Here is a 546,509-nt window from a genome sequence, read left to right on the forward strand (position 1 = left end):
GATGGTCTTGAATACGTTCAAAGGGAGTGGTGGCCATAAACATATGAAGGCGGCCATTTTCAGGGAGGAACACTGCATAGACTAAGAAGATGATGACCAGCAGTGGGGACATAGGTTCACCTTATTATTAGTTGTACCATTGTTTCGTGGACTTTATGTAAGTTACACATTCACAAAAACAGGGAAATTATAATGCTGATGAGGAAGGAAGGAACAAAAAAGAACAGGTTTCAAAAAAGAGCCACTGTTTTTCTTTACTTTTACTTCTGTTTCGTTTTTAAGCACAGGAGTTTGGAGTCCTTATTTAGTTCCGTCAGGCATATAGTTAAGATTACCCCCGAAATGAGAATCCTTCTCCCAGCCCTGTCTGCCTCTTCTGAGAACAGGATCTCTGTTCAGAATCCAAACTCTCGCCAAGGAACTTCCATTACTCCTGTGCCTCCTTATTGGGCAAAGCATATTTGTTGGGAACTTCTCCATTTCCCTTCCATTCTATTATTAGGAGAAAAGGAAGCCAGCACGAAAAGCTTCTAGAACTTTCTCCATGATAGTGAATAGCTTTAGAATGACAGATACCTGTTTTGAATCCTGGCTGTGCCACTTACTAACCTTGTGATTTTGGGCAGGTCACTTTACCTCTCAGCGTCTGCTTCCTAACTGCAGAAAAGAAATAAACACTTTTGGGGCACCTGGGTGGCTCAGTCGTTAAGCGTCTGCCTTTGGCTCAGGGCATGATCCCAGCATTCTGGGATCGAGCCCCACATCAGGCTTCTCTGTTGGGTGCCTGCTTCCTCCTCTCCCACTCCCCCTGCTTGTCTCTCTCTCACTGGTTGTCTCTCTCACTGGCTGTCTCTGTGTCAAATAAATAAATAAAATCTTTAAAAAAAAAAAGAAACACTTTGCCTTCGTAAGGTTGTTGTAGCAAAATGAAACTAATATAATAGAGTGATCAGCAAAGGGCGACGCATGTGGAATGCTCAAAATGGTAGATGTAATTTTAACTCATGACAATTAGTTATCTGATCCTCTCAAACACAGTCTTAAAAACTGTGGCTTACAACTCATCTATCTACCAATTCCCCAGTAACTGTCTAATGGCTTCCCATTTCCCATTGGCTTGGCAACTGAATCCAGTGCCAGAAGTAATCCCATTTTTTTTTTAAATGGGCAGAATGCAACCAGCTGTAATTTAAATAGAACATGAAAATAATTCAGAATAGAATCAAGCAATAAATAGATTAGACAATTCCTATCAAGTATAAACTTTTCTGACTTCAAGTTATATACAATGTCATCTACCAAAAAAATAAGGTGATTAATTAGAAAGAAATGACAGAATCACCAACCTCATTTGCAAGGCATGGATTCTCTATCACAGAATTCATGGTGTATTTGTTTCTGTGCCAGAAGAATCCTCTCGGGTAACTAGAGCACCAAGTTGCAAAATCCCCTCAAAAATCTCACCCCACTAAGATGAGAAGTCAACTTTGCTTAGGACTACACGATTGTTTTCTCAGTGGGAAGGGTCCTTTTTAAACAAAGAAGGGTCTTTTAAACCAGGAATCAATATATGGAGGTTAAGTAAGTCAAACCCATAGTATAACACTTTTGTGTGAGGTTTAAGAAGAACCTATGTCTACTGAGTATGTAGAGTACATGTAATATTTCCGATTTGTCATATTGAATCTAACACACTGACTTATGATTCTAACTTAAAATACATGAAGAGATAAACGATTTTATATTTTATATTTGTTTTATATTTATATATTATAAATAATATTTATATATTATAAATAAAAAATTTATATTTTGCTAAGAATGAATCTTTAAGAAAGTGAGGCTCTATTACATTTAATACATTCGTTAGATTTACTAGAATTATCTGAACACATGGGAAGGTTTAGTCAGATTTGAAGTATTTAAAATATTCAAATATATCTTTATATTTAGATACACTTCATTTAGATACACTTCAAAATTGTTTAAGATGATTTAATTAACGATGTTTTTTTAAAGATTTTATTTATTTATATTTATTTGAGAGAGAGAGAGCACGAGCTGGGGTCGGGGAGGGACAGAGGGAGCGAGGGACAAGCGGACTCCCCGCTGAGCACGGAGCCCAACTGAGGCCAAGGGCTTGAGGGGCGCGAGGACTTGAGGGGCTTGAGGGGCTCGATGCCCAGACCTTGAAATCATGACCTGAGCCGAAGGCAGATGCTTAACTGACTGAGCCACCCCAGCACCCCTAATCAACTATGTTTAATAACGGACTAAATAATAGCTTCCTTGAAGCCAGCTCTTAGAACTATGAACATTTTAATAGTTATTTATAAATTGAATTTAAGATTTAGAATTTGTGAAGGTAGTTCGAAAGGTACAAACTTCCAGTTACATGACAAATAAATGCTGGGGATGTAATATACAACATGATTCCTACAGTAGACACTGCTGAATGGTATCTCAGAAAGCTGCTAAGAGAGTAGATCCTAAAAGTTCTTATCATAAGAAAAAAACTTTTTCCTTTTTTTTTTTTGTTACTGTACAAGATGACAGATGTTAACTAAACTTATGATAATCATTTCACAATGTATGGAAGTCAGGTCACGATGCTGTACACCTGAAACTTACACAGCGCCGTATGCCAATTATGTCTCGATAAAATTGAAACAAAACACGTTGAACTTAAAAATGTAAAGGAAAATGAGGTTTTAAAATTTATAAAGCTCGATTCATTTAATACCTAACTAGTTTTTCTTCTGTTTGGAAGAGCCATGAAAACCACATATCGACTGTTTCTCCCAAGTAAAATCTCTGCTAGATTTTCTCTAGTTCACTGATCTTTAATAGTTTGGGAAAACACATATAGTCCTGTAATCATTTCCCACTTCCGCTGTAACAAATATCACGGATTTAGTGGCTTAAAAGAACAAAACTGTATTCCAGAACTATAGTTGAAAATCAAGTTGCCAGCAGGGCTGCATTCTTTGTGAAGGCTTCCGGGGACAATCTTTTCCTCTGCCTTTCTCAGCCTCTTGAGCTAAAGGTGGCCTGAGCCAAAAAATCCCTCGTGCTGGCACACGGCCGCTTCCTGAATCAACTGTCCTAGGGGGCAATTCTGCGCAGCTACCAAACCATTGCCCAGAGAGCGCTCTGGTTTGGTTTCCCAGTAGCTCTTGGTTGCAGAAGATGGTCTGCATCATTAGTCTGGTTGGAACTACCCCGGGTTTCGAGATGGCAAGTCAAAGAGCCTGTTTGGCACGAGCTGGATATTCATACTGGATTTCACCAAAAAAAGTTCTGTCACTTGGTTGGCTGATTCCCTTCCCTGCAGCCTACTTTGTATTCCATATTTCGATAGGCCAGGGTTTTAATGAAATAAAAAAAAATATTTGAAAACTGTATCCAAAACTTAGAAATAAGGCGGAAAGATTACAATGCTCTTTCAGAGTCTTACTGGGGAATTGTCTACCAAGTCTGCCGAAGGACCATCAGACTTTCTACAAGACGATGCAGCTCTGTTTGACCTACTATTTACTATCAGTCAGGAACCAGACTCTACATAATGTTAGTTGGAAACATGTAGACAGTGTAAGTTTTTCTGATGTACTCCTTTGAATCAGGTTGATAGCCTGCAGTTTCCTTAGTTACCAACTTAATCTTTGGCAAGTGCTCACTATATAGTTACATGACAGTTTTATACTTTAAAAAAATATACTTTGACATCAGACTTTTTGGTTTAGAAAACAAACAAAAAACTCCACTCCCATGAAGGACGTTCCAAGAAAGCTTAGGCTAGGGATGAGAAATTGACATGGGTATTAAGAGAACTACACATAAATTGTATGTGGAAGCTACAGAGGATTAAGTCGGTTTAACCATGTGATTAGCCAGAACTCCCTTATCAATGCCCCTGTATTTGACCATCTATAAATGAGGAAGAGCTGGGTGCCTGGGTGGCTCCGTTGGTTGAGCGTCTGCCTTCAGCTCAGGTCATGATCCCAAGGTCCTGGGATCGAGTCCCATATTGGGCTCCCTGTTCATTGAGGAGTCTGTTTCTCCCTCCCTCTCCTGCTGTCAAACAAACAAATAAAATCCATATATGTGTGTATATATATAAATTGAGGAGTAGCATTAAAAACAGAATGTTTTTCACACACTGTTAGAGGATGAAAAGGCAAGCCACATACTGGGAGATAACTTTAACATATCTAATAAATGACTTATAGGCAAACTAAACAACTCTTGAAACTCAATCATAAGAAAATCCAATTAAAAATGAAGATTTGAACCAACACTTCGCTAAGATATAAAGATGGCAAACAAGCACATGAAAGATGTTTATCAGCAGTCATTAGGACAATGCAAATTAAACTCACAATGAGACACTGAGAATGTCTAAAATCAGTGACCAGGCCAACAGCTGCCGTGAATGAGAAGCAACTGTGACTTTCATGCACCAAGAGTGGGGATGTAATCAAAAGACAAACACTCTGAAGAAGCGTGCCTGTTTCCAGAGAAGTTCAAGGTATACTTACTATATGACCCTGCCATTCCATTCTTAGTGTTGGTGGTTTCCCCAAGAGAAATGAAAGCAAATGTTTCTACAAAGACGTATACATGAACGTTCTAGCAGTCTTGCAGCTTCATTTGTAAGAGCTGCAGACTAGACGCAGCCCGAATGTCCACTAACAGGGAGTGGACAGATTGTGATACATCTACACAATCTATGGAGTATTTCTCAGCAGAGAAAGAATTGAACCACTGAGTAAATGAGTAAATCTCAAAATAGTTGTGCTGCGATGGTTTAAAATTCTATGAAATCGGGGCGCCTGGGTGGCTCAGTCGTTAAGCATCTGCCTTTGGCTCAGGTCATGATCCCGGCGTTCTGGGATTGAGCCCCGCATTGGGCTCCCTGCTCTGCTGGAAGCCTGCTTCTCCCTCTCCCACTCCCCCTGCTTGTGTTCCCTCTCTCGCTGCCTCTCTCTCTGTCAAATAAATAATAAAATAAAAAATCTTAAAAATTCTATGAAATCAACAGAAAGGAACTCAGAGATTGGGATTTGAGCAGAAGGGCAGAATTACAAAAGAACAGTATGAATACTGGAGCGATAATCAAGATAATTATCTTGATTGTGGTGATGGTGTCATGGGTTTGCACATCAGCTTTTCAAATTGTGCACCCTAAACGTGTATAATTTATGTGTTAATTGTACCCACATAAAACTGTTAAAAAATAGGCAGGATAAAACCTTATTGAATGTGGGTGTTTCTCAGAAGAAATTACAATGTTTGGCTAACAAAGTCCGATAGTGTAGCAGAACTCTTCAACTGAGGCACCCGACATTCTCAACCTATGCAAAATTTGTAACTTTGTGTGTGATGTGCAGAACAAAGGCAAAAGAAAAAAATTCAATTTCCTTTGCAGCCATTGACAAGTACTTAAGATAAGCAGGCTGACCTACCTCCAGGAACTCAACTGCTTCCATGTTAATACTTTGCAAAAGACAAAAGGCAACCTTAGCTTGACATTAGTCTGAGCTCCTGGATGCTGTTAAGTCTTGTTTAACATATAAAAATCCCTTTGGAAACTTCCTTTATCTCTACCCCCCCCCCCATATATGTTGGAATCATCCTCCAAGCATATGGCCCACTGATAGACTTCTGTAAGAGTCTCATGACTAAGGTTTTATTAGACAGTAGTAAATGACCCCTCAACGTCCTGGAAACTTGCTTCCAAATTCCTTAGAGACTTCTGCTATCCCTAACTCCCTCCCAACTTGAAAGTATATAATCAGTCATCATCACAACCTCAGTGCAGCTTTTTCTGCCCATGGGTCCTGCCCCTGTGCTTTATAAAACCATCTTTTTTCCACCGAAGGTGTCTCAAGAATTTTCTTTTTACCAGACCCCAAGATTTCATATCAGTATGTATGTGCAATTTTTCAATGTAGAAATCTTTAATCACATTCTCAAAGAGGTCTTGGAAAAAAGGAGGGAGTTAAGTCACTAGTTTCAAGGAATGAACATAATGAAATAATGAATATAATGAAATTAATTAATCAAATTAATGAGTATTAATGCATATAATGCAAATTTATGATCTTATCCAATATTAGATTATATCTCCTTTTTTAAAAATAAGAACACACAATGTGCAGAAGATCCCAATTACATTTCACAGCGGAATACACACTCCAGTGTGTTTTTGCACCACCAGCAAGCAATTCTCCAATTCTCAGCAGACATTGAGTTAGGTGTCCTACAATTTAGCTCAATTCTGACACTATGCACTTGGAGAATGGGGCAGACCCCACAGATTAAAGGCTCACTCTCCCAAAACTGCACCCTTCCCTCCTACTTCAGATGCCAAGTCCAGATTGTCATTTGTATCTCCGACTGGCTCAAGACGGGAGGTTCCCGCAATCTTTTTCTCGGGTTTATTTGCTAGAGTGGCTCACAGAACTCAACATTTACTTATATTTACCAGCTTACTATAAAGGATACAGAACAGCCAGAAGAAGAGGTACGCAGGGCAAGATCTGAAAGGGTCCCCATGGAACTGGAGTGTACCACCATCCCAGCATATGGATGTGTTCACTGACCGGGAAGCTTATCAGTCTTGTCCAAGACTTTTCAGAAGGGCACCTGGCTGGCTCAGTCGGCGAAGCATACGACACTTGATCTCGGGGTTGTGGGTTCGAGCCCCATGATGGGTGTAGAGATTACTTAAACAAATAAAATCTTAAAAAAAAAAAAAAAAAAAAGAGCTTTCACAGAGCTGCAGCAGCAGCACCCCTCCTCCATCTCCCCTTCCAGAGGCCAGTAGGCAGAGCTGAAAGCTCCAACCTTCTATTCACTTGGTATTCGTGGGGACTGGTGACCAGCTCCACTCTGACCCTATTTAGGGACCCACCCTGAGTCACCTTATTTACAGGAGCTCAAAAGAGCCTTCTTATGAATGACAAAAGACCCTCCAATCATTCAGGAAAATTCCAAGGGTTTGAGGAGCTTTGTCTCAGGACCAGGGTTCAAAGACCAAATATGATTTCCTTTCATACCACACACACCCTCTTGGATTGTCTTCCTACAGCCCAGGGATTCCCCTTCTTGGGTAAGTGTACTTTCTGCTTGTTCAGTCCAGAGAGAGAAACTGACCCAATGCAGGGAAATGAACAATGTCCCTGGGGAATATGAAACTGTAACTGAAACCGGATAAAAGCATGAAGCTGAACAAAAATCAAAAGGGCTGTATTAAGGCCACGAAAAGGCTCAATTTTAAACTTAGTAAACTTTTCCCTCTTTCTGCACAGCTCCCCTCCTCCCTCCTTGGTGTTTTGTTTCAGGAACCCTGAACCACCCTGAGAACATGACCAACAAGGCTGGCAGCCGGTATACAACTCCTGTTGAAACTGGCTAGATCCTGTATTTCCCTATTATCCGCCCACCCAGGCCCTTCCTCAGAGCCTGCTGCAGCCTCCTTTGCCCAGCAAAGCAATAAAACTATTCGATGTGGGAAACAAAAGCGGAAGAAAAATTACTAAATTTCCTTACTACTCACACACCATTGACAAGTCCTTGAAACAGGCAGAGTGACATTCCTCTAAGGAACTCAGCTGCCTCCATGTTAATACTTTGCTAAGGGCAAGAGGCAATCTTGGCCCAACCTCTAGAATACTGTTAGTCTACTTTAACATCTAAAAATTCCTTTGGAAACTTCCTTTATCTCTAAACTCCAAGATACATGTTGGCCATCATCCCCCAAGCATATGACCCACTGATACACATTTGAAGAGTCTCATGACTGAGTTTTTACTAAACAGGAATAAAGGACCTTTTCCTAAGGATAGCTAGTTCCCTCAGGGTCCAAAATACCTTGGAGGCTTGCTATCCTAGCCCCCTCCCAACTTGCTGGTCCTCATGACCCCCACGCAACTCTTTCTGCCCATGGGTCCTGTTCCTGTGCTTTAATAAAACCACCTTTTTCCACCAAAGACATCTCAAGAATTATCTTGGCCGTTGGCTTCGAACCCTAACATCTTTTCTTACATCACTGTTGTTCCTCTTTATCTCAAACTCCGTCTTGGTGTTCTATTTTGACTCCAAAGCAGAGGTCGGTTTTTGATAACATAACCAAGAACCGAATGATGATCTGATTTCTTATTTCTACAAAGATGAAACTATAGGAGCTATCTGATTTAGACATTATCTGCCATGTGGACCGCCCAGGAAACAAGTGAAAAAGAGATGGGTAAGAGAAAGGGCTTTCCGGTTTCTCCTCAGTATCCCTGAGTCTGGGTCGCTGGTCCTAGCCTATTCCAAAAACCCAGCTGTATCCCTCATTTCCTTGGGTTCCATGAGCACCCACAACATGACCTTACTCTCTTAGTAAATTCCCATCACTTTGTTAGCTTAGGTATCACTTGGAACAGATTGTTAGAACAGATTTTTATCTTTAAAGGAAACCACTGGGTTCATGTCATATTGGAAAAGTAATTATTTATTATGACAAAAATAAAACTGTTGACTGAAAACAAATGAATGTTACACTGTATTGCACCATGATTGCAAATGAGCCAAAACCTGTCTAAAAGATGAACATTCCAGAGCAAACAGCATCCTTTTTACTTGGGTGAGTAGGCATGCAAGCAACTCATTATAACATAATTGCAGAAATAAAATCCGTGAGTACCAGCAACCTAAACTTAACATACAAAAGCATTTTATGACAGTAATGAAGCTATTAAAAAATTTAAAACATGTCTTTGAACAGCCCCACCATTAGAACATGCTTTGAACCATTTTCATGAAGTGATGATGTAAATGCACTAATTGGTTTGCTCTTTTAATTTTATTAATGCTATATATTAGACCAATAGCACACATTTCAGTTGCTTGGTTGGGGTTAAGAAGTACAATCTGTGGCATGAGAGACATTCTTGTTTTCCCTTCTATGCAATACCAAGGGACCCACGGAGAGATCCAATTCCTAATTTTGCCCGTATTAACACCATCTATTTTGACCGAGCTGATGAGCTAAGATGATTGTTACACCTTCATAGAAAGCCCGAAGCCTGATGGATAACAACAGTTTGTATTTAAACCTTAAGAAATGAACATAAATATAAATACACTTTAAAGTAGTTTTACATTCTGAGGCAAGAAGTATATTTTACAGGGCCTGCTGTTTCCTCTTTAATGCTCTAAAGCACCAATTTCTGTAAAGATGGCAATGTGTGAGTATAATCATTATATCCTGATTAGGAGAAATCCAGGGACGAGGCTGTAATTGCTTCTAGTTTTTGTTTCTTTTCTCTTTAAAAACCATGCTCTGTGCAACAGAAATAGGGTAAAATTTAAAACTATTACATAATCGGCAAAAAATCATAACCATCATTTTATAATTCACACTTTTAACTTATATAGCAGCTAAACTTTTTTTTAATCGAAATTAAGAATTTCATAACTACACTGAACAGTTTACTCCAAGAGAATAAAAGAGGGACTTGTGGAGTCCCTGAACTTCCTGAGGGAAACTATAAGAGGATTAAAATAATAGTCTCTTACGAATAGGGCCAAAATATGCAAATAAATTGTGCACAACCAAGATCAAATGATCGTCACTTGGTATCTTCCCGACACGGAATGAAATATAGTCACAGTAGAATATAATCGATCAAATTTTAGAGTTTTTCCTTGCCCTTATTTGATTTTTAATGAAATAAACTAAGTATTGACTGAGCACTTGCCTGTGTGCTTTAATGAAGACGGTACGTAAATCTGCTATACCGTGTTAGCTCTGCCAGCGGTAAACAAGAATAAAACGAAACGGAATCTCCAAGGAATGCCATCCCTTAGCTGTGAATTTTGCATATTTCAAATACAGTTTGGGTGAAGGTGGTTTTTATGGGTGTAACATCCCACAAGCTTGAGCAAAGCACCTTATGGACTGAGAAATGAGGTAACTTTTTAATTGAAATTTTACAAGTTGTGCAAGAGAACATTTCCATTCTTCTAGAAGTCTGTTACCTATTCCAAAAGATATGTACGGCACGTTTTATTATAGCTCCATTTCTAGGAGACAACGTAGATTACCAGTTTAAGAAAAAAATAAAAAAGATATGACTGACAACACTAACAAATTCTAAAAACCTGATCAGTCTTTGGTCCTCTGGCCACTTTAAAAGTAAGATATCTAGGTCTACAGTAAAAGACTGTACTTTATAGTAATTTTAAGTGCCTTAAATGCGGGAAATTCACTGTTTTCATTCATATTTTCTATTAATATCCTTTTGAAGATTTTTCTACGTCATGTTTATCTTTACTATCAACTATTTCGACATTTGTTTCTAGGTATGACTTTATACTCCCAAATTAACCTTTCCCAAACATCTTACCAAATCATATACATTTAAAACTGATTTTGGATCTGTTGAATACAATATCTTTTCTACTTTAAAAAGGAGAATTTTTTTTTTTAATTGACCTTCTGTATTTAATTTTGGCCACCTGGAACTCTTAAAAAAATACTTTTTGGGAACCTTGGATTTCAGGCTTTGCAGTAATCCTAAATGAGTAAGGATGAGACATTACTGAGGGAACTAACCTTGAATGTAAACTACTCTCAGATTTACACAGATGTCTGTAAAATATTGACAGCCTGACTGCACTATCATTTCACTACTGAAAAGTCAAACAGAATTGGGAGTTTGGGGTAGCAGCTAAAGCCAATAAACTCTGAACAAACTGACCACTTCTAATTAGTAAAAGCCAGAAGAAGAAGCAAGATATTCTCTAGAAGAGAGTATTTTAAACACAACACTGGTGTTTTATCAGCAGCTTAAAATAATTTTCTGAACAATATGGCTTATTTTCTCTTCTGCATTGTCATTAGCTCTGAGCTCAACTTAAGCTGAGTAGCAGTTACTAGTTGATACTTTGTTTTGATTGTATTTATAAACTAAACAAAATGATAATGAGGTGGGAATCAAAGAATAGATAAAAGTGAATTTAATTTCATATTACATGTCCTTTCCTAGTATTTTTAGTTTCTTGACTTTAGTGTATAAGGATTCAAGACTTTAAAACCAAAAGATACGGAGTTCTAGTTCGCTTAAGTTCCTTTGTATGGGGAAAAAACAGAAAGGCTGTGTTGAACAGTAACAGTCTAAGGTCAACTAGACAATTAATGGCCAAACTAAGACTCAAATCCACTTCTTTAGACAGCCAGCACAATATTCTACTAGATACAAGTTACCAGCCTACATCTTGAAGTGACTGTATCCCAACAAAATGTAAAAGGTCCTTTAGAATTAAATGGGATATGACATATTTTGGATCCAAAGCCACAGAGAAAAGTTTAGACTCATAAAGTTGGTCTTCAGATATAAATGTCAATGGAATTTACCCATCCATAGGCATAACACCACTACGTTTTTCTACTGATAGTTTTACATAGCTAAGAATCAAATGAGGGCTAGTCACAAACAACTCCATTTCTAATTTGTCCTAAGATACTACACCAAAAAGATTTTTAAAAAATATAAAGATTTATTGTTTTCTTTAAAATTTTCTTTGCCTTGTTGACTCCCCATAGCTCTTCAGAGAATATTGTTTACAGCACTGCATGTATCACTCACTGTTTCCATAGGAAAATAATTATTTTCTCTTTTAGCTATAGAAAATAAGTTAATTTATGCTTAAACAAAATGACTTTGGCTATAAGGGTAAGTGCCCATTCAAAAATTATTTTTAACAATAAAACTTGAATTTATTATCTTTCCTCTAATGAATATAGAATAAAATAATACCTTTAAGCACACCTAACACAGAATCTAAAAGCAAAAATTATGTATTTAACCATGAGTTTTCCAATAGATTATATATATATTATTTCAGATTTTAAGGAATTAAATTATACTAATACAAATTATGTAGTATATTCCCAAAGAAAAGGGCCTGTTAATTCTAAGAGTTCCCAAATGCGCTACAATAAGAACGGTGGGTTTAAGTATGAAGAATGTAACATGTTCAAAATGAAGAAAAATGCCATATATCTGGGTGGCAGTTACATTTCAGTTCTAATAAAATATTGAAAAGATTTGTTAAACTTTCATTTCTTCATCCTCAAAATAAAAATAAAATCTAGAATAATCTCCCAAAAGTAATGTGGGTGGGTCCCTTACTTTCCACTACTTACAAGCAACTGAAGGGTTGGTGGGGAGGGTGAATCTCGAATTATTTCAGTGTCAAGTTAATCAGCTGTTAATCTGACTTCTAAAGAAGAAGTATACAAAATTGAGAACTCATCTCAAAATGTGAAGAAAGGCACTAATTACAAATTTACATTTTTCATCACACAGTATCTTACAGTTGATTGACAATGAATGTCAGAATCAATGTTTTAGTATTAACATACCTGCTTGGGTCAAACAAAACATTCTCTTGGAGTAAAGGATAATCAGTTTTCTTATCACTGTAACAGGACATCTCTAAAGAGAACCTATAAAACAGCTTTAAAAAGTCTTACATGAATCTCCTATTTGAACTTTTCCCAATCATTGCCACAAAAACTAGTGGGATGTTGATTTCATTTTCAACACAGCTAACTAACATAAACCATTTCTAATCCCAAACTAACAATGCTTTTTTAAAAAATTTAGAAAATAAATTGTATTTAAAAAAATTAAATAGCAAACTTGAATCTATACTAGTAGTTGTCTGACAAAATACAATCAACTATTAAAAACACTTTCAATATAATGCTGATGTGGTAATATAAAAAAATAACCATATAATTTGATAGAAGAAAACTGAGCCAGCCAATCTTATTAGATCTAAGAAGATAAATTTCATAAGAAGAATGGATACAGGGGTATTAAATATGTTTTCTCAGGATGGAGCTAAGAGAATTATCCTCAGTATTTATGACTAAACTCTATAACCAAGATAGAAATTCTGGCCAAGTGTGCTTTTAGGTAAATGTTATCTTCATAATTCCTCCTCCCCCTGCCCCAAACACATACCATAAAGCATCCATATTGATTTATGTTTGCTTTTCTTTCATATTCTAGATAATGGATTTTATTAAAAACAAAATTTGCCCTTTACCTGGTATAGAATCACTAAGGAAAAGGTTCAAAACAAGGTTAATAAACCACTAGAGTTCCCAAGTCCAGAAAGCTTTCCTCTGGCCATTTTTCAGTTCTAGGGTGTGCTACCACTAAACAGAAAGAAAATGTTACCACATTCAACTAAATTAGACTAAATATAATAAATCAAGTTTACCTGAAAACAGAGCAAAAGTAAAACCAATTTACAATAAAAAATATTAAAATTAAAATAAACCACCTTTGAACAGGTATTTTGATATTCTTATGAACACTGAATCCTATTTTTGACCCAAATGAAAAAAATACTGCAAAAATGAAGTATTATTCTCTAAGTATGCATTTTAACCCTTTCATTATAGCAAAATCACACATTTGAAATAGAGGATCAAAATTACAATACTTCTCCTCCCTCTTAAGTATGCACTATTTATATTACTGTTCATATTAGACAACTGCCTTGAAAACTTTTGAATGATATGTAAACTTTTGATAGATTATGACTTTTTCTTCCTATTTTTTAATTTATAAGATGTTAGTGTTGACTTTCAGTCTCCTAGTAATACTTTAAAAGCTAGGATTAAATTCAGCAGTTTCCTGTAACCCAGCAAAAGAGTTCAGAACGTCATGTTCTACAAAGATGGCAACTGTTTTAAGCCTATTACACTATAACCTCAGATAGATTGAAGGAAAAGTCATATGATTTTCTAAGTAATATACTGCTGGTGGTAGAAACACTATTCAAATTCACACACAATTTCAAATTTTTAAGAAACGAAATGTTTATACTTCTGCTTTAGTTACTGTCCAAAGCAGATGTGCTCTCCCTTGCAAATGGAATAGTTGACCTTGTTGCTGATAATAAAAGTTGCTTATAATTGATAGCAAAATATATTCCAAGTGTCTTGTTTTGATAGTAGTGCTGGTATGCTTTAATAATTTCCAATAATTAATGTGTGTGTTGAATAATACATTTTTAAAATATCAGATTTATCCAAAATATTTACTATCAAAGTTGGGCTTTCAAATATGTTTCCTTGATTAGTTTTTAGTCAAAACTAATCTGTTGGAGGCAGAAAAGGGAGTTTAATTCTTTTAAACAGCCTACTTAATTTCCATGCTAATAGTAACTTAAAATTATTCCATGACTTGTAATAATGTGGGAGAAATTAACTTAAAGGCAGTTCTCATGATGGTTAGTCTTCCTTGTACATATATCTGTCTTCTAGGCAGATTTCTTTCTCTGTAAGTTCTGTCCAAAAGATAAGTGGTTGGAAGAGGGAGCAAATACTTAGTGCTGGTTAAGTCTGCAAGCAGTACCTGATGATTTCCACTACTACTTTGTCAAACCAGTAATTATCTGGTAGGGAAAGGGGGTGGTCAAGAAATGAAAGAAACTGGTCATTAAAGTTATTACAATACTTCAGAAAACATTAAACAGATGACCAACATTTCTTACAAGGCAGTCATTGAATTAGAATCAGCAGTCAGAAGAATTAGGTTGCTGAAGACATAGTTACACGTCACGTTCATCCAACTGAAGATTTAGTGCATTAAAAAAAAGTTAAGAAAAAATCTTTTATGTTCCAGTTCAGCTGCACTTGATTCAAGTGTTGCTCATAGAGGTTTGTGTTGTTATAAATTAAACATGCTGCTGCCTTAGCAGCCGAAGTACTAGGAAAATGTTCGTGTCACAGAATAAATAGAGCAGTCTCTTTCCAAGCAAGAAGTTATCTCACACCGATCCGGGACGTCATCCACTCTAGACCTTGGCATAACCTGAAACAAAAGATAGAAGTATTTTCAAAATGGAAATACTTGTAAGTGAAAGCATACTTCTTATTTTTAAGTCTTACCCAAATGTTGACACTGTGATAATGATTTATACACGTAAGTGAAATATGTAGGTAACACCATAAGAAGTGCAATTTTTTTTTTTTTAAAGATTTTATTTATTTATTCAACAGAGACAGAGACAGCCAGCGAGAGAGGGAACACAAGCAGGGGGAGTGGGAGAGGAAGAAGCAGGCTCATAGCAGAAGAGCCTGATGTGGGGCTCGATCCCACAACGCCGGGATCATGCCCTGAGCCGAAGGCAGACGCTTAACCGCTGTGCCACCCAGGCGCCCCAAGAAGTGCAATTTTTAAGTAAAAGATTCACTTAATCAAAATGATGGTAATCAGAGTATAGTTGAATAACTGGGAAATGGTTTCAGTCTCATCCTGGAGATAACCGCTTTGGCAGTTTTACCATCAGGATTGCAAATACTCCTCTCCCTCTTTTAAGATGAAAACGGAAACCACTACAGAAAGGCAAAAGGAACTCTGCCCTATAATGCTAAGTGAAATAAGTCAAGCAGAGAAAGACAATTATCATATGATTTCTCTCATCTATGGAACATAAGAACTAGGATGATCAGTAGGGGAAGAAAGGGATAAAGAAAGGGGGGGTAATCAGAAGGGGGAATGAAACATGAGAGACTATGGACTATGAGAAACAAACTGAGGGCCTCAGAGGGGAGTGGGGTGGGGGAATGGGATAGGCCGGTGATGGGTAGTAAGGAGGGCACATATTGCATGGTGCACTGGGTGTTATACACAACTAATGAATCATCGAGCCTTACATCGGAAACCGGGGATGTACTGTATGGTGACTAACATAATATAATAAAAAATCATTAAAAAAAAAAAAAAAAAAAAGGAACTCTGCCCTACCCTCCTAAATTCTGAAGAATGGAATGCTTATAGTCTAGTCTTAGAAGGATAGGTCAAAGAAGTCCAGATCGAGCTACTGTATTACAAGCTATTTCTACTATGAGCATAACTAAGAAGGACAGGTTGATTAGAGGATAAAGAGCTCCTGGAAATCAACTGGATAAGTCATGTCTAACACCTTGGTTCTCTTTGGCCTACTCTATCCAAACTCAAGTTTTTAGGAAAGAAGAATACACTACAAGAAGCATGTATCTCAAACGTTTCCTGTCTTGAAGTATGCCCCATGAACAACTCCTGATTAGAAAGATGTACTCTTGTGGAAAGCTGAGAGCTCATGCTTAATTAAGCCTTTACAGAAAATGTGAAATTTCTCTGAAGCTTCCTCTTTAATTCAGGCAACATTACGATTGTCCCCCCCACCCCCCCGCCGCTAGTCAATGATATTAGCAAGAAATGAACAGCAACTAAAAATCTGGATTGTGACAACTTAATCCAAATGTTTGCTACTGACTTTTTATAGTAAAACATTTTGTTTATATTAAAAGTTACCAAAAATGTGTTAATAACTCTGCTAAACTGTAACTTAACAACAGTAACGGACTAAAATTATTTCCACCTTATAAAATTGAAATACAATACAAAAACTATCTTTTAAGAACAAAAAAGGGAACAGGATCAAAGAAGAAAAGTTGATATCATTTAGCACTCACAGCACTCACCCTTCTCCTGTTAGAGCACAGCAGGACTGAATGTGCCATGGATGATCCTTAATTGAACTAAGGGTGAGGTATTTAGAGATTTCAGCTGCTGTCATGCATCCTTTCATATCCTGTTTATTTGCAAAGATAAGGACTGCAGCCTTCCGTAAATCCTGCAATGAATATGAAATATTTAATACATGAAATACCATAATTCAAATTAAACCAATGCATCAGGAAGGTCAGATATGCCCAAGTGGACAGTTATAATGAAATCCTTCTACTTTAAAATGATTAGGCAGTAATATTTAATTTAAAAAATTTTATTGAGAGGAGCCTGGCTGGCTCAGTTGGTAGAACACACAACTCTTGATCTTGGGGTTGTGAGTTCAAGCCCCATGTTGGGCCTAGAGCTTACTTAAAATATAAAAACTCAAAAATAAATAAATAAATAAATAAAATTGTATTGAAATGAAAATAAATTTTCTCAAATAAGTGATTTAATGATTGATTCTAACAAAGATAGGCTTATTAACATAAGCTAGATAATCAAAGGCTATTTTATATTGTTGGACCAAAGGGGTCAAACTAAAAGTAAAATAAACACACATCTTAAACACTGATTTAAAATTCTATAAGCAATACTCTAATGGGCAAATATGGTAATACATTACCAAATACTACAGAATTTCTCCAAATTTAAAGAAGAGGACTGAGGGTAAGGGCTGGGTAATACTTATTTTACTTATCAGTATTGGTATAGACTAACTGCATTCATTAATGTTCACTGTTGAATTGTTCACAGTACCAAAATTTAGAAATAACCTAAATGTTCATTAATAGAAGCACAGATCAAAAAAAAAAAAAAAAGAATAGATCAACTGTGGTTTAATCATACTCTAGAACTGTATATAGCTGTCAAAAAGAATGAACTAAAGCTCTATGTTCTGACATGGATAGTCACAATATTGTGCAAAAAAACCCCCAAAACTGAGTTACCGGGGGAAAAAAAAAATCTTTATCATTATATGAGCTTATGAACAACAAAATATAATATTTTGTACTACTGACAAATAAAAATGTAGGGAAAGTATAAAAATATACATGGGATTGGTAATCGCTACTTTTAGGATAACATAATTCTTACAGAATTCTTTGAGAGAAAGGAAGAAAATGAGATTGGGGGGTCGCCTAAGCTATTTCATATCTTACACTGAATGGGTGGTGGACAAATGTGTTTATTATCTAAGTCTTTTGTAGATCTGAAATAGAATTAAGTGATCTCAAACTATTCACTGAAGAATTTTCAGTTAATATAAACTCTTGGGAAAAAAAAACACTTAAGTCTTCCTCTTTCTTGCTTTAATTTATCAGACTCTTTAAGGCATGAATAAGTGGTCTAAACTTTGAAAAATCTTGTCAATAACAGTAATAGTCTACAAATTAATGTATTGAGCTTTTTCAAGTTTGAAAATGTAATGAAACTTTCTGACTTTAAGACTCATCAAAATATAAAATTCTGTTAACGATGAAATAACCAACAGCAAAGTCCATAATCTTTGTAAAAAAGCACAACCGGTATACAGATATCTTTACTCCATGGTTTGTTTGCTTTTAAAATTTACCTCATGAGCCAGCATTCTGTATAATTCTTCTTTTGTAATGGCTAGTCGTTCCCTGTCAATGCTATCAACAACAAGAATGATGAACTAGAAGACAATTAGAAAGAAAATTGAATGAAATCTTGAAGTCTTCTGCAAAACCACTCTCAAGTGAGAGTACTTTCTTCACATGACATCATCATTACCATAAATGGTCTACTGCTTTTTCATCATAAAGCGTTTATATTATACTGTAAAATCCAAATGTTAATAACACATAATTTCAACAAATAACAACTATGCCCAAAGTTTATTTTAAAAAGGTGATGTCTTAATACATAATACTCTCTAACACTAAGATTTATTTTTAAATGCAGGTAATAAAAAATAATTTCCAGAGAGAAAGTCACAGTAATTTTAATAACTTTTACTAAAACTTGAAAGTACTCTATAATCGCTCATTTAAGCAATCGGCAATTATTTAATGTTTCAGACAGTCTCCTGCCTATTAGAAAGGAGCACACAAGTTTGAAAGGAAAAGAGAAACAAATTAAAAAAAACAACTAATGAACAAGACAGTTCAACATAACAAGATCAACAATAAAAGCCCCAGAAAACCTGTGCTAAATAGAAACACACCTACTTAGCGGTTAACACGCTAGAGGGGATGCAGGTGGAATTAAGAGCAAGCAAAGAGGACTGGAGAAAGCTGCCGCTAAAGGTGCCTATGAAAAAAGGTGGGTCTTGTACATTAAAAATAGAAAGATCTTTGGTAAGAAAAATAAGAAGATATAATGCAAAGGGCCCCTAACTGAATATTTAAGAAGAAAAAATTACAAAGTGAGATTAAGCGATGCCAAAGGTTGGAATAGAGGAGTGACGCAGAATAAACGGAGAGGGAGGGTGACACCAGATAGTTCAGAAGACCTTAAAATTCAGCAAAGAGACAACCAGAGTGATCTGCATATAAAATGCGAAGGGCTTCAAAGGGGATAAAAGGGAAGAGACTAGAGGGAAGAAATATAAGAAACATGGCAGAATGAGCAGGGACTGAATATGGGGAAGTGACTCTAATGAAAGGAGTGTGTCAGGAATCTGCCAACAGCTGAACTCCTTGCATTGTGACGGAGACCTTCGGCTTTTTGGGGGCTCGTCAAGGTAAGGAACTTAAAAGCTGACGAGGGTGAACAAAGCCATCAGGGAAACACCACACAGACAGGATCCCTACCCGGCATCTGAGATGGCAAATGCTAGCTGCTGTGCTGGGTGTTGCAGTAGAGGACAGGGGTCTTTGTGTAGCAATTTTGAAATTCTTATAGAAAGAGTTTATTAAACAACCATTCCATGCAAATGTATGTTGGACCCATGCTAAGTCTTCTAGAGTTTCTGCGACTTCAGAAACTACCCTTTTGTAACACTACAAATACACACGGATCAGTTAGAAGCAGCCCTAACCTACTCATCACATCTGACGGCTCCTCCCTCTCGCCTGCAGGTAGCTGTGAGCTTCGCACAGGCGCGGAGGGCTGTGCTCTTACATACAGGTGCACGGCATGGGTCTGAACTGAGCAGATCCCCGTAAATGTGGTTTTTTAACTGTGTAGTCAGTGCTGTAAACGCATTTTCTCCTATGATCTTCTTAATAACATTTTTTTCTGTAGCTTACTTCATTGTCAGAATACAGTATGTAATCCGTACAACATATGAAATATGTGCTAATCCACTCTTTATGTTATTGGTAAGGCTTCTGGTCAACAGCAGGCCATCAGTCAAGTTTTTGGGAAGTCAAGTTATACGTGGGTTTTGGACTGTGCAAGTGGGTCAGTGTCCCTAACCCCTGCATTGTCCAAGGGGCAACTGCAGTCATGCTAAAAGGTTGTTTTTCTTTTACTTTCCAACATGTTTCAGTTTCGGAATGTTACTTTATGATAGAAGTATGTATTAAGCTAACCTGTAACTGTATGTGCTTACCATCCTATCTTCCCCTGCAAATAAAAAGAATTAAGTGCTACCACCACTGTTAAAGATCTGTGATACGCCACTTCGTTCTGACAGTCACAAACTGTACTGGAATATAGATACTCATGCTATTGCAATATAAATCTCGAGGATTTACCTTAAAAAGAAACTTAGTCACCAAAACTTCTTTGCAACTCCCCACCTCCTCTGCACACTCCCTTCAAAACCCCACTCGATTTTTTTTTTTTAAAGATTTTATTTTTATTTACTTGAAGAGAGAGAGAGACAGCCTTCGAGAGAGGGAACACAAGCAGGGGGAGTGGGAGAGGAAGAAGCAGGCTCCCAGCGGAAGAACCCGACATGGGGCTCGATCCCAGAACGCCGGGATCACGCCCTGAGCCGAAGGCAGACACTCAATGACTCGCCACCCAGGCGCCCCCCCACTCGATTTTTAATAGGCTTCATTTTAGAAAAAAATAATTGGTTAGAGGTACCTGTTTGTAAGGAGAAATTATGGATGCAATTGTACATTAATATACTCAAGGATAAATCTCTCAATAGCACTGCATTGGTTTAAAAATATCTGCCTCTAACAAGAAATAAAAACAGAAATAGAAGCTGGTCCAGACTGTTTCCCAGGTTGGCTCTGAAGCAGTAAAACAATGAAACAATTGAGAATCTGGGGGGAGGGGGGACTGTAAATCCACTTTTATAAAAACTAAAATATAAGCTCACCCAAAATTCGAATATTTTGGAAATCTTGTATTAAATTATGCTTAAAATATTTTATTCCTCCCCAACCCGAGCCTCATAAAGTTGTGAGATCTTGGGACAGGTTACCTGACTGATCCCAGTCTCCACCTTCTCCAACAGTAGAGATGTGCCAGGATTACTGTGAACATGAACTTGGGGACTGCGCCAGGGTAAACCCACAATAAACAGTGCGCGTTACTCTTTCTACCTGCCTTTTCTCTTCCATTTGAAAACCTCAAATTCCTTACAGAAAACGATCTTATTGAGAAGCAAGTGTCGGTATGTCTTCATGTGCAGCCCACCTATTTTCTGGGTTGACTCTTTGGTTCTTTTTATTAAAATTCAGAAGGAAGCTTACTATACCTCTGTGTTTGAGTAATACGTGTTCCAGGATGAGCGCAGTGATTCCTGACCACCGATATCCCACATGAGAAAATGAGTGTTCTTCACAACTATTTCTTCAACGTTGCTTCCTATGGTTGGAGATGTATGAACCACTTCATTCATTAAGCTGTTGAAAGACACCATAAAAATCTTTTGTAAATCTTGAGAATCTGAAGGAAGTTTTCACTCTATGTTTTTAGTACCAATCACCCTTCCTTGTTTGCACCGATGATGGTAATCATTAGCATCAAAACTAGAACCTTTGAGAACATTTGTGGAAAAAAATTTCTAGACAAAGAACAACTCCTGTAGGAAGACCTTTTTTTTCCCCCTTCTTCTAGTGGAATAAACTAAAGGCTTGATCTGGAAAGAAAGGAACACTGTGTTGTGAGTTTGTATTTCTGTGGCCAAAATTCCAATACCACCATGCCCTGTTATCAGAGCAGAACCAGTGCCCCTTCCTGGAAGAGTGCATTTCCTGGTGACTGTGACATCAATACTTGCAAAGTAGCAACCACTGAACAGTACGCTATGTGTAATTTTGAAGACTGTCTAGGTGAGAAAATTGAGACTCAGGCCTGTTAACCTAAACTACAGCCTTAAAAAGATAAGGCTATACGCAAATGACAATTTTAATTAAAATAACTATAAATATATTTAGGACACCAGTACTCATACCATATATATTATCATAATTATTGGCTAAGATACATGAATTCATTCAACAAATACGTATTTGCCTAGAGTAAGTTGGTACTGTGTTGGAAGAAGCCTACAACTGTACGGTCTCTCGGGTTTTATGTATATTTTTGAAGCTATGTGGAAAATTATTTCAACAACTGACAGGTTTCTGAAATGTTTATATCTGACGTTTAAAGGCGAAGTCATATTAAAATACATAATGGCCAATGGATGAATGTTTTAAAGTAAAACAAGCAGTTATTTGCCTCTAAACCAACAAGCCACAGGTTAGGAGCCTTTTAGCAAAGTAGCTGAAAAATACATTAGCCATTGCGTAAGTGAGGTATTTCTGGAGAGCTGTCAGCTGATACATTTAAGATGAGGTGGAAAGAGATAAGAGTCATACAACGGTGTACTGTATCTAATAACTATTTGTTAAAATGCTTGGGACACAGATCCATTTCCACTGCTTAACGTGCATCGTTTCATGAACACTGAAAGGATAACGGGAGCTACTTTGACAAGCAGATTGATGGGCTATAAAACTTCCCGCAAGTATTAATGTATTTCTCTGGAAGTCTCAAGCCTTTCCCTGCTGCAAGCTAGAAAAGCAGTACTTTCAGGGGTGATCTTCATTTCTTTTGATTTGACAAGTCTGGCTACGTTCAACAATTCAGAGCTATTAGGAGAGTAGCAATAAGCTTTCTAGAGATACCCATCTATTCACATGAACTGCAGTGCGGGAAGAATTAAGTGAAACGCACTTTATCACTTCACTCCAGCACTATCACATGTGCTTTATTTCAGTTTAATATTAATTCTTCCAAGGCCAGAAAAAGACAAGGGTTTGTGAAGGCTTTAGCAAACATACAGCAGTTTTATTCACTTTTTAAACACATTTTGTGTTTGGTAAAATACAAAACTGTATGTTGGAGCTTTTCCGTTATATTACAATGGTACCTTATTAATCACATAAAACTAGTTCTAATAACTAAAATAATGAAAACTGTTTAAGTAAATAACTATACTTACAATTGGTAAAGAATGGTGGTTTTCCCTGCATTATCCAGTCCCACTATAATTACTTTGTGTTCTACAAAAAGAAAACAAACCATAAACATTTAACACTACTGCATACTACAATTACATGCTTTCAACAATGATTATTAGTTAGCTTTCTAATGAGAATCATTCACTGGATACTTATTACTGGATTCTTAAAATACAGAGTAAAGAGAACTTCATGGTGTCAAGGTCACCTGCATTAAGTGGGGCAATCTGGTATGAAGTCCTCCACCTGGCTGTCTTGTACGAGACTGAGATAATGGACAGGAGGGGAGTACAAGAGAACCTGCTTACTTATAATACTGAGTTTGGGAGGAAAAACACAAATTCTGGTCCTGACAAGGCATTATGACTTAAAATGTAAGTTTAAAAAAACAATTGTTTTGGGGCGCCTGGGTGGCTCAGTGTGTTAAGCGTCAAGAGTCACTCTTGACTTCGGCTCCGGTCCTGATCTCAGGGTCCTTAGATCCAGCCCCTCATTGGGCTCTGCACTCACTGGGGAGTCTGCTTGTCCCTTCCCCTCTGCTCCTGTGCACCCCCTCGCCCTCAAATAAATAAACAAAATCTTTAAAAAAATTGTTTTACACACGTACTTGTCATCTCTGCTAATCAAATTAACTTTTTATCAAGTTGTTTTTACACCTGGAAATTCTCCCACATATATATAACCAAGATTTTTTTCTTCCTTTCATGAAGAAATCCAATTTAAAAAATAAAATTGAGGGGCGCCTGGGTGGCATAGTGGTTAAGCGTCTGCCTTCGGCTCAGGGCGTGATCCCAGCGTTATGGGATCGAGCCCCATGTCAAGCTCCTCTGCTGTGAGCCTGCTTCTTCCTCTCCCACTCCCCCTGCTTGTGTTCCCTCTCTCGCTGGCTGTCTCTATCTCTGTCGAATAAATTAATAAAATCTTAAAAAAAAAAAAAAAAAAAAATCGAAAAGGTTTCCCTGTCACTAACAAGACACACAACATACTCTCAATCAGTTTCTTATTCCTTCCATTAATTTACAGATAAATAAGCAATTAGTCCACAATGATTTTTCAATCTGGATTTTACAACTTTTTTTTTAAAAAAGATTTTATTCATTTTGAGAGAGAGAGCATGCACAATGGGGGGGGGGGCAGAGGGAGAAGCAGACTCCCCGCTAAGCAGGGAGCCCAACGTAGGGCTGGATCCCAGGACCCCGGGATCATGACCTGAGCCGAAGGCACATGCTTAACTGACTGAGCCACCCAGGCACCCCTGGATTTTACAACTCTTTTGAGCAGATACTATTCCTGCTCTTCATGCGACAGAAACGTCTTCCAACTTCTTCTGGAGCCATGCACACAGACAGTCACCCGTTTCACAGATTTTAAAGCCCATCTAATTATCCTGTTAAGTGGTACAATTCTGAAACCTCCCCTGAACACAGAGGCGAAAACACTCTAGAATCCTCTTTTCTAGATTTTACCCTTTACAGAAGATACCTCTCTTCCCCAGGGCAGAATGCTTAAAGAGCTACTGAAGAACCTCTGTAGGAGCCACAACATGATCGATTTATTTTTAGCCAATGATCTGATATATCAGAACCCTGCTCCTCTTGTTAACCTGTGATGAATGTCAAAATTCTGATTATACATCTAATCGAATTATCATATCGTATTCCTACTCTGAAGTGTTACTTTGACTGTATCAGTCAAAAAGAGGGACCACGATTCACAGACAAGTTCTTAGGTGACAAATCATGTTTGTGCCTTCTAACGACCTGAACGCTGTCAGTACTGCCAATCACACTGCAGGACAAATGACATGGTCTTCTGGAGGGGCTTTTTTCACTATGGCAGAAGCTGCTCTGCCAAAAACAAAACAGAACAAAACTTGTTTGCTTCTTATAACTCACTACAATTCTCCTTTTTTGACTCTTTTGGTGCATATTCCCTAATTTCTAACAGAGCCAATCTTTAAGTGTCGCCCTCTCTTTCTCCCTTCCGGTACAAGAATGAGAACCCTTTTATTAGTGGAAGAACAAACATTCTAAATTTTGGTGACAGCTGGAAACCACCTGCCTGGCATCTGGAGACCACGGGGTCCCTGCAGGAGTTAAGGAGGAAGCCACCAGTCTGGACGTAGGCTAAACTCGGGGGGAAGATACTTCTGCCGGGAGAGGGGAACAGAAGTAGTATCAGGTGGTTGGTTCACTGTTGAGGCAAGTGAAGGGAACCAACACCCAGGGCCACTTTCGAAGAGTCCTACCCTCTGCTTCACATTCTGTATTATGATGATGATCACAGTACCGAAGGCACGTGATGGCAAAACTCATAATATATCATTTTGAAAGAATGGTGCCCAATTTGATCTAAGTCAGGGGTGACAAACTCTGAAGGGCGATAGAGTATGAGTTCTGTTAGTTTCAACTGCATGATTAACTTAAGGTCTTTTTCAGATTCCTTTTTCCCCACTCAGTAACAGGTAATTCTAGCAATTAAGACAAAACACACAATTTCAACTCTTACAATGAAGGTATTAACATTAACCCTTCAGTTAAACCGAGGCCTATCTTCTGATATTATCATCAACAACCTGAGTCTATATAACAAAACATCATCAACAGAAAAGAGCTAAATGTCTTTTAAAAGCATGAAGTAACAGAGTTTATTTTAAATCTTTTCTTTGAAGGAAAAAAAAAATCTCTTTAACGTCATCCGTATGGTAAGAGGGAAATCAAGTTCAAAGGGCATTTACTAAAAAGCCAAGTACAAAATAAGAGTTGTTTGTACTCTGGCATAACTGTAATTCCTCCGTCTTCCTTCAAATGCCTCCGTCGTCCTTCGCTGCTACTCGAGTACGCCAATGACGGAAGCCTTTAGTTCCCAAATGCTAGTTAGTAAAGTTTTTACTTATTCAAGGGACAATGACAAAAACGCGGACATTGACACATACTCTTGTTGTAAGCAGAAAAGGAAATTAATGTGTTACTTTAACTGTCCACCAGTGGTGTCCAGATTAATAAGGTATAAATCATGTGGCCGTACAGGATACTGCTTGATATTAAAAACATGACTTAAGGTGCTTGCTCTGTATCGCTGTCTTTTTGGCTGGGCAAAATCAACGGGCCACTACAAATCTTATTTTATGCACTGAAACAGAAAAATATCAACTAAACTAGGTTAGTGACTTCCTCTGGTCATGATAAAAGTTTCCTTCACCTGTCATAGTTAACAAAAGCAGATATAAAGAGATGCTTGTAAATTTGTACTATTTATATCACCCAGCAATAATTTTTATTATTTGTTTACCTACTAGGTTAAAAAAAAACTTTCAAAATATATCATTATAGTTCAACTCAGTCTCGGTTAAGGTGAGAAAGAATCTATCCTAACGGTCAGATGTTTGAACCGCTGCCAATCGGACGAGCATCAGCCATTTAACATCACTTTTACTTACAGACCCACTGAAATGTCTCAAGTTGCGAGGAGAAAACTATTCAACTGTATATTTTTACAACTTCAACCGGTCCTCAACCTTCATACATAAGCTGTAGATTCTTCTAACTCCTCCGATTACTCTCCACAAAAATGAAATATTTAGTTGATTGAGACAGTCGATTGTTGTATAATCTTAAATAGGGAAAACTGTGAACGTGGATACTACAAAATTCACTATTTAGAATGAATTTTGCAAATGTAATTATAGAAGTTTACCTTCCTTACTGGTTTTTTTGTTTGTTTGTTTGTTTCAGTAGCATTATTAAAATCAGTATGTGGTCAGAGTAGAAGCTGCCCCTGTTGGAGGCCAGAAATGTGTATGTTGGGGGGCGCCTGGGTGGCACAGCGGTTAAGCGTCTGCCTTCGGCTCAGGGCGTGATCCTGGCGTTCTGGGATCGAGCCCCACATCAGGCTCCTCCGCTATGAGCCTGCTTCTTCCTCTCCCACTCCCCCTGCTTGTGTTCCCTCTCTCGCTGGCTCTCTCTATCTCTGTCAAATAAATAAATAAAATCTTAAAAAAAAAAAAAAAAAGAAATGTGTATGTTGGGGACAGAGGGTATACAACTTAAAACTTTCGTGGATAACCAAGTAAGGTTTGGGTTAAGACACTACCATAAGTATCAGAGTTACAATGAATCCAAATGGTTTGTCCGTTTAAAGATTTTATTTTTAAGTAATCCCTACACCCAACCTAGGGCTTAAACTCACAACCCGAGGTCAAGAGCTGAACGCTCCACCGACTGGGCCAGCCAGGCAGCCCAAATCCGAATGTTCGTAAACTGTGCCCGCACACCATGAGACAGTCACCTTGCCATCATATTTCACCGGAAATCTCTTCCAGGAGACCAAGCGGCACCTCTTCCCACAACAGAGGTCTGAGAGAAGAGCACTTCTGTGTTACTAATCCATGAATCTCCAGAGTCAACACAGAGCACATTTATTTATACTAAATGAAGGTCCAAGTGCAGAGCTTTTGTTTAATTTTGATCAAGTGATTACACAAAAGTTTCCCTGCACGCTTGGCTACAGTGTTTGTTCTCTTGGATGTCCTTAAAAGTTGGCTCATACTATTTTGTAAGCAGGGCATAAAGACATAAAGCCTATACAGAAGGAGCCTTCAAAAGAAAATTAGTAAGAGCACTTGCTTGAGGACAAACACAGGCAAAGATGGCTAAAAAGAAAAATGATGGAAAAAGGAACTTCAAAAAAATAAATGGAAGAAAAATCAAAGAAAATCTTTTACCTTACCAAATGAAAAAAAATTATTAAATTCTATTTCTAGCTTTAGTATAGATACTAAGTGAAAAAAAATTGTAGTTTTTATATAGAAAACCAAATAATTCAAATAGACAAACACAAGAGAAGAAAAATATGAGAAGCACTAAATATCAGCAGTGCTAATAAAGCGGAAAGTGTGTTAACATTTATCATGTTAAAACTGGATATTGTCAAAATGTGATAAAATGATCAACTTTTAATTTTAAAATATAAGAAAGCCCAAAGAACAGCAATGAAATAGGGATCGCTACCTTCTAGATACATGACGAGAGCCTTATATGAACACAGAGTATGTAAACAACTTTGTAACTAAACATAAAAATGCCCTTTGCCAAATTTGGGATTTCACATATAAAGAAAATGAGTTTGAATTGTTGCAAGGGGTAGGTAGTAAAAAGAAGACAGGATGTCACAATCTGAGACCTGAAGGCTGGCCTGCGCAGCAATGAGGAGCACCCAAGGAAGTCTGGCTCTTGAAAAAAATGGAAAATCAATAAAAAAACAAACTGTATCTTATACTGATTATAAAATCATAAAACTTTATAGCTTGGAACAGACTGTGGAACTTGAGATCTATTCCTTTTCTCCCACCTCTTCACCTACAAAGGACCCACCCGCAAAGGCATTTCTGAGGAACCAAGGTCTCCAAAAACACTACTACCAACCTGGGTCTTTTCTTGTTTATGTTATAGACAGGAAATTAAGGTCCTATGAAGTTATTTGTTCTAGTAAACGCTGGTAAGAGCGGCATTTGTTTTCCTGCTTTTTTTGCTATAAAGTTATTATCTCCCCTTCCAAATTCTTCAGTCTCCTCCCACTCCGACCACAGTTCCCATATTCCTAGATACCTAAATTTTGCTAAGAGCAGCTATGTAAATCGATGACTCAACAATTAACATTTACTGAGTTCATTTTATGCCTGACTTTAACATTTGTGATTAGGACGAACAAGGCAAGCTCTCTCTACCCTCAACAATCTTAAAGGCTGGTACATAAATAAGCACTTAGAGTACAGCGTTATTAGTACAAAGCAAAAGATACGGAGGTATCATATGGGAATATTCTCAAGGATAACTGAAATGTAGAATCCAGTTCTCAGATAAGGAGATAAATGTCAAGGGTAAAAAAGAGTACCACAGAATTTCGGGCTGAGTAATTTGTGTGCACTGTGCCAGTTAATCCTCACAATCATCCCACGAGAAAGTGGTGATACTCCTCATGTTACTGAGGAGGAAATGGAGTCTTACGTTAAATAACACACTGGGAAGTCTGGCTAATGGTCTCCCAGTGTGATGCCTCCCCATCTTTATGACAAAACGAAGTCTTAGTATCTTACAATAATAAATAAGAATAGCTTATTGGATAGAACAAAAACACTTTTCTGGTAGATAAGGGATAAAATACAGATTTAGAAAAAAAGAAGAAGGAGCAAGAGGAGGAAGAAGATTAAAGAATCTAAGCAGGTAGAACACTAAGGTCCCAGGACAGAGTAAAGCGAAGACCAAAGACTCCCCCCATCCCCAACTCACTGAACAAAGGCAATGACCAGAAAGGCTTCAACAGGAAATACTGAAACTGATTTAACTCATACAGTTCTCTAGAGAATTCGAATGTTGCCCAGGGGAAGGTTACAATGGGAAGCAAATGCTAAGGGGCAGAGAGAATGCATGGTTTTCAAACTTGTTGTACCATGACCGTGTTATATATATACACTATAAATATATTTTGCAATTATAAATATATTTCGCATAATGGTACCTTTACTAACTGAGATATACTGTAATAGTTTCAATTTTAGAATGTTCATTCCTTGTTTTAATGCTGGTCCTCACTAAATTGACTTTATAACTTACTAATGGGTTATATTAGGCAATTTGGGGAAAAAATTGTATTTGAGAAATACAAGTGAACTGGGTGAGTGCAAAAATGTATAAAATTTTCAAATACAAGAAACTCAGCAAACTCCGAACAGGATAAATTAAAAAAAAAAAGCAAAGCTAGGTATGTCATGGCCAATCTGCTGAAGACCAAAGATAAAGGGAAAATCTTGAAGGCAGCAAGAAAAAAATGTCAGGCTACATAAGGAGAAGTAAAGATATGAATGTTGGTTGACTTTTCACAGGAAAAAAAATGGATGCCTGAGGACCATGGAATGACAAAGTTAAAGCACTAAGTAGAAAAAAAATTGACCTAAGATTCTATACTCAGCAAAAGTATACTTCAAGAATGAAGGCAAAATAAAGACCCTTTCAGATAAAAGAAAACTAAGAGAATTCATCACCAACAGGGCTACACTACAAAAATGCTACAATTCTTTGGCTCGAAGGGAAATTATACTAGATGGAAACTTAAAACATCAAAAACAGTAATATGTGTAAATTTAAGAGAAAATTTTACTCTTGCTTAAAATACTCAGGAACATGTGATCCTTTATAGCAAAAACTATAACATTGTATTGTACAGTTTGTAACTAATATAGATACAATTCTTTTTTTAAAAAAATATTTTATTTATTTGTCAGAGAGAGAGAGAGCACGTGCACAAGCAGGGGGAGGGGCAGGCAGAGGGAGAAGCAGGCTCCCTGCTGAACAAGGAGCCCCTTGAGATGTGGGACTCGTTCCCAGGGTCCTGAGCTGAAGGCAGACGCTTAATCAACGGAGTCATCCAGGCGTTCCTATACATACAGTTCTATGGCACAATAACCTGCATGGTTATAAAGGACTTGGGGAGGGGTGGGATTACTATACAGTTTCAAGGTTCTTCCACGTTACAAGTGTTACATTACTAACTCTTAAGTAGATTGAGGAAAGGTAATGATGTATGTTGCAATCCCTAAGGACCATAAAAATTATGGAAAAAGGATCACTAAAAAAACCAGTAAATAAAATAAAGTGTAATTCTGAGAAAACAAACAAAAAACAATCCAAAGCAAAGTAGGAAAGGAGGAATAGAGAACAAAACAAATACAGATGGGGCAAATAGGAAATAATAAAATAGCATACCTTAATATGTGACTATATCATAAATCGAACCACATCAATAAATTTGACTAAACATTACAATTAAAAGAATTTCACACTAAATTAAAACACAAGATCACATTGTATGCTCTCTAGCAGAGATACACATTAAGATACAGAATATCTCAACAACACTAACAACCGCCTTAACCTAGAGAGTTTAGAGGATTGCACATAATTGCAGATTACACATTTTTTCCAAGCACAAAAGGTACATGCACCAAGCAGACCATTTGGATGGAGTACAAAAAAGCCTCAATAAATCTGACCAAAGGATGGAAATCTTACAGAGTATATTTCTGACCACAATGGAATTAAATTAGGAACCAATAATAAGCTATGTAGAAAAATAAATATTTGAAAACTAAACACTTATAAATGATCCATAGGTCAAAAGAAATTAAAAAAATTAAAATATTTCCAACTGAATGACAAACAACAAATCAAAATTTGTGGAATGAAGCTAACACAATTCCTATGAGGGACACTTACAGCTTTAAAATGCTACATATGAATGAAATAAGAGACAGAAACAATGACATACACCCCACCCTTAAGCAGATGGGAGAGGGGGATGTAAAGTAAACCCAAAGTACTAGATGGAAGGAAATAAAAGCAGGAATTAGTAAAATAAAAAGCAGAACACAGAGAACACTAAAATTTTTTGAAAAGATTAGCAGACATGTTGGAAGACTGACACTATTAGACTTCAAAATTTACCACGAAGTAGTACAATAATCAAGATAGTGTAGTACAGTATTGGGATGGACATACAGATCAAGGCAAGAGAAAGGTCCAGATGAGACTAAGTCTTTCAACAAAGGCTCTAAAGCAATCCATTGCGAACGGAAAGTCATCAGTAAATTATGCTAGAACAAGCAGATGTCCATGTGAAACAATAATAATAATAATGAATCCCAACCACTTACTCACATCATAATCGCAAAATAATTTGAGAAGGCTCATAGACCTAAGTATAAAAGCCAAATCTTGTAGGTGAAAAGAATAGGACACAAAAAACAACAGCCATTAAAAAAAGAAAAGTTGAAAAATCAGACTTCACCAAAACTTAAAATTTCCATTCAGCATAATCTCCATTAAGAAAATGAATAAGGAAGCCACAGACTGGGGGAAAATATTCACAAAACATATATCTGACAAAAGACTCAATTCCAGTAGACAAAAAAATAATTTAATGGGAAAAGGATATGAGCACTCTGCAAAAGAAATACAAATGGCCAGTCAGCATGTGAAAAAGTGCTTAACACCCAAAAGTCTTTAGAAAAATGCAAATTAAAACCAAAATGAGATATTGCTACTCATCTAACCAAATAACTGAAATTAAAAAGACTGGCGACATCAACTGTTGGGAGGATGTTAAAAGTAGAAGTCTCAAGGGCGCCTGGGTGGCTCGGTTGGTTAAGCAGCCTTAGCTTAAGCAGCCGGATCTTGGTTTCTGCTCAGGTCACGATCTCATTGGTCATGGGATTGAGCCCTGTGCTGGGTTCCACACTCAGTGGGGAGTCTGCTTCTTTCCCTCTGTCCACCCTCCACCTCCCCCCGCAAATGTGTGTGTGCCCATGCTCTCTGTGAGGCAAAAGGTAAAAAAATAAATCTTTAAAAAAAAGTAGATGATTCAAACACCACTGGTGAGAGTACGAGAATGGTATAATACTCTGGAAAACAACCTAATAGTTTCTTATTAAACGAATCATATATCCAGTCTATGATCTAAAAATTGCACTTCTAGATAGTCATCTACGAGAAATGAAAACGTGTCTACAAAAAGTCTTAAAGAGTATTCACATATTACAACTCGTCATGATGCAAATGAATAAACCGTGGCATAAATATGACAGCGGAATCAAAATATTCAATAGGAAGATTAGAAGACAAAGGAAATACCCCAGAACTTAGAACTGAGGAAAAAAGACAGTAAAATGAAAAACAAATACTAGATAATCAAGTAGCACAATACAACCAATAAGATTTCCAGGAAAGTAGAGGAAAACATCCAAAGAGAAATTTAATTAAAAAAATTCTTAGAATCGAAAAACATCCAAGTTTATGTTGAAAAGGTCCATAGGGCCTAGCACAATGAAATAAAAAAGACATATTACAAGGCACACATCCTGCAAATTTAAAAATACCAGGTATAAATGTAAAATTCTAAAATCTACTAGAAAGAGAAACACTCAAGAGCAAGAATGATACTGGTCTTTTTAACAACACTGGAAGCTAGAGGACCATGACAATACCTTCAAAAGCCTGCTGAAAGAAATGTTTTCCAACTCAGAATTTTATATTCAGCCCGATAATAAATCAAAAGTAAACAGAAGAAAACAATACATTTTCAGGCATTCGGAATCGCAAAAAAATTACTGCTCTGGACACCTTTGCAGGAAATTTCTGTAGCGTGTGCTTAAAAAAAAAAAAGAGTAAAGGAATAAAGACATAAGTTCTAATAAAACAGAAAAGCAAAGGAAATTCCTGGAATGACTGCAAAGACAAGTCCGGCACAGCTGTGGAGCAGGGAGAGGGAAGCAAGCACCGTTTGGAGCAGAAGGGAATACTGAGGGAGTTGGGAGGAGGGATAAATCATCTGATTAAGTGTGATGTGGGGAAACTTTGTACAGAGTTTTGGGACAGAATGAAATGACTCAGTCAAACATACAAAGAAAACTAAGGCAATGAGATGTTGTAATTATTTACTCTAGGGGGAAAAAGTTGTAGGAAAAAGGGGAACATAATTATAGCACACTCTGGCTCAGGAGTAACTAAATTTTACAGTCACAATAATGAAAAGACAGTGTGTGTTAAACCAAAACGCTACATTGGGATGCTAAGGGATAAGGGCATAAAAGTACTAATTTCTCTTCTACCATAAGACAAATGATTAGTACACCTGAAACTAATATGTTCTGTCAATTATATCTCATAAAAGACAAATGATAATGTTTAAAATTTCCACATACACATACTATTAAAAATATGGAAGTATGTGCTATTAACAGATACATTCATAAGGTTGTAAAGATAATCAGCTTTGAAATTATTTCCTTCATTGATAACTGCATCAAGTAATGTCTTCTAGCTTATAATTAAGCAATACAAAACTGCTGAGACTGTGTACTTTGTCATAGTTTTACTCAGACAAGCACGCTTTCGCATACTTATTCCCAGAAAGGTATCAAATTTATGAGAAGATGCTTTGTGCTGTAAAATGCTTCAGGACAAAGAGACGAGAGGCAAATACTGAAAAACAGATAAGGGAAAGGAGTTTTTAAAGTGAGACACGTAGTTTGGCTGCAAATCTGAATCATCTAGGCAGTGACACCCAGGCCACCCTGCCCCATTCTGATCTAATTGGTCTGAGATGGGGCCATGGGCTTATTATTCTAATATGTAACAAAGATTGAGTGATCTGAGTATCTCTGGATTAGCTGCATTATAGTGGTGAAAATGGAAAATGCTGAGATTGTCAGTTAATTTTGTTGATCTAGAAAGTAAAAAATACAGAACTAAAAGATCAGTCTGATGACATTATTCCCCAGCTTAAAAAAATAACATACAATGAGCAATCTCTTCAACGGGTCTGTACAGTTTAATGTCTTAGTCGGTTGACACACAAGGCCCTCTGTGATCGCGTTCCAGGGGCTACCTCTCCAACCTCAACCCCTCTAACTCCCCCCACAGGCCAACTAAGATACAGCCAAACTAAACTATTTTCAGCTTCCTTCAATGTACCCAAGTATTTGATTCCTCTTCCATTTGCATATTATTAGTCCTTCAGCCTAAAATAATATGCCCCTTCTACTCAGTCTCCTTCGCATGCCCAGTAAACTCCCACTTACAGTAAAGTACAAGTATACCTTTTTCGGTAAAGTCTTCCAGGAACCACGTGAGAAAAATTAATCACTTGCTTCTTGGTGATCATCACCACACTTTCCTACCTGTTAAAAAATTTACCATCCTGCATTTTTCCCCACCCTTCTCATTTGCTGATCTTTGAGTACTTTGGGAGTAACTATGTTACATTTTGTTTGCTTTTCATCTTTGTATCTCCTATGCCTAACTGAAGACTGGTGATGGCCTTTGATTAAATGTTAGTTGCATGAATGAGGATAAAATGATCGGATAACCACTGGCTCTAAATTTTCAACAGGAAAGTTAAAGGAAAAGAAAAATTCTAAATAGTAGGGGCGATTCAGGAGGCCTGAGCAATTATGGGACTTTAAGCAGCCCGTGAATGTTTTTCTTCATCTCCTACACCCTCTGTTCCCTTGTAGTCTGATTAAGGAAATTAAGAAAGGCTTAATAATAATAATAAAAAGAAAAAGAAGAAAATAAAACAACAGTAATAAAACTAGAGAAAAGAGGAGTTGGATAGGTAACACAAGGACAAAGACTTTGGTAATGTTTTGTTTCTTAAACTATGGGAAAAGATAAGCAGATGATAATTGTGTTAATCTTTATACTTTTTAACGTGTTAAAATACTGCTCTACATATAGTAGTGAACTCATGTAACAAGGACTAGAAAATAAAAACTGCTGAAAAAGCATGTATTAAATGTATACATATCCTCAAGAACTTAAACTGACCACTCTGAAATCACCTGACGTGTGGTATCTATGGTAATTGCATATATACATATGATTACATATACACACATATTTGTATATGTGTATACATACATCTGTATTTATAACTTTGGAAAAGACTATTTTAGCGTTCTCATCTACAGAACAAATGAACTAAAGCCATTTCATTTTCTTCACGGCTTCTCAAATCCAGGGGAAAAAATACCACACTGGCAGTTAACAACTGGTAGCATCATAAAACACTGGTTTATATTACGTCGGGTATTAAATGGAAAACGAAACTGAATTTAAAATGTAGACCTAATTACTAAGAAAGCATTCTGTTCAAAGAATGCCTAAAACTTTATCTATTGCCAGGCCCTTTTTCGTCTGTGTATTTTCTCTCTTCAGAAGACATCACATCGCATTCTCTGACTCAGAACAGGTTTTACAACTTCTTGGCCCTTTGGACTTCCAACTTCCAAATGTCTCATAACCTGTTCTAGACTAATTAAGGACACGCAATCTCCTATAGAGAACCAAAAGCATTCAGTTCTCTAATACCTAAGAAAGGAATAAAGGGTTTAGGATGCAGATTTCCGGAAACTCGTGCATCTCACAGGACAACTCATTCCCGAGTCTGAGGGAGCCGGCGAAATCAGAGAGAACGTGAAGGCGCACTGGCTTAAAGAACAGCGTAGAAAAAAAGCAGCACTAGTAATAATAATTTCAAAAAAAAAAAGTTGATAGGTTTCTGGGCGGACACTTATCTTGGGGCAAGCCACAGGATGCTTAATTAGAGACAGACCCTCAAAATACCTCCAGGTATCACTAGGTGCTTTCCGCTTTGCTTCGCTAAAATCCAAAAATTCTTAGTTTGGACTCTGGGATCCCAAATGCCTCCTCTTTCCACTCCTCGTTTCTCCCACACATCCAGTCTCTCCTGCACCTTCTCCCAGCCTAAAATACTGAGTTTCTACCCGCCCCCTCGAGAAAATCACTTCTCTGCGTCTCAGAACATTTGTGTCCACCGACAGCCCTGCCTCCGGCTGTCCGCTAAGGCAACCGGACCCTCCTCCTTGGAGTCGAGCCGTTGCGCAGCTCCATCCTTCTCACCTTGGTTACAGAAGAGGCTCCACAGTTTAGCGAAGATCAGCCCCATCATGAGCACCTGGGCGGGCCGCGGGATTCCTCAGCAGCAGGTGCCGCTGTGCCGGGCCCCCCACCACGGCGCTGGCTGTAGGGAACCGAGGAGAAGCCTACTGAGACCGCGCCGCGAGGGCTCTAGCTGGCCGAGAAGCCTCGATCGGCCGCTCAGCTACCAGTCAGAAGACACCGCGCCGAGTCCCTACCGGAGAGTCCTTTGTTTCGAGCCAACTGAGCCCAACGCCGACCCGTAGTCCCCTCGGTCTGAACCCACCTACCCACCAGCGCTTCATCCAGCCCCAAGCCCCGCCTCCGCTCCGCCTCCCCTCCCGAGTCCCGACCACCCATCGCCGGAAGGACGGGGCCTGACGTCGGCACGCTTACGTTAACCCACGCTTTCGACGTGGCGTTTCCTCCGGCTTCACTTCCGGTGGGCGGGCTCCAAATTGCTCCGCTGAGTGGGAGGTTTTGGGTACGTGGGAGTCGGGGAGTTTCCCTCCGTTAGAGTTTGTACTGGTCGCTGTTTGCAAGCGTTTGCCAGGTTCCGGTTCTCGAGTCTCTGTTGTTGGGCAGGTGCGCACCTGTCCTCTTAACGTAGGGGCAACTGCAGTTCCTCCCACCGAATAGCGGCCGTTTGCTACCCTGTTACTGCACGGAAGTAAGCGGTGTTTCTCTCTCACTACTGTCACCCCTGTCCAGGCAGGCGTGGGGTTCTGCGGTGATTCGAGATAGAATTGATCGGGAGACGATCCATGGAATGCTTGTGGCCACAGAGTTCAGTTATGTGATTAATTTAAAGCCCCCCAGTTTTGCCATGCATTTGGAATTGTCATGGAGCCCAAGTACACGAAACAAAATAACTTCCTTTAACTGAAATGGAATCCCAGTAATCTCTCCAGTTCAACAAAGTAGAGGGGAAAGCGTGCTGTACGTAGAGCAAAGAAACTGAAATTGCAAGGAAAAAGGTCGGATTAGGGAACTTTAAAAAATACGTATCTAATATTCCTTAGAAGGAACTGTTGTGAACTAAGATAATACCTGTAAGAACTGGCTGCGGCTGGAATTGATTCATTACTCAGTTAACCTTTTAAATCAAAAAGCTAATCCCCTACCTGTTTCCGTTCAACTTTATAATTTTTTAATTTTTTTGAGGATAGTTGACACAATGTTACATTGGTTTCAGGTATACAACATAGTGAGTCAACATCTCTATCTTATGCCATGCTCCCCACAAGTGTAGCTACCATCTGTCGTGGTACAATGCTATTACACAATTCCACTTTGTTCTTCATGTTAGGTTCCAACAAATTGAAAAGTTTCACAGCCTGAGATGAAGCCTAATTCCCAGTTAAGGAGAAAACTTAATTAAAAAGCTATGGACTTTGGTCAGGTGGTAGATTTTAACCCAGGTGGAGGGGACTTTTAACATGCCAAACTATTTCGTTACCTATGCAAAGAGAAGTGAAGTGTATGACTTATGAAGTACTCCCAGTATTAAGATTCAAAGACCCTTTAAGACTTCTATATGGTATAATGTGCTCCAACTTTCTGACATTAAAGAGAAGTTATAACCTCCCACATAGAGGAAAAGGTATGAACTGAGCCTATGTAAAGTAGTTTCAGGACCATGAATTGGCTCAAATATTGATGATTTTGTGTTTGTGTAAACAGAGGCTTGAAGGGACATTTCTAGTCCTAGTTTCATTATTAATAAAAAGTTATTCCATAAATAGTTATGGAATCTAAAGTTTCCATAACTTAGATTCAACTGTTAGACATATATATAAACCACATTCTACTTTTTCTGGCTTTCAGATTTCCAATGAACAGTTTCTGAAAGAAAGCAGTTTTTTACAGAGTTTTGAAGCCAAAAAATTACATATTTCTTGAATATTTTTATGATGGTGTAATGATACTTTAGAAAGTAAATTTGAAGTATTTTCCCTTTTAATTAAGTGGCATGAATATATTTGAGCAGGACTGTTTATATTTCTATTGATTCTACTCTTTCAAAATATCCAAAACATTTTTTTTTTGAAAAAATTAATCTCTATACCCAACGTTGGGCTCTAACTCACAACTCTGATATCAAGAGTTGCATACTCTGCCAACTGAGCTAGCCGGGTGCCCCAAAGTGTTTGAAACTTTTATGTTGAAGAATTGTTCTAATTTTTATCATCTTTTCTGTAATTTACCTGACAACGGGACTGCTGTAATATTTTTAAAATATTTTTTCACATTAGAAAGTGTTGTTTGTAGATTTAGGAATTTGAAATTTTTACTAACTGGAAGGAAAGAAAACTAGTCACAACTAAAAAAAAAGATTAACAAAATATAGTTGTGAATTACCTAAAAAGAAATCATACTAATATACCATAATTATCTTTTAGAAAAGATACACTTTAGTTCATTTTGTACATTTGTATTACACATAGTAGGAACACTTGTCAATTTAATCAAATTAGAGAATTTTGAGTAATATACTTTTTAAATATAGCACTTAAAACATAACACCTTTATTGATTTTTTTCTGAAAACCTCCCTTTAAAATTTTTTTAAAACTAATTTCAAAAGATCCAAAGAAGGAAACACTGTTCTATGAAACGTTACTATTTGAATATAAATTATTTCGAATTCGTGAAATAAGAAAAAAAGTCATAGAAAAGGTATGTAATACTGTTGTTAGGATTAGAACTTATTTTCTGAAGTATTAATTGGAAATAACTTCAATTAAAACAGAATGCTGGTAGTCTTTCTCTCCAACAAATTTTAAGACAAAGATAAAAGTACTGTACTTAGAGCAAAACAAAGAAATTAAAATTTCAAGGAAAAATGAAACATTGAACAACTAGGAAATTAAAAACAAACTATATTCTTTAGAAGGAATTCATTATGAACTAACTTCAGATAATACTTAGAAGAATTGGCAGGAATTGAATTCAGTTTACTACTCTGTTAGCTAAGATAAATTGCATGCATGGCTTGAACCAAGAGTCCAGGAGTCCAGGGATAGTATGTTCTGCCAACTAGGAATGAAATTTACTCTTTAAAAACAACTCTCCTACACACTTAAGCTTATGTCCGATTTGACTTTAGTCTCCAGATGAGCAGAGAATGATAGATTCCCAGATTTCCTAGACTTTTTTCCCTGATCCCCTCATACCTTCTTCATGAAAGTAAATATTTTGGAATATGTTTGTTTTTTGATAAGGTTAAGCTTTGGAGAACCACAAACTGAGACTTAAAATTGTAAGATTAAAAAAAAACATTATAAGATTATATCTAAGATTTTTTTGCTCCCCCACATTGGGGGCCATATCACCCCACTGAGAAAATACAACCTGAATGACCCTTACATGGATGTATTCCTATAGGAATCTTTCTTTGCTTAGACAATATGCACTATGCCAACTTCAGATTCATAATATGCTTTTCTTGGACCCAACCCAGGAACACCAAGAAGCATCTTCGTCAACATAACTGTCACTACAATAGTGTCTAGACAAGAATAGTCTAATTGTGCTCAGCACTCTTCACGTGTGCTTAACTAGTGAACTAATTTCCAGCAAATACATGTTTTATCAGCATTTTCTTTCTCTAGTTCACATAGATGCCCATCCATCTATCTATCTAGTCATTTAACGTTTAAGTGCCTATTACTTGTTAAGGCAATGGGTGTTCAGTGATGAGATGAAGTCTATTCTCATGGAATTTACAATCTAGTCCAACTTGTTCCTTCTTCTCCCTTATCTCCTAAATACAGATTCCAACCATCATTGGTGCCATGGTCACAATGTTGAGGCTGCAAAAATTCCTTTGGAAATGCCTGATGTAGGCATTTTCCTAATCACTTTTATTTTTTTTTAAGATTTATCTATTTATTTGAGAGTGGGAGGGAGAGAGCCTGTGCACATGCAGAGTGGGGAGGAGCAGGGGGATAGGGAAAGGAAGTCTAAGACAGACTTTGGACTGAGGGCAGAGCCCAATGCAGGGCTCAATCTGGTCGCTGAGATGAGGACCTGAGCAGAAAGCAAGAGTCGGAGGTTTAATGGACCACGCCACCCAGGTCCCCCTGGACATTTTCTTAATCACTTTTAGATGATTTAGCTATGGAAGCATCCTATCAACTTACTGAAGAAGTAAGCTACGATGTAAAGAGTTGGTATTTAGAAGGCAGGGGCTGTGGTCTTTATTCTCACTTTCTAACGAACTATGAGGCCACAGAGTTATTTCAGCTCTGGGAGTCTTGTTTTACTCTTTCATAAAAGGGAACCACATTACAGGGTTGTTATGTGGCTGTAAGTTAAAATATCTTAAACAGAACCTGTTTGGCGTATCATAGAAAGTAATTATTACACATTTTAAACATTTCTGTGTGAGACTTAGAAAAAGACTTTAAAAATCTTTAACTATAGTTATGTGTAAATGGCCACAGCTGCAAAAACAAACAAAAATATAAGGCAAGGAGGCAATTCTTTGTAGTTTCCTATTCAATCATAAAATGTCCGACTTTCATTAGGCATCTTGTCCTTTTGAATCTTTTCCTTCATCTGTAACATATAAATTATGCCAAAGGTCTCAGAGCCTTAAAGTATAACTCAGCTGTGTTACAGGTAACCGCTAGCCTCGTTTAACTAATTATAAATACTATACGTGGGTTTTTAAGTTTTAACTGATAATTCATGGATATTAACACACCATTAACCCAGCTTTCAAAACTCTGAATAATGGCGTTCATTCACAGCTGAAGTCTGATCAGTACGCCTCCGAGAGATAAAATAATTCTGAAGTCAAAGGGTGGCTTATAGCTTCAAATAAACTCTGGCTTCCTTCTTTTGTTGGAGGACAACTAGCAGGTAACTAATTGGATCTCCAATTTATTCAGACCAGCAAAGCCTTCGATTTCACCCACACCGTTTCCTCATTTCCCCAGGCACCCACCCCAGGCGCTGGATCAGGAGGATCACCCAGGCCGCCGCCCCTTCCTCCTGAGAGGCCCAGAAAACCACCTGCACGTGGAGGAGCCGCCAAAAGAGCTCGGAAACTCCGAAGACCTGACGTACGACAATTTGCGGTTGCGGATTGGGGAACCGGGGAGGGTGGGACGCGTCGCCGGAAGTGACGCAAGCCGGAAGCGGCTTTCTGCAGAGAAATTGGGGGCGCGGTTTTGAAATGAGGTCTGAAGGCTGAATGTGAGTGAACGGAAGCCGGTCTCTTTTCCAGGCCAGTTCGCAACGGATTAGCTTGTCTTTTTTTTTCCCCCCTGTATATTCTCTGCAACGTGAGGGACATGGCCTCACAGTAATTTCCGTGAGCGTCTCTAAAGGACCAAGGACGTGTGTGGTGGAGGCGAGGAAGCCGCTCTAAACTGGCCACGCTCGAGAAAGCGTGGATGTACCTCCGCAATCCCGAATATAACTTGGAAAGAGCGGCGCGTTTTTCCTGGCCATCTGGTGGTCCCGGCACGCGTGGGTGGCTACTCATTGCCAAGACGCTGCTCACTGTTAATTCGGAAAGAGAAAAAAAGCCACCGTTTTCCAGCATTTTTCTTGAGGAGAACCAACACAGTAGGAAAAATGTCTGTTTTCCCTAAAATATCTTTGAGACTTGAGGTTGAAAAGTATCTTAAAGAGGGTTTTATGAATAAGGAGGTAGGTCAAATAAACCTGTTAGAGGATATTTGCAAAAATTCAGATGTTTACACACGCTGGAAAAATAGGGGGAAAAAAGTCTACAGCGAGACCCAATCTTTACACCGTTGTTTCTTCTCGTTTTTTCGAATGTAAAAACTGCCAGTATCTTCCCGCGGGTATTTAATGTTTCGAGATAAGAGGTGAATGAGGTCTACGTTTCAACACTTAGGAATGTAAAAGAAGGGAAGGGAAAAGAGAGGTTATGTGCGTGGCAGTAGGCATGGCACGGAAGGGGTTACAAGAATGAATGGAAAAAGATACCTGTTCTCGAGAATTTAAGTCCAGACACCCGCGTTCTTAGAGCGCTTGCTGTGGCATCAGGTGAAAAGGATACTATAATGCGTTAATGCCTCTTAAATGCCGTTAGTTGTGCTGGGTGATTTGCAAACCTTTACACCTTAATATTAGCAGTCTCTCTCTCTCTCTCTCTCTCTCTTTTTTTTTTTTGGTAGAGATTTCTTTTCCATTTTAATAGGTGAGAGAACTGAGGGTCCAAAAGCTGACCCAAATTGACTATCAAGTAATAGGACTGAAATCTGAAGCTGAGGAGCTCAGGTACAATGAAAAAAAAAACAAACAGAATTGGAGTGCCAGGTCCTTGATTTGTGTCCCTGTGCTTTGAGTAAATTATTTCATACCGTTTACCCTCAATTTCCTTTTCTGTGAAAACTGAGGATGTTAAAAATATTTACAAGGTTGCTTTAAAATATTAATCATAAGTGCAAGCAACTGGCATCGTTCTGGCACGCAAGTCCTCAACCAATATTCATTCCATGTGCTATTGGCAGCGCCTAACACAGAACTCCTCAGTGACTGTTGTCTTTGATTGCCAAGCTCGTGCTCTTTACATTTTACTGTCCTGCCTCTAGGTAACTTTGTATTTTCTAAATCTTTGCTTTTCTATTCAAAGTAAAGCCTAGGACTTAATTGTTGTTCATGAATGAGGATATTACTGAAGCTATGACTTTTTAGATTTTATTTCTGCATTTCATTTTCAAAGATTATATTAAGGGATTAGAGAGTATGGAAAGAGAAAATACCTTCTCTTGATTTCAAAGAATTAAAAATATAAGGAGCATATTAAGAGAAATAGAGGCATTCAGCAATTTTCCCCACAATTTTTAAAATGGTAAATATTGTGTTATAAAAGAAGATCCAAATGTCTGTCTTTGACACCATTTCTGCGTCAAACTCACTAAACGATTTTACAAAAAAAAAAAAAAAATAGCCATTCCTTTGTAACAGTACTGGAAGCAAAGGTATATTCAGTTTTAATAAAAACAAACCAAACTTGAGAAAGTACTAAAACTTTGAGGCTGGTGGATTACTAGGCTGGCAGGTGGTTTATGAAGATGCTGTGAGGCAGGGTACAAAGATGACAAAAATGGGAAAATATGTGTCTCATAAAGCTTCAGCTAATCACAGGGGGACTTGGTTTTTTGTCTTTAAACCTCCATTTCTGACAGGTTATCTTTGCTGCCTTTTTGGATGATATTTGTTACATTTAAAAATACTGTATTAAAAAGATGTGGATATTCTTTGGATGACAGTATCAATATTACTTATTCAAATACAGGTGTTTTAAAAGGCTGCTAATGAATTTGTTGACATGAGGCTAGCAAGTAAATAGCTCTACAAAATCACGTATTTGATACATTATAAGTAGAATAAAATCATGAATTTATATGAATAAGCATCGCAAACATTAATATGTTCAAAATGTTAATGATGCTTTGAAGTTGAGGCAATGTTTTTTTTTTTTTCAAGCCCTTTATGTTGGGCATTTTGTTAGGTGTTTATTACCACAATTAAACCCCAAAACCCTGTGAAGTATTACATTCTGCTAGTGTTATTAATAAACAATACAGCAAAATGAAATGGAACTGAACAGTTGCTGAAAGATGTTTCATTAGTCAGAACAAATGTGTGTACATAATCTGCTTAATATTTTTAGTTAGTTCTCATAGTGACATTGGAACATTAACTTGTTTTTCTCTTTTCAGATTGTATCTGCTTTTGGGAAACAAGCAGCAGAAAGGAAATTTGAAACTCTGTTAAATCACTTGTCACATCCTCCATCATTCACAACTGTCAGGGTAAATACACATCTAGCCTCAGTGCAACATGTGAAAGATCTGTTGTTTGATGAACTTCAGAAGGTATGTACAAATTTTCTATGTCACTATGTCCATAATTGCATTTCTACAATCTGTGTCATGTTGCTCCCCACTAAAATCCCATGAACTTAAAATAGTATTCCAATTTTACATATAAGGAAATAGAAGATCATGAATATTAAGTTGTTCAAGTGGTAATGGTAGAAGTAATGTTAGAACTTGAACCTAGGGGCTCCTGGGTGGCTCAGTTGTTAAGCGTCTGCCTTCGGCTCAGGGCGTGATCCCAGAGTTCTGGGATCGAGCCCCACATTGGGCTCCCTGCTCCGCTGGGAGCCTGCTTCCTCCTCTCCCACTCCCCCTGCTTGTGTTCCCTCTCTCGCTGGCTGTCTCTCTCTCTCTCTGTCAAATAAATAAAATCTTAAAAAAAAAAATTAGTAATTTAAAATTTCATCTAGCTGGTGAGGATGGGGAGAAACTGGAACCTTTATACATTACAGGTGGGAATGTCAGTGGTTTGGCTTTGGAAGACAGTTTAGCAGTCTCATGGGGTACCTGGGTGGCTCAGTCATTAAGCGTCTGCCTTCGGCTCAGGGTGTGATCCCGGAGTTCTGGGATCAAGCCCCACATCAGGCTCCTCTGCTGGGAGCCTGCTTCTTCCTTTCCCACTCCCCCTGCTTGTGTTCCCTGTCTCGCTGGCTGTCTCTCTCTGTCAAATAAATAAATAAAATCTTAAAAAAAAAAAAAAAAAGACAGTTTGGCAGTCTCTTAAAAAGTTAAACATAAACTTATTGTACAACTCAGAAATTCCACTCCTAGGTATATACCCAAGAGAAGTGAAAACATATGTCCTTACAAATGCTTGAACATGAGTGTTCGTAGCCGCATAGTTTATAGTAGCCAAGAGAGAGATGCTGTTCCAATGTCAACTGGTGAATAGAAAAATAAAATGTGGTATATTCATAGAGTGGAATACTGTTCAGCAATAAAAGTAATGAACTGATACATGCTGCAACATTGGTGAACCTCAAAAACACTATTATAGTAAATGAAAGAAACCAGACACGAAACACTATATATTGTATGATTCCATTTGTCTGAAGTATCTGGAAAAGGCAAATTGATAAAGAAAGGTTGCCTGGGGTTGGAGCTGGGAACAGGGATCGATTGCAGATGGACATGAGCAATCTGTGTGTGGTGCTGAAAATGGTCGAAAACTGGGTCGTGGCGATGGTTGCACAATTTCTTTAGACTTACTAGAAATCATAGAATTGTGCATTTAAAATGGGTGCATTTTATGGTATGAAAATTAAACCTCAATAAGGCAGTTTTAAACAAGGCATGGGGCAGAAACAATAAGCAGGTGATGTGGTTAATTTTTTAAACTAAAAAAGTTGCATTTTATGAAAGTTATGCATGTGGATGGTTTTATGAAAGTTTTAATTCAGTATCATTTTAACATCTAATAGAAAAGGAGAGAAGGAAACCTTGGCTTGAGAAGGATTGATCTCTGTGTAAAATATTTCTGTAGTGTAAAGGAAATAGTACCAATAAAACAAAACAAAAACAAAAGACAGAATTCATTATCCTTCTTTTGGAAGGATCAGTTTGCCACAGCCTGGATGCTGTAAGGCCATCAAACAGTGTGGGAAAGAGAAGTAAACAAGGAGTTTACACTTCAGATTTTTTTTTTTTTTGGAAGAAAGGTCCAGCCCTTCAGTGCAGTGGGGCCACATTGCACTTTAGCTTTTCTTTTTCTTTTCTTTTCTATTTTTTTTTAAAGATTTTATTTATTTGAGAGAGAGAGCGTGCACACATGAGCAGGGTGGAGGGGCAGAGGGAGAAGGAGAAGCAGGCTCCCTGCTGAGCAGAGAACCTGATGTGGGGCTTGATCCCAGGACCCTGGGATCATGACCTGAGCCGAAGGCAGCCGCTTAACTGAGCCACCCAGGCACCCCTACATTTCGGATTTCTTAGTAGCCATCTATTAGGTAAGGTTGGTCTGAAATCTCCTTTGCCTGGAAGAAGCAAAAGTTAGGAGAGCTGTTGACTTGGTAGAAATATAGATTGCTAAAATACAAATTTTTTCTCTTATCAACTGGAAATAAATTGATTTTAAGAGTTTTTCTAGGTAGTGTGTGGATACCACAGGGCAATGGAAATACCTATTATTGTTACTATTCTTTCATGTAGTATGTGAAAATTCATGATTTAAAATCCCTAGCCTACATGGCAGAGACTTGTTCTGAAATACTTGCATGTTGCTCTTTCTCAGACTATAGTATCTTTGCTATCCATTCCACTGTTCTGCTTTTTATTCTGATGAGTGCATTGCCCAGTTATTTTCTGCCTGCAACAGTGGTGTGCTGGTACATTATCGAAAATCCCACTTTCTGGGAAAAACAACCCTTTGTAGCATTTGCTGATTTCAGTGGTGTAAATATTCCCACTGTGGTCAATTTCAGGCTAGCAGTGTGACACTGAAATTGGGCAGAGATGCGCATAATTGGTTCTTCTGAGACTGTGTGAGCTGGCCTTGCACCTATACTCCTGATTATGCACCCATTTCCAGTGTGAAAACCAAGTATGATAGAGGATACTGAAAATCCTGAACTTTTGCCAAAAAGCATTTATTTCCCTCAGAAAAACTGACAGCGCATTCAGTACTGGTGGTGTATAATAAATAGTATTTAGTAATCTCAATCCTTAATGTCCTATTCAGAACGTTTCCTTAAAAGAGTGTTATATGCAATTCTATATTAGATACATGTTTTCAAAATAAGTCACCTAAGGTAAATATGGATTGTCTTTATAAAGCCAAACTGTAAACAAAATTGAACCTTATAAAGAAATTGAGATACTTCAGGATAAAATACAGACAAAACATAGTTGTTTTGAAATCTTTGTTTTTTTATAGTATTATGTGGAATAAAGTGAGAATATCCTAAACCAAACCTCATGCTCTGCTAGGTAATGACAATGAAAAGACCTGTAAATTGAAATTTATCTGTTATATTGATGGCTTCATAATTCTGTTTATTTTTAACAGCAGTTTAATGGATTAAATGTTCCTATTCTTCAACATCCAGACCTTCAGGATGTCTTACTTATTCCTGTTATTGGACCTAGGTTTGTAACTATTATATTTTCAAATTAAATTCTTCTAAAAATTTGTCACAGGTTTTTTCTTACTATTTGGTGATAATACTAAGTTTCTCTGTTATTAGCAACTTCATATAGACAGACAATTCACAAATTCATAAATGCAACTGCATATTCTATCATGGAAGATATTACAAAAGACTAGGAATGGGCCCAGATACCTTGAAAATAATGCATTTTAGGTCCATTGGTGCAGTGATTGGTAGCTTTTCCTCCTACTTAGTAAGAAACTTCATATGGTTACTTATATGTATTAAGAGATTCCATGGCTAATTTAAAACTTTTTTTGTGCTGCCACAAAAATATAAAACAGCATATTTCCTACTTTCATAGTTGATGTGTTTGTAAAATTTTATTCATTAATTCAGTTATTTTAAATTACTATGTATGTTCTATGAGTGTAACAGGCATTGTTCTCATTTGTGTATTTGGAAGGCATATGTTTGAAAATTGGGGGGAAAAGCTTTCATATTTAATGGGAGTTCAATTCCCAAGGAATATTTTTAAATCCCTAATTATGGTTTAATTTTTTTTATGCTGCGAAGAATTATAATAAATACAAAAATGCTCATTTTGCTAAAGCTTGAAAGTAATTTAGTGGTCATTAGTAAAGCAGTGGTTCAGTAAATTATGGTTTATTGTGCAGTGAAATATTATATGGGCTTTAATGGGAGAGAATTATATGTACCAATAAGAGAAGATAGTCACAATTAAGTATCGAAAGGAAACTGCCAGATATAGGATAATTACACTTTTTTTTGCAATTACAAAAAATACACATTTATGTATATTTACTTATATATAGAAAAAGTTCAAAGGCTATAACATACCCAACTATTAATAGAGGTTAATTTTGAGTGGTTAACTCTGAAGAGGTTGGATTGGGAGAAAAGGGGTAAGAGATTTTCATTTGTACCATTTCTATGTTATTTTTCCTATAAGCTTGTATTACTTTTGCAATTAAAAAAAAGATTTTGCGAGTTCCTTATTTTGTTTCTTAAGATGAAATTTGTAGACAGTGAAATGGAAAGATCTTAAGTGTACCATTTGCTGAGTTTCCTCAAATTTGTACAACTGTGTCGCCAAGACTCACCCCAATCAAGGTAGAAAGATGTCCATAATTCTCCCTGATTCTGTATAATGTATTTCATTCTTTTTATTTTGTTTGTTTGTTTATTTATTAAAAGATTTTTATTTGAGAGAGAGAGCACACGATTGGGGCGTGGGGCAGAGGGAGAGGAAGAAGCAGGCTCCCCACTGAGCCGGGAGCCAGGCTCTGGACTCAATCCTAGGCCCCTGGGATCATGACCTGAACCAAAGGCAGACACTTAACCGAATGAGCCTCCCAGGCACCCCTATTTCATTCTTTTAGATATCTGCATACTTTTAACACATTTTTTCATCCCTCTATTGATGGACATTTAATTTTTTCCTGTTTTTCATTATTACCAACAGTGAATATTCTAAGGATGTTTCTTTGTGGACCTGCGTAAACCTGTCTACAGGATGAACTGGTACAACATGGAATCATTGGTTCATTGGTCTGTGCATATTTTAGTTTGAGACATATTGCATTCTAAAAAGTTTTACCAGCTAATGTTTCTTTCTTTTTTTTTTTTTTAAAGATTTTATTTATTTATTTGACAGAGACAGAGACAGCCAGCGAGAGAGGGAACACAAGCAGGGGGAGTGGGAGAGGAAGAAGCAGGCTCATAGCGGAGGAGCCTGATGTGGGGCTCGAACCCAGAACGCTGGGATCACGCCCTGAGCCGAAGGCAGACGCTTAACCGCTGCGCTACCCAGGCGCCCCCCAGCTAATGTTTCTAGCAATATATGAGAGATTCTCAATCTTTCATTCTTGCTAATATTGGCCATGCTACCTCTTTTAAAGTATTTAGGTGATTTAACTTTAATTATTTTCTGAATTTAGTACCCTTTCATCCTATTCTTTGTAGTGATCTTAGACACTCATTAGAATGTTAGTGAACTATAAAACACAAATAATGGGTTATGACAGGAAGGTATTCAAAAATCATTTAGGATTATAGATTCACATACCTACCTCTCATTTCTAAAAGGAGCAAATCAATTCTTGTTTTTAAAACTCATTATCACTATTATTTTATGACTTTCCACTATGAAAAATGAGGAAGTTCTTACACTTAAATTTTATCCCGTAAAACCTCCGCCAGCCAATTTTTATTTACTGTGTTAGTTCTTTAAGCATTGCACAGGCTTATAACGTTGTTATTCTAGAAGCTTATAACGTTGTTATTCAAAAATTCAAATGGATGCTGTGCTTACTTTGAGTCCTAATGGTTCATTCCTGAGTTCTTTGTCTCGATTACTCTCTTGGTTGGTGAGTATAGTCATTTATCAGGTCTGCAGCACCTGTTTCCCCATCTCCAAAGTAAGTGTTCTCATCTCCAAACTGTTTACTTTCTTGGTTAAGAATTGCCTGTTGCCTTTATATTTAAACAATAGATTGGCTGATTATAGTACTTTCAGGTCCCATGTTATTTCCCTTAGCACTTTGTAGACATTGCTTTCACAATGTCATGGCATCAAGTGTTGTTGTGAAAAAAATCAGAGGCCAAAAATCAGAGGCCCCTGCCAGCAGCATCTTAGTTTTCGCTTGGAGATCTACAAATCCTCCATCACTGAACTTTAGAAACTGGGCTAGGATAGATCTTGATAGATAGAAAACTGGGCTAGGATAGATCTTTTTACCCTTCTCTCTTGCTTTTTAATGAAACAGTGGAACTTGTTATTTACGAGTCAGCCAATAGTTCTGTGAATATTTTCCTGTATTCTCTATAAGAACACTAGGGGGCGCCTGGGTGGCTCAGTTGGTTAAGTGCCTCCAGCTCAAGTCTGGGTTCAAGCCAGGTGAGCCCCCTGTTGGATTCCCTGCTCAGCGGGCAGTCTGCTTCTTCTCCCTTTGCTCTTCCCCCTGCTCCTGCACTCACGTGCACTCTCTCTCTTTCTCTCTCAAATGAATAAATAAAATCTTAAAAAAATACCCCACTAGGACTATAGGTTGGATTGGTGATTGACTAGATGGACTCAAAGGACTCATCATGTAGTTGTGCTCGTGGTGAAGATTTATTACAGGAAAGGACACAAAAACAAAATCTACAAAGGGAAGGGTGCTTGGGGCAAAATCTGGAGGAAGCCAGGCACAAGCTTCCAAGGGACCTCTCCCCCACGGAGTTACTAGGACGTGCTTAATTCCTCTGGCAACGAATTGTGACAAGAGTAAAATAGTTGCCTAGGAGGGAAGCTCTTCAGAGACACAGTGGCCAAGTTTTCTATCAGATCCTGGTCATGTCGGCACCCTCTGCCCGGCATGTACCAAAATTTCAGGCTCCCAAAAGGAAAACAGGTGCTCAGAACAAAGCACATTGCTTGTACAAACATTTAGAAACAATAATCTACTCTTCTCATTACGGAAGGTTTTCAGTCAGTGCTGGGAACTGTTTCCCAGTCACGTTTGCAGATGCCAGCCAAGGGCTGACCTTGCAAGCAGGCCTTTCTAAAAATAGCAGTCTCAAGCCTGTTGTGTTCTCTCTTACCTCCGAGGCTTTCTTATCGTTTATTTCCCAGTTTGCTACTTTCTGTTTTTAATCTAGTTTTTGTTATACCCCATGTTTGAGTTTTTCCTTTTTAGTTATTTTTGAAAATACAAAAACCTATTTGAAATTTTTTTCCTTGAGTTTTTGTTCGGTTGTTTTTTTTTGTTGTTGTTGTTTGTTTTTTGTTTTGCTACTACCTATGTAGGTCCCATGTTGAGCTAATCCTTTCTGCTTCTATAATTCACTGAATGGAAACTGTTGCATTCACATAGCTTCTTCTAGTCTGCCGTTTGCTCAAAAGTGACATAGAATGGGGTAAAGTGTGTCCCTAGACAACTAAACAGATGTGTTTTTCAAAAATGCTTTCAACAAGTTTTCCCTAATGGCACATTTCTAGTCCTGGTGAGCAGAGCTGATAAAGACTGAGGCTCTCTGAAGGGTTCCAGCTCATAGCTCTTTTTTTGCATGGGGCTTTAATTATTATTTCTGCTTAGTTAAGTCTGGTGAGGAACACCAAACGTGGTTGCTATTTCCCTCCCCTTAGCTACCCCTAGTAAGTTTATCCAGATTTATCAGGGAAAGCGTAGATGCCTGCTTCGCCACTGCTGACAGTCCTGTTCCTCTTTCAGCTTTCTCTGCTGTGAATGGGACACTAACAAGACCTTCTCAGATTCTCATTTCTCAACCTGAACCCCCAGTCTGGGTTCTAAGTAATATTTGATTAGGCCTCCGGGAGCTTTTGCTTTTCAGAGACATTCATACCCTGTTGAAGAACTAGGTTGGATCCATATTTCTCTGTGTGAGACAATTCTTTCTCCTCAGTGGGAATATAGAGGTTTCTTAGTTTTATTATAAATGGCATGTCCTTCTCAGATCATTGTTTCTTTCTTCATTTCTGCAGACTTCAGAAAAAGAAATACACTCTTAGTCTTTTACTTATCTTTTACTGGAAACCCAATATCATATAATTATTTAAAATATCAAAATATAGGTTAAACTGAATTTGTAGATAATGAACAATTTTAAAAGTAATTTCTCACCATAAATTCTGGTTCCCTCAGTTTACTTAATATGATACTTAATATACTGATTAAATATATTTTAATGTTTAAGGTTTTATCCTTGGTAATATAATGAGATTGAACATAAGGTTGTAGTGTTGAATTTGATGGTATCAATGTCAACTGTATTGAAAAACTTAGGAGAAAATTGAGTGCCAGGCTTCTCTTGTTATGAGTGTTTTTTAACATTCTACCCAAGCGTCATTTTCTAAAGACTGAATTTACATTAGTAGAATTTTTTAGGTCAACATTCAGTTCATAATTTTTAAGGATCTCTACATTTTTTTTTTTTTTTGTTAGCACACCTCCCTTTTTGGCAAAAATCTCAAAAAAATATTTTTAACAGGTCAGAAAATTTTCTTTTTTTCCTTCACAATGAATAACTAATCCAGTAGCATAACTCTTGAGATCCAAATAAGGCTGGATTCGCCTCTCTCGCCCTGCTTGATTTCCATCTTTCATAGTTGTCTTGCTAGTATCAGCACTTTAATATTTCAATTGCCGTTTGTGTATATGAAATAATATGGTAAATGCAATAGAATATTCAAGTAATTGCACAAAAATGGATGATTAAGTACAGATGGCAATCCTGAAAAAGAAATATTTGTTGGTATGCAATAATATACAACATCTTAAAATTATAATCATTATCTCCTATTTGGTATAGAGTTGGTAATATGTGCAGTTAAATGCCAAATGGAGGGGTCCCTGGGTGGTTCAGTCAGTTATGCATCTGCCTTTGGCTGGGGTCATGATCCCAGGGTTCTGAGATTGAGCTCCTTATCAGGTTCCCTGCTCAGCAGGGAGTCTGCTTCTCCCTCTCCCTCTGTCCTGCCCCTGCTTGTGCTCTCTCTCTCACGCTGTTTCAAATAAATAAATAAAATCTTGTAAACTTATCCATTTGTTTTTTTTATTTATATATATATTTTAGTGGGACATTCTCATAATCTCACTCTTTAATTCATAGACACCTGACTTTTAAACCTATTTTACTAATTTTTTCTTAATCTGAGTACCTTCATACTATTTTCCCTCCTATCTGTATTACTCTACTATCAGAAAATCCTTTCTTTAATGTTGTTGATTCACTTCTTTATTTATAAATATTGCAATAAAAAATTAAGGTTTTAGCATGTTTTGTGGCCCTGCATCAACTCTTACATTTCCTTTCATCTTCGCTGCTTCCAACTTTCCCCTTCAGCGAAGCTGAAGTACACCTTGATACTTGCATATATGGCATCTTATGTTTTTATACAATTAGTCCTAGTGTTGAGGGATCCCCAAGACCACTCCCTGGCTTGATGACTCTATGATGACTCATAGGATTCAGCATATAGTAGTACTTGTAATGAAGCAGAATCAGCAAAGGGAGGGGGCACATGGGAAAAAGTACAGGGAAAGCCAGTTGAAAGCTTACAGAATTCTCTTCCAATGGAGTCACACAGGAAACACTTAATTCCCTCAGGAACAGGTTTGACAACATGTAAGATGTTGCCAACCAGGGAAATTCTTTAGCGACTCGGTGTCCAGGATTTTTATTAGGGTCTGGTCATGTAGGCACTCCCTGCCTGGTACATGCCCACATTCTGGCCTCTCAGAAGGAAAGTCATTGTTGGCCATAAGCCATACTATTTGTACAGATGATTTAAGCATAGTGAGCTATTCTAATCAGTTAATAGTGGGTGTCCTTCTGAAATCTAAGTTCCCACATGGCAGCCAAGGACCAACCTTACAACCATGCTGTCCAAAGAAAGGATAGTAATTCAAAATTGGTATGTTAACTCTTTAGTCTGTCTTTCTGTCCTCTCCATGAAATGGTTATTCCCATAAAAACAGTCTGTTTAAAACTACAAGGTTCCATTTGCCAAGACATTTTTTGAATTGGTGCTATGTCTAAGACCCAAGGGTGTCACAAAGGTGAATGAAATGCAGTTGATTCATTTAAAAACGCGAAACCTTTGTATGAGTCAGACTGTTAGAAGTGCTACGGTGAAGGTATCAATGAAGTACCATCAGGGCACAGAATAGGAAGGACTCAGTGAAAGGGAGTTGGTAAAGATTTTCTTCAAGTAGATATTATTTCAGTTGAGCCTTGAAGGTGATTAGACATTAGGCTGCTGGGATAAAATGGTCAAGGGTATGTGAGTGGAGAGAAAGCAAAAGTATGGGGGCATGAAAATGTAAGGTGGCTCATGTCAAAGTGATCAAGTTTGGCTACTTAGTCGCTTTTTCAGAGAAGGTGGTGAAACGTGAGGTTGAAGAAGTTGGGAGAGGCCAGCTGTGAAATGTAAGGTTTTTTTGGTTTGTTTTCTGGTTTTGTTTGTTTGTTTTTTTAACTAAGAAATGTTTAATTTCTTGCTTAGAATATAGGAGCCAAAGAATACTGATAGTAGCATAAAGCTATTTTTCCAACCGTTGGAGATCATGATCCATTAGTAGGTTGTAAAATCAATTTAATTAGTCTTTTCTTTCAGCATTTTTTTAAAAGATGGGATATTTCATAATGTGTCATATTGCAGTGCACATACTGAGGGTGTTTCTTGAAACATTTGATATAAGGGTATAAATGTATGTGTATATACACATACATATATACATACAAACGTTTCCTGAGTTGTGATATTAAGTGCATTTCTGTGGGTTACAGTCAAAGTTTGAAAAAAAATTTAAAAGATAAATTATAAGACTGGAAACAAATTAGGAAATCATTTCAGAGTGTCTTATTTCCAACAATATGGTAACCTAGATACCTGAAAATGTTTCTGCTACATACACCTAGGAATACTAAATAAAAAATAAGGTAGGCCATAAAATGCACAACTGAGTAATTGAGAATGTAAGTGAGATATTCAGGGGTTAGAATGAAGAGTAACCGAAAACAGAGCAGTAATCATGTGAGCTGATATTTGAGGGTTGGGAGATGTGGGAGAGGAGGTGGTTGGTCTTCTAAATGTAGGGGTTTTCCTTTTAATGTAGGAAATAACAGGTTATGAACACTAGGAGGTGAGAAATATCCAGCAGTCAGTGCAAGACAATAATTAAGGAGTTGGATCTCTCATCTTTTTAAAAAATTTTATTTATTTACTAGAGAGAGATGGCATGCACAGTTGGGTGGGGGGCAGAGTCAGAGGGAGAAGCAGGCTCCCCGCTGAGCAGGGAGCCCGATGCGGGACTTGGTCCCAGGACCCCGAGAACATGACCTGAGCTGAAGGCAGCCACTTAACCCACTGAGCCATCCAGGCACCCTTGGATCTTCTTGTCTTACTCAGGGTCTGGGTTGAGGAAACAAATCTGTGAATGTGGAACTGTGGTTCCATACCTCATAAAGTTTTGGAATCTAAATTCATGCTACCCAAGTGGTCTTGAAACCTGCAATCTGGGAAATTAATATAAAAATTTGATCCCAAGCCAATTCCTGAGGTGCTTGGCAAAAGCCAGGCAAAACCACTTTTGAGAGGCACACATTCAATCCAGGCCATTCTCTTGGTTGAAAGCTGCAGGAGAATTCAAACCACCATGAGTGAGAACAGCATAGGCCACAAATTGAAGGATCAAATTTCCCCCCACACTTCAGCAGATTAGAGCTGTCTGGTAGAGACTTTAAAATCAATGTTATTAAAGTGATTAAAAACAAAAGCAGAATCTAAAGCATGAAGATCCTAAGAGGAAAAGAGTAGAATTGAAAGAATGTCTAGAAATAAAAACACCATCCTTAAAATAAAAAAAAAAAAAACCATTCAATGAGCTAAATTGTAAATCAGACCCAACTGATGGAGAATTATTGAAGTAAAAGGCCCATAGGAAATTATCTGGAATGCAGCAGAGATTGATAAAGAAATAAAAATGTGAAGTTGAGTCCAGTCAAAAATAGAATGAAAAGATACTTCATATTTCTAATGAGTTGCAAATGTAGAGAATAGAAATAATGAGAGACAATATTCAGAAGTGTAATGACTAAGAATTTTCCAGAATTGATGACAGATTTAAGAAGTACAGTGAGTCTGGGGGCACCTACTTGGCACAGTCCATTGAGCATCCGACTTTTGTTTTCAGGTCAGGTTGTGGTCTCGGGGTTGTGGGATCAAGCCCCGCATTGGGCTCCAAGCTCAGCACCGAGTCTGCTTGGGACTCACCCCCCCTCCTAGTGCCCCCCCCCCAAATAAATAAAATCTTTTAAAAAAAGAAGTACAATGAGTCTAAAGCCAAAAGTAAAAATAATTCCATGTCTACTTCAGAATGAAACTGCGGAACACCAAAACAGTTGAAGGTAAAAAAGGCAAGAAGCTATTTCAGTAATCAAGTTAGGAGCTGATATATGCCTGATGTTGGAGGATGGGTCCAGAAGACCTGTTAGAGAATTAGAGGTGGCATGATTTGGTAACACTACGAGTGTTGAATTTGAGGGTTTAGGAGGAAGCGATGTAAAATGATGTTGAGGCTTCCAGTTTACATTATTGAGGCAGATGACAACACTTAGTTCAAGATTGGCAACAGAAAGATGGAAAGATTTGGGATGTGCCAAGGATGGAGGATCAGGGAAGAGTAACATTGTTTAAGACTTGTTGAGTTTGAAGTAACCACAAGAAACCTACACACCGCTACGTGCAGGTGATTAGAAATACCAATTCAGAGTCTGGAAGGGCCGAACATGAGAATACATGGGTCATTTTTGTAAGTCGTTACTGAAAGCCTGAGATTGATTGCCAAGAGTAGAATGCAAGGTGAGAAGAGATGCAGCATGTTTTGGAACATGGGGGAATGGACCTCTTTAAGAGTAGATAGGTAATGAGCGGTGAGAACCTGGGAAGCAAAGGAGTGGTATAAAACTGAGAGGCTCAGTGAGATTTGACCGTCTGGAGATTGTGGAAGAAAAAGAGGATATATTCCGTTCCCGCAGCAAGGAGTTGTAACAACACATGTGGGAGGTTGCCAACACGGACATGCATGAGAGACTCAGTGCTTAAGGTCTTTATTCAGGACTGATCACGGAGGCAACCCCTGACTTTTGAAAAAGTCTTTTCTGTGTATTAGAAGTGATATCCAGATGTTAGTGGTCTAAGGAATGAACGGAAGGTGAGAAATTGGAAAACACTCACAAAAAGTTGGATAGTAAAGGAAGAGGAAAAGACATCTTCTTCTGGTTTAAAATATGAATAGTTGACCACGCAGCAATATACCATTTTAGAAACGCTTCTGAATTCCTTGTGTATTGTCTGTTTTAGTCTTTGAAGATAAGGACTTTATTTTTCTTCCCTTCTAATGCTGTTATGGAAACAGCAGTGCTCTTTAAATGATTAAGCAGTTTTTGGTGCTACTTTATTGCCTTCTACCAAATAGACCTCTTTCTTTTCTCGAGTGTGCCCCATCTCTCTCTCTAAACTACTTCCTCTATATTTATCCTTTTTTTCAGCTTGCTTTTTCTTATTTACTCATTCGTGGCATTATCTTGGAACAGTCAGGGATAGAGGTTATTTAGATCGAAACATTAAAAAGTTTGGTAGGGGTTGGAAGTGTATTACTCTGTTAAAATTGCTCATCTTACATCCCTAGGAAGAATATAAAAAAACAACATTGTGAAGCAATTGTTGGAGCACAATGTGGCCATGCAGTGTTAAGAGGAGCCCACGTCTATGTTCCAGGAATTGTGTCCGCTTCAAAGTGTAAGTATAATGTTTCAGCCTCTCTGTACAAGAAAAGATTCTTTAAAATCTGTATACATTATCAAGTGGAAAATGTATTAAGCTATCATTCAGATGTATTTCAAATTTACTTTTATCAGATATTTTCCAAGTTTTACATTTGGGATAGCCAGAAAGAGATTCATCTGATATGGTTTAACAAACTGGGCATCCAAATATGGTTTTTTGCCAGTTTTTTTTCTTTCCGTAAAAGAGCGTGTTAGATGATGTTTATAGGATCATTACTGATTAATAGAGTGTAAGATGTCAGTGAAATTTTATTTTGTATTCTTAACTCCATTGCCCTCAGACTTCTGTTGTCATTTGTGAGGGTAACCGTCAGAACTTGGGGTCTTAATATTGGAATAAAAGCCAATATTCTTAATTTACTCACTCAGTTGATGACATATGCTTAATAAGTTAGTCACTGTGGTTCAGTCTTAATTTATTGGGCTTGAAATCAAGACACATGGGTTTTGATCTATTGGGAAGTTGTTCAGTCTGGACTTCAGTTATGTTATCTGTGAAATAAATAATTTGACCTACATCAGGGTGTGCTGAACTACTGCCCACTGGCCAAGTCTGGCCCATGTCTGTTTTTGCGTGGCTCACAGCTGAAAATCGTTTTTCCATTTTTAAAAGGTTGTTTAAAAAAAAAATACAAAGAAGAATATGCCAAGAGACTTTGTGTGGCTCATGAAGCCTAAGGAATTCACTTGCCCTTTATAGGAACAGTTCATTGACCTCTGATCTATGTGATTTGAACAGTCCTAGCTCTAGTTGATAGACTGCTCATTACTGCTATCAAGTTAATGGGCTAGAAAAATTTATGACAGGCTAGTCTAAGAACATGAAAGTGGAATCGAGTCACCCAATTATTAAAGTCACTGGGATTGGTTACTGAAAATAATTTAATGAAATGGCTACAAAACCTAGATTTAATCAGCCATAAGAATCAACTTCGTATGCTGTATAGTTACAAGGTGTTCTGAGTATATACATATATATACATAGGTACACCTATATATGTATACAAACATTCATGTATATACACACATGCACACACGTGTATATGAATGAATGTACTTATCATTAAAATCTGTCTTAATTGCTGTAATAGGAAACCAAAGAAATAAAAACAGCGTTATGTGATTTAGAAACATTTCTTTGAGGGATTTTAGTGTACATTTTTGATGAATCTTTTTAAAGGATTCTTAGAACTTTGAGGATTGAGCCAAAGATACCAAAATTTATATGAAGTTGTTTAGGGAATGTTAGGTTTGGAAAAAATAATTTAAATAGTAGATAGCCTTCATTTTCTGCTTAGCTAAAGAGTTCCAACTTGGATAGGATGTTTTGAAGACTTGTATTTTTTTTTCTCCTAGAAAAAAAAAGTCTCCAGTTAGATATATTGTTATGGAACATTTAAAAGTAAAACGTTGTATTTTCTGTAAGGGGATATTTTGAGGTAATGAGCCAGTTTAGACCTCTTCATGCCCACTATTGATGCCGTTAGATGTCCCTAGTCGTAGCTTAAAGAATTTTCACTGTTCTTCTGCCAAAATATAGTCTAATTAGTATAATCTGAATTTTCTTCTTTCTTAGTTATGAAAGCTGGAGATCTTATTTCTGTATACTCAGATATTAAAGGCAAATGTAAGAAAGGAGCCAAAGAATTTGATGGAACAAAAGTATTTCTTGGAAATGGGATTTCTGAACTAAGCCGCAAAGAAATCTTCAGTGGGCTACCTGAACTGAAGTATGTCATCAGGTGTTTTGGGGAAATATGCATTCTTTTTGGTGGTTCAAGGAAAATAAAAACAATGTAAAAAAATATATCTGGTTACATTATAAAAATATTTTTTTGGTATAAATTTGACTGAAAAATAATTGTTCAATGCATATTTCCATGTTTTTTTGAAAAATTGCTTTTGGGTAAAAGAGTAAATGCTTAGATTAAAGGGCCCACCTGCATAAGTGGGTAGTCATGTTGTAATTGTCCGTTTCAGTTTTCCTTTTGAATTTTATTGATTTGAAAATTTTTGCATCTTTTGGGGAACAGTACTCATCTTGATAAAGGATGAATTATGTGACCTATCCAGAACTGTTTAAACAGTCTAATTTTGTGAAACGAAAAGCTTATGATTTTAACATAAATTAAAAAGAAAAGTTTTTATTAAAAAAAATTTTACCAGAAAGCCAGCAATCACGTGGCTACTCGTGGTCAAGAATTAATACTTGGATCTGGGGTGCCTGGGTAGCTCAGTCGGTTGAGTGTCCAACTCTTGATTTCAGCTCAGGTGGTGATCTCATGGTCGTGGAATCGGTCCGATTCCACAAGCGCTCTCTCTCAAATAAATCTTAAAAAAAAAAAAAAAAAGGAATTAGCATTTGAATTTACTCAAACCAAATTTAAAAAGTTTTAAATCATCTTGGGTTGCTACTGACTCTAACTAAATTAAATGAGTGGGCAAGCCAGAGTCATTTTGCTTCATATTTTCAGCCTGTTTAAGGAGTTCTGTGGACAGCTCCATTACTCCACAGTTGACAGCTGATGTAGACATGCCGAAAACTGAATTTATCTGTGCAGAGCTGGACTACCTACCTGATTCCTGGAACAGTTTTCATGTCTCAGCAATCTGGGTTTATAGTTGAAATCAATTCTTCTGAAGAAAAAGATTATTGGATTAACTCTAGATAGCAGTACTTTCCAAATGGCCAAGAGCAAGGATTTTATTCTCCTTAGAAGACTTTATAAAGATAAAGCATATATATGTTGTGTTTATCTTTGGGTCTCTAATAGAAAATTGACATTTTGATTTCCTCTTTTCGGTCTATTATTAGTGATACACTTTTCATCCTCTCTTTTTTGTGTGACTGGCTTAATTTTTTTTTTTTTTTTACTGAATTATAATTGATGTATTGTATTTCAGGTATACAACACAGTGATTCAATATTCATATGCATTAGGAAATGGTCACCACAATAAGGCATTACCATCTGTGGTTATACAGAGTTGTTACAATATTATTAACTATATTCCCTGTAGTGTACCTTACATCCCCGTGTTTTATTGATAACTTATTTCATCTAGTTTTTAACTTATTTAATCCCTATAACTGAATCCCCGTAACTCATTTATAACTGGAAAGTTAATCTTTTTCACCTTCTTCATTACCCTTACCCCCTTCTCTGGCAACCATCAGATCTCTCTGTCTATGTTTCTGTTGTTTGTTCATTTGTTTTTTAGATTCCACATACAAGTGAAATCATACAGTATTTGTCTTTATCTGTCTGACTTATTTCACTTAGCATAATACCCTCTGGGGCTATGTTGTCATGAATGGCAAGATTTCATTCTTTTTTTATGACTGAGTAATAATCCCCTGGGTGTGTGTGTGTGTGTGTGTGTGTGTGCACGCGCACGCATGTGTACAATATTTTTTTGTAGCTCTATACTTTCAGTCTGTGTTTGTCTTTGGATCTGAAGTGAATCTCTTGTAGTCAGCTTATAGATGGGTCTTGTTTTTTATCCATTCATTCATGCTATGTGTTTTGCTTGGATCGTTTAGTCCACTTTCATTTAAAGTAATTATTGATACGTGTGTACTTATTGCCATTTTGTTATTTGTTTTCTGATTGTTTTTGTAATTCTTTGTTCTTTTCTTAGGATTTGATTATTTTAGTGTTATGCTTGGATTACTTCCTCTTTATTTTTTATGTACCTATTATAGGTTTTCAGTTTGTGGTAACCATGAGATCTGTCTATAGATACCTATGTATGTAACAGTCTATTTCACGGTGGTAGTTGCTTAAATTTGAACACATTCCAAAACATTGCTCCCCTCCCTGTAGCATTTTATGTTCATGCCATCATATTTTACATGTTTTTATTTTCTGTATTCCTTAACTAATTATTATAGAGTTGATTTGACTACTTCTATCTTTTAACCTTCCGACTACCTTTGTAAGTGGTTGATACCTTTTTTATATACCTTTACTATATATTTGCCTTTACCAGTGAGATTTTTATCTTTCATATATTTTATTTCTAGTTATGGCCTTTTCCTTTTTGCTTATAGAAGTCTGTTTAATAGTACAAAGCTAGTTCAGGAGTGATGAACTCCATTAACTTTTGCTTCTCTGGGAAACTCTTTATCTCCCCCTTCAATTGTGAATGATAACCTTGCTGAGTATTCTGGATTGTAAGCACTCTGAACGTATCGTGCCATTCATTCTCTTCTGGCCTGCAAAGTTTGTGCTAAGAAATCAGCAGATAGCCTTATGGGGGTTCCCTTAAATGTAACTAATTTTTATTTCTGCTGTTTTTAAGAGTTTGTTTTTAATTTCTGACATTTTGATTATGATGTATCTTGGTGTGGGTCTCTTTGGGTTCATCGTTTTGGGGATTCTCTTTTTCTTTGATCTGGGCATCTGTTTCCTTTGCCAAATGAGGGAAGTTTTCATCTATTATTTCTCAGATTTTCTGCCCCGTTCTCTCTCTTTTTTCTTTCCTTCTTTCTTTCTTTTCTCTCTCTCTTTTTCCCCCCATTGGGGACTCCTATAAAGGGGATGTTAGTGCACCTGATGTTAGCTTACAGGTCCCCTAAACTATCCTCATTTTTAAAATTCCTTTTTCCTTTTGTTGTTCAGTTTGGGTGATTTTTACTGCCTTGTTTTCCAGATCACTGCCCTGTTCTTCTGTATTACTAATCTGCTGTTTATTCCCTAGAGTGTATTTTTATTTCTCTTATTCTTCAGCTCTGATTGGAACTTTTTTGTATTTTCTTTTTGTTGAAGTTCTCACTGTGTTTATTCATTTTTCTCCCGAGTTTGCTGAGCAATGTTACGGCTATTACTTTGGACTTTTTATTGGATAAACTGTTTATTTCCATTTTGTTTAGTTCTTTTTCTGATGTTTTGTGTTCTTCTTTTGTTTGGAACGTATTCTTCTGTCTCCTTATTATGCCTGACTCTGTGTTTCTGTGTATTAGGTAGTTCATCTACATCTCCTGGTGTTGAAGGAGTGGCTTTACGTAAGAGATGACCTGTAGGGCCCCGTAGTGCAATTCTGTTACCCTGGTACCCAGACACAGGTTCCTCAGGGGTGTTCCCTGAGTGGGCTATGTGTGTCCTCCTCTTGTGGCAGCCCCTTGACAGCTGCAGGTGCACTCTTGGTGAGGCTGGCTTCCCTCTCCTCCTGGTTGGCTGGAGGCCTATTCCTGATGACTACAGGTGTGCTGGTGGGTGGAGGCCTATAGACTGCAAGGCTCTGCTGAGGGGCAGGATTGTATGGGGCTCTCAGTGGGGTGTGCACCCTGGCATTAGCATTTTGGAGAGAGGATTTCAAAATGGTGTCTGTCAGCTCCAGCATCAGCAGGGCAGAACAAGATAGCAAAAATGGCAATCACCAGTGTCTTACTCCTCAGGAAGAGCTCCCCCCCCCCCCTTCAGCAGGTGCTCCAAGGTTAGTAAGTAGGCCTACTTCACCTATGGTCTATGTGCTTTTTGATCTGGCTTTTGATCTTTTTTGATCTTTTTGATGTGGTTTTTGATCTGATTTGAAACCATTTGTACTGGTTTCTGGGTTGAGTTTGTGTGCAAACCCTTTGTGAGTGGGGTTTCCATTCCTTCCAGTTTTGTAGTTTTCCTGGACATACTCCCTGTTGGTTTTTAAGGCCAGATGTTTTGGAAGCTCATCTCTTCAGGCATTATCTAACGGTTGTTGGATGTGGAGTTTGAGTCTCTTCTCAAGGAGGTAACATTCCTTTGAGGTCTGTTCTGACAGTGGAATGATGCTCCAAGGGTGTGGTTTTGTCCTTAGCAAGACTGTATCTTTGCCTCTTCTACTCGTCTTGGTGCTATCCCTTGTTGTGAGGGCTCTGTTCATCCCGTTTCTAGGTCCCATTCAGTTTGTTGTTTGTGGGAGGAGGTGATCTCAGGATCTTATTATTCTGCCATCTTGAACCCTCTTCCACTCATCATTCTCTTATATTATTCAGTGTAGTAGTTCTAGTAACTTTGCTGACAGACTTTTCTGAGTAATGTTTGTTGGTAGGAGTAGCAGGCAGCCATCTTTCAGAAAACTGTTGATTTTTTTTTAACTCAGCTTTTAAACTCAGCGTTCAGTTAATGCTGCTAGGATTTCTTTCTCTGCATATGGGAGGAAAACCATGCTTCCGTAACAAAGAAATGCTATACATATATCATGTATGTTTCTTACTATAAAATTTTAGAACTGTGTCTACTAGTGGTACTTTGTTATTCAGCTAGTAAATTTGCACCCTTTGTTTTCTTGAATTACAGTGTAGTTCAGTCATAGACTTCATAGAAATAGATTAATTAACCAGCCTGTTTATCTTATGAGATCTGGTTCTTTGCATTATTATATGGAGATACATATTACAAAAATAGTTTTATTTTTTATTTTTTTAAAGATTTTATTTATTTATTTATAGAGAGCACAAGCACGAGCAGGGGGAGTGGCCGGCAGAGGGAGAGGGAGAAGCAGACTCCCTGCTTAGCAGAGAGCCTGATGCAGAACTTGATCCCAGGACCCTAGGATCATGACCTGAGCTGAAGGGAGATGCTTAACCGACTGAGCCACCCAGATCCCCCTACATGTTTCTTTTAAAACTGTTTTTGTGGGGTGCCTGGGTGACTTAGTCGGTCAAGTGTCAGCCTTCGGCTCAAGTCATGATCCCGGGGTCCTGGGATAGAGCCCCGCATCGGGCTCCTTGCTCAGTGGGAAGTCTGCTTCTCCCTCTCCCTCCACCTCTCCCCCTGCTCATGCTCTCTCTCAAATAAATAAAAATAAAATATTTAAAGATAAATAAATAAAATTTGCCTAATTAAAAAAAAAGTAGTCAGAAAGAAAGAAATGTAATCCCATACTGGAACAATAATTGGTTTAAATTATTCTTTGTCGAGTTATTTTTAAGTTAAATACTGTAAAGATGGACTAATTGTGCTGTGGTCAGAAGGAGACAGTCAAAGAAATAGCAGAACTTGAAGCACTAGGTAGGAACCAGATTAGAAAGGCAGGCATATAATTGTTAACATTTGAGTATTTTTCAGAGGACTATTGTCCTGCAAGTCAGAAAGTCATTTAAGTTATGAAAGAGTGAGCAGGTCATGGAATTCAAGGTGTCCAATAATGGGTCCAGACTGGGCAGGGGGTGACGTGTTGATCAAGGTCAGTGCGCCAATTGTCTCAACAAATGACTGATTTTGAGGCTGTGACTTTTCAGAAGGTTTCTTTGTATTTTTTCTGTTTGGGCAGGAACTATGTGGTAAATGGTTAGATTTGATCCTGGCTGGAGCAAGGACCAAAGACTAACTAATTAACTAACTCTGATTTAACTCTGATTAAAAGTACAGATTCAGACATATCAAGTGGTAAACAAACGAGTGAGGATAAAAGGGATGGGAGGAGGGAGACAGGAGTTAATGTTTGTTGTATGACAAAGGGTGTTAGAACCAAGTGGACGCTGTAGTCATAACCACTGTGGTTGCAGTCCGCGAATATCTACAGAAATTATTTCACCCTAAAGAGCAACGTAAACTTATCCTGTTGTGGCATAATAATAATTTGGTCTTTGGGTTTCTGGCACACAGCTCCCCAAATCCTTGGAATCTCTGCAGTGATGAGTGTCTTTTGTATGCTAATGAGGTGACTGGTAGCTGGGGGTCCTTAGATAGCTTCTAGAAGGCACTTGCCGGAGGAACCAACCTTGTGGTTAGAAGGGTGGAACTTGCAGCTCTATCCCTGGGCCTCCAGGGAGAGGAGAGGCCCTGGAAATTCAGTTCCTATCCAGTGGTCAGTGATTTAATCAATCATGCCTATGTACTGAAACCTCCGTAAAGACCCCTAGGTGGTGGGGTTCAGAGAGCCTCCTGGTTGGTGAACACATCTAGGTGCAGGGAGGGTGGTGATCCGTACACCTTTCCCTTCTCCTGTGCATCTTTTCCCTTTGGCCATTTCTGAGTTGTATCCTCCATAGTAAACCAGTACTAGTTAGTGTTGTTCTGGGTTCTGTGAGTTTTTCTAGTGAATTTTCAAACCTGAGGAGGGAGAGCAGTGTGGAAACCCTCAAATTTATAGCCCGTTGGTCAGAAGTACAGATGGCAACCTGGAATGTGTAGCTGGTGTCTGGAGCGACGCTGGTCTTGTTGGAACCAACTGTTGAGCCCGTGGCATCTCATAATAACCCCCAGCAGGTCATGCCGGGACTGAACTGGAGTGAGGGACACCCAGCTGGTGCAAGAGAAAACCCCACCCGTTTGGTGTCAGGAGTATTGTGGGTAAAATGAGCCCACCTACCTACATCAAGCCGAGTACAAACCATCCACATAGATGCTTCCCTGCCAACATGGGCTCAGCAGCTCTGAGCTTGTCTAGCTAGTGGACCTGAGGAGTGTGTTCTCGTTCTCTGCTTAGACTCTAGTCCTTGTACTCCTGTACCTGGTTTAAATCCAGATTCTTAATCTTGCCTTTATTATTAGAGTGCACTTTTTCTGTGCCCGTCTAATCCCTGGGACATGCTGTTGGTTTCCTTTTGTCTTGCTCTCTGTGGTGTGGCCTGATACACCAGGCCATGTTTGGCTTTCTCCAACAGTATTTGTGTGCTTTCTCTTGCCTCTGATGGCCTCTTGACAGCTTCTCTCAGAAGGCGATGTTTGTCCTGATGAATCATCGTCCACCATGTTCTCTCCTGCGGCCTGGCCCTTCCTGCTCTGATCAGTTCCACTGCCGTTTATAGCATGGGATAAAGGTAGAAAAGCTCACCTTGAGTGTTGTGTCAGTACTGGGCCGTTATTCTCTAAAGAGTTGAGTGAGTTGTGTGGCAACTCTGTGGTTGCTTAGCATCAGCATGATGCTGAAGTATATTTTTATTTTTCATACAAGTACCTACCATAGTGCCTTGCAAACTGAAGCATTCAGAAAATGTTTATTGAATTAAAAGCTGTTAACAATGATCATGAATCTGTTACCAGAAAGATTAGAATGAATCAACAAAGACTCAGATGTTAGTCAGAGAAAGAGAACTACCATATGATCTCATATGTGGAATTTAAGAAACAAAACAAATGGACGAAGGAAAAAAAAGACAAACCAAAAACCAGACTCTTAACTATAGAGAATAAACAGATGGTTCCCAGAGGGGAGGTGGGTAGGGGATAGGTGAAATAAGTGAAGGGGAGTAAGAGTACGCTTATCCTGGGGCGCCTACGTGGTGTGGTCCATTAAGCATCTGACTCTTGGTTTTAGCTCAGGTTGTGATCTCAGGGTCATGAGACTGAGCCCCATATCAGGCTCCGCACTCAGTGCTGAGTCTGCTTGCGATTCTCTCCCTTTCCCTCTGACCCACCCTCTCTCATGCATGCATGCTCTCTCTCTCTAAAATAAATAAATCTTTAAACAAAAAAAGAGTGCACTTATCCTGATGAGCCCTGAGTAATAGATAGAAATATTGAATCACGATATTGTACGCCTGAAATTAATAGAACACTGTATATAAAAAACAAAACACTGCATTAAAAGTAAGAATGAATGCATTATGCTAACATAAATAGCATTTTTAATTAAATAGCTATGTTAAAAAAAAAAGACTCATGTTCTTTGCCTTTCTCAGTTTGTTCAAATCTCTGAAGAAACTCCTTTGTGCAAATGAAAAATTTATGTAACTATGCTTTTTAGTTTTCCTGATGACCTTCTGCTACAAGGAGTAAGCATAGACAATTCACAGGAATATCCTAAGTATTGTGGTATTGAATAAAAGAGGTTTTAAAAAGGCAGAACATCTTACATTTGTTGTGCTATGTGGGTATGTTCCTGGAAATGGAGTCTGTATGGACTGTGGAATTTATACAGACTAATGTTAGATTTTTCTGCTTTTCAGAGGTATAGGCATAAGAATGACAGAACCGGTATATCTCAGCCCCTCATTTGACAATGTACTGCCCAGCTACTTATTTTTACAGGCAAGTATTTGTCAGAGTAAAATATTTAATGATATTGAAACATAACTTCAATGAGTCATTTCAAATCTAAGGTTTCTATTACCATATTTTTTTGTGATTTATTTTTCTGATCTACCTTTTGTTAAGCAGTAAAAACCAAAAAACAAAACAAAAAAAAAACCAAAAAAAACCACTTTGTACATATTCTCTTCTTTTTCTCAACTGATTTTAAAGTTTTTTTAAACCTTCTGTTGCCCAAAAATGGTTTAATTGCTTATTAGCCTCTACTGTTTTTTCTTGAAAAATAGTTTAGAAAATACATTACTTTAAAAAAATGCATTACTGGGGCACCTGGGTGGCTCAGTCAGTTAAGCATCTGCCACTGGCTCAGGTCATGATTCTGGGGTCCTGGGATCAAGCCCCATGTCAGGCTCCCTGCTCTGTGGGGAGTCCGCTTCTCCCTCTTCCCCCACCTTGTGTGTGCTCTCTCTTTCTCACACATACACAAATAAATAAAGTCTTTTAAAAAAATGCTTTACTCTGGGATATTATTCTATCTTACTTAAGGCAAACTGTTATTCTAGAGTAGCAGACCTTGTATCATCAAAACTAATAACGAATTGATGGTATAATATAACTTATTGCAGTCTAACTTATTGCTGTAGATATTTGAATTGTCCAATCTCATATTTCTAGGTGCCAATCAGAAATAGTAAGATTGTTGTACATTTTACTTTTCTCCTACAGAAATGGGGTAGTGGCAGGGAGATAGGAAGCCCATATGTCTTTGAGTGGCATTAGCAGCATAAAACTAGAATTCTTAAGTGGGTGTTAAATGGTGAAGCACCTGAAATTGCAAAATTTTGTACATTTTCTTAGAAAAAAATCCAAGGCTTTGTTATATTTCTAAAAGGGCTTTCGCCTTCAAAATATTGAGAACCACTGAATTGAGGGGGAAAAAATGTGCTTTTTTTTTTTTTTTTTTTTTTTTTTTTACTAAATTGAAGGGGAGATGCATTGTGCATGTGCATGTGTGTGTCTCGTGTGTGAACGCCCTATGAGATCATAGGCTACTCTAGGAAACTGTGAATTTCCTGACACTAGTATGTTTACAGAAAACCTGTTCTTGGCAAAGGATGCTATACTGGATTACCTCCAAAAATTTCTTTATGTTCTCTGATTCTGAATTTTAAAAGGATTTAGAATCATTGATAATTGATTTTTTTTTCTTTATAGAATTTGCCATCTGCTGTAGTAACTCATGTTCTGAATCCTCAACCTGGAGAGAAGATTCTAGATTTGTGTGCAGCACCTGGAGGCAAAACAACACACATTGCAGCATTAATGCGTGATCAGGTGAGACTGTCTTCACAGCAAAAACTCCTGTCAACAAATTACATGTTTCAGTGTTGAAGGTGGAACTACACATAACTTATGAAACATTATATAGACATTTATAATCTGAATTATTTCAGATTCAGCCAAAGTGAAGACTGCTCAATGATGGCATTGATCACATGTTGAGTTCAGTAGATAATTATCATTTGTGAGGACTATCTGAAGATCTTCTTGAATCCCAGATTTATTGATACATTTGTGGAGTAGAAGTCTTCTTCATAAAATTACATTTAAATGCAACATTTAAGGTTTTTTGTATTCTTAATTGTAAGACTCAACACTTTTTAAACTATAAATTCTGCCACTAAAACTTAATTTAACAGCACATTACTGAAGTATCAATATATACATTGATACATATATGTACATTATGATACATATACATCAAACACATTTTCTTGAGAGTCATAAAAACCTTATAATCTGGCTTAATTATAAAGCCTGTCTCATTGTCACAAAATATAGTAAGTCTTGGATAACTTTATTTCAGATTTTACTGCTTTTTCCTGCATATATGTATTTGACAATATATTTCCTTTCATTGTGGGTTAATCTGTGTTCAAAACTCAGTGTGACCTTGTAACCGTTCTGTACTGAGCCTGAGATTCTTCAGCTCAAGAAGAATAGGGCCAGTTGATGATATCTTTCTTCTTATTTCAAATTCCATAAAATTACATGGTTCCTGAAATGCTTAGACATACTAGTATCTTCACCTACTTTACTCTGGAGGCAGATTTTAACTGGTTGGTTGATTAAACAGACAGTTAGTGCTTACATATGCCAAGTACTGGGGATGCAGCAATAAACCACTGGGACCAAAAATGTCTTCGTCATGTAGCTTCCCTTCTAGTTGAGAGGAGACAGATAATAAACTAAATGAATACAAGTTACGGCATGTAGGATTGTGGTAAGGGTGGTGGTGAGCAAGAGAGGAAAGGAAGGGGCAATCGGGGGTATTGAGGGGTGTGAGTCTGCAGTTTTTAGGAGGGTGATGAGAAATGCACCCTGTGAAGGTGGTTTTTGAGGAAAGTCTTGGAGGTGATGAGCAGTATGGAAGTCTGTGGAGTGCATGTTTTCACTAGAGAAAAAGCAAGTGTGGGTGCTCTGAGGCTGGAGGGCACCTGCCCTGTTTGAGGAACCTCTGCCGTTTGCTGAGAGAGATGGAGTGAGGAGGGCAGGAGGAGGAAGAGAAACCAGAGAGAGGGAGGCCCCAGGGGAGGGTGTTTAGGTCGAGCTGTTGGCAGGGTCTGACAGGATGTTAGCTAGCTGTGCTTGAGTGATGGGAAGTCACAGAAGAGTGACATAAGCCTCTATACTTTCAAGTATCCTTTTGGCTGCTGCCTTGAAAACAGGCTGGAAGAGGGCAAGGGTGACTGGTTTAAATTCAGGAAAGCATCGTGGAGGTGGCAGGGAGTTCTGGAGATGTGTTTAAGGTGGAGTTGTAAGGAGTTGCCAATGCACTGGATGTGGGCTATGGATATGGGAGAGTAATCCAGGGTGACTCCTACAGATTTTGGGTAGGGGTGACTGTGGGAGGAGCAAGTTCTGCAGGGAAAGGTCAGAAAGTTAGTTTTGGAGATAGTAACTGAAGTGCCATTAGACTTGCAAAGGGTGATGTTGAGCAGGCAATTGGATATTGGAGCCTAGAGTTCAGGACAGAGGTATAGACTGGAAATAAAAATATGGATTGGAAGTGTAAATATATATAAAATAGAAATTTGCAAGTGATCAGCATATAGATAATACTTAAAGCTACAGAACTGGCGTGGGTGGCAATAGAGAGTAGAAGAGGCCGGAAAACTGAGCCGCACGGGAACTGTGTGCCAACATTCAGAGGTTGGGGAAAGGAGAAGGAATGGCCAGCGATGTCAGCGGAAAACCAGAGGAGTAGTATGACACCCCGGAAACAATGCAATGAAAGGGATTGAAAGACAGCGGAGAGATCAGATGTGTCAGATGTTCTTGGCGGTCCACGTAAAGTGAGGACTGAGAACTTCCAGTGCACTTAGCACCAGGTTGGTGATGGGCAACCTTACCATAAACAGTTTTGGTGAGTGGAAATGCTTGCTTGCATTGAGAATGAGAGGAATCCAAGAAAGTGAATCAAGACAGCTCCTTTGGTGGTGGGAGGGGGAGGTATTTGTACAGGAATGCAGTGAAATGGGGCAGTAGTTGGAGGTGAACTCAGGGAGCACTTTATTTTAAGATGAGAGGAGTGATCATGTTTGTGTGCTAATGAGAGATCCATTAAAAGGGGAAATTGCTAACACCGGAGGGAGCAGGGAAGATTGCTGGAACAGTGTCTTTGAGGAGGTGAGATATGATACAGTTGGATGCACAAGTGGCTTTAGATGGTAGCGTGCGGCAGTTTATCCATGGAAATCGGAGGGGAGGCGGAGTACCCGGGTGCAGATATTGGTGGGCTGGTCAATGTGGTAAGAGACAGGAAGTTCTCTTCTGGTTGTTTGAGTTTTCTCAGTGAAACAGGAAGCAAGGCCATCCTATGAGAATGGGGATTGATTGGGAAGGAGGTGGTAAGAGCTAGGAGGTACGAAACGTTAATCTAGGAAAATGGAAGTGAGAATGGGCTATGGACACGTCCTGGGAATTTCAGTTTGCACTATGGGCTCCATGAATACAATGGTCATGAGTTTAAGGTAAGATTTATTGGGATAGTGATGGGCTTTTTTTAGCTGCCTGGGGGTAGATGTGAAGTTGACGGAGAATTGGATTTAACCACAGCAACATTTTTGTCGTGCTTATATCTGAGACACAGAAGCATGTGTATAAGAGAGTAATGTGATGGAACATGGAATCTCAACTGGGTGAAGAGCGTAGCAAGGACAGTGAAAGACTGAGGGCAGTGGATCCATTCGTATTTTTCTAAATTAGCTCAGATTTATACAGTGGTAGGAATTCTTAGGCACTTATGATACTCGGCAGTTGTTTTCATGGTACTCATTTATAGATGAGGAAAAATTGCCTACTTGAAGTGTAAGACTTTCTGGTGTAGAAATACACTTCTGTGAGGCTTAACAGAGCCCTTCTGCTCTGATTCACTTGATAGAAGATGTAATATCTGTGTGCTCACTCTGCAGAGTGCCAGATGTTGGACTTTACCAGATGATCGATCATTTTTTATCTATATTTGATGGTTTTTAGGATGGTCAAGTGATTTATAAGCAAGCTTGGACAGAAAATAATACTGTGTCAAGGTGAAATTGTAGCTTTTCCCTTTCGTTAGTGCAAATCATTTTATCCAAAGACTTCCGATGAAAATTCACATTACTTGCATATTAGTATTTGATGCTATTACAATTTCTGAAATATTCACTATGTCCCAAGCAGGGGGATAACGCGCGTGCACACAAACACATGTAAATAAATAAATAAATAAATTTGTATTTTCAATAAATATATTAAAGGGTTAAAACCTATCTCTGCACTATATGTGTATCTACATACACTATAAATAGGCAATGTATATATGTTCTGTGTGTGTGCGTGTATATATGCACCCTGTATATATGTACCCTACACACACACACACGCGCGTGCACACACACACACACACACGTGGTAGCACTCAGTGAGTGGCTTTAAAGTAACAAAGGAAGGAAAAGATATTTGTTGTTAAGGTTTTGGGGTATTATACTCTTGGTTCATTAGAGGAGATGTACTTTCCTGTTTACTTATACTCTTCTTTGTCCCAAAGGAATTTAAGGTGGTAACAGCAAAAACCTTAAGGAAAAATGCATTAAATACCACCAGTGCATAAAACGGCAGAACACGAAATAGAAGGATTCATTTTATGGAGGTGTGGTGTTTAATGCAAGTCAATTTTCAGTTTACCTGAAATCCTTAATTGTAAAGATTATGGTGTGCTTTGAAGAAGTGATAATAATCTGCCCTTAATTTAAGGTATATGATATTTATTGTGTTTGCTTAGAAGTATCCAGACATATTTTATTCTCTCCAGTAAGAAATCTTTCCAAAGAGAGTCTGGATATTTTAGGTGTGTCCATGTTCTGTTGTTCGGTTTCATAGTGCTGTATAAAGATGAGCATAGAAAGCGTAGCAGCATTGTAATCTATGCGGGTGATGCATTTGTCGTACAAGGATGGTGTCATACAGGGATGTCATACAAGGATGGTGATGTATATAAAAGAAACAAAAGCAAGAAAAGACACTGAAGAGTTAATCTCACCATCTCTGCAATATCATTTCACAGTATATTTAAAAAATCACATGAATGTCACAGCGCATTCGTAAAAGAGTGGCCTCATCTTCATTGACTTTAACTTAACCGAAGAGTTGCCATATAAAATTATTTTTGAACTGCTTTTTATACCAGTCCATAGCATTTTGCTGTAATATACAGGTCAATATTTTTATGTTATGGTTGTCAGAATTGGCATGAATTTTGTTTACATATACAACTCAGAAAATATTGATATGAGGATTGATTTTACAGGTAACAGTCATCTGTATCCCAAAGCACTAGAAAGCACACATATCTCAGAACATTAGTTCATATTCTTACAGGTGTGACCAAAGCACATCAGTTGGTGATTTTTTTTTTTTTAATATTTACCTCCAATAGATATTTTCAGGTTTCTTAGATGGCAAACACTATGGTTTTGAGTTTTGTTAATTAAAAATAGCTGTGTACTATAAGAAAATTAACCTGGCAAGAATGTACTTTTCTATTTTGTATTTATTTATTTTTAAAATTTTTACTTGAATTCCAGTTAGGTAACATCCAGTGTAGTATCACTACAATTTAGTCTTCCATACATCACTCGGTGCTCATCACAAGTGCCCTCCTTAATCCCCATCACCTATTTCACCCATCCCCTCACCCTCCCCCCCTCTGGTAACCAGCAATTTGTTCTCTATAGTGAGGAGTCTGTTTCTTGGTTTGTCTCTAAGAATTTTTTTTTTTTTTCAAAAGGCTGAGACTTTAAGTATTTTAGTGTAAATTTGATACACATTTGATTAATGAATTCAGCTTTAAAACTAGGGATAGGAGGAAAGTAGGGAAGACTAATTTTTCATCAGTTTTCTTCATTATTAATAGCTTTTATGACTGCTTTGGGTTTACACTTTATGTGTGTTTTGCTTGTTTTTTAGGGAGAAGTAATAGCACTGGATAAAATACCCAACAAAGTAGAAAAAATAAAACAGAATGCTTTATTGTTAGGGCTGAATTCCATCAAGGCGTTTTGCTTTGACGGAACAAAGGCTCTTCAACTCGATATGGTTAAGGATGCTGAAGGTGAGTTAAATTTTATCTTTACAGGCTTCTGTAATTGGCTCTTGGAAACAGATTTTGCTGTCATTGTTCTAGCCCTAAAATATCCATAAGACCTTGAAACTGGCATGGATCTGAGATATTTTGCCATAATAGATACCATTTTGCTTTTCATCTTATCCCAGAACATATATATAGTACCTATATATAGTTATGTCAGATTTTAATAACATCAAATCAAACCCCAAGACTTGGTCAGACTCTTTAGTCTTAATGTATTTGTCTTAATTTCATATTAAATCTCAGAAAGCTTATTAGCCTTTCAAGTTTATGATTCTTGAGCTAATTTTTTTTTCTTCATTTTTCTTGAGAGAATGGGGCTATGGAGCTGGGAAGGAAGGGAAAACTGCCACATATCTTGTTTTGGAGCAAAATGTTGCATTTATTAAGTCCTCTGTTGCTCTCTATCTTTGTGTAGATATGGTTTCATAAAATACTCAAGAAACTTGCATATTTTAATGAATTAATTGCCATTAGTTTCCCCAAAATGTTTATTGATTAAAGATGCTACTTGAAAAAAGATGATTTTAAAAAGCTGAGGACATGGTTTTGACTCCCCACCCTTTACAGACCATCTAGTTTTCACATATGTAAGGTCTTGTTCATAAGAATGACTGGTAGCAGTGGACAGCTCAATATAATCCATTACTGTCACTTTACTGAAATTGTTGGTAGGTCACCAAGTTATATATATCATTGAATTAAGTGATCATCCTCAAAAGCATATTAGGCTGAGATTGGGGTGAGAATAATCAAGCTGTGAAGGTAGCCATCTTAGAGTTTGGTGTTCAGTGCTATAGGGAGACATTCATTAATTAACTTGGGATATTCGATCACTGATTTTTCACTCATCCATATCACTTTATTAGCTGATGGTTGTAGGTTGTCATCTTTAGCTCTTTTTTTCATTAAGACCTGTTTCATCACAGATACTTTATGGTACTTTGATTTGGAGTATTAAACCTAGAGTGTCTGGCAGTAGACCCAATCCGTTTGATGGAAAATGCATCAGTAGTAATGTCAACATCAACATATCTTTGGGACTCCTGGAAAGTGAGAAGTTATTTTGTGACACCTGCCTGATGTGTAATAAACCACATGGGAATAAACAAATAAATGAAACACATGGAAGGCTTCTTAGAAAAATATGGATTGTTCTCAGGAGCTAGTTCTGGACTATTATGTATCTTCCTATAGAGGTGGGAATAGGTCAGGTGTAATTGCCTGATTACGTGAGAACAGCACTTCATAGTCAGTTGATTGTTAACCCAGAAGAGTTAGCCAGGAGTTCGCAGGAGATTTATAGTAGCATATCAGCTAATGGGCTGTATCCGAGAGACCCAAAATACAGTGGTTTAGGAAAGATAGAAGCGTTTTTTGTTTCTTTGTTTGTTTTTGTTTATTTTGGTCCCACCTGACAGAAGTGGGCCTCCAACATCGTAGTTTCATCTCTGGGTCCAAGGCAGATGTGCCAGTTCTTTCAAGGGGAAGGGAAAGGGTATCAGAATCCTTATGAGTTCACATGCCACTGGCCAGGTTAGTCATTGATCAATTTAACTGCAAAGGGGGCTGGAAAATGTTGTCATTAGATGTGTAGCCATGTGCCCAGTTCAAAACATGACTTTAGAAAAAGACGATAATGGGTATTAAAGAACAACTAGCAGTCTGACAAAGACTTTGTATTACTGAAAGTGATAATGGTGATTGTTAAAATTTATAAGATATTTTAAATTTCTATTATTTTAGGGTAGTTGACAGTGTTATTAGTTTCAAGTGTACAGCATAACAATTCTAAAGTTCTGTATATACTCAGTGCTCACCACAGTCACCCTCTGTCACCATAAAATGTTACTATATTATTGAGTATATGCCCTACGCTGTGCTTTTTATCTCTCTGACTTACTCATTGTATAGCTAGAAGTTTGTATCTCTTAATTTCCTTCACATATTTTGCCCATCCCCTTACCTACCTCCCCTCTGGCAACCACCAGTTTGTTGTCTGTATTTATGAGTCTGTTTCTGTTTGTTCACTTATTTTGACATTTGGAGTCCACATATAAGTGAAATTCTATGGTATTTGTCTGTGTCTGACTTTTTACTTAGCATAATACCCTCTAGGTCTATCCATGTTGTCATGAATGGAAAGATGCCATTCATTTTTGTAGCTGACTAATACTGTGTGTGTCTGTGTATGTGTTTGTGTATACATACCACATCTTCTTTATCCCATCTATCAGTAGACACTTGGGATTGCTTCAGTATATTGGCTACTGAAAGGGGCACCTGGCTGGTTCAGTCTGTAGAGTATGCAGAACTTGATCTCGGGGTTGTAAGTTTGAGCTCCACGTTAGATGATATAAAAAAAAAAAAAAAGTACTGCCTACTGAAATAATACTGCAATAAACGTAGGGTTGCATATATCTTTTTTGAATTAATGTTTTCATTTTCTTTGAGTAATTATCTGGTTGTAGAATTACCAGATCATATAGTATTTTTATTTTTAATTTTTTGAGGAATCTCAAATAGATAATACCTCCAGCTTTGTTCTTCTTTTTCAAGATTGCTTTGACTGTTTGGGGTCTTTTGTGGTTTAATATAAATTTTAATACTCTTTGTTCTAGTTCTATGAAAAGCACTGTTGTTTTTTTGGTAGTGATTGAGTTAAATCTTTAAATTGCTTGGGTAGTATGGGCATTTTAATGGTATTCTTCCCATCCATGACCATGGTGTATCTTTCCGTATGTTTGTATTGTCTTCAGTTTCTTTCCTTAATGTCTTAGAATTTTCAGAGTATAGGTCTTCCCCTCGTTTAAATTTATTCCTTTGTATTTTTTCTTTTTGGTGCATTTATAAATGGGATTGTTTTCTTAATTTCTCTTCTACTTCATTATTAGTGTACAGAAACACAACAGATTTCTGTATATTAATTTTACATTTTATAACTTTACTGAATTCACTAATTTTAATAGGTTTTTTAACGGTCTTTGGGGTTTTCTATATATAGTATCAAGTCATCTGTAAAGAGTAACAGTTTTATTTCCTCCACCAGTTTGGATGCCTTTTATTTCTTGTCTGATTGCTGTGCCTAGACTTCCAGTACTGTGTTGAATAAAAGTGGTGAGAGTGGACATCTTTGTCTTATTCCTCATCTTAGAGGAAAAGCTTTCAATTTTTCACTATTGAGTATGATATTGGTTGTGCATTGTTTCATATATGTCCTTTATTATGTCGAGGTATGTTTCTCCTAAACCCACTTTGTTGAGAGTTTTTATCATGAGTGGGTATTGTATTTTGTCAGATGGTTTTTCTGCATGTATTGAGATAATCATATGGTTTTCATCATTCTTGTTAATGCGATGTATCACATTGGTATGTGAATTTTGAACCATCCTTGCATCTGTGGAATAAATTCCACTTGTTTGTGGTGAATGTTCCTTTCATATATTGTTGAATTTGGTTTGCTAATGTTTTGTTGAGGATTTTTGCATCTATCAGGGGTAGTGGCCTGCAGTTTTCTTTTCCTGTAGTGTCTTTGTCTGGTTTTGGTAACAGGCTAATGCTGGCCTCTTAGAATGAATTTGGAAGTTTTTCTTTCCCTTTTATTTTTTGAAACAGTTTGAGAAGAATAGGTATTAACTCTTCTTTCAATATTTGGTAGAATTCACCTTTGAAGCCATCAGGCCCTGGACTTTTGTTTGTTGGGAGTTTTTTGATTACTGATTTAATTTCATTACTAGTAATAAGTCTGTTCAAATATTCTGTTTCTTCCCGATTCAGTTTTGAAAGATTGTACGTTTCTAGGAATTTATCCATTTCTTTTAGGTTGTCCAATTTGTTTCCATGTAATTTTTTTGTAGTGTTCTTATAATCCTTTGTATTTCTGTGCTGTTGGTTATTTCTGTTCTTTCATTTCTGATTTTATTTTTTGAGTTCTCTCTTGATAAGTCTGGCTAAAGGTTTATCAATGTTGTTCATCCTTTCAAAGAACCAGCTCTTGGTTTCATTGATCTTTTGTTTTGTTGTTTTTTTAGTCTCAATTTATTTCCACTCTAATCTTTTTATTGACTTCCTTCTACTAACTTTGGGCTTTGTTCTTTTTTCTCATTCCTTTAGGTGTAAGGTCTGATTGTTTGAGATTTTTCTTATTTCTTAAGGTAGGTCCGTATCACCATAAACTTCTGTCTTAGAACTGTTTTTGCTGTGTTCCCAAAATTTTGGACTGTTGTGTTTCCATTTTCATTTGTCTCCAGGTATTACTTGATTTCCTCTTTGATTTCATCATCGACCCATTTTTGTTTAGTTGCATGTTATATAGCTACCGGGTGTTTGTCTTTTTTCCAGGTTTTTTTTTTTTTTAAATTCTAGTTTCACATTGTGGTGGTTGGAAAAGATGCTTGATATGATTTTGGTGTTCTTAAATTTGATACTTGTTTTGTGGCCTCACATGTGATCTCTCTTGGAGAATGTGCCACGTGCACTAGAAAAGAAAGTGTGTTTTGCTCGTTTTGGATGGAATGTTCGGTATCTTTTAGGTTTATTTGGTCTATGTGTCATTCAAAGTGACTGTTTCCTTGTTGATTTTCTGTCTGGATAATCTATCAGTTGATGTAATTGAAATTGAGGTGTTAAAGTCCACTACTATTGTATATCCTCCTGTTGGGTTGATCCCTTCATTATTATGTAATGCCTTTATTTGTCTCTTATTAGAACTTTGTTTTTAAGTCTGTTTTGTTTGATAGAAGTGTTTCTGCCTGGCTTTGCTTTCTTGTTTGTTTTTGTTTTGTTTTTTTTGGGGTTTTTTTGTTGTTGTTGATGTTGTTTTTTTTTGCTTCTGTTTGCATGGAATTTCTTTCCATTCCTTCATTTTCAGTCTCTGTGTCTTTAAGTCTGAAGTGAGTCTTCTATGGACAGCATATAGGTGGGTCTTGATTTTTTATTCATTCAGTCACCTATGTCTTTTAAATGAAGCATTTATTTAAACTTGAAGTAATTGTTGGGGTGCCTGGGTGGCTCAGTCAGTTAAGCATCTGCCTTCACCTTAGGTCATGATGCCAGGGTCCTGTGTTGGGCTCCCTATTTGGGGGAGGGAGTCTGCTTCTCCCTCTGCCCCTCCCCCTGCTCATGCTCACTCTCTCTTTCTCTCTCTCTGATAAATAAATATGTACTTACTGCCATTTTGTTAATTGCTTTCTGGTTATTTTTGTAGTTCTCTGTTCCTTTCTTTTTTTCTTGCTCACTTCCCTTGTGGTTTGGTTGGTTCTTTTAGTGTTATGCTTGGATTCTTTTCTCTTTTTTGTGTGTGTATCTGTTATAGGTCTTTTATTTGTGGTTATCATGGTGTTCATTTATAACATCCTATTGTGTATAGCAGTCTGTATTAAGTTGGTGGTTGACTTAAGTTCGAACACTGAAAGCACTAAATTTTTACTCCCCTTCATTTCATGTATATGATGTCATATTTTACATCTTTTTATTTTGTGTATTCCTTAAGTTTTGTAGATATACTTGATTTCACAACCATAGTGTTTTAACCTTCATATTGGTTTTAGGAGAAATTAATCTATATTCACTGTGTGTTTGCTTTTACCAGTGAAGTTTTTTTCTGTCGTGATTTTCTTCTAGTTATAGTCTTTTCTTTCCTCTGAAAAAAATCCCTTTAAACAGTTCTTGTAAGGTGGGTTTAGTGGTGATAAACTCCTTTAACTTTTTTTTGTCCAGGAAACTCTTTATTTCTCCTTCATTTCTCCTTCAAGATAGCCTTGCTGTTGAAGGGCATCTCGGCTCCTTCCACAGTTTGGCTATTGTGGACAATGCTGCTATGAACATTGGGGTGCATATGGCCCTTCTCTTCACTATGTCTGTATCTTTGGGGTAAATACCCAGTAGTGCAATTGCTGGTCATAGGGTAGCTCTATTTTTAACTTTTTGAGGGACCTCCACACTGTTTTCCAAAGTGTTATATGCAAACAATGAATAATGGAGCACTACATCAATAACTAATGATTTACTGTATGGTGACTAACATATCATAATTTAAAAAAAAAAGGAAAAAAAAAGATAGCCTTGCTGGGTAGAGTATTCTTGGTTGTAGGTTTTTCCTTTCAGCACTTTGGGTGGGTTGTTTTTTTTTGTTGTTGTTGTTTTGGTTTTTTGGTTTTGTCTTTTTTAAAAGATTTTATTTATTTGACAGAGAGAGCGAGAGAGCAGAATCAGGGAACAGCAGAGGGAGAGGGAGCCCGATGTGGGGTTCAATCCCAGGACCTGGGATCATGACCTGAGCCACAGGTAGTCCCGTAACCAACTGAGCCACCCAGGCGCCCCCCCACCTTTCAGCACTTTGGATGTATCATTGCCACATTCCTCTGGCCTGCAAAGTTTCTGTTGAAAAATCAACTGATAGCTTAATTGTCAGAGCTCCCAGTGTTAGGCTCTGCTGATTTTCAAAGCCGGGTATCATGAGACTCATCTTCACAGTTTAAGTCCCCAGGGCTCTGGTTGCCAGCTGTGGGATCTGATCCCCTCCTCCATCTTTCCTTTTGTGCTTAGTCTTATCGGGGGTTTAGTCATTGACCTTATCTCTACCCCTCTTACCCTTTTTGATGTGTCCTTCTCTTTATGACTAGGTGTGGAAGATCTGTCAGTCTTCAGATTTTCAGAATGAGTTGTAGAAGTTGTGGTTGTTGGTTTAGTGTCTGTGGGATAAGGTGAACTCAAGATCCTTCTACTCTGCCATTTCCCCCCTCATGTTTTCTAAATTTATTCCTTTTAGTTAATAAATTGCTTCTTTCCTTTTTAAGTTGGAAGGGTTTAAAGTCCTCTGAGTGGATAAATGAGGTGTTTAGTATAAGGTGGTAAGGAGTTGATTCAGTGACTTGGTCACTGTGCACTAATGTCAAGTTGCAGGGTAGTTTTGATTTTTAAACAATTTGTTCTGGGTATGGACCGCTGTTATAACAAAGCAGCCCATCACTCAGTGACTTAAAACAACAATAAGTTTATTATTATTTCTCACAATTTTAGGGATCAACTGGCAACTCAAGTGGTTTTTACTTTCAGTGGCTTATGCAACAGCAGTCACATGGTACCTGAAGGAAGCTTTGTCTACCACATACCTATCTGGAGGTTAATGGTGGCTCTCAGGTGGCACCTATACATGGCCTCTCCGTGTACTAGATTTTCTCAGACCATGTTGGCTGGGTTCTGAAAACAAGTGTCCCAAGAGCCCCAGGCAGAAACTGTATCACCTTTTATGACCGCATCCAAAAGTCGTGTAGCAGCAAGTCTGCTTTTGTCAAGAATAAAGGAGAAGGAACATTAGACCCTATCTGCTGTGGGAAAAGAGTCAATGTCAAATTGAAGGGCAAGTGGAGTGGGAGGTATTGTCATAGCCATCTTTGGAAAAAAGTATAATTTTTTTCACAGTTTTAAATTATTCGTGTGCTTAGCTATAAATTTTTAACTTATATGCACAATAGATTGTTAGCTGGACACAGAAAGAATAAGTACTGACTTGGAAAATGAAAGCACAAAAACAATAATTCTCCCAATTTACTTCAGGGTGATTTTCACCTGTTCTGTAAATTCAGTTAATATGATAAAAAGTTTTACATAGCTTGGCAAGGTGATTTTAATACCAAAAAAACAAAAACAAACCCTAAAAAGAGAAAATATTGTTTGAATATTCAGTTTGAACTCTTTATAAAGAGTTATATTTAGTTTGACTTTCATTTATTGGGAATAAAGATTATCCATACTTTCAATGTTGTGGTTACCTATAAGGAGTAACCCAAATCCAATCTTTTCCCTCATAAATACAATTTATAAAAAGAAACCAGTTGTTTTTTAATATATTACTAGGTAAGTACTAAAAATCATTCCTGAGAGCAGTTTTTATTCTTGATGCCAAAGGAAACATTTTATGTCATATTAGAGATTTTTTGAAAGATTACCCTTTTTCTTACCTAATTTTAAATTATATCCACTGTAGTATTTGTTAAATGGGAAAGAATAGTGGTTTTTCTTCATATAGGATCAATAGTAAAGATTGCTTTAGAATGGAAATTTGTAATCTTTAATAATCTGACCTCACTTGTTCTTTTTAACATCTTTGTTGTGTATCAGTATATATTTCATGTACCACACAATTCACACATTTAAAGTATACAGTTCACTTGTTTTTTTATTCAGAGTTATGCAGCAGCCATCATCACAATCTAATTTTTGAACAATTTCATTACCTTGAAAAGAAACCTCATACTTTTTAAAAAATTTTTTTATTATGTTAGTCACCATACAGTACATCATTAGCTTTTGATGTAGTGTTCCATGATTCATTGTTTGAGTACAACACCCAGTGCTCCATGCAATACGTGCCCTCCTTAATACCCATCACCAGCCTAGCCCATCCCCCCACTCCCCCTCCCCTCTGAAACCCTCAGTTTCTTTCCCAGAGTCCATAGTCTCTCGTAGTTCATCCCCCTTCTGTTTACCCCCCTTCATTATTCCCTTCCTTCTCCTACCAATCTCCCTGCTATTCCTTATGCTCCACAAATGAGTGAAACCATATAATTGTCTTTCTCTGCTTGACTTATTTCACTTAGCATAATCTCCAGTCCCTTCCATGTTGCTGCAAATGTTGGGTAATCGTTCTTTCTGATGGCTGAGTAATATTCCATTGTATATATGGACCACATCTTCTTAATCCAGTCATCTGTTGAAGGGCATCTCGGCTCCTTCCACAGGAACCTCATACTCTTTAACATTCAACTCCTTATTGCCTTACACTTCCACCCCCCAGGCTTAGTCAACTCTTAATCTGCTTTCTGTCTCTGCAGATTGGGCTGTTCTGGATATTTCATATAAAGGAAATCCTGCAGGATGTGAGCTTTTGTGACTGGTTTCTTTCATTTACTGTACTCTTATTATGGTTTATCTATGTTGTGGTATGTCTCTGTACTTCATTCCTTTTTGTGGATGGACAGTATTCCACTGCACAGATTATTATTTATCCAGTCATCATTTGGTGGACATTTGGGTTGTTTACCCTTTTTTGGCTCTTATGAATAATGTTGCTGTAAACATTTGTGTACAAGTTTCTGTGTGGACATAGATTTCATTTCTCTTGAGCATATACCTGCAAGTTGCATTTCTGGATCATATGGTAACTTGACATTTACCTTTCTGTAGAACCGCCAGTCTGTTTTACAAAGCAGCTGGATCATTTTACATTTTCAGCAGCAGTATATGAAGGTTTCAGTTTCTTCACATCCTCACCAGCATCTGTCCTTTGATTAAAGCCAGCTTAGTAGGTATGGAATTATTTTCCTGGTTTTGATTTGAGTTTCTCTGTTGCAGGTTTCCCTGATGACTAATAATGTTGAGCATGTTTTCATGTTCTCATTGGACATGTTATATCTCCTTGTCTAGTCAGATCCTTTGCCTGTTTTTAAAATGGGTTGTCTTTTTATGTTTTGAGTTTTAAGAGTTCTTTATATATTCCAGATACAAGTCTTTTATTAGACATAGGATTTATAAATATTTTCTCCCATTCTGTGATTTGTCCATTCACTTTTTTGATGATGTTCTCTGAAACTCAAAAGTTTTTAATTTGTTGTCCCCTTTACCTATTTTTTCTTTTGTTATTTGTTTTGGGGTGTCTATAAGAATTTTATAATTTTAGTTCTTATATCTAGGTCTAGAATCCATTGTGAAATAATTTTTGTTTATGGTGTGATGAAAGAATCAAACTTGATTTTGATTCTTCTTCCCATAGATACTCAGTTGCCCCAGCACCTTTTGCTGAAAGACTGTTTTGCTTTGTTGAATTGTCTTGGTACCCTTGTTGACCATAAATGTAAGGGTTTATTTCTGGACTCTCAGTTCTCTTCCATTGATTGATATTTTTATCTGTAAGTTAGTAAGGATTGTCTGGATTACTATAGCTTTTTAGTAAATTTTGAAATCAGGAAGTGGGTTGTCTTCCAGCTTTGTTCATCTACAAATAAAGATAGGTCTACTGTTTTCTTTCTAATTTGGATGCATTTTGTTTCATTTCTTACCTAGTTGTCTTGCTAGAACCTCTAGTACAATGTTTAAGCGGAAGTGGTAACAGAGGGCATCCATATCTTATTGCTGATCAGTCTTTCAAGTGGTTTAAAACCAGCTAAAGGTTTCTCATAGATAACCTTTATCAGGCTGAGGAATTTCCTGTTATTTCTGTTTTACTGGGTGTTTTTAATCATAAAATAGTGTTGGATTTTGTCAAATGCTTCCTCTGTGTCTATTGAGATGATCTTGTGGTGTTTGACCTTTATTTGATTGAGTTTCAGATGCTAAACAACCTTGGATTCCTGGGATAAATCCTACTTGGTCATAGTGTGTAATTTTTTTCACATGTTGCTAGATCAGGTTTGTTTGTATTTGTGTCCATATTCATAAGAGACACTGGTCTGTAGTTTTCTTTCCTGTGCTGTGTTTGTCGGGTTTTGATATTAGGGTAATTATGGCTTCATAGGATGAGTTGGGAAGTATTCTTTTTCCTTCTGTTTTTGAAAGAATTTATCAAGAATTATTAATTCTTTTTTAAATGTTTGATAGACTGATCAGTGAAAACATCTGGTTGGGGCTTTTCTTTGTGGAAATTTTAAAAATTATTAATTCAGTCTCTTTACTTACTACAGATTTATTCAGATTTTCTTTCTTCTTAAATCATTTTCAGTAGTTTGTGTTTTGCTGGTAATTTATCCATGTCATCTAAATTATCTGTACAGCTATTCGTAGTATTCCTTTTTAATTATTTTTCTTTCTGTCAGGTCAGTAGTGATGTCCCCTTTTTAATCCCTGATATTAATATTTTGAGTCTTTTCTCTTTTTTTCTTGGTCAGTCTAGCTTAAGTTTTGTTCATTTTGTTGCTCCTTTCAGAGAATTAACTTTTGGTTTTTGTTGATCCTTTCTCTCTTTTTTTTTAATTCTCTGTTTCATTAATTTCTGCTGTAACCTTTATTATTTTCTTCTCTATTTTTTCATTTGCTTTTCTTTTTCCATTGTCTTAAGATGGAAGGCTGGGTTGTTGATTTGAGATCTTTTTTAGAAACATAGCTGTTTACAGCTGTAATTTTCCCTCTAAGCAGTATCTCACTGTTTCCCATAAGTTTTGGTGTGTTGTGTTTTTATTCATGTCAAATCATTTTATGATTTACCTGTGATTTCTTTGACCCATGGTTATTTTGGGGCATGTTTTTTAACTTCCACATATTTGTGAATTTCCCAAATTTCCTTGTATTCCTAACATATTTTCATTCCATTTTGGTGAAGAACAAATGAATGAGTTCAGCCTTTTTAAAATTTACTGATCTGTGTTTTGTGGCCTCACTTATGTTCTCTCTTAGAGAATGATTCATGTGCACTGGAAAAGAATGTGTGTTCTACCATTGTTGAGTGGAATGTTCTATAGGTAATCTGTTAGGTCTCCTTTATGTTGAAATGTTCTATTTCCTTTTTGATCCTGTGCCTGGTTATTCTTTTTATTATGAAAGTTAGGTATGGAAGTCTCCAACTCATTGCTGAATGGTGTATTTCTCCCTTTAGTTCTCCCAGTTTTTGCTTTTTATATTTGGAGGTTCTTTTGTTAAGTTGGGGCAAGAACAGTTGGGGCTTTGGTATTCTCAGCCTCCTGTGCCTGGGCTAGAGCTGTCCATGTATGAGTGCGGGCTGGGTGGAGGAAGGCAGCCCCAGAGTGTTTTCAGCTGCTCTTAACCTGGAATCGAGCCTTTGCAACATGGGACTTGAGGGGATTAGAAATGCTGGCAGGCCTCTGACTTCCAGTGAATTAACCGTATTTCTTGCCTGGGAGGGTAGGGAGAGAGGCAGCCATGTGTTCCTGGCTGCACCCACGTGAAGTGGATCACTTTTCACTCTGAGCCTCAGGGAAGAGGCTTTTGGGGCAAAGGAAGGAACAGACTGTGGCTCAGATACCACAGATACTCACATTTCTTATATTTTCTTTAATAAGTGTTTCTTCATTTGATGTATATCCTAGACATTTTCTAGAGACTTTAAATGGTTGTTTTTGTTTGTGTTGTAATTTTTACCAGTTCTTTCAGTGGGGAGAAGTTCTGCACGCCTTCATTCCAAAAGTTGTCTCAGTCTCGTTATTTGTATCATAAAATTGCTCCTAAATTCTACAACACCCCGAACTAACATAGTTTTAGAAGTCACTAAAGGTAGTTGTAAGATTATATAGTAAAAGGTTTGCATAAGTAAAAAGTTGGGTACCTTATACAATGTATAAGCTTTAAATGTTCTTTCCATGGCTTTCTTGTTTCGAACAAGAGAAATTTCTCTTGGACCAGGTACATTTGGGGGTCATTTGGTGATCTTGGTCTGATTTTCGACATGTCTAGAAGATTTTGATAATTTCTCAATTTCTGTATAATTATCCACTACCTTTTATGAAAATGGTACTTATGAAGAACAGTGAGTTCAGTGATGAGGCATTATTGTCCCTACTCCGTCAGGGCCATGGCATATAGTTATGCTCTGTCCAAGGGCACCTGGCTGAGGGATATGTTGAGGGGCTGAATTCCAACTGTGCTCTGTTTATCATGGTGCAGGACTATGTTAATCCCGAGGTGCAGATACCTTAATCCTAGCTCACACAAAGGTATCTTGTGGGCTGGCAGATATTTTTAAGGAATTTTCAGTGCCTGGGGGGGGGATTAAGACATGAACCCTAGGGCACGTGGGTGGCACAGTCATTTAAGTGTCCGACTCTTGTTTTCTGCTCAGCTCATGATCTCAGGATCGGGAGATGGAGCCCCACACTGGGCTCCATGCTCAGCATGAAATCTGCTGGAGATTCTCTCTACCTCCTCCTGCCCCTCCCTGCCACGTGCTCATGCTCTCTCTCTCAAATTAATTAATTAAAAAAAATACCATACGTCCAAAAGCTACCAAGTGCTATGGGAACTCGGAAGGATTACTTCTTAGAGGGACAATGGAAAAAGCATTTAGGTGAGGAGGTGGTATTTGTTAGGCATTGAAAGGGTAGATAGCAGTTGGACAAATGGAAGTGAGTGCAGGGGGCTTCTCAGGTGAATAGAATTAGTAGAAGCATGGAAATAGTAAAGTTCATGACATTTTTGGGTAACAAAGTGGTGATGTGGACTTGTTTGTTTTAACATTGGTGAATATGGGGGAGTACTGAGAAATGTAGCTGGAGAACAATCTGGATGAGGCCCGATTGTTCATTGTTAATGGTCTGTATTTGTTAGTCTCAGGAGTTTATTCCAGAGATTTAGGAGCTGTGGGAATAGTTTTTGGTTTTGTTTTACTTTGTCAGGGAAATGAATAACTTGTTGAGAGCTGTGTTTTGGGAGAATTTGCCCACAGGATTAAAAAAAAGTATACAAGGTATTGCAACAGAAACAATTCATTACAAATTTGTACTAAAGAGAGACAATTTAGTATAAATAAGTAGTGTAAGGAATCTGTTAAATAGATGTTGAAGAGCTGGAAAAGCAAAAGGAGATCACTGAGGCATCTTAGATCTAATCACTACAGAGAGCATCTACTACCCTTGTAGCTCTTCTAATCAGTAAGAGAAAGGTAACAGGGGCGCCTGGTGGCTCAATCAGTTAAGCGTCTGCCTTCGGCCCAGGTCATGATCTCTGGGTCCTGGAATCGAGCCCCTCGTCGGGGGCTCCCTACTCAGTGGGCAGTCTGTTTTCCTTCCGTCTCTCCCCCTGTCGTGCATTCTCTTTCTCTCTCAAATAAATAAAATCTTTTAAAAAAGAGAGATAAAGATGACAGTCTTAGTAGGAAAAGGACAAAACAAAGAATGTGACTATATCAAGAAAAAATACAAATGGCCAATAAAAATAACCATAAAAATAATAATACTTGGATGAAGATTTTGGGAGAATAAGTAAAATCATAATGGAAATGTAAATTGGGATAGTCTTTATAGAGCATTTTTTCAGTATGTATCAAAAACCTTAAAAATAATTGTTTACTTTGAAAAGATATTCTGAGACAGCAGGTAAGAAAGCAAGGATGGTTTTGGATGGAGATGAGTTAAATTGATAAGCGCTCCTGTCTGACAGTTTTGCAATCAGAGAAATGTGGGTTATCTTGGTGTGATATTCAGAACATTGCTGTGGTTACTGTAGACAATCAAATGGGTTCCTATGAAAGCAGCAGCAGTGTCTCGCTTGCAGTTAGATAGCGTAATACATAAGCAGACTGTTCAGTTTCATGACTTTCTCCAGTAACACTTAAATTGGCTCAGAAGTTAGTGGGAAGTTATTCAAGTGAATGCAAAGGGAAACCTGTGGAAGATTGGATGCAAGGAGATACTGACTTACTCCGGAGCATAGCCTTGCTGATGGCCCAGAAGCAAGGAGAGTGAGGAACCTCAGAACCAGTGGATTTGACTAGAACCTAACAGGTACTCTTCCTTTCTGGGGCTGTCTGCAGTAGGGATTGCCAAGAGAAGTGTCAGCTCTCAGGATGGCTAGAATTAATTCCAGGGCCTAGCTCTAATAAACTGTGGCTCCTGACATTGGGGATTCAGCGTCTCATTTGATTAGGCCTTGATTTGCTCTGTGTCAACAGAATAACCCTCAATTATAATAATCACATTTTTAAACATTTTGCATATGTCGGAATTAGTTTTATCAGCTACTTGAAAGGAGAGGTGGTTTTCCTTTGTAGTCTAGATTATGATTTTAAATTCCTGATAATTGCTTCTATCTTAGGAGTTTTCTATTCCAGACCAGTAGGCAGATGGCAAATATGTTTATAATTCTCTTCATAGGAAAACCTCCATTCTTACCAGAATCTTTTGACCGAGTTCTTCTTGATGCACCATGCAGTGGGATGGGACAGAGACCAAACATGGCTTGTTCTTGGACTTTGAAAGAAGTGACATCATATCAGCCTTTACAGAGAAAACTCTTCACTGTGGTATGTGATGATACTTTGATGTGAACGAAAATTGACCTTCGTTGTTTGATGTTTCAAAGACCGAGAGTAGTGTTCATAGTAGCATTTTTCACAATAACCAAAGTGTGAAAACAGCCCATCAAGAGGTCCATCAGGAGGTGAAAGGATAAGCAAAATGTGGTGTGTACACAGAATGGAATATTATACAGCCTTACACAGGAATGAAATTCTACAACACGAATGAACTTTGGAAACATTCTGCCAAGTGATAGAAGCCAGACACAGAAAGACAAATATTGTCTGTTTCCATTTATATAATGGAACTAGAATAGGAACATTCATAGAGACAGAAAGTAGAATAGAGGTTACCAGGGCTGGAGGGACAGGAGAATGGGGAATTAGTGATAATGGGTACAGAGTTTGAGTTTGGGAAGATGAACAGTTCTAGTGATGAGTCGTAGTGGTGGTTGCATGATAGTGTGAAAGTACTTAATGCCACTGAACTGTACGCTTACAAATGGTTATAATGGCAAATTTTATATTATGTTTATTTTATCACACAAAAAAGGACAGAGAAACCTAGTTTTTAAATACAAGAAGCTTTCATTTATGTTGATCACTCTTTCATTTAAAGGCAGTAGCAGAATTTCCTCACTGAGACATTTAGTGACTTTCCAGCATTGTGCTATATCTTAAAGAAGTCACCGAGCTGTTAACATCATAGTTAAGAGCTGATGTGTAAGGAAGGGGATATAAAATAAATTACTCTTTTTTATAGGGTTCCTGGATCGTCTTAGCATATGAGAAGTAGGAAGTCCAGGGGAGGGAAACACACTGATAAAAAAGAGAAGGGGCTATTCGGTGTAGGATATAGAAGAGCCGTAAAAACTTTGCCAATTTAACTGGCGTCTAGCACGTTTCAGGAGAAGCCCGAATAGAACATTTGAGGATTTCTTTCAGGCTTGCAGAAATGATTCCGTGGATTTCACAGAATGTAGACAGCATTTGACCAAAGATGACTTCTTCATTTCCCCTCGGCCTTGTAATTATAAGTACATAAACTACAGCAATAACGGACGCACTGGAATTATTCAGTCTCCAAAGTTGTCTTTGAGTACATTTCTGCTCATCTGTCTAGTATCTCCTTTTATACACAAAGGATGCGCTGGCAGTAGATTCTTTAACTTTTTCTTCTGTACAGTCTTCAAAGAACACATCCTGGAAGCAAACAGGAAAGAAAGGGAGCTTTACTTATAGCTGAAACCCACTTTGACTTGAAAGTAAAATGAGGACACTGTTTTAAGATTTATTTATTTATTTTTTTAAGAGAGAGACTGAGAGATCGGGGAGCAGGGGGGAGGGGTGGAGGCAGAAGGAGAAAGAAACTCAAGCAGACTCCATGCTGAGCACAGAGTCCAGTATGGTGCTCGATTTCACAACCCTGAGAGCACAACCTGAGCTGAAACCGAGGGTTAAGACGCTTAACCAACTGCACCAGCCAGGCGCCCCAGGACAGTGTTTTAGAAGACTGGGCTTTTTGGGACACCTGGGTGACTCAGTCAGTTAAGTATCTGCCTTCGGCTCAGGTCATGATCTCAGGGTGCTGGGATCAAGTCCTGCAGGGACTCCTTGCTCAGCAGATAGCCTGCTTCTCCCTCTGCCTGCCGCCCCCCACTGCTTGTGCTCATGCCTTCTCTCTCTCTCTCTCTCAAATAAATAAAATCTTTTTAAAAAATTTAAAAAGAGTGGGCTTTTTGTTCTTTTTAGGTCCTAGGAGAAAGAAAATTTTAAAAGGCTACTTAGTAGTAGTTGCAGTGATGGCAACGAAGAGGAACAGCTGACTGTGTACAAGAGAGAATTTAGAATATAGCAGGTTTACCATTTAGCATTGAGAGGTGTTAATTGAGAATGTGGGCTTTATAATCAGACACATCTTGTTTGGAGCTGTGCTTTTTCCAATAAGTGACTTTAGGTACATTGGTTTCCATATATGAGAAATGGGGATTATAAGTCTACCTAATAGGTTCACCTCATTGGCATTAGTAACCATACCTCATGGTTATAAGTAAATTGAGAAAATCCATGTAAAATGCTTAAAACAATAACTGGCACACAGTAACAGTTTAAATTTAATCAGCCTACTCTAGTGTAGAAAGCACAAATGTTTACTGTATATAATAAAAATATACTGTATGTAGTAGATATGGTATACTATATATTATATAGTTTATTCCATACTTCTATATACTGTATAGCATATAGTATATATATGTGTGTCTGTATGTATGTGTGTATATATGTACATAATAGTGTGTAATAGTATACTATGTATAGTATATATTTTAAAGATTTTCTTTAAAATGTTTTTAAATATCTGGGAGTTTGAAAAGATAAACTCTTAGTTATTTGGGAAAAATTCATTTTCTTATAATACCTATTTCCTGATTCATTTATTTACTGGACAAATATTCATTGAGCACCTAACCATAATGTAATATATGCTATTCTGGTTGCTGTCAATATAATAGTGAAAAAAATAATCCCTGCCTTACTCATGGAGGGTCTGTTCTAATTGGGGAGAGAAATAAGCAAATAGATGAATAAGTTATTACATATAGTAACAGAGCAGTAATCCCGTGGAGCAGACTAAAGAAGGGAGGATAGGAGTGCTGGATTTGAATGGCTGCAGTGTTACCTGGGACAGTCAGGTGCTGGAAAGGTGGCAGAGACACAACGATAAGAAGACTGTGAAGAAGCAGTGTGGAGAATTAGAGTTTCCAAGCTTGTGTGCTGCTCCCGAAGTGGGAGTGTGCCGTGTGGGTTCTGGAACAGCAGAGACCAGTGTTGCTGAAGCAGAGTGAGCGAGATGTGTGAGGTAAGGTCAGAGGGGAAGCCAGAGGCCTGCTCTGGGTAAGGCTTGGAAAGCCACTGTAAGGACTTGGGCTTTGACTCCGAGTTATAAGTCAGGGCATTTGAAGGATTTTGAGCAGAGAAGTGACAAGTTTTTAAAACACCGCTCGGGCAGCTGTATGGAGAAGAGAGGTTATGGGAGGGCAGACAAGGACGCAGAGGGATGAAGAAGGAGGCTGCAGTAATCCAGGCTAAAGACAGTGGGGCTTGGACCTGGATGATAGCAGTGGAAGGAGCCAAATTCTGGATAGATTTTAAAGGTAGAGCCAATGGAATGTGCTAATGGATGGGGAGTGTGTGAGAGAGAGAGGCATAAAAGATAACATCAGGCTCGGGGCCTGAAAATAGCACATCTCTAATAGGTTTCAGAGGGAAGATAGGCATTCACTTTGGGACATGTTGAATTTGATAGCAGACGTATGGAGAAGGCAAGTGAATATGGGAGTACAGAGTTCAGAAAGGAGTATGGCTTAAAAAGTGTACATGTGTGAGTTCGGGGCATAAAAAGTGGTATCTAAAGCAGTGAAACTGAATGATTATATTTAGGAAAGTCTCGGTTTAAATGGACTATAACAGCTCCAAGATAGTGAAATGCACCTTGTCTGGAACTCTCTCATTAGAGAACGAGTCTTGGTCATACAGAACATTTATCCCCAACACTTGAAAGGTATCCTGTCGATTTAAGATCCCGTCACATGTTGGTTTTGCCTTGTGGTACACAGTCTGCTCGTGTTTCTGTAGGCAGTTGAGCTGCTGAGGCCGGGGGGCGTGCTGGTGTATAGCACGTGCACCATCACGTTGGCAGAAAACGAAGAACAGGTTGCCTGGGCCCTCAGAACATTTCCTTACCTTCAGCTTCAGCCCCAGGTAAGAATAATTTCCTGTTTTCTCTGTGTAATCTGACAAATTACAGAAACTCTAGTGTGGGGATAAACACAAGGTTGTTATAGGAAGAAATATGTCAAGCAAAACTTCTGAAACAAATACTGCAGTAAACAAGAATGCTTCTCTAATGAGATCCATTGCAGACTGCCCATAGAGAATATCCACATCCTAACAAAGTTTGACCCTGTTTTGGTTCCTTGCCATTGTGTTTAAATGCCACAGAGCTCAGGGGACTCGGGTTAACATGCTTCTTTCTCTTGTGGCTCTTATGTTACTCAGAACTTTTTCTCCTAAAAAGTTTCTTTTCCCCTCCTACTCCTAGATTTTGCTGGTATGGAGTATGTTGAGCATTTTTTCTCAAGTTGCATCAAGGCTGGGATATAAGCAAACTAGCCGGGGGGGGGGGGGGGCAAATGGTTCAGGAATATTGCTTCTTTATGGTTTCTGACATAAACTACGTAACATTTAGAAAGCTTTCTTACACTTTATTTCACCTGTCTTGGTTTTTATCAAAAGTATATTATGACTATATTTTTAATCCATGCTGTTTGAGACGAAGTTTAAATCTGTAATAATGCTCACATTCAGTTAGATACATCGAACATCTCACTTCAGTACCCTCCTGTACAGAATTCTAGCTAGGTAATTGGAATATATGGATAAAAAGCAATCCAGAGATGGTTTCTAGGCTCAGAAAGTAAGGTAATTGCATTGTGGAGGAAAGAAAGACTTCAGAATTCACTTGAGTTTTGTGTGTGTGTGTGTGTGTACATATGCATATACACTCAATATATACCAAAAAGAGATGGAAATTCCCCCTCCCAATAAACAGTAGGTTTTTAAATAATAAGCATTAAACATAACATTTATGCAGTGGTGACTTGATTTAGGATTATGGATCTTGTGCAGTCGTGGTTCACACATATTAATTTCTTGATTCTGTATTCTAAACTGATTGACGCAGCCTTAATGTATCTCTTTCTAACATTTGTTCTAATACATTCAAAAACAACAATAGAAATCTTTTATCATCTGATTGGTATGCGTCAGAGAAAGGCACCTTTAGGTGCTGAAGGAACTCCTGTCAGCTTTGGGGAGTGTGGTAATAAAACTGAATTTTCTTTTCTTGCTGTTATTGATAATAATCCACTTACTGAGTGACCACCATATGCCAGGCAGACTGCTACCTTATTAAATAAAGTCTTAGCACTGAGTATTTTATCTGTTTTATAGCTGAGAAAACAGAGGTGAAGTTGCTTGCTTAAGATCACACAGCGGAAACGTGGCAAAGCGGCGGTACTTGATGAGTGTGTGGGTCGTAAGAGATAGTCATCAGGTGACCACATATTACTACCCAGAAAAACTGCCTGTCCGTTCCACAAAGCTATCATTTGTCTGTTTTTGGAATTGGTGGTACTTATACCTCAGTTTTGTCTTTTAACTTAAGTTGTATGCAGGCACACTTACCAACGAGAGGATGTTCACGTTTTCTCATTTTCTCCAAACAGGAACCACAGATTGGAGGAGAAGGAATGATGGGAGCTGGCCTAGCATTTGAACAATTGAAACAGCTGCAGCGATTTGATCCATCTGTTGTGCCATTACGGGACACTGACATTGATTCTCTCAGAGATGCCAGAGTAGAAGACATGATTTGGCTGGCAAATAAGGATTGTATAGGTTTTTTTATTGCAAAATTCATAAAATGCAAAAGCACATAGAAGGATCCTTAGAAATGAAAATTCTAAATGTTCGCTGTATGGTTTTTCTTCTTCTTTTTTTTTTTTAACCCAACTGTTGTCAGGTCTGGTAAATGATGACATAGTTGTTAAGGAAACAGAAAAGGCTGTCAGTGGTTGCACCAGGGACCAAGAGATTTGATCAAGAGACTCTTATTTCATGGAGGAAGTAGTTAGGGGTGGTATGAAATTATATTTTGTGTTTTTAAATAAATTTTTTCTTAAGGATTTAGCATAGTATAAAGAAAAGGAGATGCCTATAGCTATCTGGAGTGTATTTTCATTTGGGGTTTTGTGTTTTAATGTGTAAAGAATGTAAGTCATTTTTAATGTTAAAATTTGTGATTGTAAGAAATAAAATGAGCAATATTTAATTTGGTAAAAAAAAAAGTTATTTGTCCTTGAGTCATAAAGTAGTTCCCTAAGAATACAGGGTATGAGAACTATAATGTTTTCCGTGTACCCATAACCGAGCTGAGCATTTTATCAGAGTTTTTCTGTTTACTATTTGATAAATCAACTTTTTTTTTCTTTTAAGATTTATTTGAGAGAGAGAGAGACCACGGGAGGGGCAGAGGGAGAATCTCAAGCAGACTCCTTGGTGAGCGCAGAGCCGGACACTGGGCTTGATCTCACCACCCTGAGGGCACGACCTGAGCTGAAACCAAGAGTTGGATGCTTAACCAACTGGGCCACTCAAGCGCCCCTGAATCAACTCTTTCAAATGAAGTCTAGACCGTGTTTACTTTTTTTTCCATGCTTTTAAACTAAAACCTAAAACAAATATTTTCTTTGTACATGAAAATTGTGAGAATATTCCACAATTTGGGTACCTTTCATCATCCCTCAGAACACCTATTATACCAGTTAATGTGATATGACTGGGGAGACAGAAAAAACCAGCTTCTGGTAGCTGGGAACTGGCTTGGCACTTACAGCTATACCTTGGTGTTCTCCTCTTGAACATAAACAAATTCACTGAACACCAACATCAGACAAAGCAATTGTGAATATGGAGATCAAGACAAAAAAAGACCACTTCATAATCAAGTCTGGAATCCGACAAAAACACAAACATTCCCTTAACTGCAAAGGTGACCAAACATCCCACTGTTAACAGCCAATAGTGACTACTTTTATTAAAAATTAATTATAACCTTAGGCTTGCTTCATCCTGCTGCTTTTTAGATAAGACATATTAAAATACTCAATACCTAGCCCAGTTTAAAGGCTGTCTCATACAGTGTTAAATAAATTTAAATGTTTTAACTTCCATTCGGATCACCCCAGAGTTTCTCAGCCTTAGATATATAAGGTGGACAATTGGGAACATTTGCCCTAATAGTTTCTTTCTTTTCCCTCCTAGGTTTGTGTTCGGAATTTCTTCTGTTGTGTCCATCAAGATGGCAAGGTCTCTTGGATCAGGTAAGATCTTCAGCAGGCCTCTTCTTTGAAGAAGGCTTTCTTGAACATCCTTCTCTGAGGTTGGCTTAGGCATTTCTGTCTTTCCATACACCCCTAGGACCCACTTGTGCCCTCCTGGCACTTAACACACTCATTCTTAGTTTAATAGGCATGTTCCTTTCCCCTCCGTCCCCCCAGGCTTGGGAAAGTTTTGGAGGCAGGAACCCTGTCTTTTCTCCCACTGCTTTAGAGCAGATCATCAATACATGCTTATTGAATGAGGGGCAAGATATTTCAACTATGTGACTGACTTCTTCATATCCCTCATTCTGCCTTTTATCCAGTAGATGTCATTGGACTAAAGAGAAGCACTGTTTACCTGTGTAATTCCATTTCTAGGGCTCTGCACATTTCTCCAAACTTTAAGTATGTTTTAAAAAATCCATGTCTTCTCATGCTCTCCGCCAAGCCTTATGTGCTCAGCTGGGACGAAGATTGGAGACAGGGAGACCAGCAGTAGACACGTATGTAAACTGTTAATACTGACAAATAGCAAAATACGAGCAATGCAGGCAAAACAAAAGAAAAATATTTGCATATTAACAGGAGGACAAAGAATATCGTTAAAAATGTTGGCTTTGACAAAGACCTTTTCAGTGGGTTTCTTTCCTTCAAAAAATAGGGCAAATTGGAAAATAAAACACATTCAATCTTAAGGGACACAAAGTTAAAAAGTAGAATAAAAAAGGGAGAAAATCTGGGAAGCGTGGAGAAGAATATTTTAGGGTTAACTTAGATATTTCTGAGAAACAAAAAAAAATTTTTTAATTTAATAGTGAGTACATTTTACTTCAAAATCCTGTGTCACATTTTAAATAGTAAGATGAAGTACAAATACAGCCAGATTTCAATAACTGGCCAGAGTCATCTAGTTACCTATTTTCCCTGACCGTGTGACTCTTGACATACTATTATAAGAGTTTCCAAGACTAGCAGCAGTATCACTGAGCAAAGGGGGGATAAGGGTAAAGATTTAAATTTGTCATCAAGATGGATCTTCATTTTAAAAATGAAGGAAGAATTAAAAAATCTGAATCAAGAATTGCCACACATGAGAATTAAGGTGGGAGAAAGACTGTTCCTATTTAAAAGATCTTTACCTTCTGTAAATGAGCATTTTATCAGACATAACGGGAACCTCACTAAAGTAACCTCAGGAATTAGCATTGCCCTTAAGAAAGATGCTCCACTGTGGGAAGCGTTGTTGAAAATTTGACTGACATATTCTCAACTATAAGAATCATTCCTAAAATGGCAATTAATACTACTAATAAACAGTGCAGAAAGCCAGCTCTTTATTTGTTTTATATGAATGACTTTAAACCATATTTGTTGAACAGTTCAGTGTAGCTGACAGTGAATGTTTAACAGGAATGCATAGCAGACCATGTTAAAAATGTGGCATTGTCCCAAAGTACAATATGACTAAGACATCCTACATTTAGCAGCACCTTTTTGTAACAGTAACTTAAAGGAGCAGTAGAGAAAGAGCATAGGAAAAACTGAAATGGGTTTGACAATAAAACACAGAACTATTAAGAACATTTCCATTTCCAGCATTTTCTAGATTGACTACAAAGGTCATGATTCTACAACTGAGTAGGTTAAGGTTAAGCCTTTGCTGAGTGAAAAGACTAATTTTACATTCCACAAGTCAGTAAAATCTCCCATGGCCCGTGGGATTATGTCTTCATTTACAAATTTAGTACACACTGTTCACACACATGCCTGCTATACAGTGTTCACGTACAGGTGCTCAGTGTCAAATCCTGCAGTATAGTTTTTTGAGGAATACTCTGATTTGGACTGGTATGTTTCACAGTAAAGTGAAAAATGAAGAATCCAGGTACAAAATTTTAAAACTGGAATCTGTTAGCATGACTCTTTGAAAGGGATTAGTGGTAGCAGCAAGTAAGATAAATACCAGTTATACCTCAAGAGTTTTAAATATCCCAAAGTCATTAGTTGGGATGAAAGTTTCAGAAATATTTTATACAAGTAACTTTAACTGGAATATGGTTTCCCAATGATATGAATATTTTACATCAAAAACGTATATATTATGACTACTGTTTTTATATTCAATAAATAAATTTGTCAACAGTACAGAGCTAATTAACAAAAATTAATTCTGAGGAAAATGTTCCTTATATTAGCTGATAAAACCCTTCAAATGTAACTCATTTTAAAAACTGAGTTTCTTGCAGGGGAAGGGAAATAAGGAGTTAAACGTGAAACAGTTTTACTTAGAAAGGTCCCTGAATATTTGGCAAGAACCTGGGATAATCAAAGAAGCAAAACAAAAATAGATGAACTTATTTAACAAAATAATAATTTCATCATGTACAGATCTGAAGTTAGGCAATTATAGCTAGGCATTTTCCAGGGACAAACTTCAGGTGCTAGGTACTTGCACACTAATACTGTCTTACCTGTCCAGTCGTAACTGGACAAAAGGTACACATAAGCGACACGGAGAAGGTTGTCTTAGCCTTAGCGTGACCACACTGTGAACTGCTTACAGCTGTATCACTGAGGCATGGAGAATAGTATCTTCTGGGTTCCCCTTCAGAGTAGATGTCTAATGGAGGAAGATTTTCTTAACGTTTTGTTCACTTCAAGTCAGTCACCTCATTTTGCCCTGATTACTTCTGAAGAGCAGAAACTTTGGTTATAAGAAGCACTTCTAGGTTTTGACGGACAGCGAAACTGTTGGAGCTGGTGGCGGGGAATGGAACGAAGGGGGAAACTGAAGGGAGAGAAACAACAGGAACGATAGGCAAGGTTAGAAAAGGAGGTGGGAGAAGTTAGAAAAATTTATTTTCCCACGAAATAATTCTACAAGCTGTGTAAACATTTCTTACTAAAACAAATACTCAAACACACAAAGATTGTACATTTCCAGTGAAACACTCACAGTTAAAAATTGCCTGTATTTTTACTCTCTAGGAGCAAAAACAAGGAGCCAGCAGATGAATGCCTTCCTAGTCACCTTTGGCAGCAAGCTTCCTCACATTCCCTGACTGCTCAATGGATTCTTAAAGCAACACGTCGCACAATTAAATACAAAGCCAGGTGGGTAGAATTCTAGGTATCGGTCTCGAGTCTTCAGCACTCAGCTCCATCTCAGTCACTCTTACACACTCGTACACACAGACACACTTGCATACAGAGGTCCGGCTCGTATACTCCAGTGCAGTGACATAAGACACTAGCTACTAAGAATGTGTTTGTCACGATCAGTGTGAACTGCATGGATTAGAACAACCTTTGGAGTTTGGTTATATTTACCATAATTTATGGTCAAAATTATAAACTTACAAGGATGGTAAAACATTCAGAAATCAAACCTTTTCAAGTCAGGCAATCACACGTATTTACAGTATGTACAGACTTTCTACTAGAATGGGGATAGGTGTCTAGACGATATTACAAATTTCCTGAAGGTGGGCATTTCTAGTCCCTGTAATTCATAAAGCAAATCTGCTGACTTGGCATTAAGACTCTAAAATAGTGTGATCAAACTGATATATATATATGTATATATATATTATATATAATTATAAGAAGGTGTTTGCAGAAATAACATTTACAAACTATACAGTACACAGTACTAGTACATAGAAAATAGATTCTAACTTTATGATCCCCTTTGTGTAAGGCAAGACTGAATCTGTCCCCAAATTTAGTCAGCCAGAGGTACAAGCAAGAAACAGTGGTCCATGGTTAAATGAATATGCAAATCAGGTGCCTATGTATTAAAAATCTCGAGAATCAAGAAATTCCACTTTTTATCTGGGCCAGTTCTGGCTTGCTGGATACATTAACTACATTTTTGAAAACATCAACTATGTTTCTTAAAATACTAATGCCACCTGGATGGCAACAGATTTTGTTCAAGTGGCAGCGATCCCAACAAACAGTTTTTGAAAAGTCCAGTATACAACCGGAGGACTGCAGCCATACCAGGCGAATTTATAGAGCACTTACAAAAGAAAAAAAAAGTATATTAATACTCTCTATCAATCATGCTATTGCTATTCAAGCAACAGCAATACAAAGGATACAAGACAGATCACGTATGACTGCAATGTAGACCCCCCAAGACTGAGTCTGAAGGTGGTGGTATACAAGACTTAAAAAAAAGAAACACAAAAGGGCAAAAGTCACTGGCGGATGTAAACATCCCTGTTCCACTCCCCAGCCTCGTTCCGTTTTTTGGAGATGCCTTCTCCGTCCTTGTCACAATAGCGATCCTTGGATTTATGCCGGCTCCGTTGTTTGTTGCACTCGTTGTGGTCCTGCTCTCGGTCCAGGTCCCGGGAACGGTGCCGAGACTCCCTGTGCCTGTGCTCACTGCTCCCGTGGGGCTCATCTCGGTGGTTATGGTCACGGTGGGGGGCATAGTGGTCCACGTGTTCGTGGGAGTAATCTTCCTTCGGCTCCACGTAGGCAGAGTCTCGACTCTCCTGGGTTTCCGAGTCAAATGTCTCCTGCCTGGAGAGGCCTCGACTCGTCCCGCTGCGATGGCTGTGGTGCTGGGCGGAGGAGGAGGACCGGTGCTGGGACTTCTTGATGGGTTCGGGGCAGGCTGCTTCTTCAGCTTGGGAGGCAGACCGGGCAGGAGCGGAGCGTTCAGTCCTCTGATCCCCTTGAGAACCCTGGCGGGGAAGGGAGCAAACACAGGGTGTGTAAAGAACTAACATGTCATGAAAGCAAGGCTGCCCTTTCAAGGGTTTATTCCCTTGGAAGTTTCTAAAATGAAATCTAATCTTGCTTAGTTACTTCTTTTGGATAACATCTGGTGGCATTTACAAGGTTTGTACTATAGTATATCAGACTTTTTTTTTCCCCCTTAATGAATAAATGAAGGGGGGAGGGCATCCTTTTATATGTATGTTCTTCTGGGGTTCAAGCCAGATACAGGTCCCTAAGAGGTCTCCACACACAAGTGTACATTTCACTACCTCTACTTGAATACTGGTGGGAACATTAAAAATGCTTATGATGTTGACTTTGGCTTACGGATGAAGGGGAAGAAATAAAATGTCACATGCTTACATAGTACTTGGTATGAGGGAAGTCCTATCCTAAGACAGTCTTCTGTATTATTTCAATAATGCAGCAGCCCTATTGCCATTAGTCTTCCTGAGGCAAGGGGCAGGTAAGCAACTTCTCAAACCTTAGATGCCTAGTAAAAGGTAGAGCTGGAACTTGAACCCAGGCAGTCTGATTCCATGGTTGTGCTGCTGACAGTGTAGAAAAATGCTGTCCTTGTCTTACAGGACATGTAGTTAGGGAGTTTATAGTATGATTGTTTACACAGTTTTTCTTATGGGTACACAACTCATGACTCAATGTTTGTCTCAGTTTGGACAGAACTGCTCTTCTGGAACAGGCGCTGTTCTGGGTAATGGCTTGGATCCCAGCCAGGTGGCCGAAGGCAGCCTAGTTTCTAGAGCTTAAGAGCGAGCGCCTCTTACCTGTGAATTAGAGGCTTGAGTGGGGCTACTGGGCAGAGTCGAAGTGGCTAAAGTGCGGCTAAGGAGAGGGTTGGGGAGACGGCTGCTGGGAGGGTGGGTGGCCTTCCAGTAGGCCTCCAGATAGTCGGCAAGGTGCTCGCAAGCATCCTCGAGCTGGTTCTCGTCCAGGATCACATCAAACAGCTCCTGCAGAGGCAAACATTTCCGATGACACACCTACACCAGCCCAGCACTGAGTGCGTTTCACCCACACTCAGAAAAAGGGACTCATGAGCTGCCCACTTTGTATTTGCTCCTGTGCTCCTGCTTTCTCCTTTTCAAACTGGCTGCATGTCCTGTTGAGTCAGATTGTGTCTGTCTACCCAGATCATTGCTGACAACCCTGGATGCTTAACCAAGAGCAATGAGCAGAAAATGAAAGGTGTAATGGTAATTGTTTAGGACATACTAGAAAAGAGAGGTAGAAAAAAGTATAATCTGAATAGTACAGGAAGAGGCCTGGTTTTGACACAGAGACTATGAAAAAAGTCTTGGAAATTACTGAGGCAAGATGAGGACATGAAATTTGGCAGAAAAAAAGCTGAAACCACTAATGATGTGACAGGGTCCAAACTTCAAAATATGCCAAGTGATAAAAAATATTGTAATTCTTACAGCTTCTGATATACCTACCTATGAAAACAAAAACCTAGCGGTTATCTACAGTCCCAGAGTGTGATATGTGGAGGAGGAATGTGTTCAGGTTTCAGAAGTGAGGTAACTGATGGTGTAGATTTTTTTCTTTTTTTACCATGGTCTCAAATCAATTTCTCAGTTATTAAGAACCAATAACTATTAGGAGCAAATAATAAATCCCAAACAGATCCATTTTATAAACCAAATTTTTGAAACCATAATTGTTTCATTTAGGATACTAATTAGATATTAACAAAGCGAGGTCACCACTGAACGCCCTGGAACTTTTTGTAACCCGTGATCTAGACAAGTGCCCATGCGAAGAGGTAGTACAGGTCACTTCTTGGGAATGAAGACCATGGCTCAATGGGGAGAATTCTCTCCCCTGACACCCGTTTACCTGTCTGGTTTTTGTTTGTTTGCTTTCTAAATATAATGCCAGGTCTGATGTCTTCGGGCGTATTATACTGTACATACAGATGACTTACCGGGGGACACTGAGCCAATTTATCAGCTGCTACCATCTGGACATTGAGGTGTTTAGCTTGAGATTTCCCTCGAGATTTTATTAACCTTTGTAAAACCTGTGAAAGATAAGATTTAACAGAAGAATATCTGCACTCAGGTGAGGAACAAGGTTTGTTATTCATTCTAGGGCCTTTTTACATATAGCACAAATGGTTTATAATAGATTAAGCTATAAAATATATAAGATTATCTGCAAAATTAACATGTTAACATAAATCTCAGTTGCAAGCTTTAAAAAAGACTTTCAAAAAAGATAACTAGCATGGAGCTTATTCTGACTCTTACCTTTTTTTTTTTACCAAACTTGTCTCATGACTCCTTTATGTTTAAAAAAATTGAGAGCCAGAGCTTTTGTTTATGTGAAGTACAATGTTTACCATAGTAGAAACTACAACTGAAAAAATTAAATATTCATTTAAAAAAGAATGACAAACCTGTTACATTTTATTTTTGTTAAAGAATCTGCATTTTTTACAAATTTCTCTAATATGCTTGGCTTCATAAACAAAGTCTCCTAGCTACATTTACATTTAAACTGCTACAGTGTCTTGTTTTGGTTGAAATAATGTGAAGAAATCCATCCTTCTACAGATAGGTAATTCAGAAGAGGAATATTTTAGTAGCCTTTTCAGGAACTGTAGATATATTGTTCTTTGATATTACACTAAACTCAACAAGTGGTAGTTTCTTAAAGACTAGTTGCCATGTGAAAGCTTAAACCCTATTAATGAACTTTTCTTACTGCTAAATTACATTGCATTGGTTTGTCTTGAAATTTGAATGGATCTTTTATTATGCATGCTTTGTAACGTCATTCATTGATCATTTGGAAAATAATGGTTCGTTGACGCACTTCTTATGCAATATTAAAACAACATTTGCTGTTACCATTGATCTCATCAGAAAAGGCTATCTGAGAAGCTGTTACCATTGATCTCATCAGAAAAGGCTGAGAAGCTTTTAAGCTCTTAGGTGGACACAAATTTTCTGAAATTTTAATTTTTGTTTGAAAGCTTGAATTTTATTACTGGTGACAAATGAGACAATATCTGCCAAATAACCAAGTCTTAATAAACATGTCAGTTTTTCTTTCAAATAAAAATGGTATTCTGTGAAAAAAGAGGCTACTTGAGTTTATAACTTGAATAGTCACTGTGCGTCCTCAAGATGATAACTGGTAAAAATAAGTGCTTCAATTATTCAAGTTTCATTACACAGAATATTGAAAGGCTTGTATTTAAGAGTCAAAATTTAGTAACATTAATAAATGATACTACTTTGGACATGCTTCATTGAAACCAGATGGTAGTGGTGTTAACTGTGAGCACTGTCTGTTACCACAGTCTCGATTCATGGACACTAGCAGTTTTACCCATCATTGCTTTTGCACCCTCAGTGCAAATGTCAAAACAGTGAAAAAGGAGAATAACGTCTTAGTATTATTATGGAAATAATGTTGACCTCATGGACTGACTCTCTAGAAATCTCTCAGAATCTTCCCCCAGGAAACCATGGACCACACTTTGGGAATCGCTGTTCTAAGACATGAAACTAATAATCACACTTTGCTTACTTGAATCTTAAAGACTCTTGACTACTCTGTCTCTTCAAACTCTTTATGATGATAGAGATGTAGCTTGTTTTAATACATAAACAATTGTAGTGAAGTTTGATTAGAGAGCAAACAGTAACAACCCTACTTACCTTAGGAGAGGAAATCTTTACATAGACTATAATAGGGGCCAAAGAAGTTTTACTGAGTTGAGCTGGATGATTAATAGTATCCGCATCAAGGACTACCAGTTGCAGTGTTCTTGCAAGTTCAAAAATCCTTTCGATTTCACTCTGAACTTCCGCTGTAAAAGGTTAAGCAGAGTTCAATTACTTAAAGTATTTTTAAACTAAATTGAAATAAAAATGGTACAGTGTTTCTTCAACAGGAAGGGAAGTAGGGCAGCCAATAGGTCAATGTTTACAGGCAATCGAGGTGATAAAAGGTATCCTTTGGGAAGAGCTATTTCTCCACAGAACCTTAGAATTGAGGGAATTCTCTCAACCAGCTATAAAATTTGCTTCCAGTATAACACTCTTTGTGCTATAAAACTTCACTCTGTGAAATCATTTCATAAAGATGTGTAAAATAGAAAATTTAAGACTATCTTTAACATGTGTGTTTCTGACCATGCTACCATTGAAACTATCACCCCGTTTCTTTTCACTGCATCAGCTTAATCTGTGTTTATACTGTCACCTATTGGTATGCTTTCTGGATATGATAATCTAGATATACTTATTAGCAAGCTGAAATCCAACATAAAATAGGAGGGACGTTAATAGTATCTGTGACAAACTTGTCCAAAACCACACTTCCCATAGTTTCTGCCAACAGGACGATGGTCCTGCAGTATTCATTTTTTAAAAGGGTAGTTATACATTAGAGGCAGCACTACAGAAATCCAAACTGTAAGAGTCATAGAAAACTTAACTAAAAATGTGCTTGAACACCAAGAGAATTTCAGTCTATCCACTCCATGATCCCTCTAGAATCTAAAACAGGACTGTCCAATAGAATGTTCTGTGATGATGGAAACAGTCTGTATCAGTGCCGTCCAGTACGATAGCTGTGAGGCACAGCTGGGTCCAAGTACCTGAACCGTAGTTAGTGTGAGTGAGCAGCTCAATTTTTAAGCTGAAATAAAAGTTTTAAATAGCCAAAAGCTACTGTACTAGGCAGCACAGGTCTATAAAGGCCTAACACGTAGCTTGTGGCGTCCTCTACCATCATGAAGGGCAGACTCCATGAGACTCCTAGACCTAGAGAAGGACTTTTAATTCCTCTTATGCATTTAGACCCATGCAGAAAATTGCTGGAGGTAATTTCAACTAGTATATTACTGCAGAAAAGACAAGTCACTAATCCTCTGCCTCACAATATGTTATGACTAGAGTCCTTTCAGTTACCGAGATGTCTTTAAAATCTGGGCTGGTAGCTTTAATATAATTATTTGGTTACATGCCGCTCATGACAGTCTTGCAGAAAGAAAAACCAAAAACAAGCTGATTAAGTTTCTGGATCTACCAGTTGAACAGACAAATACATAAACTATACCAGTATAATGCAGTTAGAAAACTTCAGACTATGGAAACCCTATGGATAAGTAACCCAGTCTCTTCAAGCAAGAAATCATAATGGGGGAAAAAAAAGACATATGGAAAACTACAGATTAAGAAATTTACAGACCTATGAACCAATCATTATGGACTTTGCATCCTGATTCAAAAAATATTAATTTATGTATACTTATAATACATAAACGAGTAAAATGATGTATATATAAAATTATATGTGACAGTTGGGAAGTGATGCATGGCTGAAGAGACATCTAATGATCCTAGAGATGTGTTGTTAATATATGATAATGGCATTGCAGTTTAAATAGAGTCCCTAATCTTTAAAAATACACAGTGAAATATTTACAGATAAAATCATGGGATGTCTGGGATTTGCTTCAAAATAATCCAGGGACAGCTGGGGGAGAAGGGTGGGGGTGCTGAAATGAAATAAGACTGGCCACGAATGTTGAAAGTGGGTGGTGAATAGCTGAGGTTATACTTTTTACTTCCCTATATATTTGAATTTCCTTTAAACACACTTCTAAAAATAAAAATAGTATATTCTGATTTTTTCATAATAGTGTTCTAAACATTACGAATATTATTTAGATAGTCTCTGTTGATCTTTAAATTTTTATTTCGATTATCGCCTTGTGTGGCTTTGTTCCCTACTAATGCCTTCATGGCCACTGACCCCCCAGCAATCAAGTTCCAATCTAAATATTATTGTAAGCATTATGAAATTAGATCAGCCCACAGCTAACATCCTACTTAATGGTGAGGCTGAAAGCTTTTTCTTGGAGATCAGAAACAAGACAAAGATACCCACTCTTGCCACTTCTATTCAACATATTATTGGAAGTCGTAGCCGGAGCAATTAGGCAAAAAACAAAAGGCATCCAAATTGGAAAGGAAGAGGTAAAACTGCCACTATTTGCAGATGACATTATTGTAAACCCTAAAGACTCCACCCAAAACTGTTAGAATAAATAAATCCAGTAAAGTTGCAAGACAAAAAATCAGTATATAAACATACATTATTGTATTTCTACATACTAAAAATAAACTATCAGAATGAGTAAGAAAACAATCCCATTTACAACTGCACCAAAAAGAAGAACATACTGAGGATTAAATGTAACCAAGGGGGTAAAAGACCTTCACGCTGAAAACCCCAAGACAGTGATGAAAGTAACTGAAGCAAATATAAATAAATGGAGAGAGATTCCATGCTTATGGACTTGAATACTGTTAAAATTCCCCTACTACCCAAAGCAATCTAGATTCAGTGCAATCCCTGTCAAAATCCAAATGGCTTTTCCACGGAAACAGAACAATCCTAAAATTTGTGTGGAACTACAAAAGACCCTGACAAGCCAGCTTAAATCTTAAGAGAAAACAACAAAGCCGGAAGCATCATGCTTCCTGATTTCAAACTATATCAGGATACTGTAGTAAAACTGTGTGGTATTGGCATAAAAACACACACATAAATCAATGGAACAGAATAGAGAGCCCAGAAATAAACTGGTCAATTTAGGACCGGGGAGCCAAGAACTTACAGCGGGGAAAGTATAGTCTGTTGGGAAAACTAGACAGCTACGTGCAAAAGAATGAAATGGGACCACTATCTTACACCATATACAAAAATCAACTCAAAATGCGTTAAAGACTTACATGTCAGACCTGAAACCATAAAACTCCTAGAAGAAAACATAAGTGGTAAGCTACTTGACATCAATTTTGTTGATGGTTTTTTGGATTTGACACCAAAAGCAAACACAACTAAAGCCAAAATTAACAAATGAGAGTACCTTAAACTAAAAGCTTCTGCACAGCAAAAGAGACTATCAACGAAATGAAAAGGCAGCCTACCAAATAGGAGAAAATATTTGTGAATCATATGTCTGATGTTCAAAATACAGAACTCATCAAACTGAACAGAGAAAACCGTCTGATTTAAAAAATGGGCAGAAGGTCTAAATAGACATTTTCCCAAAGAAAACATACAGGTACCCAACAGACACATGAAGAGAGAGTCAACATCAATAATCATCAGAGAAATGCAAAGGCACAATGACCTATCACTTCATACTTGTTAGAAAAGCTAGTATCGAAAAGACAAGAAATGGAGAAAAAGGAATCATTGTGTACTGTTGGTGGGAATGCACACGGGTGCAGCCTTTGTAGAGGGCAGTATGGATTTTTCCTCAAAAAATTAATAATAAAATTTTTATTTTTGTGATCCAGTAATTCCACTACTGGGTATTTGCCCAAAGAAAACAAAAATACTAACTTGGAAAGATATATGCATCTCTGTGTTTCCTGCAGCATTATTTATGATAGCCGTAATATGGAAGCAACCCGAGTGTCCAATGACATGAATGGATAACAAAGATGTCATATATATATATATATAGTGGACTATTACTCAGCCATAAAAAATGAGATCTTGCCATTTGCAACAACATGGATGGACCTAGAGGGTATAACACTAAGTAGAATAAGCAGGGAAACACAATTAACATGATTTCTTATGTGGAATTTAAGAAACAGAGGAGCAAAGAAAGAGACCCCCCCTCCCCCAAAGACTTATAAATACACAGAACAAACTGGTGGTTGCAGGGTGGGGGGGCAGGAAAGTGTGAAACAGATAAAGGGGATTAAGAGTACTGAGAAACGTACAGAACTCCTGAGTCACTATACTGTACACCCGAAACCAGTATAACCCTGTATGTTATACGTCAATAAAAAAAGGGAGAGAGGTGAGAAATATATCTGTACTAGAGATTTTCCTTTGACAGAGTCCATCATGCTCAGAATTTCTTTCAAAAAACAAATGCCAAAGACTTCCTTGGCATTCTTTCCTGAAAGTGAAAAGTGGTCTTAAAGTCAGTTTGGTCCATCAGAGTCGTCCTACCCAGTGAAAGGATGCACACTCCGCATCTTGAAGATGGGCAGGCCTTACTCGTCTGTCCACATCCTACAGTCTCCTACCCACGGAGTTAAAATGGGCACCGGTAAAATGAATAACATTTTTGTCAGTGCTTTATATCTGGTAGCTAAAAGCAATACTCAGGAACAATCATGTTTTCTCCAAGACAAGAAAGAAGAGAAAGTTAGAAGTTTCTGTAGTTAGTGTAGAAGTTTCTGTAATTGAACAATACTTGTAAAAGCAGAGTGAGGAGATTACTTTCATTGTGTTATAGGATATCTAAGTGGCCAGTTAATAAAATTGTGATATTGTTCTAGTATCAGTTATTGAATGATAACTGCAGTACCATTTTCAGAATCACTAAGCACGAAACTCTAATTCTGACAAGTGCCTTATTTGTCCCCAAAAAGGAAATCTCTAAAGCCTTCTCTAAGCACCTTTTCCTTTCCCCAAGCCCAGTAAGTCCTGCCTCTGTGCTCCCGACTCCGTGGCACCAAACTGGCTTGGGGCAGAAATAGTCTTCATCACTTCATAGAGCTATGTGACCCTTGGGTAACATGCTTAACTTCTTAGAGCCTAAGTATTCTTTTCTGGAAAATGGAAATAAGAATTAAATGAACCAACACGCAACCATCTATTACAGTGTCTGGCCCGTGGTAAGTAATACATGTCAAGTACTGTTGACCCTGGAGCAACATGGGTTTGGACTGTGCTGGTCCCTCATACGCAGATCTTTTCCATAAGTACAGTACAGCACTGTCGCTGTATTTTCTCTAGCTCACTTTATTCTAAGAATACAGTACATAGTGTATCTAACATCCGAAATCTGCTAATCCACTGTTCATGTTATCAGTAAGGCTTAGGGTCAGCAGTAGGCTATTCATAGGTCAGTTTTTGGGGAGTTGAAAGTTATACCTGGATTTTCAGTGTGGAGGTTGGTGCCTCTAACCCCCGTCATTCAGGGGTCAACTGTATTGCTTTGTACCAACTTCTATTAACAATTATCCCACTGAATTTCAATGACAGGATCGAAAATGTTCCCAACAGGCAGTGAACCGACAGAACAATACATAATTGGTTCTATTCCTTCCCTCACCATACAGTGCCTGGTACATAGGTGGCACTCAAATTCTGTTGAAAGAATGAGTTAATAACGAACTTATCACCAAAATATATGTAGACAAAGTGAACTACCCCCTTTGGGTAGAGAGATTGCTAGAGCTGGGCCATCAGTTAAATGTTGTGGAACAAAGAGTGTGCTAATTTCTCGAGACAGCTACACCGGTAATAGGTCAAAAGGAGGAAAGAAATTAGATTCAATAGATCAACTAGTCCCATAAATTCCACGTTCATCTGCAAGGCTAATTTTATAGCCTTCTATCATCAGCCCTTCACTCTCCATTCTTCCCAAGAGAAGGCAGATGGTCAAGTAAATGCAATCAGCATCACTGCCAGATGGCACTGCCCAATGGAAAAAAAATCTGGACTGCTAGTCAAGACCCCCAGCGTCCAGTCCTCGTTTTATACCTTAGTATAAAGCTTAACTACACAGAGCTGTTCATTTCCTGTGGTTCTCAGATTTTTTTTTAAAGATTTTATTTTTTTATTTATTTGAGAGAACGCACACACACACAAACAAGGGAAGAGAGGGAGAAGCAGACTCCCCGCTTGCTCAGCCTGACATAGGCCTCGATCCTAGGACCCTGGGATCCTGACCTGAGCCGAAGGCAGCCGCTTACCTGACTGAGCCACCCAGGCGCCCCTGGTCCTCAGATTCTTTACTGTACAGTGATGGGCTTGAACAAGGTTGGTAGTCCTCACATTTTAGCATACGGGAGAATCACCCGGCGGGCTCGTTAAACTATAGGGCCCCACCTCTAGAGTTTCTGATTCAGTAGGACAGGCGGGGGTCTAAGAACTGTCATTCCTGACTAATGTCGCATGATGCTGACGCTGTTGCTTTGGAGAACACACTTCAAGAACCACTGAACTGAATGCTCTCAGGTGTGTCATCCGGTTCTAAAGTCCATGGTGCTATGACGTAAGTGATGAACTTTGCATAGTTGAAACTTTTATTGAGATAATTATAAATTCACACGCAGTCGTAAGAAGAACACAGAGATCCCTTGTACCATTTACCCAGTTTTCCCCAATGGAAACATCCTGCAAAACTACCGTGCAATAGCACAACCAAAATATTGCTATGATCCACCAATCCCATTCGGATTTCTCCAGTTTTCCTGTACTCCCAGCATGTAGGTCTATTTAGCCGTTCAGAATTTTATCCTATGTGTTGGTTCATGTATGCAGCACTACCGTTAAGAGACGGAACAGTTCCAGCACAGGAGTAAGTGGCAAAATACATGATCCAAGCTAGCTCTTCGATTGGGTTAAAAATACTCACCAGGTTGGAAACACTGTTATCTATCCACCCGTGTTGCTAATACACAAAGTAAAAGCCCTTCCTTACTCCCTGCTTGCCAGCAGCAGCAACGGTTGCCATGTGCACAGCTAAATCTACCTTTGCTTCCTTAACTCTCCTGTATTTGCTCAATATTTTCCCACCTTCAGCACACAGTTTTTACTCTCGTGGGGTACACACAGACATTACACTCACATACCTGTGTACAAATGTATGCAAAGATGTCCCATATTTCCCTAAATTGATTGGTCTCTGGGAACGTGGTTGGGATAAAACCGAACCATACTTTTGAAGAAGTTGGGCAGTTTGAAGAAACCCCAAGGTGACTCCTCTTAGCAGAATATCATTATCTAAATATATTACTTTTAAAAGTTTGGACTTGGAATTGGCAAATAACTGGGTACCCACACCCATAACTATTTACATTCAAGTAATATTTTTATTTCTAAGAGTGTAATGTTCTTTATTTACATTCCCTACGTTTTTTTTTTTTTTAAAGATTTTACTTATTTATTCAACAGAGATAGAGACAGCCAGCGAGAGAGGGAACACAAGCAGGGGGAGTGGGAGAGGAAGAAGCAGGCTCCCAGCAGAGGAGCCTGATGTGGGGCTCGATCCCAGATCGCCGGGATCACGCCCTGAGCCGAAGGCAGATGCTTAACCGCTGTGCCACCCAGGCGCCCCTACATTCCCTACGTTTGAATAGCTAATTTGGATAATCTTAAATTGTGATGCTTGACCAGTATTACAATGGAGACATAAGGTTAGAACTTTTATGAGTCTTACGAGTACAAATAAAGCCACGTATCTGTGTAGAGAAGTCCTGTTCCACCAAAAACAGCACAGAAGATGTCGATAAAGCTTCAAATTTTTCAGGGTATTCTTTTCCTTCCTATCATACAGCGGTCCATCAGCATAACGAACTCCAAAGGCAACATACTATACTTTTGCTTATATAACAAAGGTTTTCTAAAGCAAAGTTTTACCTATCAAATTATATCTTTACTGGACCATTCATCCTTTTGTAAAAGAAACAAATGCTGAAATTGATCTCATCTATTAGATTTGAGGTAGATCTTCTGAAATTTCACCTCTACTAAATACAGAAGAATCTTAAGGTATAGCAAATACACATATACTCTCATACCTGGAGTGTTCAAGTACTGTTAGACCAAAAACATGTTTCCTATACAACAGAGTCCACAGAACACGCATAACTTGTTACTCAACACGTTGTACTGACACAGAAGGGGCATCACCTGACCACTGTCCTGTCTGTTGTCATGGCCTGTTTCCTAGTGCTGCCATAAAAAATAAAAATCTTCCGGGGCGCCTGGGTGGCGCAGTCGTTAAGTGTCTGCCTTCGGCTTAGGGCGTGATCCCAACGTTCTGGGATCAAGTCCCACATCGGGCTCCTCCGCTGGGAGCCTGCTTCTTCCTCTCCCACTCCCCTGCTCTGTTCCCTCTCTCGCTGGCTGTCTCTCTGTCACATAAATAAATAAAATCTTTAATAAATAAATAAATAAATAAAATAAAATAAAATAAAATAAAATAAAATAAAAATCTTCCTCCTTACAGAGGAAACTATCCCTGTCTTTCCCTGGGAGCAGACTCCATATTTGCTAGTTCAGTGTTCACGGAGACTTTAGAGAACGTAAGTGAATACTGAGAACTGACTGCATCTTAGCCCTGTCCTCTGTGCCAAGTTCCAGGGCTGTCCGTACAAGTGATTGCCTGCGGGGTATCTCGATGCGCCGTTAACACTGCAGATTCACCGCGTGCACAAATGTGACTGCCATCTTCCTTCTCCCCCTACCCTGCCCACTCCCTCCAGCTCCTCATCCTGAACCCCTTTTCCCCAGAATAACACCATCAGTGACCCAGTCCCTGAAAGCAAAACCTGAGAGAGCATGCTGGAGTTGGCTGCTTCACGTTCCACAGATTGCCAATACCTGACTCTCTCATCTCTGGCTTCCTTTCATCCTCCTCATTCCCTGTGCCACTGTCTTGTTTCAGTCCTCTCTTAACCTCTACCTTCAATGATGGCAACAGCCTATGAAATGACCTCCCTGCCCAATTCTTGCCCCATCTCCACCCCACGGCTATAGGGTTTCTCCTACAGGCACCAGTTTTATTCATTTCTGCACAGAGTACAATATTTCTCCCTGAATCTGCTTCAACACAGTCCGAATTTTTCCCTGACTTGTTGGCTCTTGCCCCTTTCCATTCTCTTCTCCACAATGCTGTCAGCGATCCTCCTAAAACACAAGTCCTGTCGTGTCATATTCCTGCTTTCCTCCACTTTTCCACCACATCCACAATAAAAGCCCAATGAAGTCCTACGTGATCAGGCACAGTCTCTCTCCCCTCCTGGTCATTCCACATCGGTTACACTGGCTTCCCCGCTAGCCCTTAAACATATCACGCACATTCCTGCCACAGGGCCCTTGCACCTTCAGTTCCCTCTGCCCAAAACAGTCTTTTCACAGGTAGCTGTAAGGCTGAAGAATTCATAACAAATCATTCCGCTAAAATGTCCTGTCCTCAAAGGCTCCCATCTTCTCCATGTAAAATCACACTCTTCTCAGTTTACTCTCTACCCCTTGGCCCGCTTTTTCTTCCCAGACTCCTCATCCACTGACGCCTACATCTATTAGCTTTTGTCCATGTGTTCCCTATGAAACAAAAACTAGGAGAGAGAGGACTTTTGTGTCCATGTCCCCAGCACTTAGACAATGCCTAGCATATGGTTGGTACTCAAGTATTTGTTAAGTGGATGAATAAATGCCTAAAATCTATACATGGTTCTATAATGCCTTAAGGATAAGCCCCAAATTCCTTAGCCTCTCTCCTCTGTTTCTTTGGTGTCATCTCCCTTTACCCTCTGTTTCAGACCATACACTCACAGCTAAGGTAAAGAACCTGTTTTTTCCAGAAGCCTCTTGTTACTCAGTTTTAAGTCCCCAACACCCTCTTCACCTCTTTTCCCTTTTGTCTGGCCTAAACCCTATTGTGCTTCAAGACTCAGCTCAGGCTTAGCTCCTTGGAAGAGTCTTTCTCGGTGGCCTACACCCTCCTGCAGCGCTAGGTCTCTGGCAACCAGTTCAGTGCACGCCCACTGAGCTCACCACCTTCTATTTCAATGGGTTGTTAACTCCTCGGTCTTAGGCTACACCCAGCTCCTCGTGGGCAGTGCCTTCATCTCATTCATCTTTTTATTCCCGCGCTTCAGCAGGACACTCAGTGTCTCGTAGAGGCTCAATAAAGTATATGAAGTGGAACAGTCATTTAAAAATAATATAGAGCTGGTAGTTACAAAAAGCCTTGGCCGTCTAAACAAATTAATATGCTACCGATGTAACTTACGAGTCTAAACAATCGACACTGTTGATGAGGTGAATCAATGAAATGAACATTTTGTAACAGTTTCTGTGAACCCATATAGAAGGGTCACAGATGATAAGAATAAGAAAAGAAATTATCAGCAAAATGAAGTGTAGTCAGTGAGGCTTTGCTGGGTGAGGGAAAAAACTGAGTTTTATAAGGTATTCTACACATTACTAACAGATTAAAGTTTAATTTTAAAAGTTTCTCTATGATTTATATAATATGCTCCAGAGTAAACGAAAAACTTTTATGTTAAAGACCAGTCTCCCAAAGGACTTATCTATTTAACATACAAATGGGAAAAAAAAATGAACTAAGATCAAAGATCTCGAACAACTCTCAAAAAAATTATAACAGAAACCTAACAACCCAGTAAGTTACTCTGTAACCTAAAACTCCAAGCACATGCCCCCGAGAAGGAAGAGCTGCCAAAGGGTGTCATTTGAACCAATCAATACATGTTAATAACCAGTATCCAAACACGACCCTGTAAACATGGTAACTAAAGCCTCTATATTGTTTTGACAAATAAAACAGAAATGTTGGTATCAATTAAAAATGACCAGGAATTGACTTCATTTTTTTATCTCAACACCCCCCGCCCCTTACCCACACTATCCTGAGTATGACATAATCACTGGATACAATTCTGTTCCTGAGGGTCTTTGGATAATAGCCATCCTTGATGGACAACATGCGGTGTTTAATCCTTACAATAATTCTACAGGGAAGTTACTATTATGGCTCTCTTTTGTTGTTGCTTAGATGAGGAAACGAGGCACTACAGAGGTCAGTGAGCTTGCTCCTGGTAACACCGATGCAAAGCCAGGAGTTTTTAGAGTCTGTACGCAGCAAAGCTCGCACTAATGAGAAGAAAATAACAACAACAAAACACCACAACCAGAACATTAATGCTGACAGCCAGTGGCATATTTCACTTGAAACTATCATAACAAATCTTTCCATAGCATGAAATTACAAAGACAGGAGCACCAGCCCCTGGCAGCCTGGGTCCATTTCGTCTCTGCTCCGTGACACATGGAATTACCATCTAGTGAGATCTCATGGGCAGCCTCGGGAGAGAAAGGCTTAAATAGCCTACGCCCAGGTCTACTGCACAGACTTACCTAAGCTCGACCGCGTGTTGGATCTTTCTATGATTGCATGCTTGCTGGGATTGTTTAACACTGAGCGCTTGGCGAGCGAGATGTCAGCCGTGACCCTCGTGATGGATATCCTGTTGGGGAAAAAGTAACAGAAGACCCTGAGGTTATTAGTTGAATACAAGGGGCCAGAAGTACATTCCTCAAACTCACCTAAGTTTGAAATAAATAGTGAACAGTATTTTCAAATGAAAAATATTAGGACACTGAAATCATTCATTTTTGCTTATCCCGCACCTCCTTACTTGGCATTTATCGTTTGCTTACCAAGCACTAAGCATTGTAGCTGGATTATCTCAGTAAATTATCCCCAAAACTCTGGCAGAGAGGCTTCTTATAATCCTACTTTTGCTGATGAAGAAAAGGAGCCCAAGTAGGTTATTTATCCAAGGCTATAGATGTCTAAAAGGTGGAGCTGGGGCTTGAACCCAGACGCCCGAAAACCTGTATTCTTAGCCCCTGCACTGGAAGTGTGGTGCTGTGACAGGCACAAAGAATGAGTAAGAACAAGACAAACATTGTCTTCCCTCAGAGAGAGAAGAGTCTAGTGGAAGAGATGGGCAATAAATAGAATTAACTGGTAAGATAACAAGCTCAAGACGGCTGTTGTGGAGAAGACAGGGTGTTGTGTCAGGTAGTAAGGAGTCAGGGGGGTCATTTTAGGTACGGCAGACATGAGAGCACCACAATTTGGAAGCTGGAAACCGTAAAATGACTTAGACCAGAGATAGCCAAATATCCAAGTAACAGGAAAAGCTGTGGGGTAAAACAGGCCTCACAATACCTTTGAAGACGGCAAAAGGGAGACCAAAAACAGGTTCGGCGAAAAGTGTTTCAGAGTTAGAGCCCTCCACCTCCCCTCTACTACATGAAGTTGGCAGGCGATGCTCCTTTCCAGGCTGATAGAAGATTGCGGGTTTATTCTCGACCATAACATGCAGGGCCTAGGACCAGGGGACCCTTGGCAGAGTGAGGACAGGGACACGAGACGGAAAAGAAAGGATTCTAAATGGTGAGCCCCCAGCCTCTTCCCCGTCTTAGAATTTTGACAGCCACGCTTACGTCCTCCAGGGATCAGAATGGAAGCCCCTACCCTGGGACACCTGACTGCCAAAGGCAAAAAGACTCCAAAACAGTAACACCGGTGGTTTCCTAGGACGTGGTCCAGTGAGGCTGTCCTATAGGAAAGCACAAAGCTGACAAGCTCCACCTATAAGCGCAGCGTTTCCAAGCGGTTATGAGATGCCCCATTCTTAAATTAGAGCATCACCGTGTTCACTGAGCATCTCAGGAAAACCTCTGATGTGAGAGCCCAAAAACCAGAAGAGTCAACAAATCAATAATACGGCTCACTCCTGCACAACGTGGCGGAAGCTTCTGGCTTATCTACAGTAGCTACTGCTGACTGGAAGCCCCGCCAATCACCTAAACAGCCTATTAACCCATATCCTGTATGTTACATATTATGTACTGTATTCTTACAATAATACCGAAGTTTCTCGTAATTTTTCCAGTATTTCTAGGTGGTTCACCGGCAAGACTTTTCAAATGGTCACAGTCCTCCCCCAAATTTTCTATCCTATTTATTGAAAAAAATCCTTCTAGAAAAGGAGCCGCACAGTTCAAAGCCCTGTTCAAGGGTCAGCTGTGTTCAAAGTTGAAAGCTAAGACATTATTATATCCGTGAAACCGTAACAAATTTCTATTTAGAAACTCAGAATGAGTTTTTGGGAATTAAAAAGGACAGTAGAAAGAAAAATTCAAAAGAAGAGAGCTGGGATATAGAGTTAAGAAACTCTAAAGGGTAAAACAAAAAGAGAGAAAGCAGAAGGAAAAGTATACTTCCAAATAACAAGAACTTCAAAAACAAAGAGAGTAAAGAAAAAACAAACAAACAAAAAAAACCAAATAAACAAAAAAAGTCCAGAATTAAGAGTCTTTGATTTTCTGAATCGACAAAGTCCGGCACAGAGGTCAAGAGTTTTTGCCAGGACGTAGTCTTACAAATTTCATGACACAGGAGACAAAACAAAAAGACAGGTCCCACGCCGAGGGTCAGAAATGGAAGTGTTCTGTACTTCTCAACACTGGAAGCCAGAAGAGAATGGGGCAGAAAGTTTCCAAAATCCTAAGGGGGAAGTTATTTCAGTCAGAACTTACAGCCATTTTAACGCTCAATGCAGTGGGAGGGTTGATGAAAGACACTTTTAGACATTCAGGGCCTCAAATAGTTACGTACTTTTCTAAGGGAAACTATGGAGGATGCCGTGAACGGAAATGATGGTAAAATCCTAGATCAACGGATCTATGGAAAGGGGATCGGACCCCAGAGGAAGGCGAAAGGAACCCCCAGAATCATGGTGCAGTATGTCCCAGAATGACAAATGTGCACCCATCAAAGAGAGAAACCATCCAGACCGGGGGTGGCCGGAACGCTCCCCAAGGTTCCAGAAGACAAAGGTGAGTGACGACAGGACGCGTGTCAGTATACCGTGAGGAGGTTCAGACAGCTGGGCAGTTCAGGGCTGAACTCGTGCCAAACACACAGAAAGTTAAACAAGCGGAAAAAGTCAGATGACCTCATGGAAGACACAGAAGACCAAGCCATGACGGTGGATAGCATGGCTCCCTTGAATATTAACCACAGAGTCATAGTACATACTAAGAAATGGAGCGGCTGAAATTAGGATGTAACTGTTGGGAGACTGAAGGCTGAGATGGGTACGGGATGGGAGAGACAGGAAGAGTATGCATGAGAGCTAACTATTCTGCGAGGTGGGAAGTCAACAGGTAAGGCCTAACACCGAAAACTCATGTCGCGAATCAAGATGTGCGTTAGAGGCAAGGAGTAAATAACCAAAGATACGGCTCAAACAGTTCAGAGCGCTTGCCGTCTGAAGAGCAGGGCATTTGGTAACGTGTGAGAAGGGACCCTGGCTTTTGCAAAGAAATCTGTTTATCTATATTCCTTAGAATTCATTCTTTCTGGGGTAGAGTTCCATGAATTCGGACCAATTCATAGAATTCTCTATCTGTAACCACAGTCATGGTAGAAAATAGTTGCATTCTCTCCCCCCTCCCCCCCGAATGCCCTTGGGCTGCCCCCTTTGTTGTCAGTCCTCCCCTCTTCCCTACCCCTGGCACCCACAGAGCTGCTTTTTGTCCCTTAAGCTTTCCCTTTTCCAGAATATTACTGCAGCCTTTTGAATGGAGCTGCTGTCACTTTTCATAATGGATTTGAGATTCATCCATATTGTTGTACAAACGTTTCCATGTCTTCTGATTGCTAGTGGGGCTGCTGCTTTTAAAAAATAAACATATGATTTTTGAGCTTTTTGTACTTGGATGAAAATTTTATTTAACACGTTAAAAGCAATAACCAGAAAAGAGACACTAAAACATCCATTTAAGTACAGTTTCATTATTATTTCAAAATGCACTGACAAGTGAAATCAGGCTTATAGATGAAACGCCCAATGCTTGGTAATTAAGATGTTTTTCTTTAGGGGCGCCTGGGGGGCTCGGTCGGTTAAGCATCTGACTCTTGGTTTCTGCTCAGGTTGACATCTCAGAGTCCTGAGATCAAGCCCCATGTGGGGCCCCATGCTCTGCACGGAGACTGCTTGGGTTTCTCTCCTTCCCTCTCCCTCTGCCCCCCCGCACCCCCAAAATAAATAAATAAATATTTTTAAAAAATGTTTGTATTTATTTGGGGGTGGGCCTAGTCGCTAGGGTGGTACAGTCTGGTAAGCTCCAGCTTTAAAGGAGGTAACAGTATTGCCCTCACGTGGAACATCCGTACGACCACAGAGGGAGTCATTCATTCCACACAGATTTCTCGAGTGCCTACTAGGTGCCAGTCACTGGGGGTATTATTACAGAACTCAGATTCTTGTGGGAGAGAGGGAGAGTGGAAGGAAGCAGATAGATAGATATCTGAGGTCAGGTCGTAATAAACACCATTAAAAAATAATGCAGCGTACTGAGGACACAGAGGGAGTGCGGTGGAGGGTACATGTCTGGTGTTCAGGGAAGACCTTGCAGAAAAGTTGACCTTTGGTCAGAGGCGTGAAGGAAGTGAGGGAATGAGCCATATGGGCAGTGCTAGAGGGTGTTCCAGGCAGAGCTCACTAGAAGAGTGAGCGTCTCAGGTGCTGGGCGTTACGCTGGTACGGCTAGTGGGGCCCATGTACTGCTGATGCCCCTTGGCTCTTGCTGGGAGGCAAGCTGCCCTGTGATGGGGACCATCCTGGGGAGACAATGGTGACCAGACAGACAAGACAGCAGCGTCACACAGTCAGCCCGTGGGGAACGGATTCAGCAGCAGGACAGGATTTTCTATAATAATACATCCTCCTCCCTCACACGCGTGGACCTTTCTGCACATGGTACTGCTTAGCTGGGAATGCACTGCCCTGCTTCTGGGGTTAGCTCCGAAGGCTGTGTGAAGCTGGGTCACTACTCCAACTCCTACAGTTATGCTTTCCGAATGGTCACTACTTGGGGTTCCGCCAAAAAGGAGACCCTGAAAATCCTCAGGGTGAAACTCTGAGGACAATTCAGTTTAGAGCAGTGGTTCTTAACCCTCATGGTGTATCAAGATTGCCAGATAAGCTCTTACAGGGACAGGTGGTCCTACCTTCGAGATCTGGCTTCAGCTGCCCACAGGTGGAACACAAGCCCTTGTGGTTGGGTTGCTGTTTTATTTTTAAAGTGCAGGTGATTCTAATATGCAGCCAGGCTAGATAACCAGCAGTTTAGAAGAAGTTGTCTCACTTCTAAGCAAATTATCTACACGATGGAATAAAGTGATATAATGTTGCCCAGGATTATTGATTTCCAGTAAGATTCCCTTGCGGAAGATTCAACTGTGTACCTAGGCCTACAGTGCCGTTCCCATTCCAGACACTTGAGTGCAGACAGCTGACATTTTCAGAGTCGCTGGGGATGAAAACCAAATTCGTCACTGGTGATAGCTTTCCTTCGTGTCCTCAATTTCCTTGTTAATTTACCTGTCAGTGTCCTACAAGGTGAATCGGAAGACTGCTCTGTTTACATGACACAGTGGGTTAGGATAGATCTGATTTTATTTATTTTTAAGGATTTTATTTACTTATTTGACAGAGATAGAGACAGCCAGCGAGAGAGGGAACACAAGCAGGGGGAGTGGGAGAGGAAGAAGCAGGCTCATAGTGGAGGAGCCTGATGTGGGGCTCGATCCCATAACTCTGGGATCACGCCCTGAGCCGAAGGCAGACGCGTATGCCACCGAGGCGCCCCGGGATAGATCTGATTTTAAACGGGCTACTCCACTGCACACAACAGAGACAGGATAATGATTTATCATCTAGTCTTTGGCCTGACACACTTAACGCTATTGAACAGTCAGGATCACGGTTCTGACAACTCTCCAGGGCTTCAACAAATGAACTTAACTAGGTTTAAGAACAGAAAAGAGTTCCTATCAAGAATCGTTTCATCGCCAACACTTCCTTTCATTTTTTCTTCCCCTTGGGCTTCCAATTTTTTAAAATAAATTTAGTTTATTTAATAGATAATGAAAGAGTAATTCATTTTTCCCTTTTAAAATTACATGTATGTAGAAGTACCTATACTTTTGATCGGTTTCCTCCCCCTACTGCTGCCAAAAGCAAAGACATTTAATGATTTAGATACTCTGGAGGTCTTGCCATGGGTTAAAAAATTTTTGCATGGATTTTTTAAGTGTATCTTATGGACCCTATTAATTCCTTTGAGGATCTTTAACTGGTGATCCCAAGCCTAGAATGCTGAACTTGAGCTCTATGAGTCAAATGAGCCAAGGCAGGTCCATTAATAAAGCCATGTGGAAATTACTTCCGGCCAGAAAGAGCAGCCTGACAACATTCAGATATTTTGTTCATTTTGTTTCTTAAATGAAATCAATCTGGACAGGCTAATACTTTAGAACACGGGTCCAAGATATGCCCTATGGCCAGAATCTGCCTTCCATATTCAGAACTTCCTCCGTTTAAACAGTAAGGAAATGCCATCTCATTTCTCCATCTTTGGCATTTTGGAAAGGGCAGTGGGTTAACTCAGGGAAAGCAGTGTTTGTCTAGCAATTTTCTGGGTGCACATGCTCAAGGAGACAACCCCAGATTAGGATAAATGACAGAGCCAAGCATAAAGAACTGAAAGATAATTGAGCTTGATCAGGGCTATGCCTTTTTTACTTGGCCAGTGCCAGATAGCCTTGGACCAAGCCGAACGCCGTGTTTTCCTGGCACAAACGAAAAAATACTTCAGAAAGTTATGGAAAAAAACCAAATTAGCAACATGTGATTAGGTGGACCTTGATTATAAAGTCTTTTTTATACCTGGAAACATAGTATCTGCTTTCCTTTTCTGTCTCTTTTAGTCCTTTGCTTGTCCTGCTGTGGGTTTCCCTGTGAGTCCCTGCCTCCCCTGCTGAAAGTGGGCACAAATGACGAACGGCTGTAGGAGCAGGTGCGGTCAAGGAAGAAAGCAGTATACTAAGAAATGTAAAAGACACTGAAACGCACAGATGGTAGCTGTGACACTTGTATTGTTAGGATGTAAGCAGCACAGGGATGTAGAGCAGAGGCACCAAATCTGTCTTGTTAAAAATACAGACATACACGGCCGCCTGAGTGGCTCAGCGGGTTAAGCGTCTGCCTTTGGCTCAGGTCATGATCTCGGGGCCCTGCGATGGAGGCCTTGCCTTGGGCTCCCCGCCCAGTGGGGAGCCTGCTTGTGCCTCTCCTTCCCCTCTATGCCTCCCCCTGCTCGTGTGCGCACTCTCTCTCAAATAAATAAATATAATCTTTAAAAAAAAAATACAGAAATATAAACTACCCTGTATGTTCCCAGGTCTCCTAAAATCTACTCTTTGTTTAAATTTCAAAGTTTCCATTTCAGACTCCTATGATAGCTTTGATGCTTCAGGAACTGGCTTAACTTTGACCACAGTGTCCTCGGATTCTTTGACTCAAGGCTTCCTTCCAATCAGCTAGAAGCAGGCTCCGTGAAGCCCAGGCCCTTGTCTGACTCTGTTCCTCACAATGCCCGGCACACAGACGACGCTCAGTAAAATCTGTGGAGGCAAGTGGAGGGGGGAGGGGAAGAGAGGAAAAGGATTCCGTCCAAGCAGATTAACATGGCACACTAGATTCCGCCCTGACTCTGTCACCAGCGGCTCCTCGTCCAGAGAGGTGACTTGAAGACCTCCAAGGAACCTGTCCTCTGCATGACGCTGTGTCACACCCTGATTCCTTCACCCACTTAACACCCTCTGCTGGACAGGCCTTTCTCTTTCTAATTCGAGTGGTGAAATCTTAGCTACCGTTTAAAAGCCTTTCCTAGATGTTGACACTCCTGTCAGTGTCAGTCCCTCCTCCCCTTATGCCCGTGTACGTCAGACACGCAGGTGCTGAGCTGCCTGCTCTTTTACTCTGGAGTTTACTGCTCGAGGCTTCCATTTATGGTTGACACCTGCCATCCACAAAGACAGTGAATGGCTTCCCCAGCTCTGCATTTCTTTAGCAGGGCATACACGGGAGACATTCATTCAACACTCACCCACGTGTTGTTCACACTGAGCACAGTTCCAGGCATTGAGAACGCAATGGTTTGCAGAATAGATTGGAAAAAAACAAAAACCAAAGCAAAAAACCTGCCCTCTTGGAGTTTATATTCTAACTGTGGGAGAATGACGACACACAAAATTAATAAATAAAATATATAAAAGAGTTAGGGAAAAAGTCAAGAGAGAGAGAGAGAGAGAGAGAGAGAGAGAGAGAGTATTTATGTGTGTATAGTGTGCATATACCAAGGACAGTATCTGAGGGGAGCATCTTCCTAGTGCAGGAAACTGCATGTGCAAAGGCCCTGAGGCGGGCATGTATCTGGCTGTCTGAACAACATGGAAGTCAGTGTGGCAGGAGCAGAATGAGCAAGTGGGAGAGTGTAAGGGATGAAGTCAAAAGTAAGGAGAGGGGCGGCAGTGTGGATGGTCAGACTGGAAATGGTCTTAAAGGCCGCTCTAGGGACTTGAAGTTTTACACTGAGTAAAAGAGAAGTCACTGGATGGATCTGAACAAAGCAGGGATGAGATCCACTCGCAGTTTAAGAGAGTTGTCCAGGCTGCTGAATTGAGAAGAGACGTCAAGGAAGCAATGACAGAAGCAAAGATACAAGTTAGGAGGCTATCCATGATGCTACTCCAGGGAAGAGGCGCCGGTGTCTTCGGCCAAAAGGAAAGCAGAAGATGTGTGAGAAGTGGTTTGATTCTCGACATGTTTTGAAGATACCACAGCATTTGGATGTGGGATATAAGAAAAAAAAGAACAGTCAAGAATGACTCAGTGATTTGGAGTGGATGGGTCTTAGGTCCAGAAGACGAAGCAGGTGTACTTGAGGCACGGACTACTAGGAGAGGAGCAGGGTTTGGGGGGAGCTGGGAGGGCCAGTCTGAGAAGTCCACTCAACATCTCAGTGGTGGTCCTGAATAGGCAGTTGGATATATGAATCTGGAATTCAGAGGACAGACCAGCGAAGGCATGCTGTTTACAAGTCAAACATCAAACGAAATCACTTATAGAATGAATGTAACTAGAAGAGAGAAGACCAAAGGACTTAGCCTTGGGCGCTCCAAGATGTCTAGTCGATGAGGAAGAACCAGCCAAAGAGAAAAAGGAGACAAAGGAAGATAAAAGAAAAACCAGGAAAGTGTGCTTGCTCTGAGCAAGCACAGAAAGTATTTAAAAGAGGATGGAGCACTGCAACGTGTCAATTAACAGGAGCACTGAGGATTCAGCCCTGGATTTAGCAATGTGAAGGTCACTGATGATCGGACATGACTAGTTTTGGTTGAGTGAGGGATGCGTAACCAGAGTACTTTCAGTATAAGTGGAGAACAAGTATGTACTACGTGTTGAAGGAGTTTTGCTGTAAAGAAAAGGAGAAAAGTGGGATAGTTAGAGGGGAATATGGTTCAAACTTTCATCGAAGGGAGAAATAACTACATTATTAGATGCTGATGGAGTTTCCGTTAGAATGAGAAGTAGTGATGAGAAAGGAAAGGATTCTGCAGCTGTGTGGGGATGGGGGATGGGATCTAGTGCCCAAGTGAGTGGGCTGGCCATTGCTAGGAACTCAGTGAAAGGAAAAAAAGCAGAGCATTCAGGCAAACACGCAAGTTGCGCTCGGTGTGGTGGTGGAAACTCTCAGAAGTTCTCCTCTGTTTCCTTGCCTCTATCGTCTCAGTGAAGGAGGAAGCAAGTTCGTTGGGGAGAGAGATGAGAAGGGGTTTGGGGAGCTGGTGAGAGAGGAGATGGTACAGAAGTCTTGAAGAGTTAGAAAAGTGAATAGAAGAGGGATATTGAGTATTATTTCTGGGGAGCCTTAAGAGCCAGTTGATCATGAATCTAGGGTGATACAGATCAACAGGGATGTGGCCAAGTTCAGCTTACAGATGCAGGTGCAGGAACAGACAGCTGGCTTATCCAGGGCTGACGATGTGCTGAGTAAATATGACAAATATTTACTGAATCTGACACTGAACTGGATGAAACTCATTGCCCACCGCCATATAGACATCAGAGGGTAGTTTTCTCTTATGATCACATGCTTTGTCCCACCCGGTTTTGTCACCCTCAAGGAGAAATCCACAAAATCCAGGATTCTGAAGTACTCACCGCCCTTCAAATCTGTGTTTTAAAAAATCAAACAACGCTTTTTGCATCATGTCCGTGACCTGCAATTGAGCAAGCAATAAATTAGGATACAATAAAAATATTACTAATTACGACAAAACAATTTTATTCCCAAGACTGCTTAAAGATGGAGACTTCCCATTTGGAAAGAGTAGCATGTGTGAGATTGCCACATTTTCTGGTTGCTGAATTCTGATACAATGACTGTTAAAAAGGCAAAGCTCCCCAAATTTATCCTGATGTTTTAGTGACAACACATGACGTCTCAAGTGGTTTCAGGCGCTCTGCACTTGATACTGTTTCCCCAGACTGAGTAAACTGAAGCTAGCAAAGCCTCCAGAGCAACAGCCATAAAAATGAAACAGAACAAATCAGGAAGCAATATATAACATAATAAAAAAAAAATAAAGCTACCTAGAAAATTGCAGGGAAAAAAAAAGGAAGCAATATATACCACAGCTTGGAAAACAACATGCTTTGCTGCTGCAAGCTCTTTAAGCTCTAAAATCAAGAGGGAGGTGGAGTCCCAAAGCAGTTCAGCCTGTGAAGGTCAAGTGTAGTGTGCTTGAGGGCAGCCACCTACCTCGTACCCCTTCAGAGAAGGGCCCACCAAGACCACTGGTCGCATAGAAGGTACCACGTCATAAGGAGGAGTGTGCTCTGTCTGCAGAGAGAGAGGAGAGGACTTCAGATGCTTAACAGGTGGGGGAACCTGAAATAGCCTAAGTATAAATTATTCTTTCTGAACTGTGTAATAGGAGGCACCGGCTTTCCAGAACTTTCTTTTTTTTTTTACTTGCCCCTTTCCTCAAGAAACCGAATCAAAGCTTGGTGGGCTTATTTTCCTAAAGTTCTCAAGTTACTGAATTGTCTATGGTTTTCTTGCTCTCCTCAAGAAAGACCACTGAAATATTAGTCCCTAAAGCAGGAAGTGCTGCCTTTTGAAAAACTAGTTGGAAGGACAGAAAACATGCCTCATGCAGAGTGGGTGCTTTAGGCTTGCCGGGGAGTTAATACTGCTTTTCAAATGCATTTGAGAGTTTTCTGAAGGCTTGACCGATCAGGCTTAATGTGGTTAATTATGGAGAAAAGAAAGGTCTTCCTAGCTTTGCATCTGAGATGTTTGTCTTACCTGGACAAACCTAACTCCCAAACATTCCAAGGTTCACTACCAAATACTTGAAAACCCCTGCTTTACTGTGAGAGTTGAAGTTTACAAGGCATGCTTGTCCCAGCAAGCAGTAATCAGGATCATGATCACAGGTTAGTGATGAATGGTTTGGATTTCTGATTTCTAGATGTTGGAACTTGAAAACTTTAAATGTAAGGTGTGTGTGTGTCTTGGAAGGAAGGCGGTTAACGTGGGATAACATACTCAAGCATGCTGCAGGGGCCTCAAAAGCTTGGTTATCAACTTGCACATCTAATATGCTTTTCAAGAGTGGTTTAGGTATTGTCTCTGTTATAGAACTAATTCATGCCTTTCCAGGATAACTTCTTTCTTTTTTGGAAGAGCAGGGGGAGGAGCTAAATTCTGGAGCAATTTCTAAGACTTTGCAAAATTTTCAGCCTTGCTGCTTCACATAAAATGACCAAAATAAAAATTTTCCAAAAAAATACCCCTCAGGTAACAGCTAATCGGTCTGAGTACATTAAAACTGGCTATTTCTGGCTGGCAGAAAATGCTACATGGACCCAAAACGATTTTTTTTAAAATGCAGAATAGAGAGATAAGGCCTTAAAACAAGGGGGTAAGCAAATCGCTGTCATCTGAATCTTTCTGCATTCAGGAGTGTCTAAAAAAATATATTTTCAGAATCACAGAGACAAAAAAAAAGGTTTTTTTTAAACTATTTTAAGAATTTGAAAAACTAACGTGTGAATGTAATTTCTGCATCAGCCTGTTGCCTGAGAACATTTCATTGTTGCTTCAAATTGCCCATTACAGGGGCACCTGGCTGGCTCCGTGGGTTGAGCATCTGACTCTAGGTTTCAGCTCAGGTCATGATCTCAAGGGTTGTGAGTTCAAGCCTTGCGTGGGGCTCCGTGCTCAGTATAAATCCGGCTGAGATTCTCTCTCCCTCTGCCCCCTCTCCCCCCTTATGCTCTCTCTCTCTCAAATAAATGAATCTTTTAAAAAAAAATCGTCCATTACACACTTTCTGACTTTGATAGAATTTAACTTGCTTCCGGGGGGGGGGGGGTGTGGAGTTAAAAAGCATTTCAGTTTCAACAACTTCCATCTGAGATTTCATCCAGGGCAGCAGACAAATAATATTTCCAGGGGGTGAAAATAATGCTGTGACTGCGCTATCAAATTTTAGTCCTTCAGTTTTACCCAGTGTTCAAAATTAATTTTAATAGACACAAGAAAGGTAGAATACATTTTCAAACAGGGAAAAAAAAAAAAAAACAAGACAAACATAATACAATAACAGCACAAAGGCCACAAGCACCACTCTAAAAGCAACCTAAAACATGGAAAACAGTCTCATCCGTGAATCTCAGGTTGTCTCTTTGTTTTTGAGCTCTACATTCAAGGTCACCACATAATCAATAACAGAAGAATGAATACCAGTGCCGAAGGCATCATAAGCATATTTGTCATGACATCGATACCACCTGGGATCTTACTGACAATGTCTAGAAGCCAAGTCCTTAGAGCTATTCAGTAGAAGAATACCTTTTCCATTGTTGGAATTAAGAATATAAATTGCACAGCTACCAAGAATTTTTATTTCGAGTCTGTAAGTATTACGTGGCCCCGTATTTTAGAGGTCTTTGGTTCCTTCGATCTCTGGCTGCCAGCTAGCGAAGCATTACCCATGCTGGCCATCAATCAGCTTCTCATTCAATAGCGTAGCTACAGAAATTACCTTATTTGATGGAATATTGGTACTTTATGCCCTATGGATACCGACACCATCATTTTTATCTACTCTTTCGCGCTAGCCTTACTGTGTTCCAATTCTTTAGCTGAAAAATTGTAATAAACATTTTTAAAGGTTGGGAATTTAAGAGTAAGCAAACTTCCAAAAAACATGGTTTTAGTTCATGTCGTCGCTCTGGGAAATCCAGAGCATCTGAGTGATGATTTTCTAGGCATCGGCGCTATAAACTCAGTAGCTTGGCTGCAAGGTTTCGCTGCGCCGAGAAGATAGGACCAGAGAGAGGGGCCCACGGGTGCGGGTGTGCCTCAAGCTGGGGCTGTCTGTGTTAACACAAAAAAATCCAGGTCTTAATTTTTGGAGCACCGAGGTCTTGCATTATAAAAGTAACCATCATTCGTTTAAAAAACAAAAACAACAAACTTCCCAGTTCAGTCTCTGACACCTCGTGGATCATTTTAGAGTTCCTCCATGTGGCAAAATGCTTGTGTGCAGGGGAAGAGAGCCAAGGACACGGAGTTTGGGGCACAGGAGGCTTTCCTCCACACCGTGTCACGGTGTCCCCATGGTTGTGTGAGGACACGGCGACAGGAGGAAGTCGGATTCCAAGACAGCACAGCTGGTGCAAAAAAGAAAGGAAGGAATGGAGATGGTGTGTGGGGGGAGGGTGAGGGGGGGATGTCCTTCAAAAATAATGCTTTCAAGCTACAAAATGTGGGAAAGGAAACAGACTTGGTCTGGGGTCAGGCGAGCTCAGGAATACCCTTGGTGTCCAGTCAGGGGACGGGGAGCATCACTGTGTGGCACCTTGGCTGGCCAGTGGCAAAGGCTCTACGCGCGGCCACCGCCCCGTTATCCGACAGGTGAGATCCTGCAACCTGACTGTGATGGAGGAGGCAAGAACACCGGGAGAGTATTTAGAGATGACAATAGGAAAAACTCACAGTAAACCGCCAAAACAAGCCTGCAGTTTTCCACTGGTCTTGTTCATCTGCAGATTTTGCACCTAGTGGATTAGAAGTTTAAATACTGACTAAATTAAAAATTGAATACTTTTTTTTTTTTTTAGTACAAGCTATGTATCTGGATATCATAAATCAGAATCGAATAAGGGTTTTAATATGCTTGACAGAAGTTAAATTTCCGGAAAAAAGAAAGAGACAAAGACAGACAGAATAAGCATGCACAATAGAGGTGCATCATACGAGGCTGTCAGTGTTCGACATCTGGGGATGTTTAAACGAAGTCCCTCGGTGGTAGATATTATTCCATCAAAAAGGATAAGTACTGTAATAGTGCTTTAACAGGTCACTCACTGAATTTAGTCGGTTTGAAATGCACGGACTCAATTAGCTGTTTGATAGGTTCTTTTCTTAGGACAGAACTGACTGCGTTTCCTAGAACTGCGGGATTGAATGCTAATGATGCCAGTGGCAGGATACACACAGCTTATGTCAACGTCAACTTACCGATTTCTGCTTCTGCTTAGCTACAGCAGCATGGAAAAGAAACAAAGAATAACACAGCATGCACGTTATTGGCTTATCCAAGGACGCAGACAGTCAACAGGACTAGAAATGTGGCGCAGTGCAGTTGAGCAGGTGACAGATGGGAGCTTGGAAGTTAATGTTACCTTCTTAAAGAAGGGCATTCTTTTCTCTTTGGAGTGGGGTGACGTTACACTGTTTGCACTGGGTTTAGGGGAGCGGTGGTTGGCTGGAATATCATTTTCTTCTGCATCTAAGCCAGTGGCATCTATGTCTATAGCTATATACAGACAAACAATTCAAAAATCATCAGGTAGACAGGAGAGGAAAAACAGGTTATAAAAAAAAAATAAAATGAAAGCAAACAAAACGAACCACAGTAAAAGATCTATCATGAGTGCTCAGCGTAGTCAACAAATTTAAAGGTAAGGCACATTACGAATGCAATGCAATCAAACCTAACAAAACCGAAAAGATCCCCTCGTGATACCTGTTCGCCTGAACACGTGAGTTTTAGGCTAGATCTCTTGAATAACATTTTTAGAGCAACATTTTTAATTTGGAGTTTCAAATACAGTACTGACAGTTTTCCACGTCGACTGTATTAAGTATGGCACAGAACATACGGCTTCACGTCTTATAGTATCTTCAGTCAGCTTTTCGGTAATAAGCAACTACACTGGAAACCCTTATCACAATGTGCCTCAGAGTCCTTCTTTTGCTTGGTTTTGTGTGGGGAAAAAAAAGGGGGCCATGTGGAAAGTGTCACTAAAAATGCAGTAGGCATCTGAGGGAAAGCGAGAATAGAAAAATCCCCAATTCAGGCAACACAAAGGAGTCCTACACGAGGCAAATGATACAGGGATGCTTCCTGGATGGGCAGGATCAAAACGATTTCTAGATGCTATGGACCCCCTCGGGCAGGCTGACTGAAAGCTAGTTATAAAACGCTGGACCCCACGATCTCCAAATGAAAGGAGTCAAATAAAATGACATAATAAGGGGACTGCCGCTGATGGATAGGAAGCCCTTATAGAAATGCATTAAACACGAGAGACAGAGTAGAAAGACATGAAGACCCCCAGAAAACATGGCATGGGTCTCCCCGTCTGGAGAACGAGAGGGTTAGGTCTGTGGTTTGACATGATTTCACTTTTAAACTCTTTTGCCTTGAAAACTGCAGCGATTAACGATTAAGTGTTAAGGGGGGCGGGGGGAAGACCCGTAATCTCATTTTGAGGTTTATAATAAAAATGCTTCCACCTGCAGTTCCTACAGAGTTTTATCTGCTACGGAATCAGAGCTGGAAAGTATTTTGAAGATCACTTTCAACCCTCTTGTTTTTAAGATCGAAATGATAATTCAAGGGTTTAAGGGACTCGTTCTTGGCAGAAAAAACTCCGCAGAGCCAGGACTCAGAAGCTGGGCTCCGCGTCTGCGAGCCCCCACCCCATCCCTGCACCTGCAGGTGAGCACTCCCCCTCCAGGCGCCCTTCCTCCCCCAGCCCCTTGTGCTTGCCAAGGCGGGGTGGCGTCCTCACTGCCAGGATTCAGGAAGGGACCGTAGACTGGAGCCCAGGAGAAAATGATGCTACGGTTTCGTGGAGGTCGCGGAAAAGAAAATCTACTCAATCTAACAAAAACCACAGTACATTCAGATCAGGAGCAAATTACCATCCGGAAATAACCGCTTGGTGTCGCAAAGCAGCTCCCATGCCTGCGACCCACAAGGAACACACCGGGTTCACACTCAGGCGTCCGCTGCTAACCTCTTCGATACGGTGGCAGATCACCTGACAGCCATCACATTATTTTTCAATTTGGAGGTTATTATGCGTATGAGGTGACTCAACCTTTTGAAAACTAAGATCTCTCGCTTAATTGTTCCTTTGATTCATCTGAGGTCGAAGATGTGTGATGGAGTGATTCCCCGGCACTGTTTGCACAACGTTGCACGTACCAACGACTGCTTGCAGAAAGAGCGCACAGGATTCTCTCTCCAGTGAAAGTACTAACAGACTGAGTTAATTCCAGCTATTTAGTTAGACTTACCTAGTAAATAAGTCTTTCTCTTTGCATCACCCACACACATCGATGCACTGAAAGGTTCACCATACAGTGTGGAGCAGAAACACAAGAAATCAATGCTGACTTTCATCCAACCCTATGATGCTCTTCCTGTTGAACCCTAACCTAGGAAGCATGTTGTGAGTGTCTTCCTGGTTACGACGGAGAGGATCTGGGCCAGTGTTTCACTATCTCTGAGACAGACTTACACCAACATCAGGTAAGTTTCCCTTCTGGTAAATTCCCATCTCCTTTTCCCTTTCTCATCTTTTCCTGGGCTTATAGAGGCCACCTTCCAGGGACAGTTCTTTCCGAGAGCGTTTCTGAAACTGAGGACACCTACACCCATGTCCCGAGTTGACAGGACATTGGCAAAGTTCATGCGTTAGATTTTACAGTTTGGCCCTTCGATCTGGTCTGCTGTGATCAGTGGGTGGATTTAAAAAAAAAAAAAATTTATAGTAAGAGTGGAAATGCATAAGAAGTTTAGCTGTAATAGTGCCCAGATGTTTGGCGACCCACACATAGCCTCGGAGCCTCAGTCAGGTTTGAAATTTACCTATATTTGGACACAGGGGCTCAAAATCCCAAATTGAGAACTCTCCAATTTATTAGTTCTGACTTTTGGTTAACTTAAATTTAAAAGCACCTGGGTTCGTTCCAAAACACAGAGAATTCTAAAACATTTGGCCACTTTCAAAGCACATTAAAGAAATTTACTAAGACAGTTAAGAAGCATGTTCAACTCTTTTCACAGCTCCATATACTTTATTAGACTCAGATGGTTACCCCTTTTTTGTTTCATACTTGTATCTGCAGACCTTGGCAAACATTAGTATTTACTTGGGAAAAACTACTTCCATAAATATGAAAAGAGTTTCTTTTATTGGTCCTCAATAGAATCTTTTTTTTGGTTTTTTTTTTTTGGTGGAGAGCCTTGACAACATTTTTTGAAATCTGAATTGTAACTTCATCTTAGACATTTCGGTTCAGCTGAGTGGCACGCCGGGGTGATCTGTGTGGGCACGCACACGTAGGTATGGCGTATGTGCTGTGTAACTGGCTATCACCCCATTACCCAGATGAGAAGTGGGAATTTTTCCTTTTCCACATTCTTGAGAAACTCCAAGTATATTTACTTTAGGCAAATGCTTGTATCCTTTGGTTTAGCAAAGGGTGAGGTGAATCGTAGACAGGGCCTCTGGGAGATACAGGTCAAGGTTCCAACTGTAGGCCAACCCCCAGGGAGTTGGTTAGGCAGTTTACCCTGGAGGTGGGGTGGGGGGATCTTTTCTGTAGAAATTCCCCGAAATTTTCTTTTAGAAAAGCTGTGGGATTGATATGAAAATTATAGCAGGTCCCTCAGGCACCGACTATAAATTCAAGCTTGGCAAATGTCTCCAGTCCATTAAGCCACGAGTGTTTTCTGTTCTCGGTATTCAGAAACATTATGCCGATGTCCTGTGTCTGTATAAAACTTGCATCAAGTTTTAAGTCATCTTTGCTTTATTGTAGTAAATTAAACTTTCGTTTTAGTAGTGACAAACACCTGTCTACAAAAGTGGAATGTTATTTTACAAACACACTCACTTATTCTTCGAAATGCACGTGGCCTGTTCTCCTTATATTTCCAAAACCGTGAGAAGGCTAGAGTATGGTTTAAGGAAACGGAAGAATTTTCCTGGTCTCCAGGGGTGGCGCTGACCTCTGACCTCTGCGGATGGGGCTGCAGTTGTATTCACTATATGATGTAACATTTCCCCATTTCAGGAGCTTGGTGACAGTCCTCTGGAGTCTCGGAGATAGGTTTTAAGATCTATACAAAGGGTACAGCTTTCTGTCATCATCTCTAATTTTACATGTTTGAGAAGGAGCGGAGCTAAGCCTCTTTGCCCTGTGCCTTCAGTAAACAACCCCTCCACTGGTGGAGGGAAGATACAAGCCTCACATCATCCCTAAAAAGGTTTCAATTTTCATTTCAAACTTACTGTTTTACTTGATTTTGGGCAACTCGGAATTACTGCACGTTGTACGTACCTGGTATTTGAAATCAATATGCATCCTAAAACGATTTCTTATTTAAGTGCTCAGATTTTGCCCTTAAAAGGTTCTATCATTTTTATGAAGAAGGCTTTGGTTGGTCTCTAAAAGGCACCACCATTCAGGAACGAGGCGTGATCAGGAGTAAGAGGGGAATCCTGATTGTAAGACACGCCAGTCACAGTGCAGTCACTTCCCTAACTTGTCCATTGATGTACACACTTCCCACTTCCAGTTTCCTCGAAATCACACAAGGAATCATTTCGCTCAAAATACTGCGCTTGGTGAGTCCTTGCAATCTTACTCTGACTCAACTGCATCTCTTAGCAAACAAAGATTCTGATGATATGGGCTTTTTGCAATGCTACCAATTAGTCTCCAATGTATATACAACTCCAAGTTCTACCCAGAACGGTAGAGTTGCCAGATTTAACAAAGAAAACTACAGTCAAATTTCAATTTCAGACAATTTTTTTTTGTTACTGTAAGTATTTCTCTTACAATACTTACATGAAAGAAATTATTCATTCATCTGAAATTCAAATTTAATGTGGTACCCTTCTCCACTGCCTTGGAAAGAAAACAGAAGCTACTCTTCCTACAAGTATTTCTGACTTTTTGCAATATTTCTACTCATCTCCTACATCTTCCACAGAGCCTTTGGGGTAAAACTCACGTGAGGTCCACCACTCCATCACCACTTTATTCTCCTTTCCTTGCCTTTTGAAAGCTTTTACCCTTCTTCTTCCTTTATTGAACATTGAGGCCAAGAACACACATGCACTGTGGCTGGTGGTGGGCATTCACCCATTTGCTGCCCATGACGATGTGCTGGGCACCACGGTGGGGGGTGTGTAGGGAGAAAAAAATTAAATACATTCATCACTTTGGTCCTCTAAACAACTTACAGTGAGCACATGGACAAATTTCCTTTTTTCAAAGCCCTGAAGAAAATTTCCCCATATTATTTCTTACTCCATGTATGCATTCTGATTTCTGATCGCTTTCAGCCCTCCCCGGGTTCACACAGGGACTCTGCATGTAGAGTCACACAGCTAGGGGAGATAGAGGAAAGCGTGAAATGCAGAATGTACCGAGCTGCACTCGTTGCCTACTTACCGGATGACGGTGGTGTAGATTTTCTGGAACTAGGTACTATGTCACCCAAACTGGATGATGAATTTCCTCCTGATTTACTGGAGTAAAGCAAAAATGTATATTACACCTGACACTTATTTCAGATATTACAACATTTGTATTGCTCAATAAACATGATTAGTCATTGTGTTTCTACTGAACTTTAAATCTGTCTTTCCTACAAGGAGGCAAATAGTAATTTCCCAGGGGAGATGCCCGGAGTGCTTGAAACAGCCATGTAATCGTCTTGGTTTCAAATTCCAGGTTTAATTTTAAAAGGCCCTGAGAGACTGGAAGAGAATAGGGTAATTTCTGCAGCCCTCAAATTCTCCGCCAGCAATCACAGAGAGACAGCAGCAGAGCTTTCCTTTGCTTCTTAGGTTGGAGACCCTCTGAAGCAGTGAACAGAACTTTAAGGTTAACACCAAGACTTTTGGTTTTCTTCTCGTTTGGTTCGCTTCGTTGGCTTGGCTTGGTTACTCTTAGTGTATTAAGACAGAGTACTCAAGCCTTCCTGAGCAACCTATAAAAGAAAAACACTGCAATACTGAACTTGCTAACCTTTGCGAGACACACAAAGGAACAGGACAAACAGGGGTGACACCATTTAACCCTCCGATAGCAGTCAGCATTTGGAACGTGTCTCACGCGTGACTAACGCCGAGGATTCGACCTGGGTTCACGGAGGCACGAATTGAAGAGCATGTACCGTGGAACCATCACATTCTAAAATTCGATACGTGATATACCAGTGTCTTAGAAACTTTAGACTTAACATCGGAACGAGAGCATTTATGTTTTTTACCGGCATTCCAGCACGCCAAATACCCTGTTACTAAAAGACCCCCTTCACAGATGAAGACAGGAAGGAGTAGCGAGGGACAGGCAATTTTGGCAAGATGGTCTTACTGCCTAACATTTATTATCAGAGCCAACCCTGGGTCTAGTTGAAAGAATCCGCTACAATGTCTGTGCACCACAGGGCAGTGTTTAAGTTACATAAATATTAATACGAACATATAAATTCCACTAAAACGCCAGGAAGCAGGCTGAATTGTATCACTTTTATGCATTTTAATGCGTAAAACAGACCAACATCAAAAACTTAACGCAGCTAGCAGGAGCCTCTGTATCTTTCTGAGGTTCTTAAGAGACACGCCAGGACATTTAACAAGGATACCAGACAGGATGTACAATTAATAAAAAGTGGTATTTACAGAAGCAATTTCTGGTCGTTTTACAAGAATATACCCTTACACCAGGACCAAAACATTTTCTTCCAGAAGTTTTTTGTGTGTTTGGTTTTTGTTTTTACTTTCTTTAAAGTCCCAAGTCTAATTTCAGTTTAAGGATGGGTCTGATTTACATTCTCTTTGAATTTTAATAAAAGTCAAAGCATTATTTGGATTGTGTAAAATTTCGACAAACACCGCAAATAGTCAAAATGTTCAAAATGCAAATTTGCCCTTAACTTTTCATTCTAGACAAATGCCACATTCTTGAGCTCTGCCCCAATTTACTGCCTTTCATTTCTGTCGATTTTCATAATTTAAAAATCAGAGCTCTTACATACTTCTGAATTCTGGTTATGTCCTCAAAATAAAACTATATTTCGGATGTTAGAAGACAAATGTAAAAATCTCTAAAAGCAAGTAAAAATACCTTCCCAGACCAAGGCAAAAGCTTAGGTAAATAGGACAAAAGATATTCAGTTATAGGAAAGGTAACTTAGCTCCCTAGAATAAGTTGTGGGATGTTACTCCCCAAATGTCAATTATAGTCTTTTAAGAGAAAAAAATGGAATAGCAAAACAGTGTATCTAATAGAGTAAATACTAACAGATGGCAATATTAATGATGATCTGTCTGTCCTTGCTACGCGATGCGTGGTGTAGCAGGGTAATCTGTCTGAGGTCAGGCTACAGTCAGATCGATCCAGTTTTCATCCTGATTCTACCGCTTACTAGTTGTGCCAACTTGGTCAAGTCCCTACCTTCTCTTTGCCTGCTGCCCCATCTGGGAAGTGGAGGCTTTAATACCTATTGTTTCCCAAGTTCTAAAGCAGAGCTGATGGTTCACATCAGACCAGGGATGACCATGTGGGAGACAGAGGAAACTCTGCTTCCTTAACAATTTTGGCCAAAGTTTCTCCCTTCCTACGCTTTAGGAAGTAGTTTTCCTTTCTCGGTTTGTACATGAATAAGCAGAGAAAAATCCATCCCAAATTTTTCATAACGCATTCTACAAAACACTATTCCAAAGACATAAACCAAGAAAAATTTAAGATAATTTTAGTAAATACATGAAAAATATCCCCATCCCACTACCCAGATTCACAGTACATGCTGATGTAATAAAGGCTCAGAAAGCGGGTGCCTGGGTGGCTCAATCGGTTAAGCATCTGCCTGCGGCTCAGGTCATGATCCCAGGGTCCTGGGGTTGAGCCCCACATTGAGCTCCCTGCTCAGCGGGGAGCCCGCTTCTCCCTCTCCCTCGGCCTCTGTCTCTACGCCCTCCGTGTGCTCTCTCTCTCTATATATCTCAAATAAATAAATAAAATCTAAAAAAAAAAAAAAAAATCAGGAGTGCCTGGGTGGCTCAGTCGGTTAAGCATCTGCCTTCAGCTCAGGCCATGATCCCAGGGTCCTGGGATCGAGTCTCCCTCTGCTCTTCCTGTTTGTGCTCCCACACTCTCTCTCTGTCAAAGAAATAAAATCTTAAAAAATAAATAAGGCTCAGGAAAGTCCTTAAAATAATTTCCTACAACCTAGTACCACCCTAAACTTGACCAGGAACACTCTAAAAATGCTGAATGGTCCCTAACAAATCAAGCCAAAACAAGCATCCCTGTCTGAGATAACATCAAACCTCAATGACCTATTTACCACCAAATTGAAAACAGCAATATCTATACCCTATGAAAGAAAAAAAATGTCCACATTACGAGATTTTATTAGCTAGTATTAAGATACCAGTATCAATACAGAGAATGGAAGAGTACCCAATAAAGCCAGGAGAGCACTGGAAATTGTATGCATAGAATGCCATCTTCAACATCCTACCAGTCCGATGCGCAGGCTTGGTTGATCTGCACGCGTCTACTTTTTTTTTTTTTAATAAATTTTTTTTAAAAGATTTTATTTATTCGACAGAGATAGAGACAGCCAGTGAGAGAGGGAACACAAGCAGGGGGAGTGGGACAGGAAGAAGCAGGCTCCCAGCAGAGGAGCCTGATGTGGGGCTCGATCCCATAACGCCGGGATCACGCCCTGAGCCGAAGGCAGACACTTAACCGCTGTGCCACCCAGGCGCCCCTGCACGCGTCTACTTCTATATGACGACATGCATCTCACAGTCTGAGAGCACCCAGTAACCCCGGGATTAATGAAAGCCAGATATGGGGTAGAGGTCTCCAAAAAGGGAGGAAGTGCATTTGAACTAAAAGGACCTGACAATTACAAAATACTAAAGAAGATGGACGTTCCAAACCAAAAAGAAGCTTCCATTGTACTTGTTTGCAGATGCTTGACAAAAAAAAAAAAAAAAAAAAAATTCTTGCTAATGCTAAAGTATTACCATTGAATACAAAGGATTTTGCAGCATTACAGAAACAAATAAAATCTAAGCTAGAGAAAATAGAAGCCTAGCTCTTTACATCAGCGAAAAGATCTGCCCAAATCACATCCCTTCCCACAGGGAGAAGCAGGCAAGGTTCTCAGACGTGTCTGCATAGGGTTCAATTTCAAATTCACTCCAGGTCTGAGTAGCTCTTTCCAGTGATTCTTTTACGGAAGGGCACACAACTTCAAGAATCCTAGGAAGGATTACTCAGCCCCAGCGTATTACATAACTCATTTAATTGCTTTCTGCAAATGCAGTTTTAACTGGTTTCATACTGGGTTTCCCTTCAAGTTCTTAGCAGTGGGTAGAACTGAAAACTGAGTTTCCCAAGTGGGGATGAAATGAACAGATCACAAAAACTGCTCTTCGCCAGTGATGTCTAAGACCGTCATGCCTAAAATGCCTCCCCACCCGGCCAGGCAGCTAGCGACCCCGGGATTAGTCACCAAGGCTGCTCAGGGCGACAGTGTTTTCAGGAAGAGATTAGGACGTGAGAACGTCCTCTGCACTGAAGCCCCAATTTAATACTCGATGGCTTTATTATTAATGAGAACAATTAATTTGATTCTGTCCCAAATACGATGAAAGTCAAACGCTGGGATGCCATCACTACACCATAGCGCCAGTCTGCTTTTCAACACGTAATAAAGACCACGGGACGCAGAAAACGAGAACACGCGAATGACCGTGTAATGTGGACTTTTACACAAATGCTGTTTTTCTCATACCTGGAGTAGAATTTCCCTTGCTTGGCTCTCTGTTCATGCTGCAGCCTCATATTTTCTAGTTTCACCGGGCTTGGAATGAATCCGATTTCACAGCCTTCTTTCACCAATCGCCCTATCCACCAGTCATTGTTAAATTTCTAAACACAAAAGCAAATTTGTTTGCCATCAGTGCACAGAAGTTCACGCCTTCAGATTGTTTTTCTTCTACGCGAACGATTTTCGGTGGAGAGGCATATTATGGCAATTACAGTAAACTATGCCTCAACATCACAACTGGAGAAACTCGGAGGGTTTCATGGTTGAGCATGTATGAATCAAGTATTGTCAATGAGCCCAGCAATCCACCAGCGCTTGCCTCTTCCTCCTAGTTCCTGCTATTGCTTTGAGACTAACCTGAATTCCAACGCAGCTCCTGCAGGATCACCTCCCCTGGTTCAAAGACGAACAGCCCATCCTATCAAGAGACCATTAGAACTAGGGAGCATGACAGAGGCCTCTTCTATAATCAGATTACTTAAAAATATTAAGAGTGGGAGAGAAACACTGAAATCTACCTGAAATATCTTGTGTCAGAGCAAAATGTCCCTCTGTGCAAACAGGTTTCTAATTACCATGGTACGCTGTTCTCAGAGGGTTTTTCTCCACTTGTGTGGATGTTGACGATTTCTCTCTTGCAGACAGACTATTTACTCTAAATCTATGATTTGGTTTTACTTCTCTCAATTGGATGGTATCTTTCCAGTCTGTTCTTGAACATTTCAAAGACTAGCTACTCTGTGTTTGTTATTTTTCCCTTCCATGGTAGAAAAGAGATCCCTCTTTAAGCAGAAGCCATCGGGAGGGGACCCTGGATTAACCAAACTCCCTGTTGTAAAGTCAGATTCCAGGCATGACATTGTTTGTGACCACTTTTTCCATCTTTCCTTCCCAGGCAGTATTTATATCTCTTTCTAAAAGTTAGTGAAACGGTAGGCTCTGAATTCTCTAGGCCTGGGCACCTGGGTGGCTCAGTCAGTTAAGGGTCTGCCTTCAGCCCAGGGTGTGATCCCAGGGTCCTGGGATCGAGCTCCACATCGGGCTCCCTGTTCAGTGGGAAGTCTGCTTCTCCCTCTGCCTCTGCCCTTCCTCCCTCCCCACTGCTGGTGCGTGCTCTCTCTCTCTCTCAAATAAATAAATAAAATCTTAAAAAAAAAATTCTCTAGGCGGTTTTATTTCTTACATATACAAAAACATTGGAGTCAGGGCTAAAACTGTGCCTCTCTACCTCTTTACTAAACAGATTTTTAGAGTAAGGATTTTTTAATACATTTTTGTTATCTGAGTCTAGTCTAAGCTCTTCTAATTGGCTGTCATCACCTCCTTTAGTTATAGATTGTATCACAGGGAGTATGAAATTTACATATGTTCCTCATGACATATCACCCCTCAGATGCAAGTCGCTCCAATTCTCATTCCTGCAGCTCCAAGGAAACCTCATATTCACACCCTGAGAACATCATTCAGGGAGAATTTCTGCTCCTTTCATACCCTGTTCTGCACAGCAGGCATTTGATAAATGTTGACTCAAAATAAACCTTAATTAAGGGTGCGTTTTTCCAACGTACGGGTATGAGTCATTGCTAACTGGCAGGTGGAGACTTTGGCGTGGAGAAAAAGGGAGTGTCCTGCTCTCTGCTCCTTGCCTCCGTGGCTCCAATTCCCACCACGCTCCCTTCCACTGCAGACATTAACCACCCGAGAAGGGTCCAGGGCATCAGTGGTCTGCATTTGGGCATCGTCAGCAGAGAGGAGAGATTGTGAATTCTAGGCGTTATAATTAACCCTCCCCAGATGGCTAAACTTGCAACGTGAGGGGAAAACGACACACAGCCAAGGTTAAAAATTAAAAGAAAAAGTACAGGTGACGCATAAAAAAGGATCATCTACTCCAGTAATTCCCACTTTCTGGGTCACAGAGCCCAAGGGAGCCCTGAAGTTAGTGCAAGACTCCTGTGACTTCCTTCTTCTTTCAAAAGGTTATATTGATATCAGGAAAGGTTGAGCGGCATTGCATCCGCGCGTGGTATTCAAGTCCAGCTACACGCGACGCTATGTCACGGCAGTAAGAGAGAGGAAGTGATGTCTCGAGGTGAAAAGTCATGCGGGCAGAAATTCAAATCCTTTTCCTTACTTCCTTAACATGCAGAAAATCTTTTGCTTCGAAGGAGATGGCCATGCCTGGCACTGGAACATCATCTTCGTGGGCTGCACTATAGCTGACATTTGTCCGAACAGCAAACGCAACGGGCTTTGTCTAAAGCGGGAAAAGAAAGGGAGAAGAAAGTTAAAAAGAAGCAACCGCGTTCCTCCCTTTTCTCCCCGTGATATCAACATACGCCGACTATCTGTTGTCGTTGTTGTTTTCTTCCACCTGGTTCTTTATCACAAAACAGATTATTGGTACTCACGGCACGGGGAGTCTCTGCGCTCTGCGATGCAACCCACCTGAACTAGGAAAAGGCCATTGTTCTCTTCGAAAGCACTACAAGTAATGAAGGTAAAGATGAAGTCTGGAAACATATGTTTACAACATAACAGCTTGTAGCAAATAGAAATCAGGAGACACACACAGAGCAATGAAATGCCCTTTCTTCTTCCTTCTCAGTGAAAACGACTGAGTACCAGCCACTCCCACCCTAAAGAGCTACTTTAATAAATAATTAATGACCTAATTCTTGGAAGTACAGTGTGAAAAAAAAAACCAGAGAAGATATCTAATTCATGGCTGCAGGGAATTATGAAATCAATGACCTTTAATTCTTTTTTTTTTTTTTTTAAGATTTATTTATTTAGAGAGAGAGAGAGAGTGCACAGTGGGGAGGGGCACAGGGAGAGGAGACAGTCTCAAGCAGACTCCTCACTGAGCACAGAGCCTGATGGCAAGGCTGGATCTCATCACCCTGAAATCATGACCTGAGCCGAAACCAAGACTTGGATACCTAATTGGCTGAGCCACCCAGGCACCCATCAGTGACCTTTAATTCTATTCTTTTCCCTCTTGAGTTCGGTCAGCCGCTGAAGACAGTAACATGAATTAAGCCATCCTTCATTATTTGATGCTTTGCAAATTTATAGGTTAAGCATCTGTCCTCTGGGCAATTCCTATGTATCTACAAGGTGAAAAAACAGATAAGTGCAGAAATGGTGAAAAGAGGTATTGTCTTAACTGGCACTGCATTTCTTCACATTGTGGACACGTGGATTTTTTCTGAGAAGTTTCTCCCTACCGAAGGAGCTCTTCTTTGACCTGGCTTGTCAGGGAGGAAAACTGGGGATTGGGAATAAGAGACCATCTTTATTTCCAAATTTTCCACACTTGTTCTGTTCTATGGGATTGTTGTCTGTGTTGAGGACCAAGCTAAGAGCCACAAAGTCACTCAGATCCATCCACAATATGCAGACTAAGAAAGGCTACCACATTCTGGATAAGGGCACAGTAGACATAAAGTGGACGTAAGCATAGGAAAACCGATTCTTGGTATCCACTACGATCTTTAATGACATAAAAGATACTCTTCTCAAATGGAAATAGGGACTTTAAAAAAAAAAGAAAGAAAAGTTGCCCATAATTCTACCACTGAAACACAATCTTTTTTAAAATTTTAGTTATTTTTTAAAATTTAAATTCAATTAACATATAGTGTATTAGTTTCAGAGGTAGAGTTCAGCACTTCATCAGTCTTAATATGTTGTGTTAATTACATCACGTGCCCTCCTTAATGTCCATCACCCAGTTACCCCAACTCCCCCCCACTTCCCCTCCAGGAATCCTCAGTTTGTTTCCTATGATTCAGAGTCTTTTATGGTTTGTCTCTCTGATTTCGCCTTGTTTTATTTTTCCCTCCATTCCCCTATGATCCTCTGTTTCATCTCTTAAATTGCACGTGAGTGAGATCGTAAAATTTTCTTTCTCTGATTGACTTTTTTCGCTTAGCATAATGCCCTTTAGTTCCATCCACGTCGTTGCAAATGGCAAAGATTTCATTTTTGCTGATGGCTGAGTAGTATCTCTCCATTCATCTGTTAATGGCATCTGGGCTCTTTCCATAGTTGGGCTATTGTGGACATTGCTGCTATGAACATTGGGGTGCAGGTGCCCCTTTGGATCACTACGTTTGCATCTTTGGGGTGAATACCCAGTAGGTCAATTGCTGGGTCATACGGTAGTTCTATTTTCAGATTTTTGAGGAACCTCCATACTGTTTTCCAGAGTGGCTGCACCCGCTTGCATTCCCACCAACAGTGTAGGAGGGTTCCCCTTTCTCCACATCCTTGCCAACATCTGTTGTTTCCTGACTTGTTCATTTAGCCATTCTGACCAGTGTGAGGTGGTATCTCATTGTGGTTTTGATTTGTGTTTCCCTGATGCCGAGTGCTGTTGAGCATTTTTTTTTTCATGTGTCTATTGGCCATTTGTTATGTCTTCTTTGGAGAAATGTCTATTCATGTCTTCTCACCATTTCTTGATTGTATTATTTGTTCTTTGGGTGTTGAGTTTGATAAGTTCTTTATAGATTTTGGATACTAGTCCTTTATCTGATAAGACATTTGCAAATATCTCCATCCATTCTGTTAGTTGTCTTTTGGTTTTGTTGACTGTTTCCTTTGCTGTGCAAAAGCTTTTTATCTTGATGAAGTCCCAATAGTTCATTTTTGCCTTTGTTTCCCTTGCCTTTGGAGACGTGTCTAGCAAGAATTGCTGCAGCTAAAGTCAAAGAAGTTGCTGCCTGTGTCCTCCTCTAGGATTTTGATGGATTCCTGTCTCACATTTAGGTCTTTCATCCATTTTGAGCCTATTTTTGTGAAACACAATCCTTGAAAAGTGATGGTGCTTCCATTTTTTCTTGAAATTTCTTTAAATAGATTTTACTCCCACAGCTACAATCATATTTCATTTTTATCCAATTTTTAAAGTAATATACTATGTCTTCATGTGATATGATGCTTTTTAAATCTACCACTTAAAAAATTATCCCAACCATTCACCTTTTTTGCTATGTAGGTTTATAATTATTTTTTCACTACGATAAATATTCTTCTTTGAAAAATCTTCATACAAAAAGTCTCTTTCTATTTAGAATTCTTTCCTTGGGACAGATTCCCAGAGGTAGCATGAGTAAGCCATGAGTTATCAAGACCTTCTTCAATTCTCTTCCAAACTACCATCCAACTGGGCTACACCATTTTAAACCGCAACCAGCAGTATAAGATGGTGCCCTTTAAAAGAAGACATAGTCTTCATCAGACTTGGTTATACTGCTAGAAATAGGATTTTCTTGAATCGATTTTTTCCATCATTCAGGAGAGTTTCTGATCACAAAAACGTAGGTCCAAGATTTTCTTTTTTTTTTTTTTAATGTTAGCATGATTTCTCATTTCCCCCAAGGTCTTTTATTCCTTGGAGGATACAGAGTTTAAGCATTGCATATGTGTTTTCGTCACTGGAAGACATAAATTTTAAATGTACAATTCCACAGAGGATCCTATGAAAAATCTCATGTCTTTTATGCATTAACTTTTCAAAGACTGGAGTCCCAGGAAGAGGAAACACCGAAAGACAGAAAAACTGAAGGTGTGGTGAAGGCTAGCATACAGTAACAGGGGCCACAGATCATCATTTTATGTTCTGACAGTCTAAGACATCAATACGGAATGTTCCTCCTTCCTCGGCTCATGTAACCAGTAATGCTAGTGTTAGAGATGGAGCTGTGTATGGGCGTCAGCTGTATACAACCTACAAGGAGGAAAGAACAGCAGAATCTTGTCCCTCGGTGTCTCTACTCCAAGAACTACATTTCTAGGGGAGGGGGGGAGGGGACTGGGCTAGGCCGGGGATGGGTACTAAGGAGGTCGCGTATTGCATGGAGCACTGGGTGTTATACGCAAATAATGAATCATGGAACATTGCATCAAAAACTAAGGATATACTGTATGGTGACTAACATAACATAATAAAAAATTATTATATAAAAAAAGAACTACATTTCTAAAATTAGAATGGACAACAGTGAAAGTGAAGAGGAGGAAAAAGGCTTTTATCAAAATAAGAGAAAAAAAAAACCCCAGAATGCAAACCAAAGGGGCCGAATGACGGTGTCACCTTTGGTTCCCTGAACTCACTTCAGCTCTAACTCAAGCAGCACGCCTACTACATGGAAGATATTTTCCACATCAATTCCGTGCGTAATGGGTTCAAGAACAGGGCATTTTAAATGCGCCTGGATTTGAATTCTGATTCTGCCACTGCCCAGGTGAGCAGCTGGGCATATTTCTTACCCTCACTGAGCAATGTTTCCTCATGGCTCAAATGAGAGGAATAACACCAATATGGCAGCGTGATTATGAGATTTCAGAAAATGCGTGTCACGAGTTATGGGAAGTCCTGCCATTTGCAACGACCTGCATGGACCCCAAAGGCATTATGCTAAGTGAAATGAGTTAGACAGACAAAGGCAAATCTTGTATGATCTCACTTATACGTGGAGTCTAACCACCACCACCACCCTACCTCCCTGCAAAAACCCAAACTCATAAAAACCGCATGCATAAGGCAGGCTAGTGTTCAGAATAGACAGTGCTCAATAAAGTGGCATTTGCAGGGCGCATGGGTGGCTCCATCAGTTAAGCATCTGACTCTTAGATTTGACTCCGGTCATGATCTCAGGGTCATGGGATTGAGCCCCATGTCAGGCTCTGGGCTCAGAAGGACTCTGCTTGAGATTCTTTCCCCCTCCCTCTCCCTCCCCCCCTGCTCGTCCCCCTATCCACCCACCCTCTCTCTCAAATACATAAAAGCTTAAAAAAAAAGGGGGCACTGGCCATACACCATAATAAATGCCGTACCCAACTAAATGTCTGCCCATATTCACCCATCTTTTAAGACGCTACATAAACGGCTTCCTCTGTGCTCTTCCACTGCGATGCTCCTTAGACCAAACTAGTTAAGACAGTTGAGGACCGGCCATATGCCGCGGTGCTAAATGACGATTACACTCAAGATTCTCCAGTGTGCGTTCCTTCGTACTGTCTCGGACGTGAGAAAATGGTACAGTTTCCCCGTATCTGTTTGCTTCCACTGTTCTAGCTCTTGAATTCTGATTTTGACAGTTCTCAGTCACAGAGGCTTTTATTTTTTTAACCAACTTGAAGTCCCAAGGGAACGTGGCTTAAGGAATCTTTGAATGTTTATCCCATGAAACCATTTTTTTTAAATCGAACATACCCAGCTTTCAGTGGACACCCGCATTTCTGGCCTGCTGGCTGTAGGGTCCTCCCAGGACTTCCTCCTTTCCTTATTTGGGCCTCTCGGCCTTGTTCCTGCTCACACACACGCTCTCAGCCCAGAAGGAAGCCTGCTGTGTTTTTATGGTTTTCCAGTGTCTCTTCTCTCATCAGGGCCTAGGGACGTGCTTCAGTGGCTCCCCCTTCACACTCATGCGACCCGTGGTAAGAATCTATGGCTACAACGGAATGTTGGGGTATTTATGTGTGGAGGCCAGCCGCTGTTTACTTTCTCTTTTTTATGCTCTCTTCCTAAGGTAAGACAAAGTCCTGAAAAGCAAGAGTGAACAGATGCCAGGAAGCCCTGTCCCTATGGAGGCCTCCTCGGAACACCAGGACAGAGGGAATGGTGGGGACACATGGAGCCAGAGCTGTCACACATGCTGGGCCCCCTCCCTGTCCTGGGCCTTGAGGGAAGCAAGGCTGGGCCAGGCCTCTCGGCCAAAAGTAATGGTGCGCTCTGAGGAGCGGGCTTTGCCCCCAGGTCGCAGGCTCCCCTTCAAGTTGTTCTTCACCCACTCTCTAACTCCAGGGCCTTATAAGATCTGCCTGAAAGACTTGGTCATGGCTGGAGGGGAAGGTAGGGAAGCAAGGCAGAAAACACACATGTAAAGGTGGCCCACCGCCCTAGGTAGGGTCCTAGCAGGACTGGTGTGGAACAGTACTTAAATCCCAACTGAAACTGAGACTTGGAATCACCCTCCTCCTCAGAATCATTGGGATAATAAATTGGTTGGGAGACCACGTGATCCTTAATTCCACTTTCTTTCGACCTCAGTAATATCCTGAGAGCTTTCTTTCTCAGGCCAGTGCCATAGCTGGAGCCCAGCGTCGCTGTTTCCTTCTACCTGGATTCCTGGCTCACCTATGTGGCTGTGGACGCCATACGAGGTGGGGGGCATACGGTCCTACCAGTCTCTGCTCCTCACTCCCGTGCCCACGTAACGGGACCTTCTGCTGGCATATGCTCCACAGTGTAAGGTGGTTGGTAGACCCCTCTCATTTTGTGGTCACCTTTTGGCACAAAGAATTAAAAGTCTGCTGCACGTCAGCTTGTGAACTAAGCTGTCTTCACTCAGTAAGCACTGATCTGTAGAAGAGGAGAGCATCTCATCATCCAGAGTGTTATGCAAAAGTGCTTTCCAAAGGCTGCGTCACCTCACCACGGTATCTCTCTCTGGGCTGTTTTCAGATATGTTTGAAAAGGGAGATGAATAAATAATACAGAGGTAAAGCAATTCTTTTCTTCTCTTCCACGTCCTTCCTCATCTTGTGCACGGCATGACTTACAATCGAATTATAAGAGCTACGACTCTGGGCTGAGCGGTGTGCTGCGTGTTATGCAGAGACTGGCGCGTTTCATTACATCTCAGCAACAACTGGTTTTCCCAGATGAGGGAAATGAGGCTCAAAAGAGTTCTCCTAGGCCACAAATAATGGAGGGGATATTCAAACCCAACGATCTCATTCTAAAGCCTGAGCTCTCTGCAGCCTTTCCTGCGGCCTTTCATCCACAGGGGCACGTGGATGGCCATTTTAGAGCACTTGAATGTCTGTGTGATATTCTGAACACTTGAAAATTATATTTTACAAAACGCTCAAAAATTGGGACAGAAAGAGGTAAAAAAAAAAAAATCAGGCCAAAGTCTGCCTTATAGTGTCGTTTAGCCCATTTTTTTAAAAAACAGGTAACACTGAGCAATTTCATGTGTTAGAACTATGGGCATTCGGGGCACCTGGGTGGCTCAGTTGGTTGAGCGTCTGACTTCAGCTCAGGTCATGATCTCAGGGTCCTGGGATCGAGCCCCCCATGGGGTTCCCTGCTCGGCGGGGAGTCTGCGTCTCCCTGTCCCTCTGCCCCTCCCCCTGCTTGTACTCCCTCCCTCTGTCTCTCAAATAGATAAAATCTTGAAAAAAACAAAACAGCACTATGGGCATTTATTGTAAAGGTCATGTATTTCTGCCTCTTGGCACTTGAACTGATTTGTGGTCTAATAAATCAGTAACAATGTCAAATCATGATTTTTGTTCATTTGTATACAACTTCTCTCTCTTCTCTTTTCCACAACATATAAAGCTCTATTTCATGCAAAGAGAACTGAGATATCAAAACATGTGGTTTTGTGGCTTCTAAAAGTGCCCCCAAGGAGGCTGCACGGGGAGAACTGAACAACCACAGCTACTATATTATAGTATAATATACTGTATATATGAGGAATATACTATAAAGAATGTATCCATTAAGGAATTTATAATATATATACTGCCTCTGAAAAGGGTAAGAAAAAGTCATGCCAAGTTCCTTATGAGAAAATGTTTCCTGGACCAACTTTCAGGATTTTCACTGGCCTGGCTGTCATTCTGGGAGCACTCTAACTTTGTTTTGTAAGTTTATTACTTTTGGAAAGATTCCTTTTCTAGGTCCCTTTCCCGTGGCAGCTGCTGTATCACCAAGGATTCTTTGGCTTCGATGGTGGAAGCCTGGGGAGTTTTTGTCAGTTGGTCTCAGGGTGGAATCTTCTGAGGGACGACTACACGGAGCTATGAGTACAGCTGAATGCTGAAGACTCAAACCCCCTGGTTTCACCACCACCTGCCCCAGGCCCAATCCAGCCCCAGGACAGTCCGGCCTGTTGTCCCAGAAGGATGGGCCAGCAACATCTCAGCCCTCCCAAATGTTCCGCCTCCTTTTCCTCCTCCTCCTCTGACTCACGCCCTCCCTCGAGCCTCCCTTCAGTTCGTTCATCATGCCGCCATATGCTCTACTGTGCTGAGAGATGGATGCCGGAAGCTGGTTATGCGCGGGCATGGACGGAACCCCAACTAGCAGGTGCAGAGGGGTGTTCTCACAGCTCTGGGGCCACGGGACCTGCTTTCTCACATAACCAAAGGAAGGTGTGTTAGTGCCCCAGAGGCTGGGGCCAGTGAGAGCCCACAGGTTCTTGTTAGAGATACATTTGAGGTTTACAGCAGGAGCAAATGTTTACATTTTCACAACCTTCTGGAATCACTAGACCTAAGGCTATCAGGACACAATGACTGTAGTAGGAGATAATGAACTTTAAAAATCTTTTAAAAAAATGAAAATCTTCAACTTTATTTGATTCCCTATACATACAGGCAAAAGATTCTACAGCATGTTGTTAAAAATCTTGCCTTGAGTCTTACCAATCATCGAACTTTAAAAAATATTTCCTTAATTTATTATAAACTACCAAGGAGAGTCTAGGAATTTTTTTTTTTAAGATTTTATTTACCTATTTGAGAGAGGGAGAGAGCATGTGGGTGTGCACTAGTTGGGGGAGGGGCAGAGGGAGAAGCAGATTCCCCACTGAGCAGGGAGCTGGAAGCAGGGCTGGATCCCAGGACCCTGAGATCATGACCTGAGCGGAAGGCAGATACTTAACTGACTGAGCCACCCAGGCGCCCGTGGGAATTCTTTAGTAGCCAAATATATCAAGCCACAGTGATAAAAAGAATGTAACTAATTATGTATTCTGACCATTGAACATTGACTGAATAAGCAAATCATCAGATTTGTCACAAGACAAAATTTACATATGCAGTTAATGGATTTGAGAAATTTCAAAGTTCTTCTGTAGAACTGATTCCCTTAATGAATATTTATAAGAACATGTTTATTACCTTGAGTCCCTGCCCCCACATAGCTTAATTTGTATTCCAGTAGAGGGAATATCCAATAACAAAGTAGAAAAAAAAAGTTATATGAATAGAGAGTAACCATGGGGGTGAAGGGTGAATAGGCAACATGAAATGGGATAGTTAGGGGAAACCTCTTTAGAGTTCTCATCCATTCATTATTTGTGTGTCAAGCACTGTTTTGGACAGTGAACAATACAAACTAAGATTCTCATGCCCTCTGGGAGCTTACATTCCAGGGCGGGAGAAACAAAGCATAAGTAACAGACAACACAAGGCAAAGTATATGTTCGAAGGAATGTTGTAGAAAAAGAAAAATCAAAACAAGGTAAGCAAAGCCCGGGTGCAAGGGGACAGGGCAGGTGGCATTTGAACAAAAGCATGAAGGAGGTCAGTGAATGCAGATAATGCGAACTCCAGGCAGAGGAAAGTGCCACGGCAGAGGCCTGACCGTGGAAGCAGGCCAGACGTGTCCAAGGAAGACCAGGTCTGGCTGGGTGGAGGGAACCAGGGAAAAGAACAAAAGAGGAGGTCAGAGCTCGCAGGTTTTATGGGGCTTTTCAGGTCACAATCAAGATGTTCAGCTTTTGCTCTAAATGAGATAAGTCACTAGAGGATTTTTCAGCAGCAGAGTGATGCGGTCTGATGTGTTAACAGTACTATGGTGGCTGTTAATTGAAAAGAGATTTGGGGAGCCAGAACAATTAGGCAAGAAAAAGAAATAAAAGGCATCCAAATTAGAAAGGAAGAAGTAAAACTGTCACTGTTTGCAGATGACATATTATATAGAGAGAACCCTAAAGACTCCACCAAAAAAACTGTTACAACTGATAAATTCAGGGGCGCCTGGGTGGCACAGCGGTTAAGCGTCTGCCTTCGGCTCAGGGCGTGATCCCGGCGTTATGGGATCGAGCCCCACATCAGGCTCCTCTGCTGGGAGCCTGCTTCTTCCTCTCCCACTACCCCTGCTTGTGTTCCCTCTCTCACTGGCTGTCTCTATCTCTGTCGAATAAATAAATAAAATCTTTAAAAAAAAAAAAAAAAGAACGGATAAATTCAGTAAAGTTGCAGGATACAAAATCAATATACAAAAGTCTGTGGTGGGTCTATATGCTAATAACAAACTATCAGAAAGAGAAATTAACAATCCCATTTACAATTGCAGCAAAAAGAATAAAATACCTAGGAATAAATTTAACCAAGGGGTAAAAGACCTGTATACTGAAAACTACAAGACACTGATGAAAGAAATTGAGGAAGACACAAATAAATGGAAAGATCTTCCATGCTCATGCAGTGGAAGGATACTGTTAAAATGTCCATACTACCCAAAGCAATCTAAGATTCAATGCAATCCCTATTAAAATTCCAATGGCATTTTTCACAATAGAAATGTGATTTAGATTTACATATCTAATCTATGAATTAAATTTGTAAATCTTAAAATTTATATGAAACCAAAGAAGACATCAATTAGCCAAAGCAATCTTGGTAAAGAACAAAGCTGGAGGCATTACGTTCCCCACTTTTAAACTATATTACAAAACTATAGTAATCAAAGAGTACGTACGATATTGGCATAAAAACATACACAGAAATCAATGGAATACAACAGTCCAGAGATAAACCCATGTATATATGGTCAATTAATTTATGATAAAGGAGCCAAGAATATACAATGGGGAGAGGACATTCTCTTCGGTAAATGGTGCTGGGAAAACTGGACACCCACATGCAAAAGAAAAAGACCACTGTCTTACACCATATACAAAACTTAAGTCAAGATGGATTAAATACTTGAATGTAAGACCTGAAACCATAACACTTCTAGAAGAAAACATAAGTGATCACCTCCTTGACACAGGTGTTGCCACTGATTTTTTGAATCTGACACCAAAAGTAGCAAAAGCAAAAATAAGTAAGTGGGTCTACACCAAACTTGAAAAGGTTCTGCACCACAGAGGAAAACATCAATGAAATAAAAAGGCAACCTACTAAAGGGGAAAATATTTGAAAAATCATATATCTGAAAAGGGGTTAATAGCCAAAATTTATAAAGAACTCATACAACTCAAGACCAATAAAATAAAATAAAAACTGTCCAATTAAAAAACAGGCAGAACACCTGAACAGACATTTTTCCAAAGCAGACATCCAGATGGCCAAGAGACACACGAAAAGATGTTCAACATCACTCATTATCAGGGAAATGCAAATCAAAACTACTATGAGATATCACCTCACCCCTGTCAGTATCAAAAAGACAAGACTATTCATCTCTTTGATGAGAACTAGGCTGAGAACGGACTAAGCGTCGGTTTTCTGCTCAGTCATGATCCCGGGGTCCTCGGACTGAGCTCCATTTCGGACTCCCTGCTCAGCGGGGAGTCCGATTCTCCCTCTCCCTCTGCCCTTCCTCCCGATTGTGCTCTCTCTCTCAAATAAATAAATAAAATCTTAAAAAAGAGAAAATAACAAGTATCGGAAAAGACTGTGGAGAAAAGGGAACCCTCATGCACTGCTGGTGGGAATGCAAACTGGTATAGCCACGGTGGAAAACAGTATGAAAGTTCCTCAAAAACTTAAAAATAGAACTACGCTATGATCCAGCAGTTACACTCCTGGGCCTCCAAGCATTTCCCATAGCAGCAGGTATACATAAATAACTGTTAAAGGACTTGATTAAGGGATTGATTTTTTTTTTTTTTTTTTTTTACAGAAATCAATTATCAGGTGCTTACGCTTTACCTACTCAATGCAAGGTTCGGCTACCACAGAGCTCAGGGCCTGTCAAACCCAGATGGCTAAATCATTATGGGAGCAAGGTTGGTCTGATCAGGATTTTGTTTTATATGATTAATATGCATGTGTGCACACACATACACATACAGAGAAATGCGGCACACATCTTTCTTTCTGCGTGTCAAGAATTTGATGACTTTGGATCCAAGGTCTCCAACTAATGCATGTAAAAGATTAGCAAACACCCATGGAGAGATTTATCGAGTAAGAAATCCCACATGAAGAACAGAGACCGTATCAGCAATTTCAGTGAATTCCACTGTCATCTAAGGAATGTATTCTCCTTCAAAAAGAACACACTGGCTTCTTTTCCCTAGTGAGGCTGTCTCTCCCTAGAGCAGAATCTTCAGAAGGCATAACGACTCCTCCAAGTGGGGCTAGAAGCCAACACGAGGAGAATGTGCTCGATTTTATTTATTCTGGGTTGGGAAATGTGGGTCTTGTCACCTTAGAAGGGAGATGACTTAGAAGTAATTTTCGGCTAAGCCAGTCTCTTAAGAAGAAAAAAGTGTTTATATTTAATTTTACTACTGGTTAGTTTTACCAAGCATAATAGTATTTCTCAAGTTATTTGGAAGTTAATGGTATAATTCAGAAACCATTTTTACTTTACGCTCGCCGCTTAAAAACAACAACAACCTGAAAAACTTGTCTTTTCTTCAGTTGTTAGGGACTGAATGTTTGTGTACCCCCCTCCACCATCCCCCCCCCCCCCAATTCAGATATTGAAGCCCTGGCCTCCAGTGTAACTGTACTGGGAGATAGGGTCTTTATAGAAGTTCAGTGAAATGAGGTCATAAAGGTAGGGCTCTAATCCACCGGGATTGGTGTCCTGGTAAGACAGGGAGGAGACAGCAGGCAACTCTCCTTCAAGGCTCACACAGAGGAAAGAAAGGCCAAGGGAGGACACAGCAGGAAGGGGGCCCTCTACAAGCCAAGGAGAGCATCCCTCCAGAAACAGACCTCGCCAGACCATGACTGAAGACCTTCAGCCCCCAGAACGGTGAGAACATTCATTTCTGTCGTTCAAGCCACACGGTGTATGGTATTTTGTTATGGGAGCCAAAGCAGACTCGCACGGTTGCTTGAACCAAATCTATATCATAGTTCACACTTCTAGTAAAAAGCACAACTTTAATCTACATTATTTTGACATAAACATCATTCAGAACCAAAGAGAGTTTCTTTACCCAAAATCCAGAGAAAATCAGGGAAATGTCAAGTCAAAACACAGAGACGGACAGACAGACACACGCACACTTCAACACACATTTACTTAACATCTTTGTTTAAAATCTAGCACTGAGTGGGTCAAAAGACAGGCTGGAGCAGGATTCAGGGTCTCCTTCCTCAAGCCTGTAGAGACCCCAGCTGGGGAGCTTGGCGCCTCCACCAGACCCAAGCGCGTTAGCAAGGGCAGCTGAAAAGTCTGGATTCCTGGGGGGAGGGGGCGTGTTCAAACACACTTGCTCACTTTCCCCTGCTGTTGGTCGGCTGCGCCTTTCGTGTGTGTAGTTACTGTTCCAACACCTGAATAACTACTTTCTGTTTCCACTTTCCGTTTGCTCACAGGCTACAGCGAACCTACCTAGCGGTCCCATGTCTTAGCCGGTTTTCTCCAAATTACATCATCTCCATTTTTCTTGAAATGAAAAAATTTAAACACACACACACAAAATAAAAAGTGTGGTGATGTAGGGTCATATCAACAGGGACCAAGGCCCATCATCCTCTGAAGGGCCTCAGTCCACAAAGTGCAGCCTAGAAACATCCAGAACCCGTCACACAAGTGGTTTGACATGTTGCCATCCAGCTTCTCCTAAGTACTTTTCTTCCACTGCAAGGTCAGGAACGAAAGAATGAAGACAAACCGGCAGTCGTATCCCTTCTAAAGCACCGCTTTGCATTTAAGCCATTATGAAAAGGCCTGTTCCGTACTTAGAAAATTACACACTACAAGGAATTTCCCGAGGAGCGTTCTCAACAAATTCGAGGGGAGCCTTGACAAAGTGCAGGCTGACAAACAGGGGGAGACAGAGTATTTGTTTTGTTTTCATTCTGTACACTTCCTGCTCCCACAGCCGCAGTCTTCGCTAACCAAGTCCCTCGGATCCAGCGAGCGCAAGTGACGCAAGCTTGCGTGTGTTTTGTTATTGTTTAGTTCGCACTGCGTGCTTTGTTTTTCCTAAACAGAAAACATGGAGCAAACGATCTCCGTGACCAAAACCAAATGTTTTGGCAGTGCATACATCAGTGCGGAGCGCTGTGGGCGGCAAGCTCCAGACAGGAGACCCTGTCTGATCCTTCATGGCTGTACCACCAGCCAAAGGAACCTTCTGTGACCGCCTAGCACTGTGCTGGAGAGGGCAGGACAGGGTGCGAAGGAGGAAAGCAGAAATCGGCTCTGATGTGTGAAGAATTTTGTCATAACGACGGATGCTGAATACTGACTGGGTTGTATTTTTAGATTTTTAGGTGCGACGTTACTATTTGCACATCTACAACTAAACGCTGAGCATAACTTGTGTTAAAAGATAAACTCAGGTGTATTACAACGTTCGAGAACGTGTCTGACCAAACACGAGTCAAACCAGGCAGCACGGAACCACAAGGGTTTGGGAACCCTCCACCGACAGGAGCTGGGAGAAAGGCTTTTCTAGAGAAGACACGGAAGCCAAGGAAAGGCACTGGCTACAGGTTAAGCAGTTGCCTTCTCTGCGAAAGCCTAGTTGGCTATTACTGATGGGTTTGTTTCCTGGGATACGAATGCATTTATAGGAATCGGCTCTGGCTTGGTTTCGGGGTGTTTTCATAGGTTTCCAAGACATTAGAGTCACCCCAGTCAAATGGTCTTTTGTTTAATTACTTTAACACTTGTAATGACTCCAAAGAGCTTTACTGAAGGCATCTCAAGTATCTGCTTAAACATCTTCAGTCAAGTCGGGAGCTCTTTCCCACTTCCTCATGGCCTTCTGTGAGTCAAGATTTCAGAGGAAGCGGTTGGCTACTGAGTGGGAACGTAAGGAGGAGCACTGTTGACTTACTTGGGCATGTCTGTGGTAACAGAAAGATATCTTTCCATGTCACTTTTAATGGTTGTACGTATCTATACCCACTGACTAAATAATATGTCTCACTTAACCAATCAGATAACCTCTCAGTTCCCCCAGAAAGCAGAAGCTGAGGCAGAGTGTTTACAGAGGAGTAAATCCAGGGAACAGAAGTGAGAGACAGTAAAGCAGAGAAGGAGAGAAGGAAACTATGAGGGCTCATTATTGACTTGGCGGCCACTCGGTATTGCTTAGTCCTTCCGGATGATTCTCTGAGAAGCCCCATAAGCCATGTCTGGGGACAGTCTGCCAGGAGGAGTGTGTTACTTAACCTCTGCACTGGTCAAGGGTGTTCTGGCTTTGGTGTGACTCTCCTGTGCGTCCACGTACTCTGTGATAAGCACGGTCCTGCGCGAGAACGTCTCATGTCAACAGGGAAGACCCGAGGGGAGTGAGGTGAATAGGAAGTGAGGTGCACAAAAGAGCCCACGCAGATGGACTGCCTCAGAGATGGGTCGGACGAGAGACAGGGAAGGCTGGGACCATCTGTGGGGCTGCATCAGAAGATCGACTTTTCTTTTTCTATTTAAAATATACATTGTCTAGGTCAGTTCAGGCTGCTATACAAAGTACCATGAACTGAGTGGTTTATAAACAACAGAAATTTCTCTCTTCCTGTACTGGAAGCTGGGAGTGTGAGAGGACAGTACCAGCATGGTCAGTCTGGTGAGAGCCCCCTTCCAGTGGCGGACGGCCATCTTAGATGTTCTCACTGTATCCTCGTGTGGTAGAAAAGAGGGTGAGAGAGCTTCTGGGGTCTCTTCTATAAGGACCCTAATCCCACTCCTAAGGGCTTCATTCTCATGTCCTAATCACCTCCCAAAGGCCCTTCCCTCCTAATAACCTCACGTTGGGGGGTTAGGATTTCAACATATGAATTCTAGGGGGGACACATTCAGTTCACTGCACACATCTACAACGTGTTATCCTTAACTATTTCCTTCGGTAAATTCTCAGATCAAAAGGTGTTTCTATCCAAAAAGGTGTGATATAGATCACCAAATCTCCCTCTGGAAGGATGTGCTAATTCTCTTGCCTACTGACACAGGGGAAAAAATACCTATGTTCTCTTAGCCCGGACTATAAATCCCAAGTCTCAAGATAGGTTGGAGAAAAGCTTTGAATTCTGCTTCCTACAGCTTAACCACTTACACTTGGTAGAATTAGCTCAGTAATCAAATAATTTCCTCTTTAATTCATCAAGTATTTGTTCAGTTCCTCTGTGTGCAAGGTTCTCTCTTCAAGGGAACACAGATCAACAAGAAAAAATACGGTTTTGCTCTGGGAGATGGATATCCTAGCGGGAGAGAAATACTGACATAACAACATTATTCACTGCAGTTGTGGTAAGTTTTACAAAGGAGATGCACTGATGTGATGGTACTTACCATAACACTTAAGTAGAGGGACTTGCCTTATTTTAGAGGTCAAGGAGAACCAGTCTTTTGGTAACCAAAGAGAAAGAAACCCCACACCTCTAATATTTTAAAGACAAATTAAAAATAAATTATGATTCTCAGATAATCTGAGTATAATTTTTAAAAATCAAGCATATGTAAACTTGTCCAAGTTAGCGTTGGCCCATTCAAGAAGGTATTCTTGGGAAAAAAAATGCACATGTATTCCAGAGTTGTTACCATTGTTTGAAAATTATTTAAAGTTCATTTTCTGAAAGTGTCAAACAAAATTAAAAATATGATATTTTTGAATGCCCTTTATATCGATAACCCATTTCCTCTGAGGTCAAGTTAGTTTTTCTGAAACAGCCCAGAGTCATTCAAAGCCAAGTTTAATGGATAATGTACAATCTGGGACATAAATTTTTTGCATTACAAACACTGCTTGACTGTAAAAGTAATGAGCTGTCTTCTTTCTGTACTTCATACATTGCCTCAGAGAACAGTCCTAGCAATTTGTCAACACGTTTTGAAAGAAAGTTAGTCCCTACCATGGTTCCCCAAAGTTTTCTTAATTTTTTATGCTTCCTATAAGCCATCTTCTTGGAATTTTTATTAAGAACTTCAAGTATGCCTGCAGAAATTTCTTAGCACAGGCCTGTCAGGAGACTGGATCATAAGCTCTGTGGTTATTTCTGTTTACTCGTGGCAGAAAAAAAATCAAAGGGTTTCAGTAATAATTCATATGCGTTTCTATCGACCCCCACAAAATCAAGGACTTCTACTTTCGAAAAGAAGTGCTAAATACTAACCACAATTTTGAACACCCAAATAGTCACAATTTATAGGATCCCCCCTCCCCCGCCCCCCAGTGTACAACAGAAGAATTGGGAGAAGTAGTAACAAAGAAATGATCTACTTTTTTACTTCTTTCCTTTGGAGCATCTTGTTCATTCTATTTCAATTCCGGTATGCTAAGTTTTCTAGAATTGTTTCTATGCTAAGTTACTTGTAGTGTACCCGGGGAAGGAAAAGCTTTGAAGAGAGTTGTTTTTGCTCTTGTTTTCTAAATGGCTCTTTTTTTCCTCTCCAGCTTTACTGAGGTATAAATGACAAATCGAGTTGTAAGACGTTTAAAGTATACTACATGATCACACACACACACACACACACACACACACACATAGCGAAAGGATCTCCCCCAAGTTAATTAACAGATCTATAACTGCCCCCCATATTTACTTTTTTGAGAACATTTAAGTTCCACTTTCTTAGCAAATGTCAATTACACCGTATTGTGTTATCAACTGTCGTCACCACGTTATACATTAGACCCTCAGACCCTACTCATCTTGTAACTGAAAGGCTGTATCCTTTTACCAACTTCTCCCCATTTCTCTCCACCCCCCAATGGCTGCCCCTAATGCGCAGGCCCTCTCTGAGCTCCAGACAGCTACAGATAGTCAGGGGGAACTTTTAATCTGGAACTTTCTATAGACAACACAATAATTAAGAAAAACAAAACACACCCCACCCCCCCTATAGAATGAAAAATGTGCCCCGAGTGGCTTGATTACATATAAGTACATTATTAATGGAATGCGGCAGTGTTATATTAATTGCCTTTTGTTCCTTCTACGGTTGGGCGGCTCAGAAATCCTCTCACCTGATCGAGTACAGCGCTTCCTAAGCTCACATGTCAGGGCTCCACTGGTACCTCCCAGCCCAGGATGGTGGCGTTTGTCTGTTAGGTCCCTTATTACTAATAGCAGCCTGTCTGCAGTCGCCTGAACTGGACCCTGAATGCACACTTCAGCAGATTTATACACAAAAAGGTGTTTCTTTCCTGTGTTCTCTCACAAACAAAAGAAAACAGAACAAAACAAAACAACCTCCCTGCAAATTCTCCTGACGTCAATTACTCAGAAATCGGAGAATGTCTTTCCTCTCTATCGTGTGGCCCTTCAGCTCTTTGCCTCCTGCTCTGTGCTCTTCCCGTGTTCCAGGCTCTGCCTCAAGCTTAAGAACAGCCAGATTTGCATCCATACTCTGGTGGAAAGACACGCTTCCCCCCCAGGTCTTACGTGGATAAAAACACGAATACCGCTATCGGCTGGGCTCCCAACTGACATCCTCCCCTGTGTTTTAACAGCCTCGGGAAGTTGACTGCTTATGCGTTTCATGCTCAGAATCCAATGGCTACACCAACGTGCCACATATTTTTCACTGTATACATTTTAAATCTAACTAGTCCTAGGGAACATCACCATTGGCCACGGTTTGAAAAAGAAAATTAAAATTGCAAAAGTCAGAAGGATTCTGAGCTCAGTAAATAGAAGTCAGTGGGTTTCCCCAGGGGCTCTGGGAGAAAGCAGAACACGGTGCAGTCGCTGAATTATTGAGAAGGCCTGGGGAGACCAGCCTTGGCCATGAACTGATTGTGCGACCCAGCGCACGTAAGCCTTTCTAAGCCTGGTTCCCATATCTTAAAGAGGTTTTTGTGAATCGTAAGTGAGCGGGAACCATACGTCGCGGTCGGCACAGAGGCACAGGGACCATCAAAACAGGAAGTGACAGAGGCCCCTTCCTAACCAGTCTTGAGTTCTGCCAGTCTGATACTCGTGGATAAACAGTAAGATCTGCTTATGGGGTGGGCACGGGGGTGGTCAGGGAGAGGATCAGTAAGGCACCTCTTGATCCAGAGAGCAATAATGACAGCCATACTCTTAGGACGTGGTCCATGGACGAGCACGCCCCCCACATTTAGCAGGCATCACCAGGCTCGTGAAGCCAACATGCAGTCTGATCTTGCAAAAGGCAAGCTGGGTGCTTCCCTGAGCTTCACGGCTACACGCTCATCTACCCGGGCCGCCTCCCCAGGGACCGTGAGCTGGTGCTGCGGAGGAGCGCATGAACGAGGCACACGGGTGGTGAGTGGACATCCTCACGTTCATGCAGCCTAGCCATCCGCACGGACTGACTCACGGCACCTCAGTTCGTGAGCTTGACTAATCACCTGGCTTGCTGCCAGACCCTGACTCCAGAACCAGAGTCCACAGCCCGGAAAGTCACCCTGCCCCACTGTCCCTCGCTTTGTTGTATGTGAGATGACACGTCTGCGGGCCCTTGAGCGCTCACATGCTCTCCTCCTATGGGCTGACGCCAAGCTGAGATGTGCAATGCTCCCCCACCCCACCATGACAGCTCCTTCTTACCAGAAGTCTCATTATATGGTTTTAAAAGGCTCTTTTTTCTATGTGAGCAATTTCGGGGAGATATCTGGAAGCATACCGTTTCATCGTCTTGACGTTTAGAGCTCAAAGAGCCCTTCACCAGGGAATCCAGCCTTCTCATTTTAAAAATGAAAAGACACAGCCCGGCAATTCTGGGTCTCATTCAAGGTCACAGATAGTAGCGTGGCAGGGAGCCGCACCTGGGGCCCTGGGTTCCGCGTCCAGTGACACCCTGGCTCTGGTTCAGATACACGGAAAACACAATTGAAACCTCGAGAAATGATTTTCAACTTTACATGGCAGTTTTCAATTGCTATTTTACAGCCAGGAATAGAGAAGTATTTTTAAGCAGCAAGAACAACCGAAAAGTCAATCTCTCTCTCCACATCAGCTATTTAAAGCACGTTACGTTAATTCTCTGTGTGACCGTGTAACAGATAGGAGAAGGCGCCCATTGCTGGCCTGGCTTCCTCGCACACCAGGGCACCAGATGAGTACTGACTGATGGCTTCAGACACTAATAAGTCCAGAGTCTGTTCCTAGGAAAATGCTTTGCATGAGTCATTAAGGCTATTTTAGGGCTTGCTGTCTTGAATATAAACTAGCACTGGTGATTCTGAATTTCAATGTGGTTTCATTGAAGGAAGGAGAAAGCAGTGCATATCTTGTTTTCAAGGCTTGGGTAGAGGCAATATGTTTTTAAAAAAGGACTGATGGTAAATCTATAGACTTGCATTACTTTTATAAATTCTTTGAATAACAACCCCAATATTGAGTTTATGTTGAGTAACATACTAACTTAAATCAAAATACTACTACCCGAAGCATGCATTTACTTCCACTGTGGATGTATCATGTCATCGTAAGCCAAACAGAATCACCTGTGATCTTTAAAAATAAATAAATAAATAAAGGTGCTGAGCCCCACCTGCAAAGTCTTGCACTGAACTGCCAGTGGGTAGAGCCAAAACATGACTATTTTTTACCGATGGCCTTTAAAACTAGCACCACCATGGCTGACTCGCAAGCATGTCTTCGACGAGGAACACTTGACAGCACAGAACAGCAATGCAAATTCTGCCGCTGCTTTCACACCTCCCCATGTTCTTGGAGAATGGAAATCTCCATTTGAAGAGCGAATGTATTCTAGAACAGTGATGCTCAAACTTTGTTTTGCATCATAGTCAAACACTGGGGGTGGAGCCTGTTAAAAATATAAATGGCAAGTCTCACCCCCAACCTAGAACACTGCATTTTTAACAAAGCTATAAAGAATATTCAGAAGCACACAGAGTTTGAAGACTAAAACTTTCTGGAAGATTTCCCAAAAGGCTACTTGTTTTCTAAAAATTGAACTGAAAAGAGTAAACCAAGAAGTTTATTAAAGAGACGTCACTGTGTCAGACCCAACTTTAAGCCAGACCTAATTTGAATGAAGGTCCCTGCTCTTCTATCAACTCCCCACACCCTCACTCTTGGTGTTAACGTTAGGTTAAGGAGGTGGCTTACATCATGGAACCACAGAAGGCAGGGAGAGTGGAAGGATGAGTGGAATTTGAATAAATTGCAACTCCTTATCCAAAAATGGTTCAGCTGGTCAATCGTGGGGTTTAAGATGATTGAAAAGGAAGGTATGTTCCACTGATAAAAAATGGAATAAACCTAAATCTCAAAGGTGCATCTGAGATCCAAGAGCAGATGTAGGAGGCATGATGGTCGTGAAGGAGACAGAGAGGAACAACTAGTTTGGCAGAGAGATTCCGGAGTTGAACAGGTCTGGGGTGGGACATATTTGTTATTTTATATGTAGGTACCCTAGAAGCAGTTCAGCAGAAAAACAAATATGTGGTGATGTCATGGTGTTAGATGATTGGTACATGAGGTCTGTACAGGGACTTATAATTCATAAGACATACTGACCGACATTTCATCATTAACTACATACGTCCTTATACCTAGTCATCGTGTCTCCATCTCAACTGCAAACTGAAAATGTCAAGATTTCTTCTGAGTCAAACGTCAAATGCTTTCAGTAGACAAATTAAGTATTATTACTCCCATTTGCATATGAGGAAAATCAGGTGGCAGGCTCCAAACCACATGGTTATATGTGGTGGAGACTGGTCTCTAACCTGTAATTCCAACTCCACTACACCATAATTTCTCCTCCAATTTTAGGCTTTCACTAACAAGTGCTCCAGAGGAAGTGGAAAATCCAAAGGCTTATAAGGGCAGTTTAACAAGACAAGTGGCAGCAGGTTCATGAGTTCCTGTCTTGGAGAACATAGCAGTCACTGGAATGAATCATTAAAAATGTTAAAATAAATAGTTTAGTAACACGTTGTAAGGAAAAGGTGGCTCATCTTTTAATCATAAATTATAATTCCTTCATTTTAAGGACTTGCAGGAATATTCATTTGACAAATTTTCCAATGCTGACATTCCATACCTTACATTTGGTCACGCTCCATATGTGGGACTTGAAGCGTTGTCCAGCATGCCACCGAAACTGTGTGGAGCCAGAAGAAGGGACTCTCTCATGCTTGCCTCACACATTCCTCCCCTTTCTGTCCTGCATGCCTGTCTTCTCGACCAGATTTAAGGGCAGAGGGCATTCCCTTCATCTCACTGTTCTGCCAGCACCAGCCTCCGCACGCCGGTACGCCTGTGACCCAGACGCTGATGACACCAAGCTAGACGCTTGTAAAAGTCAGTCTAAAGGAGTGAAGAGCCACAGTGCCACAGAATCAGCTGAACTATAAAACTGGGGTAAATAAACTGAAGCAGACCCAGAGAAGGAGAAAAGCCAAAGAATTTTTATCTTATATTTTATTTTTATATATTTTATAATTTTATACATTATATTTTTATATCTTATATTTTATCTTGTATTATATATATATAATATATATAATGTAATAACCATATTATTGTACCACAGCCTTGGCCATATTTGACAAGTTTGTGTTAGTGGATGAAACACATACATGTAAACACACGTACATACATAATATACACAAAGAGGCAGGGATGGAGACATTTTTAAGCACATGAAACAAAAGTACTGAGCACTTATTTTTAAAAACCCAGTAAGAACTATATTCACAGCATTACTTGGCTCCTTCAGTATATCGTTGGCATTTTATCCCCAAAAGATGCTATCTTTCCCTGAAAGCCTTAAGCTGCATTTTGCATTTATGTTAAGGCCATTCATAAAATTCTGAAGTTTTTCTCCTGCATACTCTTAAAAAAAAAAACAACCCAAAACCTGGATTCTTTTGCCTTGTACAAGCATCTGGCTTCCTTGAATAGAATGCATTTCATACACATACTTCCAGGTAGCAATTCCTAAGTTAAAAACTTTATGTAAAATGGTCATTTATTCACATACATTCTTGATTAAAAAATGGATTTACAGCATGAGAAGGCAGAAAGAAAGAAAAGAAAAGAAAAGAAAAGAAAAGAAAAGAAAGAAAGAAAGAAAGAAAGAAAGAAAGAAAGAAAGAAAAAGAAAGAAAAAGAACAGTGAAACTATTCCATGTTTAAGTTGTGGGTTACATACAGAAATGAATAGAACCAGGTTCCTTAACCTCTAGGTACTTGTGATTTGTCAGGATGGAAAAGACTGAATATAATTAAGTACACATGTGATTAAATAGGTTTTACAATAAAGCACGGGGGAATTTAGAGAAACTGTACCAACCATTAAATTTATTCTTATCAGGAGCCAGATATTTTTTCCATGGATATAGTTCAGATTTTTTAGTGATTTCTGGCTCAAATCAGGCAAATTCTATTGAACCTGGCTTGTTTGTTTGTTTATATTTTAGAGAGTGAGCTTGTCGGGGGGGGGGGTGAGTTGGGGGGTAGGGCGAGGGGCAGAGGGAGGGAGGGAGACAGAATCTCGAGCAGACCCCATGTTAAGCATGGAGCCTCTTGTGGGGCTTGATCTCATGACCCGAGCCAAAATCAAGAGTTGGACACTTAACCAACTGAGCCATTCGGGTGCCCCTGAGCCTGGTTTATTAACAATAAGTCCCCAACTGGGAAAGTCATTAAATCTCTAGGTCTCAGTCTGCCTGAATGTAAAATAAGGGGGTTAGAACCAAACTATCTGCAATTCTTCTAAAGTAATTCTACGAATACCCCACTTAGAGGCCAGACTTCTGGGGTCACGTATGTTTTGGAAATTTGCCCGAAGTAAGCAAAAGGGTACCCTGGGGCACCTTAAATAGCTTTTTATAAAGTTCCTCAAGTCCATGAGCTTCATTTTCATTCAAAATACAGTTGCTAACAAGTAGGGCTGTTGTCCTAGCCAATGGCATATTAAAAGCAACAGGTCAATGGCAAGAGAGGTAGAAATACCAGCAACAGATCAGCGGTGCCAGCAGATGGAGTAACTCATGGACTTGAAGGAAGGACAAGGATCCAATGGTGATGTCTCTGGTGCTCAGCACGAGCTCCCAAAAGCAATACCAAACTCCGCATTGTGCTTTTTGTCTAAGGAGGCAGGAGAGAGGGAGGCACCCGGGTGGCTCAGTTGGTTAAGCATCTGCCTTCAGCTCAGTTCATGGTCCCACGGTCCTGGGATTGAGCCCTGCGTCGGGCTCCCTGCTCAGTGGGGAGTCAGCCTCTCACTCTGTGTGCTCTCTCTCCCTCTCAAATAAGTAAATAAAATCTTTAAAAGAAGAAGAAGAAGAAGAAGAAGAAGAAGAAGAAGAAGAAGAAGAAGAAGAAGAAGAAGAAGAAGAAGGAGAAGAAGAAGAAGAAGAAGAAGAAGAGGAGGAGGAGGAGGAGGAGGAAGAAAGGAGAAAATTTTACATACATTTCCATCAAATTTATAATATTTGCTTGTTCACAGCAGTCAGGGCCCCATTATCTAGAAAAACAATACGGAACACCTCATTCCCCAAAATGTCAACTACACGAGATTTTAAATGATTTTCCATCTTGGCGGTATAGATCACCTACGGAGCTTTTAAAAAATTCAGATGTTACTAAGCCTGAGGTGGGGGTTCAGATTATCTGCATATTTAACAGTCTTAAGTAACTCCAACACATTGACATTTTAAAACCCCTATTTATTTAATTTTATTTCTGATCATCATGTGCCTGGGTAAAGGCCTTTGTTTTTGATTTAGAAAATGTGAAGTTGCAAACTTCTCCTTCGGGGCCAGCTCGCATCTTGTGAATTCATTCAATTCTTTATTCACGCAGGTAAGAACACTGTTTTGAGCGGCACTAACAACAGTCTCGGTACAAGGTTAGGCAGGTACGCAGTAGAGATGGAAAGAGGGACAAGACAAATCTACAGTCTCGAGATCTGAATCTCAAATATAAACAGACCTGCCAACAACTGCCAAGGCAACTCAGACATTTCGGTGAAGTGGAGAACAAAGGGCGGAAGTGTCAGGGTCCCAGAGAAGGGACGGACCCACTGTGCCTGGGATGGGTTTCAGAAAAGCTGCACAGGGCAAAGCCCTTTGAGTTGCGTTGGAAAGTCAAAGACATTGGGATCCCAGGTTCCTGGCCACTGCTGCTACAGAGACAGCAGTAAATTATTCTCCCGTCCCTCTAGGGCGGCCCATGAGACTCTTCCCCGCCCCCAGACATCCGGTAGTATTTAATGTGTATCTACTCCATTGGCACCTGACATCCACCACTCTGTACTGCTCTGTATCTTTTATGCAGGTCTTGTCTAGCTAGACCGTAAATTCACCGAACCGTAAGCTTGTCGAGGTAGGAACTACCTCTTATTCATCACCGTTTTCCCAGGGCCTGGAAAACACTGGGCACTCAATAAGCATTTCTTGATCTCAACATTCCCCAAGAATACAGATGGGTATTCAAGTGTGAAGCATCTCACGGTGAAGTTTGAACTCGAGGGCTAACCACGTCATCAGTGAATGTTTGATGTTTGCGACAAAAGGAGATTGTGCTGTCAATTTATCATTTCGACGGAATGACTTTAGAATAGATTGTTTCATGCTCTTCAAAAAAATCAGAATGCCTTTCTGTCTCACCCCGGCCACTTAAAACATTACTTCATTATCTGGATGTTATTTAAATTCCACACTTTGTTTAGAATTGTTTCAATCTAAGGTCCAGTTTGTTAAGCCATGTTCCTAATAGTTGTTGGTCTAGAACTTATCCTATGACCAGGAAGCCAGGATTTTTAGATGAAGACTGAGAAATCCCATGTATGTGAGAGTCTCTGATCCTTGCTAGGACCCATAACAGATGATCAAATGAAGTGACCACAAAGGAATCTCATTTTCTTCCTTCTGCCAAAATACAAGGACAGAAACTTCCATGGAGGGTTCTCATACAATTCAAAATGAAGAGCCACCGTCAGAAGACCAAGCTCATTAGAAGTATAGGTAAAAGAGATGAAAACAGACTCCAGTTTCAGGGCCTAGATGTTCTAGTTACTTTAAGGACTAAAAGGTTTTGTTTGCTGCTTTGAGATTCTTGGCTTCCTGCACCATCACTGGAATGTCAGATAATCCATCCCTGGTAGGGAGGGGGGGTGGTGAGGGTGTGACTGTACTTGTTTGTCAAGTGTTGTCACTCTCCTGCTTGGTCTAGATAATTAAGATTATTTAGTGCCAAAAACTTTATAAAGAAAGTGGGCGTACGTGCTTATCTTTGTGAATAACAAGACTGAAAGGTTCATGGGACACTGTGCTTCACTCTGCATGTATCCCAGGAAGGGAATAAGCAGGGGTAAATGTAGGTGATGTGTGGCCATGAAGATAGGAGAAGAAACAGAAGGGAGATGTAAGTACGAAGTCAACAGGAGGCTGAGAAGCAGGACTGGGACTCTCATTTACTCACCTATACAGTTTTCCCAAGTGATTACAAACACTTCCATGGCTTCAGGTATAACCTAAAATGGTTGGTTCCTATGTCTATATATTTAGCCCCTAAGGCTTGCTTCTATATCCAACTGCCTCCAAGAATATCCAACAGACAATCCACAGCTCAACACGTCCAAGGATTAAGTCATCTAGTCAAAACGTTCATATTTTCCCCATTTTCTTTAATAGCACCTAAGCCTGGACTCCTGCCTCTTAGCTCTTTCCCATTTCCCACTGGCTCATGATAGTCTGTTCTACTTGCTAAATATATGTAGTTTTTCAATGTATCCTCTCCTTTCCCATTTCTACTTGCCCCAGGTTTAAATTTGCATGGTGTCAATTTTCTCTAATTTTACTTAACAAGTTGGAAAGGAGGAAGAGAAGAAGCAGAGCCCAGATGAGAGATGATGGTGGCTTGGACTACTCTTGTCCTGGTAAAGCTGGATACATTTTGGAGCTGGAAACATTCTGGAGATGGTCTGAATGAACACGTAAGTGGAGATGCTATATAGGCTATAAATATAAACTGAAATTCAGGGTGGAGAGTCGAGAGAAAAGAAAAGATGAGAGCTGACAGCCATGTTCTGAGTGCTGAAGAATCCTAACTTTGAGAGGTTAAGTATGGAGGAAGGAGCCTGCTTCTCCCCACCAAGGGAGGGAGGGAGGAAGGGAGGAAGGAAGGAAGAGAAGGAAGAGAAGGAAGGGAAGGAAGGGAAGGAAGGGAAGGAAGGAAGGGGAAGGGAAGGGAAGGGAAGGGAAGGGAAGGGAAGGAAGAGTAGGAAGAGAAGGAAGGAAGGGAGGGAAGGGGAGGGAAGGAGGGAAAGGAAGAAAAGGAAGGGGGAAGGAAGGAAGGAAGGAAGAAAAGGAGGGAGGGAAAGAAGGTAGGAAAGGAGAGGAGAAGGAGGGGAGGGAAGGAGGGAAAGGAAGAGAAGGAAGGAAGGGAAGGAAGGAAGGAAGGAAGGAAGGGAAGGAAGGAAGAGAAGGAAGGGAAGGGAAGGGAAGGGAAGGGAAGGGAAGGGAAGGGAAGGAAGGAAGGAAGGAAGGAAGGAAGGAAGGAAGGAAGGAAAGGAAGGAAGAGAAGGAAGAGAAGGAAGGAAGGAAGGGAGGGAAGGAAGGAAGGAAGGAATTAGCAAGGGATGGCCAAAGAACATGGTATCACAGAAGCCAAGAGAAGACAACATTTCAAGCTGGAAAGAGTGGTCAACCATTCTGAATGCTGACAGCTTGAGCAAGACAAAAAAAAAAAAAAAAAACAAAGCTTTTGACTTATTTGACAGCACAGATTGCTTCCCTTGCTCAGAACAATTTGTTGGGAGATGTTGGAATTGAGGGGATAGAGTTTGGACTGGAGAGAGGAGAGGGGAGAAGTGCAGCAACCATTCAACTGAGCAAGTCTGGCTTGGAAGGTGAGTAGAGAGAGGCACCTGTCGCTGAAGGAGCTGGGATAGAAGGCTCTTAGGATGGGCAGCTCCACAGTATGTCATGCTGATGGAATGATCCAGTAGGGAGAGAAAGACTGGATGCTGTAGGAAAGAGAAGACGGATGAAGGCAGGAAGTACTGGGGAGGTGAGAAATAGAACAAGAGGAATCTGGCAGCAGGGGAAATGCTTCCTCTGTTCGAGGAGGAGGGAAGGAGGAAACACAGAGCACAGACGAAGACAGGTTTACAAACTGGGGCCTACATGACAGCGTTACCATCCACAAACTTTTGTTTTCTCAGTATGAAGTGGAAAAAAAAAAAAACTTAAAAAAACCCAAACCTAAAAGTGAAAGAATAATTAGGTTGAGGAGAGAGGAGAAGGTAGGAAAACCATCTTGGATTAAATGAAAATGAACACTATCTATGGTTACTTAATAAATAGCTTTTGTTTGCTGTCTTATGGGCAGTGTGAGAAACTATATCTATTTTTATACATTTTCATAAATTTTTGTGACTCTTCTGTCCCAGGATATCTGGACATTTTGCAGGGTTCTAGAGAAAGACTACCCAGTCAAGGCTGCTGGGGATCTCGTGTTACTAGTTTCTGCTGGGCAAGTGGCCAAGATCGGAGCACCCACTCCCCAGAACTGAATCCACTGTCGACTGTGACGGTGGAGAGGTATCTGGTTTTGGAATAAGTGAATATCCAAAAGGGGAAAAAATGACACCTCAGCTCCCTCTCTAGAAAGATTTCAACATTCTGAGGAAGCTGTGTCTTACCAGCTAGTAGATGAACTCCCTCCTGGGACGACAGAGTCCAAATTGGGGGCCACTGGCATTTCCCAACCATACGGAGGAGGTGCAGACTTGGGTAGAAGTACAATGGCCAAAAAATAGATTTTATCAAAATGCTAAAGACAATGGACATATCATCTGAAAACATTAATTTATGTAAATAGAATCAAGGGGAAAAATCATGGACACTGGATTCAAAGAGAACTAGAGGGGGGAGAGTGTACCAATCAAGAAAGTGAAACCACAGTGGGGTCGCTCCAGACGGGAATAGGTCTATAACGACAGAATTACTCTGGACAAAAGTCAGAAGACATGGCTGGACCAGCTGAGCCCCCTGACAGTGCTGTCTAGGAGTGAGAGTAACTGAAGAAGGAACACTGGGATAGAGAAGCAGACAATAAGGAAAGTCCCCCTTTTTTTAGGAGAGGGTTCCAAACATATTGTTATCTGCTAAAAAGAAAAGTCTCCCTGGAACAACTAATGAACACAACCTCCACATCTGTATATATCAGAACTCCTACAGGGAAAAAAAAGGGTGAATAATTTGAAATATTCCTACACACATAAAAAAAATCAGATGTAAAAAAAAAAATCCTACTTAAACAGCAGAGCCATGACTGCATACATCCTGCAAAGGAATGAATTCGGGAAGCCGTCCATCAGAACTTAGCCCTACTCAACCTTCGAGAGCTCACCAGTGACAGAAAGATTATAAATGTGGAAGCAAATGTCCAACATATGGGGCTCGAAGACTAGCTCTAATCTGCTTCTATGTTCATCCAACAAAAACCACAAATGGGGAGGTAAAATATGAATTAAAACACCCTAATTTCTTCCATGTCCTTCTTTCGTGTCTTATTACGGATTTCCATTATTTCATTTATCATTTGAAAAGACGTCTCTGTGTGTGTGTATGTTTGTGTGTATACACACATATAAAAACAAACAATAAAATATGATTTTCTTTTTTAAAAAAAAATATTTCTTTAAGTAATCTCCACACCCAGTGTGGGGCTTGAACTCACAACCCCGAGATCAAGAGACACCTGCTCCTCTGACTGAGCCAGTCAGGTGCCCCTAAAATATGATTTTCTTAAAAGAAACCCCAAATATGTCAGCACTCTACCTCCGACTGAGCCAGTCAGGTGCCCCTAAAATATGATTTTCTTAAAAGAAACCCCAAATATGTCAGCACTCTACCTTCACCAGCACTCTACACGGGTGGTAGGAACTGTCCAATTGATTACACACAGTCTCTCGAATATTATGAATATTTTAAATTAGCAACCATAATACGGATAACAATATAAACGGGAGAAAAGATTATTTGCTATGCTTGGTGAATTTCTTTTCAGCATTGGTCACGCCATAGACCACCGCTCAAGTGAAAAATGTTTAGTTCCTGACTGGGCGCGCCATCACACGGCTCTCTGCAGCCTGAAGGATTTCATTCGCCCCGCACAGACGTGATCTATGCCCCGGACATGCCACCATGGAGCTCTACTGGGACGGTCATAGCCCAGAAAAGTGCATGTCCAGTTGGATGGTCTTGGCCACTGCCTTCCTCCAGAGCTGTCCCAAAGGACAGTGACATTTCTGCAGAACAAACACAGCAAAGGTGGCTGGGAGGCTCAAAGGACAATGGGCCCAAGGCTCCTGGTGCCATCGGCGTATGACATGATAGCATTCACAACGACAAGTGTGAATTTAAGGCAGCAATTAGATTTCTTTTGATATACATTTTTTCTTTTATTACTTCTTTAGATTTTTTAGAAAAACTCAAACTATGTGTTTTTTTTTTTTTTTTTAAAAACTATACCTCAGAAAGTGAATCAATGTTGAGTTACTATCAAGGGCAAAAATTTTAGAAACGCTTTGTAAAAGTTCACCTTCTTTACTTCCTTCATACTAGCTTGCATAGGCCTTGGATTAGTTGGTCATTAAAATTAGAATAATAAATTGTGGAAAAAAAACTCGACTTTATTGATACTTTTAGGTGCTTTGCGGTTTTTTGGGAGGGGAGGGTCTATTTTCAGTCTATTAATGTCACTTTAAACCAGGAAGGAATCTACAGAGGACTTTCCAAATGATACTGTTGTAATCATTCATTTATATGCTTTCAATATCTCATGACTTCCTACTGTTTGCAATAAACAAAACAGATAAAATCCCCATCTTCATGGCGTGTACAAAAACACTTAGAATCAATACAAGTAGAAATTCACCACACACAAATCAATAGTGAAACATGGAAGTGAATTAGGATAATATTTTCACATTTTCTAGACTTACATAATATTTGATTTGCCAAATTTGTTTTCCAACTAGGACGTCTACATTTTTATGTTGAGTTGCTGCTGCATAGGAGGATAAAAATTCACCTGCAACCAAACCCTGAATAGATATCGTATATTTTTCAAACTTCAATGTTTGCATAGCTTACAACACTTGTAGTTCAAGATTGGTAATTATCTGTAACAATTAGCCATGTTGAGAACAAATATATGCTACTACAAATAAGTTGATTCTTATATTTAGTTCTCCAAATATTTTTTCCCCAATTTTCTATAAAAAGAGGTTGCTGAAAAAGATCACTATTCGACCAGGGGGAGATGGTACATATTTAAACCTAAAAGTACTATCGCCCAGCAGCATTTTTAAAACGAGGGGCTATATGGTGTAGGAGGAACTCAAGTTATGCCATATAGTCTAAGGGAACAGCATAAATTGTCTGAACATCACAGTTTCCTTTGAAAGTTCTTGGGAGGTCTATCTGTACACCCAGGTTCGCGGCAGCATTACTCACAATAGCCCAAAGCTGGAAACAACCCACGAGGCCACTGATGCATGAATGTCTAAAAAGATGTGGTGTATACATGCAATAGAATACTAGACAGCTTTTTATTTTTTAAAGATTTATTTATTTATTTATTTATTTATTTATTTATTTATTTATTTGAGAGAGAGCGTCAGGGCATGAGCTGGGGGGAGGCGCAGAGAGAGAGGGAGAAGCAGACTCCCCGCCGAGCAGGGAGCCCGAAGTGGGGCTCAATCCCAGGACCCTGAGATCAGGACCTGAGCCAAAGACAGGTGCTTAACTGACTGAGCCCCCCAGGCCCTCCGAGGATTACGCAGCTTTAAAAAGGAAAGGAATCGGATACGTGCTACAGGGAGGATGAACCTTGAAGACATCACGCTAAGTGAAATCAGTCGGTCACAAAAGGATGATGGGCGTATGATCCCACTTCCGTGAGGTCGTACTACTCCTACAGCAGTCAAATTCATAGAGCGAGAAAGTAGAACGGTAACTGCCAGGAGCTGGGGAGAGGGGGGTGGGCAATGAGTGTTTAATGGATCAGAGTTTTAGTTGGAGAACATGAAGTTTTGGAGATGGACAGTTGTGATGGTTGCTCAGCAGTGTGAATGAATACCCTTAATGGCACTGAACAGGAGACTTCAAAATGATCAATTTTATGTATATTTTATCACAACAATTGGACCAAAATCCCTATATTGTGTAAAAATGAAAAAAAAATTCTTAGAGGTCAATATCATAGTAATAATCTATGAACTTGTACACAAGGGGAAAACTTGCCTATAGGGCAAAATCTGACTATCCACTCGTCCAAACGACAGTAACCCAATATCCTTTCTCATTTGTGAAGGGCTCAAATAACAAAATTCATGGAATGTTCACTTATTTAGTGCAACCACCAGTCCATATATACAGCATGTCAAATTACACGGTAGTAGGCCACCTGCAGGGCTGGAAGACACTGGTGGGGTGAAAAGACACAGGAGGTCTTAAATGAGTTCACAAGATGAGCTTATATAATATCAAAGGAAGAGTGAACTGGGGTGATGACCACGGATCCAAACAGCGCTAGAACTCAGGAGGCGAGCACTTCGTTTCGAAGTTAGTAGGAAAGGAGCCATCATGGATAGAAGCTGTGATCTGTGCCTATCTTGTCCCCAGTAAAGGAAGGCAGAAGTTAGGGGCGCTACAAGAAAGAACAGAAGGTAGGCTGTAAGCCTGAGGAGGCAGAGGACTTGAGAGGCAGCTGAAGGAAAAGAAACAGATTAAACCTTGGAGCCTTAGAAAGAATGGTGGAAAAAGAAGAGCGGTGTGGGTTCACCAGCGAATAAAGCTCAGCAACCCACGGGCGGTCCGGACTGGCAGGAAGTTTCTTAAAGGAGATGCATTAAGAAAGTGATGATTTACATTCCTCTGTCAAGAAAGTAAAAGATTACATTAAATAGATGACAAAGAATAATAATCGGCAACAAGGAGGCTGGTTAAGTGGGAAATGAAATCAAAGGATGTAACTGTCCATAAAACTAGGAAATATCTTGTCCCTTGTGTTACTGCAAAAACTATCCTTGGTATAAATAGAAACATCAGCTTCAAAGGAACTAAATGTCACCCTCCCCGAGCATCCTTCATGGACCATCAAGCTAAGTCACGCCTCATTTCACTGCACAGCAGCAAAGCTCAATTCTACTTGGCTAATGAAAACAAATTCTGCTAAGAGTACAGAATTAGAAGCCCACCATTTTCTGGGTGATGCCCTTCTTAGTTGAACAATGACGCGAGTCCATGTGTGGGGGCCAAATAACCGCGAGAAGATAAATGGAGCCTACAGAGTTAAGCCATTTCACCGACTTAGTGCTTTAACCTTCTTAAAATTCCTGAAAGATAAGCAAGTGGAACGTGTGGAGTGAGACATGATTTGCCCTCAGGCTACCTTTCTCTCGGATTAAAACTCTACCAGCATTCCCCGCACCAACTCTGCGCACTCCAGGTCCAAGGAAGAGCCACTTGGTATCCACCTGTGTTAAAGAATCTATTCCAAACAGCACTCCCCTCCAGCAACGGTGACAGCTGCGTGCACGGCAGCCAGATAACAGGCTCTTTCTGAAAATGTTTTCTTCCCTCCATGAACCTTCGACCCAGCCCTCCCAGCCCTCATTTTCTTCCAGGTAACTTTATCAGCACTCACTTTCCTAATCACTTCATTGCCCTTTCTCAACCACCTCTGAGGCAACGCGGCCTGCCTAGGTCAGCTGCCTTCAAGACACCATCAAGTACTCAGATTCAACCAGCCCCCACATGTTCCTTCCGGAACTGTGCAATGATTTCTGTGCATTTGTCTGTCACCTTTTTTCCCCTGAAAATATAAGTTCCTCTAATGTATCTTTTCATGTTCCTCATGGAGGCAGGTGCCCATCCCATATGGGCAGACATCATTGTGCGGGAATCTCACTGCGGTTCTGATGGGGACTTTTCACTTCACTGAGCAAGTATATCACATTTAAAAAAAAGAACAATTTCATCTCTTTCTCCCCCCACGGAAACAAAGAAAACCATTTTTAAAAAAAAAAAATAATACACAGTCCACTTGACATTCAAAGAGCAAGTACTACAAAGGCATATCGACTGCATTTTCTTCAAAACTTGGTCCCATGATCTATATTAAATGCTTTCATACAGGACATTTTTTTTTTTTTTTTTAAGAAACAGCCAGCGAGAGAGGGAACACAAGCAGGGGGAGTGGGAGAGGAAGAAGCAGGCTCCCAGCGGAGGAGCCCGATGTGGGGCTCGATCCCAGGACTCCGGGATCACGCCCTGAGCCGAAGGCAGACGCCTAACAACTGAGCCACCCAGGCACCCCACTGAGCCACCCAGGTGCCCCTCATACAAGACTTTTCAACGAGAGCAACTGTACCCCCAAGGAGGCAAAAATTTGCTCTTAGAAGGTGAAAAAAACCCTTTTTCTCTTAATAAAGCATATGTCCACACAGAGTACATAACCAGATGTACAGTATAACTGTGGTGTACAATGAATGTCACTGGGAGGAGGGGATGTGATTAGGAAAAAACTGTCTAGAAAAGGATCCTCCTTAAGGAGGTGATAACAAAAAAAAAGATTGAAAAATACTGCTTTGGTGTCAAAATGGTACGACATTAAATGTTTAAATGTTAATACTGTAATCTCCAATATAGTTATTTATTAGAGATCCTTGAACTCTCTAGAGCTCATTTTCTCTGGATGCTTTCTCTTATTCCCAAGTATTTGGTAATCCTAGATGCCCCTAAGGGATGACTCCTTCCCCTACCTTTGCCATCACGCTACATTATAAATGGTCATCGGATTTAATCCCTTCACTATACTGCTTACTTCAAGAGAAGACTTTTCTTCGTTCAACATTTGTTTCTCTTGAGAAAGGCATTGGGGCCAGCCCTGGAAGTCCAGTGAAAAGACAAATGAGAACGTGGGGCTCCGGGCACTTGCCTCCTACTTGTGACAAAGAAAGCTAAGAAATAGGTAAACACATGCATGACACAATCTATAAAGTAGAGGTAAGAAGAGATTCCAATGGATAGAGGAGATTCCAAGCCTAACAGATGAACAGAAAGACACTGAAGGGCAGAACTACGCAGGCCCGAGGGGCTGCAAGGGGTGAGAAGGGTGGTGTGGGGGATTGGCAGGAAACGACAACGGAATGTCGGGTCAATGGAAGCCAGTTCGTGCCCTGCTTTTTCAAACGACGGTAAGAAGTCTGGATTTATCTTACAGCTGTGGAAAGCCACGATGGGTTTTCCAGCAGGTTAGAGACAGGATCCAATTTAAATATTAAGAAAATCACCCTCGCTGTCATGGGGAGAGAAGATGGGGAGAGGCTACAGTGGAAGAAAGAGACAGTTGGGAGGGCTCTTCTGATATTCATGGTCCAGGTGAGACAAGCTCACATGGCAGCAGCAGAGATGGAGAAACATGGACACATACAAATAATCTGAGCCCAGGAGAGGGACTGAGAGAAATGGAGGAAGGGCTGAGCTTAAGCAACTAAGTGGATGATGGGGACATCTGTCAAATGGGATTTTATCTTGGTTTTATCTGTCCCTAGCCATTGCCTGACACCATAGCTAGCATTTAGTACAAATTTCTTGAGTAAATGAAGCATTACATCATATCAGCTTCATAGTATCTAGAGACAGATTATTTTTCCTGTATTAAAAATAAGGAAACTGAGGATCTAAAAATAATGTGTCTAATATCCTACAACTAGCTGGTCAGGGTCATAGCCAATTTAAACCCAGGACTGTATCACCTCACCCTGGGCTCCTGGCTGTAGCCAATCTTTCTTCTCCAGAGAAGCTAACCACTGAGGTATTTATGGTAAACCTGAGTCTCAATGGCTCTTGATGTAGTAGGTTTAGTCCCATCCTATCAGTATTCTGGGCTTCTCCATCAGCCTCTGAGCTCCTCCGAAGCAGCGACTTAACTTCTATTTGGACCATCAACGAAAGCTAACTGAACGAGTGTGATGAAACGCTCGTCAACCATAAGTGAGAGTTTACTAGATGAATTCTTAATTTCTTACAGGTCTTAAGTTACATTTTTTACTCAGTATGGTACTAAAGTCACCTTCCTAATTCTTAATTCTAAAAGAGCACAGGTAAAAGTATCTGATTTTCTAATGATCTGAAAGTAGATTCTAAACGTAAATTTTAACTTCCCCGACGGAGAACGTGATCCTGTTAGGTACTATTCTCACAGTGACCTACCACGTAAATAGTCATTCTTATTCTGGGAAATGTTTATTATCTTTACACTAGGAACTTTCTGACAGGGAAATTCTGTCAAACTTGGTGTCTTTAAACGGTATCACTAGAAATTTGTGTATTAAATGGTTGGGATCATTTGAAATACAGCATAGCAAGTAAGCTAATTATTGGTAGAAAGATCTCAACTTCCCCCACACTCCATTAATTTCAATTCCTTATCGATTTCCTAGGGAAATAAGGCATCGACTAAATTTGTACGAGTCTACCTCAGAGTCAAGACGTGAGAAAATAAAATACTTTGAAATTTGAAAATTTGATTGGCTGAGGTGGTGAAGTTAAGTTGCATGAGAAGCCAAAAGTCATGCAGTGAAGATGACGAGGCCCGGAAGAAACACAGGGCAGTATTTCAATGGAGCAGTGGCTCTCAACCATGAGCGTAGATTAAAATCCCCTGCAGGGTATGTTGAAACACAGAGGGTGGGCTCCCCTGCCATGCTGCCTTCCAGATTAAGTAGATGTGGGGTAGCGCCCCAAGAATTTACATGTATAACGGCTGATGCTGATGCTACCGGTCTCGGTGCACTGCACTTTGCGGAACACCATAATGGGGCAAATATGGAGGATAAACATCTGCTAAACCACTGTTTCGATTTGATGTAAAAGAGAACACTGGCAGGAAAGTAAACGTCAGTATTATAGAGTGTTTGAACAAAAAGCCCATATGCACATGCAAGACCCATACGGTTTCTATTTTTTCAAAACAATTTTTAAATGTGGTCTACAATAACGGAAGGGAGGGGGGGAAAAGGATATTTCTTCTTTTTATTAAGGTTATTTTTGTTTCACAAAAGGATATGATGGGTTTTTCCACAAAGTATGAATTTTGGTAACATCAAGGCCTGATTCTAATGTAAGTTGTGGAGAAAATAAATGTCTAACAGTCTCTGATTTAGTTTGTCTTGGCCCCTTCACTCAAGCCTGATCTCAGGAAGAAATAGGACAACCTTGATCTGCACTAAGTCATTTATACATTGGTAGGGCTCTAGCAGGTACATTCATTAAGAAATGACTAGACTTCACAAAAACAGCCAGGGTGCTGTTCACCAAAAGAGTTCCCTTTTGAAATACAAAAATACATAAATATAAATACAAAATATAAAAGTCATACTAGGTAGAAGTGCCTGGGTGGCTCAGTCGGTTAAGTGTCCAACTCTTGGTTTTGGCTCAGGTCATGCTCTCAGGGTCCTGAGATCGAGCCCCACATGGGGCTCCATGCACAGCGTGGAGTCTGCTTGTCCCTCTCCCTCTGCTCCTCCCCCTGCTCTCTTGCTCTCTCTCTTTCTCTCTGTAATAAGTACATAAAATCTTTTTTAAGAATCATACTAGGTAGACAGTACCTCTCTATTCATCAGGCCAACCTTAATAACCTCCACCATTGCAAAGATCAATGGAAGGAAAGCAGTTTTTCAATTTGATCATTGGCTAGATGATGACTCTTCTTTTTTAATGTGCTGCTACGGCTCTGCTTATTTTTATTTGTACATACTCTGGCCTGTTCTGAAAGAATGTAAGTGCATTTACTAAGATAGGGACAACCCAGTAAGGTAAAAATTTGTATAGGGTGTTATGGACTTAGTTTTTGTCCCCCTCAAATTCCTGTGTTAGAATTCTAACCCCCAATGTTGATAGTAATTAGGAGGTTGGGCCTCTGGGAGGTGATTAGGTCCTGAGGATGAGCCCTCATGAACGAGTGTCTTTATAAAAGAACCCCCGCTCAGCTGTTTCACCCCCTGTCCGCCACGTGAGAATACAAGAAAATGGCCATTTATAACCCAGAAGACGGTCCTCATTGGAACCAGACCAGGCTGGCACTGTGATTTAAGACTTCCAGCCTCCAGAACTGTAAAAAATACATTTCTGTTGTTTATAAGCCCGAACTATGGGATTCTGTTAAGGCAGCTGAATGGAATAAGACACAGGTTGGAATTGGAGCATTGGGAAAAGAAAGATGGCAGGGGTGGGGGTGGAATAAGGGCAGATGTGAAGTTGGACCACCTCTTTTAACCCCCTTGGCGACCTGAATTTAAATAGTCCTTAAAATGCTGAAATTAAAACCACAATAGATTACAAAGAACACATAAAGGTGTAATAAATTGAACCCTATGTATATGTAGACATAACCAGCATTCTGGTTGATATATACATGCCTTCAAAGTTAAATGCAGTGAAAACACAGGTTTCATTGGTGTGTCTTTGTAGTGCTGATAACAAACGAGGTGACCACCAGTGCTTGGAGGAACAAAAGTGTTTCCCCGACAGACAGAGCTATGACACGGGAGAATACACGGGGGTAGGGGACACTGGGGTGGAGAGTCCCTACTTGTGAAAAGCCTCCTCCCTCTTTTGTGGGAGAAGAGTAACAAAGAAAACAACCAAACATTTTCTGTAGGGGGAAAATGTGTTTTAGTGGCAGAACACGGTTCTGAAGCCATTTTGTTTCTTAATCCACACCCTATCAAGAAAACTTCACACTGAACAAATTCTGCCACAATCTGGTTTAAAACAGTGCTAATCGACACAAAAGATGAGATGTACTTGATGACGGAAACACTGTACTCCTGCCTGCGGGGTCTCTGCCCCAAATTTGAAACAAAGCCAGGGACAGGTGGGAGCCTGTGGGACTATCTTAGTCCAGTGAGGCTTGACCTGCTGAAATGCCTCTAGACCTTGTCAGGAATTGCAACTGATAATGTATTAGATGAAACCACCCAGACGGCTCCTCCTTGATTTCTGATGCCTCCATTAAGCATGTTGCTTTTCTCACACCGAGTGGGCTGAGAAGCGAGGTGAAATTCAAGAACCATGGAGGAAATGCTCAGATGTTTCCAAGTCCAATGCACCCTGCAAATCGCAGTGCTGCAAGAATTTCTCCCCAGATCTAATCCAGTCTACACATGATCTCTTCACCTGAACAGGTTTTTACCATACGGATGGTTAAGATCACAAAATCTGCCATCGATTCCCTGAGTATGGGAAATGTGTTCCAAGGAATATGTTGAAATACCAAGAGTGATTCTTTTTTCATTTATAAAAATGTACACTAGAGCAAAAATCCCTGCACTGTTTTCCCTTGCACTGAGATGCTCTCTTAAGAGGAAGCAAGAAGGAACACCCAGATCTTGTGGTCCCATTACTACCTACATTCTATCTTCAGCTGCTAGCCCTGGTGAGTTACCTCATCGCGTTATTTACCCCATCCTTTACTTCTTCTTTCCCAATAATAACTAAAAGCACTGGTGGGGTTTTGTGTTCATTTGTTTGTTTCAGTAGTCTCCACACCCAGCGCAGAGCCCAACACAGGGCTTGAACTCATGACCCTGAGACCTAGACCTGAGCTGCGATCAAGAGTCAGACGCTCAACCGACTGAGCCACCCAAGCACATCTAAAAGCACTGGTTTTTAGGTGATGGGATAAGTTACATCATAAGTATCTAGCAAGAAAATGAGAAAATCACTGTGGTTAAAGGATGCTTTTCTTCCTGTTGAATGGGTTTATGGGCGTGGGGAAGTAGGAAGGGTTTCCTCCAGTCAAATCTTGTGTTTCCAGTAATGATGTACTTTTATTTTTTAAAGGACAGACATAAAGAGAAATGTAGCACACAGGTATTTTACAAACCATTCATTCCTTAAGATTGTTGGAACTGTGCCTTAATAGTATAGTTTTGGGCTCCACAGACATCTTAATTTGAGAATTATACAGACCCAAGGAACAGAGAAAACAAAAACTTATGATAAACAGAATTGGTGTGACTGAGTGAATGAAATGAAATGCTCTCCTGCCTTATGCCACCTGCCTGCCTGCCCCTTCCATTCTGGAAGGATTGGGCTCCTTCACGGGCTCTGGGTCTGCACTCTGAACCATTCCACCCTGTCCAGCTTCTTGTTACAAACCCCAGCACTGAAGCGACACTCTTGAGGTTCCCCATCTCCACTCTAACTGGCCTCTGGCCTCCAATCATGTCTAGGTAACAGCAGCTCTAGAACAACCCCAGCTCCACAGGCTGGAGCACAGCCTCTGGGAGGCACACCTCCAGGCAAAGCCCCGGAGCTGGCATTCTCTTCAGGCCCTGGCAAAAGGGGGACAGGAAGTCAAAATGTGCCAAACACGCACAGTGAGATTCTATCAAGTTCCCCAGAGACTGGATTCAGTCCCATGTTTCATCATTTATCAACCGTGTGAACTTGGCAAATTACTTAACTTCTCACAACTTCATGTCTTTAACTGCGACACAGGGATCATAGTATCAACCACCAAGGGTCCTTGCGAAGATGAAAGTAGTTAGATGTAAAGCGCTAGGTAAGAGCTTGCTGTTCTCATCAGAGCCCCCGCCCCACTGGCTCTGCCTTTGCTGAAACAGTAGCTTAGACTGATCATATCAATGGCCTCATGACCCTCTGCAGTGAAGGCCTTGTGCTCGCCTACTTTTTTTTTTTTTAACTGAAGGAGTTTGGTAGAGCCCTTGCTGCCCGAATAGCATTTCCAGACCATTGGACCCCAACAATCGTGGCCCATTTCATATAAGGCACATTCCTTCCACTTATGTCCACTGTAGGGGACAAGATATGCCACCCCAAAATATGCCACTTTGGCATAAGTATTCTTTTGAATGAGAATCAACAGATTAGAATCAAAAGACGCAGAAAGACACCTTCCCAGAGCTTCCATTAAGTGACTTCTAAGTAGAAACTTTTGAAAAATGGGCACCGCCATATGTCCCTTCTTCCTGGGGACATTTACGGCTGTGAAGAGGATGGAAGAAATCTTGTGCCCAGAGGGACCTGCACAAATAAACCTCATTGCATTAGTTGCCCCATATATTCACCTTCCCACAATTTGCCCCACCAAAAACTCAAAGTTCTTTTCCTTTGTCTTGTCACATCTCTGAAAATGTATTGTTCTTTGTTAAGATGCTACATCAGCCCGAGTACTAATGGCCCCTCGGTTGCTCTTCACTGATATTTCTCCCACGTGATGTGCGCTGAACGTGTTGGTCAACTGTCTCTCATCAATCTGTGGTGGGTCATTCTAATTTTTCGCCACCCTAGCCGAAGAACTTAGGAGAGTAGAAGGAAAACATTTTCTTCCCCTACATCGCCTTTCTCAATGGTTTTAGCATGGGGCTCACAGCATTTTCCTTACGCTGTCCCTTCTTCCTTGTTGTAACTTCAATATCCACAGGGACAGCTTTCGGGATTCTAATTCCTAATTCTTCAAATCCAGTTCTGCCCTCTCCATTCTATCCCGACCTCAAGATTTTGAGGTTTCTTTTTTCACTTCTGGTCATTCTCGGACAAAGCCGTGTCTTTTCTCTCTCCCAACTTAATCATGTTCTACTTAATCATGTTAATCCCATATTCTTAAGTAAGAAAAGTCTGAATCCTCCTCTTCCTACAAAGTTTCATGAAATATTATTTTCTAAATAAGGAATATGATGTTCTGTTCACGCTTTCTCTTAAAAACACTCCAAGACTCCTTAAACAGGACTCGCATCTCTATTACATTCTATTAAAGCTCTTCTTTCCAAGGCCAGTAATAACATTCTCCAAACTTTAAAGTTCTCCTCTTCCTCAATCCCTCTGCCAAACACGTCCTTGGTCTTCAAAGATCTAACCTAATTTTCTAAAAGTGGAAGATCCCAGTTCTCCTGCTCTGTGATCATTCCTTCTCAACCTCCTTAGCCAGTTCTCTTCCTACTAGCTCAGACAAATGCTCCCCACAGTTCTCTCATTAGCTTCATGAAAGTTCTCTTTCCTACTGATCTCACCATATGGATTCAATGATCACGTCTAGACGGTAACTCCAAATTCTTCTTCCCATCCGAACCTCCTATCTAAGCTGTGGTTCCTCAGAACATGCAGCCTTTCAGATGCTTGCAGGTGCATGGTCCACGGCCCCTCAAACTTAACACATCCCAACATCAAGTATGATCTCTGGCCCAGACCAAATGCTAATTTCAATTTCCCAGTTTTTATTCAGTACACTATCTTCCTCCAAAGGTAGCAGAGCATGTCCCAAAGCAATGTTCAGGAAAATCCCAGATGATTTAGAAATTTTTTGTAAAAAAGGGTGTCTATGGACAAATAAGTTTGGGAAATGGGATCCCACCATCTTCTTCTGAGATTAGAAGCCCTGAGAAATCCTGCCCCGAAAAAAATGACACATGCCATTGCAAATTGATTTGGGCAAGGTCTCAATTTCTTTGGTAATACTAAGCACTGTCACTCAGAACATTTACCAATACAAATTAGGACTCAACTTTTATCAACCTTCTCACCTCTGCCTCTTACGTCAATTATTTGCCCACCCTGGCTGACTTTTCCTTGCAGACATCTTCTTTCCAGTCCTCTGGTCACTTCCCTACTTCAGGCCCTGCTACTTCTTGCCCAACTTTGCAACTCACCACCTCACTTTCTTTCTCTTGAGCTTTCAATGCTTAGTTTGAAACCAGATTACTTTGCTCAAAGTTCAGCTCAGGACATTTCACTCCCTGATTTAAAATCTCCACTAGAGTAAAGAATAAACAGCATCATACAGAAAGTAACATTCAAGGTACTTTCTATCCCAGATGAACCCCTGCTTGCCATTCCTTGCCCTGGATCGATCCTTCTGTACCCTCTGTTTTAACTCAAATGGACCCCTGACCCTCACTTGTCCTCACATCCATGCTCTGTTTCATGCTGTTCTCTTGCTTCATCATGAAACACCCTCCAATGACACCACAGCTTCTCAAAGATTACCTATCCTCCACAGCTCAGCTACGATACCACCGCTCCAGGAAGCTTCCTGATGCCCAGGTCATAAATTGTCACTGCTCCTTTTGAAATCCCAGGCACTGTGCTCATTGCACTTGTCCTGTCTGGTCTTCCGTCTTCAGAAAGAGGCCTGGTAAGAACATTAACTACCTCTCATACATATTTACCTTCCCAGCTATACCTAACACACTGCCTTGCTCAGAAAGCTCTAGAAATAACCTGGATAATGAATAAGGATCAAACAACATCGACCTGTACATGGAAAAAGAAGCCGATGTTTTTAAAATTCAGACCCCATGACATCGGAAACTCCTTTACCAAAATGTGGTCAGTACATGAGTGATGGAAAAGAAAACTCTACGTTCTTCCTTAAAGTGCAAGCAGCTTTTAAATACTAAGTGCTGTAATTGTGTTAAATTGAGGCTCTGTTGGTAGCTATAAACACCCCAGTTGAAGATACACTATGAGACACAGTAATTTGTACCACTTCCTGAGGGCCAGCTGTTAGACAAGGTCCTCCCCTGTTTCTGAGACAAATCAGAGTGTTCAACTTCCCAATAACACTTCAATCCTAAACTGAAAAATAACCGAAGAGCGTTCATGTGTTAGTTATTACCCAAAACACCATGGGCAGAAGCAAAATACACGAACGATTCCTACTACCGTCCTCACTACATTAAACACTTTGGAGAAGGAAAAACTGGGACAAATTCAATCTGTCATAACAAGTGAGCCACAGACACTTCGGTAAGAAACACCACCAACAACTTGGAGTTACTGGTTAATCTTTTCAAAAACACAAAGGGTACAACTAGTCAAACATAGTAGTACCGCTGGACAAAAGGTCAACAAAGTCTGCTCTTTTCTGTTCGTTTCTCCTGATTTCATGTTTACCCTTTGCTCCCATGGTCTACAATTCCAAATGCCACGGGCTCGCACTAATATTTCAGCCAGGGTACTTAGCACATCATGCTCTCACCATACATACATATATGTAAAATGATGAAACGTAAATAGAAAAGGAACCACCTTTGCCAAGTGGCTATTATGGGACAAATCCCAGAAATCCACACTAGCACAGCAGAGTAAGTGTACTAACTCTGGGACTACACATGGGGTTCAAACCCTGCTTATTTATTACATGTGTGACCTCTCACAAGTTACTCACCAGCGGCCCCCTCCCCACCCCCACATCAAACTGGAATACCAATAGTATCTACTTCCTGGAGGTTTTACTTCATTTATTAAGTGAGGTAATACCTCTAAGTACTTAGAGCAATGCTTGGCAATCATAAGCTCTTTATATGAATACTTTTTAAATAAGCAGAAAATATGACTGATGCAGTAAGTTGCTTGAGGACACCCAGCAACACAGATGGCAGAGTCCCTGTTGTAATCCAGGCCTTTCTGGCTGTTCTCACTCCACTGTCCTCCGTGGAAGGTCCTGTTTATAAATAAACTGAGGCGAAACATGAGACCATAGTCCCCATCCTCTGAGAAGATGCCTCTTACGGGCAGAATGGTGTCCCCCCCAAAACGATATGTTGAAGTCCTAACAGCTGGTACCCCAGAATGTGACCTCATTTGGAGACAGGGTCTTTCCAGAAGGAATCAAGTTAAAATGAGGTCATTAGGGTGGGCCTTCCTCCAATATGACTGGTGTCCTTAGAAAAAGGGGAAATTTAGACACAGAGACACACATGGAAAGAAGACGATGTGTGAAGAGACAGGAAGAACGCGGCCATCTACAAGCCCAAGAGAGAGGCCTGGAACAGATCCCTCCCTTGCAGGCTTCAGAAAGAGCCAGCCAGTGTGGGACTTTGTTTGGGAGCCCTAGCAAACATTGCCCCTCACAGGAACCTTTGTGCCAATTCTCAGAGGTGACCGTGTTAGGCTGTGCTTTTCAACATTTGTGGTCATGGGTTTTATCAGTGTGCTTGGGCTGCCATGACAGAATACCACAGACTTGGTGGCTTGAGTAACAAATTTATTTTCTGACATCTCTGGAGGCTGGAAGTCCAACATCAAGGTGTCGGCAAGTTGGCTTTCTTTGGAGGCCTCTCTCCTTGATTTGTAGAAGGCCACCTTTCTCGCTGTGTCCTCACATGGTTACCTCTCAGCCTTGCAGCATCTGGGCCCTAATCGCCCTTTTGTAAGTCGTGTGGGATTAGGGCCCACTCTAAGGACCTCATTTTAAATTAATTATTTTTTATTTTTAAAATTTTTAAAAAAGATTTATTTATTTTAGGAAGAGAGAGAATGAGCAAGCATGAGAGTGGGGGAAGGGCAGAAGAAGGGAATCTCAAGCAGACTCCCTGCTGAGTGCAAAGGCTGACTCAGGGCTCAATCTCATGACCCTGAGATCATCACCTGAGCCAAAACTAAGACACAGATGCTTAACTGACTGAGCCACCCAGGCACCCCTTAATTATTTCTTTTAATGGTCCTATCTCCAAATATTATCACATTCTGAGGTACATTTTCAGGTTAGGGCTTCAACATATGAATGGGGGGTACAATTCAGTCCTTAATACAGGCTATAGGTATAGGAGGCCTCTAAGAGATAAATATGAGTTATTCTCTCCCAGTTCTGTCCATTCTACTGAAAGATTTGTAAGCGCAATGTTTTAAGTGATTTAGCTGCTGAGCAATCAAAACTATTTTTCTCTTAAATCATATTTTGTAGTAAAGGTAAAATTCACATAGGTTTTTAAATTAAACATATTTCACAAGAGCACCCTTTCACGGGCCCATCCTGTCTGTAGGTCCAGACCCTGCTGCTCTCTGCTTGTGTACGCACATCTCAAGGACAGATCTGAGGAGCCACGGAGTGGAGGAGTGGGTGGGACCATCAAGGGCACTCAGAGTAATGAAAAGGAATCATTTTTCAGGGTCTGGGTAATACAGTGCACACATGAGTGAAACCACCTAGTAAGTTCCCTGCACCCAGATGGGGGACAGAACATCCTCTTCTAATGCTATGCTGGATTATCCAGAAAGGATTCAACGGATCTTCATTCCTTTGAGAGCAATATTTTGCTCAAATTAGTGGATGCCCTTCAAGGCTACCTTGGAATAGTAATTGGGTCACTACCTCCCCTTTAGATGTCCAGGAAACAGTCTGAAGTAAAATGACAACAAACAGCAGCAGAAACCCCATCAGAGAAGCACAAAGAGGCAAAGAAGTATCCTTGGTGCTCCTGCTGCCCCGCACCTGATTCCCCCGTTTGTCAGAAGCCTCAGGGGTCACCCAGTCAACCTGACAATGAGCCTCAGGGACACTGGGTAAACAGCTGACCACCACCCTCACAGTGCCTCTCACCTGGAAATAGCTACTTCCTTCTGTTAGGACATTGGGATGTTTGCTAACTTGCCAAGGATCACACAGACTCATTGATTCACTCTAAATTTAGTACCCGTTATGACTCAGGCACTCCGTAGGGGACGCAGACTTAAACAAAACCTACCTCATACCCTCATAGACTGCACAATCGGGTTAAAGGGAGGAGAAAGTAAAATAAAAGTGGGGAGAAAAAGAACTTAGATTTGCTGAGCCCCTAATTTGCAGGAACCACACATACTTCAGGTCTTTAAGAGAAGCATCACCACCTTTACTTCTACACAGGAAACCAGGCCTCAGATTATTCTACCACAGCTAAGAAGAGCCAAATTCGAATCAGTAGTGTCCACTACGAAGGGCAAGCCCTTTCTGCTATGTCACATCGTATGCCCACCTTATTCAGAGGACTGGTTTCCCAATCATGGAATGTTCTAGAAGGAATCACAAGGGGGACTAGCTTGAAAGTACTTAGAAAACAAATTCAGAATCACTAGGAGCCAAAAAATGTTGGTGCAAAACAAACCTCATTAGGCAAGCCTTATTCTCTTTTTTTGGATGGTTATTAAATTAATGAATCAAAGAATGAGGTAAACATAGTATGTCTGGACTACTAGCTGCCTGACTGGTTTTCCTGCTTCTACACTTGTTCCTAATCCCACAGCCTTTCCCCACAAAATAGCCAGTGCTTTGCTGTGCTCTTTCTTTCCTTCTTTCTTTTCTTTCCATGTCTTGAAATTTAAGATTTAAACAAATCACATCATTTTCTTGCTCAATACCTTTACTGGATCCCCGAAGAATAGAAAGTTCACAAGAAAGTTCAAGGTCTGCATGTTCAAGGTCCCCATGGCCTGCGGTCCCCATGGCCTGCAATCCCCACAGGATCTCTGGCTCCCCTGCCTGCCTTTTTCTGCCCTCAGACACATGGGTCTCTAGGCTGCTTCCAGAATGTGCTCTCACCTGGAAGGTTTTTTGCAGCTGTTCCCACTGCCTGGAAAATACTCTATCCTCCAAATATCCACACACATAGACATTCTCACTTTATTCAGGTCTCTCTTCAAACATCACCTCTTCAGAGAGGCCATTCTGCTCTCTAACTCCTCATTCTCTTGCTCTTCTTCATTGGGTTGTTCAGTACTTACCACCACATCAAGCTACATATGTATAAGTGTGTGTATGGTCTGCTTCCCCCAAACAGACCACAATCCCACCGAGGGCAGGGATTTTGTTTACTTCTATTCCCTGTGGTTGGCACACACGGAATGAATGAACAAATGATCTAGATTTCATCCAAGTACCAGCTAAGACCTCTTATCCTTGGGATAGAAGCCGAATGACAGAATAATGAAGATGGTTTATAACCATAAAAACAACAAAACCTCAAGGATCCTAATCCATGGTGTGTGTGATAATCTGAGGAGACATTTAGAACATAATCTTGAAGGTGGTGGTGAGAGGTAGGGGACCCAAGCCCCCGAGGAAACAGCGAATAACTGAAGTGAGGGGCGGGGGAGCAGGTATTCTGGAAGGGATATACGATATGCTACCATAAACACGCTTCTTTGGCATAAGGATTATTTTGAGCTTAGAATCAACAGACATAGCAAGCCTTCTCTGCCCTCTCCTTACTGGCCCCAAAACTGGACATCAATTTCCCTTATGAAGGTGTCTCCATCGCCAGAACCAGGAACAGGGGAGCAACTCTTGTCATCCTAGGTGGAGGAAAGCCACTCCCAAGATGGCCTGTACAAACAAATCTTACTAAAATAACCCTTCACTTCCATTAGTCTCCCCTATACATTTGCTAGTAACTTCCCCTAAGTTATCATGTTTTGGAGGCCAGACCCACTTTGCTCTGTTAAAACTGGCATATAATTCCCTGAGTCTAACAACTACTTTGAGTTCTACTTCTTCTCTGTGAACTGTGATCATAAAAATATTAACACTATACGCCTTTTCTCCCGTTCATCCGTCCTTCGTTGGTTTTATTCGCAGGTCTGGGAGAACAAACCGAACAGGGTAGAGGAAAAGTTTTTCCTCCCAACAACCTTCACCTCACCACCAATCCACGTGCCTTCCTCATCCATCCTATCTAGTGCTTGGCCAGATCACAACTAAAGTATTTAATTCAATGTGAGTCCTACTTTGTAAGAGTTGTATTTATAGCACATTCAGACAGGAGGAATTGGTAAAGAGGCATAGAAACATGTCATTTGAGGACTCAAGGATTTTTAGCCTGGAAAAGAAAAAGGCTAGAGGAGGAGGAGGTGATTATATACCCCACAAGGCCCAGAAGGGATAGAGCTCAGATCAAAGAGTTGATGTCTGCAAGGCAGCTTTTCACGGTATACAAATGAGCACGCTCTAACCGAGCTATTGGCAGAAGACGCTGGCTGCCAGCCAAGAGGAGACAAGATGGCCTTTTGGAGGGAGGCGGTGCAGGAGAGCAGGTGGGTAACTGGCCTGGATCACTACTGGTGGGACACAGTGTAAACACAAGCAGTGCACAGGTGGTCTGGGAATGCGTGGTCTCAGCTACCACCTGCTAGCTGGGGGCCCTTGACTGCCAACTGACCAATCTGTTCATCTGGGCCCTCATCATTCAAGTAAGGTGGATCAAATCAGTGCTTGGCAAATTCGGTTCCTCAGAGCCCAAGCTTTAGAGGCAATGACTCAGGGATGCTTTAGGGGAGGTTGGAGAGGGGAATCCAACTGGGCCAGGCTCTAGGTCCTTTTTCTTGAGTCTACCAGTATAGCCGTGCAATCTGGCTCACCAACTGAGGTTTGACAGAAGATTCCCCTTGGTAGGACAAAAAATAGTGTTCTACTAATAAGAAGAGTTTAAAAATGACCTGTGCCCCTTTTACTTCTGAAACTGTGTTCTTTGAGGTCATTTACTAGCTAGTAGTTTTGAAAGAATATGGAATCTAGACACTCAAACTTTGAAAATGGAATTTAAAATAATTAAGTGGGTATGCACTCTATCATTTAATTCAACTATATTGATGGAAAAGTCAGTTTTAATGAATTTCCACTTCATTTTGATGTCAATTTCTCTTGATTACATAAATTCTTTTTTAAAAATCTAATAATTTTCTAGAACTTTGGAGTTTTGAGGCAATGACTGAATATGCCTGTGATATTGTGATTTATAGTAAGAAATCTACATTTGGTTTTCCTCCAGGTTTCTGGCACAGAGCACCTAAAATCCTTGGAATTTCCTAAGTGTTGACAGCAATAAAGGTATCTTTGTTTTGTTAATAAAGTGACTTTTGGCAAGCCCCAGGTAATCTGAGGATGGGGGCTGGTTGCCAGGGGAACCAACCCAATGATTAGAGTTGGAACTTTCAGTCCCACCCCCTGTCCTCTGGGAAGGTGGGGAGGGAATCCTAGAAGTTGACTCAATCACCAATGGTCCATGATTTAATTAATCATGTCTAGGAATGAAGCCCCTGTAAAAACCCAAAAGGACAGGGTTCAGAGAGCTTCTAGGTTGGTGAACACATGGATATTTGGGGACAGTGGTGCCCCCAGAGAGCATGGAATCTCCACGCCCCTTTCCTCATATGTTGATCTATGCATCTCTTCTATCTGGCTGTTCCTGAGTTATATCCTTCTATAGTAAATCAGTCATTTAATAAGTAAACTCTTCCTGAGTTCCAGGAACTGGTCTAGCAAATGAACAGAGCAAGGAAAGGGTCATGAGAACCACCTCCAATTTATAGCTGGTTGGTCAGAAGCACAGGTGACAAACTAGACTTGTGACTGGCATCTGATGTGGACAGTGGATGTGCATTCCTGTGGGACTGAGCCCTTAATCTGTGGGATCTCAGGCTATCCCCAGGAAGATACTGTCAGAATTGACCTCACATTTGACAAATGACATTTCAACCTTCTTTGGGCCAACTCTTAGGATCAGAGAAGAGAGTCAAATGCTGTGGCAGATATTCTAGAGGCTTGCTAACCCCACTTGCTTCCTCAGAATGTGGATAACTACATTTATAGCCTCCCTTGTAGTTGGGTTAGGCCTAGGTGATTGAGGTTACGCCGGCAGAATGTGAGCAGAATTAATGCCTGGCATTACCCAGCCTGGTAGGAAAAGAACCACATGGTCTTCCATGTTCTTTATCTTTTCTTGTAGCTAAAAATGGCAGTCATGCAAAATAGAGTCTTCATCCCCATGCCACCATGTGGAGGGGAGCCACTCAACAGGCACTGGATGGCAACATACATAAGTAACTCCTCACTGTGTTACCCCAATGAGATGTCTAGCTTTGTGTGTCAGCAGGTAGCGCTAATTGTCCCAATACAAACATTCACTGAAAATTTAGTTACAAACAATACTATTTAAGTGTCACAGTATATAAACATACATGAATTTAGAAACGTCCCTCTTTCCAAACTCTTATTCAGATTTCATAAAACAACTTTCTCTGAACTGTGCACCTCTCTCAGGGACATCAACAGAGACAGAGAATCATCTAGCTCCTTTCCAGAGGAAACTTTCATCCAAGTCGTTGGAAACAATACTTTTCTCATCCTTGAGTTTACCCCACTATCCAGTATTTACAGCTGTGAGGTCACATTCCCAGAAATAAATGTTAAGTCTCTATTTAAATGTTTAAGGCAAATTTATCAAGTGACTTATGTCAATCCCCCCAACATAAGATTGACTGAGATTATTCAGGCTGATACATCTTCAGCAAACAGAGCACTGTTGTTCGAAATAAAGGAAGTGAGAGAGAACGTGCTTCCTGCACCAGGAGAGAGTCTGTGAGGCATCAAATAGAAGGTGACTCACTCCTTTCTGAGGACTGATTTTTTGGGAAAAGGCCCATCTTATGTTCAGGCATATGTGGTAATCTTTGGCAAATTTATATTTCTGAGCATTTATTTTTACATATTCTCTTTCTAAGCGCATATGGAAAAAATAAACAGGATTTATTTTTGTTCGCTTGTATAAGCTCATTTGCTTTTGGCATTCTAATGGAATGGGACCTAGTACCATTTTGTATGTATAAGAATTTGATTATTTTTTCAGGTGCTTTTGTGTTTAAAAAATACCAACTATGCTTTGTAAGCAACAGTGCTTCTGATTATAAAGCCATATATGTCAAGAGGAATTAATCCACACATGTATATGGTCTAAGTGGAACTCTGAAGGACCAATTTTTACCTACAAGCCCTTTTCTAATTTTTATTTACTGATAGAGGGCAGGCAAGAGAAATGTCATAATGATTAATAGAAAGGAAATAGCATTGCTTTGATTGGGTGATTAGTTTTATTTATTGTTGGTCTCTGCTTTGTTCAAAATGAATAAATTATTCCAGAAGTTTCAAATGTAGAGTATACTGCCAAAATTCCTGGTTTAGCAAAGTATACTTGAAAAGGTTTCTAAAATTTTATTCAAATCTGAAATTAAACAGATGTTTCTAAACTTCTCCACCAAAGAGAGCAAAGCTTTTATTGGTAGACTACTGATGAACAAAAATTTTATTAATTCATTTTGTGCTTTATTCTTTCATTGCCCCCAGCTTAGGAATTTTCCTACCTAACTGAACTCAGCTTTTATTTTATTTTTTTTTTAAAGATTTTATTTATTTATTTGACAGAGATAGAGACAGCCAGCGAGAGAGGGAACACAAGCAGGGGGAGTGGGAGAGGAAGAAGCAGGCTCATAGCTGAAGAGCCTGATGTGGGGCTCGATCCCATAACGCCGAGATCACGCCCTGAGCCGAAGGCAGGCGCTTAACCGCTGTGCCACCCAGGCGCCCCTGAACTCAGCTTTTAAAACATTCTTCATAGAAGGTATGATATTCATTTTTATTCTGATGGTCTTTTTAAAAAATTAACTTAATTCTCTAAAAATTAACTAAAAATACCATCGAGATTTTTAGAGTGCTTGAAAAGTCATCCTGCTCTCATGGGGCACCTGGTTGGCTCAGTTGGTAGAGCATGGGACTCTTGATATCAGGGCTGTGAGCCCCATGTTGGTTGTGGAGATAACCCAAAAATAAAAAGAAAAATCTTAAAAAAAAAAAAAAAGTCATCGTGCTCTCAAGGTCTGATCTACGTGACAACTGCTAAGGTTCTGTGCTCACTGGGTTCTCCGGATAGGACTAGAATCTGTCAGGCTCTAAGAAGATCTCAACAATTTTGATGCATGTCTGCATGTGTGTATCTGCACCCACACAAACTTTCAGACTAGATTATTGAAAATTTGGGGGGAAAGTAGTCAAAGATCTATTTGGCAGTTACTTCATAGCTTTATTTCTGTGAAAGACTGAGGCAAAAGGATGATAACTGGGAAGAGCTTAGAGAAGCTGAAGGAAGAGCAAGGACCCTACCTTCATAGAAAACGTACCGTTTACGTGTATGTTATATTGTTAAATCGGGTCTTTAAACGAAATGTTGAGTTGGATTATCTGTTGCTAGTTTGGCAATAGCATCCCTCACCCCACCCAGTACTCTCCCATGGACCAGAGGGCATGGCTGCCTGGTGATGATATTTACAGAATTTCTGCCAGCAGGGAAGCAGGTTGGATTCCGCCAGTGAGAGGCACTTGTGGGAGACATTCAGAAGACATTCAGAAGACATTCAGAGGCAGAACACAGCCACTCTGCTACACCACCAACAGACAAGAGGCTTTCCAGATCCACCGGGGCCAGAAGTTCTCAAAGAATCCTTCAAAAATCTCTAGAAGTCCCTGAGACTCTTTTAAGGAGTTCACCAGGTCAAAATTATTTTCATAATCACGCTAAGACATTATTTACCTTTTATACTTTCTTTCTTCTGTGACTGTATGGTGGAATTTTCCGGAAGCCACATGACCTATGAGGATGTTATGGCTCTGACTGCTATGGGAATGTGTGCTCTTATAGTCTTGTGTTCTAAATTTTCTGTTTTACTTTCAAATGTGATAAATATCAATAGATGCAACCTATATAAACAAAAGCTCTTTGAGGTGTTCAGTAATTTTTAAGAACAGAAAGCATTCCTGAGACCAAAAAGTTTGCGAAGTGCTGTTCTAGGCTATGTCCTGAGAATCCCCTACCCAGTGTTTCAGGTAGCTAAAATGATCAGTGGTGACCTTCTCGGGTTCTGGCAACCACTTGATTCACCCCCAAAGCTACTGGCAAACCTGAAAAGTGTTCTCTGATTTTATTTCTTGAGTCCTTTTTAGGTTCTGCAAGGTTCTAATTTCCTAAATTAAATTCCTTCCTCCATGAAATATTTAAAGTGGTTTTTGTTTTCTTGAGGAAACCGCAAGAGGGTTGGAGTGGCGCTCAATATGAGGTATTATAAATTTGCTTTTAATAAATCTTTGAAATCACACCATGTGGGAAACTCTTCTCTACTCCCACCTCTACAATCAAGCATGACTTAGAAGAACCTACCCTCAAACCACTTTTTTTTTTTTAAGATTTATTTACTTCAGAGAGAGAGAGAGAAAGACAGAGAGAGCAAGAGCATGAGTGGGAGGGGCAGAGAGAGAGGCAGAGAAGCTCAGGCACACTCTGCACTGAGCGCAGAGTCTAATGAGGCCCTAGTTCTCACGCCTGAGCCAAAACCAAGAGTTGGACACTTAACGGACCGAGCCACCCAGGAGCCCCAAACCAACTGCTATTCAAGTTGATGACCGAGCAAACTCTCAGTGTTCTACGTTTTGAAATGATTATTCTCCATAAATCATGCCATGTGCCTCTCAGAGGGAGCTCAAAATTAACTGATACAGCATTACATGCCTGCAACTTTGCCACAGTTCTGTTGAAATGGATATGAATACTGTAAAATGGTTTCTTCTTACACAATAACTGTATTCCAGGAAGTTCCATGCAACTAAAATAACAAACATATGATTAAAGACAATAGTTTTGATTGTGGGAAAACATATGAGGCTAGGAAGTTTCAAATTTGCTGTAGTAAATGTATTTTGCCCCCGGGGGGGGGTGGTATTTATATAGTTCTAAAATTTTAACCATAACTATCACTCAGGAACCCATCATCTGATTGCGTCTTTCATTTGTACAAGAAAGGGCTTTTCTTTGCTTATCAATACCAGCCAGCATCAGCACACAAGGATTCTTAGACGTTCTTACCACTCCAGGACCCACCGTTCTTCACCACTCTGTGACCCACCGTTCGTAACCACTCTATCACCCACCATTCTTACCACTCTGTGACCCACCATTCTTAACCACTCTTTGACCCACCATTCTTAACCACTCTTTGACCCACCATTCTTAACCACTCTGTGACCCACCATTCTTAACCACTCTTTGACCCACCATTCTTAACCACTCTGTGACCCACCGTTCTTAACCACTCCATCACCCACCGTTCTTACCACTCTTTGACTCACCATTCTTAACCACTCTGTGACCCACCGTTCTTAACCACTCTATGACCCACCGTTCTTAACCACTCTATCACTCACTGTATGAGGAACCAGTGCAAGTCACACAGAGCTGCAGAGTTGCAGAAACAACAACTATTTTCCTTACATGCTTGGTCTTGGTCACCCCCACCCCCCACAACCAAGAGTGGTCTGCACAGTGCAGACCATGAGGCTTACTCAATCCATAACCTGGTTTCCACTCAATCTGGGCTATGAGTAATGCTCAGATACAAAACAGACTAACTTCCCAAAAGAGAAGCTGGTTATTTGGGTCTCTAATCCAGGGATATTAAACTGCTTGCTGTTCCTAAAACAAATCTTGTTCTCTTCTGCTCTTGGGAGCATGCCCGTCCCCTTGCATGAAACGTCCTATCTTGATCATCTTTGGATCCATCCGCAGCTCTGGCAAACTGCCTAGTAACTAACAGGCTCTCAAAGAAATAAATACACACACATACATAAATATACAAACACACGCACACACATATATGTACGTGTATATACTTATATATTTAAATGAATCAACAGTATTATCTAAACAATTATACTCTAATGAGGTCAAAAAATAACAAGCTTGTCAACATGCAGCCCAAAGGGACAAGATCCTCGGGCAGGAACAACGCACTGACACGGGTCATCTATCTTTCATCTCAACGGCGCTGAAGCATTTATTGTGGCTGTTCTGCTCATTGCTTTCGAAATATGAAGCGAGTGAATTTCTTCTTCCTAAAATTCATGAACTGTTCTTGAAATTTTATTTGTATATTTTTGTTTTTAAACACTTGTATTGAGGTATAAGTGGCATACAATTACACACGCACACGCGCACAGTGCAATTTGGTTAAGCTGTTTTTGTTTTTTTAACATTTTACTTATTTATTTGAGAGAGAGGGAGGGAGGGAGGGAGGGAGAGAGCACAAGCAGGCTCTGCGCTGAGCAAGGAGCCCCATGTGGGGCTTGATCCCAGTACCCTGGAATCATGACCTGAGCCGAAGGTAGACCTTAACCAACTGAGCCACCCAGGCGTCCCCAATTTGGTTAAGTTTTAACTTATATAACTATGTAACTACCATAATCAAGGTAACAAACATATCAGGGCATCAGGATATCAGGAAAGGCAAGAAAGAAGGATGACAGAAAAGCATTTTGGGGGTGACATATATGTTCACTGCCATATTTAAAATTTTAAGTCTTACTTCAAATAGAATATATGTGGTATTTTTGCTCAAACTTTGGCTAGTTTCAGACTTAGTGGAAAATCTTAGTAGCTTGACATTTTAGATTATTAAAAAGAGATTTCAGTTTTATCCATAAGGCTTGCAATCACACATCTCTATTTCTAAAGTTAATTTATTCTTTCTTAAAAAGATAAATAATAGTCTTGTGACAGATAAATGACCAGCGGAAGGAGGTAATTATGGGGTCAACAAAAATATCCTTGGGGCTTACCCATTTTGTTTCTTGACTTTACTGAGACGAATGGACAGTAGTTTTGTGTCAGTTAATTTCCTTGCTTTACTGGCTTTTCGAAGAATAAAGATTACTATGTATTTGTAAAGCTTTTAAGCAAAGGGAAAAATGTGGTCAGCTCTTCCTTTTTCATATCATAGTTTATTAGGAATAAAGCCTATGTTGAAGTCGACATTTTCACTAACTCCACTAAAGTACATTTTTTATTTAAATAGAATATGCTTGTTCTTGCAAGCAATAACCACAGGAAAAGGCAAAATAGATTTTACAGGCACTGTTGAGAAATTTATAAAAAGAGCCCAGGACTTACTTTAGGTATTATCAGGAGAAAAACAGATTTATTCTATTCCCACAGCCACATGTGGCAAATGGAGAAGGTAAACAAAGTGACATTTACTGTGGATTTGTTTGAAGTATTAGAAAATCTCAGAAAAGGAGACATCTGCATATAAATAAAAATACAAAAGCGTCTGATCAAACGCAAATAGAAGTGATTAAGAGATGGTCTCTTTCAATTAAATTATCTGTTTGGTTGACACATCAAACGCAAACGTATGAAAGCTTCTCATGTGGACGAATGAGAATCAAGTACATATGCGTTTATTTCTATCCTCCAGCTCATTTATACGTCACAATCAACTCTTAGTCTCTTCTTTTTGGAAACATGTCTCAGCAACACAAATCACAGGTCAGAACATTCATACTACCCAGTCCCTTGCTGAGACACTGAACTCTGATGAGGTACTTTTAGAAGTTGACCAGAAATCTCTAGAAATAAAAAAAAATCCCTATGTGTAACTTTAGAGAGGATACAAATGTCTCCTCTTTCTTCCCCTCCTTCCATACGTAACGAAAATACACCCGAGAGTGTGACTATTTTAGCTCTAAGACACATTTCCGTATTTAGTCAGGATGTGAATTATCATTTGAGAGGGGTCTTGATGTCTGTTGACATTGCACCTGTCCTACTTAGAAAAGTTTCTTTCTCCCCATTATTTTGGGTAATATGACCCTTTAACCTTTTATTAATGCATCTCCCAATTCTGGCAATGAGGCACACTTAACAGTTTGGACCAACATTCCACCAAAGATGAAGTAAAAATGCTAGATTAGTTGTTGTTTTTGTTTTTGCTTTTTTTAACTTTTTCAGATAATGGTTCAGAATTTTCCAGGGTTGGTAAAATACTCAAATCCTTGATTCAGGAAGTGCAATCAACTCCAATCAGGATTTTAAAAGAAAAGGAATCTGTACCTTGACAGACTGTGGTGAAACCACAGAGGCAAGACCGAGGCAAGATCGTAGAGCAGCCAGGAAAATGAGAGTGCATACAAAGAACTGACAGATCCCCTGAGAACACACTCCCCAAAAGCCGAAAGCCAAAAGATGGTAAAATATCATCTTCCAAGCACTAGGGAAAAAAAATAGCTACCAACCTAAAATTGTTTTTTTTTTTTTTTAAAGATTTTATTTATTTATTCGACAGAGATAGAGACAGCCAGCGAGAGAGGGAACACAAGCAGGGGGAGTGGGAGAGGAAGAAGCAGGCTCGTAGCAGAGGAGCCTGATGTGGGGCTCGATCCCATAACGCCGGGATCACGCCCTGAGCCGAAGGCAGACGCTCAACCGCTGTGCCACCCAGGTGCCCCCTAAAATTGTTCTTAAGCAAAACTAACTTTCATAAATGAGTTTCTTTTCCAGACAAATAAACTTCCCCATCAATCATGAAAGAAACTGAGAAATGGTAAGTATCAATAGCAAAAATGATATCAGAAGGAATCCCTGGAACCTGAAAGAAATGGTAAGCAAAGTTAGTAGAAGTGAAATGGAAAAATCTTAAAAAAGATAAATTTACTTTAAAAAATTTAACAACTACTACTACTACTACTACTACTACTACTACTACTACTACTACCACCACCACCACCTCCTAATGTGTGGTATTAAAAGCAGATTAAGTGGGGCGGCTGGGTGGCTCAGTTGGTTAAGCATCTGACTCTTGATTTCAGCTCAGGTCAAGATCTCAGGGTCCTGAGATTGAGCCCCGTGGGTTCTGTGCTGGGTGTGGAACTTGCTTGAGATTCTCTCTTCCTCTGTCTCTAACCCCCCTCCCCAACTCTCACGCATGGGCTCTCTCTCTCTCAAAAAAAAAAAAAAAATTTTTTTTTCAAAATGAAAACACTTAGCACTGAACAATAATGAAATACCACACATTGATATTTGTGTGGAATACAGAAATAGAAAGATAAAAAGTGCATCTGATTAACAAAGAAGAGCATGAGAAATAGAGCTGAGTACTTACTTAAAAGAACAGGAAAAAAGAAATGAGAAGAAAATAACAGGGGCGCCTGGGTAAGGTTCTGTTCAGGATATGATCTCAGCATCCTGAGCTCCAGCCCCAGGTTGGACTCTGCACTCAGTGTGGGGTCTGCTGGAGATTACCTCCCTCTGCCTCTGCTCTTGCCCCTGCTCATTCTCTCAATCTCTAAAGTAAATAAATAAAATCTTAAAAAAAAAAAAGGAAAAAGGAAAAATTAATCAAACAGGGAGTAGAGAAAATTGCAAATTTTATTTGGAACTATTAATCAAATAGGTATCTTTGAGATAGAAACAACCGAGATTTTAAAAGATAGGAAGATTATAAATAAATCTAGATTAACGTATCTGAAAATATAGATGAAAACCAAAAGGAATAAGGGAGCTAGAACCCCAAAATGACAGGGGCGTGAAAACCCTGAAGACTTCTATAATAATCAAATAATTTTTGAATTCTTTGTTTGAAAGTCTTTCTACCAAAGTACGTATAGGAGTTCTAGAAATTATTCAAGGAATAAGTAATTAGAATAGAACAGAAACTCTTACAGGGGAAAAAAATCAAAAGGAACAAATTAGGTAAATTAAAGGCCAGTTTCTCTCCTTCCACACACACAACTCATCCAAAAAAAAAATTATTTTAAACCTTAGAAAGTCATATCTAGACACATATTTTTTTTAAGATTTTGTTTATTTATTTGAGAGAGAGAGCATTAGTGAGAGAGAGGGAGAGACAACATGAGGAGGGAGTGCGGGCAGAGGCAGAGGGAGAAGCAGAAGCAGACTCCCCGCCGAGCAGGGAGCCCAATATGGGGCTCGATCCTGGGATTCCAGGACCATGATCTGAGCCGACGGCAGATGCTTAAACAACTGAGCCACCCAGGAGCCCCAAATCCAGCCACGTATTAAAAAGGATAGAATATTGCGAAAATGTTACTTATCCAAGGATGCAGAGTCAGTTTAACATAGAAAATCTATTAATATAATTTGCCACAATAAGAAATTTCAAGAAAAAAGAATGATCATCTTAAAAGATGTAGAAAGGCATTTGACAAGATTCATTATCAATACATGATAAAGAGTATCTATAGAAAACCCACATCAATTATAAATAGTAAAATAAAACAGTAAAAAGTAAAAGCATTCTCTTTAAAAACTCAGAGACCAGGATGCGGTACCTATCAATACCCAAAACTTCCATGGAGGGTCTAACCAGTGTACTAAGAACACACTGAAAGGTTAATAGGATTGGAAAGGAAGAAATGGGATTTTCACTAGTCACATGATAGGATTATCTGATCGATGTTTGATAGAAAACCCAAGACTACAGCAAATTAACATTTAATAAGCATTTAAGAAGATGGACAAATATAAAGATTTTTATACAAAATCAAGTATATTTTCGTACATCAGCAAACAAATTGTACCTTGAAAGAGAGAAAGTGGGACAGAGGGACTGACTATACGATAATAACTAAAAAAATATGTAAGATGCCCAGGAACATACCTGACAGGTATAAGCATGACCTTGATGGAAAAAATTACAAAACATTCAAGAACGAAATTAATGGAGAGCTATTTCATATTTACGGATAAGATGACTCAAGAGTACAACAAAGGCATTTTCTCCCAAGTTGATCTACAGACTTAAATGTAACACCAAATCTCAACTGGGTAGGTTTGTGTTTTTTGGGGTTTTTTGGTCTGTTTTCATTGTGTCTGTGTGTGTGTGTGTGTGTGTGTGTGTGTGTGTGTGTGTGATGAACTTCACACATGTTATCTAAAATTTATATGAAGGACAAATATCTAAGAATGGCTCATTCTTTCCCAAGGAATACAGTGGGTTGACATATCCAGTATTTATTTTAAAACTGTAATAATTAAGTACTATGACATGGACACAGAAAAAGGGGCCCACAAACAGACCTCCTCATGACATATAAAATTGATTTCTAAGTGAGCAGGCATTTCAGACCCCTGGGGAGAGAATCAGCTATTTCTTAAATAAAATTAGATCTCTATCTCACTCCATATACGAAATCAAAGAGAGATTTTAGAATTAAAGAGAGAGAGATTAAGGAATTAAATATGAAAGACAAAATTTTAAAACTATTAGAGATAGAGATGGAATTTGTTATGAGCTGAGGATGGGGAAGAATTTCTTAACCAAGATTCCAGGTGCACAAACAGTAAGAGAAGAGATGGATAAACTTACTTGATTAAAATTAAGAATGCTATAAAAATGTGAAAAGAGCAGCTACAGCTTAAGAGCTTTCAGTAATACAAATAACCAATAAAATAGTTGGATACAGAATACGTGAAGTACTCCTACAAATTAACAGAAAAGAGGATTTGATTGAAGATTAATCCAAAGCCTGGCATAGGAGAAGAAAACAAAGGTCAAAACACACATGAAAAGTGTTCAATTTCCTAAGCAGTCATGGAAATACAAATCATACCAAAAGGAGATTTTAAATTCTGCACCTGTTGGACTGCCCCCCCCCCAATTCAAGTCGGACAGTATTAAGGATATGGAGAATTTGGAGCAAACGGAACTCTCCTCCCATGATGGTATGAGTACAAATTAAGACAACCACTTTAAATGTTATATTATTTTTATTTTTTAGAGAGAGAGAGAGAAAGAGAGCATGCAAGTAAGGGGAGGAGCAGAGGGGGAGAGAGGGTCCCAAGCAGATTGCACACCCAGCGCAGAGCCTGACCCGGGGCTCAAACTCAACACCCTGAAATCATGACCTAAGCTGAAGCCAAGAGCCCAACCAACTGAGCCACCCAGGAGCCCCAAGACAACCACTATAAAAACCAGATGCCATTATCTAGTAAAAGTAAAAACACACATATCTTATGACCCAACAATTCCACTGCTGGTTACACATATCCTAGAGAAATGTTTGCACATGTGTAACCGAGAGACAAGTACAAAAATTTCCACAGCAGGACTGTGTGTCTAACTGAACTGCCCACTGTCAGGAGGACAGATCAACTGTGGCGAGTCCTAGGCTACAGTTACCACACACTGGTAAAAGTAACAAATTACTGTGACAAAAGTCACCGTGGATGAATTTAACAAACGTACTGTCACGCGAAAAAAGCAAGTTACGAAAGAACATCTTGATAGGATGTCAACAAAAACAAAGCAGTATTTTATGTGGAATATAACATATATGGTAAGACAAAACAGAATGAAAAGGAAGAAATGAGAAACATCAAATTCAGGGTAATGATCTCTGATACAGAGGATGGCAAGGTCAAGGGCCACAGGGGAGCCTTTAAAGCTATTAGCAATGCTCTCTATCTTTAATCAGGGCTGGGGTGGGGGGCACGGGTTTCACCTGTTATAATCTTAAGTAGTATTTAATTTCCTGAAAATATAATTGAGATGGCGACATCCTCTTTTCAATAAACTTCTAGTATATGATAATATACTTAGAATCAACACCTGCAGAAAAATGTCACTATTACTTATCAATCTTCAATTACAGCATATTCATCAGTACACGAGAGGCCAAACTCTTTCCAATGATGATGAAGTCATATAATCAGTTTTTTCTTCAGTTATATTACCATGTTGCAAAAGCAAATTAAAAAAAACAACGACAAAAGCAAATCAAAAGATCGGATAGTCTACACAGGAACCCGTCAGCCATTTTTATGGCTTATGTTTGAGTCCTTTACTCTCTCTCTTCTTCACTAATTGTTCCAAAAAAGAAAGCGATCAAACCTGAAAAAGACCAAGAATTCTGGAAATAGGTTTGCAGAATACACATAGGTGGATTTTACATATAGACCTCAATTTCTTTGAAAGATATCCCAATTTAAAAATCTCATCTTTACATAATAGAACAGCTCCTCAGAAACCGGGCTGGAAAGGACTCTTGCCCATGACCGAGAACGGAAAGCCTTGCCAAGGAGTCAGGAATCTGGCCACTTGGAGGGGCACTCCTTTTTCCTGCAGAGACCACCTCTGTTCAGACATGGTTCCTACAACATCTTCCCTCACCCTGAGCCTTACACAGCACAGCACTGGGGAACGGGCAGACCCTATTCTACCGAACATAGTTTCTGAAAAGACTTCTTCAGTTATCTCCATCAAAAACTATTCAATTTTTATTTTTCACTAAAAGATGCACAAAGTCACCAAAAGCCATTCTGCCTACCACTCACTGGAATAGAAGGAGAAACAAACCGTCTATCCCGCTTCCCCTCTCCAAGGCCACACGTAGCTGTGGGGACAAGAGAACCTCCTAAAATAGTTAAGTCACGAGACGCAGATGGCAAAATGTGGTTACATCCAAAGGTTCAGAGCTCCATTCACACATCCCCATCACTCCCTCATCACGTGATTCATTCACTCCACAAATACTTGTTACACTTCCACAAAGGAGGTAAATTGTAAATGTCAACAGGACGATCTTAGTTCAAGTTGCTTCCAGTTAACATGTTTGGGGAGAGAAACAAAACCCAACGGGGCAGGAAGGACTGTAAGAAGCATGGACACACGAACAAGTTGTTTGGGGCAGCAGGTGACGAGGAAAGAGGGAGGGTTGGTGGGACAGCAATGAGCCACGACAGACCAGAGCCCACGGCTGCTGCATGTAGTGAACCTCTCAATGGAACCCTAAACCTCTGGGCAGGAAAAAGTCCTGCTGCTGGGAACATGTAATATTTCAATTATTCTTCCAAGAAGCCAGAAAAATGGCGGGAGGTTTCGGTCTCATCTGGGGGAAAAGGACAATTAGGCAACAGGCAGCCTTCACGTTCTGTAACCTGCAGGCAGGCTCCCCTCCCAACAGCTCGTCAGTGTCCAAATCAAATAGCTAATCCAGGCGAGAATAAACACAGTCAATATGCAGATATTTTATGGGAGTTCACAGAAGATAAAGCAGCTCTGAAGCTCATAGACCAGGAAGCCAACCCAGGCAGGCAGCCAGGAGCAACCACAGAAAAATGAGCTCCCACTATCTGCTCGACTTGAAAGCATCTTTCGGTTTTGTTCCTTTTCATACAGGTCATTGAGAACTCTGAAAGCAAAACAAAACCCTGACGTGGCTAGCCACTGACAACTGCTTCAACTAGGACACCCTTCAGATCTAGATAGCACATGAAAGCGTCTGGAGTACTGTATGTTTGCCTGACCTCTGTGTCCACACTAGACTAAACACTATAGCTAAAAGGAAAACTCCAAGACGAATGCATGTGGGAATCTCAAGTATCTAGAGCAAAGGAAAACATGCCTCTTCCTTAGGGTAATGTCCCACAATGCGGGAGGCATCCGCCATTCTAAGTGGGGGAACGCTGGGTTTTCAACAAAGGTTCTTGTGCTTTGTAAACCTTGAGGATACGTGTATTGATTTCAGGGGTCTGCGAAGACCTGGAAATAGAAGCCCAGCTGTAGGATGGAAAGGGACTACTTCTCTGGAGAAGGCTCACAGATTTTGTCATACATTCAAAGACATTTATGATCCAGAAAAGATGAAGAAACACCATTAAGAAAAAGATGAACAATCTTTTAAAAAGAATTCCATATTGGTGATGTTACAATGAACATTTTTCAGCCAAGGAAAGAGCATACATATTTCAGGGAAGTATAAAAAATTATTTCAAGGGTCAAGATGATAAGGTACCCTGGTTGTTTGGTTTAACTCAAATTCATAGATTTTCTTGGGCTCGAGTTTAATAAGAGCTGACTGACCTTTACTCACATCGAAACATTTTATATACATACACACTTTTAGGAAAAAAGAAATATCATTCGAACTCCTCTCTTTCATTATAAAGATGTTACATTTTACCCCAAATCTTGCCTTTATATTTTACCAAGATGTGTGGCAAAAAATATAAGACTAGAAACAAATGGTTCATGTTTTGTAAAACTAAGATATTAAAGGAGAAATTTTCAGTATCATTTTAAGGTATAAGTAAGGACTAGGTTTTTAAATTAATGCTTTTCGTTTCTTCCTCATATTTTCTGGAATTCAAATCCCTTTGGATAGAGTCAAACTCGAATGTCAAAGTACAGTATACTGGAGATGGTCATATGGATACCGGTGAAACAGCCATTAGACTCCTACTCAAAGAACACACCTTGGTTTCGTAGCAAAAGATGAGTGCCAGGGTATACATTTATTAATGTGTTAAGTTTAAATGAAATATTTAAGGTTGGGCTATCTCCTTTTAGTGGACTTTCTCAATCACTTGGATAAGAGGATGCTGACACCCCTGCCACCTCTGAAATGCCATCTCTGAGGCATGTGGTCACATGGGCACGAAATAAACGGCAGTTCATAAACCTTAGTGCACATGAGAGCTGTGAAACCAGACTCCGGGTCTGCTCAATTTCGCTCTCTCATTTCAAAGGGAGGGGATGAATAAGGTGACATGGTACATGACCATATAGTTACAATTTAAATGTCCTCTTAGATTGAGTGCCTAGAGATCGGGGAGCAAGACGTACCCATTTCCTATCTTCTAGCATCATGCTCTCCACAAGAGAGGTGACCAAACGCATGCATGTTATATGAATAATGCAGTAATGTAGCATGTGAACATTATCACCTATTCAAATCATTTCTATACTCATCGTGTGCATCCATTAGAGGACCTATTACATGCTGCAGACGACTTCAACTCACACAATTCAGCAAGTGGCATATACCAAAGATCGGCTTTAATCCTGAGCAAATGTGTGACACTGTGTTGCCTTGTAAACGAACTTGTAACATGATTTCCATCCATAAGGAATGTAGGCTGACTCCAATGTAAGATTAAAATTGGTCCAGTAACGAATTCACTCAAGGATGACTAACGGTCCTTTAAGAAGACAAAAGGGAAAGTTAAATCGTTTAAGATCCAGGGGATGGAACCAGAAAGCATTAAAAGTCTGGAAGACTGGACTGCCTACATTTTTGCTCAGCTCCTGCCAAATACTCTTCCTCGCCCGGTCTTGAGAGAGTAGAGAAGCTCGGTGTTAGCCTCAAATCTTCAGAACTCACACTTTTATTTTTTTAAAGCAATGGGCATTCCTGCAAGTGTCAGTAGAAAGAACTATTAGCAGAGAATCACTAAAACATAAATAATTGACAGTTAATTGTGCCCTTCATCTCCCTTCTAAAGACAGGGTTTAGGTGGTGTTGTTTTTTTTAATCTTATTTCCTTTTTATTCCTTTTTCAAGTTATCTTTACATCCAGCATGGGGCTCAAACTCAGGACCCTGAGATCAAGAGCTGGATACTCTACAGACTGAGCCAGCCAGGCGCCCCCAGGGTTTAGTGTTTAGAAAGACAACAACAACACTTTTTTAAGCCACAAAAATTTCTTTTAAACCATCACTAAGGGAGTTTCCTTGAAAACATAGTCTCAACTCTCTCTAGTCAATTAGAACATTTAACTTTACATTTTTGGCTAGGATTTTAGACCATTCCTTTTTTTTTTTTTGGTAGTAACAGACACTTTTGAAATCTCTTTTCAAATAGTTTCATTGTAAGCTCAATCTTTTCTCCCTTGGCCTACTTAAACTGTTTCTTCAACCTCCTTCTTACAATGTATTTCCTAGATATTTGCTTATTTTTCCATTTCTCTATAGGAAGATCCTATTTAAATATTTTGAAGCACATTCCATTGAACCAAGAATAGAGTACACGCATACGTCCTCAGAGTTCCTCCCTTCAAACTGTACTCATTCCAAATCAGTGGCATTAAGGACCATAAGCAAACCTTAAAATGTGGGAATAAAGATGAATATTTTGTTTGTGAACTCCAATTGTGCTACTTACTCAATAGCAAAAAAATAAAAAAAATATATATATATATATATATAGCAGAGGTGGCGTTTTTAATTTTAACATTGTTTCAATGGTTGTTTTTTTTTCTTTTCTTCCTTCATTAAAGAAAAAAAAAAAAAAAAAGAAGTGTTAGTCCTTTATGCCCTCCAGAATGTTAAACAAAGAGACAACATGAGTGAGTTCTCTGTTTACATCTTTCTAAGAGGTGCTCACTGATTAGGTGAAAGCATGTAAGAGAATCCTACCAAAAGCCTAGGTCCTTGTCTTCATTCTGCCACTTAAGAGTTCAATGACCTTGGGCAGGAGCCTTCTATATCCACATGGATTTCCTCATTCATAAAATGGGGTAACTATACCTGCCCTCCCTTCCTTGATCCCCAAAGGATCAAGCAAAGTAAAATACACCGGAAAGCTCAGCACTGACACAGGGTAGGACATCAGCTTTATTTACTACTTCATGATGGAATAGCTTAACAAGACCATTACCAAAAAATCCAAGATTAAAACAAAACACAGCTTTATTCACAATAGCCAAGAGAGGGAAGGAGCCCAAATGTCTATTGACGGATGAATGGATTTAAAAAAAATGGTATATCTATACAATGGAATGTTATTCAGTCTTAAAAAAAAAAAAAGGAGGAAATTCTGTCATATGCTACAGCATGGAGGAACCTTGAGGACATCATGCTGAGTAAAATAAGGCAGTCACAAAAGGACAAATACTGTATGGTTCCATTTATATGAGGGACCTGGAGTAGCCAAAATCATGAACACAAAGTAAACTGGTGGTTGTCAAGGGCTGGGGGTAGGGAGGATAAGGAACTATTGTCCAGTAGGTACAGATTTCAGTTTTGCAAGATGAAGAAGTTCTAGAGATCTCTTATATGGCAATGGCAATACAGTTAACACTACCAAACTGTACTCTTCAAAATGGTGAAGAGGGTAAAAAAAAACAAAACACTTTAGTCTGGTTAGTTCAAGGTAAATTGGAATTAAGTAGGATTTAAACAAAATTAAACCAAAATAACAGCCTCTGTGGGACCCCCTGGTTAGCCATCAATCCTGCTAACTTTAGAAATGCATGCTAGGGGTTAGCAAAAGGTTCTGCCTCCAAAGAGACATTCACATAACAATGGGGGCATCTATAATCCCAACTGCCCCCCTTTGTGTCTTCCAGCCCCCACCCCCCACCAGCACTGAGGGTCACCTGCTCACCACCCTCACAGCACCTGGCTCACATCGCTGCTAGTTTAACACTTAACACATTACTCTCAGTCAGTGACACGCGTCTGGCATCATCATTAGACCATGGGTTTCTTGAGGGAGAAACCACATCTCACACATCTTTGATTTCCCTTCTCCTAGCTCCTAGCTCAACAGCATAAGCACTCGTCAAATGTTCACTAATTGAATAAATTCTACTGTTTCACAGTTTCCATCATCTTTCATTTAGCTGTTGGGGCCAAACTCAAGAGTAGAGAGAAGATGACTTTAAGCAGCCTATAAAGGTCTTTGTGTGTTCCCCATTCAAATCGGGCAAAGAAAAAGGAGAAAAATCATGTATTTATAGCTGTGTTTATAATGATACAACAAAGATGTTCAGTTACAGCTCTCTAAGAAAAAAAAAAAAAAGCTTGAGCTGCGAAGTTTATAATAATCCTTCCCAATCCATTTATGGCTTTGAAATAGCCAGAAGTCTGTATTATGTTAACAGTCCTTATAAGGGTTCTTGCACAAGAGTGTAGTTTTAAACATGGGCAAACTTCAGCCCTCTAGATCTCCCATGAATAAAACCATAGACCCACTCCAAGAGTGTTGAATTAGATAAAGTATCAGGCTGTCTTTAAAACATGTAACTCTTACCCACACTCATAGGTCGATTGCCAAGATCAATATAACCATAAAGACATGCAGACCGATATGTAATTTTATCCCTAAAATACTCAGGTGTTAGAAGAGAAGATGTGAAAAGAGCAAGAGGGCATGTTAGCTCGTTCTTGATAACAAAGGCAGGAATCTGTACCAGTGAGATGAAGCACAGAGAACACCTTTATTCTCCAGGGGCTCAAAGTCTAGTTCAGGACACAGGACATGGGTCTCGGTCATGGGGATGGAGGGGATGCCCTCTGACCTTATGCATGAGCTGCTGTAAATATCACATGATAGAGTGAGTGTCCATCCCTCCCCACGCAGGGGGGCTACTGACCGGTCAGACAGCACTCACCGCCGCGTCAGAAATGAGTAACTTAAACACGATCGTCACCAAACAATGTATGGTGTTCATTAAAGAGAAATGGAAAGAGCGGTTTTGTAACTTCTAATACAGACTCCCCAGCGGACACTGAACTTGATGGCAAGAGCCGTGGGCTTGACATGTACCAGCTCATGCAATGATCACCACAGCTACCACTGAGCTTCACGCACGGCTTACCAAAAGGTCAAGCAGCCTGTCCACGGCAGAGACGAATCTGAATCCAGGATTCCCAGAGCTGTGAGGCTGTGACACAGACCACAAGACCTGAGGCACCTAAAATGCTTCCTATCTGACCCTTTATAGAAAAAAATTGCCAACCCTCGGACTAACTCAGGAGGATGAAGTTAACCTTGACAGAAGTCAGAAAATGCAGAGAAGTAAGGGATTGAAAGAAAAAAGTGGGAAGCTCAATTTTAAATGGGGGGGGGGGAATGGATAAGGATGCCAGAAAGAAGACGATGTGACATTATTAACACTAGGGAGAGAGGCTGGGGCAGAGCAGCAGGCAAAAAGTGGAAGACGTGGCAAGTGCAAGACAGTAAGGGGAAAGACAGCAGTGGTTTTAAAAATCGTTGTGGAGGGGACGCCTGGGAGGCTCAGTCGGTTAAGCAGCCAACTCTTGATTTTGGCTCAGGTCATGATCTCGGTCCTGGGATTGAGCCCCGGGTCGGGCTCTGCGCCTTGCATTGGGCTCTACTCTCAGCAGGGAGTCTGCTTCAGGATTCTCTCTCCCCCTCTTCTCCTCAGCCAGCCCTCACTCTCTCGTGTGCTGTCTCTCTAAAATAGATAGATAGACAGATAGATAGATAGATAGATAGATAGATAGATAGATAGATAGATAGATAGATAAATAAATAAATAAATAAATAAAGCTAGCTCATTGTGGAGGCGAAGCTCTGTATTCAAAGTAAGACCTACCCAGGAGTCCCAGTATGTCAGATGAATGGTGGGAGCTGCTTTGGCCGAATCCAGAAGGAATGTACAGAACACAGCCCGGCCTCTGCGGCAGCTCCTGGGAAACCCATCAGTTTGAAAGCCAGTGGCATGCCTGAAGCAGTGAAAGCCACAGGGTCAAGGTCTGAGCACGGAGCACGTGGCCGGATGGACTTCCATAAAAGCCGCAGCAAAAGAGACAGACAAGGAGCCAGAGAGGTGGTAGAACTAGGCTTGTGCTGTAGCCAGAAAGGGGGCTGTGGTAGGGAAGAAAACCAGGGTGAGGCTTACAGAGAAGTCCAGGGGACACCTGATGAAAGGGCAACTGGCTTGATTAGAAGGTCACTGGAGATGTTCAGTCACTATCAGTAGAGAGACAGAGACAGAAAGGAGTTTCAGAGAGTTTCAGAAGAAATGAAGAACTGGAAACAGGGGGACAGAACCTGGGGTTAATGAAGGCTGGCACTAATAGAAAGTGAAAGATGGGATGGGAAGGAAGACAAGCGTTTTACAATAAGGAGGGATCTCTTTTTCCAAAATGGCAAGGGAGACAAAGATGGCAGACCCTGTGGAAAATGGCTGCAACCATTCGCCCACCAAATCCAGGTCCTGGGGTCATGCCCTCGCACTCGGACTCCAGGCTTAGCCACGTGGCATGCTGTCACCAATGGGGTCTCAGCAAACAGGACACAGAAGGGACTCGAATATTCCCCACAGGGGCTTGTGCTCGCTCGGTGTGCTTGTAGCCCTGAAACCAACATGAGAACGAGACAACCGGCCTGCTGAGGGAGGAGAGACCACATAGAAGAGGAGAAGGAGCCCCCAGGCTGACAGCTGCCCACCTACACACCTGCAGGAGGCCATCCCAGATCACCTCGTCACCAGGCAACCTGCCAACTGGCCAGCGAAGCACAGAAGAGAATTGGGACCTGAGGAAAAATGGTGGGGACGTTAAGGTGACAACAGCAGTTTGCTCTGTGGCAAAAGCTAACGGAGAGAACAAAGGAGAATTTGTCTGACGTCAAAGGCAGTCCAGGCACCAATCCAATGCTGGATGAACTTCACGGTCAAAACTGCACCAAAGTACTTCAAAACGCTCTGAAGACACACAGCTTTGCATTTTCCTTTTCTTTTTCTTTTTTTAAAGATTTTATTTATTTACTTGACAGACAGCCAGCGAGAGAGAGAAAGAACACAAGCAGGGGGAGTGGAAGAGGAAGAAGCAGGCTCCCAGCGGAGGAGCCTGATGTGGGGCTCGATCCCAGAACGCTGGGATCACGCCCTGAGCCGAAGGCAGATGCTTAACAGCTGAGCCACCCGGGCACCCCGCATTTTCCTTTTCTGCCTTTCCAAGTGTCTATCATGAACAGTGATTCCTGCAATAAATGTTGTCATTACTGTTATTTCTATTATTGTCACCTACCACGCAAGATCAACAGGATTGCAGTATCGGTGACCAGGGCCATAACTACCCAGTCGCACGCACGAGTTAATGTGGAAGCCCAGCACAGGTGCGGGGGCTGGCACACACCTTCTGATTTCTTACAGGTAGAAATAAAAGGCAATCTAAGCCGATGTGTATTTAAATTAACCCAGGCTACTGGAGATCAGACCTATTTAGTCGGTCTTCTAGTTCTATTTGGAAGGTAATTACTGTGAGTCAAGGAGAGCTGACAATTTTTCCAAGCAAAAATTAAAAGACAGCATTGAGATCAATGATAGGAAAATAATTTTAGCCTAAAATATTGTCCTAAGAATGTCTATGTCTATCATATTTGTGCTTTCTATGATGAGCGCTCTCTGCTGGATTTTCACCAATTACACGTTTTTGTTTTTGTTTTTTTTCCTATGAGCAGCTTTCTCATTTAATACTGCCACATGTTCTCTGGATTCTAATAGTCTCTCTGGTAGGTTTAAGAAAATATGCAATATAGGCATATACATAAACTCTCCTATCTCCCACAAAATTTACTCAATCAGACACATTTTCTAAATACACGTTTATCATTTTTGGAATTAAAAGGTCATTTTCAGGCTGAAGGTTGAGTACACATATTCATGTTTTTTTCTTTCTTCTGAAAAGGCTGGTTCAGGGAATATTTCTAATTGGGTCAGATTCTCTCAATGTCTCAGGCTTTTATGGACTAAGACAATAGGAGAAAAACGTTTCCCTTTTCTATACAGCATGTTTACTGATGAATATGGGGGAATAAAACATGGTCAACTGAACATATGCTTCTTCCTAAAAATATATATATTTTTTGAGAAAGTATAAACCCACAGACAAAAAGAACAGGAAATGAGAGGAGAGTCGACAAAAATGTAGACTATAGAAAGTGACAGTGGCAATTATCAGAGTAGAAAAGAGTGAGAACATCAAGTACCAAGAGGCTGGAGACTCTAGTCTGGGAACAGGAACCAGACAAGATGGAAGACCATCCCCTCTTCCCCAACCACCTATAAAAGACCAACAGCTAAGATGCTTTGCCAGTGCACTGGGAGCTTCCAGTGGGCTTTATACATAATTAAGAGCATGACCTTATAGACAGCCAAAAAGCACATCTTTGAAGAAAGTCTCCAGTATGTAAAAATAATACCAAATTTTAAAAGTCTGAAGTACAGAAAAATTAAAATGAATAGCTCATGGGATGTAAGTGAAAATATTACAGCCACGGAATAAGAACAGTGAAGAAGGGGAGATGAGAAGAAACCTCTTGGGAGTCAGAAATTGTCAAATATAAAAATTTCAACGGGTGGTCTGAAGATGAGGGGAGAATGACTAGATAGTAAAACAGAGAAAAAATCGGAAGAAAGCTGTAATCAGATCCGACAACCTGGCGAACCAGAAAGAGAAAAATATACAGTGGGGAAAATGATCAAAATAAAAACTGGTTGCTTTCCAGAACGGAAGAGACTGGCCCTTCACGATGAATGTTCATAGGAGAAGCCGGGCACGAGAAAGAAGAGCCATATGCGCCAAAGCAAAATTTCAAAATACCAAAGGCAGAGCAGTCCTTGATGTATGGCAGAAAGTTAAAAAAAAAAAAAAAAAAAACAACAACATTAAAACCCCAATGACAGGTATTTATCACACCTGAATATTATACATAGCCAAACTATGAATTACATGCGAGGCTAGAGTTAAGACATTTTCAAGTTGGCAAGATCTCAAAAACGTACTGTCTCCGGAAGGTTCCATGTTTTCTTGCTGCCAACCATTTCCTTATGTTGGCTTTTGCTTACCTTACTTATGAGGCCACTGGCCACTTTCTATTTACCAGCTAAGCTCCATGTCCCTTCTGGAAGGACTTCCCGTTCCCACCAGCAGGGGGCAGTCTCCCCAACCCGATGCTCCAGACTCCCACATGGCATGATTTCTTGGCCAAAGACTTTTCTCCCTAGAAGCTTTCTGCAGTCCTCCTAATTCTTCTTTGTGGCCCTGGCCTTGCAGCCCATGCACTCTGCAGCGGTGCCCAATACAATTTCTTTAACAAGGAGACCTTCGCTGATGAGAGAACAGTTGATTTAAAACATCATGGTAGTAAGTAAGGAGGGCACGTATTGCATGGTGCACTGGGTGTTAAACGCAACTCATGAATCATCGAACTTGACATCGGAAACCAGGGATGTACTGTATGGTGACTAACATAATATAATAAAAAAACATTAAAAAAATAATAAAATTAAAAAAAATAAAACATCATGGTAATCCCTTCTACTAAGAAACTGCCCTGAACCTATTTCATGTCTGCTCCAATCCCTTCCACATCCGGACTTCCTAACTCAGAGTTTCAGCACACAGAGCAGAAGGGATCAGTTCCGGGGAGTAAGAGCAAAAAGAAAAAAGTTATTCTTTCAATTAAAAAAAAGACGGTCCGATGACCCAGCAATTTCACTCCTAGATATACACGTACGAGAAACAGAAACATGCTCACGCAAAAACTTGTACGTGAATGTTCATCACAGCATTATTCACAATAGCTCAAAGTGGAAACAATCCAGATGTCTACCGGATGATAATGGATAAATGTTATTACACACACACACTGGAATATTATTGGGCAATAAAAAGGACAGACTGACATACACTGTAGCGCGATGAACACTGAAAACATCACTAAGGGAAGCAGGAAGTAACAGACCACCTATTGCATGATGCCATTATATGCGAGATCTCCAGAGACAGAAAATTGGGGAGTGGTTGCCTAGGACTGGGGGTTGGGAAGAAAAAGGAGCGAGTGCTATCTCAGAACATGGGATTTCTTTAAAGGGCAAGGAAAATGTTCTAAAGTTGATCGTAATGATGGTTGCACACCTCTGTGAATATACCAAAACCCACCGAACTGTATACTTTAATTGCGTGAATTATACCTCAATAAAGCAGTCTTTTAAAAAAGATCACTATGGGAATACATTGAATCCATGTATTACTTGTCTTGAAGGCAAAAATCAAAGAGCACCAGTTTAATAAGGCAAGGTTTGCAAAGTATGGCAAAACTCAAGCATTTCGGATGAAAACACCAAGTGAAAAAAAAAAAAAAAACAGGTCAGATCACCTGATTTTTCTTTGCCTGAAAATTAATACATAATTTGTTCACTGTAGAGTTTACCAGTTGAAGAGATACCATCACAAAGTGTGAGTGAAAAGTACTGGCTTTTACTGGAAGCACAGGGCGCCTGGTTATAGTACCTTTTTTAGGTCACTTAATTTCAAAAGGCAGCCTCTCTAGTTTCACTCCTTGCCAATCACCTTATTTCACAGACCTGTTCTTGAGGGCAATTAATGGGTAATGCAGTTCACATTTAAACAGGGCCCGGATCTGAAAGTACCGCTGAGGTTTATCCCAGGCATTCTCCCAGTGATCTTACTGCACGTGATCTGTGGGGGCAGTGAGATACAGCCCCCACTGAGAAAGTCTTCCTGCTGGAGGGATGCTATCTATGATGGTTACAACAGAAATGTGGAAAACTTTGGATTCTTCCAAGATGGTCGTGCAAAGTGTTTTAAACTATCTAAAATTAAACGATGAATTCATGTATTTTTAAACTTTAAAAGCTTCGTTTTAAAATAGGGCCCACAAAGTCGTACTGACACAAAGGCATGGTGGAAGGGGAAAGAGAAAATAAGCTAATGAAGGGCACCTGGCTGGCTCAGTCGGAAAAGGACACGACTCTTGATCTTGGGGTTGTGAGTTCAAGCCCCACGCTGGGTGTGGAGATTACTTAAGAATAAAATCTTTTTTTTTTTTTTTTGAGAGATTTATTTATTTATTTGGCAGAGACAGAGAGTGAGAGCGAGCGAGCACAAGCAGGCAAAGCTGCAGGGAGAGGGAGAAGCAGACTCCTCCCCACCCCATGCAGGGCTCGATCCCAGGGTCCTGGGATCGTGACCTGAGCCAAAAGCAGATGCTTAACCGACTAAAGCACTCAGGCACCCCAAGAATAAAACCTTAAAAAAACAAAACAAACAAAAAACCCCCAATGAGCTAATAAATAAGCCATCTCCAACCCCTCTTTTGCATTCCTTCTTCATGGGTCCTGGAATTAATAAACCAGACCTACCAAGTCATGATTTTCACATACACTTAAATCCTAGTCCTTCCATAATCTTTCGGGACATATTCAAATTCTCAGTTATCCTACTGTAACTCATTTGAATATATCAAAGGCTTAAGATATGGACCTAATGGGGTGCCTAGGTGGCACAGTCTGTCAAGCGTCCGACTCTTGGTAATCTTACAGCTTAGGGTTGTGAGATCGAGCCCCACGTCCAGCTCCTCACTGAGCCTGGAGTCCGCTTGAAATTCTCTCTCCCTCTGCTCCTCCCCCCTGCTCATGCGCTCTCTGTCTCTCTAAATAAATAAATAAATCAATCTTTTAAAAAAGAAAAAGATATCAACCTAATTTTAAGGAAGAAAAGTGGATGTAAACAAACCATTTTCATTAAACAGAGGAAACATTTCAATTGTTTTGCCTTTGTTTTAAATTCTCTTCCTTTTTCCTTTCCTCTTCTATGTTATTTGTAATGATAACCTTTTCAGTCTGTATGACAAGTAACGTGAACCTGGTTTGATTTCGGAAACAGGATTTTGGTCCATGCTGGTTAAGAGATATTTAAAATTTCTATGCAGCTGTGCCACTTGACCTTACAACACACTTGGACTTACAACACACAGTTATGGACAAAAACCCCCCAATCAGATTAACTAAAGACTTTGTAAACCAAACCGATAAGACAGTGGGTTGTACAATCATGTGGTACGAATTTGAGAAACTGGTTAATTTTGGTACGTGAAAATCACATGAATAAAATAGTGCAAATAAAACACTCTTATTTCTGGAACACAGACTGTTACTTTCTTCCAGACTCTTCTTTGCACCCTGGTGCAAAATACAGAAGAATTCAGAATCTCAATCACGACATAGATTAGCTCCACTGCAAACCTGTGGCCATGAACTTCATTAGTCCTACACCCGTTGTTTCATCTTCTCCATTACTTAATTTTATGTATTTTTTTTATTGTGTAAGAACATTTCACAAGGGATCTACCCTTTTAACATAGGAAGTGCAAAGTACAGTCGTGTTCACTCCAGGCACAATGTCGTACAACCGATCTCTCGAATGGATTCCTCTTGCATAACTGCAACTTTCTGTCTGTTGATTAGCAACTCCCCATTTCCTCCTCCTCCTCCTCCTCCCAGCCCCTGGCAACCACCATTCCACTCTGTGCTTCTAGGAGTGGGACTGCTTCAGATGCCTCCTCTAAGTGGAATTCATCCCTCTGTGGTTGGTTTATTTCACTGAGCTTAATGTCCTCCAGCTTCACCTACAGTATCTCATCATCAGGTTTTAAATGGGTGAAGCCTGGTAGAGCTGATGAGTTGATGGCAACCAGGCCACATCTTGCTTTATCAGCTCCCCACTCCCGCTGTTTATGACTTGTCTTGCAGTCAAGACGGTGTCAGATCTGGAAATGACTTCCCTGCCAGCTGAGGTGAGAACAGTGTTTTGATGTATGGAAAGACTGCTTTTTAAAAGTCAAGGCCTCCTGGCAGTTCCTCTGTAAACTACTATGGCAGCTGGGCTAGAGGGCCATGAATATTACATAAGGGCCGTCCATGCATTCACGCCAGAATCTCCAAGCCACAATTCCCATAGCAACACACAGAGATTTTACTCATCTCAGAGATGAAGCAGCCAGCAAAAGTGCCTAATGCCACCCTTGATTTTTTTTTTTAAGCAAGATCAACACAGTACTTATTCTTTTTCCAAAGCAATTTTTTTCAAAAGAAAACCAACAACCATGTGAAATGTGTTCATTTCAAAGTTACCCAGATCGCACAAACCAAGGTACCGGAAGCTTGAACAACAACCTATGCTTTTAGAAATAGCTGCCATTCGAATGACTGCATGGGAAGAAGAATTCACATCGTTATAATTAGTGAAACAAACCACCATCTTGGCTAAATACTGTACTTACAGATTTTGTATCTGATTTGCAGTGCCCTACCCATATATACACACTTTATTATAGGATGGGGAAGAACATATTCAAGGAAGGAACATTTGTAACTAATAAAATCCTTTATTGCTTTTTTTTGAGAAGCATAATGCAACCCATTTTTTCAATATAAGAAAATACTACTATAAAACACCTATGGAGTAAAATTTGGGGGAAATATTGTTCGAGCCTGAGAAAATACACATTACCTTGAAGAAAGTTGTTTTTCTAAGCAGAGAAATGGCTTACTGGAAAAATGAAGTGAAATCATTCTGTTATTAGAAGCAGATTTTTCCCCTTTGTAGATTTGGGGATCCTTTTCTGTGTGTCTAACCAGCCACCTACAGAAATGAGTCGGCTGGATTACAAAACAACATAAAAGCCAAGACCACTCTTACATATCCCACTTCCTTTCTCTGTCAAGGAAATCAAATACACTCCATTTCCTGCACTTCTTTAAAATCAGACAATGAAATACTGTAAGAGACCAAACATAGGCTTTAAAAGAAACTTCCACAGGTGGCCCATCACAGACCCGGCAAGCCTGGCAAAGAAAGAGCTTGGCAGAGGAGAAATGGTTTTACCTTTGCTTTTTCCAACTGGGCCTGGGCCTGTCGCTCTGCTTCTCTGCGCACTGCCTCCCGATCTTCCTCCAAAGAAACATCTGAATCGGATGGACGGCTGGTGTAGGAGTCTGCCGAACCCTTGAGAGAAAAATTTGCATTTTAAAATAGATTCCATCTATGATGTTTGCATTGGAAAAGTCTCATTGACAACAGCACTTAGCTTCCTAGATTCTGCTATAAATTCCTGAAAAGAGGAGAAATTAATCCATTTTGTGGCAAGCCATCTAGAGACACCGTGCTCTTGTTTGCAGACCATTCCCTAGGTAGGACAGTTGTGCCTACCAAATTACCATTCCTTTCCAAGGCTCATGTTCCAATGACTATCCTTTCTGGAAGCCAGGACAAGTTCCTTTATAATTAAACCAGCTCCGTGGTGCAGTGCCCGGCTGAAGGGCATAGAGGGGTTTCAAGGATGGCTTCAAGAACAGACGACATGCTAAAGCAAGTATTTACAACCGGAAAGAAGATACGTCTACTAAAAAAACATAAAAGAAAGTCTAACGAGTTATAAACTTGAATTCTCTGCCATGACTCCCATTTTAACCTTAAGCATCCTTTTGTACCTTTCCATTCACCTGACACCTTCAGTGACAAAACTGTAAGAAAACAGCAGCCAGCTTCCCTCTATCCTTAAGCAACACATTTTCAACAGCTTTAAATAGACGTTTAATAAAAGCTGCCTAAAGAAAACACCTGCCCAGGATAGCTTCTTGGGCAATAAATCACAACATAGGAAAAGGAGCTCAGAAAATTATAGGACTCTCCCTCGCTCCGTCTCTTGCAATCAGGATCATATTACTAAATCACAGGAGCCCCTGCCAGCACTCACTGTAAGGACAGCAGAAGCAGCGACAATATAGTCTCCCCCAGACGAAAGCCCTTGAGCTTACACAGATATCCGAATTCTTCAGCCTTCCTCCCTTGGCTCTTTTCAGAAGCCTGATCCAGGTGGCCTTCATTAGCCAGACAGCGCCTTTCTCATCCGCAGCTGCAGCCCCGGGCACAGATCCTCAGTGCGCGCTGAGCCCTGGAGCGCCCCGGCTCCTTTCCTATCCATGCTCTGGGCAAGCCCCTCTTCTCCGTCCCTTCCTGCCTCCGGGGCTTTCACTCCCTACCCCGGAGGACTCCGATCCAAGGAGATTCTTATTTTCCCATTCCAGGGGTGGTGGGGAGGGGGAGAAACAAACACTCGAATGCCTTATATTGCTTTAAAAATAAAGAACACTTCAAGTGCATTCAAAGACAGGCATCAACTCGTTCTAAACTTGATGCATCTTATCACTCTAAATACTCTCTTCTCTGCGCTTGGTTACAGGAAATTAGTTGTAAGAGAACCTTTTACAAAAAAAAAAAAAAGAAACCTAGTGCAAAACGTATGCAGTGACATTTGCAAGTGCAAAGTTCAAGCCTTATCTTCAGAGATCTGCTGGGGGAGGGCGGAGGACGCACTCACCGCACTGGGCATGCTCCATATGTAGCCTTTTTACGCAGATGCCTACATCACACTGTTAGTCTATGTCAAATTGCCATTTTGCATCCGAAGTGTAAACAGCTGGAAAGGGCTTTTCGGTTCTATAGTAACAGGCACATGGTATGTCTGTCATGTTGCTGTCTCAGTTGAAACATTCTCTCAGAGACAAAGCATGCAATCTTTTCATTTAATGATCCCTTTCCATTACCCTGCTGCGGAAAGTGTATCCTATGCCATAAGCCAGTTCAAAGATAAACAAGATTACACACAGGTTATTGGGCAGTAGAAATCAATGAAAAATGTTCATCGGTCATAAATCAACCTGCTCTTGATTGCTTGTGACTTCCCAAAGATGCAGGAGACGGATCTGCCCGTTTAATTAGGACCTGAAAGTAATGACAGCTCTAAGGAGTGAGTTTAACGGAGCTCAAAATGACTTTGAACTGCTTCTCCAACTGAGAAACTACCGTTTGAAAAAAAGTCCTTAGAATAAATAACAGTACGAATTGTCAGAACAATAACTATGAAGAAATTGCAAAGCTTGGTTGATTAATTAGCTCGAGTTAAGATTTACAGAATAATTTAGCCCAAGTTCTTCTTATAAATAGGGTGATTGAAGCTTGAGAAGACGCTTATTTTCTCTACTAATAGGATGACATTGTTAAAGTTTTATGAAGAAATACACACTTCTAGATTTCTTAAAGAAAACATAAAATTCCATCACTGCATTCCAAACTACAGTTTTGTTCCCGTGGTGGGGAGGGGATTACTTTGCAGTTTCATGCAAACGAGAGGCATTTTTAAGAAAATCTTTGTTACTTTTTCTCTCTTCCTTCATTCCTCCTTCCTCCCCTCTTCCTTTCATCTGTGGACTAAGACCAATCTTCATGATGTAAATGCTAGAAAATACAGTGGAATGGAGGCTTTCGAATAAAAGTTACAGATTGAATGCACCTTAATCGTATCATAAATCAATAGTCTATAGTCTTATGAAGTGAATATAAAATGCATGGGGGATACAAGATGAGCTGCAATTTTTTATTCCAATAAAATTGACAAGGGAGATAGGAATTTTCCCCACCAACACACACCCTAGGGGATCCCTAATCTTCCCAGAGGGTTTCTCATAGCGAGAGTAGCAGCGCACTACAAAACTACCAGGAAGTGCAAGTCCATCCCGCAAAGGGCCTCAGGCCCCACTGTCACATGTGTTGGCATTTTAAACCCAATCACTCTTCAGAAGGCTCAGTTCACACCTCAGTGAGGATACAAAGTTTCTGTCATTAAGAATCCCCATAATATGGAAATGAAGGGCCGAACACACATAATTGTCTGCTATCCCTTTCCCTTTTGAACAAAATAAGATTGAAAAAGTCCTTTGCTAATAATCAGTTGTAGCTTTTCATTGCACAGTCATGTTGAGACCTGCTTCCAGGTTTAAATAATAAAGCACCTAAAAAAAACCTACAGTGACTTTTGGCAAAGATCTTTTGAGTATTTGCAACAATATATTAACTTTTGGCTCTTTTACAATGTGAGAAGCGACTCTCCACTGATGTGTAATGTAGCTTATAGAAGGAGCCACGTTACTTTCGTCATTCTTTGTATCTGTAATCAAAATAGCAAAAGGGCAAAATCTTTTCATTATAGAAGTTACGTGACCCCCTCTCAGAGAGACACAACTAACCGTCACTTTAAATTCTCCCACCCACTACTAAAGACTAGCATGTTTTAGCCTCCAGAGTTCTTGTGCTTTTGAAAGTCACCCTCTCCACATGTGCATTGCAATTAATCTGCTTCCTTCCTGGAGTGTGGATTTATGCGGTCAGAAGTAATATATCTAATTAGGCTTTTGCCTTTGGTACCATATGGACTTTCTGGGTCATTCTGCCTCAAGCAGTCTTCAGTCGGGAACAGCTGGCAGTCCATTCGAAACTCTAGAACAGGTTCATTACCAGATGCACTCTTGATCTCTTGGGTTGCTACAGTGGGAATAGCTCGTCTTTTGTACTTTTGTCCTTGCTGGTACCTCACCTATTCAGCTACAAATATTTCCTTTTCTATACCTGAATGTTCTCATTCCTCATTGTACGGCTGCAAAATGTAACTTGCAACCTGATGTCTACCAAAACTCATTCCAATCATTCACTTTTATCCTCAGAACTCTTAAATCCAAGTATGTGTGCTTTGTTTATGGGAAAATTAGTTAAATTGGATTAACTCATGCTTTTTAAAAATGTTTATTATTATTGTTATTATATTAGAGGGGGAGAGAGAGAAAGAGGAGGTGGTGGGGAGGGGCAGAGAGGGAGAGAGAGAATCTTAGGCTGACTGCATGCCCAGCGTGGAGCCCATTGGGCTCCATCTCACAACCCTGAGCTCATGACCTGAGCCGAAATCAAGAGGCACACGCTGAACCGACTGAGCCACCCAGGTGCCCCTAACTCATGCTTTTTATCTGCTCTTCAGTTTTTGTCTTTTTCCAATCTATGCCAAATATTTGCACAAGAAGTGTCACCCTTGGGGCGCCTGGGTGGCACAGCGGTTGGGCGTCTGCCTTTGGCTCAGGGCGTGATCCCGGCGTTATGGGATTGAGCCCCACATCAGGCTCCTCTGCTATGAGCCTGCTTCTTCCTCTCCCACTCCCCCTGCTTGTGTTCCCTCTCTCGCTGGCTGTCTCTATCTCTGTCGAATAAATACAAACAAAATCTTTAAAAAAAAAAAAGTGTCACCCTTTTCCTTTAACACATTTTTTTTATATTTATAAAGTTCGCTTTTTCAGTGCTGCACTCTACTGTTTCAATCACATTTATTTCCAGCATCATTTCTCTTGAGCATTCTTGTTCTTGTATTTTCTCTTTCAAAGTCAAAAGGGTAAGAGTCATAAGCCTATTCAGGAGTGGAATCTTAGATCCCAAAAAGGTCATCGATTTCTGTAGGAAATCTTCACATGAAGACTAAAGCAATGCTTTTGGGCAAAATCAATTTCTCATGGTATCCCAAGGCTACCCTGATTCTAGATAAATTTATGTTCCATCCCAAACCCTCAAGACTTCAAATGACCCTCCACATGTATAGGACGAGGCGAAGCCAATGGCAAGTTTGATTTCAGCTGTTTCCTCCTGACCTGCCATGGGAGAGACGCCCCATTGCCACACTCCTCAGGCCCTTCACACTTTTAGGAAGAAGCAAAATGGGACCAAGGGCCAACGGGAAAGAGTTCTATCTCGTCTTCTTGCATTAGGTGGCAGAGATGATTCCTTTATTTCTCATATTGACACCTCTTTTCACAGGTCAGAAGAATTAATATTTTTTTTTCTGTGAAGAGATTTGGATCTCTAAGAAAACGAAATGCTAATCCCTGCATTGTTGAGGTTATAACAAAACCACTGTAACTATTTACTAATGATGACACTTCCTGACTCAAAAAATTGAAGAGTGATACAGACTATCGAGATGAAGCACGTTTACATGAATACCGGATAGTTTAGTTTGCAAATGTCATGGAATTATTACTCGTGCCCATTCAATTAGTGAAATTCTCAAATGTGATTGGCTTGCCATTTGGCGTAATGTGAAAATATTAACCAAGGTGATGGTTAATAAATCCATGGGAGTTCATCCCAGTGTGGTAACTTTGATGATTATATAAAAGCTAAAAGATTAGCCTCAATTTTCTCAAGAGCACAGGGAAATTTAGAAACTTGGTGTAATTACCCTCTGTACTGACGAAAAGTCTAAACGTTACCAAAAGCAAAACCAAAATCCAACCACATGCATTTACTGCGTACTTATTACTTTGCAAAAGTGTACGTGCTCGGACTAAGTTAAATGCTGGGAATCCGACAGGAGAAAAGATGAAAGCGAAGTTTCCATCAGGGAGCCTAATAATCTAGTTGTAAAGGAAACCAATTTTTTTTAAAGTAATCAGAAAAATAATCCCAACAAGAAAATACAAAACAGGCTGAGAAAGAGAATAACGGTGAGCAGAAGCTATTTTAGTTAGGGTCATGAGTCAACATTCTGAGATGCTACGTAAGCTGAAATATCCCACAAGAAAAAAAAAAAAAGGCAAGCTAACTTTAGGATGTATTGAGAAAAGCAATGTCCAGGAAGAGGGAACAGCATCTGCTAAGGCCTGAGGACAAAAAATACTCAGCACTTTGAGGAAGTGAAAACAGATGAGTGTAGCTAACACGTTCCTTTTTCCAGAGTATTTATTTTCATCGCTCCCCCTTTATTCTGCCCCTTTCTCACTCTGCAGGTAGACACACACTCAAGCACACCTGCAATAGGGATTTGGGGAATCCTTCTCATTTATGTGGGATCACCTCACGGAAAAGCTCCTTATCCCCGTCTGAGTTTCTTAAGAAGTGGCATTTAAATTGTCAGTAAATTCCACATTATGAGGAAAATCATGTCTTCTGAGACTTACACAGAGTTCTCTGATTTTCTTCCCTCTACATCCAGCGCTATCTCCCAAGAGCTAAAGTCAGTCTGTTTTTGAGAGAGTGGCATATTCAGTGAATAATTAGAGCAATCGACTTATTAAGAGTAGGCTATGTGTATGAGTGATCACCATAATAACTGCTACTTTTTCACGAATGCTTTAACACTGTGGTAGGCACTGGGCTGATTCACCAGCATTACAGAAGTTAATATTAAATCTTTACCTCCGTTGTCATTGATGAAAAAACCGAGGGACAGAGACGCTCCGTGACCTGGCCGAGGTGACAAAGCTAAAAATCAAGAGGTGGGAGGCAGCTTTTAAACTGAATTCAAATCTGAATTCAAGTTCCATGTACGCATCAGATCATAAAAAATAAAAGCCAGAACAAATCCCTACCTGCAACTAATGTTTCTACTGATTGAAAACACCCTTTTTCTGCCTACACACGCATGTAGGCCACTTCTAATGGTCATAAAATACCAAGATGATTTCCAAGTTCTTAGCTGCCTTTGCTAAACCTAGCATGCGTGCATGCGCTCTCTCTCTCTCTCTCTCTCTTGCTTTCTCTCTCTCACACACACACCCTGCATATACATTTTCACAGAACCTCAAATTTTATCTTCCCAAAAAGCACAATGAAGGTCCAATGAAACGGGTAATTTCTCATTCATCATTGTAATGCAGTTTTGTGCAAAGAAGGATTCAAAGAGTTGGCTGCTACCCTGAAATTCACCTCCCTTCAGAGTACCTCAAAATTGTAAAGCCTTCTTTTCATTACTTATCTACAATGGAAAGTAGATAAGTAGACGAGGAAAACAATGGAAGTCAAGAAACCAGCTATTTAAATCTGAACATAACTTTGGCAACATGGCCTTCGGTAGCCATTTCTGGCAGCTAATCTTGCCTGAAACTGGGTGGAATTCAGGCATTTTCTGAGTATATGTTCAGTAGGAACAGTTGCTGGTGGTCAGCACTGAAGGGGAAGTTATTAAAAACTACAAATCAGGGGGGAAAAAGCTTATCTATCTTTAAGAGTAATATTTTTTTAAAAAAGAGTAATATGTTAAAACAGGTACCACCAAATTATTCCTTAAAGGAAGGGCGTGGTGGCTGTTTGTATGTTGTAGAAGAAACCCTGGCCAAAATTTGCAAAATTTGATGCCTTAGAAAGAACCATTTTAAAAAAAGTTAAAATTAGATGGCCATTTTTAACATTAGTTTGAGTTTGGGATTTTAGGCACAGGATAAATAATTTCCCCTCATAATTACAACATTGTGTGGGGAGGGTAGATGTGTGCTGAGGGAGGTTTCTAGGCCTTTCATATATATTCACTGATGGTGATCGATGACAAAAATGTTTCATGCTATATAATTTCTTCCCTAAAACTCTACCTTTCAGCCAAGAAAATGGAAATGAGTAGGCAAGAAGCAGAAAAATTGCAGCCTGGGAGAGTTGACTTTTCCTAAAATATTGCTGAAAAAATTTAAACTAAATGAGGGAAAAGGAGTGAATGAATCAGACGTAGGCCATTTTTGGCATAGGAACTCATGGTGAGTATAGATACTGTCAGAAACTCTGTGTGGACATCACTACCTTTAGTCTTCCCACTGAGTCATTCCAGCCAGCACACACATGCTCTCACTCCTCTCTGCCCAAGAAAACCTTCCTTTGACTCCATTTTCTCTGCCAGCTCCCATCCCATTTCTTTGCTCTCCTCTGCAGAAAAAAAAAGCCCCAAAGATGTTGCCTGTACTCCCTTCAATTCTCTTGTAGTTTTCTCTTAAACCTACTCCTTCCCTGCCATCCACCATCATGGCTTATCAAGATGGTCAGTGATAAATGGCTAAGTCCAACGGGCAATTCTCCGTGTGCATCTCTCTTAACCTATTAGGAGCATTGAGCATGGTTGTTCAATATTACTCCTCATCCTTTATTCCCTTTCTCAACGTGGCTTCCAGAAACCACCCTCTCGCTCTTCCTCTTACCTGCTGGCTGCTCCTTCTAAGACTGTTTGCTGGTTACCTGCTCTTCCACCCATCTGCGGCAGCCTCCTCCCCACGCACAGCCTCCTTTTTTCTGCTCCGACCTCACTCATCACTCACAGGCACCAGGAAGGCTCTCTCCCTAGATTTCCACACTACCACTATCACCTCCTTCAAGTCTTTGTTCAGACTTCACCTCCTCCATGAGGCCTTCCACGACCATCCTGCTGAAAACTATAATCCCCAGGGTCCTCTAGTATCTCTAATTCCACTTACCCTCCTCTACCTGTGCTTGTAAATGGTGCTTTTATCTTTGAAAATACAACGTAATTTACTTATGTTTATTGTTCAGGGTGTTTCTCCCTCCAATAGAATATAACATTCACAAGGGCAGGGATTTCTTTTTCTGTTCTGTTCACTCATTTTCCCCAAATGCCTAGAACAGTACCTGCACAGCATACACGCTCTACAAATACGTGCTGAATGAACGAATAAGGGTTACCAGGCAGAGAGCCTATGCTCCCTCACATCCTGTATCTCGAAGCTCTTCCGCTATGGGATCCTCCTTAGCTTTCCTAAACATTTCTAAATATTCCTAAACATTCTCATGTCACCTCCTTACTAAAAAACAAAACAAAACAAAACAAAACACACCAACAGCAATCTGACCCAGATTGTGAATAGCTAATAAAACCTTGCTACAGTGAGCAAAAGACTAAAACTAAGACCTCAGCCTGAAGATATACTTGGTGTTTTATCGTAACCCTCAATAAACACCAACCTCATGAACTTAGTGTAAATGTCAACTATGATCCGTTGATTAAATAAACATGTTCCATAACAAGCAAACCACTTTTAAAAAAGTCATTATACTTAGAATTTATACTGCAACCTTCTTCCAAGAAATATAGGAGAGATTTTCTATTTTGAAAATATGATTAAAGCTTATTTTCTATGATGATCCTTTTCTCATTGATTGTACTTCTTCATTCCAGGGATTTTAACGTTCCAATCCTAAAACGGCCAACGACCCATCGTGTAGCCATAGGCAAGTCATGCAAATACTCCCTAGGCTAATGTTCCCCTCTGTAAAATGAGTATTAAAAAAAAAAAAAATCAGTGCTACTAGAAAGAATATGCTTAAAATTTTTCTTACAGATGGTTGAAAAAAACACTGTAAATATGACATATTGTATGATGTTTACTGACGGTTACTTCTCATGCTCTAACCCTGCCTTTCCTATGGGATGGAGTTTAAATTCACAGCAGAAAACGTGACTATACATACGATGTCTAGTAAGACGGAGTGTTCAAAAAAATCAAGCCAGCACAGAAGGAAGATATTTCTTCAAGCAGTTCTAGGTAATATATTGAAAAGAAATGCAACTGACTAACTGAACAGATATATAAAACTCTGGAACATCTTAATGGGCTCTCTACTACTAAATAAAGGTCACATCAAAAGATGACATGTCCAGCGGCGAGCCTTTCCTTGGGCAGCAGAACAATCAAACAATAAATCGTGGCTCCTGCCTTCCAGGGGGAGTGCTCCCAGGTGGCAATGAACAATCTACCCAAAGACATTAAAGGGTAGTCATCATATGTGTTCTCTGGGGAACCACACAGCTGTCAAAAGGATTATGGCTTCAGTCCTTAAAGATGTTACCCTCCAAAATGTTCCTTGCATATACAGAAGCTATATTAATTGATAAGAAAACAGTCAGAGATCAGGAGATATAAATAGACAAAGCTTAGGAATACAAAATTCACAAAAAATCAACTAATCACAAGCATCTGGAAACACTGTTCAGCCTGCTAAATGAAACACAATACCATTTCCTCATTAAATGAGTTCTCCTTGCAAAGTACCAATTCACAACGGTGTGAGGAGACATTAAAACTGATGCTTTACCATCTTGTTGATAGTGTTTTGATTTTCATTAAACCCCATGGGAAAACAATGTTCTTTCTGTTTGTATCTAGATATGTATCCAGACTAATACTTATTTAGACTAATGATTTCACTTCTGGGACCTGTCTTAAGAAAATTCTAAAATTATGTTCCATACAACACTTAGATTATTATATAACCTTAATAATAGTTACAAAGCGTACAGAGCATTATAGGCAAATGTTAATGATCATTATATTTGGTTAAAAAGGTAAAGAAATAAAAAAACCTGTATCATTTCTTTTTTTTTTTTAAAGATTTTATTTATTTATTTGACAGAGAGAGAGAGAGCATGAGCAGGAGGAACTGCAGAGAGAGAGAGGGCGTGTAAAAATACTGGGAGGACACAGAATGAAGAGTAAAGATAAGGTTGGATTCACCGTTTTTAATTCAGGGAGCTAATTTAAATTTTTTTTCTGTAATGTTACCATTCTTGAAAAAAATTAAAAAGCTCTTAATGCAAGTGAAATATCTAACTAAATACCCTGAAAGTATTTTTTGTGTTGCAAAAAAGAGGATTTGCAGATACATATTTTCTGTAATTTGTTGATTTAACCTTAATAGCTTTTTTGCATGTGGGGAAGGGAGGCAAGCTCTGGGTCTTTTGAAGGACTCTTTATGCACATGGAAGGAAGGAAGGAAGGAAGGAAGGAAGGAAGGAAGGAAGGAAGGAAGGGAGGGAAGGAAAGGAAAGAAATATTGATGCACGAATTACATCAGCTAAGAAATAAGAATTAAAAGAAAAGTACTGGAACCTGCAATGTTAACATTTTAAAGTATTACATATTACATTTCTCTGTAGAAAATGTGTTAAAATGATTATGTTAAGTTTCCACTGAAATATTGGGATTTTCTCATATGACTGCTTAAATAATTTTTTGCTACTGGGTTAGACCCTTAAGCAGGCCAAATGACTCAGTAATTTGGTAGTAGATTATTAATATACTGCTCTAAAAGTCTAACCTTCCAGAAAGATATGACTTTGGTTCAGAGAGATTTAATATTAAAAATAGGCTACGCGATCAGGGATTTGGCTGGAGAAATGCCAGTGGTATAGAGCATTTAGTAATAAAGCACTGCGAAGTACCCTACTGACCTAAAATAGTTAATGCGTCCCTTAAGCAGCTAACCTACCTTCGGGAGGTGATTTAAGAACCAGAGACGATCTGGTTTAAACAAATCTATGTTTAGAAATATGCTGCAAATTTTAGATTGTTCGGCTGGAGATGTGTGGTTGGGTATGTTAATATGTTATTAATGTTAGAAAATCCAGACTATATTAAGAATATTTAATAAACCACTGGACATAGCCAGTTGGTAAAAAGCAATTCATGGGATATTTCCCGTCTCACAAATAAGAAAGCATTTTTATTGCAAATATTCAAAATATGGCTCCATAGACCGAGTGCTTGTGTCCGCCACCAAATGTATGTGTTGAAACCTAATCTCTAAACTGATGGTGTTAGGAGGTGGGCTTTTGGGAGGTGATTAGGTCATCACAGTGGAAGCTTCGTGAACGGAATTAATGCCCTTGGAAAAGAGACCACAGAGAGCCCCCTTGCTCCTTTAACCACGTGAGGTCCCAGCAAAAAAGAACGTTGTCTATGAACCAGGAAGCAGGCTCTCCCTAGACACTGAATTGGCCAGGGCCTTGATCTTGGCCTTCCCAGCTTCCCAAACTGTGAGAAATAAATATCTGTTGTTTTTAAGCCACTCATCTATGGTATTTTATAATAATTCAAATGGATGAAGACACATGGAAATTCATGCTCTGATTTAAAAGTATAAGAACTTCAGTGTTGGGGGGCGCCTGGGTGGCACAGCGGTTAAGCCTCTGCCTTCGGCTCAGGGCGTGGTCCCGGCGTTATGGGATCGAGCCCCACATCAGGCTCCTCTGCTATGAGCCTGCTTCTTCCTCTCCCACTCCCCTGCTTGTGTTCCCTCTCTCGCTGGCTGTCTCTATCTCTGTCAAATAAATAAATAAAATCTTTAAAAAAAAAAAAAAAAAAAAAAGAACTTCAGTGTTGGTAAAACTCGGATCGAGTCGGGCAAAAATGGCTTGACAGTTTGGTAAGAAGACAGTTTGGTAAAGATTAGAAAAGACCTGGTCACTGCTGCTGACCATGCCTGTTAACGCTTGCACAACAGCCTGGGGACTACCGTATCAGAGTCCGCTACAGCACGTGGACGTTGTATGCCAGATGCTTCGACTGTTAAAACAGACCCCAAACGCGAGCACTCCAAACCAAAGATACACCTCTTAGGTCTTCCACTCCATCGAAACATCAATCTTTTAATATCGCGGATGACTAAATTTATTATTATCTCTCCGTCTCCAACATACTCATACATGTGAACGTACGATTCTATTTTCCTGTCCATGAGGACAGCAGAAAATGGGTGGTGTTTTTTTCACCTCTGTATCCCTAGGGAGAGCATTCGTCTGGGAAGAAGACCTGTTGGGGTTTACAGTCTAGTGAAGGAGATAGACGTTCCAGAGGTAATAACCTAAACATGTTTTTATGACAGTTTTGGTAATTATTGTACAGGAGAGGGGCAGATGCTAGGAGGGAACGTAGCAGGGAGACTAAGTAGAAGCTTCTAGAAGTTGGAAAAGCATATTTTAGGCCAGGTTTGAGGTCGAAAGGCAACAAGTTATAGAAAGAGGTAAGGGAAAAATGTTCCAAGGCAGGAGGACCAATTTGAAGAGGAGAATTCTCTTAGCTTGTTTAAGGAGCCAGAGCTTAAGGAGCAAGAGGAAACCTTTAGAGAGAGCTCATTTGGATATATGCCTTTTGGCACTGATTACTTCAGGTGTAAGTCCAATACATCCAATTAGCAAGGGAAATAAATTATGGCAACACCGTTAATTCCTCAACTTTTCTGGGATGAATACATACAATCAGCTTGAATGATCCTTCGTTATGGGCATGATTACATCCAACCATTCCTTCAACAAGTACCTACCATGCACTAGACATCGAGGATATAAGAATAGGTAAGATACATTCCCTGCCTTCAAGTAGTTTGCACTACTTGCATCAAAAATACCAATTGATATTTAAAAATTTCAAAACATAAAACCATATATTTTATTACGTAAAACTAAAAAAATTATAAGTAAAAAAAACCCAGTAATAACATTGGGAAAAAATTTACCACTGACAAAAAGTTCACGTCTTTCATATAGTGATAGATCTTGGAAACCAGTAAGAAAAAGACCAATACTATGATAGAAAAATGGGCAAAAAAAAAAGGAAGATAGTCACAGAAAAAGAAATGGTTCTCAGCATATGGAAAATGCCCAACTTCAGTGATGACATTAAAAGAGACAAAATCAAAGAAAATACTAGTTTTTATTGGCAAAGATTAAAAGCAAAGCACTTGTTAGTGTGGTATTCTCGTCTTTGCCCTCGAAGGATAAAATTTGGTTGCACTCATCAAAATTGAAAATTCCCTCACCCTGTATTGAATAATTCAAATTCCGATTCTAGGACTTTAATCTTAAAGGTATGTACAAATATAAAGAATGTATATATAAGAATGTTCATTAAAAAACAATAATAATTAAAAAATTAAAAAGAACATTCATTACATTATTTGTGTTAACCGATGACTACAAATAGCGTAACTGTCCAGGACCACTGGGTGGCTCAGTCTGTTAAGCAACTGCCTTTGGCTCAGGTCAGGATCCTGGGGTCCTCGGATTGAGTCTCACATCCCCTGCTGAGCAGGGAGCCTGCCTCTCCCTCTGCCTGCTGCTCCCCCTGCTTGTGCTCTCTCTCTCTTTCTGACAAAAAAATAAATAAGGTCTTAAAAAAAAAAAAAGCTCTTCATAAAAAAATAAATAAAATAAATAGTGTCCATCAGTAGGAGACTGGTTAAATAAATTATGGTGCATCCATACGATGGCATAGTATGGAGACATTAAAAATAATAAGGTATAGGGGCGCCTGGGTGGCACAGCGGTTAAGCGTCTGCCTCCGGCTCAGGGCATGATCCCGGCGTTCTGGGATCGAGCCCCACATCAGGCTCTTCTGCTATGAGCCTGCTTCTTCCTCTCCCAGTCCCCCTGCTTGTGTTCCCTCTCTCGCTGGTTGTCTCTATTTCTGTCGAATAAATAAATAAAATATTAATAATAATAATAATAATAAGGTATATACAGCTATATATATTAACATGGAACAATTTCCAAGATATATTTTACAGGTAAAAAGCAAAAAAGCAAGAGACAAAACAGTGGATACTCTTCTCTGCTATCACCTGCACACATTGTTTTAAAGAATGCATTTATACGTTAGTATTTAGGCTATACTCTAGAACATTTAAGTGGCCGCCCATCAAATAATCTGGAGAGGATGGTAAAAATCCCTATGCTTGGGTTATAGCCCCAATAAATTCAACCAGAAACTCTGAGGGGCAGGATCAGGCATCAGTGCTTAAAGCTCTGCACGTGGTTCTGTTGCCCACCGATGGTAGAGAACTCTACTCCAGGCCCCTGAACAGTGATGGCCTCTGGGGAAGAAACCTGAGGGATCCAGGGTCAGGGTAGAAGGGACTTACTTTTCATTGTGGAACCTTCTGTAATGCTTGAAATTGTATTTAAAAAATTTTTTTTATTTACGTATTTTTTAGAGATGTATTTATTTTGGGGGGGGAGGGGCAGTGGGAGAGGGAGAGAATCCTCAAGCAGACTTTCCACTGAGCACGAAGCCCAACATGGGGCTCCATCCCAGGACCCTGAGACCACGACCTGAGCCGAGTCAGATGCTTAACTGACTGAGCCACCCAGGTGCCCCTGCATTTTTTTTTTTAAACCATGATCATATTACCTTTAGAAGAGACATCTAAAAATAAAATTCCTAGGTCACGTTCTATCAGGGACTTATAACAGCTTTCCCTTCTCTCAATTTTTGTGGTAAATTTTTCATATAAACAGCCATGACTTAGAATTTTGTTTTCAATTAAAGAAGAAGAGGTACGCTTTATTTTTATGATGGAACATACTGAAGTTACTCTCGAAACATGACCACTGGTAAGGAAGAAGTAAGACTTCCCCTATTTGCAGATGACATGATACTATATATAGAAAACCCTAAAGACTCCATCAAAAAATTACTAGAATTGATAAATGAATTTAGTAAAGTCATGGATAAAAATCAATATACAGAAATTTGTTCCATTTCTGTACCCTAATAATGAAGTAGCCGAAGGAGAAATTAAGAAAACAATTCCACTTACAACTGCACCAAAAATAATACCTAGGAATAAACTTAACCAAGGAGGTGAAAGACCTGTACCCTAAAAACTCTAAAACACTGATGAAAGAAATTGAAGATGACACAAACATCGAAAGATATTCCATAGTCATGGATTGGAAGAATAAATAATGTTAAAATGTCCATACTACCCAAAGCAATCTACAGGTTTCGTGCAATCCCTATCAAAATACCAACAGTATTTTTCACAGAATTAGAACAAGTAATATTAGAATTTGTATAGAATCACAAAGGAGCCTGAATAGCCAAAGCAATCTTGAAGAAGAAAAACAAAAGTGGAGGTTTCAAGCTATATTACAAAGCTGTAGTAATCAAAATAATTGGTACTGGCACAAAAGTAGAAGCATAGATCAATGGAACACAGGAGAAAGCCCAGAAAGAAACCCACGATTATATGGTCAATTACTCTTTGACAAAGGCAAAAATATGCAAACAGGAAAAAGTCTCTTCAACAAATGGTGCTGGGAAAACTGGACAGCAACAGGTAGAATGAAACTGGACCACTTTCTTACACCATACACAAAAATAAACTGATAATGGATTAAAGACCTAAGTGTGAGACCTGAAGCCATAAAAATCCTAGAAGAGAGCACAGGCAGTAATTTCCTTCACATTGGCTGTAGCCACATTTTTCTAGGTCTGACTCCTAAGGTAAGGGAAAGAAAAGCAAAAATAAATTTTATTGTGACTACATCAAAACAGAAAGCTTTTTCACAGCAAAGGAAACTATCAACAAAAAGACAACCCACTGAATGGGAGAAGAGATCCGCAAATGACAAATCTGATAAGGGGTTAATATAAAAACTATATATTTACACAACTCAACACCAACAAACCACAAATAATCCAATTAAATGTGGGCAGAAGACATGAACAGACATTTTTCCAAAGAAGACATCCAGGTGGCCAACAGAGACATGAAAAGATGCTCAACATTACTCATCATCAGGGAAACAGGAATCAAAACCACGATGAGGTATCACCTCACACCTGTCAATATGGCTAAAATAAAAAACACGAGAAACAAGTGTTGGCATATATGCGGAGTGAAAGGAACCTTCATGCACTCTCGGTGGGAATGCAAACTGGTACACCCGCCCACTTTTGAAAATAGTATGGAGGTTTCTCAAAAAATTAAAAATACAATTACCATATGATCCAGTAATTCCACTACTGGGTACTTACCCAAAGAACATGAAAACACTAATTTGAGAAGATATATGTACCCTTATGTTTGCTGTAGCCTTATTTATGATAGTGAACATATGGAAACAAACCAAGCATCCATTGATAGACGAGTGGGTAAAGAAGATGTGGTATAGAACTACCATAGAATATTACTCAGCCATGAAAAAGAGTAAAATCTTGCCATTTGCAATAACATGGGTAGACCTACAAGGTAGAATAAAGTGAAATCAGAGAAAAAGAAATGCCGTATGATTTCAGTCATATGTGGAATTTAAGAAACAAAACAAAGAAAAAGAGAGACAAGTCAAAAACAGACTCTTAACAATAGAGAACAAACTGATGGTTACCAGAGGGCAGGATGGGAGAAATAAGTGATGGGGATTCAGAGCACGCTTATGATGAGCGCTGAGTCATGAACAGAATTGTCTAATCACTATACTGTACACGTGAAACTAACGTGACGCTGTACGTTAACTATACTGGAATTAAAACTTCAAAAAGAAGAAAAAACAAAAAACAAAAAATGTGACCACTGATATTGGCAATGTGACTCCGAGGCAGGCAGCTGAGCCTACAGATTTTGGGGGGATCTCTGTACTGACTCCGTGGGGGACTACAGGACCCCTAGCAACCCTCATGCTTCTTTGGCCCTGTTAACTCTGCTTCTGGACACACTTTGTTCTTTTCCCCCCAAAATGTCTTTCTAAATCTCCAAAGTCAAAGGTCACAAATTTGACAAAAATGACGGTGGCATTTAAAATGGCCCTTTCTCTGCTTTGTTTCTCCATCTTCTCACCTTGCGGCACACCATGCGGGGGTTGTGGGTGTATTCAGGGTTCCACTCTCTGCACTAAGACCTCAGCTCCACGAAGACAGGGGGTTGTGTCTCTTCCGTTCACTGTCAAGTTCCCAGGACCTAGCACAGGGCCTGGTACACAGCAGGCATTAAATAAATGCTTTTTGGCTGCAAATGAAGCTGCTCTATTGTTTCGCTCTGTGCAAATATCATCATCCCCCTCCTTCCACCGCACCACCCCCACTGGAATCAGATGGCTCGAGGTATGGGGACTCCTGCCACAGCTTTCTGACTGGTCTTTCTGCTTCCGCCCCACCCCCAGCCCTTCCATGCATTTGGTTGGCTCAATCTTCTTCAAACACGCACCAGATCACATCACTCCCTCTTTAATAAAAAGAGTTCCGTTTCTTCCCATTCCACTTAAAGTAAAATCCACTTCTTGCCTATATACTTCTCCTTCGCCTGCATCTCCAAACACATCTTGCGTTACTTTTCCTTCACTACCTTCCAGTCATAAACACCGCCTTTTGGGGGTTTTTCTTGGCCCAAACTCTTCTTGCTTTAGAAGTTCTACTTCTGTTCTCCCCCTGCTTCCAGCTCTTCTTTCTCTCTTGCTACAGTTCCCTATCACATTCCCCAGCTTATCTTCTTTGGAGATTCTCTCAGATTATGAAAAGACTTATTGAGTCATTGCTTACATTTTTCTTTTTTCTTCCTTTTTTCTTTTTTTTTTCTTTCTCTTCTTAGAGAGAGAGAGAGAGAGAGAGGCCGGGGGTATGGGGAGAGGGAGAGAGAGAATCTTTTTTTTTTTTTTTTAAAGATTTTATTTATTTATTTGACAGAGATAGAGACAGCCAGCGAGAGAGGGAACACAAGCAGGGGGAGTGGGAGAGGAAGAAGCAGGCTCATAGCGGAGGAGCCTGATGTGGGGCCCGATCCCAGAACGCTGGGATCACGCCCTGAGCCGAAGGCAGACGCTTTAACCGCTGTGCCACCCAGGCGCCCCAAGGGAGAGAGAGAATCTTAAGCAGGCTCCATGCCCAGCACGGAGCCCGACTTGGGCTTTGATCTCTTTTTTTTTTTTTTTAAAGATTTTATTTATTTATTTGACAGAGATAGAGACAGCCAGCGAGAGAGGGAACACAAGCAAGGGGAGTGGGAGAGGAAGAAGCAGGCTCCTAGCAGAGGAGCCTGATGTGGGGCTCGATCCCATAACGCTGGGATCACGCCCTGAGCCGAAGGCAGATGCTTAACCGCTGTGCCACCCAGGCGCCCCTGGGCCTTGATCTCTTGACCCTGAGATCGGGACCTGAGTGGAAATGAAGAGTCTGATGCTTAACCAACGGAGCCACCCAGGGGACCCTAATCATTGTTTACTTTTTAATCATCTGCCCCACTCCGCACATCTCCCAGTTAGAGTACAAGCTCTGAAAATGCAGCTCTTAGATTTGGGGAAAGCAGTGGCTGTATACACAAGCCACCCATGCCTCTAACCCAGCACTTTTCAACAGAACTTTCTGCAGTAATATCTATATTTGTTCTGTAGCTATATATGTAATATATATATTTGTTTTATATCCAAGCTCTCCCATATGATAGCCTCTAGACAACATGTGGCTTGAAATATAGCTAGTGTGACTAAGGAATTCATCTTACTTTTTTTTTTTTTTAAGATTTTATTTATTTATTTGAGAGAGAGACAGAGATAGCAACAGAGAGCATGGGCCGGGGAGGAGAGGGAGAAGCAGGCTCCCTACTCAGCAGGGACTCGATCCCAGCACACTGAGATCAAGACCTGAACCGAAGGCTGACACTTAACTGACTGAGCCATCCAGCCGCCGCTAATCTTAAAATTTTATTTAATTTTAACTAATTGACATCTCGATAGCCCTCCATGGCAAGGGCTACCATGTTATACGGGGTAGCTCTAGACGGTCTGGGTACCAGGCACCCTGGAATTTGCTGACCAAATGGCCATGAGCCTGGGCTTCTTTCCCAACTTCCTACTTCTCAGGATACACTTCCCTACCAGTGTGCACCTTTCTAGACCCAGGTGTGGCTAGGGGCAGCTGTATGATGAGGCAGGTAGGCAGCGTTGACAGGAGCTTGAATGTATGGGGTAGGCTTCTACTCACATGCAAAAGCCCCTCAAGGACTTTGACAGACCCCCAATGGGAGGTGAGGCCTGTATGTCAGCTCTCTCTCCACTGCCGGATTTCCAGGCAGCACTTCCAAGAAGAACTATAAATTCAAACTGGCCTTCGCCATCATAAAGGCATGAATGATTTGGGCCTCCTTTGGTCCTCTTGGCCTCAGACCCAGAAAGAAGTGGGTCTGCCACCATGGCGGGGACTCCATTTTGTTCACAGCAGGATCTTCTGCTCCTAGCGGATTACCTGGCACCCAGCCTGGTGCCCAGGAGTTGCCCAGTAAGTATTTCTGGGTAAGTGAATAAAGTATATGCCTATCATATCAAACTTGGGGTGATATTTGGTGTTAAGGAAGTAAAAAGACAACTTCAGGAGCCTCACTGAGCGTTCCGTGGATTGTTTAGCAAACAATATAACATCTGTATTTCCTACCAGTGGGGCCTCCAAGCGTGAGTGAGATAGGACCTACACCATCCCATCGTCTGAGAAACGCAGGGGAAAGACACCAAGCATACTCAACAAAGAAGCTTCGGGACAGAAAAAGATAGAACTCCGGTAAACAGGAAAACTGTGCCTGGGGTGATACGCATTTTGCAAAGCTTATCAGAAGAGAAACCCTCCTGAAAAGCCTGGCAAAATCTAGACAAGACTAGAAGACAAGAGATGCGGGGCATGGTCTTTTTCTTTTCCCCTTCTCTTCTTTTTGCTATATCCAAGAGTTTTCGTCTATTTCAATAAGTTGAAAAACACAAATAATATCAGAGTCCCAATGTATATCACTTATATTTTCTTGAAATTAGGATCCCATGGCAAAAACACCTGAAAGCCTCACTGCATAATGGAGTTTCCCTTTTCAAGTTATCCTTTTGTGATTTCCACGAAGAACTACGTAAAAGAATATTGCCACGTAGAGTCCAGAGCGATGCCTGGAATGGGTGGACCCTATCAGACTATGGCAGGATTTCAGAGCTCTGGGGGGACCATGTCATGAATGCACGTCATTAGGAACCGATACTTTTCAGGACCTATTTCTGTCGATGGGAACCATGTATTTCATGAATGCAGTGCTGATTAATAGAATTCCAGCCCTCCACATTCCAACCTCGTAGGCAATTAAATCACAGTAAAATGAACCTTCTATTAGGTAGGAGAGATGGGGGCTCCTACCTGTTACTACTGACAACAGAACCAAAGGATAGCAGCCAGGAGTATAATTTCCCCAGTGGGCACTGTGTCTGAAGACTTGGTCTCAGCAGTAAGATTAACAACTCTGTTGATCCCCCTTCTTTCTACTTTCAGAAAACACTGCTGCTCACACTCTTCGCAGGGGCTCCTGGGGGTGCTTAGCAGCAAGGCACCCCACTGTGAAAGGGAGGGCACCACACATGGTTTTCCTTACCCAGGGGGAATGTGCTAATTAATATAAAATTGGGATTGCATGGAGAAAAGTTCACACATTTTCTAAAAAGTAGGATCCCCCAGTTGGGACAGTGTATTTGTTTTCCTATTCACATTTTCTTTTCCGAAAAGCTAAGAAAATCCTGCTGTATCTTTCTCTAAAAATAACCTACAAAAAAATGAGTTCTCCTAATTAATAATTTCTCATTTGCTTTAGAAAGTATTTTAAAGCAGGACCATCCTCAAAATAGTTCCTTACTCCCACACAAAGACTGCACTTTGGTTCTCATAGTTAGACTGTAATACTCAAAGGTTTTCAACCAATCAAATCTTTTATTTTTGACCAAGGCAAAAACAAAATGAAAATATCATTTGGTGAGTCAGTCAACATTAAAAAAATATTTTGTTAAAGGAACTGTGAACACTGTTCTGCTTGAGGTAAAAAAAAAAAAAAAACCTTTAACTTGATTGAATTAAAAATTTTAATTTTAGAAAATTAAATATTTTTTTAAAAGCAGTTTCCTATGAACCTTTAAGATGTTATGTTAGTGAAATGAGCAAATCATATGAGGACAGATACTGCGTCATTCCACTGAGTGGTCACATCCATAGAGACAGAAAGAATGGGGCTTGCCAGGAACGGGAGTAGGGAGAGGAAATGGGGAATTAATATTTAAAACATGCACTTAGGGGTGCCTGGGTGGCTCAGCTGGTTGGGTGTCCGACTCTTTTTTTTTTTTTTTTTAAAGATTTTATTTATTTACTCGACAGAGATAGAGACAGCCAGCGAGAGAGGGAACACAAGCAGGGGGAGAGGGAGAGGAAGAAGCAGGCTCACAGCAGAGGAGCCTGATGTGGGGCTCGATCCCATAACGCCGGGATCACGCCCTGAGCCGAAGGCAGACGCTTAACCGCTGTGCCACCCAGGCGCCCCTGGGTGTCCGACTCTTGTTGTCAGTTCAAGTCATTGTCTCGGGGTCATGAGATCAAGTCCTGCATGGAGCCCTATGTTGGGCTCCGCCCTGGGGTGTGGAGCCTGCTTAAGATTCTCTCTCTCCCTTTGCCCCTCTCCCCCCGCCCCACCACTCACTCCTTCTCTCTCAAAAAAACTAAAACACAACAACAAAACACCGTGCACTTAATGCCACAGAACTGTACACTTAAAAACAGTTTAAATGGTAAATATTGTTATGTATATTTTACCACAATAAAATTATTTTTAGACCTGCATAATTTCTGCTAGAGAAATCAGAGAATGCCTCCAAACTCAAAAAAAAAAAAAAAAAAAAAAAGAGGGGCGCCTGGGTGGCACAATGGTTAAGCGTCTGCCTTCAGCTCAGGGCGTGATCCCGGCATCATGGGATCGAGCCCCACATCAGGCTCTTCGGCTATGAGCCTGCTTCTTCCTCTCCCACTCCCCCTGCTTGTGTTCCCCCTCTCACTGGCTGTCTCTATCTCTGTCGAATAAATAAATAAAATCTTAAAAAAAAAAAAAGAAAGAAAAAGAAAAAAGAAAAAAGAGAGGGCGCACAAGACATTCTATTAGGCAAGGAAATACAGAACAAATAGCACCAGGGAAGCAAGGGCTGCGGGTGCACTGGGCTGTACTGTGCCCAAGCTCCTAGCCCTGTCCTGGACCAGGCAGCCACTCGGCCCATTTGTTCTAGGCAGTTGGGCAGTAAAGGGAGGACAGGGAGGTATTGTTTTCCCAGTGTTACTGAGATATAGTTGGCATACGGCACTGTGTAAGTTTAAGGTAAGCAGCACAGTGACCTGACTTACGTATATTATGAAATGATTCCCCCACAGACAGTTTGATTGACATCCGTCATCCCATATAGATATCAAAAAAAAAAAAAATTTTTTTTTTTCTCTTTCCTTGAGATGAGAACTGTCAAGATTTACTTGCTTAACAACTTCCTAATATACCATCCGGCAGGGCTATCTACATTCACGGTGTATATTACATTGGGGCGAGGGGAGGTAGCTTCTGATTTTTTAGTTGAAGTTCACAATTCCAACCAGCCCTGAATTGTGAACGAGCTGATTCAGGAAGGCTTACTACCAAGTCACCATGGAGTCTAATAATTACAGTGCTGAATTATTAATTGATCTTAAGCGTGCGCCTTAAATACATTTTGTAAAAGCAATCAAATCTAGAGAAAGAAACTCTGTATGTGCTATATAATTATAAAAATCAGGGAACTTCAGGTTGTGTCAGTGTGTTAGGTAACAAATAATTTCAGCACTAAAATATCCAATTAACACTCATTCAGAATTAAAATGTTGACATATCACCAAGCATGCTGTCGGTCGTTGAGTGTAATGCGCTGGGATCCAAATGTGAAAAGTGACACATTTGAGGATTTGTATTCAGAACCTCACTCTAATTACTGGCTGGGTTTTCTCTGCCGCAGGTCCCAGCACCGCCATGTGAACTCTGGCCTAGACCATTCCTCTAAGGATAATACCTTCCGTAAGCAGCTCAAGCCTGATGTTCCTGGATTTCTAATTAGCAAAAAGAAAATGACCCTTCAAAATAGCCACAGAAAGGGTTCAAGGGATCCGTGTCTTTCATAATTATTTTCAGCCAGTTCCCAGGTCTGGGAAGAAACGAATAGAATACCTGAATTAAAGAGCAGAGGTTAATGTTTGAGTCGGCCGAGTAAAATTTTCAAAAACCTCAAATAAAATAGCTTTCTATAAAGGGGCATCTATAGCGCATTCTCAGATTTTCTACCAGGCTTGTGTAGAAAGCATTACACTTTTGCTGGTATCAAAATACCTTCAGGGCTCTAAACACACAGATAAAATCGGGGACCAGCCGGCCACAGCTCTGGGGCCAAAGTCAGCCTGTCGTCTCTTTCTGTGTCTCGTGAGCTAATGACTGCTTTTGGGTTACAGCAACAGATCTCAGGGACGGTGACAGAGAATGTATGGCCTCAAAGCCAAAAAATATTTACTGTCTGGCTCTTACAGAAAAAATTTGTCAACTTCTCTATTATATGATATGCCAGGCTTGAAATTACATAGCTTGCATAATATTGATATCTAATTAGTTCAATTATTCCTTACTCCAGTTCCTCTTTTTTATAACAGTAATTGAAGGGTTTGGTTTTGGAGGTTATCTATGGGGCATGAGATATTTCTTTTCCTGGTGGCTCAGTCGGTTAAGTGTCTGCCTTTGGCCCAGGTCATGATCTCGGGGTCCTGGGATCGAGCCCCACATTGGGCTCCATGCTCCATGGGGAGTTCGCTTCTCCCTCTCCCTCTGCTCATGTGTGTGCTCTCTCTCTCTCATATAAATAAAATCTTTTTTTAAAAAAAAGATATTTCCTCTCCTTCTGATATGCTCTTTAACTGAAATTACTTATACTTAAGTTGGTATCTTAATACAGTTGGTTTTTCATCTCATGACTACCTCAACTGATAAGAAAAAGCTTTTTCTCCTCCAAATCTGTGTCGCCCGGCATTTAGAGGCACCTTCACGGTGGTTTTCAGCATATCGACAAACCAGGAAAATCAAACCATCTTTCAAACCTCGGCTTGTTCAGGTGTTGACTGTCCACCCTTCACATCCACTGATAATGGTGCCCAGGCCTATAAAACATCAAGGTCATTGCTCAGAGCATGGGCCCCTGTACATTCCCAATAAGTGTCAAGGAGAAGTGAATTTTTACTTGCTTGCTAGCTGTGTTTTGTGGCAAATACCGCCTTCCGTTTCTCAGTTTCAAGGAACTAGTTAGGGAAAAATACGTGAAAGGTCTTCATCAATTAAAAGTTGCTTTTCCTAGTTTAAATTGCCTGCCATTTCCCTCCACTGCGCAGCTCTGAAAGCTCAATGCAAAGAGTAAATACTACTTCTCCGAGGATTTACAAACCGATTAATTTAACAATGGACTTCACCCTCGTTAGCACATCGAGATTGTCTTTATCTTAATAAAGGTACATGTACCGCCCTCCTCATGGCACTGATAACAGGACAGGGAGGGTGAAATCACAGGACAAAAATAAAAGAGAACAGGACCCATCAAAGCACTCACTCAGCTCACACTCACCTTCAACCTCTAACACGGGAGAGAAGAGGAATCGTTTCTCGGGCTGTGTCTTAGCCCAGCCTTTTGCTTTTACTAAAAGGACCCCTTCTTTAGGGGGCCGTGTCACAAATACCAAACCTGACACTTCTTAGTGACCTTGGCCAAGTTCTAGAACATCACAAAGGCTGAGCTGATCTGGAAAAGGGGAGGGAGATAGCACCTGGTGCGTGATGTAAGTAATCCTTGCAAAGCACAGAGCCGGTGCCAAAGTGTTGGCACAGTGCCATTTACCGCGACTTTGTGGTTCTGCTGCTGCACAGGATACGAAAGGCTAAGTAAACCAGTTAGGACGCCAAGCACTTTATAAAGAAAACCTACCTCGGTGACAAAGGAGCTCAACGAACTATTCAGCAACTCGTGAGCTCGGACTAGTTTTGTGTTGCCTCTGTTTCATTCTGAAGGCACCTGTTCGCCTTTACTGTAAACCCGAGGAGACACTTCCTTTCTTACTAATTCACCATCAGCAACTCAAGGCGACCTTGGGATTCTATTCCCCACCCTGCCAGTTCTACCTGGCACCTCTCCAGCCACTGACCTGCCCCTAAGCCCCCTCTACCCTCCTGGAAGCCTGAGGGAACATCTCATCTCCCTCGTCTCCCGTCCTGCTCTGTCTGGTGACCTCAGCAATCCTCCCAACCTTGGAGATATCGCCATATGTCATAACTCTCTACAGTCGCATTTTCCTCTGGCATTCTGTTTATCCTTGGTCACTGTCTCACCCTGATACGCTCTTCATTATTTAGTTTTCTCTAGATCAATGCAGGCACTACAACGCAAATGAGGCTGCGGAAAGAAGCTAATTTATTCTTACCTTCACTTCTATTCTCTACACAAGTCTTCAAGATTTTCTCTCGTACTCTGTTCTTTGTCACTACATCTTAACTTTAGTTCGGAAACGTGATCATCTCAAGGCTGTACATCACGCTGCGGAGAGAACCCATACGAGCATGTCCCAATGACACACGGACTTCCGGAGACGTCTACTGGATACTTTCCCAAAAGCAAATCCCATACCGATTGGGTTGGCAATTCTAACACCTTATTCATTAAATTAAAACAAAACAAAAACAAACTGATGAAAAATCTGAAGGAACATACAGGTTAGCGCAAAGGCTCAAGAAAGCAAACGGAGAAACCGTGAGGCTGACCTCGTGAGAGCTGCTTGGACCCTGCAATTGGGTTAGCCAACACTGAGGTTCTCGTCCCACCTCTTACTAGCCATGTGCTCTTGGGCACATTTTAACAACATTTTACAACTCCCAGAATCCCCCACGCACCTAGGTGGCTCAGCGTCTGCCTTCAGCTCAGGTCAGGATCCCGGGGTCCTAGGACTGAGCCCCAAGTCAGTCTCCCTGCTCCGTGGGGAGCCTGCTTTTCCCTGTCCCTCATTCCCTCGCCCACCATGGCTCTTTTTCTCTCTTTCTCTCAAATAAATAAATAAAATCATAAAAAAAATAATAATAAAACTCCCTGAACCTCAGTTTCCTTATCTGTAAATTGTGGGTGGTAAAAACTGTTTGGAATAATTATTTTATAGAAGTCATTTGATGTAAGTGCCCCACGTAAATATCCAATAAATAACAGCTCTCATCTTCATCCTCCTCCGCCTCGTCAGTCTTGCACAGCCGGCTGCTGTCCCTTAAGGAAGTCTGTCCAGCTTTGTTTGGGACAAAGAGAAATAGGAATTAAGATACAAAAGTAGAATCAGATAAAAATCAACCTGGGTTCAGGGCGGGAGGAAGCATAGTAATGGTTCCATAATGTCTGCTGAATGAGCAAATGAGGAGAGGGGAAGGTCTTGCTTTTGCCTCCATCACCGATCATGAGAACCTTCACAAAGAAGGTTCTTTTTTTAAAAAAAATATTTTGTTTATTTATTTTTGCGAGAGAGAGAGACAGAGTGAGCGTGTAAACAAGCACAGGAGTGGGGGGGAGCAGAGGGAGAAGCAGATGCCCCGCTGAGCAGGGAGTCTGAGGCCAGACTCGAACCTGGACCCTGCGATCATGACCTGAGCCGAAGGCAGACTCCCCACCAACTGAGCCACCCAGGCGCCCACAAAGAAGGTTCTTTCTGGTCTTTCCACAGTGCAGGCTGAGGTGAGGCTGGCTGGTGAAGTGTGATTTTGCTTCATAGTAAACTTTTGCTCTCTCTCTCTTTCCCCCCCAAACCATGGGATCTAGGGAGCTTCCTGCACTACCAACAGTGAAAATCCCCAGGGAGAGGTTCACACGTGTGTGGATAGGAGTCACACTACTAAGCTGATATTCAGCTGCCTGTGGTCTTGGGAGGGCATTCGGCAGCTCCCCCACAACTCGCCACCCCCGAAAGTAACAGAAGAGGGTGAAGGTGGCCTCGCTGGTGATCTTCTCCACTCAGGAATTCTAACAAGTGGGAGGCACTGAGGAACTCTGGATTTCTGATCTGCCAGCTGCACGAAACCAAATCAGAACTGGTATAGTTTTCATTGAGCAAAATTCCTTTTGGGTTCATTGTGACATGGGGTGAGTAAAAGCACAAGCTCTCAGTCCATGAAGAGATCTGCCCCCCAACTCTGTCCCGAAAGTGGTGAGCAGTCCATACAAAGGCAACGCCCTTGAACTGTCAGGTAGGCCTTAGCCACACATGCCCCTGAAGATGGGGTTCTTGCGATCGCAGCGGCTGGCGTACAACATCTGTCATGCACAAGACTACTGTTCTAGGTGACTTACACTCAGATTAGCTACCTGAATCCCACAACAGTCCATAAGGTAAGTCCTGCCACCATCCCTATCTTACAGATGGAGTGAGCGTGCTCGCAACATGGCACAGCTACTAAGTGACAGAGCCAGGGGCTGAACTCAGGCCACGGGTCTCCAGATCTACAACCACCACCACGCTCTCTCACCTTCTAGCAAGGTGTGACCTAAAGTACAATTCAAAGGGGCGAGTGACCCTAACCCCAGCAGCAAGAAGGTAGCGGAGGACGAGAAGTCAGTCATACTCTGCACAAGCTACTTAAACTTTCAAGACCTTTGTTTCTTGTTATCTATAAAATGGACACAATAACATCAGACTACGAACATAGGGGGAGGATGCAACTTTAATCCTTTAATCCCGAGGAGCATTCCATCCCTTTGCTCCTGGCATCCTCGGAAATAACAGGCACCAGATTCATCAGAAGATTCATCATCTTCCACTTGATGCAAAGAAGTGAGAAAAGTCAATAAAGCTCTAAATCCTGGGATCTCAAAAGACAAAAATGGACTAAAGCCATCAATCAAACATTCACCAAAGACTAATAACCAACACTGATACAACACCTACTATTCTAAGTATGTGAAATATATTAAGTAATTTGGTCTTCACACTGACCTTACAAAGTGACTAAGGATTAAAAAACAAAAACGAAAAACAAGGTACAGAGTTAAGTAACTCACCCAAGGACACATAAGTAAGGAAGAAACAACTATGGCTAAAAAATATGAAAAAAATATTTAACCTCACCATAAAAAAATACACAGATGTTTAAAAATAAGATATTTTTGCCTATCAAATTATTTTAAAACTTTCTATTTTTATTTTTATTTATTTTTTAAATGGAGATATAATTGACATATAACATTAGTTTTAGGTGTATAAAAAATGGTTTGATATATGTATGCACTGCATGTTATCATACGATCATCACAATAAATCTAGTTCACATCCCTCACTACACAGGGTTACAAATTTGTTTTCTTGTGATAAGAACTTTTAAGATGCAGTCTTTTAGAAATTTCCAAATATACAACATAGTATTATTAACTACAGTCACCATACTGTACATTATATCCCTGGGACTCATTTACCGTATAACTGGCAGTTGGGACCTTTGAACCAATTGCATCCATTTTGGCAACTTCCCACATATATGTGGGATTATAGAGTATTTGTCTTTCTCTGTTGGTCTTATTTCACTCAGCATACTGTCCTCAAGGGCCATCTGTGTTGTTGCAAATGGCCGGACTTCCTTTCTACGGCTGAATAATATTCCACCCCCTCAAATTAACCATTTAAAAAATGATAATCATAAGGGAAAGGCTTCCAGCTTTTCCCCATTGAGAATAATATTTGATCAGGAACACGACAAGGATGCCCACTCTCGCCACTATTATTCAACATAGTACTAGAAGTCCTTGCAACAGCAATCAGACAACAAAAAGGATCAAAGGTATTCAAATCGGCAAAGAAGAAGTCAAACTTTCTCTCTTCGCAGATTACATGATACTCTATATGGAAAACCCAAAAGAAGCCACTCCCAAACTATTAGAAGTTATAGAGCAATTCAGTAACGTGGCGGGATACAAAATCAATGCTCAGAAATCAGTTGCATTTCTGTACACGAATAACGAGAACGAAGAAAGAGAAATTAGGGAATCCATCCCATTTACAATAGCACCAAAAACCGTACGTTACCTTGGAATTAACTTAACCAGAGACGTAAAGGACCTTTATTCTAGAAACTATAAATCACTCTTAAAAGACATTGAGGAAGACGTAAAAAGATGGAAAGATATTCCATGCTCATGAATCGGAAGAATTAACATAGTTAAAATGTCCATGCTACCCAGAGCAATCTACACTTTCAATGCTATCCCGATCAAAATACCGAGAACGTTTTTCAAAGAAATGGAACAAATAGTCCTTAAATTTGTATGGAACCAGAAAAGACCCCGAATCTCCAAGGAACTGTTGAAAAGGGAAAACAAAGCTGGGGGCATCACAATGCCGGATTTCGAGTTGTACTACAAAGCTGTGATCACAAAGACAGCATGGTACTGGCACAAAAACAGACACATGGACCAATGGAACAGAATAGAGAGCCCAGAAATGGACCCTCAGCTCTTTGGGCAACTAATATTTGATAAAGCAGGAAAAAACATCCGGTGGGAAAAAGACAGTCTCTTCAATAAATGGTGCTGGGAAAATTGGACAGCTACATGTAAAAGAATGAAACTTGACCACTATCTCACACCATACACAAAAATAAACTCCAAATGGATGAAAGACCTCGATGTGAGACAGGAATCCATCAAAATTCTAGAGGAGAACATAGGCAGCAACCTCTATGACATCGACCAAAGCAACCTTTTTCATGACACATCCCCAAAGGCAAGAGAAACAAAAGACAAAATGAATTTATGGGACTTCATCAAGATTAAAAGTTTCTGCACAGCCAAGGAAACAGTCAGAAAAACTAAGAGGCAGCCCACGGAATGGGAGAAGATATTTGCAAATGACACTACAGATAAAGGACTGGTATCCAAGATCTACAAAGAACTTCTCAAACTCAATACACGAGAAACAAATAAACAAATCAAAAAATGGGCAGAAGATATGAACAGACACTTTTCCAATGAAGACATACAAATGGCTAACAGACACATGAAAAAATGTTCAAAATCATTAGCCATCAGGGAAATTCAAATCAAAACCACACTGAGATACCACCTTACGCCAGTTAGAATTGCAAAAATAGACAAGGCAAGAAACAACAATTGTTGGAGAGGATGTGGAGAAAGGGGATCCCTCCTACATTGTTGGTGGGAATGCAAGTTGGTACAGCCACTCTGGAAAACAGTGTGGAGGTCCCTTAAAAAGTTAAAAATTGAGCTACCCTATGATCCAGCCATTGCACTACTGGGTGTTTACCCCAAAGATACAGACGTAGTGAAGAGAAGGGCCATATGCACCCCAATGTTCATAGCAGCAATGTCCACAATAGCTAAATCGTGGAAGGAGCCGAGATGCCCTGCAACAGATGACTGGATTAAGAAGTTGTGGTCCATATATACAATGGAATATTACTCAGCTATCAGAAAGAACGAGTTCTCAACATTTGCTACAACATGGACGGCACTGGAGGAGATAATGCTAAGTGAAATAAGTCAAGCAGAGAAAGACAACTATCATATGATTTCTCTCATCTATGGAACATAAGAACTAGAATGATCAGTAGGGGAAGAAAGGGATAAAGAAAGGGGGGGTAATCAGAAGGGGGAATGAAACATGAGAGACTATGGACTATGAGAAACAAACTGAGGGCTACAGAGGGGAGGGGGGTGGGGGAATGGGATAGACCGGTGATGGGTAGTAAGGAGGGCACATATTGCATGGTGCACTGGGTGTTATACACAACTAATGAATCATCGAGCCTTACATCGAAAACCGGGGATGTACTGTATGGTGACTAACATAATATAATAAAAAATCATTATTAAAAAAAATAAAATAAAAAATAAAAAAAATAAAAAATGATAATCAATACTACAGTGAAATGAACTCAAACACTGCTGGTAGATGTCTAACTTAGTGCAACCTTTCTGAAAAGCAATTTGGAAAGGCATATTCCCCTTTTACAAGTATATACTCGGGAATTCTCTTTTCTGGAATCTACGTGAAGGAAATAAAGATGCGAAGAAATATATACAAGAATGTTTACATGGGCTGATTCACACACACATCGTCTATATGAAGGTGTGTATGTGTGTACAACGCATATGTGTATGTAGGTATAGAACAATCTAAATATCCAACAGTGGGAGAATGACTCAATTAGAAAAAGTACTTTGAAAATTATATTCTGTAAGCACGGACTACTTTTTTAGTGTCGAAAGAATGACGGGAATTTTAAGTAACGATGGGCTTTTATTTTTAACCAGGAGACTGCTCCCACCCCCAGTTGGATTAGCTTCCTGATGAAGCACCATTAATAACGATGAAAACTTGTGACTAATAGTTTGAGCTCACCCTAGGTTCATTCTTTTTAAAACAGAATTCTCTGAAAAGGAAATTCTGTCTGTACTCCGAAAAAGGCCTACCAAACACACCTTGCAACGGGGAGGGCAGAACCTCACTTTGTGGTGGCCCCAACCACGAGATAGAGAGAGACGCATAATTTTCAAGACATTTTACAGCATCTGGGGGCCTCCGTCAACTCTAGCAGAGGAAGGGCAAGGGGAATTTAAAAGTAAAAGCCCCAAGACGCTGCAGCTATGCTTTTAGGTCTGCAATTTGAGGGCTCTTTCAGGGTTTAAAGAGGCTGGGCCACTGCTTCTCACTTTAATCCTAAAAATGGAGCACGTGACAAAAAATCCAACCACTGGACTCAGACCCTCTTTTCTTTAAGACAAGCAGCCATCATTTGAGACATAAAAAGCCCATTTAGATTTAGAAGGAAGACATAGTCTGCTAAGTTTAGTCCGCCTGTCTCATTTGAAATCAGGCACAACTTTCTGTAATAGGAGTTAACAACAACACATGTTAAACTAGTCCTCTTGGGGGTTTACTGGGTGTGTAAACACTTTGCTTACATTTTGTCAGTTCATCTTCACACCACTGCGGGGGGGGGGGGTTCCTGTTTCCTCAGCACCCCTCCCTTACACAGGGGAACCTGAGCCATAGATAGACCAGTGTGTCCTCGAGCCTTAATCGGAAACCGGGGATGTACTGTATGGTGACTAACATAATATAATAAAAAATCATTATAAAAAAAAAAAAAAGAACAGTGTGTCCAAAGTCGCTCACCGCCAACACACGGCAAAGCCGCGTTTCTACCTGCAGTCCAACCTCCACGTGGATGTTCCTTATCTCTCTATGAATCTCAAATAATCAACTTCTCTGAAATAAAAAATTATAGGCGCACTCATCTCATCAAACCATCTAGTCTACGTAAGAATGCCTATTAGGGGCGCCTGGATGGCTCAGTGGTTAGGCGTCTGCCTTCGGCTCAGGTCATGATCCCAGGGTCCTGGGATCGAGCCCCACATCAGGCTCCCTGCTCAGCAGGAAGCCTGCTTCTCCCTCTCCCTCTGCTTGTGTTCCCTCTGTCGCTGTCTGTCAACTAAATAAATAAAATCTTAAAAAAAAAAATGCCTATTAGACCAGCTCTGCTAAATGACGACGAACACGCCATCCACCTGGAGACCGTGCTGAAATGAGGATTCTGTTTCAGTACATGTGAAGTGGGGCCTGAGAGTCTGCATTTTTTTTTTAAGATTTTATTTATTAGAGAGAGAGAGAGACAGCCAGTGAGAGAGGGAACACAAGCAGGGGGAGTGGGAGAGGAAGAAGCAGCCTCCCAGCAGAGGAGCCTGATGCGGGGCTCGATCCCAGAATGCCGGGATCACGCCCCGAGCCAAAGGCAGACGCTTAGCGACTGAGCCACCCAGGCGCTCTGAGAGTCTGCATTTCTAACAAGCTCCAAGGTGCTGCTGGAACTGCTGGTCCATGGAGCTGGTCCATGGGTAGAAAGAAGCTACCATAGGACTATTTAAATTCAATTACAAATTCAATTCTTCCGTTGCCACGTTTCAAGTGTGTAAGAGCCACATGTGGCTACCATACCGGACGCCTTAGATACAGAATATTTTAATCATCAGAAAAAGTTCTTCTGGCTAGAGCACGCCAAAAACAGGATAGTTACTTCTAAGAATGGGGAGTTGGTGGCCCATTTCCTAGTGAGTTCACTTATTAGTTTCTAAACTGAAGAGACACACACCTTCTCCCTTCTTAAGACTTCTGCTACTGGCCTCATTCCATACTCTTAACAAGCCATGACAAGGAAATATACTTCCTTAAATAAGGCAGTCCTCTCAAATGTAGCATGTTTTTATATGTTTCTTACTGATATATGTTTCTTATTAAAAATAAGACCACATCAATGACAATTCCTACCTTCCCACAAAAATTAAAATTTAGATATGGATGTATTAGAAATATCAAATTTAGACTACTGTTATCTATACTATAGCAAAGTAAAGGACATTTCAAATAGTCAATAATAATGACAAAACTACAAAAATATTTGCAATACAAATAGAATATTTGACTCACAGGAAGAAAAAGAGAAAAAGGACTTTGGAGCTAAAAGAAATGGAAAATAATTTATTTTTTTAAGTGCACGTAACTGTTCTTTATGATGTCAGTAAAATTAGCCAGTTCTGGCTAGTTATAAAACCCAGAAGAATTATTAAAGTCAGTTTTCTTTTTTTTTTTTTTTCAAGATTTTTATTATTTATTCGTCAGAGAGAGAGCGCAAGTCGGGGGAGCAGCAGGCAGAGGGAGAAGCAGGCTCCCTGCTGAGCAACGAACCCAATGCGGGACTCGATCCCAGGACCCTGGGATCATGACCTGAGCTGAAGGGAGATGCTTAACCTTCTGAGCCACCCAGGCACCCCTAAAGTCAGTGTTCTTAAACAGTCATACAGGCCTGTTCTTACAAAACAAATGCAAATCTAAGTACTCAATGAATATTTCTATCTAGTTTTCAGACTTTTCTGTTTTCTTTTTCTTTTTTCTTTTTGTTAGAGGGAGTGGAGGGGCAGAGGGAGAGGGAGAGAGAGAATCTTAAGGAGGCTCCATGCCCAGCACAGAGCACGACGCGGGTTCAATCTCACCACCCTGAGATCGTGGCCTAAAGCCAAAATCAAGAGATGGACGCTTAACCAACTGAGCCACCCAGATGTCACTCAGATTTTTCAAAAAACATTTTAATACTTAAACACAAGAAAGTTTCCAAATTTGGTCTCAATAACCAAAATGGCCTAAATTAATAAATTTACAGTGATTTTAAATTAATAGCATGCTTCAAATCCTTTAAGTTCTTGTTGTCACACTTAGGGCAGCATTTTAAAAAAGTATATATATATATATATATATATAGTGACTCAGACTGTAACTGTTTAACATGATTCAGACTTTAAATATTTTTCTTCATTATAGAACATATGGTTCCTTAAATTATGCAAAAAATGATAGAAATTATTCATGGAAAAATTGGCTTCTGTGCATAACCATATCCAACAGGTGTGTATTTTAAACACACGAGGGCTAATTAATGAATGTTTGTATTCCTAAAATATTCTTTGGGGTGTATTCTAAGAAACAATTTCTGCGTTCGCTTACACTCTTTATTAAAAAGTAACGAAAACCTGGAACTCATTTTCAGGAACGCTTTCTTTCCTAAAATGTTAGCATCATTCCTCAAAATACTTTTTCCTCTTTGACAGCTTCTGCTTGAGTGCAAGTCTTAAATAGCTGGAAAAGTCTGTATGAACCACATGCAGTGCAGACCGGAACAAGGGACAGTAGAACTTAAACGTTGCATGCATTTCCGCGCTATTTATTTAGTAGGAGTTTTAAGCGTCTTTTTCTGAAAACTTATAATTTTGCAACTTTAAATTCCTAGGAACAGCTGAAGGGAGCCCTATCCTTTAAAAAAATGTTTGCCCCTCTTGACAGTGACCTGAAAGCAAAGATCAAAAGACAAAAGAAGGTCTTAAAAAACATTGACCATATTCGAGAAGACCATTTTGCAATTTATGGCAAAAACCTTCAACTCTCATTCTGGAATTGTATCTATCATCGTGATCTTATGCCAATGGTTGGAATAAAGAAATCAAATTAAATAGAAAACTGTGTGATTTCAACTTGCTATGTTTAAAGTAGAAATTTCAGTTGCTTTTCGGGAAATTTCTTTCCTTCTGGCTGCATGACAAGAAGTGAAATCATCTCATTCTATGATGCCTACACACACCTAAAAAGGGAATTTGGTTTTTAGTGGAATATGACCAGAAAACTGAAATTCACTATTTAAATGAAGGTTTATTTCTTAACAGTTAAACTGTGGTATAATTTACTGAACATAGAGTTTATAAATCTTCATAAAATCAGATCAAATTATCATCTCAATTCATCGATATGAAGGAATCAGAAATGTAATTACTGAATTTGAATCAAATACAGTATTTCAAAGGAACATATGGTTTAAAATACCTTTTGACGCTTTCAAAACTGTGTCTATAATTCTTGAAGCTTAAGTTCATCTTTTATTTGCATATAAGAAACACTAATTATTCATAATGCACAATGTATGGATTAATGTAGATTTTTACATATTTTATGGATTGAGAACAATGTGGTACTCTAAATAGATACCCTTAATTTAACTATTTTTTAACGTTCAAGGAATGCATTTACTGTTTAAGGAAAGAGTGAGATTTTACTAACAGTTAACTATTTACAAATGATCCGAAGAGTGTTTTATGACATAAAAATTATCAATTCAATTACTTTCAATTATATTTAACAGGATTGCACCGGTAAATCGGGAATTTTTTGTTAAAGAATCTTAAATGCCGTCATTACACTTATTTGGACTTTTTAAGCCACCTTTCCATGGACGTCGTAAGATACTGATAACCATTTCAAATGTAAGTTCAAATACAAAAATAATCTCAAATACAACAAATAATAAAATTACAAAATATGTTTGATTTCAAACTTTGTTCTGAACTATTTCAGCATTTGTGCTAGTCCTTCAGAAACGAGTGATTTGACATGTCTGTTAGTGATGCCAGGCACTTGAGAGGAAATTGAAAAAAAACAAACTTCGAAATGATGAAAAAAACTGATTAAAGATGCTAGACATCAATGACTTTAAGAAGAGTTTCTTACCACTTCAGAATGCTCACTGCCATCATCGTACATGTTTCTTTTCCGCCTCGAACTAGATTCTCAGTGTGGCCATCAAGAAGCCCTTCGCAGGAAACTAAAGTGCATTATCATAGTGATACTGTTTCCACAGCTGGGATAGAGTGCTATTAGTTTCCCACGCTTGGCAATGCTCTTAAAATAGGCTCTCAGACACCGAAAGACAAAAAATGACTATTTGCAAGCACTTCAGGAAATGATGGTCTGGCGGACAGAGTGAAAATTCCACAACCAAACAAAATCAGTTTTTGACATAATATATTAATTGATTACTAAAAGCAAAACAGACCCAAGAAAATGTTGGGCCAGGGGATATTCATTCACTCTTCTGGTAAGTGGTTTTATCACCTGACCTATACCAAGACACAAAAAGGCTCCTCGTTTTCAGTGGAGGGCTAGCAAACGTTATAGGAACCCAGGTCGACAGGGGAAAAACATACTGCTCATAGTTTGTTTCCATTTGTTTAAATAAGTAGAAAGATTTTCTAGGAATTGAAAGGGAATTTGAGCATTAGTTTGTGTAAAATTAAAAGACTTAGTAATTCACTGGATTTTGAACCACCCACAAGCCAAACTAGCTAACATATATATTTTTTTAAAAGATTTTATTTATTTATTTGACAGAGAGAGAGACAGCCAGCGAGAGAGGGAACACAAGCACGGGGAGTGGGAGAGGAAGAAGCAGGCTCATAGCAGAGGAGCCTGATGTGGGGCTCGATCCCATAACGCCGGGATCACGCCCTGAGCTGAAGGCAGACGCTTAACCGCTGTGCCACCCAGGTGCCCCTAGCTCACATATTCTATCATTATTATTTCAACAAGTTACTTGTATACATTTCTCTCTTGGTGTGCATTTGTTTCAAATTGTGAATAATTTGTGTGGGAAGGTATACAAAGAAATCCATGAATGATTAATACTACACTGGTCCTTAAATGAAAAGTAATGTGTCTCTTTTGTTACCTTTCAGGTGATACATAAAAGAATGTCACATTGTTCTGTCTCAACATTATGACTCAAAGAAACTATTTCAACAAAATGCCTCACTTTCCCACAGTCTTTTAAAAAATGATAACAAAAATCTTGCCAAACATCCTTGTAGTACAAGGACGGGATTTCTGCCAAGGAAGCCGTGATGTTTTAATTAGAAATAATTTAACCAAATACTGGACAGGCGTACTTGGTTGTACAGATCAAAATACAGTAATGGAGCCAACGAAGATTAACCTTGAGTGGCACTGGGGGGGGGGGGTAACCACAAAGGCAAACCATGTGCAAGAATCAAACTCGCCTCATACTTGTAAATAAATGGTCATCAAAGAGTTTGTTAAATGAAGGAAGATGGGGAATTATAAAGATGCCTTGCAGAGTAGCTGGTCCTCTCCTATTCTGATGAGAATCTCCAAGCCAGAGAGGTTCAATAACTTACCCAAAGTCAATCAGCTTGACTGCCTGCTGGAAACAAACTAACCCCTAGATGATGTCCTCAGCTAAACTCTAGGACGGGACACACAATACAGTGGATAGCAAAAGTACAAAAAAACAAGAGTGGGCTGAACTCCGGAAACAGTCTTAACTATCAACTCCATCGGTAATTAACCTTGAGATCCAGGGCAAGTCACTTAAAGTCCTCTGGACATTTGCTCTCATCCTTAAACCAAGTGGACAAGATTGGATGTATTTCCACCTCTCCTTCTACTTCTACCTTTCCAAAACTGCGCATATGAATAAGACAGCCCTTGCCTAAAATGCTACCATAAAAAAACAAAAACAAAAACGAATTTGTATAGACTTCGCGATTTTATGAGAACTCTTCAATCTCCGGTCAGTCTTGAAACCCTATTATACACACTAAGAAGAAAGCAAGCTAAAGAATAATGAAGAAGGAACTATTGCATGGGAAATGGGGCTTTGACATAGAGAGGAAAATCGAGAAAGGAAATACAAAGCAAGTAGAGCAAATTCTGTAGCGACAGATGGGAGAAAGCTGCAGGTCCTCGGTAGCAGTATGACAACAGGCAGGGAGAAAAGGAATAGGCTGAAGACATTGAAGAAAAGACAAGGGTAGACCAGAAGAATGAACTGAATTGAAGGTCGCATTATTTTAATAGGCATTCACAAAAATAACTGCCATGTTAACATTTTTATAGTAGTTTATGACATAGAATGTACTTCCTGCAAATTAGCTTGTTCTTCAACCAAACCAGTTTGATTGGTATTATTATCCTTATGATTTTACAAAAAAACCCAAAATTGATATTCAGAGATTTTAGGTGCCCTGGCCAAAGGTGGAGAGCTCCTAGGAGTGCATAAGGCAAGGATGTGAATTCAGACTCTCTAGCTGAAATGCAGACTTTTCTCAACCATATCACACTGCCTGTCTAGTCATAGCTTTAAAAAAGGGGGGGGGGATTGCTATTAAATGCTGTATGATTAGTAACTTCCTGGACCAGGAGACAGAAGGGAAAATGAGGAACTCATAAGCTCATACTTAGCCTTCAGAGCAGATACAATCTTTAAAAACGTGAGGCAGAAATTGTCCCCAAGTAATTAGCAAGGCAAACAGAGAAGAGATTCCAGGATCAGAGGATGGGGCTCCATGGGAAACACAGAAGACCCCCCAAAAGGAACGGGATTTGAACCAGGCCTGAGAAGAAAGCTGGGGTCATTGGGTATCAGACATTCTCAAGTGAGGACAGACAGTAGCCAATCAATCAATCCATCAAAGTTTGTGTGGGAACCATAGGCATTATGTCTGAAAAGGCAAGCCTGAGCCACCCATCCTGGTGAGAGCCTTGAATGCCAGGCCGAGTTTGAAATTTATCCTATAAATAACAAGGAGCCACCTAAGATTATAAAACGGAGAGTTGAGATGTTAACATCTCTACTTGGGAAAGATTTCCTAAGTAAGCAGAAAGATTTCTGCTTTTCTAGGAAGAATGGCCTATGAAGCAGAAAGACCAGAGGGGGTGGGGCCGAGAACTTTGTGAATGTGAAGGAGAGAGGAGATGGTGGATCAAAGGTGGTCAACTCAGACAAGCAGGCTTACTCGCTGGCAAACCAATTAGCACATAGTTTATGAACTGGCTTAATGAAGAGTTCTCTTCAGAGGCTACTCTCATTTTCTATAGCAGTATTTCCTGATGGACTTTCTTTTTTATGGACTTTAAAATCAATTACTTCACAGGTAATTACTTCTAGTTTTTTTTTTTTTTTTTTTTTTTTTAATTTAAAGAACTTTCAGGGGTGTGTAGCTGGCTTAGTTGGAAGAGCACATGACTCTTGATCTCAGGGTCGTGAGTTTGAGCCCCATGTTGGGTGCAGCAATTACTTCAATAAAACTTTAAAGAACTTTAAGATCTTTTCTCCTAGCAACTTTCAAATAGATAACATAGTATTATTGTTTTTTAATTTATTTATTTTAGAGAGAGAGGAAAAGAGAGAGTGCGAATGGGGACAGGGGCAGAGGGAGAGGGAGAGGATCTCCAGCAGACTCCCCGCTGAGTGCAGAGCCCGATGCCCCATGTGGGGCTCGAGCTCACAACCCTGAGATCATAGAGGACTCAGAAATCAAGAGTCTGACGCTCAAACTACTGAGCCACCCGGGCGCCCCTATAATATAGTATTATTAACTATAGTCACTATGCTGTACATTATAGTATTATTAACTATAGTCACTATGCTGTACAATATAGTATTATTAACTATAGTCACTATGCTGTACATTACATCCCAGGACTTATTTTCTATCTAGATATAAAATGTGCCTTTTGACCCCCCCCAGTCCATTTCTTCACCTATTTAAGAGAGTAGCTCTTAAAGTTTCTCATCACAAGAAAAAAAAAGTTGTAACTACGTGTGGTGATGGATTTTAACCAGACTTATGGTGAGCATTTCGTAATATATAATTAAATTGTACACTTGAAACTGATATAATGTTATATGTCAATTATATTTCAATTTTTTAAAAAAGGATTTTAAATCAATTCACTGAAGGCTACTTCTGTGTTAAAGTCTCTAAAATGACTGCAATACTCATATAATCACTTAAAAAAAGCGAAATGTAACAAGGAGGACACAGTAATCACGCAATGTAAAAAAAATAATTGGATAAAACTGGTAAAATGTCTATGAATTTTACAAGTATTTACTGCTACTCACAAAACATTTGGAAGAAACAGTCTTTAGATAAACGTCTCTTAAGTAGGTATAACTAAAATAAAAATATCCACCATGCTAATTTTGTAATTAGTTTTCTGAAATACAAATTAAGTTGGAAATGCTTTTTAAGCAGTATGTGTAAGAAGTCTTTAAAAGTCAGATGACTAAAAAGAACAGGACACCTGGATGTGTACAGAAATAACATGGAAACAAGGCTTGAAGCATGAGGTGAACCATCATGAGATAAACTGATGGTTAGCTGTCAAACACACCGACCGAGATTTGGGTAAATATATAGTAGTAATAATACGCAAGTTAGAAGTGCAGTTGAAAATTTCACCTTAAACATGGTAACGGTGGTCCAGCAACCATGGAGAAAGGCCTAACAAGCAGTTGCACTTGTCTGCCCGGATTTTTTCTTCTAAGATCTATTTAAGGATGGCTACATCAAGGGGATGGTTGAGTCCAGGAAGTAGATGAGAACTTTAAGACCCGGGTTCTCACAGTAGATAAAAGTTGGGCTCTGTCATCAGAGAGTCTGCTTGTCCCTCTGTCCCCGACGACGCCCGCCCCCCCCCCCCCGGCTCGTGCTCGCTCTCTCTCTCTCAAATAGATAAAATCTTTTTTTAAAAAAACTCCAAAATGTTCCTTTTCCATTGTGACCAGTTTTTCAGTTCTATTAGGGCATATACCAAAGCTGACCCATCATCTCCTGCTGAAGCTTCCAGAATTGCGAGTAATGAACATATAAATTCTCACAGACATATTCTGCTGGTGCCAACTTCCCTCAGTCCCCTTTGGCCCCTAGATCGTCTGCCACCTGATTGATTGCTTAAGCTGAGAATGTGGTGGTTCCAAAGCAAATGCTTTATAAATACGAAGACACTTATACTAACTGCAAAGTGCTCAAACGGGTGCCTCTTAACACTCAGGCTTACGATTCCACCTCATTTCAAGGAGGTACGTCCGCTGCCTCCAACACACCTACAGTGTCAAATGTACTGCACGGAGGAAAAGAGCCACTTACAGCCTTCTATTGTCGTCATGCCTATGAGAACAACAAAACGATTTGGATTTAGGTGTTTTGGTCCATGATACCGTGTAGACAGACACAAGCAATCTACGAATAACTAAGTCATTTTCAGGCTCTCATTTTATTCAACTGTTTGTTTCTTTTTTTTTTTTTTTTAGAAATTTTATTTATTATTTATGTGACAGAGAGACAGCCAGCAAGAGAGGGAACACAGCAGGGGAGTGTGAAAGGAAGAAGCAGGCTCCCAGCGGAGGAGCCCGATGTGGGACTCGATCCCGAAACGCCGGGATCACGCCCTGAGCCGAAGGCAGACGCTTAACTACTGCGCTACCCAGGCGCCCCCTCAACTGTTTGTTTCTTAAATGCAACTCCCCCAACCTGATTTCCTAACCCTAACCCTAACCCTCCCCAGCTTTCTCCATCATGATCAAGTGCCTTAACTCTATAAGGTGTGTATTCGGAATTGAATAAAACTCGATACACCAACATGACAGTCATCCTACATAGGAAATGTATGCACCACGGTAGTCACAAGGTAGTTTCATATACAGAGAGAGAGGAAGCTCGTTAGAACAGGGTACTTACCTCATTGACTGCTGCATTCCTAGGTCCTAGAACAGCACCCAGCACCTAGAGATTCTGCTCAGTACACACTTTTTAACTGAATAGAGGAACGTGTTTCCCTGTTTCCATGTATTTGCATTCATCCATTCACTCCTTAAATATTTGTCACGCACTGATATCATAGAGATAATTCGCTAGATATCAAGACTTCCACGGTCGAGAAGGCAAACATGGGTCCTGCACCCAGTGGAGCTTGTAGCCTAGACCGGTTGTTCCAAAAAGGTGTTCCAGAAATCTGTGGCAGCATTTCCGGTTGTCTCTACAATTGTGGGACAGTACAGGCTGGCTGTGGGCGGTGGCCAGGGAAACAAACGTCCTGCCTTGTGTGCAGCGGTCTCTTGTAACAGTAAAATGGGTGTGCACGCCTCATGCCCTTGGTCCTGCTGGAATTCATGCAGGTGAAAAATCTGTTTATAAAATGATCCCAACCCAGACTCTAACCCTATTATGACAAGCACAAAGCATTTTTTGTATAGATGTCAAATGGACTGAATTTTCTACAAATGAAAGTAGTGTGTCAATCCATGGAAGACTGTGTTTTGTTTGGAACTTTACCAAGAATTGTGAAGTATTGTCACCAACAGCCACCCACCTGTGCCCCACACGACCGTTAACCTGAGTTTACAGCTGCCCCATTCGTGCTACCTGCAGACAGGGGCAGACACGTGACCTCACCATGTCTTCAGCGGGTCATACCCGCGCCATCGCAAACTGAAATACACATCACTGAAGAATTAACGAATTACTTACTGAGGTTTTACATTTTGTTTTCGTCATTCAAATTAAGATGACTTTCATTTCAGGATCATAAAGGAGGCATGCTGAAGTATTCGTAAAAGAAACCAAGTTTGCTAGAAATGTGACCTGCCATCCTAGACAAGAAGGAAGCCAAATAATTGCATTTGCAGGAAGTAAATAAACTCAGTTCCGTGACAGAGACAAATGGGAGGAACCACTTTGTAGAGGGCAGTCGGCGCAACCTTTCTGAAGAATTATGGTTTAACTGAAAGCTTACGAATAAGAGGAAGGGACAGAAAGAACATTTCCAAGAAAAAAGAACAGCAAGCAAAAGGCCGTGAGGTTGGAAAGAACTTGGCTTGTTGGAGAAATCGGGAAAAAAAAATCAATGACGATGAAGTACAGCAAGTCGAAGAGACTCGATACTGCCCACGATGATGGGCTTCTCGGCAGCGCCCAAAAGGGCAGGATGCAGAGCAGATGCTGGGCTCGCTGGGTTGTATGGATAATTAGGCTTCAGCGCAGCAGGAAACAAGCTGGGTAGAGGTCCAGACTACGGTGGCATCAATGGGGTCCCCAGAGCTCTGGCCCATAAAGTGGAGGAGGTGTTAAGAAGCAGTAGAGGTTGCATGGGCTGAGAGATCTGGTCTCCCGGGATCTGCAGTCGCATGTGCCAGGAGCATCTCTGTGAAAAGCTTCTAGAGAGGCACCTTTTTTTATTTTAAAGATTTTATTCATTTATTTGTCAGAGACAGTGTGCACAAGCAGGGGGAGCAGCAGGAAGAGGGAGAAGCGGACACCCCGCTGAGCAGAGAGCCCGATGCGGGGTTCGATCCCAGGACCCCAGGATCAAGACCTGAGCCGAAGGCAGATGCTTAACAGACTGAGCCACCCAGGCGTCCCTGTTGTTTGTTTTTCACATTTGACCCATGAGTTAGTTCCTTCAGACACTACACAGGAGAAAGAAAAAATCAGATCAGACACAGGGAGCCTAAGCAGCTGGGCTCCTAGCAGATAACTCTTCGATTAAATCAGAGTGGAGCTCTCGGCTTTAGCAGAAACTCTGCTGTAGCCTAAAAAGAAATAAAATAAAGGCTACATTTATTCAAAAGTTATAATCATTCGTGTGACATCATTAATCACCTTGAGAAGAAATCGTATGGAAAATCAACACCAAATGGTTAGCTATATAGGGAAACCCCTGTTTTTAAACACCTTTATTTTTTTAAATATGACTTTTCTAACTAGGTTCATACCTAGAAAGGAACAGCTACAGGTAAGATTTACAAAAGATAAGCTCTTTGTCTAGAATCCCAGAATCTAGAAAACTGAAACAAGAGATGTAGGAAGTATTAAAGCCCCTGAAACACTGTTCACATCTTCCTTTCACAAGTGACTCCTGAAGAAAGAAACCACGCGTTGTTCCAAGGGTGTGTTATATTTTAATTCTCTGAATCCTGCCAATCCCATGTACAGGATATGTAGATAATGAACCTATTTTCAGACTCAGAGGAGCTATCTCTTCCTGTTTGCTCTGCTTTCCTTCTCCTAAGTCCCCCCATTCCTCTGCTAGGAGGCCTCTGGCGTCACTGTGTCTTGAGATGCAATTTGCAAAACAAACAATACATGAAAACAACAAGATACATATAAACACAGTAACTCCAGCGTTCTTTGTAGCCTAGCTCCTTAGCTGCACCTGACATAGCTGACCACTCTGTGACATCAGTCAGCTCCTCTCAGGCCCAGGACAACTGTCCGGCATGGGCCACCAGCTTTCTCTCCCCAGGACTCTTCTGGCAGGCTTCGGCCCTTTTCAATGGCAGAGTAAGGCAGTGAAGGGGTAGGTAGGTTGGAGGGTGCACTGGGGGTTGGGACCAGGCACACTGAGAAGTTCTCATGGGATTGTACCGAGGAGACTGTTCCCAAGACTGGTCAGATGGCAGGCAAGCAAGGGCACAAGTCAGGAGCAAAAAGACTCGTTAGTCCTTAACAAATGTTTGTCAAATGGTTAATCCCTTATCATATAGTGCTTTACTATTTTCAAGATTTATACATATATTTGATCCTCGAGGCCCATAGGACTCATATCATTATTAGTCAATTGCAAAAATAAGGAAATGGGTGATGTGTTCAATGTCACTCATCTAATTAAAGCCTGTTCCAGCTTTTTAAAGAAACATCCATTCCATTTTAATACTAATCAAGTATCATTAAGCTACCAGCCACTTGCCAGTATTGAGAAATATCAAGAGTTTTCAAAACATGAACAAGAATACTTCGAGTTTGACCGACGTCTAGAAAGATGTCTTGTTTGTACTAGAAATAAGACTTTGCTCATAATATTTCATGATAACGTCTTTGGGCAAAGATATAGATAATGGATATTGTCAGAGTTGATAGACTAAACAGATCTTTTAGGATAAATATGATTAATACACAGATCTCAACTCCCAGAGAGCAGCATATGGAACTTTTTTAAAGAAAAACAAAGCAGGAAATCTAAACTCGTACTCTCAAACTAGATGCCAATGAATAAGAAATGTCAATAGTTCATTAATCCCTGGAGCATTACATTCTCTCTCTTTCCCTTCAATTAGTTTCAGATGTCTTTGCAGGTCATTTTACTTTGATGTGTACCTTACACGAAATCAACACAGATCAGTCTACTGTAAAGAAAAGAAATGGTTACACACTTAGTTCATATCATCAAATTATCCAGCTGAAAACAGTTGAGAAGAATCATGCCCTTAAGAAAGATTTTTCCAAGGACATAAAAATATAGATTTCATATACAGAATCTTACATTTTTAAATTCCAATTCTTATTTGAAAACTTAAGATAATCTAGAATTAAAATTTAAGTCATATTATTAAGAACCATATCTCTTAAAAAAAATTATAAGAAGATTTTTATCTTTCATTATCCTTTTACTGAACAGATCACATTTTCCCTCTCCCAAGCTTAACATTTCATGAATAAGTAAAATAACCTTACTAAAATATTACTATAATTTATAATTTTACTACAGCCAATGTATGTTTGAGATTCAAAATATGCCCCCATATACCATTCATAGATACACATTTATATATCCACTCATTTGCTCAGAAGATGAGAACAGACAGTACACTAATAATTTCACATTGTGCTGAATATTATATATAAAACGTTCTCCCTTAAAAACAACGATGAAATGCCATGAAGAAACGGTTCTTTTCGGGATTACTTAAAACACGGTTCTGCAACTAAACCCATGTACCCTCTTGCCATTCGTATAACAATTAAGTATAGATTATTGAAAAAGGACATGTCTAATCGAGAGCAGCTCTTCCAAAGCAACCAGCAGACAGTAAAACAAAGTGAGGAAGAGTTCGTGTAACTGGAACTCTTGGAATGCTTTTAAGCAATTTACTTATCATTCGACTATTCTGGCTACTCCTCTCTTTTCACAATTTATCAATCCCACCGCTCTCTACTTTAGTACGCTCGCATGATAACGTGAGGCGCTGACCAAATTCCACAGCCTAAGAACATTCATACGGTGGTGACATGTGCTATCTTGCGATAAAGCAATTATGTTCTCTGGTGTTGTAAGAATTAACAGAACCAGATGCCATGTTTCTCCCCGGCTTCACAGAGGAGCCTGGTAATGAGACATGATATGTAAAAGGTATCTCAATTCATGCAATTTGAAAGAAAACATGAATACCAAAGAAGGAGACATTATCTTTCCAAAGGGTAAGGATGAAGTCTGATGAGATGGACTTAGTAATAACGTAGACTTTTAGGCGGAATATGCCTTCGGTGAATAAGGCCAATCGAGCTTGCTCAGCTCAGGCATTGCAGTGAATACACAGAAAAAACCAGACCTGTAGAAATATCATCTGTCAGAGCCCTGTAAGCTGGTCAAACGTCCTTATTAGGAAAAACTGAACTGGCCTTGAGAAAGCAGCAGGACGACAGAGGATTTGAAATTCTGCGCGTCTATATTTGTATTTTAAGTGTCATAATTATTTTTCTTAGCTTTGCAAAAACTGTCAGCATTTCGACTCACTGGATTGATGAGCTAATCAGGAGAAAGCTCCGAATAGACTCAACAACTTTGAAAGAAACACAAGCATGGAATCTTAAATTATGTTAAAAACTTTCCTAACTCCGTAATTAAGAACTTGATTGAAGTCATTGTGTCGGCCTATTATTTTGTTCCCTTTCTTCCAGATTAAGGGCAGAGAGGAAATTATGCAAATACACTGGGCTGGAAATGATTTCTCTCAGCTGGTATAGGCCAGCTGGTTTCCCACGGTAGAAAGAAAAAGGTAGAAACTAGGAACATTGGAATAGCATGTGTTTCCAACGAGATTCTGAAAGACACTGAAATTTCTGGATGTAGCGAGTGTCTTTAACATTCATCATTTCACCCAGTTGAAAAGCAGAGGTAGAAGGATGTAAAGAGGCAATGATCACCAGAATCAGCAAAAGTTCCCCAACCACCTTCTTCCTTGTTCTATGTAACTTCTTTTATCCCAGAATTGTCTCCCAATCTGCAATTCACCAGGACGATGGGATATACAGTATACTTGGTCCAAAGCCTCTAAGTGCAAAACAAACATATCAAAACAAAACAACAAACCCCAAAATAAACTAACAACAACAACAACAAAATCCTTAGTGAAATCTGGTTATAAACACAGATTCCAGCAAGAAAGAAAAAGTAAAAAAAAAAAAAAAAGGTATAAACATAGTCTTTACGAAAATATCTTTACTTGGCTTTTACATACATTCCCTGTGGGAATGAGTCTGCTCTTGTTTTTCTGAAAAGTAGCTGGGACATAATGATAAGAAAAAAATAGCTCTTTTTTTAAATTTTTTTATTTCTGATGGACCATTCTGGAAGATTAAAACAAAACAAAACAAAACATTTGAATGAAAGTGGTTCATTTAGAGAGGGCTAAAATGATTTTCACAGCACGAGTTAATTTAGAGACCAATGGTGGTAGCAGGCCTCCTGGGTGATTTTCACGAACTCTAAGGGAGGAGGGAGCACAGGGTGGGTCTGCGAAGGTCGGCAGCGCCTGGCTGACTCCTGGAAGGACGACGGGAGTAGGGGGTGGGGGGGTTTGGGGCATGGTGGCTTCACATTCAGGGCTCAGATGTCCAGGAGGAGCCTCATGAACCCACGTCCCCATTCCTCAAGGAAATCTGCAATAGCAGCAGTGCCCTGGGCAGGAAAGCGCAGTCATCAGAGGGAAGAAAGAGAAAAAGGAAGCCGCGTGCAGGGGGTCTGTGTGTGCTCCTGAGAAGCCACCCCCTGAACCGCACTCCCGGCTTCTGCAGCTGGCACCTGTGTAGCCCTGGACTTGGCACCTTCCTGGGTGAGCCCAGATGCCTCATCTGTAGAGGTCATGTGTCTGCCTCACTGGCTTGCTGTGAGGATTACAGAAGATAATACACACAGAGCATGTGGCCTCATTCAACATACAGGCTTACTACAAGCTTTTTCTTAAATTGCATTTTATTTAAGATTTATTTGCTTATTTTGGAAAGAGAGAGCATTTGAGCAAGGGGAGGGACAGAGGGAGAGGGAGAGAGAGAATCCCAAGCAGCCTCTGCCCTGCTGAGTGGGGAGCTGGAGGTGGGGCTCGATCTCCCAACCCCAGGATCATGACCTGAGCCGAAACCAAGAGTTGGAGGTCCAACCGACTGAGCCACCCAGGTGCCCCTTTAATTGCATTTTAAAAATTGTGGTAAAATAGATACAACATAAAATTTGCCATTTTACCTATTTTGAAGTTCAGTGGCATTAGGTATATTCACACTGTTGTGCAACCATCACCTTTATCCCCCTCCAGACCTTTCCACCATCCCAGACTGAAGCCTTGTCCCTATTAAACACACCTCCCCATTTCCTCCCCCTCCCCTCAGCTCCCAGCAACCTCCATGCTACCTTCTGGCACGAGGAGTTTGCCTGCTCCAGGTGTCTCCTATAAGTGTTACATACAGCATTTGCCATCTCGTGGCTGGTTTATTGCACTTAGCATAATGCCTTCCATTTTCATGGCATTATGAGTGCTAGGTTTATGCTGTGAGAATGAAAAACAGTCCCAGAGAAGGCAGGCAGTCTCACTCAGCTGTAGAAATTAAACAAATACACATTTTTTCAGCCCAAAAGCAGATACTGCGTCAGCAACGGGGAACCCTTCATTATTCGCACAAACTCTCTCTTATTAGCTAAGGTAGTTCTATTAACCTGGAGCTCAGGAACAACGGTTCTTTCAGGCTCTCTTTTAACAACTTTCAACATCTCCTCCAATTAGCTGTTCCGGCTCCACATCACATCTCTCAACAGTTACACAGAAGCAGTCACGTGACAGTTCTCATGGGAACCCTGAGTCCTATCGGGACTTCTACAATGGCCTTTGAATTCCTACCCTTCATAGGAAACACACAGAAGAGAAGCAGGTTGGAGAGCTCTTTAAAATACCAACTTTTACTGAGCTCAAACTCAGCCTCATAACGATCTTGGATCTTCATAGCGAAAAACATACGTAAGTCTACTCAATCATATTCAAGAGACTGTTGACAAACCTATCTCTTATGTGCTGTTAAACTGAACTGAATTCCACAACTTCTGCACTTTCAACCGATCTTTTACCCTGAGAAGTCTCTAAATATTTATTCTGTCTATGGTAGAGAAATTCGCCGTTCTTTATGTCACAGTATTTGCACAGGCACGTACATCTTTTTTTAATCTCATTAACATTATCTCAATAAATGGTAATATCCTGAATGACAGAGATCTCATTTAAGTTCACCCGGGTAGCAGTCAACGCATATCATGTGCAGGTGATTAATATTTTTGGCAATATCGTGAACTTACTTCTTCTTCCTATGGTTATATTTGAGTGCATGTACAGAGGCTTTTTAAAAAACACCCAAACATCAATTAGCATTAATTATTCACAGTCTACCATGAAAGCCCACTGTAAAAGTTTTGGAGGCAGAGCTGTGAATGATTCACAATACCCGTCAATGTGGCACGTAGCCTTGAAAGATTTCCAAGCATGTGTTTTTACTGAACATTAAACCTTATTAAACAAAGGCATGAAAATGGTCATAAACCTGGACCCAGCAGGGCGGGATCTCAGGCTCATCAGGTTTCACGCTACAATAATATCCGTGTTGATGCCAAGAGAAGAGAGGCCCAAAAAAGAAAATAAAGAGAAAGGAAATGGAGAAAAAGAAAAAATAGGGGGGAAAATGATGTGAGGTTAGATTACTGGATTTTATACATACTGATGTTGAAGGTCGATTCTTCAAGCAATCCCTAGGGCTTCAAAGGGAAGACAAAACTAGCAACAGCTATTCTGAGATGCTTTAAGTACTTTGTATCCCCGCACCCCAACCCCATGGGCCTTTACAACCTCCCATATGGAGGAATGCAGAGATGAGAGCTATTACTTTCATTTTATAGGCGATAAAACAAACCTAGAGATGTTAACTGACTTGCTTCCAAATGAAGACGCAAGAGCGAGAACCAAGAAAAAAAATCTTGTTCTTCTCCTTTCAATGCAGTGAACTCTGTCCATCTAATCACGTTCTCGAATCCTACTGTGTTCTCCAATCAAGGCCAGTTTCTGTTGTCTGTGAGTAACTAAGAAGATGAGGAGGCCCAGGATGGTACAAACCAGACTTTGTAAAGAGGGCATCAGGAGCAGAGGGCGTGGAACCTTCAGGACTGCGCCGCAGATCTATTTTATGTGTTGGGGGCACAGACGAGGATCTTAGGTATGATATCAGGGGTCAGATTGTTCTCTTTCCCGACACCTAGAATGCCTCCAACCAAAATAATTGGTTATATAACTGGACCAAGGTTTAAGGACAAGTAAGGACTGGTTGTAAAGTTAATAAACAATAGTAACATCAAAATGACAGCAGGTCCCTTGCTAAGAAAGAGTACAGAAAGTTCTAGTTCTCCAACTCTATGGGAAAATTTGGGGAGACAGCCCCCCCTGGAAGGACCACTTAAAGGGGAGCCCCGCGGGAAATCGTAAGGGTATAGAGTCCTTTCAGAGCTCTGACAGTCCTGAATTAACAACCTGACCGTCTAGCGGCTCATGCTGTCCTCAACAGCGCAAAATCTGTGAACCTAAAGACGAGACACGGTACACTTCTCATAGTAACTACAGCTTGAGTCAGATGTGGTCTCGGTGTTATTAGGTGGGTAGTCACCTCTCTGCACAAAGTAAGTTAGATAGCTGAACAAAGTTGAAGCTTTTCATGTCACTTTCCAAAATTAAGGCTTGATCTTTTGACTAGTTTAGTGTTGCTTTTAATCAAACCCAATATGCTATTGTCTCACACTAGTGTACCCTTTCGCGATATCAGCAGAGTGCTGCAATCTAAATGTAAGATCAGATTTACAAAAGGAAATATTTTGATGGCTGGGACTGGACAGGGGAAAACACCGCTAATAGTTTATTCTGTAATTCTGTTCATATCTAACAAAAATAACATCAGAATCTAAACCCTGGGAAACCTAATAAAATATTTACACAGAGATCCAAAGAATATACAAATATTCAGTGAAATACTCACCTTTGCTAGTAGTCCACGGAATAGAAATTAAAGCACTGTGAATTTTTCATGTTTTAAAGTAATAATTAATACCTAATGTGGGGTGTATTGTTATGAAGTTAGTATAGTATTCATATTATGTTCGCACTGGCAACTGGTATAATCATTTTTAAGCAATACAGAAAGCAAAGCCAGAGACATAAGAACATTCAAACCCACTCACTGTGCAAATAATTCCACATCTGAGACTTTATCTCAAGGAAGTTATTTAACAGAGCCAAAAACCACATGCTCAAATTGTTATTTCAGATTTATCTATAAAAACAAAATTATAAAATGCACGAAAATTCCAACAAATAAATGACCATCTTATTTAGACAAACTATGGTAAATCCGCACCATGCTATATCATGTTATGATTTAAAAGTGATCTCCAAATACAGCTGAAGGAAAAAGGCAGAATCCAGAATAGTTTGGATACTATAGTTACGACCACAAGAATATGTAAGCTTATGGAAAAGGACTGGGATATAATTTGTCAGAACAAAAATATTTGACCCAAAGAGATGAGACAGTGGTGTTCCTATACACACACATTTCCTTTAATATTTCTTATATTTTTATTTATTTTAGAAAGAGAGAGAGAGAGCATGTGTGTACATGAGTGGGGCTGGGAGGGGAGGGCAGAGGGAGAGAGAGAATCTCAAGCAGACTCCCCACTGAGTTCGGAGCCAGACTCGGGGCTGGATCTCAAGACCCCAAGATCACGACCTGAGCCAAAATCAAGAGTCAGATGCCCAACCATCTGAGCCACCCAGAAGCTCCATAATATTTGTTATATTTTTAATACTAATTACTCGTAATTAATTACTTTGATGTGTAAAGCTCTCTTTCAAGTTTTTGCAATTTTAACAATGAAAATATTTTGGCAACTCCTCTGTCGGGATCGTGCATAATTACCTTTTTCTACGAACCGGTTGTTTTATGGGGCAAGGTGAAATCAACGTTCTGACACCTCCAGGTGATAAAGCCAGCATCCCCCATATGTAGATTAGCCACCAGGGCCTTTTCACATTATATTTCCACTTAAATACAAGTTATCCCTGAAAAATGATGCAGAAACCTGTAGCTTTAGACCATTTGTTTTATGATATATGGGAATTGAAGGAGATCAGAATATGCCACCCCCCAAAATTCCAAAGTGGAATAATGATTATTTTGAATTGAAGTTACTTACGAAACAGCTGGTGCAGGAAGGATACTCTGACCCTCCTCTGTTCCCCAAAGAGCAGGTAGTAAATCTCCCTCAGTTTACCAGGAGGGTAGAAGGCATCCTATGGTCAGAGATAGTAAATTCGGGGCCTTGTTACTTCTTCACTGATTTGCCCAAACCTCTTTGCTTTGCCAATTCTTCACAAATTTATTGTTCCTTGGCCTCAAGGGCATGACACCTGTCTGCTTTGGTCACTTTTGAGTCTCATATTTTTATGGGCTCCCATATGTATGAAATTAAATTGGCTTTTCTCCTGTTAATCTGTCTTATTTTGATTTAATTATTAGACCAGCCAAAGAACCCAGAAGGGAAAAGGGAAATCGTCCTCCAACACAGGGTTGGCGCCCAAAGTGGGGTTCTCTCCTGGCTACACAGTGCTCACTCCAGGGGCTCTGCAGCTACAGGATCCTGGACCCTCTTACAAGAGCCAGCAGGAGGTAAGAAGCTCTACCATGTCAGTCTCCCAGCTGGCTGCCTACAGGCTCTATTGGGAGCAAGAGTTGTGACAGTCCTTCTGTTTTTCTCAATTTAGATTAGCAAGAGAAAATGAAAGGTTCCTAGTTCCTCTCTGGGAAGAACGCTGGTCTTCTGTTGCTCCCTTTCCTCCTGCAAATGGGCATTATTTTCTTTTGTCTCTGTCTTTTGTGTCATCTGTAATAAGAAGGAAAACCAGAGTAGAGAATGAAGGCCTAGGTCTTCTAAGCCTGCTGTTTGAGCTGGCCTCATCGACTGGTACACTCATGGTTCTCACCAGCCCAGCGTCTGTTTAGATGAACTTTACTGTGGGTCCCCAGGGTAAAAATGGGATAAGGTTTTCCTTTTGTCTTGTTCTATGTCTTAAGAGCTTGGGTTATGACCAGGGAGATTATTCTCAGCCAGAAGGTACAGGTACCAGCATGCAACTTGGGGGCCAGTCATATAGAATGGGATTCTGAGACCTGAAGTCACGAGCACCATTCTCTTTGTCTTGCATGCAAGCCCTCGAGGGAATTTGTCATAAGGGGTTCCAGTCCTTAAAGGGCCTTTGTTTTCTCAACCTTCGCTGTCTTGTTAGTGCTGGAAAAATCCCATTCCAGTAGCACCTCTCCGGTGTCACAGATAAGCACGTCTCTGACTAGAGGCGGGGAAAAGCAGAGACACTGTTTTCACTATGCCATTGTTACTGCCTGTGATAATGAAAGTCTTTGCTTTCTCAGGCTAACTCTGGGAGTGAGCTTCTCGGTCTTGTAAGGGCTGCACCTTTTGTACTCTTTCAGGACACCTCTTGTATCCATGGTTAAGCCATAAAAAGGCTTATTGGCTTGAGTCGCTATTGAGATTACTATAAGATCCTACTGATCACAATGGCCCCATAAAGGATCTTGGAATTGGAAAAATGTCTATATTTGGGGAAAACAATTGTTTTTAGAGAGCTCTCATCCTAAACAATTGTCTTATTGTATTAGCTAGATTATTTCTAAATAAGATAGAATACTAACACATTAATTACCAAACATAAGTTTTACCTTGTTTTAGCTTATTACAGACGAACTAAAGATATTTGAGTCTGTTAGTAAACATGTCTTGTACACGCTTAAAAATTAAACTATGAGGAAGCCTATGTTTCTATGAATTATAAAATGTATTCATAAGTTTGCCAATCTAAAGTATGCTGATATAAAGTTCACAATTGCTTACTTTTTAGTTTTTATTAGAAATTACGGTTTCTAAAAGTTAAGAATGAATTCTAATTAATAAACATAATTAAAATAGAAATACAATAAAGTAGAAATAATAAAGGAAATAATAGAAGAAACAAATCTTTAGCAAGAAAAGTGAAAAATGTTTTGCAGCAAGAAAAAGTGTCAGATATGGACATGCATTTTTTTTTAAGAGAGAAGACAATTATTTTGTCCTAAAATATAACTGGTTATTTCAGAATGAGAAAAAGGGAAACAAAGGATAAACTAAATGGAAATAGGCAGTTGGGAAGAGAGATAGAAAGAGAGAGAGAATTTTTTCTTATGTAATAAATTGGCTGAAGTTGAATTATTAACATAAAGGTTTTAAAAATAAGCCTTAATTGGGTCCTTATGTAAAACTAAATCTTAATTTTCTTTCATCTGCAAAAGGGACAAAGTTTTGTTGGACTCTTGGTCTGCTGCTGATTATAAGAGACTGTGAAAGATTTTTCTTTACCTTTTAGTAAATCTGCCTAGAAAACAAAGATTTTGTATCTTATCAAAATAATTTCCTGATCTTCATTTTGCTTTAATCAGGTCTTTGATTACTTAAGAAAACTGAATCTTCTCAATATGAAATGACCTAAGTTTTGCTCACAACTGTGTAACCTTCTGTATTTGTTTTTATAATCTTTTATTGTCACTTTGGTTAAATAGCAAATTAAGTCTTAAATTTTGTAATGTTCCATAATCCTATTTGGTCAAGTATCCAAAACCTTTTGATATTTTTGAAGACACTTCCTCAAATCAAATTCTAAATGAAGTCTTTTTGATGTCAAACTAAGTTTGGGATTTTCTAGAGGATCACTAGAATATCTCAAAAGATTTATTCCCCACCCCTTTTAAAAGGGAGATATTACACTAATTAAGCTTATTTGATATGTTAAATTGTTAAATAAGGAGTGATGGGAAGCACTATCAAATAAGAAGTGATGCTAAACTTTCTTTAGGAAACATATATGTGGAAATTATTAATATAAGTGTTCTAGAAATTGTATGAAATTCCTAAAAATCTGATGTGTCCTGGTATAATGCTATCAGTCATAATTCTAGTTATTATTTTAAAATGTATGTTACAGAAACAACCAAATTCCCTCGTCAACTGCGTTATAATGAACTCTCATCAGCTCTTTAACCATGGTCACTTTTACGTCTTTTGTCATTTACAGAAGTTATTGCTTTACTCTGATGCTTTTGCATATATGTTTCATCTTCAGAGAGGTTCATGGAATTGTCTCTGACAAGTACTCTAGAATAGAGGTTTCTGATAACTTTAAGATCATATCACTGAACTGGGTAAGAATTTCCAGAACTAATAGAAAAACTGAATTCAAGCAGAACAAGAATTCATTACATGGGGTTAAATGAACTGTTGAGGATGATTATAATTTTCATGACTTTTTGTTGAAATACTGCTGGTTCTTTGAAGTTTTATTTCTTGAGATTTAAGAAAAACTTTTTCTTTTTCCCCCCACTGCCCCCACCCTGCCCCTCTTCAGCTACCTATGACCTAGGGCAATTTGGTAAAGTCTACCCATGAACAAAGATGAAACAATTACTCTTTCTCCATACCTGATCTCCCCATGGATTCTCTCTACCTCCCCCTCTGCCCCTCCCCCTGCTCATGCTCACGTGCTCTCTCTCAAATAAATAAATAAATAAATAAATAAATAAATAAATAAATCTTCTAAAAAATGTTTCAGCAAAGCAAACTTTGAAAAGTCCATATGGTCAACTGCTATTCTTGCTGCACTTAATGTAAATAATCAGGCCAAGTTTAAGCGGACTAGACTTATTTTGCAAAAAAATTAGTCCTACTTTGATTGTCATTGATAGGAATAGGGGCAACTGTGCTGAGAAAAATTTTGTTTCAATGGAAAACTATAAATAAACCCTTTTGGATATCAGATTCCAGTCCTGTTCATTGCTTTTGAGGTTATATTTTCTACTATAAACTAACGGGATCTGGATTCTTCTAGTTTTCTCCAATATCGGGCTATAATGTTCCAAAATAACCCATTTACAATTTTCCAGAATTTCCAGTTTTCTCTCACCCTCTGACTTTAGTTCTCTGAATGAGAGCTAAACTGCTCTTTTTCTAAAGCCATGCAAACTGAAGTTGGACAACTTGATATGAACTTCCGGGAAATCACCACAACAGCTCATGTGTAAACAATCTTCATGCCTATTGCTGTGTGGCCACTCATGAAGATCACCAGAGACATCCAACCTCGAACTAGGAAATCCGTCAGATTGCTACCGCTGGTCCTCATTTTATCTGAAAACGCTTTGAGTTCAATGTAGAAATCTTGAGATATGACCTGCAGAACTCAGACTGGGTTTATAATTTGCTCTACTCATTAACCCTTATTTTTATTTTATTTCCATAGAAACACCTCTTTCTAAATACCTAATTGTGAAATCATCAACAAAATGAAAGGCAACCTACTGGATAGGAAGATATTTGCAAATGCCGTATCTGATAAGGGGTTAATAACCAAAGTATTTTTTAAAATTCATACAACTCAACACTATAAAACAACCTGATTTAAAAATGGGCAGAGGACCTAAATAGACATTTTTCCAAAGTAGACATCCAGACGGACAACAGACACATGGAAAGAGGCTCAATATCACTATCATCAGGGAAATGCAAATTAAAACCACAATGAAATATCACCTCACACCTGTCAATATGGGTAGTATTAAGAAGACAAGAAATAACAAGTGTTGGCAAGGATCTAGGGAAAAGAGAACCCTTGTGCAATGTTGGTGGGAATGTAAATTGGTACATCCACCATGGAAAACAGTATGGAGGTCCTCAAAAAATTAAAAATAGAACTACCATACAATCCAGTGATTCTACTTCTGTAGTATTTATCCAAATAAAATGAAAACACTAATTGAAAAAGAGATATTCACCCCTATGTTCATGGTAGTTGTATTTACAATAGCCAAAATATGGAAGTAACCTAAGTGTCCATCAATAGATGAATGGATAAAGACGTAGTGTGTGTGTGTGTGTGTGTGTGTGTGTGTGTGTGTGTGTAAATATTTGTTTTAAAAAAAGCCAAAAAAATGAAATCTTGCCATTTGCAACAACATGGATGGACTTACAGAGTATTATGCTAAGTGAAATAAGTCAGGCGGAGGAAGACAGACACGCATGATTTCACTTATATGTGGAATCTGAAAAACAAAATAAATAAACAAACAAAACCAGAGACAGACTCATGGGTACAGACAGCAAACTGGTGGTTGCCAGAGGAGAGAGGGGTGGGGCGATGGTCAGAATAGATGAAGGGGATTAAGAGGTACAAACTTCCAGTGATAAAATAAGTAAGTCATGGAGATGTGAAGCATAGCACAGGGAATACAGTCAACAATATTGTAACAACTTTGAACGGGGACAGACGGTAACTAGACTTATTATGGTGGGCATTTCAGCGCGTATATAAATGTCAAACCACTATACTCAATACCTGAAACTAACATAAGTTGTACCTCATTGATACCGCAATTACAATTTTTTTTAGCTGATTTATTTTCAAGACCAAGAAGACCAATTCAGTAAAATACTGAAGAAATCTCACCAACTCAACTTCTGAATTGTGAAAGCCCTTGGGGATTTCAAAGGCGGGCCTGGAGAGCAGAATATGCCACCCCAAAATATGCCACTTTGGCATAGTCCTTATTTTGAATTAAAGTTACTCAAGAAACAGCTGGTGCAAGAAGGACACTCTGAACCTCCTTTGTCTCCCTGAGAGAAAACAAATCTCCCAGTGGAAGACACCGTCCCTGGACCAGGAGGGTAGAAAGCGTCCTTACCACCATGGAGGGGGAATTCAAGGCCAAAAATGTTGTATGAGCAACTTCAAGCCCAAACCCCTGCTTTGTCAATTCTTTACAAATGTATTGTTTCTTTTCTTAAAAAAGCTGCCTGCTTTGGTCATTTCTTTGAGTCTCATATTTTTATGGGTTCCCGTATGTACAAAATTAAATTTGTTTTTTTTCCCGTTCATCTGTTTCATGTCAATTTAATTATGAGACCAGCCAAAGAACCCAGAAGGGAAGAAAGGGAAAGTTCTCCTCCCTGCAGAATACACGGGCTCCCGTCAACGTCCTCTTGTTTTTCCCCTTCTCCACTGCTTTAGCAATAGAAAGGTAAAGAGAAAGAAAGAATAATAATTCAAAAATTACTAGACTTAGAATATTTAACCTCCTTCTTTTTTTTTTTTTTTTTTTTTTTGGTCTTTCAGGCTGATTGTCATTCAGGAACTCTGGTGCTTTACTGTTTGGGAGTTGAGGGCCATCGTGAGAATCTACGGAAGCTGGAAAGTGAGAATGTATACATAGACTCAAATATTTGCATATCGCTTCCGGAGGGTTTGCACTTGCCTTCTCCCGGCCCTCTGATCCCAGGTGCACAGATAGCCAATTAGGAGTCCCGCTTCACAGGACCATTATTTATTTTAATCTCTCTTTCTTCTAATATGCAAATCAAAAACAGCTCACAAATTTCCCTTGCTGACTCTCCTAGAGATCATGGTTTGGGATCTCAGAGCTACGTTCTTTCATTATTAGCCACAGTAGGAACCGTAGACAGGCAAGTGCGTTCCCTTAATAACTGTAGGTACTGTGTTAAGCAGTCTATATGCATTGTGATTTTTAAGAAAAATTCTCACAAATACCAGAAATGCAGATACTAGTATTCTTAATTTTACAATTCAGAGATGATCAAAATTTGCCAATCACACAGTTATTATTAAGGGAATGGCTTGATAGTTAAAGTCACGTCTGACTGGATCTAAACACTTGCTCTTAACCAATCAGAAAAAACTGAAATTGCAGATAACACGCTAAATAAAGAAAAAGCCTGCTCACGTCTGACAGGTCATTTTTGTTGGAAGGAAGGGAGGCAAGGACATAGAGGGAGTGCCCATCTTGATCGAAGAATTATGGCACACAGTTTCGGTCGTAAAGAATATTCAAATTCAAGAAACTTAACAATGCAACAACACCAGAATTCATAAAAACAAAAAAACAAAAACAAATGCACTTAACACGAGTCAGAGCTATTTCTTTTTTTTTTTTTTTTTTTTGCCCCTGACAGTGAAAAAGTAATTATCAATACCAAATTTTACTGGTTTATTAATTGCACCTTACCGTAAAAGAAGAATTAAACGTATGGTTTCTAAATGTGTTTGTGTGCGTTTGGGATTTGCAGTGATTTTAAAGATGTACAACTGATATAAAAGCTGAAATCATACTTGATTAGAACAAAAATAAGGGCCGTGTAGCTTATTCAGCCTAAAAAGCTATCCCATGATACATATACATACACACGTAAACGATTACATAGATATATATGGATTTTAAAATTATCTCCCTTTATTTTCTTGTCCAAATTGAAAGAACAGCTTCTGTCATTATTGGGGAGTTTTGAGAATGACTGGATGAAGGTGTAAAATGGAAAAGAACTGTGTTTACAAGGACTTATTTTAAACTTTAACCGTTAAGGCCAAAATCCATGTATTTATCAGCCGATTCAAACACCAGTATTTGTTAAAATGAGAAGTGATTAGGTCACCGGAAACAAAACTCTAGGATCGGGGGAGAGAACGTAGTTGAAAAGGATAAAATGTCCTGGGCATATCCCCTAGCATCCTTCACAGAAGTGAAATTAACTACAATAAATCATTCAACTATTCTGAAGTCGTCTTGATTGACACCCAGTTACACACCTGGGACATTTTTATGCCTGATTTCACTGCTGAAAATATTCCAAATGACCACTGGAATGTGTTGGGCCATTTGAGATACTTAGCAGTCTGGCTTCGGGCTTATACATCTCCCTAATTCATAAGGGAATTCCTTCGCAGAAACGACTGTAACAGCTATTCTGCACATGACCACATTCTTGGAAAGCAGGCAAGTTTACGGGAAAGGATGATTCCAGGTGCCCCCCAGAGCAAACAGGTACTGAATAAATTTCTAAATGAAATGCGGGGGCAGCTGAGAAGCTCAGACACTTGTGTGAAGTCTCCACTGCCCAGAAATCCTTTGGAATTAGTGTGCGTGTTGCCAGAGCCTGAAGAAATATAACTGTGGCATACCAACTTTAAGGGGGCAAACACAAGCAAGGAAAAGGGTGTGCTTAGAAAGCTGTAGATGAAATATGACAAAAGGTCATTAAAAGCACATAGATTAAGCAACTCGTCTCACAGCTTCATCTGATAGAACACAGAACAAGTGAACAAGTATTTCTCAGCAAGTATTTTTTTTTTTTTTTTCATTAGATGTACTTGGTGTGGATTGGAGCTGGAAACAGAAGAGGTACCTTGGAGAGAATTTCTAGGCAAGCTGTATTTTATTGATTTTTTTTAAAAATGTATTTTCATCTTGCACAGATCTTGGTAACCTCAGGATTTTTCTTTTTACAGGCTCTAGATTACGTTTGGGTTTTAGAACGGTGATGATTTTTTTCTTTTTAAAGATTTTATTTATTTATTTGAGTTAGAGCGAGTGAGAGCTAGTGAGAGAGAGCACGAGTTGGGTGGGAGTCAGAGGGAAAGGGAGAAGCAGACTCTCCACTGAGAGGGAGCCCGATGTGGGGCTCGATCCCAGGACCCCAGCATCATGACCTGAGCCGAAGGCAGACACTTAATTGACTGAGCCACCCAGGGGCCCCTGATTATTTTTTTCTGAAGCCTTCCCTAGAAGGGCCCCCATAATGACCTGATCTTTACCTTCAAAGATCCATTCCAAATCAAAAAGACCCAAACACCCAATCTTTGCACGATAAAGCTCTGTGCTTACGTTTTTTAAACATTAGACTCCCGTTTCTGTATTTCATGAAATTCACAAACTTTTGAAGTGACAAGCAATGAAATCTAAATTTGCAGCCATGCAGGAAGTCAAATCATCCTGATTTACATAGAAAGGCTTCTGGAGGAAAAAAAAAAAAAAAGCAGCTCAGTGGCCAGGCTGTCAGTATGATACACAAAGCAGCAAGTGACCGACCGTCCCCAGCTGGAAAAAGCATTTCCATTTTCCAGGGTCTCCCAGTCTCCCTCTCTCTCCCCCAAGCTACTAAACTGATCTCAATGACATACAGCTTAAAGAGCTACAGCGTTACTTGCTTAAAGCACCCGGAACATTTACATAATCACATTGCAAATGACATTTCTGGCAAGATAAGCAAAACTTTTAACAAGTGAAGCAACTAAACAGTGATTTAGTTTGAGCTCACTCACAATAAAGGACTTTCCTGTTTTCTTGAAACCACACCGTGCATCTGGCCTGCCTCCCTGCCCGCCTGCTTACCCCAGGAATGATGTACTTAGTCTGAGGAGACATGAGGCGTCTGTCAAGCATGCCAGCCCCGTTCCAAGTGGACCCAGCTCTCCAGAGAGCAAGAATGTGCTTCACGGGGGCAAGAACTCAATAAAAAAGCCCAAGGCAGCCAAGTCTTGCTTTGCTGACCAGCATATCAGCTGCTTTCCTTTTCCTTGCTGGCTTGAGGTGTGCGGTCTTAGCCAGCCAGTGTGACTTTCTAAAGTTCTTCAGATTATAAAGTTCTCTCTGTTCTGGAACCACTTAGGCATCGCAGACAAGCTCATCAAAGTCAATTAACAAACGCCAGTGGGAGGGTCTTTGTCTCCTTCCAATTACGTCAGCTGGCTTGCAAGAGCAAAGCCTGCAAACTTGGGAAAGCGACTAACATTTCATCAATGTCAGATGTGTGCCTTCGGGGCGACACTAGCTACAGCGGTGCTTGAGGGTACTTTCTTTACTATAGAACCGATTGCACAATGGGACAAGCTGTCAGCGTTCCAGAAAACTACTAGACTGTGAAAAAAGTCTGGAACACAAGTGAGAACATTCTTGCGCTCACGTCCGATGAAGAAATATTTCCTCCTTCGCATACAAGAAAGTGATATCTTTCTTTTGTGGTCACCTTTCACATTCTCCGAGTGCATGAAAAATGCAATTTTTTTCCCACACAGCCAAATAAATACCACTTGGATAAATTTAATTTTATTTCAACCGAAAATGTCTTTTCATCAAAAGACGACTTTTAAAAAATGGGACAATAACTGCTATACTTGGAGAACATGTTTGCAAAGCATGTAACAAAGGATTACGATCCAGAAGAGAAAAAGAGCTCCTAAAAGCCAATAAATAAAAGACCCACACTATAAAAGACTAAGGAAAAGAAAAATGAATAAATAAACCGCAGAAGAGAAAATCCTCAGTGGCCAAGACACATGAAAAATACTTGACTTCATACTAGTTCGGAATACAGATGAAAATCGTGATTTACCATTTCACACCCATTTGGGTAGAAGCATTGAAGGTATTTGAAATACCAGATCTTGGTGAGGACGTCAAGCAGGGGTTGGCACACTATGGCCTAAAGGCCGAATCTAACCAGCTACCCATTATGCATAAAATGCAAGCTAAGAATGTGCTTTACATTAAAAAATGGCTGGAAAAAAAATCAAAAGAAGACTGTATTTTGTGACACATGAAAATTAGATGAAATCCAAATGTCAGCGTCCCCAAGCAAAGGTTTACGAGAACACAGTCTTGTTCATTCATTATGTATGGCTGACGGCTGCTTTTGCGCGACCGGACCAGAGCTGGGGCGTTATGGGAGAGACCATGTAGCTTACCAACGCTTCAATACTTCTGCCCTGGTCCTTTCCAGAAAAGATCGGCCAACCCCTGATGTAGCACAAACAGACTCTCAGATGGTGTGGTGGGAGTAAAATTGGTCCAGCAAAGTTCGGGATTTTGCAAAAGGCGAAGGCAGCGACGTTGTTAACGACCATGCCCTTTGCTGGCCAACCTTTCCCTCACACAAGCACGCCGGGAGACGTAGGCACAGAATGCCTCTAGCAACACTGGGGATTTTGGTGAAAACCTGGTAACAAATTCAATGTCTATCAACAGGAAAGTAGATAAACAAGGTTTGAGACACTACAGCAAGGAGAGTAAAATGGTTTATAAGTAACTACATGGATTAAATCCCCACAAGCAAGTCAGTAGAGAAAAGCAAGCTGTAGAACCTTTAGACCTTAAGAACCCATGATGTGATTTGTATAAAGTTTGAAAATATGCAAAAATACTATATACTATCTGTAGGTGGTAAAACTATAGAAATAAATATGAAAAAGTACTAAATGCAGGAGAGTGATTACATCTGGATAGGAGCACATCTGGAAGGATTCCGGGAGGGCGGGCAACTCTATTAGTGACATTTTATTTCTTAAAGTAGGTCGTACCTCAGCCATTAGCCACTATGTTATTTTCTATGTATCTTTTGTAACTCTGAAGAATTCATCATAAATGCATTATTTATTCATAACAAAGAAATACTTTTAGGATTAAAAAAACGAGTGGAAAGAATGAGACAAAAATGCCAACTCATTATATAGACATTACAATGTTTATAGGACACCTTCATTATATAACAAAATACATATGATATAGGAGAGTAAGTAGAAGAAAGAGTAGCTTACCAATTTTTTTTTCATAATAATGACTGTTAAAAATATTTAGAGAAAAACTTGTAAGGAAACATGAATTCTATTTATAGTGGTTGCATCTGGGTAGTGGGTAGGTTTTTTTTTTTTTTCCTCTCCTTTTATAAATTTTAGTATTTTGGGGTGCCTGGGTGGCTCAGTCAGTTAAGCGTCCAAGTCTTGATTTCAGCTCAGATCATGATCTTAGGGTCCTGAGATCAAGCTCTGTGTCCGGCTCCGCACTCAGCAGGGAGTCTGCTTAAGATTCTCTCTCTCTTTCCCTCTGCCCCTCCCCTGGCTTGTGCACACACTCTCTCTCATTCTCTAAATAAATAAATAAAAATAAAAAATAAAAGCTAAAAAAATTAGTATTTTTCAAACATTTTATGATAGGTTTATATTATTTTTTTGACCCCCCAAAAGTTTTAAGTGTCTAAATGGCCAAGGATTATCTAATTTTCTAGGGAAATTAGAAATCTTTGTTTAAGTCACTACTTTGGATTAGGATATTTTATGTGTTTGTGAGGGTGGATAGTAACTTGTAGAAAACTGATAGAAATGCCAATGGATTTGGCCAGGAGAAACACATTTGTCTCATAAAAATGCTAACGATTTCCATTTTGTATAAAAGATAACCCCCCAAATGACGGTTTTATTACCAGGTACACAGCAGTAACCAGTTCTGTATCTGATTTAACAATCTTAGACCTGTATCTTCCTTTCAACGACTATAAATACTTAGCTGTCTCCCATAATCTTTTAAACTGGTTTTACCATCCTGCCCGTTTCCTCAGCGAATTAAAAAAATCTTGGACATATATTCATTGTACATTTACTCGAGATAAGCGTTTTGAAATTTTTGAAAAATCACACTTGGACACCAGTTTTCAATGTTTTTGACAATGACATAAATGATGGCTGGCTTTCTAAATCTAGCCCATATTAGCATATGATGCCACTAAAATATTCTTACAATAGAAAAATGTCAGTCACTAATGTTGATTTCAGGTAAGCAAAACAACTGGGGTTTGAAAAGGAGGAGGAGAATGGAAATTCTTTTTTTTTTTTTAAAGATTTTATTTATTTATTTGACAGAGATAGAGACAGCCAGCGAGAGAGGGAACACAAGCAGGGGGAGTGGGAGAGGAAGAAGCAGGCTCATAGCGGAGGAGCCTGATGTGGGACTCGATCCCATAACGCTGGGATCACGCCCTGAGCCAAAGGCAGGTGCTTAACTGCTGTGCCACCCAGGCGCCCCGAGAATGGAAATTCTGGAAGCCAATGTCAGTGCCTTCCCAAGCTCCTATAGATTCTTTAGTACTAATCAACAGTATGTGCCTGTTACAGGGATAGCAGTTTTTCACACACTAAATAGGATTTTTTTCTTCCTTTCAAATGGGACTGAGGCATATTTTCTTGAGGACTCCGGGAAGACAAAGAGAAACAGAGAAGAAGAGAGATCATATAATAAGAGGTACAGGTATCAGGGACAAACAGACTATTGAGAGTGTAAGCAAGGAAGGAGATAATGGAAGTACATGCAGGATTTTAGATCAGTTTACCAAGCCAGAAACCAGAAGAAATAACAAATACAAGATAATTTGGTCACTTTCCAGTGTTAAGGGAAGGCGACCTTACGTTAGGTGGGTAAGTCAATATCCACTAGTGATTTTTTTTTCAAAGATTTTATTTATTTATTGGTGGAGGAGGGGCAGAGGGGAGAGGGAGAGAGAGAATCTCAAGCAGATTCCTCGATGAATGAGGAGCCCAACACAGGGCTCAGTCCCACAACCCTGAGATCATGACCTAAGCTAAAACCAAGAGTTGGACGCTCAACCAACGGAGCCATCCAGATGCCCCGTGATCCTTTTTTTTTAAAGATTTATTTGAGAGAAAGAGAGAGTGCGAGTGGGGGAAGAGGCAGAGGGAGAGACTCTTCAAGCAGACGCCTTGTTGAGCAGAGCCCTACATGATGTAGGGCTCTACCCCAGGACCCTGAGATCACGACCTGAGCTGAAACCAAGAGTGGGATGCTTAACCGACTGAGCCACCCAGGTGACCCTCCAGTAGTGATTTTTTGGTAGTTCATACGTTTGGCAAATTTTCGAGCTAAGGGTTTGTAATTCAGAGGATGTCTAAAATACATACAGTATAGAATAAAAATATTGAAATGGAATTTTTGATTAAAAATGATTTTCTGTTTTTTCTAGGTATAAAATAATTTCCCTAGTTTTATAATGGACTTTTATGGTGAAGTACTGGAAAATTAAAAAAAAAAAAAACAGAACAAAAAGCAAATAGTAACACTTATCCTTGCCATCCCTCAGGTTCCTCATCTATGAGAAGGGGAGAAGACTTCAAAAGAGAATTGTCAGGATTACATGAAACATCTAGTACACATCTGGTCCATCAGAGATGACAAAAAACATTAGTTTTCTTTGCTATAACTGGGTGGTTCTCAGCTGGGAATGATTTTGCCTCTAAGGGACATTTAGCAATGTCGAGGGACATTTCTGATTGCCACACTGGGACGGGTGGGTGGATTACTGGCATCCAGGGGGTAGAAGCCAAGGACGCTGCTAAACGTCCTATAAGGCACAGGCCAGTCTCCCACAACAAAGAATTTTCCAGCTCAATATGTCAATAGTGCCGAGGCTGAGAAATCTGAAGGTGCCCTTTATATCAATGCCTTCAACATGAAGCACTTGAAATGAGAACCCAAGATGACAGCCTGTGAAATTCAAACCATATCCAGATCTCCTCCAGGTTGCCTCAATGTGGGATAGAGACTTGGAGAGGCAAAGGGCAGGGACAGGGGAAGCTGACCGCTGTGAATTGGGAACGTTGCAGAGGCAGCCCCTGGGAGCTCAGCCAAGTGCCTGGTGATGCTGTGATTTTTCTGCAGGAGAAGCCCATAGAGACCAGGGGCTAGCTTGGTGTCAGATTTCGGACGGAAGGACCAGAGGTTTCTGCAGTCCCTACTGGCATTAACACCACTCATCTTTTGCTTTAGCTTGCTTCCAATTCCCTCCTACCACACCCCCACCTCCCCCAAGTTGTCTTTGCTAAACTGTGAAAAAGGCTTAAAGAAATTGACATTAGAACTAGAAAACTCCCGGAGTGCTATTTTTATAACTAAAGAAGCATGCTCACCAATCTGCCAAGAGAAGGGTTCTCTTTATTGCTATATTTGTTTCAGAATTGTTATTATCTGTCTACATAAACAGAGGGCAGGGAGGACAGCTTCAATAGTACTGAGTCCTCAGTCGGAGACAACAGTCCCACTTGTTGTTTTAAACTTTAAAACAGCAGCAGACCTTTCTGGGTGGGGGAGGGGGGGGTGGCCAAAGTATAAATATGTTATGTTGCCAAGAGACCAAAAAAAAAAAAAAAAAAAAAAAAAGCGCAAAAGTTTGGAGATCACATGATTTCGAGTGGCCACTCCAGACTTCAAAGGCCAGACTGTTTATCTAACCAGCAAGGATTGTGAAAAAAAAATCTCCCTTGATCACACCCTGCTTTAGAGCTCCTGCCATCAATAGTGTTGTCCTTGATTACAAAAGGTCATGATATGTGTACAAATATGGATAATTATGGCGGGCATTAGCCAGACGGTGAATCATAATAGCAAAACAAAACTGTAACGTGTGTGTACACTCGAAACCTCATATGTGATTTTGGTAAACAACAGCCAAACACATTGTTTTTCTCAAGAAATAAAAATAGGAAACAATTCCAAATGCCATAGAAAAAACAAACAAAAAAACCGAAATGAAAACAGTCTCATCTATGACTGAATTTTCTTCCTGCCTAACTAATATTGTTGTCACTAATAAATTTATGTATTTATTTTTTTTATTTCATGCGACGACAAATTCCAACAAATGTCTACTGGTTATTGATTCAGAAGAAGATGAGAAAAAAAGAAAGCAATTTTTTCCCACATCTGTACTATTTGACCCAAACGGTTGTACTGTTCAATTTCTTTCCTCATGTGTTATTTCCATAAATAGTCTGTTATCCACCTTGGCCCTGATTCATCTAGCTGCAGATGAGGGGAGAATCTTCATTTAAATTGGAGCCACTAGAAATCTCCCCTCTTTTTATTTCAGAAAAAAATCTAGTAGTGGACAGAACTCAGCTAGCTTTTTGTCCTTCTTCCCTCCTTAAGAGCTGCTCCCCCCGCTTTAAAACATATTATGCACTTTATCATTAGTTAAGAACTTTGGCCAAACAACTTCCTTTCTGAGACAATGTACTAATTTCAACATATCACAACTGACCAACTACAAGAGCCAAAAGGGACTCTCTTCTCCACTGTTTGCTTTCCCTCATTATTGGCTAAGATTGACTTGAAAATATCCCTGAGTACTATTATTAATAGAGAGCCAAGAGTTGGGCACTTAACCGACTGAGCCACCCAGGCGCCCCCAAAGTTGTCTTTTTTATTTTTTATTTTTTAAAAGATTTATTTATTTGACATAGATAGCAAGAGAGCGCAAGCAGGGGGAACAGTAGAGGGAGAGGGAGAAGCAGGCTCCCCACTGAGCAGGGAGTCTGATGCGGGGCTCGATCCCAGGACTCTGGGATCATGACCTGAGCTGAAGGCAGATGCTTAACCATCTGAGCCGCCCAGGCACCCCCAAAGTTGTCTTTTTTAAAGCACGAATTCCTTTCGATCACTCCGCTGCTTAAAATCTACTAGTTTCTCAGCGCAGCTGAAATAAGCATGTGTGCAGGGCTGGTGAGAACTGGCTCCCGGCCACGTTTCTGACCTCATCTCCCCTCACTCTGCCCGTCGGCGCCACAGCGGAAGCCACACTGGCCTTCCTGATGTCCCCAGACTGCAGCGCATGCATTCCGGCGTCGGGGATCTGCAGCTGCTCTTCCAGCCAGCTGGAATGCTTGCCCCGGGAACACACACATGGCTGCCTCCTTCTCACATCATGCAGGTAAACTCATCTGCTCAAGGAAGCCCCGACCTCTCGGGCTAAGGTGGAACTATTCTGTCACAGGACCCTGTTTGGTTTTCTCTACAGCGTATAGCAATAGTGGAAGGTCCCCAATGTATTGACTTCTAGACATATTTGCCTTGCCATTCGAATGAGCATAGAGCATCTGGCTTGACTGCCATGCTAGCTTCAGCTTTAATGTGACCACGATGAACACGCTTAGTGCTTTTGGAGGAGTACGATCTGGTCCACCATCTAGTAAAACTGGAAAGTACATTCAATAAAGTGGAAAGGACACTAGACTCAGGGGTAGTTCCAACTCTGCTGTCATTAACTAACTGGTTAAGTGACTTGACATGCCTGAAGCCTCAGAAGATTCCAATGCAAAGAGAGGTCGTTCAACTGGTCACTCTAGAGAGAGGCTAATGACTTAGACTAGTCCTACCACTGACTGTTCTAAAATTGCTATTCCATTAAACATGCTGGAGGCAAGAGACTTTATACAAGCGTCTCAATCAGAGCTTCCAGTTATTATCTCTAGGAGATTCACAACTAATTCAGGTAAAAAAAAAAAAAAAAAAAAAAAAGTTTGAGCAAAATAACTGGCACTTGCTCAGTTAATCAAATTTTCACCTAATTCTTATTCATACTCAAGCTTGCTGACAGAGTGAGTCCTAAAAGGAGTATATCTGATATCCTGCTGCATTTGCAAGCTGTCATAAAAGATAGGCCTAAATAAAGTCTGCCAAACATTGTATTAAATAGTGAATATGATTTTTAGGACTTATTTGTCTTACCTTTGAAATTCCAGCTTTAGTCAGGTGTAACTGACATATAAAACTGTAAGATATTTCAAGCGTGCACCGCGATGGTTTGATATACATGTGTACATTGTGAAAGGATCCCTCCCATCTAGATAATTAACACATTCAACATCTCACGTGGTATCTTTGTAGTGAGTGTGGGAACACCTCGTGTTGTCACCGCGGTCATCATGTTATACTTTAGATCCTCCGAGCTTACTCATCCTATAGCTAAAAGTCTGGACTCCTTTATCATCTTTTCCCTATTTCCCCCCACCACCTAGTCCTAGCAACCATTTTCCTAAGCTACAATGAACTTCTAAGTTTTATTTATTATTATTATTTATTTATTTGGTGCAAAATGGTGGTTTATTAAAGCACGGGGACAGGACCCGGGGGCAGAAAGAGCTGCCGCACCCGGGTCTTAAGGAGTGGTGATTATATACTCAGGAGTTGGGGGAAGTAAGGAAGAGGGAGGTTTCGAAGGAACTTTCGAAGGTACTTTCTTATGCTACAGAGGACTGACCTACAAGATACCTACAAGATACCAGAAGTCTTGCCATTGTCAAGTTAAGGTTGTTTTCCCCTCTTGCAAGGTATTAACATTTAGTTAGGAGATCCCTGGAAGAATGTCACACATGTCCCACCCAGGAGTGGGGGTGGAGGAGGGTTGCAGGGTGTCAACTTTGTGCTTTGTCTTCAGCTAGCCTTCTGCTCCCTGGCCATTTCCCCTTGAACAATTTTGACCCTCAAATCTTTGAACTTCTAAGTTTTAAAAACATGAATTTATAAATTCAGTACATTAGAATAAAATTAAGTAGATAAAGAAAATAGGTTAAAAAATAGATCTAGGGGAAACAATGAATTAGGGATACAGAAAAGCCTACAGGACTGCTAAAAATCAGATCATGAGCTCAGATGGGATGGTTCTTACCATGTGATTTCATTTTACTAATTTCTCCGATGAAGTAGTGAAATGAATCGATTTTTCTATATGTAAATTTAGTGTAAATCACAAAAAGGTAAACATTTACTCCCGAATGTTTACTACAAACACAGACCCATTTTTAAAGCTTCTATCTCCCCCACACCACGATTTTTTATTATGGGATGACCCAGGAGTACCAACTCAAGAAAAGAATATATTCACAACCCCATTTTTAAAACAATGGCGACATGTTTCATCATTTGCTTTTACAAGAATAAAGACTTGAGGCCCCTGCTCTTCTTCTTTGAGGAATTTTGGAAAATATGACAAGTGGGACCCTTAGTCATGTTTTAAAATGAGATTAACAACCGCTTAGCACTTTATTTGGGGGAACCTTTTTCCTGAGCGTTTATGATCCTTTTGCGGAATACGGCTCTGCAACCACATCCACGTCCACGCGTTTATTCCTCCCTGGCCCAGAATGCGCACTCTCCACATGACCTCATCGTGCACCACGGCCGAGTGAAGAAAGGGTAAGGGAAACAGGCATAAAAATAAAATTCTCACAAGGGAAGGGCAGAGCGTGAAGAAGAGTGGGGAATACATCTGTGGATTTTCAACCCTAACTACTTCCACTGTATACATCCCTCAGGTTGGCGGTTCTCCAAGTGTGGTCTGAGGGCCCAGAGACCATTTCAGAAGATCTCTGAGGTCAAAACTATTCTCTGTGTATTAGACGAAAAACTGGAGATATCCCCCAAATAAATGTGAAGTTTTAAAACTGTCTCCTTGGGGCGCCTGGGTGGCTCAGTCGGTTAAGCGTCTGCCTTGGGCTCAGATCAGGATCCCAGGGTCCTGGGATCGAGCCCCACGTCAGGCTCCCTGCACAGCGGGAAGCCTGCTTCTCCCTCTTCTCCCCACTCATGCTCTCTGTCACTATTTGTCTCTCTTTCTCAAACATACAAAATCTTTAACAAATAATAAAAACTATAAAATTGTCTCCTTAGTCTCTATCTGATGAAATGATACACTACAAATCTCCAAGAGAGCCCTGCAGCTCGTTTCACCCTCGATAGTGAGTGATTCATGTCACTGAGTCCCAAATGTATGTCAATGTAAGTAGTCTCTTTAGGATAAATGTCTTCTATTCCACACTGATCTCTGATGGTGACATAACGTGCTGTCTGTTCCAGAGGGCTCCGTCCTTGATGACAAGCACTACGAACTGAGAAGCAGAACTCCTTAAGTGTATGTGCAGCTCGACCACATAAGTGCATCTTAAAGGGCACCTGGGTGGCTCAGTCGGTTAAGCATCTGACTTTGGCTCAGGTCATGATCCCAGGGTCCTGAGATCGAGCCCCGAGTCAGGCTCCCTGCTTTTCCCTCGGTCCCTCCTCCTGCTCGTGCTCTCACTCCAGCGTGCTCTCTCTCACTCAATAAAAAAATCTTAAAAAAAAAATAAGTGCACCTTAAGTATAAAGATACTTAAGTATAATGTGGTTAATCTATGAATTATGATGTGTACGATACATAAGTGGTTAAATCAGGTAAACACCACCACTTGCTTGAAACCAGTGGTTCTCAGCCTTGCTGCAAAATGGAACCTCTGGGGAGCTCTAAGTTCTACTGATGCCTGAATCCTACCCCCCGAGAGTCTGACTTAATTGGTCTGGGATGCCGCTTGGGCATGTGGAGCTTTAAAAGCTCCCCAGGTGATTCTAATGTGCAGTGAAGATAGAGAACTATCGCGTTAGCGCCATTCAATGCTCCTCTTTTCTCTGCAGGTTTCATCATTGTTCCCTGTTCAGTCTTTGAGCCTTGAATTCTTGTAGCTCTTGAATTCATACCCTGAAACCGAGCCCTTGACGTTGCCATGATACACCCTGTCTCCCGGTGTCTTGCATCCTTCCAGAGAACTGTGGGCAGAGTCTGACCACTCCACAGGCAGCTCTTTTTCATATCCAGTCCTGACTTTCTATGTGCTTCCAGCATTTGGCACTTCTGTCCTGTCCTCAATTAGCATTCTGCCTTCAGTCAGGCCTTTGACACAAGTTCCCTTTGCCCCAAAGTCTAAAAGCAGCTCTGTTGGTCCCCACTCAGTCCCCGCCTCAGAAGCCCTAGCGTGCTGAACCCTGCCCATTCATGACTGGAAGTTAGTCAGATACAGTCTTAAACTTCTGCCCTTAGCAGAGCACAGGCATGAATGTGGTCATTAAAAACACTGCTCATGCAATTTAGTATTTCCAGATGTGCATTTTTCCACAAGATAGCGTTTAAGTACATCTGATATTTTTGGAGGCTGAAGAAATGAATCAAAGAGAATTATGTTGTTTTTTATTATGAATGTGTAATGAATACACTTACAAAAAATATGTTCTTCATATAATAGGCATGTTCTTTTGTGGTCACTTGTCTTGGACTCTGAAATCCACAGGTGCTTTGGAAGAACATAAGAACATATTTCAAGGCTTTATCCAAAACAAAATGAACAAATCACGAATATTCTAGAATATTGTTTTTTAATATCATGGCAGTTGGACTTATTAATCTTCAAGGAAGGGTTGTCCAAGGAAATGCTTTGAGAAATCATTACTTTTTACTTGCTGAATTAATGTGAAGCATTAATAAAAATTTGCAGCCTATCCCATGGTTAGAGGTGTCAACTGCCATATTCCAAGGGAAAGTGAGGATATCTTAAAGCAGAGCTTCCTCCAAGTGAGCTGTGCTTATTAAGATCAAATGGGAATCTTATTTATTTTCAATTCTTAATCTAATGCAGTCAGAGGGCCGAGCAGTACTTAAAATCTGAGGAAGGAGGAATTGCCATGTTCCCCCATCTGCTCCTTTTACCTGGACTAAATCTTCGCTCTTGGCTTTTCTTGCATCAACTACCAAGAAAGAGCATAGTTGGGTCAACATCCAATGGCACTTTGGATAACCAAGACACAACAGAGTTACCTTGGAACATGATTTTGAATTCAGAGCTCTGTTTATTCTGGGGAAGGGCTTTACATGACTCATTACTTATTTTAGATTTCCACATTTAACTCAAGGTGGCTATGATGAGAAGACCATATTTCATCCGTTCCTAAACTAACCATCCGATCCATGTCTTCTTTTCTCTACTGATTTTTTTTTCCTTTCCACTTCGGTATACTAGCTCAGGTTAATCATAGTTGCTCCTATCTTCTGTTACTCATTTATTTTAAAAATAGAAGGCAGAGGAGACTAGCACAGGAGTTAGGATGGTAGGAATCAGCATCCCAAAGAACCAGACTGGGGTCTTGACTCTTTTGCTTAATAGCTGTGTGATCTTGGGCATGGGACTTTCCTCCACAGGCCCCAGTTTTTGCAATTAACGGTGCAGACACTCTAGACTAGCCACATAATTTGTAGGGTGCAGTGCAAGATGGAAATGTGGTCCCCTTTGCCCAAAATTATTAAGAATTTCAAGATGGCGCTGGCAGAGCATTAACCCAAAGTTAGGGTCCTTCTAAGCACAGGTCACTATATCACCGCGGCATGTCCCAGGTCATCATGCCTGGAAAGACCGACTGTACATCTTTCACGAGGCTAGTGTGAGGAACACATGAGACAGCGTACATAAAATGCTAAGCCCGGTGTCTGGCACACAGAAGTTTCCAATAAATACAAATTATTTTTAAAGTATTATTTCCATTGCTCTGAATTCTACATTACCCACTTCCCAACTGGTTTATTTATTTCTCCTTGAGTATTTCTGTATCACTCCCATCCGTTCATTATCTGTGACGGCAATGATAGCAAAATTTCTGCTGTGGGATGGCCCCCCACCTTGGACTCCCCGGGCTGACTTCCACCCACATTTTAAGACCCAATTCAAGTTTTTCTTCCTTTTAGAGGCTTCCCCTCATCAGGGGGCTGGGCTCCCTTCATTGTCCATTCATTGCACATTCCTCTGCCATAGCACCAATAACTTTGTATCTGCGAAGAGTTCCCTAACATCCCCTCTTCCCTTAAGTCTGTAGCACTTCATGAGCAAAAATTGTGTGTACTGGTCTTAGTATCACTGTGGTCTCACACACTGATGGTGCCTAGTACTTGGTGCATGAATAAATGAATGACCTATTAATTCTCCATAAGCTAGAGTATTAGCCAAGATTCACTTGCCTCCTTTGCCATTACCTTCACTCATATGCTCAATGAGATGCTTAAAATAGGATTTTTCTATCTTTGTGTACAGTATATTGCATACTCCTTACATCATACCATTGTGCGTAATGTTATATCTGTTGTCTATCAGCCAGGCTATAAATGCCTACAAATGACTTTAAGATAGAGAAAACTAGTTTATATTGTTTCATTTTGATACGTTTAAAGAACTGTAATCATATTGTAAGTCCTTAAAACATGCCTGAGAGAAACTCACTACTATTATTTCTGGATAGGAAAATAAAAGGGTAGGAAAATCTATTAGCAACATGCAGCTAGGAAGCCTTCTGCTTCTTAGTTCAATGTAGTTACTGGATGCGATTCTTTCATTAGGACATTCCAAGTAAGTGAGTTTTCTGGTATTGAAACTCATTCCTTTACATGTGCAAAAAGAACACGCTTAGGTGCATTCTGATATAAAAAATCTCCAATTCCATGTATTCTTTCATTAGCTGTATGGAATCCAAGCACACCTTTTCTTGATGATTCAGGTTCATAGTTACTGCACCACAATTCTATTAGTCCTCAAAAACTAGAACCAGCCCAGATGTTCATCAACAGTAGAGTGGACACATAAATTATGATCTATTCTCCAATGGAGTCTACGAACAAATACCACAGAACAATCTTAGAAACATAATACTGAGTGGGGGGAGAGAAGCAAGCCTCCAAAGCATATGTACAAAGAGTAGTAGGGTTTCATAATGCAAAATTGGGCAAAACAACTCATAGAGCTTAGGGAGACGTACAGGAGTAAGAAAGATAAAATGATAAAGAAAACCAAGGAGTTTATCACCATAAAAGTCAGGAAGGCAGGACAGTGGTTACCTCTAGGCAGGGGGGTGTGTAGAAAGGATGAGGAGGCAGAGGGATGTTTCTGGGGGCTGTTGGGAAATGTTCTGCTTTGTAGATATTTTTTTGCAGGGGTTATATGAGAGTTTGCTTGCTGTCATTTGCTTATAGATAAGATGGTGGTTTTGATTGCAATTTTTTATATGCATTTGGTTTCTAAAAATCTTTTTAGGATTTCAGGCAATTATGGGCAGAAAGTACAATTTTATATTTAATGCATTTATGACCGCTGTGCATATAAAAACATTAAAATTCTATTAATCCAAAATGACTTAGCAAGCTCTGATCTCTAATGCAAAAAGAAGACGTTTTCGAATTTATTTCTTTAATGTCCCTTTGGCAATTTGTCATCTACTTTGGGCTTTAGGCTCACAAATACAGTTATTGTTTCTTTCACATTCATTCATTTTAAAATGAGAAATTGATATAACATAAAATACTATTCCATTTTTTCTTTTTCTTTTTTTTTTTTGTTTTCTTTTGTTTTGCTTTTAGAGAGAGAGAGAGAGAGAGAGAGAGAGAGAAAGTGCTCATGTGCACAAAAGGGAGGAGGAAGGATGGAGGGAGACTCAGGGGAGAGAGAGTTTTAGGCAGGCTCCACGCTCAGCCCAGTGCAGAGCCAAAGCAGGGCTCAATCTCAAAACCCTGAGATCATGACCTGAGTCGAAATCAAAAGTTGAATGCTTAACTCACTGAGCCACCCAGGCAACCCACTCCATTTTCTTTAGAAGAAATGAAATCATGTAGTTGGAGATATTTCATAGCCCTCAAATCACTATTTCTAATCTGCTGATTTCATCTCATCCAAGATCATTTTATAAAATTACAGAAATGTAGGATATTTCCATTGGACAAAGAAATTGTTACATATATTTACAAGTAAAACAAATAACAAAATACTGATTGAGTCAGTGAACAGCAAAGATCTTTAATAATCAACAAATACTAACCACAAAATACCTACTCACTGCCTGCTTATTTCTAAGTCACGAGGTTTTATCCCTGAAAGATGAGTCACATTCTTTCTGGGTGTCCTTTAGCTCATGTTAATGATTCCTGCCATTAGCTACGCTCTCTTAGAAAGAAGAGTTTGGTGCGCCCAAGGGACTTAAGCACCCTAGGAGGTCTCTCACTACTGACAACCCCAGTTCCCCCTCCCACCCCGCCAAATTTACAAAGATGGCGCACAGAGCAAAAGATGGCTTCATTCCGCGGGCCACCCCTCATATGAAGTCATGGCTCCTGTGGCTGTCGACTACCTGCACTATGGAGGCTATTAAAACACCCTGAAAACCAACTTCTGAGTCATTGATTTGCTGCACTCCTGGTAGCTTTGGAAGAAGTTGATTAAATCCTCAAGGTACTGTGGTATTCCTGAACGCAGGCAGAGAACTCAAACACACGCTAAAGCAATCTCTCAAAGGCTGGTTATATCGTCACATTTATATTCCAACTTGATCTAATCAATGAAAGTTGTTGGTTATGTTGGGGGGAGGGGTGGTGTTCAGAGCTCGTAGAGGCTCAAAATCAACTTCTCATTCTGCTGAAGAACTGTCCCAAAGCTTGAGGATGCATCAGAGCGCCTCGGCCTTACCCGTGAGGACTGTTCTTGCGTTCCCGATTCCCTCTGTGTCTAAGAGACACATTTGCCTCCTGCCATGCTCTTTGGGAATACTGCAGTTGGTGGTATGCGGAGTGATGAGTTCACTAATAGTCTCCTGAGAAGGAAAAATGTGGGCTCTCTGCTCCCTTTCAGTGCTGTCAACAGTAATTTTAGCCACAAATCACGTAAATGAAGTAAGGCAATCATTCTTTTAGTCAAATCCTTGGTTTCTTGGCTATGGTTAGTCTATTGTAATGAAATAGCTTTTGGGGATATTCCAAAATTTGCTAAAAATCAAGTAAGAGTTGCTAGACTCCCAAGTGAAAATCGACTATAATATGCACTACAAAGTTTTTCCGCCCAACAATCAATAAAGGATAGCCAACAGGTATAGAGTTCTGACTGCTCTTTTCTAGTAATTCACATGCCTTAATTCATTCAACCTAAAAAATACCCCTATGGGATACATACAGCTATGCTCACGCTGCAGATGAGAAAACAAAGGCATGATGGATTCATCTGTGCAAGGGTCACAGTTAGGGCACAGTCAGGCTGGGATTCTGTTCCAGAAGTCTAGATTCAGACTGTGTTCTCAAACATTCCATACTACTACCTCTGAGGATCATGTCTTTTTTTTTTTTTTTTATTCAAGGACTTAATTTTAAAAGCTATCTTTGAAATACTACATACTCACACAGTCAATTAAACAAACCAAAAAACGCATTTATTTTGTACATATATGTCAAAGAACCAAAACCCAAACCAAACCAAACCAGTAAGAAAGCCTTTGCCCTTGCTCAAGATAAATAAGATAAGCTCCCTATGCGAAGAAGATTCCGCTGAGAGAAAAACTGAGGAATACATAAAGACTAAGTATAAAAGGGGCAAGAGAGTTTTGTAGGAGAATCAGAGGAAGAAATTAATTCTGACTGAGGAGTAACCAATTCATGGAGGAACTAATAGCTTCTTGGAGGTGGGAGAATATAAAGAGAAGGATCAAGGGCTGACCAAAGGGAATGGATTAGTGGAAGGTAGGTACCCTTGGAGGAGACTGAAGAGTAGGACTACAGGAGCAGAACACTGAACCTGACCCTGCCGACCTGTCTGACCTCATGTGCTGCCATCCCCATCACTGGCCTTCACACTTCTATCTGCCTGGAATGGTCTACAGCTTATATCACAAAGGGGCTTTTCCTTGCCTTTCAGGTCTCAGCTCAAAGGTCACTTCCTTAGAGAAGCCTTCACTCTTTTGCAAAACACCCACCACTCTCCTTAATTTGTTGATTTATTTGCTTTATCTATCTGCTGCCTTTCGCAGTTGAAATAGAACCCTTAAAAGACAAAGATCTCATCCGTCTTATTCATGACTGATTTCCCAATGCCCAGAGTGATGCCTGGGTCTGAGAACTCAATAAATATTTACTGAATGAATGATTAGAAGTGGGAAATTTTCAAGAAAGAATGGATGTTCATTAAAATCAAACACTGGAAAGAAATTTGGAGGGATGAAGGGTGAAAAGAGGTCACTAGATTGAGCAAGGAGAAGGTCCTTGGAGACCTTTGAGAGGGCAGGTTTAGTGAAGTGGGTTGTGATGTGGTTGGGAACAAAGAGCAGGGGTGTTTCACATTTTAAGATCAGCCAGGTACCCAACATTATCGAGAACTTAGTACATGCCAGCCTCTGTTTTAGGCACTAGACCTATAAGTGAATAAACATACACTAATACTGCAAGGAAATTACTTTGAAAATACTTGGGAAACAGATGTTGCAAGTAACTATTCATCTTTTAGAAAACTGACATATAAATGAAAAAAAAAATACTAGCTGTGTGCTCTTGGAACTGGCCCAGCTAATTTTCAAAATTACAAGAATTTTGAGAGCCAGTTCTCAAACATAGCTATTACTAAAAAGAAAACTATACAACAATGAAATAAGTTATGATTAAAAACAAAGATAATAAGTACTAAAATTCATAATTTCCTTATTATTTTTACTGTACTTCACTGCTATCTACACTCTTGAGGTGATTTGTCTGTTGTACCTGTATGATGGAAATACCAAATAATGGTGTGCTGGTGAATGTCTTTTCCAGAACCAATTCAGTGAGGTCACACTGTAGCTTGAAATTGGCCATGATGGGGGTATTTTCACCATGGACAATGGCAAATGCTACAAATCAGAAGTTTTCTTTCTTTCCTTCCTCTCTTTCTTTTTCCTTCCTTCCTTTCTTTTTCCTTCCTCCCTCCCTCCCTCCCTCCCTCCCTTCCTTCCTGTCTGGACAGCTTTACATTAAACACTTACCAGCACACCACTGCTCTTATAGATGAATCAGAAGTTGCTTTATGCATGTCTTTATCTAACTTGTTGGGTTAGAGTCAATATGTGAATTTCCAAGGGCAAGAGTTTTTAAAAAACAAAACGAAGCGAAAAAAAAAAAATCACTAGAATTTTAGTAGTCTTTCCCACGAGTTGTTCTGAGTTAATAAGGTTTTACTGTACAGTTTTTAATCTCTTGGTACAAATTTTAAGAAGTTTCTAAGATGAAGTCAACTTTTGTCGCACTAGAATTGCTACTGTATTAAACAAGTATATTTTCCACTGGAACTTGGAAAGCTTTCTATTCCATAGTAGTTTCTTGCTGTGTTTGTGGTAGCATGTTACTGCAGGGCTGATGTGGACTGAGAAAGGTTTTGCTCCACTTGAAAGGTAACTGAGGGCAACAGGGATGGATTGGTTCAGTGATTGTGGCTGAATGTTTAGAGAGGCTAACTTTCCCACCACGAATGTGAGAAGATGAACTGCGGAATTTCAAGTGTCTAAATGTGTTTTCACCTCTCTGCAAGTAATTTTTCAGACTTACACACCAAGGAAAAACAGAGGGAAAAAAGACCCTATGATTTTTATTGATATAACGATTTACTGATAACGACATAGTGGGGCAGCTTGGTAGCCTTCTTGTCCAAAATGAACAATGTAATTAATATTAAAATTCACTAACAAGAGAAATAGTCCTTAAGATTATTATTATTTTTTAAGATTGTAGGTATTCATTTTAGAAAGAGAGAGAACACGAGCAGGGAGGGGCAGAGGGAGAGGGAGAAAGAATCCGAGACAGACTCTGCACTGAACGCAGAGCTAGACACAGGGTTCGACACACAATCCTGACATCACGACCTGAGCCAAAACCAAGAGTTGGCCACTTACCCCACTGAGCCACCCAGGCGCTGCTCCTTAGGATTGTTTTTTGATAGGTTGGTCAATTAAATGTTTCTTTTTTTCTTCCCCTAAATCCCAACTTTTAACAGTGGTACATAATGGTTTTGTAACAATTCTCTCTTCTGGAAAGCTATTAACTACAATATTGGCAGTATGATAATTACATAGAGTTTCCATGTGATAAAATTCAGTGTATGTCATGCTCAATCATCCGTTCACTCAATAGTCAATATTTACCGAATATAAAAAGCTAATAACACTACGAGGTGACTATGTAATCATTTGGTATTTTACACTTCAAGTTAAAATATTTATTGATTGTCTAAGAAGCCTCTAGTAAATGGATTCCTTCCATCAAAAGCTTGTAATATTTTAATGGAGAGGAGTTAACCTTATCATAAATAGATGACCTGTAAGCCATTATTTTTGTAGTAACCACAAATAGAAACAGCTCTTTGAAACTTATTAACTAGAAGAATACAATGTCGTGCATGACTGTGGGAACATACCACTTTTCTCAATGGAATACATCTGCAATTCTCTTAACCAGCAAAAGGCAGGCTCACAAGAAGTGCTATCTTATGAGAAACATTCTCTTCCCTAATAGGTTGATTATTAATTTCAATAAAGCTTTGAATTTAATCTCAATTGCATTCTCATCTTTAGACCCTGAGCTTGGGAGGGAAAAGGAGGTGATGACATAGTCTATGCTGCTGTTAGGGCAAAAGATAGAAAGCTCCAGAGATAGGAACTGAGTTCAGAGAAGGAAAGACAAAAATAATTTTTTAAAAATATGCCAATTGGTATCACTATAAAACAGTGGTTCCCACCAGGGGTGACTTTGCCTTCCCCAGAAGACATGTGCCAAAGTCTGGAGACATTTGTGGTTGTCACAACCGCAGAGAGATTGCTGCTCGTGTAGGGGTCGGGGATGTTGCCAAATCTTCTCCATGCACAGGACGGCCCTCCACAACGAGCACTTACCCAGCCTAAGATGTCAGCTGTGCTGAGGTGGAGAACCTCGGCTATAAAGCTCACTTATTACTGTAATACTAGGTTAATAAAATATCGCTCAAAAGGGAACATAGGGGGCGCCTGGGCGGCTCAGCCCTTAAGCATCTGCCTTTGGCCCAGGGCATGATCCCAGAGTCCTGGGCTCGAGCCCCGCATTGGTCTCCCTGCTCCGCTGGGAGCCTGCTTCTTCCTCTCGCACTCCCCCTGCTTGTGTTCCCTCTCTCGCTGGCTGTGTCTCTCTCTGTCAAATAGATAAATAAAATCTTAAAAAAAAAAAAGAAAGGGAATATAGGGGGGTGTACAACAGCAATCAGCTAAACACATACTTAAAAGTTTCTCTCTCATCTAAATATGATTTTTTTATTGATATTTACCAGATAAAGCCATAATAAAAGTTAATAGTTACTGAGCCCTTATTATGTACCAGGCACTGGCTTAGGCACTTTACTTGAATTGTCCCAATCCAAATTCATCACAACCCTCTGATGGGAGTGCTGTTATTAGTGCAGAAAAATGATCGTTTATGGCATCAAGCATCCTCTAGGGGTCAGCAGTCCCCTGCTCTGTCTCTCAGTCAGTAACTGTCAATGGTGTGACCTTGAACATTGTGACAAGTCCGCCAGTCAGTCCTGAGAGCTCTCTAGAACTCAGCTGGATATCCTCTGAATACCCTCCAAGAGAGCTGTATAGTTCTAAGTGTTCGAAAATACATAAAAAGGAGGCTGGGTTTCTCAATTACTTTTACAGTTAGGCAGAAAAGGCAAATACGATTCTTAAAAACTGAAGAAAGGCGAAGTATAATCCAGGAGGAGGTAGACCGAAGAGCAGAGGAGGGCTCTGGATGACCCCACCCCATCCCACATCCTGCTCACCTAAATAAATACATTTAAAGGACATTGATAAAGTGACCTGAAAGAGCCAGGCATGTCTCCCGGTGTTGATGAGGATTCATTCAGAGTCGCCCGTGTTTCTAGTCATTATGTAATCTTAACTGGCTGAGACAGGATAACATAAATTATTTCCTTGGAGGGTAAGTCTAGAAAAAATTAGAATTAAAACAGTAATGTTTTGATGATAAAACAAATATAATCAATCTGAATTTTTATGTAAAGGAGCCTTGCATAGTTTGTATTTTATGTATTTTTAACATTTAAGAGAATTTGGCCCAGGAGAAACAGATGAGCTTTTTAATTCCAACTTAAAATATATAACTGAGTAATTGGTTTAGACTTGGGATTTTCAGTTGTAAACTTAACTAAGTTTATGTACTATACTGAATATTTAGGAGAGCTTAAATTTCACCAGAGTTATAATTTATTTCATAAGGTTTATCTACTTGCAGAGTTTTTGTCAGATAACTTAAAAAAAGGCAAGGAGTATTAAATATATAAATGCAGTTTAAAAGGTGTTGGGACTGAAAGAAGAAGAAAGCTTTGAGGTAAAAATACTGACATCCTCAAAGGCATGGAAGGGGGTCTTGGTGGGAGAAGAAAAATTAGGTTTTTCCAGCAGTGAACTAAAGTACTCCACCCCTAAGGGTCAAAGCCTCCTAACTCAGGTGATTGTGGGGTTCCTGCCTGGGGGTTTCCTGATGATACACCCCAGAGGGAAAGCTAACTACCACTTATCCTATTCACCGCCCCTCACCCTCCCAGTCAGGCATGATGGGTCTATGGGGGAAACAATATCAAAAACTTCAAGGACCCCATGCCACCAGCCTATATGAACCAATGTAGGCACTCATGGGCAAGTATGAATGAATGAATAAATAAGGAAAACCATACATTCAAAAAACAAAGAGAAAGAGCAATCTAAAAGAGAAGATCCAACAATCCCCCAAGGAAACAGAAATAAAGCAAGGAACATAAGCAAATTAAAAAAAAAAAAAAAGAATCCAAATTAGTATCTTCAGAGAGTCAAGAGATTATTACAAGAAGCTATGAGAAAGTAGCAATGAGGCAATGAGAATGTTCTTGGAAATTAAAATATACTTGCCAGCCTAAAAAATTCAATGGCGAGGATGATTAATAAAATGGATACACTGGAAGACCAAAGTGGAGGTCTATAAAACCAAAGGGATAAAATGATGGGAAATTTAAGAGCTTAAGAAATTTGAATAGATTCCAGTGTTTCAACATTTATCTTATGAGAATGGAGAAAATGTAAGAAACACAACTGTAGGCAGATCGACATTTTGACCCAAAGCAAAACAGAATGACGGAGAAAAAGACTCACACCTAGACGGATGTGTCCTGATGAAAATCTGAAATTCAGTGATAAAGAGAAAATATAAAAAGTTCTACAGAGAAAAAACAGACAAGTTATTTACAAAAGAAAAGAATCAGGTTAATAGTTGGTTCTCATCAGCAATCCTGAATAACTAAAGAAACACAATGAGATTTTTATTTTTTTAAACTTTTTAAAAAAGATTTTATTTATTTGAGAGACAGAACGCGCGCGAGCGAGAATTTGCAGGAGGTGGGGCAGAGGGAGAAGCAGTCTCCCCGCTGAGCAGGGAGCCCCACATGGGGCTCGATCCCAGGACCCTGGGATCATGACCTGAGCTGAAGGCAGATGCTTACCGACTGAGCCACCCAGGTGCCCCAAGAGATTTTTAAATGTGCATCACACACACACACACACACACACACACACACACACACACACACACACTTAGTTACTAAAGATTTTCTAACCAAACAAAAAATAACCCAAGAATAAGAACTTCATGGGATATCAACCACACTATCAGTTGAATAGAACTGAGAAGAAGCAGATGGAAACTTTAAAGAAAATACAAGAGTCCATTGGCTGGGAGAGAATGAAGAGTCACCCTTGACCAGCAACTTTTAATGGCATTAGAACCCATTTCCTTCTCTGTGGATCCAATATGCGAATGACATTTTCATAATCATCATATTGCAAATGATGCTTATTTGGGCTCCTGGGGGGCTCAGTCAGTTAGGGGCTCCTGGGGGCTCATCGGTTAGGTGACTCTTGGTTTCGTCTCAGGTCACGATCTCAGGGTCATGGGATAAAGCCCCAAGTCAGGCTCTGAGCTTGGCATGAGGTCTGCTTGGGATTCTCTCTCTCCCTCTCCTTCTGCCCCTCTCCCTGCTCACACACTGTCTCTCTCTAAAATAAGTAAATAAATAAAATCTTTTTAAAAATTATTTTTTTCTACTGAAAGCTTTTCTTAGTTTACAATTACAGTAAACCTAATCGCTGCCATCAAAGTAGACTTTAGAGAGGAAAAAAAAAACATTCTTTAAGAACTACAAAATCCAAACATAATTGGCCAATTCTAGAATTTCAAAGATGGAGCTTTAAAACACATTTCTGAAAAGACAACAGAGGGAAAAAAAAAAGAGAAAAGCTTAACTTCTCAAAGTTGAGAATAAACTATTTGAAAATAAAGCAAATATGAGAAACCATATAACCGAATATCTACAAATAGGTTTGGAATTTGTAGCACTGCCATCATTTTGGAATAGTACCAGATGATGCGTCAAATTCTAGTTTTCTGGAACAAGCATTACCTTAACGAGAGTGGCCTCTCTGACTCCCCTTCAGAGAAATGCATCCCATGCCCTGACCTGTCATTTTTCTTCTTTTCCGGCTTCATTTTTTTTTTCAACACCTGCCACACTGTATATTTATTTGTCGGTTGATTTTGTGCCTTCCCCACTCTCTGGTAGGAGGTAAGCTCTCTCTGAGAGAGCCGGCACTTTGTTTCTCGTGGATTCTTCAGCAAGGAGAGCAGGTACTCAATAGGTATCAGTTGGATGGATCAAATAAGTGTTCCTAAAATATTTCTTCATGTAACAACTGGTCTCAAAGATGTCTTTATGTTTTAATTTTTTCAAACCAGCAAATCTAATGTTGATTGTTAGATTTCTTTCCTATCTTGATTCTAATGAGTTAATCAATAAGCCATTTATTATATGTGTGTTTAAAAACACCTGCCTGCCTCATTCTCACTGAACTACTTATCAGGACATTGATTCTGAAACAAGTAGCAATTCACGGATCAAATAAAAATCAACAACTTCTTAAGGATCTACTACATGCAAGGCCTTGGGATGGATGGATGGATGGATGGATGGATGGATGGATGGATGGATGGGGGCAACACCATGGGGGTCTGACCCAGAAGCCCTGTCTTCCCATTCTTGGGAGAAAACACTTACTTCCTAGTCAAGTTCTGGTTTCCATACAGAGATTCTTCACAGCTTGATATTAATGTAACTGCTGGAGATGTTCTGCTGTCTTCTCTCTTTCTGGATATCCCCCTATTTTTCCCCTTTTCATAAAATCCAAGAGTAAATCTTACTTCTCCCTTTACGCACAGAAAGCATAGATAACAGAGCTAGTCCAGAAAGTTGCCATCTGATATTTTTTAATTTGGGGAACGTGTCAGACAACAGTTTTACCTTTCTTCCAATACTGAAAATGTTAGTTTTAGCAAAGAAAAACAAAGTGGTGACAATGAGGGAAAAAATACAATCTTACCACTTAGAGGGTGTGTGTGTGTGTGTGTGTGTGTGTGTGTGTGTGTGTGTATTTTAATGTAGGCTCCACACCCAAATCCGAGGCTTGAACTCAAGACCCTGAGATCAAGACCCGAGCTGAAATTAAGAGTCAGACGCTTAACCCACTGAGCCACCCAGGCACCCTGAGGGCAAAATTTTTTTTAAGAAATAAACATAATCCTGTAATGCTTCCAAACAAAAATGAGAATGAGAGTAGGTTTATATTCAAATATTACTCTGTTTTAAAATTACATTTTTGAAAGTGCTTCATTTTCTGGCTGACATCAGCAAATATACATCAGTGAGCTGATGACATTTTATACAAAAGGGACAACTTGTTCACCTAAAAAAGTTGTCAAGTCATACACTTTACTCATTTTGCCAGGAGCCAAAGGTGTCAAGCATACCTTATGCCTTCCGTCACTTCGCTGGCTCCCATACTTGGCGCTCGCAGGGCTGTTACTGGCAGGCAGAGGCCTATCCAACTTACTCTTCATCATGACCCCAAAAGCCAGATCGCATGAACTACTGAAAGTGACCTTGTGGGAAAACTGAATAGTAACCCAAGAAATCACTGTGAATGCTTCCATAGGGTTACATTTTTTAAATACATTTGCTGCTTTATAGTGACCTTTCAAGAGTTATGAAACTATAAAATTTTGGTGTACATTATTTAGTCTTAAACCCATCACGTTTTTGGTCTTACAGGACTGCGCGGTGAAAAGCATACATGCTTCTCACTAAAAAAGTAATCCAGGGGCGCCTGGGTGGCACAGCGGTTAAGCGTCTGCCTTCGGCTCAGGGCGTGATCCCGGCGATCTGGGATCGAGCCCCACATCAGGCTCTTCTGCTATGAGCCTGCTTCTTCCTCTCCCACTCCCCCTGCTTGTGTTCCCTCTCTCGCTGGCTGTCTCTATCTCTGTTGAATAAATAAAAAAAAATCTTAAAAAAAAAAAAAAAGTAATCCACCTTCTTCTTTGTCTCCTGCAGGATAACAAATGTTTGAATTAATTTTGTTTTGTTACAGTTTGGAAATTGTTATCTTTGATATTGTCATCAAGGGAGAAGCTTCACGGGGCGCCTGGGTAGCTCAGTCGGTGAAGCATCTGCCTTCGGCTCAGGTCATGATCCTGGAGTCCCCAGAATCAAGCCCTGCATCGGGTTCCCTACTCAGTGGGGAAACTGCTTCTCCCTCTGCCTCTCACCCCATTCATGCTCTTTCTCTCACTCTCTCTCTCTCAAATAAATAAATAAAATTAAAAAAATAAAAAAGAGAGAGAGAGAGAGACAAACTTCTGCCGCCATTTTGGAAATATCTCCCCCTTATTTCAATCAGTGGTCTCATGGCTTTTTAAATCCATGACATCTAATTGCAGGACCCCTGGCCACCCCTGTTGCTATTTTTTAATTTATGTAACATATTTACTGATTATGCCTACAGTGAGCCATAAGTGTGCTGGGAATTAAGTATTATATTCAGTACTGAACAAAATAGATAAAATATGATCTTTGTCTTCAACTCAGTAGGGAGGGAAGAAAGGTATCAAAAACAAACAACTGGTACCTAATTGTAAATTACGATAAGCGCCATGATGTGAGAGTGTCTATGCACCAACTTTTGAGATATCCCTCCAGGTGTTTCAAACCCTCTTTCACCTGGTTTGATTTTCCTCTCTACTAGAGACTTGCCATCATCCGGGACATCACATGCAAAATTTTGTCCTTCCCCTTAGGTCCCTGGCTCTCCCTGACTAGAAGGGCTTTCATTTCCTCACTAGGAACCCACATACATAACTCTTACCTCTTCTGGTCTCTATCTCAAATTGTGTGTTTGTGTGTGTGTGTGTGTGTGTGTGTGTGTGTGTGTGTGTGTGTGTTTAATTAAGTAATCGCTATGCCCAATGTGGGGTTCGAACTCACAACCCCGAGACCAAGAGTCATATGCTTTACTGACCGAGCCAGCCAGGTGCCCCCAAATTGTTTTAACTAAGGACTTCAAACCCTGAAGCTTTTCTCTGGTCATATTATTTTGACCTCGTCTGCTCCTTCTCTTACAATAAACCTGCAATTAGCCTTTCCCACGACCTTGAGTCCTTTAATACCTCTGCCGTAACTTTGGGCTACTAATCTCCTCCTGGAATCACTTGCTTCTCTCCCTGACCCACTTCCCAAGGTCCAACATCAGTCCTGGGGACTGCAGTAGTACAGCCTTGAGCAACCCACAAACCTTACTCCCTAACGACCTTCCGTTCCTACCTCTTTACTTCAAAGAAAATTTTGGTCATTTTCTCCAGGGTTACTGCGAATTGCTGGAGGTTCTCAACACATACCACTTTATCCAATTTCGTCACGACTCTCAACAATGCTCACAACGATCTTATCATAGACCTTTCCCCTTCTTCCTCCTATCTCACCCTGCCCTTCTCATTTTCCAAGCGCCTCACCTCTACTGTCAACTAAACAAGAGATGTCAACTAAAATGTCAATTCAAAATGTATGTCATCATCCGCACACACAAAACGTTCACATATTCATCTTCGTGTTCTGCTTCCTTTTACATTTTTAATTCTCTCAAGAGTTAACTCTAGACCTCTGTCTTTGGTCTCCTCTTCTGCCACTTATTCCAGAAATTTGTGCTCTGTCGACAATTATGTTCACATCTTCTCTCAACTTTCTTCTTCCAAGTGACTGTGGCATACTTCCACCTTCTGGACGGTGGAGGCTATATTCTGCCGGTTTTTACTTTCATCACCCACACACTTCTTGTAACTCACTGCATTTGTGTTTCACTGTCACCAACCCCTTGAAATTCCTCTTCTAAGATCGCAAACGCCCTTTCACTAAAGGCACTTTTGACCCAGTGGCTACCCCTTCCCTTCCTCCTGAAATCCTCTGTATCCCTAGTTACCGTGGAGTCAAGCAGGAGCCTGTCTCTTGTCCTACCTCCCTGATAACTTCTCACTTTTATCTGCAGCCTCTGCACACGTGAAAATTCCTTAGGAATCAACCCCATCAACCCCCTTCCCTTCTCCCCCTGCATCAGACGTCACGGATGGCAACCACGAGCAGATTCTGGTTTCCAGGTACGTTCCTTCTGGCCTACACAGTATTGAGGTGGTTCATTTTTACTGAAGTCGACACTTCAAAATGAGGAGATTTTACATAAAATCTGGACTGCCAGTTTGTCTTGAAAAACCAGAATTCAGACCAACTACAGAATAAGGGTAAAAGAAGAAGAACAGCAAATGGATATAAATGACAATTTGATAGCAAAGTAATAACGAAAGACTGGCTTCCTCCATCGTGTAGGAAATATCAGGGGGTATTTTTGGGTAGATTTTGAGGATTCACGCTGATAACCACAGATCTTACTATAAGCTCAGTCTATCGGTCTTCTGTTCTCACCCTTGTCAGACTTACCCACATCTTCACATCAGTGTCCCAGTTATTTGTTCTATCTTACGTTATTCCCCAATCTTATCTTGAAAAAGATCTGATTCAAGAGTCCTTTAGTTTACTTGCCTCTAATATTGAACTTACCTAATAAAACCTGAACTCTGAAACGAGTGAGATCATAAAATAATGAACAATGTATACTGTCAACTTCAAATCCTGCCTGCAGTCACATTGTCTATGTTGCCCGTGAAGTAGATGATATTCACTTTCTTTAATCCAAAGGCTGTCCTCATCCTTCATTTTAGAGGTGATCAAGTTTCCACGGGGAAGAATACAAGAAAAGAAAGCATATAAAGGTGGAAAGGTAGAAACATCTGCATCAGAAAAGTCATTTTAATTAATTCTTCTTTGTACTCTCTCGTATATGGCACAAAAATATATGTTTGGCAGAAATTAATCCTAAACTTCTATTTCCCAGGGTTGACACTTCCATTTCCATTACATCTTATTCCAAGAATAACGTACACATCTTCCCGCAGAGGAAATAAAAAGTGAGAGTGAACAGTGTAAGATGACCTACAAGGGGAAAAAACCCAACACTACCCCGTTTTAATTAAAGAGCAGAGAGAGATTTCTCCTCCTTACTTATTTAACTACCTTGAAATGTTACCTAATACACCATCATTTTTAAACTCCTCATAGCCTTGAGCTAACATTTGGAAAGATTTATTTATATTTTGAAAATAAAAACCCATACACAACACATGGGGAATGAATTTCTGTCCAACGGCGGCGGCATAAATCACGGTTTTGTTAGCTGCATTTCATTTCTTGCTTTGGTGCCTTGCGAGCCCACTAAGCCCGGTTGCCAGGCAACCATGTCAGCTTTGCTGAATATAGATATTAACAGGTTTAGGTTACATGGGGAAAAAAAGTGGAGTGAAAATGAGCATGGATTTATCCTTCACCTGGAAATTTGGGGAAACAAGCACTCTTTTCAACTCCGTCTTTGAAACAAACGTACCTAATACCTTTGGTTACGCTCCACTCTCTTAAACGGAAGGGGGGGTTCATTTCCTCCTTGGAAGTAATGCACTTGCTCACTGCCATTATGACTTGCAATTCTGGTCTTAGAACACGGATAGTTTTTCTAGAAATCAAATGAATCTCCATCTCATTTTATAAAATCCCCCATTTATACTGTTTGATAGTGGAAGACTCCCACAGAGACGTGTTTGCTCTCTACTGTTTGAGGTGAGTAGGGCAGATCGAACGCTTGCCATCGACCAGACGTGAAAATGGTCTTCACGAAGATAAGGTAGTGGTACGCAACTGGGCAAGGGCAGAGCTGGGATGGGCACCTACATGCAGAGCCTGCCTCAACCGACAGCCGGTACCCGGAATCTCTACGGTACTTTTACGAGAGGACTGAGAAAGTGGCAGAAAGTGAAGACACTGCTGTGAGCTGTCACGGCACCCAAGACTTCAGTATTGACTTGTGCAAAGAAGCAAGCGTCTCATCGGAGACACGTGCCATGGAGATGGGTTTCTTCTTTTTCTTCTCCCTCTCTCAAACATTTCTCACGTCCCTGCTTTTCTGCCTGTGCTCCCGCACAGACTTTACAACACAACAAAAACAAAAATAAACTCTCTCCGATCCTTTATCTCCGGAGGCAACGCCGGTGGCCCCAACAAGGCTCTAACCTGAATCCCTTCATAGTGAATTCCCCTTCGGGACGAATGACCCCAAAGAGACACCACAAAGCTTTCGAGTTGAAAGGACCCCTGCTCACAGGTATGAACCCGGAAGAGAGCTCTAGAAGAAAGCAGGCTGGTTATGCTGAGCCCGGATTGCACAAGTCTGCAATCTGCTGTGAGTCTAGAAGAGCCCACCCCCCACCTGACTGTCGCTCACATTTTAAAATGCGTGCTGTCACCGCGGCTGCTGTTCCCAGGTGCCAGCAGCTAAGATGGCTGCAACCCTACTGAGCTCCTCAGACTGCTGCCAGATACCTTCTGAGGGTCCCCGTGACAGGACCTCAGAATTCCTACTCTCAGATGAGTGATTCCAATTTGATTTCCCTTGTGTCAAGCTGGGGTACCTGATGATGGCAATTTTGAGAAGCCTATGGCAATGCTATTTCTTCCTTCTGCGTTGATAGGTTGGTCACATTTCCACTCCCAGCCTTTCTTGGGGCTAGGCTAATTAAATAGAATGCATCCCTTGGATTATTTTTTGGGGACTCCAGGAAGTGGGAGATTTTCACATCCTTCCTATACATTAGTTGGAGGCGCAGGGAATTTACCTTGTGAAGTTGGCTCAACCAGGGGGGATAGAGGGAAGAACCCTGTCATCCGCCTTTGGGTGCTTTCCTCCATGCTACCAAAGACAGCTAAGTCAGCTCCTTTCACTCTCCTGGTTTGACTTGGGAAGTTAATAAGATCATAAATTTAAGACCTAAGAGCTAGCAAACTGTGCCAAGATAAAAATATCAAACTTTCACGGTGAGAGGAATACTGATATGCTTGCACTCCAGCATATGAGTCTCTGTTTGTTTGTTTTTTTTAAGGTTATTTATTTATTTGTCAGAGAGAGAGTGCACAAGCAGGGGAGCAGGGGGAGGGGCAGCAGGCAGAGGGAGAAGCAGGCTCCCCGCTGAGCAGGGAGCTATACTGGGACTAGATCCCAGGGTCCTGGGATCATGACCTGAGCCGCAAGCAGACACTTAATGACTGAGCCACCCCCAGGAGCCTCATGAGTCTCTGTTTTTGAAAGCAGTGGGGGCTCCCTCCACATTTTGATAGTTTCCTTCTCACCTTCATTTTTGGTAAAATGCAAATTAAAATAGTGCTCTTTCCTGCCTTATACTGTCTTACGTGCTTGGATTAGCTTTAGTCCTTAAGAGAAACCCTGTCTTTCCCTCCTCCGCCAAGTATTCTGAATGGACTGTTTTTTTTCCCCAGAAGTCACTGTATCACTGTTGATGATAAAAACTAACATATTTTGACTACATTTTAAACGTGTTTGTTATCAAAGACATAATAAACACCTAGAGTTTTGACATTTATTACAGTACGTGCTGTTAGTTTTAATGACATAAATGCAAACTTATTTCTACACGAGGGCTACACGAATATGCGGTGAGGGTAATCCTAACGGTCTCCTTTCTTTCACATGAGCTTTGCTAATAAGACTTGGTTTTGAACTTGGTTCAGAAGTAGCAGCGATTAATTTCAGGGGTGTGGGTGTCAACTTGTTAACCATGCAGTGGGAACAGAAGCACAGGGGTACAGATTTTATTTATTTATTTGAGAGAGAGAGTGAGAGAGCACGTGAGAGAGAGCCAAAGCAGAGGGAGGGGCAGAAGGAGAGGGAGAAGCAGACTCCCCTCTGAGCAGGGAGCCCGATGTGGGGCTCGATCCCAGGACCCTGGGATCATGACCTGAGCCGAAGGCAGATGCTTAACCAACTGAGCCAACCAGGTGCCCTTCAGAGAGGTAGAGGTTCGAACTGTGGGGATGGCTGGGAACCAGGCCAGAACCTTAGACTGAGGCTGGATGTTGACACTCTCCCAGGTCGGGAGAAATCTAGATTGGCAGCAGAGGTAATTTTAAGTAGCCCAGCTTGTCTCACTGTTCTTAGGACATCTCTTGTCTCCAGTACCTACGCTCCTTGGATACTCACGCTCTATCCTTACGACCACCCTATGAAGTGGGTATAATGATCCCCATCTTGCAGGTATAGAAAGAGATCGTTGAAGAGATCAATTAATTTTCCCGAAATCACAGAGCTGATGCCCCCCTGCCCAATGCCACAGATGTGTGCACGCCCCCCCCATCTCCTTGAGTGTCAGAGCACTCAGAGCAGAGCCTTTTCTGGGGATAGCTCAGACCTTCCCAGCCCTTCTCCCACTGCTCTCCACTTTCATCATCCATTCATACTTCATTGTACGTTGAGAGTGACCACGTAATTTATTGTCCAAACCAGAACACTTTCAAGAGTGAAAATCACTATTAATAATTGTCGCAAGGCAACAGGTACGATATGGGACTTCTGGTCACCCTAGCTTGGCTGACTCCCTGAGACACGATTAACATTTATTTAGTAACTTAATTTGAAATTGTTCACGGTGGCATCTCTCCAACCTTTTCCTCAAAGGTAGCATCCCTCAATATGTCACCATCTAATTGCTGAAAGGAGACACCCCCCACCCCATACAGCCCACACAGCTTTCTCAGGTTGGAAGTAACCAACCCATCCTTATTTTACTTCTGCTTTACCTTCTGTCTCTCTATGAGGAAGGCTGCCATACTTGTTCTGCTTGCCAAGCAGTGGAACTGTAGGGCTGTGGTTTGTTTTCCCTGAAAGCTTCGCTGGCCCTGCTGATCAAGGCAGCTGATGCCCACTGGGGCTGTCACAAACAGCAGAAGGAACAAAATCTCCAACTGGGCACAGACTCAGATTCCTTTGAACCACTGGGCCTTGGTAACCCATTGCAAATGGTATCATCACTTGATTTTAGGGAACGATTCACCATTGGTCCTCCCATTCCTGGGCTCCTGATGCCTCCGATGTGGGATCTAAGACGAACGATGACATAGACCAACATCTGCCCTCAGAAATGTCACACTTATTTAGTCTGGATTTGGAGCTCTCGAGTTTAGATTTCAAATGATATCTTTCATGCATCTGCTTGAGCTCTCTCTTTTTTTTAAACCTTCACCAAAGAGAAAAAGGGGAAAGAGTTCAGCAGACCACTAAACGATTTGAGGATAATTATTAGATTTTCCCTCCCCCTTCCTTAGCCACATTCCACCTGCCAGCAGGCCATGATCTTCAGTCCTGGGAACATGCAGGCAGAAAGCCAGCCCCACGGGGAAACCTTGGGAAGCATCTGCATGCCGTCGAGTTGACCGTCTCCCTCACTGTCAGATATGTGCTCAGTAGGAACCCCGAGAAGAGAAGTCCCACTAGCTGGCTGCTCAGCGGTCTAAGACCGTGGCTCAAACCCAAGAGAAAGAAGCCACAGGGGTGAAGAGAGGACCTTTGGCTCCCAGCCTGCCTCCAATTCTAGAGCCCTCGGTTATCTTCTCGGTGAAGGGAATCAACTGGGCTTAAGAACATTTAACTTTATCTATAGATGATGAGGAATCTGTAAAGAATTTGATCTGCTGGAGAACTGATGAAAATCTGGGTTTAAGGGAACTTACTGAAGGGCAGAAATATCTGGAATGAGTTGGAGAGGAGAAAGTTTGGAAGCCTCAGTACCGAGGCTGCTACAGAGTCCAGTAGAAACAAGACAAGAGATCCCTGAATCCACGCTACAGCCATGGGATTGGAAAGGAAAAGACAAAGGGAACAAACTGGAATTTAACAAAGTACCTGTGACTGCTAGCACTATGATAAGCAATCCATATACACTCTTTCAAAAATATTCCTACAGAAAAAGTTTTACTATCCCCATTTGACAGATGAATAAACCTCAGGGTTAATAAGGTCAAGGTCCTACAGCTGGTGGACGACTCAAGCTTTAAACTCAGAATTTGCTTCTGAAATCCACATATTCCCCACTATAGCCCATATAGTCCCCATTTCAAAGCACTGTCAACAATGCTTTGAGTTTGGGTATATGAGAGAATAATGTCACCCAGAAGAGAAAGGGGAAACAGGAAGGCAGGGGAAAAGCATTAGTTTGGAGACAGGAGATGATGATTTGCTCCCTTTTAAATGTACAAGTACCCGATAAGTTAGAACTATGATTATTTTTAAAAGGTGCACATTTTAATATTTAAAAACATAATTAATAATAGCAGCCTTCATACAAGTACACATTTCTTAATGCTTTATGGCTGGCCTATATAAAGCTATATAAATGCATATTTACTAAAGCCACATGATATAATCTCTCAGGTTTCCAAGCCTAGATATTGAGTCTACCTATTTAGTAAAAAGAAAATTTTATATATTATATGAAGAAGGTAAAAACTGTCTCCGTGTGTGAGTGTCTGAAAGAATCTTAACAACTATAAGCAAAAGCAAAGAATTTATCTGTATCACTAGACACACTTTGATTTCCTGTCAATTGTGAGTGAAGTTGAAAAAACGAAAACCTGCACAGGTGTTTGAAATAAGTGTAATAAATCTAATGTAATCCAACAAGGAATGAGAAGGGAGAAAATAACAATAGGGAAATATACATATATATATAATTTGTGTGTGTGTGTAGCTAGCAGGGTGGGAGGGGCAGAGGGAGAGGGAGAGAGAATCCCAAGCAGACTCCATGGTCAACGTGGAGACTGACGCAGGGCTCAATCCCACGACCCTGAGACCATGACCTGAGCTGAGATCAAGAGCCCACACTTAAGCGACTGAGCCAGCCAAGCACCAATAGGGAAATATTTCTGATGACAGTGGCATATGTTCAGAGCATAAAAAAGGAAAATACAAAATTGGATATTTTCAGAAACTGTCATTGACTGAAAGACCAGTAATCGCGATACTGCGGTGAAACTTAGATATCTAATGAAGCAAAACCGACAAGAGGTAAATCTCTGGCAAAGTCATAACTTAAAACCATTGAGCTTTAAGTTCATCAAGACAGACACAAATAGCTATCAGAGAAGTTTAAAAAAAAAAACTCAGAAGATTAGTGAATTCTTGACAATTTGAGTAAGATATTTATATGGCAATAAGATGAGAGAGACAGTGACCAAGGAGAAGGGATAGATTCTTTGGCTGGAGTACGGCTTTTCTATTTCAGAAACCTGTTAGTGCCCCATCCTAGATGGACTGTGTTTTATTTTCATGTTAGTCTTTTAGCTTATTTCCAGTAACATGTACTTTATAATATAACACGTGCGTACTTAATGCATCTGCTAGGGGCATCCCTATCTAGGAATAGCAGGTAGCCCCCAAGGTTCTGAGTTCTTACTTACGCTCTAGCACTCTGTTAGGAGAATGGGATTCATTTATGTCCTTTATAGCCTGCCTTCATTTTCTTACATAAACTTTATTAGCTTTTTATGGTACGAAGTAAAAAAAAAAAATAGAGAAGCGGCTAATGAAATATACTACACACTATCCAGAAATAATAATTTTAAAGAGGACCGCATATGTGGAATATCAGAAACTTCAGTGTGATTGATATCAGCTCTTGAGAATTAAAAGAACAGCAAGGCAGTTTGCTCAGTGACAGAATCCTCAGTGGGATCTTTTATTTCTGTATTTTCAGGGCAGAGAGACTTCTCCACAAAGTCTGACGTCAGTCTGGCATCAGGTCAGATCTATAGCCTTAAGGGGTCCATACAGCTTTAACGAACAAATGCCCACATGACCACGTCTCAAAACGCAGACTTCTGGAAGAGACTTTTAGAGTCCAGGAATCTATAGAGATGCCACCATAAAGTTCTGCGTTATGTACTTAGCCATATCCTAACAAAAAGTGAAATTTGTTATTGAGAAAGTTGTATTTCATAGATCTGGATGCTATCCCTAAATATTCTTTCTCAATACTATCTTTAACATTACTTTAAAATTTATTCTAATTTTGGTTACTCCAAAAACATCATTATGCTTACTTGCAAAACTGCCTCAACAACATTAAAAAATAAACAAACTTCTCAACTCTCAAGGGCCATAACACTTTCTACAAAGCATGAATGTGTCATGACTCCCCTTCCTTTGGGCCATCTGTAAACTTCATCTGGCAAGCGTGGTGTGTACCATCCTAGGAAGCCTCTACACACCGTGGGTCTCAGAGATTTGAATAAAGACATTTAGATATGCCTTGGAATCCCCAATGAAACAATCACCAAAGATACGCAAGCGCATTCAGGAGACACAAAGGAATTTTAAGAATGTCCCTGTAGTCGAGCCATGCTAGTCTCACATACTTCAGGCATGCTCTTGCCTCAGGACCTTTGCACCTCAACATTCCTTTGCTGGGAATGCTTGATTCTTACATTTCCACATGGCTGGTTCTGTGACCTCCTTGAAGTATTTACTCAAATAGCTGGACCAACCAATTTGCAACACCCCCTCTCCAATCCTGGCACTTCCTAACCCATTCCCTGCTTTATTTTATTCACCATATTATATACGACTATGTGTTTGCTTTTTGTCTGTCTCCTTTCACTAAAATATGAGCTGGATGCAGATGGGGATTTTCAAGTATCTTATTCACGGCTGTTTCCTCAGTGCTGAGAATATCACAGAAGAGGCTTTCAATAAACATTTGTTGATTGACTGTTGAACCCTTACAGTAAGATGACTTGTTAATCCTCACCACATCTGAGAGAAGCAGGTAGTTGCTATTCTCATTCATTTTACGGGCAGGGAAACGCTCGGGCACGATATAAGCAGGTGCCCAGATACCAAACTGCCAGAGTGTGCACCATGAAAAGAAAGTGGTGTTTCACTCTCAACTATGATTCAGCAATAGGTGTTCGTGTTTATCACATGGGGCAAAGTGTATCTAAGGAATACTCCAGACAAACCAGGGATAGAGCGATAGAAGACCCACTCTCTCCACTGGGAGGTCTGCTGTGTGGTTTGAGATGAGATGAATCATTTTATTCTCTTCTTGAATTTAAATCTAAATAAATGCTCAAATGGAAACTGGCCAACGGCAAAGGCAGGACTACTGGATACATTTCACTCCAAATAGCCACAAAACTCAGAGAAATGTCATTCAATGCCTAAAACCAGCACAACTGACTAAATTCGAAGCAATGGTCAACAGTTGAAAGTGTCTGTCTGTACCCTATATTTAAAAGAAGACCTTTTATAATACTAACGAACAGTCATTATTGGCTCATTGCAGGATCAGCACACTGACCGAATTACTGTATTTTCTGTGATGTAACAGTAATTAAACTCCTAAACTTTGCTTTTGACAAGTACTGGTACAGAGACATTTATACAGTGATGTTTATAGATTTATATAGAATATACAGTGAAAATTATAACCTCAGAAAATACAAGTATTCTGACTCTATTAAAGTAACTGTTCCTAAATTTTTAGCCAACAACTTGAACGTTTACAAAAATATTGGCATCATTGAGTCTTAAGTAAACCAAACCCGATGGTGGTCTAAGTTTATAAAATGTTTCAAGTTTTGCCCTCATGGCAGAAACACTCCATTACGCAGACACTGCTCTGGGAGAATTAATCTTTTAGAAGGGATTAATCGGATGAAGGAGGGGATATACTTTTGGAACTACTCCTTTCCTTGATGTTTATGTACGGGGAGAAAGTGGCAGAGACCCAAGTGGGAATCCGAATTAGCTGCTGGAGCCATCCATCCAGACAGGGAATGAAACTCACTGGACAGGCCACGGGTCTGTGGATCATACACCTTGGTTACAATGGGATGGGATGAAAAATCAACAGAAGTGAGAATATCAAGACCAAAAAAAAAAAAAATCGGTATAATTTTTGACAATGAATACCTTGAAAAAAAATTTTGTCAGTTGTTTGAAATAATTTTGGGAATTGTGTTTTAAACAAAGATACATCTCTTTTTACTAAGGACTCTAAAGCAAAACCGTCAATAACACAAAAGGATCAGTCACCATTTTCAAATATGTATCGTGCTATTTCACCTAAAGTCAGAATAACCTAATTAGTAAATTTCAAATTAAGGTAGTAAAGCTAGAATCCTTTCTTTTTCCTGAGTTATTTTAAGAAGACTACAATCATAAATCTAATAAATTCTGCACTGAGTTTGGTTGGGTTGCATGTGCGCGTGCTGGCTGAACACATTGCTGTTGGAGACCCAACTTTATATGGAGAGTCGAAGGGAATCCATATTAATTTTAAGGTACAAGCTCACTAAACATGATAGCAGGGAACTAAAGCCATTTGTTCCTTTAAGAGTTTACAGATTGTTCTCATTATTTCGAGCTCCATCTAACATATTTTGTATATTTGGTAGGAAACTAACTTGAAACAACATTAAAGAGTCAAACTCAATTAGGACGAGAATGTCCTTGTTATTCCTCGAATGTTAAACTTCCACTGTACGTGTCTATTATGGATTGACAGAATTTAATTAGACTTGTAAAACTGAAAAATACCTATCGCTATCTTGCTTCCAAGAAAAAAAAATACGGGGGAACAGATGCCCAAATAATGAAAACTCTGCACATCCTACCTGTAAAATTGGACTTAATACTCCCCAAAGCAATCTACACTATCTTTACTGAACACAAACAGTTAAAAACACCTTAAAATCATAACCTGGGCTTTGTATTGATGCATTTTAAATTCCACGTGCACATGTAAATCCGAAGCAACTTCAGAGGGGTGAAACAAGCCTAGAGTTCACGTGTCTTATAGCTCTATTTTAGCAGCCACACCACCAGGCTTTTGCCCAAGGATTTCTAACACTAATAAAGACATTTCTATGCTTTTCTAAGGCAAAGCCTTTCTGAAAGTCTCCCAAACACTTCTACTATCATGAAACCACCAGATGTCTTTAAGTCCTCAAATTCTGTGTTTCTGCTTAAAAAAAAAAAAATTTAAGAGATATAAAATCACGGTCTACTTACCCAGGAGACATTTTTACCCTTAGGTGTTTTTAGCATGGCAACCTGCGAAAGTGGCCAACAACAGTCTGACCAACATGGAAAATCCAATGGAGTATATTCCGAATGTCTTTGTTACCCAAATGCAAAAAGTTCCCTGGTTTGCCAGACACAGATGTCGTAAGTAACAATGAAGATAACCTTCCGATAACCCATTTTTCTTCTCAGTACTAAGCCTGCGAACACACACATAACAGATCACTACTCTAATCACTCCGTCTATGGAGGCAGAAGCTGCAACATGTGTTTCTTCTCTCTATCCGCAAAATCCAGAGTGGAGTATTCCCTTAGAAAAGAGAACTTGCATCCATGTGCAAACGTCCAAAATCACAGAGGAATTCCTCCCTCGGCTGCTGAAGTGCAAGTCCCAATTACTCCCCAAGCTTTAATGAAGAGCTCGCTGGCGAGAGCTTACAATCACTTAGTAAGAGGGGCCGTTGAAAGCAAAGCACTCAGCAGACTTTGCAGGTTAGCGGCCGGTGGCAGCCATGTTAGGTCTGACTCCAGGGCTGCCCAGAGGAGAAAGAGAATGCAGAGCTCAGTTTCAATAAATAATACATAGTCTCAGGTACGACGTGCACCTGGAAGTACGTTCTGCGCAGCCTCGCGTAGGTATTGCTCTCTCCGCAGTCCCCGAGACTCACAGTGCACCTGTTGTTGATGAAACTGCTCCGTGAAAAGGCTGGTCTCCTAACAACCAGTAACATTTGTTTATAAGGTAAGAAAAATAGAAGCCCCAGAGGGGAGCAATTTAGAAGCCCCAGAGGGAAGAGCAAGGCTGGAAATCAGTGTTGGCTCTCCTCCCTTTGTTTCTGTGTCCTTGTGTCCCTTTTACCTCCTGTCAATCTAGATTAACGAAGCAGATCCAGGCTAAATTTTGCTACTATCAGGAGTGATTAGTGTGAGTTGATGAAATCAGATTATACAGGCAGACCTCTGCCTTCCCCCTCGGCAAGCAACACCATGGGATTGGAAGAACACCATGCTGTTGTCCTTCTCTTCACCAGACAGAAGTGTTCTGGAAGGTTCTGCAGGAGGGAATCTGCTAGCAAGGGAAATCCTGGCCCCCTGAAGCTGCACAGATACAAATAGAGGGGGAGCAAACCATCTATTTCATGTTTTACTTGGTTTTTCTTCTATATTCTAATGTTCTCTCAGATTGAAAGTTAAATCACTATAAAAAAATGCATAGCATTTTTTCCATGCATCAAAAATTTTCTTCCTAGCAGGGTGACCACATTGAGCAAGAGTTTTAGGTCGTGGGAGACTACAGCAGGGGCTGGGAATTGGAAGCTAGTTTTCCTGAACATCTAGTACATGCCCAACATGCCACAGGGAATTAACATATACTCAGGTCCAAGCAATCCTGGAAGTAGGTATTAATATCACTACTTTAAGATGAGGAATTAGGGTTTAGAGGGATTCGGTACCTTTCAGTGAAGACCTACTGAGCCAAAGCAATGCCTTCTAGACTCTTCTCTCTCTGAAATCAAATGGCATCTAGATTTTTTCCTTTGGGTCATTTCCAATCTCAAAGAATTTATATATATATATATATATATATATATATATATATATATATATATATATATATATATATGTTTATATATATTTATATTTATATATTTTTTCCCCTTAAAGACCATATATTTCCCTTAAGTGTCTTAGAATTCTGTGGAATTATGGTTCCTACTTATTTTGAAAATAATAATGTTCCAACAGTTGTCCCTTGAACAACACGGCTTTGAACTGATCAGGTCTACTTGTATGTGGATTTCTTTCTCAATAAACACAGTATAGTACTGTAAATGTCATTTCTCTTCCTCACAATTTTCTTAATGGTATTTCCTTTTCTCGAGCTTGCTTTATTGTAAGAATACAGTTTATAATACATAGAACATACAAAATATAGGCTAGTTGACTATGTTAACTGTAAGGTTTTCTGTCAACAGTATGTGATTAGCAATTAAGTTCTGGGGGAATCAAAAGTTACATGTGGATTTTCAACAGTGTGGATTGTTGGCTCCCCCAACCCCCATGTTGTTCAAAGGTCAACTGTATTTTGGGTTGCATTTTTGTAAACTATAAAGCAACTATGATGGAGCTCAGGAAACCACATAATTATCAGAACTACAGGCAAAGGGCCTAAATGACTGGTGATTCTGTGCTATACATTCAACAGATATAGTTAATAATAATAGCCAACATTTATTAAAATGTTCTATGAGGTTAAGTATTTTGCCATTTTTATCTTACTTACTCGAAGCAATAACAATGTCATGAAGTTGATTTCTAATGATTTTGGATGATTTTTGTAGAGGCAGTATTATTCAATATTGAATTAAAAAAAGAAAACCCAGTATAATTAAAATTACAAATATGAACTGAATTTTCAACCAATTCAAAATCAGAAAAAATTTTAGATCAACATGAAAGTGGAGATAAAAAAGGATTTTAAAATTAAAAAATTCCTTTATTTTGAGTATCCTGTGAGTCTGTGTGTGTGTGTGTGTGTGTGTGTGTGTGTGCGCGCGCGCACGGGAGTAAATCTTATCTGCCTCATTATGCTATAAACCCCTTAAGGACATGGCTCATGTCTACTATATATTTTGTTTTTCTTTAGGGAATACAGAATTCACCATTGCACAATAACCACTGTTGACTAATCAGGTACAGTTCCACTATGAATTTTAAAACAGTTCTTTGAACATAATTTTCTGTTAAAATTTTCTGCAGTGTAATACTGTTGAAAAACAGAAAAGCAATCTGGAACCTGATGTTTTCACTAAAACTCATATGAATGCTAAGGATCACTTAGATTCGTATTTTTATATTTTAAATGTTTTAAAACTCATGAAGGGGGGGCGCCTGGGTGGCAAAGCGGTTAAGCATCTGCCTTCGGCTCAGGGCGTGATCCCGGCGTTACGGGATCGAGCCCCACATCAGGCTCCTCTGCTATGAGCCTGCTTCTTCCTCTCCCACTCCCCGTGCTTGTGTTCCCTCTCTCGCTGGCTGTCTCTATCTCTGTCGAATAAATAAATAAAATCTTAAAAAAAAAAAAAAACTCATGAAGGGATATCCAACACAAATTTACTATTCTAGAAGGCAGTTGTTTAAAAGACCAGACTATGTAACTCCAGTCATATTTAATCTCAGATCCTTCTAGAAATATTTGGTTTCAAACTACAACTAAACCTTTGTTCCTTTGAATTATAATGGTCGGCTGTTGTTATCAGTTGAATTATGTCCATCCCCCCCCCCCCAAAATGTATGTTTAAATTCTAACCCCGAGTAGTACCTCACGATGTGACTTTATTTGGAAATAAGGTCTTTACAGAGGTAATCAAGTTAAAATGAAGTCATCAGGTTGGGCCCTCACCCAGTATGACCGGTATCCTTACAAGAAGGGGCAATGTGAGCGTAGAGACATGCACAGAGGGGAGATGTGTAGACATACAGGAGAAGAGGTCCGTGCCAAGGATTGCCAGCAAACACCAGAACACCTACCAAACTAATACAGATGTCAGTTCAATAATCCTTCCTTTCCTTTTCTTTTCAATGACCCCTTGGAGTACTCTAAGCTTCTTTCATTAATTTCACTATAGAACCTTAAAGGTAAAAATGTCAGAATTTATTTTTAAAACTTGAGTTTTAAAATATACCTATATTATCAAATCTTAAATTAATTCATGGACTATCTGCACATTTCACATATCAGGTCTCTTAACATGGGGCTCTTGGAACCCAAGAAATCTGTGAACAAAATCTAGGGAGCTCATGAACTTGAATGGAAAAGCACTGCCTCTTATTTTCAGTAACTTCTGACTGAAATCCAGCATTCCTCTCAGTTATGGGTGTTAGGAACAAACCACAGTAGTATCGGCAGTGCCTGTGATGTCAGCAAGAGAAATCACACACAGGTTCATGTCAGATTATCATTGTTTCAGGTATCTTGAAATATGTCCATCTTGTGGTTTATGATATACATGCTGAATTATTTAGAGGAAATCTGCAATTTGCTTTGCAATTTACATGGACATGCATAAAAACATTAGGATGGTTGGATGATGCGTAGACAGATGAAAAGATGTTTAGATGGACAGATGTGATAAAGTATATTAAAAAAAAGAAAGTATATCAAATGTTAAAGGGAGAATCTAGGAAGTGAGGGTGCTCTCTGTAAGACTCACTCAGGATTGTTAGTATAGGAGGTGCTGGGTGGCTCAGTTGGTTAAGCGTCTGCCTTCAATTCTGGTCATGATCCCAGGGTCCTGGGATCTACCCTACATCAGGCTCCCTGGGAAAGTCTGCTTCTCCCTCTCCCCCTACCACTCCCCCTGCTTGTGCACTTTCACTATCTCTCTCTGTCAAATAAATAAATAGAATATTTTAAAAATACACTAATAAAAGTGCATGTATTACTGTATCACAGATTTGGCTTCTAAAATATTTTGAAAACTATGTCATCATATGATTCGTTTCCTCTGTAGCTCTACAAATTTCATGTTATGTACTCAAAAATATTGTTCTAAGAAAGACTCCTTTGGGCTTTACCAGCCTACAAAAGGATTCACAGCACAATAAATCTAAGAATTTCATCTATAATATTATCAGGAGAAAACTGATAAGCAGCAATATTATTCCATAAAGCTATTTCAAAAGGATTGACTTTATGGTAAGTAAAAAGTAAAAAATTGAGTCTTTAAAATGTCAGGTAGCAACTGTGTACCAAAGTAAAACCTTGCTGATATCTAAGAAATAATTGATTTATATCCTGTGCCATTTAACGACTGATGCGTAACAAACTGTCCAAAAGCTTAATGGCTTAAAACAATAATTTAATACGTCTCATGGTTCTGTGGGTTCCCTGGGCTCAGCTGGGTAGTTTCCATCAGGGGACCCTGATGTGTTATGGTCAGATAGATGTTGGGGCTGAATCATCTGGAGGCTTGACTACGCTGGACACCCAACATGCTGTTCACATGGCTAGCAGTTGATACGGGCTGTCATTTGGGAGCTCAGGGGGGTTGGGAACCACAGCAAAACACGTGACCTCTCCATGCGCCTGGAGCCTCTCTCAGTATGCCACCTGGATTCCAAGAGACAGTATCCCAAGATCAAGCATTCCAAGAAACCCTGCGGGGAGCTGCAAGGATTCTTACCCAACCTTGAAAAATCACACAGCATTACTTCCACCATACTCTACTTGTCAAAGTAAGAGCACCAGAGGACCTGCCCAGATTCAGAAGGAATGAATACTATATAAGGGCATGAACACCGGACATGTGGTTCATGGTGAGGGGTGAGGGGCATCCACGGAGACCCAGAGAGCTTAAGTGACCAGGGCAACATGCGGCTTTGACCCTCTAGCGTCTGATGCCTATATCTGCTCGCTTGGTTGGTCTTTCAGTTATAACAAGAACAGCTGACCAGTGCTGCCACTCGTGGAAGGGACCGAAACAGGTTCCCATCCTCTCAACCCACCTCTGATTTCAGCCACAGCTGCAGGTTACTCTGGGTCTTACTTTAAGCCAGGCCATGCAACTTTCCCTTCTCTGCCCCAGAGTCTTAGATCCTGCAAACATCCGCTCAGGCAGCCAGCAAACCCAGAAGTGTGGGGGAGTCTCTGTCCCTAGAGTCTCCCTAGAGATAGAACAGGACACAAACGCTCCTGACTGCTATCCTCAGAGTGGACAATTCTGGGAGGTTTCGGTACACTTCCCAGGGGAACCTGGTGCACTCTAGCCCCCTTGCCCACAACCTTGATAATGTTCTTCTATATTGGTTTTTCTCTTTCCCTGTCTCCCAGATACCACCGGCCCAATAAACTGCCTGCACTGAGTCCTTGTCTCAGGCTCTGCATTTGGGGAACAAGATCTATTATTAGTAGATGCATCCACTCTATTCAGTGGAGCAAATGGAGTTCCAAGTCTGTGAGGTTCCAAATCTGTGAGTGTTTCTTCTGTGAATCCACTAAGGGAGCCCCTACTGAAAGAGGTCCTTGGAGATCACTGAGTAGCTGAAGTTTTCACATCCAGGCCCTTTAGTTATCTCACTAACTAGACTGTGATCCCCTGGAGGATAAGTGCTTCTACTTTCAGCACTGTGGCTCACGTTACAACTAAATAGCTGCCTGGTATTTAACAGGTGCTCAATTAGTGCATCCTGATTAAGTGGTTTTCCCTCTTGAAAGTATTACCTCCTTATGTTCTAACCTATTAAAATCGTGAGCAGTATCTTCCCTAGTGTGTTCCCTGTAGGCTATTTTGTCTAAGCAGTGCTTTATCTTAAACTCCAACTACCCAACACTAATGAGTGTTATTTTGTATGGACATGTCTACACCTAATGATCAGATATACTCAAGTAGGGGCGTCTCGGTGGCGCAGTCGTTAAGCGTCTGCCTTCGGCTCAGGGCGTGATCCCGGCGTTCTGGGATCAGGCCCCGCATCAGGCTCTTCCGCTATGAGCCTGCTTCTTCCTCTCCCACTTCCCCTGCTTGTGTTCCCTCTCTCGTTGGCTGTCCCTCTTTCTGTGTCAAATAAATAAATAAAATCTTTAATAATAATAATAATAATAATAATAATAAAGATATACTCAAGTAGAGATGGTATAAGCATGCCCGAAAGAGCACAGATTTGGAGTCAAACGGACCAACACTGAATTCTGACTCCTCCATTTACAGAATATGGAACCTAGGGCAAGGTGATTAGCTTTGTCGATTCCTCATCTACAGGAAAGACTCTAGTGACAACCAGCCCACAGAGCTTTTGTGAGCATGTAGATAGTAAAGCACGCAGTGGCTCAGTACCTGGGATTGCTCTGCTCCTGGCTTCCTGCTTACTCTTCATGAGGTACTTGCTGTGTGATCAACGTATAAGCCTGTGTGAGTCTTAGATTTCTCTTTTGAGAAGGAAGGATAATTAACTTTTACATTTCCTTAATATGGCCGAAGCCAAACTCAAATAAAATCATGCATGTGAAAGTTACTTGAGATTTGCAAAGTGCTGATAGGTAGGGGAGGAGGTGAAGATGAGGCTGCCATGAACTGCTGTGCATTCTGCGCACTGCACAAATGCCCTGGCCAAAAGGGTAAGTGAGGGGTGAAATCAACAGAGGCTGTATCTGCCCAATCAGGGTGGCATTTTTCTAATTTGTCCACTCAGAGACAGTCCTTTGTCTAAGGCCACAGGATGGCTGGGATCAAAAAGAATAGACTCCTCAGATTCAAATCCTGGTTCTGGCATTTACTAGTTGTACAACTCTGGCCACAGACAGTCCCTCTGTGCCTCAGTTTGTTCATGTAAAAAGAAAAGAGTTTTCTAGCCCTCCCAGGTGATGAGGGTTAAATGAGCACGTACAAAGCAGTTGGAAGTGTGCCTAGCGTATAGTATGCACTCAATAAATGCTCACTGTTAATTATTATTCTGATTCTCTAAATGTCACTTACATTATAATCCAAATGAAGATGTGCCAATTGTGAAGAAATGACACACAGTATTATTCATTCAAAATAGAATTTAGGTCTATTCAAAACCAAACTGTGTGTACACATGTTTTTGAATGAGGCCAATTAGCAATGTATACATTTGTTTTTCTTAATTTTTGATGGATATAATGGAGAAACTGGTGGACTACTGAAACATACAGGTTAATAAAAACTTAGCTCCGATGATTTGAAATAGCTGTCAGGATTTGTCCTCTTACACAGGAAATCATTTAGCTCAAGCCAGGGCTATGAGAAGCTGTGACTTTGAAGAGCTCTATGCTTAGTTTAGATCAATCTGAATATTTCTCTCTCTCATTTTTTTTTCCAATTTTTACTTGTTTCTTTAAATTGAGGTTTTGTCACTTACAAATAAACACCCAACTATTACACAAGAATCTCAGTTACATTCATATTCTGCGTATCAGGGCCAACATCATTTGGGAAGGAAATAAAATCCACCCAGAATTATTAATTCATACACCCAGCATATATGGAGCATCTTTTTTATGCCAGGGACAATGCCTTTCCAATACTAATATTTCTAATAGATTGCCTAAAATTCTGTCAATAAGTCATGATCCTTCCTATGACAATTTATCATCTTAGGATGGGCTATCAACTAAATGCTGATCCTTGTTAGATTAACGATTCTTCAAGGGCAAGAACCACATTCATCATTTTAGTATATACTACTACGACACATTATACACAAGACAATGTTGGCTGAAATGATAATGTAAGTGTTTGCCAAGTGAACTTCAAAGACACATCCCAGTAGAGCACGCTGCAGTAATCTAACCCAGAGAGGACAAGGACATGGAAAAAGTCATAAAACAATGACTTCTTAAACAAGGGTCTAACCACAGCATCCTGTCCCTGGGAGGGAGTCATCGACAATGACTTGTCACTGAATAATAGTCACAAAGCCATTTTCTGGCTCTTTCTTACTGTACATGGGGAGAGGAGGGGAGAGAGGGAAATGAGGGAGGTCATGGCGGGGGGAGGGGGGGCCTATCTGAACTTCTTCCAGAAAGAACAGAACCATTTGTTTTTTTTACCAGTTCTGGGACAGCTTTCAAAAACACAGCCAAAGCCATTCAGATTTCATTAATTTGGCCAACCAGCTAAATTAAAATGTCCTTGATAAGAAAAGGGTGAAGGGATGGTGTGGTAAGGATTCATGAGATTTGCAAGTATCCTCAATTTTAACCAACACTTACTAGAAAACTATTTTCAGGGGGTGATTAACCCAAAATATGTTGGGAAAAGCAGAATGACTCTCTTTGGCCATCTTAGCCATTTTCTAGCTCTAGTTCCCTTGGGACAAATAAAATGTTTGTCTAAATAAATAATGTTTTGTGACTAAAAATAGGAAAAATTAGAATCACCATATTTATAGTCCATTGTCTTTTGTGTCTCTCAACAGCCCCCATCACTGAGATTCTCATCCTTTTATCACCTCATCTGGAGAATATAGGAGAGTGTGGTCTTCCTGAACTTCCCCACTGGAGTCCAACTACTTAAGCTGCCAAGAGCTTCCACGTAGACTTATGATCATGAATATGGTGTCTTACTTCTCACCACATCAAATCTCAGTACAAATCCTGTACCTCTTTCGTTTCAATGCGTGGATAGCCCTTGTATGATTAGGCTTCAATTTCAGCTATGTAGTAACAGCACTAATAGGAGTAGTCACTTCCTGGGGCACCTGGTTGTCTCAGTCGGTTAAACATCTGACTCTTGATTTGGGCTCAGGTCATGATCTCAGGGTCATGAGATCAAAGGGCTCCTGGGGCTCTGTGCGCCGGAGGGAGTCTGCTTCTGTCCCTCTCTCTTTGCCCCTCTCCCAGCTCGCATGTGCCTGTGCTCTCTCCCTCTCTCTCAAATAAATATATAAATCTGGGGGGAAAAAAGTAGTCATTTCCTTCTAATTAGACATACTGGTACACAAATTTTTATATGTTTTCAAGAAAAGATCCATTTCTGGGCAGGATGAAAGCTACTCATTTAAATCTAAGATTTGAGCTGAAATTTACAGGCAAATAGCCACATTGTAACTGGTTATAGGAAACTGGTTCCCAGACAAATTCCCATCGATGATCTGCCTAAGTGACGAGAACAGTTTGAGAATTCAAAAGCAGTATGCTGTTTTAAAGATGAAAGATATTGTTTTATTCTAGGCACATACTATAAGTTCCTGGAGAAAAGGGACTATTGATTCATCTTTTTTTTTTTTCAGATTTTATTTATTTATTCGACAGAGAGATAGCCAGCGAGAGAGGGAACACAAGCAGGGGGAGTGGGAGAGGAAGAAGCAGGCTCATAGCGGAGGAGCCTGATGTGGGGCTTGATCCCATAACGCCGGGATCACGCCCTGAGCCGAAGGCAGACGCTTAACCGCTGTGCCACCCAGGCGCCCCTATTGATTCATCTTTATGTCTCTCTAGAATAATAGAGTATCTAAAATGTGCCAGGCACTAAAAACATTAAATAAATGAATAAACCTAAACATCATTAGGCTAAAAATTAAATATGTTTCACTTTACAGAGCATGAGAAATTGTGTTTTAATTATCATTCTTATTTTACGAATCTCTGCATGTTTCTCTAATCTCTACCTTATACTGCTGTGTCATGTATAACATTTGAATTTATGCTAACATTTGGTATTCACTCTTGTCTCCTCTGTGAACATGTTTTTTCCTTGTTTCATCCGAGTTTGGACCACTTGGTTCAAAAGCACCGAAGTCACTAAAGTTCCCACAGACGGCAGGACCTTATTTAAAGGATACCCATTTGCAGGAATACAGAAAAAGTGAACAATCGGACTTCAGAAAGGCCTGGAACCATTTTAACATCTTCGCTCCCATCTCTGCCATTCACAGACCCTACTAACCTGAGTGCCGTCTTCAGAGGCCATGCTTCCTGAAAGCTCCCTTTCCCGCCCCCTCAGCCACTTGGGTGATTCTCTCCTTTTCTGATGTATACTCTTTACCACGTAGCTTCTGCTTCCTCGTGTATTTTTTTTTAAGTTTTTTTTTTTTAAAGATTTTATTTACTTATTTGACAGAGAGTGAGACAGCCAGCGAGAGAGGGAACACAAGCAGGGAGAGTGGGAGAGGAAGAAGCAGAGGAGCCTGATGCGGGGCTCGATCCCAGAACGCCGGGATCACGCCCTGAGCCGAAGGCAGACGCTTAACCGCTGTGCCACCCAGATGCCCCTATTCCTCGCATATTTTTACTCAAAACTTGTGCTTTCTGCGACTCCCTGTGACTCCACCTCTCATCCATGACAAGTTTTCAGATTCTGCTTCTGGAGCTAAAGGATTCTATGAATCCCTCATCTAAATTCCCCGGTCAAAGCGCTTCCCCTGATGGAACACATTTTGGCCGCCTGCGGGGTGCTGGGGTTAGTGCAGTCTCTGTAATTCACATGGGGCTGCCCTTTGGCGGTAACGATGCGTTCGGCAAGTTCCCATAACATAAGGCTACAGGCTGGCAAGTACATGATTGGCATTTCTAATAAGGTTGGCATAATTATTCACTTCTTTATGTTTTTGCTTCTATCGATTTCACTCTTTGTTTCTATGTTTAATTTATTATGAAACTGAGATCATTGCTTTTCCCCCGAAGTTTGCAACAGTTCTGCTCTTTTATATTATGGGAAGCTGAAAACGATGCATGGTACATTGATGTTCTGAGTTGACTGATTAGTTATTGTTTAAAATTGCTATAAAATACATTTTCGTACTTTCATGGAAACTTAGGAAGGATTGGCAAAGAATGAAGAAAAGCTGAACCACGAGTTCCGTATTTAATCTAAACAAAGTTTCAGCATTCTGGTTGCAATTAAGTTGCATAGTTTGAAAACAGAGAAATAGGTTCACATTACTAATAAAAACTGAGGGTGCAAATTTACTCTGAAGTTTAAAAATCTTGAGCTTAGTTAGACTACATGGTAATTTAGAAGCCATCAGTAAGAACATTTATTGTGTTAGTGTGCGCTTTACAAAAAACAGAGCCATGGGGCTCCTGGGTGGCACAGCGGTTAAGTGTCTGCCTTCGACTCAGGGCGTGATCCCAGCGTTATAGGATCAAGCCCCACATCAGGCTCCTCCGCTATGAGCCTGCTTCTTCCTCTCCCACACCCCCTGCTTGTGTTCCCTCTCTCGCTGGCTGTCTCTATCTCAGTCGGATAAATAAATAAAATCTTTAAAAAAAAAACAAAACAGAGCCATTATTTAAAATAAACTTTAAAAGCCATTCTCGCATGGGAGAACAGGAACGGACTTTATTTTCTTCATGCAGCAATTCATTTACAATGAGAATAATTCTCTGTGCATACCCTTCCTCAGATCCTAGAAGCTGATCTTCAAAAATACATATATCTAAGGGCGCCTGGGTGGTTCAGTGCGTTAAGCGTCCAACTCTGGAATTTGGCTCGGGGCATGATCTCAGGGTTGGGAGATCAAACCCCAGGTCAGGCTCTGTGCTCAGCGGGGGAGCCTGCTTCTCCCTCTGCCTCTTCCCCCTCCCCTCTCCCTGTTCTCTCTCTTTCTTTTTCTTTGAAATAAATAAATAAGTAAATTAAAAAAAATGTGTCTGCGGTCTCTGGCACCTATTTCTTTATTAGGAGACTAACCTTTCCCCTGTATGAAGAAGTACTAGCGTTAACAGGATAATGTTGGGGGAGTGAATTCTGATAGCTAGTACTCAGATAACACATCAGTCCTTATATCAGACCCATCGGAGGTCTAGCAGTTAACAAGCCTATAGCCTAAAATCTAATCATAGATGAAACTGTAAAACTCCAGATGATTGCCATTTTCTCCAGAGAGTAATGGAGCAGAGTTGTCAGAGAGAAATCCTCACGGCCTTAACAACTTTAAAAAATGCCATGGAGAAGTGCATGTCTCATCAAGGGTTTAAAAAGGTAAACACAGAACATTCAATCAACTCAGAAAAAAAGTCAGATTATCATCTCATTTTTCATGGAGCTGTAGGGTGAAAAGAACCCAAATCAGTATCTTTTAAGAGTATTCTTTAATCTGTACTGTCAATCACAGTTCAAGAGTCAAGTTCAATGAAAGATACAGTGCCATAAGGAATCATATAGGGAAAAAATGAAAAATCAGAAAAGTACTTTCCAGCAGTGATGGCTTTTCCCTCTGAAGTACAGATTCATTTCAAAATTTAAAGTGCTCTTTGGTCTGTAGAAATAAGAATTCTATTATTTTAAACAGTAATGAGCACACTATAATTACGGTTCAGAAATGAAAATCTATGAAATTGGTTGTTTCAAGAGGGATTGGGCAAGAGTTTTTAAAAAGAATACATTTTTAAAACCAGAAGAATTTAACTAAAGTAGAGGTCTGCACTGTATGAAAAAAAAAATACACAGATTTCTCTTCTGAAATATTTGGGACCCCAAAGAAAGAGAAGATGGGATTGGCGGAAGCTCTGATCTCTCCTCCGTCCCAATCAGACAAAAATGAACAGGAAAACCTTGCTGAAAGCCCTTAAATATAAGATTACGAACTCTAGGGTCTGTCTGTGTCGCTTTATTCAAACCTGAGGGGTACACACTTGGGAACTGTTTCAGGAAACTTCTTGCGTGTAATTAAATCACTTTTAAAGGTATTTCCAGTGTTCTTTCAGGGAAAAAAAAAAGGTACTGAGGTGCTGATACTTTGAAACAAGTTTGTAAAAATCTCCTTCTTATCCTTTTCTACTTCGGGTACTTTCTTTCCCTTCTCTACTTTTCTGGAACGGAAATTTAGTTTATTAACATCAAGAGACAAGTCCATTTATTTCAACCAAATTAACCTTGCTGTAAGGAAAGCTGCCAATAGATCTTATAGGGGTGGCCTATCCACACACTATCTCTTTCTGTGGCATCCACAATGACCGAACACTTAGAGGTTAGTTAAAACTGTTAAGGAGTAGAACTTTCTAGAAATCCACAGTATATCTTTCATGCTAGACGTTTATCAAAACTGTGTCTGCTCGGACCCATGGTTCCCAGAAGATCAGTGTTGCTCAAGGAGAAATACATGGTATGAGTCAGATCTAGCAACAAAAGTCGTACCTTGCAAGGAGTAAAAGAAAATATGGTATTTTATTTTAGCTCTTTTATCGATAGACTCTTCACAGTGTTCCTTAGCTGATTCTATAATAATTCGATATTATCATTCAATAGGTTGCCAATATTTACAGAATGCCTGAATAAAATCTTTACTGTCATTATTAGTTACTTATCAACTCAAATATTGTATTTACTCTCATCAAGTTTTTACCAGGCACTAATTCTACCGGAAAGGGGATTCTGGATTTTTCCTACAAACTCCATCTTCCATAATCCCCATTTATGTAACCAAGGAACATCAGTACCGATAAGCTTAAAGATGTTAATGCTTCACTTCCTAAGCTTTAGCCATGGGAGAGCAGGGTTCACTTAAAAATTCCTATCATTATGCTCTATGTCGGTGCAAAGATCATCTGTGGTTTCTGCTGCTCAAGTTCTAATCCCCCCGCCCTCTTTTTTTTTCTCCCCTAGAAAAAACACTTGGCTTTTCCTTTGGGAAATTCTTCTCCTCCATTGTCAGTCAAGTAGTCCTCCCCTGTCCTGGCCGGAAAAAGACCAAGCTGGGCCACTCAGATCCTCTCTAAGGAATTTGAACCTTGAGTAACCTGACACAAGTTGACTTGAGGTGAGCTGACTCACCTTAGAAGAAGGACAACGAAGAGCCTAGCCACAATTCCTGACACCCGGATTCTCAAAATTCCTGACACACCCACCCTGACTTTCAAATTTCCTTTGATTCTCTGAGATCTCCTCAAGTAACAGTGTGCACAAAAATCACACCGAGAGGTTATTAAAAATTAAATGATGAAGATCCGTCCCTGAGAGGCAGATTCTGTGGGTCTGGGATTGTTCCCAGGGATGTGCATTTCTTTACACAAACACTCCTAAAAATTCTCATGCGAGTGACCCAAGGAACACATTGAGAACACGCTGTCGTAAGCAACCAATGAATTTCATGTGAATGAATTTCATGTGCGAAATTAGAAAGAGGTGATTTCTCTTGTCTACCACCAAATTACCTTATCTTACCCACCCTTTATAAAGCTTGGCAAAGTGATGATTGATAATGAGGTAGGTACCTTGGGGAGAGAGAAGACAGATTTCAGATCTTGCAAGTGGATTTTGTTAACCTCCCCTTCCCCTCCACCCTGTTCTCTTCCCCTTCAACTACATCCCCTGGAAATTATGAGTGTGTCCCAACAATCTGCGTAGAAAAACGGTTGCAAACCACCCCTTTGAATACGTACCACTTTGTTTCATAGTCTGATACCTGCTCAAAGGAGCAACCTGGTTTTCCCAATAATGAAAGGACCAAAGAGAAGTCAATGACTCCTGTGGGGAAGCTTCACAGGCTCACTGATACTCTTACCCTCCCCCCGCAGTCCCCCAAAATGGTGAGAGACAAGAAGTACAGAAACTCCCACATACCCAGTGCTTTAGTCACAGCCCTGAGAGAAGCCACTTTGCCCCTTACTCCCTTTTCTCTGTGTTGCTGTTTGGAAATCAGAGTGGATTATATAAATTATTTACTCGCCTTTGGTGATGGGGAGGAGAACGGTGATATGCTCATCACAAAAGTGCAAGGGAAAAAAAAAAACCCAGTAAACAATAAATGGAGCCACTTTTGATGATTCAAACAGAGGAGAATTGGCTGTTATCTCAATGTAATACCAAGAAAGAGAACAAACAGAGGAGTCTGGCTCAATGGGAAGCAGATCTATTCAGCAGAAAGGTCATCTGGCAAGAGAAGGCCTCTAAGCCAACAATACAAAAGGCTGCATCAGAGCAGTGCTCCAGGCCTGAGCTCTGACGGGGGGACAGAAATCGGGGCTGCTGGCTTAATGCAGGGAAGATGGGGCAGCTTTTCATACACATGGCTGGTAAATAAAGCCTTTAATTCAAGGCCTCAACAGACTAATCCGGTGGTGTTTTTATTTTTAAATGGCTGTGCTTAAAGATCCTTTAAAATAGGTGTTTAAATAAAGCCCACTACATTTACCTATTTCATAACCACTTTTTAAATGAAGTTAGTTTATGGATCTTGGTGAATGTCCTCATTTAAATCAAACTAAGATCTCCTCTGCACTGAGAGCAGGTCCCTGCCATGGGTAAATAGTGGGCTCTGGTCCTCAGATCCCTAAAAGAAATGGACAGAATATAATCTAAACAATGAAAAGAGGCCTAAAGAGTAAATAATTACATAGTTTCAAAGCCTAGCAACAAAATTTATCTTCTACTTTATAAATACTGAAAAGACCAACAATTTAGCTTGTATCACCACAAAGCTCTGTGTGTGTGTGTGTGTGTGTTTGCACACACATATACCCATGTACATAATGAATTTATATAAATATAAAATAAAAATTGCATTTTATAATGATCAGTAGGAACACACAAAAAATAACAATTTAAACATATTTGCCCAGCACTATTTAATTATTCATTCAACAAATATGTCTTGACCATGTGCCACAGGCAAGACATGCTTGCTGGACAATCAGGGTACAACCAGGAAAAGGGAACTTACAGTTCAAAGACGCACGATGAGAGGAGTAATTATGATAATGTATAGTAAGTGCTATTGTGGGAACAGAGAAAGGACACCTACCCCAGACTTGAGAACAAGCTCTACTGACGAGGAGAGGCAATAAAGAACACTGGGGACTGTGGATAATGAATGGCATTCCATGCTGCTGGGACCTGAGTGGGTCTGTGCTAAGGGCTAAGGCCCAGGAGGCAAACAGGGCTTGATCAGGAAGGGCCTCGTCACATGCTGATCAGACTATACTTACATTCTCAGAGAATGGGAACCCACTGGGGGTATGGAGCAGGGAAATAACATGATCGCCTTTGAGAGGAATCACAGCGGCTGTTACAATGTGCTGAAAGGATTGTTCAAGGATTGTAACGAAGCCAGGGAGACCAGTCAGTGGGTTGCTGCAGTGACTGGGGAAGGACCTAACTGGGGCCTTCACTAAGGTTGAGACAGATGGGATGGAGGAGAGAAGATTCTGGAACTCCTGAGGGAGAAGTGATTGAATGTGATGACTGACTGGGTCGGAGAGTGAAGGGAAGGGAAAATGATTCATTTCTGGCTTGGACAACCAGGAGGATCCCAGTGCCTTCCAATGTGGCGGATGAGGTGGGAGGAGAGGCAGGCGTTGGTGGGACAGCGGGAAGGAGGCGCAGGGATAAGCAGGAGCAGGATGGAGCCGATGGGGTCAGCTGTGTGCAGGCTGTGTTTACAGCGTCTGAGGAGTTCCCAAAGAGAGGCCTGGAGCTTGTTTGATGTATTATATGGTTGTGAAACTTGGGGGAAAGATCTGAGTTGGGTCTAGAGATTTAGTCACCATTAGCATATACAAAGAAGAGTTTTCCTTCGGTTCTTTCAGCCATTCCTTTTTCAGTCTACTTTTTATTTTTTAGGTTTTCCTTCTTTAAAGCATTTTTCAAATGTATTTTGGTCTTCATCAACTTCTCTAGGAATGTAATACAGATGTATGGCTGCCTGAAGGAACACCCATATAGATGAGAAGAGAAAGATAGAGCACGCGTGTGAGAAGGCACAGGGAAAGAATGGAAGCAGGTGCTTGAGGTATCAGAGAAGTGGAGGGGAAGCTGTTTCAGGACAGTGGGATGGGACCATGGCCAATGCTTGGACCATCTGACCATCCCAACCAGTGGGTGTCCTCAGTGAGAAAGACGCACTGGGGCAGCGTCAACTAATGGAAGTATCCTTTAAGACGGTCTATGCTCTCTACTTAGATCTCATATATTCATTCCTTCTGATTTTCATTTGCTTAGGAAATATGCCAACAATAAAAGCATGTCAGAGTGCAAACAAATTTAATAAGATTTGACCACCCTTCACAAAACAAGTTCTTAGCACGCAACAGGAAGAACTTGATCCTGGCCCACAGCTGAACGCATCTACACATAAACACCCCATGAAGCTTAAACAACCAGCTAGACCTTGCCCTTCTCATTTCAAAAATCGTTCTGTGAGTACCTATGACAATTTCTCAGTTAACAGATTCCTCCATTTTTGGATTGTTTCCACTCAATGCATTTCAAGTGGAGTGTTTTCTGATGAGCTAAAATGTGTATTATATATACTAAGTTACATTTTATAAGCCTTTCTGGAAGAAGGTAAGGGATCAGTTAATTTAAAGGTATTCATCTTATTAAATATTTATTATGGAAATTAAGTATGCTTATTGTCAAATGTCAAATGACATCAACAGTAAAATCCCACCTGTCCCTCTGTAATCCCACTTCCGCGAGCTCGGCACACATTGGTATCGCCTTGTAGACCTCTTCTCCTGAAGACAAACGCATGCAGAGTACATGTGATCAACTTAATTTTTGTGTAACATATTTTCAGAACATAGACCTCCTTCCATGTCAGTCTGTACAAACCTAGTTTTCTCTTTCATGCCTGTGTGGTATTCTCTGCTATAGGCCGTAGACCATTTGTTGTGTCCTATTGCTGGATACTCCAGTCACCCCAAACATGTTAATGTTCCATAAACTTGCGTATCTCCACCAGTAAGCCAGGCCTTCCTGCAGGCAGCGTTTAGGGGTTCAGTTCCTCTCTGTACTTTGAACCTTCAGGAGAGCTGTGGGCAAGGAGCAGGTGCTGAGTAAGCCCTTTGCGAAAGAACAGGTGGATGGAGACAGCTGTAGCTCTCCGTGACTACCTCACCTCTATAAAAGCTTTCCTTAAGACAATGAATTCATCCTTCCGAAAGTGATGCCTCTTTCTCAGCAACCTTCTTACTACAGGAGAAGTGGTGCTCAGACGCCGAGGAAGGTGGGAATTACAAAAACTTAAACAGTTCAGACTTAACTGAGTACTTCCTATGTGCCAAGTCTTTTCATAGTTTAACACATGCAATGTTCACAGCAAGCCCATGAGGAAGGTGCTATTGTTATTCATTTAACAGAAAGGGAAATTGAGGGAGAGAGTGATGGACTGACTTGCCCAAGGGTCTACAAAGTACAAATTTTAGGGCTCTGCTCCAGAGTCTGTCATTTACATATGAAATTGTCTCTCGGGGCGCCTGGGTGGCTTCATGGGTTACGTGTCTGACTCTTGATTTCAGCTCAGGTCATGATCTCAGGGTCCTGAGATGGAGCCTCATGCTGGGCTGCCCTGGGCATGGAGTCTGCTTAAGATTCTTAAGATTCTCTCTCTCTCCCTCCCTCCCCCCAATTCCCTTCCCTTCTCTAATAATAATAATAACAATAACAATAATAATAATAATAATAATAAATTGCCTTTCTACACTCCCATGTTCACTGTGACATTATTTGCAGTGCCCCGGATACTGAAACTCCATAAGTGTCCATCATCAGAGGACTGGAGAAAGAAGATGTGATACACACACACACACATACATACACACACATACACTTACACAATGGAATAAAGAAGAGGTTAGATACACACACAAAATGGAACATCATTCAGCCATGAGAAAGAAGGAAGTCCTGCCATTTGTGAGAACACGGATGGAGCTTCAGAGCACTGTGCTAAGTATAAAAGCCAGACAAAGACAGATATTACATGGTATCACTTATATGTGGAAACTAAAAAAAAAAAAAATCCAAGTCATAGAGACAGGAAGTAGAAAAGTGGTTGGCGGGAGCTGGGGAGTGGGGAAAATAGAAAGAGGTTGGTAATAGGATACACACTTTTAGCAATCAGATAAATAAGGTCTGAGGATGTAATGTATAACACAGTGACTAGAGCCGATAACACGGAATTGTGTAACTGAAATCTGCTAAGACAGTGGAACTTAAATGCTCTCTCTCTCTCTCGCACACACACACATACACATACACACACACACAAGATACAATGTGAGGTGAAGGACGTGTTAATTAACTAGACGGGAGGAACCTTTTCACAATGTATATGTATATCAAATCATCATTTTGCACACTTTAAGGAGCTTACAATTTTATTTGTCACTTACACCTCAATAGAGCTGAAAAAAATGTGATTTTCCTAAAACTAAACAAACAAACGAAACCAAACTGGCTCTCCAATGGGAAGGGAAAGCAGTGAGTGACAACCAGAAATGTGCTAAGAAGGCTTTAAAGCAACTGGAGATCCCATGCCTCTGACAATTCATCAACAAGCTCATTTCCTCTACACGCCCGGAGGACGCAAACTGCTAACTTAATTTCTCTTCCCCCTGCGCTCCTTAACACGTACAGGCATGTTCTTCCATCTAGTTTTCTATTAATAAGATGTCCTTGGGCACCTGGGTGGCTCAGTGGGTTAAGCACCCCATCCTTGGTTTTGGCGCCGGTCATGATCTTGGGGTTGTGAGATCAAGCCGGGGTCCCGGCTCAGCACTGAGTCTGCCTGAGATTCTCTCTCTCTCTGCCCCTCTCCCCGCTCCCTCCCTCTCTCTCTAAAATAAATAAAATCTTAAAAAAAAAAAGATTTCCTTATGCACTGAAGCTTATAATTAAAGCAAAATGTAAAGCTCTAAAAAATTAAATCATCAAGTAGTATTTGTATTGTGAAATACTTTAAACATTTTTGATTGCCATTTCTGAAGCTGGGGTCTATTGCTCTGATACAAACATATGTCTTCTGAAGGATATTGTCACATCCTAGAGAGATGAGCGTTAGCTAAAAAAAAAAATTTTTTTTTAAAGGATTAATAGCACCTTAAATTTGAAAGGTCAAATTAAGGATTTTAATATGGCCAATATTAAAAGCTATGCAGTCCCAAAACCGAAAAGTCAGCAATCTCTTGAGAAAATAACCTTAAGAGCAGACTAGACAATATATATCTATAAATTTGACTTTAAAAGACACATCGGTTGTAAACACCAAATATCATTCTTCAAGAACATCTTAAATAAGACAGGGACACCTGGGTGGCGCAGTCAGTTAAGCGTCTGACTCTTGGTTTCAGCTCAGGTCGTGATGTCAGGGTTGTGACATTGATCCCTGAGTCAGACTCCCCGCTACGCGTCAAGTCTGTTTAAGATTCCCTCTCCCTCTGCCCCTCTCCCCACCACCCTCTCTTTCTCTCTCTAAAATAAATAAACAAATCTTAAAAAAAAAAAAAAAGAACATCTTAAGACATAGCTGGAAAAGCTCCAAGTAATTTTAGGTATGTGAGTATATATACACACATATACATACATACATACGTACATACGTACATATATACATATATATATTACTATGCACATGAATCTTATTCTTTTATCTGTGAAGGGATAGAATTGATGCCACCAAAAACTCTTTAATAAGTCCTTTTACATGAAAAACATATTTTTCCAAGGCATATATAAAAAGTGTGTAGCTTGAACTTATTTTAACTGTTAAGACAATTCTGATAATTGGATAAAGTATAAATTGTGAGAGAAAACTCTAAGTCGAAAAGGTACCTTACCTACAATGCTACCACCAAGAAATCTCATTAATGTGCACTTTAGCATTTCTTAAGTTCAATGATACTTGATTTTTTTAAAAAAGATTTTATTTATTTATTTGACAGAGAGAGCAAGAGAGCACAAGCAGGGGGAACAGCAGAGGGAGAGGGAGAAGCAGGCTCCCCGCTGAGCAGGGAGCCCGATGCAGGGCTCGACATGGGGCTCGACATGGGGCTCAACATGGGGCTCGACATGGGGCTCGACATGGGGCTCGATCCCAGAACCCTGGGATCATGACCTGAGCCGAAGGCAGATGCTTAACCATCTGAGCCACCCAGGCGCCCCACAATGATACTTGATTTCTACACTCAGAAGCACCACAAAATTTTAGCATTAATTAAATTTAATTTTAATCCCATTATTGAAACTTAGAAATACATTTCAAACAAGACACAGAAAACATCGTATATGGATAAGAATACATTTTACTTTAAATCTCAGGTTGGCCACTCCTGGATTCTATGGCCTGTGGCAATCGTTACCCTCATTTGAAGTTTCTTGATCTATAGAATGGTGAGATTATCACTTGCCTTGCCTTAAATTCTGCTTTAACATCAAATGAAATAATGGGCATAAAAGTATTTTGTAAACTCTATAAAAGACTATACAATCGTCCGTTGAATAACTATAACAATCAGAATTTATCTAGAGTAATGAACTGCTCATATGTTATGTAATACTGTTGACCCCTGAACAACATGGGGGTTGGGATGTTGACTGCCATCCCTACCGCAATGTAGTTGAAAATCCGCGTAAACTTTTGACTTCCCCAAAACTTAACTACTAATAGCCTTCTGTTGGCTGGAACCCTTACTGATTAACACATATTTTGTCTGCTAGAGGTATTATATACTGCATACTAACAATAAAGTGAGCTAGAGTTCTTGAGAAAGTCATAAGGAAAACATATTTATAGTTCTCTACTGCATTTATTGAAAAAACCCTGTATTTATTGAAAGGGGACCCACTCAGTTCAAACTTTTGTTGTTCAAGGGTCGACCATACAAAAGTAACATCATTTGGTGATCTCACTCCTTTTACATGCTCCCAAAGGTCAGCAGTGACCCTACACCAAGGACAGAGTGCTCTTTTTAGAGACCGGTCATAGACTAGGTCATTCTCCACCATCTAACCCATTTGTCAAAGCTTTTCAAGACTTTGAGTAACTAACACAGGCGTAAGCAGCCAGTTGAGAGCCGTTACCCACCATGTCCTCCCTACCATCCCCTACTGCTCTCTCACTGTAGTCGCTTTGTCTTAGGATCTCACTGCACAGTAGCTCCAGTTTGGGAAAAACAACTGTTTATCAGGCAATATACTAGGTGCTGATGAACATTCCAACTCTCAAAATAACCCTGCAAGCTTTTCCTATTTTCCCAATTATATAGATCAGAAACGTGGGGGCCAGAGAGAAAAGAAGCCCCTTACTATCACAAAGTAAATAAGTGAGAACATCAACAATCACACCCAGGTTAGCCTGAGTCCTCATCTATATAATACCCCTTTGTCTCCATTTTGTTATGCTAATCACCAGTTGTTTTTCTTCTTTCTGGTTCTTTTTTTTTTTTAAGATTTTTTTTTTTTTAAAGTAATCTCTACAGCAGGTGTGGAGCTCAAACCCACAACTCCATGATCAAGAGTTGCACATTCCACTGACTGAGCCGGCCAGGTGTCCCGCTGCTTGTTCTTTCCTGAACAACAAAAGTCTCAAAAAACAAATACCCTAATAGAAAAAGAGACGAGGACTTGAACAAATACCTCCCGAAAGAGAATGTCCAAATGGTCAATAAATATCTGAGAAGACGCTTGATTCCATTAGTCATCAGAGAAATGCCCAGTAATACTATCATGGACTATTTGTACACATCACCAGGCTGGCTAAAATGTAAAAGATGACACCAAGCTTTGCTGAGGCACTCCTGTGAATTGTCAATTGATTAAACCACGCTGGGAAGTGGTTTACCAGTATCGCCTCGAGCTGAATATATATACACCCTACGACTTGGCAATTTCATCACTAGTTTTGTATTTGACAGAAATGCATATGTAAGCATCTGCAAAATGGCATGTCACAAATGATTCTGGAGGCAGTATTTATAACAGCCCCAACCTGCAAATGCCCCAAATGCCTAGCAACAGTCAGATGGAGAATTAGATTACGGTACAGCCACGTGATGGAATACTATACAGCAATGAGAATAGACAGGCTATAAGCTGCAACCTCCAGCCACACGTAAATCTAATGATGAACAACACAAGGTGAACAAAAAAAGTATCTATTGTATATAAGTCCATTTATATACAATTCAGAAACAGGAACAACTAATCCACGATGTTAGAAGCCAGATTAGTGGGTACCTTGATGCAGGGGGAGGTGATCAGGGAGTGGAAGGGAGGATGAGGGTCCTGACATTGTTTGGTTTCTTGGTTTCAGTGTTGGTGACATGGGCTCATTCACCCTGTGAACTTTTGACAAGATCAACACTTCTGGGGCACCTAGGTGGCTCAGACGGTTGGTTAAGCGTCGGACTCTTGATTTCAGCTAGGGTCATGACCTCAGGGTCCTGAGATGGAGCCACAGGTAGGGCTCAGGGGGGAGTCTACCGGAGATTCTCTCCCCCTGCCCCTCCCCCTCTGCTCTCTCTCTCACTCAATCTCTCTCAAAATAAATAAATCTTAAAAAAAAAAAAAAAAAAAAAGACCAACACATGACTTTTGCACTTCTCGGCAGGAAAGCTATACTTCAATAGCAACTTTACCGGAAAGAGTTGGTATCAATCTCTGCTCCCCAAGGCATGCAAATGTCACTGTTCTAGAAGTGGTTCACAGGGGTGCACACAGGGCTTACTATGCTTATATATCCCTTTAAGCTTAAGAGTATTTATTCAGCTGACAGGTTTTCATGTCATTCAATATGATAAAAATAGCAAGACAGTTTAGATAAAAATAGGAATTTCTTCTGACAAATGAAGCGGGGCTCAAAAAAAATGATCATTAGGTGTAAACCAAGTAATGAAGACTAGATCTTGCATTCAAAGAAGAATAACAGAGAGAGAGGCTTATGCACTGAGTCTTACAGAAAAAGAAAGGGGCCACAGCCCGACAGGGTGGGTGCCACTCACAGAATATTTTTGAATATGGAGGCGGCATTATGCAAATTAGGGGAGGGACTCTAATAAAGGGGACAGCTGCGGAAGATAAAAACCTAGAAATGAGGAGCTATGGCATATGTACATAACTTTATTCAAAACCCACGTAACTTTCATACTCTTTCTGAGACAATGTTAGAGTAGGAGGAATCCTTAAGAGAGCTGTCATACTAAAAAAAAGATTAGAAGAACTAGTAGAACTCACACGCACACACACACACACACACATACACACATGCATCAACTGATTTGTATGTTATAGCTAATATATATATTTTTATTTATACACACTTTAAATTCCCAAGTTTCAGTTGGGAATTTAGTACTGTTTTAAGTCATCAACCTCTGAAATAGACAATGACTGAAGAAAGGACACTAGGACACAATGGACACGTAATGGACAAGGCCCCATCACTGGTACTCTAACCATGCTTGGCTGCCCTTTGCCCTGTTGTCCCCCTGATCATTCAGTGAGCAGCTTCCAGACTCCACGTAACATCTGCTCTACAGGCACATTAGAGACCTCACAGGCAGATACATCCATAAGAAGTTTCTTTTCCTTCAAGGAAATGAAGTATGTTTCAGATTTTACGTGCCTGGAGCTTTGGGCGGGCTATCTCTAAAGCAAATTGCAATCTCTCATGTAGCTGAAGCTAAGAGGCTAAAACAGCAGCAGGTGGGTGACAGGTGAGAGTTCCCAAGAGATACATGTTCCAAAATAAAGGAAAATTTATTCCTAGCAACCAAGGTGCAAATTTCTTTTATCTTTAAGATATAGTTGTGCTGTATGTTTCGTGGTCCCTTAACCAACAGGCTGGGGGGAAAAAAGCCTGAGAATGAGCAAATGAGTCAAATCTCCTAAACTCAAAGTTAACGCTCCAAAAAATACCGATAGTGTTGTCTCTTCTATTCATTTACATGTTCAATGTCAGGAAAAGGGCAAAAATAAGTAGGGTAAAGATTATTACTTTGTTTGAGGCCTTATTTAAGAATTCTTCCACTGAAAAGGCCACATAACCACAGATTTCTTCTAATTCATTATACAAACAGAATACACACAGCTATGGAACTGTCAGCCTTCATTACTCTATAAACATACGGGTTTTTAATTTCAAATTACTTAATTTAAGATTTTCTCTATGTGGATAATTTTATACTTTAAAAACTTTCTAACACTTTCCCCCCAATTCCTATTAAAAAGCAATTGATTTTTCTATTGGGAAAAAAAAAAAAGCCACATCTATTTTTGCAGATGTCGTCTTTAAAAATCTTCGCTGGCTCCCTTGCTACTACTCCTTATGTGTCAACTGTTGCATTCAAAAGACAAACGACACCGAATATATAACAATTACAAAACTGTCTAAATTACAGCGGCTTCTTATGCTCTTACCTATTTCATAACATTGAACATTACCTTTAAGATCTGATGGGAACGTAGCTATCCCTTCCCCTCCCTCCAACTCCCAGTCCTCAACTTTATTATTTAGATCATATCTGATTTTGACCTTGTTTGTCCTGGAAGCGGCACACAGATCTTTCCTAGTGGCCAATTTTCCAAGGTCACAGGTTTCTTTACATTATCTATCCCCTGAAGTACTGATTAGCTCCCTTTGTAGAATTTCCCTGTGTTTTGCAGTCGGGAATCTCAAACCGGCGTTCAGCGTTTCAGCACTGCAGTTTGGCCAGCCTGCGTAAACCTCTCGTTCCCTTTCGCATCAGCCCCTGAAAAGGAAGCCGCCGCCGCATGCAAAAGGAGTAGGAAAATAAAGGCAGCGCTTCCTCGGAGCTTGCGGGCTCGCGGGCAGCCCAGCAGATGTCAATTAGCATCCAATCGTTTTAAGTAGTGATACTTCAGTGTGTGTGGAAGCCTGCCTTGTAGAATTTAATACTCAGACAGCCATTTTGCAAAACACAGCAGGTCGGTGAAATACGGGCTATTTCAGTGAAAGAGTCACAGGGCGGTAAAGCTGCTTGCTGTAAATGCTGGCGTTACTGCAACAGCTGTGTCATCCATCAAGCGATTATCATCTACTCTTTCTCTGAAGCCGTTCAAAATAGGATTTAATAGTAGCCTCTGTGGCTATCTTTCGTTCCACCAACCCCATGGTATTTCCCTCTCAAAGAGATTCTTTTCCTGCCATCATTCAAATATGAAAACAGGACTCCTTTAGGTAAAAGAGACTATCAACTGGTCGGAACTGATACAGATCTCTGAGACAATGGACTTCCCAAACAATCCCCGTGCAAGTTATTTCCAATCTTATCAAAGTAACACGGCACTAGAGATTAAATAAAAAAAAGATCTCCGGAAAAAAAAATCTCAGAATCTCATAGACCTCAGGTGCCTCGAAAACTCGTAGGACAAATGATTGCTTCTCTGGCTGATCTTCAGCCCAGGGATGGCAAACATCTGAAAGAGGAAACATGCACCAGACAGACACGAATCGTATTTTCAGCCCCTCGCTGCAATTCTACAGCAATAGAAACTTACATAGGACACCCGTACTCGCCGCCGATTCACCAGCCCACAGCACTGCATGAAGAGCGGTGCAGAACGCAGTCAGCGTGTGGCTTCACCGAGCTGCACTGTGCCTTCTCTTCTCATCAGAGCCACTGTCCATTGCTTCCCACCTTGCACTCCCAGGTAAGAGGCATGGGCAAACGGACACTTAGCTTCTGCCTCCTAGGTAGTTTCTAAAAAACACCACCGGGTCCTGCCAGCATGCCAAAACTTTGTTTTCCCTTTTTTTTTTTCTTTTTCGGGTAATTTGAGATCTTCTTCAGGGAAGTTGTCTACAGACCAGAAATCTACCAAGAGTAGAATTTATTTTCCTGAGATAACTAGTACTAGCACACCGTGGTGACTGTCCGGATCAGGAGAGTTTCTTGGCAACATTTTTACAGTAGCCATTCTCAACTCGGGAGATGGGCACACATCAGAGAATTTCGCCTTTCAGGAGCCTGCAGTACCCTGCTTTTTACAAGAGGAGGCCTACTCCTGATGCTGTTGATGTCCCTGCTTCTGAGCATGCTGCTCCCCCCCCCGCCCCCCCCCCTTGGGGCATATCTGATCTGCACTTTCTCCCTCCTCCCTTGCTCCTGAAAAATCACAGAGTCTAGACTTTAATTCACTCTGGATTCCTGGGACTACAGAGCCACCCTCCAAACTGTCAGACACTTTGTCTTGCAGTACGTGTCTCTCGTGAATTGTAGGGAAGATTGCCGGAGTGGCCTCGGGACTGGACTCACTCAACCACTGCAGCTAAACAGGTTCGGTTCTCTCGTTTGCTCGCCGCCAAATATTCATTTCCTACGTGAAAAGCACATTAACTAAACAGAACCCCGGTGAGCAAATCTGATCAGAGTCAGGTAGAATTAATTAGATAATATAATTAATTACAGGATGTCTCACCTATGATTTAGATACGAGAAATTAAATGAGGCTGCTTTCAAAGCCCGAGAGCTTGCAAATGAAGGGTCCTCGCAAGCTATAATTTGCATCCTTCTCTAAAGACACGGTTTGCAGAGGCTGAGCTAATCATCACATTCTTCCTAAAAGGCCTTTGTGCAAGTCACACCTGAAAAGATGAATTATTAATAGGCATTTGGGGATAAAACTATTAATTTGTATGGGATCCACCATTCTAGTAAGCAATGATTCTTATAGGCTTTTAGTGTGCCTCGGCTATTGATCCAAACGTGCCCCCACACCCAAGTCTCTCCAGATACTGCTGCTGCTTGAGGAGCCAGGTTAACTATTTCATGCCACGGATGAAGATCGCCCCCCATAATGCTCTTGAGGCCCACAGAAAGTGCCAGCCTATGAGCAGGTCAACACTTCACCAGTATTTCCTGAAAACCTATCATTTATAGTAACAAATCTTTATTATTATGAATAGTCTAGGAGGCTATTAGAGATGAAAAAAAAACCCTGCCTTAGTTCAATGTTCTCATTTCACTAATAAAGTAACTAGGGTGCCACACGGTCAAGTGTTTTGTCTATAAGTAACTTAAGCAATGATATTATTATACCTAGTAATTTTTGTAATTTAAATAGTCAATGAAAATTCTCTGGCTTTGTCATATACTAATTAATCCTCCATGTATTTGAAGGTCCAAAAGGGAAATGATGAATAAACTACAGATCGACAATAAGGTTACTTTTGGAATTATATCAGAAACCTAGAATAAGGGGCGCCTGGGTGGCATAGCGGTTAAGCGTCTGCCTTCGGCTCAGGGCGTGATCCCGGCGTTACGGGATCGAGCCCCACGTCAGGCTCCTCTGCTATGAGCCTGCTTCTCCCTCTCCCACTCCCCCTGCTTGTGTTCCCTCTCTCGCTGGCTGTCTCTATCTCTGTCGAATAAATAAATAAAATCTTTAAGAAAAAAAAAGAAACCTAGAATAAAATAAAATTTCTAAATTACATTGCAAATTTGCTTGTAAAGGAAGAACTGGGAAAACAAAACAAAACAAAAAAACACCTCAATGTCTCCTGGACCATCCAAGATACATTTCCAGTAGGCAGGATATCAATTTGATTTTTTGAGGAAACTTTAGTGAGAAATACAAGTAAGTGATATAAAAGAACATATAATTCAGGGGCGCCTGGGTGGCGCAGTCGTTAAAGCGTCTGCCTTCGGCTCAGGGCGTGATCCCGGCGTTCCGGGATCGAGTCCCACATCGGGCTCCTCCGCTGGGAGCCTGCTTCTTCCTCTCTCACTCGCCTGCTGTGTTCCCTCTCTCGCTGGCTGTCTCTCTGTCACATAAATAATAAAATAAAATCTTTAAAAAAAAAAAAAAAAAGAACATATAATTCAAATTTAGGCTTTTTCTTGAAGACCCTTCATCAATCTCATCGAGGGACACGTTTACTAGAATAACTGAATAAGAATGAAGAATTAAAATTAACTCTAAGAATAAGATGAAAATGTTGGAGATATGATCTCCTCTATGATTCTGAATTTGATTTGGAATTCACTTAACTTTTTATTAACTCTGATATTATTATATACAAAATGAGAGAGATCCTCTGTTCATTAGAGATTCCACCCACCTTGCCTTTCAAGACTCCATGAAAGGATGCCAAGCACCAGTCTGATTCAGCAAACATTTATCGAGCACCTTCTATTTGCTTAACGCTATGTTAGGTGCTCGAAAGAGGAAATGAATAAAATATAGTCGCTACCTATCTCTAGGGACTTATAACAAAACAGAGGGAAAAGAACACAGAATGTGAGTACTGTGGGAATACCAATGATACAAGTCCTACCTATCCCTGGAAGGAATGTTCTGTGAAAGGCTTCATGAACATGGGAACTTGGGCTAGTCTTTGCAGAATGGGTAGGTAGAATTGCATCCAGTGGAAAATTGGGGCAGAAAGCATCCAGGCAATGGGATAGGAGATGCAAAGGCACAAAATGTTACATGCAGAACATATACAAAATAAATTGTTTATATAGAATGTAAAGAAAAGGTAAATAGATTCACGATATATTCAGAGAACAGGGATATACCCAAAGTCTCTCCACCTAAACTGAGTTCTCCCCCAAAGCCAGGCCTCACTCATCTCTATATCCCTGGCATTTAGTGCAGTGATGGACTCGTAGTAGGTGTGGCAAACATTCACAGTTGTTCCTTCATTATCTATTCTCTACTTCATTAAGAGTAACAGAAATGGACATGGGGCTGCTGGGCCAGGAGAGATATCCCAGGCTCCCTTGCAACGTGGTATGGCCATGTGACCAGATTCCGTTCCACAGAATAGGAGGAAGTGACACATGCCGACATCGTAATCCTGTCCTTAGAGGGAATGGAGCATGCCTTTCCCGTTCTCTTTTCCCTTTCTTGCTGCTCTGACTGTAGACATAGTGCTGACAGCTAGAACCATTTAAAAGCCATTTAAATTGAGGAGGAAGCTGAATATTTGGGAGAACAGAGCAACAAGACAGAAAGCTCCTCAGTCTGTTGCTTACATTCAGACTGTAACGTGAAAGAGAAATAAGTTCCTGTATTACTTAAGGCACTTATAATTTGACCTCAGTTATAAAAGCCAAGTGTGGTTTTTGTTTGTTTGTTTGTTTTTTGTTTTTTCTTTGAGACAGAGAGAGAGCGCACACGTGTGACAGTGCGCACGATGAGGGAGGAGGGCCAGCGGGAGAGGGAGAGAGAGAGTCTTAAGCAGACTTCATGCCTAGCATGGGGCTCGATCCCACAACCCTGAGATCATGACCTGAGCCAAAATCAAGAGTTGGCTTAATCAAATGAGCCACCCAGGCCCCCCACCAAGAGTGCATTTTAAAAGTACCTCAAATGTTTCTGGAAGGACTGATTAATTCACAAAAGCTAAGACTGGGGAGGAGGTGGGGGGATGGTCTGAGAGCAGGACAGGACTAGACTGTGAAGTACTTTGAACCCCACAGCAAGGACTTTAGACTTCATCTTATAGGACATACAGAATTAGCAGTCTTTATATGTGAAGGTATCTGTTGTTTTATTTAAAAAGTAGGAAAAGGGGTGGCTGGGTGGCTCAGTCGGTTAAGCGTCTGCCTTCAGCTCAGGTCATGATCCCAGGGTCCTGGGATCGAGCCCCGCATGGGGCTCCCTGCTCCCCAGGGAGCCTGCTTCTCCTTCTCCCTCTGCCATTACCCCCCTCCATGCTCTCTGGCTCTATCTTTCTGTCAAATAAATAAATTAAACCTTAAAAAATTAAAAAAAAAAATAAGAAGTAGGGAAAGAAAATCTCCAGACTGTTTAGTTATAAAAACTAGTCGGAAGTTCAATATTAGTAAGAAATCTGTAGCTTTTGAACTTGTGTCGTTGTCTACAAAAACTGTCGATCTATTAAAAAATCAAATCCGATAAAGTCAATAAAACTAGCTGGTTCATGCAGCTAATTCACAAATCTAATGAATTGTTAGATCAGCTATTTTGCTATCATGCAAGACGTATTCAAATAAACGATTAAGAGGTGGGTGACAACGAGAGGCAGAATGACAAAAGCAACAAATTAAAAAATAATTGTGGATAAATAATGTCGAGGCCAGGTATTTTTTTAAAAGTCCAAGAGATCTGTATCCGGGAAGTCTTTACAAAGTTTGAGATTTCATCTTAATCTCCTCTTCCCTTTCTATGTTACTATTAATTTGGAGGGGAAAAAAAGTACACAGTGGATGTTAAACACACACAAAAGGAGAGGAAATGCTTCTCTTGAGAAGAAAGCTCTTTGAAACCAAAGAATAAAACCAGCTCCAGAGAAGCCTTCTGTAGGAGAGCTGAAGGCTCCTTATCGAGGATGCTTTTTTCGTGGCCCTGGTTCCCCTCCCCTCACAGACACTCCAGCCCACAGATCCACTGAACTCTTCCTTCACAGTATGCTGTTGTAAAGGCAGCTGTTCAGTACCTAGTGTTCTGAAGGGCACCAGAAAGTTCTCCACTGATTTCAGTAAAAGCAAGACAAAAGGACCAAATGTCTATATTCCTAAACAACATCATTCGGTCAACAATATCAATTGAGTGCTACTTACCATGTGCATGTATCTCCTGGGCACTAGGGATAAAAGAACAAGTACAATCGCCACAGTCCTTGACTACAGAGAGACTAAAACCCAGGGGGAAAGACGAGGTGAATCAAATAGTCACACAGACGTAGAATTGCAACCTTCCTAGTTCTTGGACAGAAAGTATAGACTATTGTGATACTATAGAGCAGTAAACAACTTCTAGAATTAGAGGTGGCAGAAAAGGCTTCCCTGAGGCAGTGGCATTGAGTTGAGGTGGGGAGTTAACCAAATAAAGGGGCGACGAGGCAGGGAGAGGGACCATGGTAGCCGTATTCCAGATGGAGGAACATTACTTATGAAGGTCTTCGTGGTAGAAGAGAGAACGCGGAGTCGCAGCAGCTGAAGGATAAAGGAAGAGGGAGAGTGGGACAAGAACAGGATGGAAAGGCAGATAGTTGCCAGATCATGAGGACCGTGCTAAGGACTTTTATCTTTATACTAACAGCCGTGGGACTCCATCCATCCAGTTCAGAGGCATGATCGACTTTGTATCACTTAAAACACGCTTTGGTAGGAGAGCTGAAACAGAGTGGGAGACGGCCAGAGACGAGGCAGTGAGACCATCTCAGAAGCTGCTGTGACTATCCAGGTAAAATATGACGGTATCTTGTACTAAGAAGGCGGAAGGGAAGAGAAGTGGATAAATCCATGAGATATTTAGGAAATAAAAGCGGGATAAGCACAAAGACAGAAAACAGAAAAAGAAATCCAGTGGAAAAGATACATGTTCCTACAATCTCTCAATTCTGGATGTTTCCATCCACTAGAGAAGTTCAGTCTCCAGTAGCACAATCCATGATTAATCTTTATTTTCATGTCCGTTTCATTTTGCTTCCGTTCTCGGTCAATCCTCATGTCTCTTAGAATCCTGAACAGGGTCTCTCTTTGGCCCTCTGTCTCTTCCATTGACCTTAACTTATTTAGCCACCGAAAAGCACCCCTCTATTTTGTTTCAGCTTCTATGGACTGCACATCTCTCTCTCTCTCTTGCTCTCGCTCTCTCTCCTTTTTTTTTTTTTTTTTTTTTCTCATCAGGGTGTCCAGATTCTCTTTCTACCCACTGGTTGCTTTGTTTTGTTTGTTTGTTTTTCAGACCGACAACCAGGCGTTTCTTCTCAGTGAGGAGAGTGGCCTTACTCGTTCATTTGCTGCTTACGTACACAGGGCAGCAGCAGGAAACAAAACAGTTCTGAGCAATGTGATTGGGGGGGAAGAAGTCATACTCGCAAAATGAATAATAATCAGGAAATGTGTACGGCCTTTACTGAGTCTAGAACAGATCTTGTGTTCTAGAGTCAGAATACACGTTACACTCAAAATCATGTCAAAACGATGCGACTCCGGGAAACCCCGGGTCTCTCTCAGCCTAGTCCTATTGAAAGAAATGCCATCCAACAAAAAGCGACGGAAAATCAAGTGCCGATCTTTAATTATATAGAACTCAAAGAAAACAACAGAGAATCCTCTAACTCAGCAGCACTGCCCAAGAATTTCCTTTCCTTTTCTCCCTAATTCTTTTTCTTAAAGATCTTATTTATTTATTTATTTATCCATTCATTCATTCATTCATTCATTCATTCGTTTATTTATTTAGAGAGCACGACCTCAAGGAGGGGTAGAGGAAGAGAGAGAATCTCAAGCAGATTCTGCACTGAGCGTGCAGAGGTCATAAGGCTCGATCTCACGACCCAGAGATCATGACCTGAGCCCAAATCAAGAGTCTGACCCTCAACCGACTGAGCCACCCAGGCGCTCCTCTCCCTAATTCTCTCTTACTCTAAAGCCACTTGTAAGCCTGCCCTCACTTTTCAACACAAGCAAAAACATTAAAATACTCCTCCCAGGCATTCGGTCTCCTGATTCTCTCTCCATCAATACACATCCCTCGCCTTATATTTGGTACATCTGCTTAATTCCTCTTGTTTTTTTATTTTCTTTCAATTTTCCCCACTTTGCCATTACTCCGATTCTGAACAGAGAGAGCCAGCAAACAAAAATGCTACCTCTTCTGTGCGACATCTCCAGCACTTTCTCTCTCTACTCAGACTTTAGGTCTTGTACCACAGGGTGGCTGGTGGTGAGGGAGCATGGAAGAAGGGCTGATGAAGAAGAAACAATGAATAGGCATTTATTATGGAAGCCAGAGGAAGTGAGGAAGGACAGGGGAAAAGCCGAGAACATTTACGGGTTTAAAATTTTTCCATGCCGCACTAATTTTTTCAGAGAATAGATTTGATCAGTTCATTTCATTTGTGATAGGTACAAGGAAATGCAACACGGATATAAGAAAGAAAACATTGACACTTTGGTGAAAAAAGGCAAAGCCCACTGTTCATAGTATAACATTTCATGAGCACGTCTACGCTGATAACAGGATAAGATGCGTCACAGCAGCTATTTTGATTTCCTGTTTGTCTGGAAAGATCAAGAAAGAGAAACACACATTTTTTTCTAACGTGCCCAGGAAACACTCCCCCCCCCCGATTTTATTTATTTATTTGTCAGAGAGAGAGAGAGAGCACAAGCAGGGGGAACAGCAGGCAGAGGGAGAAGCAGGCTCCCCACTGAGCAAGGGGCTCAACATGGAACTCGATCCCAGGACCCTGGGATCATGACCTGAGCCGCAGGCAGATGCTTAACTGACTGAGCCACCCAGGCGTCCCCCAGGAAAGACTCCTGATAGATTCTGGAATTCTGTGACGTATGTATAAACCATATATTTTTTTCTTTTTTTTAAAATTAGAATCCTTATTTGTCATGAAGATTGCCACCAGTATCAGTCCCATCACTAGGTGACTGACCCTTCTATGCAACTCATTGCAAAACTGACAATTGGCATCTTTTTCCAAGTTCATGGGCTCACGTGCAAAAGGTGAAGACGAAGAAGAACAGGTGAGAGGCGCGGACTCCTACCAAGTGTCAGTCACTGCTCTAAACACGTCACACAGATTGCCTTTGATTCTCCTGCGAACCCTATGAGGTAAGTACTGCTTTATATCCCCTTTCTAAATGAAGAAATGGAGGCACAACGAAGTTAAGTAAATTGCCCAAGGAAATGGCAAAGCCAGGGTTTCTATCAAGGAATCTGACGCCTGAGCCCATTGTCTTCCTCTGCCTCCATCAAAGGCCAAAATTCTGACCCGGGGCAGAATACAATGATTCCTCAATTAATTACATCAATCACACAACAGACACCTTTTGAGCTCAGTGCTTCCCCTTCGACTGGTTTTCGAAATCACCCTCGCTTTTCTGCAAAACATTCACCCTCTTGAACTTACTTTCTTGCTCCTGCAACGTCTGAAATTTTACTCATTGGAAAATTCATCTTACATAACAAGTATCTTCTTATAAAAATTATACTTCTCTTCGATATTGCAGCTATAAGTTGTTTGCACAGGTTAATTTATTTAAAACCTTATTTTACCTATCTATAATTATCTATCTATCCCCCACCTTGCTTCAGAAATAATTTACAAGAATACATTTCCAAATAACATTTGGGTAGCATGAAAGAAAAGAAAAAAAGAAGAATAACATGAGGACATAAAATGGAGGCAGAAGTGAGACTTGAAATGCACCCCGTAAAGATCGATGTACTTCCTACGGATGAGGCATGCATTTGGCTCTAAGCTTTCTAGCAGCCAACTCAAGAAGGGAAACTTGGTCAGTTATATAATTTACTGTCCATAAGCTTAAAATAACTCAAATGCTCAGAAGAACGACTCTGCCTGGCACCGAATTCTCCTGGAGGTCCCCATAAAAAGGAACATCGTGTAAAGTGATAAACAGCACTCCTGACGGTGTCCTTGTGGTAAACGCCACGGTGGGTTTTAAAGGCCGCGCCTCGGTCTGATCTTCACTGGCAAGTGCAAGTCTCAAGCCATACCATGTTCAGTAAAACCATGGGGCGGGGGGGCGCACGGGGAGGAGGGGCTGGACAGGACACCAGACTCCTCACAGATGTGGCCCGACACACAAGTAACAGAGACAATGACAATAAGAAAAGGAGCTAACAGTTCCTGGTGCTGGCACTGAGTAAACACTGCTCCTTCAATCCTCACCCCAGCTCTGAGGGAGGCATGGTTATGACTTGTCCCCGGGTGGTGAATGAGGGAACAGACTTCAGACTTCGGCACCTCGGCGCAGGCCACACACAACTCGGAAGCAGCAGACGCAGGATTTGAACCCAGGTCCGTTGAACTCCAAAGCTCCTGCTCCCAACTACTTGGACTGCAGAGCTTTACATAGTGATGGACTCGGTGCCCTTCCAACAATTCCACTGAAATATTGCTTCTCATTGATGAGCTTCTGATAAAGATTGAGGTGACAGTGACCTTCAGACTGATTTGTGTGTGTGTGTGTGCGTGTGTGTGGTTCCCTCAACAGATATCCAGTAGTTAAGCTGGAAGTACAATGAAAGATAAGAATAGGACAAGGCCACCCCATCTCGGCTCGCAGCACAGGAAATGGCTTTTCTTCCCAACACCCGACTACCACGGAGACGTTTCAGAGAACGGGAGGAGGAGATAGGTAGCTTCCGTGAATGCACACCTGGGGCCAAAGAACAGACCTGGGAGGGACGGAAGCTTAAACCTGAGTGGTACTGGGTTTTCAGCCAGCAGCAGTGGGGGAAATGTTCGCAGAGGAAGCCAACGATAAAGGTCGTCCGGATCAAAAGCCGTTTGCCTTGGGTGTTTTCGTTCCGCACTAAACCACGGGGCAGTTCTCTGGGAGCCCCGTGTATCTGCATATCCCACACCTTAAATCTGCAGTTTGTCCAAAAAGTAAAAAAACTTCCTCGTATCGCCACTGTTTGCTGAAGAGCCTTCATATTTTAGAATGGACAACTTCAGAAAACAAAACCAAAAAAAGGGAGACTATAGCCAGGGGAGGCCGACCGGCCTGAGGAACCGTAGAGGCCGCTCCTAGGCAACAAGCCTGAGCAGTGGGAACTTGAAAAGGTGAAAGGGCCCGGGGCGACCACTGACCACCGAGCTGACCGCAGACAGGCTCCTTAAGCCAGCCACCTGGAAATACCCATAGGCCCTAACTGACTGATGACAACCAGGCACGGTTCCTAAGATTACCAAAATGGGAAAATTCCATGCATTCCCGTACTCCCGCCCTTCTAGAAGTGTGGTCCCTCGCCACCTCCTCCTGGCACAGTCTCTCCTCTGTCCACTGCTCCCTTGCAGCATTTGATACACTTTTCTCTCTTTTGTTCTGCCTTGGGTGAATTCTTTCACTGCCCCCGTGGCCAGCCTCCACTGCATTGGAACACCCACACTGGGTGCGCTCCCCCATCCAATCAGGACACCCCGCAGGGACTAGTAAGAAAAGACAGCTCAAAATAGTCCAACACTAACTGCCTTGGGGCATGCATCGCATTGGCCGTTTTCACATTGCTTTGCGGAGGATCAGACAGGAGCAGAAGCTGAAAAAGGGACAGCAAAGTGTCCGTCTGTATGCATTTTGGGAGATACGGAATTACACCAAAAATTAACTACATCTCTAAATTAGAATAGATGCTCAAAACCACTTTGCAAACTCTCTAAAAATAGACTACTAGATCAGGTATTAATATCACCTCGTGTTCATCTTACGTTTTACAGTTTTAACGAGCTTTTTTATTTTATCGTATCCTCAAAGGAAAGCATGCAGTGTTATTCTTTTCTATCCTAATATGAAACTGAGTATTTCCAGATTAACGTGATTACTTCAGAAGATGAAAGGAGCGCTCTGGTCGGCCCCGTTCAATTCAAGACGATTAGCGGGTATGTCCTATGGATGGGGCACTGTAATGGGTGTTAGCCAAGAAGAGATCAAAGTGGCCAACGGGGGAGCAAAGACTCTGTATATATTCTCGAAAGGAAGACTTTAGATACGTGCGCAAAACTGAAAAATTTGCATTTAGAAACGAAGTAAGAAAATATCACTGGAGCCAAATGTTGTGTAGACTCTGTTCAATCTCTGTTGAGACTCTCATGGAAACATCCTCCCAGATTACCGAACTTTCTGTTACCTACTAAGCTCAAGTCTAAAAACAAATTGATGTTTTTACTACCACTGAGTTCTTTTCAGATAATGCTCTTATTACCTAATACAGTTTTAATATCGGCAGTTTGGTTAAATAAATGAATGTATACCCTTAACTATCCCTTGACATTGAAAACACCAGGCCAAAGTCTTAGCATCAAGAGGAATATACAAAACAAATACAGTGAGATAAGAATCCCCTTAGAGAAAAATAGACGCAAAAAAGAAGAAGAAAAGGTAAAGAATAGTGTTTACATTTAAAAATAGAGAATGGGCAGAAATGAGCTGGTAACGAGAACTTAAACAAAATTTGGATATGTTAGTTTAAAAAAAAATATCCATTAAGATATTTGTTAGGTATTTGTCTAATGCTATTTCCTGCTTTAAGCAAAATATATATAAATTAAAATTAAAATATATAAATATAAAAATATACATTATATATTTATAACAAAATATTACTTAACACTGGAAATGGAAACAAATATTAAAAGTATCAACATGGAATTTTTCTGCATTGGGTGAAGTGGTGGGGGAGGGGGGAGTGAAGACAGAAGTTTCTGTTATATATAAATTGATCAGCCTCTTAGAAAGATGAACTCTGAGCAGAATAAAGGAGGGGAGGAAACAAGTGATCATCTGGGGATAGAAAAATCCAGACAAACGCATGGAGAGAGAACACACTTGGCCCATGAGAAGAATGGGAAGAAGCCGCCTGTGTTGGAGCACAGGGAGTGGCCGGCCAGGGGCTTGATCATTTAGGGTCTTTAAGTCTATTCTCATTGTGAAGGGAGATCCTTGGAACATTGTGTAAAGGACACAGCAATTTGATTTACACCTTCAAAGTCGTGCGCTGTCTGCTGTGTGGAGGATGCAAGGAGCTGGTGTGGGCACAGAGAGATCGTTTTAGAGACAATTGCAACAGCCCAGGTAAGAGAGAGAGGTCTTTCTCCAAGGCACTTAGTGGGAGAAAATCTTGAGAAGGGTTTGGGTTGTGGATGTGTTTTAAAGGCAGAGGGGACAGAATTGATTGATGTTGTGTTGAAGAAAAAGGAAAGTGCCAGGAATGAGCTCAATTTGGGAAGAAGGGCAGACAAGGGCTGAGCAAATGTCTGAATGGCCAAGCCAGTTATCGAGAAGAGGAATGCTTAAGGAGAGGCAGGTTTGGGGGAGAAAACAAAAAAGCACTTTTGGGGGGATTTTAATTTGGAGAAGCTTATAGGACATCAATGTAGAGATGTCAAGTAGGTAATCTTGCATAGGATTCCAAAGTTGAGAAAAGAGGGTTGGGTTGAGATATTAACTTGCAAGTCAGCATAGATATATATAGAGAGATGATCTTTAGAACCATGACTTTTTGCGAAATTCCCTAGAGATGTGTGGACAGAAACGAGATTTGGAAACCGATTCCTTGGGCTTGCACCATTCAGAGGTGGGAAAAGGAGGCGCAACCCAGTGACTCTGGGAGGAATCTAAGAGTGTGGCGTTCTGCAAGACAGAGGAAGGGATTCTTCTGGTCTACTGCCAGTGCAAGGTCAAGCAAGATGCAGACTGAGAAAGGATCATCAGATGTAATCGGGGGAGGCCGCTGATGACTGTGACTAGAGTGAATTCAATGGAGGGGCTGGGTCAAAAGTCTGCTGAACAAAATAAATTCAATCAAGAGAGGGAGGCAAACAACCTGATACACTGAGTAGAGAGAACTTTTTCAAGGAGACTTTTTAAAAGATTTTATTAATTTATTTGAGAGAGACAGAGACAGAGCACAAGCAGGGGGGAGAGGCAGAGGGAGAGGGAGAAGCAGACTCACCGCTGAGCTGGGAGCCCGATGCAGGGCTCAGTCCCAGGACCCTGGAGATCATGGCCTGAGCCAAAGGCAGACACTTAACCATCTGAGCCACCCAGGTGCCCCATCAAGGGGCCTCTTTCTGTAGTAAAGAGTAGAAAAGTGAAAACACAGCTGCAATAAAATGTGGGAATAAGGCGAATATTTCCTTGAATGGAAGATATCAAAGGTAAGGGGTGGGGGAAAGCTGTTTCAAGAGCAACCCTGGATAATTGTAGGAGCCAAGTCCTTGGCTTCACCAGAAGGAATGGGACACTGTGCACAAGCAGAGCTGAGAGGGACTCTCAGTTGCTCCACCCACTGCAACAGAAAGGAGGGCAGAGGATTTGGGGACCAGTGGGTATACTTAATGGTGGTAGTAGGACAAAGGTATATTTGGAGAGTTGCTCTTCCCTCAGAAGAAATTAGAAGAAAGGTCATTAACTGAAAGTAAAAAGGAAGAAAATGTTGGAGACTGAGGACAAGGAAGACGGTGTGAAAGAATTATCTCAAAAGTGGCTGAGTGGCTTGATCAGGGAAATAGGACTCATAGGCAGTACTGAGGACAGGTTGACATTTGTGGTCATGAACTTAAAGGAAAACAGTTGTGGTTCTTCCCTGTCATGTTTATCCGCTCAAATTCAACAGCAGAGTCAGTGAGAGTTGGATTTTGCGTGGCTTGGGATTTCCCAAGAGCACTGGACAGAGGGAGAAGGAAGCAGAGAAGAGAACGTATACACGGATCATGGAACCTAGACAGAGTAAAGAGGAAAGTGAGGATACGGGGAAGGGGGCTCAATGGGCTACGAAAAGATGTTGGCTATTGGTGCGCTTGGTGGCTCAGTCGGTTGAGCGTCTGACTCTTGCTTTCAGCTCACGTCATGATCTCAGAGTCTGGGATCGAACCCAGGTAGGTCTCCACGCTCGGTGCAGAGCCCGCTTGAGATTCTCTCTCTCCCTCTGCCTCTCCCCCTACTCTCTCTCTAATACATAAATAAAATCTTTAAAAAAAAAGATGTTGGCTACAAAGATACAAAATTATAGAATAACAAGAAGAGCTTTGGGAGAGTAATATCAGACGTGTCGGATAGGATCACAGACGTTGTTTTCCAAGGCATCTTCAGAAGTTCACCTTCTTATAACACCATACTAGCAGTGGGGGAACATGGAGGCAAAGGAATGGACAAGATAATCTCAATTTTTCTTTCTGTTTGATTTAATTAGTTGAGAATGCTATAAGAATTATAAATGTAAGAGGAAAACAGTCTTCTTAAAGGTAAGATCAAAAGAGTGGAATTTGGGGAGAGTCATCTTGTTAGGGATAAACAACATCTTAAAAAAGTGTATTTGCCCATTTTTTTTTATTACAGACGACAGAAGTATTTTAATATTCTCACTTGTGAACCAGATAGATTCCAAGGAGAAATAATTGAACTATGAATTTTCCTTTTTTGAAAGATCCAACTTGTTATGTTTGATATAAACATTTTTCCTCCTTCATAAAGAGCAGTTCATTTGGGTCCTAACTCAACTTAATTGGCTCCGGAGAAGTGAGGCTTTCCTACTGAATTTCTAAGCTTAGGGTTTATACATTTGAATTTCATTTTTCTCGTTTGGTAGATTTATTTTGGAAAGTACCAACAGATGTGCCTAAAATCTTAGTGTGATTTTTTTTTAAGGTGTGATGGAAAGAATGTAATAATCTGAGATCTTTGGCATTCCTGACAATCTTCCTATATCCAACACTTCATGTCCCAAATTGGGCAACTGTATGGAAAACTAAGACATTTACATTTCTGTCCCTTGATTCTATTTAGCTTATTATGAGGGGGAGAAGCAAAAATGTGCTTGAATGTTCCTTTACCAGGAGTTGGTGTTAGTTGGAAAAGAGAATGCGGGGGTCTGAGGGATCTGGGGGATGATCAAGGAAAAAGATAAGATTCTGAGGTGGCCATGACACACAGAAGTTTTATTGAGTGACTGACAGATTTGCCTTTGGCAGGGGGGAGTTTCCTCACAGTAGGGGCCTGTCCAGAGGCTACGGCACACAGGGGGTGCTACTCAGAAGGAGAGGAGGACAAGGGAGCCAGGGACTGGGAGAAGGGCTTAAGTGATGTCACTCTACATCGCCCGGTCAGAGATCTCCAAAGGTCTGAAGTAGGTTGAGGCCCTTATGGCTTGTACACGTGGGTAAAATTCGTGGGCTAAGCAAAGCAGGCAGGCTCTAAAGTTCTAAAAATCTGCTTTGGGGCTATGTTTAAAACAACTGGACATGTAAGAATTTGCATTTGGCACCTTCTGGCTTTGGCGCTAACAGGTTTCAGCCCCCTGAAGAAATAAACAACTCATGGGCCAATATACACAGGGCTCCTTTGGCTCATTTACGTAACAGAGGAGGCAGGGATAATATTGTAAAATAATAAGGATAATAATAAATTAAAGAAATAGAGAAATTGGAGCCTATGGGTTCCCCCTTTAAAAATTCTACTGAATTTTTTTTTGTTTTTTTACAATTTTTAATTGTTCCCTAAGGTTATAGTAATGATCATGATAGCTTAACATTGATGGAGCGCTTACTCTGTGCTAAGCTCTTTGTATTTTTCTTTGAAGTTTCACATCAATCCTTTAAGCTAGTATTTTTGTACCCATTTACCACATGGGAAAACTGAGCATAGAGAGGTGACCTCACTGGCTTCAGCTCGCAGAGCCAGGGGTGGGGGGCTGGGCTTCAGTTCTGGGAGGGTCTGAAAGAGAAGGTTGTATTCGACCACCGAACACCCAGCCTTTCAACTAAAGGAATTTTCCCCAGGGACTCGGGGAGGCGCTGCGGTTTTAGACCTAGAGCTGCTCTCTGGACTCTTGGAATGAAATAGCCAACAGAGGGTCCCTTCTGAACATTTCCTCCCAGTGCTCTTCATATCTCCTCCCCAGCACCCACCTACCCCACGATGCCCATGGGCTGCTTCCCAGCTGCTGATTTATACAAGAACTATGCATAGATGAAAGCAAGAACACTTCCAGCCCCATCCCTTCACCTCCCAGGATTTTCTCTCTTAAATGAAAATGCTCCACTCTGCTTTAGAAAGCACTCCGCTGGGAAGGTTAATGCCTGGCAGCCGCTGACTTTCTCACCTCTTGGTGGAGGAGAGGTAGTCACATGGCTCACCCAAGAGATGAAACACATCCGGTGTTGTTTTGGCGAAAAGAAAGACGAGCACAGGCGACAACACTGCCGTTGGTTCCTCCCAACTTCACCGCGACGCACCCAACAGGCCCACCGGGGGCAACGTTACACACCACGTGCTTATGTTTGGGCTCCACGGCCGCTGTGACCAATTACCACCAACCCAGTGGCTTAAAACAACACTAAATTATTATCTTACAGTTCTGGAGGTCAAAGGTGCTAAAAGAAGTGTCACGAAGAGAAAAAGGTGTCCGCGGTGCTGTGTTCCTTCGGGAGACTCTTGGGGAGAGCCTGTTTCCTTGCCTTTTGCAGCTTCTAGAAGCTGCCATGTTCCTTGGCTCCTGGCCCCTTTTCCATTTCAAAGCCAGCAATCACATCCCTCCGACCCCCGCTTCTGGGGTCACCAACTCCTCTGTTGCCCACGCTCTTGTCTCCTTCTCTTGTAAGGACCCTGGCGATTACGCTGGGCCTCCTGGGATGATCCAGGATAATCCTTCCCAGCTCAAGATCCTTAACGAAATCACATCCATGTGCAAAGTCCCTTTCGCCGTGTCACGTAACATATTCACGGGTTCCAGGGATTAGGACATAGTCCTCTTTGGGGGGAACATGTGTCAGCCCCCATGCCTGTGAGTGCTGGGTAGGGGACACACACCCGCCTCCAAAAATGCTTCACCACGGTACCCTCACAAGCCTCAACTCCTCCTGCATAAGGCTGACAAAAGAATCAGGAAGACTGTTCAGATACTTGAAATTCACAGCTGACATGCAAACTCCCAGGCAAAATTTCCAAGGTGCACTTAACAGATGTCTCTGCTGTGGGCAAGAGTCAGTGTTAGGTTTCACCTGATATGCATTAGCAATTTTTTTTTCTTAAATGGGAGATGAGGTTGCACATTAGAAAATGTCATACCCTACAGGGACCTCCATCATCATAGGCATGTGGGGGCTGGGAAATGGTTTAATCATTCTACTTTTAGTCTTTAAATGTTTTTTGTTCAAAGGTTACGTTCTGATGTCAGAAATTCATTGCTGAGCTCAGTGGTCTTATTCTATATGGATCTCAGCAAAGAAACCAGACATCTGTGGTTCCAAACAGACTCTTCTGTGATGGGGTTTTGATGAGGTAATAGTCTTGCAGCCAAGGTCATTGCAGCAGATAGCAAGGACACTGGACTCGGGAGAAGCCAGTTGGCTCCTGTTAAGTGAGTGCTTTTCAAAAAGTCCATGACAAGAGCCAGCACCTTCTCCCTTCTGTTCACGGCATCCTGTAACTCTCCCCAGAAATGGAGCGCCAGTGAACGGTAGCTCAGGGTGACCACTGAGGAAACGGGTTCCCAGGTGATGTGACATATCCAAGGACACTTGGTGAGTGCCAGAGCAGGGATTTCAGCTCAAAGCCCTCGGAGACCAAAAGCCCTGCACTTTAAACTTTGCCAGCCTGTCTTGGGTGGTGGGCTCTTCCAACTTTCTTCCAGGTCCCACACTGTCCAGCATGATCCCAGGAGGGGGGCTGAGCAGCCCCACCCTCGAACACAAAATTCCCCACCTAGTTGTGCAGGAGTCTTCTGAATCACCGGTTGTTTCTTAACTTCAATACATGTCCTAATAGGAACTTTCTGCTTATTTTTTGTCATATTTAATACAACGGTGAGTCGAGATTGCTGTTGACATTGAGGGATTTTGTCCTAGGGGTTCTGGGAGCTCTAAAATAGTTTCCTTTCATATCTACCAGAATGTTTGATGCATTTGTTCCAATTTGATTGACAATATAACAATATTTCTGCTTTAGAAAGTGAAAAATATAGGTTCTTATCTCAATGTGTGAACTTGAAGGTTTTTTGCATAATTTCTTTAAAAATTTAGCTATTTTTACTTCATTGCACTTACGATACAGATACTTTTAAATTCAATTTCCTTATTGCTGTACCCTTACCAATTTGTAGAAACTAGGCGGTATTTTGATTCTTCATTTATGCACTTGCTTCAAATATTTTCCTGGCTTCTCTTTTCATCTTATTTGTCTTCTTGTTATGCAGTTTAATATTTTAAAATAACAGTACATTGTTCTTTGTGAGGTTTTTCTATCATATCAAAACCAAACCTTTTTTTTCCCCTTTCTCCTTGTCCTGATAAAGCAACACTCTTTTATTCTAACCATGATTTGTTTTATATTATACTCTTTACCCAAGGACGTGTTCTATTTAACTCCTTAACTGATTTAGACAGTAAGGTGTGGATCTAATTTTTTTAAGCAGCTAACTACTTATCCCAATACAATTTTTTAAAAGATTTTATTTATTTATTTTAGAGACAGTGAGTGTGCATACTCGTGAGAGAGAGAGAAGGAGCGTAGGGAGGGGGGAGAAGCAGACTCCCCACTGAACAGGGACCCCGAGGTGGGGCTTGTTCCTGGGACTCCGAAATCATGACCTGAGCAGAAGGCAGCTGCTTAACCGACTGAGACACCTGGGCGCCCCCCCCCATACAATTTTTAATATAACTTGTTACATATTCTTACTTCATTGTTTTCTTGTGGTTTTTTCAATATATATTGCATAAATTGAAGGCCAGTTGGGAGTTTTCTTAAATGTCCTCTTGGTATATTATTTTTTGAATGCATTTCTCTTTTTTGTTGATTGCTACTTGAATATACTATAACAACCAAAAAGTTTAAACTGCTTGCTTACCACTTTCCCCTTTCAAAATATTACACAACAGGGAAGCTCATTTTAGTGATTATTACCATTTGCATAAACATTCCAAAAGTCATTTCTCTGACTTTTCAGTGAAATGCACCTAGAAAAGTTTAAAGTCAGAAAAGTTGTGACAAATAAAAACAATGAAGACATCACCTAAATTGCTCAGGTTAACTGCCAAATCTAGTTTGCTACGGAAAATGTACCAGGTAGAACGTGGGACATATCCCCTTCGTGTTCTGGCTAGGGGAGAGGATCTCTATTGCCAAATACTTGTAACAGCCCTCTAATTCAGGTGCTATGTTATGTTGCGAAACCTGTACTGCCCGTCCAACCTCCCGAAACTCCACTGCTCCAGACGAGAGGGGCTTATACACCAATCGTGCCCACTAATTAAGTGGTTAAACAAATTAGAAAGCATGAATGAGTCACTTCCTACTCCACCCCATTTACAGTCTCATTCCACTAAACATTTTAATGTTTAAAGATTACTTTTTTTTTTACTTTATGAAGAATACCTTTATGATTTTGGGAGGGATAAAGATATCATAGATATAAATCAACAGCTATGAAATCTACTTGGGTGAAATATGGTAAATCTTTATATTTAGTATTGTCATCTAGGTTCTTACAATCCTTCTCAATTTACCTAAAACTACATGGAAGTACTGCATTTAAAAATATTTTATCTTTGCAATGAAGTAAAAAGAATAAGGTGGGAATTAACCATAATTCCATTAATCACTTAACATCTGATAACATCCTGGCGTATCTATTTCCAGTCTTTTTTTAAAAAGTAGAATTAACTCTATTGCTTTTGTAAAAATGATATCGACCCATAAAATAACAATTCTAAAGTGTAGAAAAGTATGAGAGATTTTAATTTTTTTATTTTTTAAAAGATTTATTTATTTATTTGAGAGACAGAGAGAGTGCAAATGAGTGGGGAAGGGGCAGAGGGAGAGAAAGAATCCTCAAGCGGACGCCCCTCTGAGTGTGGAGTTCACAGGGCTCAACTGCAGGACCCTGAGATCAGGACCTGAGCTGAAGCAAGAGCCGGCCATTCAAATGACTGAGCCACCCAGGCGCCCCCAAAATGAGAGATTTTTAAAACTGCTCTAAACACCAGCACCCATAAATGATCACAGCATTCATTTTAGACAACTTTCCTTTCAACTATATTCATAAAAATGCTTGCATAAAAGTAAAATCAACCTATCAAAACTAGTTCTTTAAGAGATTTTACTCATTTGATGGAGAGAGAGCACAAGCAGGCAGAACAGCAGGCAGAGGGAGAAGCAGACTCCCCACTGAGCAGGGAGATGGATGCGGGACTCGATCTCAGGACCCTGGGATCATGACTGGACCCAAAGGCAGACGCTTAACCAGCTGAGCCACCCAGGTGTCCCTCAAAACTATTTTTAATAGGAAGTTTTAAATTTTACTTGTTTCTGTACATTGAGAAAAAAAGAGAAGTATATATAAACAAGTTGTTGAACCTCAAATAATGATTGTTTTACACAATAGACAGTATTTCCTAAATGATACCACTATAGTTAAGAAGGGGAATAGGAGAGGGGCCCCTGGGTGGCTCGGTCGGTTAAGCATCTGACTCTTGGTTTCGGCTCAGGTCATGATCTCAGAGTCATGAGATCAAGCCCCAAGTCAGGCTCCACGCTCAGTGCAGAGTCTGCTTGAGATTCTTTCCCTTTCCCTCTGCCCCTCCCCCCACTCTTTCTCTCTCTCCCTCTCTCTCTAAAAGAAAATAAATACAATCTTAGAAAAAGAAGGGGAGTAGGAGAAAAGTCAGACATTTGAGTCATTATTACTGCATTTGGTTATTTTCTTTCTTCTTTTTTTTTTTTTTTTTGGTAACTACAGTTCTCACTTCCAGAGCTCAGAGACAATCTCCTTGCCATACCAGCTGAGTCAATTAGCGTTCCTACACTTCCGCTCAGTTTCCCATTCTTCCTTTCCCATTTTTTTATACTATGATTTTTATATCCTAATGTTGAGAAACATACTTTCTGTTATGTAACATACTTCTACTTGGTATCAGTTCCATATTAAAATGGATTTGATGCTTATTATAGATCTTTTCCCATAGTACCTTTCTTCTTGAGCTCTCTCTCTCTTGATCTGAGCATTAAATGGTTGGATTTCATTGGAAAGGAAGGTTCTCAAAACAGGCTCATGGATTAAACATTCTCTGAGGTTTCTCATGTTTGCCATTATATTGGACAGATATTTCAGATGAGAACAATATCCTCACATCACATGCTCTGTTTGAGAACTTTGTAGAAAATGTCCCATTGTTCTCTGGAATTAAGAGGTATATGGAGAAACTGGAAGAAACTTGATTTCTCCCTCATCTGAATAATACTTTTTTTTTAAAAAAATCCTTGCAGGGGCGCCTGGGTGGCACAACGGTTAAGCGTCTGCCTTCGGCTCAGGGCGTGATCCCGGTGTTATGGGATCGAGCCCCACATCAGGCTCTTCTGCTGGGAGCCTGCTTCTTCCTCTCCCACTCCCCCTGCTTGTGTTCCCTCTCTCACTGGCTGTCTCTATCTCTATCGAATAAATAAATAAAATCTTTAAAAATAAATAAATAAATAAATAAATAAAAATAAAAAATAAAAAATAAAAAAATCCTTGCAGTTCAATAGATATTTTGTATAGTACTTTTATGGAACACAGTGAGCTCTTGCAATCTCCTTATTTTTTCTTCATTTCAAAGAATACATCTTTTGTCTTATTGAGTTTTTCCTCCTCGCCCGCTAAATATCAATTATCCTTATGTTGGCTCATCTTTGTCTGCCTTCTATATCTATTAGTTTTTCTCTCGTTGCTTTTAATACTAGCCTTTTTCATTTGTAGTCACTATGATTACCCCAAGCCTTTCCTCTGTGTCAGTAATTCAGTTATCCATGGTTTATAATCTTTTTCTTGCTGTTTCTGATTGATACAGAGGTTTGGAAATAATACTATTTTGATCCTCTATTTCTTTATAATTGCTATCTCCTTTTTAAAATTCTATTATTTTCCATGCTTTCCATTACTTTATTACTTTATTAAATCCATGTTCTTATCAATCACACCATGCAAGAAGCAACTGTGAGAAATTTCTTCCTGCGCATTGGTGTTTCTTTGGGAGTATGGTTTTTCTATTGCTGTTTTGTTTTGTTTTGCATTGTATGCTCCTTTTAAAAGTAGTTTTTGATGTAGCATTTTATTTGGTCTTTTGTTTTTGGTTTTGGCTCATGCGTAGGCATGGTTAGGCAGCTCTGCCCTGTCATTTTGTTATAGGGTGAGAAAATTCTTCCCATGATTCCCCAGATCAGTGTGTTTCCACGTCTGAGCTACAGTTCAAGGGGTATATTTGTCATATTCTATTTTTATGAAATGAGAGCATGTGAGTGTGTATATGTGTGTATAGTGGGATGGAGGTGTGGGAACAAGGGACTCGACTGAGTAGCAGGAAGTCTCTGTTATAATACCTGGGCTTTGGTCTTTCTTCTGAGATTTTGTTAATTGTCAAATGATGGAGTGAACCTTTTGCTTTGGAAAATTTCAATTCATTATGGAGGTTTGAAGTTTTCCTTTCTGCAGAAAGTGTTGGTCCTGCCATTTACTTCGTTTCACCTATTTTTACTAGTTTCCACGATTCCTTACTTTTAGAAGGAAAATATAAAGGTATGTGTAGGAATTCTCAAGACTGCTAACTCATTAGAATTGAACTGTGGACATGCCTCTACCCCACAATCTTCTGTTCCCTTAGATGCCAGTTTTTGAAAATGATTTCTTTAGATAATGCCCCGTTCCTTATTTGGTTGCTGTTAATAAAAATTTGTTTGCCTTTTTAATGAACCTTTGCTTATTTCTCTAGGCATCAGGGAAGTGATCTTTGGTGATGCAGTTTTAATTCACCATCTTAGTCCCCATTAGAGTCCACTTATTTTCCTTACACACACAGTAGCTAGAAAGACAGCTTTGGGAATTTCAAGTACATCTTGATTTTTGCCTTTATTTTCCCTTGTCTCATTTTTATGCCTATTGTTAAGTAATTTTTAATTTCTGTTTTCCATATACTTTTTTACAGGTCACTTGTATATTTAATGGGACAAAGTAGAGAACACACTAAAAAAAGCATACATTTTCTGTTATTACTCTAAAAGAAGTCTCTTCAATGCAATCTTAAAACTCCATTACATCAGTATCTTATGTATTTTTTCTTATCTACCTTTGTTGAAATGTTTTATTCTGAATGCCTTTTACTTGATGTGTTTGATTTTTTTTAGTTTTATATGAGAGGATCATCCATTTCTCTCCAGCATTCATTTTTATTTATAATTCCTGTTTTGTTCCATTGTCATGAATTTTACAATTAATATTAAAAATAAGGATGATTAACCCAGTTCCAGTACAAATGTAAAAAAAAAAAAATCACTACTTTTAACTCATAAGATTATAGGTCAAAATAAAATGGCTCAACACCTGTCATAAGGATGAACTTTCACACTTGCTAAGACACAGTGTAATACCTGTATTAATTTCATTCCCTAGAAACTTCAGAGATCTGCTTTAATTTGCTCCATGAATTCCGATATGTTCTGTTGTTATTCACCATGTTTTCTAAACCAGAATATTCCAAATGTATAATTCTGTAGTGAATCTGTGAGAGAAGGGCAACAAAGGTGTACCTTACAGAGGAACTGTCCCAACATTTTATTCAACCTACATACTGGTTAGCATTGTTGATGGGAGTGTGCCCAGCGTATCTGCTCTGTTGATGTTTGCTACAAGAAAAACGTAGCCAACTGTTGGTCAAAATAGTCCAGACAGTAAAACGTTAGTTTCCTCCTCAAGCAAATTAGGACTTATCCAAGAGTTTTACAAATTTCTATTTGGTTTGGATTACGTGACCATTTTGAGTTTAGCAAATTGTAATAAGAGAATGTGTCTTATACATTTATCTGCCTCATGAGCCCCTGGAACATTCAGTGTGAGCCTGGCGCTGCACAGGGAGCTGGTGAGTCACGGGGGAGAAGATGCAGGCCGAGCTCCTCCTCAGTATGCTTACTGTAAAATCACAACTACAACAAATGACTCAGAGAACAAATGTACGAGCTGGAGGAGCTGACCACAGAGTTCCTGTTTCACCTGGTCCAAGATTTCCCTGAGGAAATGAGATAAAATCTGAGATCCGAAAGATGATAATGTTAACTAGGAGAAAGGGAGAAAAGAACAGCCACCCAGGGAGAAGGTCCTGTAGGAGGAAGCATCACCAGCGTGGGGACATTAAAGGGGAATGCAGTTCTACTGAGACTGGAGAGGAAAGCCATGCCAGACCATGCGAGGCCTGCAGGCAATTTTAACGGGTTTTGTATTTGTCATAAACATGCTGAAAAGTTAATGAGGGGTTTTAGCAAGAGGGATCTATGACTTGACTTTCACTTAGGAAATATCAAACTGGTTATATGCAGAAATGAATGGGAGGGAGGACAGAATGGAGATCAGCTGACCACTGCAGTGGTCCAGGCAGAAGATAAGGAGAGCAGGTGCAGCTGGCGGGGGGGGGGGGGGGGAGATGACAGGATCTGTTCAGGATACTTGCATGGTGAAACCAAAAGAACTGGTGATATTAGAAGTAATACATCAATTCAGTAAAGTTGCAGGATACAAAATTAATTTACAGAAATCTGTTGGGGGGGGTCTATACACTAATAATGAAATAGCAGAAACAGAAGTTAAGTGAACAATCCCATTTACGACTGCATCACAAGAAGAAAATACCTAGGAATAAACTTAACCATGGAGGTGGAAGACCTGCACCCTGAAAAACTATAAAACATTGATGAAAGAAATTGAAGATGACACATATGGAAGCACATACCATGCTCATGAATTGGAAGAATGAAGGGACACCTGGGTGGCTCAGTTGGTTGTGCTCAGGGAGCCTTTAGCTCAGGTCATGATCCCAGGGTCCTGGGATCAAGCCCCGCATCAGGATCCCTGCTCAGTGGGGAGTTTGCTTCTCCCTCTCCCTCTGCACCTCCCCCCTGCTCATGCACATTCTCTCTCTCTCTCTCTCTCTCAAATAAATGAATTTTTTTTTAAAAAAGGAAGAATGAATATTATTGAAATGCTCATACTACCCAAAGCAATTTACAGATTCAATGCAATTCCTATCAAAAGGCCAATAGCATTTTTCACAGAACTAGAACAAAGAATCCTAAAATTTGTATAGAACTGCAAAAGACCCCAAACAGGCAAAGCAATCTTGAGCAAGAAGAATAAAGCTGGAGCATCACAGTCTCAGATTTCAAGATATACTACAAAACTATAATTATCAGAAGAGTGTGCTACTGGCACAAAAATAGACACATAGATCAACTGGCATTGGCTGTAGCAGCATTTTTTAGTTATGTCTCCTCAGGCAAAAGAAACAAAAGCAAAATAAACAATTGGAACTACACCAAAATAAAGAGCTTTTGCACGGTGGAAAAAAAAATCAACAACACAAAAAGACAACCTACTAATGGGAAAAGATATTTACAAAAGATATATCTGATAAGGGATTAATATCCAAGATACATAAAGAACTTAAGCAAGTCAACACCAAAAACCAAATAATCCAATTAAAAATAGGCAGAGGACCTGAATAGACATTTTCCAAAGAAGACATGCAGATGGCCAACAAACACTTGTAAAGATGCTCAACATCACTCCTCATCAGGGAAATGCAAATCAAAACCACAGCGAGATATCACCTCACACCTGTCAGGATGGCTAGTATCAAAAGGACAAGAAATAACAAGTGTTGCTGAGGATGTGGAGAAGAAGGAAGCCTCCTGCACTGTTGCTGGGAATGTAAATTGGTACAGCCACTGTGGACAACAGTATGGAGATTCCCCCAAAATTAAAAACAGAATTACCATATGACCCAGTAATTCCACTACTGGGTATTTATCCAAAGAAAACAGAAACACTAATTTGAAAAGATAAATGTGGGCGCCTGGGTGGCTCAGTCAGTTAAGAGTCTGCCTTTGGTTCAGGTCATGATCCCAGGGTCCTGAGATCGAGCCCCTGTCTGGCTCCCTGCTCAGTGCGGAGTCTGCTTCTTCCTCTCCCTCTGCTCCTACCCCGTGCTCATATGCACACGCACACTCTCTCTCAAATAAATAAATAAAAGCTTTTTTAAAAAAGAGAAGATATATGCTATGTTTATTACAGGATTATTTACAACAGCAAAATACGGATGGACCCTAAGCATCCACTGATAGATGAATAAAGAAGCTATGGTACACAGAGGCAATGGGACAGTACTCAGCTATAACAGAACAACAAAAATGGACCTAGAGTGAATTCAGTCAAAGACAAATACCATGTGATTTCACTTATATGTGGTATCTAACAAAACAAAACAACAACAACAAGAAGCAGAAACAGACCCATAAATGCAGAGAAAAAAACCGGTGGTTCCCAGAGGGGAGGGAGGGTAAAGGGATGGGCAAAATGGATGAAGGGGAGTTGGAGGCACAGGCTTCCAAGTTATGGAAAGAATAAGTCACAGGCATGGAAGATACAACATAGGGAATATAGTCAATACTGTAATGGTGTTGTATGGTGACAGGTGCCACACTTGTGGTGAGCACAGCCTAACATATAGAGTTGTTGAGTCACTATGTTGTATACCTGAAACTAATGTACCAGTGTGTATCAACTATACATCAATTAAAAAAAAAAGGAATTTGTGATAGACTGGTTACTGGGTCTGAGGGAGAGGGCGAAAAGACTGGAAATGAGCCAGATCTGAGGGGGGGGGGTGCAGTGGTGGGGGGGTAGGCAAGACCACAAGTTCAGTTTTGGACCTACTGAGTGTGCAGTGTCTTTGAAAAGACTAAGGAATGTCAAGAAGGCAGCTGGATTTGCTCCCCAGATAAAAGATTAATAATGAATTACCTGATTGTACCCTCCGTTATCTCATTATCTCACTGTGGGCAAATTACCAAAATGCAGAGCCGTGCGGGACTCCTTCTGAGTGCAAATCAATTCTCTGTAAAGACGTTTAATAGAATTTTTGGTTAAGTTTTATAAATGCAGGCAAAGATGTTTAGTTATCTGAGTCACAGCAAATCTTTTGCAACATGTTTTTCTGGACTGTAGACTAATATTGTCCAAGAGAAGGTCCAAGTGGAACCAAGCAAAATGTCAAGTAGAAGATGTTTTTAGGCATTTGTCTAATGTCAATAGAATAAGCATAGTTTTTGTTTTGCTAGTTCAGAGCGTGACCTATTCCTATCATTCCAGTCATTCAATATTTTTATGAAGATAATACTTAACCTCTCATGCTTAAGATTTTCAATTTTTTTTTTTTAAATACGAGGTTATTCAAAGGTCATGTGAAGTTCCTGCAGCCGATAAGGCGGCTGTGTACGTAAGACTCCAGAGGGATCCACAAAGCTAAGACAGTGTCCGCAGGTGCTGATGTGAGACTTAGGGCTCAGACCCCACACCTCTTCCTTTGAGACAAATAAAAGCATTTAAGGGCTTCATATAAGATTAAGGGGTAGGGGTGGGGTGGTGCTGGAGGGTCTAGAAACAAAACAAAATCCAGAACAGTTAAGACTCAAAATTACCTGGTATTTAGAATAATTTCCTACTTTCAAGGTAGACTTGATTTTTAAAAAACTTAATATAATTATTGCATTCAGTGGCCGATGAGACTTCATAAAGGAGCCTTCTTTTGTTCCGCTGTTTAAAGCCAAACGCTGTTGCAGTCTTTGTAGCCACTAGGTGGCAAACTTTGCTAAAGAATACGGCCTTCATTGAAAAGCTCAGTGAAAGTATTTGGGTTACAGCTGCCATCAAATGCTAAAATACTTCCTCAGAGTTCACATGGCTTCTGTAGTCAAAAAAGAAACTCGTAATTGCACAATTGCAGATTTTAGAAACAATCTAACTGGGCCCCTTTTCATTGTCTGTAACTCTGAGACCAAAAATAATTGAACAGTTTTCTGTTGCGTTAGTTAATGGCGGAGATGGGGCTCAAACTCAGGCCTCTGGCTTCTTCCTTGAGTACTTTTCCACTCTGTTTTTAAAATTATAGCACTGTAACAGTTACTATCGTCTGAATGAAGCTATTCTGGCAAATACGAAGTCCCTTTTCTAGACGATCGCGAGGAAATTTTGAATCACTACCACCCAATACCCCTTGGCAGCCAATTCACTCGTGTTACACTATATAAAGCAACTCAGAAATGTAAAAGATTTAAAGCGGTCCTTTAAGAAAGTATAGCAAATAGTTTCTTATGTTTAATTTAGATTTTTTTATTGTTGTTCACATTAGGTTGAAAACATACGAGTCAGAAGGTTTGGAAATATCATTAACGAGATAGCGAGAAAAATGAAAAGATTGAAGTGGGTTTGTGATAAGAAAATACGAACTGAAAATCTGAACCAAGGCAGACCAAAGCCTCTGGCTTTCAACAGGGCAGAATACGTGCACCCATGTGGGGGCCATCTTGGAATACTAGCTATCAGAAGTTCTGGTTTTGTTAAGTGAGGACCAGACTAGAATTGGAAGAATTTCATGAAATGGTGCCAAGAATCTGAAAAACAAAACAGACTTTAGTCGTGGTTTGAATCCAAGCTCACTACATGCCAGTCATAAAGCTGTGTCTGGGAGCTACAGAAGACCAAATGCGAGGAGGAGAGATATGTCAGAAAACGGTCTCATACTTCCAGTCCTAAAGTCAGTCTACACGCAGCCCAACCTTCCATCTGGAAGAACGCCAGAGGGCAAGACAACATCCAAACGCGATACACTCTAAGCTACGGAGAACAGAGCGTGTGAGGCTGTAAGTGCCTTTTTATGATCAAGCAGCTATGACACCTCCGTGAATACAGTTCAGACCCCTCTCAGAGCAGAAATGCCCTGTCCGGGCTGATTGCTGCCTATCTTTCTGCCATCATTCCCTGTCACAGCTTGACTCTGCCCTTGGTATGCTAGGGTACACCAGTGTGCCCCAGTATCCCTGCATCCCAGTGGGGCACCCCCCTTTCTGAATGGCTCTTGTTTCTCTTCTGCTCCATCTTTTTGTTTTGCTTCTCTACTTGCAGAACTGCTCCTTCTGAAGGCTGTAGGGGAGGATCTGTTCCATGCCTTTCTCTTAGCTTCTGGTGTTGGCAGCGGTCCTTGGCATTCCTTGGCTCGTAGATGCCTCAATCCACTTTCTGCCTCTGTCTTCACGTGGCCATCTCTGTGTGGGTCTGTACCTCAGTTTCTCTTCTTGTAAGGACATGAGTCATGCTGGATTAAGGGCCCACCCTAGTTGAGTAGGACCCCATCTTAATTTGATCACATCTAACAAAGATGCTATTTTTAAATAATGTTACAGTCACAGGTGCTGGGGCTTAGGACTTCAACACAACTTTTTGGTGCACACACAACCAACCCACACGGCACCTTTCCCCCTGCCTACCCCCCGTCTCTCTCCCCAAGAGTTAGTTGCTACCTCTTTGCCCTTGGCCTTTATCTTACCTCGGTAACAGCGCTAACCACAATGGAGGCAAGTGCTATGCGTACATAGACTCCTCGGCCTGTCAGATCCCCAGGTGAGCAACGGCCTCCTTCCTTTCCATTTTCCATTCTTCTGCTTGCCTTGCTTGGCACTGTGCCTGGTGCGTAGTATTCTGGGCCCATGAATGAGTATAATTCTCTGCAGTTTGGCTCTGGACTATCTCCAGCTCCCTGGCATTTTCCCTATAGATACGCTACAATGTCAGCTTGAAACAATCTCCCAGAGGAGACCTTGGCTGAAGGGAGGCTCGGGCTGCAAAGTTCTGGATAAAACAAGGGTGGGGGAAGGGACATAAATCTCTGGATCACTGAAGACGATATTTCCAAGGGTGTGGATGGCTTTACAGAGTAGCAGGGAGTGGCGGAGCATGGGTAGGCTGTGGACTGAACCTGCCACTTTGTGGGTACAAGTTTTTTTAGGACACAAGTGCATATTTCCTAGGAGAATATGTTTTTCTGCAACAGCTTGATCCAGAACTAGTACATTTCACTCTTTTGATCCACTTTGACTGATTCTGACACTTGGCCTTTAAGCTTCTGCAGAAGGTGGCCCCTTGCTCTTGGGGAGACCAAGTGAGACGGCTCTGGAAGTAGAGACAGCACGAAGGATTGTCCAGGGAGTGACATGGGAAGCTCTAACGCATCTGCAGAGCCCCCCCTCCCTTTTTCTCTGGGCCCCATCTTTTCCTCACGGATTCATGATACAAAAGTGTCTATGACTTGTGCTCACACTCTCTCCCCCCCCCATTTCAGAGATCTAGGAACCAGGCTTGGAAGGCATGATTAGAGTCGGGATTAGAGTCCTGAGTTCAGGCTGCGGCCAACCTGGAACCACAGGATGAGAAACCCCGGCCAACTACTGTCTCACCAACCAAAATCTCGTCGCCCCTCTTGCTGTCTGAATCAGTCACAGCAAGACCACCTGAGGTCCGGGGAAGCTCCAGGGCAGAACCCAGCAGGAGCACTTGCTGCAGCTGATGTGCCTTCTGCTGTCGGCAAATCCAGAGCAGCAAGCCCCTCACCTGAACGGAAGTCCGCTGTCAACCATCTTGTATTACGTCCTTCTAGTTTCATCAAATAGATCCCTCCTTCCTTCTGGAAGAAGAGCCTGCATTTTTTTAAAAAAAATATTGTGGTACAATATTCACAAAATAATATTTTACCATGTCAATCATTTTTAAGGGTACAGTTTTGTGGCATTAAGGCCATTCACGTTGTGGTGTGCACCACCATCCATGTCCAGAACATTTCCACCCACCCCGCTGGAAACTCCATACTCAGGAAACACGAGCTCCCTCCTCTCCTCTCTCTCCAGCCCCCGGCCATCTACCTACCATTCAATTTTCTTTCTCTTTGAGTTTGGTGGCTGTAGGCACCTCACCTAAATGGAATCACAGTACTTGTCCTTCTGTGAGTGACTCAGTTCCCTCCGCATTGTGTTCTCAAGGTTCATCCATGTTGCAGCAGGTGTCAGAATTTCTTTTAAGGCTGAAGAATATTCTACATATCTACCATAATCTACCACATTTTGTTTCCACATTCATCCCCTGATGGACACCTGGGTTGCTCTCACGCTCTGGCTGTTGAGAATGCGGGTGCTGTGAACATGGTTGTGTGAGTATCTCTTCCAGTCCCTGCTTTCATTCCTTCGTGTGTCTACCTGGAGGCGGAATTGTTGGAAGAGAACGCAATTCTCGGTTTGATTTGTTGAAGCACCTCCATGCTGTTTTCCACAGTGGCTGCGCCATCTTAGAATCTCACCGAGGCTGCATTCTTTATTCTCATTTGAAGACAGATTGAAGAGAAGACGTGACCACAGACACCTCCATTCAGTGCAAAGCACATCAGAAGACAAGACCCCAACCACGTCCCCTGGCAACCTCAGGCCAGGGTGGGAGAACACGTGTCTCTCTTAGATCACGTGTCTCAGTCCTGAACTGGCCTCTGAGGGCAGGATCGAACACTGCAGCCTGAGCTCCACAGCCAAGTTCTGCCTGCCTCAGGTCCTCGATGGGATCTAGAGCCAGGAAACAGGAATTACTGTTCTCTCCTTCTGGTCTGCGGCCTTATGCTCACATTAGCAGGGACCTCCTAAGCTCTGAGCCGGAACATATTTGTTGCGGGCGATTTGAGGGATTTCAGCCAGTCTACTCCTGGTCAGTGGGCACTCAGTGACAGCAGTCCTCTCCACAGGACACAGACACTGGTTGATTCTCCAAAGCTCAGTCATCAACAAGCACTTGCTTGCTATGTGTGTGTGTGTGTTTTACGATTTTACTTATTTATTTATTTGAGAGAGAGAGAGAGAGAGAGAGAGGGTGCACGCAAGTACAGGGGAGGAGCAGAGGGAGAGGGACTAGCAGACTCCATGTGGAATGCGGAGCCCAACATGGGGCTCGGTCTCAGGACCCCGAGATCATGACCTGAGCCAAAATCAAATGTCAGACGTTTAACCCACTGAGCCACCCAGGCACCCCTGCTTCCTTGCTATGTTTAACACAGGGGTGGAGACGGGGCAGGGGACATAATGTGCTTTTAACCAAAGTTACTACTAAAATGAATTTTCAAATAAGATATGTTCTAATACAGGTGGCCCCCTGTATTCACGAATAAAGTCTTGGGAGAGAGGACCTCCTTTTTTTTCAGAGCCCCAAGGGAATCTAGGGCAGTACTTCTTTCATAAAGAGTGGGAGCTCAAAAGATACCTGCTGATCAAGACAATATGCACAAGGACTTAGCTCTCAACAATTAAATCTCAACCATGGCTTGGCTTCTTTAACAGGGACACCCAGAGAGCTGACTTTCCTACTTTCCTTCCTCGGAGTCACTGTTCTGCCAGAGCCTGAGATCAAACCCCAATCCTCAACTCCCAGTGCACTGCCTTTTTTCTTTCTTTTTTGGGACATTATCCCTTTTTTAACCTAACAACAAGAAACCTAGCTAGTCATAGTAATAGAAACAAACAGATGTTTCCACTAGAGAGTAGCTCCCAAGCCTCAAGTGCTTACGAGTCTCTAAAGCAACACACAAAAATTACAAGTTAAGGTCACTAAACACATAAAAGTAGCAATATCGCTAATAAATTGAGAGACGGCGCGAGTGCTCCATCCTCCAGTGTTACGGGAAGTTGCTTGGGTGACTTCAGTGTTCTCTGGAATGATGGTCATTTTTGGAACATAAGGGTCCACGCTAGTATGATGCCCGGGGGTAGCTGCTGGGCCAGACTCTTGCCAATTTCATGTCAAAAGCACATGTGAGGAACATATCTTTGTGTTTTCCCAAGCTCTACAAACTATTTGAAATACTGGGAAACTTAGGCTTATGCTTTTAATGAGCACACAAAAGAATTTTTTTTAAGTTTCCAAAAATTGCAATGGCTCTATGGAGAGCAGTGCAAACAGACAAAGCTGACGGCAAGACTCAGCCTTGTCATCTGAAGACACAAATTCGCTGTTGGGCCAGCAACTCCGAATCAGTATAATTTTGACCCCCTAGTACAGTGCTTAAGCAGGCGGTAATGTAAAGTCAGCCGTGGGCTCAAATCTGCACCAAGTAACCGTGGAAAGTTACTCAAGCTCCTTCTGTTTCTAAGCTTCTGTAAAATGAGAATGGTGATAATATAATTAGTTGCATGGATTGGTCATCAGAATTCAAGGAGCGATGACATGTAAAGTGCCATGGGCAGTATTAGTGATAGCATTCTATCTTGTCTGGAGGCAAATTCTTCTGAGGAGGCTTTTATTATTAAATCCAAAAGAAAATAAAATCATCAAATATCGTTATCTTCAAAAGAAAGCTTGAAATGTTTTGTATAAATACCTTTGTGGTCATTTTTATGTGTTTGGAGAAGGAAGAGAAAATAAAACCAGTAGAGGAAAACTTCCAAAATAAGGCATTAGAATATTTTATATGGGGGTTTGGTCCATTCCAAATATGTATTTACGCAGATATTATCACTACCATTGCTAGGACTTTTACAAAAGAAAAGAAATAGGTCTTGTTGCTTACAAGGAGGTTTAGGCTTAGGAAGCATGGAGGGCTGTACTCCTAGTTTAAACCTTGAATGAAAGACACAGAATGTAATCAGAACTCTCAGAGAGAATATGGAGAAAGAAAGAAGGAAAATATTTGATTTAGAAAGGTATGTCTTTATCATACTTAACCTTTGAATCCCATAGATAAAGAAACATAAAGTTTCAATTTTAAGGTACAGTTATCAATCAGCAACTAATTGTACCATCAAGTTTCTGTGAAGTGCCATAAAAGGCACCAGTCAAGGTGAATAAGACACAGACTACAGTATGTGTCATGTGCCCTAAAAAAGATGGCGGTCTGGTTGAGGAGAGAATGTTGGTGATTCTTTAAGAATGGCAGGTTTCGCTTCAGACATCATTTGTAGATTTTTCCAAGACAAAACTAGTTTCTCCCCCCCCAATTGCATTCTGTCTCTTACCACTGTTTAGCACTATATATCTTGAAAATGGTTTTTAAAATCTTTATTTACTTATTTAATTTTAGATTTTAAAATTTTTGAATACAGTTGAAACATAATGTTACATTAGTTTCAGGTGAAAAATGTTTTTTGGTTTTAAGATTTATTTATTTATTTGAGAGAGAGAGAAAGAGAGAATGAGTCGGGGGAGGGACAGAGAGAGAGAGAATTTCAAGCAGACTCCCCGTTGAGTACAGAGCCTGACACAGGGCTTGATCTCACGACCCTGAGACCATGACCTGAGCCAAAACCAGGAGTCAGATGCTGAACCGACTTAGCCACCCAGGTGCCCCAGGTGAGAAATGTTTTTAAAATCTCAAGAAACTAGCCTATGAAACTATATAGTATACACGAATGCTATTGGATTTCCTATCTATTGGAAATAGTTCCTATCATGCCATAGTTGATAAACTCTGCATATTACGTCCATTTGTTTGTTGAATAATCATATGAAAAAAAGATGGGGACAACAGATGAGTGTGACAAAGGATGGTCCCTCCACAAGATGGAGCTCATTCTTTTTGCTTTTATTCTCTAACAGCAAGGAAATTTTACACTGATCACAGAAACCTACGTTGTCAATTTGAGAGGTCTTTGACAGTTCTATCATTTTTCCCCTAACCATTCCATTCTGGAGGGTACTTTCTGTGTCAGGGAATGAGGGAGTTGGGGATGCTCTGTCCCTCTCCTGCTTCCCCTCTAATAAGAAATTGGCCCTTTTGAACCTACTGAGTAAAATATCATGCCAGTAATTTCCTCTGCTAGGTATCACAACGAATGTTCCTGGAACGTGATCAGTGAACTAAACGTTGGTCATTGAGTGGTTCACATTAAAATAACTGCTGGTGCCTGGATTCACATACTCCAGGAAGATGCGAGGCTGAATCAGAGAGGAAGCAATCATGAGATTCTTCTTTTTCTCTTTCTTTTTCTGTTTCATTGTTGTTGGTGGTGGTGGTGGTTTGTTTGTTTTCGCTTTGAAAGGGGGTCCCTGGTTTCGATAGGAACTACATTCTGTAACTCAGTTTTCTAAATGGTAGGACAAATGTTATATCTCATTTGTTCTTACCAAGCCTTAATTCGAATTTATTCAACTATATTAAAATGAAAGAACTCAATCCTAAACACCCTTCTAAAAAGTGCTCTAACCCTAGTTTCATCGCTCGTCATTGCCACACATAAATACAAACTAAATCACAAATGATGAGATGTGTTGCTAAGAATTAGAAACTTCTATCTCTTTTGATGTAACAAATATGATACCTACTAAAGAAATCCCTTTACAGAAAAACTCTTATTTTGTTAATATTTTAATATTTAATAATTTTTCATGATGCCAAATACTTCAAGTATCATCGTAAAAACATAAATACATTCCTTAAATGATTTTGATATCTCACCAAATAAAACCGAAAAAAAATGTTTGAAAGTACATTTTCTATTTGCTTTGTACAGTGCTCCTTTCAACTATTTAACTCCATGAACTTTAAAATCCCACATTAAATTTGGCTGGGTACATATCTGTGGTCTTATAAGACTAATTTTAGATCTCTGCTATTTTCCCAAGCAGAAATACAACTCAAGTTTTGAACTTCTGCCTCAACCCCTGAATATGGGAATGATCATTCTTGTTTTCTAAGAATAAATAAATAAAATCATGTAACTCAATTCGTGGATCTCGTCTTCAGATTGGCAACGCACTGGTCTTCTTTTCTTCACTAACGTGCCAAAATCACCCATACAAACGATACCAGTGATACTAATAACTCACGCTAATTACACCAACATTACTCACACGACTCCATAAGAGCCAACGACTGAGATATTTTATCTTCCATATGTATATTCACTATAAAAATGCTTTTTAAAACTGCAAAGAAATCCATTACATGAAGAAAGAAAGCAGGAAAAGGATGAAAGTTTGGTACTTTACTTAAGGCACACCTGGCACAGGACTTGACTACAGTCAAGTGTTGTGCCCACCCCGTGTGACAGACCCAAGGTCGCACGGCAAGGACATGGCAGAGCTGGGGTTCCATTACAGGGAGTGTGTCTCCAGGAGCCACACCCATCACTACGGCTCTGAGCTGTGTTGCAGGATGAAGGAGATGCTTTCCATCTCTGCCTGAAACAACGTATTATTTTTAAAATAAGTCATCAAATAATCAAACCTTTTGATTGTGAGGGTTTCGTTTGTATATAAAATGATACGTAGTGTTGAGTTGTCTTCCTACTTGAAGGAATATAAAAATGGTAACTGTTACTTTTTCTCTTTTCAGAAGATACACTGAAGGACCCGCTTGTTCCCTCTCACTCTTCCGATAAGCACATATATTATGATGGAGTTAAGTACTGAATGGAAAACGTTAGTATCCCATCTCTGGGCTTTCCTCCTCTATCAGCTCATTATTCTCATTCACCTCTCTGATGCTATAACCTCTGGCAAAGAAGTTCCTAGGATCTTTAGCCTACACCTAGTTCTTCCTTCCCGCGCAGCCAGGACTCACCATTCCCGAACCTTCCATTCTCTGTCATACCCCTGGATGTGTGTTCCCATCCTGTCTCTCAGTAACGAAGGTCTTGCCTCTTATCCCCCTTTGGCTTTGGATAAATTCTGACTCACTCACCAAGACCCATTTCCAATGGCATCATTTTCATGAAGTTCTGATGAAGTCCCATTATGTAATCGAACATAAAATTCTTAATCTAATTTCAGGAAATGCGGTATCACTATAGTCTTTACAGATGGACGGTTTCCTTCTCAGCCACTGACCGGGGCTGCTAATGCCATCCTTAGAAGCTACCAGAGAAGAAAGGGTTTCATAAGTGGCCATTCTCCTTGTTTCAAAATTGCAGCTACTAAGTTATCCTTTCTTCTTTCCCCTCTTTCTTTCTTATTCCCTGGCATCCAAAAGAAACCCAGTAACACAGAAGCTACATAGAATCACAAAACTTGGAGTTAAAAGATAGAAGTGTCCGACTCCACGAAGGCCCTGTTCTGCATAAGAAGGAGAATTAGCTGTAATGTCCCCTGGCCTGCCTCTTTCATCCGTTTCTGGGATTTAAATGAGATTATAGCTGTAAAAAACTCTGTAAATTGTAAAGCCACACAACATTACAGAATGTAAGACACAGAACAGTCAATCAAAGTTGCAGTAATTCATTAATGATCATTTGACGACATATTCATGAATCTTAAGAAGTGCTGGCAAGACGGGACGCCTGGGTGGCTCAGTCGGTTAAGCGGCTGCCTTCGGCTCAGGTCCTGACGAGCACCGCATCCACCGCATCGGGCTCCCTGCTCAGTGGGGGTCTGCTTCTCCCTCTCCCTCTGCTCCTCCCCCCTGCTTGTGCTCTCTCTCTGTGTCAAATAAATAAATAAAAACTTAAAATAAAAGTGCTGGCAGATGCTAGAAGCAAAGGACACAGGGAAGATCAGGTTTTAAATCCTTTCTCTACCACTGGCCGTGTAGCCAAGCATCACAGCAAACTAGGGAGTGGAAAGCAGAGGACTGGTCTATAAGGGGCACTAAAACATTGCTAGAATACTTTGGGAAAAGATCTCAGATCTCTAGGTAACTCTTACGAAACTGACAAAAATGGGCCCAATTCCTGACGCAGTGGCCAGTGCCAGTGAATGGAAATATAACAGCATCCCTCATCATCACTGCCAGCCTGCTCCCCCACTAAGAAAATGTTTTGCATATTTGGATATTATTTGAATGAGGATCGGAGGATAGCCTGCCTGTAGTGTTCACAAATCCATGTTCAGTCCTGACTCTGGTCCTGTTTCTTAGAACCCTGGTTTCCTGTTTGGTAAAATGAGGGACAGAATATTTATTGTGAAAGACTACTGTAATATTTTGAGATGACATACAAAATGTTTGCAGCGAGTAGAGATTTAACACAGTGGAAATGCTGTTAAGCTACTCAGCGATGTTTCTACTTTCTCCACCCTCACCCTGCCAGGGAATTTATATTTAGTATTAAAAGGTCCCAATTGACTCCTCCCAACATGGAAGAATACATTTTTTGGAAGTTTTTCTATAGAAAGCCAGAAAACTGAGAAACGGTAGTCATTTATAAGGAAGGAAATGAAATGTCTGGTAAGCAGTCAGGTGCCCCTGACCTTGAACAAAAAGAAGTCCAGCTGACAGAAGAGCAATTACCTTAGAGAAGATGAGAGAAACGCGCAAACGTGTTTTGGTGTCCATGCTAAGCTAATCTGGAGAAAGGCAGTGAGAGGTTGGGGTACAGATAAACATTCGGGTCAAGATGCAGATGGCCAAGGTGAGGCCATTTAACTGATTTCTGCTCCTATGATCAGGGACTTGGCTTGACTTCAATTTGGCTCTGTAGACCAGGGAAGCCTGTGATAAAGTTTATACCTTGGAAGAGTGAGCCAACAGCACAATGAACTCCAAGAAACACTTGGTTGGTCATGGTTGTGGGACATATGCCTCCCATCCCCAGGCATAGCGCTATGATGCAAGGAACTGTGGGTAATGGCCTGGTTCGTGTTCAGCTCTGTCCAACACAAGCTCTTTAGCCTGATCTAATTTGCACCAACTGCCTAGGTCTCATGAAAATAAGATTAACATCTGCTCCGTCCCCTCCTGGGTTAGAGAAAGAAAGCGTACGGAAAATGTAAAGCAGCTATAAGATGAGGACTGCAAGGAGTCGAGCAATCTTACCAAATGAGATGGAATTTCTTTAATTTAAAGACAACTCACTTCTCACAATTGGTGTCCTCTCTAGTTGTGTAAACCTGTTTCCTATTCACACACAGAGCTCAGAGCCAGAAAGGAAGTAGAAATTTCTTTTGAAAGGAGAAACTGATAGAGGGAGGAAGAAAAAGGAAAGAGGGCATAAAGGAAGTAGATCTTCACCGTGCTTAGGGCCAAAAGGATGGAGTTCAAAAGTTTAGCTGTGTTTAAAGTAAAAGATAGGGGCGCCTGCGTGGCTCAGTGGTTAAGCGTCTGCCTTCAGCTCAGGGCATGATCCCGGGGTCCTGGGATCGAGCCCCGCTTCGGGCTCCATGCTCTGCTGGGAGCCTGCTTCTTCCTCTCCCACTTGCCCTGCTTGTGTTCCCTCTCTCGCTGGCTGTCTCTCTGTCAAATGAATAAATAAAATATTTAAAAATAAATAAAGTAAAAGATAGTGAAAATTTAGAAAATGCAAATAAAAAGTTTTAAAACCCGAGAAAAATTTTAAAAATAAAAAATACTAGTTTACATTAAAAAAAATAAAGTAAAAGATATCCGATTACTCGCTCCAGGTTCTAGCAGCCAATGAAATGCAAGGAGACAAAATACAATAGCGTTGATCAAGAGCAGTGTAGGGGAGGAAAGCATTGTGAAGGCACAATATTTTATTTCTTTATTTTATATCTTGGTAGAACTTGTTTTGTTACTAATCTCCAGGTCCATCTCAAAATAGTACCCATCAAACTAAACCTCGCCATTTCTAGAAATTCAAACAGCCATTGTGCGCAGGGCAAAGAAATAAATATAAATATTAGAAAATTTAAAAATAGCCCCCTCTCTTTTTAAGATGTAGTGATGTGTTACTGGAAAGTGTTGACTGTGCTTCTTTGCTATTTTTTTCTCCATACTTCACTGGATAGAAGAGTTCCCATTTTCTAAAAAGCTGAGAAGTTCCTGTTTTATTAGAGAAAAAAATAATACCAAGCGGAAATGTAAAAGAAAACATTTATGCAACGCAATACTGTCTCTAAAATTGAAGGCAAGAGCACTTCTTAATATGATTACAGCTTTATTTTTAAAAAGACTAAATAGAAATAAAAATGTTCATGGTGGTTGTGTCTGGTAATGAAATAAAAACTTTTTCGGTACCTTCGGAGTTTTCATTAGTGACTATGTAATAATGTACAAAGAAAAAACTCTTTTTAAAATAAAAGGAAGTTCCTTAAAGTAAAAAAAAGAAAAGAAATATAGAAGCATTTCTGTTTTATGTGATTTTCTACATGTCTATTAAGTAGTATATTTTTATTATAATGATTACTGTTAAAATCTTGTAAAATATGTTAGTCGGTAATTACTGAACAAGAAGAATATGTTAGGGGTATAAAATTCTTTTCTTTTTGCAAAGAAACTAACATAGTAAATGAAATTTCATTTATTCAACAAATATTGGCTGCATACCTGTTGCTGGCTAGCTTTTTAAATGATATAATATTCTACTGTGCTGTGCAGTTGAGATGCTTTACAACAATAATCAATACTCGGGGGCACCTGAGTGGTTCAGTCCGTTAAGCGTCTGCCTTTTGCTCGGGTCGTGATCCTGGAAGGCCTGCGTCAGGCTCTCCAGACTCAGAGGGGAGCCTGCTTCTCCCCCTGCCCCTTCTCCCCACCATCCTGCTCCCGCCCTCCCTCGCTCTCTCTCCTTCTCTCTCAAATAAATAATTAAAATCTTTTAAAAAATAATTAATATTCCGTATTACATAAGTAAAAGTTTGGGGTATAGGATTTAAACCACAGTTCACATTTGAAGACCATACATGTAAGGATTAAGCAAAAAAGTATCAAAATCAAACAATTCTTTCTGAAGCGAAATTAGTAATTTTCAGAATCCTATGTAAGTGGTCTCGTTGGTCTGTGTGTCATGCCTGTAACATACGTACGTGAATGACAGCAACACATCAAGGGTGAGCAAGCTGTGTCAGATGGGGTTTGTGGGTCATTTATGTAATGTAGAGAACAATAAAAAAAAGCAAGCTACCAGTGGAATGAAAGTATAATTTTGCGACAAGTTTCCTATAATTTATCAATGTGCTTTTTAATTTCAATACTATTGTTTTCATTTCATTCATGAATCTTGCAGCACGTCTCTCTAAAAGATTGGTACTACTTTAAAAGAACCCAGTAAGAACTGATGGCAAGCTAACAAATTAACAGTAATTCTGTAATAGTAGTAAACATTCGGTCTATTAACATTCCCCCTATTGTCCTAGAGCACCTGCTTTTTGTTGGTGTTGGTGTTTTTTGTTTGTGTGTTTGTTTTGCTTTTTGTTTTTTCCCCTTTGCTTACAGCAGGATCTAAATAAGGACTGCACATTGTAAGTAGTTGCTGGGTCTCAACTTTTATTAACCTGCAGCTCCTCTCCCACCCTTTCCCATTGTTCCCCTTGCAATTCGGTTGTGGAAGAAAACTGGTCACTTGTCCTGTAGAGTTTTACACATTCTGGATTTTGAACTCCTGTCTTGTCATTGCACACGTGCCAGTGTAGACTGCTAGCTAAATCTAGAGGTATAATCAGATTTCTACCTGAACGTGGCAAGGACACTTTACAGAAGGAACCTATGCCAGGCTCTTGCTTTCTTTCTGGGGTCAGCAACTGTGATACCACTGCCTACAGCCAATTGACCGTGAGGACTGCAGAATGGTGAAACTATAACTTTTTGAGCCCTTCTTCATTTATTAGCTGGAATACGTCTATAAAGAGAAACTGCCTCAACAATAACTTAGTCCATCCTACCTTCAAAAAGTAATCACTGCAGTTTTTGATAAAGATACAATGCAAAATGCATTCTAAGATTCTGGATTGGCTTTGGTGAGTGACAGGAAAACTGTACCAGGTGAGAAAGAGATATCCTTTTCAAATATGCTACTTCTCTTTAATGGATGGATGGATGGATATATATATATAAAGGTCTTTTTTAAAAAATAATTTTTATTTTGTTTTATTAGTCACCATACAGTGCATCCCCAGTTTTTGATGCAATGTTCCATGATTCATTACTTGCGTATAACACCCAGTGCACCATGCAATACGTGCCCTCCTTAATAAAGGTCTTTTTAAATGGTTGGACAGGGCTCACAAGCACATACTTTTCTCTAATTGAACCTTGCGAGATATCTAGTGAATTCTGATGGGAAGAAGCAATAGTTCCACGCATGAGCAGATGTGCATGTGGCATGAGAAACAGTAAGTTCTTAATTTCCATATGGCTCCACGACACAATCAATATTATTGCTACTTGGCCTTAGAATGGGTTTATATACTTGCCCAGGCACCAAGTTCTGAAAATTCTTGAGACTTGAGGAAAAGGACTAAGACCTCCCCTCCCCTCCTCTCCTCTTTCTTTCTCTCTCTCTCACTTCCCTCTGCTCCCCTCAGCTGAGCCCCTCTCTCACTAGAACAAAACAGCCGGCCAAGCAGAATTGCTCCATCCCTCCTCCAGGTTAATTTCTCTGCATCACAAGGGAGACTGTATTTTCCTTTAAAGGGGAAAAATTCAAACTTTATCCTTTAGGGTCCTCTAGACTATAGAAATAGAGACACTGATATCCAACAAGTAGTTAATTAAGAAGACGAGCTAAGACTAAAAGTAAAATTTGTCAGAGATAAGATGAATAATAGAAGCTACTGAGCTTTAGGGAAATGTAAATGTAGAAAATGGATTTCCCCAAGTTTTCATATGCCAAAGGATGCGCCAGCTGGCTACTGAATCTGTAAGTGACATATAGAGCCGGACAGAATTCCTAATATGTCTTCTGTGCTAGTCCACTTGTCCTTGACAATTTGTTCCAGGGCTGTATGCATTAAGAAGACAAGGCAAAAGGATTAGGAAAAACATGTTTTAGTAACTATATTTAAAGTTAACAATATCTAGGCCTCAGAGGCTGACCTTTCTGGGAAGGTCAAATGTCTCTGCCCATAGCACCTGGAAACTGAATTATCAAGTCACATGACTGTCCTATTTTTCACCACCAGCTCAAATCAGGCACTTCCCCACCCTCAGAGAACAATGGCTGCTGAGTCATTTTATATTTGAGGCAAAAAAAGGAACAAGTTATAACCAGCAAATCTCTGAAATTCACTTGTCTTCTTGTAAGAACCAGAGTGGAAAAATACCGTTCTGAACTCCGGAGGTGGAGGAATTTTCAAGAAGAGATAAATTTGAGACACATACACAGCGGATTGAAGGCTGTGCTAACCTCAGAAAAATCTCTCTGGCCCTCTATTTTCTCTCCTCTGGGATGAAAAAGTGACACCAGAGCCTAATGTTCCTTGAGGTCTAAAATTTAAAGAATCTGGGGGCTCCTGGGTGGCTCCGTCGGTTAAGTGTCTGCCTTCAGCTCAGGTCATGATCTCAGGGTCCTGGGATCGAGTCCCACGTCAGGCTCCCTGTTCAGCGGGGAGCCTGCTTCTCCCTCTCCCCCATGCTTCTGCTCTCTCTCTCTTGCTCAAGCTCTCCTCTCAAACAAAATAAATAAAATCTTATAAATAAATAAATAAAATTTAAAGAATCTGTACTTTCATCATTTCAAATTCATTGCACTGAATTAGATTCAATGGGGATTAATATGGTGGGAATGCAAATCAGTTTGTCTCTGTGACTTAATCGATGGGTGGTTTAGTTGAACTGGTTAGTCAGCATGGCATATCATCATCCCATTAATGGCAGAAATAACTTCAGAGTTTAGAAAGACAAACTCGGACCATGGATTTCCATCTGTTATGGATTAGTCAAACAGGAAATGGTTCTGTTAAAATGGTAATGCCATATTAGATAAAAGCGTCCGCCTGTGCCTTTCCCATCACAGCCCCAGTGTGTATAGTGTGTGAGACTTCAGTTATCCCCCAAACCTTTAGAATATCCTCCAAAATGTGATACAGGGCTAAAATGGCCCATCCATCATGACGTAGAACGATACCACAAATAAAGGGGCTCTTCGTAAGGGTGTGAGACTCCTTCGAAAAACCTAGAATATACACAACTATGTCCAGCAAGGAAAGACTATAAAGGTGATTCAGGGGCAGGCATGTCCTGGGGAGCAGACAGCATAGCAAAACATGTTTCAGCATATGTATGTGCTGGCCTGGTTCCCTTTCTCGCCTCCTGCCCTGCATGCTGTCTCCCCTCCCTCTCTCTGCCCCAGCCACGCTGGTCTCCTTGGTGTTTCTGAACACACTAGACATACTTCCCTCTGAGGCGACTGCCATCATTCCTCCCTCTGTCTCAGTGCTCTCCTCCTAGATATCCATGAGACCTATTCCTCACATCTAGTTTTGCTCAAATTGACACTCTCTCGGTGAGGCCTGTCCTGACCTCCCCATCAAAGATGGAAACACACTCTCCCACCCTCCCTTATCCTGATTTCCATTTTCTTTTTTTTTTTTTCTGTAACATTTATAAGCTTTTGCCATAGTAAACAATATGGTTATTTATTAGGTTTCTTGTTTATAGCTGTATTCACCCCATAAAATGAAACCCATGTGGGCAGGGAATTTCCTGGAGTTGGACATAGGATAATAAGAAATATTTGTTCCCTGATACGTCCCACACGCCTGGCTCACAGTACCTACTAAGTAAATATTTGTTCAATAAATGTATAAAAAGATGAATGACTATGAAGCTTCCGTTTATAATCCAGGAAGGATAGCTGGGTTATCTGGTTAACTTGGCCCAATAAATGTGCTGGTTAAAGAAATGCACTTATAGTGCCTCCATCCCAACTAGGCTGTGCATCTATGCTGTCACTGCCCATGCCCTGGTGGCCACCTATGACCCGATGCATTTATTTATGCTTGCTTTTAACAGACTTTTCATGAGACCTCTGTTTTGGAACGTGGGGAGATCACGGAACGGCTGTTTCACTTAATAGATTGTCTTAAAACCCAAGAAGTACTTTGTACTTTGTGAGAAAAGGGAAGGGACCAGCAGGTGGCGCTTCTGCCTTCTTCCCCCATTCCCAGTGAGATCAGCATTTGCGTTCTGTACAAGCTTTCACTTAAAATTGTCTACAACAATTAAATGCTCTTAAACCACTGAGACAGGAACAGTCTAGCACTGAATTACTGCATCACTCATCAAGTCGGGTGCTAATAATGGCGCACAAAGTTGTAATCCCAAGACACGCCTACCAGTGATGAAATAACCATGTGTTTTTTTGTTTTTGCTTAAAACTGAAGGGGCCAGAGGGGCCTCTGGAAAAGGTCTTCTGATACACTGTACGAGAGAGGTTCATACTCAAGAATTTCAGGGAAGACAAAAACTTGTTTTCCATTAAAATAAAAGGAGAATTATAGAATGATAATAACTGGGAATTTCAAAGGTACAGATGACCACAAGCCTGTTTGCAGCCCAGCAAGAAAAGCACTGAGAATTGATCTAAATAAGAAACAATAAAAGCACCTGCTTGCCACCAACATTAGACAAACAAACAAACAAACCAGAAACCACAGGGACTCTTAAATATAACATGATGTCCGCAGTGGGCAATAGAAGGCTAAGGATTTTTTTCCTTTCTCAAACTCAATTTCTCACTGCTGTGAGGAAAATATTCATGAAATCCCAAGCATTAAAAAGAGAGAGAGAGAGAGAAAGAACAGCAAAAGTGAGAACATGTATAGCCCTAGAAGATTTTGATGAGTTTTCATTTTTATTTCTTTTTTTTTTTAAGATTTTATTTATTTATTTGACAGAGAGAGAGAGACAGCCAGCGAGACAGGGAACCCAAGCAGGGGGAGTGGGAGAGGAAGAAGCAGGCTCCCAGCGGAGGAGCCTGATGTAGGGGTTGATCCCATAATGTCAGGATCACGCCCTGAGCCGAAGGCAGACGCTTAACGACTGAGCCACCCAGGCGCCCCATCGTCTTTATTTCTTAAGACCTTCCCAATCACACCTAATTCAAAATGACCATTTTGGTCAAAATGCACTAGGGGAAAAGGCTAGGTTTGAGTCTGTGCCCTCTTTTTATTAAAAGAAGTTTTGTACTCACTTAAAATTTGTTGCAAATCCTCAGATTGGTCCCAGAAATGCCTTATTCCCAGGAGGCCTTTGAGCCGAGTACGGTGTGGAGCTGGGCCAAGATACAAGAAAACGTCTGGCCTCCCAGCCAGACCTGCCCCAGTGCTTATGAAAATCTGGAACAAACCAGTCCCATGACTTTAGATTAATGTGACATGCTTCAAAAATGGTGAGCGTCGGGCCCTGAAAGAAGTCATCAAGTCTGAAGGCTACTTCTGAAACAAACGGGATCTCTTAGCTCAGAGTCACTGCTGTCTTGGGAAGGAACACTAGATGTCACTGCTCCCATGAAATGCCATCCCAGGAGCTGGAAAGGAAAGTGAGGGAACACTCCATATACTTTTGAAAACTCCAACTGTCATAATTTGGGCCCCTGTGAGGTTAGCATTTCACAGCCAATAAGCCCAAAGATTTTTCTCCATTTTGTTTTCCCTAAAAACTCAAGCCATGTCAGTAATAAGTTATTACTTATAGTGATCATAAGCATTAGATCCCTACCAGAGTCTGGGCAAATTCCCATGGAGGGGATGACTCGGGGACACACCACTGACACAGCCATACCGTGTGCTGCCGTCCTGGAACTCTCGCTTACTCGTTCATAGAGAGTCACCGCTCAGGTTTGCAAAAGCCCTCAACACATCACTGTCCCAAACACGTCCCCAGGATCCAACAATCACAGGGGTTACATGCCATCTCCGCGAGGTTATGGTGGGCGCTCTCCCCGACAGGCCGCTGCTGCTCGGGACGGTTGTGAAATACATCTATTTCTTGGGAGGTAAATATTTCGTACATCGTCCTGTGTAAGGTAAAAATGGATGCAGAAGTAGAGGTCCTCTGGTTTTCATCGAATGCAGGCAGAAACACCTGTTTTCAAGCCAGCTCCAGGACCCTCTGCAGCTTTTCGAATAATGAATTTGAAATACAGTCAGGGACCTGAAAGAAATGTGGGTACCTTCCAGAAGAAGGCTGAGTGCGCTTCCACAGAAATAACCACAAGATACAGGTGTGAAATAAAAGTTTAGTTACATGAAGAATAGTATAAATAAGAACAATGGGATAAACAGTGGAAGCAAAAGTGTTTCCCATTTCTGTGATTCCTGAGTGTGTGTGCAGTAGGCATGACAGACAACGTCTCGGTCTAGTCTAGTCCTGCAAGTCACTGATTTCGGTGGCTCACCCATTTTAAAGTTTTTAAAATTAAAAGTTGTAAGCAGCCAAGAAGCTGTAAGGACATTTATACGTGTATACAATTTTACTTTGTTTATCTGAAAACGAAATGAACAATTTCTTATTTGAACTTGTCCCTATACGCCGGGAATAGAAGGGAGGAGGTGAGTTGCAATGTAAGAGCAAACACATAGCAGGAGAAATAAAAAGGATTAGCGCTATTTTATGAAAGACATGTATTTTCAAGTTCAATGTGGAGTTTGGAAAATAATCCACCCTATCATTAATTAATTCTTCTATGTGTTCCCAGGTTGCCAACCTCCAATCGGAGAATGATACAACATGAGTAATGGATGAGCGTAGGTTTTACTGCATTTGTGGGAATTATATTTTGATTAATAGAAATTCAGAGAATATTTCTTGCTCAGAAAAGAACATTTATGATAATCTGAGGAAATGATCAGGACTTAATCTTTTATTTAAAAATATTTCGCGGGTATCTTTATGTATCTTCAGGCAGAGTACTAGGAGGAATTTTTTATAAAAATGTCATTTAAAAAAGAGCTTAGAACAAGGATGACTGCATGGAAAAAGACATTCAAATTTCATGGCAAAGAATTTATATTCACTTGCTAGATAGATCTAATACAAAATTTACTGTTTCATAAAATATGAAATTATTACCTGCCAAGGTTGTTTGCATATGCAAATGAGTCAGAGTTGACCTACATGGCATTCTACTAATTTGATATTCTACTAATGGAGGCTGAAAATCAAGAAAGCTTGTGTAATAGATTTTTTTCCTTCAGTATCAGAACTCTTGGCTTTTGTTTGATCTGGGGCTGCAAACTGAATTTCACAGCTACTTTCTTTTCCTATATAATCACAGGGGCCTTCGCCAGATGCCTATGAAGAGTCTTACCTGTCTACCCTGTTACCTGGGGCAGAGGAGTCAGGGCTGTGAGAAGCATAATAAAGGATTTTATAACATTATTTTGTCTATAAGAGATGGAACTTCCTTTATAACACAGAAGTGAAAAGTTTATCTTTTAGACACTGAACTTCCAAAAATATTTTTGGATTACATACATACAAAAGTAGGTGAATAGTAGAAAAAGACTTTTCTAAACTTTTTTATCTTTACAGTTTTTCACCATATGAAAATGGTAAAAGGATGAATCACTTTTTAAGGGTTAAGTCTGACCTAGATCATATGAGTGCATTAGGAAAATAATGTCAACTCTGTGTACAGAAATTAAAAGTTTTGGGAAATAAATTGGGAAAAGCCTGTAGTCAGAGGGTAAAGAATTCAGCCTAAGTTGGAGCTTGTGCAATGATTTTTAATAAATAAAAATAAAAATTTTAGAAATACATCCATAATAATATTAGTAGGTAGCACATATTGGTCAGTTATTATGTGAACTAACAATTAGTATTTGACATGCATTAGCTTATTAAAACTTCAGGGCCATGTGAATTAATTACTCCTACTATCTGTATTTCACAGAAAAAAAAAAATAGTTCAAGGCTTAGAGAAGCTGACTAACGTCTTCAGGGTCATCTTCCCATCTCTTGACCACTGGAACTCTGATCCGACTCCAGAGATGGTTCTCCTAGCCATTATGTTATATTTCTTTGCAAGTAGCCTACAAGAGGTATCTTTGGGTGTGTACGACCACAGTGCTGGAGGTCAAAGAATAATTTCCCACCCCTGAGTCTACAGCAATTTCACTCACACAGGGGCTCTCAAAATTTGATGTGCGTCACTGAGAACACATCAATAAAACTGACATCTCTTCCAGTGGAGAATTTTAATAATGTACTTTTGTTTGTAGGATAATCTACATTATGGAATGAAGTGGGGAAATTATTCAACACATAGTATTTTTGTGCTCTCCAAAATTAAGTTGACATTTATTTCAAATATGATAGTCAGGCATTATAAAATGAAGCGTCACCCATCTTTGAAAGAGTAAAGATAAGACCATCTAGCAGATTCTGAAAGCCACTGGCCAGTTCTCTGGTTCTACAGTGACTGATTTACGGTCATGCATAGTTAGTTATATACCCTATACTCTCGAAAACCGAAAGCATGAGAAATAACCTGTTCCATGTTCCTCGTTTAAGAGATGGGGAAACCAAGATCAAAGAGGTTAGGGACTCACTTTACTGAGCTAAGTTCCTGCCACCCCCAAGGGTCTACCACAAGCTACCTGCCTTATGAGGAAAGCAGCCCCAGGGGGTTCCCTCTGTACCCAGGCTTTGAGTCATGTGACCAGCTACCGAGGGCTACAGGTGAACAAACCAGGAATGAGTTTTGACTATGTTGCCCCCACAAGTGACATTCTAGCTGCATGGAGTAATCATTTGTAGGGTAGGGTCTTCTATTCCCTTTCTTCCTCTTGTGCTTTGCCACAAACTCCTAAGGTAGAAGAACTTGAACTTATACTCAAAGCCAAAAAAGTCTAACACTTTGGACTCAGATCATATAGACTGTTTATATTATTGGCTAGTACTGGGGCTCCTGCTCTATCTGCTTCAGAACCCACATCTTCTTATTTCCAATCTTAATTTCCATTTGAATTTCAAAAGGATGAAGCACAGTTCTACCCTACAGTTCTATTTTCAAAATCTAAACATATCAAACTTAAAATTAAAATCAGAACAGGTGCTTGGTATTCTGACAAAGCTGTCCTTGCCAATCTGTAGGAGAAAAAAGACTATTTAATAAGTGGCCCTGGAATAATTTATTATCCAAACAGAAAACATAAAATTAGATTCCTACCTCATATCATAAAAACAAATAAGAATTTTTAAAAAGTTTTAGAAGTAAACATTAAAGAATATTTTCATGCCCTTATCACTACGGGAAGATGGTCAGGGCTGACAACATCACAATTTAGAACTTATACTCACCAAAAAAACAAACACAAAAACAATTGGAAAAACAACTGATAGCCTGGGAGTAGATCTTTGCAACCTTGTAACTGATAAAGAGTTACTATAAAATATATATATATATATATATATGTCTTATACAGCCCCATATAAAAAGGTAGCAGCACAACAGATAGACGGCAAAAGATATAAAGGCAAGGTATAAAAGAAAAAGAGGGTCAGACAGACAAAAGTGTGAAAAAGTCCAATGTTTCCAAGTGTTGATAGGATGCAGAAGAATGAGAACCCATATACTGCTGCTGGGGATGCAGACATAACACAGCTGTTCTGGAGAACAATTTGACCATAATAAAGGCAAAAATCTGCACACTCGACAACGGAGGCATTCCAGTCCAAGGTGTACCTAGGCAGCGCGTCTCAATCGAGCCACTGAAGCAAATCAGTTCCAGTTGTGGCTGAGGTCTCAATCCACTCAGCTGTAGGAGCAGCTGAGGCCTGGGGTGGGGGGTGGGGGGAGAGGGCTAACTGCTGCAGCGGTGAATGGCCTGCAAAAATACTATTTTCTATATATGCCATAACTCAGAAAGGATCGTGGAAAACTTGCCCAGAAAAACTCCTGCACATTTGTAGCAGGACTCATGCGCCCGCGTTGTCATGGCATCATTGTAGGTCACAGCCACCCCCCCCACCCCCACAAAAAAGGAAACTACCTAAATATTCACTAACAGAAAAAGCAGTAAATGAATCGTACTATGGTCACACAATAGACTGCGTTACTGCATGAAAGTGAGTGAACCATCCTTATGTGTAACATTATGGGTGAATTATAACCATATGCTTAGCGGACAAAGAGTGTTAGAGGCATACTCTAGTATTCCGTTCTTTATATAAAGCTGAAACACGTAAATAAAACTTATGGGAAAACACGTAAGAATACTCAGTACTATACACTGCTTAAAGACATATTCATACATAACGAAGATACGAGAAATTCATGGGACTAATTTAAGGCTTAAGGTGATGGTTTCTGCCATTAGGAGAGTGAGGGAGTGCTACCCAAAGGGCATTAAGTGTGTTGGCCATAAAAATGAACCCAGTCAATATTTTATTATTCTTTGTACCTTTTTGTACGTCTTTCAAGTTGCATGATACATTTGTTTTTTTTAGAGAGAGAGGGGGAGAGATCAAGCAGGGGAGGGGCAGAGGCAGAGGGAGAGAACCTTAAGCAGGCTCCATGCTGAGCATGGAAGCTGACATGGGGCTCGATCTCAAGACCCCGAGATCATGACCTGAGCCCAAACCAAGAGTCAGATGCTAAACCGACTGAGCCACCCAGGTGCCCCTCAAGTTGCATGATACATTTTTAAAAATGGAACCAATCAAGTTATTTGCTAATAAATGTTTATATAAAGAATGGAGAATCATGCATTCCAAAGACTAGAGTATCCGAGATAAGAACGTCTAAGGAGAAAGTCACATGGACATCTACCCACCCATTCAAAACCAGCAGAGTCCCCCGCCTGCCCGTTCCCATTCTGCCGGCATCCTTGTTTCTATCTTCCTCTTTCTCTGCTCTTCTGTTTCTCCTCTCCTGTCTCTCAGCTTCAAACCCATTTACTAGACCCTTCTCCCCAGTCTCTTTAAAATATCCACAACAATAAGAATAGCTCATATTTATGGAGGCCCTACCATGAGCCAGGCCTCATTCTCAAGGCTTCAGACTCTAGCTTGTTCAATCTTCAAACCAATTCTGCAAAGCAGTAACTACAATGAAGCCGGTTCACAGTGGGGGAAAGAGGAACTTACGAAGGCTGAGAAACGTGTCCATGGACACAGAAGGAAAATAGAGGACTTCTGATCCCAACCCATACACTAAATGCCATACGGCTATCAACTCTGTTATTCTACTTTCTGTAATAAGCATGCAAAATATCATAAATATTGTAAATTTACTTTAAAAGCATGTAAGTTCCTCAGTTAAGATGAGATAGGTAGGTTGAGGGGAAAACTTGAGGCTACCTTTAAATTTTGGATCCACAACAATAATATATTAATGTTACATTTGATGAGAATAACTCTACAAGGAAGAATCCTTTATAATAATCAATTTTCAGACAAGGACACTGAGGTTTAGAAGAGGTAAGTAAGTATAACCCAGAGTTACAGAGCTGGCAAGGAGCACAACAAACATGCAAACCCAGCTCTTCTCTAGAACCAGAAGCCCAGGTTCTTAATGACAATGACATTCCATTTATTGGCTCTATGGAGTCACCCCCAATGCCTGCCAACTCTCAAGGTCTATGGAGAAAAAAAAATCACCTTTTATCAGGAGGGTTCTATAAGGAGTGCATATGTGTATGTTTCTATTTCCCTCTATTCTAGAGCTGCGTTATCCCTTTGACATACTTACCCTGGCTTAAAATTGGCTACACTCACCAAATTGAATATATTTCAAGACAGTCTAAAAGTCTGAGCCCTTGCGTGGTGGGTCCTAACCCTGTCATGCTGCCAAATGCAATCACCAGAAACGTGGCCAAAGTAAAAACAGTTCACTTTTGAACTGAGGAATAGAACATTCTCTCCTTCCATAAACCTACAAGGGATTTTTTTTCCATCAACTTTAGCAAAGCTTCTCTGAGAGATTAGCTTTAAGTGTATGATAGCATAAAGAAAGACATTCTTTCTTTCTTTCCTTTTTGTTTTTTGCTTCTATCCATGTTATCATTTTTATTTTTAGAGAGAGAGAGAATGTGCACGTGCAAGCGGGGGGGGGGGGGCGGAGAGGAGGGGGAGAGGGAAAGGGAGAGAGAGAATCTTCAGCATGGAGCCTCATGCGGGGCTCAATCTCACAACCCTGAAATCATGACCTGAACTGAAATCAACAGTCAGACACTGAATGACTGCGCCACTCAGGAGCCCCTGTGTGTATCCAAAACCTACACATTCATAAAGAGTTTTCGATAGTTTGCCAATGACAAAATACTGTCTTCTTTTTTGAATATCCAAACTAATTTAATATTTTTATCTTCACAAAAAATATAGATTGAGAAAAAGGGTTGTTTTTTTTTTTGACTATATGGGGTTTATCCTATTAAATGTGTTCAGAGTAATAGTCACCCCATAAATAGCTCAAGAAAATTGACAACTTTGGAAATACTAACTCCTAAGGTCAAAAAAGACTATGTCACGTTGCCCTTAAAACCAAGCTCTTGGCACTTATTATAATGATATAATGTTCAAAACATCAAGTTTGATATGCTATATATATAAATACACATCAATGATGAATATATACCAATTCTTCCCAATTCAATAAAACATACATAAGTAAAAAGACTGCAACATTTTTACAAATTTGCAAATAGATCTATCAGTTCAGTACAGATCAAAATTAGGTAACAACTTATAAAGCCACCCAGTTAATGAAAAGCAAGATGGAAACATCTGGAAAAGCACATCCTCACTTCATTTTCCTGTTGTAAAAGTCGAAAATAGGTTGACATTGAGAGTTAAAAGAAGACCTTCCTCGAAAATTTAATAACCATTTGTAAGTTAAAGCAGAAAGCCCCTGGAGAAACACAACAATCTATCAAAGAAATTTTTAGTGCTCTGTGAAGTTGAGCTTGCCATGAAACTGTTTCTTGCCTAAGGCACGTGATTTAAAAAAAAAAAAAGAAAAAACAGCCACATTTTTGTGTGTGTGATGAAAAGTCATTTTTAAGGCAGATCTTCCTCAAAGCACTAATAAGGTATTCTATTTACGTTATTTTTCACGTGTACTCAAGCCCGTGACCGCAGCAGGGGATGGTAACAGCTCCGCAGGTAATGGGGAATGGCAGCTAATCTGGAAAAGATTATATTAGTTTTGCATTGACTAGATTTAGTTTCCATTAAATATGAGCATTCTCCGGCTGAGATGCAGTGATCTCACCACCATCAAGCAAAACAGTGGCTCACAACACGGGGTCCCACCCGGGAGAGGCTCAGTATCACCCCACCTCATACACAGACGTGTGTTTACCAATTCTTTAGGATCCTTTAGAATTCCTCTTTGCTTGAGGGTTTTCTTTCTCTAAACAGAAAGTTGCTCAGACTGTCTCTAAGATACTAAGTTTGAGTGGCGCCTGGGTGGCTCAGTCAATTAAGCGTCTGCCTTCTGCTCGTCCTGGGATTGAGTCCTGGGATCGAGTCCTGCGTTGGACTCCCGACTCAGTGGGGAGTCTGCTTCTCCCTCTGCCTCTGCCCCCCAACGCGTGCTCTCTCTCCCTCTCAAATAAATAAATAAATAAAATCTTTAAAATAAATAAATAAAATACTAATTTTAAGAGTTGCTTTTCCAGTCCCTGAGTTGACTGTAGAGAAAGACCTTCTTCAGGCTGAGTGCCAGTCTGACCGCTGATGAAAATTTAACAGACGAGGGGCTCAAGCCAGAAGGAATAAGGAACGGCAGCAGAGCCACTGAAGAGAACTGCTATTAGAGTAGCCTTTTTGGAGCTCCTCACTGCGGTTAAGGAAAGGGCTCATCGGGGGCGCCTGGGTGGCTCAGTCGGGTAAGCGTCTGCCTTGGGCTCCCGTCAGGATCCCGGGGTCCTGGCATCAAACTCTGCATTGCGCTCCTTGCTCAGCGGGGAGCCTGCTTCTCCCTCTGCCTGCTGCTCCCGCTGCTTGCGCACTCTCTCTCTCTCTCTCTCAGTAGCTCTCTCTGTGTCAAATAAATAAATAGATTCTTTAAAAAAAAGAAAAGAAAGAAAAGGGCTGACCAGCCCACGGACATGTTTATATGCTTGGGTCTTAGTATCTGTGTTCAACCTTTACTGATACACCTCATATTTGTATCTTCTTAAAATTCAGGGTTTTAAAAAGAACCTTGAAATTAAAAAAAAAAAAGCAGCACACACAAAATATGCATACGTCCACTTGCACGATGCAGAATTCCACACCAAAACTCTATGGATTTTCTTTTTGTTCCTGCTGGTACGACGATAAATCTGTTTCAGAGTCATTATTCCTAAGTAACAGAGGAGGCTCCTTTTGTACGCCATGCAACACAATACCTCATGTTTATTAGAATGTACATGTTAAATATATTTGAAAAGAGAGAACAATGAAGGATCGAACGGTAAATGAATGTACGCAAGTGATTTTCTAAGCTTGATGTTACTGTAGGTGCTTACCTTATAGATTCAAGTACTGTACGGCTTCTCTATATATTGTGAACTTTAATTTGTGGTAAATGATAACTACGTGTGTTGTACTGCTCTAGGATATGACGTTTATTAACTAAGATATAGCAGTCTCTGCTCCATAGAGGACTTAAAAATTTGATGTATCTGTGTATGTGAGGACATCCTACTTTACCCGCCAGTAAGAAAAGGGCACCGGCGTCTTCATCCTGGCCTCTGCTTGCCCAGTCTTAGCCCCAGCAGGAAGGGGCTCTGCCTCACCCAGAGCTCCCTTTGGAGAGGGTCTGAGCATGCTGCGGAGTTCCTGAGAGAGTGTGGATGTGGCTCCTGGGGTTTGGGGGAAGTGCATGAACACAGCTGTGTCCTCTGTCTCCATTTCCTTAAATAAGTCCTTCCAAAAGGAGGAAGGCTTGCTGGGGTCACAGTCGCCAACAGCGAGGAGGGAAGATGGCATAGCATATGGGGGGAGGGGAATAGGCAAATGGGGCTGCAGGAAGTCATGGTGTCTGGGGCTCCACGGGGCAGCTGCTGGGGGGATGCCCCCCATAGTAGCCCAAGAAAGAGGTGCTCCACTTGGGGAGGAAGTCAGGGGAGACGGCGGATGGCAAGAGTCAAAACGAGAGATGGTTGTCCTTTTTGGAGAATCCTCATTGAGGGAGGGGGCCGGGGGAAACTGTAACCAGGCATACCCTCTCCCTGGGGCCCATCCACAGACAGCAACAGAGGGAACCAGAGCAGGACCAGAGCAGGAACAAAGACATCGTCCCATGTCTGGCAGGTTATATAGAATCTTTGATGCCATCAGTTCTCATCTCAGCCACTGCATCAAATGTGTTAGGTCTGATGAGGGGTGGGGAAGAGTCAAACACCACCCCCTGCCCCCAAGTCCAGGTTGCCGGAGTAGAAGGCAGGACTGGTGAACAAACCAAGCCCATCCAACTGCAAGACTCAGGAGTCTGGCTTGGCGGTCATAGAGATCAGATCTGAAGCATATCTGTGATTGGGATTCTCAACTGCACAGGGCTTTTTTTTTTTTTTTAATATCTCAAAATGACTGGTAGGTTATAGAACATGCCTAATGTTATTAAGAGAGCCCTACTCAGTAGAAAAGTGAGAGCTGGCACTGAAGTTAGAGGCACTGGAGAGAAACATAAAGTAAATCAACCCGCAGATTTTTGACTTTCCAACTAACTAGACGCAAGCACATCCTCTCTGTATGCACAGAGAACAACAGCCACCATTCAGGAAGCCCTCCCTCTGCTAACTGCTGTGCTCAGTACTTAATGAACCCGTTTAATTCTCATAATAACTATATGAGGTAGGTATTGTTATTCCCATTATATAGATGAGAAAACTGAGTCTAGCAATGGGAAGTAGCCTTCTCAATGGTACAGACGTAGTATATCTACAGTTGAGTCGGCCTGAGTCAAAGGCTCATGCCTCTAAGCATTGGATAGCCAAGGATCTTGTTAATAACGTACCTTGAAAGGAATGATCAGAAAATTTATATTCAAGGATGCATACCTTAAGCTGTGAACAACAACAACAACAACAAAACATTTGAGATCCACAGATGAGTAAAAATTAGGGAATTTAGAATACAGAATCCCAGGAATGAAAGCCAAATTTTTTTTTTTTGTAAAGTGTAAGGAATCAAACAAGAAGTGAAGCATTTCACCACTACTAGCAATTCTATGAATATTTGTTGAATTAAAAAGAAATGAAGGCTACCCTTGAAACTGACAACACAGAAACTAAAATATGAGCTGCCCGTGTGATCAGAAACAACATGTGGATTCGTTCAATCAAAAGTACCACTGAGTGCTTCCTATGTTCCAGGCTCTTTTTCTAGGCACTTACCAGGATCTGAAGGCACAAGAGTGAACAAAACAGGTGTGTACCAATCCTCATGGAGCTTACCATATATAACTCCATCGTGCCACTGTTTCATTATCTCATGACAATGAATCCAGAGGTTAATTACAGAGGTTAATGATTTGCCTAAAGCCACACATCAAATGTCAGAGCAAAAATCACAATACGGGATTTCTGAATCCTGTTACAGATTTAACTTCTAGGAGATCTCCAATATTACAAGACAAAGGATCCCTTTCAAGAAGAAAAGGTTCTACTTCTGTCGATTCGAGCAAGTTGTTTTTTTTTTTTCTTAATCACATTAATGTTTCAAATAGCCTGGTTAGCAAATGCACAGCACATGTCTACAAATAATTTCAGGCCCGCCTGTTCTACTCAGTAACTGATGGTTAGTGGTAATGCATCATTTCATGCTATACTTTGTTGGTTAATGCGTAATCGATATGCTTCATTATAAGGTCAGTCATGAAAAACATAAATGACACTTAATACAAAAGTTTACGTGCAGCAACCCTAAACACACCATAGCAACAGAGAGAGATTGATGAAAAAGGTTTGGTTTCTATAGCAACTATCACATGGACCATCTGTAAGCCGAACCATAGCGGTGAAAGCAAAATGAGCACTTGAAAAGTCTGCAGTAGGTCCCTTTGTCTATTTCAACATAATGTTAAAATTTAATATTTTTCTTCTATAAGGATAGGCTCCCCTTTTATTTGCCATTTTGCAAACTGATTGCTTTTTTTGTTTGAATGAGCCTGTTTTTACGGAGGCTTATAAATTTAACATTTACAAAAACGACTGTATTTTCCTACTGAAACTTCCATGCATAAATGAATGAGCGCAAACACAATGGGTAATTGGCATAAGCAGAGAAACATGGATTGTGAACATTTTTATTGTATTTCAAAAGACAGATTCTATAAAATGCTCTTATAAAATGACAGTTCTTTGTTTATTTAGTGTTTTGTATTCCAACAACCTGCTTTTCATAATCGCTGCCAACAACAACAACAAAAAAAGCAGAGTAGGGACATTAGAGCACAATCATCGTTCTTTCCTCATTACCATACATTTAACTGTGCTGCTCACTCTCCAGACTCTGCTAAGTAATCGACAGCCATTCACATGTAACTCTTAAATCTCTGTCTTTATCTACACACACACAGGTGCACGTGTATTATGTATATGCATACATATGTGGGTGTTGGTTGATTTATTTAAACTTTCTCCCTCATTAAATCATCTTTTTCTTGAGGAAAGAACGGAACGGAATATAGGAAAAATGGAATATAGGAAATGAAATATATGGGATATAGGAAAATAACAAAACATTTTAATTCTGAATAAAATCACTACCTTTATAATGAAAGCTTTCAAACTAGGAAAAATGGCTATTGTGACAACATGGATGGACCTTGCGAACGCTGGGCTAAGTAAGTCAGAGAAAGACAAATACTGTATGATATCGCATAAAGGGCCTCAAAAAAAAGCAAATTTGAAAAACCAAAGAATGGAATGGTAGTTACCAAGGGCTGGGGGGCTGGGGAACCAAGGAGATGCTGTTTAAGGGTACACACTCGCAACCAGTAGACTTAATACATAGTGCGGTCATTCTAGACGACTGAACTGCATTATGCACATTAAACATGCTGAGACTAGATCTTCACTGTTCCTAACACCGGAAGAAATGATAGTTATGTGATGCAAGAGAGGTGTCAGCTAAGGCTTTCATGGCAATCATATTGCAATATAAATATATCAAATCCATGGGCTGTACGCTTTAAACCTACATAATGCTCTGTGTCCATGCCATGTCTATAAAGTAAAGACAGCTAATTACCAGCCTTGGTGCAAGCCCCTTCCATGGTCAGGGGTTCACAATTCACACCATCCACACCAGTCTGCCTGGCCCTCCACCACAGCCTGCCCACTGGTCAACTCTGGGATGCCGCTGGATTACAATTCCTCGCTCCCTAGCGCCGGCCTGATTGTGTCTACTTCCATGTGGTGGCGTGGGATACGGAAGGAACCACGTCTTCCCTGAGGATGGGATCTGGATGCTAGGACGAGAGGGCAGACACTCATTCTCTTGTGTGTCCTTCGTACCCCCAGGGAACTGCCCGTCCTAGAGCTACACGGTCCGGCATTTCCAAAGGGGTGTGACGGAAGCTGAAAGCATTGGTCAGGGCAATGTTCACGGACGGCTCAGCTAAGGGGGACCCTGTGAACAGTTTCCCAAACAAGGGTCAGGGCAATGTTTACGGACGGCTCAGCTAAGGGGGACCCTGTGAACAGTTTCCCAAACAAGGACCATTTCGTCTAACCTAATAGCAGAGACAACAGGAAACTGACCTAACTCCACAGTGTCAGTGTCTATGTTGAGAAAGCGAGCTCCGATGTGAAACCGCCAGATTACAGAGTGAATTCTTCCTGAGACAGACAGAGCAAGGGCAAAGAAGCCGCTGTTTCTAGGAGCTACAACGTTTCAGATGGAGGTTACCACACAGGCATAACACAGATGGATAATCGTCCCAAAATAGCAGCTGAGAGCGATTCTGTTACAACCTTCTCAGTTCATTCCCTTTGGCTGCCATTCAAGGAGCAGGCACTACACTAAATCCTTAATCTATATCATCTCGAATCTTCCTAAGTCCTTAGAGAATGCGTATCATTATCCTCACTGTGTAGATGAGGAGATGAAGGCTCAGAGGAGTTAAGAAATGATGTGAAGTAAATGGCAGAGCTGACTTTTGGACCCACGTCTCTCAGATTCTAAAGAGACTCTCGACATTATAAAGTTTGGTGTTGTCTTATTCTGTTCGGGCTGTCACAAAATTCCAGTGGCTAGGCGGCTTATAAACAACAAGAATTTATTTCTCATGGCTCTGGGGGTTGGGAAGTCCAAGAGCAGGGTGCCAGGATGGCCAGGTAAGGGCCCTCTTTCTGGTTCCTAGACACATCTTTTCACTGTGTCCTCACGGGGAGAAAGGGGCGAGGGAACTCTGTGGGGTCCCCTTTATTAGAGCACTAATCCCATTCACGGGGGCCCCACTCTCATGCTCCAACCACCTCCTAAAAGCCCCACCCACTAATGCCATCCCTTCGGGGGGTTGGGATTTCAGCGTAAGAATTTTAAGGGGATGCATTCAGACCATATCCGATGCTTCATTCGAGGGCTTGGGAAACTGAGGCCCAGAGAAGAGGGTTAAATGGACTCGATCACAGCCAGGGAAGAGACAAGAAATCAGATCTATTATCTTGCGAACACGTGTCTTCCAAATCACGCAGGATGACCTTCCTCACCGGCTGTTTGACCTCACCCAAAGGAGTCAATAGGGTTATCCCAGGCAACATTGTGAGGCTGTCCACAGTCACCTTGGCTTGTCTTTCCAGGTAACTTTTTCACTGATCTTTCACCCAAAAAAAGGTCAATTTTGCCTTCTATTTCAGGAGTCTAAAACACGTGCTCTTCCTTCTCCAATCTATCTACCACTAAAGTAGGGAGCTGTCTATGAGCAGTGCACTGGTAAAATTTTGGTTGAAGAGCCCTGTAACCAAAATCTGTATTTTAATCATTTGGGGACATTTGGGTGGCTTTTATCTGGGACACTTAAGTGTCTGACTCTTGATTTCGGCTCAGGTCATGATCTCAGGGTCATGAGATCCAGCCCCACATCGGGCTCCATGCTGGACACGGAGCCTGCTTGAGATTCTCTCTCTCCCTTCTCTCTGCCCTTCCCCAAGCTCGTGCACACTCTCTCTCCCTTAAAAAAAAATAATAATTTTCTATTTAGCTACATAATGAAAAATTTTGCCATGTAATTAAAGAAAATCTGATAAAGCAGATAAGAAGATACAGAGGAGCAAAGCTGTAAATTCTACCCGTTCTGTTGTACTGGGCCCTCTGCCCGTACGAGAGGTTTAAAAATTATACTGGGCCCTTTTATAAGGCAGTGGGTAAGAACTCTAATGGGATTACTGTTTTGCAATTTCTAGTGAGTAAACAACCACAGTGGCCAGAGAAAGACAGTGCTTAATATATTTCTATTGAAAGAATGAATAAAATAGGGATGCATCCATAAATTGCTCCAAGTAGTAAGTCATTAAGTAATAAGTAAGCAAAGAGTAACTTTCCTAGAGGGACGTCAAAAAATTAGCATCCAAGAGATTTAGTTTGATGGTAACATCAAATGAACATCAGCCCTATAATCCTGCTGAAACCAGATTCTTCCCTATTGTTTAGAGTCAATATGAATGCCACGGAGGTGAATTTCAGTGCAAAAAATATATGTAGTGGAAAAACCTGTTTTTAGAAGCAAGGTGTTCTACAAAGAGGCTATCTCAGGTGTGGGGGCCTTAGAAAACAAGTTCTAATGGCAATTACTCATTTTCCTATCTCTTAAATTGTCTTGACTTAAGAAATGGGAACAAATAATTGCCACCTGACAATTATAAAATTATTGTAAAAATTAACGAATTTGATGAAGTTCTGAGTGTCTCAGAAAAATCTGGTATAAGAATATTAAAATCTTCAGAAGGAGCAATTTGTCAAGGGAAAAAAAATGAACCAATTCATTAAAAAAGATAAAACAATAACCAAATACTACAGAAAACATGCCTGAAAGTTTTTAAAACAAAGTATTATTTTAATGTTTTAAAGTTTATTATTTTAAAGTATTTATGCTTGTTCTTATGCACTAATTCTAGCAAATTTCCCCTTCTTTTTATCAGTGGAAAGGAGATGTATTCAAATTTCAGGCAAGTCACCTGATATACCAAAGATTATACCAAACTGGGTCAATTTTAAAAGTAAGTACAAGATACAGATTACAGAAATCAAAATAGTCTCAAGTTAATCGAGTCTCCCACAACAAAGATTTTCAACACAGCAAAATTTTAAAAATATAATTAACGCCATGTCTACAAAAAGATGGCTAAAACAGATTTCGGAATGGTGATGTCATAAATGCAAATGATCACTCCAAGTGCCCTTTGATTTTTATCATTTTGTCATTCATTTAGTACTTTTAAATAATCTTGGAACTTTTTAGCACTTCTTAGAAGCCATAGTTTAAAAAGTCCACTGTTGAAAGATGTCTGTGATTTTTCTAAAACTCTAACTAAATCAAGCATTCTACTTGGAAAGCCACTATCACGTTACTTCCTTCCACTTTACCCACCTTTGTTTCTCATCGTACACAAACACGCACCACACAGCTGTTTCATCAGCAAATCCTGCTTGCTCCCATCTTCAACTCTAGACAGAATGCAACCACTCGGCCCCAACTCCACCAGCAACATTCCAGACCTCCTTCACCTCTATTTCCACAACACCTCGTCTCTGGTCTTCCTCAACTATCTCTTCTCCACGCAGAAGACTAAATGATTTTCTTAAAATGTATATCAGGCCAGGCCACTATCCTGATCAAAGTCCTTCGAAGGCATTCTCTGTCACTTAAAAGTGAACTTCTGGAATGGCCTACAAACGGCACATTATGCAAACTCTGGCTCCCTTGACCTTCCTGTGTCCCAGCACTCCTGCTCCGTCAGCAGCCCCTGACCACGTCAGCCTTCTCGCTGGCTCTCAAGTATGCCAAGCAGCCTTTCTGCTCAAAGCTTGCGCCCTAGGGGGTTCCCCTCTGTGACATATCGTCTCTTGGAGCTCCATTCAGGGCTTTGGTCAGAAGCCTTCCTGTTTACCTTCAAAATATCCTCTTATCTTCCTTTTCCGTTAGCAGCTGGTACTGACATTTTACTACGTATTAATTTGTTTGGGTATCTCTCCACCAGAAATGTAAGCTTTCTGAGGGAAGGGACCTGGTTATTCCTTGCTGTCGGTTCTAGAACCTTGAACAGTAGCTGATGCATAGGAAGTTACCAGTAAGTATTTGTACTACTCATTTTCAAAAAGCTGGCTGGAACCTTCCCATTTTCAGTGGTTCAACTACACTTCTTGGCTACCACTCTCCTCAGCTGTGTATTGACTATCTATCTGTTGCAAGAAAGTGAGATATTAGGAGAATCACGAATGCATAGAAATCTTTAATTTTACCTTTAGGGAGACTAGGAAAAGATAAACTTAATTTAAATGGAAAAGTATCCAACGTTGCGAAGCAACATCATGTTGAGTCCCACGCTATTTTAATAAAGGCTATAATATTTAGAGTAGAGGCACACTGATTCAAAGGAGAATGATAATGAAATGCTTCAGAGAGAACCACCTGTTTGCTCCAGTTTTACTGACATATATCACGGTGTAAGTTTACGGTATACCCCGTGATGGTTTGGTTTACACATACCGTGAAATCATTACCATGATGGGTTCGGCTGACAGTCATCTTCTCCTACAGATACAGTAAAAAGAAAGAAAAAAAAGAAAAAAGAATGGTTTCCTTGTACTGAGAACTCTTAGGACTTACTCGCTTAACTACTTCCCTGATGTACCCTATTGCGGTGTTAGCTATAATCACCAGGGTGCACATTCCATCCCTAGTACTAATAGATCATAGAGCTGGACGTTTGTACACTTCCACCGCCTTCATCTAACTCCCTCCCTCCCCCCTCCACTTCTGGAAACCACACAGCTGATCTCTTTCTCTATGAATTTGTTTTTTTAGATTCCACATGTAAGTGAGATCATACAGTATTTTCTTTCCCTGTCTGACTTCCTTCACTCAGCATGAGGCCTTCAAGGTCTACCCATGTTGTCAAATATGGTAGATGGTAGGGTCCCTTTGTTCTTTGTGGCTGAACAATATTCTATTTTATATGTTCCTGAATGGACACTCAGGTGGTTTCCATGTCTTTGCTTTGGCAAATAATGCTGCCATAAAAAAAAAAAATTGTTTAAAGATTTTATTTATTTATCTGACAGAGAAAGAGAGCACAAGCAGAGGGAGCAGCAGGCAGAGGGAGAAGCAGGCTCCCTACCACGCAGAGAGCCCGAGGCAGAACTTGATCCCAGGCCCCTGGGATCATGACCTCAGCGGGAGGCAGATGCTTCCCGGACTGAGCCACCCAGGCGCCCTGGGGTATATGTATCTTTTCGAGGTAGTGTTTTTGTTTCTTTAGGATACATTTCCAGAAGTGGAATTGCCGAGTCACATAGTAGCTCTATTTCTAATTTCTTAAGGACCCTCCACACTGCTTCCACAATGGCTACACCAATTCACAATTCCACCAACAGTGCACAAGGGGCCCCTTTTCTCCACAACCACGCCAACATCTGTAATCCCTTGCCTTTTTGATGGTGGCCATTGCATCAGGTGTGAGGTGATATCTCACCGTAGTTTTATTTTGCATTTGTCTAATGACCAGTGATGCTAAGTATCTTTTCATGTACCACTCAGCTTTTTGTAGCTTTTCTTTGGAGAAATGCCTATTCAGGTCTTTTGCCTCTTGTCTACTTGGGTTATTTGGGTTTTTTGCTCTTGAGTTGTATGGGTTCTTTATATGTGTTGGATATTAACTCTTTACCAGACATAAAGTTTGCAAATACTTTTTCTCATTCTGTAGGTTTTCTTTACACTCTGCTGATGGTTTCTTTAGCTGTGCAGAAGCTTTTTTTTTTTTTTTTAAAGATTTTATTTATTTATTTGAGAGAGAGAGCGAGAGAGCACAAGCAAGTGGAGTGGCAGGCAGAGGGAGAAGCAGGCTCCTCCCTGAGCAGGGAGCCCGATGCGGGGCTGTATCCCAGGACCCTCGGATCATGACCTGAGCTGAAGACAGATGCTAAACCAACTGAGCCACCCAGGTGACCCTGTGCAGAAGCTTCTAGGTTATATGTGGTCCCACTGTTCACTTTTTATTTTGTTGCTTGTGCTTTTAGGTGTCAGATCTAAAAACTCATGACTGAGATTCATGTCAAGGAGCTTTGCCCCTGTGTTTTCTTCTATGAGTTTCATGGTTTCAGGTCTTACATATAAGCCTTTAATCCACTCTGATTTAATTTTTGTGGGTGGTATATAAGATATGGATCCAGTTTCATTCTTTTACAAGTGGTGTCTATTTTGATGCTTCTTTTTTCATTTATAAGTTTGTTGATTTGGATCCTTTTCTTTTTTCCTTGGTTAGTCGAGCTGAGGGTTTGTCAGTTTTATCTTTTCTTTTTTTAAATTTTATTTTTTTAATTTAATTAACATATAGTGTATTATTAGTTTCAGAGGTAGAGTTTAGTGATTCATCAGTGGCATAAAACACCCAGTGCTCATTACATCATGTGCCCTCCTTAATGCCCATCATCCAGTTACCCCATCCCCCTACCCACCTCCCCTCCAGAAACCCTGTTTATTTCCTAGAGTTAAGAGTCTTTTATGGTTTGTACCCTCTTTGACTTCATCTTATTTTATTTTTCCCTCCCTTCCCCTAGGATTCTCTATTTTGTTTCTTAAATTCCACATGTGAGTGAAATCATATGATAATTGTCTTTCTCTGATTAACTTATTTCACTTAGCATAATACCCTTTAGTTCCATCCATGTCAGTGCAAATGGTAAGATTTCATTTTTGATGGCTGCATAATACTCCATTGTAGAGATATACCACCTCTTCTTTTTCCATTCATCTGTCAATGGCATCTGGGCTCTTTCCATAGTTTGGCTATTGTGGACATTGCTGCTATAAACACTGGGGTGCAGATGCCCCTTCAGATCACTATGTTTGTATCCTTTGGGTACATACCTAGTAGTGTAATTGCTGGGTCATAGGGTAGCTCTATTTTCAACTTTTTGAGGAACCTCCACACTGTTTTCCAGGGTGGCTGCACCAGCTAACATTCCCACCAACAATGTAGAGGGTTCCCCTTTCTCCGCATCCTCGCCAACATTTGTTGTTTCCTGACTTATTAATTTTAGCCATTCTGACTTGAGAGTTTTATTTTTTCAAAGAAACAACTCTTAGTTTGCTTAACCTTTTCTAATTTTCTGCTCACTATTTCATTTATTTCTGCTCTAATCTTTATCATTTCCTTTATCTCTGCTAAATTTGGGCTCAATTTGTTCCTTTTTTTCTAGGTCCTTAAGGCAGAGTTAGGTTGTTCATACAGGCTCATTCTTGTTTTTTAATGTAGGTGTTTACTGCTATGAACCTCACCTCTTAGAACTGCTTTTGCTGTACCCCACAAGTTCTGGCATATTCTATTTTCACGTTCCAGGAAACTTTTAAATTCCCCTTTTAATTTCTTCTTTGATCCACTGGTTGTTCAGGATAGCATCATTTAATTTTGATGTATTTATGAATTTTCTAGTTTTCCTCTTATTCTTGATTTCTAGTTTTGAGGTATTGTGGTCAGAGAAGATACTTGGTATGATTTCAGTGTTCTTGATTGTGCTAAGACTTGTGTGGCCTAACATATGGTCTGTCCTAGAAAATGTTCTATGTGCAGTTGAGAAAACTATATTCTGCTGTTACTGGATAGAATGTTCTGTAAATGTCTTTTAGGTCCATTTGGTCTGTAGAGTTGTTCAAATCAGCTGTTTCCTTATTGAATCTCTGCCTGGGTGATTTATCCATTGTTGAGAATGGAATATTAACGTCCCCAACTATTGTTGTATTACCATTCATTTCCCCTTTTAGCTCTGTTCTTGTCTCAGTTGTTCTATCTTCTTGATATGTGATTCCTTTATCATTATACAGTTATTATCTTTGTTTCTTTCTACCATTTTTAAAGTCGATTTTGTCTGTTATAAGTATAGTTACCTCTGCTTGTCTGTGCTTACCATTTGCTTGAAATATCTTTTTCTATCCTTTCAGTCTCAGTCTATGTGTGTCTTTAAGACTAAAGTGAATATCTTATAGGCTGCATATGGCTGGATCTTGTTCTTACTTTTACTTTTTTAATCCATTCATTCTGTGTCTTTCATTGAAGAAATTAATCCATTTATGTTTAAAGTAATCATTGATAGGTAAAGACTTACCATTGCCATTTTGTTAATTGTTTTCTAGTTGTTTTGTAGATTCGTTGTTCCTTGTTTCTTATACTGCTGTCTTTTCTTGTTTTGACCTGTTTTAGTATCAGTATGCTTCAACTTCTTTATCATATTCTTTGGTATAATTACTGTAAGATTTTCCCATATGCTTACCACAAGGCTTACATAAAATATCTTAAACGTATAGCACCCAGTTTTAAACTGATAATAACTTAACGTCAATAAAATTCATAAACTTTACACTTTTACTTCTCCTCCTCCTCCTATCTTAGATGACTGCTATTATAATTTACAGGTTTTTTTAATATTGTGTAACTAATAACAGATATTTTAGCTATGGTTACTTTTACCTACAACATTCATTTTTTTTCTAACTTTTAAACTAAAGTTGTAAGTGAATTATGCATCACTGTTACCACATTGCAGACCCTAACTGTGACTATATACTTACTATTATCAGTGAGATTTACCCTATCTCTTTGTGTTTTTATGTTGTTAATTAGTTTCCATTCCAAGAACTCCCTTTTGCATTTCTTGTAAGGTAGATCTGTAAGTAAGGAACTCTGGCAGCTCTTGTTTGTTCAGAAGAGCAGAAAAATGTTTATCCCTCCTTTGTTTCTGAAGGACAGCCTTGCTGGGTATAGAATTATTGGTTGAAAGTTGTTTTCCTTCAATGTTTTGAATATGTCATCTCATTCTCTCCTGGCCTGAAACATTTCTGTTTGAGAAATCCACAGTCTTTTTTTTTTTTAAAGATTTATTTATTTATTTATTTATTTATTTATTTATTTATTTGACAGAGCGAGAGAGACAGCCAGCGAGAGAGGGAACACAGGCAGGGGGAGTGGGAGAGGAAGAAGCAGGCTCCCAGCAGAGGAGCCTGATGTGGGGCTCGATCCCAGGACTCTGGGATCACGACCTGAGCCAAAGGCAGACGCTTAATGACTGAGCCACCCAGGCACCCCGAGAAATCCACAGATAGTCTTATGAGAGGTCCCTTGTATGCAACTTCTCTCTTTTCTCTTGCTGCTTTTAAAATTCTTTGTCTTTGATTTTTGACAATTTAATTATAATGTGTCTCAATGCATCTCTATTTAAGTTCAACTTATTTGGGACCCTCCGGGCCTCATAGATCTAAATGTTCATTTCTCTCCCAGGTTTGGGAGGTTTTCAGCCATTACTGCTTTACATATACCTTCTGTCTTTTTCTCTTTCCCTTCTTTGGTGGATCTTGAAATCAAGGTTAGGACTTTGATATTCACAGAGAAGGAAAGCAGTCATTCTAGGTGGAGGAAATGAAAATGCAGAAGCAAAGGTATAAACCCACATTATCAGAGAATGATTAGTAAACCAATCTGGCCAACGCCCAGCTGTCTTACTCCATTCCAGCTGCAACAAATTGTCATAGACTGAGTAGCCTACAAGCCACAGAGATTTATTTCTCACAGTTCTGGAGGCTGAAAGTCTGAGATCAGCCTGGTTGGGATCTGGTGATGGCCTTCTTCCAGAAAGCAGATGGGCACCTTCTCTTTATATTCTCACATGCTAGAAAGAAGACTAGAGAGCTCTCTGGGGTGCCTTTTATTAGGACACTAATCGCACTCACAAGGGCTCCACCCTCATGACCTAATTGTCTCCAAAAGGCCCCATCTCCTAATACCATCACATTGAGTGTTAGGATCTCAACACACAAATTCGTGGGTCACACAAACATTCGGTCAAGAATACCAGTTTTAGTACGGAAGAGAACTAGAAGATGAATCTGCAAGAATAAAACGGGACTGTCTTAAATAACAGCTTGAATCTCAGAATATTTTTCAATAGGCAACAAGGAGTCAGTTAGCATTTTTTCATTAGTGTTGTATCATAAACATCATGTTTCAGAGAGATTAACCTAGTGGCTCTGTGTGTGGAAAGAGGGCGTGTCCACAGACAGAAACACCAATTAGGAAGTTTTATAGAGTGAGCCATCACTTTGATGGCTACTGTCCCCAAGTTCAGTTCCCCTTCCCAACAGTACCTTACATTTTAGTCAGCTTTCCACCCACCCTCCGTAAGAGGCCACATGCTTGAAGAAGTTGACCCAACTCTATTTTTATCTCCAAGTAATTCCTTCCTTCGTGCCACTGCCTATTTCACAAATCCAGCTGTAGACTGATCAGAATATGGCAATCCTCAGGCTACAAGAACTGGTTCAAGAACAGATACATGACCCAAATCAAGCCAATGAAACACAAAGTGATATTTTCTAGAAATTTCCAGGACAAGTATACTCTTAAGATACAGGTTGGCCAAATCTGGGGTCAAATCAAAGGATCTGAACTCCTGTAACCACCACACTGTTAGCCAAAAGAGGACAGGGCCAAGAGAATCACAAAGAAACACTGGAGTGCTTGGATTAAGTCCATGTGGAGGCCTGCTTTATCTCTGGACTTCCAGTTCTGTCAGCCAGTAAAATTCCTTATTGCTTAAGCCAGGTTGAGTTGTCTTTGCTGTTACGTGCAGGCAAAAACATTCTGATATACCTTAGGCATGAAATAATAATGAGCGTCTGGAGTAGGTTATTGGCAGAGGAAAAGAAGGAATGGGAAGGAAGAGATTTGCTCATTCAGTAAACATTTACTGAGTGCTCCCTATGTGCCAGGCCCCAATGCTGGGTGCTAGAAGAACAAGAAGATGAATAGGACACAGTTCCTGCCATCAAAGAGCTCTGAAAATTGTTGGCTAATGTCACGATCATTGTAACAGAGCAATGGCCACGTAGCTGAGAGGCATAATGGAGTGTCCTATAGAGAATGAAAGAGAGAGAGAGGAAGAGAGAGGAGGGGAGAAGGGGAAGCATCAGAGAGCATCCTAAATTTGGGAATAGCAAGAAAAACTCAGGATTAGATGGAATCTAAAGGTAAAATCAGGAAAATAGAGAAATTGACCATGTAAGTTTTGTTGCCTGGAAGACAACCGTTTCAAAGCCTTCCTAAATTATTTTTAGAATCAAGTGGGGCACACGTACGAAGGCATTTCATCCATGGTGTTGGCATTTTAAAAAAAGATAAGGTATCTCTCTGTTAGGGAGGAGTTTGTTTTAGACACCAATGAGATTAAACGACATAATAAAAGCAACGACTTGCTTTAATAAGTGACTGGCACTTAAGGCAAACTCAGCAACATGTTGTTACTGCTGCTGCTGTATTAAATAGCTTCACGCAGTGGGTTAAAGTACGGCCGCACTAAGAATAGCTTCCTTTTGATAGGGTTAGATTGAGGATGAAATGAGTTAATATACGTAAAATGTGCAAAGCAAAGCCTGGAGCACAGTGAGGGCTCAGGAAGTGTTCGCTATAGCTGATGTCACTACTGCTACCCTTCCACGGTAAACGAGAGGAGCTAGAAACCAGGAATTTTTTAAAGGCCTTGCAGAGATCCAGATTGAAGCTTTTAAGAGTGCAAATGCTTTTTGATCAACGGAACAGTGACTAAGATACTCTGTACCAAACGAGCAGCTCTCATGATAAATTCAAGTTCAAAGACGTTACCCGGAAATCCACAGCAGCTTCTCCTCCTTTTTTTCCTCTCTCCACAGCACCTCGGGGAGGAGCTGGCCAGTATCAGAGCCAGGCACCATATTTAGGCGTGACTTCCAAAGCTGACCACCGAAGGCAGGTGTCACCTTGAGCAAGAGCCATCTTCGCCACGCTAGGCACCGACAGTCGGAACAGAGAACATTCCTGGGATGCCTGGTGGAGGGTTGCTGAGTGTCCCCCTGGCAATGAGCCAGCAGCTCATAATCTACAGTCTCTTGAAGAGCGGAATGCATTTATGAGACATTTAGCAGGGTCTGAGACACGATCGGTAACTGTAGAACAAAGAGTCTAGCTGACCCACGTGGCACTGGCGCTGGGATCTGGCCTCTGGGTCCCAACTCGCTAACCACAACCTCCTTAACTGCTGGGGTGAGTCAACCTGTGTCTGGCCTTGTACTTGTAAGCATTTCCTCAATTGGAATGAGGTAGAGTGCCGGGCGCTTCCGTGTAAAGCACTGAGTCTGTTCTCCTCTGTTTACACTGGAACTTCTGTGGCATTTAAAGCCTCAAAATATGCAGTTTTATATAAACTTACTAAACTGGCTAACAACTGTTTAATGACTGCCTAAAATAACTGAAGTGAAAAAGAGCAAACCCCATTTCATTTTGGAAAAGTATTCCAGAGATCTTGAACTCTCCTCTGCAATACCTGGATATTTAAAGCAACGTCTTGTCTTCATTATACTTAGTCATATATTTTGAAATTCAAACAAAAAAAAATAAAATTCAGAGACTGTAAATTTACTAGTAGCCAGCCTATGTACGTTTCTCTAAATGCTGAATCTAGAGCTAGAAGTTTGAAATCGGAAGCAAATTTTATTTTTGAAACAAATCATCTTCGGACAAACTCGAAATCAGCACTCACTGTAAAGTGAACACACATTATGTTGTCTGTGTTGTATTCTCCTACTTTACATGACTGGGTCTGCTGAGAGCGTGATTATAGGTATGTTTGCCTTCATAAAACAGAAACATCAGCCTAGAACAGTGAGAGGTCTGCAAAAATAAGATCGAATATGGATATGGTCTCAGAGTCAAAATGATTCTGATTCTCCTCTTCTAACTGCCAGCCTTCCGATGGAGACACTCCACAGTCTAACTCCCTCACACTTGCCCATGCCTCACTGTGGTCTCTTGTCTCAAAAGAAACAGTTCCATGTAAGGAGGAAATTTCAAGAGGAACCTGGCCAGCTCAAAGCCTTTCTTGGGTGCCCTTAGGGCAAAACACCAGAGGCACAGCGGGGTCTGAGAATTACAAATTTTCTGAACTCTAAGCTATAAGGATGTCCAAAATCTTCTAGGAGTCCCTTCTAGAAAAGAGACTAAAAACAAAGACATAGAACCCGTGTACACCCAGCTAGGCCTACAAGCCTCTGCAACGTTGAGTCTCTACGTCAGCTGCATTGGGGAGATTCTGGTCACTCGCATCTGGCTTCCTGCCTCCCAGGGGCCCAGACTTGCCCAAGGCCCTGAGGCACCTAATTTTCCCTGTCACTAACCAGACAGTCATAACTGGAAAGGCCTGCTTGTGTACTGAGCAAAGTGAGGTAGACAGATAAAGACGACTAAGAAAATGAACACCTGAATAGGTGAGGGCTAAGAGGACAGTAAGCAAACCAGAGCTGTGACGTCAGCACTGCCCTGAGGGTCTCGGGCTGTCTGGGTAAAGCTATTTGATTCAGAGGATCTCTCTATGCCCAAGTCTTCCCAGGCTGAGCTCAATTCCCAGCTTCCCCAAACTACCTACCCATTATCCTACGTAATACTTCACACCGTCCCATCCCAGCACCCCAGAACCTTCCTATCACGCATAGTAGCACTTGCCATCTTCCAACATACTGTATAATTTATTTGCTCTGTTTTTGTTCAATTGCCATCTGCCCGCATCAGAATGAAAGCTCGTGAAAGCAAGGACTTTATCTGTTTCCATTACTGTTGTAGCACGGGCATCCAGACGAGTGCCAGGCACATAGAAGACACCTTATTAATATTTATCGAATAAATGAATGAGTCTATGACTTTATCTGTCCATCTTTATACGTGGCTTCCTTCCCACAAACCCTCCTCCATAGCTTGCCTGCTCATCCCACCTTCAAAAAGAGAGGACAGGAGTGAGACCCTCCCTCCAAGGTAAAGTATCTATCAACCCTCCATGCTAGCCTGGGAAGATCATGGGGCCAGGCCAAGCGATCAAAGCCTTGAGTTCCAGAAAGACACCCCCTCTTTGGGGGTCCTTCTAGGAACGATGTCCTTGGAGATTTCTTTTCCTCCCAAGATAGCTGGCAAAATAAGGTTGGCCTGTTTCCCTTCTACTTTACAGGGGCTTTCTCCTCTGGGGGAAACCAGGAATGGCCTCATAAAGAGAAGCCATTTATGCTTCACATCCACTAGACAAAAAATAACGAAACCAAAACAGAAAATGACAAGTGTTGGCATGGATGGGGAGAAAACGAAACACTTGTACTCTTGCACTTGCTGGTGGAAATGTATAACGGTTCATCAGCATAAAAAACAATTTGATAGTGCCTCAAAAGTTGCTCATAGATCACCATCTGACCCCAGAATTCTTTTTTTTTTTTTAAAGATTTTATTTATTTATTCGACAGAGATAGAGACAGCCAGCGAGACAGGGAACACAAGCAGGGGGAGTGGGAGAGGAAGAAGCAGGCTCACAGCAGAGGAGCCTGATGCGGGGCTCGATCCCACAACGCCGGGATCACGCCCTGAGCCGAAGGCAGACGCCCAACCGCTGTGCCACCCAGGTGCCCCTGACCCCAGAATTCTATTCCTAGGTATATACCCAGAAGAATTGAGAACAGGTACTTGAGAAAGTACAGGAGGATGCACGTTCACAGCAACACTACTCATGACAGTCAAAAGGTGGAAACAGTAGTCTAAATGTCCATCAACAGATGAATGGGTAAACAAACTGTGGTACGCTCACACGATGGAATACCATTCAACCAGCTAAAGCAATGAAGTACCAATACACCCTACGGAGTGGAGGACCCTGGAAAACGTTATACTAAACGAAAGAAGCCAGACACAAAAGGTTACACGTTGTCTCATTCTATTTACATGAAATACCCAGAATAGATACCTCGATAGAGACAGAAGTGCAGACAGAACCATCAGATTGGTGGTTGCCAGGGGCTGGGGGCAGGAGAGGATGGGGAGAAACTACTTAAGAGGGAAGGGGTTTTACTCTGGGGTGATGGAAATATGTTGGAACTAACCACAGACAGTGGTTGCACAGCACTATGAACGTGTTAAATGCCACTGAATTGTTCACTCGAAATGCTTAATTCTATGTTACGTGAATTTCACCTCAATGACTTATGATTTTAAGCAACAATTTTTAAAAAGAAGCCACTTAGGTCCACTAGGTATAGACAAAGAATCCTTAAAGGTTCGAGCTGTCCAGTGCACTGGAGTTTGGGTCCAAAGCCAGCTAAGTAATGTAGTGTGCCTTCGGCCCTGTTCTCTTGGCCTCCGTGTGCACCCACCAGAGGTCAGAAGAAGTAGTCTGGGGGTGGGGGAGGTGGCCGCCCAGCATTCAGGTGTTCATCCTAGACCCTGGCCTCAAGACTCTTTATTTCATTTGTACCTTGGATTTATATCAGAGAATACTCTAGTCCTTTTTACTGCAGTGGAGATCAAGAAAACCAGCTCTGGAGGTATTTCATTTTCCCTGACCTTCCCCGATCATGGGAACAAGCAAAGGATTGTAAAAGAAGCAATACAATGGCACAACGGGTCTCCAGGTCTGGTTTCTTTACCAGCTTTGTGTCACTGGACAATTCAGTTAACTTCTAAGAACCTCCGTTTCTTCACTCATGAAAAAAAGATAAGAATTCCCATCCTACTTATCTACTGGGTTAGTTCAACTGTCAAATGAGAAAAGGAATGTAAGTACTTTGCAAATACCCATTATCCCTCCTCCTCCTATTCTGCAAATCCGTATATTTCTTTCCACGTTCACTTCCACTCACTCCCTCCGGGACATTATCACCACCGTCTTGCACCTGGTTTGCTCTAACCAGCTAAGGAAGGCGATGGTTACTTCCAGCCTGCATTCTTCCCATATGTTCTCCACTCTGCTATCAGATGATCTTTCAAAACCAAATCTAATGATTCCACCCCCTGTCTGACACCCTTCAACAGTTCCCCACGGCCCTCACAGCAAACTCCTTAACATGGCTTCAAGACCTTTTTTGATACAACCCCATCTGCTCTTTCCGGCTCTTCTCTCATTAACACTTCATTTTCAGTTCCTTGAACACACCATGCTGCCTAAAAGAGTTTTCCCACTTTTCTACCTCCTTCAGATTCCCTCCCTTCTCACTACTACCACTTCCTTAAGCCCTCTGCCTGGGTAAATTCTATCAAATTCTATCATAAGTTTTCAATAAGACATTGCTTCTTCCAGGAAGTCTTCCACGATACCCCCCAAGATTGGATTAAGTGCCCTTGCTACAGGGGAGGATCACTCAGATGGTTAGATCTCAGGGGGCAGACAGGGAAAAAACGGCATGTGACTGCTGGGTCCTCTCTTATTGCATGAATAGCTGGAGGGGATATACTTGAGGGATAGGAAGCCGTTCCCACACCATCATATTCTTGACCCTCTGTATTGGAGGAAACCTATGTGATTACGTCTATATTAGCACATGGACCTTCCTGCTCCTGGGCCATATGTCCGAAGCCAGTGTGAATGTCCTTTCCTGAGCAGCATTTGCTGAGAGGCTACAAATCTGAAGAGTGTGGAGGACACAAACGTGGGTGAAACAGGCTGGGTCCCCAAGGAGCTCCAACAATGAAGGGACTCAGATGGTAAGGAAGTCAGCCTAGAGCTTCTCTATGTGCGAGTTACCACTCCCCTCTTTGGCCTGAGCTTTATGAGAGCCTTACACTCGTGCACACGCACGTACATACTCACACTCATAGGCACATATCAGCACCCTCGATACATGTACACACACACCCCACACACTTAAAATTGTCTTCAACAAGGGTTTCGGAACAGGACTATGGCCAGCTTACACGATGGCTTTCTGCAAATAAACAAAGTTGATTTCCTCTAGGTGGACTAATTAGTAAAGGCAACCCTTCTCCTAAACTCCAGCCGGAGGAGGCACAGGCCAAATTTCAAGTCCCATTTGCAGGACCCTCGCAGGTACCTTATAGGGGCCAGCTGGCACCAACGGCACAACCACGTGCAGTAGACAAGCCCGTCCGCCCGTGTCCCTTTGTCATCTATGGCCACTGACCCCAAATCCCACATGAAGAGAGATAATGTGTGGTGCTCATGGTTTTCAACCCATAGTAGAAGGAAGAGTCAGTCCCCGCCGCCCCCAGGCGAGGAGTGTTTTAAATTCTTGTAAGAAACCACCTCGCTTTACAGACTCATTAATGCTAGAGACATGGGCTCCATGTGGAAGCTGCAACTCCTTCTGTCTCTTTTTATTTGTTTTGTATTTATACATATTGGGGATGCCTTCTGCCCCTGCTCAACAAGTGTCAATTCTTGGAGTTTAACCAATGAGATGAAACTCATTATCTCCATATCTAGGGTCAATGGTTTTTTCTTCATTTGTACAGGTCACAAGAGCACTTATCCAGGGAGGACTGGTGCTGACTGTAGCAGTCCCTGGAATATGTGGCCCCAACCACTTGTTGCCCCACCGATGAAACATGCCTCTACCAAGGTCACAGCCACTCCTGGGTGGTCCCCACCGGATGACTTATCTATGAGGGTAACACAACATGAACAGATACTCAATGTCCCCGATCATCAGGGACATGTGAATCAAAACTACAATGACACATCTCCTCACACCTGTCAGAATGGGTCAAATCAACAACATGAGAAACAACAGGTGTTTGTGAGGATGTGGGGAAAGGGGAACCCTTCTGCAAGGGTGGGAATGCAAGCTGGTGCAGCCACTCTGGAAAACAGTATGGAGTTCCTCCAAAAGTTAAAAACAGAACTACCCTAGGATCCAGCAGTTGCACTACTAGAACACAAAAATCCTGATTCAAAGGGATACGTGCACCCGCATGTTTACAGCAGCAGTATCTGCAACAGTCAAATTATGGAAACAGCCCACGTATCCATTGGCTGATGAATGGATAAAGAAGGTGTGGTGTATATACACAATGGAATACTACTCGGCCATCAAAAAAAGAATGAACTCTTGCCATTTGCAGCAACATGGATGGAGCAAGAGGGTATCATGCTAAGTGAAATGAATCAGTCAGAGAAGGACAAATACCATATGATTCCGTTCATATGGGCATTTAAGAAACAAAACGAATGAGCAAAGGGGGGGAAAAAGAGAGATAGAAAGGCAAACCAAGAAACGGACTCTTAACTATAGAGAACAAACTGCTGGTTACCAGAGGGGAGTCGGGGTGGGGGCAGGTGATGGGGATCAAGGAGCGCACTTGTGATGAGTAGCACGTGTTGCATGGAAGCGTTGACTCACTCTACTGTATATCTGAAGCTAATAATACACTGTCTGTTAACTGGAACATAAATAAAAATAAAATCCAATGTACGGAAATAAAAAAAGAATGAAAGATAAGATAAAATCTAGTCATTTCAGCCCGACCTGAGACAAGTCAGACTGGTCATTTTAGCTCCACAGCTCCCTGTGTGGTGGCTGAGGCCACCGTGAGCCCTGCATTCCATCCCAACTTCTCTCTCTGCATAGCCCGCTTCCCTTCCTACTCCTACACCCTTCCAATCATGTGGATTCCTGCGTGCTACCTGCCTCAGAGTCCGCCTCCCAAAGAACCCAACCTATGACACCAACCATGACCCCATTTCATCAACCCATCAGCTTGTCTGGGAAGAGAACCCTACCCAGTACTGTAAGGCCAAAGGTTCAAAACCCATGTGAATCACTGATCTCACATAAAGAAAAGCCTTATTCAAGGAACAGAAATGGAAACCCCATTCACAGAAGGATAGCTCTCCTCCAGCCATCTCCTCCCGCAGGCAGATACACATGTCTTCAGGCACTGGCTCATACACATAGAGGCACGGAGGGCCGCAGGCAGTTCTGGGAAATACGGGAAAAATAAGTGGAATCTCTGACTGCTAAGAATTATGCACACATAAAAACGTAATTCCTAGGGGAAAAAAAGTGGGGGAAGACCCAAAGAAGAGCAAAATATTTAAAATGTGATGGTGTCAATAAAGCATATTTTCGTAAGGGTCTTCTTCATACCCCACTCCCTAGTCCCAACTCCATCATCACCTAAGAGGTTTTTTCCAGCTTCTTCAATTGTATTGACCTAAAGATTGTGCCCAACTCGGGCACATTTGTATGGAGTAGGGGGGGAACTGACATCCTCCTTTGTGGCTTTACATGTTCAGCTAGAAGAGGTAAAGACAAGGCATAAGACGAATGGACACAGTTTTCCTGGGGTTCTCTGATTACCTCTGACCTCAAGCAAGACATTTTATCTCTCTATGTCTTAGATTCCAAATATGTGAAGACTGGACATGATATCCTAAAGCTCTTCTAGTTAGAGGATTCCATGTTCCTTAAATATTAGCAAAAATTAAATTTTGGAAATGGAGAAAATTTACATTAATACTTAACTTGAATTTTGGGGGCAAATCATAGAATCTCCCAACACTCAGATCATCACTACTAAATTTATATGGAATAGAAGTTTAGAAACTGGGTAGTGCAATTGTTTGCTGTGTATGATGGGAACACATCCTCACAAAGAAGAAGTTTCCAGTTGAATGTCATGTATACTCATCCTGACGAATTAAATTCGAATTAAGTTCTGAATTTCCAAAACTTCCTGTCCCCTTCTCTACTATCAAAATCTGAAATCAACCGTCATTTTGTTTGCTGCAAGGGCTTGAGGTCAGCATCCGAGTGCTGAGGTTTAACCAGATACACCTAAAAGTTTTCTATGAATACTGTGAATGGAATTGTATAAAAAAATATGATATGGAAGAGACCAGGGCATAGGGAAGCTAAAGCCGATAGATACTTTTCTTTGCTTAGTAGGCAGGCAAGAATTTAAAAGAATGATCATATTCACTGCTGATGAAGATGTGAAGAAAATGTGCTGGTCCAGAAAGATAAGTTGGCAATAGGTGGCCAAAACTTTCAAAATAGTCATATCCTCAATGCTAAAAAATTCTAATTCTAGAAATCCACCTTCAAGCAATAATTTAATTAATTCAAGGTTTCCAATTGTGCTGTTTTTAATAATGGAAAAAAACGGAGACAACCCAAATGTTTTATAATAAAAAACTGTTTCAACTACAATATTACCATAAAATCCCATACTATACAGCCACCAGAAATACTAATAGAAAATTCTGTTGAGTGAAACAGAAAAATGTTCATATTGTTCAAGTTAATGAGGAAAATAAGCTACAGAATAATGTGAATAATATGAGATAATTTTGTGTAAACACACACCCCCCCCCCACATACACGCATACACACACAGGCACACATCCAAAAAAGTATGGAAGGATATAGAAGTACAATATCTGGGAAGTTATTTGATACATGTTTACCTCCTTTTTTTGCTATATTTGTTTTTGAATCCCTGTTCAATTAATATGAATTATTGGCTAACTGATTTAGTAACTTTTTTTAAAGATTTTATTTATTTATTTGACAGAGAGCGAGACAGCCAGTGAGAGAGGGAACACAATCAGGGGGAGTGGGAGAGGAAGAAGCAGGCTCCTAGTGGAGGAGCCTGATGTGGGGCTCGATCCCAGATCACCGGGATCACGCCCTGAGCCGAAGGCAGACGCTTAACCTCTGTGCCACCCAGGCGCCCCTAGTAACTATTTTTAATGGCCTTTCATAAACATTAAGTTCACATTCAAAATAAGGCCTTCAAAGCCACAACCAAGATTAATGAAATTAGCCATCAGAAAATATGATGGATAATACTAGAATATTTGAAAATATTGAAAATACTGGAAAATATCAGAATATTATCAAAATGTGAAAGCCCACGATTTTCGAGAAGCTACTTTGAAGAAATTTTCTTTATAGATATACAATCTTTTAAAGTACCTCCCTTAACCCTTTCTGAGACTAATCTGAATTCAAGTTTTATAATATGAAATGCACACACATATCCCTTAACCCTGAGACTAATTTGAATTCAAGTTTTATAATATGAAACGCACACATGTACACACAGCAGAAATGGTCCAAATCCTAACAGCGGTTCTCTCACTATATATTGTCTTTCTTTCTGAAGTATGTATATATTATTTCTATAATCATAAAAATCTACTTGCATTTAAAATATCACTTTCACATGCTATGAGGAGATGATTAATGATGAGATAAAATATTTGTCTCCTACTTTCCTGTACTTCCTGAATTTTCCAAATAAAGCTTAGAATACTGCTTTCATAATTTAAAAAAAAATTAGAAATATACAAACAAAATAGTCCCAAGTTTCAAAGTTTGATCAAAATTTTGAAGCTTTGGAAAGAATTTAAATGACCATTGGAATTTTGGGTGATATGTTTGTGGTTGCTTTAACTATCAGAAATACAAATCTTAGTGCCCAGTTGTCACCAAACAGGAGCTGCTGGATACCCGCGCATGCGTGGAAGGGTCACAATCCAAACGTGAGTGCGGCAGCCCTAGACACCTGCACCACTGCCATCACGCCAGCATTATTAACCACCACCACTGCTGTAAGCCCTTCATTTAATACTACTCCACATACACATCTTGATTTTCCTAAAAAGGCAGAAACATTTTAAAAGCCAGAGATTAGGCATTTTTGCCTCCTTAGCAAAAAGCATTGTTCAGTCTTTATAAAGTCATTGGGCTCTGGGCACGTCGTATCAAAACACTCTTAAAAGATGATGCACAACATTAAGTGACTGAATGTACTAGAGGAAAAGCTTTAAACAAAGATAATTCATTTTCTTAGATTAAAAAACATTCCCGGAGGGCTGTTTTGCCTCTAAGAACCACACTTACTGCATAATACAATTACACGTCTCCTCTAAAATATCACTTCGTGATATGAAAAAAACAAGAAAACTACAAGAACCTTCCACGTCTTGAGTTTAAAAATTGTCTTCATGAAAAGAATCTATTCTTTTATTAACGCAATCATTTTGAAAACACTGTCATGCGATCTCTTTCTTCTAATTTTTGGCTATTCGAACAAACGCATCAGAAATTTGATGTGTCATAGCACATTCTAGTTGATGTTTGCAAAACTTGACGTACATTCTAAATTCCAAACGTGCTGGGGTGCCTGGGTGCCCCAGTCGGTTACGTATCTGCCTTCAGCTCAGATCCTGATTCCAGGGTCCTGGGATGGAGCCCTCTGCTCAGTGGGGAGTCCGCTTCTCCCTTTCCCTCTGCCCCTCCCCCCCGGCTCATGCTCGCTCTTTCTTGCTCATTCTCTCTCTCTCAAATAAATAAATAAAATCTTTAAAGAATAAATAAATTCCAAAAATGTCTAGGCAAGTCAACTGGATGGTCTTTTTCAGGTAAACTTATTCTCATTTAGTACCATTTACCAGGCACTTAGAAGAAGAATACCCATTTGCGAGAATGTGATAGCGCCAACTGATTTAGAACTTCCTCTCACTGTTTGTGTGACTGACGTGCTCCTAGCTACTGGCCCCACCACGTTCCTCCCACAGTTCTCCCTGGCTCCTGGTGCCCAAGCTCTCCAGCCTTCCTCCTGAGTCCTAATCACTTCTGTTCATTCCACCTTCTCTGCTGACTTCCAGATCAAATGTCCCTCTTCAAGGAAGCCTTCCCTGACCACCCAAAGGAGACTGCTCCCTCTCCTCCCCTCTTATGGCCCACAGCCTCCTGTGCCCCCTTCCCAGTACTTTTACACTGCCAGGCCTTCTCACTAAGGACTTATTTTCCATTGATTAACCCTGTTCCCACCCAAGGCAGGGAGTTCCTTGGAAGCAGGAACTGGGTATCTAATGACCATTAAATCCCTAGAATGTAGCAGCAGTAGACTTGTGACAGTGGGAGAACACTACCCCATTAATTTTTGGCGATTTTGACTGAATGAACTTCATTCCAAAGAGAATTTGCATGTTGCAGACACACTTTGAGTCAAATACATATGTGTCTCTGCTGAAATGTCAACTCAGAGAGGTCTTTCTAGAACACCTCCCATCCACCATTGTGTATCACCTGACCACATTTTATGCTTTTTCAAACTCCTTATCAACCCCCCCGCAACATGCATTTATCTGTTTCTGTCTGTCTACACTGCCAGCATCAAAGCTCCGTGACAGCATGGCCTTGTTGGCTTTGTTCTTTGCTGTATCCCAAGGACTAAGAGCAGTTTTTGGCACATGGCAGGCACTGAGTAAAGATTTGTTGAATGAATGAATGAATGAATGAATGAATGAATGAATGAAGGAAGGAGCTGGGTATGCAGGGACAGCTGCATAAACAGGAATCCCACTCCCACACCCTGATTTCTACTTTCTGATAATCTCTGCCCATCTGTTGCTAGCTTTTCAAGGTAAAAGATGTATTTCCATTTTCCTTTCTGTTTTCCAAATGCAAGCTACTCTGACATCAGTACTATTTCAGTTAGTATATAAAAACAAGTACCCTGCTAGAAACTGTGTCCAAAACAGTCCAAGATGCCAGAACAAATTCATTCCTTTCAACATTTCCAGGGCAACAGCGAACCCAAGATGACCTTCTGGTTCCCTTTTGCCAAAATGCATTATAACCCTGCTCAAATAAACGCTCGCCAGAAGCAGCTGAGCTCACCATATAAATGGAATTTAAATAACACACTTCCTATCCGGAAGCACGTTATATACAATTTAAGAAATCTGGTTTTATTAATAAAATTTAGTTTAGCAAAATGAAGCCACCAAAGAACTATTTTAAAGTTAGTTTGCTGTACACGTTTTTAGAAAAGGGGGAATTTTGTGGTATGTAAATAATCTTTCGATTAAAAATCCCACTTGAGGAACATTCTATGAAGTACCTGATCAGTGTTCCTCAAAACTGTCAAGGAAATGAAATAAAAGGAAAGTCTAAGGAATTATCACAGCCAACCAAGATGAGCCTAAGGTGACATAAAGACTAATACCGTAAGATATCCTGGATAAGATTCTGGACCAGAAAAGGAACAATAAGGGAAAACTGAGAACTATCTGAATGAGGCGTGGACACCAGTTGGTATTGGCTCATTAATTGTAACCAATATACCATAGTAACATGAGACGCTAATAAACGGGTGAAATGGTGTTGACCATATGAGAACTCTCTGGACCCGATCTGGGATGATTCTGCACCTCGAAAACAATCTTAAAATACAAAGGTAATAAAGAAGAAGACTTTCAGTTTCCTTTCATTTTATACACTTAAGTGCTTACTACTTCCAATGAACCCAAAGCTTCAGCAATAAACTCTCAGGTGTGCCATCATCTTAAGAAGTCCTGACTTTTCTTGCAATTTTCAACCCAATGCAATGACACTGAAGAAGTGTAAACTGAACACCTGCTCTGGGCCCCAGCACGGGGTACGTTTAGAGTGAACATAAAGATGGGTAAGATAAAATCCATGCTTTGGATGGGTGATATGATGAATATGAACCCCCAAGTCACTAACCCCAACGCAGATGCTCTGGGTGGTGACAGCTACTGCAGGCCGAGCACTGTCTTCAGTATTTGTCATGGGATAACCCTTTCAACCCTATAGACAACCCTGCAAGGTACGTGCTGTACTTACGCTTTTTTCCGCAGAGGAGCACTTGGTGTCCTGGAGGAATGAAGTAGCCCTCCCGAGAATGCTGAGCTAGCGAATGACAGAGCTGGCCTTGAGCCCAGGGACTTCTAACCACGACACCGCAGAGTCTTCCAGAAGCACCGATCGGTGCATATATAGAAGAATGCCTGCCACCTGGAGAGTTTCCACAGATGGGGCAACATTTGAGTTGCACCTTAAATGGCCTGTAGGATTTTTAAAAAGGGTTAGCAGGACAGGGTTGAGGGAGGGGACAGATGATGCCACAGGGGCAGGAGAGCCTGCCTATAGCTGTTGGTTTGGCCACTGTTTGGAGAACGTGGACTCGATGCTGGCATCACCCTAAGCACTTTACAGATAACATCTCACTGACTCCTCAGGGCTCCATGGTGTATGGGATGATACTCATATCTGCATGTCACAGTGGAGGAAAGGGAGGCCTGAAGTGACTTCCACCATCAAATACTTTGCTGCAAAGCAGGACTCAAACGAGGGCTGTCCAAACGCACGATCTCTCTACCACATTGCTCCTCCATCTCTTACTAATGAAAACAAGACAAGGATATTAAAATTCGATTTGCGTACTGTTTTTTCAAGTATTACGAATGTATGTAATGATTACATAAATGTGCGTGTGTGAGTGAGAGATGAGATGAAAGGATTTGGGCAGAAAAACCCCAGGATATTAATAATGGTTACAATTTTCAGTGGAGGGAATTACAAGCGATTTTTTTTCCTCTTAAAAGTTTTTTCTACTTTTTTCACATTTTCTCTTATGAGCGTACATTACTTTTATGTTTCGAAAAAAGCAACAGAGCAAATTATGATTGAACTCCCTGAAAGTTTAAAATTATGCTGCCATAAAATGTTATCTGATTTCTGACTTTTTCATATTTTGACTTCTTCCACCTACTTTTCGAAAATGGTAAACAGGCATCCCAGACACAGTGGGCTAAAGGGGAGGCTGTTCCCCCCATCACCCAGCGGACCCCTATCCGTTTCTTACCTTCTGCCATCCTCCCCCATATCTGCTCTTTGATACCAAAATCAGCCAGCACAACAAAGGCAAACAAAATGCTTTAAGCATGCCCACAGGGGTCACTAGGTTCTTAAGATTCTTAGGATTCATCTGGCTGCTGTTTAAAGTCAACCTCAAATTTCAAAACTCTGACTACCAGCCATTAAAAAAGGCAAAAGAAAGGGGCACCTGGATGGCTCCGTTGGTTAAGAGTCTGCTTTCGGCTCAGGTCGTGATCCCAGGGTCCTGGGATCAAGTCCCAAGTTAGTCTGCTTCTCCCTCTCTGTCTACTCCTCCTCCCCACTCAGGTGCGCTCTCTCCTCTCTCTCTCTCCGCTCTCTCTAGCTCTCTCTCTCAAATAAATAAATAAAATCTTTTCTTAAAAAAAGGCAAAAGCGTACCGCAACTAGGCTCTTTTCTCTGAAGGCTAAACCTCAGCTAAGTGCCATCAGCGAAGGTACCAAGTGCCAAAAAGGGGAAGAGGTTTAAGTAAAGCTGTGGGCTCCCCCGTACTCACTGTCAGGTTAAGCTCACTGACTGTGAGAATGTCTCCAAGTCTCAGCTTTGCTTTGGCCAGGAGGGAAGTTCTACGGGAAGAAGGAAGAGACAGGTGAGGTCATTTGGGTCCAGGCATTTACTCAAATGGAGAATTCTAGAGGGCAACGTGACCGTGGGTCAATGGATGCCAAGAGCCAAGACAGAAGAAATGAGAAATGGATCTCAAAGATATGTTTGATCTCTTTGCTTCATCTGGGCTAAAAGCCTTACTGTGGATTCTTGAGGGAAAGATGGCCCACGGTCCATTTACTTTTCTTTCTTTCCCTGAGTTTTCGGGATTTGATCAGCGCCTGCTGTGTGCCAGACGTTCACTTCTGGCTGACATTATCCCTACTCCTCAAAGGAAGGATACGATCTGAGGAAAGGATAGGATCTCCCCGTCTTATAGAGGGGGACACTGGAGACTAGGGAGGTTGACCTTCATAACGTGACCCGACTCGTAGGTGACTGCAGGACCCAAGATGAAAAGCTGGTCTTCTCTGGCCCAAGTTCCCCTACTACATACCCTTGCCTGCCCTGGCATCGTGAGGGGGAATCACTGGCTTCAGTGAGAAGCGTCAATGCCCTGGGTAATCAGAGGAAATCTGAGGTATTGCCCACCTATGAAAGGAAGTGAAGACTGAATCTAGCGCAAGGGAGAGCAGCCCACTCGTCCAGGAAGATGCCCCTGTCACTCATCCTTGGGACAATTCTTCTCCACGTGTAGACTCTTTCTCAAGCCTCGCGCCTGCGCCCCTGTGGTTTCAGAGACGCCAGAGGGATGTATCTTGTCACTCCATCCTGTTACGTTTCTATGTTGGCAAAATACGATATCATTCTTCTCCTTCCAGAGAGCAAAAGGCAAATGAGGCTAGTAGGTTTCTAAACTACAGTCTTATATGGCCTCAGAGTTCTCCCTCGCATAAATACATGCTGATACGCTAACTCGGAAGCCAAGAAAAGAAACTATAAATAGCCCCCGTTCCAGCCAGCAGAGGAAGCGGATCCCGTAGCCATGCCAACTTGTACATATAAGCATAAGGATGGATTCTTCAGGACACATCTTTTCCTAAAGCCTCATCTATCTATATGCAAGGAGAACACCGTGAAGAACAACGCCTTTGTCAACAACGAACTGAAAGTCCTTTCATGAAACTATGCAAGTCAGAGAAAGGTAAAATTCATGAGTGAGACTCCTGGGGGGAAATTAAGTGTGGGTGACTTGTCTGACCTAAAAGAGTTTTAATGTCATTCTTTCATGGGGAAGTACAATTTAAACACAGGCATGCCTATGTTTACTAATAAGCAAAAGAAAATAACCAGAATGCAATGAGGCATACAAAGAAATTTAAATACCAAACTAAAACACAAGCTGCGAAACTAAAATACCTAGAAAAAACCTTGAGTTCCATCTTTAAAATCTGATTTGAGCCTATCTTTACCCAGAGATCCTAAAAAGATTTAATAAAAAGATGTCAACATGCCTATCTCACTACAGCCCATTCAAAATAACTAGATTACAAAAACAAAAACAAAAAACCTATCTGTGACCACCAAAGTCCAAGTTTTATTTAACAATGACCAGGTATGTTATAGACAAAACAGAAAGAAGGTGGTGTTGGGGGGTGGGGTGCAGGGTGGGAAGGAAGACCGGCCACCGATGAGCTCATTTGATCACGCTCCCTTTTACCCAGGGGCATGGAGGACCCTTATTAATAGTCATGGTATAAATATCGACTCTCTACAACGATTCACTAGATAGCAAGGGCTGCTAACGTGACTACAGATGAGCTCTTTCTCTCTCCAGAACTCACAACACGATCTTCATGTTTCCTGATATTCTCCTGAAAGGAGGCGGGGCAGGGCGGGGGAGTTACTGATACTCATTTCATGGTATTAAGTTTCCATTGCAATGGAAGTGTCTGTAGTTCCTCAACTGGTAGAAAAACCATTCTACAGTAAACCCTAGAAAGTTATGATTTGTTCCTGTGCATGTCTCAACTGGAACACAGAGTTGCCAGGTCTTGGTGTCTCCGTCTGTCTCTCTCTCTAAAATGGCAGACTGAAGAGCTCCATGCCACTCTGTATTGGGGCCCTTCCCCCCCCCCCCCCCATCCCGGGAAGGGCTTGGCAAGCAGGGCTTGGCAGCTGAAATATACAAGGATTCTCCCAGGGCTCCACGACCAAGCTAATTCAAGTGTCACTTTGCAGTGGCTCAGAGGGTCTCCGTTTCAAACAGACTTGCTAATGGTAGCTCCTTCTAAGTCCCCGTCCCCATGGCAACACCAAGGCCAGACCCGACAGACTTCAGAGCAGAACGCAGCAGAAGCGGAAACAGTGATTCCGATTTCACTGATTTTTGCTCGCGCTTACATACCAAGTATATATGTACCCAATATTCTTACTTCCAGCCAAAGATGCCTCTATCATCCACGCTAAATGAAACAAGAAAAAGGAAAAGGAACCCCCACCAAATCACTGTCTTCTTTGTGACCCCCGAAGAAATAAATAAGAATAAAATGAATCGAAAAAGAAGAGATTGCATTGGGCAATCAGATCCTCAAGGTCGTGACCGCTGTCAGATTGATCTCCAGGACTCTCAGCATCTGGCAGGTATGTGAATGATGACAGACAGGCACAAATCAGACATTTAATAAACGTTTCCTGTAGGAGAATGAACCTGAGAAGTTTTCTTACTATCTGGGCTCTAACAAAGACGAATAAGGTAGAGTGAGGGCTTCAAGTACGATTTTAAATGACTTAAAACTCACTGTGAGGATCACTGACAACAAATACCACACACATACACACGCCAAGGATCACACGCACTGATTATGAAGGTAAAGTCCTCCATCCCGACAGACTTACTACAGTGACGTCATCTCTATATAATCCCCTAGTTCAACCCTACATCCTCAATAACAACCACCAAAAAAAGGAGAGGGAGGATCTGGGATGTGCATCGATGTGAACTTATCGTCACTAACCACTCCCCACAACTTTTTCTTTCCTTACCCTGTTTGTAAGCCAAATGTACATCCGCTCATGTGATTGCTTAGTAAACACCGTGGGATCAGGATTGGATGCATGATTTTCCTTGGCATCTAAAAATGACTCCAACGAAGACGTAAAAGGTGTTCTCATCTACGATATGCTGGATTCAGAATTCAATCCAGTCTTAACCCTCTGAGAGCATCTCAGGAAGCACGGCAGTAAGGATTTACCCCCACCCCCACACCACATCCCCTACCGCCCCACGCAGGTTTCTACTGTAAAAGCAAAAAGGGGGCTTTCTTTCTACTGGACGCCATAATAATCCGGCTGATAGAGAGTGGTAATTTTGTTCTTAAAAAGGCAGAAGCCTGGAGCCCCTCTCCCCTGGCAGTGCCCCCGGGCATGTGTGTGAGTGGGTGTGGTGTAAGCTGCGTGTGAGTGTGGACTTTCTGAAGACTTAATGAATAAGGAACCTGTTACCTTTAATAAAATGAATGTTCCTCATAGAACATTTTTTTTTAAAGATTTTATTTATTTATTTGACAGAGAGAGAGGCAGCCAGTGAGAGAGGGAACACAAGCAGGGGGAGTGGGAGAGGAAGAAGCAGGCTCCCAGCAGAGGAGCCCAATGTGGGACTCGATCCCTGAACGCTGGGATCACGCCCTGAGCCGAAGGCAGACGCTTAACCGCTGTGCCACCCAGGCGCCCCCCTCATAGAACATTTGGATCCGAACGTTGATTCAGTATCTCAGTAGTTCTAACCTGCTCTCCATACAGTTTAACTCTGACCCAACCTGCACATCGTTTCACTCTCATCCATCTTGTTTATTTACTACGTAACCAACAATATGCTTGAGAGGACAGATCTTTCAAGTTTCTGCTACTTTGAGGCCAGCAGCGAAAGGAGATGCCCCTGTATCAAACTAATGTCACTGCAGAACGTGACAGCAACAGTGACGTTCTGTATTTCAAACAACATTGCATAAATTTGGACACTGACCCACATAATTACATTGTGTGCAATATTAAGAAATATGGAACATGGAATATTTTACAGATTAATTTTAAAGGATTTAAAAATAAGACCCTAAAATGATGTAGAGTCTTATCAGCCAGATGAAATGGTTTTACCCAGTCTCTAGTTGAAGGTGGTTAATACAACAGGTTTATTTTATATTTTTTAACATTTTATTTATTTATTATTTGAGAGAGAGAGAGGTTGAGAGAACAAGTGGCAAGAGGGGCAGAGGGAGAAGCAGACTCCCCGTGGAGAAGGGAGCCCGACATGGGACTCGATCCCAGGCCCCTGGGATCATGACCTGAGCTCAAGGCAGATATTTAACCGACTGAGCCACCCCAGGCCCCCAACGGGAACAGGCTTAAAGGTTATTTCATTTACATATTAAATGTTAATATTTTATATGTAAATAATTGTTATTTCACTGATGCTGTCACACTCTTCACTATGATTTGCGTGTCTTAATTTATATCTTTATATTTTAGGTCTTGAAACCAAAATAAAAAGTCTCAATTCTTTAAAACAAATTTATTTTTTAAACATTTGTATTAGGCAAGGGAAAAGATTGAAGGCCATGCTCGACAAATCTAAATTGTATTTAAATCTGAACCAATGTCAGAAAGAACCGATATCCGGGGCACATACTCCTCCGCAGTGACTGAATCACGCAAAACGATAAAGCGAATCTGAAGTCAGAAGCAAAGGTGTCTCAAATTCCCACCCTCAACGGTACTCAGCGGCACTTGTCTTGAGCAATGATAAGATTAAACCAATTTTTAAGTATTCAAAAGGTAAACTGTTATAGGGATGCCTGGGTGGCTCAGTTGGTTAAGTGTCTGCCTTTGGCTCAGGTCATGATCTCAGGGTGCTGGGATCGAGCCCCGAGTTGTGTTGTGTCTGTCGGGCTTCCTGCTCAGGGGGGAGTCTGCCTCTCCTCCCTCTGCCCCTCACCCAGCTGGTGCTCGCTCGCTCGCTCTTTCTCTCTATTAAATAAATAAATCTTTTTTTAAAAAGTAAACTGTTTGAGCAGAGTTTCTATTCAGTTAGTATTATAGACTAGAGTCTCTTTTTCACTCTCCAGAAGTTTCTATTACTAGGTTTTTACTAATAAAAGTGCTCATTTAATAAAGGCCCCTTGAGACTCACCAACTACAGCTTTCTTTTGGCAAACTGCTTCTGCTACCACCAGTCCCCCTGAGTTTACTAATTTGCAAATATATTTGCGATACTTTTATAGAAATGTAAAATCTAAACATTAAAAAGTCTCAGTGAATTGCCAAGCATTTTCAAAACCTACAAAAATGTAATAAGACACAGCCCTACCACTGGATACAAATTTATAAATATCAACAAAACATACAATGTCCTTGCTTTCCCTGTTAAGAAAACATGCGATGTTCAGTAGTCAAAATGTATGTTTCCCCACATTCAAAACCCCTAATTATTCATTATATAATGCTAATTGCAAAGGCAGAAAATATTAAACCATGGACTTGATAGTGTAAGGAACCCTAAACCCACCCAGAAAAGTTAAAACCAAACTCAAAGCTCCTATGACCTACAGCTCCTAGGCACTTCTTCCTTAATATGTTCCAGAATCTTCCGATCATGAATACATCTCTTACCTGTGGGTCTCCTGTAAGGATATACACGCTGTCCTAGAATAAGCCACTAGCCTGAATGTTTTATTAACACCCTTCGAGCCAGTATTTATAGAGTTTACCAAGTACCAGGCAGGGTGCTAATATAAACCTTAGGATTTGATGAAATATCTTTACTTCACCTACATCATTTTTTTTTCATTTCTCACAATAGCTTTATAAGGTAAGCCCTATTATTTCCCCCATTTGAAGATAAACTGAAACTCAGAAGGGTTATGTAACTCGTGCAAAGTCAGACGACTAGGGAGGTTTGGGAGCATAGACTTGAACTCAGACAGTCTGCCTCCGCAGTCTGGGCTTGGAAGAGCTCGGCAATTCTGCCACGAATGGCCGACACTGACCTGCTAGTCTCATGCTTGTCAATTAAGTAGGACACACACTTGGGTAAAGTAAAATATCTGTAGGCTTTTAGCAGTGGATGCTGATGACCCTAGTAGTACAATAAAATTGTGATAACAAAGCCTAGCGTGGTGTAGTGGGTGCAGGACATCGGGGTTAAAATCCTGCCTCTGCTATCTCCTAGCTGCTGGACCTTGGGCCTAATTTCTGTGAACTTCTGTTTCCACTCCCTCAGAAGCTACCGTATCATTGGAAAGAAAGGATGTACGAGAAAAATGCATGAAAAACTAGAAAGCATTGTGCAAATGGCATCTAAGGGGAACAGTGAAAATTCAAGGTAAACGTATTTTCAATCAAGCACTAAGACGGAAGTGCGAGCTCTTTACACCTTGAAAGATGTCACTCTTGTCATTCCCCAGGATAAGAGATCTTTTACCCTCCCACCTTGCCCTACCCTTCATAAGGGTGCCGGAGAGGACCCATTAATTCATTAGAAAAACACAGGGTATGATAAAGGATCCATGATCTCCATGAGTGTCTGCTTCCTTCTGCACATTGGGCAGGGGACAAAGAGACACTCGTATAAGCATCATGTACAACGGAAGAGTCCAGTATTCCCACTGACAATTGGCTTGCCCAGCATCCTTTTCAACGTTGTCTGCTAACATCCCCCACCCTCCTTCTTTGGTTGACTTGCATGTCTCCTGATCTAATCATGCCATCAGCCTGCCCTTGTGCACACACATTTGACCAAGCTGGTCCTTCATGAGTACTTCATCCTTGTCCACAGAGATTGGTCCAAAAGTTGGTACTTCAACTAAGCGGGTCAAGTCAGAGTCCTACTCTGAGGTTCACGGAACTAGAATTAGAAACAGTGGAAAGGAAACAGCAGCCTTTTATTCTCTGTTCTCAAAGCCGGCAGGAAAGGAGCCTCGAACTTGCGGTTGCCATGTCCCTGCCTAGGTGGGGAAATCTTGTCTGCTTACAGAGAATCCGACACTGATGCAGGGAGACGCAGTCCTGCCAGTATCTTGTCATCTCCGATAATATCCATGCCTTTTACATGGATGGGTGGCAACAAATCCCCTTTCGCTTATGCAAGTTGGAGATGGGATTCTGACACTCACACCAAAAAATCCTCACTTGTCACAATCCCCTTTCTAAAGGTCAGCCCTTACATTTCCTGGATGGAGAAACTAAGTGAAACATACGCCAGAAGGAATCCAAATTCTCAGCAGATGACAAGACTGTATGTCCTTAACAGGTCTACCCAATTCCACTTGCCAAATGCCCTGTGCTGTTAAGTATAAAGGGTGGTTATCACTGCAAAGGTCTGAAGACAAGAACAACAACATTGTTGGGATGTGTGCCAAGCACGCTTTCAATGACAAAGCCAGTGGTACTGAACAGAACATACGCAATGTCGAACATCTCACAAATTGGCAAGTGAGTCTTTCCAATGAATTAAGATTCCAAGCAAAAGTTATCATTATTACTTGAAAAATACAAGCTAAATCTCAATATGTTAATTTCCCCCAATTAGTAAGATTTTCAAACATCTCATTAAATTTCCTGAAGGTATCCAGTGTTGTGGTAAAACCTGGCAATACTATGTTCAAGCCAAAAATAACCAATGTCAAGAACATGACTTACGGCTTATAAAAATCATTGTATGCTTAACTCGTTGGAAAAAAAAAAAGAACGTAAGTTATTGGTTTCTAAAACTGGTGTAACTCTCTGTTCTGCCTCTAGCATACTGGTGTTGCTCAAATGTTATTAAGGCCATAATAACTAGATTTAGCTAGTCTTCTTGTCCCCACAAGGGCTTTTTTTCAGTAAACATATAACACCCATACAACACATTTATACCATCAACCTGGGCTGGCTTCACATAAAAACTATGGTTTGATCATTTAAAAAATATACAGGCAACACATATGGCCATCAACACACTTATATGGATATATTTACATATACATTTCCAGGTCAACAGGCTTCATACACCCCCTAAAGTGACCTCATTCTCTTTTCCACCCTCTACCTGGCAACAAACAGCCTTCTGATATTTCTTCTGGGAAGTCACCACTTTTGTCTCTCTTAGTCCACAGGCTGTATGTCAAGTTGACTCTCCTCCCACCTTCAGAGAGAGCACATAGCTTAGGTCCGGCCCATCAGTGGATCACAGGCCACTTGAGTGATTAGCTCATGGCCACACAGTCATTCCATCAGAGTCAATGAGATATGACTCAACTTGGAAGGATGTAGGCCCAAAGCTGTTGGGAACCATCTTGCCACCACCTAGAGCAGAGAACAAAGCAAACATGGGAGAAAGTAGAGACGAGAGATGGAAAGGAATCAAGTGCCCAATGACACATGAGCCACTCCAATTAGTGACACCTGGGCTTCGCAGTGAAGTGGGCCCCCGAATTACCTTTTTGCTAAGCCATCCTTAGTCATGTTTGCAGTCTCCTGAAATGGACCGTTCTAACTGATGTACCCTCTTGTCATGGTTCTTTTTCAGATCAGCACTGGGAAATTGGAGGAAGGATGTGAACAAGTGAAAAAACTGGTACCATAAATATAAGTGATCAGCAGGGAGGCAAATACCATCACCAAGCAGAATTTTCTAATAAAAAAGTTATTAAGGAGGGCATGTGCATGGAGCACTGGGTGTTACACGCAAACAACGAATCATGGAACACAACATCAAAAACTAATGATGTACTGTATGGTGACTAACATAGCATAATAAAAAAAAAAAGTTAAACTATACTACCTAGTATAAAATATCCACCTTCCATTACATAAACATTTGGACAAAAACCTAAAGTTGAGCAAAATACTCTGAAGTTGAACTCAATCAGAGGACTTTACTCAGAGGACAGTATTTTTACCATACGATTATGCTTTTATTATGCTTTTATCCTCACTCTCTACATTGTACTTTAAAATGTAAATAGATCTGGATAGAGGAAGCATGATCTAATCTCTAAGTGAGCATATATTAATTTTATGATTGGAAAAAAAACCTATTTTGAGCATAAAACAAGGGTAGAGGAATCATGAGCTAATTTTTAAGTGAGCATATATTAATTTTATGATCAGAGGAAAAAACTATTTTAAGCATAAAACAAGAATGAAAGTAGCAGATATTTTAATTGGAACCCCTTAGTAAACACGTAGATGTCCTGAACAAAAGGACCACTCATTGCATACAAGACTTTTCTAGCTGGACCAAGACACTCGTCACACTATCTACTCCTGACCATCTTTAAATCAAACTTACTTCCTTTTCCAATACATGTTGGATACACCAAACTGGAAGAATTGATTTCTTTTAAATTGCTGCAAAGGCAACAGTATTATCACTACCAATTCTCTTTGAAATTTTATACTATTGTAGCTACTGATTGGTATAATAGGGTTATTCAAGCTAGTCCAGGCACCTACTCACCATTCCTTATGTATAGTTAAGATGGTGATTATGAATGACCTAAATAGAAGAAAATAGTTGTTTTTTGAATTTCTAGGCTGTGAAGAGACTGTAGAAAAGAAAGGGGTCTCCAGATCAAACACATTTCATAAGGTCTTTTCAGGGAAACTCAAGCCTCAACCAATTTAACATCATTGGTTTATGTAAATCATTCACCAGGAGCTTCTATCTGGGGAAAATAATATGTGTTTGTTTTCCAAAATGGATTTCTATAGTCCATCTTATCGTCCACTAAGTCACCGAGGCCAATCTCCCACAGTCACACAGCACCGGACGTGCCCTGGTGAAAGAGAACCTGGAGGTTGTATTCCAATGTTGGAGTGACGTTGGAAAGCTGAGCAGACAAAAAGGATCTTTTAGCTCCTGAGGTCAGAGAATGAAAAAAAAATGGCAGTATAAAGTGATTGATGTGTTCTAAATATAGCTTCAGGAAACAAACAAAAAAAAGAGGTGGGTGAGAAGGACTCCAATCTAGACCGAGATATCAAGAAATCACATTTTTGCTGAATGAAGGTCCTTTTGAGTAAGCTCTGCTCAAAACCAATTTCTAGGGAAACCAAACAAGTGAATTATCTGTTGATTAAGGCTTCTTCTCGTAACTCAATTATTCTGCAGCAGTACCTTTCAGCCTCGATCAACAGCCTCCCCAGCTCTCCTTTGCAAAAGAAGCAAAAAGCAAATCCCAACAAACAACAGCAACGATGACGATCCATCTGCACGGAACATGAAACATCTGCAGGGTTAGCTTTAAGGTGTGGAGGAAGGGGGCGCCTGGGTGGCACAGCGGTTGGGCATCTGCCTTCGGCTCAGGGCGTGATCCCGGCGTTATGGGATCGAGCCCCACATCAGGCTCCTCCGCTATGAGCCTGCTTCTTTCTCTCCCACTCCCCCTGCTTGTGTTCCCTCTCTCACTAGCTGTCTGTATCTCTGTCAAATAAATAAATAAAATCTTAAAAAAAAAAAAAAAAAGATGTGGAGGAAGGGCAATGGCTCCTCCAACATTTCCAACCCAGAGAGATGTAGAGGCAAAATCTAGAGGTACGGTGCCCCAAGGGGGGGGGGGCAGGTGGCCTGGGGGAAACTCGCCGAGAAGATGCATTTGTTTGGTAAGCATGTAGCTTTCACTGGGGTCTTCCATTTGTTTGCTATGACACCTGTCTTCAAGGCACACTCACGTAGGGAATGTGCTGTTTTCCCCTGGATCGTCGATTTGTATGACAGAGATTACGAGCAAGTGGAGGTGCCCCCCCCCCCCCGAGCAGCTACCCTGCTGTGCCATTCTGTATCATTACCCTTACTTTCCAGAGGAGCTGGGGGTTCACGTAACTTCCCCAGGTCACCCAGGTACTGAGTAGCAGAGCCTCAAATAAAATAATTACTATTTCCCACAGTCAGTTCAAGCATCTCTGAGTTGAGCTGCAGGGCTGAGAAGCCTAATGAGAAGGAAAATGATGCCTGTGCTCCCCCCTCACCGTCCGCAGCACCCCCACCTGATCTGTACCGGTTTTCCCTTAGGAAGCTGAGAGCTCTTCTAAACAACTTGACCTTTATGAACGGGGTGGGGGTGACCTAGTCGGGTAGGGTGGAGTGGTGGCTGCAGGCTCTAGAGACTTTCCAGTTTCATTCTCAGTAATTGGGAAGGAAAATGGGAAGAACTGGGATCCAGAAGTTTTAGAGACCTCAAAGTACTTCCGGAGCTTTGCTCACTTCTCTTCTCTCCCCTACTCCAGAGAGAGCTGAGGGCCCTCAACACCTTTTCTTCCTTGTCAGTCTGAACTACACCTCATAAACCAAAAGAATTAGTACACAAATAAAATAGCCCCCAAATAATAAAGTGTTTATAATCTCTCAAACATATATCCAGCAAGATTTATAAGTGTGGAGATAAAAACAAAGGAACACCCCTGAGGCGCCTGTGGGGCTCAGTCGGTTGAGTTTCTGACTCTTGATTTCGGCTCAGGACATGATCTCAGGGTCGTGAGATCGAGCCCTGCATTGGGCCCCCACTCTGAGTCTGGAGCCTGCTGAAGATTCTCTCTCTCTCTCTGCTCCTCCCCCCAACTTGTGTGCGTGCTCTCTCTCTCAAAAAATAAAAAAATAAAAATAAAAATGAAGGAACTCCTAAATACATGTGGTGTCAATTCAGATCTGAACTGCCGTGATTTTTAAGATTTGTCACTGTTAACTTATAATGGAAATACTTAGGACCTTAATAACAACAGTAGGTTACATTAATCATGTAATCCCTAAAATAATCTGTCAAAAGAAATGTGCATACATTTATACATATATAGGTGCATATATACTCATACCTATTCTGGATATAGGATCAATTTATATTTAAAGCTTGCTATTTAAAGCTTGCTTTTTAAATTATATAACTTTCTCAGTAGACTCCTTTCGCTCTAAAATCTAAAATAAAGCACAGTATGTCTGACCCAGAAACCTCCAACTCCTTGAACCACAGAAATATAAACATCTATGGTCAACCTGATGTCAGTCTGAAGGGAAATTAGAAGGCCTATGGCTTTTGTTAATAAATATACTGCCCTTTAAAATGCCCCACACTAACAGACAGCCATGAGCGTAAACCCTTATATGGTGTTTGCTGAGAGACAGAAGGTCTTGAGCAGTTCACTCAGAGCGATGTATGTGAATAAGGCACTGGAGAGATACGTCAACACCTCCCCTGCTACAGCAGTGGTCGTGATGCAAAGAGCCAGGGGACAGCACAGGTGTCCTACGTGGGGGACATAGTACAGTGATAGTGTTCTCCATGTTTCAGACTCCTAGACCTTCGTGACCTCACCTCCCACCCACCCAGCCACCAGCCCTATAGCAGATGGAACATGCCATTTTCTCCCTCTCTTCCTGCCTTGGCACATGAGCTCTTTCAGCCTGCCATATCCCTTCCCACGTTCTTCTCCTAGGACATGCCACCTCATCCTTCAATATCCAGCTCAAACACGACCTCCTTGCGACATTCTCTTCATTTTCCGCTGGGAGAATTAATCGGTCCCTTCCCTCTGTATCTGCCACATTTTGACCTCACCTCTGTTACAGAATTCGTAACAATGGACTTTAAAGCACTAACACATTTAATACTTTAATATTCTAATCTAGAAACCTTGTTATTTTTATTGAGATATAATGGATATATAACACTGTATTAGTTTCAGGTGCCCAACATAATGATTTGATATATGTATCAAAGATCACCACAATAAACTAAGGTAATTAACATCATCACCACACAAAGCTAGATTTTTTTTCCCCGTCATGATGAGGATGTTTACTCTGTTGGCAGCTTTCAAACATACAATACAGTATTATTAACTACAGTCACGAGGCCCTACGGTATATCCTCAGGACTTATTTATTTCATAATTGGAAAGAACTTGGTTCTTTTATTTTCTTTCTGGCCCAGTGCCTGGCAAAGACACTCCACATGGGTTGTGAATAAACAAATAAATGAATGGATACATACATGAGTAAATGAGGACCGGTAAAGAGCACGGAGAACAAATAAAGTCTAGCAGAGTCAGAAAGTACATGCACGCTTGGCCTCTTTCCAGGGTACTTTCCACATTGACATGAACAAATGCTCAGAGACACTGTTTCACAATAAAGTGTAGATACCTTCAAATCCTGAATCCACAGTCACTTTTCTGCTTTGAATAAATAAGACTAAACACTAACATTTGGGTCTGTTCCGAAACAACCGCATTTGAAAATCAGGCTACGTGCAATCTTTTTTTTTTTTTTAAATCATTAAAACACAGTATATTGCATTCACAGTACTTATCACATCTTCAGAATGCTTCGTGCATTAACTGCAATAGAGAGAAACCATGGAAAACGATAGTAAACTGTTCTGATCTGTTTTACAGAAAGACTGTAAACATCTCCCCAAAGACCATTAGCACGCGGAGTTGTCTGACAAATACTAAGCAATTCTTCTTCCAAAAGAGGGTAATTAGACAGGGTAAAGGGCAGTGTCTCTTGGTAACCAAATAACCCAATTTTCTCAAACAACTGCTCTCCCACAAACAAATGGCCTGAGGCAGAAAGAGAATGGCTGATTTTCAACTTATATGACCACTAATGACTACTTCCACTCCGGGGAAAATGGCTGTTAGTCAGCACCCCCCTTCAAAGGGGTGTGCGCAAAGTCACTGAAGGAGCCACCATACGATATTAAGATAAGCAGCTGTTTGGGGCCATAAACCCCCTAACATTTTTCAACGTGACATCTGTGAGGAAAACCTATTGGCATTGTATTTGTACATGGTTTATTTTATCTGTTGAAAAAATCTTTAAAAAAAGAGGGAAAGTCTTAAAAGAGTTCTTTAATGCTAAATTCTGGAATAAAGTTGCCAGTAGAAAACATCAACCTCTGCCTCCCAGCTCTGTTTAATTAGGCACTTTGGCCCCAGAAACATCTTCTGAAGAGGCAGGCAGGCAGGCAGGATGCCGCGGAGGGAATCTCTGGGAGAGACATCACTCCTGCTCTGTGTGCCTCGGTCCAGCGAACACAGCTGTCCCACCCCTGCCTCGGGTTCTGGGCTCTTCCAGAGCTTCTGCCTTTCGCTCACTCAGCACTCTGCCCACTCCCTCCCATCCCACTGCTCCCCTATAGAAAAATTAAGAGTATGGTATGATGACTATAGCCTCCGCTTAGATTCACTTGAACAGCTCTCTTCCTTCACATATACTCAATACTAAAGAGGTGACCCTCCTAATTCCTTGATGGAGCTGGAGCTCGGCTTCGGGCCACCTCAGCTCCTGGGACCCAACAGGTAGCCCTGTTCTTGGCAGAGTCATGGCTCCGATGGCTGGACCTCAGGCCTTCCATGCACAGTCATAATGGCTGGCTTTGGCCTGATGACCTAGAAACTACCACGTCACTTCCTCCCAGATTTTGAGTGTATGGCCTGAGTATGGCCTGGAGTCTCTCATTGCCCAAGCAAACACCTAAACATTCCCAAGGTACACCGATTTGATCTAATAATTACTATGTACTTGTAAGTGTATGAACTTGGGCAAATTAATTAACCTAAGGCCTCAGTTCATCACCTGTTAAATGGGAATGCTGATAGCACCCCCTCAGTGAGTTGTGCTAATCATTAAATAAAGGGTTTAGCAGAGCGCCTGGCACACCATCGGTATTCAATAAAAGTTAGCGATTACTCTCATCTTTATCAATTATGTTCTTTGACAGGGATTGGTTTCCAATGAGCCGACCCATCAGTGCATGCTTTCGAACCTTCTCTTAGCCCAGATGCTGCAGCATAACCCGTGGCACAGAAGCCCCGTGATTGGTGCCCTCCAACACCCCCAAGCTCATCCCGCATTCAGCGCTCCATACACCCAGGTTCCACAAACGTGGGTACTTACCATCCCCCAAACACCCTGTGTGCTTAACATTTTACATTTTAAATTATCTTTAATTTTAAATATTGATTTAAGTTTTTTATGTAAAACTAAATTTTTTAAAATTGAAATGAAAAATTTGAATATACAATTATTCCTGGAATAATTGCTCAAATACCTTCTCTTCTCCCTATTCAGAATAAAATGCCATTTCCTCAAGGCTCAGGCGAGCCTCTCGTTTGCCCCTCTGCACCAACACACTCCTCCTCTAAGTTCACGAACGGCTATGTACATGTCAGTAAGTCATGCACTGGTTTACTTTCCCGGGGGCTGCTACCTACCTAATTTTTTTCCTTATGACCCAGTCTCATCCTTTGATCCCTTCCAGGTAATAGTGCTTGATCATGAGCAAACATTAGGATCCCTTGGGAATTGTTTCCAAAATGCACCTGCCCGGTGCTCTGATACTAACGACACATGTGACTATGAATTCTTTAGTAGAAGTTTCTAGACTGGATCCCTTAAACGCATTCTGCTTAGTAAAGGAACCTTACTTGAAAGAAGACCTTGAAAAGAGTAAACAGTGCTCTTCAGCGTGCTCCTCACCTTGGTGAACCGGTAAGCATCAGCTAATAAATCAGCAAGAGATGACATATGACCTTTGATATTTTCCCCCCCATAAGTCACTAAGACGTAACAGGGAATTCTGACCCACCATGTGGTTTTTCTCATTGCTACAGCTCTCCCTGTAATCGTCTGAGAGAAAGATTAAGTGAGGAACTTAATTCCTCATTCTTCTTGGTATTAAATGCCTATAAGCTAGAAGTCATAACTGCAAGAACTCAACAGAGTTAATAATTCACTGCGAGAAATCCAAGTATAAAGATGGTTTTTAAATAGCTCGAATCTTGATGCATATGAACGATACTAACTTAGGCCATATAATTAATTACATTTTAAAATACAGCCCTGTTTTTAAATGTGAGAGGGAAAGGGTACAAGGAAAACCATACACGTCACAAATACATACTCACGCACACACGTAGCATCAATGCTTGTGTGTGTGCTGACACTGTCATGAAGCTAAGGGCTAAGAATCTATCTATTGCAGATAGGCAAGAGTTCATATGTATTTCACCCATCAAATTCTACTAAAGAGTGAACCAGATTCTGGGTTATACTAATGAATTTAATCTCCAAAAGCCCCAAGCCTTTTGAACATTTTATAAATCCCTGACATGCGCTTACGTGCAAGTTATCAAGGACTTAGGGAGAGGTTTTATACTTTGGAAGAAATGGAATAATCTAAATGAAAATTCGTATGATGAAGAAAATTGAAGTAAGTTTAATAATTAACATATTAGTTGAGTTCATTTGATTGATTATAAAAAAGAATGACATTTTCCTGTATGACTTCATCCACAGGACCATATATGTGTCTCATGTTGACACACATGGGGGAGATGCACCTTTTCGCTCCTTTAATAGTCCAGCAAAAGATGTTTTTATGATACGTGCCGGCTTTTTAGTGTAAATCTATCTTCATATTAAACCCTTGAGCTGTAAGAAAACAAAAAGTTTATATATGAAGCTAATTATAACAGGGTCACCATCTACTATGGGTTGAATTGTGACCCCCCTTTCCCCCCAAATTCATACGTTGACATCTTAACCCCCAGTAGCTCAGGATGTGACTTTATTTGGAGGTCGGGTCTTTATAGAGGTAATTAAGATAAAAGGAAGTCATTAAGATGAACCCTAATTCAACACGACTGATGTGCTTATAAAAAGGGGAAATGTGGAGACAGACCCACAACAGGGAGAAACCAACCACGAACATGAAGAGAGGCACCTACAAGTCAGGGAGAGGGACCTAGAATAGACCCTTGCTTCACAGCCTCTGAAGGAAGCATCCCCTCCAACACCTCCATTTCATAATCTTCACCTCCATTACCCTGAGACTATAAACTTCTGTTATCGAAGCCATTGTTCATGGCACTTTGTCACAGCAACTCAGCAAAGGAATACACCATCTGCATTACTTTTCTTTCAAAGGAACAGTGAGCTTGTTTGTCTCGGTTGGGGGAAGGGGCTGTTGGGTTTTTTTTTTTTAAGGTGGTTGGTCATTTCCAACTTTCAGATACATGCCCTGATCAAAGAGAAATCACACATCTTTCCATGGGAGCGAGACCTCTACAGGGGAGTAAACCCTCACGGTTCCACCTCTGAGAAAAGGAAGACCCCCGAGAGAAAATATTACTTTCCAGGAAAGAAAAACGGGGGAGGTCACAACACCCAGACTCTCAGACAGGATGCAGAAGAGAAAGCAGAGTTCAGGCAAAGTGTCCTTGTCAGAAGCCCAAACCTTGTCAAAAGCGGTCCCCTGGGTTACCTGTTCCCAGGTATAAAATGGAAGAAGGAATGGGTGTTGGAACTTTTCTACAGACACCAACGACATAAGGAAATCATGAAGGGAGATGTGAGGCCCTGATTCAGGATAATTCTTTAAAACTTGATGATAGTTTTGGAGGGATGGCACAGAATGTGAGATGGTGGCAGGGGACAGGGACTTCCTGACGACCTTCAACTACATTTTCCTAATTATGCATCCTCAGAAAATTTCTCCCCTCCTCCTATGACCACTTTCTTGTTTTTTCCCCTTCCTTTATGGTCAAACTCTAAAATAAGCAGATGATGAAAGGACGCATGGTAAGATCTGAGGAAGGGGCTTTTCTCCACCTCGGGTCTTTGCAATAAACACACACGCCTGGTCATGAATGTGGAATAATGATGAGATAGAATTGGAATACTTGCTTGTTGAACTGAACCATAGCAAATATTTTTAAGACATAAGTTAAAATCTCAAAAAGGACTTCCTTAGCATCTGATAATCATCAGACATGAAGATTTCCAGAAACAAATCAATAGGGAGAGAAGCTGACAATATTTCCATCTATAAAAGACAATTCCTTGGTTGGACCAGACCACTTACTATCTTGGGTACAGAGCCTGTGAAGACCTAAGACACATGAATAATCAACCTTAAGCTAAGTGAGTGATCTTCAGTGGTACACCTAAAAGTTTAGGGGTCAACTGAAACATACATTTTTTTTGTAAATTCAGTATTTAATGAAACTCCATTTGCTTAGTTATACCAGCTACTCCATATCAGATCACTTGCAAATTCTCAATCTCGTGGGGCGACTTCAGTCTATGACTTCTAAGAATGCACAGATTGGCCAAGCAGAAGATGAACAATAATAGCCAAAAATGGGGTGTAAGTGGAAAGTATACTGTAATTTGAAACATCCGAGAGTCAATGAAACTAAAAACACCTGCAGAAATAATTCTGGGTTTTCAAATTACGTATTTATATCAATGGGGGGAGGAGACATGCAAAGATAAAAATGCCCCGATCCACAAAATTATTTTAATAATGAGAGATCCTAATTGAACCTCATTCATAGAGCAGGCATTCCAAATACACAAAAACAGTCTGAGAATGAGGCAGCTTTCATATCTAATCATGCCCTTGTTCTCCCACAAAAACTATGCGAAAAAAGACATTTTAAAGCTAATTATATGAAGTGCAAGAATCTAAATTTTGTTTTAATACTTTCTAAAATATGTATGTCTCCTAAAAGAAGAAAGTAAAACATTCATGGCAGTATGGAGATTTACACTGCAGAAAGAACAAGGGAATTCTTTACTGAAAAGCTCAATATTTTTCTATTGATATATTTAAGAAGAGGTCTTAAGAGGTCTCAGAACATGTTTTGCCATTCACAAAACCTAGGTGAATGCCTAATAAGATAGAAAGCCATTTACAGGAAGTCACAGGGGCAATAAATCTACCACATTATTATTTATAGTTGTGTTTGTGACGAATACAGCATAACAAGGCAACAAGCCAGTATTTAAGGGCTGAAAGATTTATCCAACCTTAAACATATCAGTCTACGCAGGCCTGGAGTCTGTAATCATTATCACAATTTAATCTGCCTTTGCAAAACAAAACTAAAAAATAGACTGTGTGTCTCTGCGATTAATCATTCGTATTTAAAGCCAATCTGAACTAATAAAAGGTCCAAAAAAGCAGCACCAAGAACATGGTACTGGAAGAGGATGGAATTTGTTTAGAATACCATGTTCCGAAAGTGTCATGCAACCTTCTGTTAAATATTTGGTTCATTCCATTTTGTCATCCTGATTTGTATTCTGGAAGCTTTTAGAAGCTACAGGATTATTTCGTTACAACCACAACATATGTTGGCGAGCACAATCCCAGATCGGTTGCAGCGTTCTCCCTGTGAGCCCCAAAGAATCATGGCACTTGAAAATTCCAAAAAGAGCTGCTGATTTCTAGGGCTGAAGTCTCTGCACAAAAGACACCAGTTGGCACCACAAGGTGACCTGTGAAAATGATCAGTGGAGACAGTTTGTGAGTCCTGGCCATACACGACAGAGCACAGAGCAGAGCTCAGACGACGGTGTAGTCTGAATGAAAGTTGCCATGCTGGCGAGGCGTCCAAATAAAGCAAACTGGCAAGCATCCGCGTAGCATTTGGTGTTCATCTTAGGAACGCTGCCAGGTACATAAATGTAGCCAGGGAGAACACATGTCTTTAAGAAAATGAAGAAATGAAAAAAAAAAAAAAAAAAACAAAAACCAGAAGAAAAAAGAGAGAGAACCGCCGAGAGCTGAGCGGGCTGAGAAGCAGTTACTAACACCAGCCTCTCTGCCCCCATGAGCTGCTTTAACTCTGATGACCAGCGTTCATTTGCAGATGGACATGGTTTCCCCCGACCTTGGCAGTATCAAGGAATTTATACAGTTAGCAGTTCTTGCACAATCTCTTGAAAAGAACAGCACAAATGTTCTATCCTTCAATGCCAGGCAGGCCTTGTTACTTCTCGCCACCTATTTCTCTTCCAGTAAATTAATTTACTCGCTTAGGTTCTGGTGCTAAAATAAACTCCTAGTTCTTCTCCTTTTCTCCTCCGTCAACAACAGACCTCTGGGACCAATCTTTCTCTCTCTCTCTTTCTTTCTTTTTGTGATGAAGTTGGGAGGGAAGAGCTACGTGATCTGAAAACTTCATTATCTTAATAGGCTATAACTTTATGCAAGGCACTACATGCAAAAAAATTTTAAGAATGGTAGCTTTTCCAGCCTTATTACGATGATAAATGAAGTTCTTTTATCGACGAATCTGTTTGCAACACTGAGCCAGAGTACAAAGAGTTTTTCCCTGAGTCGAAGACAACCTCGGTATCTTAATGATCTTAATAAATCCAAGATAACCACAGCTTTATGTATTAAATACCGTTTGGTACATAAACAGTTTGAACGATCATCTTCATTAATTCTCATTAGGGTGCCTAGAAGTCATGTTTAACACTTTCTGCCTCTTACTGAGTTAAAACTAAAATGCCTATTTACGAAGCAACAGTCCTAAAGAACTAACAAAACATTTCTAACGGGCCGACTGTATGCTAAGTGCTGTATAGGCAGCTAGCGTTACCCAGATTCACAGTACGGGTGATTCATGGGCTGCGTCGGCCTCAGCTTGACCTCAAAACGGACCGGCGTGGTGCTGCAGGTGATTCGGACTTGAGTCCACGTCCACGTTTATTAAAAAGAAGGAAGAGAAAAAGAGGGCTTTCAGGATTCTAAGAAGTGTGTGTTCCAGTGACTTCTGCGGGAGGAAGGGGAAAACAGACATTTCCATTGCTACTTCTCTACTTGTCATTACCGACACGGGAGGTGCAGTGGGTTGAACGGTGGCACAAACTGGGCCTTGGAGCAATTTCTGATGAAAGAAGTAAGGGAATAACAAGGTTTGTTGTTTTGTGTTTTAAATCATGATGCCCAGGGGATGCTGACAAGGCTGAAGACGTCCTCACCTTCCGATGGGGAAGGAAGTTGAAAGAAGACTACTTTGGTATGCGTTCATCCTAAAAACACAGGTAGAAATCTTCCTACAGGTTTTCATTGGCTGAAAGAATAAAACACTTGTCATTGATTTTATGTATTCACAGCTTTTGTTACAAGGAGAAGTAGCATTTCCAATCAAAGCAAGAATCTGGGGTCAGCCAGACTCCAAGCGTACTTGCAGTGTGACTGTGGACAAGTTACTCGACCTCTCTGTGCCTCAATTTTCTTATCTGTAAAATGGAGATGCAGACAATATACAGTAAACACTTAAACAACAGCTTATGATTATTTCCTCTGCCATGGTCTGCCTCTTACTCAGGTTTGTTTTCCTTTTGTTTTGTTTTTGAGAGAGAGAGAGAGTGGGAGGGACAGAGGGAGATGGAGAGAGAGAATCTTAAGCAGATTCCCCGCTGAGCACCAAGCCCGACACAGAGCTCCATCTCAGGACCCAGGGATCATGACCTGAGCCGAAATCAAGAGTCGGACACTCAACTGACTGAGCTACCCAGGCTCCCCTTATTCGGGTTTTCACCGATATTCTCAATGGGCCATGATACTTATAAACAATAATAATAAACTCTTCAATAGTACTTCCTAGATGCCAGGTACAGTTCTAAGCAATTTACAAGTTTGAACTCATGTAATCTTTTCAACTAACTTTGGAGGTAGGCACTTTTCCCCAGAGAAAAACGCAGGGGTATAGAAAGATTAAGCTACTAGTCCAAAGGCTAACTAGTCAGAGCCAGAATTCAGACCAAGTGGCCTGGCTTCAGAGTCCAGTCCCTTAACCACCACCCCTAACTACTAACCTCCTTCTTGAGAAGAAACCATTTTAAATAAGTCTCCTAACATCATAACTTACACAAAAGAGAACTATGGAAATTTTAAGTTCAGTATATTGAAAACATATATTGCATACAGATAACGTTTCAACTGCAACATAAAGCAGTAAGACTTTAAAAAAAATACCACAATTAACTTTCCCTCCAATTATTGGTTTTAGGAAACCCTGGGAGAGACAAGTTCTTCTTTGAAATGCTTGATACATAAGGTGAGCGAGGCCATCGCTTGACAACAAGCTTACATAGAGTAGAAGCCACAGCGGCCTCGTTTCCCACAGCCCCTGGAAAGCCCTGCCAATAACACACACCTCACGTAGCCAACCACCCCTGTGGGCGGCGGCCACACTGCAGCAAAGATCGAGACTCTGGCCCTCCCCTGAGGCCCAGCACAACACCAATGTCCTGGGGGAAATTAAGTACACTCAGGTGGGAAGTCATCCTCCAATAATACTCACTTTGTTTTTTCAATTTAAATTCGATTAGCTGACATATAGTACGTCATTAGTTTCAGATGTAGAGTTTAGTAATTCATCAGTTGCATGTAACACCCAGTGCTCATCACATCACCCAATCACCCCATGCCCTCCCTCCTCCCCTCCAGCACCCTCAGTTTGCTTCCCATAGTTAAGAGTCCCTCATGGTTTGTCTCCCTCTCTGATGACTTCCCATTCAGTTTTCCCTCCCTTCCCCTGTGATCCTCTGCGCTGGTTCTTATATTCCAATATGAGTGAAACCATACGATAATTATCCTTTTCTGATTGACTTATTTCGCTCAGCATAATACCCTCCAGGTCCATCCACATCGATGTAAATGATAGGGGATTCATCCTTTCTCTCCAATCCCCACTTTTGAAATATCATGACATCAAATAGGTTGATGATGTGAAAGACCAGAAGACTGTTCGCTTGGTTAACTTAGGGTGAACTGGTCAGCTAACAAAATGGAATCTTGATCTATGATTACAAAAATTCTCTCATGGCACCTGTTACCCTGCTTCAGGACCGAAAGCAGAAACATATCGATAAGAAAATTTCCTTAAGACTAATGATTCTTCTTACAAAATAACTTTAGTTAGAACACCACAAACAAATGATGGCTAAAAAAATACACAACGAAAAGTATGGAGAAAACCAAAACCATGAGAAAAAAATGCCTCTCACCCTTTTACTTTATAGCCTTCCTGTTCATGCTCTCATGTATTCCGATATGTTTCAACATATTCTAACAAATGGTTATAACTGTCGTCAACTAGCCATAGGGCTAAAATCCAGCACAGGTAAATTGTGACTCAGTTGTCAGGGAAATGGATATTAATACCACAATGGGCTATTACTGCACTGTCACAACAACGACTGAAATGAGAAACACTGACAATACCAAGCGTTGGCAAAGATACAAAACAGTTGAGACTCTTCCCGCTGCTTGTGGGAATGCATACTGGTTCAACCACTCTGAAAAACCGTCCTGCAGTGTTTACTCAAGTTACACATATGCATACATAGGACCCAGCATTCCACTCTATTCGTAGAAGAAAAATGCATAAAACCATACCAACAACGCATACCAAAGGTAGATGAAAGAATATGTATGCAGTATTACTCTCAATAACCCCAACTGGAAATAACCCCATGTCTAGCAACAGTAGGGTAGATAAACAATTCTATATTCATATAATGGAATGCTGTACAGCAAAGAACATTTGCCAATTACTGCAACATACACAATGTAGATAAATATAACAATCATAAGGTTGAGTGAAAGAATTCAGACACAAAATGATTCTATTTATATAAAACTCCAAAAACAGTCCAAATGAATTTATGGTATGAGAAGACAAATGATTGAGAAGGGTCAAAAGGGGAAGTCTCGGGTGCTGGTGATACTGGTTTCTTGGTCTGGGTGGTAGTTACATGGGTGCTTACTTTATGAAATCTCATCAGACTGAACACTTATGATTTGTGCATTTCGGGGCATATATGTTACACATCAGTAAGAATGTTTACTTTAAAAGTGAAAAAATAGGGGCGCCTGGGTGGCACAGCGGTTAAGCGTCTGCCTTCGGCTCAGGGCGTGATCCCGGCGTTATGGGATCGAACCACACATCAGGCTCCTCCGCTATGAGCCTGCTTCTTCCTCTCCCACTCCCCCTGCTTGTGTTCCCTCTCTCGCTGGCTGTCTCTATCTCTGTCAAATAAATAAAATAAAAATCTTTAAAAAAATAAATAAATAAAAGTGAAAAAATAAATAAAAAGAGGCCTGTTTTCAAGCTCAATTATACACACACACACACACACACACACACACACACACACCCCTGTATTAGTCTATTATGGCTGCCAAAACAAAACCACAGATTTGGTGGCTTATCCAATAGAAATTTATTTTCTGACTGCTCCGGAGGCTGGAAGTTCATGATCACAGTGCTAGCAGGGGGGGTTTCCGCTGAGACCTCTCTCCTTGGCTTGCAGACGGCTCTCTGCTCAGTGAGGCTACGTCCTCCCATGGCTATTGTGCTGTGTGTCCATATTCCTTCCCTCTCCCTCTTATAAGGATACCAGTCCTACAGGGAATATGGCCCCACTCTTATGAGCTTATTTAGCCTTGTTGCCTCCATACAGACCCTCCAAATACAATCAACATAGGAACTTGGGGGAGCTAAAACTCTGTTCCTAACAAGCGCTATGATATTCTGTCAGTTATTTATTTGTGAAATTCTTAATTATTTTTATATGAAATGCTCACATTTTCAACCTCTGAAGCTTTTCTAAAGTACCGAGTGGTTCCCAAATAGTCTTAAAGTCTCTACAAATAATATGCTTGTAAAAATATAATTCTAAAATTTCAAAGTTATACAGAAATTATTTTTAATTCCAGGGCAGGCATATAATCTAACTGTAAGATGTTTTTAAATAGATTCCACGTACAGTGACTATTTTTCCCATATCAATTGTACATATGCGCCAGCCACAGACAAGTAACATATACTGACATAGTCACTTGTCTAAGAAAATGTCTACTTATGACAAAAAGAAAATACTTCAAAGATGTTCTTCCAGATTATTCAATAATCTAACATATGCTTACTGTTACTATCCACCATACATTTCTTGAAACACTCTGACGAAACCATTTCTATTACATATCTAGCTATGTCAAGGAAGCTTTTATTTTCAAATAGTAGCAAAATATGAAAGCTGCTTTAAACAGAATAGAGATTAAATTATCAAAGGAAAACTATGGTTTTCAACTCAGCATTCCTGCCAAAGACACTGGTTTTCCTTCTGTGATGGAATGAAGCTGGCACTTTGGGGTTCTCAATGCCTGTGTAATCATGACCCCCATCCATGCCACAGCAAGCTCCTTATTCTGCTGCGATTCAAGGAGATGGGCTTTATTCCAAGGAGATGGACCTTTAGGATAGATTTTTTTTTTTTGTCTTCTTAAATGCTCACATATGTTTTGGCAATATATACTAAATTTACAGTAAGTAGTTTAACAGCTCTCTTTATTATTTTTTTATTAAAGACTTTTTAAATTTTACTCATTTGAGAGAGAGCCCAAGAGAGAGAGCATGAGCAGGGGGGAGGGGCAGGGGGAGAGGGAAAAGCAGGCTTCCCCCTGAGTGGGGAGCCTGACCCAGCTCCATCCGAGAACCCGGGGATCATGACTTGAGCAGAAGGCAGACGCTTAACCGACTAAGCCACCCGGCACCCTTCTCTTTATGATTTATAACTGTGTTTCAAGCACACAATCTCATACACATCACCCAGAACATAAAGTCAAAAGGAAGTTATCATGACAGAAAGCAAATTCCAGGTCACTTATATGTAGTATGGCCATCACTCCTCAATGAATGAACTTCATTAAGTTCTCAAAACGCCACGAAAGGGGAATTCACAGCCAGAGACGTCTGGAAAATGAAGTCCAGCGATTGTCTTGAAATGACATTTTTACAGAGCTAAAAGGAGCAATAATGGGCTCTGTACATTAATTTCTAGTCACCGTGTCTTGCTCCCTTGAAACATCAGTTTTTCTTTCTCCGTAATCTCGACAAGCTGCCTGTCGTTCTGTGTGACTTTGCCACAACTACTCTGGGTCCTAAGAAGCTTAATCTTTTCTGCTTCAGGTCCTCCAGTGTTCGGCACTGAGATGATGACTCACGGTTGTGGATTCTCACTCCTCTGGTTCAATCTTCTTGTCCCAGAGGCAGAATAAATATGGATGCTTGAAACGGAAAAGGCCTTGGGAAACTTTCCTTTAACTGACTCACCGAAGCTAAGTAACTATTTCTCAAGACCCTTCATTCATTCTCAGGACCATGATGCCTGCATTTTTGCCCACAATGACATCAGGCCAACGCACACACCTTTGGCTCCTCTTGTACCCTCCCCAGCTCCTTCTGACACCACTAAAACATACCTCCAGGGCTGGGCCTCGCTTGGCTCCCCATCTTCCTTTCTCTTTCTAAATATTTCTTAGCAAAATAGCCCCATTCTTTGTTAACCAACTCTTTTTCTAACTTCCTGTCACTGGAACAATTCTTAATTGGCATGGACCAGAACCAAGATTTTTCCGGCTGCGTGTCAGCTACTCAGGCATGCTTGACATCGCAAGGTGGGGACGGGTGGCCGAGGAGGGACCATTCTTTGTCGGTGTCTGGACCGCGGAAGGAGGCGCAACCAGCCAAGAACAGAATCCCCACCCGCGCAGCAGGTGAATGCGTTTACGCTCAGCGGCTGCAAAGCAACTGTGGGGGAGAGGTGTGGGAGCGGGGACGCCAGAAGAGACCGGGAGGGTGGGGACCAAAAAGAAGGGAGCAGCTCTTGCGGTTGACCACCGTTTGGGGGAAGGAGCGGTCACCGCCAAATCACTTCTGAGCACAAGAGCCAGAAACCGGGGGTCCCTTCAGCCGTGGAACCAAGTTCTGTCCTGCGCAAGTCCTTCCCCACCGAGAGGTGTTGGGCGAAGATACACACCTACACCTGACCGGACTTCAGTCTAGACGCATAACCTTTAGTCCTCAGGGATCGGGCTGCCTGTGTTCTTGCTCTGGCAATTCAGGTCCTTTCTGTGAGCACCTAGGAATGTCCCTATGTGGAAAATGCTCACGCTGACCGTTCGGGGGACAGCTGCAAACTGCTGTGCAGGGATACACCGCGCGTTACCTGGCATAAAGGCTACGTCCCCAAAGGCCATCTAAATTATTCCGCAAAGATAGCACGCGCTTTACTTAACCTTAGTAGCCTCAAACGCTCCAAGACCAAACACGATTTCCTCTTTTACCATCCAAACCCCGAGAGGGAAGAAGAAAACTCAAGCTAGAAGAACACCGGTATTTCGATTTCAGAGCTGGCGATGCGCATAACCACTGAGAGCTATTCTTCCCCAGCCGGGGGAAAAAAAAAAAAACAACCAAAAACCAAAAACCCAAATCTGTAATCATTTCTGCTGGAGTTCACTCATTCTGTTATGAAGAAATCCTTTTTCCTGGCAATCCCAACTTGCCAGGAAAGGGTGTAATTATTGCACGGTCTCACTTAAAATTTAACTATTTTAATTATCACATGGAACTGCACACTTTTCCCTTCAACTAAAAGTAAGTACAATGATACCATATAGGTCTTAAGGAGACTGGTATAAAATCACCTTAAAAAAAAAAAACAACAACTAAATTCATTTGAATATACTTCTCCAAACCAGAAATTTAAAAGCTCTCTTACCTGACGAACAAAACTATTTGAGGTAGTGTCAGAGGAAGTGCTCCCATCAGATCCTTTAAATCTGTTTTTCCTTCTAGCTCCTTTTCCATATGACTACAAAAAAGAAAAAGAAGAAGAAAAAAAAAAAGACAATGAGAACTCAAAAACCAAAACAAAATATAAATTGCCATCATATGGGCATCATTTGAAAATTATTACTGGAATCACAAATATTTATTTCAAAACACTGAGTTTAGAGGGAGAAGAGGTTTCTAGACAAAGCATTTAATAACTCTTGAATTAAAACAAGTAATGCTATCTGTGAGCATATCAGTCGTCAAGAGGCAAAGCCACCAAAGATATAACATCTAAAAGCAAGCATTTCAGGGCAGGAGAGCACAGAGCTGCAGCAATAAGGTGAGCGAATAGGTAATGTGTCAAAGCCTTTGGGACAGCATGAATGCAACAGATTCGCGCGTCATGAAAGGCTGTTTCCAGTGCCACTGGGCCTCCATTTTTGCTTTTTTTCATGTTTTAATTTCTAATCCCACAGGTACTTGTAAGAACAATATGGTAGCTGAAGAATACTGTATAATATGAATTCTGATTTCCTTGAAATACACACACACACACACATAGGTCTACATGGAACACGAATGAAAACATGGTGCCAATTCCTCACATGATTGTATGAGTCTAGAGACTGCTTTCAGAAGTGGTGGAAGAGCTCTGTAAGCGGTAGTGAACTGGACGAAATGAAAATGCCTCCTAAAAATATCTGGTCCATTGTTGTAAAGTTTGAATGTGATATGAAAATCTGGCTTTTTAAGCACTTACTCATTTTGCTGAGATTGCGAGAGAAATAAATTTTATGGAATAATAACAAGACAAGCATTTAAGAACAGGATGTTAAAAGTAAGACCATTTGCTTCAATAACAGAATTGAGCCAAGCATGAATGTATGCAAATGAACTTGCTTTTTCTATTATATCTACAGTTTACACTCGGAGCACTAAAAATAAAGTATGCATCAATCTCTGTTTAATTCCAGGCATAGGTAGAGTTGTTGCAAATATTGGACATTAACATATAATTGACAAAGAGCTCAAAACCGAGCTTTACAGTTCAATGCATATTGGCTGGAATCCTGCCATAGCAGACCGTGAGCAAGTCTCTTAACTCCTCCAAACACCAGTCTTCTCATCCTTCAAATGGGGATATTGCTACTTACCTCGCAGGGTTAAGTATTAAATGCGATAACAGACTTACAGCATTTAGTATAAGACCTAGTATACGATAAGGGCTCAGAATAATCTTTTTAAAAGTAATATCCACATACAGATCGGAAGAGGGGGGTAAAGTTGGGGTGAGGTACGTAACATGTTGAGAATGCCTAGGCTCAAAGAGACTTCATGAGATTATCAGCATTCACAGAAGTTACTTTTTTTAAATTACTGTATTCAGGTTTTGAAAATACTGTTATATTTGATATACACAGATGGTTTTCATTAAAAAAAAGAAGTATCTTATAAACCATGGTATATGGGGCACTTAGGCAAACTAAGATCTATTACAAACATTTGTGTTATGAGTAACTTAGATGGCTTTGCAATCAGTGAGAGGGTAGTATAATCTTAAAGCAAAAATTTTTCTTGACCATGTTTGTTCTCTTTCAAGTATCTACGGGATTTATATAATACAAATGTGTTTCCATGGCATTTAATTAACTCTCAACTTCATAAAAGGAAAGACAACCTAGGCTGGGCTTTCACAGTGGATCATACAAGGTTCTCCTCACTTAGCAGCTTATTCTTCTTACTTATGTAAACATTATTCAGTAAACTGTTGAAAAATAACATTCTTTCAAGAGCGTTCTTCCTTTTCCAATTATTATATAAAGGTTTGGACAGAAGTGTCTTCCAAAGCTTAAGAACATGAAAATAAAGCATGAAAAGTTCTTCAAAATTAAAAATATTTTTTATATTACTGCACACGGAAAAAGACTTATTACCTTTGAAAGCGTTTGTTTAAGGCCTAAAATGTTTCTTGGTGGGGGAGGGGCAAGCTTATATGTTAAACACACTATTTTTCTTTTTTCTTTCTTTTTTAAACACACTATTTTTCTTCATGAGAAACCTAAATTGTCTTTGAGAACAAAGACAAAATATAATCTTACTCCATCGCGATGCGTCTTTCCGGTACCATTCTGAAATGGGTGGAAAGAGAATCTGAAATGCTATCGTCGTCATTTGCTTCAGATTTTTCGTGATAAATATGTTTTATTATTCAGCTGCTTTGGTGTGTAAGCTTTTTCGCGGGTGCTTACAAATGTACAACAGGCACTGTGAAAACCACACAATATTTAAGACATTCGGTCCTAGAGGAGGAGACAGGGCTCTGCAAGAAATTAGACACATTTAAAAAGTGCTTAATTTTAAATGTATGTTAATTTTTCCAGGCCCCTAGGAATACTATTCATAAACACTACTTCGGGTGCACTCAGTTACGTGTAAAACACCTACCTACGTATATATGTTAGATTATCAGAGTTTTCAGCTGCACTAAGGCACAGTTCGCACAGGAAAGAAAAAAAGCAAAAAACACAAACAAACAAACAAACAAAACTATGGCTGAATCCCATGCAAACTGGTGATAATTTTGAAAAAAATATGCTGTGCTTTAATTACTTAAATTTATAGGGAATGCTTATTTCAAAGTATTAACTTGTTCCTGTCTAAATAGTGTGGTAGCAAATTCCTTATTATTTATGTATTATATTTATTAAGAGCTAAAATAAATAGATATGCTGAATGACACCTCTATTCTGTTCTTTCTAATTTCCACAGCCATTTCTCTTCCATGGTCTCCTTTTTAATTTTTAACGTTTTTTATAACAATATCCAAGATCAAGGGGAAAAAATTTAAAGCATCTTTTGGAAAGCTAATACAGTCCATTTCAATGTACTTTAAAAAATGTTAGTGAAAATTTATACTACCATTACAAAACAAAGTTTCCTTTGATCCAATGCATATTTAAAATTAAGTCCATCTTGCTGGAATTACTTGTTCTTTAGTTACTTTAAATCCTTGAAAACCAAGGACTAGTGTGTTTCATCTGCAGGAAGGAAGGCAGGAAGGCAGGAAGGAAGGAAGGAAGAAAAGTAAAGGCCAAATCTTCCCCAAATGGAAAAAGACAGAAAAGATTAATTATTCAAATATTTACTTGACTCAATTTGGAAAAGAAGTATAGTTTCCATAGTTTAGGGGCTACTTCAAATGCAGCTTCTTTTAGGACCAGTGGTTTTTCTAAATATTTTTTTAGCAACACTAAATATATGAACACCCAATATATGAAACGGTTCACAATCAGAGTCACCCAGATTTCAGGAAGTAAAAGGCAGAGGAGAAAGGGACTTTGGGTTTGGCCAGCGTGCAAAGTGTAACCCGTAATACTCTCCCTGACACATGCAGACCCCAAGTCTGTCTTGGAGCACAGTCCGAAAAGCCACTAATTTCTACTCCTTTCGTATTAGTTCTACGAAGCTTCATGAAAACAAATTATGTCACCATAGCGAAAAGGAGAAAAAGAAAAATGTAAACTGAAATTCTTTTACTTCTCCTAAAACGTCAACCAAGCTAAGTCAGATTTCAGAAACTAGAGAAAAAAAATTTAAGAAATTTCCACAAATACATAAGTGACTTATTAAAATGATATCCGACATTCCCCATGAGGTTAAATATTAGCTCCGTGTAGATGAATGTCTTCCTTGATACTAAATGTTTTGAAACTGGACTGCAGTTTTAAAATCAGCACATAAATGTTTATATTTCACAGGTAATTGAAATCTAATTTCTGTAGAGTTGAAATGGACAATAGTAGTTAATTTTAGAAGTTGCCAGTCAGCTGGAGATTTGAGTCCAGCCATGCACACAGGGTTGGCTTGGCAGACTCTGGGGACAGCTTGAAGAATGATGCTGTTTCCATGCTTGATAGATAGGGTGACAGTTCTCCTCCCTACAAATTGCTCCCCATGAGCATAATGCTGATACCTGAAATTAGTTTCCATCCCTCTCGATTAGCATTCATTGATATTTATCCCTTTGAATTGCGGACAAACGCAGCCAGAACAATCCAGAGAGAAATCAGACATTAAATCTCCTATTTACTGATAGCTCAGTATGAACGGGGTTGTCAGATCCTTTACTTGGAGTGAAGTAATTGAGATTCCCTCCGTAGAAAAAGGGAGGTAGGGCATAAGTTCTTTTCAATATGGATCAGTTTACACAAAAGCAGAAAGGAATCAAGAGGCAGCATAAATAGAACTCTTTGGGGGGGGAGGGGTTTGGAGATAGAGAAGGAAAGAGGGACAAGGCCAGGAAGCAGAGAAATGTCTAGTGGGAAATTCCAAGGGCATGGAGGGCAGGAGAAGGCCTGGGACCAACTTTGCTCTTTTCGTAAGCTACCCAGGGCAGGCCTGGAAAGAACCCTGAGACAGACTTAGTGATTTGTGGTGGTGTCTTAACGAATCCTAACTCCCTGTCACTGTGAAATTAAAGAGTGCCATCACCCCCTACAGGGTTAACACATTTTGCTCAGCTTTTCTTGAAAGGACCAAAGCTACATAATTGTATAATTCAATGGAATTAAATCCAGCAACAGGTAGACTAAGTCTTCCCACTAAAGGAAAGACAAAAAGGAAAGAGACATAAAATCTACAAGACCAACCGAACCTCACATCGCTCAATCAGATATTACATTTCACATTTTAAAACACACTCGGAAATTCTGATTGGCATGTTTTAAAATTTCTCCCATGCAACACCAGAACAAAAAAACCATTCAAGAGGAAAGGGACGGGGGTTCTAGTGAAGGCTCTAGCAAAACATAAAACACAAGATCCGTGATCATGATGTTTGGCGACTGCAAAAGATGTTTGGAGCTGTACCTCGGACCTACAAGTTGTTTCTGGAAAACTGTACTGATGTGGCTCAAAAGCCATGGGAGAACCGCTGCTGCTCTTTTTAGATAAAGATCCTTGCTGCAATGATTCAGGATGTTGCCATTACCAGGCTGTATTACTACGACATGCTTGAGAAGCATCTGGCAAACTCAGCTGGGGTGGGACCAGCTGGGTTCTGTTGCTAGGAGCAAAACAAACAGGACCTCTGGTTACTGTCTGTTCATTTTCAGGTGTGGCTAGAGGTGCTGGGTACAGTCTCTTTGAGGCCTAATGTGCTGAGATACAGCTCTTGTTTCTTGTCCATCCCCACCTGTGTCTCCATCCTACTCTCAATCCCTCCCACCTGCTTCCCATCCACGCAGCCTCCATACACCATCAATGCCACTCCCCAGAGATTTACCATCTTAGACAAATGCTGTCCAACAGAAATATAATGCAAGCCACGTGTCACTGAAATTTTCTAGTAGCCATATTAAAAAGGGAAACAGCAACAAGTGAAACTAATTGCAACGATATATTTTACTGACTTCAATATATCCAAAATGTGATCATGGCAACCTGTCTTCAGTGTAAGGATGATTAATGAGATGTTGTATATTCTTGATTTCATATTGAGTCTGAAATCTGGTGTGTATTTTGTATGTACAGCACATCTCAGTTCAGGCTACGGATGGCTCGTGGCGCCAGTAGTGGGCAACGCAGATCTGGAGCTCTCGAGGGAGAATATGAAATTAGCACCCTGACTTTGGAGGTAGACTGTGTCCGAATTTGCGCTGCAGCTGTTCTGCAGGTCGCCGAAAAAGCAATGCAATCTGCTTCAATCAGAACTTACAAGAATTTGTGCTGAGGTTGCCAACTCGCCTCTCACACATCAGAAATAATATTCATGTTGTTTATGACAGTGTGCTGGAGGGAAAGGGCTGAATGGAGGAGGGTGCCCCATCCCTAGGCAGGATTAATTAACATAAAAAAGGAAAATGGGCAGTCTGTGAATCTACATCTTTTGCTTTGTTCAAAGGGAACTTGTAATGAAATCCAGAGGTAAAACAGAAAGAATTCTTAAAACCAAAGATTGCTTAGAGACACCATTTGCAAGTGAAATTTCCATTTCGAAGTATTACTCAGTATCACAAAAAAAGGGGGATGCTCCTGAGACGGCCCCCCTTTACAGGCGGTCTTACTGCTGTCCTGTCCCGCCCAGAGAGATGGAATAGATGCCTTCGCCAAGTTCTCACAGCCCTGTGATGCCATGATTTATTAGATATAAAATAAACATGGCAATGTTTCCCTCAAATAATCGAGGTGATATAAACACAATTCAAGGAAAACTGCTTTCATTTTTGGAAGGTAGAGAAAGCAAGGACATGGAGGGGGATGCAGCTGAATATTTATAACTCTAACCTGCTTATAACAGCCTTTCCTCCCTTTTTCCTGTCTCTCGTGTATTTATGCCCTCACTTGCCAATTTCTGCATTGAGTCTTTGAAATGTCCCATGCATGGGCCTGTCATATCCATTATCTTTCCTCTCCTTTCAGTTTAGGCCTTATTTTCTCTTGTCCAAACTGTTAGACCAATCTCCCGTCTGGCAGCTCCACCTCTGGCCTCCTGAAATTCTAAAATACCTTCCAGAACATTCCCAGGTGAATCTTTTGAATGAGCTGTTATGCAACTCCTTGGTTGAACCCCTTCCATGGTTCTCCATCATTCCTTACACTGCTGGTTCCAACACCTCCAAGATGTGGCCTCAAACTGCCTTGTCAGTCTTATGTCTAACTATGCCCAATCTGTACCTTTCCGTACTCTCTTCAAGCTACACATGAGAAATATGTTAGAAGACTTATAAGTTCTTTGACTCTACTTCCTGTATGGCTCCTACCATCTCTCTGACAATCTCTGGTCAAATCTCACCCATCCTTTGAATCTCTTCTCAAAAGCCACCTCTTCTATGAAGTCCTTACAGATTATGCCGCATAGAATGTCTGTGATCTTTACTGCTTAGAAACCATGTGAGATTCAGTACTTCTCTTACCTCTGCCAGACAATTGTCATACAGGTGTCACACTGGCAGCTACTGGAATATCAGTTCGTTGAAGACAGCAGTGGTGTCTCCTCACATCTGAATCATTTCCACATTGCAGTTAACAACAAATATTTGTTGACTTAATAAATTGCTAAGTGAATTTAGTATTTCTTATCTAAATGCAGTCATGCTTTCGTCAGCCTTAACTTTGATCTCCAGGAATTCAGGAACTCTTTTTATCATAAGAATAAAAGCTTAAAAAAAAAATCCCTGAAGGAAGATCAAAGGGGAAAAGGGGGTCTAAGAGTCCTTTCTTCTACCAAGACCTTCGCCCTGGAATAAGAGAGTTCTCTGAGTACATTTCTTACTCTCATCTAACCTGATTAAGTGTCTAGATAAAATCAGGAGTCTAGAACAAATGTGACATGTGTTGGTAAGAATTCAGGTCCCCTGGCAGAAACTAGATGGAAATGTAGGTGATTAGTTACATGTCCCCCCTCTGGTTCAGCAGCTGAACAGCCCAAGGGCGACTAAAATCTACCTGTCCTAACCCTATGAAAGAAACGGGTTTCTGATTACACAACTTCTTGGTTTCTACATTTTTCCTCCATCTCAAATCAAAGTGAATTATGTGTTTTTAGTTAGCAAGGTTATTTCCCAGTGGTTAAAGAATGTTCACTAAAGCTCCATGATAATGCCAATGGAACGACCATTATTAACAGTATCAAAATATGTGGAGCAGTTTCCATCCCCTAACAAAACAACAACGGCAACAAAACATTTGTAACCTTTATTACGGTGTCCTACTCCTGCCCCCTTTGCTACAGGAAATATTACTCTAACATGCTATCTCTCTCTCTAAATATAAAATATATAAATAACACATTTATAAGTTTTTTGTAAATATAGAAATATGTCATCACCACATTTACAATCTAGCAAATGTAGGCTTGAAATCAACAAGCCCATATCGCTAAGCATAGAGATATTTCTCCAAAATGATGCTTGAAATATAACCCTAACCTCTTCACAGCACTTGCCAAGCAGCCCCACAGCTAGGAGTCGTAAGTCATTTCCCTGCTACGATAAAAGTTGAGAGACTCCTTACCGCTGAGACCTGGAGGTGTCTGTAATCCAAACTGTACCTGCCAAAGCCTTACGTAAAAGCCACCACCTTATCATTGCCCAACGCCTACAACTGGCATCTCCTATTTCACAACCGAGCAGCAAACCGGATTTTTTCCAGAAACCGCTAATCCTCGTCGGAGAGGAAGGTGGTCCTGAAGCTCCCTGGAATGGCTAACATTTCAGGGGAAATGGAAAAATAAAAACTTTCGCGTCCCCAACTCGCTCTCTTAAGAGAAAGGAACGAGCGGTGCCGGCAAACGGTGGCAAGTGGCGCGAGGGGAGCTGAGCTGTCAAGGCGGCACAACTACCCAGGTGTGGAAGGGGGGGGCAGGGCTGCGCCCGGAGACCCGGGCCGAAGGCCCCCACCCACGCCCCTCTGCCCACCCCTACCCTCTCCCACGCCCCCTTCCCACCCCAGCTCCGAGCTCGCCCGGAAGGGTCGGCTTCGGAGCCAGAGCCGCGGGGAGCCGAGCCCCTCCCGCCCACCCGGACTCACGATCTTGAGCAGGTCCAGTCCACTCGCCTGGTTCATGTCTCTCCATGTGCCTCTCCCGAGAAGGGGCGAGGAGGGCTGACCGAGCAGCCCGGGGGCAGCCTCTGAAGACCGGGAGGTCTCCCCCGCCCCTTCCCACTTGCTTTTCGGAAGAGAAAAATGGAAGCCGCAGAAGAGCCAGGGACAGGCGAAAAGGGGCAGGGTCCCCGGCGCCAGGAGAGGAGAAGTGGGTGGCAAAAGGCGAGGGGAGAGAAGGTGGCGGAGGAGACCCAGGCAGGAGGGAGCGGCAGAGGCGGGGGATCCTAGCGGAGGAGGCGCCGGGAGAGCCGGAGGTCGGCGCCCCGGCTGCTCACAAAGAAAGGAGAAGGCGCGGCGCTCTCGCTACCTGTGCGGCCGCTCCGAGCGCCGCCGCGGGAGCCGCGGTCTCCAGCAGTTCCATCTGGATCTCCTGCGCCACCGCCGCCGCCGCTGTGGGAGGCGACTTGGACATGTCGCTTTGGACCATTGGCGAAAAGTCGGCTCGAAGCTAGCAGCCAGCCCCTCGCGGCGGGTCCCCTCCTCCCCTCCCCCGCCCCCCGCTCCCCGCTGCCTGCTCCCCGCTCCGGGGGCCGCCCGGGGCTCGGCGCCGCGCTCGCCGCTCTCAGGGCGCGGGACCGGGCCGGGCCATTTTGAAAAGCGAGACGCGGGGCAGCGGGGCGGCGGCAGCGGCGCGGGCTCGCGGCCGGCCGGCGGGGTAGGGCGAGCGCAGAGCGGCGGCGGGGACGGGAGCCGCGGGCGCCGGGGAAGGTCCTCGCCGGGAGGGAGGGAGGGAGCTCGGGGAGCGCGAGCCCAGGGGGAGGCGCGTCGGAAAGCGAGAGTGACAAGGCAGCCGAGCGCCGAAAAGTTCCCCGCGGGAGGCGCGGGCCGCGTGGGCTCCGGCCCAGCCGCTGCGCGTCGCCGTGGCACGCGCGCTGGAAAGTTTTCAAAGCCACGAAAGCGAGGCCTTGCGCCCGGGAGCGTCCTCGCTCGGGCTGCCTGGCTCGGCTCCCCCTGCTCCCCAAACACCTCGCGGGAAGCCTGGCAGCCCGCGGGCGGGAGCAAGGCGGGAGCGGCGGAGATCGCCCGGGCTCCGTTCCTAAACTGCACGTCTGAAATCTGTGGAGGCCTCCGGCGGCCCCCGGGACCGGGCGTCTGCCGGGCACATCCCGGCAGCCGTGGAAGGCACTTGATGGTGGCAGTAATGGGGAGAAAGAGTAGACGTGGGGCTGCGGACCTGAGCGTGGCGGTCCCGCCCGAATCTGCAGCTGGCCTCCTCTGCGAGGTCCAAAAGCACCCCTTCCCAACCCCAGTCCGAAGTTTTTCTTTCCTGACTCTTGCTCTTTGCTAAACAGCACTGCTTTCCTCGCGGAGTGCGCTTTTTCTACAAAGTGGAGGTGTCTTTTTGTCACCTTTTGGGCAAAATAAGCCCTTCTTTACTATCCTGCGTTCTTGGTAAAGAGAGTAGTGGACATAGCAGGAACATTTCACTTAGCCCTCCGTTTAGATATTCCTATGAAGATTCATTTTTCTATTAGAGGGTGCCTCTTATTTCAACGACTGTTACTACAGGGAAACTCCGTAGAACCAGTCTTCCAGGCATCAGTGTTGTTTTGTAACAATACGACGTCTACGGTTTTGTGTGCTGAAATATACATACAGAAATTTACACCAATAGGGCTTCAACTGCCTTTTATATTTTGCCATGGTATATGAAGTTACTGTGGGACACAGTCCTTGTTCTTCTCAAAGATCAGCACCTTAAACCTATCTCCACCATATGCTACTTTTAGGCTGAAAGAACAGGTTTGGGTAAGGTTAAAAATTTAGGCATATCCATTGTGTCACTGATTTTCCTAATCTTTGATGTTAAAATGGTCATTTTATTTAAGATTTTATTTATTTATGTGACAGAGAGACAGCCAGCAAGAGAGGAAACACAGCAGGGGGAGTGGGAGAGGAAGAAGCAGGCTCCCAGCGGAGGAGCCCGATGTGGGACTCGATCCCAGAACGCCAGGATCACGCCCTGAGCCGAAGGCAGACGCTTTAATGACTGTGCTACCCAGGCGCCCCTAAAATGGTCATTTTTACTTAAATTTTAGTGAACGTCAAGTGGAAGCACTGAAGTATTGGATGATGATGATGATGATGATGATGATGATGATGATGATGATAATAATGTGACATTTTGAAAAACAACAGACTGGGAAGCTGGGAGGCTATTGGTTAGGATGTGGGTAAGCGGCCAGGTGACAAGGGAGAGGGCATGCTTTGCTTTGTAGCCATGGCTGGAAGCCTCCCCAAAACCCTGGCTAAGAATTGGGGGGGGGGGGCAGCAATGTTTTTATATGTGTTCATGTATATATGCATGCATGTATATACAAAAATTGCAAAAGATATTGTATTTGACATTTTGGATTTATTGTCTATTTTAACTTCATGATCTTCAGATGGTATCACCCTCCTCCTGGGTCTGTTCATTTAACAAAACTGTTTTCTTGAGGAGGTGTTCAAATTTCAGGGATAACATTAAGTCTAGTTCTCTATTAGACTGGAAGCTCTGTGTGAGTAGGAGCCACTCATATTCATTTGGGCACATTCAGAATTTGGCAAGTTGCCCTGCATTCTTTCAATAGTCAGTCAATAAAGTGTATCTCAAGCTTTCATTGTGTGCCACTGGAAGAATACAGACAACAAAAACCATGTCTCTGGGGGCTTACAGTCTAGCTAATAAGCACTTAGAAACCAATCAATACACACTGTTGAAGGGAGGGAGGGAGGGATGGAAGGAGGAAGGATGGATTCTAACATGGTTTTTAAAAACATCCAGTTTGATGAAACTTAGTGTTTTCCCAAGACATCTGTGTGATTTCTTAGAGTATACTTAATTATATGTGCATTCATTTTCAATTATGACCATCTGGGAAATAGAATTTTATCTTTCATCACATTTTTAAAGAGATCACAACATAGCAAAACAACCTTGAAAATAATTTTTAATAATACTTAGAGCCAAAGGGCAAGTAAAGTTTGAACTAAATGTTCATGTGTGATCCAGTATATAATTTATGATACCAAACTCTGTTTTTATGTTTCTTTCCTCCACTTCATAGTTTCTTGAGAACAACCAATTGTGTCCTACTCATTTTAGTATCCCTAGCATTGAGCGTGGTGTCGGGCACTTAGAGGAAGCCTGAAAACATAAGTTGCATAAATGAATGAATGAATGATCTGTCTTCACGTGTCTTAAAACATAGCATACAACTTTACAAGTTCTAACATAGGAAGACATTTACCTAATCATGATTCCCTTGAAAGTATATTAATATTAATATTAATTCTTTATAACCTGTGCCACTTTAATTAGTGTATTGAACAGTAATAGACTCTAGTCTGCTTTTTAAAGGTTTCAAATAAAATGTAAGGCAATGTTAGCCCTACCTGAAAAAGGAAACAAATGTCAGAATAAATATAGATAGGAAAAGGTTTGAGAGGGACACCTGGGTGGCTCAGTCGGTTGTGTCTGCCAGGGTCCTGGGAGGAAGCCCCACCTGTGTCAGGCTCTCTGCTTAGCGGGGAGTCTACTTCTGCTTCTCACTCTCCCTCTTTGCCCTACCCCCCCCCCCTGGCAAAATAAGTAAATAAAATCTTTTTTAAAAAGGGTTTGAGAAGCTTATTATGGATACCTTTTATCATGGTCAGTGTTGTTTTTAACATACCTTGACTTTTGCAGTTTTTTAAAAGCCACAGATGAATGCTAAAATTTGATAAGTAAAGCCTAACTCTTTTCCAAGTTAACAGCTCTGCAGACGCACTCTAGCAATAATGGATGTGCAATCATCAGTGGAGGCATTCACATGCAGATGACTAATTTGTTCAAGCTGTATGTAAACTTCACCGTGCTCCTTAGACCTCGGAATGGACCAGCATATTATGGACATTACTAATGTTCTGAAAGGACAATGGGGGCCAGTAAGAAACACTGGCCAAAGAAGCCAGAAGTTTAAGAGTTGGGTTTTTTTCCCCTCCGAGTGGGAGAAACAGTGATTACAATTACTTTACTCTTCTCTCGCTTGCAGATTTGTGACTATGTTTAAAACCTTGGAGTAAGAGCTCTCTGGGACAGATAAGCACCATGTGTGATTTTTTTCATTTTACTTAGTAAATCATTTTTTACTGCATTACGGTTCTGGATCTCTGTCCTTATTTAGAGCATTTTCATAAGGATATACCTGTATTGGCCACTGACTGAACTTTAGGTATGATGCACTCCACTAAGGTAACATCAGCTTTTTGTAAACTTACACTATAAAATGAATGTCGTGAATTACAAATTGTTATTTAATAGCACAGAAAGATGCAAGCAAACCCAGTATGAGGGTGTGTGTGTGTGTGTGTGTGTGTGTGTAGTGAAAGATTACTACAATAGGCAAAAGGTCGGGGAAACCTTAATTTCATTTCCAAAGAAAAGGCTTCATGGAAGTAATAAGATTTCATGAGTTCTTAGAACTACCTAGGAGACAGAACTTTGGAGTATCTAATATTCTATAGCACTTTTTTAGTTTATAAAGCACATTCATTTGTTATTTCTCATCTAAACCCTGTTACAAAAACTGGTACTTCTGTTTACATACAAGGTGCCAGGTTTTGTTCTAAGAATTTATATGCTTCATCTCATCTATGAATTAGATATTACTATTCCCTATGTTCCTTAGGATAAGTCCAACTGCTGTAACAAGTACATTTTTTTTTAGGATTTTGTTTGTCAGAGAGAGAGAAAGAGGACAAGCAGGGTGGGGAGGGGCTGAGGCAGAGGGAGAAGCAGGCTCCCCACTGAGTGAGGAGCCCGATGCGGGACTAGATCCCAGGACCCTGGCATCATGACCTGAGCCAAAGGCAGACACTTAACCTATTGAGCCACCCAGGCGTCCCTGTAACAAGTACATCTTAAATATTTTGTGGATCAGAGAACAAAAAATGTATCCCCTTTGATACTGGGGTGGTCGTTCACCATCTGAAGGAGTTCTGCTTCATGATGACATTTAGGAACCAAGTCTTGAGTGACTGTCTATCCTATTCAGAATGTGGCTCCCAATGTCACCACGGTTGTTCCCATCTGTGCTGGTCAGAAGGAAGAAAACGGAGGGTGCAGGATCTGCCGTGGAGCTTGGATGTTTTTACTGGCCCTCCACAAAGATGGCCGACATCACTTCCATTTAGATTTTATTGTCTAGAACTCTGTCATGTGAAAAATCTATTAGACAAGTTGAGAAACACAGCCCAGTCATGTGCCTTAGAAAGAAAAGAGTGGATTCTGAGTAACAGTGAGCAGAGACTGACTTAACCAAGCTTGAATAGCTCATGAGTGACAAGACTTCACCACACAACTCCAAAACCCCACCTCTGAGACTCGTTTTTAGTTCAACAAGTTGTCTGTCTGGTGTACTTCAAAGGCGACGCAGGTTAAGGCTGGATTTTTGGTTAGAGAAACAGACTTATGTATTTCTTTTGCTTGCACGTTCTAACTATAATAACGTACTTACTAGAAGTAAACTTGATCTCACGAATGGGTATGAATAGCACAAGTGTCATTACGCCAGGCTGTGTGTGTGTGTGTGTGTGTGTGTGTGTGTGTCTGTGTGCGCACAAGCACTTGGTCTAACCCAGAGCAATAAGGATGATAGCATTGAACAAGATATGGCTTCTCTACTTACGGAACTACAGTGGCATCGGCAAGATCCAGATAAACTATGAGGCACTTGAGTGCAAAATATTATGGGAGAGAATTTAAAAGATCAGGAAAAAAATGTTCCAGGCAAAACAAACAGAAAATACAAAGCCAGAAGGTGAAGAAATTCAGTACAGTAGACGGTAGAGTTGGACGGTAAGGGGGTGGGCAGACCATTCATAATGAAAAATATCCAACTTGTTTGCTCTCCTATGGCCTCATTCTTTTGTTAGGAATGTCCCATTTATAGGCAAAGCCTTTGGCCCTTCATGCTTTTTCTTTCCAAATCACTGTAACTCTTTCATGGGAGATACACGCTTACAGGTACACTCAGGCGTCAGAGGACTATAGACTAATGAGACCTGTATTATCAAGAAACCCATGTGAATTTCCATATTCAAAGCAGTCAGCGTATTCGTAGCTGAGATTCCTAGCTGTCCGTGCCTCTTTTTTATGGAACCCGTGTGTTCAGCTGGACACCCGGGGAGCTAGAATAAAAGACTACATGCTTCCCAGTCTCCGTTGCGGCTGGATGTAGCTATGTGGCTACATTCTGCAGATCGTAAGCAAAGTGTGGTGAAGTACTTCTGAGAAGTAGCCATAAAAGGGAGAGAAAGCCTCTTACTCCTCTTCTTCCTTCCAGCTGATGACCAGATTGTGGATGTATTAGCTAAGCTGTGAGTGGACATTTCAGACAATGAAGACACATAAAAGCCACATGCTGAAATTCAACGGGGGGGGAGGGGGGGGGAAGGTACTTGGGTCGTTGATGGCTCCACAGAGCCACCATACCAGCTCTGAACTGCTTACTTTCAGACTTATAAGTGAGGCAGAAATAAGCATTTAGATTGCTTAAACTTCTCTTACTTTAGGTCTTCTGATAAATCAAACCAACCTTAACCAGCCTAGTGATCCTTTCATTACTCAAAACATATTTTTTTCTTTTAAAATTAACTTTCGGGATTCCTGGGTGGCTCAGTTGGTTAAGCATCTGCCCTCAGCTTAGGTCATGATCCCTGGGTTCTGGGATCGAGTCCTACATCAGGCTCCTTGTTTGGCAAGGAGCCTGCTTCTGCCTCTGCCTGCTGCTCCCCCTGCTTGTGCTCTGACAAATAAATAAAATCTTAAAAAAATTAACTTTCTTAAGGTGTAATTTACCTTATCTTGGTTTATATATCAGGGGAGTGCTGGCCTCATAAAGTGAGGGCCAGCATTGGGAAATGTTTCTTCCTGTTCTATAGTCTGAGAGCTTGTATAGACTTGGTGATACTTCTTTCGTGCATATTTGGAAGAATTCACTAGTGGATCCGGAGTTTTCTGTGTTTTTAATATTAATTCAATTCCTTTAATTGATGTGGGGCTAGTCAGGTTATCTCTTTCTTCTTGATCCTTGATAGTTCATGTTTTTCAAAGAATTTGTACATTTCATCTTAGTTTATCAGTTTTATTGGCATAAAGATGGTATAAGTATTCTTATTACCCTTTGAATGTTTATGGGTTCTACGGTGACATTTTCCTTTTTCTTCCCAAAAATAATCTGCATTCTTTCCTCTTGTTTAGTCTGGCTAAGGGCTTATCAATTGTATCAGTCTTCTCAAGTAAGTTTTAGGTTTCATTGATTTTCTTTTTCTCTTTTCTATTTTTTAAAATGTCTGCTCTTATATTATTTTCTTCCTTCCTTTTTTCCCCAAGATTTATTTATTTGAGAGAGAGAGTACACAAGTGGGAGGGGCAGAGAGGGAGCGAGAAAATGCCACATGGACTCTCCAGAACTTTCTTCATCTTCCCAAACTAAAATCTTATACCCATGAAACAATCACTCCTCATTCTCCCTCATCCCCCTCCCCCAGCAACCACTCTTCTACCTTCTGTCCCTATGAATTTGACTATTCCAGGTGTCTCCATAAATGTATAGTCACGCAGGGTTTGTCCTTTTGGTGACTGACTTCTTTCACTTAGCATAATGCCTTCCGAGTTCATCCATGTTGTATCACGCATCAGGATGTCCTTCCCTTTCAAGGCTGAATAGTACTGCATCATATGTACCTACTACATTTTGTTCATCCATCTGTCAATGGATACGTGGGTTGCTTCCATATTTTAGCAATTGTGAATAATGCTGCATGAACATAGGTGTACAAATTCAGGACCCTGCTTTCAATTTTGGGGGGTAATTGCTATGGTCTGAATGTCTGTGCCTCCCCAAAATCCGTATGTTGAAATCCTAATGCCCCATGTGATAGTATTAGGAGGCGGGGCCTTAGGACATCAGGGCAGAACTCTCACGAATGGATTTGTGCTGTTCTGAAAGAGAGTTTGCTTGCCCCTCTGCCACGTGAGGATATAGCAAGAAGTCGGCAGTCGGCTACCCAGAAGAGAGCTTTCATCAGAACCAGACCATGCTGGCTCCCTAATGTGGCTCTTCCGTCTTTCAGAATTGTGAGAAATAAATTTCTGTGGTTTATAAACCACCCAGCCTGTGACATTTTGTGAAAGACACCTGAGTCGTCTGAAACAGGTATGTGTGCAGAAATAGAATTGCTAGCTCATATGGTAATTCTATTTTTAATTTTTTGGAGAACCAGCACACTTTTTCGCAGTGGCTCCATCATTTTTCATTCCCACAAACAGCGCACAAAGTTTCCAATTTCTGTATATCCTCATCAACAATTCTGAGTGCTGAGTTCCATGGGCAGGGTGTTCTCTTCTCCACGTATAAGTTGGCTCTGGTAGCCCTATGGACACTGGCAGAAGGATATGAAACTTCTGTCGTAAAGCCTTGATAAGCATGGGCTCAAATTCCAAAATTAAAAACACACAAGAAAATAAGCCACCATGAGAATCAGCAAAACAACAAAAAGTACAATTTGACTCCCAAGAACTTCCTAAAATAGGGGCAGAATCGTTTAGTAACAGGTTGAAGTATTCCATCTGAAGTGAACTTTTATTTAAAAAAAAAATGTAGAATTTCATCATTCACCTCTCGTCTATGTATTTTGTGGACAAGGAAGCATATGGATGCTTCCTCGACGTTTTACCTTTATGATGATCTTCAATAATGAATCCAAAAAACTTCAATCAGGTAAGACTTCAGGAAGACTCTATAGCAAAAACAGCCTTCTTTCCCTCATATTTGGGAGCAGCCTAATATTTTCTTAGCAGTCATAATGGAAACTGAGAAATGGGACCAAAAAAAAAGATCCTTCCCCAACCTAACGCTATCATAGTTGTCTTTGTGTTATGATTTTACTATGTAGTTTTCATAAAGTTTTGTATAGTGCTCGTAGCAAACTGGGGTGAGAAATAGAACTTCCTATACAGGTAGATATATTTGTTGCCCTTTTGTTTAACTACTCCTAGGAGAATATAACATATTCCATTTTTGAAATCCTGTATGCACATGACAGTATTAGTTCTGCACTTAAAACACACATTTAGGGGCGCGTGGGTGGCTCATTTGGTTGCATGTCCAACTTTTGGGTTTGGCTCAGGATCATGAGATTGAGCCCCGTGTTGGGCTCCGTGCTCAGTGTGGAGTCAGCTTGAGATTCTTTCTCTCCCTCTCCCTCTGCCTCTCCTCCCGTTTGCTCTCTCTCAAAAATAAATAAATAAGTATATATTTACATATATATATATATATATTTCAAGATTTTATGTATTTATTTGACAGAGAGAGAGACAGCCAGCGAGAGAGGGAACACTAGCAGGGGGAGTGGAAGAGGAAGAAGCAGGCTCCCAGCGGAGCAGGGAGCCCAATGGGGGACTCGATCCCAGCACCCTGGGATCACGCCCTGAGCCAAAGGCAGACGCTTAATGACTGAGCCACCCAGGTGCCCCAAAATATATATATATATTTAAAAACGTCCAGAGGTGCCTGGGTGGCTCAGTCAGTTAAGGGTCTGCCTTCAGCTCAGGGCATGGTCCCGGAGTCCAGGGATCGAGCCCCACATCAGGCTCCCCGCTCAGGGAGGGTCTGCTTCTCCCCCTGCCCCTCTCCCGCTCGTGCTCCTGCTCTCTCTCTCTCTCAAATAACTAAAAGCTTTAAAAAAAAGTTCCAAGATAAAATCATATTTTTCTCCCAAACACAGATGCCTCTTTGTAAATTTCTCTCTCACCACCACCTTCCCCGCCTCCCCTGCTACTATGATACTTCTCTTTTCCCTTCACCTTCTCCTTGATCACTCTATGCCTCCCCAGCCAGAAATGAACAAAACATCCCAGAGAGCAAAACGAACTCTCTTTGCTCTAGTTTCCCTTTTGGTGCATAAACAGGCACTCTCTGGATCTCTGCACTTAGTAGCCAGTTGTAACCTAGCTAGATTGTGATGGTATCAAACTGAGCAAGGTCTTTCAAAGGAGGTTCTCCCCCAGTTGGTGAACTGGAAGATAAGTTGTGCCTGTCTTGTCTCAGCTACTACTTCTCAGCTCAGCGGATTAACGGCTCTGGGGGAAAAGCAAACACACTAGAGCTTTGCGACCCAACTCAGTAGCCGCTAGCCTCCTGAGCACTTGAAATGTAGCTAGTGCCACATTTAAATGTTTTTAAACCAAAGCAATGTCCAAAAAAAGACTAAACCTATCTCATTAAGAATGTTATATTGACTGTATGTTGAAATTATATATTTTGAATATGTAGGGTTAAATAAAATGTTATTTAAATTATTCGAATTAAAATTAATTTCCCCTGTTTCTTTTTACTTTTTAAACATAGTTACTGGTGGCACCTGGGTGGTTCAGTCAGTGAAGCGTCTGCCTTCAGCTCAGGTCATGATCTCAGGATCCTGGCATCGAACCCCTGCATCGGATTCCCTGCTCAGAGAGGAGTCTGCTTCTCCCTCTCCCTCTGCTCCTCCCCACCATTCGTGCTCTCTCTAGCTCTCTCCCTCTCTTAAATAAATAAATAAAATCTTTAAAAATAAATACACGAATATGGCGACTAAAACTTTTTAAATCTCTTATGTCATTACATGTGTAGTTTGCATCATATCTGGGCTGCCCAGGGCTGTTCAAGAGGATCGTAGATTACCTGCTTGGATTCCCTAAGAAAAACAAACATGTGAACTCGAAGTTAGAGTCTATTACTGTCGTTCCTTTTCTTCATCGTGATGAGTCTGCTAGCGTACAGATGCAGTGTTTTTAAAACATATGTCAAAATACACACACCCTGAAGTTGACCATTTTGACTATTTTGAAGTATACATGTCGGTGGCATTAAATACATTCGTACTTGTGCAATCCTCATCACCATCCATCACCAGAACTTGTTTCATCCTCCCAGACTGAAGCTCCATGCTCATTAAACACCAGCTCACCGTTGCTCCCTACTCCTTGGGAACCACCACCCTACCTTCCGTCTTTACGAAGTTGACTGCCCCAGGTGCCTTGGGCATTTGTCCTTTCGCGACTGGCTTATTTCACTTAACATAATGTCTTCAAGGCTCATCCATGTCATAGCATGTGTCCGAATTTCCTTTCTTTTTAATGCTGAATAAAACTCTATTATGTTTACATACTGATTTATCCATTTAGCCGCCAATGAACACTTGGGCTGCTTTCGCCTTGTGGCTATTGTGACGAATGCAGCTGCGAGCAGCGGTGTGAGTCCTTGCTTTCAATGCTTGTGTGTATATATCCAGAAGTGGCATTGCTGGATCCTCTGATAATTCTATTTTTAATTATTTGGGGAAACTGCCATACTGTTTACCATAGTGGCCGTAACCATTTTACATTCTTACCCACAGTGCGCAAGGGCTCCAATTTCTCCACAACCTCACAAACATTTGCTGCTTTCTGTTTTGTTTTTAGTACCATCCTAATGGATGTGATGTGCTGTCTCATTGTGATTTTCATTTGTATTTCTCTAATGATCAGTGATACCAGTGATCCTTTCATGTGCTTATAGACCATTGGTCTAGCTTCCTGGAGAAACGTCTATTCAAGACTTTTGTCCATTTTTTTGAGTTGCTTTTTGTTGTTGTCATGGGCTATAGGAATACTTAATGTATTTTGGATATTAATGCCTTACCAGGTAGATGATTTGCAAATATTTTCTCCCATTCCATGGGTTCCTTTTTCACGCTGTTGCTAGTTTCTTTTGATGCACTCAAGTTTTTAATTTTGATTAAGTCCATGTATTTTTTATTTCCTATTTCCAAATCCAATGCTGTGAAACATTTGCCCTATTTTCTTCTGTTTTATACTTTTAGGTCTTACCTCTAGGTCTTTGAAACATTTTGAGTTAGTTTCGTTCATGATACAAGGTAAGAGTCCAAGTTTTGTATTCCCAGCTTCAGTACTGTATCTTCTTAGATATTAAATAAGAAAATAATATCCATGAGAAAGAGCAATAGATACGTGCTTATTCAGAGATGACCCTTTATGATAATGTTGAACTGTATAAAGAATTTTATCTGGAGTAGCCCATTTCTTAAAGCATAGAAAAGCTTCAGGCTGATCTTGAAAGCTTCATGATACTTTTCCTTAGAGACGCCTAAGCATCCGACTCTTGGTTTCGGTTCAGGTCATGGTCTGGGGGATTGTGGGATTGAGCCCCACGTCGGACTCCACGCTCAGCTCAGAGTCTGCCTCATATTCTCTCCCTCTGCCTCTCCCCCCTCTCCAATAAATAAAGAAAATCTTTTTTTTTTAAGACTCCCATTTAAAAAAATTTAGCAAGTTCTCCTCTCACTCCTCCCTGGGAAAGACCCTAAAACAGTGTAAATATTAAACAAAAACCTCACTGAGCTTTAGTTAGAGAAGGTTTTCCTTGAAATGCAAAACTAATGTTTAATCATTGCTTTCTCTGCACCAGGTTCTCTGCTTTACATACATGGTCTCGTCCTGCTCCCCACACGTGGAGAGGAGGGTATTGTCATCCCCATCTTACAGGTGAGAAAACTGAGACTGAGAGAAGTTATATCATGCAGGATCCGAGCTCTCCACAAGCTCAGATTCATGGCTCAGCCAATACACGTTGTCTCCAACTATTTGTGAATAACCAGTAAATGTTATTCTGGTAAAATTCAGCAAAATATGAATCCCTACTTCAATAAGGCTGGAATAAACACTAGTGTAAACAATGAAAAGAATTTATCTTTATAATTCAACCTCAATCTTATTACAGACGTGCCCCTAGCATTTGCTCTGATTCCTTCATCGGCTCTATTTTTAACTGTTCCCACATTTCCGTTGGCAAGCAGATACGCAGTAAAATGCCACTCAAGTGATCAGAGTCCCAGTCTGCATTTTTCTGTTATGTTTGTACTTTGCTGTTCTCAAACTTTTAGTTGATTAGTCTTCGCTTACCTAAAGCTTTGTCTTTATCAGGGGATGTGAGAACGAACGCTTACTTTCGAATTTAGATTTTGAATTTAGAACATTCTAAATCTCTAACACATATTTAGAACAGAAGTTTTCCAGAAATCCCCGCAATATTTAGTGACGTATTTGTAAACCTCCCTTTTTTTATTTTAGGCTAGCACATAATTTGATATTTTAATTTCCCCTTTCACATGCAGATAAAATCCATGTAACAAAAGCAACCATTTTAAGGGGTATGATTCAGTGGCAGGTAGTACAGTCATGGCGCCGTGTACCTATCATCTTCATTTAGTTCTGAAACATTTTCAGTACTGCAACTGGGAACTCTGAACCAGTGCATGGTAGCTTGCCATCTCTCCTGCCCTTTGGCCCCTGCTAGCCACTGATCTATTTTCTATCTCCATGAATTTGCCTATTTTAGATATTTTGATGTAAGTGGGATCATACGCTATTCATCCCTTTTTGTCTGACTTATTTCACTTAAGATGACGCTTCCAAGGTTCGACCATGTTATAGTATATGTCGGAACTTCATTTCTTTTTTTTTTCTTTTTTAAGATTTTTATTCATTTGAGAGAGAGAGAGAGAGAGCACAAGCTGGGGGAAGGGCAGAGGGAGAGGAAGAAGCAGACTCCCTGCTGAGGAGGGAGCCAGACACAGGGCTCTGTCCCAGGACCCTGACTCAGGACTTGAGCTGAAGGCAGACGTTTAACCGAGTCACCCAGTTGCCCCAGAACTTTACTCTTTTTGTGCTTCAATAATAAATCCATGGCATGGATATATCACATGTTGCTTATCCAGCCATCCATCATGGACATTTGGGTTGTTTCTACTTTTTGGCTATTGCGAATAGTGCTTCTGTGAACATTCATGTACAAGTTTTTGTTTGAATAATTATTTAACATTCTTTTGGGTAGAGAATTCTTTTCAGTTCTTTACTTGGGGTGGATTGCTGGGTCCTATGGTAATTCTGTTTAACTTTTTGAGGAACCACCAAAATGTTTTCCACAGTAGCTGCATTATTTTACTTACCCAACAGCAATGCATCCGGGCTCCAATTTCTCCACATCCCCACCAACATGCGCTATATTCCATTGTTTTGATTGTAGCTTCCTTGCGGGTATGAAGTTGGTATCTCACTGTGGTTTACATTTGCATTTCCCTAATGACTAGTGATGTTTAACAGTTACACCTGTTTGTTGGCTATTTATAGATCTTCTTAGGAGAAATGTTAATTCATTTGTTCATTTTCATTGGATCTGTTTGTCTTTTTGTTGATTTGTGAGGATTCTTTATATATGTTGGATATAAATATTTTTTCCCATTCTGTTGGTTGTCTTTTTACATTCTTGATAGTGTCCTTGGATGCACAAAAGTTTTTCATTTTTGATAATGTTCAATTTATCTATTTTATGCTTAGCCGATTGTGCTTTTGGTGTCACATCCAAGAATCTATTGCCAGATGGATGTGACCTGTGTTTATGTGGCCTATGTTTGTAATTTCACAGAAAGGAATTATTTATGATCATTTAAGAAAAGTGAAAAATAGTTAAGTTAGGATTATCGAACAGACTTCAGTTGGCAACATTACAAGGCATTTTGCTTTTTATATCTCTTTATACCTTTTATCTTTTTCAAAATTCAGATGTGAAATTTTGAAAAAATTAAAAATGCTATTATCAAGAACCTCTATTAACCCAGACATCTTAGGGTATATGACATTTTGGTTTATTGAATTCAGAGAAATACTGAGGAGCCTTATTGAAGACTCTTTCAAAATATTTTAATTTAGGAAAATATTTTATGACTGTGAAGTCCTACAGAGTATCAGCATGAACAATTATCATGGTAAATCCAGACTAAATCTAGATAATTTTCTGTATTTTTGTTATTTTTTTAATTTTAAAGATTTATTTGTTTGAGAGAGAGAGAGAGAGAAGTATGTGGAAGGGCAGAGTCTCGGAGAGGGGGAGAGAGGGAGTCCCGAGCAGACTCCCCACTGAGCACGGAGCCCCCTTGAGGCTTGATCTTATGACCCTGAGATCACAATCTGAGCCAAAACCAAGAGTCAGACGCTTAACCCATTGTGCCACTCAGGTGCCCCCGTATTTTTATTATTTTAAATAAATGTCCTGAACTGATTCTCTCACTTCCCACTCCTTTCTGCCTTTTCCTAAAGATGTGGAAAACTCTTTCGAGTTAGCTGAGACCTCTAGGTCCTGGAAGCTGAAAAGTGAGATAACACATGACAGGCAGCTTCCCATGGTAACCTGGGTAGTGTTTTTAACACGATAGTACTGATTTTTGTGGTTCAAAAAAATGTAAGAACAAGTCCTAGATGTAAACACTCATGACCTCTGCTGCCTTTAACTTCAATTTCTGTCATTTAAAAAAGGAAGTCAGAGTAAATTCTTATTACTTTCCAAGATTCCTCTCAGCTCTGAAATCCTAAGATTTGAGGAAGATAAGTTGAAAGCAAGTGAAATACTGTCTCATAGCTACCTCTTCTACTTGTTGTCTCGTTTGGCGATAACCCCTTCAAAGGAAACATGGAATTTTTCCAGAAGATTCCAGATGATTCAATATCTTTATACACTATGCCAAATAAAGTAGCAAAGAGAATCTAAAGACTGCCTTGCACATTCAGTAAGAAAGTATAGGCTGATGGATTTGAGAATATAACATTTTCTTGAGCCTAACTTCTCTTACTACGTATTGTAATGACTGAACTTCAGCAAATTTATAAGTATCTTATGCTCTTCTAATAAGCCACCCTGATGCCAGAATTACTAGCTCTCTGAATCACGTATTTAAGGAAAACGTCTCAATCATACTTGAAGGAGCATCTCAAAGGGCTTTACAATTAAAGTACTAATAATCGTATTTTCTACCAATTACAGTACACTAAGTTCAAGGGTCCCAAGGAACTTTATAAATTAACGAAACCTCACAATATTTTGGCAAACAGAGTTTACGCTGCACATTGAAGACTTTGGGAGGAATGACGTACTGTTGTCACATAAACCACAGACATAAAACAGATACAAAATGACTTACGGCAACGATACGATAGAAAGCACCTTTCCTTCCGCCTAAAAGAGCTCAAAGAGTTTGTGGAAGGGTAAATGAATACCCTTAAGCACAGCCTCATGTAAAGAGATCAGAGGTGTGCCTTTGATCCCAATTTGGAAGTGTTGCTTGCTTGAACGCAACAACACATTCCACAACAGGAAGGTAAAGATGGGCTTGGAATACGAAGACATAATAGTTTACCAAAAAAGTAGGCACGTTAAACCCTAAGCAACAGAAATGTAATATTTCAATGAGCTATACGCACAGTTTGAGCTTTTTGCATATACTATGTGTTGAATATATACCAGGTGCTGGGCAAGTGCTTCACACATTAATCCTCACAACAGTTCTGTGAGGTAGGTCCCATTATTATCCCCACTGTATAATGAGGATAAAGATGCTTAGCAAGGAGAAACATCTTGCCTCGGGCTGAGCAGATAATTGATTTCATATACACATTCATATATGCACACACATCTCTATCTACATATGTGTATATATGTCTACGCGTGTATAGATGTGTGTATATGCATATATGTGTGTGTGTGTATATATGTACATACATATCTATATTTAGATTGGAATGTCCTCCTTTCTACTTTTGGTATTAGAGCTCCGTCTTGGAATCATTTAATTATAAAATCGATACATAAATTAGCAATTCTACATGGTGAAATCTTGTCACCATCCTGCAGTGTACTTGTATTTTAATCCATGAAATAAAGGAAAGGTTCTCAAAGGAAGGAAAGAGGAAAGAGGGAAGGAGAGCAGAAGGAAGGAAGGAGGAAAGGAGAAAGAATACTCTGCTGACATCTTGGATCAAGGCTGTTATGCAATGAACTTCATCATCGAGTCTGGCTCTATACGGGCCAGAAAGCCCGGGTCCTCTCGTCTGCATAAAACTCTATCGTTTGCAAAATGGCTTCAAGCCGCGGGCCACTGACTGAGGTCCCTGTACCCACAAATACCATCCTGCTCTGTGAGGCCTTGGGGAAATCCTTCTACTTCTCAGAAGAAGGCTTCTTATCCATAAATTAGGAACAAAAATCTCTATTTCTCGAAGTTGTGGGGGCTAGATGTAGTAATAAGCATGAGGAGATTTAGCAAATGGTAACGGGTCCATACATAGTAATCCTTCTCCTCCTCTCTTCTGTTGGCAGAGAGAGAATGAGTGGTCATCCCCCAAGTTTGATTCACTTTCTCTTATACATGGCGACAGCAAAGAGGCAGTGGACAGGAAAAAGTCTCACAGCTGAGAAGCTTATATTGATAATTGGGTTGTGATGACTTCCTTCAGTATCTTCTCTGAAAGCATTAGCTGGTTGTGAATCCTTCAAAGGCTGGGTTCTTTCTACGGTGATTCTGATGCCTGTTTGCAAGTGTCTGTGGAGTAAGGGCATTCATTGCTTCTTCCTTTGTGCCAAGTGATGAATGGGATGACCCAAGTCTCTCTCTGTCTCCCTATATCTGTCTCTGGCTCTCTCACACACACATTCACACGCACTCACCACACACTCACCACTCACACACCACCCTAAGGAATGAGAAAAGAAGGGATAAAGGAGGTCCGTAAAAAGTAGAGGACTGATACTCTTCAGCGTTTGTGATCGGCCCCACAGCTATCACACTCAACCAACCATCAGATACTTGCGAATAAACATTGATTTTCATTAAAATATTTTCACAGGAGCTCTAAATGCAGAATATAAAATATCGCATTTCAGTCTTCTTGCTGATGAACAAATTCAGCTCTGACATTAGCGTAATCAAAACAAAACAAAGTCAAAAAAACCCCGGAACATATCTAAGAGAAGATCTTGTTACCAAATCTCTTGACTTCCTCTTCCACAATTGCAATTCTATTCTCCTAATCGCTTCAGCGGGAGCCCTCCCTGGTATCTTTCTTCTCCTTTGTCTCTCTATCCAATCAGATAGGACGTTCTGTTAGTTCTCCCTTACAAATACCTTTCAAAGCAATTCTATTTTTCTCTTCCGTCTGTCATCATCCCAGTCAGCAATACCAAATCTAGATTTCTCACTTTACATCTGGAAATCTCTGCAGTGTGGCGTCCAGGGCCCTCGCTCTCTCCATTCAGATCTAAACACTGCCAGCAGATTCATTTAAAAAGCAAAACACTGCCTGTGACAAGCATCTCTGGTATGCAGAAAACTTTCTACCGAGTTCTCTGGGCTAAGGCCTTGCTGTGGTGTCAAACCCTGCAGGTCCCAGTGGAGGCCCTTGGCCACTCTCCTCTCCTTCTCCCCACACTCTTCGGCCCCTCAGCCCTGGAATCTTCACTCTGCCCATGCTCTCCTTTCTGCTTATTTGTGTCCAACATTGTATCTACCATCTACAGTCACACATCTAGGTGGGTGTGTGAACCAATGAATTAGCCCACCGTTCAGACCATCCGAATTGAAAGAGGAAAACGGCTTTGAACTTTGTCTCAAGACACAAAAGCAAACCCTCCACACAGTCACCTCATATATTTTTGTGTGTCCATGCTTTCACTCCATAAGTGTGAATTTGGGGGACAAGACTACAGTGACTTACAAATGTTTTGGGGGGGTAAATTATTTTATCACCTTAATAAATGATGTGCTCTTTTCCAGGGAATTGTAAATGGAGATACATAGAATTTAAATGCGTTTCTCATATAGCTGGTACTTCAGAAGCATCCGTTATTATTAATCATCTCTGAGACAGGTGAGCCAAAGTAAACAAGTACATTGAATTTTGTGAATAAAGAACAAGTTGAACCTTATGAGGAACACGTGATGGGGCTCAGAGACCTCAGAAATGTATCTATTACTATCATGGCACGTTTGACTCATGGTTTGAAGTCCTTAACACAGATTGCTTGCATTTGTAATAGTATGTGGAACACTAGATTTTCAAGGACAATTTTTAAAGATTACATAAGCCTGGATAGGCCTATTCGGGGCATCTCACATCAATTCCAAAGCAAACTTTAAAAAAAAAATGCTTTTATTACCTCACATAAATTATCCATCTTTTGCTGTAACATGCAACCTAGTAAAAATTACTCCAGCACGACTCTTTTTACGTGATAATTTGCACATTTAAGTGGAAAAATATTTAATTTTGATTTAAAAATCTTCCCTAACCCTTTTAAGAAATCAGAATTAGAACCACGTAGGAACAATCTCCCAACCCTGCCCCCACTAAAGCCCCGAAGTCGAGAACATCAAAGCAGTGTTAGAAGTCTTCCTGTTTCTTTAACATTATGTAATAAAATAATGAATTCTGGCCTCAACAAATAAGGATTTTTTGAACAGAGTCAATTAATATGAGCTTCTTTAAAGTTATTATAGACAATTCTGTATGCTATACTTTGACAAGGTTGGGTTAACTTTCTGCATTTTCACCTTCACTTAACGTAATATTAAATGGCAAGTGAGTCAGAACACAAGTGGGCAAGTACTATGAGTAATCCATCTTTTTTTAAGTTTTGCAGAGCAGGTTTTGAGAGAATGGTGGTTACTTTCAATAACTTTTTTTACTTAAAAATTATTTTTTACCTTCTTTTTAACATAAGGCGCTGTCACTTTACATATTACATTTGCTATGTTTACTTGGCGGATTGATGGTTGATAATGTAATCTGTAATGCTCCTGTAAGGAAATGACCCACATGCAACACTGGGGTAGGGACCGTGTGCAGAGGTCAAGGACTGTAAAACTTCACCCAATCATTGAGAAGATTCCATAGAACAACACCCATCAAGAACGAAGATTGCTTTGAACGCAACAAGCCATCAGTAAAGGTTAGTTATTATTACTATGATTTTAGTTATTATTACTAATGGTACGTCAGGCTTTGTGAAGTCTTAGTTCCAGACAATCTGGAATTAAACAAATTTCTCATTTTTTATCTTAATGAACATAATCTGAATCAGTATAATTCTCTCTATAATGTACAGCAGCATTTCAAAAAAATAAGAAAAATTACAGAGTATGCCAGAAGACATAAACATTAAAGCACTTCACTTTCAAGCAATTTTAGTACTATGATTGTTTTTTCTTTCTTTCTTTCTCTTTCTTTCTTTTTCTTCTTTTCTCTCTCTCTCTCCTTCCTTCCTTCCTTCCTTCCTTCCTTCCTTCCTTCCTTCCTTCCTCTCCTCTCCTCTCCTCTCCTCTCCTCCCCTCTCCTCCCCTCTCCTCCCCTCTCCTCCCTTCTCCTCCCCTCCCCTCTCCTCTCCTTTCCCCTTTCCCCTTTTCCCTTTCCCCTTTCCTTTCCTTTCCTGTAGGCTCCATGCCCAGCACAGAGCCCAATACAGGGCTTGAACTCACAACCCTGAGTTGAGATCATGAGTCAGATGGTCAACCGAACGAGCCACCCAGGTGCCCCACTATGATTGGTTTCTTGACGAAGATTTTGAACTATACCCTCTAAACCCACTGAACTCTAAATTATGCTCAGTTTAATCTTAAATGAGATTATTATTAGATAGAATTATTACCATGAGGTAATACGGTATGCTAAGTAAAAGACCTCAGAGTTGTGATTTTCTTAGTCTTTTAACTGAAACACAGCATACATATAGGCAAGTGCACAAATCATGAGCCTATAGTCTATAAGATAATGCATTTTTCATAATGTCACATTTGTGTCACCATTACTCAAATCAAGAAAACACTATTAGCACCTTAGAAGAATGCCAGAATCCTCCCTGACTTTCACAAACCACCATCAAAAATACCCCCGAAACAAACAAACAAAAACACTATCATGATTCTTGCCACTATATATTAGCTTTCTTCTTTCTGAATATAGTGGGATAGGTCTTTTTTCTTGTATGTTGCTCCTTCCCGTGATGTGATGTGTGGAGGCTTCCTCCGAGTTGCTGTGTGTAATTGCAGTCTGTTCGTCTTCATTTCTGTATAGTATCTCATTGTATGAATATGCAACAATTTATATTTCTTTCCTGTTGTTGATGGACTTTTGGGTTGTTTTGTACTGGGGTAATTATGAGGAGTGCATCTATGAACACTCTTTGCATGTCTTTTGGAAACATATGGACATATTTCTAGCGGGTGTAGACCTAGGAGATGAATGTACTGAGTCATAAGACATGATATTCAGCTTTAGTAGACACTGTCAAACAGTTTTCCAGAGTGGAGTGCCAACGTCTATTCCCAACAAAAGGGAGAGTTCTAACTGTTTCACATCCTTTCCAACCCTTGGTTTCATTAACCTTCTTATTTTTAGCCATTCTAGAGGGTGTTCAGTGTCAGGTGTCAAGGACTGTAAACATCTGAGATTTTTATCCTATAGTCAAAGTAGTTCATTTACTCTACCTTCAGGGACCTTGAAAAGAGATTCGATAGTCCTGGGTCAGAGATGAAGGACAGTTTATTTCACAGCAATTATAGTAACGAGAATATCCACATTTCTTCATGGGTTCTCTGAGCCCCCGATCCTGCAGAGCAATGCAAAGAAAGCCAGATGGCACCTGCATGAGTAGTGAGTTGCATTACAGGCGAGGAATCCTGTATTAGGGAACCTAAATCTTTTATAGTGGGCAGTAAGCAGGCCTGCTTTGCTCCAAAGAGAAATACTATTTCTATCTCCCAAGTCTGTACACTACGCAAACATCTTTGAAAAGTAGTCTGGAGCAAAAAACAGATTCTCAAAGCAGAGTATTACCTTTGTTTGCAAGACATGCACACCCACGAGAGACTTATGGAGAATCATCTTTCAGTGGCAGTGCAATACGGTTTTAATGCACACTTCACGGATAATGAAGATCAACACCTTTTCATAGTTTTTGGCAATTCGTATATTCTCTTTTTAAAAATTGCATATCCAATTCATTTTCTTCAGGACCTTTGACTAGCTTGGATCTTCCCCACAAATCTGGGAGAGTCTCTAGTGGTTTTATGTTTGTAATTTTATATCTTTTTTCTTATATAAGACAAATAGAATTGTGTAATCAGCAGGCCCTGAACACCTGGGTCTGCCTTCAGTTGCCAGTTAACCCTTTTATCTCCTAGGCAGAATGTTTCTCTTTTGTGGGTTAAGAGTCTTCTTTCTACCAGCTGATATCCTATGATTACCCGTAGTTTCTGCTTCCTCATGAACTCAGCTCTCATGCCCATGATGGAGTCCCTGACCGCTCTTGCTTTCATCATGACTTCAGACTTTCCCACATAGTAAGTAGTAAAACTAATTACCTAATTCATATTCCCAGTAAAACTACAAGAGTAGAATAAGGATTGGCTCATCTTGTCCTTTTATACCAAACCCTGCTGTAAATCACTGATCAGCCTCTGAGATGATCGCCCTGTGTAGGTGTCTAAGCCAGATTTAGCAGGGTCCCCCAGGGCACAGCACCACTGCCGGCTTCAATAGGAGCTCTGTCTGCCATTTCTAACACACACATAGGGTCAAAAGTTAATTCAAAAGACAACCTCAGCTTCTGGGTAAAAGTTCAAAGACTGAAATATAGCACCTGCAAGCCTCATTGCAGATATTAGATGGAGGTATGGCAAGAATCCATAACTTTCAAATATGGAAGAGAAAATTCCAGATCCATAGACGTCTGGCATTAGCTTGTAGTCTCTGAGCCAATTGCTGGTCTCAGAATCTCTGAACTAGGGAAATCTTAAAATAGCCCTGGATCAACTCTTCTGCGAAATCCATGGCTAATCCTGTATTCCTGAAATGGAGGGACCAGGAGGAATGACGGCTTTTCCCAGAACAGTCAGATTTACAGGGCGTGCCATTCATTACCGGGCCCAGAGTCATCAAACAGGTGAGACATACCAATTTTTTTACTAAATTAGTCCTATGGTAGTTTAGCGGTGGTCTGATTTGCTTCATTATTAGAGATTTTTTTTTAATTTTGATCATGAGAATACTTAATTGCTAGATAATATTAGGAGAGGAGTTTAGAATGCCTTTCTACACTAAGTTCTCACCGGTGTTTAGAACAGGCTCTTTAGACATGGAACAGAAAGAGAACTAATATAGCAACACAAACTACATTAAAGTTTTATAAGGAAAATAAAAAGTTTGTCCCACAGAGGAAATCACTCCCTGTGTGTGGGGGTGGAAAGACAGTTGGGAACGTAGGGACAGAGCCAAAGAGCGGAAAACATTGCAGCATCAGAAGAGAGGGAGAAAAAGTGGGCTGGGAAACAGCCCCCTCCATTAGCAACGAAGCCACCAGAGACAGAGGACTTTGGTTGATTCACAACTAGGTTACCCTGAGAACTACCCGGCTGCGTGTAAGGCAGGGACAGGCAACACAGCATTCTTTTTACCTCTTGGCTTTCATTTGTCAGATAACTGAAAGTTAACATTCCACGTCGTTTCACAGGTCTCTCTCTGTCTCTTTGTCTCTGTCTCTCCCTGCCTGCCCCACCCCCCCACTACGCTTCCCTACCCACCACCATGCTATCTCTCTTCTTTCCTTATGAACATGTTGAATGAACTAATAGGATGGACTATAGTACGTTACAGATAGAAGAGAGAGGAAAGAAGATATAAGACAGTATGCATTTTTTTTCCTCTCTATGTTAGTGAAAGAACGAACAGTTACATACACATTCATTGGATATTAACCATGGGCAAAACATGGCGCTAGTTCAGGACAATAAAGCTCAACCTCGATCTTGTTAATATGCATGAACTAATAAAGCTGGTGCTTATGTGTTAGAGCCTCTATCTTCTCCCCTTCTCAAAGATGGTGATCCAGGAATCTCCTGCATTTCTCTCCCATTTCATCTACCTCCAGCCCTCCTTTTGGAGCATTCCCCTCAGCATACAAATGTAATTTCATCTTAAAACAAATGAGGAAACAAACAAAAACCAACAAATTCTTCTCAACCTACTTCCTCCAACTCGAGTTTCCAAGCAATTTCTCTGCTTCCCTTAGTAAACTTCCTTCAAAGGTCTGTTGACATTCATCATTGTCAATTCCTCTCCTTCCATTCTCTCTTCAGCCCATTTCAGTCAGGTCTTTTCTCTCTCCATTCTATGGAAATAGCTCTTGTGTGTCAGTCATCTTATGATCATTTCTAACACAGTTAATCACCACGCTTGACTTCCAGGATGCTCTCTTGGGTTTCTCCATACTTTGCTGGTGCCTCCTCAGTGTCCTCTGTTCATTGGTCCTTGTGTCCTGACCAGTTAACGGAGGGCATATCAGATCCTCTCTTTTTCACTCTTTACACTCACTCCCTCATGGCTGTGTCATCTACGTACTAAAGATGTCCAATTTTTTTTTCCAATTCAGACTTCTCTCCCATACTGATTCAAATACTCAAATGTCTACTTGATGTATCTCTTGGATGTTGAAGAGCTATCTCTAACTCATTATGTCCAAAACTGAGATAACGATAACACTCACTCCATCCAAAGTATTTCTTACATCAGTTCATAGAAAGTTTGCCCTTCCAGTAGCTCAGACCAAAATCCTGACAGTCCTTTCTCAAATTCCTGCTGACTTTGAATTCCTTCAATTATGAAATCCAATATCTGGTCCCAGCAACTACCATCGCATCTCAGTTCTTGTGATAGCCTCGTAACAGGCTGTCCTGCTTCTTATCTGTGTATCCTTATAGTCAGTGCTCCACAGAACAGCCTGAGCAATCCTTCCAAAACGTGTCAGGTGGCGTCAGTCTGTTGCTGAATACCCTGAAGTGGCTTCGCATTTCACGTAAGAGCCAAAGCCTTGTTGACTTCCAGGCATTATATGAAATGGTTCCCATCACTTCTGCAACCTTCTCTCTGGCTACTTTTCCCTCATTTTCTCTATAGTGGCCAAACCAACCTTCTCGCTCTTCTTCCAAAATTCCAGCAAGATCCAGCCTTGGGGCTTTTACCATGATGTGATTGTGTCATCTTTCTGTATGCTCTTTCCCTAGGTATATCCAGGGCGATCTCCTCCATCTCTTCCCATTTTCCCTTGAATCTCACCTTCTCGACCTTGTTTATGCAATTTGAAATTGCCATCTGCCCCTCCACGCACTCCAGATCCCTCTACATTTCCATTTTTCTTTAACTCACAACCTTCTTACCTAGTCTGATTACTCATTTAGAATGCTATTGTTTATTATCTGTATCTTACCCAGAATGCAAGCTCCCTAATCGGCAGAACTTTCTGTTTTGTTCACCAATAACTCCCAAGCACTTTGAACACAGCCTAGCACGTAGTCAAAGTTCAAACATCATTCACTGAACTAGAGATTCCCATTTGTGAGGGGCTTACGTTCCAGTGGGAGAGATATACAGGCACAATTAGTGTGTTCAAGGTTATTTGAGAATACAGAAAAAAGAGCAATTTACTGTGTTGGTTGTGGGGGGCTGGTGAGCACTTCGGAAAAATGCAAAAAGTACCTTTGAACTAAATCTCAAGGGATGACTAGGTAAAGTTGAAAAGTTGGACTAGAAGCCCAGGGAAAGGGCAGAGCACTCAAAGTAGGGAATTCATCATGTATGAATTTGTAACGTATATTGGTATGAGAGAGGCCAAAAAATGAAGCTAAAGAACGTATAGCCTCTGTTATCTTTATTTATTACTTTTACTCCCCCACAACACTGCCTTCTATCATCGTTTTTGTTTCTCTGTGTTTTCTTCTGCTTAGACACTGAACTCGATTGTGGTGACTATTTAAAACTATAATTCCTTGACTGAAGAAGTACAGAGAGGTCAAAATTTACTGCACGCGATAAGACCAGGAAGACACCCAGAGGGAAAGATCCAGGAACGTGGATGAGGCTGGGGGTGATGGTAAGGGTTAGAGCCAAAAAGAGGAAAAGGGAGAAGCTGGTGAAACTCTGAGCAGCTGCCATGAAGACTGAAACTATAGAAAGAAAATATTTCTCTGAGATGTGCAAAGTGTTCCCTTTCTCCATCAGAAAACTTCAGTAAAGAACAACATGGAGTCCATGCTTTTTGGAGTTAATTTGTGTTGGTTTTCATTGAAATGCCCCTAAGCACTCCTACGAAGAAATGACAGTTGACTGGTAGGTAGACCATTTGAGGGAAATGCCCAACGAGCCACTGGAATAAATTTCTAATTCTCAGGAGAGCTGGAAGTAGAGAGTTGGGTGCCCTCACCAGACATGTGAGGGCGGAAACCATGGGCATGGACGTGATCATCTAGGGACAGTGTGGAAAGAGAAACAAGAGATCCAAGGACTGACCAAAGGAGGGTGGGCAGGGAAAATGGAGCCAGCAAAAAGAGCAGTGTAAAAATTAAAGGATACCTAGAAATTGTGCCATGGAAAAAAGAGAAGTTTCAAGATTATTTCTGTCTCTGTCTTTTACACACACACACACACACACACACACACACACACACACACATTCCCCTCCTTTTATGATCAAATGAGGTTCAGAGTCTAAGCTGTGAACTGCTGAGAAAGAACACTGCCCACTTTCACCTCCTCACACAATGCCTTCTTAACATTTTAGCTAACTCCAGAACACTAGATCCTTAGCCAGGAGCAAGGAAATAATAACAATAAAATCCAACCTTTGTAAAGGACCTGTTCCTGAACTAAGATTTGACATAGATTATCTCCACTAATCCTCATGACAACTCTATGTGAGCTTTAAAATTTCTACTAAACGTGCAAAAGTGTAGACGCAAACACTTCAATCATGTCCAAAGGTCAAAGATCTGAGCAAGTGGCCAAGCTGGGATTTAAATCTGAACAGAACATCTGGGCTGGTCCCTGCTTTGCATTCCACCTCAATGAGTCGCTGCATTTTGAGTATTGCACTGGATGAAGAATTGCACTGAATTATTTTCTTTACAAGAAAGCTACAAGATCTAAAACAACATTTTGAAATCCACAGTGACAGAAGAAGGCCATGCCGGCAATTACGAATAAACCTGAGGGTAATGAAAGAGACTTTTAAAACATGAGCAGATGAGGAAGGGGTCACAATAATATAAATAATCCCAAGCGTTGGGGAATATTTATTTGTTTTATTAGAGACACAGAGATACAAACATTTGAAATCACTCACAAAAGAAGGCTGGTCTTCGTTCCTATCCCACAGATCATTTCTGACCAGCTTCCTCTCTTCCCCTTGTTAAACTCCTAATCCAGATAAATGTTTAGTCATTTTTACTTTATCAGAGAACGTCCAAGTACCTGCACTTAAGCCTTCACTTCATGCCCAAAAAAGGATCACATTTCCCGTGTTACGCTGGCTATTTCTGATAGCGGAATCTTCAGATACGTTCTTTACGGGTCCCATGATCTAAGTCTGTTTTTAGAAGAACATTTTTCAGCTTAAATAAATGAAGAGCAATTTAACTTCATTTGTTATTAAAGATTCTGAGGGTTTTTTTTTTTTTCAGGACCCAAACCGCACTCTATTTATAAGGTTTTACCTCTCAAGACTAAATTGAGTTAGTGGATTTATGGGTATCCTTAAATTTGTGACTGAATATCGCCATCCCGATGGGGTGAAACACAGCGAGCAGTGGGAAGGCCAGAAATTATAAAATCCTCTATTTTCCAGATCACAAGATGTCTAAAAATGGCTCGCCTTTTTATGGTGTAGAAAATATGGTACGATAATATTTCAATTTCTTGTCAAATGCAAACCCATCTAAGAAACAGATTGAGGTAGTTTGGCTAATTTTCAAATGTCTGACTCTCTGAACATCAACCTTTTACACTCTTTACTTTCTTCCAAAACCATTACAGATAACAACAACTTTGAAAGGTCCACTTTGAAAAATCCAAAGGAAGAATGGAGAAGAGGCCACTCCCCCACCCTTGCTCTCTATCAGTCAACTCTGACTATGAGAGCAGATAAAAGGAGGGCTGAGTGACATCTGGTCCTTGTCAATGCAGGTGGGTGGTAGAACGTGGGGCACATTTGCTGGAAGACAAGGAATTGGGCTTCGTTTCTGGACTTGTTCAAGTCCAGTAATAGCCCTTGGTTACACAAGGCACAGAAAGAGATTTACTTATCCATTTAACCACTCCCTCAACAAACATTCACCCGCTATACTGTAAGGACGTTACTAGAAGTCGGTGATGTTTGAGTTGGCTGCTGGTAGGCCTCTATCCAAGCACAACTTCTCCTGCACAGAGTAAGCCTTATTTCTCTGTCTCAGCTCCCCCTGCGATGGCAGATTCCCCCCAGCATCCAAGCTCGATTGCTGAGAAATAGCAAAGGGAGTGCTACTGCATCCCAGTGGAAACCTTTCTCTAATAATAAAAATAAATAATGAAATGAATACCTGAGGTTACCACAAGTGCATTTTTTCCTACAATCTCTGCTTTCCCTGACAGTGTTAGTTACTTATCTTCTAGAGGAGGGAGGACAAAAATGGATGTCACAGAGAACATGACAAAATTTTAGAAGTCCAAGGACTAATTATGAGTGTTAAGCAGGCATATTAGTAGCTCCTCTCATTAAGTTGGAAGCTATTGAGTTTTTAACTTAAGTAAAATCCAGAACGAGAGGAAAGATTTCAATGTAAAATTCTTATGAAAAGATAGCTACAGAGATCTTGAAGCCATGGACTCACTAACACAAGACAGAGCCAAAACACAAAGCCAGGGTGAGTGAGGTGGCCATATTCTACTCAAGGATGAAAGAAAACTAGGTTGAACTAAGCAATGGTTAATGCAAGCTGGTTATTAGTGAGAAAAGACACCTAAGCAACTACATTCTTTCAGGCTTGTTTTAAATTGCTTAATAAATAGTTTATAGTTTATTAATTGAAAAGAATTGTAAGATTTATTTATTTAAGAGAGAGGCAGAGAGAGAGCAGGGGGAGAGGGAGAGGAAGACAAGCAGACGCCCCAGTGAACACAGAGCCTGACGTGGGGCTCGATCCCAGGACCCGGAGATCATGACATGAGCTGAAGTCAAGAGCTGGATGCTCAACTGACTGAGCCACCCAGGTGCCCTGAAAAAACATTTTTTAACAGAATTCTATTATCATAGAACAAGCACAACGGAGTGGAAAATTGTGGAATTTCTTTGACTCGGATACCTTTGGACCAAGCTCCAAATGGCAGTTACCCTAACCACAGAAGTGAAATAACCAGCCCCCTGGGATAATGGTCTTGCAGTTCCGAACCTGCAAATGTAGCTGAAGATGAAGTCTCCTCTCTCAGTGACCATCTCAAATCTTTGCTTACTTTCAGAGTCTCGACCCTGACTCCGACCCCACATCGATCACCTGTATTTTTTTTTAAAAAGATTTTATTTATCTATTCAACAGAGATAGAGACAGCCAGCGAGAGGGGGAACACAAGCAGGGGGAGTGGGAGAGGAAGAAGCAGGCTCATAGCGGAGGAGCCTGATGTGGGGCTCGATCCCACAACGCCGGGATCACGCCCTGAGCGGAAGCCAGATGCTTAACCGCTGTGCCACCCAGGCGCCCCCGATCACCTGTATTCTTAGATTCACCCCAAAAGCCTCTGAGTTAAATTATGGACGTGCTTTTCCTGTAATTGCAAATGACTAGATTGTTCTTCTTTAAGCTTTAACCAACCAAATCATATTTCTAGTGTGGCTTGTTCACTGAGGGGTATTGGTCAGAAGGTACAGAATACCAAATGTATTAGAAATTGGGTTGCTGTTCTAGATATGTCTCAATGATTTAGAATGTCTCTGTAACCGTGGACTAAAACATCGGGCCTAACCACGCACTGCATTTTATCTACACGTCCAAATTGTTGGACAGGCGTCCTTAAGCATTAATCTTGCAGTCAAACAATGAACAGGCCTGCACCCAAAGGAAATACGGAGTGTCAGAAATCTACAATGCCAAATATTTGTGGTAAGTACATCAAGACTGGGATATGGTCTTATACCAGCAGAATGAGTATGATCTATAGTCACCGTTGGGAAGAACTCCAGCACTGTCATTACCCACATGTGGTCATTTTCAACCTCTGACCATAATTACTAGTTTACCAGACCATCTTTAGAGCAGAGTCCATGACTTGTTCATTGTTATATTCTCAGCGCCTATATTGCCTGGCAAAGAGTAAGCGATCCTTGAGTGTTATAGAAGTGGCATTTTTTTGGATGGACTTATGGGTGACATTGGAAGAGCTATAATCAGTGGTCAGAGCCAGAGAAGGATGCTGAAGTTTCCCTTCCAAAAATCTTGTTTTTCATTTTCTGTATCAACAAGTACCAGCCAGGCCAGCAGAGGGCAGTGTGACAAACTATGGAACTAGTTTCATGGGGGACGTGATGATAAAAGACCCTGAGAGAGCAAGAGGTTGGTGGTGTCTGAAACCTTCAGGTTATTGTCATCTGCCTGGTGCAGAATATTATCATCACTCATTTTCCTTTAAATAGTTTGACACAGGGTGCTAGGATGCTTTTGTAGAACCAGGAAGATGTTCAAGAAAGAGAGAACCCCAGTTTCTGGCTGAATGCCCAAGTCAAGGGGAGGGCACCACTTTCTCAAAGTGACGTGGTTCCTTCAAGACCGTGAGAGGCACATACAAATAGCCATGACCGATCAACGTATTGTAATATGGCTTTTTAACAGAAAGCATTCCCCAGGTTCTAAAGAGAGATTTCACGCTCGTGAAAACAGAACCAAAAATAGAAGAAGTTACTTCAAACAATCCTGAATGATTTAGTGTGTTTCTGACAAGGGGAAAGACAAAGGGCATTTATTTTTCCTGCCACGAACACCAGAAGGCACTAACATTATTTTTGGCAACGAGGAAAAAAATGCAAATCACTGTCATAGTTCATCCTCAAACCCTGCATGCCCATTCATTTTCTAGAACATGTGGAAGTATTTTGACCATTCTTTTTGGAACTAAGTACCAAAGGTCATTCTGAAAGCAACATTTTAATAATTCTGAAATCTCATTTTAATAATTATGCAAATATTTAAAATGTGGTTTGTTGGAGACAAAGTACCTTTGAGAACACCCCTTAACATCCCTCATACTATAAACATTTATTTCTTATCTACAGTGTGTGATGTACTCAGCTAGTCTCATGTGTTACTGTCTTCAAGGAGTTCTATTTTCTTTTTTTTTTTTTTTTTTAAAGATTTTATTTATTTATTCGATAGAGACAGAGACAGCCAGCGAGACAGGGAACACAAGCAGGGGGAGTGGGAGAGGAAGAAGCAGGCTCATAGCAGAGGAGCCTGATGTGGGGCTCGATCCCAGAACGCCGGGATCACGCCCTGAGCCGAAGGCAGACGCTTAACCGCTGTGCCACCCAGGCGCCCCAGGAGTTCTATTTTCTTAACACCTAGACTGAGTGTACAGAAAATGGAAGTTTACCTGATGGAGTCCACTGTCACCTTCTTCCTCCCTCAAGCTTTGATTGCCCCTGGCACTTAAAAACAGTAATTTCAACAACATTTATTGATCCCTTACTAAGGGTCTAGCATCGGGAAGTGCGTAGAAGAAGCTTAGAACTTATTCAGGCTTAGGGAAGTTCTGCAAAGTTGGGGGCTAAGAATTAGGAAGCATAGTCTAAAGATGTTCCACCACAATGGGGAGAGTACACCATGGTGAATTTTATATGTCAACTTGACTGGACCACATGGATTTGGTCAAACGTTATTCTGGGTGTGTCTGTGAGACTGTTTCTGGATGAGACTAACATTTGACTCTGTACTGAGTAAAGAATATTGCCCTCCCTAACGTGGGTGGGCCTCGTCAAATCAGTTGAAGGCCTGAATAGAACAAAAAAGGCTGACTCTCCCCTGAATAAGAGGGAACTCCTCCTGCCTGAGTGCCTTTAAGCTGGGACATCATTTTTTTTTTCCTTTCTTTCTTCCGTCTTTGGGCTCACACTGAAATATTGGCTCTTTTTGAGTCTCAACCCTGCTGACTTTTGGACTAGAATTACATACACTATTGACTTTCCTAGGTTTTGAGCTTGCTCACTCACCTTGCAGATTTGGGGACCTAACTGTCTTCATAATCACATGAGCCAATTCCTTACGATAAATACCACGTTCCTCTATGTATGCAAGTATACATACATGCTATTGGTTCTGTTTCTCTGGAGAACCCTAGTACATAGACCTATGCCCAGACTGGAAGGGTCAGCCCATTCACTACCTACCTGAGGAACTCAGCATTCAGTGTCAGATGGAAACTGATCAAGGGAATGACTTGGGGAAAATAAGATGAAGTTTTCTTCCCATAATCACCATAATGAACCTACATTAATAATTGAGAATGCCATGTACCAAAAACCCAAATCTATCTCCAGGGTTCATCAATAAAATATAAAGGAGATTTTTCTCTATTAAAAACTCACCGGATTTGAAAGGAAGTCAATCTGGCTTTAGCAGTTTGTTTCATTTTGGTTTTTAAACCAACACAGATTTTTAACAGGTTGACAGTCTTATCTTTTCGTCTAGTGTAGAGAGGATTGGATCTTAGCTCAAGCAATGGAGTGGGAAAATTGGCAGAGTGAATGGATTCCACAAAATTTGCTTATGTTCCCAGACTTGACTATGCCCCACCCCCACGTCAGTTCTACTGCCCACATCAGGTGCCTGAAACAGAACTTTGGCTTGACATCTAAAGGACTGTGTGTGTGTGTGTGTGTGTGTGTGTGTGTGTGAATGTGTATGTTGAAGCAAAGGTATGCGGGGATTTTTCTTTTCTTTTTCAGTCAGCTGTGTCTCTAAAGAATCACTAAAGACACAGAATTATCTTAGCACTTACACTCACCTGCTTATTACTGAAAAGGACACGATGTTATTCCAGTTCTTAATATTTATTTTATGTTCTTCTAAAAGAGAAAAATCTTTATTATTATAAAAAAATTCATCCCTTCTTCTGAGACTTTCTAGCTTTCTAAACTTTTCTGGTAAAGGCAAAGTACTCCAGCAAAAATTTCGGATACTAGAATACTCTCCAACAATTTCTAACCTTGAGGACTAGATAAACAGAAAGGAGGCCATATAGGTGGTGAAAAGATGAGTCCTTGCATTAGACAGACCTGGATTTCAACTCTGTTGTTTACTGTGTGCACTTGAGCAGATTTCTTAATGTCTGTGAGCCTCGGTTTCCTCTTCTACACAATGGGTTTATAATTGTACATACCTCATGAGTTGTCATAAGAAAGAATTGAAGTAACGTAGCTATGTGTTCAGTATAAAAAATGGACAGGTAGTAAGTTTTCAGAAGTGTTCGTGAAGAGAACAGTCATGTTTACAAAATAAAACTTAAATACAGTGAAAATTAGACATTATAAAATATAATCTGTCATTGTATATGTGTTCCTCAACATCTCCTTAACTTCAGAAGCCACACGTTGTATTTCCAACGCTAAGGTCATATATTCAACGTCTGTGATTGACAAAGAAATTTAGCTTTGTCATAAACAATAGTATTTGTGAAATCACAGATTTAATGTGCTAGTTAGATTTTCTCTAACAAGCAACAGAAAACTGAAACTGTTAAAAACTTTGTACGTCACTTAGAACCATCTCGTATCTCCCCAGTGGTCCACATATCACATTTTAGGAATGAAGGGATAACAAATAAGTGGGTATAAGGACAAACAGAAAAGGATAAATTGAGGAAGGTTTTGTGGAGGAGGAAGATTGGAGCAGGGGCTTGAGGATAAATCAAATCAGAAGACTCAGACAAGAAACAATTGTTGAGTGAACTAATCGAGGTATCACGTCGTCCGTTAGAACTTCATGTATCAGTGAGGTGGGGTAGGAGAACACAAATGCCTGTTGAATTCATGACTTAATTTGTGGCCCCATGGCTGACCAGAGACAACATATGCAGAAAACCTACAGACATTTTACTCTATCCTTTTATGCAGGGTCATTTTCTTCATCTGGGAAATAGAGATAATACTTGCTTCACAGATTACTGGCAGGGTTAAATGAGATAATGCGTGTGAAGTCTTTTTCATGGTGCTGCCAAGTTCTCAAGAAATGGTGGCTACTAATATTATTACAATTATTATATGTAATGATAATGATTGATCACAAGAGTACCTAGAAGTTTTGACAACTAAGTACCAAGAAAAGTAACAGGGATTCTACATCTGGCAAAGAAGATATTCGTACTGACTCCATGTAGGTCCGTGTGGTTAAATCTAAGCAAACTTAGTTACCTCTAAGAAAAGCACACAACGGTTAATCTTCATACTTCTGATGATCCATGAAACATGAGATCCTGTTCACACTCTCCTTTCTAAAGGACCCTGAGCACTTTCAAATGGAATTCTTGTAGAACGTAAGAGATGGTGCAATAGAGTATGTCCGTATGTGTTTGCACCCTGGAGATTCACTTAGTTACTATAACAGAAATGCTATTCATTCGAGAAAGAAACAAGGCATAGTTCTCTGGAACCTCTAAGGAACTAAGAAATCCGTGAGAAATACAGGTGACTTACGTGAGTTCATGGAACACGTTCTAGCAAACTCAGGTAACCTATCTGTTTCCCTTTGTTAGCTGCAGTAAAAGAGCAATCATATTCATGACTTGGCTTTGCTAGTTTTGATTTTCACAAACTACCATAAACATGAAAATTCACTTCAAGGAAATTGACTGGAACCAAGAAAGGAAGGCCTTAAAGTCTGAGAAAATCCACATGTGCAAATATGGTTTAATAGAAAGAGTATTTTACTAATATGTTTTAAAAAATAACAATTTCTTCATATTTCCAGAAGAACTCAAAGTATTTTACAAAAAAATATATACTTTTAATATGCCTGCAAGGCAGATATGAGGACAGTAATCCTATTTTGCAAAGGAAAGCAATGAGGTGATTTTCTGTCATCTTTACCTCCCTCCCAAGTTTAATAGTTTGAGCAATATGTTGCCTATAGCGACTGCTTAAATCCAAGCAATTTGAAATATTATCAGCAGGGCATGGACTGAAGACTGCCAGCTCTTTAAACAGGGTCAGAACAACTTCTGTCATCTGTCTTCCAAAGCCAGAAAGCACTCAGTCTTGGGCTTTGACTCACATTGTTGGTACCTCCTCCCACAAAGATCTGACTTCACATTCCATTTTCTTCTTTCTTTTTTAAAAACAACCTATTCAGCATACGCCCATGACCACAAATCACTCGTTTATACCCAGATGAATGAATAGTACAAGGAGTCAAATACTATCACTGTTTCAAGGTGTTTGCAGTATTGACAATCAGGAGTGGGCTGAGTTGCTTTATACCCTCCCAAAGCAAGAGGTAGAGTGGCCTTGCAGGAAGTGTTGCAGTGAAGGATGAATGGAATTGAAATACTGCGTGCTCTTGGTCATGCCTGAGAATCCTTTTAAAATGTGACCTTCTCATCGAACATTCTGGAAATTCTTTTCCAGGCCTTGGCTTTGATGCCACTCTCTGAAAGAGTAATGTGTTTACAGATAGTACCGTGAAGAGAGAAGGAACGTTACCAGGGCCATAGTGTTAGGCTAGATATGTCAAAATTACAGGAAAATAATCAGGGACAAAGAGCTCACACTGAGTCATCCTCACTGATTAGGAGGAGGCATTATTCCCACCTACAGGCAGTTTTGTGGGTAGGAGTCAACCAGATGACTAGTTGTGGGAGTGACGGAGCCTTGAGGCTGAGTCTACCTGCCACGAACGAATCCGGAATGGACCGGTATTGAAGAGTGAACACACAAAACAGCCCGTACTCCACGTCTGTTTGTGATTCTTTTACGTAGACGCTCAACGGTTACACTTCCAGCAGCCTGGCATCTTCGCAGAGAGTTGATCAATAACCAAAGGAGAACAGATGACTGATGGATCTGGATTCTTTAATCACTGCAATAGGGCTGAAAGAGGTTAGAGAACAAGAAACCAAATCTATTGCCCCTGAGAACCAACCATACATCTGTCCCTCAACGGGTACAAACCTAATTAAAGAAAGATGGAAGAACCCGAGCCCCAAATCCTTTATCATCTCCATGATGTCCCTAAAACAAATTGTTTGGAAATCTCATCTTTTTCTAAAATTTTTTTGTAACCTCTCAGATCTAGTTCATTCTCTGGAGCTGGCTGTCTCAGGGACAGGGGAAATCACACCGAATATCCATTTGCCAATTTCTAGGAATTATCTTTGTTTACCTGCCTACCTGCCGATCAATAGCCTGTAAGGTGAGCATTGTTATCTCAGCGTTTCATTTCTGAGAAATCTCTAGGGAAGTTAAGAATTTACTACCGTTTGAAGAATGTGGAGCTAGGATGAAAGGTGAAGTCCGTGTGATCTCATGCTTCTTATTTTTATCCAACTATGAGGGCACCTCTGATTTTGGTATTTGTGGCTGAGATTCTTCTCCTAAGGGCTTCATACATTTGCCCCTAGGGCAAAGCCGATTTGGAGTGGTAATTCCCAGGGAGGATTGAGGGAAGGCTGCACAAAGAAAAGGAGATGATAATGAAGAGTCAGAAAAAAAACCCTGAGGTTCTCCTGTGCAGATCAACTCCTTAACCTCTACGTCTCTAGCGCTGCCTCAAGGAGACTCCTCAGAGGGCTGAAGCTCCTTGGAGAATCATACCACCCTTTGCCTCCCTTTCTGGATATCTTTCCTCTCTTTCTTCCCAGAGGCATGACATTGTTAATTTATTTCAAAAAGAAATTTTTGGGGGGCGCTGGGGTGGCTCAGTTGGCTGGACATGTGACTCTTGGTTTTGGCTCAGATCATGATCTCAGTCTCATGGGATGGAGCCCCACATCAGGCTTCCCACTCAGCGTGGGGTCTGCTTGAGATTCTCTCTCTCTCTCTCTCCCTCTGCCCCTCCCCCTGCTTACATGCTCTCTCTCTCTCAAATGAATAAATACATCTTAAAAAAAAAAAGAAACTTTTCATATTAGACAAGTAAAGGATTCTCAGTTACTCTGACAATGTTGGACTCTGCCTGGAAAGCCATAAGTGGTCTGCCCATCTATATATGGCAGGACTTATTCTGATAAGAAGGGTCCAGAAGAAAAGATAGAAAGATGGATTGATGGATGGATGGATAGATGGATGGATGGATGGATGGATGGATGGATGGATGGATGGATGGATCGATGGATGGATGGATGGATCGATGGATGGATAGATGGATGGATGGATCGATGGATGGATGGATCGATGGATCGATGGATCGATGGTTGGGTGGATGGACAGATGTAGATGGATATTGGTATTTTTTATTTTATTTCAGAAAATTTGGTTAACTTTCAGATACTAATAGAAATCTAAATAAAAACATGAGGGGTGCTTGGGTGACTCAGTTGGTTAAGGGTCTGTCTTCAGCTCAGGTCATGATTCCAGGGTCCTGGGATTGAGTCCTGTGTTGGGCTCTCTGATCAGTGGGGAGCCTTCTTCTCCCTCTCCTTCTGCCTCTCCCCCCTCTGGTGCTCTCTCTTTCTCATTCTCTCTCTTTCTCTCATGCTTGCTCTCCCTCTCTCTCTCTGATAAATAAATAAAATATTAGAAAAAAGAAATCTAAATAAAAACTTGAATGACATAATCAGCAGATTTAGGGGTCCTTACTATGATTCCATGAAATTTATAAATGTTTCTAATCTCACAATTATCCCACTGTGTTATAATTACCTGTTTATCTGTGTTATATGGTAGCATGCAGTTCTACCTTTCTGGGATTACTCTTTATTTTAATATTCCAATAAACCAGCTTAAGACACAATCTCTTTGTGAAAACTCTAACATATACTCCCAAGAATTCTGTGGAACCTCTGAATGAATTTTGGTTGTTTCATGATCACATTCTTTCTTATGAATTCTAACCCCTGATACATTCTCTTTTTAAAATCTTTTTTCTTTTTTCTTTATTTGTTTAGTAATCTCTACACCCAATGTGGGGCTTAAACTCACAACCTCGATATCAAGGGTCACATGCTCTACCACTGAGCCAGCCAGGCATCCTCTGATATAGTCTCAATCCTTACTTATTTACCTTTCTTAGTTGCTCTTTGTTGCCTATACAGATTTTTCTCAAAGTCTGGCCTCTATCTTCCTTCTTATGTTCCTTCTCCTCCCAACTTCTCCTTTGTTAAAGGATAATTCTACATCTAACTAAAAAGCTTTTGCACAATGAAGGAAACCATCGACAAAATGAAAAGGCAATTTATAGAGTGGGAGAAGATATTGGAAAACAATCTATCTGATAAGGAGTTAAGACCCAAAATACATAAAGAATTCATACAGCAGAGCACCAAAAAAACCCAATCTGATTGAAAAATGGGCAGAGGACCTGAATGGCCATTTTTCCCAAGAAGACATATATATATATATATATATATATATATATATATATATATATATATATATATATATGGCCAACAGACACATGAAAAAAAGGTCAACATCACTAATTATTGGGGAAATGAAAATCAAAACCACAAGGAGATGTCATCTCACACCAGTTAGAATGGTATTATCAGAAAGACACGAAATAGTATCTGTTGGTGAGGAGGGGTAAAAAGAAACCTGGTGCACTACTGGTGAGAATGTAAATTGGTGCAGCCACTATGGAAAACAGTGTGGAGGTTCCTTGGGGCGTCTGGGTGGCTCAGTTCGTTACACATCTGCCTCTGGCTCAGGTCATGATCCCGGGGTCCAGGGATTAAGCCCTGAGTCAGGCTCCTTGCTCAGCAGGAAGTCTGCTTCTCCCTCTGCCTCTGCCTGCTGCTCCCCCTGCTTGTGCTCACTCTGTCAAATAGATAAATAAAATCTTAAAAAAGAAAAAAGAAAAGAAAAGGAAAGGAAAACAGTGTGGAGGTTCCTCTAAAACTTATAAATATGAAATGCCACACAATCCAGTAATTCTGGGTATTTACCAGAAGAAAACAAAAACACCGACCTGAAAAGGTATACACATCCCTATGTTCGTTGTAGCATTATTTAAAATAGCCAAGACATGGAAGCAACTTAAATGTCCATCCATAGATGAATGGATAAAATAGATGTGAGGTATCTATATCTATCTCTATCTCTAATGGACTATTATTCAGCTATAACAAAGTATGACATCTTGCCATTCAGGACAATATGGATGGACTTAGAGTGAATTAATTAATCACTTAATTCACTTAAGTGAATTAAGTCAGAGAAAAGCAAATACCACATGATTTCACTTACATGTGAAATCTAAAAAACAAAACAAACCAAACCAAACAGAAACAGACTCATAAATACAGAGAACAAACTAGTAGTGGCCAGAGAGGAGGTTGTAGGGGATGAGAGGACTTAAGGGGATTAAGAGTTACAAACTTCCAGTTATAAAATAAATAAGTCAAGGGATAAAAGCCACAGCATAGGGAATAGAGTCAATGATACGTAATACCTCTGTCTGATGACAGATGGTAACTACACTTACGGTGAGCATTTCATAATATATATAGATGTTGAAGCACCACCATGTTATACACCTGAAATGAATATAATGTTATATGTCAACTATACTTAAATTAAAACTTAAAATTTAAAAATTTGGGGGCACCTGGGTGGCTCAGCTGGTTAAGTGTCTGCCATCGGCTCAGATCATGATCCCAGGGTCCTGGGACTGAGTCCCACATCGGGCTTCCTGTTCAGCGCAAAAATAAATAATCTTTAAAAAATTAAAAATTTTAAAAATTTAAATTGTGATGGTTGTACAAATGTGTGATAACACTTGCCAAAGATTTAATTTATTAATGATGAGGGACCCAGTAAGATGTTACCACTGCTTCAAATAAGAATGTTTAAAAATATACAGGTATATGCTGAAAGAAATGTACAGATCAAAGGAAAAGTGGTCAATATTATATGGCAACGATCAACAGCACCTCTACATAATTTGCATTTAAAAATAGTTTATGTATTTATTTGAGAGAGAGAGTGCTCAGGTGCATGCCAGCAGGGGGAGGGGGAGAGGGGAGAGAGAGAAGGAGAGAGAATCTTGAGCAGAGTCCCCACTGAGCATGGAGCCCAACACAGGGCTCAATCTCACAACCCTGAGATCGTGACCCTGAGATCACAACCTGAGCTGAAACCAAGAGTCTGCCGCTTGACCCACCGAGCCGCCCAGGTGCCCCTACAGAATTTGCATTCTTATGAACAGAAAGATTTGCATCACTACTGCTTTCTACCTTCTAGAGTTGTAGAATAGCCCAAAAGACAATGAAAGCTGCAGGTCACACAGAAGGGTACTCTGGACATTGAGCGATTTTTTTTTTCCATTACAAAATCTTTCACAATTGTTCTTGATATCTTTTCCTCCTGCATTCTCCAAAGAACGTTATTTTAAACAGATATTTATTGTAGTTTAGGCTTATTAAAAACTGGGACAATAATGGACAACAGCACAACGTAGAAAAACGGGAGATAACTTGGAATTGAATATTGGGTGTCACTGTTACTCCCCAAGTCATTTGTAACATTGCCATTCTTGGTGACAGCCTTCTCATCGGAGAAAGGTCATCCTCACCAACCTCTGCTCCTCTGTCTACCCAGATACTTCCCTGTCTTATCTCCTAGGAGGCCAGCCTCTCTCCTTCTCTCATCTGGACTGGCTCTGAAATTTATTTGTAGACTCTAAGGGCCTGTTAGGTGTTCTCCCATATAAAGACCATTTTCCCACTTAAGCAGTGTTCTGTCCTTCTAGGGCAGTCTGTCCAAAACTCTGCCAGCTTTGACAATAAGAGCATTTTTCTCCCACTTACACAAGCACTTAGGCTCTTTGGGAACATCCTTGGAATTTTCAACACTTAGCACACAGTGAGTCTTCAATAAAAGTCTGCTCTTTTACAATTTAGGTAGACTGAACCAAAAGAGTTGACACTGCACCAGAACCCTTCCCTCCTTACACTCTGGATACTCAGCTTTGCACATCAAAATCTGATCCGGCTCGTGACTCGGAGTCTTATGGAGGGTGTGTTATTCTTAGCAAGGAGAACGTATTCTTGATTAATGTGAAAAAAGACATCTCCTCCCATCTCAAAGACCCTTTCAGCGCTCTGTCTTCCTTGCCCAGCCTGAGGGTGGGGAAGGGTTACACATGAAACGTGGCTGATAATTTGAAATAATCAGAAGGCTAAAAAATGAATCAAACACAATGTTTGTTTCTTGTTCTTTATATCATTGCTATTTGGTGTATTTCCAGAATGTAATAAGCTTAACACTCAACTCTGTTGTTGCAGAAGTTATGCTTTCTATTTTTGTATTAAAAAAAAAAAAAGGCACCCACTTAGGGAAAGATGAGTTCATTTACAAGATCGTTGCAGCAAATACAGAGACATTCTTGATAGGGAAGGCCAAACCAAGGCCTGGTAAGAAGACCCACTGGGAACCAAGGATGATATTTGCTTCTAGGTTACAAAAGTATGTGTCTCATTCATTCATTCATTCATTCATTCATTCATTCATTCATTCATTCATTTAGGTTGCACTCTAATATCTATTGGGGTAGAGGGACAGGCAAAAAAATGAAGTATGTAAAGTTGAGGATATTGTGAGGGATAAATAAAGCCCTGGGATAAATGGCATTGCGAGGTGAGGGGCAAGTGTGTCCTGTAAAGTCTACAGCTGGTATTTGGCAAATCTACGGTCTGCAACTTGGGACCGAATGTGCCAGGTGCTCTCCAGATTTTCACGAGCTTTCTAAAAGAAGAAAAGGAAATGGGGGTCCTATATGCTAGGAATCCTCACCTACCTTTAATCTTCCCAACTGTTTTAGGGAACATTCTAATCCTCAATTTGGAGATGGTGAAAAGTTCACGAACTTGCCCAAGGTCACACCACTCAGAGCCCAGGCTGGAATACAGGCTCCTGTGATTTGACACCGTATACCCTCATTCTATTTTCTATTAGACGCTACAGCTAGAAGATTGGTTAAGAAGGATATAATCTTCAATGTACTCAGGAATTCAGAAAACATTATGTTTAAGAATATTTAGAGCATAAAATTGTAGGGAGAAGGAAAAAAACAAGAAATAATGAACAGTTCTGACATTCAGTCAATATAAAGGATTTCCTATTTAGTTTCCTTTCATGTATTTCAATGACCCAAGCTACTCTCCATTCTTATTGTTAACACCCTCGCCCAAGCCCTCATCACCACAGGCCTGAAATGTTGTAGGAACTTCTCCCTGGGCTCCAGGAGTCAACCAACACCACCTAAGCCTTCATACCTCACCAATGCACACACCCTAGTTGCCTCTGAGGACTGGGCTATCCTCCCCAAGGCTCTGCTTTTGCTCTCCTTCCAATTCCTCCTTCTACCCTGCCTAAGCTCCAGCTCCCCAGAAACCTTCTCAGATTGGCCCATCCCTCACAGTCGCCCCTCTTCCCTGATTTCCGGTGGTACCTTGTTCTCTGCCATGTTAGTTCTATTTCCTTACTTAGATGATAATCCCTTTGAAGTGGCCAAGTCTCAAGACTGAGCATGTAGCAAGGTTTTGGCAAGGGCCAGCACAGTGCTGACCTCACAGCAAGTGATGGGTACATGCCGATGGACTCATTCATTAGTATCAGAATAGTGACAGAGGCCAGCAAGGCTTTGAAAAGTAAATAAGTGCCTTGTGTGAGGAATACATGAGAAGGAAAAGAAACCTAAAAGGTGTTCCCAGTGTTGATCAAATGCAACAATATGTGAAAATGATTTTGGAACCTCTGACCAAATCTCAAGGATGTCAGTAAAAAACATCTTAATAAATTCGCTTTTATAATATTACTTCTCACAACAGTTAGTCAGAGGCTCTTCAGAGTTACTCTGCACCCTCCCAGCCCCATTGTCCTCCTCACGGTTCCCTCTCCCAAGGGCTGGGTAGGGTCTGGCACCACACGCCTTTCCATGTACAGAACTCAGTAGACCCCAGTTACCACCAACCCACTAAGTCTGGATGATGATGGGCCTGAATCAGTCACACGTATCGTAAACAACAGATGACAAATGAAGTGTGCAGACCTGAACTTGTTTGTCACTGCTTCCATGAGCAACTCATCCAAAGTGGCAGATGGGACATTTGGGCAGCAATCAAGCACCTGCTGGATGGAGGCCCATCCCAGGCTGCCCGAGTTAAGGTCTTCTTGGAAGAGTTCAGACAGTCACCATATGAAAAGGGCAGGAGAGAATGCAAATTGCAAACCTGCCCAGGCTCATTTCCCAGGGCTTCCAGGGGAACCCTGAGCTAGGACCTTGAAACTCAAAGAGGTGTTGGCCTAACCCCTCATGTGCATTCCCATGTGTGTTTGGCAGGGGCACGCTGTAAAATCATACTCACCTTATCCTGGTAGCCTTTACTTAGGAACTCTTGATATTTACCCAACTGTCAGAAGATCCCGTGTGACCACTCCCAACCTACCCAATGTCCCATTTCTTGGGTGGCCTAAATGGGCTTTGACTCAAACTATATCACGTTCCATCTCTCCCCTATGCACAACCAGTTCTAACTGCTCAGAGGTTTTTACCAGTTTCTCCATAAGTGACTTATCTATCTGAACTTCCTAAACATACAGACTTTCCACTATTATTTGAAAATATTGTAAGGATTTCATCTTACAAGCCCCCAAAGATTACACTTTCTAAAAAATGAATCCCCACTGTTTATTTAGTCCTTTGTTCATTCATTCACTCATTCATTCATTCATTCAACACACACTCACTGAGCACTTACAACCTGCCAAGCACTGTGCTGGACTCCAGGGAAAACATTCAATAAGACATGGTAATTTTCCCCAAGGAGCTAATGCAATATCTATCGAAGGACAAGTTTTTGATTGTCTTATTATATTCCTTAATCCTTATTGATACACAAAGAATCATTCTGATTCCCTCAAATACTACCCCAAAGTAGCTCATAAGTTTAAAGCCCAACACTTAGTGATAATAGGTAATTAATGATTATATTTTGCTTATCTTTGAAGAACAGTGTCAAGGTAAGGGAATCTCTTCAGCTATCAAGCTCAAATCTGAAGGCAGGAATTTTAGTCTGCCCCCTCCCAATATTTCAAAACCAGTCGTCCGATCTGAAATCTGCATATGCACCAAGTTGGAATCCTATCATTTAGGGAAAATCACATTACGGGAATTTATATACAACTGCTCCTTTCTACATAAAGCCTTTGTTCTGACTACTCTGTAATTTCTAAAGCTATGATATTTTGTGAAACCCACCCCCAAAATACAGCTTGGGTAAAGCTGCTGATTAAAGGCAAACAGACAGGAATATACTAGGTATAGGGAGAGCGGCACATTCTGAAATATTTGGAGATCAGGCCACGAAGCGAAGCACCCTAGTCTTTTCTAAAATGATGACAGCCTTTTATCTACTGGTACTCGGAATCTGTTCAAAAAGGGAGCTTTGAACTTTGTGTTGGGCATGCTTCCCAGGAGTTCCGCAAATCTTCCTCTGGCTACTGGCCAACTGAGGACAGCTCGAGGAGGCTGGGCTGTGGTTGTCTGAAGTGCTCTGAGCATTCTGGCTTCTTATTCTGGGGGTGTCCATTGTGTGATGAGCTCTCTTTTCAGCCAATTGGAGGCCTTTCTTCTGCAAACAGTTTTGGACCATGAACCAGGGTTCGGGTTCCAGTTCTCCCACTTTACCTTCCTTAACAGTTACTAAGATTTCCAGAGAAAGTAACAGCTGGGTTTCCATGTTAAATTAAGTGCCTGTGATAAGTTGTCCTGCTTCATGGTCAAACATTTCCTTTAAAAACAGAACACATCCTTAAGGTCATGATCACCAAGTATTACCCTGTGAAATTAATGAGAAGTTTCAGCCAAAAATAATGCAGGACTAGGGCCCCTGCTCAAATGCTGTAGTATTGGTTTTACCAAAAAAAAAAAAAAAAAAAAAGACAACTTGAAAAAAATAAATGTGAAATGCCAAATTGAATGATATTAGCTAGGGCATATTGCTATTAAAATCTCAGTATAGCAATCACTTACGTTTTTTGGAAACTTTAAAAACAATTGCTCACATATCAGGATTTGATCAACTCTAGAAAGCAAGGCATCTATTTGCTGCTGTTTTATCCCAGGGTCAGACTATATCCCCAAAGGAGGCCCAGGTCCCCACAGGATTGTTCCTAGTCAAAAATAGCTTCCCTATATCATCTACCAATTCACTATTGGAATTAATACGCTCAGCTTTTAAGACGCAAGCAACCTGGGCGGAGAATAAACAGAGCAGACTTTTTACCTACAGCGCCCACAGATTTAGTACACCCCACAATTTCAGCTCTGAGGAAAAGGAGGTTTCGATGGGAGGGTGGGAGCGGGAAAGAGCAAAATGGGAAGGCACTTTTGGAAACGGAGTGTCAGAAGGCCGGGGGCCGAGTGTTGAGGCTTTGACCAGCGTCAGCACGCTGGCTTCCTTTCTTCTGGGAAGGGAGAAAGGGGGCATTCAGAGGCAGAAGGGGAGATGAGCCATTCCAGGGCAAGGCCTGTCTGAAATTTTCCGAAGCCCCTGGTAGCTGTCATCTCTTCCAGTAACACAGCAAGAAGATGTCCTCTCAAATGGTTTTCTCTCCGCAGAGAACTTCATGCTCCAAATTCTGTTGACTAATAGAGAGCTTCCTAAAGTTCACTGAGAAGGCAACTTTTGAGCAAAGGAGGGTGAGGGAGTATGAACTAGGTGCTTCCCGGGTGTGGGCTTTCCCAGCAAAGGAAGGAGGGCAGAGGCTCTGGAGGGAGCAAGCTGGGCAGGTTTGGGGGACGTGAGGAATGGAGGGATCAGGCTGGAGAGGGTAGGTCAGATCTCGGAGAGGCCTGGATGTGATGGTCAGGGCTTGGGTTTTTGGTTTTTTTTTTTTTTTTAAAGATTTTATTTATTTATTTATTTACTTGAGAGAGAGACAGCCAGCGAGAGAGGGAACACAAGCAGGGGGAGTGGGAGAGGAAGAAGCAGGCTCCTAGCGGAGGAGCCCGATGTGGGGCTCGATCCCATAACGCCGGGATCACGCCCTGAGCCGAAGGCAGACGCTTAACCGCTGTGCCACCCAGGCGCCCCCGGGGCTTGGGTTTTTATTCCCTGTGAGGTGGGAAGTGATAGAGAGTTTGAGCAGAGGAGTGTCAGGATCTGACATAGATTTTAAAAGGTTCTGGCTGCTGTGCTGTCCAGAGTCTTTCCTTAGCAACTACTCCTTGTGAGCAGTTGATTCACTCCAGTAAATCCTAGGTCAGCAAACGGTCCACACGTACCATGTTCTTCGGCAACTCCAAAAGCATTCCAGACTAGGTATTGCATTTGAGTAGCTATTCTTATACCAGTTGACTAAAGTGTTAGAAACATTAAATACCTATCATTTACAAATACCTCAGAAAACCTGGTTTGGCATTATAGAAGCCTGGACAATGAACGGACCTTGGTTTCCCTATATATCAATGAAGCATTTGAACTAGTACATTCATTCATTTTATAAAATCTTTACTAATAAATATTTCTTTTTTTAAAAAAAGATTTCATTTATTTATTTGAAAGAGAAAGAGAGAGGGAGAGGGAGTGCACGTGAGCGCGTGAGTAGGGGGAGGGACAGCGAGACAAGCAGACTTCCTGCTGATTGGGGAGCCTGCCTCAGGGCTTGCTCCCAGGACCCCTAGATCATGACCCAAGCCAAAGTCAGGTGCTTAACCAACTGAGCCACCCAGGTGCCCCATATTAATAAATATTTCTAATAAGAGCAGGGATTATGCTGAGGAAATACCCACTTTCTTTTCAAGGAGTTTGTATCCTACCGGTGAGAGACCAAAAGCAGTCTAAAGAAGGAGGTTATATTTTTTGTTTTGTTTTGATGGGTTGAACTAAGTATTTTTTACTTCTGAGGGAAAGGAGCTATAGATAGAAAGATGTGGAAGATTCAGGAAAGCAGGAAGAAAATCTGTAGACTGTGCTCTCTGAGAAGAAGGGGAGTTGGCCCCCAGAGGCCAGAGGGAGGGGGTCAGGTGCTCCTTCATGATAAAACATTTACTAAAGAGCACAGGTTCCCAGGTTGGAAGGTGAGAGAATTATCACTGAAAAGGCTTCAATTTTCCCTCCGAAGTAGCAGGCGAGGTCACCTGTTGAGCATGAGGAGGGCGCGAGACGGTAGAAGAGTTGAGAAAAGCAGTGAAGTCTTGAAATGGCCACTGTGGAGAACGGGACAGTGAGTGCCCAGATATTCATGCCTCCTGGTGCCAACCTGTGCTCTCGGTGATTTTATTTCTGAAGAGTACAAATGAATGGAGAACACAAACAATTCCTTTGGCTCAAGGTTGGGGAATCGCTCCACAGCACGATGTGAAGACCATGGCTAGACGACAGCGGTAAAAACTAGTTGACGTGAAGAAGCATCTGTTCTGGCTGGATGGGAAGGGAAGGGGAGGTGGGAGGAGATGAAGGCAGGAGGGAAACTGGGGGTGAAGGGATTGGATACCTCACTGAGACAATGGCAGGTGTGGTGGGAATGCCTGAGAGCTAGAATGAAGGGAAGGCATATTCAGAGAGTGCGAGGTTTGGATTTAAGGTTTTACAAAGGAGCCAGTTGGAGGGGTGTGATATCTGGGGTCTGGCAAGGAGAGTGGAGAGTGAGAGAAGGAGGTTCCCGGGGCTCAGGTGGCCCAAGAACGGGGCAGTGGGAGTGTGGGGAGTAAGTCTGCTGACAGGCAGTTTGAAGGCAGCTGGAATTGCCGCGGCTCTTGGGCAGAGAGGATCATGGTCCCTTGTAGCTTTAACGCCATATTATTTGGATTTATAAAAGTAACCAATAACTAAGAAAATGGTGATTTTTAGTGAAGGTCACTGAGCGATACTGGATACCAATTCGTTAAGAATTCCTTTATTCTACTAAAGAAACTCAATGTTCATCTCCAACCAAATATTATTGTGTGTCATGTCACAGTGGAAATGGGGTAAATTTTGATGCAGAAGTCGATCTGACCACCACTTATCACTTTGTGTGGCTCAATGTCTCCAAGAATCTTTCATTATTTGTCAAATGGGAATAACAATATTGACTTCCTGTGATCACTGAGGTTTTCATATGCTCTGCTATATATGAAATGGATCCCTAAGATGATTTGCTTAGAAGCCCCTCCTTTCTTCCTACCCCCTGCAGGTCCTTCCCTGGGGCCATATGGGAGCTGCTGCATTAAGGAGACATGCCTGTCCCTAGACCCAGTCGATTGGTTCCAGGGTGGGCACCTGGCCCAGGTGAAGCCAACACGTCACCCTCCAGTATTTTGCACTCCAACCAGAATCAGTATGGTTCATCTCCCTCCCACAGCTGAAATCCTGGGATGCAAAATGCAAAAGGAATTAGGTGTTTTGTTTTTGTTTTTGAGAGAGAGAAATGGAACTGGTCTGTAGATAAGAGCCAAGGTACGCCCTCTTTTGCCTGAACGGCAGAGGTGGATTTCTTCAAAGTGTCTCGGACACATTGTGTGAAAGTTAATATCAGAGGACCTGACCCAGTTCACATGTTGTACAATTGCTTTCATTTTTTTCCCAAGGCGTTGTCATGTAGGAGAGGAAGAAGGAGTCAAATGTAATTTACATGATTTATCGGACAGTACAAACACACGCATGCGCGTGACAGAGACAGAGAGACAGAGACAGGAGAGGAGGTATTGGAAGGCAGGCAAAGGCAAGAGGGAAGAGTAGGAGAAATCACAAATGAGAAGGCTTTGCCAGCTACCGGATAAACAAGTGAATCCCCCCCCCCCAAAGAACCAAACATGCTCCCTGTCCCTACCCTCTCCATCAAGCCCAACTTTGCAACGCTCCTGGAAAGGAAGACACAAAGGCATCAGATACCTTAAACGCGGAAGGAAATGAGAGAGGAAACAGTGATCTGGAGCTGAAACAGCCATGAGGAGCTGGCAAATGGGTGATCGCTCTGCTGAAAAGTGCACCTGACAGCTCGAAAAACTCAGTCACCAGACTCTGAGAACAGATAACAGTGTGGGAAGCTGGGCTGAGGCTCAGCAGTGGGGAAACATCTCATAAAACTCTGCAGCCCTGAGGCGCTGAGCACACAGCTCTGAAACTCCCAGCCTGTGTTGCCAGAATACCAGCTAGCGGGAGGCAGCAGAGAGATCCGTGCTGTATTGTGAAATGCAAATATGACTAACGCCCATCCGATTGAGGCTTTAACGGCAGAGACAATTCCAAAAGAATCATCTACCATGGAGCATGATTATATTAAGTCCTTGAAAAATTTGTAAAATATGCCTCGATTTTGAAAATGCCACTTTGGGTCGAAATGGCCTTTCTTAAAAACCTGCTTCACTATTTCACTCAGTCTAAAGTCCCTCACAGTTCTCACCCCAAGTTAAAGAAAAATTGCATTAATTGTTTTTGACCAGCCCTGTAGGGCACAAGTAAACACAGAGACCAATACGGATGGTGAAATTGTCAACCCTAGGTTACAGACTCCCAGATGATTCAATACTGATTCTAATTTTAGATCTTGTCATCAGCATAATGACACAAATTGTTTCATTGTTTAGAGAAAAAGTAAGAGATCCCTGAGAGGGTGTCACCAAACCCCTCCAAGACCATGGATTCCTGTTTAGGGATGGGGAGCCTGGGAGTTAACATGGTTGGGTTATTTCTTGCTTGGCTCTGGGTAGGATGACCCAGTTGGGTGAGGGGGAGAACTGGAGGCAGCTCTACTTCAGGGGCCGTTCCAATGGCTCTGGAGGAAGGTGAATGGGCTGAAGGACTAGCAGGGAAGGGGTGGAAGGATGGGAGGATTTTGAGAGAAGGAAGGAAGGCTCATTGTCTCCTCATGGCTCACTAGAGGTGGAGGCTGAGGGGGAAGGAAATAGTGTTCTTAAATGTCAACCAAATAATACATATATATTTAGGTTTCAAGAATCCTCTTCAGAACTATGTAATGTGGCAACAAGTTTCTGGGTACAGCTGATTAAACAAAACGCTCCAGAAGGTATACTTAGGCCCACTTCAAGTGGGATTTGTAATTAGAACCCCTGGGCCCTCTTCTCAACTCTGCCAATTCTGGGCACTTGAAGCCATCAGGGTTTGTTTCCCGGTCTGCAAAATGGCAGGTGTGTGGGAGAGAGGACGCAAGGCTCAAAGAGAATCACAGAGCAGCCTGACAGAAATACCCACTGAGAAAAAGTGGCGCCAGACAAAAATTCATTCTGGAAATCCTTTTGTAACTTGCACAGGCTAACATGAACTTAGCCTTTAAAAAGAGAAACACATGAAGCCAGAGATAAGATTTTGAGAAGTAATTTCAAATAATTGCTGCGTTCTCGGCAAACAGGAGTGAGAGGTTTGGCTTTCTGAATAAATGGCCATTTACAGCTGTCATCGCCTAATAGGGCCACCTGCACACCGCCCAGACTGCCCCCCCACACACCAGGATGGTCAAAGACACAGAAAGAATTTTCACACAAAAGAATCTTTCTTCTGGTATTAGTAGCCATTGAGTCGGATTGTGATTGAAGATCAACACATTTAATATTATTGTCACACCAAGGTTTGATTTTTGTACTGGCACAAAGAATGGAAAATTACCCCTTTTTACTTCAAAGAGTCATGCTGATTTCCTCGAAATAAGTAACACTCTAGTGTTGCCCAGGGCAACTGATTTAATTCAAAGAGATCCTGCCTGTTGATTGACAGCTGAAGAAAGGTAGAGTTTATTGGTAATAGATTGGAGAATGGGTTATAATAGGTATGCCGAGAGATAGCAAGCAGCTAGGAAAACAATAGCAGACTTCAGATAAGTTTAGCTAGCTGAAGAGCCCATTATGTAAGCTGGAGTTCTTGTGAGAATTTGCACGCAAGCTATTGGTAACTTCTAAGAAAAAGATTAACTGGAGGCATAGAAATCAGTAAACAAATCTGGCTAATGCGTTTTCACACAGGGAACAGATGTCGCTACATAAAATTCAATTCAAATACATTTTCTCCAAAGTTCCCCAGACTGGGTTAGAAGTCAGACAGGTATTTGGGATATAGGGTAGTGGAACCGACGGTAGAAAGCAGACTTTGGAAATGCCACTGGATCCCTAAGCCCCCAGCTGCATATATTTTTACGGTAATATATGACTGGATATGAATACAATTAACTATCATTTTGTTGGTTTACTTTCCTTTGAAGAAAATAAGCAACTAGTAAAACGTTCAAAGACATGCATTTTCAACCAAAGGAACATCTGAGAATGAACTGTTTATTGAACATGGCTTCCGGTGAATTCTAATTTGCTAGCGAAGTCTGCCGCTTGACAATAGTCATTACTGAGTCACAGAGTGACTGATTTCAGATTGCACTCAGGGCTTATCGGAAGCTATGGAAAATAACTGCAATATTCATCTTTTCCTGTATTGGTTGATATGTTTTCCTCAGACCAAAAGAGACCATTTATCCTATTGTATGCCTTTCATATCATGTACTTATATTGCAGTACGTATGGCATGTGGTTCACTTAATTTTCTTCCGTATCTGTCGCCCGCTTGTGTGAAAGCCTTAAAGAGCAAAGAATATCACCCTTCTATTTTTAGCTCCTGGCCAAATGCTTGGCACAGCAGTTGCCCTCCATAAAAACGTATTGAATGAATGCATAAGTGAATGGATAATTGTTTTCTTCAATCTTTATTAACCTTCACACATCTAAACCTAACACAGTTTTAGAAAGCCATCAAAGGGAATCAAAATATGTTATCCTGAAATATGTCACTTTGGCACAAAGATTATTTTGAGCTAAGACGATTCAGAATCAACAGATGCAGGAAGAGTTCTCTGTCCTTCCTTTCTCTGCCTGAAAGTGTGAAGGTGTCTCCTCCTCCCCTCCTCTCTCCCCTCTCTCTTCCCCACCCTGCCCAGAAAGAGAAGAACAACTCACATCCTCAGAGACAGGGGAGTCAATATCAAGATTACTTTGCATAAACAGATCTTACTAAAATAGCTTTCTTTTCCATTGGTTCTCCCACATATTTCCTATTACTTCCCCAATATGTCTCATATCTTGAAGCCCAGCGCCTTCTGTTTTTTTTTTTTTAAAGATTTTATTTATTTATTCGACAGAGATAGAGACAGCCAGCGAGAGAGGGAACACAAGCAGGGGGAGTGGGAGAGGAAGAAGCAGGCTCATAGTGGAGGAGCCTGATGTGGGGCTCGATCCCATAACGCCGGGATCACGCCCTGAGCCGAAGGCAGACGCTTAACCGCTGTGCCACCCAGGCGCCCCCCCCTTCTGTTTTAAGAGTGTACGTAACCCCTGAGTCTAACCACATTTTCGAATTTTACTTCTTTTTGTGAACTCCCATGCCAGGAAATATTAATAAAAATAGTGTGCTTTTTCTCTTGTGAATCTGTCTTGTCTTTGTTTAGTTGGCAGCACCCGGGGCTCTCAGTATAAGAGGGTAGAGGTTAGACTTTCTTTCCTCCCTGACACCATTGTATTTATTCCTATTTCTTTTTATACCCATCAAAGAAATCTCTGTTCTGGTTATATTCTCTTTATTTCTTATCACTTCTTGCCTCTTTTAGCATTTCAAAATATAAAAGTAACACACAAACAAAATTAAAAAACTTCTATCTTGACCACATGGGGTTCTTTTAAAACACTTGCTTCCTGTTAACATCTCAAACAAAAAAATAAACTCAAAAGTTCTCCACTTTTTAGCCCCTGCCCTTATTACTTACTCTCAGTTCTTAAACTTCATTAATTTTCTTCCTTCCAAAGGCCACATCAAATTCTCACCTTTGTTCAGATTAATGAACTCTCTCCTTGAGCAAACTTGAACCCGGCTGTTCTGGACCCGCTTCTCAATTAGGCCTCAAACTTTGGACTTCCAGGTCCATCTGTACATTGCCTGATTTTAGCAAAAACCCTGCTAAGTCAGGACAGAGGAATTCTCACATCTGGGTAACTGATTACTTTGATGTTTGATCAAATTCTTGATCTCCCAACTTCCCCAGGTGATGTCTAATGACACAGCCCATCTTCAGCAAAATTCTGTCAAGTTGAGTTAGCCAGAATCCCCTTTATCCCTCTGTTTCCTTAGTAATGTTCCATCCAGTGACCCCCACCTTGCTCCTGGGCCATAAATCTCCACTTGTACGTGCACACACGCTGTCTTCAGAAGAGAGCCCAGACCTATTGCGATCATTCTTGAACAAAATCTCTTTTTCTCATTTTACTGTTAGGTTCTGATTTTTTCTTTTTTTAAAATATTTATTTATTTATTTATTTGAAAGAGAGTGAGGGGATGAGGGAGAAAGGGAGAGAGAGAGAAAGAGAGAGAATCTCCACAGACTCCCTGCTAAGCACAGAGACCCATCCCAGGGCTCAATCTTATGACCCTGAGATCATGACCTGAGCTGAAATCAAGAGTCAGATGCTTAACCGACTGAACCACCCAGGCACCCCTCTGATTTTCTTTAAAAACATGTACAGGGACAAGTATCTCAAAAAGGATCTCTAGCAAAGGAGTATCTCTTTGTCACTCACTTTGCCCTGCTGGAGTATAATTTTAAAAAATTATAAAACATGGCTCTCATTGCTCTTCGTCGTCCATCTGATAAGAATCACCAAATAGCCCATAAAACTAAATCCCTCATCATTGCTGCAACCATTGGGAAGTGACACGGTGGCCAAGCATGAACTAGAATCAGAAACAACATACACACACTCCGAAAACCAAAAGCATCAGAGGACAAAAGAACCTAAAGAACAGAGTCAGCAAAGTTAAAGTTCTGCTGCTATTTGTTATTCACTCTGGGAGCCAAGAAAAGACGAGGCTGGGCTTCCACAGCCCCCAAGGTGTACTTTCCAAGTGGAGCATTTTACCAGGCGTCCATGTGGAGCCCACTTGAGCATGGCACTAGAACCTCCAAAATTCATAGGGTGTAATCTTTTAAATGTTAAAAACATGCATCTCATGCATATCTGAACATGGGGCGCCCGGCTGGCTCGGTCAGTGGAACAGGTGACTCTTGATCTTGGTTGTGAGTTTAAGCCCCGCACTGAGTGTAGAGATGACTTAAAAATAAAATCTTAAAAGACAAAAAAAAAAAAAAAAAAGAGTATGTCCAACATTTTAACCAACTCAATAATCAGTGAAGGAACCAGTTAAGATACTAAGGCTATTTGCAGAGAGACTGAAGAACTGAGAGGTACACCGTCAGTTACCAATGCTGACATAAAGTTGTTAATAGAAGTACAACGTGTTCATATCTGATGCGGCTATCAGATGTAATGCTTGAGATTGTCTTTCGTACCAGGAGGAAGTGAATTGCTTCTCTAAGGAAACCACAGTTCTTTGCATTGTCATGGGCAAGAACCATCAGTTTTCAGCAAGCTAATGTCTTCCCTCGCAGAGATGTAGAATTGCCTAGATAATAAAAAGTCAATCAGAGGTACACAGCTGCTACAGAACCCGATAACCTCCAAAGGAGTTGCCAGCCCTTCACAGAAAGGACCCTTGGTAAGGTCTTTTCCCCCCTCCTAAGTCTTGGATCCTTTCTCCTGACATCCTTTTGCAATTTTATTTCTCTTCCACACCTTCCTCCCTGTGTCCTTCCCATCGTTCTTTCTTTCTTTTGTCCTCAGATATTTATCGACCACTTACCGTGGTCTAGATCTGCGCTGACCACTGGAACTCTCTACGATAATGGAAATACCGTCTGTCCTCGCTCTCCAGTATGGGAGCCACGAACCACACATGACTACTGAACAGTCGCAACGACGGTCAGGGGTGAACTTAGACTTGACAACTCTGACTCTGACCATAAAAAAGAGTAAAAAATATTCTAGTTTCTACCCCCAGCTCTGTGAATCTCTACAGGAGATAGGAACAGGACTTCGATGATATATACAGGGTCAACCCTGGACATACATAACTACCATGTAGTTATTGATCATTTATTATGCACCTGGCCCTTCATTAGGATCTTTAAATATTAGTTTCTTATGGCTGCGATAAATCACCACTGATTTGGTGGCTTGAAAGAACACAAATTATTATTCTACACTTCTGAAGATTAGAAACCTGACGTTCTCACGGGGCTAAAATCAAGGTGTCAGCAGGGCTGTGTTTCTTTCTGGAGGCTCTAGATGACAATCTGTTTTCTTGACTTATCCACCTTCCGGAGGCTGCCGGTATTCCTTGGCTTGGGCCATTTCCTCCACTTCAAAGACGGCAATGGTGGGTCAAGTTCTTTTCATCCCTCTGACCTTCTCTTCTGCCTCCCTCTCCCACTTTTAAGTGTCCTTCTGATGACTTTCGGACCCAGATAATTCAGGATAATTTCCCTATTTTAAGGCAGTTGATTTGTACCTTTAATTCCACCTACAATCAACCTTTCTTCCTTTCTTCCTTTCTTTCTTCCTTTCTTTCTTCCTTTCTTTCTTTCTTTCTTTCTTTCTTTCTTTCTTTCTTTCTTTCTTTCTTTCTTTCTTTCTTTCTTTCTTTCTTTCTTTCTTTCTTTCTTTCTTAGCTAGAGCAAGAAAGAGAGAAAGAGAAATCACAAGCAGGGGGAGCAGCAGAGGCAGAGGGAGAAGCAGGCTCCCCAACGAGCAGGGAGCCTCCCGCAGTGCTCGATTCCAGGATCATGACCTGAGCTGAGGGCAGATGCTTAACTGACTGAGCCACCCAGGTGCCCCTTCCACCTGTATCTTAATTCCCCGTTGCCATTTTCCCACCCCAAGTTCCTCAATTATAATCAACCACAAAGTCCCTTTTGACATAAAAGGTAACATATTCATAGGTTCCTGGGATCAGGGTATGGGCATCTTGGGATTATTATTGGGAAGGGGCATTATTCTGCCTACTACAACTGTATTATCTCATTTAATTCCCACCGCATTCTTACTATGATTATTTCCATTTTACGGAGCCTCAGGACTCTGGGACTCGGTTGTAGATAGTGAAAGGAAAGCTGAATTCAATGACCCAGTGGGATATTTTGAGCTTGAGGCTTTCTCAGCACTTCTGGGGCATTGATATTTGTCTACTTTGCTTCTGCAGGGAGAGCCTGGATCCCGGCAAGGCTTGGAGGACAGGGGTGACAAGACGTTGAGAGTGTTGTTATCTCAGAGTAAAGTGGGATGGCGCCCTGCTGCGCTTTCCTGGGAGCCGTCCACTGGCAGTATCAAAAGTCAAACTGACCACATCCATTCAAAACGAGCTCCCACTTACTACAACATTAAGCTTATTTTTAAACTGAGAGAGAAGCAAAAAAGCCAGTAGGAATTGTATACCAAACACGTGCACGGAGATCAGACGTGCTCATTTCGGAAATTCGGAAATATCGGGCACATTCAGTGGGAACTCATCTTTGAAAAGCTACGGTCTTGTTTTAAAGCAACAAAACATGTTATACTATGGTCCATCTGTTTGTTTTCTTGCCCTGGCCTCCTTCATCTGCTAAAAGTACAGCAAATCCAGCCGGCCAAGTCTTCTGATTTCTTGATTTGAGTGCTGATTGTATAGACGTGTCCACCCTGTGCAAATTCATTGAGCTGCACACTTAACGATTTGTGTGCTTTCGATATACATGCTACACTAATAAATTTAACAAGACACTAAATACAGAGAGTGAGTGTGAGGGAATGGTCTCGATAGAGGAAGCAGGAATGCTGGGTAGCGGAGGGCGACTAATCCTGAAGCGAACGCTCTAGGGCCCCTCACCCCTCTGGGTTCCCATGAGTGCGAGAAGCTGTTAAGGAGCAATTGAGTGTTCTGGGTGGGGAAGGGAAGCCAGACTCCGATCAGGAACCACCTACAGAGAAAAAAGAACCAAGGAACTGATCTCGAAGGACTCAGTGATTCCATTTCTCATTCAAAATACATATTCATGTTTTGATTCTAAAAAAGCAAGCAAACAAAAACAAATGAGCCATGAACTTAGCCTTGTGGAAGTCACAGAAGTCACAGTGCTAGGAGGGAAGCAGCGCAGGCCAGTGGGACGGGAAAGACCACACCCAAATCCCCACCAAGCAGGAAGGATGGACACTTGGAGTTGCTGCTGTACTGAGCTCCACAGAGAAAACGTTCACAACGTCCAGGGGGTGGGGAGGGGTTCTTGTGCCTCTAAATGTCTTTTGAATCCCTGCCTTCGAGGAATTTTCATTCTAAAGTGGGGATGGAGAGAGACTGACAGAAACAAAAACAAGCTCCACATACAGTTATTAGAAGGGGACAAGTGCTATGGAAAATAAACCAGGAAACAGGAAAGGGAGGGCCATGGCAGCAGTGCGGAGGACAAGGTGTGATTTTTACATAAAGGAAACAGGGACGTCCTCACTGAGAGATGGCATTGAAGCAAACATCTGAAAAATCAGAATCCTGGGGTCACCTGTGGAAACACATCACAGTAAGAGGAACAGCACGTGCAAAGGCCCAGAGGTGAGAGACTACAAGGGGTCAGTGTGGCTGGGGCAGAGCTGAGTGAGGGGTGAGCGGCAGGAAAAGTGTTCACGGGGAGGGGCAGAACTTGCAGGGGTCCTAAGCCACTGCGAGGAGTTTGACTTTTACGCTTAGTGATTTGAGGAGGATTTGATCACAGGCGTGATACAATCTGAGTTAGGCTGTAACTGGATCATTCTGGTATGGTACTGAGAAGAGACAATTTGAGGGTTGGTGTAGAAACAGGGAAAAGAGCTAGGACCCTAAGAAATGATCCAGGTAAAGACAGGAGCGCTGCTGGAAGTAAGAATGGAAATGGTGAGAACGGGTCAGAGTCTGTTCACACTTCCAAGGCAGAGCAATAGGACCGCCTTACAGATTGGATGTAGAGTGAAAGACAAGGAGAAGAGTCAAGAATGATTCTAAATTTTTTGAACGGAACAGTGAAAACATATAGTAGCCTCTAACAGACATGGGAACACTCCAAAGGACCCATAAAGGAAGTGAAAACACAGACCACAGAATGGAAGAGAATATTCACAACTTAGATCTGGCAAGGTCTAGTACCCAGAATATAGAAAGAACTCTTACAGTTCATCAGTAAAAAGATAAGTAACATAATTAAGAAACGGACAAAGGATTAGAATAGACATTTTTTAAAGAAGTTATACAAATGGCCAACAAGCGCATGGAAACGTGCCCAACATCATTAGTCATTAGAAACATGGAAATCAAAACCAAATGAGGTAATATTTCATATTCAGTACAATAGCTACGATCAAAAAGATTGACAGTAAACAAGAATGTGGAGAAATTGGAACCCCCAGACATTGCTGGTGGGAATGTAAAATTGTGCAGCTGCTTTGGAAAACAGTTCGGGAATTCCTCAAAAAGTTACACATAGAGTTGCCATATGACCCAGTAATTTGACTCCTTGGTATACATCCAAGGGAGCTGAAAACTATGTTCACTCAGAAACATGTACGTGAATGTTCATAGCAGCATGATTTATAATAGTAAAAAGCAGACAGCACTCAAATATCCATCAGCTGATGAATGGGGTAACAAATGTGGTGTATCCATACAGTGGACTATTGGCAATAAAAATACTCAATACTACTGATACGTAGTACATGGATGAACCCTGAAAAGTTACGGAAAGTGAGAGAAGCTAGTCATAAAAGATCACGTATTATATGATTCCATTTAAGTAAAATGTTCAGAATAGATCTGCGGAGATGGAAAGTAGGTTAGAAGTTAGGGAAGAATGAAGGGGGGTGAACAGAAGGGGGAATGAACCACAAGAGACTATGGACTCTGGGAAACAAACTGAGTGCTTCAGAGGGGAGTGGGATGGGGGAATGGGATAGGCCGGTGATGGGTATTAAGGAGGGCACGTATTGCGTGGTGCACTGGGTGTTATACACAACTAATGAATCATGGAACACTATATCAAAAACTAAGGATATACTGTATGGTGACTAACATAATAAAAAATTATTAAAAAATAAAAATAAATAAAAGATACTCTGACAAAAAAAAAAAAAGAGTGCACTTGTTGTAAAAAAAAAAAAAAAAAAAAGAAGTTACCAGGGGACTGGGGAAGGGGAAATATGGTCACTGCTAGTGGGTACAAAGTTTCTTTTTAGGGTGAGAAAAAGGTTCTGATTAGAGTAGAGTGGAGGGTTACAAACACCCTAAAAACCACTGGATTATACACCTTAAAAGGGTACATTTTTCCATAGGTGAATTATACGTCAAATTAAAAAAAGAATGAAGGTTTTTGAGAGTTAAGTTACTCTTAAAAGAAAAACTATGAGCAGGACATGAATCAATTATTAAGACTTACCATAGTCATGGAAATAAAAACAGTATACTCTGGCATCAAAGTAGACCGATGAAACAAAACAGAGGTCAGAGGCAGATCCACGTGTATAGGGAAATTTAACAGTCAAGTGGCATCAAAAATCAATGGAGAAAGATTAGATTATTTAGTAGCTAGTATTAGGAAAATGGACGACTATCAGAAGCAAATAAACCTGAATTACTAACTAGCACCAGATAGACGGATTCCAAATGGGTTAAAGACCTAAAGTTACTTGAAAATGTAGAGGAATAATTTTGTGACTCTCAAGGGGGAAAATTCTTGTTTTAATTTAAATTCGCTTTCAGATGTAGAGTTCAGTAATTCATCAGTTGCGTATCACACCCAGCACTCATCACATCACGTGCCCTCAGTGCCTATGACCCAGTTATCCCATCCCCCCACCCCCCTCCCCTCCAGCAACCCTCAGTTTGTTCCCTCTAATTAAGAGTCTCTTATGGTTTTCTCCCTCCCTGATTTCTTCTCATTCAGTTGGGGAACGAGGAAAATTTTTTAAATGAAACCTCAAACAATAAAGCTCGAACTTGACGAGTTCAATTATGTGGAACTTAAAAATGTCTGTTCAGTGAAGAACATTGTGGACAAAATTAATAGACTCGCAGAATGGAAAAGTGATCTGTGATGGCTAAAGTCAGCACACGGTTAACATCTGACAATACAAGAGACATTTTCACATCAACAAAGGAAAAGGTAACAATTGCAATAGGCAAGTCAACAAAGGACATGCAGAGGCAATCTACAGCAGAGGAAAGTCACATGGCTCTAAGGCATAAGAAACAATGGTGTGAGAGGTGAGCAGAGGGAGGACGTACCACCTCGTAAATTGGCAAAAGTAGAAAAGCTGGAAAATGACAAACTTGACAGGGATCTGGGGATGTATGAAGCCTCCTGCACTGCTGGGGGAAATGGAGACTGGTGCGGTCATTCCAGACAGTGATCGAGCTCTTATGCCTACCCTATAACCCGGGAATCCTGTTGCAGGCATACTGTCAAAGAACTCCTCACACGGGTCCGTAAGGAGAAGTATTTGGGTCTAATTGTTGCAATATTGTTTTGGGCATCAGGAAGTTACAGGAACGGGCGCCTGGGTGGCTCAGTCGGTGAAGCGTCTGCCTTCGGCTCAGGTCATGATCTTAGGGTCTTGGGATCGAGCCCCCGCATCGGGCTCCCTGCTCAGTGGGGAGCCTGCTTCTCCCTCTCCCTCTGCCTGCTGTTCCCCCTGCTGCTCTCTCTGTCAAATAAATAAACAAAATCTTAGGAAAAAAAAGAAAAGGAAGCTACGGGGAATCTTGCTATGTATCACTTGGGAGTAGATAAATAAAATGTAGACTTTCTAAAATTCGCACGCCCCAATGTGCGCGCGCACACACACACATACATACACACATACAAATGCTCACTAGCCTTAGGAATAACTAAATCTTTGTCTCTGCAGATCTGATTGGCCTGAGCCTATTCCTAGTTCTAACCATAGAGAACCTCATACTTTTCTTGAGTCCCTGCTTACCTACCCCACACAAAGCTCACCCTACCAGGTTGGGATAACATGATTTCTAAAATCTACGGGGTGCCTGGGTGGCACAGCGGTTAAGCGTCTGCCTTCGGCTCAGGGCATGATCCCGGTGTTATGCGATCGAGTCCCACATCAGGCTCCTCCGCTGGGAGCCTGCTTCTTCCTCTCCCACTCCCCCTGCTCGTGTTCCCTCTTTAGCTGGCTATCTCCGTCGAATAAATAAATAAAATCTTATAAATCAATCAATCAATCAATCAATCAATCAATCAATCCTACACTCTCCTAACACACTCAGGCCAAGAAATGATGCTTTCGCTGTTTTCCACATTCTGAATTCCCAGTGCACACATAGACTGGTTCTCCTGGTTATCCTGTGAACCCTGAAGACACACTTGATTCTTCTCGGTTTTCCTTCCAAGAGACTAGCTCTTCTTTTAAATCTGAGCCTAAGCAGGATCTCTGGTTCTACTGACAGATTCCTCACGACGGCTGTCCACGTACACTTCAGAGCATCAGCCATCTGGACCCCTGCCTCCTTTCTTTCCATGTGAACCCCTTGTAATTCAGCTAAGACCTCCCATGAGCTCTTGACTTGATCGGGATATGAGCTTGTTGAGTTCTGTTCGACCCTGAATTGGCCCTAGTACAATGAAGCCTCGCTGGCACCTGGGCCCATTCTTTAGTACCCTGCCATAGGTAGCTCACCTGTCGTCATGCCCTGGCCACCCCTATCTGCCTTTTCTTCTTACTTGAAGGGTGGACCACAATGGCTGATGCAGGAGGCTGAATAATAGTCCCTGAGTGGAGTCGTCCTCCTCCTCCCTGGGACCTGTGAATGTTGCCTTCTATGGCAAAAAGACTTCGCAGATGTGATTAACTGAAAGATCTTTAGAAGAGGGAGATTATCCTCGGTTACCCAATGGACCCAATGTAATCACAACAGTCCTTAAAGAGCAGTGATGAAGGAGTTAGAGTAAGAGGAGAAGGTGAGCTGAAGTGGAAACAGGGACTGGAGTGATCTGCTTTGATGATCAGGAAGGGGCCACAAGCCACGAGAAGCTGGCAAATGCAAGAAAACACCAGAGACTTCGAAAGGAACCAGTCCAGCTGACACCTTGACTTTGACCCAGTGACACTGATTCTGGACTTCTGACCTCCAGAACTGTAAGAGAATAAATCTGCCTTAATTTAAGGCCCTGCCTTTGTGGTAACTTGTAACAACGGCAATGGGAAGCAAATACATGCAATAAACACGCTGGACGTGGTATATGGGAAGATCTCCTAGGCATAAAACCCGGTGGTCTTTTCCTTTTCCCCTTCCTCCTTAGCCTCTCTTGGGAGGCTGCCAGATGTAGCCACAGGAAAAATGTGGGTTTTGAGGGGCAAAAACCCAGATCTGGTTCTAATTAGTGTTTCCATGCAAGAATTCTTTTTTGTCATTTCTCAGAAAATGTATATGCTTTTCTACATCCTGAGAAAAAAATCAGTTGAGAAATTGGGGAAAGGGGAAAATGTAATTCTCTAGCAAAAATGAAAGCTTAGCCATCCACCTGGAAGGGGCATATTTATGATCTAATCAGTCCGTCTTACTTGTAGCTGTTTATAAAGTGTGTGCTTCTGCCTCATCCTGCTGCTAATCTGAGTCATTCTGGCACATAAAATAAATATTAATAAGTTTATACACATTGTATGCTTGACTTAAATCCTGTGGATGATGTTTTAAGAAATAACAAGACTTGGAGGCAAAGAAATCCTTAAATTGGCAATTTCTACACAAGATTTTTTTGTAGTTAATCTTGTGAGGAGCTCTAAATATTACATTATTTGAATACTAACCCATGCTGTTTGCTGGCTTTTTCCAATGTTTTAACATTCGTCATACTTTGTAAATATTGTGAAACTTAGTAGCTCTTATTTATTAAACACAAAATTTTAGATATCCATAATAATGAGTAAAGTGCATAAAGAATGCTGGAAGTATTTGAAGAAGAACTTACAATTTGGGGGAAGTCCTGAGAAGTCTTGTAAATGATGATATCTCATTCCTGAAACCCCAAACTAGTATCTATTAGGAATTTGGAAGCACTTTTCAAATTCCTGCTCTATCATTTTACTAGTTGCACAATCTTGGGCAAATTATTATTTTAAGCCTAAGTGTCTTCATCAATCAAAAGGGGACAATAATACCACATAAGTTTGCTACAAGGACTCAGTAAGATTATATGTGGGAGCTGCCTAGGTCTTCAAAAAAAAGTGCAAGACAACATGGGGTAAATTTTCATAATCTTGGATTTGGCTATGGACTCTGAGATATGACACCAAAAACACAGGCAACTAAAGGTAAAGTAGATCTATTGGACTTCAGCAAAATTAAAAACTTTTGTGCATCACAGACATTGTCAAGAAAGTGAAAAGATAACTGATAGAATGGGAGAGGGGGCGCCTGGGTGGCACAGTGGTTAAGCATCTGCCTTTGGCTCAGGGCGTGATCCCGGCATTGTGGGATCGAGCCCCACATCAGGCTCCTCTGCTGGGAGCCTGCTTCTTCCTCTCCCACTCCCCCTGCTTGAGTTCCCTCTCTCGCTGGCTGTCTCTCTCTCTGTCAAATAAATAAAAAATCTTTAAAAAAAAAAAAAAAGAATGGGAGAAAATATTTGCAAAGTATATATCTGGTATATACCTGATCATATTTCCAGAATATATAAAGAGATCCTAAATCTCCACCACAAAAACACAACGTGATTTCGAAAAGACACAAGATGTGAGTAGATAGTTCTACAAAGAAGATAGGAAAATAACCAAAAAGTACACGAAAAGATGGTAAGCATCTTTAGTCACTAGAGAAATGTGAATGGAAACCATGATGAGATTTACACCTTCTAAGATGGCAATAATAATAATGATAATGTAATAATAATAATAATAATAAAATGGAAGACGGTAAGTGTTGGCCAGGATGTGGAGAAGCTAAAACCCTCTCATTGCTGGTGGGAATGTAAAATGGTACAACTACTGTGGAAAACGGTTTGATGGTTCTTCAAGAAAGGTTAACATAGAATTCTCAAATGACTCAGCAATTCCACTCCTAGGTGTATGCCCACGACAACTGAAAGTAGGGACTCGAACACACACTTGTGTACTATTCACTGCGCATCACATACAATAGGTAAAATGTAGAAGCAACCTGAGTGTCCACCATCAGGTGGGTGGATGAACAAAGTACAATATATCCATACAATGGAATATTATTTCATCACAGAAAGAAATAGATGAAGGGGACAAAAGAGATCCAGGGGATCCAGAGCACACTTATCATCATGGGCCCTGAGAAATGCGTAGAGTCATTGAATCATGATATTGCACCCCTGAAACTAATATCACACGGTATGTTAATTATATTTCAATTTAAAAAAAAGGACTGGAGTTCTTACACCTGCTAACTTGGATGAACCTTGAAAACATACACTGAGTGAAATAAGCCAGAGACGAAAAGACAAATATTGTATAATTATATGAAGTATCTAGACCAGGCAAGTCAACGAGACAGAAGGTAGCCTGGGGCTTCCCCGGGCTGTGGCAGGCATGGGGAGTCACTGCTTGACCGCCATAGAGGTTCTGGTGGTGGAAGAAGTGAGACGAGTCAGTAAGGACAGCAGCACATACTGTGAGTGTCATTATGCCTCTGCATCAGTCGCCTAAAAATGGTGCAAATGGCAAATTTTGTATTAAATATATTTCCCACCCCCGTCCCCCCAAATGCTCATCCTCATGGGGCTTCCTCATGAGATTGTGCTGGAGGAAACGTTTCGGTGGCTGGGAGACTGAGAAGCCACTCCCCCGCCCCCCGGGGGGGTGCTGTCCCTGGAGGACTAAGTGTCCTCTATCTTCACCAGGACCACGAACCTCAGGTATGGAGCCCGGCGAGGTGACTTGTGACCCTCTGAATGGCCGACTGTCTGTCCTTTTAGCTTTTCCTTACACTGGATTCATTGCAACACGAGACCCTGCGCCAGTATCTGTCCCTGTAAGACGCGCACACGAGGCCGGGCGACTGCGGACTGAACCTTATCTGAAAGGCATTATGTGATCAAGGGGGATTTGGCAAGCGCGCGCGCACCCGGCTCCGCAGAGGGGGCTGAGTGCTGATTTTCGCTTCTCCAGCTCATTTCGACTCAGCTAAATGAAGGAATAGCAAACACAGCGTCAGTGTGATGACTGAAAGGACACAAACCAGACACAGGCTTGCTAAGTTAAGTACATTCAAAGGAGAAATATTTATATTTTACATTTTAAATAGTCCCTGAGGGGAGCGCAATATGTTTTTCATCTCGCTTGTGTTTAAGAACTTATCGTACTTGAAAAGCAGAGGAGGCCCCCGCAAGCTATGGAGTCAAATGACAGTGATTGTCTTATCGTGCAGATCAAAATAACAGACTTGGATACAAACGAGGCTTTCTGTGCGAACACGTGTGGTATAGGTTATGCGGAAGAAAAGGTAAAAATGACTGTTCGAACCACACGCGTCCATTCCGTCCCAGGGCTGGCTGCCTGGACCCAGGCACCTAGCAGGTACCATGTCCCCGCGCTTCTTGGGCTAAGGATATAGAGATTCGTGCAAAAGGGGAATTAGGAACATTCTAGAAAAACTCAGAAGGGGCACAAAGGCATATGGATCTCTGCTCTGGGTTGACCCGCAAGATACAGTGTGGATAGAAAAGGCGCTGTTTTAAAACTGTCAGTCTCTTAAGAGAGTGGTGACTTTTCCTGGTCCTTATGTGAGCAGAGTCTCTTAAGAGAGTGGTGACTTTTCCTGGTCCCTATGTGAGCAGAGTCTCTTAAGAGAGTGGTGACTTTTCCTGGTCCCTGTGAGCAGAAAGAGGAAAGGGATCTGCATGGTTGAGCTGTTTTCTGAGAGACAAAGGACCACCCAAGCAGATGAAGACAGAGGGAGAACTGGATGTTAGGGGCTTGGAAGAAAATCATTATCTAAGGAAATGAGGGGAAGAGGTAACATGAAGACAACTGCACCAGTTTATGGAAGATAACCCTCCTCTCCATCATGGGCTACAACCTTCTACTCTGTGGGAAATAGCAGTACGATGTGATGCTTCAGCGTGAGGGATACAGGAATGGGCTTGCCAGGATTTGGGTCCCAGCTTCAGCTCTTGCTGTGTGATGTTGGCCAAGTCACACGCTCTGTGAGTCAGTATCCCTAATTGATAAATGAGGAAAATGATAGTATTTATCTTTTTTGTTTTAATAAACACACAGCTTGTTATATGCCAGTTACTATGCTAACTACTTACAAGTATTTACTCCTTGATTCTCATACCTTGAGGTAGTAAAGGTCGTTGTGAGGATTAAATGAGATAATACAGGTCATTATTTATGAAACAGTGCCCAAAATGTAGAAAGTGCTTGGCAAATGGTGCTAATGTCACTATTCCTATTGCCTTTGAATGAACTCAATGTAATCTGTACTCATTTTCTTATAACTGGGTTGACCAAAAGTATTCTGAACAGAAGCAGCAGTGTAATGAGAGCGATCATTTACGGACTGCTTATTCTATGCCGGGGACTACGTTATGTTGCTCACCCATACCGTAGCAGCCCTGCATGGCAGCAAGTGTTACATCTGCCTCAGATGGGAACCGAGGTTCAGAGTAGTTACGGAATTTGCTCAAGTTAACACAACAAATAAGTGTCAGGGGCAGACTTCAGAGCCCGTGCTCTTTCAATATGCCAGGCTATGGAAGCCAGAACTAATAAACACATTTCACGATCGCTGAACAGACCACAGAAAGAAGTAAATTCATTTGAACTGCCGAATGATACCCATATGTGGCTATGGTATGTTCTCTAAACATCAGTGAACTCACATAGGAATAACTACCTCCAAGTAGTAGCTACCCTCCCCATGCCTGGTACATGTTGGTGCTTCACAAAAGAAGGTGGGTGGTCCTAGGGCTGGCAGTGGTACGGAGGGGGTGCAGCTATTCCCATTATGTGATAGCATGAAGATACAGCATGATCCCCCAAACCTCTCACTCTTTCAGTTACAGGGTGACATCAGTAATATTGTTAATCCTTTTGGAAGGAAAGTTCTTGGTGAAGGAAGAGACAGTGGAGGTCCCAGAAAGAAGACCACAGCAGAACACAGACTCAAAACAGACAGGCAGTGTGGAGGAGAGTGGACAAGTCAGGGGAGCTGGGTTCTGGGCTCAGTTCTGCCACTCATCCACTGTAACACCTTAGCCAGGATCCGTGTGACTCCCCATCCTCCATTTCCTGGATTCCTAAACCCTCTGATGAGCCAGTAGTTGAGTGAGACCTGGGGGTGGTGTTGAAATTCAGACACACCGGTCTAACCCTGAGATACAGTGATCCGTCCATCATCCTGGTCAGAGCCTCCAACCCCAGCCCACCTGACTCTGCTGTCCGGATTCTTTGATTCTTTGATGCTAAATGAAAAGAAGGCTTCTGGAATTATGATTGAGGCTGTGACACCCCTTCCAACATTGTGTCTGGACAGCTTTTTCTCCCTCTCCCAACAACTTGTCCCCAGTGCCAAATCAGTTTCTCCAAACCTCTTCCTTGAGATGAAGATCACCCTTTGTCATCCAGAACCTAGGTTTCCCCAACATAGTTCTGATCACACTACATTGTACCAGCCTCCTGGTATTTTAAGTACCACCTTTGTAAAATAAAGGATTGAGCTGGAAGCTGTCGAAGTTTCCCTCCCGGCCAAGCATTCTCTGATTCTGTATGTGAAGTTGTATATATTCGTATCACATGTCTATTTCAGAGAAGAATTCTGTTTAACCTTTAAGGTACTGACTTACCAGATTCAACACTAGTCTTGAGGCAGGACATATTTGGACAATCAGACAAGTATTATGACATGAGCTCAAATTTGAGTATGTCTCGTCTTTAAATAAATTGTCCAGAATGAAATAATCTACTCTTTGTTCAGATATTAACTGTTTGCAAATACTCTCAAATGCCCTTTCTCCTATACTTTTTGCACTAACCCTAAAAGATAGATGTTAACCCTCCATCAATTTCTTACAAACATCAGTGTTCTCATCTAAGAATAACTATCTCAATGTGTACTAAGGGTTAAAGGAGATGATACTTACAGTACCTAGGACGGTGCCTGGTACACAGTCAGTGCTTAATCAATGAAGATGGTGGTCATGGCATGGCAGTGGGTGAGGGGTATTCTCATTATTCATATGATAGAGATGTGGAATGTTCTCCCAATCCTTATCTCTAGAATCACTATCTTCTAAAAAAAAAAAAAAAAAAAGGCACTTAAACGGAGATCCTACCATGTTTTACCTATCTTTTCTCATATTAGTCAGAATAGAAATTCCGAACAGTGGTATGCCAACTGTTGAGTTCTGGAGCTAGTGGTAGCCTCTGAGTTTGACGGAAGAACCTATCGGTAACTCACTAGCGTCACCTTTGCTGAAAACCAAAGTGTCTTAGTATGTTCGGGCTGCTATAACAAAAGACCTTAAACTGGGTAGCTATACATACCAGAATTTTATTTCTCACAGTTCTGGAGGCTGTGAAATCCTAAATCAAGTCCCAGGCAGATTTAGTGTCTGGTGAAGGCCTGCTTCCTGCGTCACAGCTGGCTGTCTTCTTACCGTGTACGGACATGGTGGTGGTGAGGGGAGCTCTCTGGGGTCCGTTTTATAAAGACACAAATCCCATTCATGAGGGCTCCACTCTCATGACCTAATCACCTCCCAATGGCCACATCTACAAATACTGTCTTTGGGGGTTAGAATCTCAACATATGAATTTTGGGGGGACGCAAAAATTAAGTCGATAGCACAAGGCAGTTTTATTCACCTTGTGACACTATTAAAATAATAACTAAAAGACTTTTTAAATAATTTACAAAAAAACAAAACAAAACAAAAAAAGGCCCGGCACTTGGTTTTGGCTCTGGTCATGATCTCGGGATCATGAGGTCAAAACCCCACGTCCGCGCTCAGCACAGAGTCTGCTTGGGATTCTCTCTCCTTCTCCCTCTGCACCTCCCACTCATGCTCTCTCTACCTCTAGAATAAATAAATCTTTAAAAAATAATAGTAATTTACAAAAACACCAGACTAATACTTGTACCACTATGGGTAAATACTTTGAATATCCTACTTGTGACCGCATCCAAAAGATCAGGCTGGCATTTCATTAGACTGATCTCATCTTTTCTACTCAACAGGTTTTAGATATGGAGGGTGATTTATAAATTTTATCCCATGAGAAGAATTTAAGAGATAAGCATAATCTCTTGATAATCAAAGCCTCCTAAAAGCCGTGCATTAAAACAACACTGAAAAAATAATTATATGCCATTATATATATTTTTTAAAAACCCCACAACTTGTACAAAGTAATTCTTTGTAGCTTAAAGATTTGCACAACTCTACCAGCGATTAACATTGGTCACCATAAATAGCTGTGTATAACAAAGTAATGCCATATTTCTAGACACATCTCAGCTAACTTATGAATCTATGAAGTAACCAGATAATCAGCTCCTATGAAGCAAATGGGGATGGTTTCTCCCTTTCAGGCCATTTAGGTAAATTAGATCTGCTTCATATTCGTGAAGACAAAGCAATTTGGCATCTCTGTGAGGTTTTCCGTTTGTTTTCAAATAGACTTTGAAAACATTTTAAAAACTGAAATATTTGTTGAATTTTCAATTGCTAGAACACTTTGATTGATTTATTCAGTTATTCATCAGATAGTTAATAAATGTCTTCTATGGGCCAGGGAAAGATCATGGCTCTGTAAATATCAGGATAAACAAAACGGAGTATCTGTTCTCAAGAGATTGCCTTCTGGTGGGAAAGAACATTGTCTAAACAGTGATATACCAGAGCCATGGGTACCATGATGGGGATTCAATGGAAGGAGAAAAGATGGTGATAGAATCCCTCTGGGTTTGGTGAGATCTAGGAGGAAGAATGAGGGAAGAACTTCTGAAGGAAGTCACGCCCAAGGCATGCCAGACAGAGGGAACCACACTGCAAACTTATGGAGGTGAGAAACAGCAATACTACGAGGAAAATATACAACCAGTCTGATTTTGTTGGAACATAAAACACAAAGAAGGAGGGAATGAAAATCCAGCAGGTGAAGGAGAAAGAGGGCAAATCATGGATTTGTTAAGTTATTCCATGTTAAGTAACTTGGACATTCTCCTGAAGGCAATAAGGAGAAACAAAATATTTTGAATAGGGGAATGACATGCTCTGGTTTGTTTTTCAGACAGTTCATTTTAACGAATTTTTATTTAGCACCTTTGGGGCAGTATGCTAGGTTCTAAGAGTATAAACATGAATAAGAGAGATCATTTTACCCTAGAAGAACTAAACGTCTAGTGGAAAACGCGGGCAAGGAAAGGGTTCCCTTCAAAATTTTGGGTGAGTGCTATGATAGTGACCTGGATATTTGAAAAAAGAACCCTCAGATATAGTTGGCAAACCTAAAATAGCTCCAAAAATAGCTGGGAAAGTGCTTCTCTTCCTTGAGTTGTTTGAAGTTTGAGTCTCTGTAGCACAAATATGTTGTCAATTTTCATTCCCTCCAACGAAATGCCCTTGCGTGGCTGTCAGCTCCCAGTCTGGTGGTGGTTGTGGTGGTGGTGGTGGTGGTGGTGGTGGTGGTGGTGGTGGTGGTTGGGGGTGGTTAGAGGTCGTCTAGCTCCACATCTCCTTAATGATAGCCTTTCCCAACTGGGGAAACCCCTCCATGCCAAGGCCGCTCGTTCCACTGTTGGAAGTAGACGTGTAAGAAAGGGGATTCCCACACAGCACTTCAGAATGACCTCTTCGAGTGCTGTCTTTTGAGTTTCTCGTCCGAGGCAGTGTGTGTAATGGGAAAGACCCGAGACCATGGAATCACAGTAGCTCTGCCATTTATGAGCTGTGTGGTCTTTGTTAAGCTACTTAAACTTTCTGACTCAAGTCCCTCATTTCCAAAAATAGTTTAATATGGGACTTAAATGACAAGAGAAATATTACAGGCAAAGCAATGAGCAAGTACCTTGTATAAAGAAGTTCCATAAATAATAGCTATTACTATTATTATTGAAGTAGAATTCTGGATATGCCCTCTGCCCTCACTTCATTAAAAAAGAAAATGAACTCTAAGTGTTGGTCTCAATATCGCACTCATTACCTGGGTTCATCACACATAATACTATCATACAATACTCTCTCTCTTGAGCAGAAAAAATATGTAGGGAATTTCTGACCTCTATTCCTATCTATTCATTTATTGTGACTGCTGATCTGGGTAACTTAGTGTCCAAAGAGCATCTAGCTTTTCCAGGTTGGCCTGAGAGCCAGGTATTTCTCTCTGCATTTTTTTAAGGGCAATGCACTTAAAACTCTAAATGAGACCAGTTTTTTAATCATAGTAAACATGTTAGGTGACCTTGCATATATAACATTTTGTAATTGTTTACTCTATTGCTCCCAATCACAAGATAAATAAACAGCTTCTGGTTCAAGATCCTGAGCTTACCTCTCCCCACAGACAAATCTACAGCTACATAAGGAATAATTTCTTCTGAAAACAAAGCCCCCAAACTAGCTGTGTGACTCCTCTATATGGGGTAAATGAGAAAAAACCCGCATTGAGGTGGGATGGAGAGGCTGAGACACAATTTTACCACAAACCTCGCCCCTAGCATGACAACCTATAATGGAAAGGGAACTCAAAATCCCAACCTTTTTCCTGAGGAGTGAAGGGTTTGAACCTCACCTCTGGCATCTCAACTTCAAGAGCTCTGAGGGATGAACCCTAAAACATCTATTTTTGAAAGTTAATGGGGCTTGCCCCCCCATCCCCCCGGCCCGCAAGACTACCATGAGCTAAGAAACAGTTCTTAAATAGCTTACACAGAGCCTCACCCATGCCAGGGCCCAGGGCAGAGGAAGCTGAATGAAAAGTGCCCAGACTTTTTGTGAAAGAGACTTATTTGCTTATTTTAAAGCATCAGCCTGAGGGGCAGGCTTCCAATTTAACACACAGCTAGGGGCCTAGTGAAATATTCTTCAAAGACAGAGGCTGGCAGGCACCATCTTAGCTCTCTCCCTCTGCCTCATTCCAGTGCCTGTATCTCCCAGGAAGGAGTTTCTATATTTATCTGGCACCCTGATTTTTACAGCCTCTGCCCAGGACAAACCTCTAGATTTCCTGGCTCTGGTAGCCAGTGAGGCTTATGCTGTGGGTCCCACAGGACAGTAACAGAAAAAGGGTTCTTAACCAGCTCCCATGCACAGAGCACAGCTGGGAGGCAACAGGCTAAGGCAACTAGTCTTGCTGTTCAAGAAACCTATTAGCTTGTCTTCATAGCTGTGGCCTGAGGGCAGGCTTCCAATTAAACACACACATAAGGATTGACAGTAATCCTCTTCAGAGACTTCCGAGCACGAGTGATATCTTTGTGTTTTCCCTCTGCTGTGCTCCGGAGCACTGGGATATCCCAGAGGGGAGCTTGTGTATACATCTGGAGCCCCAGTTTTTATGTTTGGCACCCCAGATTTTGTTTCTGCCACACAGAGAACACATCCTTTGGTAGTCTAACTATGATGGCCAGTGTGGCCTGTGTCCATGGGTTCAATGGGATGGTGGCACAAAACCAAATGGTTCTCACATCAGAGCTCAGTGTAAAGGGAGCAGACAGAAGCACCTTCCAGCCTCCCTTTGAAAAGATAAATTTGCATATTTTAGAAGTTACTACCCGAGGATCTGGCTTCCAATCAGCCCTGAATCTAGGTGTTGACTGAGATCCTCCCCTTGGGGACAGTGACAGGTATGGCACACTCAACTTTTGGGAGCCACTAAAGTATAAAGAAGGCTGCTTGGGCAATCACAAAAGTTTGAGAGACAACCAAGAGCTAGGGCAGGGTTGGACAATAAAGTTCATCTCTTGCATGAGTACACGCCTTCACGACTGGGAGAGATGACTGTTTTATCTAATGCACAGAAACCAACATAGTGAGTCAAAGAAAAAGAAGAAATAGAGGAATATGTTCCAAATGAAAGAACAAGATAAAAAAACCCCAGGGAAAGGCTTTAATAAAACAGAGATAAGTGATTTACCTGAAAAAGAGTTCAAAATAATGGTCAAAAAGATGTTCACTGAGCTTGGGAGTAGAGTGGATGAACAAACTGAGAACTTTAACAAATATAGAGAAAATATAAGAAAGTACCAAATAGAAGTCGCAGAGCTGAAGAATATAATAATTGAACTGAAAAAGACAGCACATCAGATGAAGCAGAAGAAAGGATCAGTGAACTCAAATACAGGACAGTGGAACTAACCCACTCAAAACATCAAAAGAAAAAAGAACGAATATAGTTTAACAGACTTATGGGATACCATCAAGCAGACCAACAAACCAACATTTGCATTATGGGGGTCCACGAAGGAGAAGAGAAAGTGAAATGATCAGAAATTTTATTTGAAGAAATCAGGACTGAAAACTTCCCTAACTGGGAAAGGACACATACGTACAGACTCAGGAATCCCAGAGAAATCCAAATGAGAGAAACTGAAAGAAACCCACACTGAGAGACACATTATAATTAAAGTGTCAAATTCAAAGACAAGGAAAAAAATCTTCAAAGCAACAAGAGAAAAATAAGTTGTCAAGAACAAGGGAATCCCCCATAAGATAATGAGCAGATTTTTCAGCAGAAACTTTGTAGGCCAGAAGAATGTGGCACCATATATTCAAAGTGCTGAAAGAAAAAAACTGCCAATCAAGAATACTCCACTGGGCAAAACTTTCTTTCAGAATTGAAGGACAGATAAAGAGTTCTAGACAAATAAAAACTAAGGAAGCTTATTATCCACTGACAGGCCTTACGAGAAACGATCAAGGGACTTCTTTAAGCTGAAACAAAATGGCAGTAATTAGTGAAGGGAAAACATGTGGAAGTATAAATTTCACTGGTAAAGTTAAATGTATAGTAAAATTAGAATAATCTAATGTAAAGGTGATAGATTAATCACTTATAAAGGCATATGAAAGTCAAAGACAAATACAAGTAAAAATTACTAAAACTGCAATAATCTGTTAATGGATGCATGAGCTAAAAAGATATAAGTTGTGATATCAAAAATAAAATATTGGGAGGGAATGTAAAAATGTGGAGATTTAGATTCATTCACACTTAAGCTGTTACAAATTTAAAATAAATTATATTATTTTTAATATATTAAAATTATATTATTTATATTATATATAAATATAAGTGGGTTTTCTTTTATGTAAGCCTCATGGTAACAGAAAACAAAAACTTATGGTAGATACAAAAAAGAGAAAGAGAAAGAGAAAGGAATCAAAGATCTCTACAGAAAATCATCAAATCACCAAGAAAGAAAGCAAGAGAAGAAAAAAGGAATTACAAAACAGCCAGAAAACAATTAACAAAATGGCAATAAGTATATACCTATCAATAATTACTTTAAATGTAGATAGACTAAATGTTCCAATTGGTAGACATAGAATGGGTGCATAGGGGAAGGAAGGAAGGAAGGGAGGAAGGAAGGAAGGAAGGAAGGAAGGGAGGAAGGAAGGGAGGAAGGAAGGAAAAATCCCCAGTTATATGTTGCCTACAAGAGACTCACTTCAGAAGGAAGGACACACAGAGACTGAAAGTAAAGTGATGGAAAAAGATATTCCATACAGATGGAAACCAAAACCGAGCTAGGGTAGCTATACTCACAACAGACAAAACAGACTTTAAGATAAAAATTTAACAAGAGACAAAAAAGGTCATTATATAAGGAAAAAGGGGTCCATCCAAGAAAAGGACATAACACTTGTAAATATTTAGCCACACAACATAGCAGCACATAAATATACTAAGCAAATACTAACAGACCTAAACAGGGAAACATACAGCAACACAATACACAAAAATCTGTTGCATTTCTATACACTAGTAATGAACTATCAGAAAGGTAAACTAAAAAAACAATCCATTTCCAATTGCACCAAAAAGAATAAAATACTTAGGAATGAATTTAACCAAAGAGATGAAAGGCCTGTACACTGAAAACTATGACACTGATGAAAGAAATTGAAGACACAAATAAGTTGAAAGATTTTCCATGCTCATGGAACATTGTTAAAATGTCCGTGTTACTCAAAGCAATCTACAGATTCAATGCTATCCCCATGAAAATTCCAGTGGCATTTTTCACAGAAATAGAACAAACAATCCTAACATGTGTATGAAACCACAAAGACCCCAAATAGCCGAAGCCATCCTGAGGAAGAAGAACAAAGCTGGAGGCATCACGCTCCCTGATTTCAAACCCTTTTACAAAGGTAGATTAACCAAACAGTATAGTATTGGCATAAAAACAGATAAATAGATCAAAAGAACAGAACAGAAGGCCAGAAACATCCCCATGTCCGGTCAATTAATTTATGACAAAGGAGGCAAGAATACACAATGAGGAAAAGACAGTCTCTTCAATAGTCTTGAGAAAACAACAGCTACACGCAGAAGATTGAAACTGGACCACTGTCTCATACCAGACAGAAAAACAGAAAGTAAGACCTGACATCTTAAAGCTCTTAGAAGAAAACATAGGTAGGAAGCTCCCTGACATTAATCTTGGTGAGGACTTTTTAGATTTGACACCAAACCCCAGATAAAAATATCACAAATGAACAAGTAGAACTTTATAAAACTAAGAATCTCTGCACAGCAAAGGAAACCATGAGCAAAATGAAAAGGGAGCCTAGCAAATGGGAGAAAATACTTGCAAATCAGGTATCTGTTAAGACGTTAATATCCAAAGCAGGTGAGGAACTCATGTAACTCAGTGGCAACACAAACAAACAGAGAAACCTTGTAAAAAATCTAATCAAGTAATGCGCAGAGGACCTGAAGAGACATCTTTCCAAGGGAGACTTCCAAATGGCCGACAGGTCTATGAAAAGATGCTCAACATCACTCATCATCAAGGAAATACAAATCGAAACTGCAATGAGCTATCACTGCATACGTGTCAGAATGGCTGGTATCAAAGAGACAAGGAGCCCTGTGCCCTGCTGGTGGGAATGTAATTGGTGCAGCCACTGTGGAAAACAGTATGAAGAGCCCCCAAAAGTTAAAAATAGAATTCCCTTATGATCCAGCAATTCCACTTCTGCGTATTTATCTGAGGAAAGGAAAACACTAACTCAAAAAGATCTCTGCACCCCCATTTTTGTTGCAGCGTTATTTATAATAGCCAAGATATGGAAACCTAAGTGTCCATCAATGGATGAATGAATAAAGAACATTGGAGCTTTCTATGTATATTTATACATATACATGGTGATATATATGTAGTGATAGATATACCTCCAACATATATGTATGGAGGCATACAAATATTAATCTATATGGAGTATAGATCTGTATTCCTTTATATATATATGTAATATATATTCTACATATACATTAATATTCCATATAATATTCCATTATACATACACAATATGAAATACCATACAGCCATAAACAGAAAGAAATCCTGCCATTTTTGACATGGATGGATCTCGAGGACATTAAGTGAAAAAGGTCAGAGAAAGATAAATACTGTATGATCTCACTGATAAGTGGAATCTTAAAAACAAAAAACAAACAGAATCCCCAAACAAACATACAGGTTGCCAGAGGCAGGGGTCTGGGGGTGGGAGACACACATGAAGGTTGTCAAAAGGCATAAACTTCGGGTTATGGAATCAATAAGTCGTGGGATGCGTAACGCACGGCATGGTGACTATAGTCAATAATACCGTGTCATAGATTTGAAAGCTGTTGAGTGTAGGTCGTAAAAGTTGTCCCCACAAGAAAACGAATTTCTAACTATGCTGGTGATGGATGTGAACTAGACCTACTGGGGTAAATATTTCATGTGTATACAAATATCGAGTCATTTTGTTGTACGTCTGAAATACAATGTTATATGTCACTTATACCTCCATTAAAAAGAAAACTTGCTGCTTAGACTCTAAATCCTCACGGGGAGAAATTAACATGAATTGGGTAGTAAACGCAACCTCAAATGACTGAGGTCTTGCAGGCGAAGAGTTTGATTGGGCAGGACCAGGGAGGGCTGGAGACTGTGAAGGGGGCTGGACTAGAGTCAGAGATCTGAATTAAGTCCTATGTCAACTCCTTTACCGGGAGAGAAGAGCTCAGGCAATCATTTAGACTCTCCAAACCTCAGTTTCCCCTCTGTAGGGATTAAGACCACAGATTCTGGAGCCAGGCTACCTTAGATCTCAAGCTTGGGCAAGTTAACTGACTTCTCTGGGCCTCAGTTCGTTCATCTGTAAAAGGGGGCACGAAAATAGTATCAGGCCCACATTCTCAGGGTTCTTAAGAGAATTCCATGACTCTCCTAAAGCACTTTTAATAGTGTCACAGTGCTATAAATGTGTTTGCTATTATGACACTACTATAAAAACCAAAGAGTTGAATTAAATGCTTGACTTCGGTTCCAGCACCTTTCCAAAATTTTGAGTGAAGCCAAGGGTACAGATGGGAATCGGTGGGAGCCCAGGTGGGTCACAGCTGGACAAAGCATCTTTCTCTGTGGGCAGAGGAAGAGGGACATTTTCTGCTGTTTTTCAATATGACTGGGGATGTGGAGGGAGTTATATGATGAAAGAGAAACTTCTGAGAAACAAGAGGCTGTGCAAAGCAGGTGAAGGAGTGTGTGTATTGGGGGTGGGGCGTTGAGGAGTGTGCAAGGGGAAGGTCTATATGACAAATATCTACCTCTAAGATGTGGATATTGTGGGCAGGGCAGGGTGGCTGGGTGGGTGCAGTCAGGTTATGCAAATACATTTCATAGTAGGCCCTTCAAAGAAGCAATAGGTGTGGGGTAAGATCACGTGGGATTTGGGAATGTCTCGTAGGTCCTCAAACTCCCTACAATTTCAGTGGGTTTTGCCTGTGTAAGTAAAAGTATGAGAATGACGGGTGTTATGACACTAGGGGTCTGCGCAGCATCTGGGGGAGATGGAACACCACTACCCGTGGGGTCCTTGGGCCCCAGCATAGGCTGTGTGTGCTGCCAGCCAGAGGGCATCTGGCTGTGTAGACAGGCGAGGCCTCTAGCAGGCAGACGCCTCACTTACCCTGATGGGGCCAGACTCTTTTCAGAGCTGGTTTCATTCCCTCGACAGGTGCACGGGCAACAGGGGCCATCCGTTGAACTACTTTTTGCTCTCCCAGAGTTGAAATGGAGTTGTAACAGTAACCATGACCTCAGACAGGTTTTTCACCATCAGACTCCATGATTCAACCTCCATATCCTTAAAAGTGTGAGTGGAATAGAACAGAATTTCCTTTTTTTACGAGAGATAACGAGTAAGAGAGAGAAGGGCTCACACTGAGCGCAAGCATTATGACCCGTGGACGAAGGCTTCCCAGGGAGATGGGCGGAGTGGGGTCAACCAGAGAGGGCCCCCTCTGTCTCCGGAGGTGAGTAAAGGGGAAACAACCCGCGGGCAGCTTTGAAGGACCGGTGGGGCCTGGCTTGGAGGCATCACTAGAGGACTGTAGACATTACATAAGAAGCCTTGATCTCCATTCTCCACCAAGACGAGACATCTCCTTCACCCAAAGTACAGCTCGAAGAGGTGAACCGTGAAACTGACGGCTCAGAGGGCACTGATGGTAATCGCATCTTCACGGAGCCATTTCTGCTTTCCAGGCACCGTGCTAAGTGCTTCATGAGCGGTACGAATCTCACACGGACCTCACTACCATCCTAGCAGTTAGGTTCCATTTCCAGCCTTATTTTACACGAGAAGAAATAGTTGTTCAAAGAAGTTAAAAGCTAATAAATGGCAGCACTGGGATTTGAACCAAGATTCCAGTATAAAGCCTGATTTTTTAATGATTACGCAAGAGCCCCAACCTGGTTAGTCCAGTCTACCCTAGTGATGAGCAGCCTCGGGATATAACCCTTCCCCTCCGGCTTCGAAGGAGAAAGGAGAGGGTAAAGGCACCGTGGCCTGACAGGTGTGTCATACAGAAAGAGGTGCAGTCTCACCCCCCAAAGTGTGGGTTCTGGGAGGAGTGGTATAGCCACAGTTTATAGGCGCATACATAGAACACGCTCTTCCGGGTAAGCACCCGGCACTGGACCCATTTCCCAAGCCCCGCACTTAGCATCACAGTGACCTGGGGCCAATCCCCTCCCCCTAAAGATGGCTGTCAGCGGGTGATGCCTGTTCGAGTAAGATCTCTGGGTGATTTGCTCTTTGATTTGCTCGTGGACCATTTCTAGCTCAGTGACTACAAAACAAATCAATCACCAAGTAGAAACACAGTGGAATCCTAAATTTAGGCCTGGCAAACAGAAACGCGCTAACATTATTGAGAAATCTGGCTTCAAGGAAAACACCAATTACGCCACATCTCCATGAATAACACATAATTTAGACGACTTACCAGGATGACAAATTTCAGCCACCCCAAATTTAGGCTCTGTCCATATTTAGAAGGCAAATAGTTGTCATAATAGTTCTATCATTTCCACTCAATTTTGAGGAAAAAGAGAATTTCTAGCAATTCTAAGATTGTTTGTGGCTGGAGGTCCATCTCGGGCTGTTGGGTTACCCCATGGAGTAGAAAAAGAGCCAGCTAAGGTAGCAGAAGGAAGGAGTGGTGAGCCTAGAAAGGTGCCCTCAGGAGCCATTACACCACACTATTAGGGTCACCCCTCCAGGGGACCTCTGATGGCCAGGACTGAGGGCTTACAATCAGGGCACTGGTTGTAGGCTTGCAAAACGCTCACTGGGGATGTCCCTCCACTCATTCCAACACGTGGCTCCCCCCAAGCCCCTCCGCCCCGTGCCCACAACGTCATTCTGGAGGTCACTCCCTCTAACTTGAAGGTCATGGAGTAGCTCACATCGAACATTTTCATTTCATTCGCCCCAAACCACTCTAAACTTGAATTGCGAATAAAGTCATCCGTCAGAGCTTTCTTAATTAAATTGGCATAAATTAAGGCTC

The 546,509-nt window shown here is 40.8% G+C and overlaps 3 protein-coding genes and 1 long non-coding RNA gene across 15 annotated transcripts; 1 reads left to right on the top strand and 3 right to left on the bottom strand.

Moving 5' to 3' along the window:
• Positions 1-8,482: 8,482 nt before the first annotated feature.
• Positions 8,483-36,728, bottom strand: ARL5B (ARF like GTPase 5B). Its single transcript, XM_045787481.2, has 6 exons — positions 36,427-36,728; positions 22,933-22,993; positions 21,199-21,346; positions 18,148-18,231; positions 16,544-16,695; positions 8,483-14,888 (listed from the first exon to the last, which is right to left on the bottom strand). The coding sequence occupies exons 1-6, from the start codon at positions 36,473-36,475 to the stop codon at positions 14,840-14,842; spliced, it is 543 nt and encodes a 180-aa protein (XP_045643437.1). The 5' UTR covers positions 36,476-36,728; the 3' UTR covers positions 8,483-14,839.
• Positions 36,729-41,654: 4,926 nt separating this feature from the next.
• On the top strand, positions 41,655-347,762 carry NSUN6 (NOP2/Sun RNA methyltransferase 6). 5 transcript variants are annotated; one of them, XM_087857648.1, is made up of 13 exons: positions 41,655-42,107; positions 44,153-44,308; positions 47,313-47,392; positions 57,612-57,721; positions 59,345-59,498; positions 67,642-67,723; positions 68,939-69,058; positions 74,234-74,378; positions 89,231-89,379; positions 93,010-93,135; positions 94,662-96,317; positions 96,696-96,820; positions 99,306-100,247. In XM_087857648.1, exons 1-11 carry the CDS (start codon positions 42,033-42,035, stop codon positions 94,872-94,874), a joined length of 1,410 nt encoding a protein of 469 aa, XP_087713774.1. In that variant the 5' UTR covers positions 41,655-42,032; the 3' UTR covers positions 94,875-96,317; positions 96,696-96,820; positions 99,306-100,247. The 5 variants fall into 5 exon arrangements, with proteins under 5 accessions (XP_087713774.1, XP_045643418.1, XP_087713775.1 ...); XM_045787462.2 differs by lacking the exons at positions 96,696-96,820; positions 99,306-100,247 and adding an exon at positions 347,739-347,762 and having other exon boundaries at positions 94,662-95,289; XM_087857649.1 differs by lacking the exon at positions 96,696-96,820.
• CACNB2 (calcium voltage-gated channel auxiliary subunit beta 2) lies at positions 97,630-467,188 on the bottom strand. 8 transcript variants are annotated; one of them, XM_045787501.2, is made up of 14 exons: positions 467,002-467,188; positions 458,035-458,127; positions 219,318-219,437; positions 141,917-142,039; positions 139,747-139,883; positions 135,381-135,457; positions 129,612-129,673; positions 126,363-126,443; positions 125,762-125,820; positions 116,028-116,137; positions 104,747-104,898; positions 103,003-103,098; positions 101,840-102,025; positions 97,630-101,017 (listed from the first exon to the last, which is right to left on the bottom strand). In XM_045787501.2, the coding sequence occupies exons 1-14, from the start codon at positions 467,119-467,121 to the stop codon at positions 100,523-100,525; spliced, it is 1,911 nt and encodes a 636-aa protein (XP_045643457.1). In that variant the 5' UTR covers positions 467,122-467,188; the 3' UTR covers positions 97,630-100,522. The 8 variants fall into 8 exon arrangements, with proteins under 8 accessions (XP_045643457.1, XP_045643466.1, XP_045643448.1 ...); XM_045787510.2 differs by lacking the exon at positions 129,612-129,673 and adding an exon at positions 130,137-130,156; XM_045787492.2 differs by lacking the exon at positions 129,612-129,673 and adding an exon at positions 130,301-130,434.
• On the bottom strand, positions 175,724-207,271 carry LOC148107397 (uncharacterized). The gene is made up of 2 exons (XR_015722426.1): positions 207,165-207,271; positions 175,724-207,073 (listed from the first exon to the last, which is right to left on the bottom strand). It is a non-coding gene; the product is annotated as an uncharacterized LOC148107397 (long non-coding RNA).
• Positions 467,189-546,509: the final 79,321 nt, after the last annotated feature.

This window comes from Ursus americanus, chromosome 31, assembly GCF_024610735.1.
Source record: "Ursus americanus isolate L20-20 chromosome 31, mUrsAme1.1.p, whole genome shotgun sequence".
Taxonomy (NCBI): Eukaryota; Metazoa; Chordata; class Mammalia; order Carnivora; family Ursidae; genus Ursus; species Ursus americanus.

What these genes read in the sequence shown, in the direction of transcription:
- CACNB2 (XM_045787492.2), bottom strand. Translation starts at nt 467,121, where the DNA reads ATGGTCCAAAGCGACATGTCCAAGTCGCCTCCCACAGCGGCGGCGGCG. An exon ending in CAAATAGTTTTGTTCGTCAG is followed by an intron (nt 219,438 to 458,034) that starts GTAAGAGAGCTT and finishes TTTTCTCTCAAG; the next exon opens with GGTTCGGCAGACTCCTACAC. An exon ending in CTCAAGCCTCTAATTCACAG is followed by an intron (nt 101,018 to 101,839) that starts GTAAGAGGCGCT and finishes CTTCCCCGCCAG; the next exon opens with GGTTCTCAAGGGGATCAGAG.
- NSUN6 (XM_045787462.2), top strand. Translation starts at nt 42,033, where the DNA reads ATGTCTGTTTTCCCTAAAATATCTTTGAGACTTGAGGTTGAAAAGTAT. An exon ending in ATTCCTGTTATTGGACCTAG is followed by an intron (nt 47,393 to 57,611) that starts GTTTGTAACTAT and finishes TTACATCCCTAG; the next exon opens with GAAGAATATAAAAAAACAAC. An exon ending in AATTGTGTCCGCTTCAAAGT is followed by an intron (nt 57,722 to 59,344) that starts GTAAGTATAATG and finishes CTTCTTTCTTAG; the next exon opens with TTATGAAAGCTGGAGATCTT.
- ARL5B (XM_045787481.2), bottom strand. Translation starts at nt 36,475, where the DNA reads ATGATGGGGCTGATCTTCGCTAAACTGTGGAGCCTCTTCTGTAACCAA. An exon ending in CGTATTACTCAAACACAGAG is followed by an intron (nt 18,232 to 21,198) that starts GTATAGTAAGCT and finishes ATTGTCTTCTAG; the next exon opens with TTCATCATTCTTGTTGTTGA. An exon ending in TGTGCTCTAACAGGAGAAGG is followed by an intron (nt 14,889 to 16,543) that starts GTGAGTGCTGTG and finishes CTTTTGTTTCAG; the next exon opens with GTTATGCCAAGGTCTAGAGT.